The following is a 573,343-nucleotide window of genomic DNA, read 5'->3' on the forward strand; positions in this document are numbered from 1 at the left end:
AGTAGCCCCCGACAGAATTTGGGGTTCCCCATCCCCGCTCTAGAATGTGACAGAACCCCCCAGAGCTGGCATAGATATGTAGGCTTTCATCACAGCCTTACTTTGATCACAGCTCCAAGTGCTAAAGGGTAGAATAAATTTCCCTCTGTGTTTTTTGCTTCTTCCCTTCTTTTAAGTCAGCTGGCAGGTGGTTCACTCGGCACACAAGTCTCCCCGCTCTGATTCCATCTGTCCCTCCCAGGATCTTAGAGCCCCATTACCCTGGCACTCTCCCTACGGCAGCTTCAGTTTCCTCTGTTTTCTCTCAGGTATTTAAAGGGATCCACACCCAGCTTCGCCCTTTTACTAATAGTTGCACACATATACAATTAATCAAACTCATCCAGAGCCTGTAAACCTTTTTCTGAGAAACGCTACGTCATCCCAAGGACAGAATGTCACCAGGCTGGAAGAGGCAAATGAACTTACCCTAGAAAGGAAGGATTTTATATCCACCCAAACGTGGCCTGGTATCATCAACATTCTTAGGGGAGGTCTTTTAAGATGGGCTCTGCTTCTTTTTCTTCCTAAGAAAAAACACTTTTTTAAAACAAATATTTTACTTTGCTTACAGGCACATTGCAAAGTGCAGTGCCTTTGGCCAAGCAGTGTTTACAAAAATGCATATACTCATGGGAAATGTGCATACAAATGAATATATCTGTGAAAACAACATACAAAAATGCATTCTACTGGGGAAAATTGCTTTTGGCAAAAGGAACTCTGTGTAGATAAGGCAAAATTGCAAACAAAATAAGTGTTTTATTCTGAGGAATGGGCACTAGAATGCTGACAAATTTTCACATTTTTTTTAAAAAATGCAAATTGCTGTGGAAATGCAGAGACCGGAATTTAAGTTTGGAAAAATGGGAGCAAGAAAAATCTTGCTCACCTCTGAGCAAGAAACAAAAAAAGTCAACGGGGAGTAGAGCAAACCCTGCCCAGAATATGCAACACCTTGGTCTCGCTTGGTACACTTGCCTTCCTCCTCATCTCACTGCCCTTTCATGTCTCTCCTCTGTCGATAAGGCAGCTTTGGTTCTTTCAGGCCTTCATTTTTCTAATTTCAAAATTTGGAAAAATGAGAAACACAGAAAACCAAAGTGGACAGATCCTTCTGTCCCTGGCGCTAGGTGTGGCGTTTTGGCCCTGGAGCTGTGGGTTCGAACCCTGTCTTCTAAATCTGTACATTCTCAGAGGCAATGCACACACTTCATAGCCTGCAGCCTTCCGCAGATTAAAATACAGAAGTGCTTCTGCAATGGCTCCACTAGATGTGGACTTCAAATTCCAGGTCGTTGCTATGTGCTGTCTGTCCTGTCTCTCCCAACAGTCAGAGGCACTGGATGGGCCCACTGGTTTCCAGGATTATGAGAGGAGAAAAACCTCTCTGGCCACTTTCTCTGCATTATTTTGTACACTTCTATCCTGTCCTCCCTTCCTCACCCTTTTCTTGAGCCACATAAAGTCCAAAGTAGGGCTATGCACCAGATTTGTCCGAGTCCAAAGCCAAATCGGCCTCTTCGGAGGTACCCGGGTGTCAGATGAGTCAGGTTCAGACACGGATCACTACGGGTTGGACTGGATGACCCAGAGCGCTCCGTGGCTGACTGGGCAAGACCGAGAGCCGGGCAGAGTGGGAAAGCCCCATGAAAGGCCAAAACCTACCTCAGATCCCCAGCTGTGTCTTCCGGGAGAAGGCAAGCCCAATTCCCTGCCCTCCTGGCACCTCCCATCACCACCACCAGCACCACAACAATCAATCCCCTGGCGATTTCACAGGGTGTGGGTGATGTTCATCAGGTGGCTTTCCTAAAGGAAGGCTGATTGCTGAGCATCGCCTGCTCAGGATCGCCTGCTCCCCTCAACAGCTGTTCAGCAGAACGGTCGATTCTGCAGGATTTTGCAATGCCTCCCTGCCCCCAAACAATGCCTCCACTGAGGCATTGATCCTGGGTGGGGAGCAGGCTTCACACCACTCTGAAAAATTGACCCATCTCAATCAGGAAGGGGGATGGAGACAACCCTCTCCCAGCTATATAATTGACTAGGGGTTAAAAACCTACATAACCATTAGCTTCACCCCTGAACTTACTGATGGTAGGGTGCGGGGTGGTCCCCTGGTCAACACAAGGCAGATTGGCCTGATGCCCCCCAGATCGGAGCCACACGGTAGATAAGGGGGCTCGGCTGTCCCTGAATGAGATCGTAAGAGGCACAGAGTGTGGCCTGTACTCTGCCCGGCCTGAAGAGGGCTTCACCCATCTCACTTGGCTTAAGTTCCAGGTTTGAGCTTTGGGGTCCCTCGATCCAGCCCCAGAGTGCCTGGCGCACCCTTGCTGAATCAGAGGGTGTCTTTTTACAGAAAAGGCACCAGCCCTGTATCCACTTGGCCCTTATCGGATAGAGGCCGCCTCTTGTCTTGTTAAACTTTTTTAACACCACATGCCAAATCTCTGTTGCCACACTAGACTTCTTTGTTTCATGGAACCCCTCCCAAGGGCTTGCACACACTTGCATAAATCTATAATTTTTATTCATGAATCATCCATGCCCTGAGATCATGCCTGTGAGCTTTTACAGAATCAGCAAACCTATTGAATCAAAGTATTTATTGTTGTTGTTGGGCAAAATCATTGAGCGAGTGGTGGCTAGCCAGCTGTCAGCACACTTGGATGAAACGGATTATTTGGATCCATACCAATCAGGTTTCAGAACTGGACATGGTACTGAAACAGCCTTGGTCACTCTGGTGGATGATATGAGGAGGGCATTAGACAGGGGAGAATTCACCTTTCTTGTCCTCCTGGATCTCTCAGCGGCTTTTGATACCGTCGACCACAGTATCTTGTTAGATCGCCTGGAAGGATTGGGAATAGGAGGCACTGTTTTGCAGTGGTTCCGTTCCTTTCTCTCTGACAGGCATCAACAGGTAGCATTGGGGGATGAGGTTTCAGACCTTTGGCCCCTCACTTGTGGAGTGCCACAGGGTTCTATCCTCTCTCCCATGCTATTTAACATCTATATAAAACCACTGGGAGCTATCATCAGTTTTGGGCTGCGGTGTCACCAATATGCTGATGACACACAGCTCTATCTCTCTTTTAAATCTTCACCAGAGTTGGCTGTGGAGACCTTGTCCAAGTGCCTGGAATCCGTGAGTGGGTGGATGGGAAGGAACAGGCTGAAGCTCAATCCTGATAAGACCGAGGTGCTGCTTGTGGGTGACAGGGGAAGGTTGGGTATTGTTGACCTGCAGCTTAATGGGGTAAGTTTACCCCTGAAGGATCAGGTCCGCAGTCTCGGGGTGGTTCTTGATTCCAAGCTGTCCATGGAGTCTCAGATTTCGGCAGTGAGCCGGGCAGCTTGGTATCAACTACACCTCATATGGAGGCTGCAACCCTACCTCCCTATTCATCAGCTCCCACTAGTAGTACATGCCCTGGTCACCTCTCGATTAGACTACTGCAATGTGCTCTACGTGGGGTTACCCTTGAAAACGGTCCGGAAACTACAATTGGTGCAGAATGCGGCGGCTCGTCTGCTTACAAACAGCCGCCGCCGTGATCACATCACACCAGTATTATTTCATCTACATTGGCTTCCAATTGTTTTCCGGGCCCAATTCAAGGTGTTGGTGTTAACCTTTAAATCCCTATACAGTCTCGGCCCAGTTTACCTGAAGGAGCGCCTCCAGTACCACAAATTAAGCCGCCCGACCAGATCAGCCACGCAGGGCCTTCTCTCAGTCCCACCAACGAAAACAGCTAGGCTGGTGGGGACTAGAGAGAGGGCATTTTCAGTGGCGGCCCCCACTCTCTGGAACTCCCTCCCGTTCGATCTTCGCCATGCCCCTTCCCTGGATACATTTCGCCGAGCCTTAAAAACTTGGCTCTTTGGACGGGCCTTCGGGATTTCCGGGGTGGGCTAATTTTTCTGTGATTGCTTTATAATTATTCATTGATTGCCCTAAATGATTTTATACTGCTGCATTAGTGTTGACTGCATTGTATTCTATTTTGTATTATATTGTATTTTATTGAATTTTAATGTGTACGTCGCCTAGAGTGGCTCTGGCCAGATAGGCGACACAAAAATTAAATTTATTATATTATTATTATTATTATTATTATTATTATTATTGTTAATAATAATAATGATGATGATGATGATGATGATGATGTCCCCTTACTGTCATTGTACACAGGATTGTTAGCTCTAGTTCTAAAGAACTTTTGCTTTTTCTCTATCTCTGAAATCAGTTCCATGCCATTTCTGTTGGAAGGGTTGAGGTGCAACTTGGCTTGCACCAAAGGCTGATATGGAAAAGAGTAGGCAAAGAGAGGAAACTCCAAGCTTCCTAGACTGTCCTTTCCCTTCTAACCAGTGTTGATCTTCCTTCCGGTGCTAGACTAATACTCTTAGGGTTGCTGACCTCACTTCCTGTTTCCTCTCTTCTGCTGGTGCTCCTCCCTTGGAGAGGAGACCTTTTTGGATCCCTCTTCTCTTGACCGTGAAAACCCTATGAACAGAGCATCCAAAATGCAACACGAGATAGTGCTGGAAGATGACACCCCCAGGTCAGAAGGCACTCATTGAGCTACTGGGGAAGAACAAAGGACAAGGACAAGTAGCGCTGTGACTAATGACACAGCTGGGTCAAAGCTGAAAGGAAGCCCAGAGACTGATGCGCACAGATGCGAAAGGAGAGTCCGGAGTTGTGCAGATGCTCTTGGAGCATTTGTCCCTAGATAAAATCACACTGGGACTTTGGCTTTAGGAAAACAAGAAACTGGCATGCATTAAAGGAAATTCATGCTTTATAGTAAAGATCCCTAGTTCTAGCGATCTAAGGTGGAGATGCAACAAGGGATGCTTGTTCCTGCATCTCAAGAGACGTTTTGTTGTTGTTATGTGCCTTCAAGTCGATTACGACTTATGGCGACCCTATGAATCAGTGACCTCCAACAGGGATTCTGTCACAATTCAGCTTCTGTCAACTTGTTCCAGCCTCCAACTCTGAGCCCCATTCTAGCAACCCAGTGCACGGCTACCCCATCTGGTTGGCTTTCCACAGTTTTAGGAGATTCCTCATCCTAGGAAGACCCCAGGTTCAATCTCTGGCACCTGCAGGGAGGGCTGGGAATGCCCTCTGCCTGACCCACAACCTAGTAGGGGGCAAGTATTATGATATTGTTGGTAGTGTTGTTGTTGCTTATATCCTGCCCTCCCTCTCAGTAGGAGCCCAGGGCAGCAAATGAAACCCTAAAAACAGGGTGTCTTAAAATGGTCTTAAAATAGACTTTAAAACATATTAAAACATCTTTAAACAAAAGTTTTAAAATTGTCTTGAAAAGCAATTCCAGCACAGACTGGGATATGGTCTGTACTTAAAAAGCTTCTTGAAAGAGGAAGTTCTTCAGCAGGCACCGAAAAGATATCAGAGATGACGCCTGTCTAATATTAAGGGGGAGGGGATTCCAAAGGGTCGGTGCGACAACAATAAAGGTCCGCTTCCTATGTTGTGCAGAACGGAACTCCTCATAAGATGGTATCTGCAGGAAGCTCTCCCCTGCAGAGCGCAGGGATCAACTGGGGAGTAAGATTACTTTTTAGGTATCTTTCCATTCACTTTTCTCTGAATTTAAGATTGGAAAAATTAGAAACTGAGAGGACCAAAACTGACAGATCTTTCCACCCCTGCTTACAATGTGGGTCTGGGGGACCAATGGCCATGTTGCCTGGGGGCTGATAGGAGACGGAGTCCTGTAACATCTGGAGTGTCTTCATTCCTCAGTCTTCCCTTTGGATTTGTCACCCTTTGAGAATTTTAGGCCACCTCTAGACTATCAGCATTTTATCAGAAGGATTCAAGTGCATACCGGAAGTTTAGATTTGTGCAGTTTAAAGTGAATTAAAGCACTCTGCCACCCTAGCAGAACAAATCCACTTTAAAAAGAAAAAGAAAAATAGAAAGCAGTTAGGAAATTAATGACAAAATGCATTGAAAAGTGTAGAATGAATTAATGGTGAATGGGAAGACATAGAAACACCCCACAAGCAAATAGGAATGCAAGAGGAATGCTCATTGTTGGATAACCTCCTGACTTAGAAATCGGAGAAATTTGATACAGTTCACCTTTAAAGCCAAATTTATCAAACGTGCATTTTCTGAAACAAGATGAAAACCGAAACGCAACCATCCTTAATTCAGTCGCACTTTTCCAAATTTTGCAATGCAGTTTTCCAACCAAAGAATGTTTTCAAAAATGCATAAAAATGTCTATGAAAATGAATGTATTCATGAAAATAACATATAAAAGTGCATTACAGAAACTGCTTGCAAAAATGTGCACATTAGTCAAGACTGTCTACAAAAATATATGTGTGAAATTTGCACTAAAATGCTGAAGAGTTTTCATGAGGATTTTTAAAAAAACATATTGTGACAAAAACGTGGAGAACTGAATTCAAGATTGAAAAATGGGAAACTGAGAGAATCAAAACTGAGACATTCTTCCATCCCTACCTCCAACAAACAGAAAAGAACAAATGCTCAACAAAGACCAGATATAATCTAACTTCCACTTTGTGCAAACAAATTAGGATGAATGCTCAATAGACAGGTTGCCTGAAGGAGCCCTTACTTATACAGTCAGTAAAACCATGGTCTTGTCAGGCAGGAAGTATTGTGGTCTAATGAGCTGCCGAACTCAAGAGCCTGCTGAAAATTTCCACTTGTGAGGCACCATAGTCTAACAAGCCCCACCCATAAAACCTTTGGTCTGCCCGCAGATCACCAGATCTTGCCCTGGTTCGGGCTCCTGACCCAGTCGGAGGAGGGGCATATTTTGGGCAACACAAGTTAGCAACCCAAAGAGCAACCCTGGTGAAACCTAAATCTTCCTCTTTTCATTTTAGATACATTCTGTCTTTGTCCTGCCCTGATGATAAATAGATTTGCTCATGATTTGTCGGGTGGATAATATATTAGTTTCTCAGACATCCCAGGACTTGCTGTTTGAACAGAGGAACTTTCTCATTCCCCTGAAACAAGTTCCATCATTCCTTCAGTGGAAGAATGCAAAGACAGCCAGCTTAGGTACACTCCATCAATTAAGCTGTGACAGACACACGTTCCTCTTCTGAACAAGAGAAGCCAAGATGTTTTCAACTGGCCTCTAAATTACATATGCATCTCAACGCAGCGGTAGGGGAGAGGGAGTTTAGAGGGGAAATTTTCTTCCTTTTATTTTTTTTCTCCTTCTCAATGCTTGCGTTATACAAAAATATAGCAAGTGGGACCTGCAACAAAATGTTGCAGCATAGAGGATTCTAGCCAGCCACATCTTCTTCTAGGTTGCTCGATTCCATTCTCCCTGATTTTACAACACACACACAGAGAGAGCAACAGACACTTGGCATTTTGTAGCATTTAGTATGCTCAGTCCTCACCAGGCAGTTGTTATTTTTAATGGAGGGGTATCTCTCCTTAAGATTTTTTTCTATTGATTTTTTTTTCTTCACAAACTTTGGGGTTCACCTGAGCATTCTGGAACCTCCCTCTTGGTGGAATGTGTGCTACTAAATATGCTATATTCATGTTGGATATTAAAAATCAAGAATCAGTGTCTTAATGTTCTCAAAATCACTCAGGGAGACCAGATTCAAATCCCTGTCCATTTGCTAAGGAGCTAAACCCAGTGACCATCACTCAGACTGTATGTCACCTGATGTTCCTTGAAGGTAGGAGTTTTATTTTTATAAACAATAAACCCAGGGACTGTGGATGGGACAAGCCCCCTCTCTTCATGATTGGCCAGAATTCGCAACCAAACAATATTTTACTGATCCAGGAAATAAATGTGTCTTCTGTCTTTCAACCATTTCCAGAACCTGAACATTCAGTAAGGTTCTGCCCAGTTCTAGGATTGTGCCCTGCGGTGGATCCTGACTCATAAGTTTCTATCCAGAGACATTGCCCCTATAAAGGACAGTTCTGTTCCAGCTCTGTCCAGCACCACCCAGGCAGGGATAGCATTGTTGCAATTAAAAGTTGTTTTTTTAAGTCAGTAATTGATTAAGGTTTTATCATTTATTTATGATTTATTTATTTAAATATACCTCTGTCCCGCCCTTCTACCCTACAATGGGGCACTCACGGCAGCTTGCAATAAAATCATACACAATTTTAAAAAACATTAAAATAGATAAAAATACATAAAATACAGTTAAGAAACCTAGGGGAGTGATATTACAAGGGAACTGAAGAGATAAAACTAAAAGGTGGGGGAAAATAAGATCAGTTTCAGGCTCAATCTTCAGTCCCTCCTAAAGGCCCTCCGGAACAACACGGTTTTCAAAAGTCTCCGGAGCGCCATCCAGGAGGGAGTTTTCATTACAGTCGGGCCCTGCTTTAAGGCGCTTCGCTTTACAGCGCTTCACTAATGCAGCAGTCTCAATTAGATGCAATTAGACTAAAGCCCCACTCATACAGCACTTGTTCCGCTTTTACGGCGGTTTTTGGTCGTTGCGCAACAATCTATTCAATGAGTTCCACTTTTCAGCGGTTTTCACTTTTCAGCAGGGGTCCGGAACGTAACCCGCCGGATGAGTGGGGCTGTACTGTATCTATAACAGCAGCATCAAGTATAAATAAAATGGAGAGTATAAATAAAATGGAGAGCCAGTGCAGCATAGTGGTTAGAGTGTCGGACTGCAACCTGGGAAACCAGGATTTGAATCCCCACACAGCCACGAAGCTCACTGGATGACCTTGGGCCAGTCACTGCCTTTCAGAGGAAGGCAATGGTAAGAGACAGTTAGGGATGCTGGCTTGGGCTGATGGAAGGTTGGGTTTAGCAACATCTGGAGGCCCACAGATTTTGTCACATCTCAGCCAGGGATGTCCTCATCAGAGGACGACCAGGAGGCTTCGGCCTTACACCAAGCCCTGGGTCAGGCTCCATCCAGGGGCCAGGGGCCAGGAGCCACAGTCCTGCGACGAGGGTGAGGAGGAGCTGTCCACACCCAGGCTGAGTTCAGCCTCTGACATCAAGGCAGAACAGGCCCCAAGACCAAGGGAGCAGCAGCACCTCAAACACCAGATGGAAACTCGACCCATCCGGAGAAGTGCCTGACTACAGGCAAGGACTCCTCAAGAGTAAGACCCTCCTCTCAAGGAGACTTCTGGGTTAAGGGCGTCGATTGGAGTCAGCTGACGCTGGGTGTGGTTCTTGCCACAGCTCAAAAACCTCAGTGTTTGCATCAATTGAGACCTGGCTTTGGCCTGGTCTGACTTGGCCTCTCATCTGACCCTTTGTTATGGATTCCACTTGCTTGGCCTGGCCCTGGATACCACGGCAGCATTGCTGCTGGCAAGTCCTCTGTTTGCTGAAGAGCCCAGTGAGAACAGGCCAGGTTTCCCATTCCTGGTCCATTGAGACGGAAGAGACTGCTAAGAATTAAACTCTGTCAGCCCATTGTTGACAGCCGAAGGCCTCTGTGAAGCCGTAGGCCTCTGTTGTTGACGGCCATAGGCCTCTGTGAAGCCGTAGGCCTCTGTTGTTGACGGCCGTAGGCCTCTCTGTGAAGCCGTAGGCCTCTCTGTGAAGCCGTAGGCCTCTGTTGTTGACAGCCGAAGGCCTCTGTGAAGCCGTAGGCCTCTGTTGTTGACGGCCATAGGCCTCTGTGAAGCCGTAGGCCTCTCTGTGAAGCCGTAGGCCTCTGTTGTTGACAGCCGAAGGCCTCTGTGAAGCCGTAGGCCTCTGTTGTTGACGGCCATAGGCCTCTGTGAAGCCGTAGGCCTCTCTGTGAAGCCGTAGGCCTCTGTTGTTGACAGCCGTAGGCCTCTGTGAAGCTGTAGGCCTCTGTTGTTGACAGCCGTAGGCCTCTGTGGAGGCAAACCCAGCCTTCTGTTGTCATCCGGTAAAGCAGAAACAAGAGATTAGAACGAGGGGAGGCCTTGCCTGGAGACTGATGGGGTATAGGGTAACGCTTTTCAAATCCCTGAGCGTTAAGAAGAGTCTGGCTGGATCAGGCCAGTGGCCCATTTAGTCCAGCGTCCTGTTTTAACAGTGGCCAGCGAAAGGGAAGCCCACAACCAGGACCTGAGTGCAACAGACGCTCTCCTCACTTGGGATTCCCATCAACTGCAATTCAGAGGCATACGCCAGAGTTCTAGTGTTAGGCAAAAGGGAGAAAAACTTTTCTTTCTCCCCTTTCTTCACACCCTGCGAGGACGGCTGTCATGCGGAAAGGGCCAAAGGCTTCTGCAGTCCCAGAAGGCCAGGACAAGATCTAATGGGCCTAAGTTACAGGTGGGTAGATTTTGGCTGAATATTAGAAACGTCTTGACAGAAAGAGCAGTTCGCTAACGGACCTAGAGAGTGTTAAGAGTTTTTTGTAGATATGTATTGCAGCGGAGTGCGGAAATAACAGGTAAGACTGGAAGCTGAGAGAATAAAGAAATATACAAATTTATTACTACAAGGCAGTAAAGCCATACATGCTGAAGCAGCCATGTGGCCTGCACTCAGGAAGCCATGACCAACTGAGAACAAAGGCAGGAAGAGAAGGGAGGAACAAAGCCTACAAAAGCAACATACCATTTAGAGGAGAAAACAGCAGAAGGAAGAATAGTTAGATAGAAAGGCACTGGTTCAGGTTATTTCTAACATGTGTTGGTGTTTTACTGTTGGTGTTTTACTGTCAACAGAGAGGTGGTAGACTCTCTCTCTGGAGGCTTTGTTCAGAAGCTGGGCTGCCACCTGTTTGGGGCACTTGAGTTCTTCATTCATTTATCAGCATTCATTCATCATTTTATTTGTATGCCACCTTTCCACAAGAAAAGTGTGCTCAAAGTGGCTTACAACGAGGTGAACAGAAACATCTCAGAAACAACAATTGCAAAAACAATTTCCTAACACCAAAAAAATAAGAAAACAGTAATATAACAGCAAACAGCAACAACTTTTTCAATATCATGTACACAGCAACATTATATCTCTTGGCAGGCAACATTACACTTTCTGGCAATATCAAAAAAAAAAGAACAGAATTTTGACAGTTTCACTTGGCTCCTAGTAACCCACTAGGAATCCCATGATGTTGCTCAGAATCCCAGTCTGGTAGCAACTTCTTATAAGGCTGTCAAATGCAGGGGACAGTGGAGAAATTGGAAACATCCCTTCCATGGTCTGCTTTGAACCCCTAAAAGCACTCTGGAAATGATATGGCAGTCCTACTGCTGCATCTTTAGAAAAGCTGCCTTTACCTGACACCTTCAACTAATTGACCTGAGTAGAGGGTTCTGCTAGAAGGATCCTCTCACCTCTATGGATGGGAGGGACTTTTCAATGTTTTTAAAGCTTTAAAATAAAGATCTTTCTAAAGCTTTTAAAAAAATGTTTTTAAAGATGTTTTAATATATTTTAAAGTCTGTTTTTATAATGTTTTAGAGTGTTGCTAGTGCTTTTGTTTGCTGCCCTGGGCTCCTACCAGGAGGAAGGGTGGAATATAAATCAAATAAATAATGTGCCCATTGGGCAAGGAGTCAGAGTGCTTAGTTATAGCATCCACTGTTGCTTCAAGGCAATATTGCTCTAATCAAAGTGGTTATTAATCCTGTATTAACCCTTTTCTTAAGTCATTGGCTCTATTTTTACCCTTTAAGGATACTGTGTTAACATTTTGGTAGTCTCAGTCGCTTGTGCTGTCAAGTTTCTGTGGTCCATTTCCTGGATCTCTGGAAGTCAAATGCCCAAAATGGGTGGGAACGCCTTGTCTCTGGCACACATGCGCATAAAAGCATCAGAGCTTGGAAAAGTTACTTTTTTGAACTACAACTCCCATCAGCCCAATCCAGTGGCCATGCTGGCTGGGGCTGATGGGAGTTGTAGCTCAAAAAAGTAACTTTTCCAAGCTCTGAACAAGCATGCACATGAATGCTAAGGGGTCCCCAACGCCAAACGTGCCTTCTTGCATGCTACAGCTGATGTTTTTGATAACAAACATGATTTTGGTTTTTGGTTAGTTTGAGACCAGCCCTCAATACCAGCATTATCAGCATGTATGTGTCAGGGTTCAGCCCTGTCTGGAAGTAGATCTTGGGTTTTTCTCAGAGAAGGACCAGATGGAGGCTGGACCTCCGCCCAGCGGATCTCTGTACCACCAGCAAATAGGGAAGGATGAATCTGTCCATTTTGGTTTCTTTCATTTTTCTAGTCTTAAATTCCATTCTTGACATTTCCACGTCGATTTGCATTTAAAAAAACAAAAGTCCTCATGAGATTCATCAGCATATTAGTGAGAATTTCTCCTGACATCCACGTCTGCATGCAATTTTGCTTAATAGATGCATTTTTGCAAATCAGTTTTCTGCAGCATAATGCATTTTGTATGTTACTTTTACTAATATATTATTTTTATGCGTTGGAATATTTATATTCTGCACTTTCGTAAGAGTTATCAAGGTGGGATACAACATACAAAGTTATCATAAGATATATATGCATTTTTCTGCACACTTTACCCTAGTGTATACATTTTTGTACACTTTACTTGGCTTGAGAACTACATGGCAAAATTTGTAGAATGGCAAGTTCCTAAGGATTGGCTGTGGTTTGGTTTGTGTATTGTTTTGGGATGTGTAAATTAGGAAGGTTCTTCTTTAAATGTGAACTGAACTGAATTTCTCTCCTATTGCTCTCTGCAACCCAGAGGAGCTGTCAAATCCACTCATCCCCACCCCAAGACCAGAGAGCTCCAAATCACTCCTCTAGAGGTCTCCATCACCAGTTCCTAGCCAGCACTTGGATCCCCTCTCATCACCCCAAGGGCAGTAGTGTAGTAGCAAATTCAGAAGCGCAGGGACCCTTCACAATAGTCACCCCACGCTTCCTCACGGCCACACACTTTCCCTTGGCATCCTTGCTCTCCTTGTTGTCTCCAAGTCCGCGCTTCACTACAACAGACATCCCTAGGAGCCAATCAGCATGAAGGGAGGTTGTGTGTTAGCTACTAAGAAGAGTCTTCTCAGTAGCTGACTCACTTCCTTCATTTATTTATTTAATTTAATTTTTATACCGCCCATAGCGAGGCTCTCTGGGCGGTGTACATCAGATATAAATATGTAAACAGTCAATTTTAAAACCACCTAATCATCAAGACAACAGTTTATACATACAACAAAGACAAAATTAACATAAAAACCCATATTAAATACAAATCAAAAGTAAGAAAATTCAGAGAAAAAAAAACATAACTATCTTTACAACAATAATACAAATACTAAAATACTAAAAGATAGAAATATTAAAATATTAAAATGCCTGGGCAAAGAGGAAGGTTTTCACCTGGCGCCGAAAAGATAGTAAAGTAGGCTCCAGGCGTACCTCGTCAGGAAGGGTGTTCCATAGTTCTGGGGCCACTATGGAGAAGGCCCTCTTTCTTGTAGTTGCCTTCCGGGCGTCTTTCTGAGTAGGCACCCGGAGGAGGGCCTTCGATGTTGAGCGTAGTGTATGGGTAGGTTCATATCGGGAGAGACGCTCCATCAGGTATTGTGGGCCCGTGCTGTGTAAGGCTTTATAGGTTAAAACCAGCACCTTGAATCGGGCCCGGAAACATATAGGCAGCCAGTGCAAGCGGGCCAGAATAGGTGTCACATGTTCCGTCTGCTTGGTCCTGGTTATTAATCTGGCCGCCGCATTCTGCACAAGCTGCAGTTTCTGAATTGTCTTCAAGGGCAGCCCCACATAAAGTGCATTGCAGTAGTCCAATCTTGAGGTTACCAGAGCATGAACAACTGAAGCAAGATGTTCCCTGTCCAGATACAGGCATAGCTGGGCTACCAGCCTAAGTTGGTAAAAAGCACTCCGTGCCACCGAGGCCACCTGCGCCTCAAGTGACAAGGACGGGTCCAGAAGGACTCCCAAGCTGCACACCTGCTCCTTCAGGGGGAGTGTAACCTCATCCAGAACAGGTAGAACATCCAACTGGTCAAGGGATCCATTTACTAACAGCATCTCAGTCTTGTCTGGATTGAGCTTCAATTTGTTCGCTCTCATCCAGTCCATTTTCGCGGCCAAGCATCGGTTTAGGACCTTGACAGCCTCACCTGAAGAAGATGAAAAGGAGAAGTAGAGTTGTGTATCATCAGCATACTGATGAGAACGCACTCCAAAACTCCTGATGACAGCATCACTCTGATTGGCTCCAATCTGCCAGCAGAGATTCAGCAGGCACCTGTTTTAACTTTAAACCTTTCTGTTTCATCAGGCTTATGCAGGCAATTGAGAAGGTGTACTTTTGCAATAGTTAACCTTTGATTTTATTGTATTATTAATGTTTTGATTGTATGGTTGTTTTGTTTTCAACTTGCTATAAGATGCTTTGATATTTCTAACAAACGGGCAGTATACAAATAAAATAATCAGCATGAAAGGACAAGGACTCTTCTTAGTGCCTAACACACTCCCATTTCATGCTGATTAGCTCATACATAGCGGACTTAACTGGGACCCTGCTCCCAAAATAGTAAGGGGGTCTGTGACCCCCTGTGACCGTTGAGGATTACTCACCTGCCACAGGTCCAGAGGAGACAGCAAGGCAGCCAGCAGCCAGAGAAGTGCCTGGCTAGCTGCACATGACGTTACTCAAGAGGAGTTGAAGCATGTGTAAATACCTGCCAGGTCAGTGTCTGGCTGAGAGCCAGGCAGGGACAGAGCCAGTGTGGTGTAATGGTTGGACTAGGACCTGGGAGACCAGAGTTCAAATCCCCACTCAGTCATGAAACTTGCTGGGTGACTTTGGGCCAGTCACTACAGTCTCTCAGCCTAACCTACTTCACAGGGTTGTTGCGGGGATAAAATGGAGATGGAGGAGAACCATGTATGCCACCTTGAGCTCCTTTTCTAGCTGTTGCCTGAGCTACTTTGCTGCTGAAGCAACAACTTCTGTAGAGCAAAGCCCTCCTGAACTGGTGGCTGATGTGGCTGAGAGACTGAACTGTGAATTGAGACATTCATGGCTTGAATCTGACCTAGAAACAAGAAACAAGAGGTATCAGCATCATTGGAGAAAACCTGAGACCTACAGAATTACAAAACAACACAAAAATTAAATGCACTAAAGGGAGACATGGCCCCCAAAAAACATCTGAGAACTGAGCAAGTTCAATTCAGTTCACATTTCAAGCCACATTTTATCACAATTTGCATTTTCTGAAACAACATGAGAATTCAAACACAGCCATCCTTCAAAATTCATTTGAATTTTGCAATGCAGTTCGCCAAACAACCAATGTTTACAAAAATGCATGTTAGGGGAAATGTGCATAAAATGAATATATGAGTGAAAACAACAGACAAAAATCCATTATATGATGAGAAATTGCTTGCAAAAATGTGTGAAAATGGAAATGGACTGCCTTCAAGTCGATTCCGACTTATGGCGACCCTATGAACGGGGTTTTCATGGTAAGCGGTATTCAGAGGGGGTTTCTCATTGCCTTCCTCTGAGGCTGAGAGGCAGAAAAATGAGGAACAGAGAACTGAAACTGATGGATCTTTTAATTGCTATTCACACTCATGACTGTACTTTTTTCAAAAGCAGTTACGCTTTACAGAAAAAGACCACCCTCATCTTCCTGCAGCAAGCCTGCTTCAGCCTCAACAACATGGAAGCTGCCTGCAAGATGCCACAGGAGCCTTTAATAATCCCAGTGGCTAAGGAGGAACTCAACAGAAGGGACTCAAGGGGAATTTCTAGAAAAAAACGAGACCAAATGGGGAGGCCCAAGGAAGGGAGCCCTAGCGGATCCCTAGGCGGTTGAACAGTGGAGACAGATTGTCTGTCCTTCTGCAATTAAGTTGTCTTCTGTGATAACCTGGGAAAATGCTATTATCGGGCACATTTGCCAACGTTTGTAAATCCAAAGAAAATAGATCTTGGCTGCTCCCACAACCCATCCTTAAAGTGAAGCCAGGTAGTTGAATAACCGCATCCATCAATTTTAACAAGGGCGTCTTATTCCAATTTTCCAATTTTGTTTTTTTAAAGCTCTTTTTTTAAAAACCAGGCTTTTAGCTCCCTCATTATTTTTTATGGATGCTTTGGTGTGTTATTTTCCCCTACTTCCTATAATGCCCTGGGCGCATCAGAAAGTTGGAATGGCAATCTACACATATTAAACACAAATTAAATCATGGTCTGAAGGTAAATGGCAACATCCTTAGCAAGAAGCTGTGTGTTAGATGCACATGATCTGCATGCAGAAAGTCATCCCTGGCCATCTCTTGGGAAGATTCTGGCCTTCTCTGACACCCTGGAGAGCCACTGCCTGTCCGTATATACAATACTGAGTTTGTTGGGGTTTCCTATAACTTAATTTATTCAAAACCAAGAGGAACCTGTGGTCCTCTGGATACTGTTGGACTCCCATCAGGCTTCAGACACCATGGCTGATGATGGTCAGTAATTATGGCAGCTGGAGTCAAACAACATTTGGAGAATCTGGAAATACCCTATCCCTGAGATAAATATCATTCCCTGTTGACATAGATCTGTAGATCAAGCTGCTTTTTCAAAAAGCATAGGTGTTTGGGAGAAGGGATAGTTTGCAACCTTATTTGTAGTGGCAAATAGGATTACCAACCGTACTCTTTTAAGAGTACATGTACTCTTTTTGAAATGGTGCAACAGCATACTCTTACTTTTCACTTTTCAAAGCCAAATGTACTCTTTTTGAAATGACAAAATGATGGTAATCCTAGCAGCAAATTCAGAAGTGCAGGGTCCCTTCATGATAGCCACAGCCACGCCCCCCCTTGATTTGCTGCTGGGTTGAGAAATAGATCCTTGTTAATGCCATCTCCCACAACAACAGACATCCCTAGGAGCCAACCGGCATGAAAGAGTGTTAGCTACTAAGAAGAGTCTTCTCAGTGGCTGACGCACCTCCTTTTGCTCTGATTGGCTCCAATCAGCAGGAAAGGACAAGGAAGAGTGTTGTAAGACTCTTCTCAGTGGCTAACACACTCCCCTTTCATCCTGATTGGCTTTCAGGATGCTGAAGCCATAGGGACCCTGCTAGGATCCAGCTCCCTAAAAAGTAGGGGGTCTAAGACCCCCACCGAGATCCCAGATGACTGCACCCCTGTTTGTAAGGCACAGAAGAAAAATAAAGAAAATGTGGTAGTTCTTTTATTTGCAAAGATGGTGATTAATTTTGCAAAGGTGGCAATGAAAAGCATCAAGAATTTTGTGCACACACACAAAAAAAACTTTGTATGCATTTGGCATAGAACCCCTGAATTCGATATTTTCCCAGTTCACATTCTTTGCTTCAGTTTCCTCTCTGGAAAACGGGGTTGGAACTCACCTATGGACAGGTGGAAATGCTTAGACCAGGGAGAGGGGGACCTGTCTCCCCTCAGATGTCATTGGGCTCCCGGCTCCCATTGTCCCTGACCATTGGCCATGCTGGCTGGTGCTGTTGGAAGTTGGAGTCCAACAACATCTGGAGAGACTTAGGTGTCCCCATTCCTGATTTGGGGGCACCATTAGTTCTTCTTGTTGATAAAGGTATCTTCAGTTTTCCCAGTATACGTGTAGAAAAGTAAAACCTCCAGTTGTTGAAAGCGAGAGATCTAATTGATGAGAGATTTTGAAACTTTTCCCCGTCGTCTCAATTCAAGATAGCAGGGGTGGGGATGGGGGGGGAGGCGGCTCCCATATATCTCGCAGGGAAAAATAAGAACTGGTTTTCCTACCTTCCAGGGCTATTGGGAGACTGTCTGGTTGCAAAGTACATCATGATCCTGGGATGCCAGCTCTGTTGAAATGCAGATTGCTATTATTAAGTTGGGAGGAGCAAACACAGTTAGATAAAAGTAAGATTCTGATCATAATAAACAGCAATTAAAAACAATAATTAATGTTTGCTTTTACCATCTATTATCAGGTATGAAAAGAGCTATACATTTGGTATGTCTTTTTTTTTAAGTTCCAGGAAATTCTTTCACACAAACTGAGAGCAGATTGTTCAATCCCAGAGCAAATCTGTGTAGATCAGGGTGTACAGCCTCAGTCTAATTTCAGGCTTTCTTCTAATACATTACATTTTGTACGTTAAGGGCAGAGGAGAATGATCCATTTGGCAGTGCCAAACCCCCCATCTGCAGGGCCGGCACCAGCGGGCCCACAGTGCCATACCCAACCCCTCCATACAAGAGGGTGCGGGGCTAATAAACCCGCCTGCATGTCCCACCTACCATTATCATCCCTGTAAATGTCATGCGTGCTCTGCACACATGCCTGCCATCAACCAAGATGGCAGCGGGCGCATCAGCCCCTTAGGGAGGCCTCCACTGCCATCTTGGTTGATTGGCAGGCATTCGCACTGCATTCACAGGGATGAGAGAGGTAGTTGGGGTGTGTGGGTGGGCTTATTGAAGCCCACACTGACTGTATGGGGGTAGGTGCCTGGGAGCTCCCTCTCTGCGATCCACAGCAGGGTCGGGAGCTGATGCTGCTGGGAGCACTACCCTCCCACCCTAAGAGGGGGTCCCTCAGGGACCCTTGGCCAGGGCCCGACCTGTCCGCCCCCTAGTGCTGGCCCTGCCCATCTGCACTCACACATTTAAAGATTATGCAACTTTAAACAGTCACGGCTTCCCCCAAAGAATCCTGGGAACTGTAGTTTGTGAAGGGTGCTAAGAATTATTAGGAGACCCCTGTTTCCATCACAGACCTAACATTCCCAGAGTTTCCTGGAAAGAGGGATTGATTGTTCAACCAGTCTGGGACTATTTCCTTTGTTGAGAGAGACTAGCTGCCCTTAGCTCCTCCTCTCTTCTGGACTGTGTCCATCTCGGCTGGTTGTTGTAAGAATGACTTCTTCATAGTAAGAATTACTGGCTGAGCTTGCTTGCTTTTTCTCTTCCCTCCGCATCCCTTTTTTCCTTTGGTGTCACAGCTAGTAACAGTGGCCAGAACTTCCAAGACCAAAGTGAAGCCATTCAAGCTCCCTTGTTGTTTTTGCTACTGTGGGGAGGTGTAATGGGGCTATTAATAATTAATTAATTAATTAATTAATTAATACCCTATCCTTCCTGTCAAAAGGAGCCCACAGTGGCACTATTTCTAGTATTGAGATGTTGTATGTTGTTATGTGTTGCTATTTTATTATTGCTGGTATTATGAGATGGTTCTGGTGGTTGTTGATTTTGTGATGCTGTTGATCTTGTGTTGGTGTTCTCGTTGTTGTACACTGCTTTGAGCATAACTTTTGTTGAGAAAAGGCTGCATAGTGCATACTGATCAAGTGATGATGGTGGAGATGTTGTTTAGATGGCAAGTCAGAGGGTAAGGACTGTCTTCTTTTTTATTTAAAAGCTACTCAGGATGTCTTTTTCGCTAAAGAGTGGGGTACAAATGCTTTTAAAGGAGGGACTCTCTGGTCCTCGCAGGCCTGATTTGGTCGTTGAGGCCTCTCCATTTCCCTATGAGGCCATTTCTGACCAACTACATCCACCTGCCAATGGGGATGTGCTAGAATTCCACCCAATGGGTACCAGATTTTCCACAAATTCACTTATTCTCTATTGTTGCAGATTCAATTTTTATGTAGCGATTTTCAGTGGCTGTTTTTTAAAACTGATTTAAAAGAAAAAAGTGAAGAACAAATATTTCCTTTAAAAATATTGATATTAATATGTTTTGCAAGTGGAAAAAAGCAGAATATAAGCAGCAGCTAGTGGGCAAAGAACAAACTCAAATTGATAGTGGCCTGTCAGGTCGATGGAATGCTTTTGAACTGGCAATGGCCAGTGGGTCCCATCCCTGCCTGCCAATCACTTGACATCTGGTGCACTTACCACGGAAAATCTGGAGTTATTTTTCTCCAAGCCCGTTATTTCTGTGGCTTCATTTTGCAGGCATGGCTTGAAACATGCCACTGCAGCTGCAATCTCTTTGATATGCAAACATGCCTTGGAATCTGGCGCTGTTTGGAGAGGTCCGCTGCTGTTCGCAGGCTCTCAGAAAGAGTCCTGTGATCATGCTGCCTTTCCTCGCCTTTAGTCAGACTTTGCTAAGCAAAGCTCAGTAGTGATTGAAACTGCAGTGATTAAGGAGGAATTTACATTTAAATGACTTCCAATTGTAGATGTTATAACTTGAGCTCAGCTAACATCAGCTAACAGTGGCAGGCCTCTCCTTATTGCTGAATCAGGTTCCCCTCTCTCCAGTGAAGGCTGGTGGCTCCAATGTCAGCGGGGCAGTGAGTCTGCTCCAGGTTTTAGTCCAAACTTTCAAGGAGCTGTCGAAGGTCTCAAAACCTATTCCCAAAGTATTTGAAATACATGAAAGCACCTTGGACAGCTCCTTGAAGTTCAGACTAACATCTGGAGCGGAATCACTGCCCTGCTGACATTGGTGCCGCTAGCCTTCACTGCCCCTCTCTCGTCTGTGTAACCTGAACTCACAGCAAACACAACAAATGGAAAAGGTTAGGAATGGGGCTTTCTCCTTGTAATGGAGCTGCAGCTTGACATTTCATACTGTAGCTAGGTTTAGAGTGAAACAGAGGCACAATTTGAATTTTGCACTTTTTCTGCCCTAATTGCTCTAACGGGAGCAATCCTCTGAGTCCGGTCCTGGGGTCTCCTGTATCAGCTAGAAGCAGAGGAATTGTCCTGAGTAATGTTGGGAAGATCTGTCAATTTCGGTTCTCTCTTGGTTGTTCATTTTCCTGATCTTAAATTCAGTTCTCCGTATTTCTGCAGCAGTTTGAGATTATTTTTTTGAAATCCACATAAAAATTCTTTGGCCTTTTAGTGAGAATAAACACATTTTAATAATAAACACATTTTGTCTTCAGTTTTGACTAATGTACACCTTGTTGCATGCAATTTCTCCTAAAATAATGCATTTTTGTATTTTATTTTCACTGATATATTCATTTTTATGCACACTTTACCTTAATATATGCATTTTTGTAAACATTGGATGGTTAGAAAATGGCATCACAAAATTTGGATATGGGTGGATTCTGAAGGATGGCTGTGTTTTAGTTCTCGTGTCGCTTCAGAAACTGTGAATTTGAGAGATTCAGCTTTAAATACAAATTGAATTGAATTTCTCTGTTCTCTGGCTGCTCCATTCCTTGTATCTGGGAGGCAAAGAGTTCTCAATTACCAGCTGCCTGTCAGTGTTGAAGATCACATATTAAGCAAGTGAGATCCAGTGGGGGCGGAGGTATGATCCCCTGACCGGGTGGGGGGGTTAATCACAAAAGCAGGGGGCGAGGTGAAAAGTCAAATGTTCAGAAGGGATTGTGGTGTTCTTTTTTATTATTTTATTTCACTGCAAGGCATTGTTTTTTCTTTAACTTTTATTTTAATTGATCACACCAGTGGAGATTGTATTTCATTTTTATTTTGTTATTTGATTTGTCCTTGGACACGCTCACTTTAGCCACGCCCACTGGAATGTGGCCCTCAGAAAGTTGGTCACATTTGAATTCAGCCCTCGGCCCTAATTTGAATTCGGCCCTAAACAAAGGGTGTGATGTGAATTGTTAGCTCTATGGACAAAATGTACATTAACTCCCCCGCGGCATATTTGGCATGGTATTTGAGATTTGTTGTGCTTTTTATCTTTGCATTTTATATTTCTGCATTTGTACACCTCTGCATTTTATTGCTGTGTTGTCGTTGAGAGTGTGTGTATGTTTTGTCCATGGAGCTAACAATTTACGTCACACCTTGTAGCGCATGTGCATTTGCAACTGGGCATTATTGTCTGCTGGCTATTAGCCAAGACTATTTTTTCCACTATTCATTTCTATATATTCTTTAGAATCGTATCATGTCTCATTAGACCTTGACTTTGTTTGCTTTTCTTTATTTGGTCTTTGGTCAAGGATTATTTTCTCCACGTCAGGTTTTAGAAAGTCTCCTGCCTGAAGCCCTGAAGAGCTGCTACCAGTCAGTGTAGACAGTACTGAGCCGGATGGATTAATGATGTGACTCAAGCAGAAGCCGTTTCCAACCCTCTCTGCCAAGCCATGGAAAGTCATGATAGGAGACTCCTGTAGGCAGCTAGGAAGGTCCTGGTGGTGTGCCAAAGGAGTTGGCCATAATCCCTTTGCTCTGATCCAAATGCTTATTGTTCATAGCATCTGTCCTATTATTGAACTTTGGCTATCTAAAAATGTCGGCTCCCAAAAGAATGTTAACCTTGATTTATATGATACAATTAAGGGAGGGAAGACCCGGTCCAGACGATTTGTGCAAGAGCTTGAGATGCTGTTGGAGAAATTGCTTTAAGGATATTAAGTCAGATTTATGACTGCCTGAAAAAGAGGTTTGCTGTGTTTTGAAAATTCATGCTATGCTTTTATTTTTAAATTTTCCATTTAGCTTTCTTTAAATGAACTTGTTTATTTGCTGTTTAACTTAAGTAGGAAAGTTCTGTCAAGCTGGGTTCTCCCAGTTTGTCATTTATCCAATCTGAAATTCAGCTCTCCACATTTCTGCAGTGAGCTGTGATTTTTTTAAAAAAAAACCCTCATGAAAATTCTTCAGCATTTTAGTATAAATTTCGCCTAATAAAACACATTTTTCGATGCAGTTTTGACTAAGGTGCACATTGTTGCAAGTAATTTATCCAAATATAACGCATTTTGATGATTATTTGCCCTAATCTGTTTCCAAGCACACTTTCCCTAATACAGTAATACCTCCGTTAACAAAGCACGTGAGTTCCTGGGCATTACTATTTTAACAGAAACTTCTTAATGATGTACAAATTTTTGCAAGCAGTTTCTCCTAATCTTTTGTATATTGTTTTCACTAATATATTCAAATTCATACCTGTTTGTAACCGTGGTTTGGTTGAGGTACTGCATTGCAAAATTCAGATAAGTGCAAATTTCGAAGGATGGTTGTGCTTTGGTTCACATTGTTTTGTAAAGAGTGAATTTGATAGATTCAGCTGAATCTAATTTCTCCCCCATCACTGCATTAGAGACAGACGTTAGGGGGCCCAGTTACACTCCCCATAAAAGAGGACACAGATTTACATGTGCTATGTTGTATGCAAATACAGCCCATCTTACCATAATGGGAGAAATGCTGACCAGGTGACCTGTGTGCTTGCTTAGGCTGCAATCCAGTGCACACTTACCTGGGAGTAAGTCCCACTGAACCCAATAGAGCTTACTTCTGAGTAGGCATGTGCCGGATTGCAGCCTGTGTCCTAGCTCAACTCCTCAGAATCAGACTGGAGATCACTGATGCGCTTTTCTCCATTATTTTTAATGCGACACTTAACTTTAGAGTGGGACATACTGTACATCAGGTTACAGATTACACTGGTCTCTGCATGGCATGGCTACTCAAACAAAGCCTTTGTCACAACAATCTGACATGCCCCTGAGACCATTTAAGTAGAGTTGGGGCAGGCTCACTCCTTGTGAGGGAACTGTCTCCCGGATTGGGACTGGACCAGCAAACGGGCACTCCTACAGATAGGCTGGAGAGCAGGCTCTGTCTGCTTGCACCTGCTCAGCCGGCAGCACATCCTTGGTGATGGGGAGGAGTCGCCTCAGCCATTTCTTCTCCAGCTGTGCCTCCAACTCTTCCTATCTCGAAGGTGGAGCAGGAGGCAACCCTTGAGGGAGAGCAGGGCCAGAAGGTTTGGAGATGGGGGGGAAGCGGTTTCCATGGGAATGCAACCCATTCCCCCCCCCAGCACTGCTCGTTGAAGCACTGCTCCTTTCCACCTCTTACATCAGGGATGGCAAGGAGAAGGGGTGGCTCCCCCGGGGCAAGGGATTGTGACTGGTAGGTGTGCCAAGCCACCTGTCAATCATGTGGCATCATGATGATGGACACACCCAACATTTCCCTGTGGCTGTCTGTAGTAGCATCTTTCAGGAAGTTTGACCATTACTGATGCTTTCATTAAGGAATAGGGATAGATGGATGTTTGGGTGGCCCTGCTGACCCTTGACACCAAAAAGACCCCAGAGAAACAGGGAATTATTATTGTTGTTCTCGATTCATTTTATTGGTGCATTGACCGATTGGGCCGTGCACGGGGAAGGATGGTGGCTCACTGGCAGGACACGTGCTTTGCATGCTGTAGGTCCCAGGCTGAATCCCCAATAACATCTCCAGGGAGGGCTGGGAATATCTCCTGCCTGGAAGCCTGGAGAACCACTGCCGGTCAGTGTCGACAACGCTGAGCTAGTCACACCAATAGTCTGGCTCCGTGTCAGGCAATATTATTTTAATTTCTTACCCACCCTCCCCCCTGAGGTCCCAGGGAGCTGGTTGCAGCGGCTTAAAATACATCATTAAAAACAATTTGATTTACAATTACAATCAGCACTGGACTGGGAAACTCAGAAAATCAGGACTGTCCCTGGTTTTGGGTTTCCTTTTAAAGAGGGGGTAACATTCTGAGCCAGCGCATATGGTAGCATCAGTCTGAACAGCGAGTTTATATCTGTAATTTTCTGTTGTGATAAATTGGAGGGGAGGAGGCGGCAACAACAGTTGCCCGTGTCCGTGTGTGTGTGTGTGTTGGGAATCCCTCTCTGAACTCTGAGCTGGCGCACATGCGGACAGTGATAGTATGTGGGCCTTCCTTGATTTATGCCCTTGTTAAAATCAATAAGTGAGACTTCCTTTTTTCATGTGAGCCTTTCATCTAAGTAAAGGGAGAGATTGCATATCAAAGGCCTGAGCGATGGCCACTTTAGATTTATTAGTAAATCCATTGAAAAAACATTTCCAGGGAAATAAATCTTGGCTGCCTGACTTCTTCCTGTTCTTTACTTATCTCCCGTATTGATTTTTGTCTCTGAGATTTAAACCTCTCAATTTGTTTTATGAGACACTCATCGGACTGATGACAGGCGGAGGGTGGCGGCAGGGATGGATAAAAGACAACGTCTGTTCCCTTTGCCATTTTAAAACAGGAATAAAAGAGCAACCCCCCTTCTTTAAATTGGTCTTGTGCTCACACCATGGAGGGAGAGATCTTTCCAACAAGGGTTCTTGGGTTGATGTGCCAAGCCTGACACGGCCTGCTCCGCAAGGATGTTGCTCCTTGGGCTGCACATTGACAGCCCTGACATGGAAACAAGACGTTGCTGGTATTTATTTAACTCAAAAGATGCTGGAGAGGTTGGAGCATGAATAGGATCAGAACCCAGCCCTCCCCCATGCAAATGGGACGGTTGCTTCTGAAGTCAAGATGACTATTTGTAGGACCGCCAAGACTCGGGATCTGACCTGAATTTTCAAAGTTTTTGCTTCCTTGTCCAGAATCTCCATGGAAAGAAGTTCAACCTCTGGGTGAAAGGCCAAAAACAAAGCAGAAGGCTTTTCTTCCCCCCTTGCTAACTTAAGTTGCTTTGGCTATTGGTGCTGCAGCATCCATCTCAAACCCTCCAGGCTGCCCCCTGATCTAATAAGTGATGCTATAATAAGTATTAAATTACTTATTAGAGTATTATTAGAATATTAATATTACTGATCTAATAAGTGATGTTCCCTCCAGTTCCTACTAAGGTCCACTCCACCCTCTAACCTCAAGGTTCCACCTCCTGAATCTCAAGATCTGTCAAGGCTGGGACACGGGTTGCAGTCTGAGGTGAGCCACAGTGGAGACTGGTCCATCTGGGCAACTGGGGTGCTGCCCTACCAACCTCAGTCTGCCTTCAACCACCACCCCACATACACACCTGCCTTCTTACTTGCAACCTGTTCAGGTGGTGTCCCTGCCTGCCAGCTTCCTCTTTACTCTCAGTGTTGCCTTTGCAGGACTCAGCAGGGAAGAGGATGAGGAGAAAGCTGGGATTATTTGGCTCTGCCTGTCATTGGCTCTGGCCCCACCTCCCTGTTGGGCTTCCTACCTTCTGCTCCACCAGCCCCAACAGCACACTGGTGAGCCAGAAACCTGGGACCAGGAGCCACTGGATGAAGCTAGCAGGCGAGTCTGTACTGAAAGAGACGATGGTTTGAAAGGAGTAAGCCAGACGGCGGGAAGAGCACAGACTCAAAAGGCTTCCCATTCACGCCTCAGCAGCTCCTGAGAAAACCTGTGTCCAACCACAGGAGCTTCCCATGTGCTTCAAGTGCCTGCGGTTGGCGGCTGGGCCGGCAAGGGCAGAGGCAGCTGTGGCCCATTGCGACCGGTAGGGCGGAAAGCGGGGAGCCCAGACAGTAAATAGGTGCAGCTGGAGCCAATGTCAAAAAGGGGCAACGAATTCTAGTTTTGCCCCCATCCTCCTCCCTGCTGACCACCCCAAGGGCAACAATGGCACTAAGGAGGATGGGAGAAGTCACAGCCAAGTGTACTGGAATTATTTTAAAGATGTTTTCAGGATGTTTTGTTTTTAAGATTATTTTAGCACTTGTTGCTTGCTGCCCTGAGCTCCTTTTGGGAGGAAGGGCAGGATATCTATTATTATTATTATTATTATTATTATTAGGGGTAGGGGTAGGGGTAGGATTAGGGTGATGGTTATTTACATTTGTATACTGCCCCATAGCCGAAGCTGTCTGGGCAGTTTACAACAATTAAAAACATTAAAAACAAATATACAAATTTAAAAACACTTTTTAAAAAAACAATTTAAAAACATATGCTAAAATGTTATTTATTTATTTGATTTATATCCCGCCCTTTATCCCAGTAGGAGCCCAGGGCAGCAAACAAAAGCACTAAAAACACTTTAAAAACACTTTAAAACATCACAAAAACAGACTTCAAAACATATTAAAACATAACAACCATTAAAAACATATTAAAACAAAATGTATTTAAAAACATTTTTTAAAATACGGTTTAAAATATATATTAAAAAATTCCAACACAGAAGCAGACTGGGATAAGGTCTCTACTTAAAAGGCTTGTTGAAAGAGGAAGGTCTTCAATAGGTGCCGAAAAAATAACAGGGATGGTGCCTGCCTAATATTTAAGGGGAGAGAATTACAAAGGGTAGGCGCTACTACACTAAAGGTCCATTTTCTGTGTTGTGTGGAACGGACCTCCTGATGATGATATCTGCAGAAGGCCCTCACCTGCAGAGCGCAGTGATTGACTGGGTATATAAGGGATAAGATGATCGTTCAGGTATCACACCAAAGTAAGAACAATTAACCTACACAATTGTAAACTGATTACTGGGGGCGAAAGGGGGGAGAAGGTCCGGAAATATGAACCATGCACAAACTATCTGCTTCACAGCAGCTATTAATTACAGTCACTGATTACAGTTAAGTGATTTAAAATATATCTTGGGGTTGGACAACAGCCCCCACAAAATTCAGAGAACTGCAGATTTTGTGAAGAATAGCTATGTTTTGGTTCATGTATTGTTTGGGGAAGTGTGAATTAGATAGGTTTGCATTAAAAATGTGAACCCAGCTGAATTTCTAATCCATCCTTTGCTGTCATCTTGGAAGGGGGCACAGCATCACCATTCTGGAAACTCTGATTTTGCCTTTCACTGGACTCTCTGGGGCCTTCATAGCTGCTAGACCTTGGTTGTGCAAGGACCTTGGGAGTGCCAAATTCTGGAAAATAATTGGCAGAGGTGGAGGGGCATTGGGAGAATACATCTGTTCCCTTTTTTCCCAGCTGAGCCTTGCTTCACAAATTAACACCTCCCATGTGGCACAGCTGGGAAAATAAATGCAATGCTAAGAAAACAAATGGGCTATTCACAAAAATACAGCCTACCTCCGTACCTTGTAAAAAAAAGAATTGCAATTTTACTTGATTTTCTTTAGGGGCTGGTGTGGCTAATATCACGAATTGAATTATGTCTGGGGATTTTAAAAAAGATGCCCGAGAGAATATACCTGTGTTTATGCATGAACAGCGATAAACGTTGTGGTTTCACCTATTTCTTGAGAACATTGGATTTAGCCATCCAGGAGACGAATCCCAAAACCAAAGTAAGATGAGACAACCAGCTATCATCTAAGGGTGGTGCTTAGCCTAAGGAGGAAGTGGGAGTGAAAAATTCCTTCCAACTACTAGGTAATACTACCAGATTGGGCTTTATTTATTTATTTTTAAATTTTCTATCCTGCCTTTCCTCCCAGAAGGAGCCCAGGGCTGCAAACAAAAGATTAAACACTAAAAATATCTTTAAATCTTCTAAAAATATCTAAAGAACAAAACATCTCTTAAAAATAAAACACTTAAACATCTTTTTTTAAAAATATTTTAAAACATCTTAAAAAGCAATTCCAAAACAGACGCAGGCTGGGTGAAGGTCTCTGCTGAAAAGGTTTGTTGAAGGAGGAAGGTTTCAGTAGCAGACTGGGATAAGGTCTCTCCTTGAAAGGCTTGTTGGGAGAGGAAGGTCTTCAGTAGCAGACTGGGATAAGGTCTCTGCTTAAAAGGCTTGTTGAAAGTACAAGGTCTTCAGTAGGTGCCAAAAAGGTATCTGTAAACTGCCCAGAGAGCTTCGGCTATGGGGCGGTATACAAGTATAATAAATAAATAAATAAATATAAGAGATGGCACCTGTTTAATATTTAAGGGGAGGGAATTCCAAAGGGTCGGTGCCACCACACGACCTGGGCTCCTTCTGGGATATAAATCAAATAAATAAATAAATAAAGGCCTGCTTCTTATGTTGTGTGGAACAGACTTCCAGATAAGATGGTATCTGTAGGGGGCCCTTACCTGCAGAGCACAATGATCGACTTGGTGTATAACGGGTAAGACAATGTTTCAGGTATTAACTCTGCCTAGTGCATGAGCTGGGTCAGGTGTGGGAAATATTTTTTCAGCCTAAGGGTTATATGCCAGAAGTGGGTAGGGTTCCAGTATTATTACTTATTTATTATTTATTTATTACTTGAATTTATATGCCACTTTCCCATATAAATATGCCCAGAGCGGCTTTCAATAACACAAAAATGCAAATGATGACATCAATAGCAATCAACTCAAAAACATAACAACAGTTTCAAATCATTTCAAAACATAACAATCCAACAATAACTCCATCTGATTACCTAAACATTATCACATTTAAAGTCATCATAAAAACATCATAAAGCAAGCTATCAATCAATTAAAAATATCAAATTAATAAATATAACATTTCAATAATAATAACATAACATTCCAATACAAAAGCATAAGAAAGCATTTTTTTGTCACTCTAGTCTCCACTGATGGCTGCTGTTGTTATATGAAGACTCCATATGGCGCTTGCCTTTTATTACCAGGCCTCCAGTTGCTGCAATCTTCTAGGGAGGCCTCCTTTTCTACTGTGAGGGTTGGTATTTTTTTTCCTTACTTGATTGATTGAGTTTATTCATGCGCCGCCTTTCCACAGTGTTCTGTGCCCAAAGCAGCTTACAACAAACATTCAAAACATCAAAATACAAAACATTGAGGTCGGGGAAAGAAGTCAGTTTACAAAGCAACCAATGCATCCAAAAAGGACAAAAACAATTTAGCAAACATTCAGTATTACAAAAGAAATAATCTAGACTTTAAAACATAAGTAGAAAGCAGAAAGAAAGCTAACAGGCAATAGAGCTTCAGGTGCTCCTCTTGCTGCACTTGAAGGAGCCTCAGCAGCCTGTCTTGAATACAGTTCAGAGTGGAAGGGTCCTCTCACCAGCCTCATTATATATCAGCTGGCACTGACAATGCCATTGCTCACAACTGGCTTTCTCAATTCCGGTCTGCTGATCTGCCACAAAAGCTGTCCTAGAATCATTCTCCACTTTTGCTAATACGAAGACTACCGAGTCTACGTCTCACAAGGGCCTTCTCTATTGCACTTAAAGCTGGAGAGTGAAGTGAGAAACTGCCCGATTTTACATTTTTCCAAAAATAAAAATGAAGGGAAAGGTGCTGGGGTTTTTTGTCCCAGTAGACCAGGGGTGAGCAACACTTTGCAGCCTAAGGGCCACATTCCATTCTGGGCAACCTTCTGAGGGCCACAGTGGTGGGCAGGTCCAGAGGCAGAAATGGGCGGAGCCACGAATGTAAATGTCACCTTTGTACACTAGGCTAGTTTCTATCCACACTCCCCACCCCTCTGCATCCAGGCAAGGAAGATTCATTATTGGAGTTCAAGGGCTCGTTCCAGCAATGCACAAATATTCAGGATGTGAAGCAGGCCCAGAGAGGGGCGTGGCCTGAGGAGAGTGGGTGGGGCTAAGGAGAGTTTCAAAGGCCATGTGGAGAGGTCTGGGGAGAGTCCTAAATGTACTGTCAAAGAGCTTTCAGATTGCATCTTGTATATCTTGCACTGCCACTGAACATTTCTCCTGCATTTTTTTCAACTATTATCCAGAAACAAATGGGAAAAGACGTTGCATTTGAAAACGTTCAAAGAGGACTTATTCCATGGTCTTTGCCGCACAGGACGTGGAACTCTTTGCCCCCCTGAAGTTAGGTTCTCTCTTACTCGAGAGCATGTATGAAGAACTACAACTCCCATTATCTCTGGCCATTGACCATGCTTGCTGGGGTGGAGGGGAGTTGTCCTTCAGCAACATCTGGTGGGCCAAAAGTTCCCCACACCTGATCTAGAGCAGAGGTGCCTAACACTTTTTTGGCCAACCCTCTGGGGGCCGCAAAGCGGCTGAGAGTGTGGCCATTCCACACACTCTCATGTGTGCCACATACACACACACACAGAGGCAAACGCACACAGCCCCCCTCCTCAGCTAGTCTGTGTGGATCAGCTAAGGAGGGGGGCTATGATCCATCTGATGACCAGTGGGGTCTTGGGGGGACAGAGACATTTGTTGGCGGAGGCAGATTAGGCGCCTTCTCTAGCGGGGTCCTGCTGTGTCTGACTATTGTCCCCCCCACTTGAAAGCTGAATTTATAAAATTCACACTTTCTGAAACAATGTGAGGACAGAAAGACAGCCCTCCTTTGGAATTCACTCTTCTCTGAATTTTGTGGTGCAGTTCTCCAACCAAAGGGTGATTACAACAATGCACATATTGGGGGAAAGCATACATCGAATGAATATGTTGGTGAACATAAGATACAAAAGGCATTATATTAGGAGAAAATACTTGCAAAAAAGTGTTTATTAGGAGAAAATTGCACTAAAATGCTGAGGAAATTCCTTGAGGATTTTTTTTTAAAAAAATTGCAAGCTACAGCAAAAAAATGGAGAACTGAATTTAAGACTAGGAAAAGGAGAGAGAACTGAAATTGGCACATCTTCCCATCCCTACCCTTGTGTGAACTTAGGCCACGGTTTCTCACACTTAAAAGAAATAAATATATGTCAAGGCATGTTTCACTCTCGCTCCCCCAAAAGTTTACTGTTTTTAAAAAGTACAAGCAAACCTGCAACAAAATGTTGCTGCACAGAGTTCCCCTGTACAGAGTGCCAGCCACCCAATCATGCCCTCTTCTGGGATATTCCATTCCTTTCCCCCTCCCCCTGTTTTTTCATGAATTTTCTTCTGGGCAATCTCATTACATAGCATTCTACTATTTCAGAATAGACCATTCCTCCCCCCCCTTTTAAAGTCTAAAAAAACCATTGTTATTTACTACTACTGGGAAGGGCCATAGCTTAGTGGTTAGAGCATCTGCTTTCAATGCAGAACATCCTGGGGTCGATCTCAGATAGAGGTGAGAGAGAACTCTTTCTGAAACCCTCGACAGCTGCTGCCAGTGTGGACAATATTAAGCTATACGGACTAAATGGTTTGACTCAGGATAAGGCAGCCTGCTATGTTCCTTCTACTGCTGTAAAGCCACGAAACACTCTGCTAGTGGATGCCTGCTACCAACCTATAAATATCGACTAACTTTCTCTTTGTGGACAATCACTTTCTTGCTTCACCCTGTTGTCATTTATGTCCCTCACACGTCAGCACACAGACAAACCATTTCCCTTCTTGGGAGCGAGAGCCATACTGCCTGGTCTATCAATGTTCCTTTGCCAGCTGAAAGGACATAGCACAATCTGAAGTCAGGAATGGCCTTGTTGGATTTACTGGATACTGGAGAGCTCATGCTTCCTCCCATATATGTATATCTAGAGCTGCCTTTCCCAACCAGTGGGCCACCAGATGTTGTTGGACCACAACTCCCATCAGCCTCAGTCAGCATTGCCAATGGTCAGGAAGAGGGAGTTGTGGTCCAACAACATCTGGTGGCCCACAAGTTGGGAAACGCTGATCTAGAGGATACTGAGGTTATCATACTTTGGACACATCATGAGAAGACCTGATTCACTAGAGAAGACAATAATTCTGGGAAAAACAGAAGGGAGTAGAAAAAGAGGAAGGCCAAACAAGAGATGGATCGATTCCGTAAAGGAAGCCACAGACTTGAACTTACAAGATCTGAACAGGGTGGTTTATAAAAGATGCTCTTGGAGGTCACTGATTCATAAGGTCACTATAAGTCGTAATCAACTTGAAGGCATATAACAACAACAAGAGGATACTTTCATATCTCTTTACACACAAAGCATCTATTATGCTGTTTTCCTGTTTGATGAGCAGAGGCCCTGGGCTTGTTGTGAAGCCAATAGAATATGGTGAAATGTTCTCTAATATACTCAATTTTTAGCCACACTTTCCCCTAATGGATGCATTTTTGTAAACATTGCTTGGTTGGCGAACTGCGTCGCAAAATTCAGATACGTGCAAATGTTGAAGGGTGGATCGATTTCAGTTCTCATATGGTTTCAGAAAGTGCAGATTTAATAGATGTGGCTTTAAATGTGCACCAGATTGAATTTCTCACCCATCCACAAAGAGTCCAAGAAAGGCTTGGCAGGGTACTTCGCATTGTCCTTTATCTATTTAACGCTAATTGCACAAAATCTGAGATCCCTTTGTTTCCTCCCCCACCTTCCCAAACGAGTGGGCCTTGATAAATTTTTGGAAAGAGGGCAAAGTGTTTAAGTGTGAGATGAATCTCTCAACCATTAATAATTATTCCTTGGGCCATGGTGTTCATAATTTGGCAGCTCCGCAGTTAATAAATTAAAGCGAGATAAATACGTGATAACAGCGGCCAAGGATAACTGGATCTATGAGGTGTGGTTGAAGCACAACTGAAAGGACCCAGACTGACCCAGACATTGCACTCGGATGGGGAGGTTGTATATTCTCTTGGTTAGAGTTGGGCCTCTCAACAAAAAGTAGGCAACTTGGATTTCCCAGTGGGTCTAATGGGGGGGAGGGTGTTTTTAATCTTGATCTTGGTCTCTGTGAAAGAAGCAAACTGAACTGAGCCCACAACCACATGACTTTCAGGGTTTTTTCAGACTTTGTGGGGGGTTTTTAAGAGGTTGAAAGCAGCAAGAGAGAGATGACATTTCCTGTAGCGTAACACTCATCCCTTTGGTTTCAACATAATCTCTGGTCAAGCAGGGTTTTAAAGCAGTTTTGCCTCAGTAGATAAGATGGCTGCTGGTGCTGGGATGGGCAACCTACGCCCCTCCCGATGTTGTCGGACTCCATCTCCCATCAGCCTCAACTGATAGGCAGGGATGATGGGAGTTGTCGTCCAGCAATATCTGGAGGTACTCAGGTTCTCCAGCTCTGGTGTAGTGCCTTCCAGTGGCTGTGTTCACACATCACACTAGGCCAAAACTCTTGGCTCAAAGAATCCAGGGGTGCACTCAACAGGTAACAGAATGAGCCAGGATCTGGCATTTCACTTTTGCTTCCTGTGATGTGAGAACCAGTAGAGGGAAAGTACATTTTGAAGTACAGGAATTCATCGTGAGAGCTCTCCTAGCCATGCCTTCAATGAGATCAGGGAATAGGCGTCCAGGCCACCTGGCCACTTTCTTTCCCAACAATGGTGATGGATATTTCTCTTCCAATTATAGTAATTATTTCTAAATGTGTGTCTGTACAAATAAATTCAAATAAGCAAATTTTATGCAGATAAGTCTCTCTCTCTCTCTCTCTCTCTCTCAATATGTAAGTACCCAACGTGAGTGGGTACTTCATTGCAGGACATGGAATAATGGATTCAGTTACAGGAAGCCAGATTTCAGCTGAACATCAGGAAAAACTTCCTAACAAAGCAATACAACAATGGCAACAATGATCTAGGGAGGTGGTGGGTTCTCCGACGCTGGAGGCCTTCAAGAGGCAGCTGGGCAGCCACCTGTTGGGGATGCTTTAAGATGGATTCCTGCATTAAGCAGGGAGTTGGACTCGATGGCCTTAGAGACCCCTTCCAACTCTACTATTCTAAGAGTCTGTTGTGTCCTGCAGAGATTGCTGGACTACAACTGCCATCATCCTTGATCGTTGGTTGTGTTGACTGGGGCTGATGGTAGTGCAACCTGTGGAGGGCACCATGCTGGCCACCTTTGATACATCAGGGACGGTTTAGGATTTAGGGCCTTCTCAGTGGTGGCCCCCGAACTATGGAATAGTCTCCCCGAGGAGGTGCGCTTGGCGCCGACCATATCATCCTTTCGGTGCCAAGTTAAAACCTTTCTCTTCTCCGAGGCATTTTAATTTTTTGTTAATGATGGTAATGTTTGTAATTTGATCTTAGTTATGCAGTTTTTAGATTGTGAAATTTGATTTTAGATTGTGATGCTTTTGTATTTTCCTGTATTTTATTGTATTTATGTTCACCGCCCAGAGAGCTATTGCTAGTCGGGCGGTATATAAGTTTTTAAAATAAATAAATAAATAAATAAATAATAAATAAAGTAAGGGGCAAGTGCTTTCCTGGGGTCACATCATGGGCAACAGTAACAGCATCAAATTGCCTTCTCTTTTCAAGTGTGTTTGTAGAGGGGAGGAGGGATATGCATCTCCATGAGGAAAGGTATGTAGATCGCAATCTGCCCACAGCACATGATCTCTGTTTCCTCTGAAGTGGGAAAGGTTCACACGCAGCCCAACCGATTAAAATGGAGGTGTCCAGGACTTCTTGACCCAGTTAGGAAGGGGTTGAGGCATAAGGATTCAGGAGAACTTAAAATGTGAAAGGCAGAGGGACTTCCGGGAAGGGTGACTTAGCCTGTGCCTGCTTTTGAGACGGGCTCCTGCCTCAAAAGAAGCTTATTCAGATATATCAGTCAGTTTTTTCTTTTTTTTTTGACTGATTAAACTTCTCCCGGGTAGGGAGAAACGAAGAGATTAACCTCAAAGCCTATTTTTGTTGGGACGACCAGATCTCATTAATTTATGGGACGAGGTCCAGCCGACGAAGGTGGGACGGATTTTTAACAGCAAGCTCTATCTGTTAAAGCGAAAGTTCATCTTATCTTCTAAGAGAGAACGCACTAACAGGCAAGCACCCTTCTTTCTATATTTTTCTTTTACTTGACTTAAATTGTTGCTGTTTAAAAGAGATTTGCCAGATTGATCGGTTTTTGACATCTCACTGGGGAGCCGTAACTTCTCTCTGCTACGCACTAATTAATAGCTTATCTCTGTTTTTGTTGCAAAAAGCTGTCCTGGATTTGCATTCTAAAGATACACACAGAAGAGGGATTTCTATTCCAGATTTTTATTTTGAAAAATATTATACTGTTTTGAGACTACTCTCTTTTTGGTCTATTTTATTTTGACGAATCTGTTTCTTGACGATTGCCATTAATTGCTTCGATCCTGGGAACTGCATTTTGTTTACTTAACTATTGGAGAGATAAGGCTGTCTGCTCTGTTTATACTGTGATGTCACCAAGTTTGGAGTATTAACCCAATTGTTGCTGAAATAAGAAGTGGTTTTCCTATATTTTTCTTTTAAAATGGCAATTAAGAAAGTGGCTGAGAATCTGGAAATAACTATGTTTCAGAGAATAATGAATGAGATTGAGATAACGAAAATTGAATTGAGTAAAATGAAGCAGGAGATTAAAGATATAAGGGTCCCTGTGAGAGAGGTGACCCTGGAAGGGGTCCCTGTGAGAGAGGAGACCCCGGAGATTGGAATAGGGGTCCCTGTGAGAGAGGAGACCCTGGAGACTGGAATAGGGGTCCCTGTGAGAGAGGAGATCCCGGAGATTGGAACAAACGTGGAACAGGAACAAGATTTGGAGTCTATGGACTTTAGAAATAAAATCTATTGTTTGGAACTTAATGTTATCTCTGAAGAAATTAATGAAGATTCTAGAGATAAAATTATCAATGGCATGGATTATCTTCTGGACTGGAATGATGTGATGGAGCCCAATATAGAGAAAATCTATGGAATTAACTGCAGCCATGTGACAATGGAAAAACTTTTAAGAGATGACCCAGTGTATTTTGAAAAAAAGAACAGAGATATGATTTTACAGCAGTATTTCAGCAACTTATTCAGAATGGATGGCAAGAAAATATTTGGGATAGAGGTAATTCCCATCAGACTCTTATTATATGACTATGGCTTTGACAGCAAGATTATTATGGAATACTGATAATGGAAGATTGGATATTGAAATTACTGGACTTAACAAGACTACTGAAGATGGAAGATGGAAAATGGAACTAATACAGATAATAGAACAATGGCTACTGAAATTACTGAACCTAACAGATTCTGATGTGATGGATTAATTGAAATGTTTATTTTGACTATGGTTATGACAATAAGATTATCATAATTAGTAATGAGATGGATTAATCGATATGCTTATCTGGAAAAAAAAATTGATAGATATATTTCTTAAAGAATTGAAACCTCTCTTTGACTTTTTGTGGAAAGAATAAAGTAATGTTTATGAGATTTGATGATTAAGTAAGATAACTACTGGAGGAAAGTGATTTTATAATATGACTTAAGAGACAGGATTGCTATATATTATAGACTTATAACTGATTTGATCTTTGACAAATGGGAAGTCAATATTTTACTCTTTATTTTTTATTTTTGTTTTTTTTTTTTCTTCTTTTCTTTTTTTCTTTTTGTTTAACTATTTTTGATTTTGTTTTTTGTCTTTGAATGTTTTATGATTTTGTCTTGTATGTTTTATGAAAATCTGAATAAAAATTATTGGGAAAAAAAAAAATGTGAAAGGCAGAGAAATGAGTTAATTGGCTTTCCCCCCACGCACACATCACTGAGGGCAAAGCTTTCATTCATTCATTGTCAAAAGGAGAGGATCTTTTCCCAGGGCATAGCATCTTACAAGGTGCAGCATCACAAAGGTCCCAGTGTATGATATGACGAAGGGATGGAAAGATCTGTCAATTTAGGTTCTCTCAGTTTCTTATTTTTACAATCTTAACTTCAGTTGCTACAGCTGTATAGCACAGTGGGGAGGAGAGCCTGGCTGGGAGTCCAGAGTCTGTGAGTACAAATCCCCGCTCGTGTCTCCTGGGTGTCAAGGGCCAGCTAAAGATCACCCCCACAGTGAGTGGCTCAGGGGTTACGTGTCCTGCCACCTGTGCAGCCGTGGGCAAGCTGCAGAGTCCCAAGGAGCCCAGTTGCCCCCCAGCTGACAGTTGCAGACAAGGAAGGGGCTGGCTTGTGCAGCTGTGGCAAACTGAGCAGGCCCTAGCCAGCTGGGGAGGACTAGCCTCAGAGGGAGGCAATGGTAAACCCCCTCTGGATACCGCTTACCATGAAATCCCTATTCATAGGGTCGCCATAAGTTGGGATCAACTTGAAGGCAGTCCTTTTCCATTTTTTCAACTTCAGTTCTTACAGTCTTAACTTCAGTAGTCCACATTTCTGCAGCAATTTGCCATTTTCCTCATAGAAATTCTTTAGCATTTAACTCTGGATTTCTCCTAATAAACACACCTTTTTGTATGCAGCATTTGACAAATGTACACATTTTCTGCAAGCAGTTTTCCCTAACAGATTGTGTTTTTGTATGTTTTTTCCCTAATATATGCATTTATACGCACACTTTCTCCCAGTCAACATGTTTCTATACACACTGCTTGGCTGGAGAACGGCACAGCAAAATTTAGAGAAGTGCCAATGGCAAAGGATGGCTGAGTTTCGGTTCGCATATTGTTTCAGAAAGTGCAAATTTGGGGAACAATCAAATTTCTCCCCCATCTCTGAAAGTACTTGAGTCCCCTACCTTGGTGAAGCTAAGCAGATCCAGGTCTGGCCAGGGCCTGGATGTGTAACCACCTGAGAAGACACACACTGTCTTGGCTTCCATGATGGACAAAAGACGGGAGATCAGTTCATAAAAACACATAAATAAATAAATGTGTAAATAATATGTAATGTGAACTGTGCTGTTATTCAGGTCTCCTGCCAGCCAGTCAACCAACCATACCCTTTTCCAGGGTATGCCATTCCATTTTCCCTGCCTAGATTTCTGGTTTCCACCTCCCAACAGACACTCAGAATTCTGTAGCCACTGACTTCAACTCTCAGACTTCAATGCACTGCTTTGGGAAGGGGGACCCCCTTAGGGTTTTTTGTTGTTTTTATAGTTACAAACAAGCTGAGTGTGTGGGAGCTGGCAAGCACTCCAGTTTACAGTGCAGTTCTTTGAAACAACATCCATTTGCTTCCTAGAGCAAGTATTTGGAGCCCCCCAGCTAGCTAGAAAGAAACACCTGTTTCTTTCACTGGCCCCATCCAATCTGCTACTAGGTGCCAGTAGCGGTACCTAGTAGCCACCAGCCATCAATGCTCATTTCAGCATTCACCTTCTAACTATTGGTGCCCATTTAAAAGAAAGATCTTCCGCTGCTAGCTGACCAAAAAGCTGAGAAATGGGTTCTCTCGCCATTTGACACTGCACAACATTCAGTTTCCTTCCAATGTTAACTGTTTTAACTTCCTTGCCGCGTTCCTTGTTTTCAGCTTCTTTCTTGATCCTTGATTTTCCATTTAGACTGTTTTCTGTTCCTCACTGTGGAGTTACACATTTTTGTATGAGAACTGCCACTCTAGAATGAAGGGTGGATTGTAGTTCATGAACTGTTCAAAAGGCGGCGGGGGGGAAGGGGAAAGCATCCTGACATGTTTGTCATTCTAAAGGGTCTCATGAGGGTGTTTTTTCAATTCCCTCCTCTGCCCACTCCTTGTCAGGATCTAACTGCCAATCTGAGTCTGAATATTCCATGGCAGGGCTCATTGTATTGCATTAAGATCAAAGAGAGTCTAACAGATAGGTGTCATCCTGCTATAGAGAGAAGGGCAATTGCCCGGCCTTTGGATTTTATTGTCTGTCTCTCCTGGCCACCTTCGCCATCCATAATCATTCTTGCCCATTTAAATTATTTGGCTGTGGCAGTACCAGCTTAAAATGCATCCTTGGATGGATCAGAATGCACACTATTTTCTTGCAAAAATAAGAGGTTTATTAGGTATCTCCATCCATTCCGTATAAAACTTTCCTCCCTCCGCATGGTAAAGACAACGCTCTCTTCTCTTCATCACAGAAGCCACAAGCAAGGGGTCACAGCTTGGGGTGGAAAGGTCAGTCAATTTCAGTTCTCTTGGTTTCTCACTTTCCAATCTTAAATGCAGTTCTCCACATTTCTGCAGCAACTGGCAATTAAAAAAAATCCTAATGGAAATCTCTCTGAAAAAGCACATTTTTATATGCAGTTTTGACTAATGTATACATTTTTGCAAGCAGTTTTTCCCAATACAATGTTTGTATGGTATTATTTTCACTAATACTTTCATTGTTATGCAGTTTCCTTTCCCTTAATATATACATTTCCATAAGCATTCTTTGGTTGCACAACTGCCAACTTGCCGCCCTGGGCTCCTGCTGGGAGGAAGGGTGGGATATAAATCAAATAAATAAATAAATAAGTGCATTGCAAAATTCCGAGAAGTGCACATTTCATTGGATGGCTGTTTTGCTTCTCGTATTATTTCAGAAAGTGCGAATTTGATAGATTTGGCTTGAAATGTGAACTGAATCAAATTTCCTGGCCATCCTTAATCACAGAAAATTTGGCGTATATCTGCAACCCTGACAGGGCTGTGTGCATTAATCGAAACTGCATACAAAATGCATTTAATAGGAGAAATTCTTGCCAAAATGCTGGAGAATTTTCAGGAGAATTGTATTTTTTAAAAAACATCTCAAAAGATTTTTGTGATCACTGCAGAAATATGGAGAACTGAATTTAAGATTGGAAAAATGAGAAAATGAGAGTATCAAAATGGACAGAGCCTTCCATCCCGAATCTGATCCTAGGAAACCTAGGGGGCAAAATAAACAGTTGGGGATTTTCTGTTGGCCAACCTCTGTTTTGCTAATGGTTATCAATATAGTAGTTGCCTTTTTGCACTCCTGGAGTCAGGAAATCTGGCCTTAAATTTCATGCCACTAACAAGTGTAAAGGTCACAGAGGGGCTGGCCCCATCATTCAACACTGTACTTGCAGCCACTTAGGTCCAGCATATGAACCAAGAAAAAGTCTGGTCAAGCACTTCCATGTGACACCTGCCATGCATTCATTGAACACACAACGGGATGTGAATGAACCTGAAGTAATTTACAGGGCTACAAGAGCAGATATAGCCCTGCATTTTGTGATAGTAGGAGCAACTGCTTTATTTCTTTATGGAGAACATGCTTCAGTGTTTTTCTCCTGTTTCAAATGATCCTAATTTTTCTGCTCCTTTGATATCGCCATCAGCCACATCAAAGAGATGGTCTGTCGTGTCTACGCCCTAATATTCAAGTTAGAGAGCGACAGTGACAAAATGGAAACCAGCCTCCAAATTCAAATCCTTCGGAAACAGATTTTGTCTGTGTTCGTATTAAGAATCGCAAACACTCAATGAGACGGGAAGAACCATACCAAGCATGGAAGTCATTGAAATCGAGGAGAAACTATGGAGGAGAAGGCCACTTGCATTAAGCCAAGAAAACTACAGATGGAAATTTTTAACTGCAAGTGGTTGCCAAGGAAATGAAGTCACTTCCCCAAGTGCGAAGAGATGACACTGCTCATTAGCCAAAATTGTAGGCTCTACCAAACAGAGAGACCTGCAAGAGCATATTCGGCAGAGAACCCCACAAAGGAATTGAAAGACGAATTGCCTGTTTTTCTCCACTATGGTGAGTCTAAAGGGGGGGAAGTATTTCAGCTATGGAATTCACTCCCACAAAAAGTAGTGGTGGCCCCCGACTTAGATGGCTTTTAAAAAGTATTAGAAACAGTAGAGGGTGAAGGCTCCAATGTCAGTGGGGCAGTGAACCTGCTCCGGGTTTTAGTCCAAACTTTAAAGGAGCTGTCCAAGGTGCTGAGCACCTGCATACATTTTGGACAAAAACCCAGAGTGGATTCACTGCCCCACTGATATCAGAGCCGCCGGTCTCCACTGATGCCAGGCCAAGGCTGTACTCATGTGATTAATTTTGTTTTTCATTCTCAGGAGACTGAGATGTCCCTCTGCCGAGCCTGCAGAGCTAGCACCAGCCTGCTGCAGGCCCTTGGGCATCAGACCACCCCTGACCCCCCTCCCCCCACATGCATGTGCACACACAGTTAAATATGCCCAGTCGCGCCGTTTCTTGCATTGCCACAGGAGGGTATTGTCAGGACCCTTCCTGTCAGGATCTCACCTCAGGCGTCACCTGCTAGGATCCCGCCTGTGGTCACCGCCTTGTCACGGTCCCACCTCAGGGTCCTGGTCTTTAAACAGTTCTCTCACCAGCTCTAGCAAAGATCTGTCAAGATCCCACTGCTAGACAGCAGCACCAGACACTCCCTGTAAAACAGTATTGCCTTGAGACTGTGCCTTAGTCTCCTCCTGGCTTATTGCTACTTTGTGTTTGGGTGCACTTGCACGGCACAACCCCCCTGTATCTTTGTGGCTATAAAGAATACAAACCTGGATTGCTCTGGATACCTGATGACGTTACCCTATCTCTTCACTGCTGCCACCATTGATACTGTTTCCCAACCTTGCCCACCCTTTTGGTCTGTGTAAGCCCAGCCAAGGATCAGGCATTTAGGTAAACCAAGAAATATTTCTTTATATACACAGGGAATAACAAGATTAGTTAAAGGTATAGTCAACAAGCGTGTGGTTTCACAAGATGCGTTACTCTTTATGTTTCTAGTCATCAATAACCTGCCTCACTACCCGCCTAATTCCCAGAACCAAAACCAACCTCCAAAACCCAGAACCAACCAACAAACTCCTAAACCCACCAACTAAAACCAACCAACCGAACTCAAACCAACCCTCTCTCAACTGTCATCCTCTCATTTATACCTTCAGACCCTCAAGCGCTCAGCCAATCATAATACAACACGCATCAACATTCCAACCCATGTACTCCCCCCCCTCTCATTCAGTCCACTTACCTCATTTACTCTAATAAATCCACACTTACCATATTTACAGTATTATAAATACAGGGGCATCGCAGGTATCAGCACATGCCGCCATCTTGGGTGCACACTTCAGCCTGTGACCCGATGCTGGCAGGGATTGCACAGTGGGAGCTCCACCCACCCAACTGCAGCCGCAGGGGCCCTCAGCCAGTCGCAGGGCCTTTGGCCAATGCCCGTACTGGCCGCCCACTGGCGCCAGACCTGCCAGCCTGGAACCACTTGTGGTGGAGGAGTCCCAGTGCACCTGCCCAAATAGAAAATGGAAGCGAACGGGTGCATAGGATCTGCTGGATACTGAGCTGCTCCTCCTGCCATATGGCAGCAACTGGCTTCATCTGGCCCTCTTTGCTGTGCCACCCTGGGAGCTGGTGTAGCAAAGAGGTATCTTTTTCCTACACAGATCCCACTTTCTGCTCTGGCTGGTGCAAACGGCAAGGCTGTAGAGTTGGAGGTGGCTATTCCTTAAGACCCGCCGCTGCCACACCAGAACCAAAACAGCTTACAAAACAAAACACAACCTGAACTTCCTTTTTAACTTTCATTGCACCAGTTCAAACTGGCCCCTGATGACAAGTGATCCAGCAGTCCCTATTTCGGGGCCCTGTCCCTGACAGATTGCTGTCCCTATTTTAAAAAACATTACCCCATTTTTATCTCGCTTTTCCTCCCAAGGAGCTCCCCCCATGATTCTGCTCATGATTTTTGTCCTCACAATAACCCTATAAGGTAGATTAAGCAGAGAGATAGAGAGATCAGCCCAGTGCACTTCATGGCCAAGTAGGGATTTAAACAGATGGCACTCAAGTCCAAGTCCAACACTTTAATCCAGCCTTCGCCGACCTGGTGCCCTCCATGTGTTTTTGACTACAATTATAAATCCCAGTCAACTTCTGGAGTGTGAGCCAGTGTGGTGTAGTGGTTAGAGCATCAGGCTGGGACCTGGGGGAGACCAGGGTTCAAATCCCTGCTAGGTAACAAAGCTCGCTGGGTGACCTACCTCACAGGGTGGTTGCAAGGATCAAATCAGGAGGGGAAGAGCCATGTTTGCATGCCATCTTGAGCTCTTTGGAGGAAAGGTGGGATATAAATGTAATAATAAATAAACATCTGGAGAGCACTAGGTTGGCAAAGGCTGCTTTCATCACTACAGCAAGCTGGCTTTCAATTTTGGCCTTTTGTTTTGTTTTTGTGAGATGCATTGTTAAAATTTGTCAGCATGGCTTGCTCAGGTGGTTGCTGCGTCTTTTTATTGGGTCCCTTATCTCTCTAACACACCTGTGAAAGCTCAGGCAGTCTCTCCACCACCACCACCCCTGCATTATTATTTCACCCAAAGCACAAATGCTACCTTGGTCTTTAAAGGATAGATAATTGCAGACCAACAGTGCAATTCTAACCATGTCTACTCAGAAGTAAGTCCTGCTGATTCCAGTGGGGCTTACTCCCAGATAGGGAGGGAAAGATCTGTCAATTTCACTTCTCTTCATTTTCATTTTTCCAGTCTTGAATTCAGTTCTCCACATTTCTGGAGTAACTATGGAACACCCTTCCTGACGAGGCACGCCTGGCGCCTACCTTACTATCTTTTCGGCGCCAGGTGAAAACCTTCCTCTTTTCCCAGGCATTTTAGTATTTTTAGTATTGGTATTTTAATAATAAAATAAAATAAAACACAGTTTGTATGCCACACTTTTTTTGTAATTATCTATTAACTTGCATTTCTCTATGGGTTTAATTATGTTTTTAACTTTTTTACTGATGTATATCTATATTGTTGATTATGATGACTAGATTTTAAATGGTATATGAAATGCTTTCTCTGTTGTACACCGCCCTGAGAGCCCAGGCTATGGGCGGTATAAAAATTTAATTAATTAATTAAATAAATAAATAAATTTGCACATGGTTTGGGGGGATCCTCATGAAAATTCTTCAGCATTTTAGTGTGAATTTCTCCTAATAAATATTTTATTTATTTATTTTATTAGATTTATTAGATCCCTCTCTTCCTCCCAGGTGACATTCTTTGTATGCAATTTTGATTAAGGTACACATTTTTGCAAGCAATTTATCCTAATATCAGGCCTTTTGGTAGGTTATTTTCATTAATATATTCATTTTTATGCACACTTTCCACTGATATATGCCTTTTTGTAAACATTGGTTGGAGACTGATTTGGATAAGTGTGAATTTTGAAGGATGGCTGTGTTTTGGTTCTGGCTTTGTTTCAGAAAGTCAGAGTTTGATAAACTCAGTTTTAAATACGAATTGAATTTCTCCCCCATTGCTACTCCCAGGTAAGTAGGGTTTGGATTGAAAAGAAAATGACTCATTGACTAGTATTGACATCTAAGCTCCTTTAGGGGAAGGTGCAGGATATAAAAGAAATAATAATGAAATACTAGTACCACAACTATAGCTTACAGAAAACAGAGTTAACCTTTCTATAATGCCTAATGGGTGACAGACTGTGATCAATGACGGATTTAGGAACCAGCCAAGTAAGCATGGCTTAGGGCCTTACATTATGAGGGGCCTCTAAATATGTTGGAGATAACTAAGAAGATTTATTATAACTGAAATTGCTTTGATTTAAATAACTTTTGATTTCAAATTCACCACCCAAATTCTGAACCCTGACCTCCACATCCTAATCTACACCCAATACCATCAACTTCCCTTCTAAGGCATCGCCCACTGGTTGCCCAACCTCACCTCAGACCTCAAGAGGAGACAATGGGAGCCAGCCTACCAAGACTTTCTAAAGCCCCGTTCCACACCAGGCATTGTCTCCGCTAATCCCTCCCTGCCCCTTTCCCACCCACACCCCTCCATATATGGTGACACAAGCCTTTCATTGCATCTTTGCCTATGTATATATCCAGGCGCTATTGGATGAAACCGATTATCTAGATCCATTTCAATCGGGGTTCAGGCCTGGTTTTGGCACTGAGACTGCCTTGGTCACCCTGTTTGATGACCTATGTCGGGAGAGAGACAGAGGGAGTGTAACTCTGTTGATTCTCCTTGACCTCTCAGCGGCTTTTGATACCATCGACCATGGTATCCTTCTGGAGAGGCTTGCGGAGTTGGGAGTTGGAGGCACTGCTTGGCAGTGGTTCCGCTCCTACTTAGCGGGTCGTCTCCAGAAGATAGTGCTTGGGGAACATTGCTCGACACCGTGGATTCTCCAATGTGGGGTCCCGCAGGGTTCGGTTCTGTCTCCCATGCTTTTTAACATTTATATGAAGCCGCTGGGGGCGGTCATCAGGAGTTTTGGAGTGCGTTGTCATCAGTATGCTGATGACACGCAGCTCTACTTCTCCTTTACATCTTCTTCAGGTGAGGCAGTCGACGTGCTGAACCGTTGCCTGGCTGCGACAATGGACTGGATGAGAACTAACAAACTGAGACTCAATCTTGACAAGACTGAGATGCTGTTGGTGGATGGTTTCTCTGATTGGATGGTGGATATATACCCTGTCCTGGATGGGGTTACACTCCCCCTAAAGGAACAGGTGTGTAGTCTGGGAGTCATCTTAGACTCTTCCCTCACACTTGAGGCTCATGTAGCCTCGGTGGCCCGGAATGCGTTCTACCAACTTCGGTTGGTAGCCCAGCTACGTCCCTATCTGTCAGGCCCAGGATGTGACTCAGGAACCAGACCAACGGCTGGCTGGCTCTTCTCCCAACTCTCCGGGATCCAGCTCCCCGGGATTGGGACCCCAGCTCTGCCTTCCGACACTATCTGAGTAAGGAGGACCTCACATCAGTGGTACATGCTATGGTAACCTCGCGTCTGGACTACTGCAATGCGCTTTACATAGGGCTACCTTTGAAGACGATTCGGAAGCTACAGCTAGTGCAAAATGCGGTGGCCAGACTGCTAACAAGAACTAAGCGGTCTGAGCATATAACACCTGTGCTAGCCCGTTTGCACTGGCTTCCAATATGCTTCCGGGCCAGATTCAAAGTGTTGGTACTTACCTATAAAGCCTTATACGGCGCGGGACCACGATATCTGTCGGAACGCCTCTCCCGATATGAACCGGCCCGTACACTACGGTCTACTACGAAGGCCCTCCTCCGGGTTCCGACTCATAGGGAAGCCCGGAGAGTGGTGACAAGATCTAGGGCCTTCTCAGTGGTGGCCCCTGAACTATGGAATGATCTTCCCGAGGAGGTGCGCCTGGCGCCGACACCATCATCTTTTCGGCGCCAGGTTAAAACCTTTCTCTTCTCTGAGGCATTTTAATTCCTGTTAATTCTAAATTATTATATTTTGATTTTAGACTGTACAGTTTTGTGTACAGTTTTGTATTGTGATATACCGTATTGTGTTATTTTTATTGTATTTTTAATGTTCACCGCCCAGAGAGCTGTTGCTAGTTGGGCGGTATATAAGCTTAATTAAATAAATAAATAAATAAGTATATATGCAAATATAATGATTTAGCTTTTTTTAATTACCCTTCCTATTATAATGTAATACACTTTTTTCTCATTTTTTTATGGTGTGGGGACTCAGAATCTTGACCTAGCTTGGGGTCTCAGCATATCTTAATCCGGCCCTGACTGTAATCATTGCTATGCCCATCAGGGTGTTACAAGGGTATCCCCATGTTCATCTCTGGAATGTTGACAGGTGTGCACTGATTAATCAACTGAAGCACTTGTTGATTAATCTATGCACGGAAGCTTTCAGCCTCATTTATTCGTGCACATATCGGTGAGCAGCTGTGTCACACAGCAGAGTTGTGTAACCAAGCTGAGGACACTCTTAGTGACAGCTCGGCCCTGTTTCAGCTGCCCGAGAGGATTTGGGAGGGTTCATGTGAAACTCTCCTCAGGGTCAAATCAATAACTTAATAGGTACGCAGCAGAGGGCTTTCTTTCTTTCTTTCCACGAGAAATGGCTAATCCCTCAGTTCATATTAAACCCTAACACAAGTAATTGTGACTTACAAATGCTGAATCTTTGTCAATGTGTTCCAAGCGCTTTGATAATCATTGCCATATAAAACAGTTGGCAACGACTGGAGCACGGAGGCCTTTAATCTTCAAAGTATTTTACGAGCATGAGATATCCAACACTGCATGGTAACAGGCAAAGGGATGCCCTCTCAGCACTGATCCTTGGGAAATATAAGTACAGGAGAATACTGTCTCTGCTTTGTCCCTGGCAGGGCAGGAACAGCCTATAAATCTAGGCGGCCTTGAGGAGATTAAGCCATAAAAGACAAAACGGATGCCTTTGTTAGAATTCCAGGTCCCTCAGATTTGTGTTGTTGTGCTAAATGGACAAGTTGCTAGTCCTAATCGTTTTGGGTCAATAAAAAGAAACGTTTTGAGAATATCAGTCAGTGGCTGAATTTGGATGGCTAGGAACAAGCAAGCACAAGGTCTTCCTGGTGTGTGAAGAAACCCTTCCTATGTTTACATAAATTGGGAAACTGCAGTTTGTTGCAAACCATGGTCAAAAGCTTCTGATTGGGAGAGGCTGTGCAAGCCCTAGACTAGTGCCTGGACTTGGTGGTGGGCCAAATGAGGGCCAATAAACTGAATCTGATTCCTAGCAAGGCAGAGGCGCTGTTGGTGGGTTGGTGGCTCCTGAGTTTGGATAACTGTTCAATTGCCTGCTTTGGATGGGGTCGTACTTCCTCTGAAAGAGCAGCTTCATAGTCTGGGGGTGCTCCTGAATCAATCTTTGTCGCTAGAGGCTCAGGTGACCGCAGCGGCTTGGAGTGCCTTTTTCCAGCTTTGATTGGTAAGACAGCTGCAGCCGTTACTGGACCGGGATAGTCTGACTACTGTTCACCATGCAGTGGTAACCTCCAGGCTGGAATACTGTAATGCACTCTATGTGGGGCTGCCCTTGAAGTTGGTCTGAAACTGCAGCTGGTGCAAAATGAGACGGTGTGATTGTTCACTGGGGCAGGGTACCATCTTATCAGGAGGTACGTTCCACAAAACATAGTAAGCAGACTTTTAGTGCTGTGGCACTTATCCTTTGGAATTCCTTCCCCTTAAATATTAGACAGGCACCATCTCTGTTGTCTTTTCAGCACCTATTGAAGATCTTCCTCTTTCAACAAGCCTTTTAAGTAGAGACCTTATCCCACTCCACGTCTGAGCTGGAATTGTTTTTTAAGATGTTTTCAAACTTTTTTAAACGTCTAATATGTTTTGTTTTAATATGTTTTTAAAGATGTTTTGTTTTAGTATGTTTTACAGTCTTTTTAAAAGATGTTTTAGCTTGCTTTTAGCGTTTTGTTTGCCGCCAAGGGCTCCTTCTGGGAGGAAGGGAGGGATATTCCTCTTTCAACAAGCCTTTTAAATAGAAACCTTATCCTAGTCTGTGTCTGTGTTGGAATTGCTTTTTAGGATGTTTTTAAAGCTTTTTTAAAAAGATGTTTTTAAAGCTGTTTTGTTTTAATATATTTTAATGTCTGTTTTCATAATGTTTTAGAGTGTTTTAGTGTTTTTGTTTGCCACCCTGGGATCCTACTGGGAGGAGAATAATAATAATAGTAATAGTAATAGTAATAATAAATTTATATACCATGATTTCCTCTAAGGAGCTCAAGGTGACCTACATGTTTCTCCCCCATTTCATTTATCCTCACACCAACCCAATGAGGTAGGTTAGGCTGAGAGAGAGTGACGGGCTCAATGTAATCCAGTGAGCTTCATGGCTGAGTAGGGATTTGAACCTGGGTCTCCCAGCCATCTAACCATTACAGCACACTAGCTCTCTTTGAACTTAAAGAGCATCACAATGCAAGCTAGTCCCTCAGGGCAAGTGGAGCACTGTCCCACCAAGCTAAGTGTGTCCTCAGCCAGTCAGTCTACTGGCCTATCTAGGATCATAGAATCATAGAGTTGGAAGGGGCATACAAGCCCATCAAGTCCAACCACCTGCTCAAAGCAGGAATCAAACTTCAAGCATCCCCGACAGGTGGCTGTCCAGCTGCCTCTTGAAGGCCTCCAGTGTTGGATAGCCCAGCACCTCCCTAGGTCATTGGTTCCATTGTCGTATGGCTCTAACAGTGAGGAAATGTTTCCTGGTGTTCAGCCGAAATCTGGCTTCCTGTATCTTGAGCCCATTATTCCGTGTCCTGCACTCTGGGACAATTGAGAAGAGATCCCAGCCCTCCTCTGTGTGACAACCTTTCATGTACTTGAAGAGTGCTATCTCGATGGGTTGGTACCCAGAGGAGGGCCTTAGATGCTGAGCGAAGTGACCGGGTAGGTTCATAGCGGGAGAGGCGTTCCACAAGATATTGCGGTCCCACGCCGTGTAAGGCTTTATAGGTCAAAACCAGCACCTTGAATCTGGCTCGGAAACAAATAGGTAGCCAGTGCAAACGGGCCAGAACAGGTGTTATATGTGCTGACCGGCTGGTCCTCGTCAGCAGTCTGGCTGCTGCGTTTTGCACTAGCTGAAGCTTCCGAACTGTCTTCAAGGGCAGCCCTACGTAGAGCGCATTACAGTAATCCAGCCTAGAAGTTACCAGAGCATGAACAACTGAGGCGAGGTCATCCCTGTCCAGATAGGGGCGTAGCTGGGCTACCAACCGAAGGTGGTAGAACGCATTCCTTGCCACCGAGGCCACTTGCACCTCAAGAGACAAGGAAGGATCGAAAAGAACTCCCAGACTACGAACCTGTTCCTTCAAGGGGAGTGTGACCCCATCTAGAACAGGGTGAACATCCACCATCTGGGCACTCACCAACAGTGTCTCAGTCTTGTCTGGATTGAGTCTCAGTTTATTAGCTCTCATCCAGTCCATTATCACAGTCAGGCAATGATTCAGAACATCCACAGACTCACCTGTAGAAGATGAAAAGGAGAAATAGAGCTGTGTGTCATCAGCGTACTGGTGGCAACGCACTCCAAAACTCCTGATGACGGCACCCAGAGGCTGCGTGTAGATGTTAAAAAGCATGGGGGACAAAATCGACCCCTGAGGGACTCCACAATGGAGAGTCCAAGGTGTCGAGCAATGTTCCCCAAGTACTACCTTCTGGCGACGATCCGCCAAGTAGGAGCGGAACCACTGCCAAGCAGTGCCTCCAACTCCCAACTCCGCGAGTCTCCCCAGAAGGATACCATGGTCGATGGTATCAAACGCCGCTGAGAAATCAAGGAGAATCAACAGAGTCACACTCCCTCTGTCCCTCTCCCGACAGAGGTCATCGTACAGGGCGACCAAGGCTGTTTCAGTGCCAAAACCAGGCCTAAAACCGGATTGAAACGGATCCAGATAATCGGTCTCATCCAAGACCACCTGGAGCTGATTGGCAACCACCCGCTCCAGAACCTTGCCCAAAAAGGGGATATTTGCCACCGGTCTATAATTGTTCAAGTTATCTGGGTCTAAGGAAGGTTTCTTCAAAAGAGGTCTCACTACTGCCTCCTTGAGGCTACTAGGGACTACTCCCTCACTCAAGGAGGCATTTATCACTTCCTTGGCCCAGCCGGTGGTACCAGTCCTGCTAGCCTTGACCAGCCAAGATGGACAAGGATCTAGAGCAGACGTGGTCGCCCGCACCATTCCAAGCACCTTGTCCACTTCCTCAAGCTGCACCAACTGAAACTCATCCAATAATGAAAGACAAGACTGTGTTCTGGACACTTCAATGGATTCATCTGTCGTAACATCAGAGTCTAGGTCCCTACGGATGCATGTGATTTTATTTTGGAAGTGCCCTGCAATGTCGTTACAGCGAGCTGTACTCAAGATGAGGCCTAACCAGCGCCGAATAGAGGGGAACCAATACTTCACATGATTTGGAAACTATCCCCTCTTACATCCAATCCTGGAGTTGGCAGTGCCTGCCTCTGTGTCGTCCTCAGTCTCAGTGTTGTATTTGCAGCAGAGAGGAGGGAGGGGACAAAACTAGAATTAGTTGGCTCTGTCTGTCATTGGCTCTAGCTCCACCACCCATTGGCTCTGGCTCCCCCTAGTGTTGGCCTCCCCGCCATGCACCCTACCAGTCTCAGTGGGCACCAGCCTCCATTGAACCATCACCGTACCTTGTGTAAGGGAGTTCCATAGTTTACCTATGTCATCTGTGAAGAGCATCAATCTTGGTTCTGGATAAGGCCAGAGAACTCTTGCTTTGTATTCCTCCCTGGAAGAAGAGTGAGCGATGGAAAGGCTGTGCTATCTCTCATAATTTTTCTATCACAAGGGTACAACACAAGCACAGCCCAAAGCAGTTTTGCTTTGCCTGAGGCTGGGAGCTGCCAGCGCCATGATGAAAGCCCACAGATGCTTGGCTCCCGCTTTGGGACTCCACACCCTTGGCCACACCCATCATTATAAGAGTGCCTTTGTCCATTTCTCTCTTTTGCATCAAAGCTGTTTGCATACATACATGCAGAAGAGGAAAGAGGACCTTTTATTATTATTATTATTATTATTATTATTATTATTATTATTATTATTATTATTATTATTATTTCCATTTATAGACCGCTTACTATCTGAAAGATCTCAAAGTGGTTTACAATAGAATACACAAGGTACAATAAAAACATATCAAATTAATTTACAAAGCAAAATACATAAACAATATCCATATTTATTTATCATTTATTTATTTAATTATTTAATTTGTATCCCGCCCTTCCTCCCAGCAGGAGCCCAGGGCGGCAAACAAGGCACTAAAAACACTTTAAAACATCATAAAAACAAATCTTAAAATACATTAAGACAAAACAGCGTTTAAAAACGTTTTGGAAACTTTTTTAAAAGGTTAAAAACATTATTAAAAACATATTAAGCAAATCTGACACAGAGACAGACATATACATAAACATATACATAAACACAGTACAAAAGTCAGAATTCAGCACTGCCATACATAACAGCAGAAGAAGACCTTGGCCAGTGGGTCAGCCCCAAAACAGGACCTCCACTATCTCCATGGCTGGAGGCAGTGTGGCCCTGAATACTGTTTGCTGGAAACCACAGGAGAGGAGAGTTCTCAAATGCACAGAAGACAAGGCTATCAGTGGCTACTAGCCATGATGGCTATGCTCTACCTCCTCGGCGGGAGGCAGGATGCTTCCGAATACCAGCTGCTGGAAACCGCAGGAGGGGAGAGTTGCTGATGCACTTAGGTCCTGCTTGCGGGCTTCCCAGAAGAGGCATCTGGTCGGCCACTGTGAGAACAGGATGCTGGACTAGATGGGCCACTGGCCTCATCCAGCAGGCTCTTTTTATGACCTGAGTGCCACAGCCCTCTGTTCACCTGCAACTCCCAGCAACTTGAAAAATGCCTCCGACAGTGGAGGCAGCACATAGCCATTGTGGCTACTAGCCATTGATAGCCTTCTCCTCCTCCTTTTGAAGCCATCCAAGTTGGTGGCCGTAACTGCTTCTTATGGGAGTGAATTCCGCAGTTTAATTTTGCACTGTGTGAAGTACTTTTTTTTTATTTTTGTCTGCCTTGAAACTTTCAACATTCATCTTTATTGAATGGCCCTGAGCTCTAGAATTATGAGAGGGGGAAAACATTTTCCTAGCCACTTTTTTTTTTTAATCCTCATGAAAATTCAACAGCACTTTGATGCAAATTTCTCCTAATAAACCTATGTTTGTATGTAGTTTTGACTAACGTACACATATTTGCAAGCAATTTCTCCTGAAAATGGAAATGGACTGCCTTCAAGTCAATCCCGACTTATGGTGACCCTACGAATAGGGTTTTCATGGTAAGCGGTATTCAGAGGGGGTTTACCATTGCCTTCCTCTGAGGCTGAGAGGCAGTGACTGGCCCAAGGTCACCCAGTGAGCTTCATGGCTGTGTGAGGATTTGAACTCTGGTCTCCCAGGTTGTAGTCCAGCACTACACCACACTGTCTCTCTATTTCCCCCTCCTACAATAATGCATTGTTGTATGTTATTTTCACTAGCATATTCATATTTATGGGTACTTTCCTCTAATATGCACATTTTAAAAATATTGCTTGGTTGGAGAACTGCTTCTCAAAATTCAGATAAGTGTGAATTTTGAAGGATGGCTATGGCTCAGTTCTCAGACTTTTTTTTCTACAGAAAAGTGCAAATTTGATGTAGTCACCTTTAAATGCAAACTGAAATGAATTTCTTCCTTAGCTCTAACTGCACGTTAGGGATAGGCAGAAGGCAGATCAGAACGTACTGGGAGGTTTCTGATTTTCAATAGATTAGCAAGGAGTCATTAAACAACTGGAAATCAAAAGGCCTTTTTAAATTTACATTTTATTTGTTTTTGTTTTTAAATAAACTGATGTTACACAATGTTCAACATGTGAGATATGAAGATTAAAAAGAAATTAAATAAATAAAACCTATTTTGCTTGACAATCATGCTATTACATCAAATATTTGTCTTATCTGAGTATCAAGTAGGTACTTGTGATCATCTGTTGGATGCAGTTGCTGTTCCAGTAGTCAATGAATCAACTCTAGTTCTATGCAAATCTATTAAATTTCTGCCAGAGACTCCCCACTGGTTTCTAAATTGAGCTGCTCAGATGATTAAAGCTTGCAGGGAAAACCAGGAGTGGATTTTTATGCCTTGGGATTATGAACTCTGTTCTCATACTGAAAACAAAATTCCTGGACAGACACCATCTAAGAGTATGCTACTCCCGTCTCCCAAGGCATTGTCTTGCACCCAGCTGGTGGACCTCTGGGCTGTTGCAGGTAGATCATGCAAACATGATGTCTGCTCAGTTTTGCCTTAAGCAACAAAAACACAACATCCTCATTAGGACCAACTCCTAATAATCTCTTTTATTTGTTTCTCTCATTCTATCACCTTTTCCTCCCTATCTTAATCTGTTTCCCCTCCCTCTCACTATCAAATTTCAGCCTGTAAACTACTTGTAACAGGGACCTGCCATTTGTACCATGTACATTTTTAAACAGAAAGTTTTCTCAATTGCTTTGCAAAGGCAAATCTTTTAGGATGCCTCTTATGGTCATGGGGATGGGCTGTAGCTCAGCGGTAGAGCATCTAGTTTGCACGCAGAAGGGCCCAGGTTCAATCCCAACATCTCCAGATAGAGCTGGGAGAGACTCCTGCCTGAAATCCTGAAGAGCCGCTGCCAGTCAGTGTAGACAATACTGAGCTAGATGGGCCAACACTCTGACTACTGAGTATAAGAACTGACTTTTTCTTTGGTTCATCTCAATGGACCAGGGCAAACTGTCCTGTTTGCATTGTATTTTGGTAATCAGTCCCTTCGTGACTTCCAACTTGTTTGTGACTCACAAATACAAAAACAGACTTCTTGACCCCAGACCCTGAAAGAAGGTAGGCATTGATAAACAATGAGGCAATAAGGAAGAACTCTGAATTTCATACTTGTCACTGAACAATGGTGCCAGCTGCAGCTTTATTTACGACACCTTGAAATTTATTATTATTATTATTATTGGGTCGCTTTTCTCACCAAGTGACCAGAAAAGTGACTTACATAATCAATAAAAAACAATTGAATCCATAAACCCTAGAAACACCTCTGACAATCAGGACATTTAATAGATATTATGATTTTTTCTTGTATTTCTTGTACTTAGTTCAATATGAAATGTTTATATTACGTTGATACTAAAGAGGATGTTTTGTTCAGCTAACTGTATTTTTTTTTTTTTTTTGGTAGTTGTTTTAAGATGTTTGGATTTGTTGTACAGCGCTTTGAGTTTTATTTAAATATAAGCGGAATATAAATGGACTAAATAAATAAATAAGACTTGTCTTCCCCCAAAATTCATTCCCCTAGTTGGCGAGGCTCTTTTAACATCGACACAAACTCGAGCCTTCAGTGTCATCAGCCCAGTTCTCTGGAATGCTCCACCAACAGAGATTTGGCAGGCGCCTTCTGTTTTAACTTCTAAATGCCTGCTGAAAACCTTTCTTTTCTGCCAGGGTGATGCAAACAATTAAGAAGCTGTCTTTTTGCAATAGTTGGCCTTTGTTTTTACTGTATTTTTAATGTTCTTATTGTACTATATGGTTGTTGGGTTTTTTAAATTTGATATTTTTAATGAAATTCACTAATAGGCAAAAAAAAAACCTTGCAGTTTAAGAATGTACCTGTAGCCAACAGATATTTCTATCAAACTTTTCAAAGCAGGGAAATTGGGCAGCTGTAGTGAATGCACCAGGGGAGCAGGAGACCTGACCTCCTCTCTGAGATATTGGACTGCCCTACAAATTTGTAAAACTGCAAACACAATTTGGGTTTCAACAAATTATGAGAACACTGACAGAAAAATGTCCCAATAGTGGTCTGTTGTTTTTTCTCTCTTTTTAGACTTTGAATTCTCAATTCTCTCTGACTGTTTTGTGTATGGCCATGAAAAGGTAGACAGTTGTTAAGCAAGCGTTTCTGAGTTCAGGACTATACGTTTTGTAAGGTCTTGTTTTGAAATGAGCTTATGGGAAACATCAGAGTGGCAGGGGGGTATTTTCAATTTAACATTGCAGAATGTGAAAAATCCATCCTGCCTAGAGTATACAGCCACTATCGTGGCTGTATAATATGGCATACAAATATGTTTATAAATAAATAGATAAAACAGAAATTTACATCGTGCACCTCACCAGACCGAGTAAAGGTTATCTCAAAATCCATCTGGTAGAAATAGACCCCAAAATTACCTTTTGAAGGAAACCTTGCATGTCTCCTCTGTCTTGTACACACTCCTTCTCCCAGTTTACACATCAGTCTATGAGACCCAAAATCACATTTAAGGTGGTTTTGCCCTGGTTAAATCAGCTCTCGTGGCTCCAATGATCCTCCTGAGATTCCACACCTCTCCTCAGGATCATTAACAAGCTTTGCTGGACATCACACCAAGGAAAGGGTGACTTCTCTATGCCTGACAGCTGGCAATATTCAAAGGGGAGAGGATTTCTCACCAGGCATAGAAATCTTTATCCAGACATTGAGTCTTGACTTCTTTAGGATCAAGTACATCCGCTGCCTCTCTTTTCCTTTCTGCTAACGTAAGTTTATAATAAATGTTATGCTCACTTTTCAGGTTTCTGGGTAGATTAGGAACAAGAACCCAGGAAGGGGATGCAGGAGGGAGCCTTGAGGCTGCCATCACAGGGAGCACCTTGGCACACAGCTCACCTGGTCACAGGTCTCCCTGCTATGGTGGGATGATGTATTGTATCGTTGCTTGATCCTCCCAGAGTGCAGGACACGGAATAATGGGCTCAAGTTACAGGAAGCCAGATTTCAGCTGAACATCAGGAAAAACTTTCTAACTGTTAGAGCAGTAGAACAATGGAGCCAATGACCTAGGGAGGTGATGGGCTCTCCATCACTGGAGGCCTTCAAGAGGCAGCTGGAGAGGGAGCTGTCAGGGATGCTTTAATTTGAATTCCTGCATTGAGCAGGGGGTTGGACTAGATGGCCTTATAGACCCCTTCCAACTCTACCATTCTAATAGTAATTCTAATATAACTCATGGTCAGAATATACCATTGAAATTCATGGACCTAGTTAGTCATGTCTATTATAGGTCCACTTTGAGTATGATTTACATTGAATACAGCCCTATATTTCTATTTAAATTATAGTAATTATTTCTAAATTACTATTTGCAAGTTAGCGTATGTAAATCTGTATCCTTGTTTTTTGGGGGGGGCAAAGCTTAAGAGGTCACCACGAATAGGATGTAATCCCAAGCATGTGTGTTTCAGGGTTGCAGCCTGAAATACTCTTGCCCTTCTCTGCGGAACCTCTGGCCCACAAGATGCTGCTGAACTACAACTCCCGTCATCTCTGACCATTGACCGTGCTTGCTGGGAATGATGGGAGTTGTAGTTCAGCAACATCCGGAGGGCCCAAAGGTTCCCCGCACTTGATCCAGGGTGTTGTCCAACTAAGTCAGACTCAGAGTAGACCCACTGAAATTAAAGGGCTTAAATTCATTGATATCAACGGATCTACCCTGTCACTCATAATCTCTTGGGTCTAAAACTGCAATAGCCCTAAAAATGGCCTGACTGTGCCGCTCTCCAGAGCCAGCCTGGAATGAATGACAGGGATGGTTGCATGAACAAGATTAAAGCAAGTGTGGTGCAGTGGTTAGAATGTTGGATTAGGAAGACTAGAGAGACCAGGATTCGAATCCCTACTGGGCGCTGTTGGGCCAGTTGCTGTCTCTCAGCTCAGCCTACCTGGCAAGGTTGTTGTGAGGCTCAAATGGAGAGGGGGAGAACCACATATGCTACCTTGAGCTCTTTAGAGGAAAGGAGGGATAGAAATGTAATAACAAATAAAATTAAAAGGATGTACCTATCTCAGGCACTACTCACTTCCTCCTTCCAGACTGGCACCTACTAATTTCTTAATAAATGCTTTGACTCCCCTATCCGGTCTATAGCGATTCCTTCCTTTTTATCTTTCTTGCATTTGATTTATCTTTTCCTACATGTCGCCACCATCACACTATCTTTGTTGCATTTCGCCCCTTTGTTATCTGCTCAACTCTCTCCAGCTTATCCAGAGGAGGCTGAATTTCAAATGAAGATGCTCTCCTTTCGTTTTGTAACCTTTGGCACTAAGCAAACAGTTTGAAAAGACATGATCTCCCTCAGCACAAAACGCCTGCCCCGCCCTGTTAAGCACCGTGATTAAAGGTAATTTCGAACACCTCGTCAAACCTTATTAATTAATCAAGAAAAAAAGGGAGCCTTCCCAATTGGGCTTTGCGGGGCTCTCTTCTGCTTCTTGGTGTTCAACTTAAATGTGCATAGCAGGTGCCCCCAAGTAATTTTAAGATTAAAATCAAATTTTGCAACGTTTAACATTTTGGCAAATCTTCAAACGTTTGATGCCAGCATTGCTATACGTTTCCCCCTCTGTTGTGAAAGCCAGGCAGAAATGCGCTCCGGATTGAGTTGCCAGTTTGGCCAAAAGAGGCTGTCGGGACAGATGGAAGTGGCCCAGAGCTGGCATTTTGGTCAGACAGCTCAATCGGCAGTCAGTTCAATGGCTACAGAAGGGATATCGAAAGCGCGTCTACACAAAAGCGCCATGTCCCAATTGCTAGATCCCCTTCCAGGCATCTGTACGGCAAAGGAGACTGATAGAGTGAGGGGGTTTAGGATCCTTCCCTAGCCTGATTGCCTAATTTTCCATAGGGGTCTTCACATGTTACGTTCGACAAGTGTACAGTCTGTGTTGAGCTGTTCACTTGCACAGCTATTCGCAGGTGAGATTCAATGAACGTACCATGTGTGTACCTGTGACAAACGACAGGCGTACACTCTTTCGCACAAACGAGGCTGGGGGCTCCCATGCCATTGGGCAGTGAATCCGCTGTCCAGCTCCTTGAAAATTCGGACTAAAACCCGGAGCGGATTCACTGCCCCACTGACATGGAAGCCACCAGCCTCTGCTGTTTGTGCATGTGTACAGACAGCTTGTGCCTGTGTTCAGTGTAACATGTGGACAAGTCTCATGCTTCCCCCTAACAGTGGGCAGCTCCCCCCCCCAATTCCTTCCTTTGCCTCTGTCATTCCTCACCAATCTCTGCTGCTTATTACCCATGACTCTTTTCTTGGAAGGTTCAGGTCAGACAAAAGAAAGTCCTTCTTCAAGCAGCGCATAGTCAAACTATGGAATTGGCTCCCACAAGTGGCAGGGATGACCACCAACTTGGATGGCTTTAAAAGAGGATTAGACAAAGACATAGAGGAGAAGGCTATCAATGGCTACTAGCCAGGATGGCTATGCTCTGCCTCCATAGTCAGAGGCGCTACTCTTCTGAGTACCAGTTGCTGGAAACCGCTGGAGGGAAGAGTGTTTTTGCACTCAAGGCTTGCTTGTGGGCTTCCCAGAGGCACTTCTCTGGCCACTGGGAGAACAGGATGCTGGACTAGATGGGCCACTGGTGTGATCCAGCAGGCTCTTCTTATGTTCTTCCCTCACTCCCTTTGGTGCCTTTGGAGAGCTGTCACTCAGCAGGTAAAGCATCTGTCTTGCATGCAGAAGGCCTTCGGTTCAGTACTCAATGGCATCTCTAGGTAGGGGCTGGCAACATCCCCTGTTTAAAACCTTGGGGCGCTATTGCCATTCAAAGCAGACAATAATGTGCTCGGTCTGACTCTGTATGATGCAGCTTGCTGTGAGGGACACAAACCTTTTATTGCTTATGTCACATTTAAGGTGACCTTGTCTCTTCCTTTGCAGAGGACAGTCCTCTGTTTGACGGCCTCATTTAAATAAGAAAGCAGGGGATGGGGGTGAAGCTGCCCATCAACTGTGAACCCTCAGCCTATGGAGGGTGTATAATCAGAGGTTTCTTGGGGGGGAGGGAAGGTGCTAGCAGTCTCCGGCTGTGGGGAACACTGTATAGCTGAGGGGTAGCCAAGACGGTGCCTCTGGATGTTGTGGACTTTAACTCCCATCAGACTCTGGCAACATGGCCAATGGTGCAGCTAGATCTGACTTTTCAGCTCACAGCACCGGAAGAGTGACAGTATGCAAAATGAATCTGAAAATGTAAAAGCTGAGCTTCCTTACAAAAACCTGTAATGGCAGGGGTGTACCTACCAGTTGTATACTGTCAGGAATGATGAACACATCATTTACTACCTTTTTTTAAAGTGATAATTATAACACAATAAAACAATGCATAAATGGAGCAAAAAGCTGTATTTGGCAAAAACGATTAACTGTACCCAAGAAAATGCATGTGGGATGTATTCAGACTGTTAGATCTGAATGCTTCAACACTGTGATACACAGTTGAACACAACTGGTTGGCAAATCTCCATCTTGACATCCGAAATCTCTTCCTACCCAGTGCTTGGAATAAACTAGTTTGGTTTAATCAGAGCTTGGAAGATTACTTTTTAAAAGTAATAAATTACAGTTACAGTTACATGGCCCGAAAAAGTAGTAATTACCATTACAGTTACAATTGCTCTGAAAGTAACTGATTACTTTACTTTTCCTCCAAAGTAATCACTACAATTACATTTCAGTTACTTCTGCACATCTAAGTAGCCTAAAACAACATTAAAAATAAACAAACACATACAGAGGTAGTAGAGTAATTATTTTTATTCGTAAGATAGCAATGGTGGTCTCTCTGCTGGTAAGGGTGGTGGAGAGGGAGGCTGAGGCCACTACTCAGATCTTTGCATGCCAAACCAAGTGCAACCCCCCCCACTCAGCCAGCCAGCAAAATCTCTCTCACTTAACCACCTCCCAGACCCTGCCCTGCCACCAACTAAGGGACACTCACTCAAGCAAACATTTTCCCCTGAGATGCAAAAAAGTTAAAATACTGCAAATGCAGCACAGTAGCCAGAGAGGGTGGTGGAGGCCACTTTGTGTGCCAAGTGCAAACACAGTATTCACACACACACACACACACGTTGTCATCTTTCACCTCCACAGTTCTTATCTCCATTCTGCTGCTGCCTCCTTCTCCTCCTTTATCCATGTTCTTGACCTCTGGATCCTTTTCCCCTCCACTCCATTCTTCACCACCACTATCCGTTTTTTAAAATAATTGTTTTCTCCACTCCACCCCGTCTCACTCTCTGCCTCCTCCCTCGTCACCTCCTGCCCATCCACAGAGCATGAGGAAAGAGCGATGCTGCACAGAAGCCCAGTTTGAGGAACATGATTTTCATCCACAAATCAGAGGAGCAGAAGACTTCCCCTGCTCCCCCCCCAAGTAATGCCCAAAAGTAATTCTGGAAACGTTACAATTACTCCACAAAAGTAGTAAAATTACTCCTAGTTCTATTACAATCAAAATGTAAAGGAATTACCCACTCGTTACTCAAAAACGTAATGAATTACAAGTAATTCGTTACTTGTAACTAGTTACTTCCAAGCTCTGGGTTTAATGAAGTTCACTGAATTAGTTCAAAAATCTTAGAACTACACCTGAAAGTAGTTCCCATAATTGCCAGGTGCACTGAATATGAATTAAGTACATTTTGGGGTAGACCTTTGAATAATTTCCTGTTCTTCATCAAGTTCACTCTCTTACATCATCATCATCATTCTTATTACTACTACTACTACTACTACTACTACTACTACTACCACTACTACTACTACTACTACCACTACCACTACCACTACCACTACTACTACTACTACTACTACTACTACTACCACTACTACTACTACTACTACTACTACTACTACTACCCTCCCTTCGCCCAGGGCAGGTTACAACAATTTTAAAACACTTAATTAAAACAGTTAAACACAACCTAAACAACATCACAGAAAATAGGATAGGTCCTAAAAATATACAGCTTAGGTGTCAAAGGCCAAGGTAAAGAAGTGTCTTCAACATTCACCGAAAGTTGGACAGTGAAGTTGCCAGATGCACCTCGGTGGAGAGGGAATTGCACAGCTTCGGGGCTGCCACAGAGAAGCCTTTCTCCCAGGCCATCGCTATCCCAAACTTACGAGTGTGGTGGAACTACCAAAAGGGGCCGCCCTCTGCTGATAACACCTGAGAAGGTCTGTGGGGAAAGAGGCGGTCTTTCAGATGTTTGGAACCTAAGTCGTTTAGGGCTTTAAATACTAACCTTGAACTGGACCTGGAAATGAACTGGCAACCAACGCAGAGGTTTGAAAACAGGGGTTATATGAGTTCTAAAAGGAACCCCTGTCGGTAATCTGGCTGCTGCATTTTGGACCAGTTGAAGTTTCCGAATCATCTTCAAGGGCAGCCCCACAAACAGCACATTGCAATAATCTAGTCTGGAAGTTACCAGATTCTTTGGAGCTTTCAGTTTTTTAATTTTATTTTCTTACATTTATATCCCACCTTTCTTTCATCAGACATGTAGTTTCCAGGTGGTCTCGCTTCCAGGCGTTGACTAGTCCCAGACCTGCTTGGCCATATAAGATTGTTGGGAAAGGTCAATTAAACCATTTACATTCGACCATCTCTGTGTTTTCATGCTTTCTTAAGTCTCCTTAAGTATATTCCATACTTCAGCACAGCAGCTTGTGACATTTCTGAATGCTGAAAAACAGTTGCCAGGGATCACTGGGATGAGCTTGAGCTGAACAGCGAACTGAACTAGTTCCATTTGTAAAGGGATGAACGTGAACTGGAATGAGTTCTTTGCTGGACATGTTGCACTTGAACTAGAACTAGTTCCTTTGTTATAAATGAACTTTCCAAGTTCTGCTCCTTTGCAGAGCAGGTTCCAAAATGACTTATCCTGGGGCTACCTCTGTCAGCGCAGAAGAAGGGTCTTGATAAAAACAGAAAGCACAGAGGAAGGAAAATGAGATAAATATTGGTTCCTTCTATTGATACTCGGTATGTATTTTCCCTTTCCTCCTCCCCTTGGGGAGGGGGCAGCATTGATTAAAGCCGTAGGCTCAGCCAACCTGGGCCTCCCCTGAAATTAAACCCCTGGCTCCATTTCCCAGACATCAACAGTGTACATAGGTCCCCCTTCCCTAAGGGACAAAGCGTATCACCAAAAAAAAGGGCAACAATTTCCACAAAGGGTTGTATCCCACATTAGCCACACTCAGAGTAGCCCCACGTAAATTAATGGCCGTGAACCTAACATAGGTCCACGAATTTCAACCCCAGATTTGCACGTGCTGATTTATATTTATGAATCCAGGTAATTGCTGTGATTTAAACAGAAATGCAATACACTGTGGCCGGGTAAGTTGTGTGCCTGCCTGTGTTGTCTGTTGTCCAGGTGCTCACTGTGGTTGGACAACCTCAAGACCCCTCCCACTTCTTAAGGTTCTCTTTTTTAAAAAAAACTGGACCAGGCAGTCCTTCAAATAGATTACTGGCCTCTCTAAAGTAGGTCACGTGCACCCTAAACTGCTGGCCTTTCCATGGAAAATCATAAGAACATTAGAATCATAGAGTTGGAAAGGGCCTATAAGGCCATCAAGTCCAACCCCCTGCTCAACACAGGAACCCAAATTAAAACATCCCTGACAGGTGGCTGTCCAGCTGCCTCTTAAAGGCCTCCAGCGCTGGAGAGCCCACCACCTCCCTAGGTCATTGGTTCCATTGCCATACCTCTCTAACAGTTAGGAAGTTTTTCCTGATATTCAGTTGAAATCTGGCTTCCTGTAACTTGAGCCCATTCTTCTGTGTCCTGCACTTTGGGGTGATTGAGAGGAGATCCTGTCCCTCCTGTGTGGCAACTTTTCAAGGACTTGAACAGTGCTGTCATATCTCCCCTCAGTCTTCTATTCTCAAGGCTAAACATGCCCAGTTCTTTCAGTCTCTCCTCATAGGGCTTTGTTTGTAGTCCCCTGATCATGCTTGTTGCCCTCCTCTGAACCCGTTCCAGTTTGTTTACATCCTTCATAAAGTGTGGTATCCAGAACTGGAAGCAGTATTCGAGATGAGGCCTAACTATAAGAAAAGCCTGCTGGATCAGGCCAATGGCCCATCTAGTCCAGCATCCTGTTCCCACGGCAGCCAACCGGTTGTCCATGGGAAGCCCAAAAGCAAGAGCAGTCACCCCACCTGTGGTTTCCAGCAACAGGTATGCGGAAGCATACTCCCTCTGTCTATGGATTAAATTTGCCTAATCCAGCTCCCTTTCAGCATGCTAAATTGAAGGGGTCAGACCTAAGGCTTTCCTAACTTAGTAACCCTCCTTATCAGTCATCTCACCTCGACAGAAATTGAACTGCTTATGTGCTTCTTTCAGAAACTTTGTTTACAGGAATTAGCCCTTGACAGTTTGGCACACCTCCTCCTCCCAGGCATCTCAAAAAGCTCCTTTATTATTATGCAGAGCAGCATTCAAGGCAATGCCCACCTATCCCTCCAGGGAAAACTGAGGATATGGCTCCCTCCACATAATAATGTGCACTAAAGATCTGTACCAAAGATTTAGGTGATTACTTTGAATCAGTTTGAGCCTCTCCTATGTCCTGCGGGCTCATTTGCCTCCTGTGCCCTTAACATTGTTGCCTCCACACACCCCTTTTTTTTGCCAATAGCAAACCACCCCTCCTTATGCCCTGTGTACTTTCCCCCTTGCTATTAAAAAAAAACACTTTCCTCATAGCAATTGTGTCGATTGCCAACATTCTGTGACTGACCTTCTACTTTTAGCAGTAAAAATACTCCTCTTGGAGTTGATAGGACTTGAACCCTGTACCTTCTGTCTGCATGCTGTCATCTTTGGTGGGGAACCTCTCCAACTGGCAGAAAGAAAAGAATAGTGGAGCGCTCTCCTCCTCAGTTGAAGCATGGCTTTGTTTGGTTCTTTTGCTTGGCTGGTTTCAATTGCCAGATTATAATTGGCAGCTAGGATGCAATGTTATACAACTACAAATTTCGCACACTTATTTAAAGCATCCCTTAAAACAAGGGTGGGAAATCCTTTTCAGCCCGAGGGCCCAGTTCCCTCATGGGCAACATTTCAGGGGCTGCATCCCAGTGGTGGGCAAGGCCAGAGGCAGAAACGGGGAGTGCAATGGATGCAGCTACATTTCACTCGTGCAAACACACACACATACACCCAAGCAAGCCAGAGGCATTATCAAAGTTCACGGACACATTCCATCCAGTAGTATGTGAAGCAAGGCCGGTGAAGGGTGTGACTACCTCATTGCTTACCCCTAACTGTAGTTCATTTATGAACCAGGTAAAAAGCACAGATCCCAATACCGATCCTTGGGGGACTCCATTTTCTACAGCCCTCCACTGGGAGAACTGTCCATTTGTTCCTACTTTCTGCTTCCTATTGTGTAATCAGTTCCTGATCCACAAGAGGACCTCTCCTCTTATTCCAGGACTGCTAAGCTTACTCAGGAATCTGTGGTGCGGTACTTTGTCAAAAGCTTTTTGAAAGACCAAGTACACTGTGTCAACTTGGTCGCCTTTATTATATTGTTGTTGTTAGGAGGAGGAGTATTTTATTTCTTGCCTGTCTTTCACCATAAAGTCCCAGGGTGGGACCTAGGTATATGCTTGTTGATGCTCTCAAAGGATTCTAATAGGTCAAGGAGACAGGGCTTGTCCTTGCAGAAGCCATGCTGGTTTGGCTTCAGCAAGACTCGTTCTTTTATGTGCTTGGTAATTCTATCTTTATCAGTGCTTTCCATCAATTTTCCTGGAACAGACATAACCAGCCTATAGTTTCCAGGATTCGTCTCGGATCACTTTTTAAAAATTGGTGTTACACTGGCCACTTTCTAGTTATCAGGTACAGAATTCGTATCTGGATATAACCGTGTCCCACTGGTGTTCTCCATTCCCCCAGAATTCTGTCGTTCTCACTGTGTCTATGCTGACCAGGCCCTCCAGCTCACCCAACTTGGCTCAGAGGTTTCTAGCATTGGCATCTAAACACCTCTACATGTTTCTGTCTTTGGCACTTGCATTCAGCCTTTTGCGCTTTGGCTGCTCTGCATTGTGATCATGTGGCTCTGCACTCTTAATGCCAAGTTCTATCTCACTCCCATTTAAACGGTCGTATATTTTTCTTCACTTTCATCTTCATCCGGGGGGGATAATTGTTCTGAACGGGATCTTCCTCAGCTCCTGTTGGCTTCCCACCCCCACTCTGCAATCATTTTACAAACTGCTCTGCCACCTTTTTTTATTTTAAGCGCCAGCAGTCTGGTTCTGTTCTGGTTCAAGTGGTGCCCATCCCTTTTGCACAGGCCCGGCTTGCTGAAAAACATGCCCCATTGCCTAACTTATCCGTGCCCCTCCAACATCTCAAACACCCATTGAGACTATAAAGCTGCGCCTGTCTCGCTGGCTTTGCATGGGGAATTGGTAACATTTCAGAGAAAACTACCTTGGAGGTCCTGGCTTTCGAGATCCTAACTAGCAACCTAAATTTTGCTTCCAGGACCTCATGGCTGCATTTCTCCATCACTGGTGCAAGCGTGCATCACAACCACTGGCTCCTCCTCAGCACTATCTACCAGGCTATGTAGACGACATCTTCCACCTTTGCGCCAGGCAGGCAATTCACCCTGCAGTCTGCATGCCCATCACCCACCCACCTATCTATGTTCCTAATGACCAAACCACACACTACCAGGATCCCTCCACGCACCCCCCCAGAGGACTATCCTTGGCACGAGAAGGTAACTGCTCACCCCCCAATGAATGGGTCCCTCCTCCATAGGGATGGACATATTTGTCACTTTCGGTTTTGTCCGTTTCTCATTTTTCTAGTCTTAATTTCAGTTCTCCACATTCCTGTGGCAATCTGCGATTTTTTAAATAAAAAGTTATCCAGCACTTTAGTGCAAATTTCTCTTAATAAACACATTTTTGCAGGCAGTTTTGACTAATACATACATTTATGAATGCCATTTTTCATCAAATCATGCATTTTTGTACGTTATTTTCAATATATTCATTTTATGCTCACTTTTCCCTCCCATACACATTTTTGTAAACATTGGTTGGTTGGAGAGCTGCATTGCAACATGCAAATAAGTCCAAATTTTGAAGAATGGCTCCGTTTTGGTTCTCATATTGTTTTGGAAATTGTGAATAGATAGATTCAGCTTCAAAGAACTGGGCATGTTTAGCCTGGAGAAGAGAAGACTGAGGGGAGATATGATAGCACTCTTCAAGTACATGTAAGGTTGTCACACAGAGGAGGGCCGGGATCTCTTCTCGATCGTCCCAGAGTGCAGGACACGGAATAATGGGCTCAAGTTGCAGGAAGCCAGATTTCAACTGAAAGTCAGGAAAAACTTCCTAACTATTAGAGCCATACAACAATGGTACCAATGACCTAGAGAGGTAGTGGGCTCTCCGACACTGGTGGCATTCAAGAGGCAGCTGGACAGCCATCTGTTGGGAATGCTTTGATTTGGATTCCTGCATTGAGCAGGAGGTTGGACTTGATGGCCTTAGAGGCCCCTTCCAACTCTACTATTCTATGATTCTATGATAAATGTGAACTGAATCAAAATTCTCGCTCATCCCTACTTCTCAGGGATCATTTCCCTCTTCCTCTGAGTGATGCCCTCCCTCCCAAGGACCTTCCTTCTTTATGACAGCAGGAGAGCTATCATCTTGGGAGGGGTGAGATACAGGACCCATATCCTTAAAGGCATTCTCCACCAACCTCTTTGCCTCTTTCTCTGTTTCTTCCAAGCCAGCCACCTTGGTCTCAAAGGAAAGAACACATTCCTCTGAGAGCCAGGTGCTCACCCAGGACTTTTGTCCTGTAGGCATGTAGTTGTACGTGTGACAAACTGTGGAATGCTCTGGGAAGCCCCCTACCCCACCCCTGCTGGCATTCTACCGCATATCTATTTTTCTATTTTATTTCTGAGCCGACATGCTTAGGATTGCACTCTTGTCTCTCCATGACCAGGAATATCCTGGCATTTTACATCCTATAGGTTAGTTTCCTAAAAGAAATCTTTGTTCTTGTAGAACTGACAGGTTTCTTGCCCTGAACGAGCTCAGATAAACTTTAGCTGCCCATCCAGAGAATCCTGAATGGAGATTTATCCCGCCCAGTGTGAACTGCCATGACTGGGAAGATCAGAGTTACATCAGAAAGAACTCTAATTGCATTTTCTTTCTTTCTTTTTTTTATTAGCTTATGGTACAGGTTACACCCTTCCTCCTTGCCAGATTGCTCAGTCTTTCACAAATGATATATATATTCTGTGAATTATATAATTATCACCCTATAATTATAGACAATAATTATACAGAGAGAGAAAGAGAGAGAAATCTCCTAGAGGAAATCAGATATTTGGGATATATATCTTTTCGCACCCTTTGCTGTCCTGAGAATATATGCCTTCTCAAAGGACAATTTATTTCCTAATCCTCCTGAGAATGAATATATATTCATTAATTTCATATTCATATATGAAAGATTCCCTTTTATTTGTTTGTTTCTTTCTGTGTGTGTGTTAAAAATAATGTGCACGGAAGTTGTGATGAACAGATTCAGACATGTAGGATCTCATGCACGTGAAGCCTCATCTGGGAATGCGGGCAGTTTCCCAATGCTACGAAATTATTGGTAGCTCAGCTCTGTCTTTCCTAGAAGGCCTTTCTGAAAGCTGTGAGGCTTGATGGAGAAGGGATATGAGGGAAGTCAAGAGTTCGCAAGGCGTCAGCACCAAAACCGAGACGAAGAGAAAAAACTGAGACAATCCCTTTTCCCAGAACTTTGTACAGATTTATGTCTGGATATTTCCCGGTTTGATGTCTGAGTAAGCTGCGGTGCCCATTTGCCCAACTCGGCCAGCCCAAATTGGACGAGAAGGCTCTGTCCATTTTGGTCCTCTTGGTTTCTCATTCCTCCACACTTAAATTCAGTTCTCCACATTGCTGCACCAATTTGCTGTTTTATATATATATATATATATATATATATATATATATATATATATATATATATATATATACACACACACACACACACACACATATATATCCTCATGAAAATTCATCAGCATTTCAGTAGATTTCTCCTAATAAACATGTTTTTATGCAGTTTTGACAAAATGTACAAAATCTTGCAAGCAATTCCTCCAAATAATATATCAGTAAGATGCTAATTTTTATGCACACTTGCCCCTAATGTATGCGTTTTTGTAAACATTATTTGGTTGGAGAACTGCATTGCAAAATTTGGGTACATGCAAATTTCAAAGGATGGCCATGTTTCAGTTCTCATATTGTTTCTGAAAGTGCAAATTTGGTAGATTCAACTTTAAAACTTCCTAAAAACTTCCTAACTGTTAGAGCCATACGACAATGGAACCAATGACCTAGGGAGGTGGTGGGCTCTCCAGCACTGGAGGCCTTCAAGAGGCAGCTGGACAACCACCTGTTGGAGATGCTTTAATTTGGATTCCTGCGTTAAGCAGAGGTGGATTAGATGGCCTTAGAGGCCCCTTCCAACTCTATGATTCTTTCATTCTAAATGTGAACTGAATTGAATTTCTCCCCCAACCCTAAGCCCCAGTCACCAGGCATGTAAAAGGCCTTGCCTGGTGCTTAGCAAATCTCCTCATTTTATTTTTTAGCTCCAGGCAGGCAGGAAAAGCAGGTGGTTTCTCAGTTAGCTACTGTGCTAAGTTCATACATATTACCCCAGTTCAAGCAGGAGAATCAGACAGTGTGCATAACTGTAGTCAAACAACGTTTAAGCCTGTTTCCTCGCCCTCTGTCAGGATCCTGGCCAACAGGTTGTTGTACCCCAACTGCTATGGGCTTGCAAATCGCGGTTACGTGGTGCCAATGGAGATTCTTCTTCCAAATCAGTTTTGGGGATGAGGCAGTTACTGGATCGTCTTGAGTAGCACGGAGCTATCATAGCCGAGGAAGAAATCTGCTTCCAAAAACTAGTAGTAAGCAAGGAGGAGGAGGGCTCAGGAACTAAAGACTTCCCGGGGGTGGAGGATAAAGTCAACAGGTCTGGGCAAAAAGGGGCTTAATATGCCTGACTACCGGCTGAAGTAGGCCTGGCTTGTTGCAATAAAGGTTTATATAGAACTCCCAACTAATCGGAAGGCTAGATGGGGAGCTAATCAGGGCTTAAGGGGACCTGGGTGGAAAAGAGAAGGTGAGGGAATTCTAATTCTTCCACTAATTTTTTTATGATTTGTGAGTTGCTAAGGTCAAAACTTGTGGTTCTGGGGCCGCAAGTGAAATTTAAATGTTTTAACACTGTAAACGTTGGGTGCCTTGGCAGAAAGGCAGTATATAATTGCAGTAAATAAATAAACAAATCAGACCTGCAACTAGTTGTGGCTGGGTGGCTCCATGTTAGTACCTTGGACAATTCCTTGAAAGTTCAGACTAACACCTGGAGCGGATTCCACTGCCCCACTGACATGGAGCCCCCAGCCACCACTGCCCACAACATACTGTTGCAATGTGGAGTGCAGCTGTGCAGGATTCCAACTGCTCCACTCTGCTCTATTCCTCCCCCCCCCCATTTTCTGGTGCCCACCTTTTTTAGGATTTTTCCCTAAAGATTTTTTTTTTATTTCCCCAAAACTTTGGACTTCCCTGAAACTGATGCTTCCTTTCTGTGCCACTTTGGCTCTACCACCTGAAGAATGGAAACAGAAGGAATGGTGGTTGACTTAAGACCAGAGCTTGGAAAGTTGATTTTGAAAAGGCGTTAGTTCCAGTCCAAGTTCAACCAAGTCTCCGAAGAAACTAACTCACATTTGTGCCTTAACAAAATGAACTTACTTGGTTCACGACCAGTTCTTGAATCAATTCAAGCTCATCCCAATGATCTCAGCATTTTTTTTCAGTGTTGAGAATGTTGTAAGCTGCTGTGCTGACATATAAAATATTCTTAAGAAGACTAGGAAAGCATCAAAACACATAGACAGTGGAATGTGAATTGTGTAATTTAATTTTCCCAACAATTATGAACGTTAATCTTAAAGGGCTAAAGAGTCAAAAGGACATGTAAGAGAATGAATGTGAAGATGAACTCAGAGCTTGGAAGATTACCTTTAAAATGGAATAAATTACAATTACTGTTACATGGCCCCAAAAAGAAATAAATTACCATTACAATTACAATTGCTCTGAAAGGAATTGATTACTTTGCCGTTACTCACTGCAGTTACTCTTACGTTACTCTTTTTTAAAACCTGGAGTGCCTACAAGGAGCTGACCTTGTCTACTGCACTCCTAAGTAGCCTAAAACAACATTAAAAATAAACATACACACAGAGGGAGTAGAATAATTATTTTTATCCATAAGATAGTAGTGGTGGTGGATAGTAGTGGAAGGGAGGCAGAAAGGGAGACAGAGGCCACTACTCTGATCTTTGCATCAAGTGTCAAACCAAGTGCAACCCCCCCCCCACACACACACATTCTCAGCCAGTAAACATAACCTCTCACTCAACCACCTCCCGGACCCTGCCCTGCCTCCAACTAAGGGACGCCCACCCAAGCAAACATTTTCCCCTGACATGCAAAAAAGTTAAAACACAGCAAATGCAGCACAGCAGCCAGAGAAGGTGGAGGAGGCCACTTTGCGTGCCAAGTGCAAACACAGTATTGTATTTACTGTAATTACTGTAATTGTATTTTATTGAATTTGTTATGTACGCCGCCTAGAGTGGCTTCGGCCAGATAGGCGGCCTAAAAATTACACCATTATTATTATTATTATTATTATTATTATTATTATTATTATTATTCACACACACACACACACACACACACACACACACACACACACACTGTCATCTTTCCCCGCCACGATCCTTTATCTCCATTCTGCTGCTGCCTCCTCCTCCTTTATCCATGTTCTTGTCCTCCAGCTCCTTCCTTCCTCCACTCCATTCTCCTCCACCACCGTCCATTTTTTAAAACAATTGTTTTCTCCACTCCACCCCGTCTCACTCTCTACCTCCTCCCTCGTCACCTCCTCCCCACACTCAGAGCATGAGGGAAGAGTGACGCTGCAGAGAAGCCCACATGATTTTCATCCACATATCAGAGGAGCAGAAGACTTCCCACGCCCAAAAGTAACGCTGGTAACATTACAATTACTCCACAAAAGTAATAAAATTACTCCTCGTTCTATTCCAATCAAAATGTAAAGGAATTCCCCACTCGTTCCTCAAAAAAGTAATAAATTACAAGTAATCTGTTTTTTGTAACTAATTACTTCCAAACTCTGGATGAACTAGAAATGGTTCTACCCCAAAATGAACTTATTTCACATTCAGTTCACCTGACAATTAGGAACTACTCTCAGATGTAGTTCAGAGATTTTTGAACCAATCCAGTGTACTTTATGAGTTCAATCTAAGCACAGAGCTACAATTCCCAGGGTGGCTTAACAATCTATCTCTCTTCCCAGGGAACTGTGGGAACTGCAGGTCTGTGAGGGGAAGAGAGGTCCCCTAACAACTCTCAGCACCTTTCACAAACTACACTTCCCAAGATTCTTTGGGGAAGCCATAACTGTTTGAAGTGGAATAATAGTGGAATAAATCTCTGGTGTGGATGTGGTCTAAGCTGCCTGAGTATATACTGAGCCAGGCCATCGTTCCATCTGGCTCAGTATTGCCAACACTGACTGGCAGCGGCTCTCTAGGCTTTCAGGCAGGGGCTTATCCCACCCCAACCTGGAGATACCAGGAACTGAACCTTGGACCTTCTGATTGCAAAGCAGATGCTCTGTACCACTGCGCTAAGGCGCTTTCTCTTTGGCTCTATCTACACTTTACACTTAAAGCAGCATCATACCCCTTTAAACAGTCATGCCTTCCCCCAAATCATCCTGGGACCTGTCATTTGTGAAGGGCGCTGGGAGTTCTTAGGAGACCATTCCCAGAGTGGTTTAACAATCAATCCCTCTTCCCAAGCGACTTGGCTCTATCAGGTTGTTGTGATACTGCTTTAAAGGTATCATGCTGATGGGGTCTTCCGCTGGAAGGTGGTGGGCCCAAATGGGGAGGCAAGCGAGTAGGTAACGCTGGTGAGAAGGAGGGAGACAGGGCCACCGACAGCGTCCTGCCCACGGGCCCTGTGTACCTGGAGCCAACACAAATTGCATGCATAGGATTGTGTGCATTTGCCAAGTGCAGATCTTTTGATGGGTTTTGGGGAGGGGGGGCATTGTGTGTGTGTGTGTGTGTGTGTGTGTGTGTGTGTGTGTGTGTGTGTGTGGCCGCTCATGAAGCTCAACAAAGTAGCGAGCCACCCTTTTTGGATCCTTCCTCCCCCTCGCCAGTTGACATCGTTCCCAAGCATTTTGTTGTGATATGCCAAATAGGAACATTTGAGGCGGGGATGAAGTTTAAAATCCTGGTTACACCTTTTCTTCGGGCGGTTTGCCTCGCTGTCATTTTACAACATCACAAGGAGTCCCAGACAGCTTGTCTCCACTGTCTGTGGCCCTGAGCAGCTAAATGCTGAACCATTAATAACAATCAATAGGCTTTTTTTCCCCTCTTCAAGTGGCAGGTGTCCCTGCTCAAAGCTACATTTTGGCTGCCTTGCAGTTTGCTTACAAATCCACCAGCGTGTTTGGAAAGAAAGCAAACGGAATGGTAATAATAATTTCTGCTTGTCCATTGCTAGAGGTTCAGGGGAAAGGGGCCTATTTTGAACGTGTTATATTTGGAGAGTCACCATTTACAGAATGATTTACTGCTGGGGGGAAAAAAGATGCTGCTGAATATATCTAAGCCGAAGCTTGGATTAAAAAAGAACGTCATAACATGTGATTGCTGCTGTTCCATATAGGGGCTGTGGACATACCTTTAAAGCAGATTCAAAGCACATTTTCCTCCCCAAAGGATCCTGGGAACTGTCGCTTGTTAAGGGTGCTGGGAATTGTAGAGTTGTGAGGGGCAAACTACAGCTCCCAGGATTCTTTGGGGAGGTGTTTTGAACGTGCTTTAAAAGTATGGTGTGACTCTGTGCCCTGCTTTACTGATGGCAGGCCTCTATTTGAAGGCAGCCCTCTATTTTAAGGACTATCTGATTTAGCCAAATCTGGTTTAAAGATAAAGGACCCTAAAAAGGGAGTGCAGGAGGGCCCCTGAAATTGCTCATCAACAGGGAGCACCTGGCCTGCAGCCCAGACACACACGCAGGCCTATTCCATCGCCTCTGCTGACAAACATCCAGCCCTCCCTCAGCTGTCACCTAGCGGCAGCCATTCCTTCAGATTCGGTTTTTTATATTGTTGAGATTTTAATGTTTTAATGTATTTGTATGTTTTTATTCTGTACATCGCCCGGAGTGGCTGGACAACCAGCTAGATGGGCGACTAATAAATCTAATAAATTAAATAAATAAATAAATAATTACCCAAACTGTTTCCATTTCAGCTGGTTGTTTTGAGAGCTAGAACTGGTCCATGAATTTGCTTTTTGCCTTCTCCCTCCCCATCCCTTATTCCTTGGCTGTTGTTGTTGAGTCTTTTAGACTGTAAGCCTGAGGGCAGGGAACTCCTTGGTGTTTATTGATACGGGAAGCTGCTCTGGGAGCCATTACACCTGGAGAAGGTGGGAGACAGGTGCTTTAGAGAAACCATCGGTGCCAGGGACCAGGAAATCAGGAATATATATTGAGGCTAAGAAAGGCCTCATGATTAACACGGGCAGATTCATAAGTGAGCAGCAGTCTTTCAGATTCATAGCATCTCTGTATCAAGCCATCCATCCCTTTGGCATTAGTGTAATTGATAAGGCAAGGTAAAATGTATGTTTAAAAAAATCAATTGACTAAAATTCATCTTTCTGTCTTTTTTTCCCTTACAGCAACTGCAGGATTGGCATTACTGATGTTCCTCCATCCTTTCTTTAAGGCAGGAGTGGGGAGCCGCAGGGCTGGAGGCGGCAAATGTGGCCCTCCAGACCCCCCTCTATGGCCCTTGGGGCACTCCCCCGCCCACATCCTCCTAAGCCCCACTTTCCTCTCACTAGCCTGGCTTTGCTCCTTCCTTGAGTGTTTTTTGCCTAGCTAGAATCCTTGAATCCAGCTTCAGGGTGTTGGACTGCGACCCGGGAGACCTGGGTTTGAATCCCCACGCAGCTGTGAAGCTTACTGGGTGACCTTGGGCCAGTCACTACCTTTCAGCCTCAGAGGAAGGCAATGGTAAACCCCCTCTGAATTCCACTTACCATGAAAACCCTATTCATAGGGTTGCCATAAGTTGGGATTGACTTGAAGGCAGTCCATTTCCATTTTTGAGGGGTTGCTTCCAGTGAACTCTGTGTGGCAGCTATGAAAAACAGAGATCCCATGCTAGGGATCATTAGGAAAGGTGTTGAACATAAAACTTCCAATATAAATATGAGAGCCAGTGTGGTGTAGTGGTTAAGGTGTTGGACTGCGACCTGGGAGACCCGGGTTCGAATCCCCACACAGCCATGAAGCTCACTGGGTGACCTTGGGCCAGTCACTGCCTCTCAGCCTCAGAGGAAGGCAATGGTAAACCCCCTCTGAATACTGCTTACCATGAAAACCCTCTTCATAGGGTCACCATAAGTCGGGATTGACTTGAAGGCCGTCCACTTCCTTATTCTTCAATCTTTTAAAACTGATTTTTCAATAAAATGTGGCCTACTGTACAAAGGTAAATTTCACATGTGTTGCTTTGCCCACTCTGGTCCTGGCCGCCACTGGCATGTGGCCCCTGGAAGGTTCTCCAGAAGGCAATGAAACCTAAAAAAGGTCATCCCCACCCCTACCCCGCTGCTTTAAGGGAGCAGCTATGGCAGCCTTCACTGACTTGGTGCCCTCCAGAACATTTGGACTACAACTCCTCAGTGGAGACTGCTGGCTTTGATGTCAGTGGGGCAGTGAATCCATTCTGGGTTTTAGTCTGAACTTTCAAGGAGCTATCCAAGGTGCGGATCCACTGTCCCACTGACATCAGGACCACCAGTCTCGACTGCAACTCCTGGGCTGTAGTCTAAATCATAGTCTGTTGTAGTCTGCTTCTGTGATGGAATTGCTTTTTAATATGTTCTTAAACCTTTTTTTTAAAACAATATGTTTTTTAACCTTTTTTTAAAAGATGTCTTCAAAGCTTTTTGTAAAAAAGTGTTTAAAGTTGTTTTGTTTTAATGTATTTTAAAGTCTGTTTTTATGATGTTTTGATGCGTTTTTAGTGCTTTTGTTTGCCGCCCTGGGCTCCTGCTGGAAGGGCAGGATATAAATCAAATAATAAATAAAACATCTGAAGGTTACCAGCTGGCATAGGATTGGCTATAGGGGACCTGAGCCGGTACTTGAATGCGGCAGCAGATTGGATGCAGGCTAACAAACTTTAATCTGAATGTAAACAATATGACAAGGCGTTATTGCTCGGTACAGAAGCCAATCTGGGATCCAGTACACAGCTTATTTTGGGTAGGCCTTTGAAGGTGGTTTGCAATTGAACCAGGATGCTCTTAAAAAAGCAGGTGGCCATGGCACCCAGGGGTGCCTTTGCTCGGCTTCAGCTGTTGTGCGCCAGCTGAATTCTTTTCTGGGAAAGGTGGAACTAGCCACGGTTTCTCTTACCTTTGGGTACACCGTAGGGTTCTATCTAGATTCGATTATTGTCGCACACAAGACAAGAGATGGCCTCTGTTTGGAAACTTCAGCTGCTGCAAAATGCTTCTGCAAGAGTTTTGTCTGGGACCAGCTTTCTGGAGCATGTACTCACAGTGTTGTTCAATATACGTTGGCTACCAGGGCGAAGTGCTGGATATTACCCATGCTACGAGCAGCCTCGTATCCACCCTTGCTCAGGAATTCTAAGAAAACAAAAAAAATCAGTGTAGTTCTGAAATCACTGGTTAAAATCAGTGCTGTTTTGAAAAGTTCAGTCTGCCAACTTGATTCAACGTAGTGTCCAATTGTATTCAGACTCAGACACAAACTTTGGTCTCAGGAATTTTCATGCAAAATTTGCTTATGATATCTTGTGTCCAAACACACAGAGCACAGACTGGCCAACAACTTTTCAAAATATATAGATTGTAGATAAGGATGGGATCCGTTGGCCGGTGCCAGTTTGAGTGCCAGTCGACCTAACAGGCTGCTATCGATTTGAGTTTGGTCTTTGTCTGCTGGCCCCTGCTTTTACTTATCTTGCAAAAAATTGATATTAATACCAATATTTGAAAGGAAATATTGATTTTTCAAAAGAAACATCAATAAAATTATTGCTCTTAATATTAGATAGCTGCAGCAAATTGGTACATAAAAATCCGATTTGCAATGACAGAAAATAAGTGAATTAATGGAAACTTTGGTACCAAATCTGAATTTGGCAAAATTCTAGCAAAGCCCTAATTGTAGATAAAGCCCTGTATAGGTTGGGACCATCATATTTGAATGACTGCCTTCTCCCCCACAAGCATGCCTGCCTGCAGCAATCTAAAATGGAAATGAACTGCCTTCAAGTCAATTCTGACTTATGGCGACCCTATGAATAGAGGCTGAGAGGCAATGACTGGCCCAAGGCCACCCAGTGAGCTTCATGGCTGTGTGGGGATTCATACCCTGGTCTCCCAGGTCATAGTCCGACACTCTAACCACTACACCATAAGGCTGGGCCAATTCAATTTTCTTGGAATTGTCAGGAAGCTTAGGAGAAACAGCATCTGCCACGTAAGGCCAGGGATGAAGTATGAGATTTGGGTTGGTTTGCGTTTGAATGTGAACTCACCTAATCTGCACTTCCCCAAACAATTCACCAACTGAAACGCAGCTGTCCTTTGAAAGCCTCCGTTCTCTAAATTTTGGGGTGCAGTCCTCCATCAAAATAATGAATACAAAAATGCATATATTAGGAGAAAGCCTGCATAAAAATGCATGCATTTTAAAAAAAAGAAATCTTTTTATATGTTCTTAATGTTTTAAAATGTTTTAAATATGGTGTTTTTTAAAAAATTCTTTTAATTGCATTGTTTTACTTTTTTGTTTGTTTGCTGCCCTGGTCTCCTTTGGGAGGAAGATCAGGATAGAAATTTAGAGTTCTTGTGAATAGCTGTGCCAGGACGCAAAGTGTGTAGGCCAACCCGGTGCCCTCCAGTTGTTTTAGACGGGGGCTCCTATCAGCCCCAGCTAGCAAGACAGTGCTGACTTATTTGTTTATTTATTTATTTATTAAATTTATATCCCTCCTTTCCTCCCTGACTGCAGTCTAAAATATCTGGAGTGCCCCAAGTTGTTGAAGGCTAGTTTCGTCAGAGGCAAAAGGAGTGATGCAGAAGTCTGTCGACTCTGATCAATCCTTGCATTGTGACTTCATCTTTCTATGCAGCCCCTGGAGCATGAAAGGAATTCATCCCAGTGTGGCATGATCCTATGACGAAATGTGGGGCGAAGCTGTAAATTGTGAAGATATGACAGAGAAACCCAGAGATGAGAGATTTATGGGTAGGGTGCAGTAGTTGCCATTCTTGATTCAAAACCCAAATTAGTCATTGCTGGTGGATGAACAATTAACAGGGTGTCACGTTCATCTCCATCCTGTGATCAGTTTTCTTACCAGCCCTTAAATTTAATTTGATGATTTATGCTCCTTTGGATCCTTCGTAATGTGACATTCATATAAACCACAATACAGTAGGGCCCCACTCATACGGCGGGTTACATTCCAGACCGCCTCCGAAAAGCAAAAAGCGCCAAAAAGCGCCGAAAAATGGAACTCCATCAATAAAATGGCCCCTGACGCTCTGCTGCTGAGCGCGTCATGACAAAAAATGCCGTAAAAGTCTGACCACTGGTCCATCCAGCTCAGAACTGTCTACACTGAGTGGGAGGAGCTCTCCAGAGTTTTAGGCAGGGAGTCTCTCTAAGCCCTACTTGGAGATGCCATTGGGGATCTTCTGCATGCAAAGCAAAGTGCTCTGCTACTGAGCTATGGCCCCGACATCACTAATAGCCCACTGAGCTCCTCAGAGGAAAGGTGGTATACACATGTAATAAAGAAAACAAAGAAATATAAGAAATAATCATCTAAGTACCTTAGATTAGTTATGCCTTCAAGTCGATTACGCCGTCACCTTGCAGTGGTGAGTGGGCTTGAGTGTTCCAATGAACCCTGTGAATGATGCCGTCGGGAGTCATGCACTCCCAGCAGGGTCACCCATGGCGGTAAGGTCAAGGGAGAGGAACCAGACAAAGAATGATCCAAGAAAGTCCTCAACGGCAGAACAAGCAGAGGATAACAATGTGTACGTTACAACGGCTGTGAAGGCGGATGAAGGCTGCAGCAGATAAAGGACTTCCAATCATTGTGGTACCCATGCCATTGGATCAAAGCCTTTTTCTGTCAAGATTGTGTGTTGATCGTCATGCACCGATCTCCCCACATAAAACAAATTCACGCACAGGTGCCTTCCAAGCAAAGACCTTATCTTGGAAGACAATCTTGACGAGTGATCGCCAATGAATGATGATGGATCTTTTTTGGATATATTCATAGGGTTTTCAGGGTAAGAGGTTTGCAGAGGTGGTTTACTGTCACCTTCCTCTAAGCCTACGGCACCCAATATTCCCAGGTGGTCTCCCATCCAAGTACTAATCTGACCCTGCTTAGCTTCCAAGATCAGACGAGATCGGGCGTAGATCGGTTTCATATCACTTTAACTGCTGGGGCTGGCTCGATAGAATCCTGGGAATTTGTTTGTTTGCTTATAAAAATTTTTTAAAAGCAGTTTACGACATATATAAATACACAATAAAACCATATGAAAATCAGAAATCATTAACTATTGCAAAAGTGCCTGCATATGCCTGGTGACATAGAAAAGTTTTCAGCAGGCGTTTAGAAGTTAGAACAGAAGGTGCCTGCTCCACAGGACTGGGGCTATGGTACTAAAGGAGCAATTTCTTGTTGTCAGATGAGCCTCGCTAACTTGGGGAATGACCAATGATATTCCGGCAGATGATCTCAGTGTCCAAGCTGGGATATAAGGTTTCAGGTGGTCCCTAAGGTACCCTGGACCTGAGTTGTTCATGGCTTTGTAAATTGATACAAGAACTTTGACCCTGGCTCAGTTGTGGATGGGCAGCCAGTGCAGATGTTTTAACAATGGTGTCACATGTTGTCAGCCATATGCTCCCATCAGCAGTCTGGCTGCTGCATTGTGCACCAGCTAGAGCTTTCGAACCAGGCCTAAGGGCAGCCCCACATAGAGAGCATTGCAGTAATCCAGCCGCAAGGTTACCAATGCATGGACTACAGTGGTCAGGCTATCCCTGTCCAGGAACTGCTGCAGCTGCAGAACCAGACAAAGATGGTGAAAGGCGCTCCTAGGCACACCGGACGCTTGAACCTCTATTCCTGCATTGAGCAGGGGGTTAGACTTGATGGCCTTATAGGCCCCTTCCAACTCTACTATTCTATGATTCTAGTGTATTCAGGAATACCCCCAAGCTATACATCTCCTCCTGATGATGGTGCTGGGTAGTATATGGTCTCCCTTGCAGTGACGTGCAAATGCAGCCACAGCAACTAAAGGATAGCTACCATAAGTGTCCTGATAATATAGGGGCAAGTCAACCAAGGCAAACTAGGAATGTATGCTTACTGATGTTAATAAGAAGCTCAAGGGGGTTAAATAAACTTGTTCATAGTTGCCCTGCACCCTGTTTTATATCGCTGAACTCAGGGATCACACAAGTGTTTAAATTAGAAAAAGGTTCATATAAAATTCACACATAATTTTTTTTAATGAAATATGTGAATTTTTTATTTAACAAAATGTATAGACCACTTGAATGTAAAGACCTCTAAGCTGTTTCCAAAAAACATTACAATTATCAATAAAACCATTAAAACAAGTTATTAAAACATATTTAAAGGTCAGAGGTAAGGAACACGGACTGTGTAGAGAAGTTTAGCATTAGTTGATTAATATCGGTTATATAAATCAATTTAAAAACATCTCGATCAACTAAAAAGGTGAGTGGTTAATTTTTTAATCACTTATTCATTGGCAAATCTGTTACTTAAAAATCTTTTCTCTACTGATAAATGAGCATGAGTAGCTAAACAATACTTCTTGTTGATCCTGCAACTAAGGTCAGAAACCATCTGCCATGCAGCAAATCTTTACTATTGATATATTATCTTATGACAATATCTTATGAATTAGGTCATATCTATCTTCAAAAAAGTGAGTGTCACACTGCAGTTTGTAGCACCACAGACAGGTGACACTGCGTACTGTTGCACGAACGCTTCTGCCCCCCACCTGCACATCGCTTGCACTGCCCGCCATCACCTGTCTTGGCAAGCAGGCAAGGCAGCTTTGGCAAGTGAGCAGCTGGCCTAGGAGCAGTGGAGGCTACCTAGTGGCAGCAGCAGCAGCAGTCTGACCAGGGGCCAGGCGGAGTGAGGGGTGGGCAGCCTAGGCACACTGTGCAGTGGCACCATTTGTCCAGGGGAGGCAGTGGTGTAGGGTCAGCAGTGGCAGCCTGGGCAGGTGGGCGGGGGAGTTGGGGCAGCCTAGATGTGCTGCATGGTGGCAGTGTTTTTCCAGGGCAGCGAAGGAGGAGAAGGCACAAGCCAGGGAAGTGGGTTGGTGAGGGGAGTGGGGTGTCTGAAGCAGTGAGGGGTTGGTGAGGAGAGTGAGATTGCCTGGGGTTGGCAGGGGGGTTGGTGAGCGGAGTGAGCAGGGGCAGAGTCCCCTTAGTTTATTTATAATTTCTAATATCGCTTCTAGAAATTGTAGTCAGCAAGTGCTCCCTTAGAAGAGGCATTAGTCTTCTCTGAAAGAGTTAGGAGGCTTCTTCTAAAATGGCACCTACTATGACTAGGAATAGAAGGATCTGTCAGTTTCGGTTGTCTTAGTTTCTCATTTTTCCAGCCTTAAAATAGGTTCTGGACATTTCTGCAACAGTTCACTATGCCGTTTTTTAAAATCCTCATGAAAATTCTTCAGCATTTTAGTGTGAATTTCTCCTTAAAACTACATTTTTGTATGCAGTTTTGACTTTTACACATTTTTGCCAGCAATTTCTCCTAATATAATGCATCTTTGTACGCTATTTTCACCAATATATTTATTTTTATGCACACTTTTCCCTAACCAGAGCTTGGAAAAGTTATTTTTTTAAACTACAACTCCCATCAGCCCCAGCAGCATGGCCACTGGATTGGGCTGATGGGAGTTGTAGTTCAAAAAAAGTAACTTTCCCAAGCTCTGCCCCTAACATATGCATTTTTGTAAACACTGGTTGGTTGGAGAACTGCATCGCAAAATTTGGATAAGTGCAGATTTGGAAGGATGGCTGCAAATTCGATAGATTCGGCTGTTCATGTGAACTGAATCAAATTTGTCCCCCATGCCTAACTATGACACAAGAGCGCATCTTCCCAAAACAAAGTATGCATTCATTTGCACATTTAATTAATGGATTATTCAGCTGACTGATGGGAATTCATACATTTAATCACTAAGATTTGTTTAATTGGATGCCAGTCCTACCAGTACTTAATAAATGCCATTGTTATGACAGGTGGGGTAAGGACAAAGACAAAGCCTACACGTTGCAGAGACCCTGGCTGGACGTAATTGGCTATAGTGCACACCGTGGCATGCACTCAGGTCAGCTGCGATGCACAGAAACACATTGTGCGTACGTGAGTCGAAAACTAAGTAAGTTTTCCTCTTTAGGAATATTGCGTTATTCATGTGCAAAATTATGGATTAATGAAATTCAGGCGATTGACTAATATTTTTTTAACTGAGTGGCATTCCAGATGTAGTAACCTCCAAGACGGAGAAAAGAGCAATGAGGCTGAACACTATATATTCTTATCATGGGTTGTACCTAGTGTGATTCTTCCCATTCATGAAAGGTTCTTTGGTCCAGTGGAGGCTTCTGTGCACAGAAGGACAAGGGAAGCTTTTGTTGTTGCTGCTGCAAATTCCCCCTTTTCCCCCCAGCCCCCTGCACCACCTCCTACACTGTTTGGGAGAGTTCCCCCTAGCCTTTCCAGGGTAACAGGCGACTTCAGAGGGAAGGGGGAATCAGCCACAAAAAACCACACCCTCCCTCCCCCCTCCTTCTGTGCATGGAAGCCACCTCTGGATCAAAGAATGATCTTGGAATGCAAGGACACCACTGGATACAACCCTATAGCATGCTTTAAAGGGAAGCTTTCCCAACACTCAGACGTGACTGGTCTGCCACTCCCACCATCCCTGAGCGTCGGCCATGTGGGCTGGTGCTGATGGAGCTTAACCACAACTGGAGGATTGGTCATGCCTTGCCCCAACCTGGTGCCAGACTCTGAGTCCTCAGAGGACTAACAAGACAACCCACAGGTCAGGGACCTTGAAGAGCAGGCAGGGCCCCCTGAATCCAACGCCGAGGGTCCCCTTGAGGGGCCCTCCGGGTTCATACCTGAGGAAGAATGGTTGGAAAGGTCAGAGGAGGAGGTGGAGCTGCCCCCCCAAGTCCTCGAGAGCACGGGTGGCAGAAGCCAAAGAGCAGGGGCAAAGCATTTTATTTTTATATTTTGAACTGATATCCTGCCCTGCCTCCCCAAGGAGCCCCGGGCAGGAAACACCCAAAACAATTTAACAAAAAGGAAAACACACTAAAAAAACAGTTTAAAGCATTGCAAAACACAATTAATTAAAAAGAAAAATTAAAACACATTGAAAAATATAGGAAAAACACAGCGAAAACATTCTAAACCACAGCTTGAAGACATTATTTCAGCCGTGATCTTCAGGTTGCCAGAAACAGGCCCCTTCAGCCATCAAATGCCTGGAACATCAAATTCCTCTTGAAAGTTAATAGTGATGGAGACGGGTGCACCTCACTGGGAAGCCACCACTGAAAAGGCCCTGTCACAAGTCAGTGCAAACTGGGTAGTGCTCAGTAGTGGTGCCACCAACAAGGCCTCCCCTGCTGATCATAGGGTCAAAGATGGTTGATACTGGGGAAGGCACTCTTTTAGGGTCCCAAGCCATGTAGGGCTTTATATGCTACTACTACTACCTTGAATTGTGCCCGATAGCTCACTGGCAGTGCTTTCAGGACCGGTGACACATGGTCCCACCACTTACAAGCCTAGTAGCCACATTCTACACTCGCGGCAGCCTCCAGACCGTCTTCAAGGGCAGCCCACATTCAGCACATTACAGTAGTCCATATGGACAACCGAAGCCAGGCTATCGCAGTCCAGTAGGCGTCTGTGGACCCAGAGTTGGCAGTCTACTAGTGAGTAAGGGGTCTACTCATGAGTAAGTAATCCCTGATACTCCTTCATTCTCAGCAGCTGTAGTTAGGGTGTGGTTCAGGAAGCTAGAGTGTATAAGGCTCCCTTCATGACCCTTCCAGTTGTTGAAAATATGCAAGTTTCTGGATCCTGGCTCTTGTTAGGTCTCCTTGCTGTGTTGTATCTTGTGAGACTGACCTTGGACTGTCTCTTGAGTTTGGTTATGGACCATGTTTTGATCTAGATGGATTCCCTGTGTTGGGCCTTGGACTGTGCTGCACCAGAAGCCTTCTTGGTTTGTGCTGGTAAGTATTTTGGTGAGAAGCTGATATTTCTGGGCCTGAGATCTGTGTCCCTGAGGGCCTCCCCTCACCCCTGGAATGTTCCTTGCACCTGATTTTTAATTCAACTCCCTGCTCAATGCAGGAGTCTCCCTTTAGACAGAAAACTCCAACTCCAGAAAGAAAACTCAAATCCAATAAGGAATACGGGATGGCATTTTGACGAAGATGGTGTCATGTGGATGCATGCATGAGCAGCATCAAAGCTTCGACATGGAAGCACCCAGCGTAACAAACAGAGCCATGACTTTATGGCGTGGAGCAAATTGTGCTACTCATTACGAGAGGTAGGTGAGGAAGGTAACTCAGGGCTGTCATGTCTTTAAATTGCGGCGCTCTCTCCCATCTGTCTGCCCCCTGGTGTCTGCAGAGCTGACTTGAAGTGTTCTGCTGCCCGAGGTGTAGGACCAGACGACTCGCTCGCTTCCCCAATTCCGTGTACGAAACCTCGGAAGAGAAGGATCCGTCTCTTTCTGTTCTGTTTCTCATTTTTAGCCAATCTTAAATTCAGTTCTCCACACTTCCGTAGCAATCTGCGAATCTTTAAATTAAAAATCTTCATGAAAATTCTTCAACGCCCTCATGTGAATTTCTCCGAACAAATGCATTGTTGTAGGCCGTTTTGATTAACGTGCACACTTCTGCAAGCCATCTCTCACCCGACAATGCATTTATGCATGTTATTTTCACTTGTATATTCATTATTACACTTTCCCCTAACACATGCATTGAGCAGGGGGTCGGACTTGATGGCCTTATAGGCCCCTTCCAACTCTACTATTCTATGATTCTATGCATTTTTGTAAACGTTGGTTGGTTGGAGAACTGCACTGCGCAACTGCATTTGGAAAGATGGCTCAGTTTTGGTTCTCACGTTGTTTTAGGAAGTGCAAATGTGATTTGGCTTTAAATGTGAAACGAATTTAATTTCTCTCCTCTCCCTAACAAAAGCCAACTGTTCTGGCAGCTGAATTGCTTCAGCACTGGCAGTGGGTTTCTGTCCCACCAGAAGGCAGTAGGCTAGCTTAATGGGGTTAACCGATTCTGGCCCGCTTGCACCGGCTGCCTTTATGTTTCGGAGCTCAATTCAAGGTGCTGGTTTTGACCTATAAAGCCTTACATGGCTTGGGACTACAATACCTGATGGAACGCCTCTTCCAATACGAACCCACCCGTACACTACGGTCAAGATCAAAGGCCCTCCTCCGGGTGCCTCCTCCGAGGGAAGCTCAGAGGGTGGCAACAAGGGAGAGGGCCTTCTCAGTGGTGGCCCCCAAATTATGGAATTACCCTGATGAGGTGCGCCTGGCGCCAACACTGTTATCTTTTCGGCGCCAGGTCAAGACTTTCCTCTTCTCCCAGGCATTTTAGCATGTGTTTTAAATTTTAAAATTGTGTTTTAAATTGTTTTTAAAATATGTGTTTTAAATTGTATATTTGTCTTAATGTTTTTGATTGCTGTAAACTGCACAGAGAGCTTCGGCTATGGGGCGGTATACAAGTTAAATAAATAAATAAATAAATAAATGGGGTGTAGGGCAAGGCACATGAGACACAGATCTGTCCACCAACATCTCCCTACCACTGTTCGACATTTGCCTCCTGAGGAAACTGACTCACTCTGCCTAATATTAAATTAGATTACTGTAATGTCTAAATTAGATTACTGTAATGCGCTCTACGTGGGGCTGCCTTTGAAGACGGTTCGGAAACTGCAGCTTGCGCAAAACGCAGCGGCCAGATTGTTAACAGGGACCAGGCGGTCCGAACATATAACACCGATTCTGGCCCGCTTGCACTGGCTGCCTATATGTTTCCGGGGTCGATTCAAGGTGCTGGTCTTAACCTCTAAAGCCTTACACGGCTTGGGACCTCAATACTTGGTGGAACGCCTCTCCCGATATGAACCTATCCGTACACTTCGTTCAACATCGAAGGTCCTCCTCCGGGTGCCTACTCAGAGGGAAGCTCGGAGGATGGCAGCAAGAAAAAGGGCCTTCTCAGTGGTGGCCCCCGAACTGTGGAATGATCTTCCTGTTGAGGTACGCCTGGCGCCAACATTACTATCTTTTCGGCGCCAGGTTAAAACCTTCCCCTTCTCCCAGGCATTTTAACATTTTAACAGTTAATTTCAACTTTTAACATTTTAATATTTTCACATTTTAGTATTTTAGTATATTAGTATTTTGTAGTTTAGTATGTTTAATTTGTTTTCTTTGTGGTTTATTGTATACTGATGTTTATTTATTGTTGTGAACCGCCCAGAGAGCTTCGGCTATGGGGTGGTATAGAAATTTAATAAATAAATAAATAAATAAAATAATAATAGGGCCGGCCCTGGTATTCAGAGACCAAGCAGGGGCTCTGTTTTCGTATCGCAGCTAATAGCCATCAATAGAGCTATTCTCCAGGAATGCATCATTGCTCGTCTGCTCCTAAGAACGTGCGATCCATCTTCCGTTTGAGATTAAATTGCTGGGTGCTTACTACAATGAGGCCTTTCCATTTCCTTCCCATGCTGAAGGTAGCACTTGAGGCTGCTGTTCAGAGGCACATTAAAAAACCCTTCTTTTATTCTGCACAGGCAACGACTTGACAAAGACATAGCTCTTTTTTAACAGGATTACAATAAAGTTTTTAAAAATACAATAAAATGTAATTTACATCCTCACCCCATTTGTTAGGCCATATGACAATCATTCCTCTCCCTTGACAGGTCTAAACCTCTGCTTAACACATTGCGATCGTAAATATTACCAGCTACAACATAGCAATTTAATACTTACCAAATGTATTTCTAAAATATTACTGCAGATTTAAAACCCTGAATTTTAACCAGATGTGTTTCTAGCAGGTTGGCTCAGGCTAGACAGACATCTTTTTTGCCCTTCCCCCCCGCCTCCTCCTCTTGTTCTCTGCTGTTAAAATTGGAACAATGCCACATTGTGTATTAAACATAAGATTGCATGATCCCATTCTTAACAACCCGGATCCATCAGGCTAGCAGGGCAAGGGGGGAAACTGGGAGAGGAAACCATCCAGGGTACTCCAGTGATTTGCCAGCTCTCCTAGTATACCTATCATGTGTCCAGACTGGTGCACTAAATTGACTGATTGATTGATTTCATTTGTTAGTTGCCTCATGCCCAATGGTCTTGCACTTCCAACAGAATACAGAACAGATTTGAAAACATACAATATAAAAGCTTAAAACCTAAACAAACAAAACTAAGATAGCATACCTTAAGGGCCAAAGGGGTGAGTGAAATGGAAGGTCTTTGCCTGGCACCTAAGGAAGGTGCCAGGCATGCCTTCCTTGGAAGAGCATTCCACAGCCAGGGGGATGCCACTGAAAAGGCTCGTTGTTGTGTTGCCATCTTCCAAGCCTCCCATGAAGAAGGGCCTGTGATGGCGAGCACAGGGTCCAGGTCAGTTCATACGGAGAAAGCTGGTCCTTGAGCTGCGTAAGGCTTTATAGGTCAAAACCAGCACTTTGAATTGAGCCCAGAAACTAATTGGTAGCCAGTGCAGTTGTGCCGGAATTGATGTTATATGCACCGACCAGCTTATCCTGGTCAGCAATCTGGCAGCCGAATTTGGCACTATTTATTTTATTTATTAATTTATTACTTGATTTATATCCTGCCCTTCCTCCCAGCAGGAGCCCAGAGCGGCACTAACTGGAGTTGTTGGGACTGGAGAATGCCTATCAACTAGGGAAGTACCTTCCCTGATATTTCTGCCTCACTGAAAAAGTAGCCCCAAGCTCTTTCATGTAATTTTGGGTAAAGGGTAGGGTTTTCCAAATGGTTAATTTTGCATCCTCGGATAGGGTAGCCACTTTCAAACTGCCCCAAAAAGGAAATGCATCACCAAAACAAGAGGACAATAAAAGGGACACATAAAATGTGCATATGCTCAGCTCTGTGTAGATGCAAATTTAGAAATAGTGGCAATAATCCCCTTTTGGGGAAGATTGTCACCCAGCTGAACTGTGTACCTGCTCAATCTGCTATTCAGGTGCTCACTGTTGATGGGCAACTTCAAGGTCCCTCCTGCTCTCCCTTCTGATTTTACTTTATCCTTAAACCGGGCTTAGATATCAAATGGAACAGGGTTAGGGTTCTCCAGCCTCCAGGCCAATTGGAGTCCTTCAGGGGGTCCCTGTGGTCATTTCCCCCCAAACCACACCCTTTAGCCGACATCACTGGTGACATCATTGAATGGGTGGGTCCTTCTTGGAAAGCCTGCCCTGCTCTGATTCCTTCAACCTCTGAAAAGGATGCATGTGTGGCCGGCTTTAAAAAAAAAAATCTGCCCATGCAGCCAAAAAGATCTTCCCTCCTCCCCCTGTAATACAGGATAACCTGAAAAGTAATAGCTGTCCTCAAACAGCATTTCAAACAGAGGACTGTCCTGGTTCTGCCTCTACCTACCTCTGGTCGCCTCCTCTCAAAAAGGATATTGCAGAGTTGGAAAAGGTTCAGAAGAGGGCAACCAGAATGATCAAGGGGATGGAGCGACTCCCTTACGAGGAAAGGTTGCAGCATTTGGGGCTTTTTAGTTTAGAGAAAAGGCGGGTCAGAGGAGACATGATAGAAGTGTATAAAATTATGCATGGCATTGAGAAAGTGGATAGAGAAAAGTTCTTCTCCCTCTCTCATAATACTAGAACTCGTGGGCATTCAAAGAAGCTGAATGTTGGAAGATTCAGGACAGACAAAAGGAAGTACTTCTTTACTCAGCGCATAGTTAAACTATGGAATTTGCTCCCACAAGATGCAGTAATGGCCACCAGCTTGGACGGCTTTAAAAGAAGATTAGACAAATTCATGGAGGACAGGGCTATCAATGGCTACTAGCCATGATGGCTGTGCTCTGTCACCCTAGTCAGAGGCAGCATGCTTCTGAAAACCAGTTGCCGGAAGCCTCAGGAGGGGAGAGTGTCCTTGCACTCGGGTCCTGCTTGCGGGCTTCCCCCAGGCACCTGGTTGGCCACTGTGAGAACAGGATGCTGGACTAGATGGGCCACTGGCCTGATCCAGCAGGCTCTTCTTATGGTCTTATGTCCTGTTGGCAGCAGCCCCAAAGGGGGGCAGGTATCACTGGGCTCCACCTATCACTGGCTCTGGCTCTGCATACCATGAGCTCCCCCCTTCCCCCTCCACCAATCCCAATGATCACCAGCCACCACTAGTTTGCTGTTGTGCATGATGCCCAGGACAGTCATTTTCCAGGGAAATGGTACTATCCCAGATAAATAAGGACTACTGGAGAGAAAGCACATATACAACCTGCACCCAACAAATATACTGTATTGTTCTAGTTCAGGGGGTGGCTAACCTGTGGCCATCCAGAAGTTGTTAGGATATAAATATCATCCCAGACTATTGGCCATGCTGGTTGGGGCTGATGGGAGTTGTAGTCCAACAACATCTGGCGGGCCACAGGTTCCCCATCTCTGCTGTAGATAAAAAACACTGAGCAGATTTAGCACAAAGGGAACCAGCGATGGAAACTCAAGTTGATGCCACAGTAATAGAGTTTGAAATACAACCACAGAGACCTTTGCCGTGATTTTAAATGCCCAGATTCGGTGGAAAGGTTGGTATTGATTTCACAAGCAATGGATATGAATAATCTCTTTTTGAAGTTGCATAAATAAAAAGCTAAGGGCTTGACTTTGTTGGAATGCCTATTGATATATTTTCTTTGAGGTGTGGTTTAAAGTAAAGGCCGGGTGAGGATATTTCATCCATAAAACAGACGTCACTGCTCAGTGCTCACTTCCCTGGAGCTTCCTTTACACAAGTAAGTAAATACATTCTTCTGGGTACAGTTTTCAAAATATAATCCTACAGTGTTTGTCCTTCTGAAGTCAATGAACTGCTGTGTGCCTTTCTCTTATATATTCATTTGTTATTTAACCCACCCAGTTTGAAGAACTCATGATAGATATTTATTTTACTTATGGTGCCACATCCTTGAACGTCAAGGGTAGCTCACCATTGACACCCCCCCGGGTGGATTATTTCCCTCATCATCCCTGACTAAGGATAGAAAGATGTCAGTTTTTATTCTCTTAGCTTCTCATTTTTTCAGTCTTAAATTCAATTCTCCACATTTCTGCAGCAATTTGCATTTTTTAAAAAAAATCCTCATTAAATTCTTCGCTGTTTTAGTGCGCATTTCTCCTGCTGAACATATTTTTGGATGCAGTATTGACTAAGGTGCACATTTTTGCAAGCAATTTATCCAAACGTAACGCATTTTGATGATTATTTGCCCTAATCTGTTTCTAAGCACTCTTTCCCTAATACCTCCGTTACCAAAGCATGTGCGTTCCTGGGCATTACTACTTTAACAGAAACGTTGGCACTGAGGTAGAAATAACAGGGAAAGAAGTGAGATAGTTTCCTACAGAGCAGTTCAAAATATTTCAGCAAACTTTTTATTCAAAACTAACAATACGCATGTCTGCAATGAAACAACCAGGTCAGGTAAGCCTTGCATACAGACCACTTGAAGGGTTCTTCCAAAATGCATCCAGGGATGCCTGCCTTGCCTTTTTTCTTTTATCATGCAGCATCTTGTTATAGCAATCTAAAATTCTGAGCATAATTCTCCTCTCCATACACTCTATCAGGCAGACGAGGGGCAGCCACTGCCACCACTCTGTGCTTGTCCTCCCCTCTGTGCCACCGTCCCCTACACTCAAGCAGACATGCCTGTAGTAAACAGTGCTTCCAGGGCACCCAAAGCACTGTTTACTGTGGAAGTGCCTGCGCCACCTAGCACCATTGCAGCCATGCATGAGAGCTGCCTGCGGCAACCGCAATCCAACAGACAAGGAGCCACTTTCTGACTATCAGAGTGTGCACCCTTCATACCCCCTGCACCCCCGAAAAAAGCTTTGTTAAAAGGAGCTTCTTTCCTGGAGGATTTGTTAACTGAGGTATTACTGTATGTGCATTTTTGTAAACATTGTTTGGTTGCAGAACTGCATTGCAAAATTCAGACACATGCGGATTTCGAAGGAGGGCTGTGTTTCGGTGCTCATATTGTTTTGGAAAGTACAAATTTGATAGATTTGGCTTTAAATGTGAACGGAATATAAATTCTCACCCATCCCTATTTGCAGCTCGTGGTTAGCCTGGACAGAGCTAAACCCACAAGCCCTGGTTCGGCTTGGCTCAGCGTAGGGTGGCAGCAAAAAAGACGCAGAGCCCACATGCTTGAGCGTACATGCTAAGCCATGGTTTGGTTTAGCACGACATGCAAACCAGTGTTCCACTGCAGATTGTCCATGCAGACACCAGCTGGGTGTTGTAGTCCAATGACCTCTGGCCACCTCTGCTCTAGGGGATGAACGCTGAACCCTCCAAATGTAACCAAGGAGAGAAAGCCATTCGATTTTGCCAAAGTGCTTACTCTTAAGCACTTTGGATCATGTGTAACTTGTTGTATATGGTGGAACATTACTCTGGTTTTGGGTGGAAGGGAGAGATTATTTGGGTGTTCATCTCTGCCACAAACTCACAGACATATAAATCTAAAATACACTGCCACACCAAATCAAAAACTCTCCTTTGTCCCTGCATTATGGGGGGGAGGAGAACTGAAAACTCTATCATAGCTGTTCAGCTAGTTTCAAGGGTTTATAGCAGTGAAGCCACAGTAAAGCTTCAATGTGACCTGTTTGTTGTATTGAGTCTATTTCCCTGGGAAGGAGGGGGGCAGCAGGGAGAGAAGGAACAGCTATCCAAGTGGTTAGTGCTTGTTTGTGTGTTAGCCCCAAGACAAGAGGCAGAGAAGGAATTTAAAAAAATCTAAAAATGCTTAGGACTGTAAGCACTTACTTTATGAAAGTAAAGATGTTTTGCAAAATTAGAGACTGTAAATGAGAGATTGCAAGCATATTTGAGTGTTTAAAAAATACTGTTTTATGGGTTGCAATTTGTTATCAGACTATTTCAGAATTGTGTGTGTGTATATATATTTCTGAATCAAAATATTACCTACTCGATACTCAAAAAAGTAATGAATTACAAGTAATTTGTTTTTTTGTAACTAATTACTTCCGAGCTCTGATTTTTTTTCTAATTCAGTCAGATGTTTATTGTTTGTAGCCAATGGCCATTACAATATAAATTTTAAAAACAAATGAAATAGTACAAAGGAAGTTATATTTATTTATAATCATTACATTTATATTCCTCCTTTCCTCCAAGGAGCTCAGGATGGCATACATGACTCCCCTCCATTTTATCCTCACAACAACCCTGTAAGGTATGTTAGACTGAGAGACAGTGACTGGCCCAAGGTCATCCCAGTGACCTTAATGGCTGAGTGGGATTTGAACCCTACTGTCCCAGGCTAAAACTTTAACCACTGTGCTACACTGGCTACACTTATAAAACCTATCAATTTTCAGAACTGTATATTATCAAAATTTAAAATTGTGAAGTTTCCCAAACCTTTTAAATTTGCACAATGTGCATATAAAGTATGGAGGTGCAAAAGACTTCTGGGGCCTGTACACATTATCCAGTTAATGTTGCTGTAAACTCCAAATTTCCAGGAAAATATCCATTTCTTGGTTCTGAGAAAATTAAAGTGATGCTGGAGTTCTTGTGGGTTTATTGAACTAACCCTAGTCAGTCTTACACATGATAGGTAACTGCTACGTGGTGCCTCCTTTATATCACAGATATATATTGTTACAGGTTCTCCATCCCAAAGCAATTGCAAAAAAGTGTTTCTTTGCTACATAGATTTTATTTTTTTAAAAAACAACAACCTGTTAATGCACAATAACGGAATGGCTTTAAAATTGATTTGCAACCTGATTCTGTGCACTATTGTTTGTAAGAAAATCCATGGAGTAACTTATGAAAACGTGCATATGTTCACATTGTTTAGCATAAAAAATGATGCCGGGGTATTTTTCACAAGGTTACAATCAGATCATGACTTCTTACTTCTGTCTGTAGCTGGTTCCATTCTTAAGTTTTTGTTCCTTTCATGTCTGAATCATGGAATGATATTGAAAGAGATCTCACTGCTCCTTCAGTCCAACCCCTTTGCAATTAGAGAATTCCTAGAATTTAGTAATATCTGATGAATAGATCATGCTTTCTCATCTTAAAAGCCTCCAGGGAGAGATCCTTTGTGTGTTTTTTCCCTGGCTGTGTTCCATTGCTCATTTAAGGTCTCTTAAAGCCCCAAAGCATTTCCCAGTATTGGTCATGGATCTATGCTGCGGAATCTTAAGGCTGAAGAATCTTGTGGGGTAGCCCACCTTTACCACTCCTGGAAGCTGCTGAGCAATTGCATGAAGGGTTGCTTCCCAGTGTCAAGAACACTCTGCCAAAGGAGAACTGGCATGTCAGTGTTTGAGCTTAGCTTTACGGATACAGGAAGCTGCCTTATCCTGAGCCATTACTCCCTCTAGCTCAGGATTGTCTACACTGACTGGCAGCTGCTCTCCAAAGTTTCAGATCAGGGTTTCTCCCTGGAGATGCCGCCGGGGACTGAACTTGGGAGTTTTAATGGATGCTTTGCCATTAGAAGTTCCATGCTACTACTTGTGGACTGAATTGGCAGAATGGTTAAGAACATCAGAAGAGCCTGCTGGATCAGGCCTATCCGGCCAGCATGCTGCCTCTGACAGCAGAGGTAGAACATAGCTGTCATGGCTGGTAGCTATTGAAAGCCTTCTCCTCCATGGATTTGCCTAATTCTCTTTTTAAACCATCCATGCTATAGCTATCACTGCCTCTTGTAGGAGTGAATTCCATAGCTTAACTCAGAGCTTGGAAAATTTACTTTTTTGAACTACAACTCCCATCAACCCAATCCAGTGGCCATGCTGGCTGGGACTGATGGAAGTTGTAGTTCAAAAAAAGTAAATTTTCCAAGCTCTGGCTTAACTATGCGGTGTGTGGAAAAGGTCCTTCCTTTTGTCTGACCTGAATCTTCCAACGTTCAACTTCATTGGATGTCCCCACGTTCTAATGTTATGAGAGAGGCAGAAAAACTTTATCCAGTTTCTCCACACCATGCAGAGCTGTACACACCTCTGTCATGTCACCATTTACTCACTTTTTCTGTAAACTAAAAAGCCCCACATGTTGCAAACTTTTCTTTTCTCTACCCCCACCCCTTTTAATCACACTATATATGTGTATTGGCTTACCAACGCTAGGATGTCTGTGTTGGCAAAGACTGTTTTGTTTTCAGAATGGCCACTATAGATAGGAAGCAGCCTTATACTGAGTCAGGCCAGTGGTCCATCTTGCTCAGTATTGTCTTCACAGGCAGGAGTCTCGCCTCGCTCTACCTGGCAATGCCAGTGGGGAATTGAACCTGGGACCTTCTGCATGCAAGGCAGATGCTCCACCCATTGAGCTATGTGTTGTGTGAATTTGTATAGATATTAGCAGAGATCGTCAATGGCCTGAGCTGTGTGTGTGCCAGGGTGTGCATTTACCTAAGAAAGCAGGTTTTTACCCTGCATTGAGATCACGGAGACTTAAGACTTAGTAAAATAAGAAAAGCTACTTTATTTATAGAAATACAGAGTAGATAGGAAAAGAATACCTGGTTCTGACTAAGTTGGAGGTGCAACAGCCAGGTTTGGGAGTTGCCCTCATGGCTCAGGAGGGAGAGAGGAGAGACAAAGATGTCTCTTCTCTCTCGGACAGTCGAAGAAGAGAAAGGGCGGACAGAGGAGGGGCAGATAAGCTTCCCTAAGCATATAAGTCTGGACGGAATGAAGTCAGAGTACCACAGGTAAAGGTAGGCAAGTCTATCCATCTGGAGGACCCGGACTCTCTCTCCCTTCTGGAACACAAACAAAAGAACAAAACATGAGTTGCTCTTGCCCCACTTCCAACACTATGGCCCTTTTCCTGTCCATTCACATAACTTTGGTGATGGCGGTAGAGAAACGGAGTTGGCTTCAGTTCTGAAGAGAGGTGTGTGCTCTGGGCAACTCCAAGCCTGGGAACCGCATGTGAAATGGGAACATGCGGATTAAGAGAGAGCCCCAATGTTGTTGCTGGGACACATTCTTGCTTCAGATCAGGCTTGACAAGGCCAAAGACAGTTCAAGTTACCTTTGACCAGGCTGAGCCCTACATGAGCCCATGAGGTGCGTTTTTTCCTGGTGAGCACCATTGCCAGTCTGAACCCTGGCAACTTGCCTGATGTTGGCAACCTCTGGCACTGGCCATGGAGGAGAAAGCATGTTGCATGTATGTGACATAGGCTTGATGGGGGGGGATTCCCATTCTGCTTTTCAAAATTGTTTTTATGAACCACCACTTTAACTCAACAGTGACCTGGACTTTTGTCCAGTCTAGGGTTGCCAGGTTCATGGCCTGAGAGATTGATCCTGTAACTTTAGGAGAAGAGAAGGTCAGCCAAGTGCAGGTGTTCTTGCAACTCTGTAATGGAAAAAACCACAAGGTGGAATTCTCCCTTCTCAATGCACAACTTTTAAAGATACAGAAGACCTCTTGGAGGCTGGGCTTGGCAACCAAGAGGCCTTCTGTATCTTTAAAAGTTGAGCAGGGGGAAGGGAGAATTCCACCTTGTGGTTTTCCCCATTACAGAGTTGCAAGAACACCTGCACTTGGCTGACTTTCTCTTCTCCTAAAGATACAGGATCAGTCTCAGGCCATGAACCTGGCAACCCTAGTCCAGTCCCCAAGAAACCTTATAGCATAATCCTGGGCATGTTTACTCAGATGTAAATCATATTATCTTCTATGGGAGGTTTCCCCAATATAAGGGTGTACAATCATAAGCTAGGAAGGCACCGAGTGGACCTAATACGTGCCCATCTTGACATGCTGTGCATCCTGTACATGTCTACTCAGAAGTAAATCTCATTGAGTTTAATGGGATGTGCTCTCTGGGATGTAGGTATAGGATTGCAGAGTAAAGAACCAAACGAAAAACAAAACCCTTGATGGATGACTCCTTAGTAACTATTATTGTGGGACTGGTGTTAGTCTTACAGTCGCATATTTGATTTCTGCATTTTATTTTTTCTCTTTTGTGATATATGGTTGGGAAGTGTGGATTTTATTGTTGTTGATTATTCTGTTGTATGCTGCTATATAAGCATTTGTCCCCTGAAAGGCCAGGGACATATAATTACCAAAGATTTATTGGAGCTCCCCATTTAAAAAATATACATAGCACATAGGTAGAAAAAAAAATTCAGTCTATACAGAAAGTTTCAAATAAAATTATGTGCTATATATATAATTACAAAGAAAATCAGAGATATAAACTTTTCTAAAATGTTATTTCACTTCAGCATTGCATTTTATTCTTCTTATGCTATTTTATTTATTTTATTATTGAATGCAATGAGGCCTGTTCCCGGGTAAGTGAGTATGGGACTGCACAATTTAAGGCAGGTGTGGGGAACCTTTGGTCCTCCCAATGTTGCTGAACTGAATCTCCTATAATGACTGGCCATTGGCAATGCTTGCTGATGGGAGTTGTAATTCAGCAACATGGGGGTGGGTCATAGGTTCCCTACACCTGACTAAAGGTATTTGTACCTCTCATCTGATGCATATTAGATATAAGACATGTGATACGTATATACACACACATATGCTTATGCATATCTACCTGGGAGCAAATCCCATTGAATTGAATGGGGTGCAAATCCGAGGAGGCCTGCATAGGATTGCACTGATAAAGCATTACATATTACTTTGGCTATAACTTCTATTTGGTTGCCTGACAAACTTGATTGATTGAATTAGATAATACTTGCATAACATGTATTTTTTTCTATTTGCTTATTATTGAGGGCGCCTTCTGTTTTAACCTTTAAGCGTCTGCTGAAAACTTTTCTATGCTGCCAAGAAAATGCAGGCAATTAAGGAAATATATTTCTGTAACAGTGGACGTTCTCAGATTTTATTTTTTTTCAACATGGTTTTTAGCATATGTATGTTGCAAACTGCTTTTTTTTTTATAAATAGTGGTATACAAATATTTTTAATGAATGAATAAAGAAGTATTGCACACAAATCTCTGTGTAACACACAAATAATAATATGCAACCAGGGAGGAGGAGTGAAAAAAGTCTCTATGGGGCAGGGCCATAGCTCAGTGGGCAGAGCATCAGCTTTGCATGTGGAAGGCCATAGGGTTAATCCCCAAAGGCATCTCCATGTAGGGCTGGGAGAGACTCCTGGCTAAAACTGACCTAGATTAATGAATGGGTCTGACTCAGTTCAAGGCACATTCTTGTGTTTCTATAGAGCAGTGGTTCGCAACTCCCCCACCACCACCACTTGCTGATGGCCTTGGCAGGTGACTTATTTTTTTGCCTGTGCTAGATGCTGTATGATTTTTAAAGGTATTTTCACTGCATCTTTTATTATTATGTTATTATTTATTAAATTTATTAGTCGCCCATCTGGCTGGTTTACCAGCCACTCTGGGCGACGTACAACATAAAAACACATAATTCACATTAAAACCTCAAAATTCCAACAATAAGACTAAAACCTAACCCATTTCTTGTATATTTTTGCATTCCATAGATATAAAAGAAGGATTAAAAATATTCAATATGAATATTTAATACAGACTTGCCACGGACCACCTGAGTGCAACTCGCAGACCAGATGGACCATGGGCCAGTTTGGGAACCTCTGGTGTAATGGCTAAGGTATTAGAAGTATGAACCCTGGGATTCAGACTCTGGTCTCTCTCCACTCGGCAATGAAGGTCACTGGCGTGACTTTGGGCCAGTCACTGCTTCTCAGCCTAACCTACCTCAAAGGGTTGTGTGCACCACTTGAGCTCCTTGGAGGAAAGGTGGGATATAAATGTAAGAAAACAAATATAAATAATTCTCCCTACCCCATACCTGAGATCCAGTGTGTTGTAGTGGTTAGGATCAGGGCTGGCGCCAAAGGGTGGCCAGGTCAGGCCCAGGCCAACAGCCCCTGTGGCTCAGAGGGGCCCCTGAAGGACCCCTCCTTAGGATGTGGGGGCAGCGCTCCTCTTCCACGATCCTTGGCAGGGACAACTCCCGACCCTGCCGCAGATTGCAGAGACAGAGCTCCCAGCCCCCACCTCTACAGGCTGTGTGGAACTGCGGTGCCTGCGCACTGCACCTACCTCTTCTCCCTTTAAGTGAATGCTGTGTGCTGCGTGCTCAGGTGTCATCAACCAAGATGGCAGCAGAGGCTTCTCTAAGGTTGATGCCCCTTACCGCCATCTACATTGATGGTAGGCATGTGCACGCATGCAGCGTAGCATGCATGTGTGCCATCAATGAATATGGCGGCAGGGGTATCAGACCCTTAGAAAAGCCTCCGCCGCCATCTTGGTTGATGGCAGCGACCTGCATGCCCAGGGTTCAAATCACCACTCACTGGGTGGCCTTGGGGCCTCTCAGCCTGACGTACCTCACAGGGATGGTGTTGGGATTAAATGAGGAGGGGGAGAATTATGGGTGCCATCTTGAGCTCCTTGGAGAAAAAGGGAGGCTATAAATTCAAAAAAGTAAATATACAGAGCGTGCTAAACTGTTACTTTGTTTTACAAAGAAAAACAGGGGAAACAATTTAAGCAAATAAAAATCCAACATTATATATAAATTAAACATACATATAAATATATATGAAAAAGTAAAAGTATGAAAATTAATGTTATATATGAATAATTAAAATTATACATATAATATAAACATGAAAATAATATATATGAAAAATTACAATTGTATAAGCAGTTAAGATTATATATATGGAAAATTAAAATGAGAAACGATGAAATTAAAATTTATATATAAAGATATATTTTTAAAGCCTTTAAAAATGTTTTTAACATTGTTTTGTTTTAATGTATTTTAAGGTCTGTTTTTATGATGTTTTAAAGTGTTTTCAGCACCTCTGTTTGTCGCCCTGGGCTCCTGCTGGGAGGAATATAAATCAAATAATAAATGTGTGAAAGGTTAAAATTATATATAAACACGTATTAAAAATTAAAATGATAAACTATGAAATTAAAGGTTATATATATGAAAAATTAGGAATATATATAGTTATATCTTTAACATGAGATAGGGCTGTGTGTGTATATTTGTATATATATGTATGTGTTTATATATACACACACACACCCCTATCCCATATTGAAGATATATCTATTGATATACAGATACAATATTTGTATGCATATGTGCATGTGTCCCCTTGGCAGCCGGGCCCGCCATTCCAAGGGAAGCCGCGTCCCGCCGCTCCCGTCCGGGTTTTCCGCGCCGCCCTCGCCTCCCTCACCGCTTTGCCGCCGCCGCCGCCGGCCGCCCTGCCTCCTTTCTCTCTCTTCAAATTCCTCTCCGTGTGTGTCGCTCCCTCCCTCCCTCTTCCCTCCTCCTCTCCTCCTCCTCCTCCTCGTGCACTCTCCAGCCCCCTCTCTCGCTCGCTCGCTCGCTCTCTCTCCCTCGCTCGATCCGCCGCTCACTTCTGTCTCAATATGTCTCAAGATGGCGGCCAATGTGGGATCGATGTTTCAATATTGGAAGCGCTTTGATTTACAGCAGCTGCAGGTCAGGCTCCGGGGGTCCGCTCGCGGGTGGGTCTCCCGTCTCCTCCTCCTCCTCGCCGCCCGCCCCCACACCTCACCCCCGACTCCCCCTCGCTCGCCCCACTTCCCCCCTCCTCAACTCCCCCCTCAACTGCTTTCCCCTCCCCCTCCTATGGACGCTCTTCTGAGGTGTTTCTAGGGCGGCCCCCTTCTCCCCCTCCCCCCCTTTGCAACTCCCCCCCCCCGCGAGATATCTGTCTGTTTATGTCCCAATAGGAGCAGCATTGCCCCCTAAGTCTCTTATGCGTGTGGGTCCCCGCCGCCGCCGCTTCTTCCCTCCCTCCGAGCCCGGCGGCCCCGCTCGCCCCTTTCCGCTGCCGCCCTCCCTCCCATCGATCAAGCCGCCGCCGCGATCAGAAATTGATCCTCTTTGTTCAATTCATCGATCCCAACAAGATGGCGTCGCCGCCTCCTCCTCCTCCTCTGAGGTGGCTTGTCCCGGGATGGAGGGAGCCGCTTCGCCACGAGACGTCCCCCGCCAAAAAACCGCCCGCCCGCCCGCCAGGCACGCCGGCCAAGCCCCCTCCCCAAAACAGAGCCCCCTCCCCATGCCCTCCTTTTTTAGGATCCCCTCGCACCCCCCTCCCAGTTTCCTCCCCCCCTTCAGTTTCATAAACAGAGTGATGATAATGTTAATAATTGCGGGAGGGGGTTGTGGGCTGATTCTTAGTTGTTGTTTTGTTACACCCTCCTGCCTCTTAACACTTGTGTGTGTGTTTTTGGGGGGGGGGTATTCAGCGCTAGCCTTCTTCAGAGTAGAACCCCCTTGAAGTGAATGGGTTATGACTGTGTCTACTCTGAGTAGGATCCCTTTGTGTTTTTAATTAAAAAAAATAAAACCCATCTCCCCCCACACTTAACACCAGCAAGTCTCTCTTGGAGCAGTCTCCCAGTTTTTAGAGTAACGAGGTATTGATCACTGTGTGTTTGTGCTCCCTTCCTGACTCTTTTTTTGCAACCCCCCCTTAAAAATAAAAATCCACATCCTAACACTTCTTTAAAAAAAAAAAAAAAGGCTCACAAAACCAAACAGCCCCTTTCCGCCACCCAGAAGTCTCTCTTGGACAAGTCTTCCAGTTTTGGAGGAGTCAGGAATAATTATAACAACTCGGGGGTGTATGTGCGTGCCCTTCTCGAGTCTTTTATTATTTTGCGCGCCCCCCCCAGCCGTTGTCCTCTAGCGACACTTTTTAACAGCACCCCCATTAGTCTCTTTGAGCAGTCTCCTAATTTTAGAAAGTAAGGAGGGGAAATTGTCATAACTGGTGCATGTGCACCAGTCTTCCTCCTCTTTGACTGTTTTTGCAATCTGCCCCCCCCCCCGTAAACTCCCCCCTCTAACGACACTCTCCCTCGGCCCCTCCACTAATCTCTCTGAATGGTGTCTCAATTTTAGAAAGAAAGAGTAAAAGGGGGAATGTTAGCAAATTAGATTTGTGTGTTTGTGGGTCTCTTGTTTTCTTTTTACCACCTCTATCTTTCCAACCCCCCATGTGCTTCCTCTACCCCTTTAACCGTTTTATACAGAGACTAAAGAAAGGAGAAGAAATATGTATGCTTGGGCATGTGGATCTCTGCTGTTTTATCTTTTTTTTTACAATCTTGCTTTCCCTATCCCCCCAAACCCTACCCACATTCTGTAATATGCCCCTTCTAACAGCCCCCCCAGTTTTATACAGAGGGGCTGAGAAATGCAAGAAAAATGGAGAAATAGCTGGATAGTGTGTATGTGTGTCCAGAGTTCTTCCTCTCTTTTTGTGAACCTCCAAACCCTGCAGCAGCACCAGTAAACCCCCTTCTTTTTTGGAGAACCCCCCATTCTGTAAAGGAGGGATGTAAAAATAACCCCCAAATGGGGAGTGTCTCCTGTGTTTCTCTCTCCTCTTTCCATCCCCCCATTCCTCCCCTCTTTTTTCCCTCCCCCAACAACCCCCTCACTTCTTAACAGTCACCCATTTTAATGCAAGGAGTGAGAATGTTGCAGGAAAAGACCGTGCATGTATGTATGTGTGGTTTGTATCTTTTTCCTTCCACCCCCCGCAATAACAAAATATCTCTGCTTCTGTTCTTAATTTTGCTTTGTCCTTCCCCCCCCCCCCGCACACTAAATTTGAAGCTCCTGGGAAACTTTGCAGGACTTCAGATGCTAACACCGAAAAGGCAAAAGAGCCGTTTTCCTTTCCTGTCTCCCCCACAACATATCAGTAGCTTGGGATTGTAGGAAGGAGGTGGGAACCCCATTTCTAACTTGTCTCCATAACTGAGGATTTGATCACCGACTCACCCCCATCATTTTCTGATTATGTTTAGGCTACTGGGTATGACTAGAAAGGAGGGAGATTTATCTAATAGATTTTGCCTCTTCAGTCAGTCTTTTTCTCTCTTCTCCGCTCCCCCCCCCAAAGTCCAATGGGGCTTCAGGATTTCATGTCCCCCCCCCCCCAAAAAAATCAAAATTCTTCTAGGAGGATGATATGAGGCTATGAATTATTGGCTTCCTCTTTGAAGAAACTGGGCCTACTTCTTATAAATTATGGAGTTTTTTTTTTAAAGAGGAGGGTTGCTTGGTACTAATTGTGTATGTGGCCCTCTTTTCAGTTTTATCCCCCCAGTTTTATAAAAAAAAGGATTGGGGTGAGTCGTAGGGAAAGAATGCCTGGTCTCCTTATTTACTCGCATCTGCAGAGTTGGGGAAGCTTTTTTTGGATGGTAGAAATCTTAATGTGTGAGGGAAGGGAGAGCATGCAAGGTCAGGGTAAGACTTGCTTAATCCTGTAACTTTCTTATGGGGGGGGTGGGATCCTTTGCCTGTTTCTTTCACACCTGGTGGTGGATTCAGTAGTGTGGGAGGGCAAGACTGTCTACCCCAATTTCTGCTTTCCTTCCTGTGAAAACCCTCATGTTTTTGGTATCAGGCGGCAAAAGAAGAAACTGCACCATTCTGTGTTTATTCTCAAGTAAATCCCATTGGATTCAGAGGCTTGCTTCCTCCTTGGTGTGCTTAGGATCTTGGCCTCTTGCTCTGCTGAGGCGATGCTGGTGGGGGTTTGAATTGGAGGAGAAGGATCTCTTATCCCACTGAACTCACCTCACTGCATCCCACCACAACCATCCTCAAGGCAAAGAAGTGGGGATCCTTTCGGTCCTTCTCAGAGGAACCCCTTTTCTTGCATAGGTTGTCTTTGGGGATAGGGGTGTCACCATCTGTTGTCCAACCCCTGTTGTTAGCCAAGGCCTTCAGGCTTGACCTGAAAGCCCCATGTTTGGTGTCTGTGTCATGTACAGTTTTGTGGGGAGATGCTCTTTGTCGTCATGAGAGTTTATTAGTCCCATAAACTTCCCGTTTAGTTCTCCAACTTTTTTTTTGAGGGCGTCTGCCCTTTTTTCATTTGCATTTTCCTCAAATGTAGGACGGTGTGTGTATCCCCTGTAAAATAGTGTGTTCATGTGCATTTCTGGAGTCTCGCATAGTTTGCCCCTTTCCATTTCTTACGCGGATTGTGCTCTGGTGGTGTTCCCTTTCACAATTTGGAGAAAGGGGCTGTGTGCCACTTTGCATCTGGGCAGACGTGGTCTACTGTTTCTCCTTCCCCCCCATACATTTCACATCTGTAAGCATGTGTGTCTGCCTGTCTTTTCCTCCGCTTTGCTTGCACTCTGCCCCTCTTTTCCCTTTTTCTGTGGATTTGAACCTGTACATGGGAGGTGCTTCTTTAAGGCTTCGTTGGGGTAGGTGGGAGACCTGCTTTCAGTATCGTTGATGGCACTGGTGGGTATGTCAGGCTGTTCTTTATCCTTCAGAAGACCAGCCTGCCTTTGGGGACAGTGTTTTGGGGAGTTTGTGTAGGGGCCTTATGCAAAGTTCCGATTTTTCTGCCTTTGGGTTTGCTTGGGGATATGACTTTTTTGTTTGTTTGGTTACATGTGGTGGGGAGTCCTGGCCATTTGCCGTGAATCCAAGTAGCCTCACATGTATCGTAGTTCCTACTTTGCTGGCACCCTGCATGGAATTTGCTCCATGCTGATGTGCTTTGGGGGCTAAATGCGGATATTACCTCCTTCTCTTGGAGCACGCCTTATTGGTGGTGACAAGGCCTCACTGACTGGTCGTGAGAAGGCCATTTCCACAACAATATGCATCCTCACCCTTTCACCTCAAGACCATCAGCCTGTTTTATAAAAGAGTAATATTGGGAGGGGGTGAATTGCTTGCCTTGTTTGGGTGTTTCTGTGATGAGATTGCAGATGTACTACTCAATAAAACAGCTCAGGTGTGTGTGTGTGTGTGTATGTTAATAAATATGAGCAAGCAAGAGAAGAGTGCAAAATGAATAGGGGCATATCATGTTAATCAGTGTTCTTGCGGTATAGATTGGTTGATCTGTACCAGGGAAATTGTGTCCAGCCTCTTTAAATGCCTGACATGGAAATTAATTTGGCTGGAAAGCTGGTCTTCTCCCTCCTTTCCTCACTCCTGCTGAGTAATCTGTTCAGCCAATGCCCACGTTGGAGCCGAGAGCTGAAGGAGTCGGAAGTAATGCTTACATAGATGTTTGGCACAGCTGAAGCGGAGTTAAAGGTGGTGTGTGCATCTGTCTCTCTGTGTGTGGGCAATGTGGACAGGGTGCTGGATTGAGGCGTGTATCCTTGTGAAAAGGGACAGTAAAACTTTGGGCAGCTGTGGGGATGATGGTTGTACTGCCCCATAAGAACTGAAGTGCTTAACCTTTGAAAAGTACTTTGGGAATGACTAATGTGAAGTGCTGTTTAACGACTATCCCTTGTCTGATGGAAAAAACTAGTGCTCTTTGATTTCCAGAAGGATTAGGATGTAGGGTAAAATATCTCCTTGCTCTGCTCCTTCTTCCAAGGTTTTTTCTTTAGAGGTTTTAGATAAGGTAGACTTGGCTGAACTTTCTTTACTTGAAAAGGTTTGTAAAAGTGACCCAGAATACCTACAGGAATTCAGGAAATGAGATCCAGATGCAGGTTTGTAAAGAATAAAATGGATTAGATTAAGATGTAGTTAAACACGGTCTGACAACTTTAATTGAAGCTGAGCTCTCTTTTGCCTATGTATGTTGTAATTGCTCTGAATGGAAAACTTTGCAAATCCCGTGAGATTACCCTAAAATGTTTTGTTTGCTACTGCAGAGGTAGTTATAGAAATATGGCTTTCATGGAGGAGAAAAAATAAGAAGCTTGAACAACTATTTATTGATTAAAATTATCACCTCAGAGTGTAAGCATATGTAAATTAAATTCTAGAATAGAAAAGAATGCAGCCAAATGGCAGATTGATAGATTGTTTTTGTTCTTGCTTTGCAAAAATAGCTCAACTTAATTCCTGTGCCTACTGTAAAACTTGGTTTGGCACATTTGTGTAAACTTCAATCTTGTTTTTGTCAAACTAAATGTGACCCTGTTCTCAGTAGTGCTGGATTTCTTGTTGAAACCTTCTGGCGAAACTGGCAGAGAGTTCTGTTTGATTATTAAATTTATACGCAAAATGTTTCAGATTTCTGTCTGTTCTCCATATCTAAGCTCATTGTTAATTGGCTGTCTTATGGAGGACGGTATGCCACTGTTTTCCTATCTGTTCTCCCACCTATACAAAAGACAGACGTAGAACACAGTTGCCGCCCTCCGTCTGGGGTGCATGGCATTCACAGAAGCCTCCTTGAGCTTGTACTGGCTGTTGGTTCTGATAAACGCTTACAGTGCTGCTCCCTGCAAGTTGTCTTCCAACCCTTTCGTTGCCCTGTGCTTGCCCCTCAACACATCCTTCTGCCAGCACTTCTTATTTTGTTCTTGTTCTCCAGCTGCTCAAGGGAAAAAAAAGTGCTGCCAGGCACGTTTCTTTCTGATCTTCCTTACTCCCTTCTACTCTTGCCCCTCAGCAGCAGGGCGGTAACTGTGTCCTTCTTTGGAATATAAGGAAAGAAGATGGTTGCAATGGGGGGGCTTCTTTAGTTGCAGGCATTTGCAGTAGTGGTTAGAATTGGTAGCTACTTCTACCAAGGCATATGGCAGACTTTGTACATGTGGTGCCTCATTTAAAGTCTAGTGTGGGACGCCGTCCTGAGTTTGCTATTCTTATTCAGGAATCCCACTGAAGTAAAAATTCATTGTCGGTTAAGTGGCTTGAGTTATCGAGCCTTCTGGATTGGCATCAGATTTCCTTTTATGGGCTTAAAGAACTTGATCAGAAAAGCAATATCTGGTTGGGATCTGGTTATTGGAGGATCTGATTCCAAGCTGGGATCATTTTAAACAACTGAAGTTTTCTTCTGGTTGCAATAGGTAATCTGCAGCCGTATCTGCTGTTGGTCCCCTTCCCCCCCCCATCCTGCTTCTCTGCCCCATTTGCAGAAGATTGTGTAGTTTATAAGTAACTGACTGCTGCTTGTGCTCTGTCAGGTAGAAATTTTCCTGAGGCTGTAGCGCCAGTTTGAAACTAAGGATAAGACTCTGTCGGTTCCAAGTCACCGCTCCACCCTTTTTCTTTCCCTGGGAAAACCTGTAAGGAGTTCAGATTAAACGTTTCTGCTTCTGGGAGATAAGAGACTTGAACAGGTATGCAGGCTGCCTACTGGTAACTGCCCCTTCAGATACCTGACAGTGAGAGGAAGGTTTGTGTCTCTTCCGCTTCTTCTGCATCGTAATATACAGCTCCAGGCTCCTTAGTCCTACACTTGAGATCGTATCAGTGTGAATTTTTAAAAAGCCAAGAATACAGTGTGGGACTGACACATCCTTGTTTGCTCTCTGTTTCATGAGCTCACAGTTGTTATGGGAGAGTCAGCCTGGCCAGGGCTATAAAACTGCAAAGGCTTACTCATGAGACACCTATTCCAGACCAGTACTTTTCAAATGTTTTAGGCTGTTGTCAGATGCTCCTCTGTGGAACTGGTGTGTAAACTCTGTGGGTGTAGCGGCAGAAGCGCCAGTCAATGTAGATAAGCAGCTTTCAATGGTTTCTTCCCTTGTTGCTCCCTGGATCTGTTGAGCTCTGGCATCTCCTGAGTCAGGTTAACCAGGCCTGTGTAAGTCATGACCCACCAAACCAAACAGAGCTCACCAGCCAGGCTCTTCCACATGCCTCTCGTTCCTCATTTTTGCTGCCCTAGATTGCCAAGAAAAACAGGAGACTTACTAAACCCTTGGTAAACAGTCCTACATGGTGGACAGGGCTGGATTAGCCTCGGGCATGGTTGTTTCATGCATAACCTGCTGTCATCAACTTTGGATTGCCCTCTCGGCGTTACCTGGATCTGAATCTTGGGGAAGGGCTGTAGCTCAGTGGTAGAGCATCCACCTTCCACCATGCAGAAGGTTCCAGGTTCAATTCCTGGCTTCTCCAAGTAAGACTATAGGAGAGAATCTTGTCTGAAATCCTGGGGACCTGCTGCCAGTCAGTGTAGACAACACTGAGCGAGATGGACCAGTGGTCTGACTCGATGTAAGGCAGATTCTTATGTTCCCCCCTTTTTTTGACTCCTGTATTCCCTTCTCTTTGTTACAGAATGGTCCTCAGTATTATGGACCCTCATCTTGCACTTGGCCATATCGGCGGTCTCAGAATGGGCTCCTCCCAACTTAGCTTGGGTGTCACCTTTGGGGCCACACTTAAGGAGGCTACTTGCCTGGATACCTTACCCTTTTTGCAGAGATGATCCTCTAAAGCAAAAGCGAGCATCCTGTGGTTCTCCAGACACTGCTAGACTATGGCTCTCATCATGCCTGACCATTGGCTATGCTTCCTGGGAATGATGAGACTTGGAGGCCAGTAACATCTGCAGGACCATAGGCTGCCCATCCGTCATATAGAATAGATCCTAACACTGCATGGGTACACAAGCACCTCTTTTGTCATTCGTGACATCTATGGATTCATTCAGTGCTACCTCCAGGCAACCCCTTTGCATGGATAGGTTATCTCGCTCTGAAGCAGCCTCTTCCTGATTGTGAGGTGCTGCTTCATAGTATGTAATCTTCCTCTTAACCTGATGTAAATTCTTGCATATGTTGAGCTCTGGTTGTCCCAACACATGCAAGGCATCTGGTGAGCTACATGCTTATATTACTTGTGAATTTTGATATATTGTCCAATTTATCAGAAGCTTAGAACGAAGCTTCTGCAGAAGTGGCTAGACACTTATGGGATGACTACGGATGCTGATAAAATAGTTCTTTTAATGTCTGATTCAAACCCGGAGGTAGCCCTATTTGTGTTAGCAGCCCAGAAACTAAGAGCTAGATTCATTTTAGAATCCCAACCGAAATAGAAGTCTTAACTGGTTTTAGTGGGGAGGCGGCTCTCCCATTAACTTTTTTTTACTCTTTTATCTATCTGTATTTTTGAATGAAGTTCTATAGAAGCCTGATATATGATTGGAAGTTCGGACGAATACATACGACCTTACTTTATTTTAAAACTTAGAATCTCTTTTAAATTTTAAACTAATTTTCGTTGTGTACTGTATATTTTGTATATCTTGTGTTAGCCTATGGCCCTGCAATAAACTGAAACTGGAACTTGTGAATTGTGTGCTTGATTCAGGGCAGAACCATGGCTTCTCTGGGGACTGTGTGGTTAATAGAACAGTGTTCTATGTACATAAATAGCTTTACAACTTCTATGCTTTTCCACAATGCAGTAAGGTAGACTTGGCTGAGAGAGTCACTTGCCAGTAGCTGTCCTGTGAGCTTCATGGCTGAGTGGGCATTTGAACCTGGGTCCAAATAAAGCACACTTTCTATTTCAGTACAGTTGGTCTGCCCTGGAGTTCAACTGCTGTGCTTAGAATTTCTTCAGATACAGCTTTTTCCATTTTATTTCTATTCTCAGGATGGGAGCTGGTAAAGATTGGTGTAGAAAAGGGGAATTAGTTACTGCTTGCTCAGTTTGTCTTTGTTCCCTTGAGTTTGTGGGTTACAGATGACCCTGTGCATGGTGATAGCCTTCCAACTTTGCCTGGTCAACATTCTCCAGTTAATTCATATGGTCCTGTTGTACTAGACATTTCCTAGGCCTTCAGCATAGTATCCTCCTTTCTGTACAGGCATTTTCTGTTGGGTGGAAATGAAAGTTGAAGGGCCAAGGATGAGGTACATATTAAAACGTATGAACTTCAGAGTTCATGGAAAAAGCCTGAGTTGTGGCCTTGTTTTTAACCTACACCATATCTTTCAGAATGGGATATGGAGCTCCCCTTCTCTTGGAAACAAGAGCCAATGAGTGAGCAATGGCCATCTCTGCTGTATGACAATTGCACTTTCTAAATTAGGTATTGAACATTCCTGACACGGTAACCGGTTGCCAAATTGTGTTTAATAATGGCTGAAGGGGGTAGTCATTGGATTAATAATAAACTTTGTAGTGCGGGCAGAACCCTAGAGGCACTTGAATGCCATGGTGATGAGTTTGGCTTTTAAATACTTAAGTGGACAGTTAAAATACTGGGTCATAGCACTAAAAGATATCTCCAGTTCCCGGTTAGGGCTTTTTAATGTGCTTTGTCAGCTGTGTGGGAATCCAACAGGAACCATTTCTGTCTGGTCATAGATCTATGTAGGGATTTGTGTAATGTATATAAATACCACCACTCTGGTTCTACGGAGCACATGGAAACTCTTCATCCTTGCATTGTAAAGGATAGCAGTCATCTACCTTGATTTGCCACTCCATGGCACAACTTCCTTGTGGCTTTCACAGGGGATCAGCCCACCTGTTTTTGCTCTTATGGAGATACAAGATTTTATTTAAAGCCTTTCTCTAGAGTGGCTTCCCATTGCTTATTTGGTCTGCAAGTTGCTTGCCTGGGACCTTAAGGTTTCCATAGTCAGTGGTAAATGGAGTAAGGGACCAACTATCTCAGCTCTTTTTTTTTGTTTGCTAAGGTTGTGATTGTGAGGCCTTATGAGTTCCATTAAGCCATGCTGTTGGTCTATCAGTCTGTCTAGCCAGTGTAAGTCGCTCACCCAGATTCTAGTATAATTTGTTTTTTCCTTTGAGACCTTGCTATCGGAGATCCTTTTAACTGGAAATGCCAGAGATTGAACCTGGGACAGTCTGCATGCACATCATGTGCTCTGCGAATGAGCTGTGAGCTAGAGCTAAAATTTACAGTCTCTTGTGCTTCTGCACATTATAAAAAATAGAGGTAAAGAACTGTGGACAACTTCTCAACTGGCAGATGCAATTTTTTAAAACATTTCTATCTTATTGGAAGCAGGTGGGATTCTTAGCATTTTATCAGAATAAAAGAAGCAAATGCCAGTTTCCTTTGGGCCACTTCCTAAGGCTAAGGTCCCCACAATATCTTGAGAACATGGAGTATCTGTTTTGTGAGAGCTAAAGTGGGGCACAGTTCTCTTGGAACATTGTTAATGGGGATTGTCAGCAGGAAGAAGGTGTCTTGGAGGCCACAGATTCTGCTTGTTCTTTTGTTATAATAAAACTATCTGTCCTGACACAAGTGTTCCTTCTGCAGAGAAACATGGCATCCTTTTGTATTTTTTCCTAGAATATTTTGTGGACTGTTTGCCCAGAATTGGATATCATTAATACGTAGCATTTATAGAATGCATTCCAAGCATGTTAAAAGTGCTGTCTGTAGATTATCTCAGTAATCCTTAAAGCATCACGGGGCTGAGAGAATCGTGGTTTGCTTAAGGGTGTTTATAGTTAAGTTCCTACCTGAGATGAGAACGGAACCAAGGGCATCCCACCTCTTAGGGAGATTTGCTGTGGGAAACCCCAGTTATTTTTCCCCCCTAGCAAACTCATAACAGGTATGTATTTTTATATATCTGTCTGGGAAGGTTTACCAGAAACACGTGCATGAGTGTTTAAAGGTGCGTGTGCACAGATGCATGGCCTTGCCCTGTTTTCCCCAGCAATCTAATAGGTGGAGTTGCCTGGGGCCATTGAGTTATGCCAGCTCTCTCTTTGCATAGATATACAACCTCTTTTGTTGCTGGAATCCTTGTAGACTTTTTGGTATTGATGCTTAAATGTTGGTATTAGGTGTCAAGAGTTTGAAAGCAGTAGTGTTTCTCCTCCCAGTGAACTTGCTTTCTAAAACAGGAAATTCTCAATTCCTTTTAGGTAGTCAGATATTAACTTCATGCGATGCATGTTTTTTTGTTCCTCTGTGTTCCATTTTTAACAAATTAATACCTTCAGTTGTAAATACTCATTAAAAAGCTTTATGGGACTGTGGAATGGAGAGACATCTGGCACATAAGAATGTTGGCCCTTGTTCACACAACCATTTCCACCTTAACTACTTTGGTATACTTATTTTTTTGCCTGGTATATCTGCCTGAAGGAGTAGCTGCTTTACTCATTACTGGAAATTAAGTGGACTTAGTAAAGATTGCTGCATCTAGTAGAAGCTAGCTAGTTGAAAAACAAATCCAAAGGGAGAGGCTCATCTGAAGAGACGGGATGAGGGATGTTGTAGGTAAAAAGTACTGTCAAAACCCAAAAGTGAGATACTTGAAATTGTCAAGAGAGCAGAAAAGCAGGCTGACAACTTTACCTGCACACTGAAAAGCATCGTAACTTATTAAAATGCAGAATGAATATTTATTAGGTGTGAAAGAGAATATCTTTTCACTTTCCCAATTTATGCTGTTTGACGACTTCCTTGAGTTAAGCAATGAGGGCATATCTACACAAGAGTCTTAAACTGGTCTAATAGCAATTTGCTCTCCACAGGGAACACCAGACAGCTGTAATTCAGTGAGTGACTTGATAGATTGCTAACTGAATTCTTAGCACCCTTGTCAGAACATAGTCCCCAGGATTCTTAGGTGAGAGGCATGTTTTATATCCAGTGTTTTAAATCCAAATTGGTTTACAGTGTAGCTGTGTCCTGAGCATATGCTGTAGTGTTCAGCCTTAGAGCCTGTTCCCATGACCAGTAATGCTAATTGAGATTGTAACCAAATAATTGCACCTACATCTCACAAATTTTAAAAGGTTGATGCGCAGCAGTATTTGTCACCTACATGTGAGCAATCTTGACTTGTCCTTGGCCACAAGTGTGCCTCTACTTGCCTGGAGAAATTCAAAGTGTGATGAAGTCCACAGAGACAGCCAACCAGCCAGTGACAGCTTTTTTTTCTGCAACATTTTTTTGAAGCAGTTGTGATCATGGGGATTGCTGCTGGCCTATTAACCAGTTCACACACTGTGATGCTCCATGCAGCTGTATGTCCAAGCTTGTGTGATAGGGAAAAAAAGGAAATTATGAACCAGCCGAACATAACACTAAAAGTACGCTTTTAGTTCAGTTTCGCAGGAAATTTGTGAAGTGTGATATGCTTGTAGTTATTCCTCCATGGTATTCTGTGACTATTTCCGGAGTAAGATAATGTGAGTGCAGCTTTATCTTCTTTACTGGCTTGCTTCTATGGTTTCAAGGTTCTTATGTGTCTTCACATTGTATTTCTGAGCTTCCCAGAAGTGTCTCGTTGGCCACCATGCAAAATGGGATATTGGATTCCTAGATGGACTGTCAGTCTGATGTTTCTTATGTTCTTGTTTTGTATTTAATTGATGTCATTGTGTCCCACCCTTCTTCCAAAGAGCTCAAGGTGCCCTACATGAAATCCTCCCATTTTATTCTTACCATAATAGGGGCTGGCTCAAGGTACCAAGTGAATGTTAACCCAGAGGGGGGTTTGAACCTTGGTCCATATGTGGTGCATTCACCTGTTGCACTGCATTAGCTCTTATGAGCAAAACCAGTTGCAGTGTTTTGAGTTTTAAACTCTGCAGAAGAACGGGTGTGTTCTGTTAAAGTCTAAAGTTAATACCTTATTAATAAGTCATATAGTACAATACTATTGTATTGTAATATTGGTGTTTCATCCAAGATTATTTAAGATTCATTCCTAGGGCTTGTTTCTAAAATCAAGATTCAGTATTGGTTATATCTTCTCTTAGTATGGTGCTTAAAAAGGTGGCTACAATCCTATACATACTTCCTTGGGAGTAAGTCTAACTGAACACTAGAGGTGCATAGGATTGCACTGTAAGCTTATTGAATTGGCCCATCGATCTGAGCTTCAAGAGATGGATTTCTTCCATGTCCTCTTAGCACCAGGTTCCACAGCTGGCCTGGAGTGATGTTTGGCTACCTCTAGCAATTCAGAGGAAGCGTGGGAAGGGAGAATAGAAAGGGGGGAAAGGGGGAGAATAGAAGGGGAAAAGGACGTCTTTGTAATTTCTGCAAGTAGTTTCCATGTTGCTAACAAATGGCTGTTTAGAAAATGTTGCAAGCAACTTGTTATCAGTGTTGACACTGAAGCATTATGACTAAAAATCAGGTGATGGTAGAGTTTGCTGTTTCAGAGGACAGTGTGAGAAGCTTCTTTTCTTTTGATTCCTCCCTTTCCCACTCCCAGTATTGTAATAATCAGCATGTACAACTATTTAAGGCTAGAATAACACTTAAGGGCACAATGTCTAATGTTGCAAATGAATCCTTTGCCCACCCTTATTATCAAAACTGCCAGTCAAGTATGCAGAATGGTTAATGTGAATAGGGCAACTTCTAAAGGGCTAACCTAAATGTGATTTGGGTGATCTACAGTTAGAACCTCCCTTAAATTTAAATAACATCTGATTAAGACTGTGTCATTGGAGGGGGGGTTTCCCTCTGGACCATAACACCTCTTGTAAGATACCCCTCTGGGGAAATCTTACAGATGTCGTATGATTTTAAATGGAAAAATGGTACAATGCACAGGATTTACCTTTCACTTCCAGGACGGTAGTCATGATTCTAATTTGCAAGGGCGGACTGCTGCTATTAATTTAAACAAAGAAACGTAGGAGATTCTAATCTGGGATCTTCTAGTTGCACCCTAAGCTGAGGGGCCATCCTACAGGATGTAAAGCAGAGAACTCTTCCTCCTCCTCCAGATAACTTAAACAGCCATAGCTACCGTTCCTATCCTAGAGAATACAGTTTTACAGTTGGTATATCTGGTAATGTTGCTTGACCTCTTTGAATAACTGCAAAAGGGTTCCCTAACTATTTTCCCTCACGGACCACTTGAAAATTGCTGAGGGTCTTGGCAGACCACTTAATGGTGCTTCTGCCTGTTGTAGCAATTATAATGCACTGTTAGATACTGTCTGATTTTTATTTTTATTGCTTCTTTTATTTCTTACACATTATAGTTTATTGTATTACAATTTGATTTCCATGGAATTCAATATGAACAATTGCTTTAATAGATAGGCCATCTCCTGTCTTCAACCACAAATCCACAGACACGAATGAAGTTTGTGGACTGCATGTGGTCCGCAGACCACAGTTTAGGAACCCTGGCCTAGACCAAACAGAAATATTGTGCGTCTTGTAGAAAATATACCCAGTGAGTGTTGAAGTAGGTTGTAGGCTAACAAATTTGAATATGCTAACAGTTTTTTTTTTAAAAAAAGAAAATTAATATAGCCCCATAGGGACTTAGAGCAATGCCTAATACGGAGTCAGACCATTGGTCCATTTAGTTTAGTATTGTTTGCACTACTGGTAATGACTCTCCAGGGTTTCAGGCAGGAGTCAGTGCACATGATGCATCACAGAACAGTATAAGCCAATGCTTCCCCAAAACAGGTCCCTGCCCTGAGGAAGCTACCACCGGTAGTTTGTCTTATTTGTCTATTTTAATTTTTAACCCATCTGTTCTACAAAGGCTTGAGGGACTGTGTGCTAAAAGCTTCACAGTCAAAGAATAGTTTCATTATGCATGTAGTGCTTGGATTTTAGGTGCTTGAGATACTAAGATAACCTGTGATTTTCCCAGCCCTGTTTCTACCATCTTGTCTTCTTAATTCTTACGACTGAGTGCTTGCGGGTGAGGCTCAGTTGTCTGTGCGTTTGCTATAGTCAGGTAATTGGTTGTCATTGCTGCTATAGTAGACGGCATGGTTTAGAATTTTATTAAACTTGAGGTCAGAGGAGATTAATAATGGAGGTGCTAATTCAATAAATTTTGAATTAATAATGGAGGTGCTAATTCAGGAGACTCTTGTAGCTTTTATGGAAGAAAGGTAGGAGTCAAGTGTTGGTTTTGCAACTGTTTTCATCCATGGGATCAAACATTCAGTTTGTGTTTATTGGAAGCCTTGCACTGATTGTTTTGGGAGTTATACTGGGTGTCATGTGGCACACAAATAATATAGTTGGAATAACAATGTCTACAGCTATTTTTGAGAGAAGATTTGTGCCGGGCAAGGTTTTGAAAGAATTTTCAGAACATGTGCATCTGTCATCCACATGAAGCCAGTGTTCCTTTTCTATGTTTGTTCATTTCTTCGGAATCGCAGCCAATTCTTGCAAGCGCTCCCATGGTTTTTTAAAAAAAAGGTGGAAAGGGCACTCAGTTGCTACAGAATGTGGCTTAGGAATAACTCAAAAGTCAGACAGCATACAAGCTTTCTGTTTTTCTGACAGCTGATGATGCTCTGGTAACAACAGAATGTCTTTTAACATCACATATTTACCATGCTTGATGTGTTTTCTCACTTGCTGAGGTGTGCATTTTGTTGCACACACTACATAACTAAGAGGGAAATCTCACCGGATTCAATGAGCAAGTCCTTTCCTGAAGACGGGATGGCAGTGTTTCATGCTAATATTTTCTTGTCTGCACTTTCTGTAGCAAATATCAAAGGGCAAGTTACTTGGAATGCTGTGGAACATGATTTCACAGGCCATAAGAAATTGGGCATCAAGGCTGGAAAGGAGCCAATAAAAAGGGCCACACAATGATCCGGCAAAGTAGCAAATTCCAGGGGGATAACTGTGTTAGTCTGTTGTAGCAAAAAGGCCTATCTTGTAATAGCTTAAAGATTGTACCTTACTGTGCTATAACATTAGACTCATCATAGGGACTCTTCATCAGATGTTGCCCTGGGCTCCTACTGGGAGAAAGGGCGGGATATAAATCTAATCAATAAAATAAGTACATGTGAGAGAAGTGCTGTAGCCCACAATCTTAATATCGCAGTAAGCCTTTAGGGCATCAGAGGACATTGCTATTACCCCACTCCCATCTATACAAAAGTATTCTTGACTTAATGGAATATTTGATAGCATTATTTTTAAAAAAAGCCAGCAACCTGGCAGTCAGTAGACTTGGCAAACAATTAGTATGCCAGTAATTTGTGAGTTGTTTTCTTGCTATTGTGAACTCTACAGAGTCTCTTCCACTGTACATTATGCTCTGTTTTGGTCCTAAGAATGGGTTTTTGGGTTAGAACACTAATATAAACATGGCACTCTTGGTTCTAGAAGAAGTACAGGCAGTGCTTTTGTGAGTTCTGTAATTAGGAATAACTCTTGACATCAAGTTCCATATTTCTGTTCCTTAATTGGCTTGAAATGAATCTGAGCCTCGTCGCCTTTCTATATAAGATCCTACCATTTTTGTGTATACTTGCTGTATAAACTATGTTTAAGCTGATGGTTTTCCTGTTCCCCCCTCCCACAGGGGGTAGGGGAGAGTAGAAAGTATTTATTTATTTCATTTATACCCTGCCTTTCTTTTTCATGAAACCCAAGGCAGCTTATGTATGGTTCCCAGGCACTCTCCTGTCCAGGCCCTGACCAGACCTGACCCTGCTTAGCTTCAGCAGGGAGCTGGCCTCATGTGCCTTCAGACCATAGCCTGGGACCAAATTGAGGCAGTATATTGTGTATGCAATTGAAGGATTAGAATTTCACAGCACAGTGCAGTTTGTCAGTGTCCAGGGAGTGTCTTACTATCCATTACCCATTTAAGAGAAATACTGGAATACCTTTGGAAGGGTTAGTTTTGCCCTAATGCCAGGGTGGGGAATCTTTTGAGAGTATGACTACAAATTTGGAACTGATATGGTACAAGGCCTAGGAGTGAGCTATCAGTCAGATATCCCCAGATTCCAATCTCAGCTTAGCCATGAACTCACTAGATGGCCTTAGGTGAGTTATTCTCTCTCCGCCTCAGATCCTGCTTGCAGTATGTGGATACTAGTACTGGTAGGTAGCTCAGCAAGTTAGAGTGGAGTGCTAGTTAGGCCAAGGCTGTGGGTTCAAGGCATATAGTGTGGAGAAGGCAGGTTCTTCAGATCTTTTAAAGGAGAAGGGCAATAACTTTAGTGGTAGAGCACATCTTTTGCAAGCAGAGGGTCCATCTCAGAAGGGCAGGTGGATAGTTTCTGGTACCTCCCACTAGGGCTGGGAAAGACCCCTTCCCCCACCAACAGTGTGTAGACAGTAACCGAGCTAGATATAGATATGCTATAAGGCAACTTTCAACAAACTACTTCCTTACTGAGCTGTTGTAATATATGTGTAGCACATTGAACTCTCTAAAGCACCTGTATAAACATGGAGCATTGAATTCTTCTAGACATTCCCTACCCTGGACTCCCCTTTATGGTCCTTCAGCCTGCACTACTTTAGTAATAGTTCTGCCTCAAATGGGGATCCATTGGAGTGAGAAATAGTGCAAGAGCCTTTCCAAGCACATGTCTTTTGGGGCTGTGATTATAAGCAACTTTTTTATTATGCTCGTTTTTCATTGCATTTGTGAGCAGTGCTTATTTTATGTCTATATTAAACTGAAGCTGGTGAGATAGCAAGCATATCTCAGAAGAAAATTGCTTCTGTTGTGTTAGAGCATTTTTTCATAGCATGTATTCATTCAGGGATTTTTCGCAGCAAAATGGACCTGTCCTTAATGTGTGCGGTGATACCTGTAGCCTGGTGAGATTTGATGTGAATATGTTTTTGTCCAGCTTTGGAAATACCTGCTGCCCATTCCCTGTCCTATGGCTCTTTCTCTTCTCCAACCCCAGCTACACCTCCATGCCACTGGGATTATTGCAAGTGCCTGTCTGGAATTGGGAGCTATTTGCTCTGAGACTTGGAGAGCTGTTTGCACCCTTGACAGGGCAGTGTCCTGGAGAGACTGTTAAGGGGGACCTCTTCTCTTGTAACTTTGCAGATAAAAATGTGAGAAACAGGTTTTTGTTGTGGCCTTTTGCAAAAGGTACTGCTTGGGAGCAGTAATTCTCTGATCATTGGAGCTCTGTAGATAGCCATGGGAATTGGAAAAGTTTCTGGATGGCCCACAATCTGTTGTTGGAGCCCAAGGGTTGGAACTGGTGCAGACAGGATTGAGCATCCTCTTTTTTTTTTTGTGTACTCTTTTCCTCTGATGCCACTATAGTCTTGCCTCAGAGTCTTCTTCCGATTGCATGCCATCTGATGCAAACATCTGGTTCTCTTTTGTGTCAGGCTTGTGCTTAGTTTAGCAGAGCAGTGCGGGTACTCTTAGGGGTGACTACAGTGCCCTTTCCTTTAAATGATCTGCTTAGTTAAAACAGGATGTTGATGTTGGAGTAGATCTGTTAAAGTAAATGATGAACTGAATGCTGGGCCAGCTCCAGGCCTGCCTGCCACATCACCTTCCGTTCTGGCAACCATGAGTGGCAGGGCTTTGGATGCGGCAATTGCCCTGGCACCCTGTGAAGGCCTGCCAGGCTGAGGGGGCGGATTGGATTGCTCCCATGGTCATGCTTAGAGTGGATCTACTGAAATTTAAGTTAGTCATGACTAACATTAAATCCCATTGATTTCAGTGAGTCTGCATCTGTGTTGGAATTGTTTCTATGATGTTTTTTAAGATGCTATGTTTTAAAGATGGGTGACCAGGGTTTGAATCCCTACACAGCCATGAAGCTCACTAGGTGACCTTGGGCCAGTCACTGCCTCAGCCTCAGTGGGAGGCAGTGGGAAACCCCCCTCTGAATACCACTTACCATGAAAACCCTATTCATAAAGTTGTCTTAAGTCAGGATCGACTTGAAGGCAGTCCATTTCATTTCATTTTGCTGCCCTGGCCTCCTTTTGGGAGGAAGGAAGGGATATAAATTTAATAGTAAATAAATAAATAGATGTAGAGACTTGGTCAGGAAGGCATTTTGTAGGATATATTGTCAAAGGAAGAGGGTGGTGGCGGCGGCAGTGGTGGACCAAGGCCCTGTTATCTTGCTGACCAAATGGCTTGGTGCCCATTCCAACTGCCTGCAAGATGCTACTAATCTCTGTCATTCTTCTGCCTCTGTGTTTGAAATTGTGAGGTCAGATGGCACCATGCAGAGGGATGGATTTGGCCCAGGGGATGCCAGTTGCTGATCCTTCATATAGGTCAAATCCTTTTTGCAAACAAGGCCTTTTCCCAGGGAGTGACTCCTTACTTATTAGCTCTATTTCTCCTTTTCATCTTCTTCAGGTGAGTCTGTTGATGTGCTGAACCGTTGCCTGACCGCGATAATGGACTGGATGAGAGCTAATAAACTGAGACTCAATCCAGACAAGACCGAGACACTGCTGGTGAACGCCTTCCCTGCTCAGATGGTGGATGTTCACCCTGTTCTGGATGGGGTTACACTCCCCCTGAAAGAACAGGTACGTAGTTTGGGGGTTCTTTTCGATTCTTCCTTGTCTCTCGAGGCCCAAGTGGCCTCGGTGGCACGGAATGCATTTTACCATCTTCGTCTGGTAGCCCAACTACGCCCCTATCTGGACAGGGACGACCTCGCCTCCGTTGTTCATGCTCTGGTAACTTCAAGATTGGATTACTGTAATGCGCTGTACGTAGGGCTGCCCTTGAAGACAGTTCGGAAGCTTCAGCTGGTGCAGAACGCGGCTGCCAGACTATTGACGAGGACCAGTCGGTCTTCGCATATAACACCTATTCTGGCGCGTCTGCACTGGCTTCCTATTTGCTTCCGGGCGAGATTCAAGGTGCTGGTTTTGACCTATAAAGCCTTACATGGCGTGGGACCTCAATACCTTGTGGAACGCCTCTCTCGCTATGAACCTACCCGTTCACTTCGTTCAGAATCTAAGGCCCTCCTCCGGGTACCAGCTCATCGGGAAGCCCGGAGGGTGGTTACTAGATCTAGGGCCTTTTTTGTGGTGGCCCCTGAGTTGTGGAACAGCCTCCCCGAAGAGGTACGCCTGGCGCCTACACTTCTATCTTTCCGGCGCCAGGTAAAGACCTTTTTATGCTCCCAGGCATTTTAATCTTTTAATTTTCTTAATCTTTCTACTTTTAACATGTATCCTTCTTAATTTGTGTTCTATTTCATTTTTGTTGTGCTTTCTGTTGTTTGTACATGTTTTTGTGATTTTTTACTATGATATATTGTATTTTATCTTGTTTGTTCACCGCCCTGAGAGCTATTCTGCTAAGGGCGGTATATAAATTGAAACAATAAATAAATAAATAAATAAAATTACTTGCTTAGGCTGACAGTAAGTGAAAACTGAATATATAACACAGTAATGAGTTTCTTTTAAAGGCAGTGGTGGCTTATGAAGGCTGTGGGAGTGGGTAGGGAGGGGATGAGATGGACAGTGTTCAGTCAGGTGACAAGATGTTGCTGCTGTTGGTGTGGCTGTTTCCAGTGCTGGGTTTTGATGGTTCCATGGAGACTAAATGGGAGAATAGACTCCCCCCACTCCAGTGGGTCTTACCTAACTAGCTACCACCAGATGTTTTAGTCCCTAGGAGGACAGGACATCTCCTCACAAGGGCAGGTGGAAAGTCTGCATCATCTGGTTCTTTTGGAAGGGTGATGATGGCAGATGTTCTCTCCTGAGGTTCAGATATTGCTGTTGCTCTAGTCTTCCAAAAGTGCCATGGAGTCTTTATGTTGCTGCTGGTTAGATTTCTCTCCCACAGCCCTGCTGGAGATTTAGGGAGTGCCTGTACAATGAAGGGATTGCCCTTTAACAAGCCTCTGTTAAACAATATCAACAGTACTTAGCATTATTTAGCACACTTAAAGGGTTTTAAAGTGGTTCACATGCATCATCTTAGTAATCCATGCCATAGTGCAATAAGGGAGGTCAGTGGTATCATCTATGTAATGGAATTTGTGGAAATCCATTTTAGGCTCAGTGCGCCAGTGTGGTGCCTGGGTTTGCTGCCCTGAAAGTTTCCTCCCTCCTCATGCAAATATCCCCTCCTATTCATCAATTAATTCATTCAATTTTTATTTTGTAGATCAGTTAAGGTCCCAGGGCAGTTTACAAAATACAGTTAAAACCATTCATTCAATACATACCATTTAAAATTGAGATTGTTACTTTAAAACAATGTTCAGGCCAGCAGATCACTACATCAGAAACATTGCAAATATAACTCTGGTTATCAGGATATCTGCACTGAAGGTTTTGCTACCCACAGTGCAAACAACATCTTGCAAAACTGTTTTTGACCATAGTTACAAACTGGCCTGTGCTGTGGTTACTCAACAGAGTGCCTGCGCAAGAAAGAAGGAAGAATGAATGGCTCTATTGGGAGTAATTTCACATGTAATGCCCAACCATGGTTTGGCCCTAACTGAAGAAGCCCTGTACCTCCTTCCTTTTCCCTCATGCACTTTGGCTTGTCTTACTTTGGTTTATCGGCAAACCATCATTTGCCCAGTTTGGATGTAATGGCAAACAATGGTCTGCCAATGAAGCAGAAGTAACAGGGGAAATCTGAATGCCTGAGGGAGAACATATGGTGTACAAGTACAGGTTTGTTCACATAGTGCCAAACCATGGCATTATTGGCCCAGAGTGTTCACTGTCATCTATAGTTAGTTGATTTGGCAACACTATATGCGCACAGAAACTTAATGAGTTCATGACTGAGATCATGGCCAAGATGAGATTTGAACTGGGAGCTTTCCAGCTCACATTCTCTGCCACAGAACTATCTTTTGTGAAGATAACATTGCTATAATTCATCGTTTTCAGCAGGTGGTTCTTGCTGACATCCATCTGCCTATTAACCAAACGTGGAGACAGATGAAAAGCAAATCTTTACAGTAGAGGGAAAATCCTGGTCCTTTTTAGTGTCTTGAGTTTTCTTAGAACTGTCGATGCAACAGACCCCCTTCATCAGGAACAATCCATTGAGGTTTCAAGGTAGTGAGATCAAAGTTGGCTGTGGTCTCCAGTGTAAAAGTCACCCTAACAGCTTCTTGTGTTTGAGGCACCTTCCTTTTTTGTTTAGCCCTCAGGATGTAGAATGATCATATCATCCTGGCAGACAGCCAAGCCCAAGGCAAAGACTTTCTGACCAAGGATTGCTCCTGCGATTAAAAATATTTGAACTGAGATGGTTCGTCTTTGCAGGGGGATGATGGAGGAACAATCTGGGTTTTTCTGGATCAGGCAAGGTTGCTTGATCTTCTTTGTGGTGCCTCACTGCTCTGTAGAGGAATGATTATGTAATCACACTATGGCTTGGAGCCAGATGAATTGACCTAGGAAGCTTTGAGAAATTCTTATCAGGAGCTGAGCATTATCACAAGCCTATTCAACTCTAATTAGCCAATACAGCCTGCGGCAGACAATAGGACAGCTTTTAGTATGGTGTTCTAAATGGGTGTTAGGAGTGGGTGGTATCTATTTGTAAATGAGGCTCAGGGGCATCTGTCGCAAGCAATAGTGATGCCCTTTTTCTTCACTCTATGTACTGTGTGTGTGTGGTTTAGCAGTGGAGATCTTTGGAGACGTTGGTTGTGGGCACTTGCCTTTTTATAAGAATGATTTGTAAGAGTCCAGTAGCACCAGATCTCTTGTGCAGTTTCTATTGATTTCAGGGGGTGATAGGCTATGCCAATTGTGTGGAGTACTATGGTATGGATTGCCATGGCTGGGATGTCCAACGTCACAGGACTAATAGCAGTTTTTCTTTCAATACAGGCGTCTGGATCACTTTTCAATTCCCTCTTGCCCTGTGAAGTGACAACTTCATACTGACGTGTTCAGCTTACCAGTTTAGCACAGATCTAGAGCTAGCAGGAAAAGTGCCCTGGTGACTTTCAGATTTCTTGTGTAGTGAAGTGCTGTAACAGACCTGTGAAGCTTAACATTTGTGGAATTTGGCAAGACACAGTTTAGGCTGAGTTCACACATAATGGTAAGCCAAGAACCTTGGGTAAATAAACTGTACTGTGCACGAGCAGGCATGCGGCTTCATCATTCCTGCATCACTTCTCTTTTGGTGTGAGTGGTTAACAAACCAGGAAGGGTACTTTTGAACCTGGATCATGGTTGGTTTATCCCAACAAGCTAGGATTCGTAAGCCAATAACAAACCGTGGTTTAGGGCTGGCTAGCAGTCCAGATTTCTTGGGGAGAAAGAAACTATGACCCTAGGTTCAGGTGTAAGGCTAAGGTTTGCACTTCCTGGTTTGTTGAACCAATTTTGTGCCGGGGAGGAATTGCGCAGTAGCAGTTGGGCTGCGTGCATTACCATGTGGCTTGTGCCTAGCATGGTTTATTTAACCCAGATTCTTGGCTTACCATTAATGTGCAAACACAACCTGTGTCTGAGCCTCAGCTCTTTTGCAGTATGGGAATAAGAGCTGTTCTCTTGCATGAGCCTGCCCAAATGTTAAAATCCTCCTTGGAAACCTTCTATGAATCCTCCACCTCTTGAAGTGTGGCGTGCTGACTGGGAACATCGTATTCTTTCTTATTGTGCCGCAGGTATAGAAAGTTCTCCCCAGGAAGGCTTGCTTGGTGATAACTTTGGATTAATAAACTGAGATATCTGTGGGCCTTGAGCCTTTATGCTCTGGCCTCCTGTCATCCCTTCCTCTTCCTTTATGCTGTGATTAACTCAGGAAGTCTTCAATTTTAGTTTTCTGTTGTGTCAAAACCAGGAAACTATGGTTTCCAAGATCTTGAAACAGTGATTTGAGGAAAAAGTACATAGCCATAGGGTTCATGTTTATCTTGGCAATGTGAAGTGGGAAATTTTGCAGAAAAAAAATCCAAAAAAAAATTTCCATGGAAAATATTTCATTTCATATGATCATTGGTAACAATGAATGGATGACAACTGCAAATACAATATTGGACATTCTTTTGAGTTTTGAAAGTTTTAGCTCTATTTACTAAAGACAAGTAAAGGAAACTTGTTAAATTAGATCACTCTCTAGGGATGGGATGGGGAACCTGTGGCCCTCCAGATGTTGCTGGATGCAACTCCCATCAGGCCTAACCTACATGGCAAGTCATCAAGAATGATAGCAACTGTAGTCTGACACCATCTGAAGGGCCACAAGTTCCCGACAGCTGCTCTATGGCATCAGAACATTTATGAAGTGCTGTCTTAATTGTTTTCTTCTGATTGCCACCCACCCTGCTGAAGGATGGGGTATGCTTTTGAAAAAGTATTTGTATTAAAATTATTTTTACAATTCTGCTGCTAGATGAATCAAGGAGCAATTTTTAGTCAAAATGTTTTAAATTGATTAATAGATGAATTAATGTTTCAGCCTTACTCTAAAGCGGTGTATAAACTTCGTGTTCAGCTTGTAGTGAAATCTGTGCTGTTATAACATGCTAAAATGTTTGGAAGTTAGCAACTTCTTCTGTAGTTGAAAAAACAGCAGGTGCGTGGTCCTTGATACTGGCACTTCATTTTTAAATTTAATTTAATTAAAATTTTTCCAGCTTTGTGGAAGGCCAGCTTAGGCATTTATACAGTGGTGTCCTGAGTCTTGGTAGTGTTTCATCCAAACTCTTTATTGTTAAATGCAACCTTTCTGGAATGATGTGATTGTTTCAGAGAGGCAAATGACAGGATTAAAAAGTGACCTCCCTATTCATAGAATCATAGAATAGTAGAGTTGGAAGGGGCCTACCCCCAGATTACGGACCTGCTCTTTCAGAGGGAGTACGATCCCATCCAAAGCAGGCAACTAACCAATTATCCAAACTCTGCTTCTGTGTTGGAATTGCTTTTTAATATGTTTTTAAACCTTTTTTTTAAAAGTCTTTTAAACTTTTTTAAGATGTCTTGAAAACTTTTAAAAATGTTCTTAAAGTTGTTTTGTTCTAATGTATTTTAAAGTCTGTTTTTATGATGTTTTAAAGTGTTTAAAGCGCAGCACCAATCTTATAAAGGAACTTCAGCAAATCTTCCATCTAAGATTTTGGAGGCCAAAATGTTAAAACATGCCAGCAAACTGCTCTTTGGTACTTAGGTATACAGGCATACCCCGCTTAACGTCGCTTCACTGAACGTTGCCTCGCTATAACGTACATGCTCCATATGCCTGTATTTCTCCCGAAACGCAGCGCAGCAGCAGAGGCTTTAGAGCGTGGGGGTGGAAATAGATGCGATTGTGCCACTGCAAATCAGCTGGGAGGCGCAATCGCGATCAGCTGAGAGGCGTGGCAGCGCAGCAGCAGAGGTTTTGAGGCTCCGCATGAAGGAGAGGTAAAAAAATTTTTTTTAAAGGTAGTGCTTCACTTTAGGGACACTTTCGGTTTACGTACTCGCTCTGGTCCCATTGAGTATGTTAATGCGAGGTATTACTGTAGTTAGAAAATATAGCTGTAGCATACATGTGTTATAGGCAGATCAAATCAGGCCCAGTGAGCTTGCTGTATGTGGCCTATTAGCTGATGCATGTAACGCTTGAACATCTAGATCTTTTATTGGCTGTTTAACAATAGCTTGCATGGGTCCAAGGAAAGCAGATATGAATGGGACAAACCAGCAACATAAATATTTCCCATTAACTCCCTTTTTACACATAGATATAAAAGAATTGGGAATTGAGACATGCCACAGACATTTAAAGAGGCAGAGGAGCAGATTTGGAGGCATGTTCATGCTAAATGAACTAAGTCCAACTTTCAGATTAAGAGCAGCACTAGCATCACATTTAGTTCTACACAGTAGAGGCCTAAAAAGGACTGAATAGCTTCTTAACAAAATTGGGAAATTATAAGCCCAGGGAACCAGATTAAGACTCTGTATAAACTCTGGTTCACAACATTTGCAATGTACACTTGTATGGTTGCTGGAACTAATTTACTACTTTTTATAAAACTAAGTAACACTTCAACTGTGTGCTTTGTTTTGGCCTTTATTGGCCTTTACTAGTTTGGCTCCCACAGTCCATTTGTAGAGTCAAGAAATGAGATCCCGAAGTATTTCTAGGAATCAATTTTTTCTAATCCAGGGGTTGCCAACCAATGCCCATGGGCACCAAAAGTAAGTCTCTAAGCCCTCTTAGAAAGAAGGTTATGAGGCAAAATGTGCAGGTATACTTCTAAGTGATTTCTGTGAAATGAAGCAGCCAGGCTGCTCCCATTTGTCAGTAATTTTAGCCAGTGAGTGAAGTTACAGCTGTGATTGGAAAGAGGGTTTTTTGGTCACCAGCCAATAGGAAGCTCTGGGGTCCTAAAGAGCTTTTGTTTTCCCCTCTGCTTTAGTGTACTTTTCTTGCTTACTTTCTAGTAGTCCTTAGAATCCCCGTAGTTTGTCCTTCCTTTCCCCTTAGCAACCAGGATGCATCTTTCCTGTGGTTGTTTAATCTGAGATCAGGTACTTCTAATAGGCTATTTTCTCCAAATACGGCTACACAATAAGTGCAGATGAATGTTAAAGAACCCCCTCCTCAAATGGCAAAGGCAAAATGTGAAAACTTTGCAAAGAAGCTCAGGCATGCCATGCACTGTATATTCCCAGGTATGTGTCTACAGAGTGGCAGCGTAGGCTTTGTTTAGGATTGGGGAAAACAAGGCTCTTGTGCCATTAACAGCTGTCTCCCCACAATCAGGATCAGAAGGATATAGCTGATTTCCCATGGCAGATATGAGGTTTTTGGGGTAGGGAGAGAGAAGCAGCAACTCTCTAATTTTGTTTTAGGCCATGGCCCTTGGCACCCATTTTCTGACTGGCACTCTCAGCACTCTCTCAAAATTTGAACTGTACTCTCTGCCCCCAAAATGTTGGTGACTTCTGTTCTAATCTGTGGACACCCATGAACCAGGAGTACTTGGCTTTCTTTTTAGAAAACACAGTAACATTTTTTTTGCATAGCCAATAGTTAACCATTCTTTCCTACAGTAACCTGCAAATCCAGTGAGTAGTCATCCAAGTTCTTAGCAGGTTTGCAAGATTAAGGTGACATCATCTGCATATAATCAGATGTAAACTTTAGTGGTGTATAGTTTAGGTGGATGAGAAGATACTGCTCCCAAATTTGTGGGAAGCCCAGTCAAGTATACATTAAATAAGGTGGGAGCCAAGTATCCCTTAGCATTTCCAATTTTTGTAGACAGTCTGAATGCTACGGCTGGTATTTGAGCCCCCCAAAGCCGTGAATGTTGTACCAGGCTTATAACAGACAATAAAGAGGAGCTAGCTGGGTATTGTCAACATTCCAAAAATACTCATACTAATTTCACTCACAACTGATGGCTGCAGTCTGCTAATCAAAATGGATTATATGTTCTAAATAGTTCAGGGATGGGAGATAAGTGGCATGAATTTACATATATTTCTGCGTATAGTGTAGTAGACCATATTCTTTCCAAAGGATTAAGAGACCTTGTTCTAAATTTTGACATAGGAAAGCAAACTGACAGCAACCACTTGCCCCTCAAGTTGTCTCTGGGCTTGTCAAAGGAATCAAGATTAAGTTTGCAGCATTTACTACCTAAAATGTTTTGTGTCAGAGGGGATAATAAAGGAATCAAGTGGTCTAATGCAACAGAGGATGCTGTTTTACAAGCTCACAGATTCTCCCAAAATAATGGAATTGTATACTAAGGTTTGAATCCTCTGTGTCCAAAATTACGTTCACAATCCAAAGCATGCCCTCTGAAATGGATGTTGTCTAAATAGTTTGCTCATTTTATGTATTCTTAATGTTGCTCATGTTAGCCATGATGCAAGGTCTAGGTTTAATAAGTATGATGATGATGATATTACTGTTATTAAAATTTATATCCCACTCTTCCTCCCAAAAGGAGCCCAAGGCAGCAAATAGAAAAGTAATAAAGCAGTACCATTAAAATTAAGACATTTAAGAACAGTAACTCACCACTGATAGTGTCATGGTTGCCAGGAACAGTGTATTTCAGCCATCAAATGCTTGAGTAAACAGAAAAGCTTTTGTTTTCCTCCTGAAAGTTAATAATGAGGGAGACAGACACACCTTAGCAGGAAGGGAATTCCACAAATGGGAACCACCACTGAGAAGGCCCTGTCGTGGGTCAATGCTGAATGAGTAGGAGCCAGCAGTGGCACCACCGACAAGTTCTCCCCTGTATAAGGAAACAAATACTTAAAATATTTTAAAACCAGTTTACAGTCTGTTCACTAGTCTGCCTGTCCAGGCATATCTATGCCGATCATTTATGACCTGAATGAAATGAATTGTTTTATAATGCTTCCTGCTCTGGTTGTCACGAGGCAGTTCTTAATCACCATAGGGGATGTGACAAGTGGCCGTTCACAAGCCTGTGGAGACTGTAGCTAGTCTGATGTGGAAAGGCCTTGAGTGTAACGGAACGGAGAATCTTAACTGCGGAAGAGGGACAAGTGAGGTGAAAGCCATTCAGGGGAAGATGACTTTAAAGAGCTCTGGTTAGGCAGAGATCTGCCTTGTGTGTGCATTTCACTAGCCCCTTTGCCAATTACTGAAACAGATGTCCTTAGTTTGTGCTAGAAGATGCTGAGCAACTGGATCATTTGGGTTCGAATTAAATATATTAGAGACCTGTGTAAACTGAGCAAAGCTGAGAGGTGTAATAGATTGGTCATAATCATAAAATATTTTTTTTAAAAAAGTTGTGGTAATACAACATCTACCTCCTCCTTAGACTTGCGGAGTCTTACACAAAAATTACGGCTGTATTGAAAACAAAATTGAGTGGTTAATAATTGGATGTGGACAAAGTTTAAAATAAAAATAGCCATCTAAATTAATGCCTTCTTCCTCTGCTGCACTAGAACCCAAACTGAACTGGCATTTTTCACTATCTTACACTTACAAAAGCAACCTGCTTTTCCATATTGTTATTAAAAACGAGTTTACTTCTACGTTACTGAAAAAGTGCTGCCAGCCAGATTCAGAGTCCCTTCTGCATTTGGCTGGCAGTGCTTTGTGAAATGTCCGACAGAGAATTTGCACAGCTAAGACCCCCCTGTATTGGGAGGCTGCGGGGTGTGTGTGCAAGCCCTCCTCGAACACTGCACCAGGTGCCCTTAGCAAATGCACAGGTGACTGCACATTAGTATGGTGCTTCTTTTGTTAGCACTCAGAGCCCTTCTTGATCTGTTCCTCGCCATTTCATAGCTGCTTTTTCTTCCCTCATCCACTACCTCTCCTCTCAGATGGGGCATGCCTACTATTCACTCACCCCCTACAGGGGCAGATTCCAGTGTGTATCACATGAAATCTTTATTGTAGGGAGAGATTGCAGCAGATTTGTATCATATGCTAGCTGTTGTATGTTGGAAAGGAGTTTGGCTCTTTTCTTGTATCAGTGGGGCCCCAGATGTCTTTAACAGAGGCCTAAGTGGGCAGATTTGACACTTCAGCGGCTAGTAATTTTTGCATGCAAGCCTGGAGTGTATATCCTAGTCTACTAGCAGGGATGCTTTCTTTGCAGAAAGGAGTTGCCATGTCGAGGGTGAGAATTGGCCTCCATTATGTATGTTCATCTCATTAGTGGTCTGCTAGTGATTTAACTCCCCAGGTGGCCAAACGATGGCTGAAAGGGAGCCTAAAAAGAGAAAGCAGTCCAGAAATATATATATAAAAACCTAACAATAAAGCAGCTTTTTGTATATATATAAAAAGCAGCTTTAACAGCTTCTAGAAAAAGGCAGCCTGCATGCGATTCCGCTTTCTGAATACACTGGAATATGTGCATCAGTCAGCAGTGATCCTGGCACTGAACCCTAAAAGACTATTAACTTTTTTTATCCCCCACCCCCACAGCAAATATTACTATGGTTGATTTTTGTTTCATCTGCCTGATCTGACTTACTTAATACCTTTCCCTGCTACATTGTGAGCTGCTTTGTGTATGTAAAGAATGTAGGCACTTCTAGGCATGGCTTGTGCTTCCCACCATTCCTGTTCCTGTATTGCAGAAGGTGCTTGAAAAGGTTAGAGCAGGGTTGGGAAAGCTGTGGTCTTCCAGATGTTGCTGGACTCCAGCTCTTTATCATCCCTGGCCGTGTGGGTCATGCCTGATGGGAGTTTGAGTCCAGCAATACCTGGAGGGCTACAGCTTCCTCACCCCTTGGTTACCGATACGTGTGTGTGACTACATCTTCCGCCCTGGGCACCTACCGGGAGAAGGGGCGGGATATAAATCAAATAAATAAACAAACAAACATCTGTTCATGTAACTTTTACATTGATAATTCCATCTTTCTTCCTTGATTTAACTCATGGGGTTCACAGGTGGTTTTCCATCGAGGCACTGACTGGAGTGGGACTTGCTTGGCTTCAGCACTGTGACTACATCATGTGCCTTGAGGCCATAGTCATGGCATGTGAGTGATAGGTGTACCCAAGGCAGCGGGGCTAAGGAGGAATGTCATAATTTTATTTATTTATTATTTGATTTATATCCCGCCCTTCCTCCCAGCAAGAGCCCAGGGCGGCAAACAGAAATGCTAAAAACAGTTTAAAACATCATAAAAAACCCTAAAATGCATTAAAACAAAACAACGTTAAAACATTAAAAAAAAGCTTTAACAACAACATTTTTTTTAAAAAAAGGTTTAAAAACATATTATTAAAGAAAACATATTAAAAGCAATTCTAACACAGATGCAGACTGGGATAGATCTCTACTTAAAAGGCTTGTTGAAAGAGGAAAGTCTTCAGAAGGCGCCGAAAAGATAGCAGAGATGATGCCTGCCTAATATTTATTCTGCAAATAATTGCAGAATATTTCAGTGAGTCTCTCTCCCCTCCCCTCCTACAGACCACTATATTGCTTCTTCAGCTCCTCAAACATCCATCTACTTTTATTTTTTTATTTAGGATTGCATGTATATCCCACCTTTCCTCCAAGGGACTCAAGGTGGCACATGTGGTTCTCTCCCACCATGTTTTATCATCTCAACTAGCCTGTGAGGTAGGCTAGGCTGAAAATTGGTGGCTGGCCCAAGGTCACCCAGAGAACTTCAGGCTGAATGGAGATTTAAATCTTGGCCTCCCAGGTCCCATTCGGACACTCTACCCCGCCCCCTTTAAGAATAAAGCTGAGCAGGTAACTGTAAATAAATGAGACCAATTAAGGTTCTAAGGCAGCTTTGCCCACCTGGTGCCCTCCAGAAATTTTGGGCTACAGCTCCCATCAGCCCCTGCCCAGCAAGGCTCTGCTGCCTGGGGCTGTAGTCCAAAACATCTAGCTGGCATCGGGTTAGCGAAGGCTGTTCTAAGGAATGTGGATGTTTGGCTCGGAGTTGGCAGAATGTGGATTGAAGGGAAAGAGCAGAGACATCTCACAGGCAGAGAAAAATTATTCTGGAGACAGGGTTGGATGAAAAAAAACCTAAAGCAGGAGACAAGTAAAAGGTGAGACGGGTGTGTGTTTGTGTGTGGAATATGTGGTAAGAAGAGAACATGTACATTGAGGTTACTACATGTTCACGTTCTTCTGGTTTCTTGTGTCCCTGGCTGAGCTCCCGTAGCTCCAAGGCCTTTGTCTGAGAGATTACGAAGGATACTTTTGGGGTTGTGTGTTAGAAGAGCAGGCGGTTGTATTTCTGGTTACTGTTGCCTGTTGGCATATAAGAATGATAAGAGGCAAGTATTTTGAAACATTACGTGCTGTACTGGTAAGCACGCTTCCCCCTTAATTGTAACCTCTGATTACTTAAAGTCAAAGAGCCGTATGGAAATTGGGCCCTGGTGTGCCTACCACCCTCCCTCCCAATTCCTGTTACGATTAGCGGGAATTCATGCAGAATCTGGGTTGGATGGATTGGGCTATATAATTGTAGTCTCGAATTTTGAATGCCGTCTGTTTTATTCCTCATTGTGGGTGTGGATTTAGCTATTTTCATAACTTGGGCCATGTACATATAAATCATATTATTTCCTCCAAAGAATCCTGGGAGCTGTAGTTTACCCCTCACTGAGCTGTCAGCACCCTTAACAAACTACAGTTCTCACGATTCTTTGGGGGGAGATAGTGGTCTTTCAATGTATGGTGTGCACACAGCTGTAGATATTTTTGCTGCCAGACAGCAAAATCATAACGCATGTCTACTCAAACGTAAGTTGCACTGAGTTTGTTAGCACTTAGCACAAAGTGTGTCTTAGGATTTCAGTCTTAACGCTGATCATCCTGAGCATATTTGTTTTAGGCAGAGGGATGCTTTTATTTTTTTAAAGGGAAAGGGAGCATATATTAAACACATCTTGGCTCCTTTGCAAGAAAGGGAGGATGTAAATTGGATAAATAAATCTGCTTAGGATGAGATTATGAAAAAATGTAAATCCTGTATAATTTTTACCTTTGTGTTTAAAAAGCTCCACAATTTTGCTAATGCTTACAATGACCTTGTAAGGTAGACCAGTATTATCTCTGTATGTACAGCGTGTATATAAGATTTCAGTCCAGGCACTACTCCTGCTCAAAGCACATGGAAAGATACCCCTATCCTTTCCCATGGAAAAAAATAATACTATGTAGACTGACCTGTCATATGATAGTCATATGGCTGATAAATCGTGGTGGCATGGGTAATCTGTCTGGTACATTGCTCCATAGACAATTGAGTAACACTAATAAGAGGTATAATATTAACAGATACTTGTATGCAGATGGAAAAATGGTATTTTATGCCAAACCTTGTCATCCGAATTCTGTTTTCTGGAAGACTTGATAATGAAAGACGCCTGAGAGTTTAGCTAATTAACTTTGCCTTTCTTTACCTGTGCTGATACAATCTGCGATTGAAGCTGGAAATTTACGTATGTCTGACATATCCCCTACATCTGAGATGCCAGGCTGCCAGCTATTGCTCAGTCAGGCCATTGAACCCTTCAGTCCAGTACAGTATTGTCTATTTTGGCTGGCAGCAGCCCACCAGGAGCTCAGGCCATGTGAGGACTTTCCTTGCACCTGCTCATCTGATCATTTTAACTGGACATGCTGAGGTGAGTGAAGCCACTGAGCTATGCCCCCACCCCTTTCCTAAATTAAATTTGTAAAAGACGATAAAATATGGTGAACTGCTTGAATTTTTAGGAGCCTCATATACCTCACATAAAGTTCTTGTCTTGTTATGAGCTGCATTTTGTTTTCTTGGGCCATGCACAATCTGTGAACACTGGTCACTTACACTGAAACCCTCTGTTAAAATGGAACAAGCCCCCCCCCTTTAGTGATCCTGGAGCAAGCCTCTTTGAAGGTGGGCTCCCAGCACACCCTCAAAGAGAGTAGTCACATGAGGTCAGTGTGACATCAGGTGACTGACAGGTGGGTGGCTCCACCTACCTGTGAAATATGGCACGCAAGGGGGAGGGCAGATATAGATCTGTCCTGTCCTGTCCTGTCCTGTCCTGAACGGTTTATTTATTTATTTATTACATTTATATACCGCCCCATAGCCAAAGTTCTCTGGGCAGTTCACAACCCATGAGTTAGGTCTTGGAAAGCAGCTGCCAGCCAGAATAGACAGCATTGGACTAGATGGACTGGGTATAAGGCAGTGTTTCTAAAGCTTTTTTTCTTTAAATGAAAGTGATGGCAATTTTTCTACTTCATTTATTTGTTTCCCAGTTCTAGAAAGCTTGGGGCAGCTTCCAACAAGAATACTATATAAGGTAGCAATAAAGTAACATTCTTTAATATTAAGGATATACTCATCTTGGACCGGAAAGTAAAGTTAACAAACCTGCTGAATACCCCGGAAGGTCTGAGTGAAGAGAAGTGCTTTCTGATTGGTTAGTACAGGGGTAGCCGACGTTTGTGCCCTCCACATACTGAACAACTTATATTAGATTCAGCTAGCGTGGTCAGTGGTAATGGAGGCACCCCTGGTTTAGGACCAGGTAGCTTAGTCAAGGTACTGAAGCTCCCTTTCGATAATCTATCCATAAGTTTGCACAAGGGATGTTGAACTTGTGTGGATTTGGGGGACCAGCCTCTCTCAATCCAGCAGCTGCTCAGGGGCTGCACTCATAGTTTTTTATCCTCCTATGTCAATCCAGTTAGACACACAAGTTGTGTTTTGGATGTCAGAATAAACTGGTTCATTTATGAGGGGAACAAGTCTTAGCTTCCTTCCAGATTCCCCCTTCTCATCTGGCATGGCTATGAGGAGGAATTTGGAAACTTTTGCTTCAGTTTTTGATTTACTGCAGGCGTTGACCAGATGTGACCTGCTTCGCTTCAGCAAGGTTGCTGCACCGTATGGTTTCAGACTTGATGAAAGTAAGGAGGCCAGTGTCTGATGAGGCCACCTGGGAACCTTATGTATGCCACCTTGAGTTCCATGATGGAAGTAAGGTGGGATACGAATAAGTGCCAGCTATAAGAGGTGATTGGATTTCTTCTATAGTATTGATTGTTAAACTGTAATCTGCAAATCATTTTGTCTTCATGGTACGCAAGGCTAGTCCACAGGAAAGTAATAGGCAAATGGGCTCCTGCTGGGAGGAAGGGTGGGATATAAATGAAATAATAAATAAAATGTTGGAGGCCTTGGTGCAACACTTCTTATTCTGGAAAGTGGTGCTAGTGTCTTGAGTAACAAATACCTTGTTGATATGGAGCATGTGCAGAAACCTTGCATTGCCTAGCAACACCACCCTGTGCATTTAGTACAGAAATTCCAAAAGGTTTCCAGTGATTCTTAGTTTGGAACATTTTCTGGTGTTCACCTGTGCCCTAGGATTTGTTGGTTGGCAAAGAATAAACTAGATTTTCACCCCAGCACAATGCTTTTTTCTGCTTTTTGTCTCAGCTGCTTTACAGCACTGGTCTTCAACCAAGTGGCCACAACTTGATTAACTGGGAAAGTTAATTGCACTGGGTGGGGGTGGGCAAAAACGACATTGGTGTGTGTGTGTTTGTGCAGAAGAGAGAGAGAAGAAATGGATGGAGTGGCAGAGAGAGGAGGAAAAAACGAAGATACGGAGTAATGTGTAATCAATAGTGAGTCCCACGTTGCCGTTTGGGGTTAAGGTCCTGGATCTCAAAAGGCTGAAGATTGTTGGCTTAGAATATACCCAAACTTTTCCCAGACCCAAATACTGCTGAGGTTATAGATACTGAAATCCCAGAACAGAGTTAATCACACTGAATGCCGCTGAAAGGAGCAGGACTTAACTGCACTGGATTGCACCCGCAGGCTGGAACTGTAATGACTACTGCAGCTGTCAGTAATAGAATCCTATGTGAAATAGCTTTCTTTCTCTTCATAAAGGATCTGGTGACTGCCTTACTTTGGGGGGTTGAGGAGTGGCTTGACTTGAGGCCAGGTACTTTGTGCCGCATTCATCACAGCCTGTTGATTTGTTGCCAGCAGAAATTAATAGGTGGTGGATTTGTTTCTCCTGCTGCATCCAGGCTGCGATATCAGTTGCTTGTTAGCAGTCCAGGGAGCAAATGTGGAATGGCTTGCATTCTGTGTATCTAGGGCAGGATTTAACTTCCATTGAGTTCTAGCTTGCATCTGAGGGCAAAACAAACCAAGTTTCAGGGCCCCAGGCTATGGGGGGGGAATGTGTGGGCAGCATCAGTAAAAGGTTTAGAAATGGTAGGGTCTTCTCGGCAGAGTTTGCAATAACTGAGGAAAGGGTTTGTGCTTTCTGCATCGATTCCTGTTCTTCTCCCTGTCATGCAAGTCCTTTTGGATTCCTTCTCTGTCCTGTGCTTTTGTTCTTGAGACAAAGGGCAATCTCTAGCAAGTGAAAGCTGTTACCTCATAATTTTCCTGTTTGCTGTGGCAAGGTTAAAAAAAAATGCCCAGAGGTCAGCTTCCAGCATCTTAAGCCTAGTTGCATACATGTTTAAGGCCCCCTCCAACCCAAGCAGGATTAATTTCCCTGAAGCTGGGACTGACTGGCTGTGTTGTACAAACTTGTATGTACACATGCCCTGCCCTGCTGCAGATAAGATACTCTTTTCCAACAGCTCATCAAGGTATGTTATGTAGATAAAAGCTAGTCCTTATGAATTGTCTTCTACTAGCAGTGTGCTTTTATGTGCCCTTACTAAGTGCATACACACTAAGCTTTAAGCTTGGTTTTAGTGCTGTTATTTCAGTTGGGAGAGTTCATACGTGCATGTCTGGTTCTAGTGGATGACTAACGGCTGAGTAAAACATTCATCAAAATCACACGATAGAATTCTTTTTATGGATTGCAGCACTTCAAACACTTGGATTACAGGTGTGGGGAGGGGGTGATGTTTTTGAACGTTCCTCCCTGTAAATTTAACAGGTTGGGCTGGACCCTAACCTTATCCCGTCAATCTCTTCCTTCATAGTTTCTTTTCCACAACTAGGGAGGATTTGTATACGGAGGGATTTTAAAAAATGGGCTTCCTCATTCTACAGTCCAAAGAGAATGCAGTCCAAGAAGGACTGTATCTTGAGCTCTTGCTGAAAAGCTTATCCTGCTTTTAGTTCATGCTTCCTGTTACATGTGTATCTTGGAACACGCGTGTGCATGCATGCCAATGTGACCCTGTTAAGACACATTTCCTAGAGAGGTGAGCTCTTTTGCATGGAGACGATAATGTGCTGCCCTGCGAATGTGTCCAACGCAGTGGATGACTGGTGGCACTGGTGTCAGTAGGGCAGTGAATCCACACTGGATTTTAGTCCAAACTTTACAGGAGGGACAGCTCTTAGGACGCTCAAATCTCTGCCCAGTGCAGTTGCTTTAAGCTTGAGATTGCAGACAGGGAAGAAAACTCAGCAACAGAAATCCCATACCTCAAGGCTTCTCACTCTGTTTGGCTCTGCTTGTAATGCTAATGATGAGGACAGACTGAGTGAATGATCTATCCCTTTCTAAGTTTTCTAATGGGTGTGTATGGGAAGAAGGAGGGGTATAACGACATGAAAAGCGGAAAGAGGATCTTTAACATAAAAGTTTGGAATTTTCCTTCAAGATGGGCTTCGAGATTATCATCCTGCCTTAGTGATGTGGTTGATGTAAACTCCTGCAGTTTGAGTAAAGTGTCATCAATTGCACTTCAAAATGATAGCTGTATCTTATTGGAGGAAACCTGTTGCCTTAGAGGCAGGAACGTTGACGGGGGTTTCTCACCCATTCAGCTGTATTGCCAATTGTTATCAATACTTGCCTCATTGCAATCCTGGAGTGAGGAAGTTTGGTCTTAAATTCTACATCACAAGCAAGAGTAAGGGTTCCCGGAGAGGCCGATTCCCATCATGCAGTGCTAGCATTGCCAGCTGTTTGGTCCAAAGAACAAATGAAACTATCTTGCCAAGTGCATCCATGTTACATCCTCCATGGAGCTCAAGGCCACGCTTATAGGGTTATCTTACTTTATCTTCACAGCAACCCTGCAAAGTAGGTTAGGATGAGAGATAGTGACCATCAGGGCCATCCAGTAAGCATTGTGCCTGAGCAGGGATGTGGGCCTGCTTTTCTCACATTGAAGTTAAAAGTTGTAGCTTCTACACTGTGCTGTTGCATAAAGGTAACTCACTAAGAAGAAAGAATGAGGTTGCAGTAGCTAACCAGAGCATGTGAGCCTGGCTAGATGTGTGACCTTTTCCTCTGTTTCAATGCCAAGTGTAGCTCCTTCGTCTTCCTCGGGACTGGGAGAAAGAGTGGATGTTATGCTAAATAAGCAAATATATGTGCACTGCTTCATTTGCAAATTCCAGTATGGATAAAAATCTGTTTTAATAACTTGATTTTTAAAAATTCCAATTGAAATCTTTAGCTTTCAATGTTGTAAAAATAACTGGTTTAAAATGAACTGAATGAAACATATAACAGCTTATATGATTTTGAACCTATGAAAGGGTGCTTTTCTTTGTCAAGGAAGAACTATAGGGAAAATACCTTACTTCATCATCAGCCAGCATGACCATTCATGTACTTACATTATGGGTTAGGTGCCAGGTACTGGCAGTTCCTGGGCTCCTGCTGGGAGGAAGGGCAGGATAGAAATCAAATAACAAATAATTAAATAAAGTCACAATAGACGTGGCCCGTGGATTCATGTGGGTGACCTTTTGCTCCTAGGTTATGGTTAGTAATGACTTGATCTCTGCAGTTGGCTCAGTCAGTGCTATAATTGTAAATGTTTCTCACTCTACCTACCAGTCAAAGAGCATGGAGAATGCGGATCTGCCCAATAATTACTTCAGCCCTTGCTTATGCCTGAGTTTGTTTATTTTGCAGAAGGTGGGGCAGGAGACCAGTTATATAAATGCACTTCTGGTGATGTATGTGTGATGTGAGTGACTGTAATTCTAATATAATTTGACGTGATCATGAGCAAGATGCAATGTATTGTATAGTATTTTTCTAAATTGGAAAAAAATACTAAGTTGACTATTAATGGAACACGGTGTACCCTTTTGAGGCTGTAATAAAAGCTTTATTCTGTTTTAAAGCAATGTGTTCTTATAATTAGAGCGAACATTTCTTTTTTGTGTGGGGGGAGGGATTTACATACTATTTTTCTTCAAAAGTAAATTCATAATTTAAATTGGCCTTTTCTCTTGGTGATTTAAATAATAATTTAAAGTACTGTTTTATATTTGTTTGATTTTAAATGGGTTCACCCTGACATAATATATGCTTGTTGCAGAATTGTACCTTTGTGGGTACACAACTAAAATGGGGCGGGGAGGAGGAATGCTGTTTCTCCGGTTCAATAGAAATGTTCCCTTTCATATTCATGGTCACTTCAGTGGATTTAATGAAATGAAAGCAATGCAATTGCAATTAATTTCACGATGCCATGCAATTAATGTAGCAGTAGAGGGAACAGTTCAGTGCCCCAGTGGATCTTGTCAATCACATTTTAAATGCAAGTGCAGATTGTACATTTTTGAATAGCTGCAGGACACTTGGCTGGACACCCAGAAACAAAAAACAAAAACCCTCCTTTAAATGTAGTCTTCTTCCTGTTTCCTGATTATACCATGTAGTAAACTCAGAGCTGTTTTAGAGGTTCAGTCATGTAATTGACAACACATCAGCTGAGGGATGCGTTTTCGCATTCAATAATCTAAACATCACTTTAAGTTGTTTTTATGTACACCACTTAGAAAAGCAGATGATTAAGCGGTATATACATTTTAAATAAACAAATGGATTCCATACTGAAGGTGTGTTACCATATGCCTGTTGCCCCAAACACGTTTTTGTGCCGTTCATGGGCTGTTGTAAGAATCTTCAATGCCCCCCTTTTCTATAATTTTTTTTTAAGGTCAACGTTTGTAGACCTCAGGGTATCAGAAAACATTTTGGAAAATGGACAAAAAATGATTAGGAAGCAACTACAGACAAAGTAGTAGTGGTGCTTTTAAGTGTTCTAAATTCATATATTAAAAGTATTTTTGAAGGGCTGAGTCTAGCATGACATGATAGCAGCATAAGCTGTGAATGGAGCTATTTATTTATTTCTTTATTTAATATCCTCCCTTTCCTCCTAAATGAGACCAGGGCAGCAAACACATCAACTAAACAATTTAACAACAATGTTCTAAAAACACAATTAAAACATTCTAAAAGCAATTACAATAAAAATATTATTTCATCCAGTGATCTCCAGGCTGCCAGTCTCCTTCAGCCATCAAATGCCTGGGTGAACAGGAATGTTTTCAGATTCCTCTTAAAAATAAATAATGATGGAGTTAGATGCACCTTACCAGGGAGGGCAGTCCACAAATGGGGAGCCACCACTGAAAAGGCCATGTCATGGGTCAAAGCCAATTGGCCAGTCCCTGTAGACAGCACCACCTATAAGGCCTCACCTGTCAGTTGTTGGGTCAAAGATGGTTAACTTGTGAGCCCTGCTGGGTGGGAGTGGACAGGCAGGGGTGAGTCAGAGGAAGAGGATGTGGACTGGGACTAATCACTTGGGAAGGGGTCAAGCAGCAGAACGGACTTAGAGGGTGCCCTGACCCCAGTCTTTGTCACCACAGCTCCTGCAACTCCAGGCCCCCCTGTGGGAGCTCAACCTGACCCATTAGATGCTTCCCAGGTGGGCGCACCTCCCCTTCCCATGCCTGAAATGCAAATTAGCAGCGCCCCTCCATCAGAGGTGGAAGATGAGAGACTGGCCGAAGCTCCACCTTTGCCCTTCACTCAAAGACGCTTGAGGCTGGAAGTTCAACAGACCCAGCTGAGGAGGAGCCTTTGTTTATGCACACGTTCCCAACCTACTTAAGCAGACTCGGGGGGGATCACAGTTGCCGAGTCAACCTCTTAAGAGTTGCAATCATGCTTAGCTAGTGGTAGAGAGATGCTGAGTTCCTAGAAAGAATAGCTAGATACATGAGGCCCTCTGCACTGCAGCTCTCTATTACTTTAATAAAAAGAGAAAACACCACAGTTGAGTCTGAGTCTCTCAAATTCAGGCAGGACAATACCGGGAAGCCATCTTTTAGGTACTTGGGGTCTCAAGCCATTTTGGGCTTTACATGCCAGTATTAACTATCTCCACCAAGCTGAACAATCCCTCATCTGCTTCGGCGAGCTACTTCCCCCAGTTCTGCCATTCTTTTAAAAATATTTTTATTGTAAATTTTTAACATGACAATAAACACCCACTTGACCCCAGGAGTTGTTGTCATCAAGTACAGACATCATGAAACAAAGATCACGCTTCTCTCCCTCCGGTTATCACAGCAAGCCCCTCCAAAATGACCTCTGAGAATCAGGCAGGTTAACACCGCTTCCCTATTTTATATATATGAAGCTCTCTATAAACACATCTGCCATTCTTTGCTTGCAGTGTAAAAGGCGATCAGCTTCTGGAACCATAAATGGAATTTTGGCATTCTGCAGTCAGTGAAAGTTAAGAATTTGACATTGGATATTGAATTATGAGACACTCAGGTTTAGCTCTACAAGAAAATGCAAGTTTATCGACAGGAGAGAAAGTGACCAATATTTGGTGAAATCCCAGATGTCAGAGTGGGCTAAGTGGGATTCCCAGGGAGGACATTGCTTTTGTGCCTAGCGTCACTTCTTGCCCTCTTGCAGATCCAGAATGATGCCACTTAAGCAGGTTAGTTAAAGAAACATTCATTAGTTGATTAATACTATAAAAATGTTGCTGATGAGTAGAAGGCTAGTTCTGAAGCGAAATGATACCTTATTTGTTCGTAGAGGCATTTCCTCCTGTACCTAGAGGGCACACCTCTTTTTTAAGATGGGACCTATCATCTGCAGCTTTATAAGAACTAAATAATTAACCTTCCTACTTAATCTTAGGTACCTTTTAGTTGCTCAAAAGTTGTTTTTAAATTCAGCTGCTCCAACCAATCAACTGATTCAGTGTTGCAGTTCTAAAAATAAGCACCGTATATTCCGGCGTATAAGACGACTGGGCATATAAGACGACCCCCAACTTTTGACCCTGATCCCCGTTTAAAAAGCCAGCGTCCCTCTCCCCTTTCTTCCCTGTGTGGCCAGTGCCCCCTCGCCCCATAGCCCGCACCGACCTGTGGGCGGGGATGCGCTGCGCCCCGGCGCGGCCTTTGCCCACCAAGAAGTGGACGTCGCTGAGCACCTCGTTGTTGAAGAGGAAGGCGAAGCGCTCCTGCACCGTCGGCTTTGTCACCTGCCAGTTGTAGGCCGGTTCCCGCGGCGCCAGCGGGCCGGAGGCGGCGGCGGAGGGCGCTGAGGAGGAGGCCGCAGGGGCAGCTGTCGGCAGCGGGTTCCCGCCTCCGCCGCCTCCCGCTGCTGCTGCTGCTGCCGCTGCCCGGTGGTTGTGCGTCAGTGGAGGCGCTGGCGCGGCGTGCGGCGGCGAGAGCAACAAAAGCGGCCCGCCATTGGCCGCCCGAGGACGAGCAGCCGCCGCGGCCATGTCGCTCGCCTGAGCAGCCGCGGGTGGAGGGGCGGCGGCGGCGGCGGCGGGAGGCGGCGCAGGCGAGGCCGCCACGGAGGAGAAGGACGCGGGGAGGCTGCTGCTGCTGCTGCTCCCCACCCCGGCCGCCATTTTGCGACGGAGGAGGAGGCGGAGGAGGCCGCGCAGGGCGCCACCTTTGCCGCGCTGGAGGAGGCGGAGATGGCGGGGACGGAGGAGCAATGGGGATTCCCCTCAGTGGAGGGGACGCCGGGCCAGGCTGCGAGCAGGAGAAATATTCCGGCGTATAAGACGACTGGGCGTATAAGACGACCCCCAACTTTTGAGAGGATTTTTTTGGGTTAAAAAGTCGTCTTATACGCCGGAATATACGGTAAACAAATGTATATATCTTTTATTTTTACATGTTTCAGATTTAACGCTCCTCTGGGTCCAAAATTCTTATTTCAAATCTCGATGAAGGGACCTGAGAGCCAAGAATGACAGAAAAGAAAAATTTAGTAATCTCCCTTGTTGTACTGAAGATCCCTAATTAAATATTCACCCTATGCAGCCACACTGATGTGCTGCTGTAAAACAAGCGCACTCAGCCTTAGGGTTAGGATTGAGGGTGTATTCAAATTGAATACATTATTCATCATTCTGAAAATGTGTGTTCCTTCCCCCACCCTGCTCTTAACAGCAAACAGAAGCATAAAAGTCAATTATCTGTAATAAGCACATTAATTTCAACTGAAGTCTTGTAAATATAAGTATTAAACATAGCATAAAACATAGAGGCATGTACTGTGGGTAGCGATAGAATACGTGGCTAGGATTGCTGTGTTTTCACCCTGGAGTTGTGGGAACCTGTTATATATGGCCACTTTGCAAGATCTAACAAGCTCACCAAGAAACAAAATCCAAAATGGAGCTATGCACATTGGCGTAGGCGTCACTGTTTCAGTTGTGGTTTGAAGGGCTCGCCCAAACCATGGTTTGCTAGTTCAGATGCAATGGCTTGCCGAAACCAGGAAGCAATGTATTAAAGTTGGATGTGAGAGAGGAGGAGGGAGCTCATAGGGCTCAATGCAGCTGCTCTCTATGAAATGGCATTTCTTGCTGTGTGGTCATAAAGTATGTTTAGTAAAGTGGGCATTTATAATTGGAGTATATGTCTGACAGTATAGTTGCACTTTATGTTGGCTTTGAGACGCTTAAAGGATAGGCCCACATTGAAAGACATCTCTAGTTCTGAAAGACCCTATGCATCTGAAATGCTTATATCAGGGGTGGAGGACTGTGTGCAGTCCAGGAGCCACATTCCCTCATGGGCAGCCTTCCAGGGGCCACTTGCCTGTGGTGGGTGCGGCCAGAGGACAAAACTGAGTGCACGTGACTCTTCAGCTTTGGTCAGCAGGCTACCATTCTATCAAAAACCAGTTTTAAAAGCTTAAACAATAAAAATACTTAAACCCTCCCCCCAAACCTGTTTTAATGTAGGAATCCAGAGAAGTCTTCATCCATTTTTGAAAGATATTTGGGTTTCCTGAGAGGGACGTCTATGATTCTGTAAACATAGCAGAATCTCTGTTTTAGAAAGAAGGTCTTTTAAAAAAGATCCTGGAGAAATCTGTGGTAATTGTCCACATAGTACTTTCGTGACTAACAATAGATATGTACTTAAAATGATTTATGTTTTGGGCTCTTGGCTTAATGGTATTAGAAATATCTTATAGGTGCTCCTTGGCAATAAACGTTATATTGCTTTTGCTCTGTGGGAAGGATCTTATCAAAAGGAGACCCCTAATATCCCATGCAACTCTTCTGACATTTGTAGACTGGGATGAGCACTTTTTGGATGTAGGATGGAGATGTGGGGATGAGGCTAGCTTCATGTCAGAGTTCTCTGGGATTTGGTGTCCCTCGTGGCTCACCAAATGCAGAATGAAGAAAGAAGGGGAGAGTACTGTAGTTCCAAGATGCTACCATGGTTTCACCCACCTCTGTAGCACCTGACCTGGCTTCTTTATCAGTGCTTCCATATCAGATAAAGGCCTATGCTTGGACAGCAGTCGGGCTCTGATCTTGCTCCAGGTTTGTCTGTCTGCTCCCTTGTATGTCTCCTTCCCTGTTGGCCTGTCAGCTGCTTGTCTGTCTTGATACCCCACACATAAAACTGCCTTGCATGCAGTGAGGCTGTTAGTCCATCTAGCCCACGGCTGTCTACTTTGACAGACAGGAATCTTTTGCAGCCCTGTCACAGAGGGTCTTTTATATGAAGATCTGCATGCACAGCATTTGCCCTACCACAGAGGCCTAACCTTCCTACTTCATTCTGCATCGAATCGTTGGTTCGGACTCCATGTTGTAATAGGCTCTGTATTGACCTTGCTATGAATCTTTCTCCCACTGCCCCCCCCCGGTGTTCCATCTGGCTACAGTTGTGATCCTGGTTAGGATATATTTGCACTTTTGATTTGCACATCCCCTGCTCTTTAAGATTTACTGTGCTGTGTATGTTTTCGTGCGCAAGCGTAAAGTGCATACAAAAAGGTGTGTACATAATAGCTGTTGTGCCCAGGGTGTTTTATTGGTTGACCAGTGAAACCGCCCCACACTGATTGTGGACCAGGCCTCTTGTCTGCTGTGTCATCTGCAGAGGAGGAATCCCTGGGCCAGTCACGAGTTGGCACCAAGGACTATGCTGTGCTTGGAAGATATGCAGAGGTTTTCCCCTCCCCCCACATGTAATATTAGTGCAATTTCCAGCTTTGAATTCTGCATTCAGCTGCTTTGTGACATCAGCAAGCCTTCTGCCTGTTCCACTCTTGTTTTTGCACAATACCAGCTTCCTGTCCCCCTGACTGCGTGCTGTCACTTCCAAACTGTGACCTGGAGCCCTGTCCGAAGTTGTCAGAAGGGAAGCACTTGACAGAATATCACACCGGAGGGTGTCTCTTTGGGATTCAAGGATCGATTGGCTGTTGCACTTTCCCAAACATTAAAAGCCTGCAAACTTAGTTGAGATGTCTTGAGAGCTACTTGCCACCCTGTGGGAGATGCTTGAGGGAAGAATCTGAAGTAATCAGGTGGTGAAGAGTTACTCACAAAGCTTCTTTGAATTTAATGGGTTGCTCTCTAGGTATCCTAGGAACTCAGATGTATCATATGTTTGAAGGCTAATCTGTGTTGTTTAAGTCAGCTGTAGAATGGAACAGAAGAAGAACCCAGCTGGATCAAGTCAAAGGCCCATCTAGTCTACCATTCTGTTCTCACAGTGCCCATCCCAAGAGACATGGGGCACCCAGAAGCAGGACAGGAACACAATCATCTTCACCCCATTTATGTTTCTCAGCAGCTGGTATTTGGAGGCATACTGCCAGTAACAGTGGAGTAGAACCTAGCCATCATGGCTAGACAAATGAGTGGGCTAATGGAGGAAGTATGGAGCGGGTTGTCGCTTCTCTGTGCCCGGCATAGGAAACCCAAGTGGGCTTCTAAAGGAGGGACACTGCTTCCCCCATACTGAGTCTCCATACGACTCGCCGTCCCTCCTCTGCCACCTCCCCACCCAGCAGGCTAGTTATTTCTCTGGGCTTATTTCCAAGGCTGGATTAGGTGATTCCAATTTTTAAAGGAATCTTGAACGGAAGAATTACCTTGCTGTATCCTACTTTGGCCAATCTGGATGATCCGATGGAGATAGCCATCATCCCTTCTCCATGTTAAGTTTGGAATTTAAAAGTATACTGCCCCTCAGCATGGAAGTATAATGGCTCTGGCCAGTTGATAGACAGGTTCACGGTCAATCATCTGAATAAACCTTTTCATGCCTTCTGCGTGAGGCAATGAGTTGTATATGTTGATTTTTAGTTGTATGAAGGAGTACCACTGTTGCTTATCATGAACCTACTGTCTGTCACTGTTATTGGATGAGCTTGGACTTAGGAAAGAAAACAATTATTTTAAAATACATTGTTTACCCCTTCTTATGTCTGTAGTGTCTCGGCCTCCCACAGTCACCCCTTTTCTAAGTTAAAAAGCCAGAACTTCTTGAGCCTTTCTTGATCAATGATGCTCTGCTCTCTGATCCTCCTTCCATTGAGGTTGGCTTACCAGAACTTTATGTAGTGGCCCACAAGTGGATACATCCAAGAATTCTGTAGTGCCAGGACGGGTAACCTGTGGCCCTCCAGATGTTGTTGGGTTTCAGCTCCCTTTATTCCTGACCATTACCCCAATGATGGGCTGATGGTGAGTTGGACTCCAGCAACCTCTGGAGGGCCACAGATTTCCAATCCCTGAAGTAGGGTATTAGGAGACTTCATGTTTTCAGTCCCTTTCCTAAAAATTCCTAATGTGATTTTTTCTGTTTATTCCATATCACTATGTTGATATTCACAGTGAACTGCAAATTATAACTAAAACAAATCAACCCGAGATCTCTTTCCTAGGTTAAATTACATCCAGTTTGGTCTGTGTCAGTGTAGACCCCACTACACTGCCATTTGAAGCTGGGGAATGTTTTAAAAATCCCATCTGCTGTTCTGTGACCCATCCTGCAGGGATGAACAACAGATGAAGCTGCCTTAGACTGACCCAGACCATTGACACATCTAGCTCAGTACTGTGTACTCTGACTGGCAGGAGCAGCCAACATGGATGCCCTCCAGATGTTGTTGGACTCCAGTTCCTATCAGCCTGTCAGTGGGACCAATGGTCAAGAATGATTGGAGTCCAACAACATCTGGAGCGCACTTGGTGGCTACCCCTCCTTTGGGGCCTAAGGCAGAGGTACCAGACATCCTCTCTTTAACGTTGGATACCAGGAATTGAACCTGGGACTGTCTGCATGCAAAGCTTTGCCATGGAGCTATGAATCCTCTCTTCAGTTCTGCACAATTTGTTTTTTTTAATTATTATTTTTAATTTATGCTCCTCTTTGTGAACAAGATTAGCTCCCAAAGTGATCTATAATTAAACTCCATGAGAAGGCACAATATATTAAGACTACGTGGAGGTGTTCCAAGCAGTCTCATTTGGTCCCTGACAAAGTGCACGTGCCGGGTTTCCCGAGGGAGCGGGTGGTAGGGGGTTGCCTGTGGGCTTGGAGGCTGACTGATGCTAAGGAACAGCATCTCTTTGCCAAAGAATTATTTTCTGTAAAGCAGTATTCGTTCTTGTACAGTCTCTTGCGAGTGGACCCTACTATTTCTTCCTTCCCTCATGAAAGCTGCCCTTTTTAATTTCTACTTTTTACTTCCTTTTTTTTTAACCGTAGAGTTAAAAAGTTGACTTTGGAGCCTTTTGAGGTGAGGGGCTTTATACATGGTTGATGACAGACCTGTCCAGTCAGTTTGGAGCTGTGATGTCGAAGGACTTGTGTATCCACATTGGGCAACAGATTGTGATTAGGGAGGCGTTAAGAAACCTGTCAATTGAAAGCTTTTGCCCCCTGAGGCAGCTCAAAAGGAAATGGAGAGGAGGCATGCGCTAGCATCTGTCTTCCTCCGCAGTTTCCCAGCTGTGTGCTCTGAGAGAATTCTCTATGTGCTACAAGATGTAAACTGAGTTAAGGGCTCATGCGACCCTAAGGTGCAGAAGAGGCAGCCCACTATGTCTCTTCCTGATCTGCTGCTCTGCACATGGTTCATTCTTATCAGCCTCTGCTGAGTGAGTGCCTTCTCCCATATATACGCATGCCTATTGTTGAGATCTGCAGGGAGGCCCTGTTTGCAGTTCTGCTGCCATGTGGAATTCATGTAGCAGCAGTGCATTAGAGGGCCTTTTCTGTGGTGGCCCTCAGACTGTAGGATGCCCTCCCCTCTGAAGTGTATACATTTTATACATTTTGGTGGCTGGACAAGGCACACCTTCTTGTAACAGATCGTTGTGGGTGGAAGATATTACAGGATTTAATTGTATTGATGCACTGAGACTGCATGGTGAAGGGCAGGCTATAAATGCCTATAAATTAATCAATGCTGTGACTGGACTTTTCAGTTGTTCCTAGCACTGATTTGTCTTCCCTCAGACAAGGCTGCTTGTGTGGTGCCTGCATGAGTCATGACTCTGCCGACCTTCTTCTATTCTGGAGGGTGCACACAGAACTCACATAGACGTGCAGGAATTGTGGGTAGTTCTTCCAATTGAGTGGAAGAGTGAAATAGGCCTCAGCTATCAGAAGTTTAGAAAACTGTATCCCAACTTGGCACTTGCCCAGTTGAAACAGAACCGAGACAGTTACAAAGCAGTTGTACTCATAATTTTACTGACAGCTGCTTGGCTTGCCAGCTTGGTCCATGGCTTGTCTCTGAGCCCCATTATGGCAAGTGCAAGATTCTGAGTTGGCCTTTCCAGACAATTTTGAAACCCATAGTTTTGATCCTGTGAATGTGATCTGGTGTGGTGGCCCATCCTCATGTTGCGGGGAGGGGGGCACTCTAGAGAAGGGGTATAGCTCTACTGCTTTGTAACTTATACCAAAAGGTACATTGCCACTGAACAAGGGGCTTTCATTTAAGTAACAGTGGCTAACAGGAGCTGATACAGTGATTTTCTGGATGAATGCCCAATCCTCTTGTGTTGGGACAATCCATTTATAGCTGCCTTAAGGGCCCATAGCTTAGCGATAGAACATCTGCTTTGCATGCAAAAAGGTCCCACGTTCAATCTCTGGTTTCCGGGTAGGGCTGGGAGCAGGGGTGTGGAGTCGGAGTTGGAAGCAATTTTGAGTCGGAAGAAATGTACCGACTCCGGCTTCAAAATAAAATTAACATTTTAATATAAATCAGTATACATTTGCCATTTATGAAGGAGTTGGAGTCGGACAGTAGAAAAATAGAGGAGTTGGAGTCGGAGTTGAAGGTTTGATGTACTGACTCCACAGCCCTGGCTGGGAGAGGCCCCTGCCTGAAACCCTGGAGAGCAGCTGCCAGTCAGTGTCAAGACTTGAGCAGCCAGTGGGTCCGACTCAGTATACGGCACTTTCCTGCGTTCCTCTAATGCAGCCTTTCCCAACCAGTGTGCCTCCAGATGTTGTTGGACCACAACTCCCATCAGCCTCAGCCAGCATTGCCAATGGTCAGGAAAGATGGGCATTGTGGTCCAACAGCATCTGGAGACATACTGGTTGGGAAAGGCTGCTCTAACAGGAGGGGCAGAGCTCAGGGGCAGAGCTTTGCACATAGGAAGTCCCAGGTTCTGCCCAGCTGGGAAAGGCCTCTGTTTGAGAACTGGGAGTGTTCCAACCTGTCAGGTTGGATAAGAAGTGCTCTAGATAGGCTTGCCTCTATTTTTGCAGAAAGAGCTTTGAAACATTTTGTCAATTGGGCTTTTTTATTAATTGATGCTGACACTCTACCGTCCGTTGTTCCAGCTTTAGGGGGTGTGAAGTGGTTTTAACTGGATGGTGATTTTTCTTTATCAATATTATTTTTTGAAATTTTATATACCACTTTGGAGGGGCAGCTGTTTTTAAAAAGTGGTGTATGTAAGTCAGGTAAATAAGTAAAATTTAGTTGGTATTAACTAGGCTACACATATCTATGGTGATTGATTGTGATTCATCAGCCTCACAGGAAATTCTCGTCTAGTTCCTAATCTGTTATAATCTATGTTAGTGCAGTCATGGGGAACCTGCGGTCCTCCAGATGTTGGATTTAAACTCTTATCAGCCCTGATCATTGGCTGTGCTGGCTGGGGCTTATGCGGGTTGTCTAACAATATCTGGAGGGCCACAGATTTTCTACCTTACTGCGTGTAGAGGTGGTTTTAGTTTTATATTGTGTATTTGTGCTGTGGTGTGTTTAACTTCTGTGTTAAGCCACACTGAATTCCCCTGCAGGACGACAGTAGAAAATTAAATAATTGAAAAACCTTTCTTGTTTGTTCACCTGGAAGCAATGTTTTACTTGTCACAAGTGATTAGGTGAAAGGCCTTTAAAAAAAACACAATGAGCCTTGCGTGCCCAGTTTCCCCTCTGCATAGGGAAAACACTTTGTATGGTGCAGCTCTGAATGATAGAGTTGTCCCTTGGATTCAACGGGAAAAACATTTGAGGCTTTCAAACCAAACTGCCTGTCTTGCTGTGAAAGAAATATTTCTGATCAGATGCCTGGGATTTTTTCAGCCCTCCCTAAACTTTCCTACATCCTCTCCAATCATATTCCTTTCTCCTAGCTATCACAACCCATCCTCCATTTATGGTAAAGGAGAGATTCCAGCATATCTATCACGAAATGGTTGGAAAGGTGGTATGAGTAGAGATCCTGAGGTTGGAAAATCCAAACAGGCTTGCAGAAAAGCCAACAACTCTCTTTTACCTCCTACAGGAAGCCACTTTGAGGGCAGCTGAATGCAGTTTTGCAGTTTCTGAAGGCTAGTTCTTCTGCAAGACAGCTGAATCTGATAGCAGTGCAGTTGCTGTAGGTTTTTCCTTTAATGTTACAAATGAACTGTGTTTGCATTGTAGTTATGGTCTAGGTCTAATGGGCAATTGTTAAACTGCTGTTTCAGCAAGCAAGCATGCTTGGAAAGGAGATACCGACTGCTGTGCCAACACAGTGCAGATGCTGGCGTTGTGAGAACTTCCTGTCTCTCTTGCAAGCAGTAGAAGTGCTGCAAGTATGTAATATTGTAGTGTAAAGGAAACGCCATTCTGCCATTTTCTAAATCGAATTGAATTGAGCCCCCAAATTTGGCTGATACAGAGTATCACTGGAGTACCCACAGTTTTTATCCTGTGATTTGTTGTGCACCTTGGCAAAATTTCTCATGCAGACAAACTCCAAGTAATGCTAATTTCTAAAACAATCAAAAGTTATTTATATAAGGTGTCTGTACATACCTGTAATGATGGACTGAGCAGTGAGTTTTGTAGGGTGAGATGGTAAGCAAACCTGTGTCTGGTTCTAACAGTGTGTAGTGACTATACATATATATACCCTGCATTTCCTTTATATAGTCTTCAAGGCAGCATCAGAACATCATAACCCAGCTGGATTAAACAGTAGTCTGTTCTGTGTTCTGTTTTCCCTGGTGTCCAACCAGAGGTCTCTGGGAAACCCACAACCTGGATGTGAATTGTAGTTGTGTGAAGATGTTGAGAATTCTCACAGATCTACAGTTTCCCCCTTGCAGCCACAGACTTAGCTATTTTTTTGTGATGTGGTGGTATACTTCAAATGTTCTAGCGAATGCCACGTTCAAACAAACAGTAACTTCAGCTTAACAATTGTTAACATTTTAACTTTCAATCCTGGTTTCTTCAAGAGTGGAGTTAACAAGAGCAGGATCGCAGAGCATGTACTGCTCTTTGCTTCTGGATGCTTGACAAAGTTACCAGTGTAGAATCCTCCCATTCCTTCCCATCAATATCCATCATAGAGGTGATGATTTCCTTCCTCCTATGCACACCGACTTCCTATAGCAGTTGCTTGCACTGTAGACATGCCATTAGATCATCAAGGATAATGGCAGGTAACACAAAAGTGGAGAACTCTGGAGTATCCCCATGTGACTTCCCTGAACATTGGGCCATGTTAAGATTGAGGGGTGATACAAGACAAAGACAGTGGTGTCTCCCACTGCTGAGTTCGTTTGTTATTTGAATTATATCTCGCCATTCGTCCCAGCTGGAGCCCAGGGCAGCAAACAGAAGCTCTAAAAACACATCAGAACATCATAAAAACAGACCTTAAAATACACCAAAACAAAACAACTTGAAAAACATTTTTTAAAAACTTTAAAAACATCTTTAAAATAGGGTTAAAAAACATATTGTTTTAAAAATATATATTTTAAAAAGCAATTCCAACAGAGACGCAGACTGGGATAGGTCTCAACTTAAAAGGCTTGTTGAAAGAGGAAAGTCTTCAAAAGGCGCCAAAAAGATAATAGAGATGGCACCTGCCTAAGATTTAAGGGGAGGGAATTCCACAGGGTAAGTGCCGCCACACTAAAAGTCCATTTCCTGTGTTGTGCAGAATGGACCTCCTGATAAGATGGTATCTGCAGGAGGCCCTCACCTGCAGAGCGCAGTGATCAACTGGGTATATAAGGGATAAGACGGTCTTTCAAGTATCCTGGTCCCAAGCTATATAGGGCTTTGTACACCAAAACTAGAACCTTGAACTTGGCCCCGTAGCAAATGGGCAGCCAGTGCAATTCTTTCAGCAGTGGGGTGACATGTTAGCGATACCCAGCCCCAATGAGCAGTCTCGCCACCGCATTTTGCACCAGTTGCAGCTTCCGGCCCAACCTCAAGGGCAGCCCCACATAGAGCGCATTACAGTAATCCAGCCTGGAGGTTACCAGTGCGTGGACAACAGTGGTCAGGCTATCCCGGTCCAGAAATGGCTGCAGCTGTCTTACCAGCCAAAGCTGGTAAAAGGCACTCCTAGCCACTGAGGTCACCTGGGCCTCTAGTGACAAAGATCCAAGATCCAGGAGCACCCCCAGACTACGGACCTGCTCTTTCAGAGGGAGTATGACCCCATCCAAAGCAGGCAACTGACCAATTATCTGAACTCAGGAACCACCAACCCACAGTGCCTCCATCTTGCTAGGATTCAGACTCAGTTTATTGGCCCTCATCTAGCCCACCACCGAGTCCAGGCAGTGGTCCAGGGCTTGCATGGCCTCTCCCAATTCAGATGTTATGGAGAAATAGAGCTGGGTATTGTCAGCATACTGCTGACACCTCGCCCCAAATCTCCTGAAGACCGCTCCCAAGGGCTTCATATAGATGTTAAACAGCATGGGGGACAAGATGGTATTCTACAGCACCCCACAGCACAACTGCCAGGGAGCCAAAAAACAATCACCCAATGCTATTCTGTGAGAGCGACCCTGGAGATAGGATCGGAACCACTGTAAAACAGTGCCTCCAATATCCATCTCACCATGTTGGCCAGAAGGATACCATGGTCAATGGTATCAAAAGCCACTGAGAGATCAAGTAAGAATAAAAAGGTCGCACTCCCCCTGTCCTTCTCCCAATAAAGGTCATCCATCAGGGCGACCAAGGCCGATTCAGTCCCATAACCAGGCCTGAACCCAAACTGGAATGGGTCAAGACAATCTGTTTCATCCAAGAGTACTTGCAACTGCTGCGCCACAACCCTCTCAATCACCTTCCCTAAAAAGGGGGTATTTGCAACCGGTCGGTAGTTGTCACAAACCTATCAGTCCAGGGTGGGCTTTTTCAGGAGCCATCGGATCACCACCTCTTTCAAGGCGGCTGGAACCACTTCGTCCTGCAGTGATGCATTGACCACTCCCTGGATCCACTCGGTCAAACCTCTTCGGCAAGCTTTAATAAGCCAAGAAGGACAAGGGTCGAGAGGACACATTGCTGGCGGAATCATCGCAAGCACCTTATCTACGTCATCAGGCCGCATCAGCTGAAACAGTTCCCAAGTTGCAGCAGACGTTGCACTGGACACCTCATTGGGGACTACAGTAGATGTGGGTGGGGCATCGCGACTGCTATGGAGGCGAGCAACTTTACCCTCAAAGTGCCTTGCAAACAGTTCATAGTGGGCCTCTGAAGGGTCTAAAACTCCATTTCCTGGAGTTGATGTCAACAGATTCCTGACAATATGGAAGAGCTCCACTGGATGGCTACCTGAGGATGCGATGGAGGCAGAGAAGTGGGCTTTCTTTGCCGCCCTCACCACCACACAGTAGGCACGCTTATGATGTTTTACTTGTGCCCGATCAGCCTTACAGCACGTCTTTCGCCACTTGCGCTCTAGCCATCGTCCAGCCTGTTTCATTGCCCTTAGCTCACTGGTGTACCAAGGTGCAAAGTGGGCTCTACAATGCTGGAGAGGGCGCTCGGGGGTAACCGTGTCAAAAGCCCGACACGCCTCGCTGTTCCACAGCGTGACAAGGGCTTCAACAGGGTCACCTGCTCTATCTACTGGGAACTTCCTCAGGGCATTCAGGAATCCTGTGGATTCCATTAGGCTCTGGTGGTGGACCATCTTAATCTGTCCACTTCCCCTGCAGGGAAGGATTGGAGCTATAAGTCCAAACTTCAACAGGAAGTGGTCTGACCATGACAATGGGGTGACATCCACCCCCCTATCTCCAGACTCCCCCTTCCTCCAGATGGAGCAAAAACCAAGCCGAGGGTATGCCCTGTCCTATGTGTCAGGCCAATAACAACTTGAGACAGCCCCGTGGACATCATGGAGGCCATGAAGTCCTGAGCTGGAACACTAGAGTTAATCCCATTATTATACAAAGCAGTGACCATGACTGACCTGGAAGTGGTTGGAGAGCATCACACAGTCTGTTCTAATCTGTTGCTTTTCAGGAAGTGGGTTTCTCTGTAGTTCCTCCTTCTGCCACCGAAGAGGGGGTGCTGTTGCATAGGTCAAATTCCACAGTAGATATCCTTCAGTTCAGGAGCTGCTGTAGGCTCAGAGCATGATGGGTTGTAGGTTGTGTACCTAAAGTGTGTGCAAATATCCATTGACTTATAAATTACCCCCCCCATTTCAATTTATCTGGATGCAGTCCAAGAAGAAATTCACTGTCTTTTATTTTAGTTTTGGATAGTCCTGTTGAATTAAGCTACAGTCTGCTGCACCAGTGTGATTAGTTAGTGCATCACCTATGACAGAACTGGCTGCTCATAATGCTTGCCTCTCGGTCGCACTTGGTGAATCACTCCCCACGTTCGTCAGAGCAAAGCCAGTTCCTGGGCATAGGCCACATTCTGAAATGTTTCCTGGTTTCCCTCATTGTTACTGGGCTTGGATGCACAGACACAAGTCAAATGCTTTGTCTCCTGTTCCAGTGGCACTTGGAAGGCAAAGATCTTTGAGCTTTCTCTGCCAGATACACTCATGGGAATCCATCATAAGTCTTGGAATGTATTTTAGTCTCAGCCAGGTGGGTTGGTGGAGAGGCTGTAGGGAGATTGTTGTAGTCCACTACATTCTCCTTGAGATAGAGCTGTAGAAATTAATGGACCTAAGTCATTCATGTCCCTTAATTTCATTGGGTCTACTCCAAGTGCATCTAATGTTGGATACAACCCGGAGAGTGCGTAAATATGATTTGCGTCCAAATGGATGTGCTTGTTAAGACTTCTGATTTGTTCCTTGTACTGCTTTGAAATTCCTAAATCCTTTGGAGGAATATTTCAGGATTTGTAACTTACCCATGCAAACCTTTGCTGGGAATATCTTCTGATCTTTGGAGTAAAAGAGAACATCCCCTTATTAATGTTCTCTTGCTGTCCTTATGAAGGAAATGCTCACAAATGCTTAGCCTGACTTTTTTAGGGTTCAGTGGGCACAGAGATTTGGATGAGGACATTTTTATGGGGTGAAAATGGAAAAGGAGAGAAGAGGCAAAGAAACATAAATGAAGGCTTTAGGAACACATTCTTACCTTTGCGTTTGATTTTAAATCTAGCTTATATAGAAATTCCAGCTAGGATCCAAGCATTATGCATTCCTCCCTATAGTTTTCTCTCAGAAGCTGATCGTTTCCATCATAAGCTACTTAAAACTCTCCCTGTTGGAAACAATTCCAAGGGTGTTCTGGCTAGATAAGGCTAATAGTCTATCCCAGGGTACAACATTAGTGTCTTCCAGACGTTGTTGCACTACAGTTCCCATAATTTCTGACTATTGGCCATGCTGGCTGGGGCTGATAGGAGTTGTACTCTAGCATTGTGCTACCCACAGTGGCCAATCAGATGCCTCTGGGAAGCCTGGGCATGAAGGCAACTGGTCTCTTTTGCTGTTGAACCCTCCCCCCCCCAGTTATTCTGTAGCATACAGCCTTTGAACATAGAAATTCTGGTACAAAACTATTGGAGTCAATGTTTATTGATAATAAACGTTTCCAAGAATTTGTCTTAATTCTTTCAGAAAGCCATCTAGGTTAGCAAGCCAGTGTGGTATAATGGTTAGAATGTTGGACTATAACCTGGAAGATCAGGGTTCAAATTCCTACTCATCCTTGAAACTCACTGGGTGACCTTGGGCCATTCACTGTCTCTCTGCCTAACCTACTTCACAGGGTTGTTGTGCGGATGAAATGGTGAGGGGGAGAGCCATGTACACCATTTTGAGGTCCTTTCAGGCATGGTGGGATATAAATGTAATAAATAATACCTGCACATTCGTCGCAGTGAGTTCCACAAGCTAATGGCAAGAACATAGGTTAATTTTAAAAGCAATGGAGGTGGGTCTTGGACCTTTTAAATATGTTTTTAAGATGTTCTATTTTAAAATGTTTTAAAGTGCTTTTACTGTTTTTGTTTTCTGCCCTGGGCTCCTTCTGGGAGGAAGGGTGGGGTATAAGTTTAATAAATGCATCCTGCATGTATATATTTATTTATTTAAGTGCATGCAAGAGAGCCCTGCAAACATGGCACCATTGAGTGCTGCTTGACAGATCCTTGGGAGAATTTGGAATACTTTATACAACCCTGAGGGGCCTGGCTTTATCAGATCTGTTTATATAAGAAAGGTTGAAGGAGTTTTCCTTAACTGTCATTATTCCAACAGGGTTGCATAAAGAGATTGGCCTAAGATGTGAGACAGCCCAAGGTTGGGGAAGGGAAAATGCTACTAAGGTACAAGTATCTGCTTGTGGAAACTACAGTAACAAACAACAACAACAACAACAACAACAAAAAACTAGGAGGGAGTTGGGAGCTCTCCTGGAAAAGGAAGTGTAACGTTAAGTTGCCCAAGCTTTCGTTTGCTTTGTTTAGCTAACCATAATTAAAAAATGCCTGGATGATCTTAATAACACATGATTCAACTGACGAGCACTAATTGCTCTGTATCAGGCCAAGAGAAGATGAATGTTGTCAAGAAAACCACAAGTCAGACAAGCTGATTCTTTTAGTCTGACACCATGTTCCCATGTACAAACCAGTTTTTACTGGAACCTTTCCAGCATCAAAAGCGAATCCTTGGCTTCCCATCTAGTCTCCCCCCCCCCCCCGTTGCTGGCAGGTTCTTGTTGGCAGTGAATTGTTTTCATTACTACTACTGGCCTGCTAATGTGCATGCTTTTGAAAAAGCAAAAATACTAGCAGGTTTGTCTTTGTCTGGGTTTTTTTTTTTTTAAAGATTCTCTGTAAATAGGAAAGAGGAATAAGTGCAGGCAGGGCTGTGCATTCAGGAACAAGTTCTTATCAATCAAAAGTTTAGTTGTGGCGGCTTGAAGCATGTTGTGTAGTGTGGGGCATACTTAAAGAGGTTGTTCCTTTTGCGATCTTTGATGTGGAGCTGTGCCACGTATATACCTCCCCAAAGCCAAGTTGAGCAATGAGGGACACGTGGAAATGCATTTTGTGAGTGTTCCGTCATTTTGGATCTCCTTTATCCTTAAGCAGCAGTGTGTTCACAATGATCATCTTAAGAGTTATTCCAAAAAGTTGCACGTTTACTGCAGAGGCCCCAAAATCTCAGTGAGAAGATAATCTGAATTGCCTGCATTTCTCAGGCGCACAAGGTTACTTTGGGATCGCACATGAAGATTTTGGTCCAAGCTTGGAAGGCGCAGCTTGCGGGTGCAGACAAAAGGACAACTCCCTTGCTAACTGAAGCTAGCTAATCTGGAGCTAGTCTCAGGAATGCACCCCCTGTCCTCACCCCACACACTTACGAACGGCAAACCGCCTTCAAGGGAAGACTGTTTCCATCGCAGTCTGAGTGAGATTTAGCTGCTCAGCCCCAGTTCCTTGTGTCTCAGGACTTTGGTGGGAGCTGCTTCCTGGTATGGCTCAAGGGAAGAACATGGTCTAGGGCAGCAAATAATAATCCTAGCACCATACTGGGCAGCTGTGGGTTGTATCCAGTGGAGTGCTAAATAAGCATCCCGTCAATGCAAGAATTACCACTAGCTCAACAGGAGTCTCCCTTCCCATGCCTCTTAAACCTGTTCTGGGGGTTCCCCCAATCCTCCAGAGCAGAAAGTCCTGTTGTGCGATCAGTAACCCTTGCAATGATGGGACGTCGTAGTCGAATACTGCTCCAAGTCACTTTTGTTCCTGTGCTAAACTTGAGCGTGAGTTCATTTCCACGTCGAAGGCCCTCCTCCGAGTTCCGACTCACTGGGAAGCTGGGAGGATGATAACAAGAACTAGGGCCTTCTCAGTGGTGGCCCCCGAACTGTGGAATAGTTTTCCCGATGAGGTGTGCTTGGCGCCGACGTTGCTATCTTTTCGGCGCCAAGTTAAAACCTTCCTCTTTTCTCAGGCATTTTAGTCTATTTTAGTCTTTTAAATATGTTTAACTGATTTTAGATTTGCGGATGCCTACATACATGTTCCTTGCACTGAATTATTGGATTTTACTGTGTATATTTATATTCCTCTGTTGTACACTGCCCAGAGAGCTATGCTAGTCGGGCGGTATAGAAATTCAACAAATAAATAAATAAATGTTTGGTAAACTGCTTCTGAGAGCCTCTTAAAGGGAGATGGAAGTGTTCTAAATCAATCAGTCAGTAAAATTGGCACCAGCTTTAAACACTGTTAGCTAAGGATCTAAAATCCATTTCAAACAACAACTTTAGATACCGATTTTCTGTTTTACATAAAACTCTGGTTAGCTTTTTAATTTAAATTTTAACTTTTGTTTTTGTAGACCACCTTTCTGATGTAGGAAATGCTCAAGATCTTGACCATGGCAAGTAGTACAGAGGAACTACGTAACTTTTGTGGGGGTTGGCATTTCCTCCAGGAGTGAAAGGCTGCACTGATGAAGCATATGTTTCCAAAGTTGACTCCTCATTTTTCTAACCTGTTATCAGGGTGTAAATGCAAACGTCTCCTGAAAATGACTTCTGGTTAAAAGATGTCTGTGGAAAGAGTTAATCCAAGAAGGGTGCTGCTAGAGAGGGGAGAGAGATTCAGATAGTTTTCTTATCTCTTTTGAAATAAACAAGCAGGGACACGGAGGACGTTCTTTTAATTTGATGGGCTTCCAGTTCCTAGAGGTGAAAACATGAAACACTGAAGCATAATTGCATTTATAAATGGAGGCTGGTTAAACAGACATAATATGGTGCTGATGATCTGTAGTGCCATCTAGGGTTAAAGTTGTACTCCTTTAGTGCTCTACAAATGCAAATACCAGCAAATTCCAACCAAAACCAATAGCCATTTATCATTGCCTTAAGTTTCTTCCTCAGAAAAATGATCGCTTTATCCACAAAGGACTAAAAGCTAAGCCAGAGGCTGCACTGTGGCATAATGTGAGTAGAGAAACTTCTGCAATGGGTTTGGGATTATAGCCTGAAATGGGCAGGGCGGATATCAGCACCTCTGCTTGTGTTGCGTAAATTTGATCATGGCGTATGGCAGGGTACTTGAAAGGCCCTGGTTTTGTTAGCTGTATAGTGTATTGCTTGCTTGTCCTAACTTCTGGCCTTACAGGGGGAATCAGAGGGCACCAGGATAGAAGATATATGGGTGTGCTGCTGCCATGGGTACATATGCTTGGTTCCTCGATTACACTGTGTGTGTGTGTGTGAGAGAGAGAGAGAGACATTGGTTTGCTTTATAAAGTTGGCTAATTGCGGTGTGTTTGCACCCTATGGAACAATTAGATAGTGCTTTGCTTGCACCACTTTGATTGGAGGGTGATTAGCAGTGGGTGTCAAGTTGGTGGTGATGGGGAAGTCTGAGTGAATTTGCCCACAATGCTAGTGATCAGATTTACGGAGCATATTGTGTTCCTGGCCTGAGACAAGCTAATTTTGGGGGGCAGTGCGCTCTGATCCTGCTTCGTGCAAATGAGCAGTCTTGCTTTCTTGCTTCTAGGAAGAGCTATTTACCCCACAAGGGCTGCTTGTGTGGGGTTCATGTCAGTCATGCTAGTCTGTTGGCAGATGGGACTTGTTTCCACTTAATTAACTATACTTCCTCATTTGACCTGACAACAAGGTGCTGGTTTTGACCTATAAAAATCATGGTCTGGGTTCTAATACCTAAGAGACGATCTCTTCCTTTATCAACCCCATACCATCTCTAATTCTCAAGCCAAGCTCCACTTCAGAAAGTGGTAATGCATATATATGTTTACAATGTGCAAACAGAATGAGGGCTTTAATAGTTATTGTTCCAAGGTGACAAAGTGATTTGTTTGTGGAGTTGAGGAATTCCTCCTTTGTGCTGTCATTTAGAAAAAGTTGCAAAACCTTACTTTGTCATTTTTGGCTTTTGGGATCTCTTATTGGATGGATTATTATGGGCTGGTAGTTCTGTATTCCTAAGCTGTTTATTTTGCTTTACTAATCATTTGATTTGATTCCCCCCCCTTTTTTTGTGAGCCACTTGAATGGGTGCTTGGGAAAGATGCATTTAAAGGCTTCAAAATAACAGGAAGCTGTTTGGCTGTCTGGCTAACTTCTGAGTTCAGAGCATTCATTTTGCAAATTGTTGATTCATAAAAATGCATTGCAAAGAGATGCATTGTCGGGCTTTTCTGATGGACGAGTTCAATATTTTGTTAGCGATCTGTCTTGAGAAATAGCATCATTTTATCTCTACTCAGGCAGTTGGGAGTCTCATTGTAATACTTGGCAACCGAAAATCTTAGCACATGTTCCCTGCTCCCCCTTTACCTCGTTCAGCAGATCGTGCTTGGGTGAGTTGGATGAGGTCATCTTTGTCAGGCCATGATGTCCTGAAGCCGCTAGTATTTTTTAGAGAAGCAACAATTCTGCATTCCTCCCACTCCCCCTTCTACTTTCAGCATCTTCAACTGAGTAAAATACATTCCATGAGGGCAAAATGCACGGAGAACTAGTTGTAAATACAAGAATGTGACACTTATGGATTCAGGATTTTTTTTTGTCATGGAACTGGGCAGTTAGTGGGATCACTTTACATAATCAGCAGAATCGAGTAGAAAAGCTTCTTCTTGACTGGCTTGTGTTAACCCTGTAGGAGGAAGGAGTTGTGTGTTTGAATGTTTCTTCACAACCTCTCCCGTTCCTCTCCGAAAAGCCCTTCTTTCCCTGCATACCAAGGAGAAAGGTCCTAGCTTTGCTTTCTGCCTGTGTGCAGAAGATGTTTTCATGAATGGCACAGAAGCCTGTAAAGACGTACCCACTCCATCCAAGGTGGTACTAGCCAAGAATGAGCACCAGTGCGGTGTAGCAGTTGGAGTGTTGGACTAGGACTTGGGAGACCAAAGTTCAAATCCCCCCTCAGCCATATAGCTCACCGGGTAACTTTAGGCCAGTCACTGTCTTTCAGCCTAACCTACCTCATAGGGTTGTTGGGAGGATAAAACGGAGAAGGGAAGACCCATACACCATTTTGAGCTATTTAGGGGAAAGATGGAGTATAAATGTGTTAATTATGTTCATTTTTGCTGTTTTGATTGTTTCTGTGACTAGAAATTATTTCTGCTTCTGTAAGATTTATTTTGGCATCATCAGGACATTCAGAATATAGAAGGTGACTTTTAGCTGTCTGTGGGCATTGGCACCTTTTCTCAGTTTTAACCTACTTTACAGGGTTACTGTGAGGATAAAGTAGAAGAGTCTCTTCCTTCCTCTGAATTCATATCCCACCTTTTAAAAACGAAATTTATCCAGGGGTAATAGCAGTATCCATTAAAATCCACAATGGAATACATAAGAGCTAGCATAAATGGACTCCTAGAAAGGACTTCAGAACCCCTGCAAGGATGGGGGGGAGGGGGGGAGGAGGCTTGATGGGAAGGGAGTGCCACAGCTGCAGAGCCTACCAAGGCGATCTTTGGTGATGACAAGCCACAGAGCGGGACCTCTGATATGCATCCTCGGAATTCATAGGTGCTTTCCTATGGGAAAAATAAATAGTGCAAGAGTATTGAACTGGACAGCCGTCTGTCGGGAATGATTTGATTTGGATTCCTGCATTGAGCAGGGGGTTGGACTTGATGGCCTTATAGGCCCCTTCCAACTCTACTATTCTATGATTCTATGCGTATCCTAAAGTGAGGCTAGGGTTATGCTTTGAAGTTGTGTGCCATTCTCCTGCTAGGCCACCGGCCCTTTCGTTAGGCTTGTTGGTCCTCTGTTTTGGGAAGTCTTGGGGCACATCTGCATGGATGGCTTAGATGGGCTTAATGGACATTCCCTTTCCCACAGAATTCTGGGAGCTGTGAGAGGAGGGGTGGGGAAACTAGGCATCTTGGAGAACTCCCTGTATCTTCACAAAACTACACTTTCCAGAATTCTTTTTTTTTGGGGGGGGGGGAGAAATGATGGGTAAACTAGTATAAAACTGACATGTTTTTCCAATGTCGGTTCACCTTTCAGCATTGTGGTTATGTTTTGAGAGCAGTGCTGCTTCTCAGTCACCATTCATTCTCTCATCATGGCTAATGCACATATCTGCATAGATTTTAATCAGTCTTAAGTAGCACTTCCTTCCTTTCCTCCTCAGTCTCATTATAACATTTCTTGGCACGGTGATAATGTATGCTCTTAATGTTTGAGTAATTAATGCCCCCAATAATGGTTTCTGAGGACCAAGTGAGGACAAAAGTTGGTATTTCAATGTGAAAGGAAGATAATCTGCTTGAAGATGACGAGGCTATTTGTGGCAAGTAGATATCAGGCTTTTAAATACTTATATTCATGAATTGTGATGATGTGTTGCTATTAACGTGTTGATTCCTTAGATTGTAGAAGGAAGGTGCTTATTTATACAAAATAGTTGTATAATTTGTTTTGTTTTGTTTTATATTGCAATTGATCCTGCGATCAGTGGCTCAATTTAGTTAGAAGAATGAGGAATGATTTGCTTTGAGCTTCCGCACTCTCTCCTAATGCACACGAGGGGGGATAGAAACGTCTCCTCCTAGATAGTAGCAAACTATAATTTGCCATTTTGTCTCCACGAGGCTAACTATAGTTCATGCAAATTATGGCTTGCACTTCAGCCAATATTCTAAACCAGGATTAAATGGTTGTTTGGAATGCTTGTTTGAGGAAATACTAAGGGTGTAAATCATAGTTTGTCACACGTGGACAAAATGGCAAACTGCAGTTTTCCCCTAACTAGACGCAGTACCTCTTTCCCTTGCCTTCCTTCCCTTGCCTTCATGGAGGAAGGAGAAGAGGGAGTGTGTGAGCCCAGAATTGTGGATATCATCTGAATGTAGCCAATGTCTTTGAGTCAAAGGTCAGGCCATCCCCCTTATATTTGAAATTAAGCATTTTGTGGCAGGCTATAGAAAGTGTTTCCAGAGATGGGATGCTTTCTGCCCCGACAATGGACAATCAACCACCATCTGATGTATAGCATAGGGATCCACATGTTTTCTATCTATGGTCTAAGAGGCTATCGCCCAGTGTAAAAAACCAGATCGGTGCACATATAACATTAGCTGTTTTTTCTCTGAAGAAGAGACTTTCTGAGCTGAAAATGAAAAGTTTTGTTGGAAACTATCTAACGGCATAAAATAAGAAATGTATTGTTGGGACTAGCAGTGGATCCCACTAGGGAAGCAAAACCAGGATGTTTTTAAGAAGGACAGTTGGTGACTTCTGCTACTGCACCAGCAAAAGTGAAAGGAAATGGCTAAAGTTCTAGCAGTGGTGAAAAAGAAATCCCGAAAGGGAAAGAGCAACCCAATTTAACCAGAGTGTTGATGCCTTTGGTTTTCAGTGTGGATTGGAGCTGGCGATTGCAAAGATTGGTAGCATTGTGGAAATGAGACATAGGTACTAAAAAGTGCATCTTGGACAGATAATTTCTATTCAGATAATTTGCCATAAAAATTTATATCGCAGTTCTTAAAACCGTCAGAGGTTTACTCTGCCTGGGGAAAGTGATTTGTGTGGTATTAAAGCACTTTTTACGTTCCAGTCCTTTAGATTTAATGTTTATTGCCTATAAAAATGAAATCTTCCCATGGATATTCAAAGGTTTTGGTGTTGTTTGAATTATATGCTCAACTTACTGTAGATGCCTGAAATGCTATGTAGTAAATAAATGGCAGGATATTGTTACCTTGGATTCTCCTGCCCAGAAGATACAGACTTGAGAGTTTGGCAGGTCGGATATGACTATCTTTGGGGATGACTATCTTTGGGGGTGGGTGATGGGAATTAGGGAGAACAAATGGTGTGGGATCATTTTAAATGAACCTAGTGAGGGATGGTATCTTGAGTTAAGCAAGCCTGAGGTCATTATATTCATGAAGGTGCTATGATAAAGTTACAAGTGAAAATATTCCACTTCTCCAGGAGATTGTAAGGTTTGTCCACATCACTTATAAAGGTGATTGTTTATTAATACAATGCTAGTTGTCATGATGGCTGGCATGTGTGTGGTGGTGATGGCAGCTTGGGGATGCATACTATAAGGTTTTCAGGGGTGGGAGGGGCCTGCTGCGTGTCTCTGTTCTGTGCATGAACATAAGCTGTATGCCCTGTGGAACCTGAAAGAATTGTCCTCAGTTCTAGTATAGTTAGAACTGCCATGATTATATATGAGGTTTTGTCCTTGCTATAAGTGCACATTTTTCTTTTCCTCATGTAGGATTGAATGGCAACCATTCCTTGAATGGGAAAATTCAAGTAGTACTTGGGGGCACCCTTGGAATGGGGCTAAATTTGTTCTCTGCCCATGGTGTGATTCCCGAGAGACCTGACAACTCCTAAATATGCATTCTATATCTCCAAGGGTGGGTTATGTATTGGAACTTAACAGGAGCCTTCACACTCATTCTGCATTGTCCCATCCTGAGGTATTTCTTTGTTACTTGAGAAGTGACAGTCTTGGGAACTCTGCCTCCATGGTTGGAGGCAGGATGCTTCTGAATACTAGTTGCTAGAAACCACAGGAGGGGAGAGTGCTGTGATGCGTCCTTCCCTGGCTCTCCCTGTCAGGTTCCTACCTGCTCGTGGTTACTGCCTGTCTCTAGGCACCACCAGGGACTCCACCAGTCCGGACCGCTCTCTCTTATGATTTCTCTCCCTGCTCTAGCACAGATCTCAACAGATCCCCCTGCTAGGCAACCACCAGTAACGTCCCAATACTAGTATTCCCAGAGACTCTGAATACTGGTATTGTTATTCTCTTCACCGCTGTCACCATTTGTTACAGTTCCCCTTCAGCCTTGGTCATTACCTTACCCTCCTTTCTGGTCTGTGAAACCCCAGCCAAGGATCAGGCCTTTGGTAAACCAAATTAAGTATTTATTACAGATAACAAAGCTAACAAGATTAACAAGATTTCTTCTTAAGGCACATAAGCATATGGTTTTACTCAATACTAATCCGAACTCCACCTCCCTCCTGGTAAACAACTCTCTAAACCCCACCAAGCAATCCACTCTTTCTCTTCTCCCCCCAGATTCCACAATTCACCACCTCACATTCCCCCAGATTTACCTGTCATCCTTTCATTTATACTGTCAGCCATTTTAAACATTCAGCCAATCATCAAGCATTCTATTGCCCATTCACTCCCCCTCCTCTTTCACTACTTACCATGTATACTCTAAACAACCAGCACTTACCATATATACACTAATATATAGGAACATCACATTTCCCCCCCCCCCTTAAACAACTGCACAGTATTATTCCTGTTCCAGGATTTATACGTCGCGTTAACAAATAAAAGTCTCTATGGGGAAAATGTCTTTCTTTGTTCCTCTGTCTGGTCACGTCACTGCAGTCCCAGCCACTTGCCTGGAAAGTCCATCGGCCAGTACATTGTCCTTGCCTTTGATGAACTGGAAGTCCACTTGATAGTCCTGTAGGGCCCAGGACCACCTCTGCAGCATAGTGTTATGGTTTTTCATAGTCTGCAACCATAACAAGGCCCGATGATCCGTAGTCACTGTGAATCTTCGTCCCCACACGTATGGGCGCAACTTGTTCAGTCCCCACATGACCGCTAGGCACTCCTTCTGGACCGACGAATAGTTTTTCTCCCTCGGCGTCAGCTTGCAACTCAGGTACGCCACTGGATGTCTGGTGCCTTCTCTCTCCTGCAGCAAGACGACTCCCAGCGCGAGGTCTGACGCATCTGTAGCCACGATGAATGGTTGCTCATAGTCTGGTGCTATTAATATGGGTCCTTGGCACAAGGCTTGCTTCAGCAGATCAAAAGCCTTCTGACATTCATCCGTCCATACCACACGCTCAGAACACTTCTTCTTGGTCAATTCATGCAAGGGGGTTGCTATTTCCCCAAAATTTCTCACAAACTTCCTATAAAAACCAGCCACACCCAGAAATGCCCTTACTTGTTTTTTGGTTAAGGGGATCGGCCACGCTTGTATTTGTAATATTTATATGGCCCTGTCACCAACTTTAAAAAGAAACAACAAAATATTTTTTTTGTTGCTGTCACAGCAAATAATGTGAGGCGGGTGAGTCAAGTTCCCATTTTATGTAGGACATATGGCTGCTAAGACAACTCAGTGAGTTTGCTGAGATGCAATGCCAAACCATCAAGGATCTTTGAGCTCATGTGCTCCTTCCCCTCCACCTGCACATGGTGATTCTCTATCTCCTTTACTTGTTTGTGGCAAATAAGTATGGGTTTCTTGATAACCAGGAACCTATAGTTGGCCTTAAATCAGAAAAATGGAAATGGACTTTCTTCAAGTCAATTCCGACTTATGGCGACCCTATGAATAGAGTTTTCAGGGTAAGCGGTATTCAGAGAGGGTTCACCATTGCCTTCCTCTGAGGCTGAAAGGCAGTGACTGGTAAATCAGAAAAGGAGGGAGCAAATTGCTGTGTGTGAGGGGAGGAGGGAATGCGCAGTTTGTGTAGAGAAGACAAAGGCTCATTAAAAGCTCATTTTCATTTCATCTGAACCAGCCCAGTGAGTGTATATGATAATGATAGTATTTGCACACACCAAAACTAGAACCTTGAACTTGATCCAGTGGCTAATGGGCAGCCAGTGCAATTCTTTCAGCAGCAGGGCAACATGTTGGTGATACTCTGGTGCACTGAGCAACCGCACCACCACATTTTGCACCAGCTGCAGCTTCTGGACCGACCTCAATGGCAGCCCCACGTAGGCAGCATTAGAGTAATCCAGACTGGAAGTTACCAGTGCATGGACGACAGTGGTCAGGATATCCTGGTCCAGAAACGGCTGTAGCTGTCTGGCAAAGAAGCAAATAATGGAAATGGGCTCCTACTGGAAGGAAGGGCAGGATATAAGTCAATCAGTCAAATGGCTGCTGTTAAACTCTATGTATGGTCTGCTGCATCATGTGAGAATCTTTTTAATATGACTAGTGGGGATGGTTTCGATTTCTGTGCTGACCTGATCCGCACCTCCTGGATTATAGTGGAGGCTTGAAAGCAGTTATCTTTACATGTTGCAGTTCTCCAAATCTTGCAATAGAGTTCTTGGCTAAAAAAGTACAAAAGTATGTCTTAGACTGAAATATGTTTAGAAATGTGTGCATTCAGATAAAATATATGTAATTTTGTAAAACAAATGCATATTTAAAGATGAATCTTCATGCAAATTAATGCAGCAATGGGACAGAACAGACTTCTTCATCAACATTCAAAATTTGATATGGTCTAGAAATAGACTGTTCTTAACTGTAGCCATTAGGGATGAATGGAAGTTGGTTCTTTCAGACCGTTGGCATGCTACATTGACTCACCTTAGGTTAGTAGGCAGTGTATGAACATTCTGAAAAAATAAATAGCCCATGGCCACAAGATCTAGGTAGTAGCACTGCTGTGTCTAGTCGATTAAAATATTTTGACTGAAATGTTTTGAATGACTGGAAAGATGCCCTTGACTAATGAAGCAGCAGATGTAACTTTTTAAAATTGATTTGGATGCAGGTATTTACAAAAACAACAGAAGGCTAGAGCCTATGAGGGATTCACTCCTGTGTGAGAGAAGAGGGGGAGTGTCTCTTCTAAGATGTGCATGTCACTGATTGGGTTTTTTTTTTAACTTTAGAAGTCCCAAGTTCTATGAGGAAAGGTTGAAGGAGTTGGGTATGTTTTTAGAAGAAATGGGGAGGAGAGCCTGGCGGGGAGTCCAGAGTCTGTGAGTACAAATCCCTGCTCTTGTCTCCTGGGTGTCAAGGGCCAGCTAAAGATCACCCCCACAGGGAGTGGCTCAGGGGTGACGTGCCCTGCCACCTGTGCAGCCGTGGGCAAGCTGCATTGTCCCAAGGAGCCCAGTTCCCCCCAGCTGGCAGTTGCGGACAAGGAAGAGGCTGGCTTGTGCAGCTGTGGCAAGCTGAGCCAGCCCTAGCCAGCTGGGGAGGACTAGCCTCAGAGGGAGGCAATGGTAAACCCCCTCTGGATACCGCTTACCATGAAAGGCCTATTCATAGGGTCGCCATAAGTTGGGATCTACTTGAAGGCAGTCCATTTCCAATTTCATGGTAGCCGTCTTCAAATATTTGAGGGGCTATTACATAGATAATGAAGGAAATTTGTTTTCTGTTGCACCAGAGGAAAGCATCTGAACCAATAGGTTCAAATTTTAAGAAGAGGGATTTTGGCTGAACTTCTTGGTTATATAAGCTGGCTGACAATGGAGCAGACTGCCTCAAAAGGGGATGGACTCTCCATTTGTTAAGGTTTTGTGAGCAGAGGCTGGGTGGGCATCTAATAGGGTTAGATAGGCCATGTTAGGGGGGTGGTTCTCTGCCTTTTAAACACATCCTGACTTCAGTGTCATTTAGATGCTAGGCAGCAATCTAAATATATGCCCATGCATTTTAATACATTTAGTGATTTGATCATCATTGAACTTTTTACTGTTCAAGCAGTAGAAAGGAGGCTATGAGGTGCTACTGAGATTGTTGCTTTTTAAGTTTAGATGTTTAGATGTTATGTTGTATTTTGTATTGCTGGCTGCTCTGGGAAATTGTGCTAATCTGTTTGTTCCTGTGATGCTGATAATGCTGAACATATTTATCCACCCTTCACCAACAAGTTTCAGGGCGGGTTGCAACAGTTAAAAATTCAATATTAAAACAAAAGAAATTTTAATTTGTTGCAGTCTTAAGCATGCTCATTTAGAAATCAGTTGGATTGAAACATGAATTTGACAGAAACATGATTAGGATTGGGAGAGCCATTTACATTGAGATGGCCGTTCTCTGCACTGTCCGTCCCACGTGTGTGGAGTGCATTCATGAAGGCCCAGGCAAAGCAGCATTTTTAGATTGTTTCATTCTGTCTTAAAAATTTGTGAAATGAAACACTGGCTCCAAAGCCTCTGCCAGGAAGCTAATTTCACTTTGAGCTTGTTAATTTCATTGAAGCTTTTCACTCCACTTTTTTTTTTTTTTTTTTGCTTGGCCAGGGTGGGGTGAGAGGTGGGTGGAGCAATTTTGCTGCACCCATTTCTAGGAACACTTGATAGTGTGGCTGCTGTTCAGGAGTCCCAAATATAAGGTGTAATATAAACTCTGATGTATAACGTAGGAGCTGTGAAATGAGAGTAGTTTTCTATTTTGTAGAGAGTGAGCGAGAGAGAGAGAGACGGGGGCATGAAAAAAACAGAAACAATTTGATTCTTCCTTTAAGCCTGGACAGAGTACAAAAGAAAAGTTTGGCAGAGTTCACTACGGATGAATGTTCATGCTCTGGTAACTTCAAGATTGGATTACTGTAATGCACTCTATGTAGGGCTGCCCTTGAAGACAGTTCGGAAGCTTCAGCTGGTGCAGAACGCGGCTGCCAGACTATTGACGAGGACCAGTCGGTCTTCGCATATAACACCTATTCTGGCGCGTCTGCACTGGCTCCCTGTTTGCTTCCGGGCGAGATTCAAGGTGCTGGTTTTGACCTATAAAGCCTTACACGGCGTGGGACCTCAATACCTTGTGGAACGCCTCTCTCGCTATGAACCTACCCGTTCACTTCGTTCAGAATCTAAGGCCCTCCTCCGGGTACCAGCTCATCGGGAAGCCCGGAGGGTGGTTACTAGATCTAGGGCCTTTTTTGTGGTGGCCCCTGAGTTGTGGAACAGCCTCCCCGAAGAGGTACGCCTGGCGCCTACACTTCTATCTTTCCGGCGCCAGGTAAAGACCTTTTTATGCTCCCAGGCATTTTAATCTTTTAATTTTCTTAATCTTTCTACTTTTAACACGTATCCTTCTTAATTTGTGTTGTATTTCGTTTTTGTTGTGCTTTCTGTTGTTTGTTTGTACATGTTTTTGTGATTTTTTACTATGATATATTGTATTTTATCTTGTTTGTTCACCGCCCTGAGAGCTATTCTGCTAAGGGCGGTCTATAAGTTGAAATAATAAATAAATAAATAATGAGCTTGATTTTGCATTACATAGACCTAGTACAGAGCATTAACTTGATGTGATGTTTTAAAATGTGTGGCCTTGATTCCTGATGAATGCTTCACTTTTAGGTGCTCTTCTTTGACAAGGCAAGCATCTCTTTAGTATGGCACTTGTTCACACCTTTCCTGTGACTACCGTCCATGCCTCTTCAGATGATGTTCAGCTGGATTAAGAAGTTTGAAATTTAGCTGCTATATTCAAAATCAATGACAGTGATTTCCACTTTACAGCAGTTTTCGCTTTACAGTGGGGGTCCGGAACGTAACCTGCCGTATGAGTGGGGCCCTACTGTACTCGGATTTGAACAGAGTTGGTATTTCAAATATTTGTTGTCAGATGTATTGTGGGGTGCGTCCCCAAAAGTGACATTTCCAAAACCAGTTTAGATTTTGAATATTCCGACGTTCAACTTGTTTTCCTTTCTTTGGCCTGCCAGTATCTTTCTTCATGGATCCATTACTTCCATGTTTTAATTTTAAAGTGTAAGTTTTTTTTAAAAATGAGACTGGTTATGTATTATGAAAGTTGTGAACAGCTCTGAGGACTCCAATCAAAAAGCAGGATGTGGATCTAACAAAAAATAAAGATTTCAAGAAAGCACATATTTAATGTGGCAAGGTGTGTGTCGCTATGGCACTGATCAGCAGCTGCAACTTGGGGAGGGGTTACCCCACGCGCACTTAGCAGACAGCCTATGCTCTGTGCATTTCTGAGGCTTATTCCTTATCTGGGTCTGGGGTGCTGACAAAGCTACCTCGATGTGTGTGCTTTGGAAGAGGGGAAACATCCCCCCTCTTTGGTCTGTGTCCCCCCAGTCAAGAGTTCACAAGTTGTACCCAAGACACATTGATGTGATGTGAAAGAACTGTGTATCACAAGAAATAAAACTCAGAAAAGGATCCTGTGAACCAAAACCGCCCATCCACAGAGGAGGGCTACCTGTCGCATCTCTGCACTAATCGCAGCTTTGACCAGGTCTGCTTCCAGTCAGGCAATATTCCCAGGACAGTGACTCACGCAAAAGCATCAGAGGGTGAGCTCCTCTGAATGTAGGTTAAAAGTATATCTTTTTGGGGTGTAACAGTGAAGAACTGTCCTAGGTGTAGTGTTTTTCTACTGAATGGGGAATATTTGAAGCCACAGATCTGCAGCTAGGAGCTAAATGTGATAATGTGTCGTGGTTTTTTTGAACTAATCTTTTAAAATAAAGATGTTGCTTAATTCTGGCCGCACAGAGTCGTTCACACAACCTTTAACCCAGAACGTAAAAGCATGTGTGAGTCTTTCATGGCAAATTGGCCCTTGGGAGTTGCAGCATTTTCTGAGAATGTGACCCTCCTGTGCCCCGAGGGGCTGCAGTGAAAGAGAGTCTTTTGTGGAGAGACAGTTTGCCTCTACTGCTTCTGCTGCAGTCCAGCCCTCCGCATATGGTAGGTGACTGCATTTGGTAGGAGGAATTAGTCTGTGGGGTGGGGAGGGGAGGGAATGAAGTCATCTGTTCCATCAGCTTGTAAAACCGAACTAATTAACAGACACTCAACATTGATTGAGACAGCTGCATGCTCTGGGGAGCCATTGGGAACACACACACATACGCACGCCATCTTTGCAAAGCTGTTGGTTGCTGCTCTCCAGGATTTATGCCTTTTGGGTTGCTAGAGCTAGATCTAGAACAGGAAATTATTCCTGTCTTGAGAGTTCACATATGAAATGAATGTCAGAGGCAATGTAAACAGGTGCTGGAATGTTAACTGCCCTCCCTCCCCCAGTGCTAAGAAGTCAGTGTGGATTGTCCTATAATAGAAGGGTAAATTAGTTTGACCATCTGAACAAATTCCTTTGTTTGATCAGTGAACATATCAATAGCTTTTTTGATAGCGCTCTATTGCTAGGAACATACTGTATTGCTAGGAACATAAGTATTTACATTCCTTATGTTATTAAGTTTGTTAGTCCATAATGATGGATATTTGTGTTTTGACTCTTAATGTGAGAGGCTTGGGGGATGTGATCAAACGATGGAGGGTCTCCCAATTTTATTCATTCTCAGAGACCCTCCATCTTTTTATGGGGGCTCCCGTTTTGTGAGATGCAAAAAAAAGATTTGACCCGATTAAATTACAACTATTGGAAGATATTAAACTTTTGGAACATCAGCATAAAATTGCGAGCTCTAGGCAAATACATGTAAAGAATTAGAAGCATTGAATTCCACCAAAATAGCCAAATCCTTATGGTTCATAAAACAAAAACATTACGAATCCGGGAATAAATGCTCCAAATTACTGGCACGTACCTTAAGATCTCAACGCCTATCCACACATATACCTGTAATTTACACGCAAGGAGAAAAGCTCACACATGATCCTAAAGAAATAAATTCCACCTTTGCTGAATATTATCAAGACTTATATAGATTTGCATTTAGGGAGGAGAATTTCATTGTAACTTACCTTCGAGACTTCCAGCCACAGGCCCTGATGGATGATCAGATACGAAAGCTTAACTCACCTATAACTCACCTATAACAACAGTTCTCTCGTTAGACATTTTCAAAGCGTTCAACTGTTTAAGTTGGGATTACTTACTGAAAGTCTTAGCAAACTATAAATTGGGAGAGACTTTCATATCAATGGTGTCACGCTTATATGTACCTACCAGAGCTCTGATCTGGACTGGTAAGCTCAGTTCAACCCCAATTACAGTTGAGCGGGGGACAAAACAAGGCTGCCCCCCTTTCCCTTTGTCCTCTCTCTGGAACCTTTAGCTGCGCATTTACATAATAATGTCAGTGTAATAGGATACCGGGGAGAGGGAGAAGAGCATTTAATTAATATGTATGCTGACAATATGGTATTAATGCTGGGGATTCAATTTTGGTGGCACGATCTCTTAAAGAGGAACGAAACAAATTTGCGGAGGTGGCAGGGTTTCGAGTTAATTACAACTTTTTTTAAAAAGTATTTTTTTAAGGATTTAAAAAATGTAATGATTCCAGCAGAAATGGATATTTCTCATTTTGGGGTTTTTTGCTTGGTATTGATGCTACTGCAGCAAATGTGAAGCTAACTGTATGCCATTCACAGGGTATGTTTGGTACGCTTGGAAATGATGGAAATGAATGAAATCCGTGGGCTTGGGAGCAGCTGCTTCGCAGCTGTGGGCTTTAGCAGTATTTCTCTGAAGCTTCTGCTCCTAGATCCCTTTTACATTTTCCGCCATTTTATTATGGCAGAGGCATTGGATCCGGACAGAATGTTATCCATCCTCACATATAAGTACCAAAATGTACTGGCTGTGAAAGAAGTCTAGCCTGTTCTCTCTGAGCCACTCCATTGTCTGTGGCTCAGCCAGTAGTCGTAGTAAGCAGTTTTCCTAAAGAATTCTGAAAGGCTGGCTTAGGGATTAATGTGACCCACTTGTCTGGAGTATCTGCCTCTGTGACATCAATATCCTGCCTTTCTGTCATTGTGAAACTCAAAATTTATTTATTACATTTGTATGCTGCCCCACAGTCAAAGCTCTCTCGAAAGAGTTGCCCAGCAGTTTCCCATCTATGTTTTGTGTGTGTGTATTATGAAAATGTTAACATTTTATATGATTTTTTTCTATGGTACACTGTATTTGTTTTTAAACATAAGTCATTTGGAGCACTTTTAGGTAACAAGCGACTAATAAGTTTATTTAATGACAGTATTAACCATCATCACCATCTAGGCGCGGAGCAGAGGTTGCTGTATCAGGTACCTTCAGATCAAGGATGGGGACTCTGTTGCCCTCCAGATGTTGTTGGGTTGCAGGTCCCACTATTGGCCATGTTGGCTGAGGTTGATGGGCATTGGAGTCTCACAACATCTAGAGGGCCACAGATTCTCCACCCTTGCTTTAGGAGATGCCTTGGGACTTAGTAGAGAATACAAGCTCAGTCCAGTGGTGGTGTAGCTATGTTGGTAATTTGTGGATTATTGAAAGTGGAGCATCATCATCAGGAGGAAACCAGCATCTTTAGTATAAGTACATTTCTTTTCCAGTCACGTAGAGCAGGGGTTTCCAAATTGTGGTCTGTGGACCACCAGTGGTCCGTGAGCTTCATTCAATTTGATGTAGAGATTATTTTTTCTTACCACAAGTAATTGGAAGGGTGGTTGTTTACAAGCCTGGTCCATCAACCCCTTTATGAATTGGTCTAAATTGTCTCAGTGCTCTGTTACTGTTACGAGTGATTAGGCCAGTAATGGCAGCAGAATATCCTAATAGCAAACTCTAGATCTGTGGATTCTTATGCACCCAAAACAGTGCAGGCTACATGCAAGAGAGAGGTATTGGCAGGCAAACCCAAGGTTTTGCAGATGTAAAAAAGAATTGTTAAGGTAGAAGAAGCCTAAGGGGGAGGAGATCAGCTTCAAAATCTGTGTGCTAAAGACTGAACGTGCTGGTTGATCGTGTGTGTGAGAGTGAGAGAGAGAGAAATTTGTGGGAAGTGAAAATGGAATGAAGAGGGCATGGCAGTCTGGCTGGAGCCCTGCATAGGATCATTTCACTCTGCAACATATTTTACAGGTCTCATTAGCCCCAGCCAGCACACTTGGTCCTACTGTTGAAAAAGGCCACCAGATCAGTAAAATGCTGGAAGGGCTGGAAAATATATTAAATATCAAATTTGGCACTAGGCAAACAATCCTGGGAAGAAAATTCAAAGTGTGGATGCTGTAGCAGAAAGTCCTCTCCCTGCAATCATCACCTCCGTGACTTCAGTAGGGAGGGTGAGGCATAAAGACAGGCCTGATTATAACAGCATTTGGGCAGGTTCGTCTGGGAGAAGGTGATTCTTTGAATACTTGGGCCCAAGCCAAAGTCAGGGTAATTGAGGAGCGCCTTACCTTCATCTCCTGAGAGTGTTGGCAGACAAGATTCTCTTGGGAGAGTCTTCTGCAGAAGCCCCATTGCAGTGAATCTGAGCCATGCAGAATTGTGCTTAAATGTGGAACATGTATCCTGTTGCCACATTTACAGGAAGTTGGTCTTGGCAATGATGTAGATTCTCTCTCTACTTTGATGTTAGTGCTAGATTGACATGATAATCAGATACTTTGATTTGCTGATCTGCCTGTTTCCACTCTGCCGCCCTTAATGGCTCCAAAAATCCACTGTCTGAAGCATCTGCTTGATCTTGTCTCATGTAGGCTGCCTCTGGCAGTTGCTCATCTTCTGGTTCGCTGTGTGAGTCTTGCTGTGGGCAGTAGCTATTTCCAACAACTGGCTCAAGGTATCTTGTGCAACTTCCAGGAATCAGGATGGTCTTTGCCCCACTTCTAGGCCCACTTGATAAAAGTGTGCTGTTGTCAGATGGTTCCATCAGTCCTGTGTACATAAAATCTATTGGGTGTAAGCCTGATTTAATCCACAGAAAATTCAGGAAATGGATTGTGCAGTTACTGAGGAGTGTAGGAAGTTGCTGCATATGCTGATCCATCCAGCTCAGTATGCTGACTGGCAGTGGCTGCAGAGGTTTTCAGATGACGTCTTTCCCAGCATTGCTGAAGATGTTGAGGATTGAACCTGAGGCCTTTTGCCTGCAAAGCAAATGCTTTGCCGCTGAGGTACAGCCCTTCTCTGTCCCTGGTTCAGAACTACTCATAATATCTTTGCTGCAGTACAAGATTGTGATGCTTAGCCCTCCTTTTTGTGCAGCAAAAAAGTGCCCTTAAAAAAACCCAAAACACCAATACGGCTGAATTGGAAATGAAATCCTCTCCTAAATTCTTTTTTTTTTTAATTTGCAGTTTGCCTGTTTGTTTTTTAGTTTGTTATCTCTAAGATGTGTACTTTTTCTTTTTAAAAAAGTATTAATTACTGCCTTTCCCAGAAACTGGTTCCCTTCCTGAATAATCCTCCTTTTTGGGTGGGAGGGGGTATATTTTAGTCTCTTGCTTTTTAACAGATTGTTAATACTTTTTTTAAAATGGCCTTCTGCTAAGCTATTAGACACATTGGTTTCTGATATGTGCATGTACACATGGCACACACATTCCTTTTGGGTTCTTTACTCTGAAATTCATCCAAGACTGGTTTCTACAACTGTTAAGGGTTTCCTTCTTTTTATAGTATTTCTCCATATGTTACAAAATTTCATCAAAATCTGTTGACATATGCTGCCTTACTTCCCCTTTTTATATTTGGCAGAACAGAGGGTCTTTCTGAGTATTTGTGGCATTTGGAGATACCATTTTGCATAGTTTCTTAGAGGATGCACAGGTGACCCTCTAGGGCAGCCTTTTCCAACTAGTGGGCCACCAGATGTTGTTGGACCACAACTCCCGTCAGCCTCAGCCAGCATTGCCAATGGTCAGGAAAGATGGGAATTGTGGTCCAACAACATCTGGTGGCCCACTAGTTGAGAAAGGCTGCTCTAGGAAGTAAATCCCACTTTGTCTAATAGGGTTTACCCTCAAGTAGCTGTATATAGAATTAGAGCCTTCGGCTAGCAAAATGGAATGAAATAAAAATGTGGGCACACCTTCTTTATGGTGAGAAGAGTGTTTTAAACTTGAATCTCTGTGATCCTGGGGCGGGAAGTATGTATCCCCCCTCATGGCACCTTGTTATATAGCTTGCAGGTTCTTGGTAGATTCTAGAGCAGCCTTCCAGTGTGCCTCCAGACGTTGTTGGACCACAACTCCCATCAGCCTCAGCCAGCATTGCCAATGGTCAGGAAAGATGGGAAATGTGGTCCAACAACATCTGGAGGCACACTGGTTGGGAAAGGCTGCTCTAGAGGTTCTTTTTTTTCAAGGTTCCTAGCCTTCATTGCTCCAGAGCTTGTACGGTGATTAAAAAAATTAGTAAAATTTGCATTGCAAGGGGGGAACCTCGGGCATGGGGGCCAAATGTGGTCCTCCAAGCTGCTGTATCTGGCTCTTGGGACCCCCCCCAAGCCACACACTCTCTCATCCTGTTTGCACCTTCCTTGGGTGTTTCTACCTGGCTGAAATGCATCCCCGAACTCAGATAATGCCTTTTGCTCACCCGGATGGAGCATAGAGATGGACGTCTGTTGAGTGTGTGTCGAAACTTACCTACTATACGAAGATAACATTTACGTTGGTTGCTCTGTCAACTTTACTGTTGGCCCCACCCACTACTTGTCATGTGGCCCCTGAAAGGCTGTGCAGAAGGGAATGTGGCCCTGTGGTCCCTCACCCCAGCAGTATTGGGAGATTTTGAATCAAGTTGTTCTACTTAGAAATGATATTATAGAACACGCGTTGGACATCCACTTGACTTTTGTCTGGCACCTGTGTAGTTCATAAAGCAATACACAAATCATGCTACTTACTTGCAGCTAAAATAGGATGCTGTTACACTTGGTGTGTCCCACATGTGCCCCCCCCCGTTTTTCCATGGGCAGCCCATCCGTGTGTTAATCTCTCCTGGATGGGTTTCAATGTCTGGGAGCCACGTGGCACCCACTTAGTAAAGGTTTACCTTACAACACCCACCTGTACTAGTGTCAGGAAGCAGTTATATGTAGGGTGTGACCTTACAGCTGAGCCCAACATTATATTGCCTCTTCCCTGGGTTTTCAAGAGGCTGCAAAGGGGCAGGAATGTTGGGCTTCACTTAGATGGGTGGAGGCTACAGACTGCCACCACATGTGGCACAGGGTAAAACCACAAGAATCCTGTTTGAATGAATGAATCCTCTGTGTTTGACCCACTAGCATTGATGTTCTGTTCCCTGCAACTCTCCAAAACTTATGAATCCAGTTTCTTTTAGAATAACTAAATTGATTGAATTGAAACTAAGCACAAGTGCCCCCAGAGTCCTAGAAATATGGCGTTAGTGTGGTTGTGTCTTATTAACAACTTTATCCAAAGATTGTGTTTTATTCTAAGTAATTTTGATCTTAATTCTTGAGTTATTTTGTATCCAAAATGACACTATCCATTCACAAGAGGAAGCTATCAGTAGGCTTGGGGGAATCCAAGTTATTCTGGAGCAGAATCCTCCCTCTTGCCTAAAATGTGGTTAAGGGACACATAAGCACGTCAACAATGGTTGAAGCCAGGCAGGTTCCTTGCATAGCCACATTTCTTACTAATGTTTTGAAGCTGGTTAAGGATCCCAGGTACACAAGGGGACCTGCTTAGCTTAGACTGCAGTTAATGTTGTTGCAAATATATCCATTAGCTCAGGGGTTGCCATCCCAGTGCCTGAGGGTGCCATGGTGGCCACAGAGGCCTTCATTGGCATCCCCAGGCAGGACCCGCAAACTCTGAGCGTTCATTTCTGACGTAAAGTGTGCAGGTACTCTTCTAAACGATTTCTATGAAATGAGCCAGCCTGGTTCCTCCCACCTGTTTCTCACAGCAGTCAGAGCTATGGTTGATAAGTACGGTATTTAGACACCAGGCGATGTGGATCCTGAGATCCTAAAGAGTTTCTCTTTTTCCCTCCCTTTTAGGGCACATTTCCTGCTTCTGTCTTATTTTCTAGGCCTTGGATTCTCCATGGTTTGCTTTCCTTTTTCCCTAGCAAACAGGATACATCTTCCCTGTGGTGGGTTAGTCTGAATCAAGCACCCCCTATTTTCTGCAAGTAGTACGATGCAATAAGTGTGGGTGGATATTAAAGAATCCCCCCTCCCCTCAAAAGCCAGATGTGAAAACTGGAAAGAGGAGAAGACCCGGCACTCATTAAGAATTTACTGTATAACTCTGAAGGCTTGACAGGGGCCGGTGAAGAAGGAGAGGCCCTTTTCTCTTCTTATTAAATTTGTTGTTAATAAATAATGCAAGTCGACTATGCAGTGAATTCTAATACAACGGTATACATAAGTACTCAGAAGTAAGTCTATTTGTACTTCTTGGGGCAGCATAGGCTTTGGTTTAGGCTTGGCATGGGGGGAAAATCAGGTTCTTGTGCCTTAGATGACAGGCAGAAATACAACTGGTTAAGCATTTTCTAGAATGGAAATACAGTTATGGGAAAAGCTTCACCATGGCTGTACTATCTAGTATGGTGCCCTTTTGTGACTGGCATCCACAGCACTCTGAAAATGTGAAATGTGCCCAATAGTTCAAAAAGGATGACAATCCCTGTCATAGTTATTTAGCAGTGGAAGGGGAGGGATTTGCTCTGGGAAAAATATACACAATCCCTGATCCAGCCTTTCCCCTCCGGTGTGCCTCCGGATGTTGTTGGACCACAACTCCCATCTTCCTGACCATTGGCAGTGCTGGCTGAGGCTGATGGGAGTTGTGGTCCAACAACATCTGGAGGCCCACTGGTTGGGAAAGGCTGCCCTGATCAGTTATGTCTGCTTCAGTGAGCCCAAGCCACACCTCCAAAAGTCTCCCTTTTGAAGTGGGAGACTGTCTAGTGCCAAAGAGTATGGAAGGCTTGGCTTAGATCAGCTGTGAGCCAGCCCAATCCATGCCATCGAATCTCCCCCTTCTCATGCAGGGAGACTTTTCTACCCTGGACAGACTTAGTGACTGAAGGCTTTCCCTCCCAAAAAACCACATTTTGTTGTGGGGTCCCTCTCTTGCATCTTGCCTCGCTAGTGAACTGTTTTCTCACTTCTCATGAACATCAGATTTATTCGGAATGAAAGAAAATCGATTAGAAGTAAAGACAAATCTAGAGGCAAATCCTCCCCAAAGGTACATAACACAACTTCTATTGACTTAATGGGGATGTGGTGCATATACTTGAATTAAGTGCGTAAATAGAATGAACAAAGATACCGGGGAAGCATTGTAGTGTGATGCAGAAATAGATTGTTGCACAGCTGGAGCATTTATGCCAATACACGTCCTGTGCCATTCAGAGTATATAAAAAGTCAAGGAATCTATTGGGTATAGGTGGAAGATGTGATGAGGTGACTGGTGCATAAATCCTGGTGGAGTGAGGCTTCTTGGACTTATTTTTGTGGTGCATAAAACCAGCAGATGTGGAACAAAAGAGTGGATGAATTAATCTGAGAACTTGGGCAGCCTCTGTCCAGTGATCTTATGGCCAAGCGCTTCCTAAGCGAGATGCAAGAATGCTTCTTACATTTGGCAAGCTCTTGTCCGGTTTTGTGATCATGGCAGCACGGACTTGTTTGGGAAGGGGGGTGTCCATAGCTCAGACATAGAGCATATGCATTTTATGCAGAAGGTCCAGGCTTCCATTCCCAGCATCTCCAGTTAAAGGATCTCAAGTGTCTGGCTAACCCTACTCACCAGGAAAGCCACCCCAAGCTGGGCTAGATGGAGCAAACTTGTTATAAAGCTACACTGTACGTTCATGTGATGCATGAGGTGTTCTAAAAAGAAAGGTGTTGGGGCTCCAGCTAATCTAGAAGCTTCACCCTCCATGGATCTGGCATCATATTCTCAGAGATCTCTTCCTGGTTAATGGCCATGGCTGGTAATGTAAAAACCATTGCAGCTAAAGCTTGATAAACATTTGGCTATTTTTGTGGTTTCAAAGGAATCAGCTTTTCAGACCAAGTACTGAAATTAGTTTTGTTGTGAAAAGCAACCCATCTATATAAATGCAGGTGGAGGCCACTTAGAAAACACCTGTATTGTTTCTTCTGGTGGGGCCAACTTGTAAATAGTTTATATTCTACATTCCTGTAGTAGATGTATTATAAGGACGATTGACTAGCCCAGCCTTTGCCCAACTTGGGGCTTTCCAGGCAATTTAAACTACCTCTCCCACGAGCTTTAGCCTGCATCTGGAGGGCACCAGGTTGGCAAATGCTGGGCTGGCCCAAGAGGCTTATGATTTATTTTTGATGTGGACTTGGTTGAAGTTGATCATAAGAAAGGGAAAGCAACTGTGTGTCCTTCTGATTAGATGAAAAACAAGAAATTGGCCAACAAAATCAGGTTCAAGGGAACGAGTTCTTATACACGGAAAGGGTGAGGGAAATAAAATGAACACACATTGAGTCTTACCTCTAGATCCTGAAAAACCTGAAAGGGCAAAGAACATAATAGATGTGATGTTCAGTACTTATTTGTGATGTCAAAAGTCAAGCCAAAAAAGTAGATCCAGTGCAATGCAATACTAGGGTAGACTGGCAGCCTTAAATTGTCCTTATCAAAGGAAATGGAGGAGTCTCATCTGTGTGGGCTTGTATTGACACGGGGCTTCCTGAAGAGGCTAGTAGTAACGTTGCATGAGGGGTGGCTAACGGCCATTTCAAGGACATAATGATTCAAATAAGGGATTTAAACATGCTTTGATAATGATGTCTATTTCTTTTCACTACCTGTGTTTTTAAATTTAACTTTTGGGGGGGGGGCAGTCAGGGGAAGAATCTGGGCATGCTTGAAATTACAGACCTTCTTTTTTTTTTCTTTATAGAGGGAGCTTGATGCCACGGCGACAGTGTTGGCTAACCGACAAGATGAAAGTGAACAATCAAGAAAGAAGCTTATTGAACAAAGCCGCGAGTTCAAGAAAAACACTCCAGAGGTGAGCTGCAATGCTAATTTCACAAGTCTCTAACTTCCCAGCATATCAACAGACCTGAAGTTTTTTCCCCTACTGAAACAAAGTTGAGTGTCTTGTACTTGCAGGTTATTCCTTGAACTCCTGTTTTAATATTGGGGTATATATAACTTGTTTTGTTAAGAGTGTTTCTGACTTGGTGCAGTCTAAAGTGTAACACTGTGTGTTCAGATTCAGACTGTGCAATCTTTGCTGACATGGGGCGGAAAAATTTCTACTGCTTTTATTTTTCTGCAGCAAACAGTCATAAACTTAATTAGTAATATAATGAATAGATAGAATGCTACTCAAATTGAACAGCTTCAGAGTTGTAATGAACTTATTATACCTAGGAATTATGAGTATATTAATTGATATCTCTTTGGGCATACTAAAATTAGCCTTCATACCCCCATATTTTTTTTGTTTAACAAAATTTATATACCAGTTGATTATAAAAAAAACAAACCTCTAAGTGGTTTACAAAAAGCATTAAAATTATCAATAAAACAGTTAAAGAACAAGTAATTTAAACATTTTAAAAACAATTAAAACAGACTAAAAAGATCAAAACACATCAACAATATCTATGTAGGCAACAGGCTTGCCTAAACAAAAACATTTTAAGCAGGGGCTGAAATGAATACAGTGAAGGTGCTTGTCTTGATGTCAGTAGGTATGGAGTTCCAAAGAGTAGCTGCTGCCACACTAAAAGAACAATTTCTTGCAAGTGTAGAACAAATATTATGCAGCACTTGTAACAGGGCCAATTCCGCAGATAGAAGTGCTCCAGTGGACACTTGTGGAGTAAGGTGGTCCCACAAGTCAACTGGTTCTAAGCTGCTAAGGGGCTTTATATACAATAGTAAATGATGTAAGGGAGAGGTTTGCTATTGAGGTGTGTGTGTGTATCTTTGTATTTGTTTGAAGGTATAATTTAAGCTACAGCAAGTGTGTTTTAGTGACCCCCCCTCCCATAACACAATTTCAGTTGAAATGCTTTTGGCTGTTGGAAAAGCTTTGATATGGTTATACAGCACATAAAACCAACATTTTAAAAGTTATGCTCATAAAAAAATAGGTTACATAGAATGCTAAATCGGAGCTCAATCCATTGAGGATGTCAGGAAAAAAAAATCCAAATAAAATTTATTCAGAAAACTCACATCACTGAAATCACACAGTTGGCAGATTTCCTTCTGCCTGCTTTTTGTCCAGAGGACCTTGCCGTATTTCTTGCTTTCTGCATCCACTTGAAGTTGACTGTTTCATCATTGGCTATTAAGAATCCAGCTGTGAATATTTTTTTGGAGATGCTTAGTGTTAAATGCTTTGGAGATGTTTTTACTCCACAAATGTATGTAATGATTATGTGTCCTGTGGGGCAGCTAGCCATGGTAAGTCATGGCCGTCTAGCAGCTTCCTGGTTTGCTAAAGTGAATCTTACCAAAGTGCATTTTACCTGTGACTAATTGCAAATGTGGACGATCAATAGCGTGGTAAAAGTAGCCCCTTTTATTATCGTTATAGATTACTTTCTTGTCTTCATGGACGGAAGCCTCAGTTGATAGGCTTTTCCAGGTAGTGGTGTTGAGATTACAAAAATCAACAACTATAGAATGGGAATTGTTTTGGTGTTGTGGCTATAGAGATGGTTGAGTACATGAGTGGTGCAAACACGTGCGCTGTCCACCTATATCCCATCTTTCATTTTGGTGCCTTTCAGAAAGTAGGTGAGCCGGAAATGCATTAGTGGAAGACCATGCATTTTGCATGTTGGACCCCGGTTCGGTTCCCTGCATTTCTATTTAAAAGCAACTCATGTGGTGGGCTGGGAAACCCCTGCCTTGAATCTTTGGAGAGCTGCTGCTAGTCTGAGTTGCTAATATTGGACTAGACGGACTGATGCTAAGGTTCAGCATAAGACATCTTCACGTCTTCATTATAAGACATCTGCATGACACCTTGCCGCCCTGGGCTCCTACTGGGAGGAAGGGTGGGATGTAAGTCAGTCAGTCAGTCAGTCAGTCAGTCAGTCAGTCAGTCAGTCAGTCAGTCAGTCAGTCAGTCAGTCAGTCAGTCAGTCAGTCAGTCAGTCAGTCAGTCAGTCAGTCAGTCAGTCAGTCAGTCAGTCAGTCAGTCAGTAAGAAGTGTTCAAAGGTCTGTTTGCCTAGCAGGGTGCTTTGTTTTCAGGATGTAAGTTTTAGAATTGCTTGGTTTCAAAAAGCTGATTTGGGGATGAGTGTTGTGAGTTGTGAGACAGAGCACTTGATTTATCCGCAGTTAAAAGTAGTGCAGAACGTTGAGGGAACAGGGTTTGTAGAAGACAGCTTTGGTGACGAAGAGTAAGGCACCTTTGGTACTGGACATTAATCTCTAACACAGGGTAGCTACTCCAGATGTGGCCAGACTGCAACTCCCATTATCCCTGACCATTGGCTAGGCTGGCTTGGCTGAGGAGAGTTGGACAAACATCAACTGGAAGACTACAAGCTCCCCACCTCTTCCATAAAAACAACAACAAAAAATGAACAATTCACAGCTAGTGTGTTTGTGATGAATTTCCACATAGAATGACGAGAGAGACAGTGTTAACCGGAGAATGCTGGATGCAATAAGGTAGAAGAATGTATTTCCTTTTATTTTTAATGGGGGAATACCAAATGAATATGTAATTGGCCCATTAGCCCCTTTTTTGCTGTTAGTGCCCCATTTCTTTATTCACCACATCAATGCCACGCCTCCATAGAGTTCAAATTGTAGCACCAAAAATAAAATATAAGAAATTTAAAAGCAATACAAATACAAATAAAACCAGTATGAATATTTAATGTAATGGATGTGCCACCTCCTTCCTTCACCAACAAATCCACAGACATGCCACCAACCATCTGAACATAATTCGTGGACCACAAGCGGTCTGTGGAACATGACAGAAAGACTGGAAGAAAAATCTCACGTAACTGGTTTTGTGCATGTGTTTTAAAGTGATGTTGCCACCCAAGAATTTAATTCTGTTTTCAGTATCTGAGGCTTGGGGCTCCTAAATATTTGGGGCTCTTTGGCAGTACAACTCCATTCTTTGGTTGGGCTGTTGGGATATCCAGCCTCTGACATAAGAATATGTATGAGTTACCTAGGTATGTTGTTCAGCAATGCAGAAGGATTGTAAGAAGTCCTATGTTAGGAGTTTGTATGTAGTGTGCCCTCTTGTGATTTTTAAAAATACCTTTGTATATTACAACTTTGCAAACCTGTCTGTGGTTCCTTAAACGAGTCTGCTGCATGTTAAGATTTGGAAGGCCCCAAACAATGCCATATTTTAGTGTTTTTTGTTTTTGATACGGAATTATTTGCAGTTCAGGTAAGGAACCTGTTTGCCGATCATTTGGTCACTCTGAAAGGGAATCTTTCCACATGTATGTTTTTATTTAGAGCATTTGTGCCCCACTCATCAGTCAAAAAGGCTCCCAGAGTGGGTTACATACAGGCAATTAAAACAAGGCACTCCCTGCCTGCAGACTTGCAATCTAAAAAAACATGACACAGAAGGGAAAGGGAATAGGGAAAGAAGAGGGGGGGAAGCAAACTCGGGTACCAATTTTTAAAATAGATCTTATAATGACCTGCTGTCATGGAAGCAATTCAGGGGTAGGAGATGTCGGATGGAGCTGGCCTTCCAGCAGCACTGCTTCTCATCTCTCCCACTGAGGTAGCCTGATGGTATCATTGCTGCTAGGTAACAGTGGAGGTAGAGGAGGGCTTGAAGGAGTTGGTCTTGCAGCAGAGCTGATGGGATGAGTCCTGTTTCCTGTCTCTCCCTCTGTGGTAACATTTGGAGAGGTTCACCCTTTTGGCTTGATCTATCTTCTGTGTTGTGCCCCCTCCTTTCAAGAGCTAAACATTAAAGTGGAACCAATTAAAGAATGAGAAGATGCTGATGTCAGCTGCAGCATGCTTAGTTACTGCATGCAAAGACAGAGGACTTGACTCAGGCAGCAAGAATCGACAGGGCCACCTTGTGCTCTCTCAGGTGATTACAGGCATCAGTGGGTAACAGCTGTCAGCAGCACAACCAAGGAAGGTATCGGAGGAACTCCTGTGATAAACAGGAGCATTCACAAGGCCTGGCCTTTGGCTGTCATCGTAACAGATGGCATTGCAAACTTTGGGTGTTCCAAATTAAATTAGTTTCACTACAAACTGAATTCATACATTCAGTGAACCACAGAGAAGAATTGCCTTTTTCTTCAAAAGATTTTTGTCCTGCTTTTTTACAAAACCATATTCAATATAGTTAATGCTTTTACAGCGTAATCCTAGGCATTTTAGGAAGTAAGTCCCACTGTGCTCGATGAAGATTATACCCTTGTAAAAGAATGTATGATTCCAGCCTTAAAATACCTGGCCAATGTGTCACTGTGCAAATTGGGCATATTATGGGGAAAAACGCAATCTTTTTTTTTTATTTAAAGCACAGGATAAACATAAACAAAACATTACAATGGACTAAAAACAAATGGCACCAAAAAAATTTGGATGGTCAAAAAAGATTTGAACAGTTCATATAAGGGAGATAATTTCAACAATTGTAGATAACGTTTCTCCAGTACACTGAAAAATTCTAACCTTTGGATTTTACCTTGGCACGCCAGGGTCAGCCTACAGTTACAAGACTTTTTTTTTTATTTAAAGATTGAAATCAAATAAAGGAAAGTAGCAACAACTATTTAAAAATGGGCAGATTTACAAGCAGGTAGTACTTCTGGTGCAGTAGCCATTGACACTGATGATAGTTTGTGTTCCTGTTTGTATATACTTGTAGTTACATCTATGCTGCTGGGTTTGCACCAGGGATGGGCAGTCAGTTGACAATTCTTGACTCAGTAGATCAACACTACAGTGGTTCCCAAATTTTTCCCCCTGGAGATCACTTGAAAATTGCTGTGGGTCTTGGTGAATACCACTTAATGATGTTTCTGCCTGTTGTAGCAATTGTAATGCATTGTGCTAGATGCTGTATGATTTTTAATTGTATTTTTATTGGTTGTTTTATTTCTTATATTGTATTTTATTATTTACAATTTGCATTCCATAGAATTCAGATTGTAACACAATACGATCACAATTACAATATAAGTAATAAAGGAAGCAATAAAAATACAATTAAGATCAATCTGAATATTTAATGTGGACATGCTGTGGAATGAATGAAGGTTGTGGACCACTGGAGCCCCTGGAATAAACCAATAATAACATTTAATTAAACAATGAAGTCATTTCACAGTTTTGGCACCATTGTGCAGATTAGTTCAGTTCCTTGAATTGTCTGGGGAATAATTAGGCAATGTAGGTGGCCTGGGGCAGCTTGCTGGCCCTACTAGTCAGTAAAATCCCTCATCTCAAAATATTTATTGATGTAAACCATGTTTGCAATGAACATAGTCTTACAGGTAGGTTATTTTATAGAGCTGACAATGCTGCATTCAAGTCTCTTATCATTGAGCAATCCCAATTTGTCCTGCATGTCTCTTGGGGGTTGGGGGTGAAGGCGGAAGGGCCTGTTCACACGAGGCCATGCCAGAGCTTGAGTTTAATTGGCCTTCCCTTTTTGATCTGTGTGCACTAGACAGCCAGTGTTGGAAGTTTGGATGAGCTGTTTGGATGAGCTCCTTGGGATTGTTTTCCTCTCACCTTTTTCCATGGCAGGGTCTTGCCACACGTTAGTAGTTGAAATGTCTCTTGGCTTCCAGCTGCTCTCCAAGATGCCCAAGCAGCTTTCTCAAAAATCTGTTTCAAGTAAATTGGTGTTTAGAGGAGGCCTGGAGCAGAGCCCCCACTCTGCTGAACTGTCAGTGACAGTTGCAGCTCTGAAATCTCTGTGGACTGGGCTGTTAGGATGCTCTGGAGCTGAGAAGATAAAAAACTCAGTCAAGTCAGCTCTTTTTTGCCGCGCTCTTAGCAAATGCCCATCTAGCGATGTTCTGGGCGGCATAATTTCCAAATGCATAGAGATGAGGTGTCCTCAGGAACAGAGTCAGCATTGCCACCTTTGAGGCTTTGCAATTGGACCAGCTGCCTTAGCAGGTGGAAACGCAGCATCTGTTGAAACTACACTCCTGCTGCAGACGTTCTGTGCATTTCCTATCCTGGTGACGGACTGACTTCAGCATTTTGACTTTTAGAGATAGATGTGTTTGTGACATAGGAAGCTGGTGCAAGTACTGTTGCCACTGAAGTTAGAAACAAGTTTTCGAAACTTTTCAATTGAAAGATTGCTTCAGCGGATCCTCCTCCCCCTCCGGGTCTCATCGCATTATCTGGGAAAACCTCTGGTGCCATATGTCTGTGTTAGGGCTAATGTAGCCTAGCATTTGGTAGCAATAGCCAGAGGCTACCTCCCTTAACAACTTGAAGCAAAGGTTTGACAGGAGTTGCTACCGAAGCCTACGTCTTGGTTAAGTAGAGCCAGTCAAAGGAACATTCAATGGCTTGGCATCCTAGCTCTGTTAAAATCTTTTTGGCAGATATGCAAAAGGAGTGTTTCAGGGCATTCAGAATATTTAAATCAGTCTATTATGAAATTTCTTGTATGCAAAGTGCTTCAGCTAACAGGAATCTTGCTTTGTTTCCAGATTTTGTCATGTGAATAACGTGGATATCTTGTGCCATGCCGAGAAGCCTGTAGGGTGCATGCAAAAATGCCCCCATCACTTCTGTAATAACCAGCCCGTTATCAGTAGCTGATTTATCCACTGAGAGTGCAACTCGGCACTTTGATCAGTTTTCCTTTGTGTGCCTCGCTAAATTGAATGGGAGTTAGCCAAGAACACTCTGCTTATTGACATCAGGCAGGCACCTTCGTTGTACTCTGTCCCTCGCCTGCTTAAAACATTTTTGTTTAGGCAAGTTTATCCAGGCATGTAGTAGTTACACGTTTTTTCAAGCTGTTTGTAGCTTAGTGTTGAGTTTAGTTAATTTTTTAATGTTTTTAAATACCTGTTTTTAACTGTCTTTTATTGATCAGTGTAAAGTTTTCATTTTTCTTGTAAACCACTTTGAGGTTCTATTACAATCAAGCGATATATACGGTTTGTTCACTACATAAATAAGAATACAAGTAGATGGAAATGGTGAAGGAGCAATACATATATAATGGATTGTTTGTGCTCGGTCTCCTTTTGCATGTGAACCCCCCCCCCCCCATCTCATTTCTGGATTACATTTGCTTGGCCTTAGCCCTAGCTGACCCAAACTAGGAGTTGCTCCAAAACTAGGTTTTAGAATCCAGCCCTTGAACTTTGTGTTAGCCTGTGTTAACATCAGTGTGCCACCCTCCCAGGGCGGGCAGGGTTTGTACATGAGAGGGAAGGGTCTGGATGGGAAGGGAGTGTGTTATCACTTGGCCTGGGCCCTGGTTCTTTCACCCTTGTTAAAGGCCTGCTAATGTTCCATTTGTTTGGTTCTCATGAAAGTTGGCTGCAGAACTTGGGTGACTACCTCTTTCATAGTGTTCCCTTTTATATCCGTGTCAAGAAAAAAGCAGCTAGATTTTTAGGAAGCTCAGGAAGAGAGCTTTGCCACATTACTAAAGCAATGGGGGCCCTCTGGGGACTTTTTCTCTCATTGCAAATAAGCATGGAATGCTTGGAGGGGAAATTTATGAGTTCACCTCGCTGTGAGAGTTTGAGCGCAACTGACAAAAGGTGATATGCTAGGACTGTACATTAAGTTCTGTTACATCATGGTGATATGTTTTTTAATTTTCTGCATTTAGTCACTTTAATATAATAGTTAATTACAGGGCATTTTGGCCATGTTCAGATTAAGGCTGTCTGAAATGGATACTGTGTTAAAATTGGGGGGGGGGGAGGAGAAGAGGCTTTAATTAAAAACAGCCGTTTTGTTTTGCCAGCTGTGCAGCTTCTTAAAAGTCTGATAGATATTCATCTAAGTGCTCCTTTTTAATTTTTGAGCCTGTGGCTGATCTTGATAATTTAGAATCTCCTGAGCCACTCAAGAGCTGGAATTAGCCACAGAATTGCTGTAGCAGAAAGGCTTCTTTTACAAATGGCTACACATGGCTTTGTTCTGGGTGCCAGGGAAAACATCAGGAGTGAGAGTTTGGGGAGATAACGTGGACCGAAAAAGCTAACGGCTTTTTTTGATTTGTTCAGGCTTAGAACTGGGAGTATCAAAGATGGAAACTAAGTGGGCTCCTGCCCAGTTTTACGTAGACACAAATGGTGGTTGAAGAAGTTGGCTTTTTAATAGTTTTTTGCAGCTGCACCTGTTTAAAAGTCTGACTGGATGCAAGATTCAGATAGGAGGCCCTCTGGTGTGGTAATTTTCAGACTCTGTTCTCAAAGAAAACTATCTTCAATGTGAGAAATTAGTTAAATAACGAAGAACCCCCTGTGTCTGTGTGACTAGCTATTCTTGGTATACCACCTCCTAATCTGCCGCCTGTAGGGGTGGGTAACTGTGGCTGTGCCTTTTCATTTGGGGCAATTTCAATGAGGCAATGTAGGGACGCAGCAGAATTATCCCCACTCGAAGTGGCTGCCTACTGATTCTCTGCCAGAGTCAATGCTGTGGGGAATATTTGGCCCTCCAGAGTTTGGTGAACTGCAACTCCCATCATCCCTGGCCATTGGCCATGCTTGCTGGGGTTGATGCATGGCCAAGGGCTAGGGATGATGGGTGTTGTAGTTCACTAACATCTGGATGGGCAAAGGTCCACCTCAATTCTAGGCAGTGACTCACATGAATACATGAAGGAGGGAAGCTTCTCTGAGGGCAGGTAATAGTTGTTATTGCCAACTCCAAAATGTCTCAGCCACAGGAGTGAAATGTACCTCCGTTCAGAAAATAAGGGTGGCTCAGCTGTCGGGCATGTGGGTGTTCATCCCTAGCATGCTCAAACCCCCATTAGGAATGTAACGTTCTGAAGTGCTGACCTGCAGATCTTGGCACTGGTCAGATCATTGTGTTAAAATGAGTGGTGGAGTTTTTCATTATAACTGAGTGTAATCTGTGTGTCATACCTTTAAGATGTTATAGTTTTAATACTAATTCAAAAGCCGAAGTGATTTCTGCTGTTTCCTGCCTTTTCTAATGATGTCAGAAATCCCCCTACCTAAGGGATCATGCAGAAATAATCTCTGCTCCCTTTCTGGCTATTCCAGAAAGATCGTCTTACCCTTTACATACCCAGTGGATCAGTGCGCTCTGCAAGTGAGGGCCTCCTGCAGATACCATCTTATTAGGAGGCCCGTTCCTCAAAACATAGGAAGTGGACCTTTAGTGTGGTGACACCTACCCATCCTTAAATATTAGACAGGCACCATCTCTATCTTTTTGGCGCCTACCTTCCTCTTTCAGCAAGCTTTTTAAGTAGAGACCGTATCCCAGTCTGTGCTGGAATTGCTTTTTAAGATATTTTTGAAGTTGTTTTTTAAATATGTTTTTAAGATGTTTTGTTTAAAATGTATTAAAATTTTTGTTCTTAAAATGTTTTAAAGTGTTTTTGTGGGCCGCCCTGGACACCTTCTGGAGGAAGGGCGGGATGTAAATTTAATAATAATAAATAAGGAGGAGGGGCCAGTAATTCCCATACCGTTGAAAGTTTGATTGCTGGTCTCGTTATCATTTCCTCTATCCAACCTGTTTATGTGTTCATTGGTGATGTGGGAAAGTGAGAGAATGGCCATTTACTGCCCACCTGACATCTGTTTTCTAAACACTGATGGACAAATGCAGTTGGAATCTGAAATCACGCATGGGAGTTTTTGAGCGTAACTGGCAGTAGATGCCTTCTGAGTATAAACAACTTCTAGTCTCGAAAAAGAGTTGCAAGTTGGCAGAAAACTGACTAATTGAGCTCTAAAACAGAGCACCTTAACACCTACAGAATTGTGATGGCTCCTTGCTGACCTCCAAACTCTCTCCTAATTAAATTGAAATTTTGAACCATGGGGAAGTTTTCTCCCAGAAAGCATATGATCTCACTTCCAGGGTCCTAGAGCTGCCTGAGAGGCAACTGGTTAATTGCACGATGGGCTTGGCTGGTGAGGTGTTTTTTTTTGGCTTTCTAAGCTTGTCCTGAAATATTTGATGCAGTGGCAGTGGCTTATTTCAGTTACTGTCTACTTAATTAGACTTTTTTTTCTGTGGTGCTTGCTAGTCAAATGGGATTTTTTTTCAGAAGCGAAATACAATGTTTTAAATACATTACAAAACATAAACAAAGAGTCTGTTTGCTTTTCTTCTGTAGGATATGGAGATAAAATTATCTATAGGAATTGAGATCTATCTTAATGGATTTGATTTTTTTAAGAGAGAAAAAAGATCAATTGCATATTAATCAAAGCTGTGGTGCTCTCTTATAGAAAACAGGCAGGGAGGGGCCTGGGCTATATATTTAGCTGGAGAAAAGTTTCACATATGCTGGTGCCGACACCTCATCTTTAGGTGCCAGCTGTAACAGACACAAACACACACTTAATTCCCAGGCACGAGCATCAATTCTTTGCTAGTTTTGGGCCTGTGATTGTTACAGCTGTGGGCATGTCCCAGCTAACACCATCAGAAAGTGCTTATTCACACTGGCAGACTGGTGTACGTGTGTGTGTGTTTTAGTACGTTTGTTTTGCAGTGCAAAATCTGTACTTAGAAGTCCGTATTCACCCATATAACCCTGGGTGTCTGTTCAGACATCGCTTTACCCCATGCATTTATGTGCAGTGAGATTGGAAAGGCACTTACAGTTCAGGCACCCTGTCCTGCCTTCAGTCATACTTTTGAAACAGATCCCATGTAACTACAGGATGCTCTTCCTTTTCTACAGAAGAGGGGCAGCCCCTAAGTATAAATTTGTAATCCGATACCATGTGGTGTGAGGGTTCACATCTACTACGTATGAGTTTGTTTTTAACCCTAGAGCTTGCTGTGAGAACAGTGAGCAATTGTACAAACACTGCATTATGTGGACACAGACAAATGTGTGTTTGTCATCTATATAAAACAGCTTAATGTTTGATTTATAAACATTTAAGTTGAGCCATGTATTAGTCTGCAGAGAGAATTCATTTGAACACCAGCTTTAAAATTAGGGTCTTGAGCAGATTATATATATCTAGAACAGAGTGCCAAGGAGGTAAGCAGAGCTTTTATAGAGGAATAATTTTCCATAGAAAACAAAATCCATTGTCACCTCTTGGGATACTAATTGGTGGTGGTTTTAGGGGCAGGAAATCACAGCCTGATAAGAGAAGTGTCCATTATTTGAAGGGGGTTAAGGCTATTTTTAGGGAGAAGACATTAATTTTCTGGCAATATGATGGATAGACGTGCCATGATGGCTTTGCTCTGCCTCCATAGGCAGAGGCAGTCTGCTTCCAAATACCAGTTGCTGGAAACCGCAGGAGGGGAGAGTGCTCTTTGCACTCAGATCCTGTTTGCAGGTTTCCCATGGCAACTGGTTGGCCATTGTGAGAACAGGATGCTGGACTAGATGGGCCATTGGCCTGATCCAGCCGGGTTTTGCTTATGTTCTTAGACTTGACTTGGAATACTTTAATCCCAATGTAGTTCCAGGTCTTGTTGGGCTCTAGCTTCCACTAGCCACAGCCATCATGGCCAACAGTCAGGGATGATGGGAGTTGTAATTAACATCTGCAGGGCACCTTGTTGGCTACCCCGATATAGACTATGAAAGGCTGTGAGTTAATACAGTGATAAGCAGATGTGTTTTAAATGGAGAGTGTCTGGTTTCTTTCTTTGGATGGCAGAGATACAAGACTAGGGTACTACTGAACACCTAAACCTTCCAGCAACTCATGTAGTATTTTGAGAAAATTATTGCATTGTTCATCATGATCTAATCTTCCATGATCATTCCTGATCAGAGGAAGGGTGCTTTCACACTGCACTTTATTCCGTTATTCTGACGACTATGGCACTTCTTGATATTCTCCTCCTTAACTGCTCGTTGGAGTCGCTCTTCGGCATTCTATATATCATTACCATGCATATATACCTTGCATTTAAGAATGGGTGCTAGAAACATGTCCCCCAAAAAGATTTTTTTTCCTGAAACGTGTTGGACCTGACATACTTTTCCTCCCTAGCAGCTGGATTTTTTTCTGCCTGGTTATCCCTTTTTTTGTGGTTAGTAGGTAACGAGGGGTGGTAGCCAACTAAGTCCTCCTTCTAGTAGACTAATTGAAATTAATGGACCTAAATTAATCGTGCCCATTAACTTCAGTGGGTCTGCTCTGAGTAGGACTAACATTGGATACAACCCAGGGTGACAGAAAAACCTGCGATTTCTAGCAACTATCACGAGTGTTAGGTAAATGTTCGTGTAAGATTAAATAGTTATTCTAGGAAGTGTAGCAGGGCAATAACATATATATATTGTACATTTCACTCTTATTCTGTATATCCTAAAACTTGATTGATTTACTGATTGGGTAGAAGGTTTGTAAACTGTAATAAAAGTGATTGATTGTAAATAGAAGTGTAAAAATGGTTTGATATGAAGCTAACTGTAAGGAGTGAATGCCAAGTTGAATGCGCTGGTACCTGGTGATCTAAAATCTTCAAATGATCTTTGGTCAATAAAAATAACATAAATTGTCTGTGGTTGTAAACACTAACTGATCTGTAATCTTCATACTGGGAGAACTGAAAAGTAATGGTTGCCTACCTTTCTTACAGGCCTCTGCGCCAAGGGTCTGGGTTTTTTTCCAGTCAGGATAGTGGAAAAGGGAGAGGGTTTGCACATTTATTATTTATTAACAGATGTCTCCCCTGCCTCTCAAAGCTCCAAGATGTGCTTAAAGCAACTAACTGCAATAATAAAACCATAAAACAAGAATAATCAATCCGTAATATATTAAGCCATAAAAGCAGTCTAAGAAACAGTTAAAACCATAGAAGCTGAATAAGAAATTTGAGTGCAAGCAGCAAACAAGACAGAAGCTTGCATAGCCTTCAGGTGGTGACACAACATTGAAACAGAGGCCCTAAGCAGATCTCTTAGGGCAAGAAGTCCAGCATTCTTGGTGCCACAACTGAAAAGACCCCTTCATGCTTTCCTCCGAGCTGCAACTTCAGAAGCTGGTGGGACATGCAGCAAGGCCCCCCGAAAGAGAGCTCAGTGCATGGGCAGTTTGTATGGGAAGAGATGGGGCATTAGGTAATTTGGTCCTAAGTTGCTCAGGCTGAAGACTGGAAGTTGTGTGAGAAGCAATGAAACTGTAGGAGGAGTTTAGGAGCTGGCCAGCTATGTGCGTAGAAAATTATTTCTATACCACTTGGTGTAGTGGTTAAGGTGCTGGACTATGACCTGGGAGACCAGGGTTCGAATCCCCACACAGCGATGAAGCTCACTGGGTGACCTTGGGCCAGTCACTGTCTCTCAGCCTCAGAGAATGGCAATGGTGAACCCCCTCTGAATACCGCTTACCATGAAAACCCCATTCATAGGGTCGCCATAAGTCGGGATCGACTTGAAGGCAGTCCATTACAAAGTGGTGTACCAAAATACATTAAAATTACATTAAAACTTACGGACCAAATAGCAGCCAACATTAGGCCAAAACAGACCTGGACAAAACTTGCTTGTAGCTTGTTGATAGTTTGGAGAGACCTCAACCATGAGACCCAGGTTTGGAATGCATGCTAAGCCAAACCATGGCTTAGCTCAGTGTAGCATAGCAACAAAATGACCAGGGAGAACAAAGCGGTTGGAGTCTTCTCTCCAGGAGCCCGCACATGTGCTCATTTGTGGTACAGCATTACATGCAAAAAAGAATATTATTCCAGGCAATTAGAATCAATGTCCAGCAAAGGCCAGGGTTGGGTTGTGACATCGCCATTGATTGCTATTATATTGGAGTAGAAATAGATGAAGGATGATGGCTCATGTGAATCAATTGCTGGGCCATGGTCTTTCGAAGATCTTGCCACAATGTGGCTTGTGCAATATGGTTGCTGAAGGAGGAGGTGCAGGATAGATATTAACATTTTTCTCCATCCCTCCTTTGAAGAGCTCCAGATAGCATATGTAGTCCGTTCCCCTTTATCCTCAAAATATCCTGTGAGATAGGTCAGATTGAGAGATAGTGACTGTCTCAAGATCATTCATAAAGCTTTGAGACTGAGTGGGCATTTGGACCTGAGTCTCTCTGGCCTAATGCAGTACACAAATGCAGTGTCTATAAAGTTTAGAAAGCCCTAGATAGTCCCAGGGGAGAGATTGGGAGCAGCCCTTAATTTTGTGTACTCCTTCCTTTCCTTCACTGCAGCACAGAGAAACAAATTGTCAGACCAGGAAATCTCATGGTTTTCTAAAATGTGGGATCTCCTCTTGGGCAACTTCTTTAAAGAGCAAGGCCCTAGTCTGAATTTTTGACTGGGGATAATAATACCTGAATGTCACAGAATCAATTTACTGTGGAGGTGAAGAGCATCTTGTAAAATGAAGAGCTTTTCTCCCCTTTCAGTGACCCAGTCACCAGGACAATTTTTTTTCAGGTACTGTGACTCCGTGGTGACTGCTTCTTCTTTGTTTTGTATGCTAAATCTTTGGCAGTTCTTGTGTTTGGAAAGTAATTGTAGAAAAGCTTCTCTTTGATCAAAAAGATTCCCAAAGACTTGGAGGAACCTGAAGACCATCAAATCCAGTCCAGCCATCCCAAGGAGAGAGCCTCCACCCCAAAGCTGCCATTCCTTTGTGTGTGTCTGTGTAATAGATAACTCACCTTTTGAGAGTTCCTTATAAGCAAATTAAAGGCCATGTGAAATGTAGAGAAATGGAGAGTGATTTTTTTATTGTTGGATCTTTGTTGAATTAATGCATTTTCAGTGTTGATGAATATATGGAAAAATGAAATTACGCTGTTTTCCTGCCGTGGCTCCAGTGTGATGATAAATCATTTTTTTCCCTTTTAAAATGTCTGGCCCTGTAATTTATGTTTGCTTAGGCCATTACTAAATTCGTAGTAGGTGTTTTAGTTGGCAAGAGTCATTCCAGGGATTTTATAGACTTCTTTTTTTAAAAAAAATAATACTGTGCTTTTGTTCTTGGCCAAAATTAAATGTGGAAAAACGTATACTTTTGTTAATTGTGAAAACTGGCTTGTTTCTGTTTTCTTTTAAAGAAATGTTTGCACCCAGTCCATTTTAAGTAATCCTTGTGGCTTTGATTTGGTAGACGGTTGACTGTACTGTTCTGTTAACCAGCAAAGCTTTAAAAGCAAGACCTGCTTTCTGTGATAGTGAAAAATGTATGTGATTATCACTTTTTAAAAATTTGGGGCATTAATATCTGGAATCTCTTCCCCAGATGTGCCACTAATATGTGCTTTGTACGTCTAGAATGGGTTGGGCGGTCTCTGGAATGAGAAGAAATTTGCCAGAAGCAAATTTGCAAGTCTTTGTTGGAAGCAGTTGCCATAAATTGTGAATCGTTTACATGACTGTAGAAAATGTCAAACGATTATCAATCGATACATTGAACAGACTGTTAAGCACTGTTTTTCCAACTCTGTTCCAGGCATTAGATGATCAGTAATAGCAGACAAGTTTAGTCACTGTATTTGTGTACTGCTTTTGAATATACAAGGTAAAGAGTAGTATACACAAAAGCGTGAACAGCAACAAAGAAAATCAACTGCTGTCATTAATATCTCCATGTAAGAACAATTCAATAAACAGTTTCATAATAACAAAAGCTAAATTAAAAAAACATCAACCAATTAGCGGCAGTAGCAGCACAGGAAGGCCTTCTGGAAATCGCAGAAAGAGGCAGAGCCTGTCCTCAGTCCCGCGTGTCCTGCAGATAAGAGACAGCAGCAAACCTCCTTCCTCTGGAGATGGTGGAAGTTTCCACATGAAAGATGGCTGGACTGATCGACTGATTGCTGATCTTACCTTGCCATGTGCAGTTGCAGGATTGTATCGGGCATGTTTTATGACCCTGTCTCAAGCTTTCCAAGGGCAATGGCAAAGCTTAACAGGCCTGATCGTGGCCCACGTAGAGTGAGGTGGCACCTCAGAAGCATCAGCAACACACAGGGGCTTCCTTGGCAAACTCATCAAAGTGAGGAAAGTTTTTCAGGTTGGAGGAAACTGCTCCTACAGAATGTTCTTATTCTAAGGCTGTCAGGACCAGGGCAGATGCAATGCTCCTCATTTGCTAACCAATCTGGAGCAGGTTGCAGGATTGTGCAACTCCTCCCCTTTCCCCCCTCTTGTCTGAAGAGCAGATTACTTCTGCTGCTTCTGTGCTAGCCTTAATGGTGGCCAACACTTATGTCAGCAGTGACATTGAGAGTGGTTAAGGGTAGCCAATGTTTCCAGCCAATCAGGACTTGAACTCAGCTTGGTCACATGGTTTAAAACCCTAGTTAAGCAAGATCTAGTTTTTTGCCAACATAGTGCTTAGACGGCTTGCCAACATAGTGCTTTGCCAACATAGTGCTTGGAAAAATGGAAATGGACTGCCTTCAAGTTGATCCCGACTTATGGCTACCCTATGAATAGGGTTTTCATGGTAAGTGGTATTCAGAGGAGGTTTACCATTGCTTCCCTCTGAGGCTCGTCCTCCTCAGCTGGCCAGGCCCTGCTCACCTTGCCACAGCTGCACAAGCCGGCCCCTTCCTTGTCCGCAACTGCCAGCTGGGGGGCAACTGGGCTCCTTGGGACTATGCAGCTTGCCCACAGGTGGCAGGGCACGTCACCCCTGAGCCACTCCCTGTGGGGGTGATCTTTAGCTGGCCCTTGACACCCAGGAGACACGAGCGGCGATTTGAACTCACAGACTCTGGCCTCCCAGCCAGGCTCTCCTCCCCACTGTGCTATACCAGCTATACCATAGTGCTTAGACAGCTTTAAAAGAGGATTAGAAAAAATCATGGAGGATAAGGTTATCAGTGGTCACTAATGATGCATGTACATTACTCCAGGATCAGCGGCAGGATGCCTCCGAGTATGTGTTGCTGGGAAACGGCAACAGGAAAGGGCTGTTGTCCTTTTGCCCTGCCTGTGTCTTTCTCATGGGCATCTGGTTGGCCATTGTGGGAAATGGGATGCTGGATGAGATGGGCCTTTCTTCTTATGTCCTTAAGAGTCTTGTGGAGAAGTAGAAATGTGATTTCTAGGATGGAGGCTGGGCAGGCGGCCATTCATATTAAAACATTTGCTTTTCTCTCCTTGGGAAATCTTTATTGAAAGATGGAGTTAAAAATTCACATGAATTGAAAGAGCCTTTAAAATACTTATTTGTAACCAGTTGGGCATTTTGTCAGAGAAGAAGGATTGTTCTCTTAGGAGCCTGGAGGCAGCCCTGCCATTCATTCTGGCGTTGGTCTTCTGCTCCAAGGGGTGATAAGTATGCAGTCGCTGCAACAGAGGCAACGTGTGTGTGTGTGTGTGTGTGTGTGCGCTTGTCCTAGAATGATACATAATGAGAGGCTTTCGGCGTTTTCTTTCCCTCCTCTTCAGCCTCCAAGCTATTTTATGCCCTTTTAACCAAAATAAGTTTTCCTTTAACCAGGCATTATTCAGTGTTGCTTCCTTATCCTTGTGTTTTTTTTTTAAAGTACACATTAAATACACCCATCTGGCTTTATAGACTCATAGTACCTTATACCTTTTCCCTATGTGTTTATTCCTGGGTAAGAATTCCCTTACTCCCCAGCTCTGTTCCACCACCACCAGTATTAGATTTATTAGTTACTTTTTTCACTGTAGTATAGGGCTAGGCTAGAGGCTAGTGAACTTGGAGATGGGCAACCCAGATTCAAATTCTGTCCAGCAGTGAAGCTCATGAGAAGGTCTTTAGCAAGTCTCCATCTCCCAGCCTAACATCATGTGTTGATGGACATGCTGAATAGACCTTTGAGTGCCTCTTATGTTTGCTCAGCTAGTGAGGGGCCTGGTCTGTGTTCCCTCAATAGTTGTGCTTATGTGAAGTCAGGAGTTGGGCCTTACCAGTAGCATCTGTACTATTTTGAGAGAGAGAGGTGGCAAAACAGCTGTATTACTGCTATCTAGAGAGTTTCATTGTTTTGTTTTGGCTCTGATTGCCTTGAGCCTTTTGGTAAGGATGGATAGATGTATGTTAAGTTGCTTTCCAGGGTGGTTGTGAGTATGAAATGCTTATTTGAGATTTCTGGAGGAAACGAAGGATACAAATGTTAAAAACAACAAGAGATTCCTTCTTGATCTCTCAATCCTGCGGAACTCTCCTGTTTCTGGAGCCAGTCCTCTTGTTATCGTCCTCTTCATCTGAAATAATAATAATAATAAATTTAATTTCTGTGTCGCCTATCTGGCCAAAGGCCACTCTAGGCGACGTACAAAACAGTTAAAACACAATGAGATAAAATACAATAATACAATAAAAAACAGTATGAGAATAATACAGCAGCAACAATATTAAAACAGGGTAGGAGGCATTTCAGTCACAGTAATTAACCCTCCCCGGAGATCCCAAAGGCCTGTTGAAAGAGCCAGGTCTTTAAGGCTTTACGGAATACATTTAGGGAAAAGGTGTGCCGGAGATCTTGTGGGAGGGAGTTCCAGAGAGTGGGGGCCGCCACTGAGAATGCCCTCTCTCTTGTACCCGCCAATCTAGCTGTTTTTGTCGGCGGGATTGAGAGAAGGCCTTGAGTGGCTGATCTTGTCGGGCGGCATAATTGGTGGCGTTGAAGGCACTCCGTAAGATAAACTGGGCTGAGACCGTATAGGGATTTAAAGGTTAATACCAACACCTTGAATTGGGCCCGGAAAACAACTGGAAGCCAGTGTAGATCGAACAACACTGGTGTGATGTGATCCCGGCGGCGACTATTCGTAAGTAGTCGAGCCGCCGCATTTTGTATAAGTTGTAATTTCCGGACCGTTTTCAAGGGTAACCCCACGTAGAGCGCATTACAGTAGTCCAAACGAGAGGTGACCAGGGTGTGTACTACCAGGGGGAGCTGATGAGCAGGAAGGTAGGGTTGCAGCCTTCGTATGAGGTGTAGTTGATACCAGGCTGCCCGGCTCACCGCCGAAATCTGAGCCTCCATGGACAGCCTGGAGTCAAGTACAACCCCAAGGCTGCGGACCTGGTCCTTCAGGGGTAAACTCACCCCATTGAACTTCAGGTCAACATCTCCCAACCTTCTTTTGTCCCCCACAAGTAGCACCTCGGTCTTATCGGGGTTCAGCTTCAGCTTGTTCCTTCCCATCCATCCACTCACGGATTCCAGGCACTTGGACAAGGTCTCCACAGCCAACTCTGGTGAAGATTTAAACGAAAGATAGAGCTGAGTGTCATCTGCATATTGGTGACACTGCAGCCCAAATCTCCTGATGATTGTCCCCAGCGGCTTCATATAAATATTAAATAGCATGGGAGAGAGGATAGAGCCCTGTGACACACCACAATTGAGAGGCCAAGGGTCTGACCCTCCTCCCCCAATGCTACTTGTTGGTACCTATCGGAGAGAAAGGAACGGAACCACTGTAATACAGTGCCTCCAATTCCCAATCCCTCCAGGCGATGAGATGAGATCAGCTTTAATGCACAGTATTGAATTAGCCAGCTTGCATGTGAGACATATGTAACAACTTCACTAGTGATTTCATTTAGCTCAGTTGTTGATGCTGATGCACAAGTTGTCTCATTTCTTTACTCAGTGATGTTCAGATGTTCTGTCTTCAAGGTGTCCTTTCCTTGTGATTTTTCTGCTGATAAACCTGTCAGTGTCTGTCTCAAAAGTTCAGTGTAGAAACATAGGAACCTGTCTTGTACTGAGTCAAATCTTTGGTCCATTTAGTTCACCACAGTACTGTGGTGCCTCCTGGATTTGTTGGACTACAACTTCCATCAGCCCCAGCTACCATAGAAGTGACTGCAGTTACAGTCCAACAACATGTGGAGGGCATCACATTGGCTATGCCTGGTCTATGCCAGCTGGCAGACGCTCTCCAGGGATTTAGGCAGCAGTCTTTTGTAGCCCTATTTGGAGATGCTGGGGACTGAACCTGACACTTTTTGAATGCGGAGTAAGTATCACTGAACTGTGACCCTTCCCTGATTGGCCCAAGATTACCCAATGAATTCTGTGACTGAACAGGGCTTTGAACCTGGATCCTCACTCCTAGTCTTTCTATTGATTGCACTATGTTGACTCTGGTGTGTTGAAGAAGATTTTGGAGTGCACGCTCAGTTTCATGAGAAGCACTGGCAAGATCTGTTGGCCTGCGCTGTTACCCTTTGTGCATGGTTTGCACATCCTAAAATACAGCCTGAAATCCACTGCCGTTGAGGTTTGCTGAGGTAGATCACTGGTAGTGGCTAAGTTGTCCTTCAGGGAAGCGAAGTCTGCCGCTGCTGCTATTTTTATTAAAGAGCCTTTGATATGCTTTGAGGGGTTCTGTTGAAACTGTTTGAACACCCCTGGCATAGCTGTGCTGCAAATGAACAAATCTGCATGCAACATTAGGTTGGCTGGTGCAGAAGCACATCATCGTTGTGGGTTGTGCAGTTTTCCCCTCTGGGTGTGTTTGGAATACTCAGTGTTCCTGCAGAGCAAATAATTATACCTACAAAAAAAACACTAAGGTTTTATTTAGTTGATTTTGAAACCAATTAAAGGAAGATTGGCTGTGCTTCCTCTTGTAAACACTCATTTAGATTGCTTAAAATAGATGGAACTTATTCAGTTGAATGGAGGGAAGCTATGTGCTTCCCATGAATGTGTACTGGGGTGGTTTAACAGCACTCATAGAAGCCAGGCCTTTGGTGTGTCCATTTGTGTGGGAACACAAGTGCTTAAGTGTCAGCATCGCATTTTTGGAGTACCTGTGTGACAAGGCTCTTGTGACTTTCTTCAAGTTCTGCTAACTGAATAGCTACCTAATAAGCCATTTTTAAGTAGGCAGGTAAGCTGCATTGAAATGTATCTAGCCAGTGTTCCAGAACAGCTTCATGGATGCTTTTCATTTTTTATGGAAAAGAGGAAAAAGTGCCTTAGAGCATTAGCAGAGATCCATGAAACTTTATTGCTTGAAACCATATAATCCTGCTGGAGAAATGAGATCCTCCTTGCTTTCTAGGTTGGCAATGCAGAAGAACTCTCTCCTGTCTGTCTGTCTGTCTGTCTGTCTGTCTGTCTGTCTGTCTGTCTGTCTGTCTGTCTGTCTGTCTGTCTGTCTGTCTGTCTGTCTGTCTGTCTGTCTGTCTGTCTGTCTGTCTGTCTGTCTGTGTGTTGGGGGGTGGGGAGACAACAAGAGGAGGTTCAAGTATTACGATGAATTAGTAACTACATCGGGTATGTGAAAATATGACCTATTTGACAGTCAGAGGCACACATTGGTACACCACAGCCCTCCAGCAAATCCCTTTCTGAATGTAACAAATTCTAAAATTTCCCACCTTATTGTAAACAGGATAGAGGTGCCTGGAGCACCCTGGATTTATCAATGCTATTAAGAGAAAAGAACACAGCGCTGCAACTGTAAGGACGTGTGCTTAACGGAGCTTCTCTCAGCTAACAGCGTTAAACAATCTCACACTCCCAAGGAGGGGGCTTATGACACCAGTGCATTTTTTGTTGAATAATATGGGGGGGGGAGAAAGAAATTTCTGTAAAATATAGGGCTGAATGGAGGTGTTATTGCAGGGGTGTGAAACCTCAGGCCCGTGGGCCAAATATGGCCCTCAGGACTCCCCCAGCCCACACCCCTCAATGGCCCTGCTCCACATCCTCCTCAAGTGCTTTTGTCTGGCTGGAATATGTCCTTGAACTGTGTGGGTTTTCAGTCCGGACCTTCGGATATACAGTAGATGCTTGAGGTGGTGCAGCCTATTTAAGGAAGCTGGGGGAAGGGATTGACCAGGTGGATCCAGCGGTGAACATGTATTTGCAGGAGGGGTAGGCGTCTGATGCCTTGAAAAGAGGCCTTAGTGTTCCCTCACTTAAGTTACTGTTTTTTATTCATAGTTTTATTGTTATATGTATTTTATGTGTATTTTATTATGATGCATTTATTGCAACTAAATTGTACGTCGCCTAGAGTGGCCATCGGCCAGATAGGCGGCATATAAATTAAATTATTATTATTATAAATTATTAAGAAATCCACACTGGACCTGGATGTCCACCAGGTCACTACTGTCTCGTTTTGGGGGAAGCTCATGGCCACTTAACTTCAGATGCTTTTTGAAGAAACAGATTTTCTAGTAACAGTATCGCTCTGGGTTCAGGCCTGAGTTTGAGACTGAATCTGCCTTTGTCGCCCTTACAGATGACCTTTACTAGGACAGAAGGGGCAAGTGTGACTGTTGATCTTCCTTAATCTCTCAGCAGCTTTTGCTACAGTTGACTGTGGTTTCATTCTGAACTGATATAGATAATTCTGTGGGGCAGTTTTCTATCCCAAGCTGACTTCCAATGAATTTTGGGCCAGTCGAATTTCCCAGGCAAAGCTATAAGTGTTATATGGTGACTACATTATATGATTTTATTATTTTAAATTGTCCGCTGTTTTTAACCTATATTTTATGGTTTTAATTTTTCTCATAGTTTAATTCTTTTTTAATAATATACTCTGTATGTTTTAATGGTGTTGTTTTTAGTTGTAAGCCGCTCTGAGTCCTATTGGAAAAAGGGCGGGGTAGAAATAAAGTTTATTATTATTGTTATTATGTCAGGTTGCTTCCTTGAATCAGTTTTTGCTTGAGGAAAACCATGTGGAACACTCTTTTACCCCAATATGCTAATTCTTAAACAGAACTTAAGAAACCAACATAGTTTGGGGGGGTATTTTTGTACCCCAAGAAGAATTCAAGCCTGCCTTGAGGTGGTAAAAATGTCCCAGAATAAAGCCATGTGTGGTATGTCACAAGAAGGGTGCTTATCTGCTTCTCTGGTTTGTTTTTTTGCTTGAAAGCCCACATGGGACACTTTTTTACACTGGTATGTTAGCATTGGCTGGGACAAAAAGTACTCCAGTGGCAAAAATCAATGGATTTTGTGGGATGCTTTTTGTCCTAGGTGTTTTTCTCTTTACGTAAATGGCTGAAATTTGGAGACATTGTGTTCTACCATGCAGGAGACAATAACTGGCATAACTATATTATATGCCTGCTGTAAATGTAAATGCTGCAGTGAAAAGTGCCGCTGGAGTGGATTTCAACCCCATTTTTCTTTTAAAAAATGAGGGAGAGGGCCTGGAGTGCCATTAAACGGCCCTTTGGGTATTGCCATATCAAGTTTTTGCAGGACAAAATGTCAGAGAGCTCACTAGCGTTTTGGTGATTTTTTCATGAATGTGCTGTTTTCTTCCGAGCTTGCTAAGGATGCAAATAGTCAAAATGTATTTGGATAATCCAATGTTCAGGGTAGATTTTGCTTAGTTCAGTCATTGTTCAGAGTGAGGCATTTATGTACCATAATGTGACTGTCTTTGATATTTCTGAATCTGGTCTTTTTAGTTTCATTCCAGGGATCAGAGTTTTAACGTTAAAACCCAGAAGACTTCAAAGACTAGATGTGTTGACTCATTATGAAGTGATAACGTTGGGACTTTATTATCTTAACCTGGCAACAAGTTCAGTCTTTTAAAATATTCTGGTTCTTGATTCACACATTTTTAACATTTGCAGACAGTTAAGTATAAAGTGCCAACCAATTGTACATGTTCTTACATTTGTAGTGACAAAATCCTATAACTTATCAGGACCAGGCAAATGTCTTGACTTCCAGAGAGGAGTTTGCACCCGCTTTCCTTCTCCCAGGCCCTTTTTAGGTCAGTGCAATGTGGCAGCCAAACAAGGTTTGGCTTAGCACAGCCTCTCCCAACCTTTGAGTCCCCAGATGTTGCTGGACTACAATTCCCATCATTCCTGACCATTGGCCATGCTGGCTGGGGCTGGTAGGAGTTAGCATGTTGTCTGAACCCTGGCTTGTGGTTAAGCTCTCTCCTCCTTAACCGTTAGCTATAGCCAAGATTTGTTCTTGCGGGAGGGGGAGGAGCAACGTGCCTTAGGCTTAGTACAATTCCAACACAGACGCAGACTGGGATAAGGTATCTACTTAAAAGGTTTGTTGAAAGAGGAACATCTTCAGTAGGCGCTGAAAAGATAACAGAGATGGCACCTGTCTAACAATTAAGGTGAGGGAATTCCAAAGGGTTGGTGCCACTACATTAAAGGTCCGCTTGTTATGTTGTGCAGAACAGACAAGTCGTGTCTGTGCCCTGTTCCGGTTCTCCTCATATCCACAGGATTTCGGGTTGTCCTGTCAGCCAGCTCTCGGATCTCCAAGTGCTGCTTTTAAATGCCAGGTCGGTATATAATAAAACCTCGTTAGTCCATGATATAATTGTGGATGAGGGCGCCGACCCGGCATGCATAACCGAGACCTGGGTGGGGGAGCAGGGAGGAGTTGCTCTTTCCCAGCTTTGCCCACCCGGGTATACGGTTCAGCATTGTGGTAGATCCGAGGGCCGGGGAGGGGGGGTTGCCATGGTCTATAAGAGCTCTTTTCTTCTCACCAGGCACCCTGTCCAGGCGGTGACTGGTCCGGAGTGTCTCCACCTTGTGTTGGGCCAGCGAGACAGATTGGGAATTCTGTTGGTGTACCGCCCACCTTGCCCAACAGCTTCCCTAGCTGAGCTGACTGAGATAGTCTCGGAGTTGTTGTTGGGATCCCCTAGACTTTTGGTGCTGGGGGATTTCAACATACATGCCGAGGCTGTCTTATCTGGGGCAGCATTGCCGCCATGACAACAATGGGGCTGTCTCAATTTTCTACTGGCCCAACGCATGTGTCGGGACATACTCTTGATTTGATCTTCGCCACTGGACATGGAGATGGTGATCTGCAGGTGGGATGTTTTTCATCTACCCCATTGTCATGGACAGATCACCGCCTGCTGAGATTTAGGCTTATGGCGTCCCTTTCCCTCTGCAAAGGTGGGGGACCTATTAAGTTGGTCCGCTCCCGGAGACTAATGGATCCTCTGGGTTTTTAGAAGGCTCTGGGAGACTTTCCGGCTGATAAGACTAGTGCTCCTGTCGAGGCCCTGGTCGAACTGTGGAATACGGAAATGACCCGGGCTGTTGACACGATCGCTCCTGCGTGCCCCCTTCCATGTAGAGCTCATACAGCTCCGTGGTATACCACGGAGCTGAGAGTGATGAAACAAGAGAGGAGGAGGCTTGAGTGCAGATGGAGGTGAACTCCTGACGGATGCAATTATGCCTTGGTAAGTGCCTCCACTAAGTTGTATGTAGAAGCGGTAAGGGCAGCAAAAAAGTGTTATTTTGCTGCCACTATTAGATCATCTTTATGCCGCCCAGCGGAGCTTTTTAAGATAGTACGAGGGCTTTTACACTCTTGCCCTCAGGATATCACAGAGTCATCTGAAGCCCGCTGCAACGACTTTGCGGGGCACTTCCAAAATAAAATCGCATGCATCCGTAGGGACCTCGACTCTAATGTTAGGACAGTTGAATCCATTGAGGTACCTAGATCACGGTCTTGTCCTCAATTATTGGATGAGTTTCAGTTGGTGCAGCTTGAGGAAGTTGACAAGATGCTTGGACTGGTGCGTGCAACCACGTCGGTACTGGACCCTTGCCCCTCTTGGCTAGTAAAAGCTAGCCGGGCTGGAACTGCCGGCTGGGCCAAGGAAGTGATCAATGCCTCCTTGAGAGAGGGAGTTGTCCCTCGCTGTCTCAAGGAGGCTGTAGTGAGACCTCTCTTGAAGAGGTCGTCCTTGGACCCAGATAATTTGAACAACTATCGACCGGTAGCGAATGTTCCATTTCTGGGCAAGGTCTTGGAACGGGTGGTTGCCAGCCAGCTCCAGGCGTTCTTGGATGAAACCGATGATCTAGATCCGTTTCAATCCGGTTTTAGACCCGGTTTTGGCACAGAAACAGCCTTGGTCGCCCTGTATGATGACCTTTGTCGGGAGAGGGACAGGGGGAGTGTAACTCTGTTGATTCTCCTTGATCTCTCAGCTGCTTTTGATACCATCGACCATGGTATCCTCCTGGAGAGACTCGCGGAGTTGGGGGTACTTCTTGGCAGTGGCTCCGCTCCTACTTGGCGGATCGTCTCCAGAAGGTAGTGCTTGGGGAGCATTGCTCGATACCCTGGACTCTCCATTGTGGAGTCCCTCAGGGATCGGTTCTGTCCCCCATGCTTTTCAACATCTACATGAAGCCTCTGGGTGCGGTCATCCGGAGTTTTGGAGTGCATTGCCATCAGTATGCTGATGACACGCAGCTCTATTACTCCTTTTCATCTTCTTCAGGTGAGGCTGTTGATGTGCTGAACCATTGCCTGGCCGCGATAATGGACTGGATGGGAGCTAATAAACTGAAACTCAATCCAGACAAGACTGAGACGCTGTTAGTGAGTGCCTTTTCTGCACAGATGGAGGATGTTCATCCTGTTCTGGATGGGGTTACACTCCCCCTGAAGGAACAGGTTCGTAGTTTGGGGGTTCTTTTCGATCCTTCTCACTTGAGGCTCAGGTAGCCTCGGTGGCTCGGAATGCGTTCTACCATCTTCGATTGGTAGCCCAACTACGCCCCTATCTCTGCGGTGACGACCTCGCCTCAGTTGTTCATGCTCTAGTGACCTCTAGATTGGATTACTGTAATGCACTCTACGTGGGGCTGCCCTTGAAGACGGTTCGGAAACTCCAACTAGTGCAAAACGCAGCAGCCAGACTGTTGACGAGGACCAATCGGTCCTCACATATTACACCTGTTCTGGCCCGTTTGCACTGGTTGCCGATTTGTTTCCGGGCCAGATTCAAGGTGCTGGTATTGACCTATAAAGCCTTACACAGTGTGGGTCCGCAATACCTGATGGAACGCCTCTCCCGCTATGAACCTACCCGTGCACTTCGTTCGACATCTAAGGCCCTCCTCCGAGTACCGACTCATCGAGAAGCTCGGAGGGTAATGACAAGATCTAGGGCCTTTTCGGTGGTGGCCCCCGAATTATGGAATAGTCTCCCCGAGGAGGTACGCCTGTCGCCTACGCTGTTATCCTTTCGGCTCCAGGCCAAAACCTTCCTATTCTCCCAGGCATTTTAATTCATTTGTATGTATTTTAATGTTTTAATTACCTTAACATTAGGTAGTCCTATTATGTATCTGTATTTTATATCTTGCGATTTTTGTTGATTATTGTTATTATTGTATGTTGTACACCGCCCAGGGAGCCATTGGCTAAGGGCGGTTTATAAATGAAATTAAATAAATAAATAAATAAATAAGACCTCCTGATAAGATGTATCTGCAGGAGGCCCTCACCTGCACAGTTCAGTGATCGACTGGGTATATAAGGGGTAAGATGATCTTTCAGGTATCCTGGTCCCAAGCGTATAGGGCTTTGTACACTAAAACCAGAACCTTGAACTTGGCCCAGTAACTAATGTGTAGCCAGTGCAATTCTTTCTGCAGCAGGGTAACATGTTAGCGATACCCAGCCCCAGTAAGCAGGCGCGCCACCTCATTTTGCATCAGCTGCAGCTTCCAGACCAACCTCAAGGGCAGCCCTAAATAGAGTGCCTTACAGTGATCCAACCTGGATGTTACCAGTGCATGGACAACAGTGGCCAGGCTATCCCAGTCCAGAAATGGCTGCAGCTGTCTTACCAGCTGAAGCTGGTAAAAGGCACTCCTAGCTGCTGAGGTCGCCCGGGCCTCTAGTGACAAAGATGGATCCAGGAACACCCCCAGACTACAGGCCTCCTCTTTCAGAGGGAGTACGATCCCATCCAAAGCAGGCAACTGACCAATTATCTGAACTCAGGAACCACCAACCCACAGTGCCTCTGTCTTGCTAGGATTCAGACTCAGTTTATTGGCCCTCATCCAGCCCACCACCGAGTCCAGGCACCAGTCCAGGGTTTGCACGGCCTCTCCCGATTCAGATGTTGCAGAGAAATAGAGCTGGGTATCATCAGCATACTGCTGACACCTTCCCCCGAATCTTCTGATGACTGCTCTCAACACCATTGGGGACAAGATGGTATCCTGCGGCACCCCATAGCACAACTGCCAAAGAGCTGAAAAACAACTGCCCAATGCTATTCTCTGGAAATGACCCTAGAGGTAGGATTGGAACCACTGTAAAATAGTGCTGACCAAGTGATCTCACCAGGATACCATCAAGGGTATCAAAAGCCACTGAGAGATCAAGTAAGAATACCAGGGTCGCACTCCTCCTGTCCTTCTCCCGATAAAGGTCATCCATCAGGGTGACCAAGGCTGATTCAGTCCCATAAGCAGGCCTGAACCCAGACTGGGATGGGTCAAGATAATCTGTTTCATCCAAGAGTACTTGCAATTATTATTACTAAGGGCCAAATTGAGTGCCAGTGATGTTTGGGCTTCTGTTTAGTATCTTTAGTATCTTTGCAAAAGGGTAAAAGGATTTCTGGATCTAGATGGAAGAAGACCTAACCTTTTTTGGCCATAATAAAGTTACAATTTATGAATATAGTTTTTGCTCTTGGAATTGTCTGCACTTGCTCTTCTTGGGAAGGGAAATTCTTATCAGTATAGGAAGTGGGGGAGAGAGAAGTTCAGAATGTAAAAACAGGACACTATCTTCTTCAAAAGCGGGTCTGGTGGGCCTAGATCTTTGGCTGGAGTCTATCCAAGATCATTATAACTAAGGAAGGACTTGAAAGAGGCATCCCCCCAAAGTACAAGGGTGGAGTACTCAGGCTGGTACCACGAAATTCCCAGAAGTGAAAACTGCTTTTCCTTCATCTGAATTTCCTGACCTGTGTGAATATAAATGTATATAAATAAAAAAGCATCCCTGTATTTCTGAGAATCATCCCAAATTATGTTTTTAAGGCTGGTGTTGGAAGCAAGTGCCTAGACGAGAGAAGGAGAGTTCAGTCTTGGCTTTCCACCAGGGTTGGCACTTTACCTGCTCAGCCGAAGCTTCTGCTGTCCCCTAGCCAAGGGGCAGAGTGGTGGGGAAGAAAGAGCCCACACCATCGTTGCTATTACTGTTTATTATTATTTTTAAAATGTATCTGGACTGCCCTTTCTCATGGATGTTAGGATTGTATACCATAATCGTGACTGAAATTAACCACACCAAGACATAATTACATTTTTTTAAAATCGCACATACCATACCCTTCCTCTAAAGCAGGGATGAGGAACCTTGTGTCCTTCAGACGTTGTTGGACTCCATCAGCCATAGTCTTACCAGCTTGCAGGCAGGAAGGGTCAGAAGTAAGAGAGCATGGGCACGCTCCATCCTGCCATAACTCCCAGTGGCCAAAAGTCAGCCCAATCATGTAGGTGGCATAATCCACCCGGGATAATGTTCAGCACAAAATTTATACTGCTTCTGTACCACTGAAGAGAAGGGAACAAAGCAGTTAATATTGCCATAAAATATTCCCAGTAAGAGCGCTGTTTTTGCAAATGTATCTTCTTCTTTCTAGTGCTCTTGTGAGGCTCGGACGCGTTATGAAATGTGTGTGAGCTTCTTGTGCCTATTTCAGTTTTAGGTGCTTGATAAATGCAGTCATCATCTGACAAGATCTTGGAGGCTTAAACCAAAAGGTCTGTTTTGAGGCCATAAATAGTTTTACAACAGTCTCAGTAACCTTGCTTCTTGTATTAGGTGGCATATTTAACATTTGCAGAACTAGGTATTACATCTTACCCCCCAATGTCTCTTTCTCTCAGAAGAAAAAAAATGTTACTCCCACTAACCTGGGAGTAAGCTCAGCTGAATTCAGTTGAACCTCTGAACAGACATGAATAGGATTCCACGTCTAACCAATTTAGATCAGCAAAATTGGGGCAGGGGGGCTTTTGCTTTGAGAAGCATGTTGAGTTATGGAGCCTAAGCATGGTTACTCAGAAGAAAGTACCACTGCATTTAATGTGACTTACTCCTAAGTAAATGTGTCTAGGTTTGCAACCTTAAGTAAAATAGTGAGCGACTCTAATAAAGGAATTGAAACAGCAGGGAAAAGCCAAGGGTAGCTGTTGACGGTGTTTAGTCTCCCTAGACCTTCTCTGTGAAAAACCCTTTCTCTCCCCCCCTTTCCTTTTGAATGACTCTTGTACTGGCGTCACAAGGTAACATGGGGGCGGGAAAGAGGAATGGGGGCCAAGTACAGAGTGTACATCGCCAGTCCTGAGAAAGTGGGTAGACTGTGTTGGCTAGAACATGGGGAAACTGATCAGGTTGTGCCTCCCCATGAATTCAGTGGGCAACCTTTTAGGCCGGTGATGTGCCTCAGTCTAAAATGGAGGACGGATTGATTGATTATATTGGTTAGTCGCTTTGCTTCCTTGCAGAAGTGACTCAGAGTGACTTGTGTTAAAACCTTGCTTTGTTCTCCGTGCAGTTTAATGGCTAATACCGGCACTTCGATGCATCCTTCAGGAGGGGGAGTGTTGTTACCTAGTCCGCTTGGTTTTACCATCCCCTCAAGAGCACGTGAAAATGCTTGAGGGATTTCTTTTAAAAATCTTGCCAAGAGAGATAGCAGAACACAAAACAAGCCATGGCAATTTCGTCTATAGTGCTGTGAAATGGAAATGCTTGTAAATACTCCCCAACACCTGAGCACTGAGTTCAGTGGCTAGTGAGACATCTCATTCTGGTATGCTGAAGCTGAAACTACACCATGTTTAGTTTCTTTGCTTATACTGAACGGGTGTGCGTCAGTATACATGAGCACACCACTGTTTCTCCTGAAATTCTGCACGTTATGCGCTGCAATAGGATCGTTCTTTTTTAAAAAAATGACTTCAGTAAGTACCCTTAACATTTATCCAAAGCTGGCTTTTAGTTTGCAAATATAGACTGTGGAATGTGCAAGGTGCTTGTAAGCGAATTATATTTGATTTGTTCAGAAGCAGTATCAAGTATTTTTATTTTGGTCAGCTGAACCTAAATGGTGCTAATGACGGACTCCAACTGAAGTGCTGTCTTCTTGCTTTCATCGCTTTGATTTTGTTTATGTCAAACTACATTCAAGAAAGCTTGCATCTTGCTGCATGTAACACTGGCAAGTTTTATCACTGTTCTTCCTTTTGAAGGCTTATGAACAAAATAAGCATATACAAATCTTCCTCTTTGCAAACCATGAGACACCAAGGTTGCTTTGTTAGAGTTCTTTGCTGCTCAATTATGTCTCTGCAAAGTGTCCCCGCTCTCTTACAAGAGCTATAATTAACTCACCAAGGCGCTAGTCAGCCAGATTTGGCCAGGCGCCATGAAATCAACCCCAATTACTATATTCGCATTGTCAGTAATGCCCACTTCACAGTTCCTGCTAATTTGAAATGGCACGTCCCAGCGTCCCATAAGTAAAATTATCATTTGTGTCCTATTCTATTTGTGATATTTGCTCCCATTATTTTGGCTGCATGAAATTGGTTGATGAGAATTTTCTGAAAATGGTTGGTAATTGTAACGATTCGGAGGGAAGCGCAAGAGACCCCAAGGTTATGCTGTTCGTTTTTCCTCTCTAATTTTTAGATGACACAAATGCTGTGCGCTCTCTTATTACTGCTTCTGGTATTGCAGTAGCTGAAAGGGTATTTAGATTTAGGTCAACAGAGTGTTACTATTGCATAATTATATTCATGGCCCTTTGCGTGTAACATGAAAAACAGTCAATCAGGTCACTGGCCCGAGGAGGCTGCCATCTGAATGCTGACAGTGGAGGAGATGGTGCAGAAATAGAAGGGAAGGAAGAAGCAAATAGTTAATAAGTGTCCTGTCATGGACTCCTGCTTTTGTTTTGGTTGGGGATAAGGACCAAGGGGCTAAGCTATAGAGCTTATGGGAAACATGATTATTGTGGGAAGATGTTGAAGGAAGAAAGAGGGGTGGAATTGTGTTCATGCTGTGGGAGGATGTTCCAGGGGTTTTTTTTGGGGGGGGGAAAGGAAAGGCAATGGAAAAAAGCGTAGACTGATTGTAAGAATGCAGGAGACTTTAGCATGACTGAAGGTGATAGAGCTGGAACACTGGGAAAACTATAACTACGCGGGGCAAGAGGGTGAGGCCAGGCTGTGGATACCTTTGATGGTAAGGACAAGGAGCTTATCCTTGGCAAGGAAAGGGGTGGGAAGACAATGGGGGTTTTTGAGGAGGCCTCTCAGTGGTCTGAGCGGTGACAGGTGAATGATTTTTGGCTGCAGAACTCTGGACAGAGGTGTAGTAGATGCTTCTAAAAACGTGTAGAGGGGTGTGTGTGTGTGTGTGGTGGTCAGCATGAGAATTTGTGTTGTGGTACTGATGAGTGTTGGAAGAACCTTCCAAAGTTTTTGTTTTTCCTGTGACGTAGAATTCACAGATTTAATTTCTTTCCATGCATTATGTTTGAGTCTCAAAGCAGTTTGTTTCCACATACCATGACTCATGTGATAGTTTTAGATCTACTCCTGAAAATTCCTTGTGGTCAAGATGCAGAACCAGTCTGATTTGCTCCTCCTCCCTGCCCAAGTGTCCTGTGATGAGACTTCCTCCAGTTTTGTTTGTATGGTGAATATGCGTAGCAGGAAACCGAGAAAACAAGGATTCACTCCTCAGTCACTCTTCCCTGAGTTCTGTGAAGCACTGTACATTAGGGGTCAATACCTGGCGGCTTGTTCGGTACTCAATCTGGCCCTGTAAGTGACGCCATCTCCACCTCACCCCCAATTCTCAACGCCCAGCGGCCAAAGACTTTAGTGTGCAGCACCCGTGGCAAAAGCACTTAGCGGCAGGTAGTAGTGAAGGGACCTGGGCCTTTGGCCTGCCAGCTCCCACACTGTCGGATGATCCTCTGGAAATACTTGTTATTTTTGCTTCAACAAACTAATAGGGCTACTCCTCTGGAAACTGGAAAAGCTAGTTACTGAGAGGCATGTACAGAAACAGCAAATTGCTCCCAAGCAGAGGTTTGGACATGTGAATACTAATAATAATTCCTGTTCATAAAAGTGGTTTTCACTATACAGCTTAAAACAGGGTGTGATCTAACCAAAGTTAAGCTCTTCAGTGGAAGAGTTGAGCATAAACTTAAATCTTACCTCTTGGGACCAACTGGACTTGAACATGCTATTGCACCACACTGTTTTAGCTGCCCTTATAATGACAATACAAGATAGACCAATGTTGTTATCCCTGTGTTGCAGGTGGGGGTTGTTATTTATTTATTAAATTTATATCCCACCCTTCGTCCCCAAGGAGCGCAGGGTTGGAGTGTTCAGGGCCAAAACAAAGAGTGGCTTGACTATGACAGTCTATTGAGCTCCTAGATGAGCTGAGATTTGAATGGGGATCAGGGTGTGCATACATTGATTGTGCACCCTGCTAACCAGTTCAGAGCCCATTCTTTGACATATACTGTGACATGCAAGAAATGGGAAAATGAGTTTGATAAAATGCACACAAATGGTTTAATCCCGTTGATAAAGAAGTTCCCTTTATGTCTGGTCATCTTGAGCCGGATTCAGACACAAGCAGAGAGAGTTGATAACGTGAGATGCAGAATTGGGTGTGATTCTCAGTTCTGTTTTTAAATTTCCATGTTTTAGGGTTTACTTGTGAACCCCAGTTTTTCAAAGAAGCTTTTGAGATTCCTTAGCCAGTTTTAAGCATGAGCGCTGCACTGTTTTCTGAGAGGCTTCAGAATGTGGTCAGATAATTTCTTCTGCGTGTCTGGGAGATTAATCAGGCAAGTTGCTTGCCAAGGTAGTTACTTTTGTTGTCCAAGGACCTTTAAGATTCTGCCAAGCTGGTCATGATTAACGTTTGCCCTTCGCTATTCAAGAAGCGACACAACTGCATCAGCTTAGATTTTCTTCATTTCTATATACTGAGTCCCTAATTGTCTTGCCTAATGATAATGTGACCTGGCTAGTTTTAAGCATGCTTTATTAATACAGTTAAAGTTCATTGTTCCATCACACTCCTCTTCTGACTTAGATCAGCTTGCTAAATTGCTTGGACGAGAAGTATTATAGTGCAACATTCACCACACAGTAGCAGACATGGCTCATTAGCAGTCATTATGTTCTCTGCCACTTTCACATTCAAAATAGATCATGCAAAGCAAGAGCATTTGCATAGGTTTAACCTTGTGTAATGGGTGTGGTCCTCCAGTATTCAAGCCTTCAAATAATTTGGCAGTGTTAGGTAAGGACTGGAGAGTTTAGGAACATAGGAAGCTGCCGTATCCTGAGTCAAACCATTGATCCATCTAGCTCAATATTGCCTACACTGGCAGGCAGTGGCCCTCCAGGATCTTAGGCAGAGGTCTTTCCCAACTCTGGAGATGCTGGGGACTGAACCTGGGACCTTCTGTGTCCAAAGCCAGGTCCTCTACTACTAAGTCCCTCCACAGATGCTAATCTTCATCTTCCTCCTCCTCTACCCCCCTTTGTATTGCTCCTGGGTCCTCGACTATTACACTGGACACCTTTAAGAGGAATAGAACTGTGATGGAGACCCCCATTTTTGTTACCCAAGCTATCAATACATTTAAAACTGACCCCAAAGTTCCCTGAGAGAGAGCTGATGCGTTCATTGTGCTCCTGGTGCGCTGCCACATTCCTCCTCTCTTCCAGCGCCACCTGTATCCTACCCACCTGATCATGTGCACAACTGAGTGGTACCTTAAGGACTATTTATATCTTCTTAGTTACTCTTCCACTTGTGCTGCTCTTTACAGCCCCCTCACCCCCCCCACATTTACTGGGGCTCTGCCCACAGTTCTGCCTCTGTCATTTCTGTGGTCAGCAGTTTGGTTGCACTTCATGAAGATGTCTGCAGATCAAACAGCCCCAGATGAGATGATGCCAACGAGTCAGGCTGCGCTGCCAGAGAAGGTGTGCTGACCTCTTCTCGGTTCAGTAGCGAACTTGACCCAGATGGTGGCATGGGGCACTGACTATTCAGTTATGTAAGCCATATAGATAGGAAGGCTGCCTAGTTATTTCTTCTGAATCAGAGTATATAAGAAAGGGTGGAGTCCAGTACAGTTGATATCATTGTTTTCTTTTTTCAGATGTGGATTGCCCTTCCTTTGTTTCTGCTTGATTATTTTGCGGGGAGGCTCCTGTTTCTGCTATTTATTTAATAGTAGGGGAAGAAGTTGTCATCTTTGGCATTTTAACACATGCAAATTTGATGTTCTAGCCAGATGTAACTTATGGGCCATTTTTAGCATAGCCATGACTATTTTTAGGGCCATAACTTGATTAGCAGATAATTTGGCATGACACATTTTTCTCCCTCACAATGCAATTTTGCAGATTTGCCTTGGAATGCATGTGGTCTTATAAATCAGGGTCTGCATGTGCTGGGCTGTAAGAATGTTTTCATTAGGCCAGTTTTGGTATTACAACAATGGAGTGTGGATGGGAGTTCCATCTACAAGCTCACTTTCATGTGACTCTCACCATGGAGAAAATTTTGGTTTATAATAAGTTGGAACACTAGACCTCAGGACTGTAGGAGCTAACATTGCTGTAAGAGAAATCTGAAGAATTTCATCTTCCACTTATGTTATACACATTTTGCAGTGTCTTTTCTGCATGTTTTCCATGATGCTCCCACAAACTATTTTAATAAGTTGTGGATCTTTTCCAGTCAGTTTTGAGCTTCCCTGGGGCTCAAATTGGGCAAAGGTGTGACCCTAACACTTGCACTGACCCGGCACAAAATCCAGTTTTAGAGTTGTTCCTTTAAATGTATCTAACCCCCTACCCCCAAAAAACTGGGCAGGAAATGTTGCAGGCAACACTTTCACCCAACCTCTAGGGAGCGATTTCCTCTAAAATGTTTTTGCAGAGATACATAGTTCCCATGAAATGGCGCAATATTGGGATTTGCCTCACACTCTACGTAGGCAAGAGGCATCTTATGGAGGAGAATAATTTCGCTGAAACCACCATTATGCAGGGAGCTGAGAAATAAATTTTAAAAACAGGAATATGTGAAGCTGGGCTTGTATACTCTATTATATACTGAATCTAACCCCTGATCAGTTGAGCCCAGCACTACCTACCCTGACTGTCAGGGGCCTTTCATCTGCCCTACTACCCTGAGAAAATTGAACTGGGGTTGGTGAAGATTGAATCAGCAGTGTTGTGATGGATACAACAAAGCATGTCCTTTCCCTCCCTCTTTTTTTTTTGGTGCAGGATATGAAGTCATCCTCTTGCACCCAAAGCAGTAATCATGCCCCTAGAAAAGAGCCTTTTCAGAAGGGATATGTTTGACTAACTCTGTTAACCCGGGGAATAAAACCACGAATAAAATGTTAGTAATGCGGTATGCTTAGGGCTGGAGGATTACTGCGGTTGTTCTAATCATAGGCATCGTAAAGTGTGGTTTTCATGTTTAAAAATTAATAACTGTAAAATGTTAGGGTTTCTTTCAGGATTGAGAGGTTCTCCAAAATTAGGGAGATAGGCCGTTGCTTTATTAGTATTGAAGTAATTAGTCAACTATCATCTGTTCCAGTTTTAGCATGCAAGGGACTATTATTTAGATAGAACGTCATAGTATGACTCATCTTTATATACTGCTAATTCCTAGTCTGAGGTAAGATAATATTTTTGTTTCACTGGCCAATATATCAGCTGGTATTTCCAGAGGTCAAAACCAATTTGAAGGAAGTGTGATTTGAGAATCTGAGTGGACAGTTATCCAGATTGACCAGCGTTAGACGCAGACGCTGCTGCAACATCTACATGGATGTTTCCCCTGATTTTAACTGGGGCTACATATGCAACGATGCCTTCCTGATGTGCACAGATGGCCTTTCTCATGTTTGGATTTCCCTCAGTTGCTGATCTTAGTCTGTGGAATCAGTGTGCCACAATTGTTTGTCCACCCTCACAGCAGCCCCTCCAAATTCATTCCAATTAAATTTTGATCTTATAGATCGGGAACCATGAGTGCTAGACTAGGACCAGGGAGACCAGAGTTCAAATCCCCACTCAGCTATGAAGCTCACTGGGTAATCTTGGACCAGGGATAGCCTTCCAGCATAACCTACCTCACAGGGTTCTTGTGAGGATAAAATGGAGGGGGGGAGCACCGTGTATGCCCCTTTGAGCTCCTTGGAGGAAAGGTGGGGATATAAATATAATAATTAGCTTTTTTCATTGCTCACTGGTGGGCTTTTAAATTTCCCACCGCTTAGCTTCATTGGATGACCATGAGTTCTTGTGTTACAAAGCAGGGAGAAAAGCTTCTCCTTAGTCACTTTCTCGTGCATAATCATGCGCCCCTCCCTATGCCTTTTCTCTAAGAAGCCCCCAAATGTTGTAACCTTTCCTCATAGGAGAGCTGCTTCAATCCCTTGATCATTTTGGCTGCTCTCTTTCTGAATCTTTTCCACCACTACAGATCTCCTTTTTGTGGTGAGATTGCCCGAACTGTATACAGTATTTCCAAATCTGGCTGTGCCATAGTTTTGGGTGATGGTGATAATTACTGTTATTTATTAATTTGTTGCCTTTTATTTGTTACCTGAAGGTCTCCAAGCAACTTACAACATTAAAAACAAAAACAAATACAGTAGGGCCCCACTCATATGGCGGGTTACGTTCCAGACCCCCACCTAAAAGCGAAACCCACTGAAAAGTGGAACTCCATCAATAAAATGGTGCAAAATACTGGAAAAGCAGAACAAGCACCGTATGAGTGGGGCCTTACTCTAATTGAAAGCCTCCTTATTAACGAAAGGCCAAAAAGCAGGGCCTTACTGTATATCATACTTTAAAAACAAAGCAATAAAACAGCAACACCTTTCCTCATGAATCCATTGCTTTTCACAATGGAAGGATGTAAGAAATGGGTTTCCCCCAAGAGAATTGGGACCGGTACTTTTTCATTTGTTCGTACATGAACATGGGGGGGGGGGGGAGCCAAGTTTGCTGACAACATAGAATTATTCAAGGTGGTAAAAAAGGGGATAGGAATTGTGAAGAGCTCCAATAGGATCTCTCCCAAATAGGCAAATAGATAATAAAATGACTAGAGTGGTTCAGTGTAAAAGTGATGCACGTTGGGGCAAAACCTCATTTCATATATACACTAATAGGATCTGAGCTGGCATGATTTCCCAGAAAAGAGATCTTGGGGTTAACTCAGTTGACACACTGATCCAGTGTGTGACAACTGTGAAAAAGGCATATTTATTCCTGCTCTCTCTTTCCTACTTTTTATTGAGTTACTGGCCTATAAGTGGACATATCCTCTTATTTAGGTTTCTAATAAATCTAGGACTGCTAGGTTTACTCAAGAGGCTTTGATGAAAGACTTTGTCAAAAGCTTTTTGAAAGCCCAAGTAAATGGTGCATACTAGATCATCCCTATCTACATGCTCATTGGCAGTCTAAAACGTTAGTGAGACAGGACTTAGTTTTACAGAAGCCATGTTGATTCTTCTTCAGCAAGCCTGGTTCTTCTTTTTTTTAATTTTATCTTTGCTAATACTTTCCACCAGTTTTCCTAGAAAATAACAAGTCCTGAAATTTCCTCAAGTCTTCCCTGCATCCCTTTTTAAAAACTGGCATTGCATTGGCTGCTTTCCAGCCCTCTGGTACAGAGGCCAGTCTAAAGGACAACTTGTTTTGAGGCCTTGAACAACTGTTGGGTAGATGGCATCTGAACAAGGTGATTTGTTCATTGTTAGTTTGTCTACAAGGTTTCTGTAGTTTGTTGCACAATTGCATGAGTCAATGATTATGACCACTTGGATTTAATTTTTCAGGAAATGGACATGTCCTGAATTATTCATTCCACCATGCACATGAATTACAATGTGTTCCTTTTGGGGTTTAAACCAACCTGGTACTTGGATCTCCCAAGTTGAAGTTTGCAGCATTTGAGGTCAAGCTGCATTTCAGGGAGACGAAAACAGCAAAGCAGACATCAAATAAACAGACGTGCTGCCTGTCGTAGTCCCATGAGATACACAATACGCTCTGCAAAGGAAAGATCTGGAATTGAGAAGGCAGAAGTAACAAGGCTTAGTTAGCAAATTTATCTAATACAGTATTAAGAATGTCAAGGAATTCTCCAGTCTCCCCAGTGCTGCTTTGCAACACACAAGTATTAACAATTTAACTTTAAAATATTTATATGAAAATGGAAATGGATCGCCTTCAAGTCAATCCCGACTTACGGCAACCCTATGAATAGGGTTTTCATGGTAAGCGGTGTTCAAAGGGGGTTTACCTTTGCCTTCCTCTGAGGCTGAGAGGCAATAACTGTCCCAAGGTCACCCAGTGAGCTTCATGGGTGTGTGGGGATTCGAACCCTGGTTACTTCTCATTAAAATAGGATGAGCGTAAGAAGAGTCCTGCTGGATCAGGCCAGATGCCTACAAGAGCCCCCAAAGCAGGACTTGAGCACAGCTGCACTCTATCCACGTGATTCCCAGCAACTGGCATTCAGAGGCATATTGGCTCAGACTGTGGAGGCAGAGTGTAGCCATCATGGCCTGTAGCCGTTCATAGCCTGATCCTCCATGTAAGTTTTTTTTTGTCTCTCCTGAACCTTCCAACTTTCATCTTCATTGGATGGCCCCGTTGGTCTCTAGCATTAGAACATTTGTTGTGCCACCATTGAAAAGGCCTTGTTCTATACCCCTGCCAGTTATACCTTAGTTCATGGCTGAACATGGATCTGGGCCTCCAAAGATACCTGCAGTTGACAGGTAGGTTCATGCAGGAGGGGGCGGTCCTTCAAATATCCTGGTTCCAGGTTGAAAGAGTAAACTAGATCTCACCAGAGCTATGAAAACCTGACATTTTTTGCAGTTCTAAATCAGTTGGGAAAGATGGGGTGTGGCAGAGAAAATCATGGCAGATCACAAGTTTTAACAAGCAGAGCCTTCCCAATGTTGCTTTTGGGCAAGCCCCTTTGAGATGAAAAGGAGCGGGGAGTTTTTGTCAATGTTGGACCTGGGTGCCTCTGAACTCATTTATTCAGATTCTCCTCAGAATGCTGGTTGGTGGTAGTTGTTGGGCAAGGCAGTCTTTTGGCAGTCGAGTTGGTCAGAAGAATCTCATCCCTTGCAACAGCCGCTGTGTAGGCTTTGTATACCTTGACTACAATCGTATCGCTCTTGGCCAATGGCAAGCTGTTTCTTTAGTTCATTATTCCTATTCCCTGTGCCTGTAGCAAAAGGTGCAGGCAGCAGGGTGTGTGATAAGGAGCCAGACTGGCAGCATTAAAGGGATTTTGAAGCCACAACTGGTTACCAGAAGGAGGATCGTAGAATAAAGATTGAATTTTCTTGCTCCCCAACTTTCAGGGAGATGTTCCCTAGCCGATTATCTGTTTAGAATGATATCAAAAACCTTGCTAGTTTCTTCAGGGACAGCAGCCAGAACTCAGCGAGTGTACCAGAAAAAGGAACCAGCTTGACACTCCTCTCCACCACCACCCCATTTGCTCTATGAAGTAATTGCTGAGTTTCTTTCTGGCTTCTGTGGTTAATGTACGTGCATTTCTGAGATACTCAAGGCGAGCCAGTTCTTGGTTTCTGTGAATCATGCATTCTTTTTTTTAAACTGACAAGTTTCTAGGTCTTAAGGTTGCAAAACTGCATCTGAAAACATGCAGGTAGTTTTGCCCTAACCCTAACTGTTCCAAGATGGGGGAGTTTGTGGCATAAATGCCTGTTCCTTCCCATATTCCTCAAACTCTTTTACAAGACATCTGGACAGAGAGTTCTACAATTTAGGTGCCACCACTAAATAGGCGAGAGCCAGTGTGGTGTAGTGGTTAAGGTGTTGGACTAGGACCTGGGAGACCAGGGTTCGAATCCCCACATAGCCATGGAGCTCACTGGGTGACCTTGGGCCAGTGACTGCCTCCCAGCCTTAGAGGAAGGCAATGGTACACCCCCTCTGAATACCACTTACCATGAAAACCCTCTTCATAGGGTTGCCGTAAGTCGGGATCGACTTGAAGGCAGTCCATTTCCATTGAGCAGTCCCAGGTGCATTATTTGTTTTGAGTGTTAAATTTGTGTGTTAAATTCGCTGTGGCTCTAGATTTCTTCTCTGTTGACCCTGATTGGGAACCATTCCAGATAGGCGTGAGAGGAGGTGAGTTTACTAAGAGGCAGCAACATGTAGGAGAAGGGACAAGCAGCCATGGTACTTCTGTCTGAGGAACAGCAGTGCTCATTGCTTGGCTGTGGGGACAAGAGAGGATGGAAGAAAGATGTGGGGAAGATTGTTTTCTGTTCTTGTTGTAGAGCTGATAGCCTTTCAAAGACATGATGGGGATATGGTAGATTCTGTGTGGTACAATGGCTCATTTCCTTCACCTGAAGACTTCCAAACCAATTTGTCCAGAGACGGTAGTAAGATGGAGCATTTCTACCACTGAATGTGATGGCTCTATCACATCACCTTCAAGACTCCATTAGGCTTTTTATCTGTGCTCAGCCGCCGTCTGTTCAAGCTCTGAAAGTCCAGCTGTTTTTCAAAAGTCATTGGATGATCGCAGCAAGAATCAAGCTTGTTTTCCCTCCGTGGTAAAGTTCCTACCTGTGGACACAATTCCCTGAGAGTGATAAATCAAAGCAGCTCTTGCGTGGGCAGGAAAGGGTAGCAAAGGCACCTCCCTAGAACAATTAGAGCAGAAGATTGTGTCTCTCCCACACCTTAAAGCTCCCAAGACTCCCTGAGGTGCTAGAATGTGTGGGAACAAAGACCCACTCAAGCCTTTTGATGGTTGCATGTTCCTTTTGTAAGGGGCATTATTACATGAATCCGTCAGCTGTTCTGATAATTGCCCTGTTTTTTTTTTTTAATTGTCCTTTTGTGGAAAGGTCATACTTTTTCCAGGCCTCATGCATTTTTGGAACCTGATCTAGATTCATGCTTTGTGGGAGTTTGATGCAGATTTGGCTCCACCATGGACTCAATGAGATTGACTCCCTAAAGCAGTGTTTCTCAAACGGTGTGCCCAGGCACACTGGTGCGCCCTAAGAGGTGGCTAGTTGTGCCTCAAATATTATGAAAGTATATTTTAAAAATGAGAAGAAACCCATTTGTATAGGGTAAGTAATAGTTTTCTATAGTTTAACTTATTTTCATTCATAGTTTAAAATATATTAATATATTTTTAATTTTGTACATGAAGTGCGCCAGAAAGTTTTTACGGTTTACATTGTGCCGCGAACCAAAAAAGTTTGAGAACCACTGCCCTAAAGGTTCACTTTCAGAAAGGTGAATGTTGCTATAACTACATCCCAGAACATGGTCTGAAGGCCCATGAGGCCACCACATTGCTGAAGCTAAGCAGATCTGGGTCTAGCCAGTGCCTGGATGGGAGACCAGTTGTATGATGAAAGAAAGTGGGATATAAATGTAAGAAGTAAATAATACATGAGATGTCCTATCTTTCTTATGCCACATACACTCTGTCCGTCATCTTCTCCTAAATAATACTTTCTCTTCCTTTGAAATGTTCCAGCATGGGGTCTGTAAGAGCGCTGTTACGGGTGGAAGGAAGTGCATTCGTAATCAAAACAGTGATTACTGATGCATTAATTTAAATGTGGAAAGCCAGTTGGAATGTGTGTTCCAACCCTGGGGGTGCCGGGGGGTGGGTGGGAAAGAGATGTATAAATTCTTCTGTAATTCTAGAATTAGAAGTTAGGGTTTCTTAATCTCCACAGGGAAGATTAATTTATGCTCTGCAGTGACTTAAATTCACTTCTCTTTCTGTAATTAAAGGGATATGATGGAAATTGGCTGGAGCGGGGGGGGGGCTTCATAGTGACGATCTTAAAGACCCCGTGTTGGTAAATGTAAAGGCAGCCAAAGATATAGGACTTGTTCTCTCCCTTCCCCCCAGAACAGAGTATTATCTGCAAGGTTGTAGGAATACCTTTGTTAGTCTCTAGCAAACAAGATGTAAAGAGGGGTGGTATTGTAGTTTCTTAACGTGTGTGCATAAGCTCTCATGAGTCTTATTTATGCATCTAGCTGCTGATCTTTTTCTGGGGCTTTACTTTGTATCAGCACACATACCCCTCCCAGCTGATTTTGTGGCAAGGGCCTCAAAAATGACGTATTTGTGTCAGGTTCTGAAAGCAAGGGTACCAACAGAAAACGTTGCCGTAGAGCGCCCCCTCTCAGTTGTGGACCCCTGTCATGTTCCTTGTGTCCACTCCCTGGTGAAATGTCATCTGCCACCTCCAGATCCTGCTTCAGTCACAAATAATATTACCTCTATCTTGTTGCTTGTGGGGTGGGGGATTTGTAAGAGGCCTTGAGATAATGGCTGTATGCTGATTTGAAACCTCTCCAAGCAGTATAGAAATACTTGTGTTACTATTCTTTATTCACCTACTCCATTGCAGAACGTGGATTGTCTTGTGCATGTAGGGTAATTGGGCGCCTTGGATGGTCTGAACTTCCTCACACTCCAGTAGTGAGGCACAGAGCAAAGGGGACCTGGTCACCATTACTACATTGTCCAAGAGTACTTGGTGGTGGTGGGCTGTACTGTTTGTTGCTCTGTCCGCCTGAATATAAAGGTACATATGTTGGTTGCCATTCATCTGCCAGCAGCCTCGTGCTTTCTCTATAAACTCTCCTCGCCCTGAGACTTTTGGAACAATCTTTAGATGGGCAACGGGGCACGATGGGGCACCTGGTGGCGGTGGCAATGACACACAAAGTATGTGCCCAGGAAGCAGGTACATCCACCTAGTTCCCCCAACTATGTAGACATCCTGTAACGGGTGGTAAATGCAGGCAGTTCTTTTTTACTCATCCACTTGAAAGGAAAAATCCCCCACAAGGCCTTCTAATCTCCCCCAGCGGCTGCATAGTAGGAACATTTGTCCACCCACCCCCCTTTCCAGTTGACCTCCAAGTATTGCATGCAAAGCAGGTGCATCATAAGCAAACTTCCTACAGAACAAACAGCATATGGGCACTTTTCTGAAAAGAGAAGCGTCCCGGGCACCTTCTCCTCCATGACCAACAGGTACATGAGGTGGATGGAAGCCTTCAAGATGGCAGCTCAGGCCGTTGACTCAATTTGCCAGAATTGTCCCATTTAGCACTAATTAAGTATGCCGAGATCTTGTGTTCTTGCGTGTTATAAATGATGTATTACACCTCTGGTGTTCGTTGGCTGATGGAAGACTTTGACATTAAGCATGTTGGATTTTGTTCTTTGTTTAAAACACATTTACTCAGCATTGAGCTTGGTAAAACGTTGAGTTGTTGAGGTACAATGAAATTGCAAATATGTTATAAATATTTAAGATGTTTTTAGCCCTAGCATTCTTTTCTTTTCTTTGCCTGATGTAGTTTTGTAAAGAAAATAATGGATTTTAGTTATATGAAAGTTGGGCAGGGAGCAGGAAATCTTGAGATATTGCAGGATTGGTTGGTGTGGCTGTCAGTACACAGGGTAATGCTATTTATTAGGGCTCTGGTTTTATTTAATAGCCAGATGAATGGAACAGTTAATAAAAGAAATATTGCTTTATTCCCTGACATTTATGTCCTTGGTTTCCAATAAAGAATTGAAATTATGAATAGTTGATGGTTTAAATTGATGTTTTATGTTGAACGCTAGCTATAATTTGCCCTCTGAGGATTGTAATACCGAGAAACAGATGGTTTTTCACAGTAACAAATTGCCGTGTGTACAGTGTGTATAGAGCTGGCTTTCAGAGCCTTTTGCCTTCCATGCAGAGCAGCTTTGAATCAAACCACAGAGAAAAGCAGAGAAGAGTAAAGGAAGTGTCGTTGCTCTGAAGGTAAATTGCCAAAAGATAAATCAGTGCAGAAGGAAGCATGGTCTCATTTTTGGGGAAAAAAATAAATTAAGGTGAGGCAAGGGCACCACAGTTGCATTGAACTAAAATGTTCTGCTGAAACTTAGGAACAGTGTCTTGTGCTTGCAATATATGCCTGGGAAGAAAAGGCACCCAACAGGCATTGACAAGGGTGTGCTTCTTCCCCATCCCTAAACTTTACACCCTCCCCATTTCCTTTTGAATTGCTTTTCCAATTCTGTCTTTGGAATTGGTTCACCAGTTTGACTGGGAGACGTCAGAATTTTATGCTAGGAAATGTCAGAAACTTTGTTCACTGACAGGGTCCCGGCTTGTGGGGAGACAGAGGGAGGTTTTAACGTGGATTTCTTCCTATGTTCCAAGGATCCTGGGGTCTGCAAATCCTCCAGCAAGAAACTCCAGTTGTTGCTGCTTGCACAATGCATTCCACTGAAATGCATTGAAGACTAAACCATTGTACCGATCCTCATGATTCTGGAGAAAAGCCACAGCACTTTTAAGCCCTGCACCACATAACCCTGAATTTGCAAATTCAGTTTCAGTTTGCATAACTTAGGCTTTTGTGGGTGGTGGGTTGCTGCTAATGCTGCCAGTGGTACTGTTCCTTGGGTTCTGTTTGTCAAAGACTTGGAAAAGAAAGCTTTAACTGACAGAATGGATGCCTGAAAAGGAGGGGGAAGTCAGGAACTGGAGGTGTTTTGTGGGGAGAGTATGGAACCTCAGAACAAACCAGACTCCCTGACGGTACTACTTCTAACCACATATTTTCAGAGCTTTCTGTATAACCTTGAGGACTAGTAGCTTTAAAAAATAACTTCTTAAAAATGTTTTGTGTTGTTTAGTTCTGAGCATTTACTGTAATTATGTGTTTGGGAAAATGGTCCATTCACTATAACACACCCTGTGGATTGCTGCCCATGTTCTACCAGATGAATATATTGACACAGATACGTTGCCTTCCACTTCTTCAGATACTTCCAGATGTTTGTGTTGTTTGTTAACACTTTTATTTATACCCTGTCGTTCAGTCCCAAATGGGGGACCCCATCCTCTAAGGTGGCTTGCAACAGTTACATTTCACTTGAATTAAATCATCTTGCCATGCTTTGTAAACTCGCTCCAGACCAAGGTTTCTGATTCTCATTTGCTGGCCAGTTGCCAACTGTGCTTGGTCAGTTGTCACAACATGCCAAACCGTAGTTAAGGTTGCTTAATAAGTTTGTACCTGAATTGAGTCTACGGGTAGAATCAATAGGTCCCCAACTTCAAATTCAGCTGCTTGGGGCAGATAGGACATTGACTAAAAATGGGGCTGCTTTCTAGTGGCCTAATATTGGGCATTCTCAGTGTTGATTCTGCGACATTGGAATCTGCTCTCCAGAGAGGCTAGCCAAGTCTCGCCATTACTAATACTTAGGTACAAAGCTGAATCTTTTTTGTTCTCCTGTGTCTCTTAGAGGTTTTTAATTTTTGTGTGCTGTTGCTTTTCACTTGATATTGTTGCTTGATGGTCAATCACCTTTGATTTATTTTTAACCGATTAATAAATGTTATATATAAATAATATAATTGACAATAACAAAGTCCAGTACATATTGATGCATTTGATGTGTGCAGCATATGCTAACAGACATCTATAGTTTTATTATATTTTATCCTCTGCTGGTGATTTTATATGCTTTTTGAGTTCAGGGTTTTACATTTGTTATGTAATTGCTTTCCTTTTATTATAAGCCACCCAGAGAATATGTTTACTGGTTGGCATATAAATACTGTAAATAAAAAAAGAGCACAATTTTTTTTCCGCAAGTGGTTAAGTCCAACAACTTTTTTGGCCCACGTGTACCTCTGGAATTCTGCAACAGTGCCATGGGGACCAACACAACCCCTGTCCACAAGTTGCGTATCCCCTGGTTTTCCATGGGGTCTGGGTAGAAATTGGATCAAGTCGAATCAAAACAGATCTTCTTGAATTTACATGGTTTTTACAAAACCACTATCAGTTAAAGACTCCATTGGTGTCTTTTGGCTGAACAGTAAAAACCACAGATCTGGTGCTTTCAAGCACTGCCTTGGAGCCATATTTTTGTGCAAGGTGGCACTGGAAAGTGTTTTATGATTTTTACAGTGCAGTCCATGGAGGGATATGTGATTTGATAGTGGGTTTGGTGGATCCCATGTAAAAATAAGGCAAATGCAAGAGGATCCATTTTAATTCGACTGGATCTGACTTTGATCCAGCCACCCACCATGTATAGGCCCAGAATTACCAGCTGACCTGAGAAACCCAGGTTCAAGCCCCACTTAGCTATGAACTTCACTGGGAATTTTGGCTTAGGCAGTCACTTACATTGATAAAGACACTAGAGGGAAAACACATAATCCCCCCCTGATTTATTACCTGCCTTTCACCCCAGGACAGTTTAAAATGTTTTGAAATTTAATATTTTAAAAAGTTAAATAAATGACAGTGACTGGAATAGGGTGGGTCCTGAAAACATGTATATCAGGTGTCAAAGGCCAGGGTAGAGATGCATCTTCAACATATGACAGAAACTCTGTAATGAAGGTGGCAGACGTAACACTGTGGGCAGGGAATTCCACAGCCTAGGACCGAGGGAGGGAGGCAGCCTTTCAGATATTTGGGCCTTTAAACAATAATGTGAGCCCTTTTAATTGGGCCTGGAAACAAACCAGCAACCAAATTTGGTGAGAAGCATATGTCAAGTTCTATCTATCCTGCTAAGCTTGATTATTTCTCTAAAAAAAAAAATGGACAAACCTGCCCCAAAGTCTCCAACCCCAGTTTCGATGCCCACACCCATCCAGCAAAATAAAGGGAGAGAGAAAGCAAAAAGGCCTCTGTAACCAGAGAGCTCGCCATCACTACAAGCACGAGGTGGGTGACTGAGTAGCACATGCCCTGCTGATTCCAGTGGCCCCCCCCCCCGGTCTAGGTCAGAAGGGAGGAGATGCTGACATCCAATCAGAATTAAATGGATAAAAGGGAGCGTGCTCGGGCTACCAGAGGCCCAGCAAAGATGGGTGAGTTTCAAAAGGACCTTCTGGGGACCTTGTGTGGACACTAGCAAAAGCATTGGGAGACTTGCTGGTGCTCAGAAGTGCTGCTTTAGCCACCCCTGCGCTAGGTGAACATCTGAACCCATTCTCTAAAAGCTTTGGACATGGAATCATAAAAGCTGTTCATCTTGATTTTTGTAAATCTTAACAGCTATTAATGTTAACTTGGCTCATGTTGTTTGATTGAGGTGCTTCCACCTTGGCTCCTTTCATGTATTAATGAGTTTGATTGCTGTTCTGTATAAATGTGGGGTAATCTGAAGGTGCCAACATTAAATCATGTTTTGAATGTACACTAAGTGCATTTAGTGAAATATCTCTTTAAATCAAAGTATGTTTATAATCCTACTTCCCAGGGCTTCACAGAACAGTTTACACTGAAAGTGTGCTAGGCTGTGAAAAGTTAAAACAGGACCAAAATGACCTTGTGGATGGATCCTATTTTAGAACTGTTTGTTCAAAATCTTGTTGGAGTTTTTATAATAAAAGAACAAACCTAAGACCAGTTGGTTTCTTTTTTAAAAAGACTTTCTAAGAATTTAGCAGGATTTGATTGTCTTTACTGTTATATTTGAGATGAAAACAAGTAAAAGGCCTTCTAAGACGTAAATGTTTAATACCACAAAAAGCCAAGATATATATAAAAACACCCATCTTCCAATAAAAATGTTGAGCAGTCAACCTTAAAATTCGCCACATTTGAAATTAAGCTCTGAAACTGTAAAAAATATGAAGAAGCACCAACATCAGTGTCTCACACACGGCTTAGGAGCCAAGAGGGAGCCACCTGCTCTCCTTTCAGTGGCCAGCTAGATATTTTCCAACTGGTGGTGAAAATTCTGCTAAAAGGGGTCCAGCCTAATCTCTCAAGGGAGGTGGTTTCTTTGAAAGGGAAGGACCCTCTCAGTCCAAACTAGGAAAGGATTGAACAGCCAGATTCCTTCCTGTGTCACTTTTACTAATGTTCAGTCACAGGTTCATTTCATGTGATTTTAAAAAAGAATTCACGTACACGTTTTTACTCACTTTGATGCACGTTTCACATAAAATTCAAAATTTTCAATGATTTTCATTGCATTTTTCTGTAAATACGCATCTTGGTTGTGTGTTTTTTAACAAAAAATGCCACTTTTGTGTGTACTTTTTGCACCTTAAATTGCATTGCAAAATCTAAGTAAGCACATAATCTGACTGGGAGTTGAATTCCAATCAGTGGCGGCTTTTGGCTGCATGTCATTGGGGCACACAGCTCCTTGAAATTTCAGACTAAAACCCGGTGTGGATTCCACTACCCCACTGACTTGGAATCAGTGGCAGCTGGTGGCGCCAATCCACAAGCAGGTTCAAGGAATGCTTGATCAGGTCAGTCTGTTGTGAAAAGCAAACTGAAAGAATTCCTTCTCAAGCCCTAGTCCAAGCACAGTGAAAGCAGGGATGTGCGGAACAAGGCCTATCCGGATTATCGCATTGCATGCGGGATGGATATGTGTTGGGGAAAGTGCTTCCTAAAACTAGGCACAGAAACTTCTGTCCATTGCAGAATTCAGCCACTGTTCAACAAGACTGGTAATCCACATTGACTGAAGAGTTCAGTGGGAGTCCATATTCTTCCAGCAACAAGGCAGTTTTTTTTTTTACCCCATCCTTTTTCCTGGTCTATAACTGATATTATCTGCAGCCTTTTTATCAGATACACCACACATGGTGGTGTGGAAGAATGAAAGGAAATAGAAGGAGGAGACAGACTGAGGAAATGAGGTGACTTGATCCAATGTTTCACATGCATTGTACTCAGGTTTTTCTGGCATTATTAGGTGGTCTCAGTGTTTTGCTGTGATGGTCAATAAGAGTGACCTGATTTTGTGTTCGGTTTGCATTGTGGGCCACTTTGCCTTCATTTTGCCAAAAGCATCTCTCTGACTGGCACCAGTGAAGTCAAACAGACTTTTTGACGTCTGTTGCCCATTACTTCATGTGTGATGAACTGGACTGCATACTATCCAACTCGAGCAAGAGTGTGTCAGCAACATAGCTATCTTGCAAGCCGTTTTATGGGTGATATCTTACTTGAGGCACAGGTAGGAACTCTGCTATTGGAGCCTGCCCTGATTCCTCAGGGCTGGCATGACACCATTACAAGCAAGTTCAGTGTAGAGAGGAGCCCCAGGACATGAAAGGAGTTTGGAAACTGCAAGAAAAAAGGCTTGAAGGGTAGGCGTTTTGTTTTTAATAGTTGTTCAGTTTGAGATGACTACATTTCATTGCTTACTTTATATGAAATCCTGGAGGGGGAGAGGAGGGTTGTTGTCTTTATGGGGTTTCATACAAGGCACTGTAGCTGAATGATAGGGCACGTGCTTTGCGTGTGGAAGATGCCAGGTTCAGTCCCTGGCAGGTAGAAAGAGGATTTTGGATAGCAGGTGATGGGGAAAGGACCTCTGGCTGAGACCTTGGAGAGCCGCTGCCGGTCAGAGTAGACAATAGAAAGAGGGCTGCCTAGAGATCTCACTACTTATAATGTACGTGCCAGGCAAAAACATTTGTTTCCCCAGGCTTTTAAGAACAGTTTGGTAAGCATTCCTTAATTTAGGACATTTTTACAGTTTATTTAAATTGTTGCTGCTTCAGTTCGTTTTAATTTGCTTTATCGTCATCGTTGTTTCAAATTGTATTTTTTGTTTCTGTTTGACATCCTAGGAACAGAAATCTATGTTGAATGTATGGGATATTTATTTAAATAAACAGATGGACAAATACTCTGACCACCTAGGAACCAGGGTATATATCCTCAAATAGAGAACTCAAATAAAATATTTATACAGGCAGTTTTGTAAGGCTACCAGTGCTGGATTTAGGGACGGATGCACACACACACACAATTGGTTAAAATATGACAGAACAACACACGTTTTTTCTCACATACACACAAAGCCGCAATTGGTTAAAATATAATAGGACAATACATATTTTTGGTAATCCTAGGGAGATTGACATATTTTAGGCCTCGTCATATCTGTATACAGGCTATTATAATATGATTATATGTGCTTTTTACAATGGATTTTTGTTAGCCATTTTCTGCCTATTTGGATAGGAAATGGAGATGACTAAAAGTGCAAGGTCTGTTGCACTCTGAGCAGAGCAGCTTCAGCACTCTTACTGTCACCTTTTGCTATGTTGTTGGAAGGGTTCTCAGCCAGCAGCAACCCCTCTTCTACTTCGCCTCTCAGCTGATAATAGTCTCTTGCTGAATTGGTTTTTGTAATTACTTAACTCTGGGTCTCAAATAATGAACTCTGCCTGTTCCTTGTGCCCAAAAAGGCACTTTTACACTCATGCAGATCTTTCCCTGCAGAGAGTTTATCTGGTTGCTTTGATGAGAACAGGAAATTGACTGTTCAGACTTCCAGCGTGCCAAAGACACATTCTGCAAAAAGATAATGTGCAGAGCCAGTTCTGTTTTGAGTCAGGTCCAGTTTGTTTCTGGTCTTGCAAAATTCTCTTTACTCAGCAAATTGGTGAATAATTTGAAAAATTCTTATTTAGCACTCACTCTTCATTTCCAAATTAAAAAAATAACAATCTATACTTGCGCTGGAGTCCTGGCAATCTAATGGCTTTATTTAGTCTTGCATAGAGGCAAATTCCTGAAGAGCAGCCACCTTAGTTTGTAATAACAAAAAAAGACAAAAAGCTACAGCTCGCGTTCCTTATCCTTCTTTTGAACTGGCACTTCTACAGCAAGGCACAGAGAAAGTAAAAGGAATAACACAAAGAACAAACAACTGGGGGGGGGGACTAAATTCAGATTTCCATTAGCTCCAAAAGAGCTATTCCAAATGTGACAAACTTTGCCTATCTGATCTCATTTGACCTTTCCGAATCTCAACAAGATTTGTCAGTTTAAGAACATAAGTAAAGCCCTGCTGGATCAGGATCAGGATAAAAGCACACCTAGTCCAGCATCCTGTTCTCCCAGTGGCTAAGTAGATGCCCACAAGAAGCCTGCAAGCAGGACTTGAGTTGAACAGCAACCCTCCCTAGCTGTGAGTCCCCTCTCATCATTTTCCACATCTTACAGAGGTCCTACATCTATGTCCTAAATCCTACATCTACAGATGGAAGTTTTGAGACAATTCCTAATTTTGTTTTGCTATCTCTATTTTAGCTGAATTTAGCAATTTGTTCCATGTCTTCCAACTTTCTAACCCTTGGACATACTGGGCGAAAAGATGGCCATGGGCCCAGCTATGGTCATTTAAACTGGCTAAACTAGTTTATTTTAAAGGCCATTGCAACAAATTGTAATTGCTGGATTACAATGAGCATACTGTCTCTTGGTCATCAAGGTCTCTTGAATTGAGCTGCACTTCCCTTTTCATCTCCTAGCAGCCAGTCTAGGTCTTCCACTTTCCAGGCTCTGCATTCCTACACAAAAGGAGTCAGCTTCGGCTGCTCGCTTGTAGTCTGATAAAAGAACCCAATACGCCTGGAGTTCAGAGGGCTTGTATGTAGGATGTTTGCTAGCAGCTGTCTAACTTCATTAGGCTTCCTCCCCCCTCTCCTTTTTCGCTGCTATGTTCAAAGCGCTTCCTGGTATTTTACAGGGCACTGGAAGAGGACATCCATTTGTCTCACCAGTGGAACAAATTCCTGTTTTACCCTGAACTGTGGATGTAGGCTTGTTTCTTATGTGGTTGTTTTGCAACATTAATGAACAGACAAGAGAGAGGAGGTAGTTTTGACTGGCAAAAATCCAAACCCATGCTTGGGTGCACCATAAGGCAGGAAACCCGATTCTGGTCTTGGTTTTAAAGCATTTGCTTTAGCTTGTGTGTGTGTTGTTCCTCTTCTGTTTGGAGCTATGCAGAACTTGATAGCCCTCAATATGACAGGAAAAGAAGACAATACAAGTTTACTGAGAGCAGTTCAGAGGGTGAAAGGAAGTAGGATTGGCAGGGGTGGCAGGGCCAGGACAGTTCACAAAAATGGCTAAAAGGGTCTTCCCAGGCCTCACTTTGATACGTGTCGCACGCTGACAGCTTTGCCGAGCGCAGAGTGCTTGATGGGAGAGGGATTCATTCTCTTTTACCCGATGAGGGCATCCCTGCATAGCCAGCTGCAAATTATTTTTCACATAATGTATATGGCCAGATGATTGGCTCATTACAAGCCCATAGTCATTGTCGTCGTCGTAATTTATTGGGCAGGGCTGTATCTCAGTAGCAAAGCATTTGTGTTCTATGCAGAAGATCCCAGGTTCAGTCTCCAGTGAAGGATTGGTAACAGGGCTGCCTGAATCCTTGGAGAGTCACTGCCAACCAGAACAGACAACGCTGGGCTAGACAGAACAGTGTTGTCACAGTATGTGTAGCAGTGTCATTGTCAGAACACATGCTTTAGATGTGGGAGGTCCCGTGTTCAACCCCTGGCATCTCTTGCTGAAGGCATTTGTCTGAGATCTTGGAGAGCTGCTGTCAGTCAGAACAAACAGTACTGAGCCTGACAAAACGGATGGTCTGAGTTGATATGAGGCTGCTTCATATGTCAGTCATCAGTGCTTCCAATGTATATGGTACTTTGATAGAAGCAAAAAATGGCATGCCCCTGATTATAATCCAGACTTTGAGGAAAGGGGAGATTAAGAGGCTCCCTTTGGGGATGAATTCCTGTGGCCTGCAGTTTGCAAGAAGCCCACCACGTATTCAGGACACTTTTCCCTGTATGGAAATGATCCCTGAAAGCTTACTTTCATAGGAAACAAAGGAGGTCAGACCATTGGTCCATCTAGCTCAGTATTGTCTACACTGACTGGCAGAGACTCTCCAGGGTTCCAGGCAGGGAGTCTTTCCCAGCCCTACCTGGAGATGCCATTGGGGATTGAACCTGGGCCTTCTGATGCCAAGTGCATACTCTGCCACTGATCTGTGGCCTTTCCCTCCATGCCTTCCTTCATGCATCATCAAGCCTCGTCTTCCTCTCCTTCCAAGCCTACAAGATGTAGTGAGGGCTACCAACTTGGATGGCTTTAATGGTGGATTGGACAGATTCCTTGAGGATAAGGCTGTCAGTGGCTATTAGTTGAAGAGAGCCACAGGTGGGGAGAGTGGCCTGATGGGCCACTGTGAGAACACAATCCTGGACTAGATGGGCCTTTCATGGCGGTTCTGCCTTAGTTTCTTCCCTCTAATCACAGTTAAATGCTGTAGTACATGATGGAGTTTGTGTCCTGGACTGGGACTAGGGCAAGTTCCCTCAGGGTTTAGGACTGTCCTTTGGGCTAGAGGTTGTTGAGGTTGAGGCCATGGTGCAAGGAGCCATCTGAATAAGCAGCAGGAGTTTCAGAGCTGCACCAGCCAGAGCAGATATTGTTGGGAAGCAAAGAGATGGCCACTCACTGCAGGAATCTCAGTGCTGCCTGGGTCCCTCCCGAAATGCTCCCTGGCTTCTTAAATGGGCTGCAGTGAGCTCCGTTTCTGAGTTAGCCTTACAAGTATTACAGGGATGCTGTTGAAAGTGTGTTGACTGTGCTGCCCTTCTCCATAATATCAAGTTCAATGTAGCACCATGTTCTGAGGTCATTATGATACATGCTTTTCTATCCCTGTTCCACATAGCTGGATGCAGGAGTGGGGAACTGCACACGAATGATATTGGCGCATGGAGTAAATTGAACTAGAGGGGGGAAATTAACGTTGCACTGCCAATATTGATGGTACTGTTGTGATAAATGTCAGAACGCAGAGGTAGGAAACTGTTAGTGGGAGCCAGGAACCTGGAGCCAAGAGTCAGGCCAGGGGACAATACCATAAAGATAATCATTGCACAGGCCAAGTCTCAGCCTTTGTAGGCCTTCCTGAGAAGATCCAGTGGCCAGCTTGATGAATGGAGTTGCTCTTGAGCCTACGAACTCTTTTCTGCCCAGAGAGATGCTCCAAACTGTAGCCCTGTGGCTGAGAGTTCCTGGTTCTCAGCTCAGCAGCTCGTGTTAACCTCCAGCTTCTCCTCTGTGTCCCAGAATCTCCCTTCTCCCTGCAATGGTGCGAGCTGGACTTGGGTGAGGCAGGGAGGGCCCTGGCCACTGAGTGTGCCAAAGAGGCTCCACTCTGTCTATGCATCCCTGCCTTTGCATTGAAATGCAGCCTTGCTTCCTGCCTCTGTGTACAGTTGCAACATTGCCTCTGGCAGCTTGACTCATCCTTGTCCAAAGTGCTTGTGAACTTTATTGACTCTCTGTTACAGAAGATTACTTATAATCCCAATACTCTGGGAGCAAGTACACTTCATAACGGAGCAGGTTTCTCCTTTTTGATTTATGTGTGCGATATCCAGAAAACAGGACGTGGTGCAGCAGCCAGACAGAGACCTGCATAAAAAGAGGAGGCCCCTTCTATATCATCATTGGCTGATAAATGGTGCTCAGAGACTGGCTGACAGTTTATGATGTATTCATCTGGAGCAGGAGCACTGGTTGCTGCAATTGCTTCAAAAAACCAGGCTTTTCCTAAGCTGAAGCTGTTTTCAGTTTGCTTCAGTGTCCCCGTGTGCAAATTTCTGGGGTGGTTTTGGCCTCGTCTCAAGTGGGCTCAGTTAAACAACTTAGCATCTGGTGTCATTTTGCCTCCTTTTGAAACAGGAGTTCATGTTTGTGTGTGAACAGGGCTAGGTTGGTATTGGGAACAAGCGTCTTCAGAGTAAGCTGCTAGATTTTTGAGATTTTTAAATTATTATTACAGAAATCTGTTGCTTGTTTTAGAAGCATGTTGCAAATGCCTGCTTCTACTGAATATCTGAATCAAGATTGGGTTGGTGCGTGCGTGCGCCTGACATCTCTTAGGTTTACCAGTCCAAGAGTCGCTGTGAGTTCAAGTCCTGATAGTCTCTTCCTAGGACAAGGAAGGTACAGCATTTTCAGCCCCAGAGAGCTTGCAAGGATTTGTCTTTCTGGCTGAGAAGATCCTGAGAAATCTAAAGTTTTCCCTGTTATAGGCAGGTTAGCAAAAACATGAAAAGGTCATGAAAGCACTGGTGGTGCAGGTGAGGGCCTAGTCCCTACACAATTCCTTCCATCATGACATGGCTGCTTATTAAAATGTGGACTGGTAGTCTGTATTCCAGAGGTAGCCAATGTGGTACCCTACAGAGGTTGTACAGATCCTACCATGACTGACAATGGTTTATGCTGGCTGGGGCTGATGGGAGTTGGTAGTCCCACAATATCTGGAGGGCACCATGTTGGCTATCCCTGCTGTATCCAGACTCACGTCCACCATTTGATTATTTCTCTCCCATGTCTGGGACATAGATGGCAAGGTGGGCTTTTCTTTCCATGTTGGCCTTAATGAATGAACACATAGTTACTAATCTCACTAGTTACAACAGCTGTCGATACTGCTTTAATAAGATGGCTATTGCTAATGTATAAAGTGCTTAAAATTTACTAAACACTGTGCAAAGACAGCCCCTGCCATGCAGGCTGTGCAGTCTAACAGACAAACCCAAGAGGGAAACAGGGCAACAAGCAAACTCCGGCACTAGTTCTTAATCTTACAGAATAGTTCTTTCTGCAAAGGAACCTTTCCGGGAAAGAGAAGAGCCAGGCGGCACTTGGCCCCTCAACTGTGCCAGTGGAGTGGATCCCCACTGTCATCCCTCTGTGGCAGCCTGTTGGAATGCCTGCTTATAGTTGACGGAAGAGGAGGAGTTGCGTGGCGGTTGGCGCCAGAAGAGCCCTCTTGGATCCAACCAAAGGACTATCAGCTAGTCTAGCATCCTCTTTCCTTTCCTAGCGAGCCAAATGCCACAGGCAAGGCCTGAAGGCAACTGCCCTCTTCCACTGTTGCCCTCTCCCACTGTTTCCCCCTCCCCAGCAACCAGCATTCAGGAGCATACTGCACCTGGCATGGAGGCTCTATTTGCTGGTTGTGTCTCTTTGTGTTTTGACAAGAGGCATTTGTGTTTTTAGAGCCAATGACGTGGAAACGGGCCATTGATAATTCATAGATCTTTTTTAGAATTAAATTTTGATTTAGACGTCAATTAAAAATATGAAATAGTCTTGAGCTTTCCAAGTGCATTAGGTGCAAAATAAGTGCCAAACATTCACTCCCAATTGTTTTGAGATACCATGAATATTGATACCCACTCTGAGCTTCTCACCTCACTGTTAAAGTTTCCATCAACTTCTCAGGTTCTAAATATACAGTTCCATCTTCTGAATACTTAATACACCTTTGGTGTATGCGAACAGTTCTGACCCAGACATTTCACCAAGAGCTGTTTAATTGCTATTGTATGTCACACTCAACAGCAACACCTTGAGTGTGTATTCGGACAAACTACGCTACTCACCTGTTTCTCCCAGCTTTTGATGCCTGAAATAATGTTTTTAGGACCCACCCTATTCCTGTGACTGTAATTTATTTTAAACTGGTTTTAATATTGAATTTTAAATTGTTATAACCTGCCCTGGCACCTTAGGGTGTAGGGCAGGTAAGAAACAAAATTAATAATAATGGTCCTCAACATTTTTCATCTTTGCATTCCGCACTGTGAACCAGCAGACTCTATATAGCATGCAAGTGCTTTTCTGTTCTTCCCTATGAATACCTGGCCATACTCTTCACTGTCCTGTTGGCCAGAACATGTTGAAGGCACTGCTCTGGGGAACACAGAGATCTGAACGACCAAGCTGAACCTGAGTCACCTTACAGCAGTAGCAACCAGGTCCAGCCTAAATGTTAGCACCACCTGTGCTGCAAGGTGCTGCTTGACTTAAAGGACACAGTCTTCTCTAGTCCTCCTGTGACAGAGCAGCGGAGGGCTCAGGTTTTCCACAGTTCTCTACAGTGGAGTTGGAGGACAGCAGTGTCACATCCTTGGGCAAGGCCACTGGCCCCACAGGTTCATTAGGGAGCTGCGCCTCTAGGGCTGGCCCCACATGCCTGGCCCCTTCAGGTCCAGAGTCCTCTCCTCCATCATCTGATGAACAGGAATCTGACTCCTGGTCCTTGACATGTGGTGCTTATAGTATCAATGCTTTGATGTAGAGCTATCAGTGGACTCCAGTTAGTCATTGCTAATTGAAGTCCATTGATTTCAGTGGGTCCACACTGACTATGACATAACTTTTATGGGAAAGTGGGATATAGTATTGCGTAAGGCAGTGTTTTATCTGTGGTTACACACGCACAAAACAATACACAAGTGTGCATGACATTTCTATATCTGGAATCACTTCTTTTCCCTATCATGTGCACGTTGAGAGTCTGTTTGGTTTTAACATTTATTTGAAAGGTGGGAGGGCTCTGGTAAATTCTTACATTCTTCTGTCAAGTTGAAGGAACATTTGTTGCCTTTTGGTAATTCAGTTTACAGTGTGGTACGCTAATCTGCTTAAAAAATAGGATGCTCTGGAGCTTCGAAGCAATTGATTGATTTCCTTTGTACTTATCTCTCCCTTCCCTTGACATGTAGTCTGCTTTGTAAGTTCTCCAGGCTTATCAAGAAGTACGTTGGCTGTAGCTAAATTTATATTTTGTCCATTCAGATTATAGTTGGCATTTATTTATTAAGTAGCTCTGAATCATGTTTTCCATTTAGTGCATGCAAGCTTTACAAGGCAACCTGTTTCAGATTTGGGTGCTGAAATTGTTAGAGCTTCATCTTAAAGCAGTATCGTCTGCCTTGATTGCTCTGCCACCATGACTTCAGTTAAATGACTTCAGTCATTTGCAGATCTCAAGGGCTCTTGCTTGTAGACAGAAGGTGATGCTTTCTTCCAACTGGAAAGTTTCAGTTTATGGAGTTAAATGCTTGAAAAGGATCGAGGGACCGTCTACTATCATTATAAACAGTTTTAAAAGATATTTTTAAAGACCTTTTGCTTTAATATGTTTTAAAGCATTTTTAGTATTTTTGTTTACTGCTCTGGACTCCATCTGGGATGAAGGGTGGGATTCAAATTTAACAAATAGTATTTGATTTGTTAAATTGAGGATATATTTCTTAATTGGTCATATGGCCAGCCCTAGCACGCAGCAGACAAGAGAAGAGCCTTTAGCGATTTTTCAAGGAGGTAAGAGTTTGGTGGGTGATAGTTGATATGAGACACGGGGCATCACATGTAGGTTCCTGTTTTTGAAAAATGGAGGGCGATTGTAAAGTGTCTATTCACTGTTAAGCATTCTGAATGCATGAACAAGTGTTGTTTGTTTATATGTCAAGAAGTAAAAGTTGATACCAGGCATGAAAAACTAGGTGTGTGTTCCATAATGGGGGTGCCACCATAGAGAAGGCCCATTTTCTGTCTCCACTCATTACATCTAAGCAGTTGGGGAACCCGTGGAAGGGCTACACCAGGCAATCTGGTGAGTGGGCAGGTTCATTTGGGAGCAGCCAGTCCTCAAGTGACTCTTTGGTCCTAAGTCCATGTGCATCTTTATAAAAACCGGCACCAGCCCTTTGAATTGCGCTCTGAAAAACATGGAAAATCACTGGCCTGGAAAAGGCATTCAGAAGCCTTGCACATGTGCAGTAAAGCACATCCATGGTAATATGGCTGTTGTTGCTGGGATTTGTTTGTTAGGACAGTAACCTTTGGGCACTTAGAAAAAGGAACTGCCCCTGGTATCAACAGAATACAAAAAATGGGACTGCTCAGCAGCATTTTTAACTGAGAAGCATAGTATGTTTAAGATTGCTGATATTGGTATCTCTGCTCTCCGTATATGGCTGCCTTATGAACATCTGTCCAAGTTGGCTAGACATTTATGGACTTTGCTGATTCATGCGCTTGAGCCAAGAGCTGTGGCCAAGACAGAGTGTTTGTTTGACTGTGTTAAGTTTCTGAACTGCCGTAGAGCCAAGAAGGAGGGAGGGTTTTTGCAGTATTATTGTGGTTGCAAAAAATAGCTCATTGAACCTTGAAAACTGAGCAAGCTGCTAAGGGCTTTAGATATACGGATGCCATTATAGGTCAAAGCTTTGAGCTCTATCCTGACAGGCATTGATGACTATTGGGAACAGAATGTTCTTTAGTGGCAATAAGCCCATTTTGTAAAATAATAATAAAATATGCACTTAAAAAAAAAAAAACTACCAAAGATATGTTTTTATGCATTCTGTTGGGATAGGCAATCACAACCTCTGTATTAAATTTCCACTGGAAAATGGTGTGATTGATTGTTCAGCAAGCATGCCTTGAAGTGACAGGAAAAGAGGGAGCTCAAGACTTGAGAGTTTCCTTTTTTGGTCTTTCTTCTACAGTCTACTTGGATGACTTGTGAATTTAGAATTGGGCATTAATGTGACCTGAGTTCTAGACTTCTCATTGTTTTATCTCTTTGAAGTCCACTGATTTCCTCTGCTAACAGCCTGCTAACAGTACTTCTTGAACTGCAGAACAATACTTTTCTAATCACAGTATCCCTAGGGCTCCTGCACATGTTACAGAAAGGCAAACCCAATGTTTTTTAGTGGGAGCCAGAGACAGGCCTTGCTCCTTAACGAGTACATATACATAAAACACACGTTTGGAAAAACACATCAGTCCCCCCATACTATTTACACTTTTTAAAAAAGTAAACAGTATGTATCCAAGTATTTGTTTAAAGGCTTTTTCTGTAGAGCAGTACTAGGGAACCTGTTGGACTCACAGCTCCAGCCAGGCTGATGGGAGATGAGAGTCTAGCAACATCTGGAGGGTCACAGTTTCCCCTCTCGTGCTGTAGAGAAACCTGGCCACCATTATCTCCACTTCTTTTTTTCTTTATAAATTTCACAGATACCATTATTGTTCAAACTCGCTTTGCTAATTGAGCTGTGTGACGCCCTTCCCTGGCTCTCCCTGTCAGGTTCCTACCTGCTCGTGGTTACTGCCTGTCTCTAGGCACCACCAGGGACTCCACCAGTCCGGACTGTCCTTTATATGGTTTCTCTCCCCGCTCTAGCATAGATCTCAACAGATCCCCCTGCTAGGCAGCACCACCAGTCACGTCCTATAACCAATACTCCCAGAGACTCTGCCTGAGTCTCCCTCAATTAGGTTACCTGTGTGACTGCGTGCTTAAACTGTCCCAATCCCTTTGATTTACTCAGACTGCTTATAATTCTGGTTTGCTCTGAATACTTGTGGTGTTATATTCTTCCCTTCACCCGTTGCCACCATTTGCTACAGTTCAGCCTTGGTATTTACCTTACCCTCCCTTCTGGTCTGTGAAACCCCACCCAAGGATCAGGCCTTTGGTAAACCAAAAGTATTTATTAAATATAACAAAGATAACAAGATTTCTTTAAAAGGCACTTAAGCATATGGTTTCATCTATTCCTGAGGTACTGGTCTTAGTATTAATCCGAACTCCCCCCTCTCCTCACATCCACCAACTCTCCACACAATCTCCTCTCAAAACCCACCAAAACAACCCTCTCAAGTCCACCAACGTCCACACCGATTTACCTGTCATTCTTCCTTTTATACTGTCAGCCATTTTAAACATTCAGCCAATCATCCAGCATTCTACTGCCCATTCACTCCCCCTTCCTCTTTCATTCTACTTACCATGTATCTCCTATACAAACAGCACTTACCCTATTTACACTAATACAGGAACATCACAAGCTGCAACAGTTTCCATGGAAGACTTTAGTGCATCATGTTGTCAACAGGAACATTGAAAAGCATGTGTGTATGGATTCCTGCACTGAGCAGGGGGTTAGACTCGAAGGCTTTATAGCCCCCTTCCAACTCTACTCTTTTGTGATTCTGTGCACCCCATGGGGCCTGGTGCTGATTGGGAATGGTGGGCCAGAAAGCAGGGAGCCCAACAAGTAGAGCCAGGGCCAATGGCAGGCAGAGCCAACGCATTCTAGTTTTGTTCCCATCCTCCTCCCTGCTAAGTTCTACAAGGGCAACACTGAGACTTAAGAGAAGGAAGCCGGCAGGGTGTCATCCCCTGGGCTGGTTGTAAGTCATAACTGGCAGAGGACAGATTGAAGTTGGTGGGGCAGTGTCCCAATTGGTCCACTGCATCAGCTTCCACTGATGTACCATGCAACTTTTTATCTGCAACGAGAAATACTGCATCAGACTGTAGATCCACATGATCACAGTTTGGACTTTTAAAGTGCCTGTTTCAGTGACTAATTGTACTCTTTGGTTGTAGTATCTTTTAAGAAGTTGGATGGAAAGAAACTGTATGATGCGTTCTGTTGGATTATTAGGGTTCTTCAAAAGTGTGGTATAGTGGTTAGAGTGTTGGACTACGACCTGGGAGATCCGGGTTCGAATCACCACACAGCCACGAAGCTCACTGGGTGACCTTGTGCCAGTCACTGGCTCTCGGCCTCAGAGGGAGGCAATGGTAACCCCCCTCTGAATACCGCTTACCATGAAAGCCCTGTTCATAGGGTCGCTATATGTCAAGATTGACTTGAAGGCAGTCCATTTCCATTTCATTTCAAAAGTCTGAATTGGCAAAAAGTAAACTGACTTTGGAAACAATTCCTGGGGCAAGTTTCTTTTATCCTGAGAGCTGAATGGTTAAATTGTTTATGTCAAAGTAACCTTTATTTGCTTAAAGTAAGTGCCTAGTGGCTCCTTCAAAATAACTGACTGTGGCTAAATATTTTGTGAACTAGAGCCCACTTCTTCAGGTGCATTAAGAAGCTATCCTCAGTTGGAAGATCCATATTACAGAAAGGGGTGGGGAGAGCATGTAAACAGTGTGGGCATAAGCCCAGCCCTAGGCCTGTGACATTAGACATCTCACTTGGTGGGCCAGCTCTGGTCCCTGCCATGCTTTCCCAATAATCCCTAGTAATTTCACTATTCCCTGGTCCTTGTACTTTCTTGTGGTTCCTTAGTCCTATGCACTGTGTTTTCTATAAAACATGAACATTCTGCTGCATGTAAGCAAATCTAGTGGTGGTGCCTGTGTGTGTTTCCATACTGCGAGTTTTCAAAAGTTCTGTAGTTAAATAAGAGCAGGCATTCTTTGCTCAGCACTGGGAAGTCTCCAGCTAAAATTGTGCATTTGACCTGGCACCATAGGGTGTGTGTGGTGATGTAGGTTAGTGTGTCTCAGAGTCACCAGGCACAAACCAAAGCCAGAAGAGTGCTAAGACGAGGATAATCTTGACCTTTCTTTCCAACTTGGATTCTTTGGAGTTCTGCTTGCTGGACAGGGTTGGACTTTTGCCAGAGGTTTTTAATTAAAGCAAACAACATCAAAGAAATTATTGGGGACTGGGTTCGAGGAAAAATAGCAAAGAAGAAAGGACATCCTTCAGGAGCCTGTGACTCTGGAGGCAATTCTAAGCCAGTAAGTCAGTTGGGCAAACTCTGACAAGCGTTGCAGACCTTGGTTGGTCTGTTGCTCAGCTCACTCTCTGGCCACTCCAAATCAGCCTGTTTCCTGCAGCTCTGAATGGATGGTAGATAAAGAGAAGGAATCTATAACTCAAGCCACATTACCTACCTAACCCCACTCAAAACTTACAAGGGTTCTTAGACTTCAGAAGTTCTTCTACAACCAACTATTTCTGTGTACTTGTGTAAGTCACTAAGAAACATGGCAGACAGGGTTGGGGTGCTGGTAGCCCCTCTTGAGTGCTGAGGACAGTGGTGATAGGAAGGAGTGAGATAAATGGGCTAGGGCCTAATCTGAATATAGATGGCCTAGCAAAAGGTTGGTGCTTCCTATTGGCTAGTGAATCTGTGGAGGTGAGTGACTAAGGCATCATCTGCACTTATGCATAGAAAGCAATATCGTGCCACTTTAAACAGTCATGGATTCTCCCAAAGGATACTGGGAACTGTAGTTTGCTAAGGTTGCTTTGAGTTTTTAGGAGACCCCTATTCCCTTCCCAGAATGGTTTAATCATCAATCCTCCTTCCCAGGGAACTCCAGGAATTTTAGCTCTGTGATGGTGGTGTCTCCTAATAACTCTCAGCACCCTTAGCAAACTAAAGTTCTCAGGATTTTTTTTGGGTTGGTGGGCATCATGACTAAAGTGGCATGATTCTGGTTTAAATGTACAGTGCAGATGGGACCTACGGGCGTGAGCAGAATTTGGTTAAAATGTTGCCTTCTCTGTGGACTAATTTGGTACCATTATGAAAAGCACTGTGTCTAATCCCTCCTCCTCTAGGTCTATGATATAGGAACGATAACATGTCTACCCTGGAGGGCTAGAGGTGTGGAAATACGTTGCTGGCTGCAGATGGCCACTCTAGCGCCTTATTCTGCTCAGGGGGAAAGCATGTACTGGACCCTTTTGCCCATTGCGCAAAGTAAAAATAATAAAATAATTGCCAAGCATTCACAAGCAGACATGTTTGTATGTTTCATTTAAGGTGGTCATATACCAGTTCTCAGGTGGACCTTACAAAGCAGTTTATACTACATTTACAAGAATAAGCATCACTGAAAATGATACAGTAAAACAGAAGAAGGGGCTGTTTCTGTTTCCTTTTTGCTCTCCCTCAGGGTAAGGTGATGCCTCAGAATCCCTGTGATTGTTGTTGGGGGAGAGAGGGGCGACCTCTGGGACCTGGATGGTGGCAACTTACAGGCTGCTTCTGTTTCTTCTCCATTTCCTTTAGATGCACTGTTGCTCAACCATGGGTCCACAGATGTTGCTGGACTGCAATTCTCACCATCCTTGGCCATTGACTAAGCTGACTGGGGTAGATGGGAGTTGTAGTCTGACAGCATCTGGGCTCCCAAAGGTGAAGAACAGTGCTTTGAGCACCTGTATCCCTCTAGGTGATGTTGAACTCCATCTTCCATGAGCCTCAGTCATCTTGGCCAATGGCCACCAAAGGTGGGTTGTAGTCCAGCAACATCTGGAAGGTCCCAGGCTCCCCATCCCTAAGGCAGGATTGATAGATTGTTGCATCCACTCTGTCCGCCGTGGAGCTCCTTTGTGGGAGCTGCCCTCATGGTGTCCAAATGTATATCTGATATCCCCATGTGTGCATCATTTTCTGTGGCTTGCACCCTAATGTCCTCAGCCCTGTCACTTCCAGCTTTGCTTACCCCTATTATTTGTGTGTCTACAACAGTGACTATAGTTGTATCTAATATGTTTGCTACCAGAGAGTAATAGTCTCAGGAGTGTGCTGGTTCCAAAGGCTCTAAGTACATTGGTCATAAGGATGAAGGGGGCTCTTGTGGGGATATCCCCTCACAAGAACCCCATAATAAGGGATCCACCTTCCACCATGTTCTCCTTGCTGGTTTTCTTGGCCCTCTCGGAGCCTAGCACTGCACAGACTTTCCCCTATGAGTTCAATGCCCCATCGTGTTGCTCCTGCCACCTGCATCCTCCACAATCGCTACACAAGCCATACTGATGTCTGTCTCCCTGTATCTCTCTAGGTGATGTTGGACTCCAACTTCCATGAGCCTCAGCCATCTTGGCCAATGACCACCAGTTTCCTCTTCTCAAATCATACTGGACAGGCTACATGAGTGTTTCCGCTGCCAACCTTGGTATCGGGAGCCATATCACTATTTGATGTTCAGGTCATTGGCTCGGTCTTAGAGGGCATGGTCAATAATTACTCCTATCCTGACAAGCCCGCATGATGGCTGCCTATGCCCGACCCTGACCCAAATCCAAACCCTAACAATGATGTTAATAATAACAACCACTATTGCTATTGTGGTTGTTGCTTCTTTGAAACATCTCGGGAAATGTAAAACGGTATGGCAAGCAGCTTCCTAAGTAGCAAATTACATTTTACATGCAAATGAAAATTTAAATTGAAAAGCTCAGGTTCTTGCAGTTCAGTGAAAAATAGCCTCAGGTTGCTGCATTCTCTTCCACTGTTAAACCTCTCCCAGCTGTTTTCCCCCTGCCAGGTTCCAGAAGTGTGTTTACAAGGGGAAATAGACACTTGGAGCAACACAGGTAGAAAAGTTGTGGGTGGTGGAGAATGAATTTTGAGATCAAAAATAGCTGGCAGGAAAAGGGCTATGCATCCTGCTCCTCCCTTTCTATTCCACGCTGCTCTTCCATAAAAAATTGCAGCCTCCCAAGACTGCTTTTCCTTGAAAAGAGAACAAGCTACTTGGCCTTTTGTGTGTAATGCCTAGTTTGCCCATCTGTATGATTTTTTTAAAAAGGTATTAAAGGTTGCAGTGTGGGGATGAAGAATTCTATGACTTACTCAGTGGAAGAAAGTGTGTTTATTGATCAGGTTTGAGTAGTCTGTCTTAAAAGCAATCTGTCCCCTGACATTTTCAGTAAGTGATGGAGGGGGAAATGGTTTCCCATTTTGTCATTTCTGGACAACTTACTGTTTCATAACTGATGGCATAATATTAGCCTGTTCTGAAATATGTGCAGTTTATGAAATTGACTCATAAAGCTATGAATTGCAGGAGGGAGTGGTCCCAACTATCCTGAAAGAGTGGTGATCTGATGGCTCCTGAAAGAACCCACCCTGGACCCACTGGTTTGTGACAACTACTGCGTGGTCACAAATACGCCCTTCTCAGGGAAGATGATTGAGAGGGTTGTGGCACAGCAATTGCAAATACTCTTGGATGAAACAAATTATCTTGACCCATCCCAGTCTGGGTTCAGGCCTGCTTATGGGACTGAATTGGCCTTGGTCACCCTGATGGATGACCTTTATTGGGAGAAGGACAGGGGAGTGTGACCCTGTTATTCTTACTTGATCTCTCAGCAGCTTTTGATACCATTGACCAATGGTATCCTTCTGGCCGATTTGGTGAGATGGATATTGAAGGCACTGTTTTACAGTGGTTCCGATCCTATCTCCAGGGTCATTTTCAGAGAATAGCATTGGGTGATTGTATTTTGGGCCCCTGGCAGTTGTGCTGTGGGGTGCCGCAGGGTATCATCTTGTCCCCCATGCTGTTTAACATCTATATGGGACCCTTGGGAGTGGTCATCAGGAGATTTGGGGCGAGGTGTCAGCAGTATGCTGATGATACCCAGCTCTTTTTCTCTGTAACATCTGAATTGAGAGAGGCCGTGCAAGCCCTGGACCAGTGCTTGAACTCTGTGGGGCGCTGGATGAGGACCAATAAACTGAGTCTGAATCCTAGCAAGACGGAGACGCTGTGGGTTGGTGGTTCCTGAGTTCGGATAATCGGTCAGTTGCCTGCTTTGGATGGCGTTGTACTCCTTCTGAAAGAGCAGGTCCGTAGTCTGGGGGTGTTCCTGGATCCATCTTTGTCGCTAGAGGCCCAGGTGACCTCAGTGGCTAGGAGTGGCTTTTACCAGCTTCAGCTGGTAAGACAGCTGCGGCTGTTTCTGGACCGGGATAGCCTGACCAGGCTGGATGACTGTAATGCGCTGTATGTGGGGCTGCCCTTGAGGTTGGTCTGGAAGCTGCAGCTGGTGCAAACTGCAGTGGCACCCCACTGTTGAAAAAATTGCACTGACTACCTATTACCTACTGGGTAAATTCAAGGTCCTAGCTTTGGTGTACAAAGCCCTGTACAGCTCAGGACCAGAATACCTGAAAGACTGTCTTACTCCTTATATACCCAGCAGATCACTACGCTCTGCAATGAGGGCCTCCTGTGGATACCATCCTATCAAGAGGTCCGTTCCGCACAACATAGGAAATGAACCTTTAGTGTAGTGGCACCTACCCTTTGTTATTCCCTCCCATTAAATATTAGATTAGGCACCATCTCTGCTATCTTTCCAGTGCCTATCAGAGACCTTCCTCTTTCAACAAGCCTTTTAAGTAGAGTCCTTATTCCAGTCTGTGTCTGTGTTGCAATTGCTTTTTAATATGTTTTTTAACCTTTTTTTTTAAAGATGTTTTAAAGCTATTAAAATGTTGTTAAAGATGTTTTGTTTTAATATGTTTTTAATGGTGGTTTTGTTTCAATATATTTTAAAGTCTTTTTTTACGATGTGTTAAAGTGCTTTTGTTGGCCGCCCTGGGCTCCTACTGGGAGAAAGGGCTGGATATAATAATAATAATAACAATAACAATAACAACAACATATGAATTGATTCTGATGTTTGTGAATGCAACTGCATTTTCCAGGTGAAGCTTGTCCTGTAAACAATTTCGAAGGCAGTCCATCAGCGTTTGCATAAAGTTGCATAGTTGTGGGGTTTTTTTTAAAAAAAGTCTGCCATAGTGAACAGTAAGACTTTAGTAACGGCCCTGATAATTCAGTGAAGTTAGCAATCACATCATTTTACTGGAAGAAATGTAGACTTACCTTTGCAAGTATGGGTAATTCCCCCCTACGCACACCTGTGTAAAATGCTAAGCAGCCCTGCAGGTTCTCTACTGATGATGTTTTTTGTAATGTTGTATTTGAGTTGCCCTTGGACTGCGGAACTGAAGAGAAGTGCATTCTGGCACCATACAGAGGTCTGAGGGCCACTACTACCCCTTGCCTCCCAGGAAAAACATGACTGCAAGGGGAAGACCTGGCTATGGCCAGCGTTAGGGCACATGCAGGGATCTTGCTTCCCCTCTCTCTAACGGAACATTCTGCTATAGTTGCCCTGAGGACTATAGGAGAGAAGGGAAGCATATTTTGGCCCCATCTGTGGGCCAATAGACAAAGGTCTGCTGGGTCAGTTGCACTAACTGTCTGTCCACCAAGGGTGTCAGCCTGGCCCCATTTGCCAGCCTAAAACTTACTACTTTTGGAGATAAAAAATTATGTCAGCCCTTCCCTTCCATGTCTTACAAGCTTGAGGATGGGGCACATGTTGATGTTGATGAGGGTGGAAAAGTGGGATGAAAACGCCGTTTTAAAGTAATTTCAATCAGTGCTGTTTGTACCCTTCTCCCTCTCAGGCTGTTGGAACAGGCTGATTTTTGCAAATTGTTTCCCAGATCACCTCCCCTTTTACACGCACTACAACCTGCAGTTGTCTTTTCTGCCTCAACTTGTAACTCTCCCCTGGACCAGAGGTCAGGTCACTTTTGTACATCCTTAGCACCATGTTGGCAGCTGAGGAATGGAAGCAACTGTAATTCTGATGCCAGACAAATGCGTGCCCTGACCTACCTCCCCTTGTGTGTAAGCATGAGTGTGAATATTTGATGGGTAGCCAAGGTTGTTCCTTTTTAAACAAAAAAACCCACAAAAACATAACAATGGAGAAGAAAATGAACAATATCCATTCTTCCAAGTCTCTGCATAGTTTAATTAAATTCTACCATTAATTTCAAACCATAGCTAAGACAGCTTGGGTAAAAGGGTCCAATTGTGCATAAATCTCTCTCTTGTATGGACTTTTCCTCTGCCCACTATTTGTTCATCAGCATAATGCTCCAATTTTTTCACTTCCTATACCATCAGATTATATTTGGAGCTCCTGGCAGTACAGTTAAGAAGATTTAACTGTGTTTCGTATCCTACAGTATCGTCAGTACATTGCAAAATGCCCTTCCAATAATTCTTAAAGAAACTACATTTCCCTCAATGTGTAACGGAGATCTGAAACATTCTGATTCAGAACACTAAAAATGAAAAATTTTGGACCAGGCACAAAGCAGAGGAGTGCCCAGATGTGTCTGAGCAAACTTGGAGAATACAGTTTTGATGTCAAAATAGGAGGTTGGAACACTAACACCATCCAGCTGTTTCACAAGCAAGTGTGTAGCATCTTGACACATGTTTCTTGTTTGATTTCTGGTTCTGATAAAACCAGACTTGTTCAACCTCAGTAAGTTCTTTGCAAATGCCATTCTCTTTGTTTTCTTTACTGGGCGGGCCTATATGCTGGGAAAAAATAGGTCAGGAACAGTAATCTAAATCTGATAAATAATTAAAGCTAATGGAATTTTCACGAGATATGTGAGCTAAATCCTTAACGCACTAGTGTGCTCTTTTTCTGCTAATGTAAAAGTTAAGGGGCGGTTATCAGAAGAGGTAGCTAGCAATGTAGATGAAAAATAATGTGATTTTATTTTGTTGTAGCACAGAATAGATGGGGTGCATATACTTATTGGTGGAATCGAGTCTTGCAGTAAATGAATTGATCCTTGACTGGTCAGGCACTTAATAAACGGCCTAGTAGTTCATTCTGCCCTGGGGGTAGTGCTGCTTCCTGCTTTTTTCTTACTCTTCTCTTCTTGACTTGCAAAATATGCAAATAGATGTTCAGAAAGACCCATATAATTCTCCCAAGACACACTCTTCACAAAGTCCTGGCCCATTTATGAGCAGCAAAACAATATATATTTATTGAGCAAGCAGATCATTTTAGCATGTGATTTTATATTAATGGGGACTAGTTGCCATTAAATACTTGGTGGTTAAGTGCTGGGATTTCACTTCATCTCCTATAAAAAAGGGAAAATATTATTGGGGGCAATGGTTAGGATTGCTGTCCTATCTTTCCTGTGATTTCGGTTATTTTTCAAACATTCTATCCCTTGTTTTCACTGCAGTCAGTACCCCCGTTTAAAATAAAATAACATATCACAGTAGCTAAGTGGTAGAGCACAAAACAGTAGATGGAAACAGTAATTACATTTAAAAAGTAGAGAAATGTTTTTAACCATTCAAAGCCCAGGTGACAATATATTTTTAGCTTAGCACCTGAAGGATAGCTGTGGTGGCAGTAGATGAGCCAAAACCAGAGGCGCTCGGAGCAGGTTCTCTCAATGATTATTGCAGTAAATGGGCATGTTCTTAAGGGGAAAGATAGTCCTTTATGATTGCCTGAGTCCCATTTGTTTTTGTTTTAAAGTAAAAGCTGGGTCCTCAGAGTTGTTAATCACCTACTCAGCAGTCAGGCTCCAGTGCCCGTACCTCATGCCTCACCAGTGCTCTGTTCCTTCTACAAGCCTGGTAGATTGAGCTCTGGACTTTATGGCTGGCTGGCCAGGCTGCCTGAAGGACCAGTCGGCTGACCTCAAGGGCCAGTGCCAGGCGTTGCGGTCCTATAAATCCCAGGCCTCAGAGCTAGCCCCTCACTTCGTGAAACTTGTTTCCAGTGGAAGCCCTTTTACTCAGCTCCTGCTTCCTTTTTCCTGGTTCCTACAGATGATCTTGACCTCTGTCTGCCTTTGACCCCCCAGCAGCCTTTGATCCCTCTGGGCCATGGGTTCTGCTCAACTTTCATCATGCACCTGCTTCTGGTCCACTGGGACAGCCAGCCAGCTCTTAGAACCTCTTTGTCACAGAACCTGACCCTGGTGATGCCTGACAGTGTCCCACCTTTGCCTTTCCTTCTGCTATGGGTTTATGTGCAGGAAGTTTTTCCCTGTCTTTCAAAAGAACCTACACTATTAGTGAATAAACTATGTGCTCCGCTATAGAGTGACAAGCCCATCACAAGATAAAATGAAACTTTGACAGACTTCTGAGAGTCCAAATGTCCATCCTTACAGAGACCCATCTCGCTACATGATTAGCTGCTTTGACTTGAGCTCCGTAAATTCAGTCTCCTCTGATGCAAGGGCACAGCAGAATTATGGACCCTGAGAAGAGGTGCCCATCACTGCTCTGCGTGAGTCACTGCTCTGCGCTTGCCTCCTTTCACCGAGGCACAGCCAAAACAGTGACTTGTGCAGAGACCCACTCCTCTGCAGGCAATTACTGTTTTGTCCGTGATTTAACTGCCTTGGGGAGCATGTGCCTCTATCTTGGCTGTCAGAACTATGGGGAACATTTTATATGCATTTTGTCTCAAAGAAACTGTTCATTCCTTTCCTCCTCTCTCCCCTCCTCCCTGAGAGCATCCTGGTTCTTCTCTTCGTGTGGCTCAAGCTAGCAAAATACTTTCCCTCTCGATAAGTTACTCTCAAGTTCTTGTCAGAAAGCATCTGGAATCATAGTGTTCAGCCTTGGCCAATTTTCCGTGTAGGGTCACTTGCTAGTTCCTTATTAAACGTCTCCTAACAAGGGAGGAAATGCAAAAGGGGTAGACGGTCAGAAAACTGGAACTTTTCTCCTGCGTGATGAGCTGGCTGCACAATTGGATGCGACAGCTGAACTAATGATGTCACTGACGCTGATGTGATGGGCTGCTGCTCCTCCCCCCATCTTTACCGCGACTCTGTGCAGGAAGGTTGCATTGGAGTTGGGGGGGGAGAGAGAGAAAGAGAGAGAGAGAACACACCACAGCAGAATCGAGGAATCCAGGCGCTCCTCCTTCCAAATCCATTTTGCTTACGGATACAATACTTTACGGATGAGAATTCTGTCTAGGTCGTAGGATCCCTGGTGGGTCATTTTGTTCAGGTAGGGCTGCAGATAGCTGGAGAATTCTGGAAGATAAACGGTGTGTGCACACATGCTGGGAGGAGAGCGAGGCCACTGAGGGATCAAAGGGTTCTCCATAGCTGTTGATTGAAAGTGAAAAGGTGAAGTTGTCTTGTCTGCCCGACCTGTGGCTGGCAGTGAAAATGAAATAGAAAGGTGCTAATTCTATATTGTTAGAGTGATTTTGCACAGAATCAGCTGCACGGAATCAAGGCATTGGATCACTTTGTCAGTCCCTCCCTCCTCACCTCCCAACAGGAGGCCCTATTATTACAACACCCCTGCAGTATGTATGTCCTCCTCTACAGCCAGCCTGAGCATGCAGGCTGTTTATCTCATAGCAGGCTATTAAGTGGAAGTGAGTGCCTGCTCACTTTCTTGCCAGCGTGGAATTCTGGTCACCTATGGCTACTAGGTGAATTGTTAAACAAAGAAGTATTGCTTGATGAGTTTGGAAGGTGGAGGAGATGGGAGGAAAAAAAGGTGTTATCTTTATTTCTTATACCTGGCCCATAGTCTTTGTGAGCCCTCAGCTACTTATGTTGAACATCTGCCTGCCTGCAGTGATGAGCCTCAGCCGGGCAGCAGAGGCCGGGGCTGGACTGATGAAAGACTCCCTGGCCTGCAACAATTTAACAGGCATGCTGTGTCCATGTGGAGCCAACCTCAAAGGGGTGATACGACGGTAAACTCCCTTTCAGGGGCTCGCGAGGGCCAAGGTGCTATCCCCTTGACATTTTGCTTATAGTTCCAACCTGGATGAATGATGCTGACTGTGGTGGGTGGAAGGAAGTTATTGGACACTGTGTGGGGGTGAGATAATGGTGAACAGAAGGTCCCTCTGGGTGGGAGTCAGGGTGGGAGTGCCTGTACTGCCTCAGGTGAGAGATGGGATGGGGCTCCTGGTTGTCTTACAACTGAGCCTCAGTAGGGATGTTCTACCCATGTGCTGTGTAGTTAGATGATTTTGGATTTTATAGCTGACTGTTGTACCCAGATGCTGTGCTTGAACTGTTACTGGTTGTTAATATATGCCTAGATGATCCTTCTGTTGGGGAACAGGATGAAGAGCACCCCATGCCAGTGATCATAGATAATAGGAGAGCTGGCAAAATGAGAAGGGTGAGTCATCTTGGTAGATCAGGTTGCCTTGAAGCAAACCCTTCCTGTGTCTGCAGGTTCCTGGTTGCTCTTCCATTTTGCCTCTCAACCTTAAGGTGGTGTTGTTTAATGTCAGCTCAGTCCATAATAATACCTCACTTATCCATGATTTAATTGTGGATGAGGTAGATGACCTGGCATTCGTTATGGAGACCTGGGTGGGCAAGCTGGGTGAAGTAGATCTGACCCAGATTTGCCCACCTGGGTACCCTGTGCAGTATCAACGTAGACTGAGGGGCCAGGGAGGAGGAGTTGCTGTGGCCATCTCTCTCATCAGGAAGCCCCTTTGTCTTGGGATCTTGTGCTGTCTTGCATCTTGTGCTGGAACATGGAGACAGACTGGGGATCCTGTTGGTGTACCACCTACCCGGCCGCCCAGCAGCTTCCCTAGCCAAGCTAGGTGAGGTAGTCTCGACTCTGGTGTTGGATGAACATTCAACAGTCATGCTGAGGCTGCCATCTCAGGACTTCATGGTTTCCAAGACCCCCAGGTGTAAGGGACCCATTTAGATAATCCACTCTCAGAGACTGATGGAAACCATTCGTTTCTTGGGGGAGCTTTCCAGGAGATAGAGCTGGTTGATCCTGTTGAAGGTCTAGTCTCACTATGGAATGGCAAGATGAGACGGGTACCAACATGATTGTTGAGTGCCCTCTCCAATGCTGTAGAGCCCATTCAGCATCCTGGTGTTCCAGGGAACCAAGGGCTATGAAACAGGTCGGATGGCGGCCAGAGAGCAAATGGCATCAGTCTCAGAGTGAAGCTGACCATGAATATGTACATATAACTGTGCCTACTGCATTGCACTGTGGACATTGATGAAGGTACCTTTAGCTACCATATCCTTCAATAGTCGTCCAGCTGAGCTTTTTAAGATTGTCCAGGGTTTCTTGACATCTGCTTTAATCAAGGAAGAACAAGATCCTTCAGTTGCCCACTGTAACTATTTGCAAAACATATCAGCATCATCGGTCCCAGGATCAGTTACAAAAGTTTTAAATTTAAATTTTAAGATACGACATTAAAAACAAATTAAAAACAACCTTGGGGTTGAGGGAATTGGTGACACCATAGTCCAGTGGTTCTGCTTTTACCTGCAGGACCATTCATAGAAAGTGGCTTTGAGTGATTGTCTCTTGGTCCCCTGGCATTTGGGGTCTCTCAGGGTACCATCTTGTCCCCAATGTTTTTAAACATCTACTTGAAGCCATTGGGAGTGGCCTTAGGAGGTTTGGAGCAAGAGGTCATCAGTATGCTCTTGGTAACATCAGAATTGGGTGAAGCTGCGCAAGTGATGGACCAGCGTCTGAAGTTCATGATTGACTGGATGAGGGCCAATAAACTGAAGGGACAATAAACCAGGTGAACCCTGGTAAGACAGAAGCCCCATGAGTTCGGGAAATTGGCAGGCTACCTGTTCTTGATGGAGTTTCACTCTCCCTGAAGGAGCAGGTATATAACTGCGGAGTACTCTTAGATCCATCACCATCACTGGAGGCACGAGTGTCGTCAGTGGCTAAGAGTGCTTTTTGTTCTAGCTATGGCTGTTCCTGGACAAGGAAAACTTGGCCACAGTTGTGCAGGCCTTGGTAACCTCTAGACTAGACTGTTGCAGTACCCTCTATATGCGGCTACCCTTGAAGTTTGGAAATTGCAACTACTGCAGAATGCAACAGCCTGGCTTTTGGCTGGAACAGCTCCGGATCAGCATATTACACCAGGGCTGAAAGTTCTGCGCTGGCTGCTAGTACACAATACTCAGTTGAGTTTCAAGGTATTACTGTTAATGTATAAAGCACTAAACAGCAGAGGGCAAGGTTATCTGTAGGACAACTTTGCCCGTTATACGCCAGCATGATCACTGTGACCGTTTGTTGAAGCCCTCCTGACTGTCCCACAGTTTTCAGATTTTTTTAGTTTCTGTGTACCCAAAGCCTTTAGTGTAGTAATATTGGTAGTTTGGGACGCTATAGGCAGGCACCAACAATTCTGATATTTCCTGTTGGCAGTGGAGAAAGTTCTCTTGTTGGGATGACACCTCTCATTGGACTGACAGGCAAGGACTAGAATCCTTTACCTCCTCTCCAGGGCAATTGCCCCGCCCTCCAGTCCAGCCCTACCTATGGTTGTGGGCAGTGGGATCCTTTAGGCTTCTAAAATACTTGTAGCAATACTTTGCCATTCCACTTCTCTATGAGTTTATTTTCCTCTCTCTTCTACCCTGGTGTGTGTGCACATGTTATCCCTCCCTCCCAAGGTTGTTTTATTCTCTGTTATTCATTGTCAGGAAGAATGTAATCCTAATTTTCCCTCCCCGGCCCCCTTTTAAGAGGCATGTTTTTTGTTAATGAGGATTGTTATTGCCCTGAAGAATTGGGTTTTCACTCTGGGCATTGCAACCATTCAGCATTGAAGGCAACAGTGATATTTGATCAGAGGGGCTAGCTTTCTGTAGCCAAAATTCTGTCACTGGAATGAATCTGCAGAGGTGTCCCTACGACGTGCTGAGGGCCACAGACTCTCCATGCCGGTCCTCAAACATCTCCATATATTCTAGGGTTTTGTTTTGTTTTGGTCAGGAGGGGAGTATGTGTTAGTGCTTGCTGTGTTCCAAAAAAGAGAGGCTTCAAGTCACTGTTATGAGCAAGCCATCCTTCTTTAGACCATGTTGGATTCTTGCTTCTTTCTGGCAAGTAGCAAGAGATATTTTTGAGGAATGATGTTACTAATTTAATCTGAGAAAAAAAATGCTTGGAAAGTTTCAATCGTTGGTATTAACAAATACTTGTTTGTTCAAGTGTTTGATGGCACATTCGCTTTTCGAGCTCCAAGGCGTGATTGTTGACTTGCTGCTGAGCACCAGGTGAAGGTTGCTTTTCGGTTTCTTCTCCAGTTTTTGATGTTGGCTCGGAGCAAAGGGCACCAGATCATCAGAGACCCTTCTTTGTTCCCCAGCATTACAGATTTCTCATGCATCATGCTGCAATGTCATAACGGCGTGGGGGCTTGCCTTTTTATATATATAGAAAAATACAGATATACATCCCTCTCACAAAATGTCAAGTTTGTGTACAGCAACTTAAAAAAAAACCTTTAAATGCAATACGGAACAATCGTTTCAATGACTGGCTACTCAAGAACGTTTTTAAGCACTGCATAAACATGTTGGCATAAAAAGCCTTTAAGAGATACTTAAAAGTCAGAAGCGAGGATGCCTGCCTAATCTCTGCTGGAAGAGAGTTCCACAGCATGGGACTGGCAACGTTGAAGGCCCGGCTTCTGGCTGAGGCTGGTCGGGCCTCTGTTACACAGCGCTCTTGTTCATTTGTGTAATTTACAACCCACTTTTCTGTATACAGTACATTCAAGGTGGCTGGGTTTTAGGCACCTAATCAATTTTATTTTGTTTTATTGGCTGCCATTCGATCTCTTTCTCATCATTCTTTTTGATGATTTTTATTGTTTTTGTGGGTCTTTTTTGTTCTCTGCCTTAAGAATTATTGATAGAGAAGTTATGAATTCTCTTAATTATAATGATAATGTTAACTTTGGGGATTGGGTATTAAAAAGCCTTGCACAAAGCTTAATGATTGTCTGTCTCACCTTCGAGGTGGGGATTTTGGAGCATAGCAAGTGGGCTGCTAATGATGTGTGCTCCCTCTATATAAGCAGGTCTGCTGTAAATCCCATGGAGCAGACAAGGCCATAAATCTAAATAAATGATGCCCCATTCCTACCCTTCAGTTGGAGGCTGTGCTTCAAATGCGGGTCTAGCGTGATCCCTTTCCATGTGGCTACACATGTTTTACATCCCATTAGTCATTCATTGCACTGTTTCAGTTGAGTTGTTAGACTGAAGGAGTTCACTGATTATCCAACATTACTACAGGCCTTTGTTAACTAATTCTCCTCCCTTGGGACAATCGTAATTGTGTATCAGACTGAATTCATAAGCCAGTTAAAAATGGATTTTTGCTGAACTCCTTGCTCATAGCAGTGTTTCGATTAAAAATGTAATCAGCCTTCAGCTAGTATGATAAAAAAGTGCTGCAAGAATAACTGATGGAAATACTTCAAATGTATTCAGTTTCATTTTCAGCTGTTTTTTTTTTTAATGATCCATTTCTTGATGTGTGTATTTGCTTTTATCTTCCAGGACCTGCGCAAACAGGTAGCTCCACTACTGAAAAGTTTCCAGGGCGAGGTAAGTACTTGTGTTTTTTATTTCTGGATCTTTTAAAGATAAGCATGTGTGGTTTTCAGCAAGAGTTCTTCAAGGACTGGGATTCCCCATTAGGAGAGCATGATTTAATTGGTATTACATTTATTAGGATTACCTTATGTACAATCATGTTTTCTCTTCGTATCCATGAAAATAGCACTCTAAAAACTATGATGGAAGTGGTCCAAATCAGAGGGGAGCAGCCTTTGTTTTCTTGTTGAAAGCTGCATTCCTTGGGGAGGGTGGGTATCTTGTCAGAGCCTGGCCGCAGCCAGTGGGAGGAGCCAGAGCTGCTGCTCCTGATGGACAGAGCCAGAGATAAAAGTGGTCTGAATGAAGTAATCCAGAATACAGACTGGCCTCCTGCTTCCATTTGCACCACGGCTACCTCAGATTACAATTCCCTCCCTCTACTCAGAAGGAAGCCCCGCTGTGTTTGTTGGGGTTGCTGTCAAATATGCTTACAGAGGTTTTTTTAAGTACAACAGACCAATACGTCTACATTTCTGGAAAGCAAGTGAAAGCAATTTCTTGCTGATTACTTATCTATACACCACATAAGAGCAGAAGCCTATCAGCTGGTCCTTAGACAGCTGGGGGTGGTGGGAACCTTTCTTTTACCCAAGCCATGCAGCCGGGAGAAAAAGTAGAAAAACCAAAAGCATCCATTTATTTTTGTCAAATGAAGTACTGCCCATTCCATGTGTTCTGAAACTCTGTAGAAAGAGGGGAGAAAACAGCCCCCTCCCTGGACAGAAGAATATAGGCAGCTGCCTTGTACCAGGTCAGACTACCTTGACCGTCCAGCCCAGTGATGCCTCATTGACTTGGCAGTGGCCCCCCAGGCTCTCAGGCAGGGAAAGGCCTTGCCCATTTTCTGCATGGCATGTGCTCTGCCACTGAGCCGCAGTCCCTTTTCACCTGTTTTGCAAACTACTTTTGAAACCAAACGAAGGTCATTGGTCACAGCTGGCTACCGTTGTACACAGGGCTGTGGAGTCGGTATGTCAAACCTTCAACTCCGACTCCTCTATTTTTCTACTGTCCGACTCCGACTCCTTCATAAATGGCAAATGTATATTAATGTAATGTACATTTCTACCTACTCCGACTCCACCCAAAATTGCTTCCAACTCCACGACTCCGACTCCACAGCCCTGGTTGTACAGCTGAGGTGGGCAGAGCCACTTGCTGTCAGACACACGATCCCTGGCTTGCCCTCTCCATCACTGTCTTGGCAATTGAGAGACCAGAGAGAGGCAAGTGGTGTTATTTCTCTGGGGGGACTGGCCTCTTGCTTGGATGTACCCAATGAGGCATTTCTCCTTTTCCCACTTTCACTGTAACAGGATGCCTCTCCTCATTTCTGACAACGGCTTGAAGAAATATCATGCACCTCATGTTCTAAACAGATTGTTCTTGCCTGCACCACTACACACTACGGGTTGTACCCAGAGGTGCTGTTCCACTAGAGCAGGGGTAGGCTAACCTGTGGTCCTCCACATGTTGTTGGACTAAAAGTCCCAATATCCCTCACTATTGGCCATGTTGGCTGGGGATGATGGGAGTTGTAGTCCAGTAATATCTGGAGAGCCACAGGTTAGCTACCTCTGCCCTACTCACAAAAGAGCTTTTTTCTGACTTAGTGAAAGAAGAAAATGACCCCAGATTCAGTGCATTTCTTCAGATTGCACAAGATGTTTTTAAATGGCCTTATAGCATTATTTTCTGCATCATGATTTTTCCTTAACCAGTCTCTTCTATATTATACCCCCCCTTACTCTTGAGAGTTCTTGTGCAAGAGTTTGCAGAATGTACAAAATACATTTTCTCCTTCCACGTGTGGTCCTTCGCTCTTTGGATCCAGGCCAGTTTCACCTACCTATTTATAATTCATTTATTCTCCAATGGTTCCTGGAGGACATTCTACTGCTTGGGATGGTGCCTCCGCACGGCTCAGAAGGCAGGGTCCAATCTTCAGATCACCTCACCCAGGAGGGAGGGGCCATCCCACTCTCCAGACCTGACCTACCTACTGCTGTCGACGGTCGGGATCCAGCTATGCTCCCGCAGAGCCAGCCATCATCTATCTCTTGTTTTTCCTTAAAACGTCACCTTATTCCTCTTTCAACACTTCTCCCTCTCCCCCCTCCCCCTCCCTCTCTCTGTTCCTTTTTCTTTTTTTCTTTTCCAGTGTTCTTCCTCTCCCCACCTGGCTTCCCAGCATAGGGTGGGGTAAACACTTAGAGGACCATCTGTGGGTAGCAGTTCTCGCCTTCTTGTTTGAAGGAGAGGCGCAACCGCGTTTCAGCCCGTAGTAGCTGCTTTTTCCTTGGGTGTTTTGGCGCCCGTCTGTTCAGCGGCAGAGACGTGAATCCGCAGTGGTGGCAGCGAGGTGCAAGGCGCAGCCTTTGCTCACTCGCGCACAATGCAGAAAGGCATGAAAAGGCGGTGCTAGGCCTCGGCGTGCTATGAGGGCCCTCCCCACCCCCACCTTAGAGTCAGCTGGGTCCTGTGTTTGTTCCCTCCTGCAATGGCAAGTGGAAGGATGGCTACACTCTTGGAAGAGGAGCAGAGCGATCTGATGCAGCAGCAGATCTCACCTTGCTCCCAGCAGTCAGGAGGGGTGCTGGAGCACCACATGGAGGGGGTGAGTAGAGGCCACTTGGCAGACCCCTCCTCTGTCCCTCTCCCAGGGTAGGAGGATTTCCCCAAATTTCTGTCATGGATAAGGGCGATTGTGGTCAAGGAGGAGGCATCCAAGCAGATGCTACAAGGGATGTGATGATGTTTAATGCCAGGGCAATGGCCTCCAGCACAGTGGCAAGACTCAGCCTCGGGCTCAGACACTGGGAAGTGAACCCTGTCTCACAAAGTCGCCTTTCCAACTTCCCTGTTGTAGGAGGCTAAGCTATTTGGGGAACCACGAGACAAGGGATAAACAGAAGGCCCTCCCCATGGCTAAGAAGGATGAGTGCAAGAGCAAGGAGCAGCAGCCTTTTCATCAGACACTTCCATCACCAGAATACCTCGGCAGAGTACAAGTCTCTTGTGGGGGAAGTCAGATAGGACCCCTAGTTCCAATAAACCCATATTGCAATCCACCTCTTCTTACCCCTTCACTTCCAAGTTCCAGAAGGGGTCAAAGAAGGATGAAGCCTCCTGACGCCAGGTCAGTAGCATATCATGAAGCCATAGGGGGCTGACTACTCAACTTGGCAGGTACATGGGGCACCACTACATCAGACCATTAGGTTCCCTCCACGGTTTCCTCTGGTTACTCCTTGTAGACTATCCAGGCTTCCCAAGGAAAAGTTCATTGTAAGCCCAAAGTCCAGAAGACCAGACCAGGCTTACTGCAAGGCCATAGGTCACCTATGCAGTAGAGCCAGTGCCTGCCCGGTGGCGGGCCCGGGGCACTTACTCAATTTTGTTTCTGTCCAAAAGAAAAATGGGAACATCCGGGCCATCCTAGACCTCAAACAGTTGAACCAGAGGATGACTTACAAGAAGTTCAAAATGGAGACCCTGAAGTCCATCTCAGAGGCCATCAACCGAGACGATTGGATGGTTTCAATAGACCTTCCGAGGCTTATCTCCATATTCCGCCCAGAGAGCTTCGGCTATGGGGTGGTATACAAATGCAATCAATCAATCAATCAGTCAATCAATTCTAATCCACCAGCAGCACAGGAAATACCTTTGTTTCTGTTACGCCAACCACCACTATCAGTACAAGGCACTACCCTTTGGGCTTACTTCCGCTCCCAGAGTATTCATCAAGGTCCTGGTAGCTCATCTGAGGTCTTTCGAGGTGAGGGTTCATTCCTACCTTGACGTCACCTTGGTCAGGGTGCCCTCAAGGGACCAGTGTGCCACAGATGTACAGACCACCTTGGATTGTCTCACCAGTCACGGCTTTGTGGTGAAGTACAAGAAGAATGCCCCGGAGCCCACACAGTATATCACGCATCTCAGAGTTCAGATAAACTCGGTCCACTTCAGAGTGAGGCTTACTCAGGAGTGGGTGAACAAGGTCCAGGATCTTACAGCAAAATTGATTTTGTCAGAATCAGTCTGGCCAAATTGCAGGGAATGCTGGTTTCCTGCCAAGATCTTGTGAACCAGGCTCGGTATTGCACTCATTCTGTCCTTCAAGTGCTACTGCCTTTCCAGGACCAGATTGCAGAGACGCGCAAGTTGAGGATTCTGATCAGTCCAGACCTGCGTGTGGAACTGGGAAGCCTCAAAGACTTCTGGCCAGGGTAAGCCTAGAGACACCTGTGAGGAAGATCCTGACCATGGATGCCAGCCTGTACGGATGGGGAGCACATTTAGATTCTCATGTGACACAGAGAGTATGGAAGGAAAGTGAGCGGCTACGAAGTATCAACTGGCTGGAGCTCCAGGCAGCACAATTGGCACTCCAGAAGCTCACTGCACAGATCATGAGGGCTCACATTCTGGTGAGGACCAACAATACTGTGACCAAAGCATACATCAGTCGTCAAGGAGGGACGAGATCAGCCTCTCTGGCAAAGGAGGTGCAATTGCTGCTGCAACGGGCAGAAGCTCATCTCCTGTGTTGAGGGCAGAACACATGCAGGAGTCCAGAATGTAACTGTGGGCTGGCTGAGCAGAGCATCTCTTTCAGATACAGAGTAGCTTCTTCACCCCCAGGTCTTCCAGCAAATCATCCAGATCTTCGGAGTCCCACAGGTGGACCCCTTTGCAAAACACCAAAATGTGCAGCTCAGCAGGTTTTTCTCCCATTTTCATCACCTGGACGCCCAGGGGTTGGATGCCTTGGTGATGGATTAGCCAGTGGGTCTTCTTTAAGCATTTCCCCCATCCCACTCTTTCTGCAGATGCTGCCTTCAGGAGGAGGGTTTTGCAAGGGGTTAGTCATGCATGACCTTCCCTCAATCGAAATCCCACCCAGGAGGTTGTTAATGCTCTGTTATATCCCAAGCCGTAGAATGTCCTCCAGGAACCATTGGGGAATAAATGGAAATTCTTACCATGAATTTCACTTCCCTGTAGTTCCTGGAGGGCATTCTCCACCTCTTCATTCTGGTGCTGAGGGTCTAGGTCATGCTGGATCTTAGTGGCTTCTGCCAGTGTCATACACTAGGGGAAGGTAATTAGAGCTTCCCTAGGGATTTCATGGTTTGTGGCTTTCCTTTAATTCCGCCTGGTTCTTTCGCTTTCTATGGGACGGTTAGTTTACACCTTAGCTTCTGCAAGTTGGTATGTATTTCGATGGAGGGGGTGGGCCAGTCTGGCCAAAAGTCCAGCTCCATAGATGGACCGTTTCTGGGGTTTGTTTTAGTAAATCTGGAGAGTGGAACGGCCCCTCCCCTGGGTGACGTTATCTGAAGATTGGACCCTGCCTACCGTGCAGGGGGGAAGCTCCATTCTAAGCTGTAGAGTGCCCTCCAGGAACCCCTGGGAAGAGAAATTCACAGTAAGAATTTCCATTTATTCTCTTAAGGGTCTACTTTTCAACTTCACAGTTCCCAAACTGAAATACCATTTTTTTTTTTTAAAAAAAGAGCCCTCCCACTCCCAAACTGAGTAAACCAAATCAGCAGGGAAAACGCAAAGTGCATAAAAAAGAGGAGACAGTAAAATATTTGCAGCCTGAACAAAAAATATTTAAACTGTCTAGGCCATTTTATTTTACTTTTTTTAAAAATTATACTGCTCTTTTAAAAGAGCCAGGGTTGCAGAACGGATGAGCTTTTCTCAAAAGGGAATGGTAGCCAAACCCACAACAGCGCTTGGCAATTCTGACCTCCCTTACCAATGAAACTACAGAGACCAAGAGGGTTTGCTGTTCAAGGGGGCTAAGGGGTCCACTTATGGTCTCTTGTAAGGCAATGTTTGGGGGATTGTGTGTATTCCCCCCCCCCCGGGTTTGGGCTTAAAAATGTGGGGAAACAAGTGTAGTAATTTTTCTTCAAAGAGGCATTTAGAAAATTGTGAAACTCTTCACAGGTCCATTATGCTCACCACCCCTTTCCCCTGAAGGAGAGCTCATGTTTGAAACGCCTCTGGCTTCATGTTCTTGTTTAAATAAAACTTTCGGGTACTTCTTGGCACATACTTCTGCAACAACTGATGGTGATTCAAGACAAGATTCCAGTTTACACTCTAAATCTTGCGATCCCTTTGACTCATACTGCTTGCATTCTGATTTTTTTGTAGAGAAAATTAAAGCTCTGTGAGGGGTATGTATACACATCCTGTTGTATCACCCAGAAACTGGCCTTCAAGTTGACTTACAGAATGTTAAATACATACAATATGAAAGCAGTGTAAGAGTGCACACCCAGAAAAAAACGTTTATTACAACTGCATTGCCAAGGTTCTCCTAGGAGAGTGAGCACGCACACCTTGGGAAGCAAGTTCCTCAAACAGGGGCCACCACTAAGAGAGCCCTGTTTCTTGCAGCCACCTGCCTAACTTCAGAAAGTGTAGGCATTCAGCCCAGGGATGCCTCTGAGGATTTGATTTGAATGAACCTAGAAATAATTCGTAACAGATCTCTAACGTGCTGTGAATCTTCAAGAGCACAATAAAAGTACAGGATGTGAAACAGGATGCAGAATCCAGTCCCTTGTGGCTACAGATATGCTTGAAAGTGTATGGACAATGCCTTGTTTGCATTACAGGGAGCCAGAGAGGTGATTAAATAAGGTTTGCTAGGGTTGAAGGTGGCTCGCTCTCTCTCTCTCTCTCTCTCTCTCTCTCTCTCTCTCTCTCTCTCTCTCTCTCTCTCTCTCTCCCCCAGAATATATTGTGGCAGAATAAATTATGCAAATTAAGCAAAAATGTGCATATTTGTGTACACCTTGGAGAATTAGTCTCTTTTTTGGCTCAGAATTTGGATTAGCTGGATGTTGAGGTCTATTTTTTTTTTAAAAAGTTGGTGTTGATTACAACCAACCCTAGTTATTTATTGGCTGGCTGGCTGGCTTGCTTTCAGTAATCATACATATATAAGAAACTGCCTTCTGTTGAGTCAGACCGTGGGTCCGTCTATCCCAATATTGTGTATACTGACTGGCAGCGGATCTCAAGGGTTTCAGGCAGGAGACTCCCCCAGTCCCACCTGGAGGTGCCATGGGGTATTGAACTTGGGCTCTTCTGCATGCAGAGCACAAGCTTTACCACTGAGCTACAGCCCTTTCCCAAATTCTACTATTCCTCCAAGGAACTCAGGGCACCATGCCCCCTGCCCCCATCCATGTTATCCTCACAACAGCCCTGTGAGGTACGTTAGCCTTGGGCATAGGGGGATGCCCACAGATTGTATTGGCTGTACACTGTTCCCAAGATCAGAGGCAACATTGCCTCTGAATGTCAGTCGCAAGGGGGAAAGTGCAGGAGAAGGCTGCTGCCCTCCTGTCTTGCATGGGGTCTTCCCAGAGGTGTCTGGTTTGCGCTGCAGGAGACAGGGTGCTGCACTGGCTGGGCCTTAGGTCTGACTGAGCTCAGCTCTCCTTACGACTTACTCGAGGGCAGCCAGTGAACTTCATGGCTGTGTAGGGATTTGAACACGGGACGTCCTGGTTCAACACTCGAACCACACCCCTCTGACCTGAGGACCTGAGGTCCATTGCCTAATACTGAACGAAGGCACTCTTTGGATATTATCCCCTTGCAGTTCAGTACATTTAGCTCTGTACTCTTCCCCCCCCCACACACATATTTCTGAGCTGGTTAAAAAAGCAAACAAGAGGAGAGAGAGCTTGTCCCTCCATGCCTGCCACTGAATTTCACTGCTCAAAAGGATCACAGTTGGGATGCAATTCAGAAAGGGTTGGACCTTTATACAAGGCCGTGATTGATTGATTGTGTTTATTTATACGCTGCCTTTCCACAGTGAGCTGTGCCCAAAGCAGCTTACAACAAACATTCAAAGAAATGATGACTTCTTTCTGAAGTTTTCTCAGATCCCCTGACTGTTCTGCGAGAGAAATGTGAATATTAGGAAATGGAGTGTCTGAACCTGTTTCTGTGATGTCACTAAGCAGCTATTTTTAAGACTGGGTGAGGATTTCCTGCTGTCATCCATATTCTTTTAATGTGGCATTGTGGGCCTGTCCAAGAGCAACAGAGGAGTTCCTAATCCCAGAGCCTTGCCGAAGGGCAGGCAGTCTGAAAGAACATGACCAGTTGTGTGCTGGTCAGTTCTGTGCTGACTATTCTTGAAGTTCTTGTTTAATTAAGGCCAGGGGATTTTAAGGGTAAACTCATTCAGTCCCTTTTAATGGGGAGGCACAGAGTGAACATATCAGGGTGAGTGGTACCTACACATGAATTTAGTGGGGGGTTCTGTGAACTGAATTTCAGTATACTTTTCTCAGTCTGGCTTCCACAGTGCCAAACTAGCCAGTGAGGCACACCAGAAGCCATAGGTGCTCATGGATGCACGCCTAGTTCCCTTCCGTGACAAACAGTTATTAAAATACGGGCCTAGAAACACACAAGGCTTGCTAAATTTTACGTGTGCCAATTCTTAAATGGTGGTGGTGGTGGAGATGGAGAAAGGAGCCACCCCTGATATATTTGATCAGCAGATGGAGGAAGGCGTAATGGGGTGTGTTCTTGCCTTTCCTCTCTCCAGCCCTTCTTACAGTTACTGAAAGCCCACAATCTAGCATAGTCCCAGTTACCGAGTGTTAAACGAACCAAGCTCCCTAGTTTAAGCCCTTTTCCCGAAGCTCTGCTCATGGCCGGAGTTCGATTCCAACGGAAGGAGGAAGTCGAATCTCCGGTAAAAGGGGTCGAGGTCCACTCAGCCTTCCATCCATCCGTGGTCGGTGAAATGGGTACCCGGCATATGCTGGGGGGTAAAGAAAGGCCGGGGACGGAACTGGCAATCCCACCCCATATATACGGTCTGCCTAGTAAACGTCGCAAGACATCACCCTAAGAGTCGGAAACGACTCGCACTATAAGTGCGGGGACACCTTTACCTTTTTTTATAGTGGAATGTTGCTTTGGAAATCTGTGTCTATAGAGGAGTTCTGTGAAACCTGAAAGCATGTTGAATGTTAAATGTTCCAATAAAGGCATCGCCTCTTCTGCTTTGTTTCATGGTACTACTTCCTTTATTTCTCTTCCCCCCCCCCCCGCTGCCAAGATCCCTTATGTTGAACTTTACAAACCTAATTAATCCAATTTCTTTACTTTAGACTTGCTCCATGATGGCTCAATTAGAACAGCATTTGAACTGTGGTTCAGTATCCAGGCCAGCTTTTGTAATTGGAACCACATTTTCCTTCTGAGGAGCTGCAGCTGGTTTGGTTCTGCTCATGCAGAAAAAGGATATAACCTTGCATAACATAGGAAATGAACGGTTGAGAGAGAAGCCAAATTCAATTTCAGTCAGATATTCTGAGGATAAGTCCATGATCTATGGGAGTAGGGGAATGAAAAGTGTGTGTTCTGTGGAAAGCAATGTCTTCGGCAGTCTATTAATCATGGCCAGTCTGGGCGCTTCTCGTGCTGTTGCATTAGCGCCGATTTCGAGGAGAGTGGCTGGAGAACAGCCAAGCACTCCAGGAGTTAACCTCTTCAACACCCAGAGCTGCTTTGTTGTCGAATAAATGCAGCGTTGTCGTCAGAAACAATGTAGTGTGTGTGTGTGTGTGTGTTTGGGAAGCAATGCCGGACAGCTCCAAGAAACGCAGTTGAGCAAAGCTATTACAAATTGCTCCCGATTGTGGAAATCAGTGGCACACGGTGAAATCCGCAGCTTTTTGTTTCATCGATTTGGGCTCAGAGAGTTGCAGCCTTTTGATTAAAAGGCCTTATTCAGCCATTGCGATCAAATGCAAACAATCTGAAGCAAATCTAATATGTCCACCGGGATAATTGATACCTTTTAATGCCTTCTCAGCGACAGCAGTAACTATGTGTTGTGGGTAACTACAGGGAGAGGGTGTACCCCCCCCCCGGCATTGGTTCAATTTTAGGTTGCAAGTGCTTAGCTCCAAGGAGAGAGACAAAGAGAACATGCTGGAAGATATGAGAGATGCATGTGCCTTGATGAGATTGTGGAGTAAGGAATGGAGGAAAGAGGCTAAGGACTTTAGGGTAACTGTGATGATGGGCTTGGGCTGCAGAAGATTCGATGTGGGGAATTAGAGGTGGGAGAAGAGTAGGAGGGCATCTTGGGCATGGGGTAAGAAAAGGCAGTCTGGGTCATTCTAGTTTGGGTGGGGATGGGCTTGATGCATGAAGAGTCAATGCACGTGACTCTTGTTTAGGTAAAAGGGTTGCCACAAGCTGATATCCCGCCCCCTTTTCTCATTTTCAAAGGGACCCAATGTCACTTTGCAGGTTGCTGTGTCCTGAAAAGAACTTGTTTTCCTTGTGATTAGTGATCTTACTGTGTTTGGGGATTTCCACCCCCCAAACCTCTCTGTGAATGAACCCTTACCCTTATGAGGAGGGGCCGGCAGTATCCAGCTGGCCTGAAATACTTCCTCTTGAAATTATATCAGACTGGTGCTGTAAACAGGGTGCGGGGGGGGGGGAAGATCCCCTCTGCACCTTTGTTGTAGAATTGGCCTGTCAAGAGTGGATGGGGCCAGAGAGCTGCTTCACCCAAGCCAGCAAAGGTGGTGTAGCAATGAGCTTGTGTCATGCCAACCCAAGCATTGAGGGCCGTGTGATTCCCCTTTGAAGGCTGTGAGCAACTCTAAGGTGAAACTGATGGAATTTCCTCATATCCCGAAAAAGAGGGCAGCTGGGCAGTTGGGAGTAGAGTCAGTAAGTGTGAAAAACTTGGAAGTTTGGCGGTGGAGTGCCAAAGAGGGCTTGGCTTTCCTAGAGGCAGAAGAATGGCATGCTTCTCCTTTCCATAACAGGGAAGAGGCATCCCGCCTCTGCCATCCTGGCTCTCCTCTGGAACGTGGTCTTTGGGAAATGGAGCAGTCACGTGCCAAGTGGTTCAGACAACCTCTGCACATTGTGATGTGCCAGCAGGTAGCAGCATGCCGCCCTTCCAGCCCCTGGGTTTTGAAATGAGAGATGGGGGCTTCCAGAATATAGGGTGTGATAACAATAGTAACTCCTTAAAAATGAATAAAAACAATTTCCTTAAACTGGATCTTTTATATAGCTCCTGCGTTAAACTGTTTATAGCCTCTCAGCCGAGGAATTTTGCCAGCAGTTGAATCTTTAAGAAGACTGGGGCTCTTATACAAGTGGGGTGAGTGGGGAACTTTTTGGATCCACAGGCCAGATCCGTATCAGGATCAGCCCTATGGGACAGATTTGACAGGTGGGTGAGGCTGCCCATCTGTCAATCACATGGTATCGTTGACATCACATGATTGACATGAGTTGTCCCACCCAGCTGTCAAAATCCCTTGTGCGGGGTTCCCAAGCATCCGACAGGTGGCTGGTTGGAGGGTGCTTTGGGAACCCAGCACAGAGCTTTGGGAAGTGGCAGTCATACAGCCAGCATATTAAAGGGGAAGAAGCCTGCATCTTACAGGCAGTGGCAAGAACAAAGCAGAGAAAGAAGCTCCGTTCCCCTCACCGCTGTGGGGGGGGGAATGAAAGGTGCCTTGCAAATGGGAAGTTTCAGCTGGTACTAAATACCGCAGCTAAGAGTTCTGATTGGGGCCTGGTTTTGGACTAGTTACTCCAGTTTGATGCCAGTTTCACTGGATTTCTGGTCCATTTCCAAACCCAGTTCAAAACACTGGTCATTGTCTTTAAAGCCTTACATTGTTTAAAACCAGGATACTTAAAGGACTCTTCCATCCTACCTACTCAGGTCATTGTGGGAGGCCCTGTTTCATTCCCACAAACTCAGAGGTTCAGTTGAGGGGGTTTCAAGAGTGGGCCCAACTGGTAGCTTGCACCCCAGGTTCTTTAAGCAAGGGAACTGCTTGAAAATTAGCCATACTCCTTGTGTGTTAACGTTTAATGCATTCAGAGAAGACAAATCAGTAGAAAGTTTCTGTCTTTTCCCTTTTTTTCTGAAATAAAGCAAATGCTGTAGCCTGTTAGTTCATGATGTAGGTTTCGCTGTTGGCATTAAAAGCAAACAAGGTACATTTATTGATCTTGGCACAGCCAATATTGTACCTGTCCAGTAAGTGCTACATAATGGCTTAGCGCATGTGTTGCTTATCACAGGGCTGTTAGGAGGTATCACTTCCCAAGCTGACGTGTTAATGGCTTGGATAGGCAGACCTGACTCTGAAGCGACAGCCCTATAGCTGCTCGCTATTAATTGTGCTTCTTGGAAAGCTGCCTTACACTGAGTCACACCATTGGTCAGTCCAGCTCAGTGTTACCTAGAGCAGCCTTTCCCAGCCAGTGTGCCTCCAGATGTTGCTGGACCACAACTCCCACCAGCCTCAGCCAGCGTTGCCAATGGTCAGGAAAGATGGGCATTGTGGTCCCACAACATCTGGAGGCACACTGGTTGGGAAAGGCTGCTCTAGATTAACTGGCAGCTGCTCTCCAGGATTTCAGGCCAGGTTCTCTCCCAGCCCAACCTGGAGATGCCAGGGCCTGCACCTGGGACCTTCTGCATGCAAGACAGGTGCTCTACCACTGAGCTATGGCCCTTCCTCGGGGCTCCCTAGTGCTTGCTGGGCCACGGCTCACTATAGCTTGCTGGGTTTCACTTGTTTGTTTGCACATGGTGGTGCAGGTTGAAAAAGATGAGGAAAGCGGTCCAGTTGGAGCTTTTTAGGACCCTTCAGAACAATTTCCCAGCTGATTTGCAGCTAAGCGTGGGTGATACGTTTTAATTTATTTCACTTACTTAAACTCTCACCGTACCCTATCGCTAACCACCCCAAAGCTGGTTTGTTTTTATAAACTCCTCCTGCCACTTCTGGAATATGGCCAGAGTAGGCTCCAAGGGAAGGGGATTCTAGATTGGGTAGCAGCTACCAAGAGTGCTCCGTACGCCCCTGACACGGTATGTAGGGGAGAAATCTATATGTGTTGGAAATGGCACCCCTTTGGGAAGGGGCTGTAACTCAGTGGTAGAGTTTCTGCTTTTAAAAAATTTATATCCCACCTTTTCTCCAAGGCGCTCAAGGTGGTGTACAAACCCTACAGTAGATTGGGCTGCGAGACAATGACTGGCCCAAGGTCACTCACTGAGCTGCATGGCCACAGTACAAACACCCTGCTTTGCATTCAGAACATCCCAGGTTCAATCCTTGGCGGTTAACAAGGATCAGGGAGCAGTTGATGGGAAGGACCCCCACCTTTTCCTGAGGCCCTGGAAAGTTGCTGCCCATGAGGGCACTTTCAGTGTACCATTTCCACCATGTCTAAGAATATAGTGTGTTCCTGCTCTAAGTTGTGCACCTATGAAACTGCTTATACTAGCTCAGTCTATTTGCCCATCCGGCCCAACATTTTGAGCTCCTTAGGGCATTGTTGGCAAATTCTTTCCAGAATGCTTTTTGTGTGTGCTGTCCCAGGGATGGAGGACCAGTGGCCCTCCATTTGTCATTGGACTCCAGCTCTTATCAGCCCCAGCCAGCATGGCCAACAGTGAGAGACGGCAGGAGTTGTAGTCCAACAACTTCTGGAGGGCTACAGGTTCCCCCTCCCTGGCCTAAGCCAATGATAATTAGTGCTTTACTGGTAGAGTAACTGCTGATCTTTGTAACAAAAATACACAACCTGTCCCTAAAATCAGCCTTGATGCTCAAGAACTGCAAAGTGGCTAGTATAATATCAAGAGACCCAGGAGGGATCTGGGAAACTGCAGGCCAGGGAGTTTAACATCTGCTTTGGGAAGACTGGTGGAAAGCATGATTAAAGATACAATTACCAAGCATATAGAAGGACAAACCTTGCTAAAGAAGTGCCATCATGGCTTCTGCAAGGATAAATCACAGGAACAGAGGAAGGTGCCTTATGTCAAGTCAGACCACACGTTTTGTTTAGTATTGTTGACACTGGCGGGGATCATCTCTTCAGTATTTCAGACAGGAGTTTTTCCTAGCCCTGCCTGGAGACATGAGGGTTTGAATGTAGGGCTTCTTGCATGCAAAGCATGTGTTATACCACTGAGTTACAGCCCTTCTCCTTTCTCACCAGCTGTTTAGAGTTCTTTGAGAGTGTCCACAAGCATGTAGAAAGGGTAATCCTGTCAGTATTGCGTACTTAGACTCTCAAAAATCTTTTGATTAAGTCCCTCACCCAAGAATCCTGTTTAAAGCGCTCTGCATTGAGCTTGGAGCTTGGAATTGTAGCTCTGTGAAGGGAATAAAGAGTTCCTAACAACTCTAAGCAGCCTTAACAAACCACAGTTCCCAGGATTCTTTGGGGGAAGCCATGACTGTTTCAAGTGGTAAGATGCTGCTTTAACTGTATAGTGCAAACCGGGCCTTAATTATGTCAGTGGATTTAATGGGTAGGACTAACATTGGATCCAGCCCCCTAGAACAGATGTGCAAAACCTTTGGCCCTCCAGATGTTGCTGAACTACAATTCCCATCATCCCTGCTGTTGGCCATTCCTGCTAGGGCTGATGGGAGGTGTGGTTCAGCAATATCTGGAGGGCCAAAGTTCCCCACACCTGCCTAGAGAAGAGAGTGGCCCAATGAAACACTTAAAAGGTGAATTGCTGTGGCGTTATAGTGGAATTAGAGATCTGTTGGTTTTCATTCGCATCCTGAGTATTGTGTCCCTTGTGGTGTTTGGAAGAACAGTAGGAATATGTGGAGGCAGCATTGATTTAGAAAGCAAAGGGAAATGAGAAATGGCTTTCCGTGTTAGGAGGCCAGTTTGTTAGCGTTCCCTTTGAAGAGATTAATATCTGCTCTTTTTCAGTCTGAGATAAAGCAACATAAGTATATTCTGTGCAAATAACCTGCGGAAGAAACTGTTCAGCTCAGCACAGGGCTGTTCTAAATAAGCCCCTCCATCAGATCACTTTGGCCAAGATGCTCCTCAGATGCAGACACTTTTCCATGAGGATCAGTCATGTGTAGCGTGGGCATTCCACATGTCACCCCCCAAACTGTGTCCGTGGCAATCAGTGGCCTAGGATGGGAACAAGTCAGCTGGGTATAAATATGAGACTTGTGAATAAGTATCCTTTTTCTCCTTCTGAAGGCTGGTGGGAAGTCCATGTAAGGAAGCCAGTGCGGGAATATTTCAGCTACAGTAGGGCCCTGCTCATACGGCAGGTTTCGTTCTGGACCGCCGCCATAAAGTGAAATCCACGTAAAGCATTCACTAACATTGTCTAAAATGGTGCCTGACACCCAAGAAATGCCGTAAAAGTGGAACAAGCGCCGTAGGAGCGGAGCCTTTCTGCAATTGACAGCCGCTGTATTGGTGGAATGCTGCAAAGCGGAGCGCCGCAAAGCAGGGCCCTACTGTACCCAGGACATTCTGTACATGACCTTAGAGTGGCCGTCATCCTAGAGCAAAGGAATTTGAAATGGAAACTGCAAAGCGGAGTCGCTGAGTCAATGCTATCAGTTGTGGACAAGACAGACGAAAGAATTGTGTGTGTGTGCGCACGTTACGTGTGTTGGCTTACTAATGCCAGGATGTCTGTATTATCAGTAACTGTTTTGTGAATTGCCACTGTTATGTCATTATCCCTGTCTTCATTTTTCAGCATTCCATTTCCCTCTGACCCCATTGTTTACAGTTCCACACCTAGGGGGCATATATGTAACACTTCATGCATCTGATGAAGTGGACCTTATTCCATGAAGACTTATGCCATAATAACTTTTGTTAGTCTTTAAGGTGCCACAAGCCCCTTTGTTGCTTTCATGTAAGTGAGGCCTCTGTTTTGGGTCCAGCAAGATAGGCTTTGAAAGGCAAAGTCTGGAGGAAGGAAGGGGCAATCTCATCTCCCCCCCCCCAATTTTTTTCATTCCTCTGTTTTTCTTCTTCCTCTGCCTTCTTTCATTCATCAAGCTTTTTGGTCTCTCTATTCCACCCCACCACCATGCGAGAGAGGGACGTTTCTTGGAGAAAGAGTCATTTCAAGAAAGAAAAATCTGCTTTGGCTGTTGAGAACTTGGCTACGGAGGGTGGGGTATAGATGGAAGAGATCTTCCTGAAGAAGGGGGCACAGCGGTTTGTTGAGGTGGCTACTTAAGCATAGTGGGTTGGTGTGTTTGGGGGAATGACCCTTTGAGCTATGTGTCAATCATAACTCACAAAAGAGCCTCACCTTAGAAAATAAGATGGGCTTTTGAGGAAGGGCCCTCACTTTTGTGCTTACCTTCGGTTGCTCCAGTAGCATTTTCGAGCTTTGGAGGAAGATGGGCTGGTAGCACACTAGCGTCTTTTTACCTCTCTCTCAAGATAGCTTTCCCAGCATTTTCCGTGCAGTGTTTGCAAGACCATGCTTTTGGGCATGGGACAGTTGCCAGGGAGTGGTGCTTGGGAATGCAGGGGTGGCCGTTGATGTCTTGGAGCTGTTATGGCCGCAGTTGTTAACAACTACTACACCTACCCAGCATGGTGAGGTGGTTTTAGAGGTGCTAACCTGGTGCCCTTCAGGTGTTTTGGATTATAATTCCTAGGAGCCCTAGCCAGTCTGGCCATGTTGGCTGGAGCTGATGGGAGTTGTAGTCTGAAACGTACGGAGGACAGAATTTGGGGAGAGCTGCCATAGGCTGTCCAGTTGCTTGGGAAGCTTCAGAGCCCTGTAACCAAGGACTTCCTTCAGTTCAGCTCTAGAAATGCAATATTTGTCACACCAACCTTTCTAGCGGAAGAATAATGAGGCATTTGTGGTGGAACTTCTGTCACTGTTTTGCCATCACTGTGCCTGGTGCTTTATAATCTTGCGAGTTGTTTGTGGGATTATTATTTTTTAATTCTTCTTTGAATGGCAGATTCACAAACTTTATTTGAATGGCAGATTCACAATCTTTTTTGTAAACCAGGAAGCAGGCATAAGCAGGCAGAGAAGCTCATTGTTTCCAGGAGGACATGTCTGTGCCCCAGTCATCTTTGAATTTAAAATTGCACACGTGTGGAGTTTGCATGCACCACTAAATCTAAGAAGTGCATTCAGGCTGTGGATAGTCTTGAGTCTAAAGTGGGTCTTGAACTGGGAGTACAAGGGATGTTAGGCTGGAGGACTGCTCTGACCAAGGAGGGGGATGGTAGGAGGCGAAGCACAACAGCCATAGGCTAGAGGAAAACAGGCAGCTCTAATGGGCTTCTGAGTTGGGCTTGCTGGAGGGTCTGAGCTACTAGGAGTCACTGCTCCTTCCTGCCTCTCGTTGCCACCTTTCTTGCTTTATCCTCCTTAATAGGAACCAGATCTGGCTGTAAAAGGCTGGTAGTTAAAAAAAAAAAATCTGATGCCTACCCTGAGGAACTGGAAACATTTTTCCAATCCTGCTATTTGTAAGTGGGGATCTGACCTTCCCACTTTAAACGAGAAATGAACCAGTATCCCCAGAAACGTTTATGAAGCCATAAATTCATCCTTGCTTGTGTACGTATGGATACTTTTTCCCCCTGCTAGAACTGATCTGAGATTCCTCTCCCTCCCTTTTCATTTTTAGATTGATGCTTTGGGCAAAAGAAGCAAAGAAGCGGAGGCAGCGTTCCTGAATGTCTACAAGAGATTAATTGATGTTCCAGGTATGAGACTTATTGTCCTGTTCTGAAAAGCAAATGATGTCTGTAGTCTCATGTCCTAGTGGGTGTTTTTGTTCTTTGCCTGTCAGTTGGCTGCGTGTTTGAGAAACGTGTCTGCTCTCCAATAGCTGTGTTGCAGTACTTTCTAATGGGGAGAAATTTGTAAGTGAGGTCCATTTCATATATGCTTTGAATGTAGATGGTCTGATTGTTTAGTTACGTTGCCTTTTGAGATATTTATTTATTTAAAAACTTTTATATACCACTTGATGTTTCAAAAATCTCAAAGTGGTGTACAAACAATATATCATTAAAACAAAAACAACCTAAAATTAGTAAAATAGCAATATCAAAACACATAAAAGTAAATAAAACAAACTCAGAGGATTCAAACACGTAAAACAGGATCCAGCTTAATGGGTCAGGGAAAGCCTGGTCAAACATTAGGCAGGTTGGAAACTTTGCCAAAAGGGATCCACACAGAACGTACATTGCAACAAGCAGGCCATGTGCCTCTTTGGGGCTTGCTCTCCAATCTCAGAAATTGATGTGGTTAGGAAATGCATCTTGAGTAATGAGTGTTGATTCTATTACATGGTTGTCTATAATTATAAAGCAAGAATTTTCTTTCCTGTGAGTGTGTTTCTGTGTTTGGCCTTTATTCGTAGCACTCTAATTTCTAGGCCCTTCTTTTTCTTGTTTCGTTATCCTCCTTATAATTAATCTACAGTGCCTTGCAAAAGTGAGCAGATCCCTGATCAGTGCTCTCATATTACTGAATTACAAATGGTACATTGTAATTTTGTTCTGTATGATATTTTATTTTGAAACACTGAAACTCAAAATCAATTATTGAAGGCGACATTGGTTTTATGTTGGAAAATGTTTGTAAGAAACATAAAAAACTGAAACATGTTGCTTGCATAAGTATTCAATCTCTGTGCTTTGGAAGCTCCCAGTTTACACAGATGAAAGAAACTGCCCTATCGAGGAGACAATTACCTTACCGTTGGCCTCCCCCTGTGGACCATTCAAGTTGCTGTCACACGGTCAGGATAAAGCCTCCACTGTTGAAGGATTATTGGTCAGGCTGTGGATCTCAAGGAAAATGAAGACCAAAGAGCATTCTACAGAAGTGAGAGATAATGTAATACATATTCATAGATTAGGAAAAGGGTACAAACTAATATCCCAGTGCTTGGATATCCCAGTGGGTCAATAGCACAGTTGGACCAAAGATCAGGAAGTGGAAGCTGCATCACACCACCCAGGCACTGCCAAGAAAAGCTCAGCGCTCAAACAAGGAGACTTGTGAGAGAAGCCACAGAGAGGCTCACCTTGAAGGAGCTACAGAGTTCAGTGGCTGGGAGTGGAGTAATGGTGCACCAGTCAACCAAATCAAGAGCTCTGCATAACACTGGCCTGTATGGGAGGGTGGCAAGAAAGAAGCCATTACTCAAAAAGGACCATCTGAAAGGACGTCTGGAATTTGCCAGAAAGCATGACAGTGCCCCAGCTGCAGGTGGGAAAATGTTTTGTGGTCAGATGAGACCAAGATAGAGCTTTTTGGCCAAACCTAACACTGCCCATGCCTCAAGACACCCCATCCCTACAGTGAAGTGTGGTGGTGGCAGCATCATGCGGTGGGGATGCTTCTCATCAGCAGGGACTGGGCATCTTGTTAAAATCGAAGGAAGAATGGATGGAGCAAAATACAGGGAGATACTGCAAGAGAACCTGCTTCAGTCCACTAAAAAACTGAAGCTTGGGAGGAGATTCACAGGACAATGATCCCAAGCACAAGGCCAAAGCAACATTGGAGTGGCCCAAGAACAAAAACCTTATTTGTAGGGTCGCCATAAGTCGGGATCGACTTGAAGGCAGTCCATAAAAAATAAAATTATATTTCCAAAATTTCACCCTGCCAGATGGTTGGACTGGCCTTGTGGGAGTGTCAGATCCACCAATCTGCCTATTTAACAGACATTTACAGCACAGTCCTAGCCATGTCTCCTCAGAAATAAGGCCTATTGAATTCAGTGGGGCTTACTCCCAGGTAAGTGAGGTCAGGATTACAGTCTAGTTATCACTGTAATTTTTGCATTTCATTGCTGTTCAATTCCCACCTTCCAATTTTCTCGTCGTATATATCTGCCAACTCAGATTTCCCTTCAAGAATCTAATGAAGTGGATTTGAGTCCACAAAAGCTTGGGTTTTTAAAAATTGAACAACATGCACATACCACTCAATTGTAATAAAACCTTGATGCAGCTTACAATAATACAACATAAAATTATCAATAACAGACAGTTAAAATGTATTTTAAAACATTCAAAAACTAATAATCACCCAGCTCGCTCCTCCCTAGCAGCCAGCAGCAAGAGATGAACACTTGGTAAGCATATAGTCTCTAGGGTGAGTCTCATTTTAAAATCGAAATCAGTATATTAAAGGAGGCTTGGATAGCTTTTGGTTTGATTTAGAGGAGAGCCAGCTGCAGCCAGTGTGTGAGGTGTTTTAAAGCATGCCCTGTATTGTGCTTCCTAGGAGGTATTGGGGGAGATGGGCTTTAAGGCCATAATTCTTCTGTCACTGGGCTGGCAGCATCAGGCGGTGAGGTACTGCTTCTTTGCAAGAAACCCTCTAGGCAATGTGGATTTATTAAATTTTCTGGGGAATAATTAATGAATTAATTATAACGGAAGGCGTTTGAATATTCAGAAGCCACAGTATAATTATTCTTGTTTGGTCTGTGATGCATTTTCATTCGTGAACGGATGTGCAAGGGATTCTTAGGACGGTTTCTTCACGCTGCTTTCTTGGCGTGCAAGTTGCTGTTAGAGTTCTGCTTTTCCAATGATCCTGCAAGGGAGGGATAGTAACTTGGCTGGAGCTGGCCACCACTTGGGGTCAGGTGTCTCATGCCCAAGGCTAGTACTCTGTCCTCTCCTCTGCCCGCTGCTTCAAGCCATGCCAGTTCAGGCATTGCTCGGATCTGGCATCAATGAGAGAGAGAGAGTGTCTGTGTCCGTCCATCTTTCAGGATTTTCTCTGCTGTTCAGAGCTTCCTGGGGGCAAAATAAAGGGACACTTGAAAACTCCCTTTTGCTTTGTGGTGCTGCCGATGGTGTCCATGGCCTTTAAAGCCAAACAGTGCATTATTTAAAAAGGATTTGCCAGAGGACACTCTATTCTCCATCTCAAACTGTTGTTCTCTGTGGGAGTTTTCTCGAAAGAAAGGCCCTCTCTGAGCGCTTTTGCTTGGAGACCCGGTTTTGCAAAAGCAGACACAGCCTCTCTGAAAGCAGCTGAAGCGTCAGGAATGAATTATTTTTAGAGCCAAACCTTCGGAAGCGCATTACCAGCTGTATAAAAAAAATTAATTGCTGTGGTTCTGCTCATGTTTCATAACTTGCTGTCTGGGTGTTGTCAGCGTTGTGGGCCTGTAACAAAGTTCTTTTGTTTTAGTATTTTGCCCCCACCCCACCCTTGCCGCAGCCCCTTCCAGCACCAGAAGATGAATGAGTTACTGTTTGGCCAGTGGGAATTTAATGGGATAACTAGAGATGGCCAGCTTTGTTGCATTAGAGTTGTGTCTCTACGTAGCATGTGTTTCAGCTCTATGCAGACACTGCACTGTTGATTATAGGTTTGCTAACAATATTTATTTACCCTTTTGGCCTAACTGCAGCTCCAGGGTCCGACATGGACACATCTGAAGCCTAGAGAGGCGCTAGTGCAGATGAATATTTTACACGTGGTGCCTTTTAAAAAAACACATAGCAGCTGACCTTTAAGCCTCCCTTTGCAGAGACTTTGCATTAGATGTACCTCCTGATCCTGTTGAAAAAACTCCACTCCAAACTTTCCAGCATGCCCTCTCTTTCCTCTGCAAAGTAGGAGATGGTCCCTTTGGTGGAGTCCAGGCAGCACTTTCTAACTCTTGATGTGGTTTGGAGTTCCCGTTTTCAACAATTCCAATCGGCCGCTCCAAAACCTCTGTGTAGGAAATGCTTTCCCTGCCAAAAGCGGCACAGCTCTCTTCCAGGAGAGGGCTAGGGATGGAGCGTACACGTCGTATGTCAGGTATCATCCCAAAGTCAGGTGTGTTGTCCCCTGTAGAAGCTTCATGTTCTGCAGAGCTCTGTAAGGCGCACTAGAGCCGTTGTGCAGGTAGCCGCACCCTCACTCCGGATGGTAGTGTCAGGTTCAGCTTTTGGGGGACTTTGGGTAAAATGCTAACCCTCCTGCCCTTGCCCAAATCTGCACCACCTCCCAGAGGGCAAAGCAGTTGGGAGCTGCTAGTCCACCTTCTCGCTCCTTTCAACAAGCCACCCTCTGAAGAGAGGGCAGAGCAAGAGGCAGCAGGGCTGTGGGGATGTTGGTTGTATTGTTCGTTTTTATCTTCTTGTACAGAAGTACCTCAGTTAACAAAGTAGATGCGTTCATGGACATTGTTTTAACAGAATCTTTCCTACCAGAGGTAGGAATAACTTGGAAAGAAGAGGGATAGGTTCCTACACCCGCTCATAGATGGTGGGGTCAGCTTCAACAAGGGCTCTAAAGGATGCCTACACGGCATCCACTCCTTCCTCCTCTGAATTATATTGGATCCTTCCCTCCCCAACCCTCAAAGAAGACAAGAGATCTCTTTAATGCAGAGCAAATACACAGGCTTATCAATTTAACCCTAGCAAAGGAAAGGCGCAGACATAGAGTTTTAATGATAGCGAAGGAAACACACAGGCTGGTCAGTTTCACCTTGAAGCAAAGGCACAGGCTTGGAAGTTTCTCCATAGTAAAGCCAAGCTGGTCACTTTCACCTTTTAAAAAAGGCTCAGTTAAAAGGAGCTTCCTTCCTGGAGGATTCTTTAATTGAGGTATTACTGTATACCGCTTTCTTCAAAGCAGTTTACAACAAAACAGAACAATAGGAATCACAAAAACAAGTAAGAATACAGTTGAAAACCACCCTTAAAATAACAAATTAATATCAAACTGGACTAGTAAAATGGGAAAAGGTCTGCAAACACTTCGGAGAACAAATAAGTCAGGTGTGAGGGACGTTTTAGCCTCCAGATGTTATAGAACTACAACTCCCATGAACCCTAGCAAATGTCTGCAGTGGCCAGGGAAGATGGAAAATGTAGTTCAGCAACATCTGGAGGGCAGAAATTTCCCCCCACCTGACATAAATCTTCACCATGCAATGGAAGCTCATCAGTGTTGTGGGCATCCATGCTGCCATAGGGAGGGAGCTGCACATCTGGGCAGGTGGTATGAGGATGCTGTCCCTCGAGCCAGGTAACAGTTCCTTTGGGCTATGGAGTCAGTCACCGTCCTGTACTCAAAGTAGCTTGCGAAGTCCAGCTACCACTTAGTAAGATTGGCTCAGTTCATACACTCCTCAAACATGACATTGAAGGTTCAGGGGCAGATCTCACCCTGCGCCTGGAGACGCTGGACCTCTTTTGCAGAACTACAGGTCTCTTTGGGTTTTGCAGGTTGCTTGCCTTACTCCATCCCTCTGCTGAGATTGGTTCCTGTTTCCTTCATGTGAATGGATCTTAGCCTAGTTTCCAACAAACCAGAGATCATAGGAGAGTTGGAAGGGACCATTGAATCCAACCCCCTGCTCAAGGCAGGAATCCAGCTTAAAGCATCCCTGACAGGTGCCTGTCCAGCTGCCTCTTGAAGGCCTCCGGTGTTGGAGAGCCCACCACCTCCTTAGGTCATTGGTTCCATTGTCGTATGGCTCTAACAGTTAGGAGTTTTTCCTGATGTTCACTATGTAAAACTGTTTCTGGACTGAACCACTTCAGACCGCAAACAGCAGTTCATACTTGTACATAGTTGAAGAAACTTACACTAGGCATGAAAAGGCACAGTTTAAGTGAGAGCCCATCTCCATGGCATGCTTGTGTGTATCAGAGCTTGGAAAAGTTACTTCTTTTAAACTATAACTCCCATCAGCCCATGCTAGCATGGCCACTGGATTGGGCTGATGGGAGTTCTAGTTCAAAAAAGTAACTTTGCCAAGCTCTGGTGTGTGTGGGTATGCACAGAGGATTGTTTGGAATGGAGGCATGTTCAGCTGCATGAGCACCCACAGGTAGTCTGAAGTGGGGCACTCCAGGTACTTGTTTGGTCCCCTCAGTGAGGGGAAGAACCATAGTTCAGTGGTAAACCATCTGCTTTGCGTGCAGACCCCCCCTCCCCCGGGTTCAGTCCATGGCATCTCCAGCGGTGTGGTCAGGAAGCAGATAAGAGGGAAGACCCTACTCTGCCAGAAACCTGTGCAGAGTCTCTTGACAGTCAGAACAGCAGGCGCTATGGACAAACTAGTGGTATGATTCAGTCAGAAACAGGTTCCTGTGTGAGAATCGTGTGTTACATGCAGATAGAGATTTGAAGGCCCAGGGGAAAATGGAGGGGGAAAGGGCCTGGTTCTACCCTCCCACCAAAAATAGAGCCCCCCCCCATTTTCCTCTGCTCCTTCTTCACCTTCTACTTCTCTGACCCTTGACTCATCTCTCTGAGAACTGGCCTCCACTTGCCTCTTTGACAATCAGTCTTGCTTTACCCTTTTGTTTTGCACGCTCCCCCCCCCCCACAGTCCAACCCTGCAAGGAGAGCACAGAACGTCTCTAGCTCATAACACGCTTTCCTTCCCGCACTCATTACGGGGATTTTATTTCCATTGCGTGCACAGGCTCAAGTTGACTCTTTGAGCAAGATTGCCAATCTGTAAAACGTGGTCTGGCGGTCTGGCTCCAGATTTGGTCTTTCTGTTGCCCCCATCCTGTTTATGTGCCTTACTGAACTAAAAATGGGGGGCAGCTCCTTTGATGTATTACGGATGCTTGCTCTTGGATTCTCTCACAGGGCTCTTCCTCCTTTCAGATGTTATTTATTTTATATTCATTCATTCATTCCAAGGAGAAATGGCTTTGTAGATCTTCCCCTTCAGCTGTGATGGGCTTACATTGTTTTTGGAAATGGCATGGGTGGTCCCAGCACACTCCCCATCTAGAGGGATTTTCATCATTTTTGCTCATCAGCATACTAATTGCTGTATGACTAATTATGCCCTGAATTCCAGTTGATTTTTTAATGAGACAGCTGGGTTAATTATGTAATCATATGATTATATTAGCCTAGAGTGCCCCAGCGCAAAGCAATCCACGTGGGGGTGTGATGTCATTGTGGAAGCAAGGCTCACAAGGGGCACATTGAGCAAATCACCTAATGATGAAGTGAGCGGGGGAGGAGGGTAGGGGCAGCCTCAATGTTCCCTTTGTAAGCGGTTACATGTGAGTATAAAGGGTGTGTACTATGGGCGGAGAGCATTTCTCTAAAATGCATCTGTTATTTGATTAGTCTACTATCCTATCGCTTTCTTGGGAACAGGGCTTGCCTTTAGTGTCAAGCGAGCTTTTCCCAGCGCCTTACTGTCCAGCCCGTATGGTGTTGTTTTTGGTCTTGGTTTTCTGGATTAATATTGGTGGCATACATCAGCCTCACATGAAAAAGAAAAATGCATATATATGTTTTATTTATTATCATTTCAAAATATTTGAACACTGTGCTTCCTCATACATAAAAGTGCAAACAATAAAAGCTGTCAATAAAACAGTAAGTTGCAGTCCATCTAGGTGTTTGGTTCTGTTCATGTGGGTCTGAACCGAGACAATAGTTTCCTGTCCAACTACCAGTGTTCATTAGCTCAGCATTGCCAGTGAGGTTGTTTTTTTTCCATCTATGACTGCTTGTTGTAACAGTCACAGTCTGGAACTATGTCATTGCATTTTCTTCTGACTTTGCAACATAACTCCATCCCCAAGTATGTATATGTCTTCAACTGTAAATTGCACCTCATGTATATGATGAAGTGTACTCTAGTCTGTGACAGCTTATGCCATAATTAATTTCTTAGTCTTTAAAGGTCCACAAGATTCATTGCTGGTTTTGCCGACTAACATGGCTGTCCTTTTAGAAACAAAAAGAACATTATAGACCTTTTTTTTTAAAAAAAAGTGAAAACAGCGCAAAATACCTTCCAGAATAATGGTCAGGCATCCTCTTTGTAGTGGTAGGTAGCCCAGTTAATGACACATTTTTGGTATTTTGACCTCTGTCGACCGCTCCTTCAGGGCTTGGGAATGGGCCTTTGTTTTGTGGGCAACATTGATTCTTCTGGGATTCCCCCAGTGCATCTTCTTTAGCCTCGCCTACATTGAAGAATCCCAGGTCATCCTCACTAACTCCCTCGATGGTAAAGCATGTGTGTATGTATTACTGTTTATATTTATTAGTCTCTTTCCTTGCAAAGCAACCCAAAGTGACTTAAAACAATAAACACTAAAACCAATTATAACAACAGACCATAAACCCCCCCCCCCAAACAACCTGAAAACACATCGGTACACAGGTCTTTCAAGACCTGCCACATTAAAAGAGGCCATTGAGCCATGAAGCCCTTCAAATTAAGGGCTAAAAGCCTGGGTAAAAAGGAAGGTTTTTGCCTGGTACCTAAAAGTAGATAATAAAGGTGCGAGGCATACCTCCCTGGGGAGAGCATTCCACAAATAGAGCCCCCACTGAAAAGGCCCCATTTTTATGTCACCACACTCTGCACCTCCCTCAGAGGGGGCGCATGGATAAGGGCCTCAGGTGAGGAATGCAGGGTTCGGGTTGGTTCACATTGGGAGAGGCGGTCCTTGAGCTATTGGGGTACTGACCCTCATAAGACTTTATAGGTCAAAACCAGCACTTTGAATTGAGCCCAGAAACTAATTGGTAGCCAGTGCAGTCGTGCCGGAATAGGTGTTACGACCATCCTGCCCTGGTCAGCAATCTGGCTGCAAAATTCTGCACCAGCTGCAGTTTCCAAACCATCTTCAAAGGCAGCCCCATGTATAACACACTGCAGTAATCCAATCTAAAGGTTTCCAGAGTGTAGATAACTGATGTTAGGCTATCCCTGTCCAGATAGGGGCACAGCTGGGCCACCAGTTGAAGCTGATGAAAGGCACTCTGCACCACCAAGGCCATTTGAGCCTCAAGCAACGGTCATAGATCCAGAAGTAGCCCCAAGCTGCATACCTGCTCCTGCAGAGGGAGTGTAACCCCACCAGAGCAGGCCATGCCCTACCCATCTGATCTAGGGCACCACCTACCAGCAGTGCCTCAGTGTTGTCTGGATTAAGCTTCAGTTTGTTGGCTCTCATCCAGTCTATTACTGAGGCAAGGCATTGATCTAGGACAGTGATTCTCAAATGGTGCGCTGCAAGAGGTAACTAGGTGTGCCGCGAATATTATGAAAGTATATTTTAAAAATTAGAAGAAACCCATTTGTATAGAGATTTATTACATCCATGATCAATATATATATATATATATATATATATATTAATTTTGTACACAAAGTGTGCCAGAAAATTTTATATGTTTTACAGTGCGCCGTGAACCAAAAAAGTTTGAGAACCACTGATCTAGCACATCCACTGCCACACCTGTAGTCGTAAAGGAGTAGTATTGCTGTTCATATTGCTGACAACGAACTTCAAAGCTCTGGATGATTCCACTGAGCGGTTTCATGTAGATGTTAAAAAACGTAGGGTATAAAATTGAACCCTGTGGAACCCCGCACTGAAGGCTCCAAGGGGCTAAACAATAGTCCCCACATACCACCCTCTGAAAAATGATCATCTAAATAGGACTGGAACCACCACAAAGTGGTGCCACCCACCCCCAATCTGGGCAGCCACTTCAGAAAAATACCTTGGCCAATGGTATCGAAAGCCACTGAGAGATCAAGGAGGATTTAAGAGGCACTCACTCGCCCGTCTCTTTTCTGACAAAAGTTATCAAACAGGACGACCACAGCAGTTTCCATGCTGAAACCCCAATTAAAATGGATCTGGAAGATCCATTTCATCCAAGAGAGCCTGCATCTGTGTTGCGCTGCAGCCAACTCAGAAGGGACAGGAAGGGGGGAGGCATGAGTTTCAGGCACCTCCGCAGTCAGAAGAAGCAGAGTTGGGGATTGTTGTGTCTGAGCAGGATCGTGCGAGAGGGGGGCAGCCTGCTCTCCAGCCAGTTCCCACGAGTAACACCCTTTCCGAGGAGCCGAGCGCACCGCCCCCAGTTGATGCAGAGGACTTGTGGGGGGAAGCTTCAGAGTCAGTGCCAGCTCCTCCCTTGCCAAGCAGTTCCCAGGAGGATTCCAGTGTGGCACTGCCCCCTGACCTCGAGCCCGTTGCTCGGGAGCAGGTGTCTTCAGATGAGCTGTTGGATGTGCGTCCCGTCTCCTCGTTCCCGTCGCTGCAAGAAACGGACAGGGCAAAGACAGGAATTACGAAGGAGTCAGAGATTACATTCGAAAGCATTTCTTATATAAGCCTGCTGCTCCCAGTGGGGGGTCGTTGAGTCAACTTCCTTCACTCGCTGCAGAGCATGTCTAGAGTATAGTTAGGGACTCTAGTGAGTTAGCGTAGGGTTTCCTATGAAGCGCAATGCCTTTGATGTATCCATTACTCTAATAAAACGAGATTTACTTGCACACACACTCCAGCCTCATTCTTTCGGCTCTGGACGGGACAGTCTGGCCCACAACCACTCACTCGAGGGCTTTGCCAAAAAAGGGGATATTAGCAATCAGTCGGTAATTATTTAGATTTTCTGAATCTAGGGAGGGTTTCTTAAGGAGTGGTCTTATCACTGCTTCATTTAAGCAGGCAGGGACCACCCCCTTTCTCAAGGAGGCATTAATCATCTCCCTGACCCAGCTGACAGTCCCCTCCTTGCTACTTTTTATCAGCCATGAGGGGCAAGAGCTCAGGGGGTTGCCCGGACTGAGCCGAGCACCTTCTCCATGCCCTCAAGCCCTACTAACTGAAACTCACCCAACACAACTGGACTAGACAGTGTTCTGGACAGCTCTTGAGAGTCATCTGCTATAACATGGAGTCAAAGTCTTGGTGGATGCAAGCAATGTTTTCCTCAAAATACTTTGCAAACAAGTCACAGTGAGCCGCCATCAGTTCAACCACCTCCTTTAGGCCAGAGTGTAAAAGGCCCTGCGTTCCCTGGAAAAGCTCTGCTGGGTGACACCGTGAGGGTGTAATGGAAGCAGCAAGGTATGTCTTTACTGCTTCTGAGTAGGCTCGATAATGAGCACTTACTAGTATTCAGTTGCATTCCTCTGGAGTTTTCCTGCAGACGAATAAGTATGCAGCTGCTTATGCATTGCCCAAAATATTGGAAAAGCATTGTTGGGGGAAGACACATATTTACATAACATTTGCACATGCTAATTTATATGTATATGTCCCAGGCTATGGCCTGAAGGCACATGAGGCCACCACCTTGCTGAAGCTAAGCAGGTCTGGGTCTGGTCAGTGCCTGGATGGGAGACCACCTGGGAACCAGATGGATGCCGCCTTGGGTTCCATGATGAAAGAAAGGCGGGGTATGAATGTAACAAACAAATAAATAATATGTACAGTATAGGTTCACATATTGAGAGCCAGTGTGGTGTAGTGGTTAAGGTGCTGGACTATGACCTGGGAGACCAGGGTTCGAATCCCCACACAGCCATGAAGCTCACTGGGTGACCTTCAGCCAGTCACTGCCTCTCAGCCTCAGAGGAAAGCAATGGGAAACCCCCTCTGAATACCACTTACCATGAAAAGCCTCTTCATAGGGTCGCCATAAGTCGAGATCGACTTGAAGGCAGTCCATTTCCATTTCAATAACACTCAGCACCCTCCACAATAATATTGCTAATAATGTTGAGAGTCAGTGTGGCGTAGTGGTTAGAGTGTTGGACTACGACCTGGGAGACCAGGGTTCGAATCCCCACACAGCCATGAAGCTCACTGGGTGACCTTGGGCCAGTCACTGCCTCTCAGCCTCAGAGGAAAGCAATGGGAAACCCCCTCTGAGTACTGCTTACCATGAAAACCCTATTCATAGGGTCGCCATAAGTCGGATCAACTTGAAGGCAGTCCATTTCCATTTCATAGGTTCATATTTTGAAATGGCTATAATTTCAATAGAATTACAAAGATGTCATTGTCATGGAGAAGGCTGGACCCGGTGACTGTGTGCCAACTCGGTCTGCTCTCCAGGTGCTAGCTGTTGAGAGGGTTGCCCCTTCTGATGGTTCCTTACCTTGTACTTTAGGTAGAGAACGGTGGATGCCTCCAATATGGTGGCTTGTTTCAAGGTGCGACGGTTTGCATTGCTGCGGAGTCTAAGAAGCATGGCTCTAAAGCATCAGTTGACGAGCCTCGCCGTTCAGATGCAGAATTTGCTACTGCTAAAACCAGAGGTCCTTCTGTTTACTTTTAAAGGCAAAAGCTTTCAGGGTGCACAATGATTGGCCCAAAGATTGAGCTGCAAGTTTACATGGGATGATGTTCTGTAGAACGTATGATAATTTCTATAGGACTTCATACTGCTCAAGTTCTTGTTCAGCAATTATAAAATTGCCAACAGCCCTGTGAGGTAGGCCTCTGGACACTCCTCCCATATTAGAGGTGAAAGGAAAGGACTACATTCACATCTCTGGATGCAGATTGAACCTAGGTATCAGCACAGTGAATGGTTGTTCCTCTTCATCTCCCCCCCCCCCCCGAGCAGCTTCCTTGTTTTACTCTGAGAGTGGCTGGGATATTCATCTCTCCATAGCCACCCAGCAACGTGGAATGTTTTCATCCCCTGTAGAGAGATATGAAATGCAAATTTCTGGTCTTGGGCAGAGTATTGGACGTTTCGATGCACCACTTCAAACCTACTCTTTAACATTGCATTTTATACATTTTCTTGGGGGGTTAATAACCAAGGTGTAGTTTTTGGGTAGGTTTTCATAGGCTTAAGTGAAATCATTTTTCTTGTTTTGCAGTCCTTACAAATACTCCAGTCCTTACAGCATAGCAGGGTTTATACAATAACACTTAAAATGCCCCTCCTTGGGAATAATTATGAGTACCCAAAATGCATCCCTTTCAAAACCTTTTTGCATTCTGAGATTTGGAGAGCAGCAGTTGTCGACCTGAATTGTGGCCATGTTGTAACACTGATTATATAAATAGTTTTCTTTAATAGAAGCCATACAAATTAAAGTGGAGACGTCTGTTCACCGTGGCCTCTTTAACATATCTCAAAACAATATTCAAAAGCTGCTAACATCTTAATCATTCATCTTGGCTTAAGCAAAGTTTGGAGTTTAATGCAAAGAGATGGTTTAACATTCTGTTCATACTTTATTCTGCGACTGTTTTGCTTCTTTGACATAAACCTTTAATAGAGCTAAATTAAATATACATATCCTTATGAATAATTATGAGTGCCAACATTTTCATTTATGATATAATGCTTTCCAGGGATTTGGGAATTTATTGACTTAAGGTTTAGTCATTATTCATTTTATAATGTTAAGGGTGGGTGGTAGTTAATATAAATGCCTGACTAATTTTAGTGTAGGGAAGCCTTGCTCATGTGCATGTCCTGTGGGTCCTCAAAATGGACAGCCTGGATATATTTTAAAGTGTGCACAGGCCTGTGTGTGTGTGTACACATATTGGGTGGTATACATTGCTGCCCTACTCAGAGTAGCACCATTTAAGTTAATAGACATTTATTTTATTTTATTTATTTATTTTATTCGATTTATTAGTCGCTCATCTGGCTGGAAACCCAGCCACTCTGAGCGACGTACAAAATAAAGGCATATAAACATCAGACATAAAAGTATATAAACATCAAAAAAGAAGCAATAAAACTAAACAACAAAGTAGAAGCTATCCCCCAACCCACACAGCCCAACCCAAAGATCAGAAAGTCCTCCTAAAGAAGCTCCCTTTTGAAGGCTGGAGGGTGGGGCAAGGCAGGTGGAAGCAGCCTCCCCTGATGGCAACAGAGTCTCTCTCCTCTCATAGTCCTTCTCTTGAGGCAGCTCCCTTTTGAAGGCTGGAGGGTGGGGCAAGGCAGGTGGAAGCAGCCTCCCCTGATGGCAACAGAGTCTCTCTCCCCTCATGATTAACTTAGGTTCATTAATTTCAGTGAGTTTCCTCTAAGTAGGACTTGGTTGAATATGACCCATTGGTTGTAGCAATAAGGTTTGGATGAGTCCGATGTAAGCTCCTTACCTTCAAAGTCCTCCATCACCTCCGGGCATCGCAGCGTCTAAACTCTTCTCCTCCAGCTCCACCGCTCTAGCTTCCCAAAAGTCTCTGTTCTCTTAAAGAAAGCTATCCTGTCTCCGTTACTGCTCCTTATGCCTGCAACAGCCACCTCTCTTTCTTCAAATCCTTCCTTAAAATTTCTCCCTTTTCTGTGAAGCCTTTGGAATAGCGTGTGCGGCACCGTAACTAAGCCTAAGTACATGAAACAGAAAGAAACACAGTGTTTCCCCTGTTTTCCCCCCACCTCCATTTCCATCCCCTATTCAAAATTTGGGATTGTAATGTCAGGGCAGCAGAGACCTCTTGTATTTTGTAAAGCACTGTGCATGTTGAAGGGCCGCTGTTTCAAGACTAGCATGAGACGTTCCCTCTTTTGTACTAACAGATCTTTTTGAGAGGTTTTCAAGGGCAGCTATACAGGTTGAAGACCTCCTACTTCCCAGGCTGGATGAACCACCCACCTCTGTCTTTTCAGGTTGAGCATTGGGTTTTTTGGCCTTTGCTCTGTCAATGAGCCAGCACTTCACTGCATCAGCTGAATGATACCCAGCCCCAGATGACCTCACTACAGTAGGGCCCCACTCATACGGTGGGTTACGTTCCGGATCCCCACTGAAAAGCGGAACTCATTTAATAGAATGGCGCGTGATGTCCAAAAACCGCCGTAAAAGCGGAAGAAGCACTTTATGAGTGGGGCTTTAGTCTAATTGCGTCTAATTGAGACCACTGCATTAGCGAAGCGCCGGAAAGCGGGGCCCTACTGTAAATTGAGTTTAAAAGCACAGAGGGAATAAGATGGAATCCTGCAAGTCCCCAGTAGTGTGCATGTTATGAGGTTCAGCAGCCCTGATAAGAGCAAACCCATCAAAACATTGTGCTCCCAACTCCCAGATCAGAGAAGCTAATCCGGAAAGAGTCAGCAGGCAATAATATCAAAAGCTGCTGAGAGATCCAAGAGAATTAGCAGGGTTGCACTCTCTGTTGTTCTCCCAATGTAAATCATCCATCAGAACAACCAAAGCCATTTCTGTGTCAAAACCAGGCTTGAAACCAGAGGATCCAGATTATCTGTCTCACCCAAGAACTCCTGGAGATCTCAAGCACCTTACCAAAGCAAGGTATATTTGCAACTAGCCAAGAAATATTGCAGTTGTTGGGGTACAAAGAACATTTCTTTGGGTTCAGCTGGGACTGCTCCCTCTCATGAAGAGCCATTTGTTACCTCCTGGACCCAGCTTGGTGAGACAATTCCCTTTTGATACCCATAATTAGATGAGATGAGCAGGGTTTAAGCAAAGATGCGCTTAGCTGTCACTCCTTCAAGTAGTTGCCCCACATCCTCAGACCACAGTTTCCGAAATCTGCCCCATAACCAAGACTAGATGGTGCTCTAGGCCAGCCTTTTCCAACTTGGTGCCCTTTACCAAGGGTTTTGGAGTATAGCTTCCATCAGCCTCAGCCGGCATGTCTAGCGATCAGTAGCTGGCACTGACTTTGGAAAGAGCAATGTTTTCTGTTGGTTTGTCACTTGGACGATTCTAGTTACTTTTTTGTTCTGCCTCAAAGGTCCCCGTCTGGACGGCAGCTTGTGGCTCTTGTCTGAGGGCTATGGTTTGTTCATAAACATATGCTTGTAGCGTTCCATGGGCTGGTTAGGACTGCAACCGCAAGCCCTAACTGGTGGTGTTAGTTGAGTTTACGTACATATTTTCTTCTGTTCGTTTCAAATTGTATGAAGTATTTTGAATTTGTGTGTGCGTGTGTGTTATATACTGTACATATGTTTACCAGAGATGACTGTATGCTCTCATTTGGATTCCTGCATGGAGCAGGGGTTTGGGCTCAATGGCTTTATTAGGCCCCTTCCAACTCTACGTTTCTGCAATTCTATGAAGAAGACCGCATGTCAAAATGCGTTTGGGTTATTTATTGGGGAATGAGCATTTTAAGGGTGTGTTTGTTTGCGTTTGTTCATATGTCATAAATATAATTTAACATTTATGACATAAAGTAGTTTTATATAACACTCGTTTATAGGATTTCATTTTGTGTCATTTGGATATCCAGATCCCAGTTTGTTTGCAGTCATCTTGTTTGGCAGGTTGAATTTTCTTCTGTTTTTGTTTTTTCCCTCCGTTTGGTTGGGACAGCCTTTCCCAACTAGTGGGCCACCAGGTGTTGTTGGACCACAACTCCCATCAGCCTCAGCCAGCATTGCCAATGGTCAGGAAAGATGGGAATTGTGGTCCAACAACATCTGGTGGCCCACTAGTTGGGAAAGGCTGGGTTAGGAGCATAAGAAATTGCTGGGTCCATGTAGCTTGGCATTGTCTACACTGACCGGCAGCGCCTCTCCGGGATTTCAGGCAGAGATGGTCTCCCAGCCCTCCCTGGAGGTGCCTTTGGAGATTGTACTTGGGACCTTCTGCATGCAAGGCAGAGGCTGCACTGCTGAGCTATGGCCTTCCCTGTTTATGAGTCAGAGTCCTACTGTTTCCTGCTTTTTGAGCCACAGACTCCTCCAGTCTCTGCCAGTCTCTGCCACTTGGAGCATCAGTGCCTCTAGCTTCCTACCCCCATGGATGCAAGCCTGCTACCCTTCAGGGTCAAATTCCAGGCGATGAGCCTTGACTTTAAGGCCCCAGATCTGACAACAGACAGCAAGAGCCTTGGTTTGGAGAGCCAGGTGCCTCATCCTCAGCTCTGGCCCAGCCCAGCAGAGGGTGGGAAATCACGGCGTGGTGTGTCTGTTTGGGCAAACCCGAACGTTGGCGTGCTAGTTCGCTGGACAGTCCTTTTGGGGCTTTCCCTCCTTGAGCTGCCACTGAACTTAAAATGTAGAATTGCTCTCAATGTTAAATAACATTTTTTAAAAAATATCTAAAGCGATGTGAATATTTTAACAGTGCTAATAAAGAACAAGAAAGCCCAACCATCCTAGCCTAAAAACCACATATGAGAAAGTGATGTAGTTATAAACTATGCATGCGCTGTGAGGGCACGCGATAAGAAGCCCTCTCTGAGCGAAGTAACACAACGCAGCACACCCTGCCTTTCTTTCCTCAACATAACCCAGTGCTGTTCTTTTATAAACTCTGGTGCTGGATTGACGCGTTGCAAAGTGCCCGGGCTTGCACTTAATGCGTTAAGAGAGGTACAATGGGCTTATTATGCTTTTCCAGCAACTGAGGGTGGTCTGTAAAATTAATGATTGTGGCGGCTGCAAATTAAGCGAGCTCCCTAATATGTACTGTTGTTGATCCTCTGAGATTGGTGTGTTTAACATTCCTCAGCGGGAGACTAAATCTTTGTAGCCATTTCACAAGTGATGCTGGCGCCCACCGGCAAAATGTATGCAGCATTGTTTTATGGGACCTTTTTGGATTCCAGGATTCTGTTGCTGCGGCTGGCAAGCTCATGCCAGGCCCAGCAACTCGGTGAAATGTGCTTGTCTGGCCACGTGTGTGGCAGGTGCGTCATTGGTGACTTCCTAGGGATGCTTCGCACATGTCGGGTTGCCTGGATGTGCTGGCTAAGTAGGGCCCATATGTATTGCTTTTAAATATTTTTATGTTGCTGCACACCACCCTGATATTTTGCAGCAGGGTGGTATATTAATGCTTTTATAAATAAATAACAATTTCATCAGACCCAAAATCAACTGAGCTGCTTTTGTGTTCACCTTGAATGTTCAAACAGTCTAATTCTGTCCAGCCTCCATGCCAGTTGTCCTGTTTCTTCAAACAAAGAAAGGTCTAGATCTGTGAAGTTACAAGCCCCCCCATGATATTTCTATCTTAAGGACTACAGTAGGGCCCCACTTTACGGCATTCCGTCTTCCGGCATTCCGCTGATGCGGCGGCTTTCAATTAGGGGAAATTCCCTGTTTTAAAGCCGATTTTGCGCTTTTGCAGCATTTTGCGGCATTTTTGCGCGGCGTGACCCATTATAGTCAATGGGTTCTGCTTTATGGCAGGGGCCTGGTTCCTAACCCGCCTTATAAGCAGGGCCCTACTGTATCTGATCTCTTATGCCCCACCTCAATCATTGAGATCTTCTAATGGGGCATTTCTAGTGGTTCCTTGCACCCCTGAGGTTCAGTTGGCCTACACTAAACACTGAGGCTTTAATGTGGCAGGCCCTGCTCTGTAGAGGTGGTAGAGATTGTGCAGGGATCCTCCCTGCCTTTTTTTGGGCATATTTTGAAAACTATATTGTTTATACAGGCCTTGGCAATATGCATTTTCTCTTTTTTACCAATCTGTATTTATTAAGGTTTACAGTGATGTTTTATGGATGTCTTGCTGATTTTATTTTTATATGTTGTATTTTTATATGTAACAATGAAACTGAGGTTATCATACTTTGGACACATAACAAAAAGACAAGATTCACTAGAAAAGACAATAATGTCCTCGGAGGAGGGGCAGGATAGAAATTAGATGTGTGTGTGTGTGAGAGAGAGATCCATCATTTTCTCCACCCCATTTTCTCTTGGCAACAATCCTATGAGGTAGGCTATGCTAGAAGAATAGTAACTAGCTTTCCAAGTGAGCAGGGATTTAAATCTGGGTTTCCCTAGAGTTCAGTACTCTAATAAACACTACTCTGTTGAGCAGCTAAGTGGAGTAGAGGAGAATTAATTGTGGTGGGTATATTATGTATCGACTTGGAGAAGCCTGCTATCTCCCCATGTTTGTTCCAAAAGAGGACAAGTTTTCAGCTGTGAAATATAGAACCTTCCAGTGAGACACCCCAAGAGAATTTGATTTGTTGGAAAGGGCATGCTCTTACACCAAGTATGTAAATTGTGTGTGTGTGCATGTGTGTGCACGCCAAGCAATTGCAATAGGCTCTTTATAATTCTGTCCTTGTCTTTGTATTGTTCAGATCCTGTACCAGCTCTGGATCTGGGGCAGCAGCTCCAGCTGAAAGTCCAGCGCATGCACGATATTGAAACTGAGAACCAGAAACTTAGAGAAACGCTTGAGGAGTACAACAAAGAGTTTGCCGAAGTGAAAAATCAAGGTAAACTGGGAAGGGTGAGGAATGCTCTTCCTATTTATGTGTGAACATAAATGTTTGGGGCAGGGATTTAGATAAGGAAATTTAATGGTGTTTAGTGAAGGAAGACAGTCTCTGAAAGCCAGTTCCTGACAGTCTAGTGCTATAGCATGACCAAGAAACAGAACCTAGGATGTAAAAATGTAAATGTACTGCCTTCTAGTCGATTCCAACTTAGGGCGACCCTATGAATAGGGTTTTCATGAGGCTGAGAGGCAGTGACTGGCCCAAGGTCACCCAGTGAGCTTCATGGCTATGTGGGGATTCGAACCCTGGTCTCCCAGGTCGTAGTCCAACACCTTAGGAATGTATAAATGAAGGGCTAAAGTAGCCACAGGCTTTATTTTCAGCCTCTGGGGTCACCAGGATTACCAAGGGCAGGTTAAGATTCTACCCCACCATTGTTTTTTCCACACCCCTGCAAGCCTACCCATTTTGCTTTGGGTTATCTTCTCAACTAGAATCTTCTTGAGAGCCATCAACCTCAAATAGCAGCCCTACCTTGATCAAGTCTCTCTTGTTTACAACTTTGCCTTTAATGATTTCACTGGCCTGTTTTTAACTGCTTGTGGTTGCCTTTTTCAGTGTTTGACTAAGGTCCAGCTCAGTATATTAATTTGGATGTGACTCTGTTCCAGCGATTGCCAGTGCTGGATATCTATTTGCAGGGGATGCTTTGTACTATGCCATTTTCTGTCCAGATTAATATGTGAGCCTACCTAGGTATTTGCAGCTTTCACTGTACTTAGAATTTGTTTATCCCTAGGGCAGAGTGAGGATATTGAAGTAATGCAGGTTAGTTATTTAAGTGGATGGGCAAAATGTTGAAGGTGTCCATTGTACATGGAAACGCAATTATCTCAACCAGCAAGTGTTGCTTTCTCCAAGCACTCCAGGTTTTATATATATGTGTGTGTGTGTGGTTGGCCTTTGCAGCAATCTGTCTCCGGAACTGGGAAAGAGACGTTGTTCGCTCTAACACTGTTTTCCTTTTTACACAAGACCTGTGGTTGTCCTGACAGTTCTGGGCATTACAGCACAAACAAAATTTACTCCAGCATCTGCAAGCTTGAAAGCTGTCACTTGCCAAGGTGGCCAGCAGGGTTCAACCATTTGATCTGCATACCAAATGTCAAGTGTGAATAAGGTGTTTTGTAGCATTTCCGTACTGCAGTTTTTGCTGACAAAGAATGCTCACTGCAACTTAGAACAATAAAAAGCAGGGCCACCCACAATAAGTGTGTGCGCGTGTTTGTATAAAACAGGAATTAAGTAGCATTTAGCTAAAAAAACAAATGGCATACGTCAAACAGCGTTTGTCTGTTAATGGCAGCCTGAACAGAGGAGACTTTACCTAATGGTAAAAAAAATAACGTGAGGAGTGGGGAGGATTATGTTGCCTTTTCAATGGAGCTGTACATCAGAGGTGCCAATACAGAGGAGGCCCTGCAAAAAAAGTCCCAGGTTCAATTCCCAATGGTATCTCCAGGTAGGGCTGGGAGGGACTCCCTGCCTGAAATCCTGGGGAGACCCTGCCAGTCAGTGTAGGCAATACTGAGCTAGATGTACTAATGGTCTGACTCGGTATGAGGCAGCATCCTATGATCCCAATGATAAACCTTTCAAACTTTTAATTCTTTACATTTCTGAGCACTCTTGGGAGGGAGCTCAATTCTGAATTGTCTTGACTCAGACACCCAGGTATCGGGCTGTGGGTGGGGAAGGGACTGTCGTTCAGCAGGTAAGCCCCTGCTTTGCATGGAGAAAGCTGTATCCCCAGAATCTGCAGCTAGGGCTGGGGGAAATTCCTCGCTGAAACCCTGGAGAGCCACTGCAGACAGTACATGGCCTGATTCTGTTTCAGACAACTTCCTGTTATTCATCTTTGCTCAGCGCAGAGCCTAATTTAAGGTGATAAGGTATCTTGCAGGTGCTTCTGCTCTGCAGGCAGGTTAGAGAAACCTTTCCTCGGCTTCCCAGCAGCATCCATTGATCCTTCTCAACCTTAAACATTTAAAGTTCAATTTCGCATTTAGGGAGTAAAGGGTCTCCAAAGGGACTTGTAGCCATTGATTTTGTGTCAGGGTTGAAGAGCTAAAATTTAAGCGGTGCCTCTGCACCTACAAGAAAGGAGAGAGTGCGGTGCTCTGCCACCACGTGGAGTTGTTTACCACTCATTTTCTCTTGCCCATTGGCTTTCTCTCTCATTTCTCCCCTGCCCTCTCACAGAGGTGACAATAAAAGCACTTAAAGAGAAAATCCGGGAATATGAGCAGACCCTGAAGAACCAAGCAGAGAACATCGCTCTTGAGAAGGAACAAAAGTTGCAAAATGACTTTGCTGAGAAAGAAAGGTAAGGTAATGCAGGGGTTCCTAAACTTCATTCAGCTGGTCCATGGCGTGTCTGTCAAAATACAATTTAAAATCATACAGCTCCTAAAACAGCTTATTATAGTTGCTACAACAGGCAGAAAAAATAATTAAGTGGTCTGCCAAGACCGTCAGCCATTTTCAAGGGGGTGGTGGAGAGAGAGAGAGAGAGCGCGAGAGAGAGAGTGCACGAGAGATCTATCTATCTATCTATCTATCTATCTATCTATCTATCTATCTATCTATCTATCTATCTATCTATCTATCTATCTATCTATCTATCTATCATCTATCTATTTTTTATCTATCATCTATCTATCATCTATCATCTATCTATCATCTATCTATCATCTGTCATCTATCTATCATCTGTCATCTATCTATCATCTGTCATCTATCTATCATCTGTCTATCATCTATCTATCATCTATCTATCTATATGGGGGCCACTGAGTTAATGTGTGTGCTAGGGGAAGAGGTACATGCAAACATACTGGTGCAAGCGTACTGTTGGGGGCATTAGTTAATAGTGGAGTGGGAACCTCTCCCCTCATCTTTTTCTTCTTAAAAACAAAAGTCTGCGTCTGATTTTAGCACCTCAAGCATTAAAAAGCATAAGCGTGGGGACCAGGGATGTCCCTAGTTCTCATCTTCACAGACTAACCTTGGGCACACCAGTGATGGGCAGATTACATTAAAAACTACAACAAAACAGTTACAAATACACATAAATCATAAAAACTAAGAAGGCAATGAGGTCTTGGGCAGCATAAAAACAGCCAGGAAAAAATAAAAATTGAGTCTTAAAAGATTGGGGAAGAAGTAGAAGGGTTACTGAGATCATGTATGTGAAGCAGTTAGAACATTTTTACAAGTTTTCCATAAATGTGAAGCATGGATATTATCTATAAAGCCCAGTCTAGCGATTTGTGTTTTTTACACCGCCCTGTGCTCTGCTGCTCCTTCAATCCTAGAGAGCATGCGCAGAAAAACAAGGAAATGTAGCTTCTGTCCACTGTTGGGGAAGCATCATTTTTGGAAAGGAGCAAAATTCTCCTCTGCGTTCATCTTTTCTGTGCTAGAAATATGTAAATCAGTTGTATGTATGTATGTACTTATGGATGTATCTATTTAAAGCAAAAGGTTTCCACAGTGGCTTACAAAACTCAGTAATAAGACGTGCAGAAAGGCACGACACACGAGGAAGGAGAGGGGGGGAAAGCCCGCTCGGATGCCAGTTCTTGCTGTATTTCTTATAACACAGTCATATGCGGCAGCTCTGTCTGCGCAGATTCTGGCTGACTAGGAGAGCCACCTATCCAGAAATCCTCTTCTCCCTCCACCCCATCACACCTGGAGCAGAGCAAGTGACATTGTCCGGGCCAAGAGGACACAGCTGATTTCCACTCTGCCCTTTCCTGAGGCAGCTGACTTGTTGCTTGATGATATGGCATAATTGTCTGTAAAATGATCTCTGGTACCCTACAGTGTGGACAAACAGAACATTGTAATGTCTTTTTTAACGTGTGTAATGCAGTCTCTTATTGCATCCATGCAGCCAGCCTCTTCTAGTCACTCCAGTTAATGGATTTGCTACTGATGTTTCACTTTGCACTCTTGTGAGAGATTGGGAGCATTCCTGAGATTGCTTCACAAATACGAAATCTCACGGCATTTCAATACATTGGATGCCACAGCGCATTTTCAAGATTGAGTTGAAGTGTGAGCACCACACTCCTGTTTATGGACCATAAGCAACAAACACTACTGTCTGTTGGCCCAAGTGACACTGTTTTTTAAAGGATCAGCCTCAGTATTGACTGCTTTTCCCCCCTGAAGAGTGGATTTATTTACAAAGACCATATGACAACGGAACCAATGACCTAGAGAGGCAGTGGGCTCTCCGACACTGGAGGCATTCAAGAGGCAGCTGGACAGCCCTCTGTCGGGAATGCTTTGATTTGGATTCCTGCATTGAGCAGGGGGTTGGACTTGATGGCCTTAAAGGCCCCTTCCAACTCTGCTATTCTATGATACTATGAAATACAGGGGTCTGTTTTGAAAAGGGAAAGGGCAACCTAATTCCAGGCGTGCAATAGTTTTTAAATGTTCCGCCTCTTCGGGGCACTTTTTCCACATTGGTTTGTCTGCCATGGAGGATTCTGGAGGCAAGGGCGGCTAAGCCTTGGCTCACTGATTTTGGCAGAGGCAACAAAAAGGTGTGCGTGTGTTTGTTTGTTTGTTTTAAGAAGGTAGATACAGTGCTGGGGTTCATGGCGAGGTTTAAACCTCTCTGCCCAGCACCTTGATGGTGATGCAAATAGCTCCCTCTCTGGATATCGGATTGATCAGCTGATGAGTGGGGGGAGGTGATAACATCCCCCCCAACTGATCTGCACAGATCAGCTGGGGCTGTGTGTGCATGTAAGAGTATGGGGTCTCCACAATCCCTTTTGGTCACACCCATCACGTTATGGAGCCCTGGGGGGGCACCCCTGTTTTAGCAGAAACACTCAGAGGAACTTGCTTCTAGATGAACCTGGGAAACCGTTGTGTAAAGAATACACAATGGGTTTGATCCAGAAGTTCCTTCTTTGAATGGAAGGACTCCAAGGTGTAAGAGACTGGTGTTTGTGTATATTTTTAATTTTCTCCATCTTATGTTACATGGGGGTGAATATGTTTCTTAAGTTGCCTTTTCTCTTCTTACAGAATGTTGCAAGAAACACAGGTGTCGACGGCATCAAAGCTGGAGGAGGCTGAACACAAAGTGCAAGGGTTACAAACAGGTTTGCCCTTTGATTGATACAAGCAGTAAAGGGGAGGGACTTCAGGCTCGATGAAGCCATTGCTGCCTGTTCTTTTTGGCCCAGAGCAGATCCAACCGTAGCAGTTTCTGAACTCTTGCTATAACATAGCAAGCCTGCCGTGGATGAGCTTGTTCCCACTCACCCCTGTTTCCTGCGTGGATTTCTGATGAGGATGAACTTTGTTTTGCCATAACATCTGCGCTGGCACGATGGGAACCATTATTAACTTTTAAACCAGGCTTAGAGGCTTCTGGCAAACCCCTGTCAAAGGTAAAAATAATGCAGATGTTAATACACCCTCATTGTTTATGCTAGCTCAGGAGGAGGGTTTCCTGTGGCCAAGGAGCAAAGTGCAGCTGCTTCAGACAATCTGCTGGTGGAATGAGCCTTAAGCAGGTTTGAAAGTGGTTTAAGTGTCTAGTGCAGAAAGGCCCTAAGAAGAGTGTGGTGCCAGCGCATTGGCTGCATTTTTGCAGATGCTGGAAGTCTTCCTTTCTTCTGCATCCCCAAGATCATCAGGCTGACCTCTGATCACTTGGGGACCAAAACGTGGATCTGTGATTACTTCATCATATCTCTGGAAACTATGCAACATGAGGAGACAGTTTTCACATCTGCCAGAAATATAGCGTGTGAATACAGCTATTCAACAACATTTGCAGACTTTTTTGTTCTGTGATGATGGGCAGGGAGAATAACTGAACCCTGCAGCTCTAGGCAGGGACCTTTGTGACCACCAGTGGCCTCTCATGGATGGGCTTTTTATACCTGCAGTACAGGTAGCATCCCATATCAATCCATCTGCTGCCTATGACCCAGCTACAGTATGTCTGAATTTCTCAGTGTCTGATGTTCCCAGAGGGAGCTAGAGATCTGGGTGGTAAAGCACTCTGAGTAAGCGGGGGGCACACTCCCTCTGTCTGACCCCAACATGGAATAGACAGTAGCAGTCAGTTGAAGTTGTCTCTCTCGCTTCTGCTGCCGCTGCTGTTTCTCCCTCCCTGTCAGTGGCTTGTTTTTTACTTACCTGCTCATGCTTGCTTGCCTGAGCTTCAGCCTGCCTGGGTTACTTTCCCTTCTGAAGCCAGATGAGGTCGCCAGTTTAAACTGGTGCAAATGGTCGCCTCACAAAAGCAGATCTATAAACGGAATACTGCGCGCTTAGCTAGATTAAGCAGGACAGGATCTGGAAACTTTCACTGTTCCTGAAAGAGTGTTTGTGTGTGTATATATGCATTTTCTAAAGGAAAGAATTTTGAGAAGCTTTTAAGCCTTGTTTTTCTACACTGTGATTTTGTTTGGTCAGGAAGAAAGCTTAATGCAAGATGACTTGTCCAACATAGAACAGTTTATAGTTCAATAGTAATTGAGTAGCCTTTTCCCCCCTTTTCTTTTTACGTTATGTAGCTCTTACCATGTCAGTAATGCCTCGGCGTGTTGCTTTTTTCCTCTCTACCCTTCAGCCTTGGAAAAGACACGGACGGAATTATTTGACATGAAGACAAAATATGATGAGGAAACAACAGCAAAGTAAGATTTCTCAGCCCTCTTTATATATAGACTCTTCAGATATGTGTTCAGTACTCTGCCATCTTCATCTCATTGGGCAGGGGAAAATAGAAATTTAAGACAATTGGGCCTGATTCTGAGGCCCACCACTGTACACATGAAGACTTTGGCCACATAACTTTTCTTGATATAAGTGGCAATGCCACCACAAGGGACATACGTCTTGCAGAAGCACTAAAACCGTACAGCGGGGTCACCAACCTGATGCCCATGGGCATCCCAGACTCTGAGCTTTCATTCCTTTTGAAAAAATTAAGTCTAGCCCTCCTAGAAAGAAAGTTACGAAGCAAAATGTACAGGCACCCTTCCAAAGTAACTTATATGAGAAGTAAACTGGCGTGGCTGCTCCAGGCTGTCATTTTTTTTAGCCATTGAGCGGGTACAGAGGGTACAAGTTGGCAGCCTAGGCTTTGGCTGAGGATTGGCATTGGGGAAAACAGGGCACCTGTGACTTTAACAGCTGTATCCTCCACAATCAGGACCAGCAGGACATAGCTGACGTCCTGTGGTAGATGCGAGGTTGTCCGGGGGGGGGGAGAGAGAAGCAGCAATGGCAGCGCTCTTTCTCATTTTGTGTTATGGCAGTCTTGTTGTATTGTCCCGTGCCGCGCGCCCCTCCTGGCAACCATTTTGTGACTAGTGCCCTCAGAACTCTCTCAACATTTGAAATGTGCCCACTGGTCCAAAAAGATGGTAAACAGCAAAAGTGGATGGCATCCAAGACCGCAGGAGGAAGAAGGAGGGGGACCCCAAGATATCAAAAAAGGAGAGTTACTTGATTAAGAAATCCAAATCGGTTTATTAAAAAGAGGAAGGAAACCACTCTGGACTTGGCCTTCATCAGGGGCTAAAAATTAAAACATATAATGATCTGTTTAGTAACTTGTCCATATCATCTCATATCATACAATGTAATACCATGGCCGAAATGCATTGGGCTTCTTTCCTCTTTTTAATAAACCGATTTCTTAATCAAGTAATTCTCCTTTTTTGGCATCTTGGGGTCCCCCCTCCTTCTTCCTCCAAAAAGGTGGTGGCTTCTGCCATATAGGCATAAAGCTTTATGTATTCCTGGATTAGCATTTGGGGGGCGGGCAGCACAGGTATCTAGGGAAGGGTCTTAACATTACGAGAGCGCCATGGTTGCTGTTACCTGTAACCTCACTCCCCACTGGCATGGAAGTAGCTGAGGTGATCTTGATGTCAGCATACGAAGCTGCTTGTGTCCTAACGCTGAGCGATTGCCTCACCCCATGATTTAATCCACATTCTTGATGGGAAGGATGTGGGATGGAGCCACAGGGAACAGAAACTGCACTGCAACTCCCATGACAGAAAATTGGCCGACGTCATAAGACAGAATGTATACATTCCTGTGCGCCGTGATTTGCTGCCACCCTTTTTCAGTTGTCCTGTTCAGCTCCGCTATTTCAATCTGTAGCTCTGCTAGGTGTTATGAAGAGGGCCCGTTCTCTGCATCCACAAACTAAAAGGGGACATGTTCTTGCCGTGGCTTATATTCACAATGAAGAGCCGGTGGTTATATCAAGGTTGTTATCCTGTCATAACAGCTGGAGACATTATTATTTTTTCCTTGATATTTACTACTCACAATTAACTTCCAAAGTGGCTAACAGCTGTATAATATAAAATATAACAGCACAGGAAGAGTCTGCTGGATCAAGCCAGTGGCCCATGTAGCTCAGCATCCTGTTCTCACAGTGGCCAGCCAAATGCCGGGAATGAAAGAGAACCCCCAGAGCTAAAGTGCCCCTCTTCCAGTTTGCCCCATAAACCCTCTTCCAGCGGCACGATGTTAGAATCATAGAATAGTAGAGTTGGAAGGGTCCTATAAGGTAATCAGGTCCAACCCTCTGCTCAATGCAGGAATCCAAATCAAAGCATTCCCAACAGATGGCTGACCACCTGCCTCTCGAATGCCTCCAGTGTTAGAGAGCCCACTACCTCTCTAGGTAATTGGTTCCATTGTTGTATGGATCTAACAGTGAGGAAGTTTTTCCTGATGTCCAGTTAAAATCTGGCTTCCTGCAACTTGAGCCCATTCTTCCGTGTCCTGCACTCTGGCACGATCGAGAAGAGATCCCAGCCCTTCTCCATGTGACAACCTTTCATGTACTTGAAGAGGGCTATTATATCTCCCCAGAGTCTTCTCTTCTCCAGGCTAACCATGCCCAGTTCTTTCAGTCTCTCCTCATAGGGCTGTGTTTCCAGTCCCCTGATCATCTTTGTTGCCCTCCGCTGAACCCGTTCCAGTTTGTTTGCATCCTTCTTGAAGTGCGGAGACCAGAACTGGACGCAGTATTCAAGATGAGGCCTAACCTGTTGTCATGACATAAAGTGTTGTGATGGGGGCTCCCATGTTCGCCCGGCAAGAATCGCCTGAGAGAAATACCGCTATGGGGTGGTATATAAATGTAATAAATAAATAAATATATCTGCCAGTACTTCAAAACAAATGGCAGTGAAAAATGGGTAAGCTGGTGAGCCGTTTTTTGGGAGGGGTTTCCTCCCCCCACCCCAAAATGTCAACCTGGGACTTCTTTCATACTTGCTGGCTGTTGGAGGCCACTGAGAGGCCGCTTTGTCTGTTCTTCTGCAAGCCATGCAGTACGAGAAGAGGTGATCCTGGGGTTTCATCCTTTCGTCGTAGCCTTTGAATGTGTAACATCTGGGCTGAAGTGAGCGGAGCGTTCCGTTCATGGACGAGAATCAGGAAAATGTTGCCACAAAGTGTGTCCGTGCCTTCATGTGGCATTCCAGGAATCGCGCAAGCAGGTTTTTCAGTCGGAAAATGAGTCATGACAGATGAGCTTCTATCTGCAAGACTCTTTGGTCACCACTGGCATCAGAGCATTGGCTGCCTTCTTGGGTGCACCCTCAGTTTATGTTTATAGTCAGGCCAAAGAAGGTAACTGAGCATGGGACACTTCGCAGAATCCTCTGCAAAACACAAGTATTTGACGGCAGAAGCAGGGAGGGGGGTAAAAGGCAGATGGTACATTTGGATCTACTAGTATAGGCATGGAGAACCGGTGGCCCTCCCACAGTCCTCTCATTGGACTCCCAGTGCCCATTGGGCTCAGCCAGCATGCCCAACAGTTAGGGGTGATGGGGGAGTTGTAGTCTAGCATCATTTGGTGGGCCACAGGTTCCCTCTTTCCCTGTACTAGTAGATTGCTGGATGATTTGCAGTAAACTGGCAAGGTTCCTGGTGCCCAGTTAACAAAAGCAACAATAAAAGTCTCCCCACCAACAACAACCTCACAAAAACAGCTTCTTAGGATCTCTGATCTTTCCTAACTCAGATGTAGATTTGAACTTGTACATGCAGGTTATCCCAATGTATGGCTGATGGGGTGCGGGTGGCAATTAGCTCTGCCCTCCTTCCCCTGCTCTTAGTGAAGGTTGTGGCTTTGTGCAAGAGAAACAGAAAATGGAGCACAAACAGTTGCAGGGGCTGGGCCTTGAAGATTTATTTCCTGCAGCCCTTGTTCCTGTTCCAGTTGTATACTGTTTGTCCAATGAGGAAGGTATAACCCTAGAGACCATTCCCTGTATCTGGGGCAGCGAAGATGTTAATGGCCCAAAGTAAAAATGGCTTTTACAGCATGTCAGCCAGGATACCAGAAGCTGGAACTGACAAGACGCCATCAGTAAAGTTTTCCATGTGTAGGCTTGAAATAAAATGCAATTAGGCCTTTATATGCAGAACAAGGATCCATTGATGGCTACAGCTGGTCTTTGTTTTCATCTGTCAGTGAGTGTGGGAGGTAAAAAGTGCTCCTCTTCATATTTATTAATGCAGGATTCCTGAGACAAACTGCAAGCACAGTTTAATGTTTGTTGGGACATGGAGGGGCTTTGCCAAAGCAGTTGTGTAAGAAGATTTCAAGGTTTTCAGATTGCGGCTGCTCCCGGGTTAAATAAGTGGACAGTGGCTCTGCCTGCTTCCCTTCAAGGGGCTGGACAGGCAGCAGAAGCGGGGGACACTTGAAGGAACCGTGCAAGGGGAGGGGACGCTTGGTAGTGCATTGAGGGGGGGGAGGAGACAGAACAGGGAGAGACGTGGTTGTTTAACCCAGATGGGTGAGGGGAGGGACCACCGCTAAGGGGCAGAGCACCTGCTTAGCGTGCAGAAAGTCCTGGGTCCAGACCCAGCATCTCCAGTTAAGGGAAAGTATCAGGTCCCAGCTGCTGGAAAAAGGCCTCTGTCTCTGTCTGAGACCCTGGAAAGATTCTGCCAGTCAGAGTAGTCAATATTAGGCTGGATAGACCAATAGTCTGGCCTGGTAGAGGGCAGCTTCCTTTGTTCCCTTGCGGGACAGTTCAGACATGCATGTTGGTGACACAGCCCTGCATGCACAGGATTCAGGGCCTGAGAAGATGGCCTTTCACCCCCGCAGCGATGCCGTTGTGTATGAGCCGTGTTGCAGTTGTCCGGCAGCAGTGGGGCAAGGACGTTTCTGAGGCCTGCAAAGGATGAATTCTACTGACAGTGGGCCAAACATTCATTCTCCTGCTGAATGAGAAGCATTGGGTCCAGGTTGCAGAGAATCATGCTTAGGAGCAGCAGTGGGAAACTTCCAGTGCATTAGAAATGGTGGAGCAAGTTGCCCAGGGAATCTGACAGTGGTGTTTCAAGAGGGCATGCTTGGGGAGCCCTTTGACCGACATGTGCCTTTTCCTTTTGTCCAGTGGGATTCTGCTCATTTTAACCACTCCCCCTTTTTTGCCCGTATTTGCCCTTATGAATCTAGAAATGACCTTTAAAATGTAGGTGCTACAGGCCCAGGGGCTTACATAAAGTAGATGAATCATGGTCCGGTGGTGGTCCACCATCCCTTTTCCAGTGGACCATCTCACACAGGAGCAGGGAACTTTTTCAGTCAAAAGCAGGGTAGAAGCGGAGGCAGAAGCGGGCAGAGTAAAAGTTGTGGATCTTCTCTTTTAGTGATAGGGCTACATTTCAGCCACACAAAATTTTGAGGGCACAAGGCGAAGGGCACTTGAGGAGGATGCGGAGCAAGGTCAGCAAGAGGTGTGTCTGGGGAGAGTGTGCGTGCCTTGGGAAGAGTTCCAAGTAGCCTGGAGGGCTGTATTCATCCCATGGGCCCGAGGTCCTGACCATGCTCCTTTCTCACTGGCCACTCTGCCCACCGCGAGTGCGATGCAAGCAGCGGATGACACATTACGGGTGTGTCTTCTAATGTAAGAGAGGCTAAAACTTCTAGCCAGGAATGGAGTAGCTTTTAAAGGCTTCCTGTAATCTCTTCCTATCGTCTTACCGTTGTGGTCCTAGGCTTTTAATGCAGTGGCAGTTCAAAGTTATGATCAGCGCAGTTGCAGTGTCTTGGAAATGCACTGGACAGCTAGGGGCAGAACAGAATTTTGCTATATAAGGGTGTGTGTGGGGGTAAATGTCTTCCCTGGGAGTTCCACCCACCCTCCCTCCCCATCAAGTAGGACAGATTTCGGTTTAAGTTTTCAGATCGGTCTCTTGGACTTTTTAAACAATGGGATATGGGGCTCTTAGTTGGCTTGGGGGTATTTTAAGTATGAAAAACCTGCTGGATCAGGCCAGTGGCCCATCTAGTCCATCATCCTCTTCTCACGGGGGCAACCAGATGCCCATGGGAAGCCCACAAGCAGGACCTGATACCGCATACTGCTTCGCATAGCCGTTGTGGCTAGGAGCCATTGATAGCCTTCTCCTCCATATATTTGTCTAATCCTCTTTCAAAGCCATCCAAGTTGGGGCCGTCACTGCCTCTTGTGGGAGTGAACTTTTCTGTTTTTCTGCTCTGCTTTTGATTTGTTGAGGAGGGGCATGTTAGTGGGTTCCCCCCCCCCTTAATCTGTTGCTGGCTCGGCTTCAGATACGAGAGATTGCAAGTAGTTGTATTGGGTTAAATAGTGGTAATGCTTTTTCCTTGTTAGTTTAATACTGGGATTTGTATTTGGTCATTTATGAACTTGGGGGGGGTTGCTATTGTTGGGATGGATGTGCGGGGGGTTTAGTAGTCCTCCCCATATTATCCTGCCTGCACATGAAAATCTGACAGAACAGGCCCTTTTCTTTGTCCTAACATGGGTAGTTGCTATTGGTCTCGAGGCCTGAGGGGGCCTCCCAGTTGATGAGGTTGATCTTGTGGGCAGCTCATTTGACCCCACCCCCGTATTTTCAGCTTCTGCCATGAATTGGGCTTTATATTTAACGTGATTGTTTTATTATATTTTGAATGTTGTTACCAGCTTGAGTGCTCTCTGGCTTAGTGAAAAGATGGAATATAAATAAATATTCTTGAAATAGGTTTGATATTTTAGTTTGTGTCAGCTTAGCGAGCAAACTAGAGGCTTTTAGGCCCCAGTGCAGAATTCTGTGGCACCTAAAGCAGTGCTCCCCAACCTTTTTGGTAAGGCGACCCACAAGTCCAAATGCAGTGGGTGTGGTGAGCCATCGATTTACTGTCACATGCATTTTGGACCTTTGGCTCTTCAGCAGCTGTCAGTTTCATGCATTTTAACTGCAGGTTTGCCTGTTTTACAACCACAGCGAGGCATCCAAGCCAATGTTTACCTAACACCCCTTGTAATGTGGAATTGGTTGAAGTATTTATAGTACTTGCAAAGTTATTCACACTTTTTTGTTTTGTTGTCAGAGGTGTTCATCATATCAGTTAGGGATTACAAGCAATAAGAGTTTTGCATTTACTTATAAAGCCCATGCCCCACTTGCACAGGTTTCACAACCCATTTGCAGGTCATGATCCTGGGAAACAACTGAACTGAAGGATGCCTTGCAGCCAGACCCCTTTGCTGCTTCTGCTCTGCCCACGGTTGTTTGGCAGGGGTGGCAAGGAAGGCTCTTTCTGAAGGCCTGTAGCCACGCGGCACAGTGGATTTTAACGAGTTTCCCCCAGGATTCAGCCAGAGGGGATTCCAGATCGAGGTTCCGTTTAAGAGCAGGCTTCGCGTTTCCAGACTGTAGTCAAATTCTTTGCTCCTGAGATGTTTCTAATTCCATCCCACTCCCAATCTCATTGTGCCTAATTAGATATGTGTTCCCTCACTATGAAAATCTGAAACACTGTGGCAGTGTTTCTTTAAGATGTCAAAAGTCTGAAAAACCCAGCTTTTTTCAGGGCCTATTTTGGATAGTGTGTGGATTTCAGTGCTGTCTCTTGTGTTCTGCTTTGAGGAACGCAGTATCGAAAGCAAGTCTGTCATAAAGCATAAATCCTGAGCCCTCAGGCCCACCATTTTTTTGTATGCTGGACATGGATGATCTAAGGCCATGTTATGGGCACTAACAGTGTCCCAGCCCAGCCTTGTCTCTTCCCAGATACCCTCCTTCCCAAACAGGCTGTCTGCTATTGCTTTGTTGTTCGCATAGAAATGTAGACAAGTAGGTGTGTGGCTCTGATAATCAGCAAACCTCTCGCCAGCCCTCCATATGGTTGTGCCTGCTTTGTGCCTCTAGATGCAGCTTGACCGCTACAATTGCAGGATGATGGTTTTTGGTCTTTATATGAGAGCAAAAGCAAGAGTGGGGGCAAGGGGGGGAGTAATATAAGGGGAATACAAGTGGCTCCACTGAAGGATTCCCCACCTCTGCTCTGCTCTCCTCTTCCTCCTTCCCTCTTGGAAATCTCTCCTGTAGCCTCCCGTAAAGCAAACTGAATACCTCACCGAACAGCTGGCTGGCTTAAAAATGGAAAAGTTTCCTTTCCAGGAGAAAAGGAGGGAGATAATAGAACCCTTTGATTTGTCTAATGGTTTGTTTGCCCTTTCATTCCTTTCCCGAGGTGCTGTTTGTTGAGGAATGTCTCCAACTGCCAGGGAGATGGTGGGGTGTCGTAATACTTCCCTGCCAAGACTCCTTTCAGCCAGAGTGGAGGACTGTGGCAAGCCTGCGACATGCATTTTTAATGCAGACCTTCATCCCCTGGCCCTTGCTGCACGGTCCTCTCTGGAGCTTTCAGATTTGACGCTCTGCTGAACAAAGCACAGGCTCAGGGCAGTTGACATCAGCTGGCGTTAACCCCTGCGCTGCCTAGCATGGAGCAGTTAATTTCCCCGTAGAGCAAGGCAGAGAGGTGATGAAAAGCTTTTGTTTTCCTTATCTGCTTACTATTGTCGGGCAATGATGCCTTATTATTAGTCTTCTTCAGATTCTGATCCCTGCAGTCTCTTAATGTCTTTTACTGTTCCTTATTTCTGTTTAACTCTTCACAAGAGCTGGCTTGATCCCTCCCCCATTTTAAGAAATACAGTGTTAATGTGGGGTTGAACACATGCAACTGCCTTCCACTGAAGCAGACCATCTAGTTCCAGGCTGTCTACATTGACTGGCAGCAGCTTTCCACAGTCAGGGGTCTTTTGCAGCCCTGTCACATGACGATGCCCGGGAACTGAAACTAGGGACTTTCTGCAAGCAAAGTAGGACTTCTGCCACTGAGTTATGTATGGCCCCTCTGGCGGGACCATGAGGGCCGCCCTCACCACCGCATAGCAGGCACGGTTATGATGTTTTACTTGTGCCCAATCAGCCTCACAGCACGTCTTTTGCCACTTGCACTCTAGCCATCGTCCAGCCTGTTTCATTGCCCTTAGCTCACTGGTGTACCAGGGTGCAAAGTGGGCTCCACAATGCCAGAGAAGGCACTTGGGGGCAACTGTGTCAAGAGCCTGACTCGCCTTGCTGTTCCACAATGTGACAAGGGCTTTAACAGGGTCAACTGCTCTATCTGCTGGGAACTCCCCAGGACATTGAGGAATCCAGTGGATTATATTAGTCTCCAGGGGTGGGCCATCTTAATCTTAATCTTAAACAGGCCCAGGGCTTAATCCAGAACCCAATAGGTCAATAATGAGGTGGACCTTCTCAATTGTATGTGTTTATTTTTTATTACCTTCCTATCCCATCTTTCCTCCAAGAAGCTCAAGGTGGTTCTCCCACTCCTGATTTTATCCTCACAACAAGTCTGTGAGGTAGGTTAGGCTGGGAGACAGCAGCTGGCCCAAGGTCACCCAGTGAGCTTCATGGCTGAGTGGGGGTTTGAACCCGGGTCTCCCGGGTCCCAGTCCAACACTCTAATGACTATGCTATACTACCACATAGAGATCGCTGTGAGCCACTGTGTTACGATGGTTGGACTAGAGTTTGGCCAAGACCTGGGGACCCCTCTCGGCCAGTTGCTTCCCTCCCTCTCTGTTTCTCAGACCTACCTTACAGGGTTGTTGGGTACACTGCCCTGAGTTCCCTGAGGGGGAAGGATGGCTTATATATCCAGTTAATAATTCTGAGTGTGTGCCACATTCCTTCCTCTCACCATCAAGTGTCAGCAATAAATTGGAGGTATACCAACTCAGGTGTGATCTCCAGGCAGGCTTCAGCACCTCGGATCTGAGAAATCAACCTGTGGTGTTCAGCACCCCCCACCCCAGTCTCATTAGATGTTGCAGACTGATTTGTGCCATTCAATATTTTCCTAGCCACAGACTCCACTCCCGGCTCGGCCACACGTCTCTGTCAGCGTAGGTCATGAAGGCTCCGGGGTACTGCAAAGTTTCTCCAGAAATAAGCCTGGGCGTGCCTCTTCTGTTGCCTGGCTAATGTGTTAACAATGGCATTAGAGAGAACTTAATCTGTAGAGTTACCATCCAGGATGTGAAAAGGAGTCTTGCGTGTTTAAAATGTGATAGAGGGTGATGTTAGCTGCGGAGAGTCAGGCTGGATACAAACCAGGCAGAGGTGTTAATGGCACTCAGCAAAGGATTTACACTCAAGCAGTGTTTGAAGTGTTTGCCTCGAGCCCTTCTGAATCACATGCACAGTTTGGCTTTAAAGTGACACTGCAGAAATACATTTATGCTTTTTAAAAAATCACGGGCAGGCTCTCCCCCAGCCCCAAATTTCCTGTGGCATCAGGAGGGCAGAGAGAAAATACCAGCCGGGCAGAGGAAGGGAAAGACTTACCAAAGCTCGAGTAAGCCCCACATCCTGGCTCTTGGGGGTGGGGGGAGGATTGAGATGGGGGACTTTTCCTGTAAAGAGAGTTGTCAAAGAAAAGCAGAGGAGCTCTGTTTCCCGTCCCCGAGAGCAGCTGCTTCCAACTTGGGCCACAGATTCCTTCCTGACCCGACTGAGAACAGGAATCCATAGTATGAAAATCCATTCTTTTTTCCCCCTTTTATTTTAAAAAAAACCTCAGTATAGTTTTGTTGTTCCTGATTGTCTCCCCCAACCAGCACTGTTTCCACTGAGGGCCAAAACAGATGTGACAAAGCACAATGTTTTAGTAAAACATTTTTTAAAAAGCAGCTGGTCGGGGAGGGAGGGGTGTTCTGATGTTTGCAGCAGTGACATACGAAGGAGTGTATGTGTGTGTGTGTGTCGGGGGGGGATCATGTATTCAGTCCTGTCTTGCTGTTCCATTTCCCTGCCTGAAGTCACACACAGCTGCTATTTGCCTTGCAGGGGGAAAAGATGTGGTATATTTAACCTCAGTGGAGAAAATGAAGTTTAACATCAGCTTTGGAAAGGGGTGGGCATCCGGGACAGGCGTGGGGGTGCAATTTCGAACCAGGAGATAGGAAGGAGGGGGAAAGGTTGAAGCACCACCACCCTGGCCTTCAGTCTGATCAGAAACTGAGGCTTAGCTGCTTTTAAGGGTCTTGTTTTGGCCCTGAGCGTGAGGACGATTAAGGAGGATGCAGTTTGCGGCAGGACACTTTAAAAAGGCAGGAGTTGGTGCCCTCTTGGCTCATGCAACTGTGTAAGTAAGTTTAATGTCGTGGCCACGGCACATTCGACTGATCTGCTATCCTCCAGATGCTTTGGACTATGGCTCCCATCAGCACCAGTCCCTATGGCTAGTATATGCTACTGTCTCACGATGCGAACTCATAAGAAGTTGAGTTTCCACCCTGCACATCCTTGTGAATGAAGGTTGGGATTATCCAGCACTAGGGATTGGGAGGGGAGGGGGCAGTTCCCTTCCATCGTTTCCTCTCTCCACACACACACACCCCAAATGGTGAAAAGCCATAGGTCAGTGGTAGAGTGCCTGCTTTGCGTGCAGAAGGTCCCAGGTTCAGTCCCCAATGGCATCTCCAGGTAGGGCAGGGAAACATTCCTGCCTGAAATCCTGGAGAGCTGCTGTGGGTCAGCATCAACAATACCGACCTGGATGGACCAGTATTCTGACCCAGGGTCAAGCCATTTCCAGTACGGAGCCATCCCCTTCTATCAGAGGCAGGACGTAAAGCAGTGCATTTGAAGATAAGTATTGGGGTGAGTTTGCCTGTGGGGACCCCTGCCTTGGACCCCCTGTCTACATAGCACTGCCCCTCATACATAGCCCCACTCTGGATTCTGTTTCTTGGTGACGCCAGATTGGGTCAAGAGAGCGGTAATCTGAATTGTATGCATAGTCTTCATAGATTACACCAGTTGGGGTTGCCAACAGACCATTTTGAGAAAGTGCTGTGGGTATCAGTCACAGCATGACTGCTTTGGGTGTGTGTGTGGCATAACCCCCAGTCAGAGAGAGAATACAGTTGTTGATGCTTCCCTAGCCCGGACCTCAGACTCATGGTGTGTGATGGTGGCCCTGATTAAGGTTCTTCCACAGTATTTCTGTCTCCCTCTCTCTCCCTCCCTCCCCCACCCTGTTCAACAACAGGGAGGATTCCCTAGTATACAAAGCGGCAACATCACATTCACTCTCTCATGGGCACACATGCAGACCACATACACATATGCTGTCTGTCACTCATTCACACACACACACCACATATACATTTCTTTCTTACACAGACAGTACATGCCCCCTCACTGTCTTACACACATGCACATCACAGACCGCACGTATGCTCCCCCCTCTTTCTCACACACACCCCCCACACATACTTCTCCTGGGGCATTTTTTGCGGGGGAGGTGAAGTAAAACACCTCAAGGATAGAGCAGGCTGATTTCTCACACACGAAAAGAGAATTGTGTCTATATGTTTTGCCTCATCTCTCAGGTTCTAAAAATGCTAGAAACTTACTTTTTATATAAAGAAATGAAAGCTGGGGATTATGGTTCATTCTGGGGGCACCACAGAAGGCCTCTGTGGGCACTGGGTTGGTGACCCCTGGAATTACACACTCTCTCTGTCTGGTATTGCCCCATGGCATGCTGGGCTGGCAGCATTCTTTGATTCGGCCTGCCAGCTGTGCTGATGCAAAAGTGAAAAGCAAGACTTTCTGAGGGACAATGGGCATACAGTGCCGTAAAACAGTATTTGCCCCCTGTGTGATTTTCAGCATTGTTGCATATTTTTGACACTGAATGTTACCAGATCTTGAACCAAAATAGAATAGTAGAGAAAAGGGAATCTGAGTGAACAAACGACACAAAGTGTTGATACTTATTTCATTTATTTATTAAAGAAAGTTAGGCAACGTCCAGTACCCCTGTGTGAAAAAGTAATTGCCCCCCTATTAACAACCCAATGAAAGGGATTATTAGGGCCAGGTGTTTGAATACCTTGGTAAACAATGAGGCCTGGTTTGGGCCAGCCCTGCCCAGTATAGATCTGACTAACTTTGACCCTTGCCGTCAGATTGAAGTTGCCAGCACACAGGTTCCAAAGCCACATCATGCAACTATCAAAAGAAATTCCAACACTCTGGAATATAGATGTTGATGCATATCAGTCTGGAAAGGGTTACAAAGCCATTTCTAAGGCTCTGGGGCTCCACCGAACCACAGTCAGAGCCATATTGACCAAATGGAGAAAGTTTGAGACAGCAGGAGTGGCCTTCCTGCCAAAATCTGCGTAAAATCATCCAGGAAGTCACGAAGGACCCCAGAACAATATCCAGAGATCTGCAGGCCTCTCTCTCCTCAGCCAAGGTCAGTGTTCACGACTCCACCATCAGAAAGACACTGGGAAACATGGGATTCATGGCAGAGTAGCAAGGCGGAAACCACTGCTCCCTAAGAAGAACATGGATGCTCGTCTAGAGTTTGCCAAAACACCTGGATGATCCTCAAGAGTTCATAGAATAGTAGAGTTGGAAGGGGCCTACAAGGCCATCGAGTCCAACCTCCTGCTCAATGCAGGAATCCAAGTCAAAGCATTCCTGACAGATGGCTGTCCAGCTGCCTCTTGAATGCCTCCAGTGTCGGAGAGCCCACTACCTCTCGAGGTCATTGGCTCCATTGTCGTATGGCTCTAACAGTTAGGAAGTTTCTCCTGATGTCCAGTTGAAATCTGTCTTCTGCTGGTGGCAGAGTCATGGTTTGGGGATGCTTTGCTTCATCAGGACCTGGACGACTTGCCATCATTGAAGGAACCATGAATTCTGCTTTGTCTCAGAGAATTCTACAAGCAAATGTCAGGCCATCTGTCCATCAGCTGAAGCTGAAGCTCAGCTGGGTCATGTAGCAAGACAATGATCCGAAACACACAAGCAAGTCTACATCAGAATAGTTGAGGAAGAAGAAATTTAAAGTTTTGGAATGGCCTAGCAAAGTCCAGACCTAAACCCCATTGAGATGTTGTGGCAGAACCTGCAAGGAGCAGTTCATGCTCGAAAACCCACAAATGTCACTGAGTTAAAGCAGTTCTGCATGAAGGAATGGGCCAAAATTCCACCACAGTGCTGTGAGAGACTGATCAGGACCTACAGGAAGATTTGGTTGCAGTCATTGCTGCTAAAGGTGGCATAACCAGGTTTGAGTCTAAGGGAGCAATTACTTTGGGTGTTGCTTAATTTTCTTTAATAAATAAATATCAAGATTTTGTGTTTGTTCACTCAGGTTCCCTTTTCTCTAATGTTAGGTTTTGGTTCAAGATCTGACAACATTCAGTGCCAAAAATATGCAACAACGCAGAAAATCAGCTGGGGCAAATACTTTTTCACAGCACTGTACCTTTGAAGGGCTGGATTGCCTGGCCCCATATTTGCATAACACTTCAGTTTATGACTTAGCCCCATAAAAAGGAGGTTGGCATGGAGGGAAATCTGCACTTTGCAACTTAAAAGGTTGCACTGATTCCTCTGCAAGTGGGGTACAAGTGTTAACTCTTGGAGTGGCCTCCTGTGGTGAATGCAGGCGAAAGCTGTAGCTGTACCGCACACTGAATGTTACCAGATCTGGAACCAAAATACAATAGTAGAGAAAAGGGAATCTGAGTGAACAAACATTGGTCCGTGGATTGGTCCTGCATAATAGAATCATATTTCCCCCTGGGGTGAAGTAAGCACTTTTTTTACTGCTTGAAGGGAGCTTGGAGATAACAAAGCCTTTGTATTATGACATCGTCATTTGGCCCAATTACTTTTGAGCACTAAAGGTACTATTATTAAAAGTTTCTTTTTAAGCGCATGCTAGCAAAGCCCTGGAGATGGTTATAAGGGAGACCTTCTCTGGCTTTAGAAACATCTGAGGAGTCCCAATCCTGCCATCAAATTGACAAAAGAGTGTCCTTATACCTCACAGCTGCATCATATTATAGTAAATGGTGCTTGGAGGACACAGCCGATTGGCCTTCTTTGATTTGATTGCAAGCAGAGGCTGTAGTTTGGTGGTGTTGGCTAGATTCTTTGCAGCCTAGCACAATACTTTTGTGTTCAGGGGGTGCGTATGCGTGACAAGAGAGGAGCTGCTAGATTAGACAAAAGTCCATCTTAGTCCAGCATCTTCCTTCCATCAGTGGCCACCCAGATGCCATCAATTCAGATCAAACAGACTGGTTGTGTTTGCACATAACTAAGCCAAGCTTGGCTTGAGGGAAGGAGGGATGGGGAGAGACTATCATATACTATGTGCTGGTACACATTTCTTGAGCAATCCTTCCTTGCTCCTCCCTTGGAGCGGAGAGACACATCTCAGAGCGGCTGGCTTAGCATTACATCTGAACCAGGATTCATAGCTCGATTCTCTCCAAGCACAATCTGAAGCTAAGGTTTGTTCTTGGCTTCCATCTCGTGGAGGGTTTGGGAGAAACAAACCACGAGTGTTGCTTTACACTTGATGCTAAGCCAGCCACTCCATGGTTTGTTTTCCCCACTAACTACGGGAGGAGCGGAGCAGAATTGCTCGCACTGTGAGCACTAATACCCAGTGTATGCATATCATAGCGGAAACACAGCTTTGCTTAATGTTACATGTGGAAATTCTCACGCAGGCTCTCTAAATACTTCCTTGTTTTGGTGCTGTTCCTTTGGCGTACTTTCCTAAAACATAGGTATACAGAATTATTCATAACAACACTGATTTAGTGAGCAGATCACACAAGTGTTCTGTTTTCTGACATTTTGCTGGCTATTGCCAGCACACTCTCAAGTATTTTATTGCAGCCTTATAGGTGATGTTGTTGTTTTAAGGGTGTACAAAAGCCATCCAGCAAAGTGTGACTACACATTATTTACCCCCCTGCCGAGTGCCGAAGTGTCCAGGAGGGTGCAGCAAAGGATGACTGCAATAAAGAAGCTCTCCCTAACCGCTGATTCATAGGGTCACCATAAGTCGTAATTGACTTGAAGGCACATAACAACAACACGCCAAAAGTTCATGCAATTTATAGACGTCTCTTGTTTCTGCAAATGTTAGCAAGGAGGCAAATCTCTGTTTCCCCCTTTCGGTAGGAGACAGCCTTTTCCTTTACAGAGCATAGCTCTCTGCACTGCAGGTGAATCATTGGCAAGGGGAACGCTTGAGGAATGGTTTCCAAAGAGTGACCAGTTCTTGGGTTAACAAAGCATTAGATCAGCAGCTTCTAAATTTTGCATGAAAGGTCACTGCTTATTACAGGAACAACATATGTTATTTCAGCAGGTTTATTGCAAATCATAAAAACAGTGAGGATTCCTCTGGCAGTCCAGTTGTTGCTAGGGGCTGGAGCAGACATAATGGAGCCCATCTCTCAGCGGCCGTTAAGGGAACAGGAGCAGGCTGCAATATTTCACGCCTTCTCCACACGCTTCCTCCCCTGCTCTTGCTTTTATCACGATGGTGGCACTGGCATTAGTATCGGTTAGGATTAAGAGGTCTCCCTTGGCATGTGCTGCCTAGAAGTCAGTTCTCCATGGTGCTATTCCACACGACTGGTGCGTGTGTATATGCTGTGACCCCATCGTGGGTACAATCACATAGTTCTTTCTCCTTCACCCAGGATCCCAACAGAAGGGATGGCCCTGATTGGGTGGTAAAGACCATGACGATCTGTTCTGCCCATATCCTCAGAATTCACATTCATACACCATGTATCTGGCCACGACGTAGCCTGTGGAGAACGGGCTCCCATGCATCCTGCAGAGTATGTGAAGGAAGTCAGGTTTCCTGCTGAAACAGGATTCTTTGTCGGCTTCAAATCCCAATGAAGCGGATAATCAGGTTAACAATAGTGCTGACATTTTCCTCAAGGGAAACTTGCTGTAGGGAGGAGAGTGGGCAGGCAAACCTGCATGCATCCTGATTTTTCAACTCACAGCTTGACAGACTGGCCGTTAGGCCATCGGTCTTCAGGGACAGGCCTCGGCCATGTGGGGACTGTTTTTCCATGAGGCTCTCCCACGTTGCTGGGGGCTTCATTGGAAGGACATCTTAGCTTATCTTTGTTGAGAGGCAAGGGGTCTTCATTACTGATGGAGAAGAGGAGAGCTTGGTGCCATGGCTGAGATACTGTTGGCACCTTTCTGGTTGATCTTTGGTCAGCAGTCCATGGACTGGCATTTTCCCATCTGTCAGCGGATGAAAAATCTGGCAGAATTTACTAGAATCAGAATACCCCAAAGACATGGATCAGCATGTTTCTAATGCGTAGTCTGTCATCAGTGGTCCAGACTTTCTGTCCTGTGTTTGTCTTTAAAAGCAGGTTTTCATGTTTACTCTTTAGCAGTAAAGGCCCATCAGCAGGTTAATCTAGGGGACTTGTTTCTTACTGGCCTGAGGTCTGCATTTATTTGGAAGACTTATATTTCACCATTTGAGTGATATTCAATTCAGTTAGCAGTGGATTCTAATAACACCCTTGTACACCATCCCTAAACCCACACACCTCAGCAGTCCTTAGGGTGGTACTCAGTGTTGGTCCTCCTCAGAATAAATCCCATTGAAGTTAGACGGGACTAACTTAGGGTCATTTGTTTCAATGGATCTACTCTGAGTAGGACTTACTTGAATACAACTCTCTATCCAATAGATGGGACCAGAGTATACTTCCCATCTGCTCTCCTTTCCCAAGGTAATTAGCACAGTAGGGCCCCGCTTTGCGGTGCTCTGCTTTGCAGCGTTCCACTGATACAGCGGTTGTCAGTTGCAGAAAGGCCCTGCTCCTACACCGCTTGTTCCACTTTTATGACGTTTTTTGGGCGTCGGGCGCCATTTTAGACAATGTTAGTCAATGCATTCTGCTTTATGGTGGATTTTGCTTTACAGCGGCGGTCCGGAACGGAACCTGCCTTATTAGCGGGCCCCTACTGTAGTTGGCACCAAGTGGCGGGGAGAGGTGTCCTACAGCTGCCTCTTCTCCGGGGGATGGATTGTCTTATCCCTTATATACCCAATTGATCCCTGTACTGTGCAGGTGAGGGCCTTCTGCAGATACCAACTCATCAGGGGGTCAGTTCCATACAACATAGGAAGCAGACCTTTAGTGTTGTGGCACCAACACTTTGTGAATATTAGACAGGCCGTCTCTGTTGTCTTTTTACACCTACGGAAGACGTTCCTCTTTCAACAAACCACTTAAGTAGAGACCTTATCCCAGTCTGCATCTGTGTTGGAATTGTTTTTAAGATGTTTTTAAATATGTTTTTAGTATTTTGCTGTGCTGGGCTCCTTTTGGGAGGAAGCGTGGGATATAAATTAAATGAATAAATAAAACAATATTTGCCCCCTCCTCCACACACACAATATTTGAAATTTTTGTACACATGTGCACAAGCAACTTGAATATTTGTGGTATTTACTTGACTGTGTCTGCCTATACCAAATTTCTAAATCATTTGTATAGAAGAGAAGAAATCAAGAAATTCTTACCAAGGTGTTATGGACCACCAGATGTTGACATTTATGGAAAAGCATTAAGGATCAATCCAGATTTCTTTGATCCCCATGGCTGATGAAGCCTATTAAAGTATTTCAGATCTGGTAGTGCATAATGGGTACCCTGCTAAACCAAACCTGGCTTAGTGCGACCTTGTGAGCATGTGGGCTCCTGGAAAAGAGATTGCAACCACTTTGCTCCTTCCCAGTTGTTCTGCCACTGTGCTGTGCTGAACTAATCCACGTTTCAGCGCTGCACAGGCGTGGGGAGCCATTGGACTTCCAGATGTTGCTGAACTACAACTCGCATCAGCCCCAACAAGCATCCACAGTGGCCAGGGATGGTGGGAGCTGTAGTTCAGCAGCATCTGGAAGGCCAAAGGCTCCCCACACCTGGCTTAGCAAGTCATCCAAACCCAGGCTGATTTAGCTCTTTCAAATAACATGCTGAGCCAGCCTTTCCCAACCGTTGGATCCCCCAGATGTTGCTTGACTACAATTCCCATAATTCCTGACCATTGGCCATGCTGGCTGCAGGCGCTGATGGGAGTTGTAATCCAATAACATTTGGGAAGTTGTAATCCAACAACATCTGAGGAAAGTCTTAGCAATCAATGCAAAACGACTGGGCTTTGCACCTTTTTGGCCTTGACTTTTTGGTGTAGCCTCTCCCCCGCCTTTATTCTTTTTTTTTTTTTTTGAGATAATATAGCTAGCCATGCCACAGACTATAAATTAACACATAATGAAGAGTTACTCTTGCAATTTGAAAAGGCAGTAAGAAAGTATTTGTTTCCATAGACTCTCATTTGAAAGAGTCTACAGTTTCTGAATGGGAATTCCTAATACGCTGGTTATGTTCAACTCTACTTGACCCACCCAGTTACATGGGAGCAGTTTAAATCCTGTGGAGGGGACTGTGTCATGAACGCGCTGCCGTACAAAGGACTTGATATTGGCAAGTACCAAATGAGGCGGAATTTATTAAAGGTCTGAATCCTGAGGAAAACAAGCTGGTCTTGTCTGTTAGTTATCATTGAAAACTGACGTGTTAGGATTGGCTTTATAAGAAGCTCTTTCAGACAACAAATGTAGCTATTAGGGACCGTGAAAGAATTGATTTTGGGCTTCCGAGTGCCAGCTCCTGATTCAGCGTTTCAGTTTTTGGAAAGAAAAGAATGAATCCTTTTGAAGATCCTCCTGAATTGTGTTCAAGCCTGCCTGAGGACAGAACATTACAGCAGTTTGATTCATTACTCTCCTTAAACATTTTTTTTGAAAAAAATTATGGCTGAGATGTTGATATCTCAATGGGTGTCTGGCTTGCTAAACCGTAAAGTTGTCTTTGAAGCTCCTGACAAGTCCGTGTTGCTTTATGAGGTGCCCAGGAGAGAAGGTGTGTCAGGATAAGAGGAGGAAAAAAGCAGGCTAGCCCCCATACACATTTGATGATCCTTCTGAGAGCTGGTGTGGATAGTGTTATACGTTGTGCGCGGTTCTTGCTGACCGTATTAAAAATGTATTGTAGATCCAGCTAGTTAACAAATGAATGAAATAAAAATTGAGGAAGTATTAAAACTCCACCTTTGTGCCAGCTCTCTCCCGCTCTCTTTTTTTAAGTAAGTCAGTTACAGAAGTGGCTCAACCAGGCTTTGGAAAGGGACCTAGGAAAAGGGAAAATTCTCAGGTGAAAACATTAAAGAGTCTTGTGGCACCTTAAAGAAGACCCTTTTGTGTGTGTGTTTTGCTGTAACAGACTAACACGGCTACCCCTTTGGAAATTTTCACAGGCGAAGAACGGCCACCAAGAACATGCCCAAATTCAGTGCCTGGATTGTAAACCTGAGAGCCTGTTCTCTGTTGTTGTAGATAGCCGGGGCTGGGTGGGTCGTGGAGCACCAGCAGAGATGGAGATAGCATTTCCTGTGGCTGTTCTGGGTTGTGTTCTATTTCCTTTTTCTTGGCAAGGGTGCCTGCAGTAAAGTGCACTGCATGAAGAGCGTCATACTCTGGTGTCAAGCAGGATGCCATCCCAAGCCACATAGTGATGTTGCTTTTGAGTCTTGTAAGCGAGGGTATCGGTAGCAAGAGAGCGCCAGCGGGCCAGGGATTCAGTTGTAGAGACTGGAGTCTGTGCAGCAGCCCTCCTGCTTTCCTTCCCGCTCCCGCCGCCCCTGATGACAAATAATGCATTGAGCCGAAGAACTTACAATTTTGTACACCTGGACTTCTCCCCTTAGTTCCTTTTAAAGGAGCCCTGTTCATTTATTAATTTTATTCTTTAAAAGAAAATTACTCCACACTTCTATCATGTGTTCAAGATAGCTTACAGCAAAAGGAGAACTATCGGGTTTATTGCATTGAATCCTTTCTGTAAACCTCTTTTGTGAATTGATTTGTGGCTGTTACTAGATCCAAATGTGAGTGTAGGTTTGTGTTTGACGTTTGTACTTTGAAAATTTACAAAAGAAAATAATGAAAAAACAATAATAGACTGAGCAGAAAAACTACCTGAATAAAATGTAAAAAGTAGCAACAGAAACGGCAGCAGTAAAATAAGGAAAAGATGATAATACCCAATCAGACAAAAGCACAGGAGAATAAAATAGTATTTACCTGACACCTCAGTGGTAATAAGGAAGGCACTAGGCGGAGTTCTCTGGGACAGGTTTTCAAATATGAGAAGCCATTGTTGGGAAAAGGCTCTATCTCCATTTGGACCCTGTCTAGCACCCAAAGACTGGGATAGTGGCAAAGGGAAAGATGTCTTTTTCGTGTGTTGGTTCCAAGTCATTTAGAGCTTTAAGGGTCAAAACCCAACCTTTGAACTGTGGCCAGAAACAAACTGGTAGCTGGAGCAGAGGTTTCTACTCACTCAGGCAGATGCGTTGGTTGATGCAAGGCCTTTTCAGTAGCTACAGTGTGCCCAGACTGCTGGAAAGCAGCTGCCCAAGGCATGCGCCTGCTACTCAGATTAAATCTGATCCTTTCAGGAAGGCTTTGGAGTAAGTGTTTCATCTCTGCTGGCAGTTACTGGGCACTTTTCAATTTCTCTCTGACCTCTGCTATTCTTAAATTTTGTAGGCTTTTTTTGTTTTGTTTTGTTCCTGTTTTTAATTGACTGTTGTTAGCTATCTTTTGGAGGAAAGACATGCTAATCAATGTTAACTACCGTGCTGCCAAATTCTGACATTTTGGAATGCTTTTCAAAGGTAGCTTTGCACATTAATGCATTAAGGAGCCACTGCTTCCCACGAGAGCCTTCCGGGGACCGTTGCTGGTTTTCTGAGGCTCTTCTTTATGTTCCCTGCCTCCCCCAACTGGCAGATTTTAGATGGGCAGGGATGCTTTCATGGTGACACCCAGGATGAAGAAGCACCTCCCAGGAGAAGTTAACCTGAGCCCCTTTGGTGGCCTGATTTAAGCAGTCTTTGAACACACATATATTCCAGCAGGCAGACTCATAGGAACGTAGGAAGCTGCTGTATACAGAGTCAGACCACTGGCTCATCTAGCTCAGTACTGTCTACACTGACTGGTAGCAGCTCTCCAGGGTTTCAGGCAGGAGTCTCTAACAGCCCTACTTCTAGATACCATTGGGGATTGAACCTGTGACCTTCTGCAGGCAAGGCAGATGCTCTACCACTGAGCTACGGCCCTTCTTTTCAAGATTCCATTCCTCTTAATCTGTATCTTATTTGCTGGTGCTTTTGATTTGCCAACTTTTAACATTTGCACGGCCTTGTCTTCTCGTTAGGATGGTTTAATTTCTTTATTGTGAGGATTGCATAGATCGTTTTATCTTGTGATGCACTGGCATTGCAAGTGCCCTTGAATATCACTGATGTAGAAAGACGGGCTATACATTACAGTAGGGCCCCACTCATACGGCAGGTTATGTTGGCATGAGGCCTAGTAGTTTTCCATCAAGTCTGCAAAACTGTAACTAGGGGGAGTTATGTCGTAGCCCAGTCTGGGAACGGGCTGCCAAGGTCGTTGCTATGGTAACCATCTGATAGACTGGGAAAGTTCTAACAGAGTCTGTAAGTTGTGTCTTCTGAATATTGCCTCTGAACTGAGAGGTTGTCTTTTGTGTTTACCTTTGGAGAGAGATGTACCAGAGGGGGGGATGACTGAAGAAACTCTACATGTATTTACTCTTAAGCCTTAAGCCATAATGTCTTAATAAAAGACTCTTAACATGCTCTAATGCTCTGAAGAAGTTTCTTGCTCAACTTAACTCCAACGTAATGTATGCTGTTTCACGCAACAACGCTCACATGCCAACAGGGGTTATGGGCCCAGATCCACAGCGCATTACACAGGAGTAAGTTGCTGGTCTGAACAGCAGACGGAGTTCCAGAGAGGGCAGCTTGATTGATTGAACCAGACGGAGGTGAGCAACATGGCTGTAAACCTGTCTGGGGGAGGCTTGCCGATGGAACGACTTAATGAAAAGAATTATGGCAGCTGGAAGCTGAGAATGCGGGCTTTGCTAGTAAAAGAAGATTTATGGGAAGCTATTGAAGGTACACCCCCTGCACCCCTTTCAGCGGCTTAGACTAGGAACGATGAGCGAGCTCAAGCTTTTATACTTCTGGCTCTATCAGACTCTCAACTGCTACACGTGAGGGATGTTACAAACGCCAAACAGATGTGGGACCGGTTGGAAGGCATTCATGTGCAACAGACTGCGGGATCTAGATTGTGTTTGGCACGGAAGCTTTATCAAATGCGCTTCACGGGTGAGTGCGACATGAGTGAGCATCTCACGGAATTCGGACGCCTGTTTGCTGAGCTGACAGACCGAGGCATCGAACACTCTGAACTTCAGAAGACCTATCTGATCCTGGCTTCGCTCGATGGGACTTGGAATAATATGGTCATGGCTTTCGAAGCCATGCCTGACGGAGGTTTGAATGTTGCGTTTATTAAGGAAAAGCTGACCCAAGAATGGCAGCGGAGACAGGAGGCGAAAAGAGCCGAGTCGATGGAAGCTGTCAGGAGGCAAGAGGTGAAAAATGCTGTGCCGAAGGATAATAAACAGGAGCAGCAACAGAGGCTGAAGGCTTGTTTTATTTGCGGAGATCGACGGCATCTACAGCGGGAATGTCCAGTCCAGCGAAACTCCAGGGACGGAGGCTTGAAGCAGGGAAGTGTGAACTTTGTTTGTAAACAGAAGTCTCAAGATTTACGACCTATTGACTGGCTGCTTGACAGCGGGGCAAGCCATATATTAATCAAAGACAGAAGTTTGTTTTACACGTCTACAGATGAGCAGGACTTTGTGCACCTGGCAGATGGATCACGGAAATCTGTGGAAGCTAAAGGTCTGGTGAAGTTTGACAAGCTTGGAATAATGTCAGAATGTTTGTTTGTTCCGGAATTGGCTCATAATATTTTATCAGTTAGAAAACTGGTGAGTTGTAATTATTCAATTTTGTTTCACAAAGACCAATGTTTTGTAATGAGGGGAGATCAAGTGTGCATGCAGGGAAGCCTGAATGATTCACAGTTCGTAATAAAGAGCAGTCAAGCAGGGTGTGCTGTGTTAAATGCTGAGGCACAGGTACATCAGGGCTGCGTCCATGAATGGCATCAAAGGCTGGGGCATGCAAACCTTGACACGATAAAGAAAACCCCTTTGCACAGTGAAAACATGCGTTTAAAGGATTGTGGACAGTTAATGGATTGTGATGCATGTAATAAAGCTAAAATAACTATTGCACCAATAAACTGGGAGGCTGAGAGAACCACAACAGCTCCCTACCAGCTAGTTCATGTTGATTTATCAGGGCCAATAAATGCTTCACGAGGAGGTGCGAAATTCTTCATGGTACTGGTAGATGATTTTTCAAGATTTTGTCATGTTTTTCTGTTAAAGCATAAAAGTGAAGCTGAGCAGAAGCTGAAACTGTTCATTAAGAGAATCGAAACTCAACACGGCGTCACGGTGGGGGCTATACGCTCGGACCAAGGTGGGGAATTCACGAATAAGGCATTGAGTGACTTTCTGGAGAGTAAGGGAATAAACCAGAATTTCACTGCTCCATTTAGCCCGTTTTCCAATGGAACTGCTGAGAGAAAAAATAGGGTGCTGCAGGAAGCAATGAGAGCCATGCTGATGGATTGCAGTTTAGGGAATTCTTTCTGGGCAGAAGCAATTCTTTATGCGAATTATATTCACAACAGGGTGTTTACACAGTGCACTTGGAATGTCTCCTTATGAGAAACTTACTGGCAGAAAGCCTAAAATAGAACACATTCAAAAATTCGGGGCAAGGTGCTGGATCCACATTCCACAGGGGAAAAGGAGGGGCAAGCTTGCGCCCAGAGCACGGCAAGGTTTTGTTTTGGGATTTCAGAATGCGTATTTCAGAGTTTGGTGTCCAGAAACACAGCAGTTAATTCTGAGCAGAAGCATTAAAGTCTCAGAAAAACCTTGGGATCAAAGGGAAACAGTTATTCTTACAGGAACAGATGACACACAAACACGAACACAAGCACAGACATTTAAGCCAAATCTTGACATTAAAGTGGAAGGCACACAAATACCTCTCAGAGATGCTTTGAATGAGCTCATTTGTGGGAAACGAAGATCAAAGAAACAAAAAGCTGAGGAAATGGAAGATCCTGGGCATGCGGTGCCAAGCACAAGCACAAGTACAAGCACAAATGGGGGGGCAGACAGAGCCGAAGCTCTGGTTCCTTTAAGACGCTCTACAAGAGCAAATTTAGGCAGACCGCCTGAAAGATTTACTGTGGGATTAATAACAAGTCCTGGAATGAATAAAGTTGTAGAAATGGATCCTGAGACACTTTATTTGACATGTGTTCAACCAAAGTTTGAGTGAATAAAGTTTTGAACTGTACTGAGATGTAATTTTGAACTGTACTGAACTGAAAATGTATGATGCAATGTACTGAAATGTATTGCAAGAGGTATTGTAGAGGTATTGTAGAAATGTATTACTGTATGACTATGTATTGTGGAGATGTATTGTTGAGATTTTTTTTGTAATTGACAGACATGATGGGAAAAAGGGGGGCTTGTTGGCATGAGGCCTAGTAGTTTTCCATCAAGTCTGCAAAACTGTAACTAGGGGGAGTTATGTCGTAGCCCAGTCTGGGAACGGGCTGCCAAGGTCGTTGCTATGGTAACCATCTGATAGACTGGGAAAGTTCTAACAGAGTCTGTAAGTTGTGTCTTCTGAATATTGCCTCTGAACTGAGAGGTTGTCTTTTGTGTTTACCTTTGGAGAGAGATGTACCAGAGGGGGGGATGACTGAAGAAACTCTACATGTATTTACTCTTAAGCCTTAAGCCATAATGTCTTAATAAAAGACTCTTAACATGCTCTAATGCTCTGAAGAAGTTTCTTGCTCAACTTAACTCCAACGTAATGTATGCTGTTTCACGCAACAACGCTCACATGCCAACAGGTTAGGCTCCTGACCCCTGCCGAAAAGCGAATCAGCTGTAGCACAGGGGTCTGGAACCTAACCTGCTGATCGCACCGAAGGAGGAGAAGCTCAGCTGTAGCATGCTACAGCTGATCTTCTCCTCCGGCGAGAACAGCTGGAGAGCGGGGAGCTCCAGCCCCAGCTCCAGCTGATTGCCATGCTGGCACCGTATTAGTGGAACGCTGAAAAGCGGGGCACCGAGAAGCGGGCCCCTACTGTATAGAGATGAATAATAGGATAACCCAAGCTGTTGTTGAGTGGGTCTGCCTCTGTTTGGTGCGGTCTGCCCAGTGATGCCACAAGCCTTGTGGTAACATGCTGCAGGTTGGCCGCTGTGTAGTATCGGTCTGTTCAGCCCCTGGGAACCATTGAGAACTGGCGTGAGGCTGTTCTGGCCTCAGATTATAATGTTGCGCTAGCTGCAGTCCCACTTTGATCTCACAGCAGGTACTCAAAATGTAATGTTCAGAAAAGCACACCGTCAATGTGAGGCCATTTGCTCTCACAGTTTCATTGGTGTGACTCAGACGTTCTTATAATAACCATGAAAATTGTAACTTTTAAAAAGTATATTTCTGTTTGAAATCAGGTTATTTGTTCTTAAACTTACTTTGTTACAAATGTTATTCTGCAGAGATGTGGCAAACTGTGTGTGAGGGGAAAGTATTAGAAACGAAACACTGAGTTTTGCAATCTATAGTTGATCAGCGTTTTGACACAATCATAGATTATTAACACATCCTGTTTCTTGTCTTCTCCCAGGTCTGATGAAATTGAGATGATCATGACGGACCTTGAAAGAGCAAATCAGGTAGGATTTTTTTTAAGCCAAATTGTCTGTTGGATTGTAAAGGCAGCCTTGAAGTGTCACTTTTATCATGGGACTACAACTCCCATCAGCCCTAGCCTGCATGGCCAACAGTCAAGGATGATGGGAGTTGCAGTCCTGCAACATCTGGAGGGTCGCGCAGGTTCCCCATTCTTGTTTTATCGGATGGGCCCTTTCTGGTTTTAGCCACAGTATTCTGTCCCATCTCCACAGCAAATCTCAGCGTCCTAAGTTTGGGACTGGTGCAAATGTTAACAGTTCTGATTGCTGAATGCAATTGGCTGCGGGCCAGGGGATCACGCTCAACTGCCCCCACCCTGTGGCCACTTCCTCCTGGTGCGTCAGTTCCTACCGTGAGCGAAATCAAGAGGCTGAAGCCCGTGCTTCAAATCCTGGTTATGTGGGTTTGCCTCAATCACGCTTGATGTCCCTGCCAATATAGCAGATGCAACTGAAGTTGGATCATTGGTCCATCTCAGCCTCTACTGCGAATTCTGACTGATAGCAAACACCCAAATCTGTTCTTAATTGCAGTTTAAAAAAAACAGTGGCAGGAATCCGGGCCACAGAAAGGATAAGCGTTGGCCAGGCGCTTCTGGATTTCCCACCACAGGCACCTCCCCAAAATGTCTTCAGCCACCCTCATCCCCATTTTCTCTACGAATTGAAGGACCAAGTCAACAAACCCCCAGCAAAGGAAGCTTTCTCCTCTGCAAAGCAGGAGAGAGAACCTGCAAACCATGTTTGTTTAGTGGCCTCATTTTAACAGTCAATTCATGTGCTTAAAACATGAAGGCACTGTTGAAGCCTAGCCTGAGGCTTGAGACGTGTCTGGGGTTTCATTCAGAGCTCTTGAATAAGAGCACGGCTGATTGCTGACTTAAATCAAGGCCTCTTAATCCACCTTGAAACATGCTGGAATTCGTATGTTGATAGAGCATCTCCCTTTCTCAGTGAAGTGGGTGTCCCGTGTGTGGACATTCTGGAACATAAACAGGAGGAGAGAGGTCAGACTGTGTCCCCAGAGAGAGGGCAGCAGGGATTTTTAATTTTTTTTATGAAAAGCCTTTGCTCCCTCCTTTCCAAATTCGTGAGCAGCAAGGATAGTGCATGACCCCACCCTTGCTGACAGCTAAGAACAGCATGCAGGAGCGAGCCTTCTGCACAGGTATGGGGAAACCAGCTCACCTCAGCCACAGCCAGCTTGGTCAATCAGTGGTTAGGGCTGATGTGAGTTGTAGTCCGGCACATCTAGAGGAGTGCAGATTCCCCACCCCTTGGTTTATGTATCAGGCTTGGACTTGAGAAATCCTTGGCTCTGCCACAGAGCGGACTGTGTCGTATTTATTTATTTATTTGCCACATTTTTCATAAAAGTATATCAAGGTGGCATTGCAACATACAAAAACATGATAGAATTAAAAACCAATAAAAACATTGTTAAAAGCAATGATAAGAGCATCCATCAGCACAGCATTGGTTGGGGGGAAAAATCATATTAAAAGGCCTGTCTAAAAAGTTCAGCTTTCAGGAGACGCTTGAAAGAAAGAAGGGATGGTTCCTGCTGATCCTCCATTGGTAGGGAATTCCACAGGGCCTGGCCTGCCAACCAAAACTCAGGGGCATGAGGAACCACTAAGAGTGCCCTGTCAGAAGATCTTACTGATGGAGATGGAAAATAAGGAGTCAGGCCCAAGTTGTTTGTTGTTGTTCTGTGCCTTCAAGTCAATTATGAGTTATGGCAACCCTGTGAATCAGCGACCTCCAAGAGCATCTCTCATGAACCATCCTGTTCAGATCTTGTAAGTTCAGGTCTGTGGCTTTCTTTAGGGAATCAATCCATCTCTTGTTTGGCCTTCCTCTTTTTCTACTCCCTTCTGTTTTTCCAAGCATTATTGTCTTTTCTAATGAATCGTGTCCTCTCATTATGTGTCCAAAGTATGATAACCTCAGTTTCATCATTTTAGCTTCTAGTGACAGTTATGTTTAATTTGTTCTGACACCCAATTATTTGTCTTTTCTGCAGTCCATGGTATGCACAAAGCACTCCTTGAACACCACATTTCAAAGGAGTTGATTTTTCTCTTATCAGCTTTTTTCACTGTCCAACTTTCTCATCCATACATAGAGATCGGAAATACCATGGTCTGAATGATCCTGACTTTGGTGTTCAGTGATACATCTTTGCATTTGAGGACCTTTTCTAGTTCTCTCACAGCTGCCCTCCCCAGTCATAGCCTTCTTCTGATTTTTTGACTATTGTCTCCATTTTGGTTAATGACTGTGCCAAGGTATTGATAATCCTTGACAAGTTCAATGTCCTCGTTGTCAGCTTTAAAGTTACATAAATCTTCTGTTGACGTTACTTTAGTCTTTTTGACATTCAACTGTAGTCCTGCTTTTGTGTTTCCTCTTTAACTTTCATCAGCATTTGTTTCAAATCACTACTGGTTTCTGCCAGTAGTATGGTATCATCTGCATATCTTAACTTATTGATATTTTTCCCTCCAATTTTCACACCTCCTTCATCTTTGTCCAATTCCACTTTCCGTATGGTATGTCCAAGTTGTTTACGCTTTGTGAATTAATGCAAGTATTGGGCCAGTCCCTAGAACTGTTGATAAAATAAGGCCACACACACAAACACACATTTGGTGTCCTTCCAGTGGGGAGCTGTGATTGGCTAGGGTTCCATGTAGGGCCCTTTCAGATTTAAACACCATGCAACCTCCAGAGGGGTCAGGGCCTAGCAGGCAGAATCCCACTCACCAGTCTCACTGCGGATGTTTCTTGTGAGCATCTCTCCTTAGCCTCAGCCTAACCTATGCCTCAGTGCTTTTCTCAGGATAAATTATGCCACAGTGGATTCCTTGGAGGGTGGAAAGGGAAACGTGTTTTGCAGCTTGAGATTTAACTTTCAATAAGCTTTTTATTACAAAATGGCATGAGCTTCCTGGGAATAAGGGCAGGATAAAAGTGTTATTGTGTTCTTTAAAAAAAAAACACAATAGTTTTTATTGTTTGTATTGAATTTTAATTGTTGCATTTGTTTTGTGAGCTGCCCAGAGAACTTATATTATGGGACACCTATATATTGAAGGTGTGCTGAAGCAGGACAAGGAGATTGCAGAGAAGTTAAATGAATTTTTAAATCTGTCTTCACAGTGGAGGATATAGGGCAGATCCCTGTGCCTGCACTAACTTTTGAAGGAAGGGAGTATGAGGAACTGAGGCAGATAGTAGTGATGGATGAATGGGTGGTAAAATAGCAAATGTAATTTAATGTGAGCAAGTGTAAAGTGATGCATGTTGGGGCAAACAAGATATCTTAACTTCACATATATGTTCATGGGGTCTGAACTGGTGGGTACTGACCAGGAACGAGACCCTGGCGTCGCAGTGGATAGCTCAGTGACGATGTCGGCCCAGAGTGCAGCGGCTGTGAAAAAGGCAAATTCCACGCTAGGGATCATTAGGAAAGGTATTGAAAATAAAGCTGCTGATCTCATAATGCTGTTATACAAACCAAAAGCTGCTAGCCACGATGGCTGTGCTCTGCCTCCACAATTGGAGGCTGTATCCTTCTGAATTCCAGTTTCTGGAAACCCGGGTGCGGGGGAGTGCACTTGCGCTATCAGAGCATCTGGTTGGCCACTGTCAGAACAGGACGCTGGACTAGATAGGCCACTGGCCTGACCCAGCAGGGCCCTTCTTACATTGCTATTTTGTAACATTTGGTTAATAATAAATGATGATGATGATAATGATGAATGGTCATGCTGCATTGATTAAAAAAAGGGGGGTAGTCCTCCAGATGTCAAACTGCTCCTCACATCACCCCTAACCATTGGCCATGCTGGCTGGGGCTGATGCGGTGTGCAGTCCCACAGACTGATCGGGAGAGCACCCCATTGGCTACCCATGGAGTAAACACAGCCAGTCTTGTCTGCTGTCTAGCTTGCACGCTTCACATGATATATGTGTGTGCAAGAGATATAGAGAGAGAAAAACAGCTGTGGAGGAAGGAGACTTGACCAAAAAAACCACCCACACACACACACATGGTGCTTGTTTTGGGCAAAGCAGGCTGAGGCTCTCTTAATTCAGCATTTACTCGTGAGAATTATTCCCATGAGGAATCTTGCAGCACAGCCTGCTTTGGCTGGGAGTACAGAAAGGCAATTGAATCAAAGGGTTCCATTTCCACTTGCATTCATCCAGCCTGGGAAATTCAGTGGGCCGCAGCGTTTGTGTCAGCGGGGGATTCCTTGCTCCTAGCGTTAAATTACTGTCATAATCGCTCAATTATTTCTTCCTTGTACTGTTTAAAATAAAAATCCATCGCATTCTGAGGCTCCCCCCCCCCCGCATCACTTATTAGGTTGAGTGTTTAGGAAAATCAATTATACTCAGTCAGGCATGAATTGATGAATGTTCGTGCAATAATTGCCAGTTGTTAAATCAAATATACATTCTCTCCCTCTTCTTCCAAAAAACCCCAAACCTTTAAAAATGTACCCTTTTCATTTCCTTCAGAGGGCAGAGGCAGCTCAAAGAGAAGCCGAATCCTTGAGGGAGCAACTCTCCTCCGCTAACAAATCTCTCCAGCTGGCTACCCAGATCCAGAAAGCACCCGACGTGGTAAGAGGCCGCAACGCTGAGTCAAGTCGCGCCCATTTCCCAAATGTTTGCCGCTGAGCTTTCTTGAGCTTTGGTTTGGGACAGAGCTGCTATTTTCAGCTGCAGCCAGAGCCCTGTTCCTTTTAATCGCCCGTCCCCTTATGCCGGCTTCAAGTACAGCTGCTCATTGTGTTGAGCTCTGCAGCAGGGGCATTGATGGTGGGGGGCAGGACAGGCGTGAACAGCCTTGCCTTTTTTCATAGGGGAACTGTAAGGTAAGGATCATTCATTTGGAACTGACCCTCCTCGTGCTTTGTCTTGTAATAGATTGCAGAGGGGGAAAAACCCAGGAGCGTGCTACACCCTGGAAGCTGCTTTAGTGCATTTATCTATAGGGTTACGTGCGTTTCAACACTGTGCCAGGTGATATATGGAGAGGTGGTAGAGCTGAGTCAGGAATTGTAAGAATCCACGCGAAAGCTGAAGCGGCATCATTTTCATTTTTTTAAAAAGTAAATTCCTAGACCTCATGGTTGTGGAGCACTCTAGCTGCCATTGTGTTGGAGCACTCTGTGGTTGTTATTGTTCTTTACTCATTCGTGCAAGTTCAGAGCAAAGTATGGACTGGTTTACATGTTACTAGGTGGAATATAGTCTGCATGTTTTTAATTATAGTTCTGTAAATACAGACTCTAGAGCAGCCTTTCCCAACCAGTGTGCCTCCAGATGTTGTTGGACCACAACTCCCATCAGCCTCAGCCAGCATTGCCAATGGTCAGGAAAGATGGGAATTGTGGTCCCACAACATCTGGAGGCACACTGGTTGGGAAAGGCTGCTCTAGAGACTTGATACTTCCTTGTGCTTTTAAAGAGCTGAAGATTCAAGGGAAATGGCAGGAATGTCCTAGAGGGGTGAGTGCCCCCACTTCCTGTCGCTGTGCTTCTCCTTTTGTTGGGGTTGGGTAGACTAATGTAGTTCAGCCTAGATATTTCTGTTAAGGGGGTGGCTGTCTGCCTGCCTGCCTGGAATGATCTTCTGGCTGCTGCCAAGCAGAACAAAGTGGCCTTCAGGTTCCTTTCAGCCCTGTAAACCTGCGGTATTGGGAGGGCGGCAATCCTGATGCCCTGTGTTTTCCACATATATTCTGCCTAAAGGATAAAAGCTCTTTGGGCACATACAGGAGAGAGCTGAGCAACTCTGGCAGCTTGTTCCTGAGATGCTGAGGCTGGAGGTAGCCACCATGAAACTGGGTACAAGCTTTGAATGAAAAGGACTAAACAGAAGCTATTACCAACGATCTCGGGTGCAAAGGGAGGTGCCTGCAGGGTGGAGCAGCCCCAGCACTCGCCCCCAGAACTGCATTAATGACCTGTTGATGCGGTGCCCGCTGTGGCCTGCTCGGAAACAGCAGGATCTGGAGGAATCCCACTTTCCATCACAGTACCTTATTTGGCCCGTCAGGCAAATTTGCTAAGAGTCTATAGTCCAAAACATGGCTGGCTATTGAGTAATAATACGTGAAAATCAGCTCTATGTAGCCCCTTTCCTCTTATTAACAAAATCAATAAACTCAAAAGGTGCCCCCGAGGAAAGAGGAAGTAGATTTTCAAAAAAGATATTTAATATAACCTAAACCAAAACAAAACAACACAGATGGCACGCCCAATCTTTAAAAGGCATTTTCTCCTCTTGGGAGGGAATGCCCCATCCGAGACAAAGCCTTCTCCACCATAAGCATGCATCTTCTACAAAGAAAGTATGCTTCTTGATTCAGGAAATATGTGCAAATATAATTGATCGCTTAATCAACTAGAACTCAAACGATCAGTCGGCTGAGATGTCTTTAACTGTATGATCCTGCCGCAAATTAAAGCGTACAAGTCAAATTAAACAGAACAAGAAGTTGCATGCTTATTCATAGATAAAGAGATATTCTGGAAGAGCACCTCATAGAGGGCATTTCAGAGTCTAGACACCACCGCAGTTTCTGTCTCTTGTGCTCACCCAGCAGATGTCCATCAATGATAAGATACAAGGGGAAAGGCCTGCAAAGCCAACGCTTGGACAGATTCATACAGGAGAAGGCAGTTCTTAAAATTCCTTGCTCCTAGAATGTTTAGGGCTTTAAAGATGATGGCTAGCTCTTGAGTTGAAGCCCAGAAGCAAATAGATAGCCAACAGAAACAGAAAAGGACTGGAAATACATGCCCTGTTCTCCAGGCCCTGGCCATTGCTTTTGGATCCATGGAAGTTTTCAGCCTGGCTTCAAGGGCAGCCCCTCGTAGAGAGCATTTCAGTAATGTAACCTATTAAGCTTGAAATATTTTGGCCACCCTTTTCAACCAACAGTTTTTCATGCCTTTCAGAAGCAACCAAAATAAACAAGAGAGGGGAATAGATTCTCTTGAGGCTTGAGTTGCCTCTCTCTGCTATGTCCGTTAACCTCTTGCCTCGACCATAATTTTGAATGCATCACAGGTATTCTTTGCCATGCCACTTTGTCAGTGTGTGGATTCCTCTCTGTTCCTCTTTCTCCCTCCGTCCCACCCCCTTGTCTGTTAGGAGCAGGCCATCGAGGTGCTGACCAGATCCAGCTTGGAAGTAGAACTGGCTGCAAAAGAGCGCGAAATAGCTCAGCTGGTGGAAGATGTGCAGAGACTCCAAGGCAGCCTCACCAAGCTCCGGGAAAATTCCACCAGCCAGATCTCCCAGCTTGAGCAGCAGCTGACCGCCAAGAACAGCACCCTCAAAGTAAGGTGTTACCCCCATGCACGGTGCTCTGCTCACTTTGCGCTGCCTTTCTTTTGGGGTGGGACTGAGGCGCAGACGAGAACATCAGAAGGGCCCTGGTGGATCAGGCCCAAGGCCTGTCTGATCTGGCCTCCTGTTTCCCACAGTGACCAACCAAGTGTCTCTGGGAAGCCCTCCAGCAGGGCTTCACCACAATAGCCCTCTCCCACTTCCTTTCCCCGGTGACTCTGATCCGTATGTGTAGGATAGAGGCATAGTGACAAGCAGCCATTTATGCCTGCAGTGCTCTTGCTTTCTTTGTTCCTGGTGCAGCATTATCGAGCTCCTTCCAGCTCTGCAAGTTAATTTATTTTTAACCTTAATTATCCTCCCAATGTAAGTGACACTTTCTCGTTGGACTTATTGCAGTGGTTTCTAGGGAATCACATTTAAGACGCAGATCCATTTTGTTGGAAATATTGCTAAAGCAAGGGAAAGGGCATAAGGGTGTTTGTACTTACGACATTTATATTCCTCCTCTCTCCTCCATTGAGCTCAAAGCAGTGTGCTCCCACCTCCCATTTTATCCTCACAACAACCCTGTGATGTAGGCTGAGAGATCCTGACTGACCTAAAGTAACCCAGGAAGCTTCATGGCCTACCAGGGATTTGAAACTGGGTCTCTCTGGTCCTGGTCCACTCCTGATCACCACTTCACCATACCGGTTCATATGGATTCCATTGCCTCCCCAATCCAGCAATTTGGGCCCCTCCTGCAGGTTAGAATCCTGCTTTGCTCAACAAATAAATGTTCCTAGCCCTCAAGGAGCTCATGCTGCTCACTGGTTGTTGATTAGGAAACAGAGGTTATGAGCAACAGTATGCTTTACAAAGCCCATCTTGTGATTTGAAACAGGTCTGTTACGATAATTGCCATTGCTGCTTCTGGAATCTTCTGCAAGCTAAACACATTCACTACCCCTGACCTCTGGGTCATGTACCAGAGGAAGCTGCCTTTATAATTTTGGCCAGTCTTGCCTGCCCTGTCTGGCAGCATCATTGGATTATGGGTGAGAAAGACAGTCGGAGCTTTTACTGTCAGCATAACATTGGTTGTCCGCTGTTAACGTGGATCTCCTGGTTCGACAGCAAGAATCAAAGCCGCTACATTTATTATGAGGAAAGGGGTTAAACACAAAGGGATGCCACTTTCCCTTTTGAATGCGGGCCATCCAAAAATATTATGTAATTATTTGATGCAGGCCTTAAAAACAGAACCTGGGAGAGGACACATTTTCGGACCTTGGTTGCCTTATCTCCTTCAGTCTTTATACCTTTTAAGTAGGCTAGTAAACTTAGATTGCTTCTTGATCAGGTGGCTTTTTCTGAGCTGCTGCATGAGATCGGCTTCCCCAAGCCCACTCCAGCTACTGCATCATTTCCAAAGCTCCCAGAGGGTGTATTTTTAGACCTTGCGTGACATTAGAAACATGCCTTTTATTTTGTCTGAAAACTAACTGAGTCGATCCTTAGAGCCAGATATTAGTTCCTCCAGATTGTCTCACAGCTTGAACCTTTTGTTCCACTTTGCATTTTGCTGGGTTCTTCCAGACAATTACTATGCTAATCTCTTTCCACAACTGTTGCAGTCAGGGGGAGGCATTCGGGTACATAAAAGGACAGATCGCACACAGAGTGGGAAGGCACCATTGTCCCTCTCAGAGGCCTTTTTGGAGGAGAAGTCCCTCCCTCTATGCATCAGTTTGTAGGTTTCCCCTTTTTCTGCGTTGGTGGGCATCATATTTGTTTGAATGCAAAATGCTTCCGTCTCGGGAATGGGCCAAAGATGTTTGGGGAGATGGTCTGTGAGGCTGAGAATGGGTGGGAGAGGTGAGGTAGCAGGTCAGAGAGATATGAGGAAATAATGGCCTATTTCCTTTATTTTTTAATTTTTGATCCCACCCTTCCTCTGGCCGCTGCCACGTTCCTCCTCAGACTCTATGGCATGCCTTTAGATTGTAACTAAATTGTGGTGTAGTGGTTAAGGTGTTGGACTACGACCTGGGAGACCAGGGTTCGAATCCCCACACAGCCACGAAGCTCACTGGGTGACCTTGGGCCAGTCACTGCCTCTCAGCCTCATTAAAACCCTATTCATAGGGTCGCCATAAGTCGGAATTGACTTGAAGGCAGTCCATTTGCATTTACAACAGGAGTACTGGAGCATTGTTGTCTTGTTTAAAGGGGAATTCTAATCTAATGGAGGTGTGGTATAAATTGAAGCAAGGCAATCTTTAATTCAAAACACGTTTGTCTTCGTCTCCAGCCACTGCCAGAATGTGGCCCCACCTAGAGATTACCACCTAGGAACTGAGGACCTCAACAAAAAAAGGGTTTCACACCCCTGGTCTAGTGGATTCAGGGCAGAGGTCTTTCCCAACACCCATAGATCCTTCAACTCAAGATGCTGGGGACTGAATCTCCCCATGGCGTTTCGGCACCAACCTTTATTACCGTGTGTGAGTACGCGCGCACACACGCACACACGAGACCTTGAAAGTCCCAGTGGCGCTGTGGTTCAAGCATCCTTCCCCAGCTTGGTGCCCTCCAGATGTAGATCAACCCTCACCAGCCTCAGCAGTGTCGCCAGTGGTTAGGGATGGTGGGAATTGTAGGCCAACAACATCTGGAAGGCACCGGGTTGGGGAAGGCTTGGGACTGCAGAGACCCAGGTTCAAACCTGGGAAGGGCTGGAGCTCAGTGGGGGGGGGAGCGCCTGCCTGGCATGCAGAAGATCACAGTTCAACCCCCGATGGCATCTCCAGACAGGAGTGGGAGAGGCTCCCTGCCTGCAACCCTGCAGGAGCCGCTGCCAGTCAGTGAAGACAGTACTGAGCTAGGTGGACCCATGGACTGGCTCAGCATCACGCAGCTTCTTTCCAGCCATGACAGAGGGGTGATCTTGGGCTGTCTCTCAGCATAACCTACTTCACAGGGCTGTTGTAAGGATCAAAGCGAGGAAAGAACCGGATATCCTGGCTTGAGCTCAGTGGAGATACAATTGTAATAAATAAAGGTACACGGGAATTGACTGAATGGACCAATTGTCTGACTCAGAGGAAGAGGCAGCTACTTATCTTCCACAGTAGCCCACTAGAAATATAAAGAAAAGGAATCGTTATTCATTCATTCATTCATTATTTGATTTATATCCCGCCCTTCCTCCCAGCATATCTCTATATGTAGAGATAAGAGCTAGAGTAGTATAGTGGTGGAGAGATACAAGTTGCAAGTCCCCTGTTCAAATTTCATCTCAGCCATTAGGTGACCTTAAGCAAGGACCCTCCCCTCAGCTTTGCCACCTCCCCCTGCCCACAGGCACACGCTTTTTCAGCCTACCTTGCAGGGTTGTTATAAGGACTACTGAGTTAAGATAACCAAAGCACTGAAGACTGAGCCAATATAAGAACGCTTTACCATTCTTCTTATTTTTTCTACCTTTCTGATACAGACAGGACAAATAATGATTTAAATCAATAGATATTCTACACGTTGACTGATCAACGGACATAGCTTGTGCAGCTATGGGATTGGAGCTGGGTGGATGGGTGGGTGGTGGACCATGTGAAGGCCAGACAACAGCGTTTTAATCTAATCAAAATAATGTTTTGCCTTTTCTATTGTTTTTAAGCAACTGGAAGAAAAACTGAAGGTGCAAGCCGACTATGATGAGGTTAAGAAAGAATTAAAGTAAGTATACCTTGATGGTTGAGATTAGCCATTGCTTTTCTGATGATTTTGAACCGGGAACTAAATCGTGGCAGCCAAGGGAAAAACGTATCTTTTACCTAGTGAGTTATGGACACGTCTGTGGTTTTAAACGGTTTTCACTGTCACTTCACCACCATCTAAGGAATCTGAGAGTTGTGAGTGCCCTGAACTAATGTTCAGGAACTTCAGTTTCATTGTGAAATAATAGTTTCCATAAGAAAAGTCCTGCTGAGCTATACCAGCGTTCCACCTAGGTTAGTATCCTGTTGACTATCACTGATGGACAGAAGTTTAAGTAGGTGGAGCTTCCTCCTGCACCTTTGACTCTATTCTAGGAAAGGCTTTACCTCCTCAAAAGTCTGCAAGCTGTAGGAGCTGTTAGGAGCATGGCATTGAGCATTATGGCAGCTGTTTTTAGATGGATGGCTAGGCTCAGTAAGCCTCCCAGACACCCATCGTAAACTGAGGGGACACCCTAGAACATGCCCCAAGACAAAGGCTGGACAGATCAGGCTATTTCCAGCCCCATGGTCTCTTCCTCCTGCATTCATTCATTCATAAATTAAATTTCCGCATCATTGTGTGCTTTTTGTTTTTTAAAAAACCTCCTGAAAGTCACATTCTTACCATATTTTTGTTTTCAAAATAGGCATTTTTGAATGCACTTTAACCCTAAAGTTTGCAATGTAATATACGTGGGCTTCCCTTTTTGAGATGAGATTGCAGTAATTCAGAGTTCCAAAATCAAAGGATTAACTACCTTTTGGTCATTTATTAGTTTGGGAAGTGAAAACCAGCTTGGTTTGCTTGAATGCTGCAGAGACTACCAAATGAGCCAGTGGTGCGCTTGGTTTGTGCTGGAACAGGCTTTTAGTGTTGCAGCTCCAGCCCTCTGGAATTACTTACTAGTTGAAATCAGACCAGGCGACTAATGTCATGACGTTTATTTAAGAAGGCTTTTCCTGAGGTGTGACCAGTTATTTGTGAAATATTAATTGTATATCTGTAGAAATGGTGACATTGTTTTTAGAACTTGTATTTTATCTTGCTGCACGCTAACTTAGATGTCTTCAGGCTGTGAAGCAGTTTATAAATTTGTAAAGACAAAAAAATATGCAGACGGAATGATACCTGCCTGCATCCCTGCCCAGGGCTGCCTGCAACATTGTTTATTTATTAGATGTATATCTCTCCCTTCCTCTCAGTAGGGGCCCAAGGCTGTTAGCTGAGATATTTTGCATGTTTTTATTTTTCACATTTCATAGGCATTATTATGACCACGATGGCAATTCCTTGTTTTTGTTGGTTTGTTACAGTTTGTTTTCTGCTTCCCATATTTCCCTTCAAGTGTCGCACATACATTTAGATTGTTTCTGACAGTTTAAAATGTTATATCCTTATTAGCCTTTAAATTATGCTCAAAATGGGCCTAGTGGGGACTGCGTTATGCAGTGATTTAGAGGACATTTGAGAAAATGTTCTTACCTGATAACTAGTGTGAATAGTTATTCTATATTCATTATCAGATTATATTATTCCAAATAACAGTTGTTAAAGGTATCAGGGTGTTCCTGGAGAGCTGAAAATTACAATGTTAATGCTTATTAGAAGAGCTGTTATGAAAGGACGTAGGGGGAAATAACTTTCTTCTGCCTTTTTGCAGCATCTTGAAATCCATGGAGTTTGCACCATCTGATGGCTCCAGCATGCAGGTAATGGGAGTTGATTTTGGTTTCCTGGGGGCCAGGAGGTCATTTCTGAATGTCATCTTGGACTGAGAAAGGCTGTGCCTGTACTTTTAAACATGTTAAGAGTCTGAGGTTTTTTGAGTAAAGGGCTTTGACTTGGAAGGCCTGGGTTCAAATCTTTGCTCAACCAGGGAGTTAACTGTGTGATCTTGAGAGTGCCTTGTCAGTTTTCATTTCCAACACACAAACCTATATCTTGCATGGTTATGGTAAGGAAAAATGAAATAACAGAACAAGCTAAAGAAAATATTTGACACCAACTATTCTGTCATTCAGAGGAAAAGTTAAGACCTTCTCCCCCCCCCTCCCGGGGGGGGTTATTGAGCAATTTGTGGCTGATGTTCTGGTTTTGCTTATTCCTTTAACTGGATTGTTTGCTCCGCTTTGTATCTGATCTTCTTGTGGCGGTGGCTGTTTTAATTCTGTTGTTATTTCGATTCTAAACCGCTTTTGATATGGTGATAGAAAAGCGGCATGGAAAGATTGTAAAATGAATGCGTGAGTGAAGCAGAAGGTCCCTAGGAGTTCAAGTCTTTCCTCAGCCACAAGCTCCCTTCACGGCCCTCAGGTGAGCCCCTGCCTTGTGCAGGGATTGCAAAGATTCCTGAGCGAGGCCTGTGGATATTATCATATATTAAAGGGAGCTACAAATAGTAGCCAATAATTTATACAACAATATCCAACATTGCACACATTTACTAGTTCAGGAAGGAGAAATGAACAAAGATGATCCTGTTCAGTATGGAGAACTGCTACCATGAAATACAGATGAAAAATCTGGAAGCTGTCTGTATTTAGTCAGTAAAATCTACCAAGGCTGCAACTCACACACACCTCTCTCCACCCATGTGAGTGTGTGGACCCTTTAGTGAACAATAATTAACAAAACTAAGTCTGTTGCAATGTTATCCCACAGTTTTCCAGCGTTGTGGGGTGGTGGTGCATGATTCCATTTTATCAACCCTATGAGGTAGGTTCAGTTTGAGAGAGAGAGTGTGTACACTGCCAGAGAGCTTAATCACTGAGTGAGGATTTGAACCCAGCTCTCCCTGGTCCAAGACCAACACTTTCCCCACTACATTACACTGGCTCTTTACATGTATTATGTGTTGAACTTGTAACCAGCCCCCAAAATTTCAAACCTCCTTAAACACACAATTGAACAAAGAAACCTTTGTGGGGCACCGGCGAGGAGGGAGGGTAAGTATCTGAAACTTGTGATGTTGTCACATATTAATCTTGCCAGATCAAAGGTTACAAATTGGATTCTGGCATCTTTACTGCAAGTTGAAGCTGCTTCTCTGTGTACCAGGCATTTTATTATTTCCAGTGGGTTTCGATGATGGAGAGCTGTGCGCTGGGAAAGGGGAAGGGTCAGCTTTTGTGACTGATTTAATTTGTCCATTTTCTCCATAGCACTGAAACACAGTGTTTTCAAGGAAGATGCGCTGCGATAGCGCTGTGTCTAAAGGCAAACAGGTGTAAAGAAAAATGATTAATGGAGCACTTAAAATACATCTCCAGAGCTGATAAGCACCCTGCACCAGAAAACAAAGCAGCACGCTGCTGTAGATTATAGAGAGTGTGGTGGCAATCATACCAAAATATGGGTGGCAAATTCTAGGATGCCGGTCGCACAACACTTGCACCCTCCTAGATTCTACCCTGTGGGGCACTGCTCAGACCCTTGGCTCTTTGGCGGTTAACCCTGGACCAGCCCCTTGTTCTGTCTCTCCGTAGGATGCTGCTTCCAAACCGCTGGAGGTCTTGCTGCTGGAGAAGAACCGTCTGCTGCAGTCAGAGAACGCCACGCTCCGGATCACAAACAGTGACCTCAGTGGTAAGTGGATTGGGGGGCGGGAGGAGGTGGTGGTGGTGTGGGCATGAGGGAAAAGAAATGTATTCCTTTGGCTGTGAGCCTTTGTTTGCTCATCTGAAGGCGAGAACGGGGAGAGGAAAGGGAGACCTGAGCCCAACGCTAGTGCGTGACAGAGCGAGTAATGGAGAGCAAGGACCTTGAATCGTGTTTCATTCCTCCCCTCACCCTGCACCCTTTATACTGTATATAATAGAATAAGACTTGGAGACCTCAGAGAGAGTCTGAAGGTTGGGCAGGAGAAATGTTTCCAAATATTGTGATGAGCAGTGATGGATTCTGCCTTCCATGTCAGTAGCAAACCTGACAGTGGTACTAATTTCTCCACCATCAGCCCTTTCCCAGAACATAGATTAAAGCGGATTACAAAAGTAGGTTGTCTCGTATACTTAGCGAGTATGTCAGTCTGAATCCCTGCTATCTTACTTCCGTAGGTGGTGCATCTCAGTTTCTGATGTTTATTTCTTTCAGGGGTGGGGGTTGGGGTGTGTCTCACTTTTTTTAAAAAAATACATGGGTGGACTCCGTGCATTTGTGGAATTTCGATGTGCTTTCCCGGTTTGGGTTTCTGGAGCTGGTGACAAATGTGTAAATCACGCACGCGGGTGGTGAGCCCATTTTCCCAATAGTGTCTGAGCTACTCTTTGGCATTATTTGTTTTCTCTAATTTGACTTTCATCTAGAATTTATAAATGTTTGCTGCATTTGAGTTCAACCAAGGTCTGTTGTGGGGATGAAATGACTTGAATGGGAGAGGGGGTACCAAAGGGAATACTTTTTTTCTGTGTTCAATGAAAGACTATTATTATGATTTTTAAAAAACTGTATAACTGCACTTCATGTCATTGTTCTACTTTAATGTTTGAAGGGGGGATTCTCCAGGCTGCAACATACAAGAAAGGTGCAAACATGAAATGCATGTTGTTTGTCTTGGGGGCCTTGTTTGGCTTATTAAAATTTAAAGAACACAACAAAAACAAAAACCCAAACCACCTTCTTCATTGGCCCTTATTTTAAAAAAAAAAAACATGAAAAAAGCAAAACACAACCTGCACTTTTTTCCCTTTTGTGGGGCAAACTCTGCATTTTGGTCTTGGTTTTTCCCCCCCTTTTGATCCCCCATAATGCATTATGTTTGACCTTCCTTGTAGGGTCAGCCAGGAGAAAAGGGAAAGACCAGCCTGAGAGTCAGCGTCATGCAACTTTGCCGGCCTCCTCCCCTCCTCCTCCTCCTCAGTTGCCCCGCAATGCAGGGGAGCAGGCTTCCAATACTAATGGTACACACCAGTTCTCACCAACGGGTTTAAGTCAAGACTTTTTCAGCTCGTCCTTGGCAAGCTCCGGCTTACCCCTGGCTTCTACGGGAAAATTTGCACTAAACTCTCTCCTCCAGCGCCAGCTTATGCAGTCCTTCTACTCCAAGGCAATGCAGGATGCGGGAAGCACAACCATGATTTTTTCAGCAGGTCCCTACAGCACAAACTCCATCTCTTCCCAAAGCCCCTTGCAACAAAGCCCGGATGTCAACGGCATGGCCCCATCCCCCAGCCAGTCAGAAAGCACTGGCAGCGCCTCGGAAGGCGAGGAGATTGACACGGCCGAAATTGCACGTCAGGTCAAAGAGCAGTTGATCAAGCACAACATCGGGCAGCGGATCTTCGGACACTATGTCTTGGGACTCTCGCAAGGGTCCGTAAGCGAGATACTGGCTCGGCCCAAGCCGTGGAACAAGCTCACTGTGAGAGGCAAGGAGCCGTTCCATAAGATGAAGCAGTTCCTGTCCGACGAGCAGAATATCTTGGCGCTGCGCAGCATCCAGGGCAGGCAAAGAGGTGAGTGAGGCACTAGCCGCCAGCTTTCCTTTCAGTGTCTGTTTCTTGGTAGATGTGAGGCTCCGTCAAAAGGGCTTCCGGCACCAGGCGGTTGATGAGGTCCATTTGGTGTTCACCTTGGATGCCAATTATTCTTCGAGTGGCTGGAGAGGGTCTTGCTGGGAGTCAAGGTGAAATGGCAGAGTGGAAGATGGACAGCACAATCCAGAGGGGTGTTTACGTGTGCTGGCCCCACGCTAGATGTGGTTCCCATTCCCTTCCATTTCCGTGGGCCGATGCAGGAGAGCATTCCTGCGGATTGTGCCCTGTGTGTGTGAGTGCCGGGGTGGTGCCATTTTGATGTCCAGCTTGGGCCCCCAAACGTCTTGGACCTGCTCTGATTCTCTGGGCAGCTACAAAACAGGGTTTTTAAAGTATTTTAACTGCGTGGAACTTGGAAAACATGGTGTTTATCTGAGGATGATGGATGACATTCCTACTAGGGATGGCATCTCCTGCTTGAAGGAATGGGCAGGGCCCACTAAAGCCCTTTTGCCTCCTCTCCAGGGGGAGGAGTCATCCCTTTCACCAGACCGACCTCACCTGGGTTGGTAATTGTGTTCCCAGCATGGCAGAAACTGCTGTCCTTCGCTGTACCATCCTTGAGTGCTTATGCACCAAAGTAATTCCATTTCATTGTAGCGACTCCAACCATGTCTCTGCATTCATTCAACAAACCTGAAATGAATGCGAGCAAGAAGTTTTGTAGGTGCATTCCAATCAGAATTGGATAATCTGGTCCAACCCACTCTGCAACATCTGATTGGCTTCAAACAGATCCCAAATCAGGCACGCAATTATCCATCACCTCCCCCACCCCAAAATACAGGCCTAATGGTGAAATTGACTCGCAACTATCAAGTCTTGTCTGCTGCTTCAGGGCCAAACAGATCCATATAAAGCAAAATCATCAGAATTACATAACATATTTTAAGATGTGAAAACACAAAGGAAAGCCTTGGGGTGGGTGTTGTGGATGGGGAGAGGATGGCAGTTCGCCTTCATTCACGGAGGCGTTGGTGGCAACTGTCCCCACCCCCATCCCCTGTAAAATTTACTAACAGGACATCTTTGCTACATGTCCTCCTTCATAAGATGGAACTAGACATTGTTGAGAGAGGCAGAGTTGAGAGAGAACTGCTTCTTGCCCCTCTCCTCCCTGTTTCCTATACTGCAGTGCCTGATGATATGTGACAATACGATGCTGAACATTCTCCTCCCCTGCCTCACATCACTGGCTATCAGCAGGAGGGCTGGGAAAATGCACCGTGTGACATCGTTGCTTCATGTCCTGTGTGGGAGGGGCCACAGGCTGTGCCAGGCAGGAGGTCCCAGGTTCAGTCCTCACCTTGCTAAAAAGCCTGTGACCCTGGAGAAGTGCTACCAGTCCAAGGAGACAGTAGTGAGCTAGATGGACCAGTGGCCTGGCTCCCTATAAGGCATGGCTAAGGCCTTAGATTCTCCAGCTAAAGGGATCTTTGAGAGCAGGGCTGGGAAAGACTCTGGAGAGTGGCTGCCAGCCTTTGGCCCTCTTCATGTTGCTGAATTACTCCCCACATCACACCTGACTGGTGGCCGTGCTTACTGGGGCTGATGGGATTTGGCCAAAGGTTCCCCACACCTGCTCTACATGACAGTCATCAAACTAATGATCTAAAATGAACAGAGTGTGGTCTGAAGGCCCAGGGCGTATTCTGAAGGCATATGAGGCTACCACCTTGCTGAAGCTAAGCAGGTTTGGGTCTGGTCAGTGCCTGGATGCGAGACTACCTGAGAACCCCATGTATGGTGAAAGAAAGGCGGGATATGAATGTAATAAAATAAAAATAAACCAACTGTATTCCAGTGAAACATAACATCTTCAAAGATAAATCATTCACTAATTTCTTCAAGCGAAAATTCTTCCTGGCTTTAGCTGCAAAACAGTTGTGAATAATGTCATTCTTCTAAGGGGGTTGAAATAGTGCACATACATGGATTTCTCTTTTTCCCCCCCACAATAATTACAACAACTCTTCTCTAAGACAAAAAGACTGGCCCATGGTCCCCCAGTGAGCTTCAGGGCTGAGAAATTGGGGACCTAAAAATATAAGGGCTTAAAGCTTGCTTCCTTGCTCATTCATTCATTCATTCATTCATTCATTCATTCATTCATTCATTCATTCTCCTTTGATTTATAAGCCCTCATTGTAAATGATCCCAGAGTGAATTATACCATAAAACAAACATAAAACGAATCGCACTATGCAAGCCACATACACCAATTACCATAAAAACAGTTTTAAACATCCAATAAAAATTACTAAGGCAGACATAATAATTATTCAACAGACAACAAACTCAGATAGCAGCTGGTGCTGTTCAACGCTCCCTAAAAGCTTGGGCAAAAAAAGGTGCATCTTTACCTAGCGCTGGGAAGTAAACAGCATTGGTGCCAGGCTCACCTCAGTGAGAAGAGCATCCTAAAGACGGAGCGCCACCATGACAAAGGCCTTTACGGGCCTTGCCGTACCGTGTGCTTTGCCTGCCCTTGGAACAAGGAGAGGAGACTCTCCTGCCAATACTAATGCGTGTAGTTAATCCAGCCTAGCCCAAACCCAAATATGCATTATGGGATCCACGTCTTAATTCTTTTAGTAGACTGTCCTTACCTAAAGGTAAAGGTGTCCCCACACTTGTAGTGCGAGTCGTTTCCGACTCTTAGGGTGACGTCTTGCGACGTTTACAAGGCAGACCGTATATATGGGGTGGGATTGCCAGTTCCTTCCCCGGCCTTTCTTTACCCCCCAGCATATGCCGGGTACTCATTTTACCGACCACGGATGGATGGAAGGCTGAGTGGACCTTGACCCCTTTTACCGGAGATTCGACTTCCTCCTTCCGTTGGAATCGAACTCTGGCCGTGAGCAGAGCTTCGGCTGCGATCTAAAGCAGCATCATGCCTTCACTGGGCTAAACTTAAGGAAGCATTTTCTGACGTCAAACCTTGAAAAGCTACAAGAGCATTAAGGCTGGAGGTAAAAATCATAGGAAGGTAGGAAGCTGCCTTTTCCCAAGTCAGACTGTTGGTCCATTTAGCTCAGTATTGCCTAAACCAGGATTAAGGGGAGATGGACTGTTGGCCCTCCAGATGCTGCTGAACTACAACTCCCATAATCTCTGGCCGTTGGTCGTGCTTGCTAGAGCTAATGGAAGTTGTAGTTCAGCAACCTCTGGAGGGGCAAAGGTTCCCCACTCTTAGTCTTCGCAAACTGGCAGCAGATCCTTCCTAGCCCTAGCCAGAGATGGAAGAGGCTGAACCTGCTACCTACCGCATGCAAAACATGTGCTGCCCCACTGAACCATGACCCCTTCCCAAGTCTAATACAAGGGTGCTGAGTTGGGTACTCCTTGCACAAAAACAGCTGTGGTAATAAGAATGATGAAACATCCTGTCGTTCTGTGCTAGCTAAATTTGGCTGGATGGGAAGGGTTGAAGACCCTTCCCTGTCCCAAAACTGGCTCTTGGTTTCAGGGAAATGAGAGTGGTGGAAGCCAATTTCCTTCTGGGGAGAGAAAAGGGACACTGCTTCCCATAAAGGGATTCCCTGGCAATGGTGGCTGAGTGATGTTTGGGAAGGGAGGGGAGGTTCCCACCCCCCTTGCAACGTCATCCCAACTGCAGCACTTTGCTTTTACCCAGAACAAAGGAGCCTAAAACGGGAAAGCCCTCACCCGTGCAAGCTTTGTGCACGGGGCCGGTCAGTTGCGTTGAAGGACCTGAGTGAAATCAATTGTCTCGTAAAACTTCCTCATCCTGTGCTTTGCATGCGCGCCCAGTCCTGTTTCAGTCCACTGAGTGTTAGCAGTACACCCGGGCAGGTGCAATCCAGGAGGTAAGAAGATCAGAATAGCCCAAGTGCTGGATCAGATCAGACCAAAAGGCTCTCTGGTCTAGCATCCTGTTTACCACCAGATGCTTATCGGAAACCACAGGCAGGACATGAGGGCAGTTCCCCTCTCCCAGTGCCGTTTGCCAGCAGCTGGCATTCAGGGGCTTGGTGCCTCTGTCCCTGGAGGTCATACACTGTCATCATGACTATTAGCCACTGATAGCAAATGGGCCAGCTCATGTGACAGTGCTTGTGTGGAAAACCTTGCAAAACAGATCTGATGACACACGGGGTAATAAAAAAGACACCAAGAGTGTGTGTGGAGGGGGAGGCAAATCTGCTCCTAGTGTTGCCAGTAGCTCAAGGTTTCCTCCTCCTGAACTGTGTACCCTCAGGGTACCTAAAAATGCCCAGTCCCAATTTTTAAATCAGAAACTTGTTTATTTAATAAGTCAATAACCTAAATATGTGTGCTCCTGCGAATGGCTTGTTACAAACAAAGAATAAAGACCAGGATGTTCTACCATTCTAGTCTGTCAGTGCCTGTTTTCTCATATGTTGCTTATGGTGCATCTGATGTGCCCCTTCTTCGCATCGTAGGCTAGTCTGGACAGCCCCACCCCTGCCTCAGAGCATCAGTGGTAGAGCACCTCACTGCACAATATTGTTGCCAAAGGAGGTGTTTCCTAAAACGAGCCTGCATGTTTTTCTGATTGGTGTGATTTCATCTGAAAGAGAGGTTTTAAAGGAAAGTTGCCGGCGATGGCTGGGGTGAACCACCGTCAATTCCAAAAGAAATCTTGAGACCACTCTGAACTTCCCTTGGTTGCCAAGAGTGGCACCTTGTACCATGTTCTCCTCGTTGGGGCTCTTGCAAGGATTACTGACCCGTCTCTCTCCTTTTTAGTACCTTTTTAGATGTTTGTTTTTATCGCCGTAATCTCCTTTCTGAGTGTAGCTGACATTTTTATTAACCCACCAGCCTGCCTTGCTTCCTTTCCGGCTGCTCCAGCCAGACCTGGAAGGTTTATGAGCTGCTTGATTTCACTCCTGCCCTCACTCCCCATCCCCTCCTTCTTGAGCCTTCCCTCGCCCCACCCCGGTTAGCACCAGGCAGTTCTTGTTTCATTTCCCTGCCCACGATTGTCAGAACCACCATCCCCTGATTGTTTTGTTCTTACCCAACTTGTTTTTCAACAGAGAATCCAGGCCAGAACCTGAACAGGCTATTTCAGGAAGTTCCGAAACGAAGAAGTGGGTCGGAAGGTACGTCACAGGCAGGTCTTTCTCTTCGTGGTCAGTCTCTGGGAATCGAAGTGTGCTTAGCTGTGTCTCATCTTCATTGTCGTTGCTAAAACACACACACAAACAAAGGGTGCAGTTTGATTCTGGCCTGGAATCTGAGAGAAAAACAGACCGTGGCCTCGTGCAGACGTAACCCTGGCTCCCTGCAGGCCATGGCGTGCACAGCCAGAACTAGCCCTTGCAAATGTGCTTTCCCCTTCTTCTCTCTCCAGAGCGGTTCTCTCTTCCCCCCCCTTCCTTTTCCAGCATTAACATGGTTTCCTGTTGCATGTGGACCAAACCTTGTTTGATATTCAACAGCGCGCTCATAATTGGACTTAAAACCAGATTTGCAAGCCCTCATTCACAGGGATAATCCTGGTTAGCATCAACGCGTTTGGAGTCTGCACATCCAATATGAAATCATGGAAATGCTGAGCATGGGAGGGAGGAATTCTCAGCTAAATGGCGGAGAGAGAGAGAGAGAGTGAGTTGCATTCCTAAGGCTGCCTCCTTATTTGTAAACAATGGTTTGCAGAGAGCTAATGTTTCATCTGCACTGGGCCAGTAAGTATAAAACAACCCATGGGTTAGCATCAAGAGCACTTGCTTCCTCCCACCTTTCCCTCTAATTCTACTGCTATACTAATCAGACTTCTTCACATGGAACTCTTGCCTCACTCAGACAAAATCTAGACCTTATTGTCATCAATGACGATCATATTGGTGTTGGTATTCTGCCCTTTGTCCAAGGAGCCCCTTGGGAACGGTCCCATTTTGTCTTCATAAGGCTGCGAGCGAATGACCGGGATGAGCTCGCCCAATGGGTTTTCATGCCTGCGCAGGGATTTGAACCTGGGTTCAAGCCTGATGCTTGGCCCAGTATACCTTGCTGACTGTTTAGCTATTAAGGCAACCACTGGAGGGCTACCGGACACTTATTTATCACAGTTGTCAGCAGTACTGGTATGAAAGGTATGTTGTGTATATAGACTGATTCTTCTATGAAACGTGTGATCCAAGCCATGTTTCCTTCTGTGGTCTTGAACGGACAACAAGGATGTTGCATGCAGTTCTCAGAAAGAGTAGATCTGCAGGGTATGTTGCAAAGCCAAAAAAAAAAAGAAGAGCTTGGCAGGTGACAAGGAATCCTTATACCAACTATGGAGAGATTCAGAGATTGTGAAGCCTTTGTCTCCTGCTGGGAGCAGACTCCTTGACAGGAAATACAGTGCTGACATGCTGTCAGAAGCATCGCACGTTGGACAGCAGGGAAGGGTGTTGGTGAGCTGCTTTAGTAAGACATAGAGACAGCTCCATACAGCTCTCACCTAAACCCACTTCCCTACTTGAAACCCCTTGTTTTAACCTGAAAGACTTCTCCAGCCATCCTCAGTCCAAAGCTGGCAAAGGGCTAAAATGGTGTGGTGGGGGGTGAAGACGTCAGCTTGGACCCAGGAAGTCCTGAGTTCAAATCAACCTTCAGCAGTGGCCTTAAGCAACTTGTTATTATTTTATATCTATACTTCTTCCTATACTTAAGGAAGCTTACAAAGCAATGCATGTTTTTACTTGGCTGTTTTTTAAATAAATTGAACTAAGACTGCAGTCGTAAGCACATTTACATTGTGAGCCCAGTGAGACTTACTTCTGAGCAAGCCTGTTTCAGATTGACCTGTAAAATGCTGTTTCAAATGAGTGGAGCTGGAACAGACTAACAGCAGCATTATTGGCCACAAGGCCTTTCTCAAGAGATTAACGTTGATGCATCTCTTTGGGGCTGCCTCCTGAGTCTTGGGATTCTTGTAGTGTGCCCCCCACAGACATACACACACCGGTGCCTTCTCCCATATCAATCAGAGGATGGGCTGTCTGCCCTGTCTTTGCAAGAGATTAGGCGAGCAAGCACAATAGATGAATGATTTTGATGTGAATTTTGTATTTGACCTGTTCTATGATGGTTTAATTTTGTGAATCGCCTTGAGAGGGCTATTTTGGCCCTAAAAGGTGATAGAGAATATCTAAATAAAGTATATAAATAGGGATAGCCTTTTTAGCATTGGCATCACAAGTTGGGAATTCCTTCCCTGGAGAGACTTGAATGGGACCCTTGCTTTCCCTTTCTGTTTTTAGATGTGTAATGGTCAGCTACGTTTAAGCTCTGCCCTTAACAGCATAATGCTGCTATTTGTACTGTGTTTTGTTTTCTTACTGCCTTTCTGGCTCTGATTTCTGTTATACTGTTGAATGCTTTATTTTCAGTAAAAACAAGAGTCTTGTAACACCTTAAAGGCTAACAAATTTATTATGGCATAAGCTTTTTTGAACTGCATAAAATGTCATGATCTGATGAAGTGGACTGCAGTACATGAATGTTGATGCCATAATCAGTTTGTTAATCTAGAATTTTTGCACAAAAGATAGATTTTATTTCTATAAGGACTTTAGATATATTGTTTGTTTGTTTATTTTGATTTATATCCCAACCTTCATCCCAGAAGGAGCCCAGGGTGGCAAACAGAAAAATACTAAAGACATCTATAAAACATCTTTCCCAAAAAATCTTTAAAACAAAACATATTTTAAAAATCTTTAAAACAATTCAACACAGATGCAGCCTGGGATAAGGTTTCTACTTAAAAGGAGAGGAAGGTTTTTTACTTCTACAAAAAAGTAGAATGTAAAAATAGCATCTATTAGGGGAATTATACTGTTGTGGCCTACTTTAGAGGGGGGTGCTTTTAAGGGTTATTGAGATGAAATTTGTGTAGCCCTTTGAGCAGTAAAGATTATTATTGTATGAAAGCTAAATCATATATGCCAATGCCAGCCTAGGCTAGTGACTAAATATTTTTTTTTAAAGGGGGGGGGGATTGGGAGGCATCTAGGAATTTGGAATGTTTTTCCAATTCTGATTAAATGCATTCTGAATTTTAATACCCAGTGTTTTGTTTTAACGAAACAAGGATTATAATTCAGAAATACTACAGCAATGTGGCTGTCTGACTTCTAGAAGAAAATCCATTTCCTCTGACGAGGGCAGGCAGCGTTAGGCTTGCCCTGATCTCCCCTTCCTCTGCCCTCAAAGGGAAGCTATTGCAGCACAGTGAGCAGACAAGTTCCACTAACTGGAGAGGATGCCCTGAGGAGTTGTGCAGGTGCGCAAAGCAGCACAGGCGACAGTTCCCTCTGCTGCCCTTGCAGCGGAAGGAGCGCTTCAGTGAGCATGGGAATCCATCTTACACCACCGTTTGGTCTATTGAGATCAGCTTTCTCCAGTCTGGTTCCTTTCAGATGTTACAGGCTGCAGCTCCCATCAGCTCTACACGGCACAGCCTTCCCGACCAGGGCGGATGGGAATTTTAGTCCAAAATAATCTGGAAAGCTCCAGATTGGGGAAGGCTGATCTAGCCCAGCTCTGTCTGCTTTTCTGCCAGTGTCTCAGGAACAACTTTGTAGTTGGTACCATGGCTCCTTTCATGTACACATCCCAGAGCCGGCGGGGGAGCGGCTTCCTGCGTCATCTTTGAAGGGGTGATGTGGAAGTGGTAATGGTCAGACACCGGTCTTTAGTCTCTGACAGGAACTTGGAAAGCTCCAAAGGACCATTCACCCACCAGCTGCTCTGACTGTCATTGATCACACCAGTCAACCTCCCCGACCCAGGCAACAGTAGCCTGATTTTGGGTGTTCAGAATGAAAGCTGCGGGAGGGAGGAGAGCGGGGGCTGCACATGCTCACCCTGCCCCCTGCTGTCACACCCTGTGCTGACCCCTCCCCAGAGCTGTCCATGTGCTGGGGGGGCACGTCTGTTGCAGAGCAGCCAACTGGACCCTTGAGCCTGCACAGGGGAAGGGCACACCTGCGCAGCCCTGCTCCCCTGTGGGATTTTTGCGTGATTGTGAGCCCCTGAATAGGGCCTCTGTGTACCCCACAAAACAGCAAACATGTGGCTGCAGATGGCTCAAGTGAGCCAAGCCATGCCATGCCATGCATTTGTTCCCCATCCTAGATCTGGTGACGCTGAGCAGACCCCATTCATAGAGTCCTCACTCCTAGGGGAACTTTTTCTGCTTTAGTTCAGTTTATTACTTTCATGCTGCTTACCTACAAAGATATACAAATATAGGTATTGGAATAGAATAAAAACAGAATTAATACAAACCAGGGACAGGGGTGCAAGCGGAGGTCCCTCTGCTGTGAGGCAAGAGGCAGGCAGCTGATGGGGTGCCATCAAGAGCGACAGAGAAAAAAGGAAAACAATACAGATCTGGCCGTTAAGGTACTCACATGTAGCTCCCATTTGTTTGAACAAGGGGTCCTGGTCCATGGCTCCCCGTGTTACACAGGGAAGGGATGCCTGTTGGGCTTTTCCTCCACCGGTGGCAAAATATCTCGGGCTGGCATAAGTCAATGCCACCCCCCACCCCATCTCTAGCAGCAGGCTCTCTTGACCTGGAGATATGGGGAGGAAGAGCACTTCATCCTGCCTTTGGTACCCTCACAATGTCCAGATAGAGCTGAGGTGCAGGCAAGTATGTTCCTGTATCTCCTAAAAGGGGATGCTTTGAGATGCTTTTTAACTGAGGGTGATGGTACAAAGCAGCTTTCAGAACTGCTAAGATTTTAATGCCTTTAGTTTTTTTAAAAATGGGACTTTGGCTTTGTCTTGCTTAAGGAAAAATTAGAATGGCATTTTGTCATAATGCCAACTTGGAGTATGATCAAGATAATTGAGGTGTTCCCTCCCCCTGTACATCCGTTTCCTACTCCAGTCTGTAGTAGTGTGCTGTGTTCAGAACCGTATTTTGAAAACCTAGCAGGTTTTCTTTTCTTTTAAGAAATGTGAGGAAGACATTTGCAATTTGTGCTTTTCAAGAATTTTTCACATTGCTGGTGGGTGGAAGTTTTCAAATAGGCTGCCGACATATTGTCATGTAAATCCTTCTTCTAAGATTCAAGTGCGAGCAAACTTTGCCAAATTGTCTCTGCTTCAGAGTGAGTTTGAGAGGCTGGAGAACAGTGGTGTGGGGCATGTACTTTGCATGCGGAAAGTTTCCGATCCAGTCTCTGGCACCCTCTGAAGGATCTCAGGTAGGAGGTGATGGGCAAGCCTTTTGTCCACCAGAGATCCAGCAGAGCTGCTGCCGTCTGGAAGAGAGAGTAATTGGCTGGGTAGCAGGAACCAGTATGTTCATTAGGTGTGCATCCCATAAGAAGAGGCCTTCAGCTGGATCAGCCAACAGGCACCTGTCCAGTCCAGCATCCTGTTCTCACAGTGGCCAACTAGAGGCCTCTTTTGGGAAGCCCGCAAGCCAGACAGGAGAAGTACAGTACTATCCTCACTTGTGTTATGCAGTAACTTGTATTGTAGGCATTCTGAACCTGATCCTGGATGTAATATACATAAGAAGAGCCTGCTCTGTCAGGCCAGCGGCCCCTCCGTGCGTTGTCCTGTCAGTGGCCAGCCACATGCCTCTTCTGGGAAGCACTTAAGCAGGACCTGAGCACAGAAACACTCTCCCCTCGTGCAGTTTCCAGCAAGCGGGGTTCAGAAGCACGCTGCCTCCAACTGTGGAGACAGAGGACAGCCATCATGGCCAGTAGCCATTGATAGGTTTTTCTTCTTCCATGAATTTGTCTGATCCACTTTTAAAGCCATCCCAGTTGCTGGTCGTCACTGTCTCCTGCGGGAGCAAATTCCATAGTTTTAACTAGTCCCTAAAGCAGCTCATAACACATTCATACACTACATTGTTCTATTTACAAATTTAGATTGCTAAGGAAAATACAGGATTTGGGATGGGGGAGGGAGAAAAGGGGGGGCAAGATTAAAAAGCAGAATCGTAAAATTCTGAACTCGGAAATAAAAGTTGCAAAGAAAGTAGAGCATTTTGCCTAATCACAGAAGTTGCCAAATGTGTCTGTGGCTATTGCTTTTGTTTGTTATGTTCCTATAGTTCTCTCAAAGTGGCCCGCTAAACGAAATGCCAATTCTCAGAAAGTTGCTTCACAACTTATAATTTCTCCCTTTTTTTCAGGTAACATCACCACAAGAATCCGAGCCACAGAGGCAGGCTCTGATGAAGCTATCAAATCCATCCTAGAGCAAGCAAAAAGGGAGCTGCAGGTCCAGAAAACAGGTAAGAGCTCACAGCTGCAGTGACTTTTGAAACTCAGAAAAGCTGTTGGCAAGAGCCTGAGAGTGTGCCAAAAACCCTGAAGTATTGTTTTGCTAATGGACTGTCACTAAAGTGTTAACACTTTTAAGAAACTTTTTAAGCCCCGTTCCGTTGTCATCAGGGGTCACATGATTATAAGTTGTTTTAAATTGTTTTTAAGGATGTATTTTTAAATGGTTGTAACCTGCCCTGGGACCTCGTTGTGAAGGGCAGGTAATAAATTACATAATGATGATGATAATTGATAATCATAATAATGATGATAGTATTTTAAGTCCCTTCTCTAAAATGATGTCCCCTGTACGTACCTTTAATTGCTACAACCCCATTTTGCCCTAGGGAATGTCTCTTATCACCAAAGGTGTAGAGGACACATCTACCCCACAAGTGCAAACTGGTTTAACAGACATTACTTGGAACTGTCATTCTGCAAGGGAGGACTCTGGTCAGGGACAATTTTTCAAAACCTAACCAGGCCACAATTCCCAGGAAACTTTGCAAGAAACTACATCAGTTAAACTGGTGTGTGTGTCTGTCTGTGTAGTTAACATTTTTACACTTTCCCAAATTAATCTTCAGCATTATTTTGCATTCTCTTCAATGTGGTCACAGAGGAAATGAGTGCATGTTTTGTGTGTGAGAGAGATTACATCATGCAGAAAGCAGAATGCCGGGGTGAGTGATTAAGAGAGGCCTAGGAACACAATGACCTTGTTTGCACATCACGCTAAGCCAAACTATGGCTTAGCACAGATGTGCAAGTGTGTGGGCTCCTGAAGAGGTGATCTCACCCACTCTGTTCCTTGCTGCTCATTCTGTTGCGCCAAGTTTAGTCATGTGGCTTGGCGTAGCCTGTTGTCCAAACCCCAGGCTCATGGTTTCTCTCTCTTTCCAGACTACCCATAAGCTGTAACAAAGATTTGTTCTATGGTTTGTGGCATATGGCTTGTCTGGAAGAGTTAAACTACAAGCCCAAGTTCAGATGCCACACTAAGCCAGACCATGGCATTGCTCGATGCGGCATAGCAACAGAAAAAGTAGGGAGGAGTAAAGCAGCCACAATCTCCTTTCCAGGAGTCCGTATGCTAATGCATTTGCACTAGGCCATGGTTTGGCTTAGCATGGTGTATAGACCAGGCCAATTAAGTGAAGTGGGACAGAAAATATTCAGGAGATGGGTGCAGTGGGCAGGAGAGATGGAGTAGAATAGACAAAATCTAAGTCCAAGGGGAGTTTTGGTGGGAGGAGTGCTAAGTGCTGTGCCTGCTTGGTCACAAGTTGTCACGGTTTTGCTGTCTTCATGTGCTCCAAGGTGTGCCACGCTACATTAATGGTCCAGTAGTTCAGACTGAATTGTGTCCTCCTGCTCTTTTGATATTGCTTGTGACATTGGTGACATCACAATCGGTATCCAGGCATAAGTCTGATGTCTGTATGCCAATGGCAAATTCTTTGAAAGTCAAGGAATGTGTTGCTCTTTGTATTAAACTGGAATGAATAAATCATTGATAAGTAAGGTGTTTCTATAATCGTAGAATGTTGAAAAGGCAAAAAGGCACCTATAATTCTTGATATTTTGAGGGGCATGAAAATGTAAAGAGAACTCTTTCACATACTGGTAAACCTCGGGGGTCCAGCCAAGTGACTTTGGGAAAGGATTGGCTCTCATCCTTATTTCATCAGTTTCTAGTAGATGACTTTCACGATGGCTGGCTTGCAAATGTCAGAAGCAACTCTTCTGAGAAAATCCCGTAAATGACATTTCCTCTGGTCCTGGGCTCCATCCCTTCTCTCTAGTTTGGTGCACTGGGTTGGGCAGCAAGAGCTTGAATCCAGTGCTTTGGAGAAATGAGTGGTGTGGGCCACAGTGTCTCATCAGACCATGTTTGTTTATCTCCACAGCTGAGCCGGCTCAGCCACCTTCCACCTCCAGCAGCGGTGGGTCCGACGAAGCCATTCGCTCCATTCTGCAGCAAGCCCGGCGAGAGATGGAAGCTCAGCAGGCCGCCCTCGAACCTGCCTTAAAAGCAACCCCTCTGTCCCAAGCTGAAATCTCCATCTTGTCCCCAAAACTGATCCCCGCGCCGTCCATTGCTTCTGTCTCCAGCTATTCTCCCCTGGCCATGTCCTTAAAGAAGCACTCGTCGTCTGTGGATTCCAGCATCTCCTCCCTGCAGGCTCTGTCTGGTCTCAAGAAGGAGTCCCCAGAGGCCCCTGTGGTAGACCTCCATGGGATATCGGATTCAACGCAAGGCGTGCTGAGGCATGTTAAAAACGAACTGGGGCGCAGTGGGGTGTGGAAGGACCACTGGTGGAACACTGTGCAGCCGCCCGACAGAAGGAATGCTGCCCCTCCAGAAGACCCCAAAGTGGAGGAAACCAGCGGCGGGAAGGAGAAGGCCAGCAGCCAGTCCCGGTCGGACCCCCGGAGCCAGCCGCTCCAAGGGCCTTCCTCTTCGGACTATTGGAAAGAGTGGCCCAAGGCAGAGTCACCTTATTCCCAGAGCTCTGAACTGAGTGTGACGGGGGCGAGTCGTAGTGAGACACCGCAAAACAGCCCTCTTCCGTCCTCCCCCATCGTCCCTTTGTCAAAGCCATCGAAGCCTTCCGTTCCTCCCTTGACCCCCGAGCAGTATGAGATTTACATGTACCAGGAAGTGGATACGATAGATCTAACCCGTCAGGTCAAAGAGAAGCTAGCAAAGAACGGGATCTGCCAAAGGATATTTGGGGAAAAGGTAATAACGCAGCTGGAGCTTTTGCTTGTTTGCGCAAGGGTGGTGGCTGACTTATGACAGCACGCCGCGTGATTTGCAGAAAGAGGAGGGAAGGAAGGGCAAATGTACCTGTTACTGTTTCATTTGCATGCTTCATTCGTCGTCCTCTTTAGAGTCTGTACTTTTCAAAGAATTGGGGTTTGGGGGAAAAGAAACGAGGGAGAGGAAAAGGACGGGAGACTCTCTCCCAACAGGCTTGTTAGGAGCAAGAGCCTGGGGGTGGAGAAGGAAGGGAATGACCCCGGCCATCGATCTCGTTTATCTGCCTGCTGAGGGGCGAAAGGGCCTGCTCAGCCTATTCCAGCCAGGTCTCGCAACGACCGAACACCTGGAACCTGTGCACTAAATTGGGCGTGGAACCTTTTGCCCTCCAGCTGTGGCTGAACGACAGCTCCCATCATCCCTGGCCATTGGCCATACTTGCTGCAGGGGCTGATGGGAGTTGTCGTTCAGCTGCATCTGGAGGGCGCAAGGTTCCCCACCCCTGCAGTAAAAGCCCTTGGCTACTACTGAGAGGAAGGGCGGGATATAAATCAGGTAAGTAAACAAATAAAAATCCAGCGACTTTTCTTTGGTGGAGAATCCATTTTTTTCCTTCCATGTTCTCCTTCTGTTTGCTTTTGCCCAGTGCTCAAAATACGAAGTTGCTTGGACGTTACCCAATCCTGCCATTCATTCTCAAAGCTTTTTCAATATATTCTTCAGGGTAGAATGTTATTTTAAAACATTAAAAAAAGGAAAAGCAGCAAGTATGACCTGGGAGACCAGGGTTCGAATCCCCACACAGCCATGAAGCTTGCTGGGTGACCTTGGGCCAGTCACTGCCTCTCAGCCTCAGAAGAAGGCAATGATAAAATCCCTCTGAATACCATGAAAACCCTGTTCAGAGGGTCGCCATAAGTTGGAATCGACTTGAAGGCAGTCCATCTCTGTGAGGGAAATTGGGGGTCTCCTAACAACTCTCAGCAACCCGTAACAAACTACAGTTCCTAGGATTCATGCCACGACTGTTTAAAGTGGTATGATAATGTTTTAAATGTCAGTTAGCTGCAAGGGGTGTGTGTGGAAATGTTGGTTTTATGGTGAGACCAAAAAAATCTGTCTTTTATCCCCTGTTTGTGTCATAGCTGTTTGTATTCCTCATCACCTCAAGTTCTTTGGGCGGATTCCATCAGTTGTGCTCTTCGGTGCTCCGGGTGATAAATGAGAGATACCAGGACCGGAGAGAGACTTGGGGTGGGGAACCTTTGGCCCTCCAGATGTTGTTGGGACTACAATTCCTATCATCCCAGGGGCTGATGGGAGTTGGAGTCCAACAACACCTGGAGGGCCAAAGGTTCCCCAGACCGCAGATAGTGTATGAGCTGTGGCAAGGCCTCCTGCACACCTTTGGCTGTCTTCTCAGGAGAGTCTGGAACTGTTGCACTGAAAACCATTCGGACAAAACTGTGATGAGATATTGCAATGTGTCCCCAGCCCCTTATAGGAGCGTTTCTGTTCAGAGCCCTAGCCTGCCTGGAACATGAGCCTTGTAGGACTCTTAGGAGCTTTTGGGGAAGTGATGAGATGGAAAATAGGTGCCTTTTCCCACGTTCTCAAAACTTTTCACATTGTGCCGTAAAGGGTTCAGGGCTGGACCCCTGAGCATTGCTGTTTGTTATGCGGAGAGATTTCTGGAGTACAGGAAGAAGAAAAGGAGTTCTTTTTCTCCTTCCTGACCCCTCCTCCCAAATATAGTGTAGGTAGTTGAGGGTTTTTTTTTAAGTGTCCTTTTGTTATGGATGTCTCCAGACCCCATCTCTGGTTATCTGGTGTTTGCCCTCCTGACCTGGCAATGGTGGGTGGTGCGTGGGGAGGGTTGGTAGGTACAGAAGAGTTGCATGGCGCTGTTCTCCTCCAGAAACGACAGGAAAACTCCCATTTCCCAGAAGGGTTAGCAGTGAGTGATGTGTGCTTCTCTTGTGGCACCCACCACTCCTCCTCTCAGCAGGTAAAGAAGACAGTGTGTGGCCTCTCCTCTTCACCACCCTTGCAGATCACCCTCTTGAGGAATGTGGCCTTGCAGGCCACCACTTTGACCGTCCCAGTGCTCTTTTAATTCTGTGTCCCTCTGTGGTTGCTTCCCTCCAGGTGTTGGGTCTCTCCCAGGGGAGCGTCAGCGACATGCTGTCCCGGCCCAAGCCATGGAGCAAGCTGACGCAGAAGGGCCGGGAACCGTTCATCCGGATGCAGCTGTGGCTAAACGGTGAACTGGGGCAGGGAGTCTTGCCATCCCAAGGGCAGCCCCAAGGCCAAGGTAAGGGAACAGTTGGCTGCATTGGGCTTTTAAAAGGCTCAGCTCATACCATGCCCTCCTTGGTTTGGTAACTTTTTGCTTAGGCAGCGGTGGGAAACCTTTTTCAGCCTGAGTAGTTGCATTTCCTTGTAGATAACACTGTGGGAAGCAGTGAGTTGGGCCAAAGCCACAAACACACCCTAATCACACTCATCCATCCATGCATACACTATTCATGTACATCAACACACAAGCATAAACCTTGTTCCATTCATTCATTCATTCTCTCTCCCTCTCATATGTGTGAGCATGCGTGCACACAGCGTCCCGGGTCTTATGTGTTCCATCGGTGGTGTTGTCTCCAAACTTCAGATAAGGGATCCGTGCTTTTTTGAGTGCCTCCAGAGCTCTCGACTCGCTGGTGTCGAGAAGGCAGCTGCTGCTTGGGGCCTTTCAGGCTCCTGGGCACTATGTGAAAAGGGGAGATGTGAGCACAACTCTTCTTTCAGCAGAACCACCTGCTCCAGTCTTGGTTTTGCATCAGGTGTTAGGGTGGGCTGCAGCGACCACCATTCCCTTTGAACTGATAGGCTCCCCAGTGAGTGAGTGGTCGTCCTACCATTAAAAGTCCCCCCCCCCAAAAAAAGTCAGGCTTCCCTAAGGGGGAGTTGAGCAATTCCAAGAGAAGGTAAAGCTCTGCACTCTTTTTGAATAACACTCCCCCCGCAGTCTATATGCCGCAATCTGAGTGCTAGAGGCAGGGTCCCTGCATCCCTTCGTGGAGTGCTGGGGCTTCAGGGGCTCAAGTTGCACCTGCTTTCCACTCTTCTTCCTTCCAACCTCCTTGCCTCTGGATTGAGGGTGCAGGCAAGCCGTTCCAAAGTGGCCGTTCGGTCTTATTAACTCTTGACTTATGTTTGTGGGAGGCTTGAGCAACTCCTTCCTTTGCCTGGAGGCCTTGCCTTTAGAGTTAAAGGGTGACCGGAGCTACAAGTGAATTGGTCCACCCGTCCTCCACCATCCCATTTAGAATGGTCCATATGAATCCAATTAATTTGGAGGACGTTTGCCAAGTGTCCAAAGTTATTTTGAAATTAAATTGGATCCATTCTGAATCGGCAAAGCCACTAATCCTCTGTCATTCTCTCTCTGTGACATCATTGAGAGTGTGATGGGGCTTGAGACAAGCCTGCAGCCTGCACTTCCCCTATTCTAACTTACAAAGATGAGGGGAGTGGCAAGAGGTAGCTACTTTTTTAGAGGCAGCCAGGAATATTTCCGGCAATCCATGGAGCCATGGGAACTACGTGCCCTGTGACTCCCTAGTGCCCTTGGACATAAGGCATTATCCAGGGGCTGAGGGATTTCCATGGTGCTTCCCAGGGGACCTCCCTGCCACCTCCACCTGATTTGAGAAGTTTACCAATTAAAAACAGATCTATTTCAAATCACCGCAAACTCTGGAAGGGTCTTGGATCCAATTTGAAATGAATCCAGAATGCAGATGCAAGAAATCCAATACCATGGTCCTCCATTTTAAGACTCCTCCCTGTCACCAAGGATACTCAGTGTCCAAACTCATTAAGGCAATTCACGGGCCTTATTTTTATGCAGAGAGAACATTAAACGCCTTTCAGGGTGAGCAATACGGCACAAGTGGTAGATCAAAGTTGGTGTATTTTGGCTGAATTTCTAGCTTACTTAACATTGGGTCATTTTTATTTGTGGTTTAAAGCATTAAGTGGGTGTGGAAGAAAGACACTAAGTGATATCATCCGTTTAAAAGGCTTGGCTATAGCTTGTAGAGCAGATATTCCTAAATTCTCTGCATGAAACTTAAATATGATGCAGAGACTGTCAACCATCACAAGGGAAGGTCTGCAGTCCCATGGTTACTGGTATTTGCACATCTGCTGAACCCCTGAAACCATGGAGAAAGTTGACCAAGGGCAATTTGATAAACTGTCGGCATCCACTGGCCTTCCTCTGGGCTTTTCACCTTCACCAGATTGTATAGAATTGTCCCCTTTCCCTTGTGAGTGTCGACTCTACATAGACGTTCTGGACCGCAAGAGCAGAAGTGTCATGAGGTACTTAACTGTGCAGATCCCAGCTCTTGCCTCTCTGTATGCGTGTATGGGGTGGGGGCGCTGAGAGAGCTCTTCTTGCCCCCCCCCAACCAGGCTTGCCTGCCGCTCCTTCCACACCCTCGGGCATCCCTGCACGAGTGTCACGTGTTAATGGGGTGTATGCCCAAATCACACAGCCTTTTCCTTAGTTGGGGGTAGAAATGAATCCACCACACAATTTGAATATACAGGCACTGGGTGGGTTTTTACAGATGTTGTACCCTTTACAGATGTGATGTTTTGGGGTGTTGGCGGCAGTGCAGGTATGCCCATGAGTGGGGCAGGAAGGCAAGAACTTGCTCCTCTACCATACTGTAGAGAGCAGGTAAGGTTGGGTCTCCTCTGCACGTGGCCATAGAGTCTGCTACAGACCATCCCCTACTCCAGGGCCCTCCATGTGTTGCTGGTCTGCAGCTCCCATCATTGGCCATGCTGGCTGGGTATGATGGAAACTAAAGTCCAGTGGCATCTGGCAGGGTAAAGGTTCCCCAGTTCTGCCCTAATCAGAGATGGAGAATCTGTGGCCCCCTGTATGCTGTGGGATGACTACAAATCCCGTCATCCCTGATCGTTGGCTGCGGGTGATGGGAGCTTGGGAGTTCAACAACGCCTGCAGAGTTACAGGTTTAAACCCCAGGCACTGCACTACACTTCCCATCAGCCCCAGCCTGCACAGGTCAGGAATGATGGGAGTTGTTGTTCAGCAACATCCGGAGGGCTGCAAGTTCCCCTTTCCTGGCATAAAGGAAGGGGAGTTGCACTGCTCTGATATTGTGTTGCTTTCCTTTGTCAGGCCTTGCCAGCCCTTGTTTTGCTGGCAAGTTGTAGGCTGTGTTCTCCTATCTCTTTCTCATAGTCCTCCTTTTCTTCCTCCAGTCCTTCACTCTGTGTCATCACTGCAAGATTCCCTTCAGCAGGGATGCGCAAGCTCAGGTAATCGGCTACTTTGTTACAAAACCTTTTGCTTTGCTGTGTTGCGTTTTGGCTTCAACAGGGGGCAGGCAGGGGGCAACCTTTGCTTGATTCCCTTCCGACATACTGGAGTTGCACCTACCATTTGTTTCCAGTTGCTCTGTGTTTGGTTTCTGGTTGTTCTTGATTAGAATGTGCACAGCCTGCCTTTTGTCTCAGGAATTGCAGTGTGATTAAAAACCACAATGCAGCAACTAAAATCTAACCGATTGAGCAGCACCAGGCCACCATCAACAGTACAGTGGCAAGCACAGCTTAACACAAGAAGCCCAACCGGCTTCTCAGGCACCTCAAGGGAGTGGCAAAGCGTCAATGTTACCATTGAGAAGGCCTTGTCCCAAGTCACCTCCCACAGCATTTCTGGCGCCGAGAGTACATGGAAGAAATGTGTGTGTGTGTTGCCCCTGGGACAGCAGAGGTGTGTAGTGGATTCTGTTCATTGTGCTGGGGGAAGCCTCCCTGATTTTGTATTGCATCACAGTTCAAAACTTGAAGGTGGCAGTGTGGCCCACATTAAGTGCTATAGGATTATAGCAGCTTGAGAAGGGTCTGCTGTAAGCCAGGAAGTCCCTTGTTCAGGTCTAGCCTCTGCAGTGAACTTCATAGATGACCTTAGTCAAGCATGCAGCCTCTCCATTATTTGAAATAAAGGGATATTTCACTAGTCCACCTTAATGGGCGCTATCACACTTTCCCTGCTGCTCCTGGGGCCTGGGGCACCCCAGTTCCAACCATCGCGTCTCATTAGAATACTGTGCAATTGTACTTCTTATTGCAAGGCGACATGACACCTGAGGACACTCTCCCTGTAGTGGGTCCCCAGAAGAGTGTGCTGGAAGGTGACAGGCCAAACCAGGCCCCAGTTTCACTGAATAATGCTGCTTGTAGACAGGGTGTATGTTGTGAATCCATCTCCAAGAATATTCACCCCTGCTGAATACCTGTACTGAGAGAGGACTGGTCTGGTTGACCTTAATATTCCCAAGCAAGTTGGCACTGTATTTGGGGAGCTGTCTGAAGGCAGCATAGCCCATCACAGGCCCAAGGTGTGACAGAGGTCTCAGGTCCTTCATAAGGCATCTTTTCATATGTGCCGTTTCTGACTTTATAAAATTGTGTCTTTATAAAATTGCTTTTTGCACCTGTAGAGTGTGTGTCTGTGTGTATGTACATCTTCGTGGTGTGTGCATTGCTGTGGGGGCCCCTTTGTGTTCGAAACTACAACTCTACTTTTGCTGATACAGACCCGGTCATCCTCGGAGACTTGCAGATTTCTCTTTTTGTTTGTCCTTCTTTTTGACTATCGTTCATCATTCCTGGCTTCATGCTGGTTAGGGGCATGAAGTTGTCATGGGACAGGGAAAGAGGTTGAGGTTCTAATGAAAGAGTCTTTTTTATTTCATGAAAAGCCTGAGATGATTTGTATTGTGAAATGCTCTACTAAGCCATTTTCTTGAAACCTTTGGCGATGATGAGCTGGGCTCCTCTGATGTCACAGGGAGGTGTTGCAGACAGAAGACTCACTGGCTACCAGGCTGAGCGGCTCAGATCTGGGAGGCAGGAAAGGATAGGATGAAGGGAAGGAAGAGCCGGTTGGGCTGCAGTTGCCATCAGCCCCAGCCAGCATGGCCGGTGTCGCCAGGGGTGATGGGAGGTGCAGTCCACAGGTTTCCCACCCCGGCTGTATCTCAAGGGAGGTGTGGAGATTAGGGAAGAGTGTTGAGGCTTAGAAGAGGGAGTGGAGAAAAGGGAGAGCAGGACGGAGGGGAAGGGCAGCAGGGCAAAGAGATGGCGGACCCCATGGCAAGTGTCATGGAAACCTGCATCCAAGATGGTTGTGTAGCAGGGAATTGTGGGATCTTCACAGGTTAACATTTGGTTGTTGCAAGGAGGCCATGAGTGGCAGTTGTCTGCCCAGCTTTAGGGAGGATGTGTAATCAGAGGCCCAACCTATCACCAAGCAACCAGCCAGATTATTGGCTGCAGGCCTGTAGTTGCTTATATAGTACTTTAAAGCCACACATCTTGCAAAGAAGCACTCTTACTCCAAAGAAAGCATTTCTTTGGGAAACTGTGGTGCGTCCCACAGTTCTTGTTAACCTTGGAGCCAAGGGGGTCCTGTCTTCCCATTTCCCCACAGCCCTTAGGCAAGCTTCTCTCTCCACGTCTCCTGGTTCTGCATCCGCAATCTCACCATCATACTCTTTTGAGGACAAATGAAGATGATAGAAGCCCTTGGCCATGATAATGTGAACTGGTGTCTGTTTTAAGGCTCCTTGGGGAGAGAGGGAGGAAGTAAAAGCTGGAGCAGACTTCCAGAGAGTTTTTTGCGGAACTTGGATTTAAAAAATAATAGGTGTGACAACATGGAATTGGGTCCCGCTTATAGTTTTCTATTGATAATTGGGCTGTCTTTGCAGTTAACGTGGTAGTTCTAAGATGGGCGTGGGGTGCATGGAGAGAAGGTGTGAGGACTGGTCCCAGAGAACTGGGAGATCTCTTATATGTTTATTACATTTAAATCCCGCCTTTCCTCCAAGGAGGTCAAGGTGGCGTACACAGTCTTCCTCGTCCTCTCCATTTTATCCCCACAACAGCCCTGTGAGATAGGTTAGGCTGAGAGACTGTGACTGGCCCACGGTCACCCCGCTTCTGCCAGGGGAGGGGTTGACATTGAGAATGGGTAGTGGACTATAAATCTGTGGCTGGCTCTTGTAATTTATAGTAGGGGTGGGCTGACTTCAGGTTTATCAGATTTACTCTGTTTGTTTTTACTAGAACCCCAAGATCTGCCAGCCAGAGCTAGGCGCAGAAGACATGCAGTTAGAATTAAAAATCAGGATGCCTCTGAGCACATTCTGAATCAGAGTTTGTTTCCAGTCCAGAACAGAATTGAGTTCACAGTCCTTTTGTATAAAGGTTTGCTCCCTGTTTCCTTTCATTTCAACAGTGTAATGTAGGAGGGGAAAGTAAGGGGCCCGCTGTTGTTGAACACTTGGGAGTCAGAAACCCTTGCCAACCAACTGCAGATCACCCAGAGATTTTCCAGTTGACCCCAATCTACCTTCTGCCTGTCCCTGGTTTATTGGCTGCTTTCCTGTCCTTTTAAGGTCCTTCCATTTGTCATCCTTCACTGCTTAATAGTTTTTGGATGGTCAAGCATATCTCTTGCTAGTTGCCCTTATTTTAAGAATGCATTCCACTCTCTTCAGCCTCTACCCTTAGAGGAGCTAACATAATGGCCAGGTGAAAATAATAGCATACAACACTGAAAGGTTTGAAAGGCCTGGGCAAATAAAAAAGGTCTTCATCTGGTGCAGAAAAGAAATCTAAATCGAAACCAGTCAAGCCTCCATAGAGAAAGCATTCCGGAGTCAATGTGGCCCAGCAGAGGAAGCCCCATGATGGGTCACCTCTGAAGGGGGGGACAGTGAGAAGGACCTCTGAGGCAGACCTTAGTCACCAGACAGATCTGTGTTAGAGCAGGCCGTCCCTCAAACCATTTGGGGGCTTTGAAGGCTAAAGCCAGTCTGCTGCCAAGTTCCTTTCCCACCCATAACTTCCTCGCCATGCTCTGCATTTTCTGCCCCTCACTTGCCCCTCCTAGAGCCTCTCTGGAATCTTTGCCATCAGGTCTTTCAGGCTGATGGCTTTGGTGTTTCTGAAGAGGATGGCACTTTGCTGCGGGGTGGGCTTGGCACCTGTCCTCCTCTTGCTGGAGGGGCGGCTAGTTGCATCCACAGCGAGGGGTCACCGATAGGGTCAGAGTTGGGGGAACAGCATCAGGCACTCTGCACTTCCTCAGCAGCTGGTAGAGGAAGCTAGGAAGGGCTCGTGACAGCCAGGTGGCATTTCCCACGGAACTGGCCCATGGTCACATTAGTGTTGGGTTTCAGCTGTGGCAGCCCCCTCCCTCCCGCTATGCCTCCCTCCCAAAGAGGGCCCCACTCTGTACCAGCAGACGCTGTGGCTTTTGAGCAGCTTAACACCTCCCCCCCCCCTCCAGTCCCTCCAGGCTCTTGCCCTGAGCGGTATGAATCAGTGCCCACAAGCATCCACAGCAAGAACCTCCCACCCCTTGTCCATAGCAGCAACAGAGCCAAAAAAATAAGCACAGTGCAAAAGAAAAAGCAAGTGCCAATAAGCCACAGCTGGTGCCCCCCTCTGCTTCCTAGTCCTGGCAAAACTCAGCAGGCCTCAGAGTCAGTAAGGCTGCTACAGAGGGACATGCAGGTGCATTTGCTGGCCTCTTCCATCTCTCTCCTCCTTGCCAGCCGGCACAAACAGCATTTGTGTCCACTTCCATGAACATACAAAGCTGCCTGATGTTGGGTCAGACCATGAGCCCATACAGTCTCCTCTGACTGTGGCCACCAAGGTGCCCCCCAACCTGAGATCCTTTCCCCGGAGGTACTGGGGATTGGCCACAGGCCCGTCTGTTTGCAAAATGAAGCTGCCATTGGTTTCTCTGCAAGAGGCTGTTTCTTAGAGCCGCCGCCTGAGACCTTTTAACTGGAGGATAAAGCTGTCAAAGGCTACTAGCCACAATGGCTGTGCCCTGCCTCCACAGCAGGAGGCAATCTGCTTCTGAATACCAGTGGCTGGAAACGGCAGGAGAGGAGAGTGATCTGGCACTCGGGTCTTGCTTGTGGGCTTCCCACAGGTATCTGGCTGGCTGTTTTGAGAACAGAAGGCTGGATTAGTTATTAATTTATTAAAAGTATTTATAAGATGCACTTTTCATAGAATACATCAAGGTGGCTTGAACATACAAAGGCATAATAAAATTTTAAAAATGTAATTAAAAGCAACAGTGAAAGCATCAATGGTGCAGAAGTTGGGGGGAAAATACATGTTAAAAAGGCTGTCTAAAAAGTTCCGTTTTCAGGAGGCTCCTGAAAGAAAGAAGGACTAGTTTCTGCCGATCCTCAGTTGGCAGGGAGTTCTGCAGGGCAGGGCCTGCCACTCTAAAGGTCGGTCCCTGGCGGAGGCCAACCGAACCTCAGGGGCCATGTTGGTGATCAGGGGCCAGCAGATGTTGGTGATCGAGATGGAACGTAGGGAGTCAGGCGGTACTTTAGGCCCAGATTGTTTAGGGCTTTGTGAATCAACACAATTATCTTGAACCTGGCCTGGTAGCAAAGTGGTAGAGCAGATGGCCTGATCTAGTAGACTCTTCTTATGTTCTTAAGTGGAGAGTTCAGGGGTTGAGGCTGGCCCTTCCAACATGCCAATCAGGGGCTCCAATAAGAAGCAGCCAATGCCCTTGGGCCATCTAGCCCAGTATTGCCCCCAAATCAGCAGTGACTCTTCAGAATCTGAGGCCATTCCCAGCCTGCTGTCTGGCATCCAGTTAAAACAGCCTTTCCCAACCTTGGGCCCTCCAGATGTTTTGAATTGCAACTCCCATCAGCATCAGCCAGCACAGCCTGGGTCTGAACTTGGGTTCTTCTTCCTGCAAAGCATGTACTCTGCCATGAGCCTTTTGTGATTTTTGTTTGTGGATAACAGTATATTTAAAACCCTTAAATATAGTAGTAATAAAACTGGATTAAAGTGCAAACTGACACACTTGTGCTAAGAGAACTAGGTTCCAATTCCCATTCAGCCATGAGTCTCACTTAGTGGCCTTGAGCCAAGTCACTGCCTCTTGGTCCACCCTAACAGGACAGTTGTAAGGACTGGATGAGACTATCACATGTATACTGGAGATAGGCGATTATTACTAATAATGAGGGCTGAAACATTTAGTCAACTAATTTGTTAAATTGTTTAGTTTAAAAGCATTTTAAGTGACAAAAACATCTTTGAACTTTTTTTGTTTTAACTCTCTAAAGCTTTACTCTACCCCCAGCATTATTTTCCCCCGTCAGTTGTTTTCAGGGCCGGCACCAGAGGGAGGCCAGGTAGGGCCTTGGCTGAGTGCCCTGGCAACCCAGAGGGGGCCCTGAAGAGCTCCTCCTTAGGATGGGAGGATAGCTCTCACGTTCTGTGATCCACGGCAGCATCGGCTCCTGACCCTGTTGCAGGTCATGGAGAGGGAGCTCCCAGGCACACCCCACCCCCATACAGTCAGTTTGGGCTTCAATAAGCCTGCATGCATGTTTCATCTACCTCTCCCATCCACCTCTCCCATCCCTGTGAATGACGTTTGCACTCTACGCACGTGCCTGTCATCAACCAAGATGGAGGCGGGGTTGGGTTACGGTGCCACGGGCCCGGGGCAGGCTGGTGTGGTGCCCAAGAGCCCATTCATGCCTGGCGCCAGCCCTGGTTGTTTTTAAGGCAAATGCTTGAAAAAGCTGCAGATAGCAAGCAGCATTTGAGAGACGGGAAGGCGTCTTCCAAGATGAAACTTGGTGTGCATCAACAAAAACAAGTCAAGTCACTTTTATTTTAGAACTGTTTCATTTCCCAAATGCAGTTTATGCAGATTTAATCGGCTAACGCTCACAGGATTATTTAGTTAAGGTTTCTTTAACTGGATGCAGGTTTGGCAGGGTCTTCTGTACCCCTCTGTGTGGACCTCTCAGTGGCAATCTCCCCCCCCCCAGTTCAGTTCCTCAGCAGCAGCAGCACCTTCCCCTCCCCTTAATTTGGGAGTGACAGGAAGGCGCAGAGGTACACAAAAAAAGGCTGGTATAACCAGCAGGCGCTCCTGCTGGTGACTGCCATTTCTGTTCCCCACAATGCCTCTGGGGTCCTGACATAGCATTTCTCTGGAGCTATGCTATGTTGAGGGCCCAGAAGCATTGTGGGGGAATACAAAAGGCAGTCACCAGCCACAACCGTCCAGGCTCCCATGTTGCGAAGAGCATCAGGGCTGGTGGCTGCAGCCAAGATTTTGGGCCAGTGGCAGGATGAGGGCTCAGACCATCAGGATCTGCCCAACGTTGCTGATCCCTGATGCCAGGCCTGGTCAGGTGACAGTCTGAATAATATTAATGTCAGGTCCCTTCAACTGGTATATGAATTAAAAAGAAGAATATCCATTTAAAACTTGCTGCTTTGAGGTTGCTGATGTGTTCTGCGGTCAGGAAATTGGTTTTCTTTCCAATATTGTTTGGGTCCCTCTCCACAAAGCAATTGTAGGGCTACTTCCTAGATTAGTACAAATGCTGGGGCTGAACTGTGCAGAGCTCCCAGCTCAGTTATCAAAGCAGTCCATCAAAGCAGGCAAATGAAACGACTTACGGACAGAGTGAGCCATACTGACAGCTAGAAAGCCTCAGGAAGCATCTCAGAATAGGGCCCTTTAAAGGTCCTCCATGTGTTACGAGCGAGAGGTGGTAGAATCCGGAACTGTGCCACCACCAGAGATTGGAGCTTTCTGTTCTTAACACAGCATGTCCTGTGTATGCAGGATGATGTGCAGTGGGGCTAAGAACTCCCTGGCTCTCTCAGACGCTGCTGGACTCTAGCTCCCATCATTGCTGGCTATTTGGCCATGCTGGCTGGGGCTGATTCGAGTCCCGACAACACCTGGGATCGCCACAAGTGCCCCACCCGAGTTACAGCACAATCCTATATTCAGAAATAAATCCATTGGGTTGAAAGGATTTTACTTTCAGATGTAGACTCAGACAATAGTAGAGTTTATAGTGCCTATAAAGCTATCGAGTCCGACCCCTGTTCAGTGCAGGAATCTAGCTTAAAGTATACTTGACAAGTGGCTGTCCAGCTCCTTCTTGAACTCCTCCAGGGTTGGAGAGCCCACCGCCTCCCTAAGTCATTGGCTCCGTTGTTGTGCGTAAGCCTAAAACACTGATGAAATGCAAAATATGGGAAGTGGCCGACATCCGAATGTCTCTCCCCACATGTGTAAAAAGCTCTGCCTGTAGCAAATGGCTGTACTAAACTTTTCTTGTTCATGACATGCAGCGACTTGGGAAGGGCTTCAGAAATATGACATTTCCCCCACATTCTGAAGCGGTTGAGTCTAGAACCTCATTCTGCATAACTTGGGCCCAGTTTATATATTCAAGCAGTAAATCTGGATTGAACCACTTCAAGTAGCAAGTTTAGGCATACGTCCTTTGAAAGTTTCCTACGAAAAATGTCTCCTCCCACATAGGGAAACTGCATATTGGAGGGAGAGATTCACCTTAACCCTTCTCTTTGACCTGCATGCAGGTCTGTTTCTAGGGGAGCATTAAGACAACCACCCCCACCCCCAAAGACATGCATGCCTGAAGTGGAACATAGGCTGACCACATAAAGTAGGTCTCTGAAGCAGCTGACCTGCATTTGAGCTAAGGATTTTTGTAAGGGCTCACAGGATTGGCTGCTCTTCCATACAAACCAGCTCCCTCCAAGTAGAGAGCAGACATGCCAGTTAGGAAAGGCCCTAGCCTAGCTCTGTCTTTTACGCTCTTGTTCTCTGTGTGCAGGCCATGCTCAGTCATGTGGGCTCAGGCCTGTGATCTGCAGTGGTGCAGCCAAGACTGAGGGTAAGCACCTCAGCGACAGTTTAAGCCACAGTCTTCCTACCTCGCATTCTGACAGGACAAAGTACCATAATTCCTCAAAATACCAGATGATTTTCGTCACTAGACTTTTGTCACATGTGTTCAACGATAAGTTGTGCTAAGAACAGGTGGCAGGCCTCACCTCTCCTCTCCCTCTGTCCCTGTCCGTATCTTTCCCTGATGCAAACCACCATCCATGTATTTCTTTTACTTTGGTTCCATTTTTTAGCTTCCCTTTCTTTCCCACATCCCTAAACGTCTCACTTGGGAACTTAGATCCTAAAATAGTGCCAATTTCAGCTGGCAGATGTTTCGTGTGCCCTTTTGCAGAAGGGAGCAGAACTAGCCTGTCAGTTGGTACCTAAATAAAGCAGCTAAAACTGCCTTTTGTACAAAAACTTTGCAATTGCCATCTTCAGAGGTTGTGGTGTTTTGTGCTGTGTGATGCGGGGAGAGAGAGTTGTGCAAGCCATAGCCTGAAGCATAGGCAGGAGAAGGGCTGGCCGCCTGCCGACATCTCAGCACAGTCCAGCGACGGCAAGACCTCTCTCCCATGAGCCCCTCTTCATTTCAGTGCGGCTTGTGCAGGACAACATCAGGCTGGATTGTGCCCCAAATTAGCCACTTGAGAAGGGCCAGAATCCCAGTGTCTTACTATAAACCTTGCAGCGCAGCTGGGCTTGGAATTCTGTGCCCAATTCCAGCCTGCCCTTCTCAAAAACGACACTGTAGAGCTAGAAAAGATGCAAAGGTTGGTGGGGGGAGTCAGATATCTGGAGCACCCCCTCTGTGAGTAGCTGTTAAATCGTTGGAGGCTTTTTCGTTTAGGAAACAGACAACTAAATGTAAATGGACTGCCTTCAAGTCGATTCCGACTTAGGGCGACCCTACGAAGAGGGCTTTCGTGAGGCTGAGAGGCAGTGACTGGCCCAAGGCCACCCAGTGAGCTTCATGGCTATGTGGGGATTCGAACCCTGGTCTCCCAGGTCGTAGTCCAACACTCTAACCACTACACCACACTAGTGGGGCAAAATAGAGGGTTATATTTATGATGCAGGGAAAGTGGAGAGAGAATAGGGAGTTCTTTTTCCAACGCTAGAACTTGAAATTCATTGTCATAGGGATTCAAAAGTGCAACACTGCATGACAAGTTTCTCTCTCTTTGGAAAGGTGGGAGGTTCAGGATGGACAAAATGAAGGACTTTTCCCCACAGCACACAGAATTCGCTACCACAAATACTGTTATGCTTTCTATTCCCGCCCCTTCCCCGCAGGGTCCTAGGACGGGTCACAACAATGTAAAATATAACATTAAAAACAGTTTAAAACAAATTGTGATCACAACCAGAGAAGGCCCTAAAAATATGTCTCTCGAGTGTCAAAGGCCATGATGTAAAGAGGTGCGTCTTCAGCATGTGCCGAAAGCTGTACAGTGAAGGTGCCAGGCGCATCTCGGTGGGGAGGGAGTTCCACAACTTAGGGGCCGCTACAAAGAAAGCCTTTTCCCAGGCAGCCACCCTTCTAGCTTCTGAGGGTGGCAGAACTACCAAGAGGACCCCGTCTGCTGATCTCGGAGGCGGCCTTTCACATATTTGGAGCCTAAGTAGCAATGAACACCAACTTGGATGGCTTTAACAGGGCATTAGACACATTTGGGGAAGCTAAGGCTCTCAAAGGGCTACTGGCCATGGTAGCTGCAGGCTGCCTCCAGGGTCAGAGGCAGCATGGCTGGGAGCAGGGGGTGGGGGATGGCAGGAGAAGGTCTGTTGTGTTCATGTCTTGCTTATGGGTTTCCCAGAGGCATCTTGGTTGGCCATTGTTAGAAAGAAGAAGCTGGGTTAGATGGAGGTTGTATCTGATCCTCCACCCTTAACGCGTGATCGGTTTATGGAATCGACTGCCACAAGACACCGTGGTGGTCACTGGCCTATGGGCTTTCAAAGAAGGTTAGACAGAATCATAAGAGGAGAAGGCTTGGCCATGATCACAGTGGCCAAGTGGAGCCTCCACCTTCCAGGGCAGCACGCTGCTGAATGCCAGTTGCCTTTCATGCCTCGCTTGTGAGCTTCCCTGAAGCATCTGCCTGACCACCATGGAAGGCCTTTGCAGCTCTGCCAGGAAGGCTCTCGAGGCTTTTGGCTGCTCGCTGTGGAAGAGCGGATGCTGGATGTAGAGGGACCTTTGGTCTCATTTGGCAGGGCTCCCCTTGCCATTCTTTACGGTTGCCTCTTTCCTTTTCTTTCATGTTTGTAATTAGACACATAATAATTAGACAGGGACCATTTGTTTGTTTGCTCGTTGTTATACAGTACCCAGCAAAAATTCCAGCACTTTATAAATAACAGTAGCAGCGACAACTCCTCGGGAAGTTCTCCTGCGTAAGCCTCCCTTTTGATTCAGCGATATTTGCGCAGGAGAACCAGGGAGCTTCTCTTTGTATTTTTGTCATTTGTCCTGAGAGAATTGATTTCCTGCCCACCCCCTCAACCCACGATTATTTAAAATGAGAAAAGTAACCTGAAAGTGCACTAATTGCAATTTGAGGGGAGAGAGTAGAGGAGAAAGGAAAACACTGAGCAAGAAGAGAGAGAAAATCTATGCAGAGATTTGGGCCCACAACTGGGTTAGCAGTGTTGCTCCCTAGGGGCAACAGGAAGATGTTGTAATCAATTACCACATCATAACACTGATGTATGATAATTACTGAGTCTTCCTCCTGAGAGAGTGCAGCATTTGGCTGGGATGCGGCTCGTTCATGGTCCACTGCCTGATTAATATGCAAATAATAGGCTGATTGCATGATGAATGCGGAAAATGAGCTGGCTGATAGCGCGTCCACCGAAGCGGGAAGATGATAAATTACTTTTTACTGACTGTCCTACATTAAAGTACCCTCTCTCAACAGTTTTTTTATCACAAATTAAGCAAAGCAGGATGGCGCAAATGTGAGGATGTGTAAAATCATGTACCTTAATAGTTTTTATTATATCTTTGGGGCGGTTTGCAGAAACGTTCGATTTTGGAAGCAGGAATGCAAATATTCACAGAATGAGAATGGGCCAGGCTGGGCTCTTAGGCAGAAAGCAGTCTCGAATGGTAAAGGACAGCTCTTCCCTCAAAAATGGGGCCAGGGTGTGTGTGTGTTCAGTCCGCAGCATCTCTAGTTGAAGGATCTTGGGTTGCAGGACTGGGGAAATCCTCTGCCTGGACTTCAAGCCTTGGAAAGCTGAACCCAGTTAGAAGAGACCACACGAGACCAGGTGGAGGTGTATTCTGACCACGTACAAGGCAGTTCCATAAGTAGCTTTTGCTAGAAGGAGCCCTGTCCCCTGAAGGACTGTGTCACGTTCGGGGTGCCATACTGTCTGAAGACTCCAGACAAATAGGAATGGGTTCAGAGGATGGTGATGAAAATGGTGGTGGAAGCAATAAGAAAGGTTGAAGAAACTCGGGTCTGTTTAGCCTAGAGAAGATTGCAGGGCAGAGGGCAAGATCGCCCTCTTGAAGTAGCGACTCCCTTACGAGGAAAGGTTGCAGCATTTGGGGCTTTTTAGTTTAGAGAAAAGGCGGGTCAGAGGAGACATGATAGAAGTGTATAAAATTATGCATGGCATTGAGAAAGTGGATAGAGAAAAGTTCTTCTCCCTCTCTCATAATACTAGAACTCGTGGACATTCAAAGAAGCTGAATGTTGGAAGATTCAGGACAGACAAAAGGAAGTACTTCTTTACTCAGCGCATAGTTAAACTATGGAATTTGCTCCCACAAGATGCAGTAATGGCCACCAGCTTGGACGGCTTTAAAAGAAGATTAGACAAATTCATGGAGGACAGGGCTATCAATGGCTACTAGCCATGATGGCTGTGCTCTGCCAGCCTAGTCAGAGGCAGCATGCTTCTGAAAACCAGTTGGCGGAAGCCTCAGGAGGGGAGAGTGTTCTTGCACTCGGGTCCTACTTGCGGGCTTCCCCCAGGCACCTGGTTGGCCACTGTGAGAACAGGATGCTGGACTAGATGGGCCACTGGCCTGAGCCAGCAGGCTCTTCTTATGTTCTTAAGTACTTGAAGGGCTGCCTCTTCTCTGCTCCCCCAAACCCCCTAAAAATCTGTTCTGGAGGTTCCCCCAACCCTCCGGGACAGATTTGGGGGTGATGCTTGGCATACAAAGGACGGAGGAGCAGGAGGGAAATCCCATTGCCCTACCGCTAACCCTTTTGCCAGCACAGCTGTGTTGCTGAATACTGCCCATAGACTTGTCTTGTTTTTGTTGGTTTGTTTTCCCCTGCCCATAGACTTATTGTCTGCAGCTACCCCAGAGAGCAGAAGTAATGGGCTTCAGTTACAGGAGGGTAGATTATGGTTGGAGATTTATTTAGGAGAAATGTCCTAACAATAAGTTCAAGAATGGGACCGATGACCCATGGGCTCTCCTTGCTCAGGGTCTGCAAGAAGAAACTGGGTGGCCATCTGTTGGGGGATGCTGCAGTTCTGGGTTTCCTACATTGAACAAAGGGTTGGGCTTGACGGCCTACAAGATGCCTTTGCAGCTCGGATTCCTTCGTCGCTCCAAGTAGCATCTCCCTGTCTAATGAGCGTTTGTTCTGTTTTAGTGTGGTGTGTGACCAGGTCTGTGCATGTTTATGCTGTGATAATTATTTTTATGTTTATTTTTATTTATTATGACATTTGTATCCCACCATTCCTCCAAGGTGTTCAGAGTGGCATACGTGGTTCTCCTTCCTCTCCATTTTATCCTCGCAACAACCCTATGAGGTAGGTTAGGCTGAGGATAGGTTAGGCTGAGAGACAGTGACTGGCCCAAGCTCACTTGGCGAGCTCCATGGCTGTGTGGGGATTTGAACCCTGGTCTCTCCCAAGTCCCAGTCCAGCAGTCAACCACTACACCACACTGGCTCTCAGAATGTTAAAGTGTAGTCAGCAGTTGTACTTCTGGAAGGAATAATGTTGGAACTCAGAATCTCCCAGTGAAATTGATGGCCACTAGAAAGTGTGTTATTTACATTTTTATTATACCCCATTCATTGTGCACGGTCTCCCCCAGTGTATTCTCACAACAATCCCATCAGGTAGGTGACTGGTACAAGGTCACCAGTGAACTTCGGCAAGTTTAACATTCATTGTGCTTACATCACAGTGGCACTCACAACTTACCAAAAATGCATAAATTTTGTGTACAGGAGGGGAGAGAGAATCTGTTACAAAGCATATCTAAAATTCAAATAAGACAACAATTCAATAGACGTAAGATAAATCCAATATTACAATAAAAAATCTAAACTTAATACATAACAGGGACAAAGCTAAAAATTAACAGGCTCGTAATTATAATAGTAATCCGGAATACAGTAGGGCCCCACTCATACGGCGGGTTATGTTCCAGACCCCCGCTGTAAAGCGAAAACCGCTGAAAAGCGGAACCCATTGAAAGAATGGCTCACGATGCCCGAAAACTGCCGTAAAAGCGGAACAAGCGCCGTGTGAGTGGGGCTTTAGTCTAATTGCATCTAATTGGGACTGCCGCATTAGCGAATCGCTGTAAAGTGGGGCCCTACTGTACTAGTTTTAGTCTTATTGCACTTCAAGGAGCCACAGCAGCTTGACTTAAGAAAGAAAATGGAGTCTTCTTGACTTGCTAGATGGTTTAGTGTCACAAGATGTGGTACAGGCTACTGGGTTTATGATTTTAAAAGGATTAGACAAAATCCTGGCGAACAGGTCTCTCTGTGCTAGCCATGAAGACTATGAGCAATCTCCAAGTTGCAAACAATGTGCCTCTAAACACAAAATGCTGAACATGAGATGCAGGAGGCAAACTTCCTTCCTCCTCTGCTTGTGGGCTTTCCAAAGGCATCTAGTTGGCTGCTGTGGGAACTTGGGTGCTGGACTAGATGATGATGTTACAAATTGATAGCATTAACAGCTGTCAAAGTGGTGTACAAGGTAAAAACAAAAATGTCTTGAGAAGGCGCCAAAACATCATCACGCTAGACAATGGATTGATTTCATTTTTTTTTTACAATAATTTTAATTCAAATTTTCATAAAACATACAAAACAAAATCATAAAACATTCAAAGACAAAAAACAAAACAAAACAAAAATGATTAAACAAAAAATAAAATAAAATGTTGACTTCCCATTTGTCGCAGATCAAATCAGTTATAGGTCTACAATATATAACAATCCTGTCTCTTAAATTATATTATAAAATCACTTTCCTCCAGTAGTTATCTTAATTAATCATCAAATCTCATAAACATTACTTTATTCTTTCCACAAAAAGTCAGAGAGGTTTCAATTCTTTAAGAAATATATCTATCAATTTTTCTCCTAATAAACATGTCGATTAATCCATCTCGTTAATAATAATAATAATCTTATTGTCATAACCATAGTCCAAATGAACATATCGATTAATCCATCTCATCAAAATCTGTTAGGTCCAATAATTTCAATAGCCATTATTCCATTATCCATATTAATTCCATCTTCCATCTTCAATAGTCCTGTTAAGTCCAGTAATTTCAGTGTCCAATCTTCCATTATCAGTATTCCATAATAATCTTGCTGTCATAACCATAGTCATATAATAAGAGTCTGATGGGAATTTCCTCTATCCCAAATATTTTCTTGCCATCAATTCTGAATAAGTTGCTGAAATATTGTTGTAAAGTCATATCTCTGTTCTTCTTTTTTACAAAATGCACTGGCTCATCTCTTGAGAGTTTTTCCATTGTCACATGGCTGCAGTTAATTCCATAGATTTTCTCTATATCAAGCTCCATCACGTCATTCCAGTCCAGAAGATTATCCAAGCCATTGATAACTTTATCTCTAATATCTTCATTAATTTTTTCAGAGATAACGTTAAATTCCAAACAGTAGATTTTATTTCTAATATCCATAAACTCCAGATCTTTTTCCAATTCCACATTTGTTCCAATCTCCAGGGCTTGTATCTTCCCTTTATTTTTTCTTTTCTCATCTCTGATCTCATTCTCCTCTCTCACAGGATCCCCTATTTCTTTAAGCTCCTGCGTCATTTTGCTCAGTTCCATTTTCAGCTCCTTACTGCCCTGTCGCAGGGTTTGTTTCGTTATCTCAATCTCATCCATTATTTTCTGAAACATAATTACTTCCAGATTCTCAGCCACTTTCTTGATTGCCATTTTTAAAACCACGAAAACAAAACAAAACAAAAATAAAGAAGAACCACTTCTTATTTCAGCAACAATTGGGTTAATATTCCAGGCTTAATGACATCACAGTATAAACAGAGCAGCCTGCCTTATCTCTCTATGTTCAAGAATACAAAACAAATTTAGTTCCCAGCATCAAAACAGTTAGTGGCGTCGTGAAGAAGCAGATTCGTCAAAATAAAATAGACCAAAAAGAGAATAGTCCCAGACAATATAATGTTCCTCGGAATAGAAATCCCTCTTCTGTTTATATCTTTAGAATGCACTTCCAGGACAGCTTTTTGCAATAGAAACAGAGATAAGATGTTAATTTCGTGAATAACAGAGAAGAGTTATAGCTCACCCAAAAGTTCTTTAAAGCTGATTCATTTGACAAATCTCTTTTTTGCTGCAACAATTTAAACCAAGTAAAAGAAATAATAGAAAGAAGGGTGCTTGCCTGTTAGTCCGTTTTCTCTTTGAAGAAAAGATAAACGTATCGCATTAATCAGATAGAGCTTGTTCGGAAGTCCGTCCGGCATTGCTGGCTGGACCTTTTCTCATAAATTAATGAAATCCAGTCCTCCCAACAAAAACAGGCTTTTGAGGTTGATCTCTACGTTTCTCCCTGCCCGGGAGAAATTTCATCAGTCAAAAAAAAAATGTTCTGACTGATTTATATCTGAATAAGCTTCTTTTGAGGCGGGAGCCCGTCTCAAAAGCAGGCACAAGCGAAGTCACCCTTCCCGGAAGTCAACAATGGATTGATTTCAGAGAGCTGGAGCTGCGTCACTAAAAGCCCAGTTGGGTTTAAGTTACTGTAGAGCAGAATTAGGATATCAAGAGCAAATTTTTGACTCTGTTTCACTGCATACTGTTCTTTTGTCCCACCTTATCCCTCGGGGTTCGGGTCAGGTCACAATAATATTAAAACAGAGCATCCTTTTTGGAAAGTACTCATATTTTGAAGACCTGCTTGCAAGGGGAGGGGTAGATGTAGCTGCTGGTGGAGGCCCGACCCTTGTCCTTAGTTGTGCTTTATAGCACCTTGACTCTGTACATCAAGTGACACTTGAAAACCTAAGGTGGCAAAGGGGGCTGTACCATTTCGGCTCCCCACGTCAGGATTCACACACGCCCTATCCAAATATATCTTGGCTCATCAGGATGTTACTGGTTCCGCTAGTGTCGTATTGCAGAGCCTTTGCACTTGAGGGAGTAGATTTGGGGATGGTGTGTCTGAGAATCCTGACTTAACAAAGCAAGGCAAGGTCCCCTGCCTGGATGCTACTGTTGTGTCTAGCCGCCTGTCACCTCCTGATCACTGGCCACTTGGAGCATGGCATATCCTTCTCGCCCAGTTTTGGGGAACCCTGGAGGTTCTTCAGGCAGAGAATCTTGCTCACCACTCCTGATCTTTCCCTGCTGAGTATATTCTCTGTTCACGCAGGGTGACGATGGGCCTGGCCTGTGGCCTGAGTGTGCCCTCAGAATCCTTTGCAACACATCAGTTGCATGGCAGCCATGCAGGGGTCCCTTGACAGTCCAGCCTGCATTATTGAAAACCACTCCTGTGGCATTCTTCTCAGATTTCTTCACCACCCCCTGAAAGTATATAAATAAAAACAGACTCTGGTAATGCCCTTGCAGCTTGCCTTTGATTTCTGTTTGGAGCCATGGCCAGAGCATGGAGCATGTATAGTTCAGAGCAGCTGCCTGCCCTCTCCAGTTGGTCCTTTTCTGCCCCCCCCCCCGGTATTAATAGCATAACTTTTGGACTTGACTCCTTTAACATGAACCTGAAGTCCAGGCCCTGGACTTAATGAGAAGTGGTACATCAGACCCAACCACCAGGAAAATAATGTCTGGATTTTGCTGGAATGTCACAGCGTGGCCTGTCATTTTGCTTCAGCAACTTGTCCTTCCAACTGCGCCATTCGCCTTATGGCATGCCGGCAGTAAAAATGTCACTCCCGATAATTACTTTTTGGTGAAAATGCTTGCTGGCTTCCTACCTTCAAGCTGTTTTTTACACAGTGGGGAGATAATAAGAAATGACTTTATCCTGACTGCTCAAATGAACACTAAATGGAATTTGGGCTATTATTACTGGAGATCAAGGGCTGTGCGCTGGGATTTAACTAGTTGATCAGATCAATGGTAGACATTTCTTGGCAAATGGTAGCGAATATAGTATTTTCCCCTTCTTGTCCTTAGAGATTTCACACAGTCACAAATGCGCTCACATAGAGTTTTGTGGATGTGTCTGTGCGGTTTTTTTCTTTCTTCCCATGGCCTTGCCTGTCGGAGGGCTGCGCTGGATCCCTTGTTCCTACGACTTTATGTGTGAGCCATTAAGTTTAATGCCCCTACTTGGGAGAAAGCTTCCCCCTGCCAGAGTGAGATTGTCAGTGTGAGTTGCTATGCCAGGTCCTGACCTGGAAGGGATCCACTCTCCAGTTTGAGAACCCCGAAGGCTAAGGTCCTTAATCTGCATGTGGGGCATCCTGGAGTGCAGCAGATCTGTTGACCAGGCAAAAGTAGAAAGCCAGGGTAAACCCATTGAAATTAATGGACCCAAGTCAATCATGTCCATTATTTTCAATGGGTCTGTTCTGAGTAGGACTAACGTTGGATACAACCCCCAGGCTCTTAAGGATTTACACTGGGCCTGGGCAATCTATTGGCCTCATGCTCCCTGCTAGTCTTCCCTCCCAGTCCTGAAGAGGGCTCTGAGGCCTGACCATGCAGCCAGTCCATAGCATCGTAGAGTTGGAAGGGGCCTCTAAGGCCATTGAGTCCAACCCCTTGCTAAGTGCAGGAATCCAACTTAAAGCATACCTGATAGGTGGCTGTCCAGCTGCCTCTTGAATGCCTCCAGTGTTGGGGAGCCCACCACAGTAGCTTACTATTCTTATGTGGCTGGCTGGTAGGTTGGTTGGTCGAGAGCTGAGATGGGGAACCTGTGGCCTGCCAGATGTTGTTGGACTCCTGTCATCCCTGACCATTGACCATGCTGGCTGGGGGTGATGGGAATTGGAGTCCACCAATACCTGGAGGGCCGCAGATATTCCCCACCCCTAGATATAGTGTTTATATGCCTCTCCATCCAAAGCAAAGCATTTGTTTTCACGTTGCATGAACATTGGGCCAACGTCTCAGTGTCTCACAGGCAGCGGCAACTGTGCTTTCATCTTCCGCATCTTGCTACGTTTCTCCTTTAGAGGTCTCGTGGTGAGGCTGCTGTCAGCTTTGCTGAGTGGCACCGTCTGTGCAGTTCTGCCCCACTGTCTTTGATGAGATTACTATCAAATCAATATACAGAGGATTTGGGGTTTTGTTTTTTTGAGAGAAAAGCACAACAAACCCAAACAGCAGCTGTTCTCCATGCACAACCACAGTAGAAGCCTTCCAATTTGTTGTCATACAGCTGGAGGGGGAACTTGTTTCCCCCAAGCCATACAACTAGTAAACAAAATCTTTCACCCAACCCCCCTCCCAAATACATACTTTTTTTATCAAATAAGCCGGTGTGGAGTAGTGGTTAGAGTGTTGGACTACAACCTGGGAGACCAGGATTCGAATCCCCACCCAGCCATGAAGCTCACTGAGTGATCTTGGGCCGGTCACTGCCTCTCATCCTCAGAGGGAGGCAATGGTAAACCTCCTCTGAATGCCTCTTACCATGAACACCCTGTTCATAGGGTCGCCATAAGTCCGGATTGACTTAAAGGCAGTCCAGTTCCTTTTCATCAAATAAGATATTGCCCCATTTCTCTAGCTGCATAGAAAGCAGGGTGAAAATGCTTTAGAAAGCCAGAAATGCCCTTGCATAAGCATTGGTTGTGGCTTCCTGCTCCTGTGGATGGCCCTGCGCATGAGATACGACCTTTTAAATGACACATCCGCCACATGGAAGACCTACCCGAGCAAATCCTTTTCACATGGCCTCATCCAAGTATTGTCCTATTTTTCACATCTTACAATATTTGTCTGCCTGAAAGTGTTTTCTCACTACTTCTAATCACAAACCTGTGAAGCTCATGTTTATCGTAGGCAGAAAAATGTCACTTTAATGCTATGCAGCTTCTCACGAGAGGCTTGGCTCTGGGAAGCTGCAGCCAAGGAACCACAGACTGGACCTCCCTCATGCTGCTGCCTGCTCGTTTCCAGCCACCACCCCTGGGTTTGCCTCTTTGTCCTGCCAGAGAGCTGAGTGATATGAGTGCTGAGCAAATGTATCATGCAAAGTCTGCATCATGCTTGCGCACTGTAGAATCAATCCACCAAGCCCTGCTGAAAACGTCTTCTGTTCATTCACAAATGCTGTAGATTGTTCAGCTTCCCTTTTCAAATTTTGGACCAGGGGTTGTGGTATTTTTGTGCATGTGGCAAGTGGGTATTTGTGTCTGTGATTTGAGGAGCAATGAAGGAATGAATGTATGTGCATTTGTTCCACTTCCTTGTTATCTCGCATATTACTCCACTCTTCCCCTTCCCCACTTTGTGGGAAGTCCAGAGTAGCTTTTTATAGGGTCAGTCCCTTTTGGGGGGAAAGGCTTCTGGTATCCTCATAGTACATTGTTTACATGAGTATTGACTGAACACATATCACAAGGGTACAGTTGCAAGCTTACAGGCAGTGCCAGCCATGAGGAATTTCCAAATCCAGAGCCCAGTGAAATCCAAAATGTTAACAAGAATCTGTTGCTTCCATCAGACCCCTTCCAGGTGACAAATCTAAAATTGTTTCCTAGATAATTTTTAGGTCATTTGTAAGTACCCCTGTTACGAAATTCAATAAAAATATATTGGAGAACAGTTTTGCTTTCAAACGGGTAGTGGAGAGCATTCCTCTTTTTTTAACCATAGAGACTCCAAAAGCAAAGAAGGCGTTGCCTTTTTAGCTTGTCTAGAAGGTCCCCTCATTGTCATGGAAATAAGAACCTTATCTAATACAGTGAGAAGGTGCTGTGCAGCCCCCTGAGCCATTGCCTGCCGTCACAGAACACAGAGTGGTGTCTGCTGAGGGGAAGAACCAGTCATCGAATGTTGAAAATGCATTCTGTAAGGGAATTCTAGTATAGAACAAAAATGCTTGAGAGCACAGGCAGTTGCCTTGCTAGTTCACCCAGAGGCTCCTGGCATGGACCGCATCCACACCATACATATATTGCACTATTATTCCACTTTAAACAGCCATTGCTTCCCCCAAAGAATCCCAGGAAAGGGTAGTTTGCGAAAGGTGCTGAGAGTTCTTAGGAGACCCCTATTCGCCGTAACTCAGTGGCAGAGCATCTGCTGTGGAGGCCGAAGGTCCCAGGTTCAATCCCCGGCGTCTCCAGATAGGGCTAGGAGGGACTCCTGCTGGTGCCAGTCAGTAGCCAGTCCTGAGCTAGATGGGCCAATAGTCTGATTCAGTATAAGTTCTGTGGGAAGAGACCACTCTGCAAATTTTGGCTCTGTGAGGAGAACCTAACAGCTCTCATCACCCTTCACAAGCGACACTTCCAAGGATTCTTTGGGGGGAAGCCATGACTGTTTAAAGTAGAATAATAGTGGGATAAACGTTATGGTGTGAATGTCGCCGTGATCTTGAGTAGGATGGGGAAAGGTTGGGATGCACTTAGAAGTAGAAAGTTAATTCAGCTAACGACAGAAAATGAAGACGCTAATACACTAATACACGACCAAAGTTCAGGAGGTCTTGCTTCAGTAAGCTGAGGAAGCTATGTATCCATGAGCCAGGGAGCCAAGATGTGGGGAAATATGTCACAGGGCCCAGTAAACATGTGCACTCTTGTAGGACAGAGGGGCAGTAAGGGCAGATTTCACTTATCGAATCAAATTAACCAGTCAAATCTTTAATTTACAGTGTGTGCACTCTTGGTAATTTTGTCTGATTTATAGTTTGTTTCATGTACTGTCTTCTTTGTTACAGCCTTTCACCTAAACAAACAAATATTGATTGATCTTGTTATCAAGCAACTTTATTTATGAACCTGCTAAGAGGGCAGGCTGCCTGATTCACATTTGCCCATTCAGAGCAACTTCTTTTCCTTCTGTTCGAACCAAAGAAAGCCCAGAGAAAACCTTCTTTTTCATTTATGTTTATACCAGGTATGGCCCTCGTACCATCACATTGCCACGCAGAAGGAAAAATATTTTGAGATTTAATGTTAACATCACTTTTTAATTTTTGTCTGTAATAGGTATGTAATACTTGTGCAGTTGTAGGCCGTACCTGAATCTCTGTATTGCGTCAATTGCAAGAATATCCTACCCCTGTGAGATCCACCAGGCTCCTTGCTTGAGGTTGAAGATGGGTTTCATTCTGGCAGGTGTTTAGCCTGGCTGGGGTGCATTATGCGTCGCCGTTTTACTCTTGCGATTTTTTAAACCCACTGCTCCTCTCTGTTCTTAATTTGTTACGGTTGGTTGGTTGGCTTCTAAATGTTTTTCCTTGTTTTATTTATTTAAATATTTATAAACTGTACTTTGTTAAAAAAAATACAGCAGTGCACACATACAAAAATAAAAACATTGGGAGAAAAAAAATCCATAAATACTGGTTGGTTCAAAGAAAATCCACATTTCAAAGTGATGTCTAAAAGAAGGCCAGGGCGGTTCCTGCTGAACCTCTAGTGGCAGGGAGTTCCACAGGGTGGGGCCTGCCACACTAAAGTTCTTCGTCCCTAGTGAAGGGCAATCGAACCCCAGGGGCCATGTGGGGGAACCACAAGAAGTGGGTGTTAATATTTTTAAATGGAAAGGAGGGATGAGCAGTGTTGAACTGCTAGATGGCACCACCTCTACGGTGGAGCCTGACCACCTTCGAAGAGCTTGGTTTTTTGAGGCAAAATTATATGTCTTTCTCTCTCCCCCCCCCCCCACTTTCGCTTCCCTGGCTCGCTGCCTGGAGCACAGAGTGTAAATCTTGTCTCTGAACATGTCACATGTTCTTCTGGCGGGGTGGGGGGAGAGACGTTATGATTATTTTTATTATTATTGGCATTAGCATTTATTACCTGTCCTTCACCCAAAGGTTCCCAGCGCAGGTTACAACAATTTTAAAATACAGGATTTCAAAACAATTAAAAACAAGCTAAAATCACAAAATAGGGTGGATCCTAAAAATTACACATCTCAGGTGTCAAATACCAGGGCAAAGAGGTGCTTGTTTCGAATTCATGGAAATTGTGGAATATATGCAGGCAGTATAAATGTTTCACCAATATCCAAATTACTGAGCTGACGACAAATTTGGGTTGAAAAAGTAGCAGTTATGGTGAAGGGTTTTATTTTGTCCTGACCTGTCTCCCACTCCCTCCCCCCCGCCCCCCCCCCGGTATTCTTTGTCATTGTCCCTTTATTCCCCACCATTGCCAGTGTTATTTCTGTGTGGGTTTTGCATTGCACGGTCCAAGACTTGCATGAAAAATTCACAGCTGCTCTAGTTTGAGATTTCTTTAAGCTAGCACAGGGGACAAAATTAGAGAGGGGGGAGGGACTTGAACCAGCAACCTGCCATTTTATTAAGCAGGCAGCCGTCATTTTGACCTTGCTGCGGGTTAAAGGACACAGATCTGAGGAGAAATCTGTTTATCATGTACAGAATTCGTGCCATCCCTGTCAGCGTACAGTGAACAAGATGGATGATCTGCCAAATTGGTCCCTCGCATGGGTGAATCACGGCAAATTTACACTGCCGTTTGTTCACGGCTTCCAATACAAAAATAACATTTGTTCAGCTTTGGATGCAGCTGCATAGCAACCTGAGGCAAAGCAGAGAAAAAAATTAGATCTGTACCTTTCTTATTGCCTTAAAGATTACATTCAGACTGTGGTAGCTTACAGGGAAAGAGGGGTGTCTCCTTTGCATCTTTCATAAGTTGTTTTTGTTGTTTTAAAAAAGAAAGAAATCCAGTTACTGAGCTGAGAAGGACCTTTATAGGAATGTCAAGGCAACTTTTTCTAAGTGCAAATATATCTCCAAAATGCAAATATATAAAATACAGCTGCAAGAGTAGCTGTATACTATAGGCAGCATGGATTTTTCACAGTCCGCAATGTTACGTTGAAAATACCCCCATGCCATTCTGATACTTCCAGTAAGCTCATTTCAAAACAAAATTTTACAAAACTTACAGTCCTGAACTCAGAAACACTTGCTTCACATCACAACCCTCTAAATTTTCATGGCAATACACAAAACAGTCAGAGAGAATTAAGAGTTCAAAGTGTAAAAAGAGGGAGAAAAAGACTCCTTTTGCATTTTTTTCTGTCAGAGTTCTTATATACATTGACTTTAATTAAAGATCAGCCATGTTCACAGAATACCTGTAATTCTGTTACTGACCTTGCCCCATACATTGACCTTCATCTTCTGCAGTTTAAACGTTTAAAAAATGTCTGGCTGATTTTTAATTAATTTAAGAAATTTTACATTGAACTCAATGATAAGGCCGGGCATGCTCAGGAACAACCGTCTGTATTCTAAAGCCAGATTCACAGCTGTTTGGCTTGGCTAATGAGGGGTCCACACCCATGCCAGACCTTTATTCCACTTGAGACAGTCATGGCTTCCCCCAAAGCACCCTGGGAAGTCTAGTTTGTGAAGGGTGCTGAGAGGAGACTCCTATTCCCCTGACAGAGCTCCAGTGGCCAGAGGGGTTGAACAGTCAGCCACTCTGATTGAAGGTCTGTGAGGGGAACAGGACATCTACTAGCAACTCTCAGCACCCTTCACTAACTGCACTTCCCAGGATTCTTTGGGTGAAGCCATGGCTGTCTAAAGTAAAAGGTATGGTGTGGATGTGGCCAGGGACAGCTTTGGTTTCAATTTAGGTGGGAGGCTACATGTGCCTGCTGTAGAATAAAGAGGTGGGGAAAACACTGAAAAGCAATGATACTGTTCACAGTGTTTTTCCTTTTGGAAAGGAAAGGAGCTTCCCCTCTGGCCAGTGCCCACCCACCCAATTTTGTTCCCTGCCTTCCCCCCTCCCCTAGGTCAGTTCCACCTATCCTAAGCATGATTGCACATGAGTAAATCTCATTGAACTCAATAAGCATGCAAATGATCAAACCTGCCCCCTCCTCCTTCCCATCACCTCCCTTTTGCCCTCCCCCCCTTCATTTGCCCCTCCCCTTCCAATCTCCTTGTCCTCCCCCTTCTCCTCCCCCATGGTCAGTTTTACCTATCCTAACCATGATTGTATAGGAGTAAATCCCATTGAACTCAATAAGCATGCAAATGATTATACCTGCTTCTCCCTTCCTCCCACTCTCTTCTCCCTTCCTCCCACTCTCTTCTCCCTTCCTCCCCTCTTCCTTTTTCCTCCTTCCCTGCCCACCCCAGCCCTCCCTCCTTCCCAGTCAGTTTTCCCTATCCTAAGCATGATTGCATGGGAGTAAATCCCACTGAACTCAATAAACATGCAAATAATCAAACCTGTCCTTCTCCTCTCCTCCCCCTTCTGACTGCCCATTCCCATCAGCCCTTTCTCCTCCCCATCCCCTGTGGTCAGTTTCACCTGTTCTAAGCATGAATGCAGAGGAGTAAATCCCACTGAACTCAATAAGCATGCAAATGATCAATCCATTTTCAGCAAACTTGCCCAGGATCCCATTTCTTACCTCCTAGATTAAAAAGCAGAGAAATTCACTCATAGGCAAAAAACCTTGCAGTTTAAGAATGTACCTATAGCTCACAGATATTTCTACCAAACTTTAAAAAGCAGGGAAATTGGGCAGCTGTAGTGAATGCACCAGGGGAGCAGGAGACCTGACCTCCTCTCTGAGATACTGTACTGCTCTACAAATTGGTCAAAAGGCAAACACCATTTGGGTTGGTCTTTCACAGTCCAATTCACGTTCCAGGGGATGTTTAAGTTTGATAGAAATACCTGTGGGCTATAGGTGCGTTCTTAAACCGCACGGTTTTTTGCAAGTTAGTGAATATAGCTTTGATTTATTACAGCGCTACTACCTTTATCTAACAGTGTCATAATATTTGGAAAGGACCTTGCACCTCCTAGGAACAAGATGTTCAGGGAAGGTTGTGCCAGATTCTCTAGGCTGGAGAAAGTGTGCAGACATTCCTCAGCAGACAAATTTTCAGTAGAAAGGGTTCCCAAGGGCAGATAGTTTGAAAGCCCCGTAGGGTTTAGCTCCACAGGGGTGAGCGTCTTCAGAAAAGGGGGTGGGGAAAGGATTACTTGTAGCACCCCCTGTCCTTTAATTTAAATTTGTTTTTGTTAGTTATCAAAAGGCTTTATTTTGCCTGTCTATAAAATATTCAAAGTAGCATATTCATCACACACATGCCATTTTCTTAAGGACCTTCCTAACAGCTCTTAAGGGCCACTTTATGTGGTCCCTGTTAAATATACTATTTCACAAGGCTTCCTGTAACAGAGGTTGCATGCTCCCAGTTGCATGCACTGGTTGTATGCTCTCAGTAACAGCAGCTAGAATGACAACACACAACAAGCCAAGCCCTGTTGAATGGTAGGGATGGAACTTGCCATTCGCAGGCCAGTGGCCTCAAGGCGGATATGTCTGTTGCCATTTTGGGGCCCTGAATCCTCAGATCTTGTAAATGGAACATGAATGTTGCCTTTTTCCTTTTGAACTCCAGCATTTGGTCAAAGCAAACATGTCAGCACGTATTACCCATACTTTAGTGGGCACGTGTAGCAATTTCCTGTTGGGTGCCTCCGGCGTTGCTGTGCCGCCGTTCTCATTCCTTTTCCCCAAAGCAAATATTGATGCTCGTGTTGGGGAAAAAGAAGTTAGCAAAGTGGCCCTCCGTGTCTTCTGGCAAAGTTGCAAGAAGTTCTTATTTGAGCAAACATTTGCCTAGGGACAAACGGAGGCTATTTTAGTAAATTATTTTGGGGTATTATATACTTTGTTACTTACCCTGAGCCCATAACATGCAGCTGGGAATAGGCAGACATAGCAACACCTCTGCTGACAGATCTCATTCATTCCTATCCAGGGGAGACAAAGCGAAAAGAAACATAAGGGGTAGGAGGGAGGTCATAGCCCCTTGTCTCCCCTCCCGTAAGAGAACACTGAAGGCCGTTGAAAATGCAGCCTTGTCGGTTCTCAGAATTGTTGCCTCAATCCATAGTCGGGCCGATGGCTGGAAGAGGAGTGGGCGGGCACTTGCATCTCCTTGTCCAGTGAAGATGCAGGCAGAACTAGACTGGGGATACTCTGTGTCCCTTTCCTTTCCCCCATCATCTTAGGGGAACCTAAACCATTTTAGGGGAACACTATTTACATGGGAAAAGAGGAATGCGTGGGTGACTAAACCATCTTGCAAGACAGAATGCAGCAGTCGTTGGACATTAATGGCCACTTTAGGTGGGCCAGACCAACTTGGTCCGAGATGCAAAATGGCGGGGGGGAATTGAAAATAGTGATAAAATACTCAATATCATGTGCTCTAATATATGAATTCTTGAGGAATATGGTTCTGTGAAATCTGACGCAACCTCCCAGACTATTGTGCAGATTGGAACATAATTGCCTTTGAGTTTCACACTTCTTCAGATTTTCTGATGCAGTTCTCAGCTCAAAAAAGTACCCAAATGTGTTTTTTAAATGTGTAATATTACAAGTTTATTAGTGTTACAGTTCTAGAAGAGATTGCCCAACAGGCAAAAACTTGCTTAGGACTGTGTAGGTTTTCTGAAGAACCAGACAGACTGTATGTCCTGGGAGCTCTGTATTCTTGAAAGAAATAGTAATGACCCATTGACTTTTTGTATACCATACAGGCAAACAAAACAAAACCAAGATTGTTTCTCAGTACTGCTTAATGAGAAATTCCTTTTACAATTACTTTCCCATCTCCTACACCATTTTTCCTGCTAAGCTGTCAGAAGTTATTAGATCAACTCATCTTTTTATTTATTGACAGAAGTTCATTCATTAATGAGCAATAAAGAGTTTTGTCTTAGGCCTGACCTTGATCTACGTAAGGTCAAAAACCACCTACCATACAATGATATTATTTTAAAAAATACAGTCAGACCAGTGCGGGGGAACAGAAGCAAAAAATTCTAGGAGTTACATCAAGTTGGTTTTGGTGTACAGCCCACGTGGGCAACCTGGAGTCTGCATGTAGCACTGAAGGGCTTTCTGGTTTTTTACTACATTTCTGTCCAGCCTTTCCTCCCAAAAGAGCCCAGGGGAGTAGATACCAAGTGATGAAATAATGCAATTCAAAACAAAACATTTATAAAGACTTTTTGAAAACATTAAAAACATCTAAAAGCATATTTCAAACAATCACATGCTCTCATGGCTGGTAATATCCAGGTTGCTAGGAATGGTACCTTTCAGCCATCAAATGCCTGGGTAAACAGGAATGTTTTTAAGTTCCTCCTGAAAGTTAACAAGGGAGTCAGATGCATCTCACCAGGGAGAATGTTCCACAAATGAGGAAACACCACCGAGAAGGCCCTGTCATGGGTCAGTGCCCACCAGGCAGCACCCAACAGTGGCCCCACCAACAAAATGAGACATGCACATTTTTCTGACTTGAGGACATTGTAAGAGTAAGAAGCAAAATGGCAGTGACTACTCACCTTTTCCACATAGGGTGGCCCTGGTCTGTTTTTATTTTTCTGGGGGAAAAGATTCTGTGCAATCAAACAAGCGGTTGTGTATGTCTGTGCTACCATTAAATCCCCTCTGTTTGTCCTGCTGGCTCAATGAATGCGCTACTTCCTATTTTGGCATCATGAAATTATCTGGATCTCGTTGATGTTTGTAAGGCTATTTATAGCTAGTAAATGAAGCAATAATAATTTTCTCAAATTAAATATGTATTTTTTTTTAGTTCCTTGTGTTAAAACTTAGCTAAATCTTGAAAAACAGTAGGAATGTCAAGGACCAACTAAATATTTACAATCAACAGGAGCAGGGAAAATATGGCATCTTTTTGAATGCCTTGGTGTCCTTACATCAACTTTATGAAGACGAAACACATCATACAAAGGGTGCATTTCCTTTGTATTGTTCTTTTGTTGTGTTTAGAATTTTGTAAATATTGAAATTAAATGTAAACAGTTGAAAAGCTGCTGGTGTGTAGATGATATGAAAGATGGTAAGGGCACATTCTTTCTCTGCCCCAGCTCCTGATGTATTCTGTAGGACCTCTTGCTTTCGTATGAAAACACACTCGACTCTGTGGTGGGGACCTGCTTTGCCTGCAAAAGGTTCCAGGTTCAGTCTCTGCTGAAACTGTTGAGAGCTGCTGCCAGGCGGAGTTAGACAGGACTTGGCAAGACAGTCCCACAGTTTGTCTTGGAATAAAATAGCTTCATGCGTAAATTGTTCTGTGTGTCTTTTTATAGCATTGAAACATTGGTTTATTTACTTATTGCATTGATGTACATAGAAGGATAGAACTTCCATCTGATCATAAAATAAGGCACCATTGGGTGTAGGGTGCCAGGTTGGATGTGAGCAAACATTTTGGGAATCTATTTCTGAAAGTGGGAAATGAGAGGCTTAAGAGTGAACTAGAGCATGTGCAATAGTTTGGCTTTATTATAAGCACAAAAAAGTCTGGAAGCGAGACTTTGATGAAGAAGCGTTTTGCTTAAGCGAAGTTTTTCCAATTTGTCTCCCCCGCTGATTATGCAGAAAGCACCCCAAAGACATCTGCCAGTTGCAGCCCTGCTCCCGAGTCCCCTATGAGTTCCAGCGAATCTGTGAAGAGCCTGACGGAACTGGTCCAGCAGCCCTGTCCAGCCATAGAGACAAGTAAGGAGGGCAAGCTGCAGGAGTCGAGTGAGCCGTCTGCTTCAGAGTCCCAGTCTACAACACCATTGCCCCTCTCTGGCCATTCATCGCTTAGCATTCAAGAATTGGTTGCGATGTCACCAGAACTGGATACCTATGGCATCACAAAGCGGGTCAAAGAAGTGCTCACAGACAACAACCTGGGTAAATATCTTTTTTACTGTTTCTGAATATCCTAGGAGAACAGGTTTTTTTTTAATTGTTTTTTTGCTATGTTGGGAACAGGAACATGTTTAAAGCAAGCTCAGGCAACTAGTTCAGGACCAAGTTGTGAATCTAGCTGAAGGATAATTAATACGGTTCATGCAAAATTTGCTCGTTACCCTAGGCCAAACGGCACATATCTCAGCATTCTTGATACGATGGGTGCCTTTGTTGCTGTGGTCACTAATTCCAAGATTAGAGAAAAGCAAATCAAAAGCACCCAATTATCCTACATCTCTCTTGAAAGAAAGAAAAAAGTTTTAGATTATGGCTCTTTGTGACTCATGCTCCAACTTCATGTGAGTTCCACCAGCATCACGATTGTCACATTTTGTTTTACGTTTTAAAAAAGAGAGAGAAAGGAGGAAAAATGGGGAGGGAGTGGACAAGTAAACATTTAAAAGTGGCTCCATTGTTGTAGTTTATGGTGAATTGAAAGGGTCGAATTGATTGCTACTTCACTTGTTGGGAGAAGGAAATTCCCTGGAGGTAGAAGCCAAGGAAGGTGTGTTTTACCTCCATGCAAGATGGTGGCATGGACCCATGTGGAGCATGGAGCATGTTGTAAACTGTGTTGCTCCCAACGGCACCTCTCTTGGATATGCACAGAGTATGTGGAGGTGTTCAAAATCCATTATCAGAGGTCGTTCATACTGTGGCACAGAAACAGAGGGTTTATTCATTGGTTGTGGCTTGGGGCAGATTTTTAGGAAGATGTGGGTGGAGCCCTCCCCACAGATACCGTTCCTTTTAGTTGTGGCTCAGTCTCGATTGCTCCATGAAATTGCATGATTGCTGTTCCCCAGGGCTGGATCCCACACCACTAGGGTAATACTTGGATGGTTTAATTTAGAGGGTTAGGTAGGATCACGCAGGGGCTGGCCATTCCAGCCTCAGTAGTGTCAGTTGGTGGAGTGTGTGTCTGCGCATGGCCGTGCCCACTTGGTTCTAGCAATCTCAACTGATTTAGTCATCCACATAGTACCGGGACCAGCAGGAGATCACGCTGCTGTGCAGAATCAGGAAGTGACTGGTATGAAATCTTGACGCTCTAGATTTGCCGAACCCCAGAGGTTTACATGGCAGTCTACAATTGGTTGGATTGCAGGCTGGCAACCATCAAGGTCCCAGTTCACACCGTCTTAGGTGATAAGATGAAATCTGCGATACTCCATGGCAGCTATTCCTTAGAATGAGATCCTCATCTTGTAGATCTGCATCTGTAATGGTGATGTCACGGTACAGGGGGAAAACTGGAAACTTTGTAAAATTAAGATGTCAGGAAGTTATTTTTCCTTGGCTCGGTCAAAGGGGAAAGCATATATCTTGAGGAGAGTGGAAAGAAACTGTACTCAAGTACTGTATGTCAGTTTCCCACATGTTGAATGAGGCAGAGACAATTTGTCTCTGATATATTTCTTATGATTCATGAGATGGGGGGATATAGAAACAGATGTGGTATCAATAGCCATGCACATCCTGAAAAATATTTATATTTTTCTCAGAAATTGTACAAATTGTGTATAAATATCAATCTCTACTCAACCAAGCTATATTGATTAATAAAAATTCTGATGACACAGTGCAGTTATCATGGTGCCAAAACCAGGTTTGAATTAGGTCCATTGAGTACATGTCAGAAATTATGCAGTTCTGGATGTAGAAATGGAACCTTTAGGTGTGGTTTCCCTCTGTTAGTTAATATGACTCTTTCAGAAGCTTGATGACAGCCTTCAGTATTTTCTTAGTCAGTTGCAGAATAACATGGCTGCCACCTTAGATTAAAATGTACCATCTATCTATTTGATGCTCTTAAAAATGTAGAGCTGTTCTCCAGCTATGCCAGGGCCTGTAGCTGAAACCAACCAAGTTGGCAGAACTGAACATGATTGGGTTTCTCATTCTGCTGGGGTGAAGTCATATTGTGCCGGTCCGAATGGGTGGTGCAGACAAGGGCTCATAGGTTGTTGTGTGCGTTGTCGTTGCATGCTATATATGCAGGGACGCTGGTTTACTGTAAGTCATTCTGCAACCAGGAAAGCCAAAAGCAGGCGGTTTACTACGAGCAGAATAAATTGTGCAGAAATACACCATTGACTATGGATGCACAGATTCTGGATGCAAACTCAGTACAGCGTAAGGTGGATCATTACCAGATGAAGGCAGTGCCACCTGCACTAGAAGAGGGACTCTAAATTGCAAACTAGTAGAGCAACAAAGTTGGCAATGGAAAGGAAGTGCTTGGGTACTCTGGGTGCGTTGGTGAGCTGCAGGTAGGACCAGGGAGCTGTAAAATCATCCGTTTCCCCTTCCACCCACCCAGACCCCTTCTAGTCTCAGGAACTTTAAAAGATACTAGCTTCATTTTTTTCCCCCAATTTTCCCCCCTGTCCAAGAGAGAGAGGAACTTGCTCATTTTTAAATAGAAATAAAAAAATTTAAACCTGGGCTTCCCCAGAGTCTGTTGGCTACTCTGGATTCCACACTGGAAGCCAAATTTCTCAGCGTGTTTCAGAGTGTGCAGAAAACCAGGGTCCCTGATTCTATGTCCTCTTGTGCTCCAGGAGGAACATGGAAAAGTGCTTTTATTAACTCTTGTTCTGATGTCACTTTTACATAAATCTTTTTCCCCCCCTCCATGATTTTTGTTTTTCTACAGCGTGGCTGACAAGCCTAAAACGCAGCAGAAGAGGCAAGAAATGTACCCCAAACCTTGCATTAGGTGTGGAACAATATTTCACTGTTTCCTTTTTGCCCTCTGTTTGCCTAGATTTGCTAGGGGCGGAGACACCTCTGTTTTGGGGCCCCTGGTTGTCTGTATCTGTCTCAGCCAATGTCACTAAAGGCCGCTGTCCTTTATTTTTTATTTAGTTTAAGATGATTGCAATCCCGTGGCTTCAGTAAGCAAGACTGTGATTAGGAGGGGGAGGGAGGGGGAAGTCAGTTTCTGCCAGCCCTGCGACAGGCACGTTTTCTCTGGATCCAACCCAGTCTATTTACATTTGTAAAACACCACCAAAGTTCACCTCTTAAAACAAGCAATTAAGGAAAAACATCAATAAAACAATAATATGAAGAAACAGTAAATAAATAAATAAACCAGACAGTTGTACAGTTGAACAGCATCACAAAGTCTGTTTGCTTTTAAAAAAGCCAGTAATGCAATAGGACACAGTAGCAGCCAGCCAAAATCCTAACCAGAAATGTCCAAAGGCTGCTGGACTTACTTATTTATTTGAAGCTTCGACCCGTTTTCTGAGAGGCTACAGAGGGGAGGCTGTGGCTGGGGTAGCTAACCTGTGGCCCTGCCAGATGTTACGACAACAACTATCCTGGACCATAGGCCAGGCTGGCTGAGCTGAATGAATGTTGTAGTCCAGTCACATCTGGAAGGCCACAGGTGAGGCCCTCCCCTTGCTGCATGGCTTTCTGTTGGAAGAGGACTCCAGGGCTTTTCCCAAGAAGGGCCTGCTCATGGGGAAGGCCAAAATGAGCACCCAGCCAAGATCAATTTGGAGCAGGCCCTCAGTGGGAGATCTTAGGTGCAGGAGTGAAGAGTGAGTGCAAGCCCCACTCTTTATTGGCCCAGGCATCTCTTCAGGTGGCCAAGAGACCTGGAGCGGGATCTCACCAGATGACCACATACATGTATCAGTGCACCTTGAAAAAAAAATGGCACTCTCCAAGAGACTCTATACCAGAAGCCCTCAACCGTCTCAAATTCAGGGCAGACTTTTAGCCCAAACATGTATTAATTTTTAATTTAAAAAATGCAGTATGGGATCTACTGTTTTCCATATGTGGTACTCGTCAGGGAGCAATATGGCTGTGAGTCCTGACCCCACAGGTTGAAGACCTCTGCTGTAGAACCAGCCCATTTAGGTCAGGGGTAGGAAACCCTCCAGATGTTGATGCACTCCAGTTCCCATCAGCCCCAGCCAGCCTGGCCAGTGGCATGATCTTATGGGAGTTGTAGTTGTAATGTTGGAAGACTCAGGACAGACAAATTCATGGAAGAGAAGCTATCAGTGGCTATTAGCCTTGATGGCTGTGCTCTGCCACCATGGTCAGAGTCAGGATGCTTCCGTGTACCAGTTGCTGGAAACCTCAGGAGGGGAGAGTGCTCTTTCACCCAGGTCCTGCTTGCGGGCTTCCCACTGGCATCTGGTTGGCCACTTCGTGAACAGGATGCTGAACTAGATGGGCCACTGGCCTGAGCCAGCAGACTCTTAATGTTCTTACAAAGTCCAGCAACATCTGGAGAGTCATAGGTTCCCCACCCCTGATTTAGAGCTTTTTTGAGGACCAAAATCGTGTTGCGTTATAACTGCGGGTGCCAGCAAAGACTTAGTTAGCAGGCACCATGTGAATCTCCACCAGCAGGATTCGCTATATCTAAGCAATATGTCCTTTTAAACATATTTAATAACTAGTTAAGTTATCTATATAGAGCACACTCCCACTGTTGACATTTAGGGTACACTCCAGGAAAACAATAATATAAAACTATGAATTTTAAAAAAAAAAAAACAGCAGGGGAGGCACAAATATATGTGGAAAGCCAAAAGATGCACTGAGTGAAAGCAACCGTATATTTCTCAGAGTCCCTGTGGTACGAAGTGTGTGTTTGAAGAGAGAGAGGAGGGAAGGAACCTGTGTGCCCCTCCAGATATTGTTGGCCTCCATCTCTCAGCAGCCAGCATGATCAATAGTTGTAGCCCAGCAACATCTGGAGGGCTACAGCATCCCCACTCCTGGGCTAGAGGGAGAAAAGAAGAGATGCTGGGGATGAGCAACTAAGGGCCAGTCTGCCGCTGCTTAAAGGCATGGTGGCAGGACTCAGAGCGCCTCCTGGGCAAGAATCCAAAAACATTTCTCTATCATAGGAGCTCTATCATTTGACAGTCTTCAGCTAGAAGTGCTGTCTCAACTTCAGTCATTCAGCTGCTTGACAAAGAAGCTGGAGATATGGGGGACAACCCGCAGGGTAGGCATCTTGTGGCCATTCGTGCATCGTTAAGCAGCTGTGATGTCACATTCTGAGTCACTGCTATGTAGAGCCAGCGTTTATCTCTTTGCAGCCATAAACTCTAGAATCCACCTACCCCCTTTTAATGAACATGTAAGATTCTCAGCAAGATGAATTACGCACTAAGTATTACTTTGAACAGTCTCGCAGAATTAACAGACACACAGCCCCACCTATAAGCAATGGCGATGCACTAGTAAATACCCATATAGACTGCATTTGCACAGTAAACTATGGTTTATTGCAGTGTTCTTCAACCGTGGGTCCCCACATGTTGATGGACTGCAACTCCTGTCATCCCTGACTGTTGACCATGCTATCTCGGGATGATGGGAGTTCAACATCTGGGGACCCAAGGTTGATGAACAATGGTTTATTGTGATGTGCACAAGCTGCAGTGAGCCTCAGGCTCTTGCATGGCTGGGATGTGGACTTCAGAAGGTTTTCCTTTCAATTTTAATAAACCACAGCTTCCTGTTTTATCCAGACCAGGGGTAGGGGACTGCACTAGCTATGGTTTGTTTAAACAAGCAAGCCCTGTGGTTTGAAGTTAATTAGTCCTGAAACTAAAACTGACCATAGTTAGGGTTGTACCATGATCCCCAGTTCAGATGAAACAGAAAGCCCTAGTTTCCTAAACTGAAAGCTTTCAAAGTCACGTTCCTGTCTGTCTGAGATGGAGGCAAGGGAGCGCATGAGGCTTATGACCACTATGGCTCATGCACATCCTAATATGTGTGAATTTGGCCCCAGAGTAGACATTGGGGGTCGCTTAGTGCAATTGGTTGGCAGGAGATTGAGAACAGTCTAAAGGAAGTACTTCACATAGCATATAATTATCTTTTGGATGTCGCTGGCACAGTGATGACTTCTGTCTTAAAAAAAATGTTGAACGGGGTTTGTTTAATAAATTTTATAAACCGCTTAACCAAAAAAAGGATGGATAAGGGAAAGGACCTCATAGCTCTTTGGTAGAGCGCATGCTTTTCATGCAGAAAGCCCCATGTTTGATCCTTGGCATCTCCAGGTAGAGCTAGGCAAGACTCCGATCTTAGACCCCAAAGAGAGCTGCTTCAGTCCATGCAGGGATCGAGTCAGATGGACCCAGTGGTCTGACAATATATGACAACTTCCTAGGAGGATAGGCCTAGTTACAGCTGCTGCTGTTGCTATCATCACTATCAGCATTAAATTTATTACCCAGTAGGTCCAAGGGTGGGTCACAACAATATAAAATACATGACTAAAAACAGTTGAAAACAAATCACATTCATAACTAGAGAGAGTCCTAAAATATATATACATCCCTCATCACAAGCCAGGGTGAAAAGGTGTGTCTTCAGCATACACCGAAAGCTGTACAGTGAAGGTGCCAGATACACCTCTGTGGGGAGGGAATTTCACAACTTAGGGGCTGCCACGGAGAAGGCCCTGTCCTGGGCAGCCACCCCCCAGGCTTCTGAGGGTGGTGGAACTACCGAGAGGACTCCCTCAGCTGATCTTAACACCTGAGAGGGTCTGTAAGGATTTAGGCAGTCTTTCAGATATTTGGGGCCTATGACATTTAGGGCTTTAAACACAAGTGTGAGCACCTTGAATTGGGCCTGGAAATGAACTGGCAGCCAATCCAGCTGTTGTAAAGCATAGGTTATATGAGATATAAATGGAACCTCAGCCAATAATCTGGCCACTGCATTTTGGACCTGTTGAAGTTTCCGAGTCGTCTTCAAGGGCAGCCTCACATATTAACCATGATGGATAAATTGAGCTTCCATGTTCAAGGGCAGAGTGTCAGTAAATACCAGTTGCCGAGGAACGATAGCAGGAGAGGACGCTTACCCTCATGCGCTGCCTGTGTCCTCCTCAGAGGCATCTGGTTGGCCACTGTGAGAAAGAGGATGCTGGTCTAGACAGGCCATTGGTCTGGTCCACCAGGGCTCTGCATAGTTGCCATTGAGTTTGAATAACAAGCCTTGCAGTCAATAAGGCATAGGTTGCTGAAACACAACTAGCCAGGGATACGTATTCTGAGTGGGAATGTAACAGTCCTTTTTCCTCATGTAAAAAAGGGTTGCTTTGCAAATGGCATTTACGAGAAGAGGTGGGTAAGTGGGGAGGAAGCTATAGCTATCTCTACTGAGCCTAATGAGTTCTGCCCACTTTGGACTGTCCTGCCTGGCGGTTTACGGGGCAGGGATTACAACAGAGGTCGATGGGAGCATCCCAGAAACCAGCCTTTCTGATTAGTATGTCGCAAAAAGGGGTGAGGTTGGGGCTTCCCATCGTGCCCGCGCATTGGAACGAAGCTTTGGACTTAAATCGGGGTTATCGGGAAGAATCCCTTAAGAAAAAAGCCATATCAAATTCCTGATTACCAATAGCAAAAGTCCACCTGCACTAACAGGTTAAAACACTGTCACTGATTGAATGGTTTTGATCAGTTTAATGGCGTGGAGCTGTTATGGGGCCCAACCTCAACACAGTTTGAGCATCTGCTGTGTTCTGAGTGGCAGCAGGCAGCGATGGAAACACAGGTTGGAAATCATTTCAATCTGGCACTGGTCTTTCTATTGTCTCCATTGTAAGAACCTCGCCTTGGAATGGCAGGAAATGCTCCCAGCTGAGGGAATCAATCTCTTAATTTTCCCAGCTGAAAACTGAAACTCAACAGCTTGGAAAGCACTGAAGGGGAAGCCGGAGTCACCGAGATTAGTTAGGAAGTCGTGGACATTGGCTTGTTCTTTGACATCTGCATGTGGGGTTGGAAGATAGGTTTGGATGCAATTCTTTTGGATAGCGTTTTCACCGGAGACCCTGAAGTTTGAAACAGCAAGCTCAGGGCGCTGAGACTGAGTCTTCGCCCTAGAGGTTTGATGCCTCAGAGCCCCATTCAGGTGCAGAAAGAAATCAAGATGTGTGCAGTGTCAGGCAGGATTAAACATCTGGATTGTCCAGGCCTGGTATAAATATTTAGAGCCTGGCCACTTGGTGGATTTCTATCCAGCTTTTCAGCTGGAGTCCTCCTAGCGGCTCACAACACAAATTATAATTTTTCCAGTACCCCAGGTGTGGATTTTGGCGTGCCATGGCCAGGCCTTGACCCTCTTCCACACTTGTGGGATTGCTTCACAGAATCGCCTGAGTGAAAGACAATGTCATTCTCTATGGATAAGGGGGGAATGTAGATGGGTAAAGCATGGGGAGGAGACATGCATTTATGTAGCAGAGGTCACTTGTAAAGCACCATGCAAAGAACACGACTAACAAAATAATGGTAACATTGGCCCAGTTCACACATAATGCTAAGCCAAATAAAGCAGTGGTTTTCATTTTGGGTACCTGCAAGCTTGCTGATTCTCCCTAAGCTAATAAATGCAATTAAAATAAAATAAACTATAGTTTGGCTTAGTGTTACATGTGAATGGGGCCTGTAAGTGATCTGTATACGATTCAATCAGGGGTGTTTGATGTTAGATCAATAGACAAAATCTCAAATGCAGCCAGATTCAGAACTCTTAAGGGCAGAAAGGATATCAGGCACCACCTAATGCAGTGGTGCCTTATCCTGTGCTATCAGCCCCTGAATTCACTGGACTCTTTGCTTTTTGTTTTACGTGTTCAAGAAGTGAATCAATCTGAAATGAGTTGAAAGACTAACAGAAGTCTCTGGCAAGGATTGAGGGTTCTCGATTCAATTCTTTCTATTCCTGTATCATGACTTGGGGGGGGGGGGAACTCTCCCTTCATGTAGAAAACTAGCACACCAAGGGAAGACATCTCCCTGATGTGCTGGTTTGCTAAATTTGAGGACTTTTATGTGGGAGGGCATCCTAGAATGTGACCGGCTCCTACCATCAGTGTGACATAGTGCAGTTGGGATTTTTCTTTTTATTTGTAGACCAGTTTTCGTTGGGTTGAAGGAGTTGTGTGTCTCCCCTACGAGCTGCCTCCACCTCATTAGAGGGGGGGCTGTGCCACTTCAAGATAAGCCACGACAGTTTTAACTGGCAGGGTGTTCTGTTCTTTAATGACATTGGGCCCCTTTTTCCTCGTGTGGGTGTGGGTATGTTTTCCTTCTCCTGTCTCTTTGCCTTGCCTCTCCTCTGCCCAAATCCAACGTGATGTTTGGCTTCTTTGCAGGCCAGCGTCTGTTTGGGGAGACAATCCTGGGACTAACGCAAGGTTCCGTCTCGGACCTCTTGGCTCGTCCCAAGCCCTGGCACAAGCTGAGCTTGAAGGGCCGGGAGCCGTTCGTCCGCATGCAGCTGTGGCTCAATGATCCCAACAACGTGGAGAAGCTGATGGACATGAAACGCATGGAGAAAAAAGGTAATGCCCGTCACTCCTGTCGTTATGCACAGCATCTCTCTCGCCCGACAGAAAGGGCTTTCTGATGCTGGCCAGTCACAGAGAGCTTTAGCCATCTATAGAGTGCAGTCGGAATGGCTCTTGCAGTAGCCCTTGCCAGACGTTGTACTCGCATGTGAGCAAAACACAGGAGTAGGGACACGCGCACTAGCTCCACGTCTCCCTCCACCTGTTGGAGGGCGACTGTTTGCAGCTGGGAGCATCCTTGCGCTGGTGTAGAACCTGGGGATTCTGCGTCACTCGAGGAGCCTCCACCATTGCAGAAAGCTCTTGGGTGCAGAATGTCACCTTCCAACTCATGCAGGGAGTTGACCAGGAGTGACAGTCGTGGAGACAGGTGGGCAATTTCCACTCAGGAGTTCTACTTACTCGTGACTACCATACCTAGATAGGGCTAATGTCTCTCTTCAGTTCATTTAGCTTCACCGTTGTTGATTTTTTATTAAACACAAAGCCAACACTTTGTATATTAAACATCAGAAATGATAGTATGCATGTCCAGTCATTTACAACCTGCAAAATACACCTTAAAAACAAGATCTCCTGCTTTGTCAAAGGACTGCGCCCTTTCAGGGACCATAGTTCAGCCATGAGCACACGCTTGGTCTGGAGACAGTCCCAGGTTCACTCCAGTGATCAGACAGCGGGGGATGTAATATAATGTTTTATGGAAGACTGCTGGAGAACGCTGTCAGTCAGAGCAGACTGTATGGGCTTGGCGGGCAGATAGCCTGACCCTGGTATGAAGTAGCATCCTCTGTTCCTAATTACTGGCAAAGCCCGCTAAGTAGTGACGGGCCCACTTTTTTCGGTAGTTCATCTGACATACAGTTTCTCAATTCCTGCAGTGTTCCAAACTTCCACCTCCCCCCAATTCTCTCTGATTTGGAGCAATATTTCAAGCCAGCTTGATTTCACATTCTATTATGAATTGTCAAAGAGACTTGGAACATTCACCTGCACTGATCACAGAGCACTAGAATTTCCACCAACCACTGGGAGTGGATGATCCACATGGGCCGAGTGCAAGATGCCCAGATGACTTTTGGGGATGGGACGCGCTGAATTTAGCCCCACACACACTGTGGAAGAAGAATGAGTTAGGCTGGCCCAGTCATCGTGCTGAAGACACACCTCTTTACCGTGGCCTTTGACACCTGAGATGTATATTTTCAGGACCCACCCTATTTTTTGTCATGTGATTTTAGGTTGTTTTTAACTATTTCTAATGATGTATTTTACACCTGTTGTGACCCGCCCTAAGACCTCTGGGTGAAGGGCGGGCAATAAATTTAAATAATAATGCCCTTTTAAAAGGTTGGGTTGCTTGGAAGGGGCATTTGCCTCAGTTTGTGAGCTGTTGGTCGTTTAAAAGGCCACTGCAGCAGACGTCTCCTGCTTGGGATTCAGGGGCAGATCCTGAGATTCCATAGTCTCCATGCGCCATCTTGTGACCTAAACACTGATAACTCTTTAAGCTGCCCATTCAGAATTTTAACCTGGTGGATGAATCATTAGTTGGGAACGCTTATCCCAATCTACCAAAAGATTAAAATACAGACTGTAGTGACTTAAGAGACTGAACTGGGAAATACAAAGCTGCTTGTTTGTGCTTTGCCTTTGCCGTGAACATCAGGACATGAGAATAAGCCTGGGATAGCCAACATGGTCCGTAACATCTGGAGGGCACTGAGTTGGCTGCCTCTGGAATAAGCTATAGCATGCATTATTGGGGGGGGGAGAAATTTCACATGGGCTGGTGCTGTGATTCTCCCGATTGGTTGCCTGAGAACCTACCCCAACCCTCCAGGTCTGGCCTTTTCTGCAATTGGTTTCCCACCTTCAAGCCTCAACTCATCTGTACAATGGATATAATGAGTTGCTGCCTTCTCACTAAGGCCACTAGCCCATCTAGCACAGGGCTGTCTACCCTGACTGGCATCAGGCCCACCTAGCTCTCTGCCACCTGATAGCCCTTGACCAAGAATGGAGAACAGGGGTGGCAAAGGGGCTAAGAGGAGCCCAGGCGGGGACTCCAGAGGCCTGTGGAGTGAAACTGAACCTGCATCAAGACCTTGCCAGGTGGCGGACAGGATTCCCTGGCATTGCAGTGGCCCTAACACAGAGCCTCACCGTTCCCCACACCCACCTCTAACACAAAGCTAATAATACTTGCTGTGTTGCTGTAAGGATTGCAAGAAAATGTATGTGAAGGTCTTTGAACACTGAACACTACTTATTTGTTGTTGTTACTTACTAATTTATTAGACTAAGCTACAGTGCATAGGCAGAAGGAGTGGCCATTTCAATATTTTCCCCTTTTTGTTCCCTGTTAACACAAATGGCAGAACTAAAGAAACCTGACATAATAAACAATTGCCCCCTGCCCTCCTGACTTGAAATCAAGCCCTCAGCTGATCAACGTTAGCTGACTAATCTGCCAGTATAAAGCTTGTGCAGGCTGTCAAACAGAGAGTGGGTAGTTGAAAAGCTGCTAGGTTTGCACCCAAACAAGGAGTTGTTCCAACCTGGGGATTTGGGCCGTATCCAGCAGCTTTACAGATCCAGGTGCAATCCTGCTGATGACCATGCCACCTTCTGCAGCGTGATGCAGCGGAGAGTGGGCCAGCAACTCCCTCCTCCATCAAACCAACACAGGGGTGCAGGAAGTAAGACTCTTAGATCCCACTCCTGGGGTCCCTGGCTGGAGACACATACACACCATGGCCTCCAGCACCACAATCCTCTGTCTCTTTCTTTCCCTGCCCAGTCCTTCTATTCCTCCCATGCTGCGGTTTGTTCCAAGCATGTCAGCTTCTGTGGCATTGTTCTGAAGCTAAACCTGGGGCTTTACCAAGCTGGTGAAGTAGGACGAGGACAGATCTGTTTTCTGTGGCTCAAAAGGGTAGGAACTGAACCAGTGGGTCCAAATCACAAGCGAAAGAATTTCAACTGAACCTCAGGAAGGAATTCCTGATGGCACGGGCTGTTCGGCAGTGGAGGGTTCTAAGCAGAGGGTGGATGGCCACCTATCAGCGGTGCTGTAGATGTGGGTTTCTTGCAGGGCTGTGGAGTCGGAGTCGGAAGCAATTTGGGTGGAGTTGGAGTCAGTTTTGGGTGGAGTCGGTAGAAATGTACTGACTCCGACTACAAAATAAAATTAATATTTTAATATTAATTTATCAATATTAATACATTAATATACATTTGCCATTTATGAAAGAGTCAGAGACGGACAGTAGAAAAATAGAGGAGTTGGAGTCGAAGGTTTGACATACCAACTCCACAGCTCTGGTTTCTTGCACTAGCAGGACCTTAGACCCCCTTTCCAACTCCATGATTCTATGACAAATCAGATTTCCATTGTAAAGGACTTTGAAGCAATACATACAAATGGAGAGTTGGCAGGAAGGCACGGTCGCTGACTGCCACCCATCAGGAGAGGGGAGGTGCCTCATTTACTACTTAGGGCTTATTTAAACTCTGGGGTGTGGCATAAATGGCAATTCAGGATGGACCAGCAGCACGGTTTCCGTATCTGCTGGGGCACTCGTGCTTATGGGAAGGGCAGCTGTTGGGAGAGAGCACATGTTTTGCCTGCAGGAAGTCCCAGGTTGAGTCTCCAGCGCCTCCGTTTAAAGCGTCTCCAGTGTGGATCCTCAGGCCTTGGCCTCTCTCGAGGACAGGCTGTGGCCAAGGCTCAGTTCAGGTGCAGACAGATGAGGATCAAAAGGGAAATAGGTGCAGGCGTAGATTTGCTGTAGGTGAGGCTCTGGATCTGACAGCTGAGGAGGAAGGAGCCAGAGGCAAGTGTAGAAGGTTGAGTTCCAAGGCATCAGCTGAGGATTGAAGAGGCCCAAAGCAGGTATGAAGTCGAAGGCAGACACAAGTGTCGCCATTTAGAGGCATCAGTCAGGAAAAGGAAGCCAGAGAGTAGACCAAGCCCTTGTGCTCCAGACAAGCTGACTTCACTGCAAGCGCTTTATAGGGCCTGGTGTCTCCTGACTGGCCCCTTTTTCCCTAAGGCCTAGCCTGGCTTGGTCTCCTGTGGATTTAGAGTGCTGGTGGAGCAGATGGTAAGACGGACGCGCCAGTTTGAGATGCTCATCGGTGCCTTTCAGGATGGCTGGGAAAGACCCTGTTCAGGGACTGTGGTGACCAATCAGGGTAGACCATGGCTGCGTTTGTGTGCAGCCCTAAGCCTCTTGATTCATGGAACCACCCACAATCAATCTCATGGAGAAGCAGAGTAGCCATAGCGTGTTTCGCCTGATGTCGGTTTCGTTTCCTAGTGGCTGTTACCTTGTGTCTCTGTCGCTCAGCAGGTGCCTCAGGTAGAGTGCCAAAACAAGTGAGGATTGAGCCAAGGGAGTAGATTTGGACATAATTAGCAAGCACAGTTAGCACAAGGCAAGATTCATAAGCCAACTTCAACCGTGGTTTCATATTGTGGTTTTTTGGCCACAGACAAGCCATAGTTAGTTAGGTGCAGGGGCACTGCCTGTTTTGAGGGGGGGCTGGACCAGGTGCCTTCCAGCCCCTGCCACAGCTCCGCTCTTTTCCCTCCCTGCTGCCCTGCCCGTTTTTCACTTTGGGAGATTGTTGTCATTGACGGCAAGCCCTCCCTCTCTTTCCTGCCCTGGCTGAGTAGCCGGGAGGCAGGCAGCAAGCGAGAGCAAAGCTGATGGTCGACGCTGCTACAGGCTGAGAGACAGCCACTGTCCAAGATCACCCAGTGTCCTTCATGGCCGAGTGGGGATTTGAATCCCAGCCTTCCAAGTCCTAGACCAGTACTCTAGCCACTACACCACACTGTCATGCACTAACGGAACTGTCCTTACCTACATGCCAGCTTTCACAGTTCATTGGCTTTGCTTCTCGAATGACCCTGCGGCTTCCTTTGTCTTTCAGCATACATGAAACGAAGGCACAGCTCAGTGAGTGACAGCCAACCTTCAGAGTCTTCTTCAGCTGGAATAGATTACAGTCAGGGGGCCAGTCCGCAACCACAGCATCAGCTAAAGAAACCGCGCGTCGTATTGGCCCCCGAAGAGAAGGAAGCTCTGAAGCGAGCTTATCAGCAAAAGCCATACCCATCACCAAAAACTATCGAGGAACTCGCCACACAGCTCAACTTGAAGACCAGCACCGTCATTAATTGGTTCCACAATTATAGGTATAGTGCACAGCTCTATAGCAAGACGTGCCGTAAAATCTGCTGTTTCTCCCTGTAGAACCAGCCTTGGACAAGAGCATAAGCCTGTGTTAGGATTTGAGGCATTGCTAGGGAATAAAGGTGTCCAAAATCATTCATAAGAACTCCCCCGGTTGGATCTTCCCATCTCAGAAAGGATATTGCTGTGCTGGGAACGGTGCAGGAAGGGGCAACCAAAATTATAGAGTGCTGGAGCCCCCCTCCCTGTAAGGAAAGGATAAAGGGTGAGGGGCAGGGACGTTAGTTTAGAGGGTTGGTTGGTTTGGGGTTCCCAAACTATGGTCTGCGGACCACCAGTGGTCCACAAACTTCATTCAGGTGATCCACAGCGTGTCTTTGGATTTGTGGTTGAAGATGGGAGATGGCGCATCTGTTGCCTCAAATGTTCATACAATTTTCTAATTTATTTCTAATTCTAATTTTATTGCTTCTTTTATTATATTGTATTTTTATTGTAATGCCATTTGAATGCTGTGGAATTCAAATTGTAATACAATAAAATCCAAGAAGCAATAAAAAATCTTTTTAAAAAAAACACAATTGTACAGCATCTAGCACAGTGCATTACAGTTGCTACAACAGGCAGGAAAACCACTAAGTAGTTCGCCAAGACCCTCATCAAGTGGTCCGGGTGGGGAGGAGTTTGGGACCCCTTGGTTTAGAGTTTTATAAAATCTCTCTCATTGTACTATAACATGAAGTCCATCCAATGAAATTGGTTGGCAGTAGATTCAGGACAGACCAGAGAGCGTATATGTTTGCCAACACACAATGCATCATTCTCACTGAATTCACTGCCCCAAGATGTGGCAACAACCGTTTCTTTAGACAGCTGTAGGAAGAGTTAAGACAGACTCACAGAGATAGGGTCCCTGAGGCCCCCTCTGCACCCTACATTTAAAGCAGTATGATACCACTTTAAACAGTCATAGCTTCCCCCAAAGAATCCTGGGAACTGTAGTCTGTGAAGGGTGTTGCAAGTTGTTAGCAGAGCCCTATTCCCTTCACAGAGTTACAATTCCCAGAGTTCTCTGGGAAGAGGGACTGACTGTTAAACCACTCTGGGAATTGGAGCTCTGTGAAAGGGGACAGGGGTCTCCTGGCAACTCTCAACACCCTTAAGAAATGACAGGCGAGAGCATCACTGCCAAAAATGACATTAAAAGAGGGGGAGGCCTCTGTCAATACTGCTTTTCATCATAAGCTGCCTGACCTGGAAAATGTTGCACTTTTCTCCACTCTCCTCATCCTGAAAAAAATGTCCCCGGTCCCACTTTCACAGCTTGTGAATGGGGCTACAAAGGTGTGTGTGTGGGGATTTTCAGCTCAGCACTACTGGAACTGCACCCTTGCAAGTGAGGCCGTCAGCAGAAATAAATATGTTCTTTTAAGTGAGGTGTGGGAAACCTTCGGCCCTCCAAGAATGTTGCTGAACGACAATTCCCGTGGTCCTTGGCCATGCTTGCTAGGGCTGATCGGAATTGTAATTCAGCGACATCTGAAGCGTCAACAGCTTCCCACCCGTTTTATGTGTCCAGCTCGCAAGGTTGTCTTTGGTGGAATAGAAGATGGAGCCTTTGGGACAAGGAGCCCTGGGTTCAGACACTTAGGGTTTTGTTTTGTTTGCTTTATCCTCTGAAAAGGTGCCCCCAGTTTTGTAGGCTGCAGGTTTTAATCCCTGACACACTTATTTTTAATATAAGTACTTACAAATGTCAAGTGCTCTCTTACGAGAAGGAGGGATGCCTGCTCTGTGATGATCCCAGCCACAATTCATGCATGCATAATTTATTTATTTATTTATTATACTTGTATACCGCCCCATAGCCAAAGCTCTCTGGGCGGTTTACAGTAACTAAAACAAATACAATTTAAAATACATCTTTTTAAAAAACAATTTAAAACACAATTTAAAAATTTAAAACAATGCCTGGGAGAAGAGGAAAGTCTTGACCTGGCACCGAGAAGACAACAGTGTTGGTGCCAGGCGCACCTCATCAGGAAGATCATTCCATAATTTGGGGGCCACCACTGAGAAGGACCTCTCCCTTGTTGCCAGCCTCCGAGCTTCCCTGGAGTAGGCATCCGGAGGAGGGCCTTTGATCTTGAACGTAGTGTATGGGTGGGTTCGTATTGGGAGAGGCGTTCCATCAGGTATTGTGGTCCTAAGCTGTGCAAGGCTTTATATGTCAAAACCAGCACCTTGAATTGAGCTCAGAAACATACAGGCAGCCAATGCAAGCGGGCCCGAATCGGTTTTATATGTTCGGACTGTCTGGTCCCTGTTACCAATCTGGCCGCTGCATTTTGCACAAGTTGCAGTTTCCGAACCATCTTCAAAGGCAGCCCCACATAGAGTGCATTGCAGTAATCTAATTTAAAGGTTACCAGAGCATGGACAACTGAAGCCAGGTTATCCCTGTCCAGATAGGGACGTAGTTGGGCCAGCAACCGAAGTTGGTAGAAAGCACTCCGTGCCACTGAGGCTACCTGAGCCTCAAGTGACAGAGATGATTCTAGGAGAACGCCCAAGCTACGAACCTGCTCCTTCAGGGGGAGTGCAACCCCATCCAGGACAGGTTGGACATCCACCATCCGGTCAGAAGAACCAGCCACTAGCAGCATCTCAGTCTTGTCTGGATTGAGGCTCAGTTTATTAGTCTTCATCCAGCCCATTGTCGTAGCCAGGCACCGGTTCAGCACATTGACAGCCTCACCTGAAGCAGATGAAAAGGAGAAGTAGAGCTGTGTGTCATCAGCATACTGGTGGCAATGCACTCCAAAACTCCTGATGACCGCACCCAGCGGCTTCATGTAGATGTTAAAGAGCATGGGGGACAGAACTGACCCCTGCAGAACCCCATACTGGAGAGTCCAGGGTCCCGAGCAACGCTCCCCAAGCACCACCTTCTGGAGGCGACCTGCCAAGTAAGAGCGGAACCACTGCAATGCAGTACCTCCCACTCCCAACTCAGCCAGTCTCCCCAGAAAGATATGTTTGTAAGGGGTGGGGGTGTGTGGTGTGAGTGTATGTGCATGTGGTGTGTGTGTGTGTGGATCTGCATTATGTGCCTGGGAGAGAGGATTCAGGTTTGTGTGGGAAGATTTGAGGGGGCCCCAATTGGTGTAGTGACGGGTAGAGGGAGATATGACGTTGTGCGGAGGACTTGCCAGGCGAGGGGAACTCGACCCAGGCAGCTAACGACTGTGTCTTGTTCCGGTCCTCCCCGCATCCACAAGTATGCTGGTTGTCCTATCAGCCAGCTCTCAGATCTCTGGATGCTGCTTTTAAATGCCAGATCGGTACATAACAAGATGTCCCTCATCCACAATATAATTGTGGATGAGGCGGCCGATCTGGCATGTATAACTGAGACCTGGGTGGGTGAGCAGGGAGGAATCAGTCTCTCCCAACTGTGCCCGCCTGGATACTTGGTTCAGCATCAGGGAGTCGCTGTAGTCTATAGGAGTTCTATCTCCCTCTCCAAGCACCCTGTCCATGTGACTACTGGTCTAGAGTGTTTGCACCTCGTGTTGGGTCAAGGGGACAGATTGGGGATTCTGTTGGTGTACCGCCCACCCCGCTGCCAAACAGACTCCCTAACTGAGCTGACGGAGGTGGTCTCGGATATATTGTTGGGATCCCCTAGACTGTTGGTGCTAGGGGATGTCAACGTTCATGCTGAGGCCACCTTATCTGGGGCGGCTCAGGACTTCATGGCCGCCATGACAACTATGGGGCTGTCCCAACATGCTATTGGCCCAACACATGTAGCAGGGCATACTCTAGACTTGGTTTTCACAACTGGACATGGAGATGGTGATCTGAATGTGGGGAATCTTACATCAGTCCCTTTGTCATGGACAGATCACCGCTTGCTGAAGTTTAGACGTATAACGGCTTCTCCCCTCTGCAAGGGTGGGGGACTCATTAAGATGGTCCGCCCTCGGAGACTAATGAATCCGGATGGTTTTCAAAGGGCTCTGGGGAGTTTTCCGGCTGGTAGGGCTGGCGCTCCTGTCGAAACCCTGGTTGAACTGTGGAATACAGAAACGACCCGGGCAGTTGACATGATCGCTCCTGCGCGCCCTCTCCTGTGCGCCCTCTCCTGTGTAGAGCTCATACGGCTCCATGGTACACTCCAGAGCTGAGAGCGATGAAACAATATAGGAGACGGCTTGAGTGCAGATGGAGACGGACTCCTGATGGATGCAATCATGCACTGGTAAGTGCCTATACCAAGTTGTATCTAGGGGCAGTGAGGGTGGCAAAAAAGTGTTACTTTGCTACCTCTATTAAAGCATCTATCTGCCGCCCAGCGGAGCTCTTTAAAATTGTCCGAGGGCTATTACATTCTGGCCCTAGGGACATGGTAGAACCAACTAAGGCTCGCTGTAATGAATTTGCTAGGCACTTCCAAGATAAAATCTTTTGCATCCACCAGGACTTGGACTCCAATATTACAGCAGTTGAATCATATGAGGTCTCCAGAACACAGCCTTGTCCTGATTTTTTGGATGAGTTTCAGTTGGTGCAGCTCGAGGATGTTGACAAGGTGCTTGGACAGGTGCGTGCAACCACTTCTGTGTTGGATCCTTGCCCCTCTTGGCTAATAAAAGCTAGCAGGGATGGAACTGCCGGCTGGGCCAGGGAAGTGATTAACGCCTCATTGCGTTAAAGAGGCGGTAGTGAGACCGCTTCTGAAGAAATCTTCCCTGGACCCAGAAATTGTTAATAACTATAGGCCGGTAGCAAATGTTCCATTTCTGGGCAAGGTCCTAGAACGAGTGGTTGCGGACCAGCTCCAGACACTCTTGGATGAAACTGATTATCTGGATCCATTTCAATCGGGTTTCAGGCCTGGTTTTAACACGGAGACAGCCTTGGTCGCCCTGTACGATGAGCTTTGTCGGGAGAGAGACAGGGGGAGTGTAACTCTGTTGATTCTCCTTGATCTCTCAGCGGCTTTTGATACCATCGACCATGGTATCCTCCTGGGGAGGCTCGCTGAGCTGGGAGTTGGAGGTACTGCATGGCAGTGGTTTTCCTCCTAAGCACTCCAGAAGGTAGTGCTTGGGGAGCATTGCTCGATACCCTGGACCCTAAGAACATAAGAACATAAGAAGAGCCTGCTGGATCAGGCCAGTGGCTCATCTAGTCCAGCATCCTGTTCTCACAGTGGCCAACCAGGTGCCTGGGGGAAGCCCGCAAGCAGGACCCGAGTGCAAGAACACTCTCCCCTCCTGAGGCTTCCGGCAACTGGTTTTCAGAAGCATGCTGCCTCTGACTAGGGTGGCACAGCACAGCCATCATGGCTAGTAGCCATTGATAGCCCTGTCCTCCATGAATTTGTCTAATCTTCTTTTAAAGCCATCCAAGCTGGTGGCCATTACTGCATCTTGTGGGAGCAAATTCCATAGTTTAACTATGCGCTGAGTAAAGAAGTACTTCCTTTTGTCTGTCCTGAATCTTCCAACATTCAGCTTCTTTGAATGTCCACGAGTTCTAGTATTATGAGAGAGGGAGAAGAACTTTTCTCTATCCACTTTCTCAATGCCATGCATAATTTTATACACTTCTATCATGTCTCCTCTGACCCGCCTTTTCTCTAAACTAAAAAGCCCCAAATGCTGCAACCTTTCCTCGTAAGGGAGTCGCTCCATCCCCTTGATCATTCTGGTTGCCCTCTTCTGAACCTTTTCCAACTCTAGAATATCCTTTCTGAGATGAGGCGACCAGAACTGTACACAGTATTCCAAATGCGGCCGCACCATAGATTTATACAACGGCATGATGATATCGGCTGTTTTATTTTCAATACCTTTCCTAATTATTGCTAGCATGGAATTTGCCTTTTTCACAGTTGCCGCACACTGGGTCGACATTTTCATCGTGCTGTCCACTACAACCCCGAGGTCTCTCTCCTGGTCGGTCACCGCCACTTCAGACCCCATGAGCGTATATGTGAAATTCAGATTTTTTGCTCCAATATGCATAATTTTACACTTGTTTATATTGAATTGCATTTGCCATTTTTCCGCCCATTCACTCAGTTTGGAGAGGTCTTTTTGGAGCTCTTCGCAATCCCTTTTTGTTTTAACAACCCTGAACAATTTAGTGTCGTCAGCAAACTTGGCCACTTCACTGCTCACTCCTAATTCTAGGTCATTAATGAACAAGTTGAAAGGTACAGGTCCCAATACCGATCCTTGAGGGACTCCACTTTCTACAGCCCTCCATTGGGAGAACTGTCCGTTTATTCCTACTCTCTGCTTTCTGCTTCTTAACCAATTCCTTATCCACAAGAGGACCTCTCCTCTTATTCCATGACTGCTAAGCTTCCTCAGAAGCCTTTGGTGAGGTACCTTGTCAAACGCTTTTTGAAAGTCTAAGTACACTATGTCCACTGGATCACCTCTATCTATATGCTTGTTGACACTCTCAAAGAATTCTAATAGGTTACTGAGACAGGACTTTCCCTTGCAGAAGCCATGCTGGCTCTGCTTCAGCAAGGCTTGTTCTTCTATGTGCTTAGTTAATCTAGCTTTAATTATACTTTCTACCAGTTTTCCAGGGACAGAAGTTAAGCTAACCGGCCTGTAATTTCCGGGATCCCCTCTGGATCCCTTTTTGAAGATTGGCGTTACATTTGCCACTTTCCAGTCCTCAGGCACGGAGGAGGACCCGAGGGACAAGTTACATATTTTAGTTAGCAGATCAGCAATTTCACCTTTGAGTTCTTTCAGAACTCTCGGGTGGATGCCATCCGGGCCCGGTGATTTGTCAGTTTTTATATTGTCCATTAAGCTTAGAACTTCCTCTCTCGTTACCACTATTTGTCTCAGTTCCTCAGAATCCCTTCCTGCAAATGTTAGTTCAGGTTCAGGGATCTGCCCTATATCTTCCACTGTGAAGACAGATGCAAAGAATTCATTTAGCTTCTCTGCAATCTCCTTATCGTTCTTTAGTACACCTTTGACTCCCTTATCATCCAAGGGTCCAATTGTCTCCCTAGATGGTCTCCTGCTTTGAATGTATTTATAGAATTTTTTGTTGTTGGTTTTTATGTTCTTAGCAATGTGCTCCTCAAATTCTTTTTTAGCATCCCTTATTGTCTTCTTGCATTTCTTTTGCCAGAGTTTGTGTTCTTTTTTATTTTCTTCATTCGGACAAGACTTCCATTTTCTGAAGGAAGACTTTTTGCCTCTAAGAGCTTCCTTGACTTTGCTCGTTAACCATGCTGGCATACCCTCCAGTATGGAGTTCCGCAGGGGTCAGTTCTGTCCCCCATGCTCGTTAACATCTACATGAAGCCGCTGGGTGCGGTCATCAGGAGTTTTGGAGTGCGTTGCCACCAGTATGCTGATGACACGCAGCTCTACTTCTCCTTTTCATCTTTTTCAGGTGAGGCTGTCAATGTGCTGAACCGATGCCTGGCTGCGACAATGGACTGGATGAGAGCTAACAAACTGAGGCTCAATCCAGACAAGACTGAGATGCTGTTAGTGGGTGGTTCTTCTGACCAGATGGTGGATGCTCAACCTGTCCTGGATGGGGTTGCACTCCCCCTGAAGGAACAGGTTCGTAGCTTGGGAGTACTTTTGGAACCATCCCTGTCACTTGAGGCTCAAGTAGCCTCAGTGGCACGGAGTGCTTTCTACCAACTTCGGTTGGTGGCCCAGCTATGCCCCTATCTGGACAGGGATGACCTTGCTTCAGTTGTCCACGCTCTGGTAACCTCTAGACTAGATTACTGCAATGCGCTCTACATGGGGCTGCCTTTGAAGACTGTTCGGAAACTGCAGCTTGTGCAAAATGCAGTGGCCAGATTGTTAACACGGACTGGGCGGTCTGAACATATAACACTGGTTCTGGCCCACTTGCATTGGCTGCCTATATGTTTCCGGGCTCGATTCAAGGTGCTGGTTTTAACCTATAAAGCCTTACACGGCTTGGGACCACGATACTTGATGGAACGCCTCTCCCGATATGAACCTACCCGTACACTGTGCTCAACATCGAAGGCCCTTCTCCGGGTGCCTACGCAGAGGGAAGCCCGGAGGATGGTAACAAGGAAAAGGGCCTTCTCAGTGGTGGCCCCCGAATTATGGAACAGTCTCCCTGATGAGGTACGCCTGGCGCCAACATTGTTGTCTTTTCAGTGCCAGGTTAAGACCTACCTCTTCTCCCAGGCATTCTAGCATTTTAGTATTGTAGCATTTAGTATTTTAGTATTTTTAGTATTTTAGTATTTTAGTTTAGTATAGGTTTATTTGGAAATTTAATGAGTTATGTTTTAAATTGATTAATGTGTGGTTTTAAATTGTATGTTGATATTTTGATGTTGTGAACTGCCCAGAGAGCTTCGGCTATGGGGCGGTATAAAAATTTAATAAATAAATAAATAAAAATAAAATAAAAAAGGACTATTGTTTTTCTTATGCAATTTATGCAGATTTAATTGAATAAATGCATACGATTAATTGCTAAGATTTCTATAATCAAATTTTATTTCAAATCCCTGCTGAGGCATGAGCCTGACTTGTCTCCTCCCACTCACTATCTGTTAACCTACCTCTCAGGGTGGCTGTGAATGTTGTTGGAAATGTGCCAACTAGAATTCCTGGGAGGAGTGGCAGGATGCAACTATTACAGGGATAATGCTGGCATATTGGTGATGCTCTTGACCATGTCTCTCTTTTTTTTCCCTCTTGGCCTTTTTTCCTTTTTTTAAGATCTCGCATTCGACGAGAGCTATTTATCGAAGAAATCCAAGCAGGAGGCCAGAGCCAAGCTGGGTCAAGCGACTCTCCTTCAGCTCGAAGCAGCCGGGCAGTTCACAGTTCCGAAGGAGACAGTTGCGATGGGGTGGACATGGAAGGCCTGGCCGATGCGAAGCCGGGCAGCCTGGAAGCCGACGAGTACAGCAATGCAACGACAAAGTCTCAGGGAGGGCGACCAGCGTCAGCTTTCGATGCGGGGGAAGAGGCACTGCGAGACGCCGGATCTTCGGAGAAAACAGAGACATTCCAGTTGGGAATGGAGAGCCTCGAAGACACGGATGATGAGGGGAGGCTCAAAGCGCCGCGTCAGAGTTCTCCGCCGGGCTCTCTGCATTCAGGAGAAACTCTGGAGACGACGCCAAACTGTGCTCCGGAAGAGGATGCCTCTACCTCAGCCGCCTCCGTCCTCACAGGGCAGAGCTCCTGCAAGTCCACAGAGGAAAGTGTGAAGAAAATTCCCATTGTGCCAAGTACCAGTTCCACGCCAGCCACTAGCTCTCAGAGGACCAAATCCCTCGAGAGTTTGTTCGGCTTTTCTGAGGCGGTGCGTTCGAAGAACACGCGGGACAACACCTTGAGGAAAAAGAAGGCAGCGAATTTGAACAGCATCATCCACCGCTTAGAGAAGGCCGCAAGTCGAGAGGAGCCGGTGGAATGGGAGTTTTGAGATTAAGCTCACCCAACTCTGAGGAGCTGGGGATGGAAAAACTTGGACCTCTGCTGGTTTTAATTGTGTCCCGCACTTAGCGCCCTGCAGGCCACGGGGCAAAAACGCCATAGGCCAAGGTGCATATAGAGAACGGAAAGGAGCGTTTAAGCCCAGTTTTATGTTTGTGTTTTCAAGGAAGAAAACTGAAATGTGTAGTCAAGCTTTTTTGTACCCCGAAGTGTTTCTATTAATTGCCCTAAAGTGATTTTTCCACAGTTTCTGGGGAAGAAAAAAAAGAACTCACACAGCTTTTGCCTTCTGCCCTCCTCTTTGGTGTGGGCTTTAAAACGAAAAGTTATATACAAACAAGAAAAATAAAATAAACCCACATATTTAAAAGGGGGGCTTTTTATCCGCCATCTAATGGCTAAACAGAGCGATAATAGTACACTATTATCTTCTTTAAGCAGGAAAACAAAACAAACAAAAAAAAGGTGGAAGGAGGTTTTTTTTTGAGAAAACGTTTTTTGTAGCTGTTCAGTTGCCACTAAGAGATTGCACAGTCAACCCGACTCTAAACACACTAGTTTGAATTCCTAAATATTTTCAAGAAAAGAATATTGTTTGAAACTTGGGGTTTTAAAAAAAAAATACACATTTACTCCACGTATTTTTTAAACAAACAAAAAAGTCACATCAGGAAAATATCTTAATTTGTGGTAGCTGACTTCAGTGTTTTTCTTGTAAAGTGGAATAGAAAATTGACTTGTAGTGCACATCGTTCATAGCTTTAACTGATTCTGGTCTCTTTATGGGCTGGGATTTGTTTAATACACTCCATTTTAGGCCAAATCAGGACAGAAAAAGAAGGAAAAAATTCTGAAATCTAGGTATTTTATAATCTGCTTTTTAACCTCTAACCACAGAGCACGCAGATCAGACCTCATTTCTAGGAGGTATGGGAGACAGCTTGGAATGGAGATGTACTTGGATCGGCTCTGTTTTAATTGGATCACGCCAGCCTTGCAAATTAGTCCATACAAGTAACAAGTCCTCAGTCCACCTCACTGCACATGCCTACATTAGACATTTGTGCCCCATGAGAAAAGAACAATCAGCCTTTGAAGGAAAATAACTCACTTGGTTGGAAACAGGTGGGTGGCATAATGAGCCTACGTTATACGTAGTACCGCCTTTTTTTTTTTGCGAGGGGGGGTGACAGGGAAGATGGCACTGTCTGGCTGGTGTCACTGTGGAAAGAGTGGGGGGCATCTTGGAATGAGGCACTTAGAACATGAGTGGGGAACCTGTGGCCCTCTGCGTGCTGCTGGACTGTGGCTCCCATTATCCCTGTCCGTTAGCCATGCTGGCTGGGGAGGATGGAGTCCAGCACCATATGAAAGGTGATGGGTTTCCCCACCCCTGACTTGCCAGGAACTGCCTTGATAGCAGGCCCTGAGATCAATTGCCGTGCACTCCCTTCCGCTCACCTGCCACTTAGAAAGAGGGCCTGCTTCAGCCATACACTTTTCAACACCCCTAACTAATTAGTTAATACTGCCTGTGGTCCCACAGCAAGCACTGATTTCAATAGGTTTCAGTTGTGGAGATTTGGGGGGGGGGTCCTCTATCTCAAAAGAAGAAAGGCTTGGGGGAAGAGTCCACGGCATTTGGTTATCACAACGTGAGCAACAGAACTCCTCATCGAAACACACACAAAAGCATTGCACCCACCAGCTCTTCCTGTTATTTTGTGTCAACTGTAAGGCCGATCAAAGTACAAAATCAAATTTCCAAATTGTCTCTAATGCCTCCTGTTGTCTATGTGTATATGCGTGAGCATAGAGGTGTGTGGAGGGTTGAGTGTGTGCGCGTGGGGGTGTGTGTGTGCAATTTTATACGTCTGTATTTTCTTACGTACTTGTGCACACGCAGAGTGCATTACTGCCACCTTTTTTCAATAAGCTGTTTTATCAGTTACGGCTTCTACAAGTTTGCTGATTTAGACTCCTTTATTGCCATATCTTTAAAACTAACGATAGATGATTTCGGTATATATATTATTTTTTTGCTTATTTATAGGTGCTGTATTTTATTATCTGATTGTTAGGGATGAAACGGGGGCAAATATTCTTTAGAGGGATAGACTGCCGGCAGTATTGGGTATAATTTACAAGATGTAGTTGTCATACTGTATATTATTGACAGACTTTTCTTTTTCCTTTTCTTTTTTTGGACTGTATTGTGTATCATGGAAAACTTTGTCTTAGGTCAACATCTTTTGATGACACTTTAATGGTGCATTCATTACTTCTTAAGTTCTGATTAATATTTTCTTTATGACATTAAGAGGGGGCAGAGGTAGAGACGTTCTGATTTAAAGGTATGTTCCCAACATTACACCTCAACATGCTTGTATTAATTAGTAATTAATGGGGGGGGCTGTAAGATGTGAAACCACCTTCCTTACACATTTACTTTTTGTTTTAAAAGACAATTATGCAGTCTCTTTTCAAGGAGTAACAGCAACACGTAGTTCAGATCTTCACAAAGTTAAACATTCAGTAGCTTTAAAATAAAAATGCCCTTTCATGGCCCAGTACAAAGGCTCTAGGAGGCTGGAAGGCAGGCCTGCTTTTACCACTTCTTGTTGTTAATTTTACAGTTTCGTGACCACTTTGAGGATCTGAATGTTAGAAGTTGAGGTGCACTGACAGCTCTTAGCTTGTTCCATGATGACCTGAGGAGGCATATTTGCACAAAAATAAAAATGTTGCAACCCTAATTTGAGAATCTGGGCAGCAAAGAAAGTCAGGCTTTTCCTGCAGAAAATCTATGGAATTAAATAAGCAGTACCTCAATTTAATCTTGATCTAGGCATAATCTCCCCTTTCCTACCTGGTGTTGTGAGTACATACACCAAGGCCAACATCCAGTGGCTCTGACATACGGATGAAAGTTTACGTGAGTGTGTCAGGGTGGGGCTTATGACTGAGAGTCAGAAATCCCCAGTCCATTCTCAAAACAAGAACTTCATGTTGTGGCCACACTCGGCAGAACTTGCCACACTTCGCTTCTGTCTGGGCCAAGCTTCAGAGTAGACGAAATAAGTCTTTCTTGCCTTCAAATAAATGTTTGTATGTTTCCTTACAGCAATATATCTCCCATATGATGTCTGCGCCTCCCCAAAATATAGGAGAATGTTTGGTGCACTCGAGACCCCATGACTTACTGTCTGTGTCCATGGATGCCTGCTTTCCATCACTCGCTGAGAGTTGCCACTCATGTGATTTAGAGCAGGCCCTAGTTCTGCCACCTGTCCGATAAGCAATATTGAAGTGCCTTGAAATAGTAGAATTCTACTTGTCTTCTGTGCCCTCCTCCCCCACCCCTGGTGCATGTGGAACATATTGTACAAATCACATAATCTTTTTCCGTTTTTTGTCTTCTCTTTTTCTTCCAAGGTAGGCTTTACCTACCTGCCAAAGCCGATCTCTATTATGTTAAACCCCTAGGAGCAAAATTTGTTTTGGAAGACGTGACTCGCTGCGAGAACTCTTATTCACAGGACTAACGCACTGTTAGACCAAATCAAAGATGGCGCTGCTCTGCCTCTGCAGCTGCAAACTGAAATCAGGAAAGCTCTTGAGATTTTGGCACTTTATTGTGGTTTTTGGTTGTCACTTCTGTTTTGGCTTTGAAGGGAAAGGCTGGGATGGCCTAGGGGAACTTCCTCTGCAAGAACCCTTTGAGCTAGCTCCTTTTCCATCTACAACCCATGTCTTGTGTCTTTGGCAAGGAAACTTGTGGCTGGCTTTTCCAGTTTGGTCTTCACTAGGTTGTGTTGGATGTAGGCCCTAGTTTTCAATATTGGGAAATCCAGCAAAACAACCCTACTCCTCACCAGCACAAAATGCTTTGCAGTACAGTGGTTAACGACTGTAGTTGTTGATCATTCTGGAGAAGGTCACATTTCAATAAGCGTGGTTCTATATTATACAGCATTAACACACCTAAGCACAAGTCTTTTCCCTTATGTTTACTTTTGTGGCGAACTACCAACACCATTTTTTTTAAAATGGCTGAAGACTGTTTTCTGGAAGGATGGACTTCATGGGATCCTACTGGAGATTTGAGGGGTTTATTCACTGTAGCTCCCTGCCACCACCGCCCGCAATGGAAAGGCTATATCCTAGATGTTGGCAAGTTTCTCTGGAAAGGCAGCACTGCTGCGTTCTCCAAGCCAAGCCTGCTCTCTCTTCATGTGAGCCAGTGGCAAGGCCATCCAGGCCCACACGAACTGAGGCTGTGCCTAGAAGATACCCTAAACCTTCTGCACCATGCTGACACCGCAGGGTCCATCTGTGCAAAGAGGGGTCTCTGAACATGCAGAGACTTTGAAACCTGCTGCTCACAGCATCCTCATTTTGGGTTTTGCTCACTGGCCGCCCTTCTGGAGCTTAGCGTTAACCCTACAGCACGACTTAGAATCCTTCTAGCTTAACCACCAAGGCTTTGGCAAGTCCTAGAAGACTTCAGCAGGGGAGGATAGACCCCAACTGTCCTTTCTTCTTCCAAGAGTGTGATTCAGATTTAACTAAACGAAGGCTTTCTTCACTGCCTTTCAGTCTTTAAACTAGAGCTGAGAAAATTTCTCTGAAGATTTATTTTTCTGAGAAAATACCTCGAGATTTTTCTTTCTCTCATCCCCTGTAGAAAAAAAAGGGGGCACTTTGCAGAAATTGCTCCAAACATTCTCCACCTTTGTGTGTGACCTCCCCCCCCCAAAAAAATGCCACAGAGTGACACGAGGTCCAGGGCATTGGGAAAGATGCCAGATGGCATTCCAAGCTGCCCGCACAGTTGTGCTGTCGCATTTGCTGTGAAAAATGAAAGCAGTGCCTTCTGTTGCAGCGGATGGGGAGCCCCACCCACAATAAACTGTTGGAGAATGTTTCCTCCCCCTGGAGAATTTGGTGAAATGATTCCCCCCCCCATCCCCAATTACTTTGCTCACAAATACAGTGAAGAATTTCAAGAGGACAGTTATGCACAGCTTTACTAAAAAAGTTGATTACTGGAGCTACAATCCTTTTGGCATTTGCAAAAAAGCAGCGGCTTAGGAAGTAACTTAATTGGCTGCCAGATGCTGTGTTTACAAGTGACTCTCTTCCTTGCACAGACTGCATTAATAGCATTCTCGTGGTGGAGCGCTGACCACTCCTGGTTAGAGATAGCAACAGGTGTGGGTTCTGTGGAAATAAGTACTTCTGTTGACAGCCCAATCCTACACGTTTTATCAAAAGCAAGCATCTCTGACTTCATTAGACAGAATGTGGCGGCCATCTCAGGTAGCAGATGCTGGGAGATTGGAGAGCAGTGAGTTTCGTGTGCCCTGCAACCTGACATGCATCTCCTAAGCTAGCCTGCTGTCCTTAGGTATGGTAGAGGATGGTGTCCCATTGCCAACGTTGAGGTAAGATTCAGCTGACAGTCTGTTCAGTTTCTGTGCTTGGAATGGGGAGGGGGCTGCCATCTTGTCCTTCACCTCACACAACAAAATGTCTTTGTCCAGCCCTGGACTTGCTCCCAAAGAAGTGTGCATAGGATTGCAGCCTTAATCACATGATCAAAAGGGAACTGACTCTACACCAGAGCCCCTCACAGTGCTTGGAGTTGTTCTTCAGCTCCCATCTTAACCCAGGTTTCCAAGCTAGCGCTAATTGCCAATACATTTATCTCGGAAGATGAGTTGCAGTCCTGACTTTCCTTCTTGCGGATAGGGAGCAAACTTGTATGTTCTACACATTTTGTATGTGGGTATCACAAGGAATCTTGTGCAAAATTTAGCACCTCTTTGGTACTAAACAACATTTTTTTTAAAAAAGAAACATAGTTGGACCCCTAATCCCTAACACCACCTTGGATGAGGTGCAGGATGATCCAGTTCCATATTTTCCTGCAACGGGGGCTGAAAGAACCAGTTGGTGCAGGAAATTGTTTCTACAAATCCTTCTCAAATCCCTTTGTAGCTGGTCAGCAGTAAACTAGTTAGTTTTGAGTTGATGCATCAAATTTCAACATGCAGCTGCCATTTAAATGAGGCAATGGTTTTGATGGGTGATACTAAAATGCAGTTTAAACATACCTGTTGGTTGGTTGGTTCGTTTAAGTTAATTCATCAGTATGCAGCTGGTGAAGAAGGACAGAGCAAACCACATGAGAAACAGTTGTAGAACAATGTACTTTGAACCTCCGTTCCAGTTAAATTTTGTGTGTACAACTTAGTTAAAAGCTACGCTCTACCTCTAGATTGAGGTGCTCCATTTTCCATCATAAGCCACTGAGCTCTAAAACAAGAAAGCTTCACTCATTTGTGTGTGTGCGGCTTATTGTGAAAACAAGCCTACTTCCAGAAAGCTATGCAATAGATGCCCCTGTGTTTTAAAAGGATTATCCTGCTCCCCTCCTTTTGTACAGATTCTGAAAGAAAAATTAAACAAGAAAGAATCTTCATTCTTTCTAAAGCAAGTTTGAAGGGGAATAGTTTAAACGTTAAATAAAGCCCCCCCAAAAAAACTCAGCACAGAGAGCTTTTTAAAAAAAATGCATTCTCTTCTAGCATTGTGGCTGTCAAAGGACACTCATCACTCACGCCCCATTTCAAAAGCCCAAAATGCAGACAATTTTTTTGTCATTCAGAAATGACCTTGGGCTGCAGTTGAGAGTCACTCTGAGCATCAGGTGGGTGAAATGGTGTCCACACCTCATTGATGCTGAAGGACAGCTTCTGGCTCACCTCCGCCACTGAGATGCCCTCGGACCCCAATGGGTTGGTGAGCTGATGCCGCACAACTGCTCAGGACCAAAATATTTTCATACTCGCCTCTTTCCCAGACACACATTTGCTTAGTCAAGGCTTTGACTTGAGCAGAATCACTGAGTGTTGGAACACTTGTTGAGCAAATGCAAGAAACAATTAACTTTTAACGACGCCTTTTTTGTCATTATTAAGAGGGCCTTTTATTTCCATGAGCAGCTCGGCCTCCCCAGCCCTTTCACGGTTGCAGCCTTGAAGGCGGCGGGGAGTTGCAAGATGGCACAGCCAACCCTACTGGGTTGGCTCCAAAGGGTTCCTTGCCCTGCGTAGAAAGGTGTCTCCTTCATGGAATGACGGGAATGGAATGATTAGAGTATTGCATTAGACAAGTAAAAGCCAAGCCCAAAGTAGTTCTGCTTGGAGAACCAGCTTCGTACACAAGTGGCCCGGGGGCTGGGAACTGCCATGGCAACTATTGCAGGACTTGCATCTGTGGACCAATGCTAGTTGTTGTCTTCCTCCTGCTCAGGGTTCTGTGGACCCAACCCATTGTCCCCTGGGTGGCGCTGAATGCTCCTAGACCAGCTACATTGGGAACACCAGCCAGGCCTGTGCTTAATTGAGCGGCTGTCCTAGTCAGGTAGGAGCCCACCTCATTCAGACTAGGACTGGTTCCTGTGGGTACATCTGAGAGGTTAGTCCTGTTCCTTTCTCTCTCCAAGGCTTAGTTATGAGAGAAACCTAACACCAATGGAAGAAGTTACCTCTCAGTTTCCTCCACTGTACTAGCAGAGGACAAATTTATCTTGTTCATTTTTATCCTTTCTAAATTCTTCACTCTCTGCTTCTTGATCGTTGGTGCTTCATGTTTCAGGCACGTTATTGTGACTTTTTAAAGCAATTAACTCAATCTTACATTGAACTAGTGGAGGTTTGCCACCATTTAGTGAAACCCAAATTCTTCCCATCTTGTGCAGAATGCCAAATACGTTCCTTGCCACCTTTTGTATATACTTCCTTATCATGTTAGGGAATCTACAAAAGTTGAGGGATAACATCAGATTTTGATTGACAGGTGTGCACCAACACTTAATACCAAGCCTTGCTCAGTGGATGTAGATAGATGTGGTCAAATGTTATACAGAATAGACCACTGGCGGCTCTGTGGCAGTGGAATGCATTCTAGGTTTTAGTCCAAACTTTCGAGGAACTGGCCAAGTTGCTTCAGGGTAGCCCCTTGAAAGTTCAGACTAACACGGAGCAGATTCCATCACCCCACTGACATGGAGCCACCAGCCACCATTAGAATAGAGTGAATAACTTTAGGTGGATTTACACGTATGATGGACAGTTTTTTTCACAATATTTGCTCATTGCAAATTTGCTTTTCATTCTTGTCCTTGCTGCAGTAACAAGGTGGATACTGCACCATAAGTAGACTCCACTTGCAGGTCTATATAAGGTCTATATCCCTGGGAGCCAGGGCACTTGGGCACTGCAATCCTGTACTCACTTACCTGGGAGTAAGCCCCTTTGAACCCGGATGTGCTGATTTCTGAACAGAAAAATACAGGATTGCGCTGCAAGTCTGATCCAACGAGGCCTTTCTTTTGCTGATGTGATCTGATTGGCACACCAGAAAAGAGAACAGCAGGGCTTTCTGTGAGCCCAATAAGTGACACTGGCAAACTAAACATTTTATTTAATTGTGGGATCTTCACATCTTGGATAAGTATTGCAGAAGCACACTTAAAATGGCTAACACCTATGGCTGAAAGTGATAAAATGATAAATTGCTGTAATTTGGGGGTTCCTAAACTGATCCATGGACCACTCGCAGTCCACAGGCTTCATTCAGGTGGTCTGCATCATGTCTGCATTAACTACCAGTATTGATTTTAATAGTATTTTTATTGTTTCCTGTGTTGCTTATGCTGTATTTTATTGTATTACCATTTGAATTCTGTGGAATGCAAACTGTAATACAATAAAATAAAGGAAATAAAAGAAGCAATAGAGGATACATTTAAAAATCGTACAACGTGTAGCACAGCACATTACAATAGCTACCAAAGGCAGAAAAAGCATTAAGTGGTCCACTGAGGCCTTCAGCGATTTTTGAGTGGTCCATGGGGAAAAAAGTTTGGGAACCATACGGTCAAGAGCATCTGAGTTCATTTGTGTAGTAGGAGTTCTGCAAAAGCAGTACCTCTAGGATCGTACATGGAGGCCTAGACTGGGAGCAAGCATGCTTCTGATAGCTTTAAAGAAGTAATGCCTTATATTTTAGTCAGACAACGCTGGCTTTTTAGACAATTATTTCTACTGAAATTCTCAAACATCTAAATTGAAACTGAATTGGTTAAATGCAAGTTTATTCGTTGACCCTCAACCCATATATCGGCTGTCGTCACGCTGGTGAAATGAAATCTAATATATTGGGTTGCATAGATCTTACTTTCATGTTTGAAAGAATATAGAATTCGTTTCCTAATTCAGACACTGTTGCACTGTCCTTCTATTTGAATAATAATCATTTTAAAAAGATGCCACTTGCTTCCTCAGGCAACTCCAAATGAGTCTTACCCAAACCATCGCTCTTTGCTCTTGGAACAGTCAGGGTGGCTAAAGGTGAAACTCAGGCATGCACAAACTTGCTCCATCTCTTTAGCCCACAACACTTAACCCTCAAGATGAACCTTTAGATGGCTTGAAAATGTACATGGCTGAATGTGGAGAACAGAGTTGTATCTGGTCCTTCCCAAAGCATTTCCCCTCAGGGCTCTCGCTGTTGTGCATCTTGCAAACTTGCCCACCTTTTCTTTGCAAAATAGGTATAAACCACAAAGAGCTCAGGGTCACCTTAAAGATGAAGAAGCGTATGGTATGCTTGCACAAGCTTTCTTAGATGAGTCCCTGAAGCTTGGACCAACCATTCTGGTGCCACAATATTTTAAGATGCCACGTCCTTGGCAGTTGCTGTGCAATTTTGAAGGCTGTCCCCCTATTGGGAAAGGGGTGGGAAACCTGTAGACTACCAGATCTTGCTAGATCCCATGCTGGGTTTCTCCAGGGGCTGATGGGAGTTGGAGGTTCCACACCTGTAGACTAGATTAATTGCCTGCCTGTTTTATTCAATTACAGTTGCATGTTACCAAAACCTCAGTATAGGTGCCTTTTGGAGATAACATTATTAAACAAAAGCTACCACTCACTGTTAGAAAGAAAGGCAATTTTTAATAGGTCTTTTCATCCCAGATTATAGTAATGAACCAGAATTGCAATCCCCATCTGACTTGCCCCAAATAAAGGATGTCCATACCACGGATCAAAATTTACCCCATCAGTAGTTAATCACTAAAAAAGATCTTCAGTGCGATCCTATGCATACTTACTCAGAAATAAACCAATGAGGCGTTCTTCCAGGTAAGTCTGTCTTAGGCTGCAATCCTATCCACGTTGACTTGTGAGTAAGTCCTGTGAAAGTCAGCAGGATGTAACTTATGAGTAGACTTGCACAGAAGTGTACCATTCAATAACAATGATTAAAGCTTGATGTCCTAGTGGTTTTGCTGCATTAGGAATGATTCAATAAAGATGCAATTGTATTTGCCTGCTAACTGCTTTTTTTCTAGACATACACATGGAATAAGCATTATGATGTGTTTTTTTTCCTGCATTCTGCAGAAATCATTGTGTATGTAGGACATTTATACCTCTGGCACTCATTGGCAGCATTCCACCAGATAAATCCAGAACAGAGATAGGCCAGGCTTTAAAATGTCACTGTGGGCATTTGACCTCTTACAGTACTAATTCCTTCTGGAATAAGTCTGCAAGCAGCATCTATGTGCATCTTATAACCATGGAGGGAAAATGTTGCTTGTTTTAAGGCCTGGTCAGGGCCTAGATTGTTATAGTTGACATCTCATTCCATACCTTAGCATGCCATAGCGCTGCTTGTAACTTTGTGCAGGATAGCACTCTTTTCCACACCATTTTAACACCCCGTTGCCCCAATCCAGTTATTCCTCACAGTTGCACACGCCAAGGATTCTTTCCTGTAAAGGATTCCTTTGCACACTTGGGCGCACCCAGAAGTCATGCATCAACCAGCTGGCTCTTCAGTGGAGGAAAACTAGTGAGAGGCATTTCTGCTCCCCAGAAATTTGGAGGGGGGGAGGAGGAGCATGCTCTGATGAAGAATACTGAAACCTGCATTTAACAAGCCATTTAAGATGGTGGTGGTAATTCACTGCCCAGTGACATCAGAGCCACGAGTCTCCACTGATTCTCAGACATGCTGGGCTTTATTTTGGAGCTTTAGATGAAACTTTGGGGTGGTTTCTGTTGTTGCTTTATTCTTTGTTTTCCTTTGTCCAGAGTAAAAATTCAGCGCCTTATGTTGGCCGTTGTCATTTACATCTTCCATAAGCTTTACTTGTAACCTTTTTCTAACCTGAAAGTAATGGAGCCACTTTTCCTTAAGGGATAAGGACCAGAGATCTTGATTTCAGCATATATGAGACAATAACTTTATCTGCTCAACCTCAGGTCCATCAAGGTCTCCCAGAAAAAGAAAACAAACATCTGAGTTGGTGGTGCGCCGTTGACCTTTCTAAAGCGCTTAATAGCATGCATTAAATCTTTGTGCAATAAGAAATCTTTTGTTTGCAGGGAGATTGCCTATACGGAACATTTCAAGTTAGCAAATGTAAGCTTGTCAGTCTTTTGAGGTTTCTGTCTGTGACCTAGGTGGAATTGTGGCATCTGTAATCCAGTATTAGGAACGTTAGTTGTAGAAGTGCGGTAAGATTCCCCTTGCCCCTTGGCACTGCAATACAGAGGAATTGTAAAGAGTCATCTTGTAAAGAGTCATCTGTATTCACTCATCCTCTGGCACTTGTGACCACAAATGCTACATGTTAATGGATATGAAGGCCAGCTACAGCCAGCTGAAGTGGTGATTACCAAATTATAATTTCATAACCTTGCCCCTCTTTTGGGGTCCTGTACACGCATGTTGCAGACATTCTATGTCAGATAGCGATTCTGTGACTGCTCTTTTGCACAACCTAGCTATGACATGACGGATGAAGTTGCTACTTGATAAACACAATCGTGCAAATTGTCTATCAGGTGCTTAATGGCTCAAACATCCCCTCCCGAAAAGGACCCTTTTATAGCTGATTTTTCTTATGCAGCCTTAATAGGCACTGAAGCATCTCATTCTTGGTCTCTTCGAAAAGGGGCTTATGATAAATTCATTCCAGTTTAACTGGAAGTTGTTAAAAACAAATTGAAATCACCTGTTCTTCTGCCTCTTCAGTCATCATCAGCACTTATAATCAACTGAACCAGAAGCGTATCTATCTTTGTTTCACCCTGAAAACTTGCACAGACTTTGAGCCTTTCCTATTTGTAATGAGATTATTACAGTTATTTCCCAAAGTGCTTTCCAGAGCTTCCTGTATAAAATTGCAATGGCCGTGCATGCATATCTGTTCTGTGTGCAATGGCCACGCACACAGTTACGCAAGCCACCTGTGGAACATTGCACCAAACTGATGGTTGCACGGCTTGATGTGTATGTAAGTTGGTCACTCAAGATCCATATCATTCCGTTGTATATTTTGAATTCTTTGTAAATGTGTATAAAATGGTTTTATTTAAAATCTTCTGCCTTGAGAGTTTAGAGGGACACAGATGTGAGAGCTTTTTTTGGGGGGGGGAGATAAAAGTGAATGAATGAAGGTGCTCTGAGCCTCCTTGAGTCTGTGGAATGGGTCCATGAAGAGGCATTTTCTATGTTCCCAAAGTCCATTGCAATTTCTTGTAAAGTATTTTAAACTGGAAGAGACTTTCCTCAAGAAGGTTCTTCTTTAACTTGTGTGTTTTCCCAATCAAAATGGCAAGGTCTGTTTTTGGTATGGCCCGTGAGAATACCTATGGGATACTCACATCTGGGCAGCGTAGAGCATGTTGCTTTGGTAATGTCATGAGTGATGTCCCACTTGTTTATGGGTTTTTTTAAACAACGAATGTCCTTCACCTTCCCTCCACTGGTTCTGCACCAGGCCCCACGTGCCATAGGGTTGTAGCCAGTGTTGATTCGACTCAGGGTAGACCCATTAAAATGAATAGACATGACTAACTTAGACCCATTAATTTCAGTGGGTCTACTCTGAGTAAAACTTAAGTTGGATACAACCCATAGTAGCTCTCTAGAAGTGGGCTGAAATGCTGGTTGAAGTGAAATGGGGTTGATTGTAGAAAAGCATGCACCCAGTTTGAAAACATTCAAAACTTGAGTTCAGGGTGAAGCGATCTCTGCAGCTGCATGCCGTCATAATGCATGTCTTCAACCTGCTTTTGGATTTCTGTAGAAACTGCTTCCGCAAACCTCTGGACTGTTGAGGCAGGGAGATAACAGGACTCAGACAGCGGTGGGGAGAGTACAAGAAGACACTAAATAACTGACCGTTGAATGGTGTTGCTTCACACACGCTGCCTAATGGCAAGGCCGGCAGTGTCTCCTTTGAAGTTCTTGCTTTGCACATTTGCAACGGTGAGCGGGTGGAAGGTGACCCTGTACTTTTTAAAACAAAACAGTGGCGGGGTGTTTCTCGTAATAAAGTACATTGGACTGGTATGGTATGGAAATATTTTGCAAGGAGCTAATCCTTAAGCGAGGCTAGCAGCTTAAGCAAAGACAAAGTAAATGAAAGAGTTGCTGTTTTAAAAAAAAGCCCCATTACTGTAAAAGAAGGCTTGACCCTCTGAGAGGCAAACCAATAGGTCGCAGGGGGTCCTGGCCTTCTTCTGAGCCTTAGGGCGCAGTCCAACTCATATTTATGCTGGGCTGAGGGGAGTTGGATATGATGGGACCTAGCTCTGCTGGGCTCTGCCGGCAGAAGATCCTCATCCTGGCTCAGCCACGGCAGAGCTGGGACCCTGCCAGATCAGCCAGGGGTCCACTGAGGAAGCCCAGCCTGGTGGAAGGGATGCCGGCAGAAGGCCTGGAAAGGGGTGTTCTTTGGGGCGTGTCGGAGGAGGGGCTGGGGAGCTACTTCGATGACATCCATCTCCGTATGGAGTGCTCCTGTGGGTCCCAATCTAGGCCAAAGTTACACCAAGAAAAAGGGTAGGTAGTCTAAGAAAATAACTCTACTGGAAGTCAATGAGGAGTGCTTACTCGCCAGTAGGGCTATTTGTGAGCTGTCCTGGGGGCTCCTGAATGGCAAATGAATGCTGCGGAGCTTCCGGCCGGCTCCTCCTCCACCGGCACCCCTCCTGTCGGCATCCCGTGAGTTGGATTGCTCTGCCCAGAGCAAACTGGCGCCTTGTCTCTTGGGAATGGCCTGCTTACAGATTCCTTAGGCATGGCCCACAAGCACCCTGCTGCATGATGGGAAGTGAAAACAGGCGTGAGCAACAGGGCATCCATTAGTTTCTGGAGAGCAAAGAAGAGTCCTCAGTGGAGCGTGCCCAATCTTCCCCAACCACTTTCCCTCCTTTGTTTTCTTGGGCTAGTTTGGTGATGGAACAGGAGGGAGGTGAGGAAGGTCTACTTATTTTAAAAGATTTTGGTAAAGGTTTGGTGGTTTCTTTTTGTTTTCTTAATTTCTTCTCCAAATAGTCTATGCATTTCCAGTGTTGAAATCCGTTTTCTGCCATTCTCCTCCTCAACCCCCTGGCCAAGCAGGCACTGCGTTCTGCTCTCTGAACAACACTCTTGAGAATGTCACGTGTGCAAATTTGGACGTTTTAAATCCAAAGTAAATGGCAACCTGATATTTTTGTTTGCTTCCCTGAAATCCCTTTCTCCATATATATGTAATTTTAAGTCAAGGCCACAATCCACCTCGAAAGTCTTGTGTGCAAATACCATTGAAATCTGGGCTTGCACGCGAGACCTCTCCGGGGGGGGGGGGCGTGCTCTGAAGAATTTATTTTTTATTTTATTTTATTTTATTTTGCATTTGTGCAATAACTACTTGCCATTTTATCGGGCTAACCTTTGGACTTGCCCTGACTACTAACACAGCACAAAATGAACTCGAAACAAAAAAGGTGTATTTTTTTTCCTGAGAATATTTTCTTTTTTTAAAAAAAAAAATTGATAAGCTCCATTTTACCCCCTGTGTACTTGTGGTGTCCGACATTTTTAGCAGTATTTTATATATATATATAAATATATTATATTATTATTATTATTATTTTCCTGTAACGCACTAAGTCTTAGATGTTTTTAGAAGCTCATTTCTTATATTCACAATCACAGATTTTAATGAAATACCCTCACAATTGACCAAAAAAGTGTCATTTTTTTTTGTACAAGTAGCTTTGAGAAGCCCCACGCTGTGTTGCTGTGATTTCATCTTTTGTAACATTTTCTTTCTTGTTCAGAAGTTTATTATTAAAAAAGTTTTATATGGCTGGCGGTGACGGAGTGGGGGGAGGTCTCCTTCCGTGGGGGGCATTTCCGCCCTGTCTTGGGTCAGCCATGTGATGTTATGTTCTCAGCACTGTACAACAGTCCCTATATGATATGGAGAAGCAATATCACTGTACGAAACTCACATGATGTGTATTATTATAATTCACTAGCACCCTAGGTGTGATAATTGAAGTAAATATCTTTTATACAAACATAACGATGTGTAGGTTGTCTTTCTTCAGGCAGACCGAACTCAAAAGCAGCAAATATTTTGTCAGGTCTGTTTATATTGCACTCCAGTTGTCTGAATAATATGTTGAATATGGGCGTTGCATGATGTGTAGCGTACTTATTGTAAAGAGAACTGCAACATTTTCAGCACAATACGATAAGATAGATTTTTATATAATTCAGGGCTGTGTTTGTGTTCTTAATAGAAGGGGGGGCACTGCTTTTTCTTCTTTCTCCACACCATAATTAATTGTATAAACCTCTGTCACAAGGGGTGGTGAGCCCACAGGCTGAAGCTGCTTTTAATCGCCACCGTCTTGAAATGCTGGAGAAGCCAATTGGTTCCCAATCGGAAAGGGTGTGAGACGGGTGTATTTTATCACCCTATATGTTTAATCTGTACGCAGAACATATCATACGGAAAGCGGGATTGGACCAAGATGGAGGTGTGAAAATTGGAGAGAGAAATACCAATAATTTAAGATGTGCAGATGATACCATACTACTAGCAGAAACCAGTAGTGATTTGAAACGAATGCTGATGAAAGTTAAAGAGGAAAGTGCAAAAGCAGGACTACAGCTGAACGTCAAAAAGACTAAAGTAATGACAACAGAAGATTTCTGTAACTTTAAAGTTGACAATGAGGACATTGAACTTGTCAAGGATTATCAATACTTTGGCATAGTCATTAACCAAACTGGAGACAATAGTCAAGAAATCAGAAGAAGGCTAGGACTGGGGAGGGCAACTAGGAGAGAACTAGAAAAGGCCCTCAAATGCAAAGATGTATCACTGAACACCAAAGTCAGGATCATTCAGACCATGGTATTCCCAATCTCTATGTATGGATGTGAAAGCTGGACAATGAAAAAAGGGGATAAGAGAAAAATCAACTCTTTTGAAATGTGGTGTTGGAGGAGAGCTTTGCGCATACCATGGACTGTGAAAAAGACAAATAATTGCGTGTTAGAACAAATTAAACCAGAACTGTCACTAGAAGCTAAAATGATGAAACTGAGGTTATCATACTTTGGACACATAATGAGAAGACGTGATTCACTAGAAAATGCTGGGGAAAACGGAAGGGAGTAGAAAAAGAGGAAGGCCAAACAAGAGATGGACTGATTCCATAAAGGAAGCCACAGACCTGAACTTACAAGATCTGAACAGGGTGATTCATGAGAGATTCTCCTGGAGGTCACTGATTCATAGGGTCACTAGAAGTCGTAATCGACTTGAAGGCACCTAACAACAAGAAGTCTTGAACTGTGCCACCTTCTGGTGTGGTGCCATTGTGGCCTGTTCTCACCGGGCTCCCCTGCAGAAACACGACGCAAGGGCTACAAAAGATACTAACACCACAACCCTCATGGGGGCAGCCCATCCCTGCACTTTTTTCCAGCTCAGCCTCCGTCATGATGCTGGCTGAGCATGTCCATGTAAGATGGGCTCCTCTAGGGCTCCTCCTTCCCATCCGGAATGGTGCCACCTTGGAGCAACTGATCTAGAAAGTCTTGAGTCTCATGTGTCGGCCTGGCATCATCTTGGAGGCTGCTAGAGAAGGAGCCTGTGCTGTGAGATTGGGGGCAGAGAACAAGAATGGGCTGTAGCGCAGTGGTAGAGCACCTTTTTTGTGTGCAGAACGTCCCCCATTCAATCCCTGGCGTCTCTAGGTAGGGCTGGGAAGGGTCCCTGTCTGATACCCTGGAGAGCTGCTCCCAGTCAGTGGTGACCTGAGACAGGGATGCTGTGGTCCTCCAGATGTTGGACTCCAACCCCCACCGTCCATGACCGTGGGTCATCTTGGCGGCTGGGGGAAATGGAAGTTGGAGTCCAGCTACATCTGGAGGGCAGCAGGTTAGCCGCCCCTGGTGAAGACAATTAGTAAGCTAGATGGGTCAAGTCTGACTCCACATTACGGCAGCTTCCTTAGGTAATGGCTATAGCTCAGTGGTTAGAGCATCTGCAGATGGTCCCAGGTTTATCTCCAGGTAGGGCTGAGGGTTCCCCTGCCGGAAACCCCGGAGAGCCACGGCCAGTCTACCCGACAAGGTGTGGGGAACCTTGGGCCCTCCAAATGTGTCATTGGCCATGCTTGCTAGGGCTGATGAGCATTGTAGTTTACAGGTAATACTGATCTAAGCAAGGGCCAGAATTAAAGAGGGTCACATCATATGCCACCCTAAGCCCTTTGGAGAGAAGGCTGTAACCCTATGCATGCTTACCCAGGAGTAAGACCCACTGAATATAATGGGACTTTCTCCTGAGTAAACTTGCACAGGATTGCTCTGCTAAACACATTTTTAAGTGGCACACGAGCTGCGGTTGCCTCATCACCCCACTCCGCTCGGTCTCCTTTCAGTGACACTCCAAATGAATTTCCAGTGCCACATCCTGTTGCTTTTGTACAGAGGCTTTTTTTTTTTAAGGAAACAATCACGGCTATTTATTCTATATATCTTTGTTTGTCCAAAATGTGTATATCCCATGTTTCTCCCCGCAGCAACTAACATGACCAACGTTTAAAATGCATAAAATGTGCAAGCAATAATTAAACCAAACCCGAAACACATACAGTCAGCTGGTGGAAGTGAGGGCTGTAAAAGACCAACCAAAACACAACTTAGCAGCCTATGAGAACAGAATCGCCTAGAGACAATTCAAGTCTCTGTGATAGCCCTGAAACAAAACCACTTGAACTTGGTGCCAAAAAATATAACTGGCCCAAATGTTCCTCTAAACTTATTTAAGGCTTCTTGGGGGGGGGATTCATCATGCCCTGGTGTCACTTCGAGGGGGTTCCTGAGACAGTGGCCGCTGCCATTAAATTGCCCTATACACATCACCAAAATACTCCTCTATTTCACCACCTGAAAATGGGGTGACCCAATTGCGTGGGGGGGAAGATGAAGGCTCCAGATTTTTTGGGTGGGCATTAAGTAAGGTGCCCTCTGTTGGGCCCCGTTTCTCCAGATGGGCCTGTTTCCTTGCCCTTTGCTTGGCTTCACCCTCTTGTCCCAGTCCACACAACCGCTAAGAGGGGAGAGCGCAAGGCAAGTGGGTGGTGCTGCTCCGTCTCATTCTTGTCCCAGCTCATGAGCCCAGAAAGGACAAGTGAATGTGCAGCAGCAAGGAGGCAGAGGAGCAGTGCCCAGGGTCAGCAGTGGGCCCCTGTGCAGGAATGTGGGCCTCAGCTAGTCTCTGACAATGCCGACTACTGGTGCCAGTTCTCATCCTCAGTAGTGGCAAGCCAGCTTCTCCAGATTGCCCAGAGTTACCAGTTTGCTTCTCCAGTGCTCAGCCACGGATTTCCACTCAGTGTGACAGGGAGGGGCAAAGGGCATGGCCTGTGCCCCACCTGTAGTCAGCACATGTATACTACAGCAGCACGCAGGGGGCTCGTGGCAACTGAGTCGATGGGGAAAGAGTTTTGTTGAAGAAAATCTGAAAGCTTTTCGCTATGGGCGGTTTAAAAATGAAATAAATAAATAAATAAAGCCACTATGGACCAAAGATTGTACTGGTATATTTCTTATGAAATGGTGACCTCTAGTGGCTTGGTTCTGTACCAGACAATTCTATTTATAAGGTTGATTGTTGCCCTCCCCCCTCCCAAAAAAATATCTATGGATCTGGGGGATTCTTTGTGCCTTGGAGCCAGGAGAGGAGGAGTCCTGGTCCTGAAAGATTAGCGCTCTGTTCTTTGGGGGACTTTTTTCCAAGAATGGTGCTTTAGTTTTCTGAGTATAGCTCAATGTGCACCTGCGTGTAAACTAGAGATGGGTGAGAAATTGGATTTAGTTCGCATTTCAAGCCAAATCTATCAAATTTGCACTTTCCAAAACTCAGCCATCCTTCAACATTCACACTTATTTGAATTTTGCAATGCAGTTTACCATCCCACCAATGTTTACAAAAATGAATGTATGAGTGAAAACAGCGTACAAGAATGCATTCTATGATGAGAAATTGATTGCAAAAATGTGTTTTATTAGGAGAAATTTGCACTAAAATGCTGGAGAACTTTCTTGATTCCTCCCCCCCAAAAAATTGCAAATTGCTGCAGAAAACGGAGAACTGAATTTAAGATATGAGAAATGACAAATGAGAGAACCGAAACGGACAGATCTTTTTGTCCCTAGCTGTTTCATTAAGAGGGGGGTATGCTGCATCCCAAATCTGCCTGAAAGCCATTATCATCTATCTGCTGAAATCCCAAGAAGTCTGTTTGATCACACCTAGTTACTTTGCACCCATACCTGTTATGTATTTATGAAATCTTACCCTTCCTCTCTTCCTTGGCGTGGGTGTATGTAATCTTTTTATTTAGTTTAAAATGCACTTGCGGTGTGAGAGATCCAAAATATTTTTTCCCATAATTCCTGGTCCCTATTAAATGCACCACGCTTTGTCCCCCACCCCACAGGTCGCTGTGCCAACCTGCAGCTCCAGTTCACCGAGGCCGTCTCCACGGCTGCCGACCAGAAAGAACTGATTGCGCAACTGGAGCATGACCTCAGCACCATCCAGTCTCTGTCTGCAATGCACCGCCCAGATGCAGAGGTGAGTCCCCTCAGAGCTGTTGCCACCCAGTTAACACAACATAAGAAGAGCCTGCTGGAACAGGCTGATGGCCCATCTAGACCAGCATCCAGCTCTCACTGTGGCCAGCCAGGTGCCTCTTTTGGGAAGCCCGCAAGCAGGACCCGAGCGCAAGAGCACTCGTCCTGTTGTTTCCAGCAACTGGTATGCAGCAGATGGCCACCTAGAGCCATGGTTCAGTGGCAGAGCAACTGCTTTGGATGCAGAAGTCCCACGTTCAGTCCCCAGCATCTCCAGTCGGGCTGGGAAAGACTCCTGCTTGGAACCTGGAGAGTCACTGCCAGTCAGTGTAGACAATACTGAGCTAGATGGAGCCAGGGAGTTTCTTATGTTCCAAACGAGGTGCCATTCATGCTGTTAGCCTTTGGAGCTATTCATGGAGGATAGGGCTTTCAGTGGCTACTAGCCATGATGGCTATGTTGTACTCCACTGTTGGAGGCTGGAGGCCTCTAAATACCAGCGGTTGGAATTCGTAGGAAGGGGGGGGGTTGATTCAGTTCACATTTACATAGAGCAGAAATATAAGATCTGCTTTTATATAGATAGATAGATAGATAGATATAAATAAGCAGATATATAACATCTTAGAGAGAGAGAGGGAGAGGTATATATTCCCTAGGAAGAGGGACTGATTGTTAAACCACTTTGGCAACTAGCTCTGAGGGGGGAACAAGGGTCTCTTAACAACTCTCAGTGCTCTCAACAAACTACAGTTCCCAGGATTCTTTAGGGAAGCCATCACATTTTAAAATGGTTTGATACTGCTTTACCTATATAGTGCAGAGGGGGGTTTAGAGTGGGAAAGTTTTTTTGTTGTTAAATCAGGAGGGAGAAGCCCACGCTGATCTACTCTAAATAATCCACCAGGAGATTCCGCTCTGCCTTTGGCTGGGGTATTGTAGTATCAGCAATAGCATCTCAGCTCCTACGAATTTCTCGTAACTGTAAATGGGAAGGACAAACCCTCTATGTGCTCACACATCCATAGTCTCCTCCTGTTTCCTCCCCAAAGGGCGCCACCGTTCAAAATCTGGAGAACATTCCCGAGCCCATTAAAGAAGCAACAGCACGTTTCTACGGTAAGCGACTCGCGGGGTAGGGGGAGTCTGTTTGGCCCAGGCTGTGAATGGGATTGCCCTTGTATATGGAGCATTGTGCTGCCTGGGTCCACCTCCCACTCCCACCCTTTGGATGACCGCAGCCAATCAGGTGAGACAGGAGTAGGGATGGGGGTGGTGGTGGGAGAAACGTGATTCATTTGCATTTCAAGCTGAATCTATCAAATCTGCACTTTCCAAAACATGAGAACTGAAACACAGCCATCCTTTGAAATTTGCACTTCGTTTCGACTTTTGCGATGCAGTTATCCAACCAACCAGGGTTTACGAAAGTGCATGTATTAGGGGAAAGCGGGCATAAAAATGAATATCTTAGTGAAAATAACATACAAGCATGCATTATATTAGACGTTGCTTGACAATATGTGTACATTAGTCAAAACTGCATATAAAAATGCATAGTTACAAGAATTTTCATGAGGATTTAAAAGCAATCATAAATTGTTGCAGAAATGTGGAGCTCTGCTAGTTTAAGATTGGAAAAATGACAAAATGAGAGAATCAAAACTGACAGATCCTTCCATCGCTAGTGGTCCTTGAATGTTTCTAGATTTTCTGGCCCCTCCCCTCAGTCACCATCCCCACGCCCTTCACTGCCGTTTCCCATTCTTGGCATATGCAGAAATATTTCTGTCACTGTCCATGCACATCTTTTAAAAAAAGAAATCACTGGAAGTGCTCAAGGGCGAACAGTGCCTGCCCTTAGTTGTCTTGTTTTTCAATGGGCATAAAGGAAGCCTGTGCCTTTTGGGAGAAGCAACATCCATTTCCATTTGGTAATTAAAAACAAACAAACATTAATATACAAGTCTTGTGCAAGACTGATATTTAGCTATAGCAAACTTTTGAGAGAGGCGTCACACACAAGCTCGGTTTTAATTAAAAAAACCCTCCCAATATACAGTAGGGCCCTGCTTTTCGGTGCCCCGCTTTTCGGTGCCCCACTAATATGTCACCAGCAGGGCAATCAGCTGTAGCGTGGGGAGCTCCAGCCACCGCGCTCCAGCTGACAGAGATCAGCTGTGGCGCGCAATCGGCTGTACTGTATAGCTGATCACGCGCTATGTCCCATTCAGAGCTTGGAAAAGTTACTTTTTTGAACTACAACTCCCATCAGCCCAATGCAGTGACCATGCTGGCTGGGACTGATGGGAGTTGTAGTTTTAAAAAGTAACTTTTCCAAGCTCTGGTCCCACTTTCCGGCGGGTTTCGCTTTCCGGCGGGAGCCTAGAACGTAACCCGGCGTATGAGTGGGGCCCTACTGTACTTATTTCAATTAGGAACATAGAAAACTGCCTTATACTGAATCAAACTGCTGTCTACACCAGTGGTCTTCAACCTTGGGTCCCCAGAAGTTGTTGGACTACAGTTCCCATCATCCACTTTCAGCTTAGCCAATGGTCGGAGATGATGGGGGTTGTAGTCCAGCAAGGTTTAAGAACAGTGGTCTACATTGACTGGCGGTGGGAGATGTTATTGGAGGTCACTAATCCATAGGGTTGCCATAAGTCGTAATTGACCGGAAGGCACAAAACAACAGCTCTCAGCACTCTTAACAAACTACAGTTCCAAGGATTCTTTGGGGGAAGGCCATGACTGTTTAAAGTGGTTTAATGCTGCTTTAAACATATAGGGCAGATGGGGGCCTAACTGAGGATGTATGACAGTGGGAAGGGAAGAGGAAAGGAAAGCGTTTAAGACTTGTTTATAACCATTTAATGAACGGCCTTGCTATAAGTCACAGAATAGTAGAGTTGGAAGAGGCTTCTAAGGCCATCAAGTCCAGCCCCCTGCTTAATGCTGGAATTCAAATAAAAGCATTCCCGACAGGTGGCTGTCCAGCTGCCTCCTGAAGGCCTCCAGTGTTGGAGAGCCCACCACCTCCCTAGGTCATTGGTTCCACTGTCGTACTGCGCTAACAGTTAGGACATTTTTCCTGATGTTCAGCTGAAATCTGGCTTCTCGTAACTTGAGCCCATTATTCCGTGTCCTGCACTCTGTCAGTATGGATGGTATTGTATTATTCTGTCATATCTTCTATTTCGTAGGCTACCCCCCATCACCAACCACCCCGATTCCTGAGAATCAGATGGACTCCCTTCTGTCCATCATCTCCAGCCAGAGGGAACGCTTCCGAGCTCGGAACAATGAGTTAGAAGCGGTAAGGGTCTTCTGGGGTCTAGACTCTTATGCTGCTTGAAATGGCCCTGGGCCTTGCTGGCTGTTGGGCTGAGTAGGAGTCAGCACAGCTGGGTTTTCCTGCCTGGAAGCTGGAAACGTCCTTCTCCATGCAAAGCGTGTGTCTTTGATCAGGAACTCAGCCCTTGAGATGCTCTTGAAGCATCCGGGTTTGATCTTTGACCCTTTTCCCTGTCTTTATGGCAGGAGAATCGCATGATGCAGCACACAATGCAGGCCCTGCAGAGCGAGCTGGACAACCTGAGAGCCGACAACATCAAGCTGTACGAAAAGATTAAATTTCTGCAAAGCTATCCCGGCCGGGTGAGTGCGCTGCTGTCTCGAGAACAGCAAGGGGGAAGAGGAATCGCAGTGTGTCCTCCTTTAAGGAATGTAAGAAGCTGCCCTATGCCAGGTCAGACCATTGGTCCATCTAGCTCAGGCTTGTCCACACTGGCTGGCAGCAGCTCTCCAAGGTTCCAGGCAGAATTGGGGATTTCCGTTGGGGATTGAACCTGGGATTGAACTCTGCCTGCAAGGCAGATGCTCTACCAGTAAAGCTGACTTAGCAAAGCAAAATGGAGGCCTCTAAATGCAGGCATATGGAGTGCCTGTGCCCATCTTGGTGGGCAAAAGTCTTGAGCACTAAAGTTCCGCGAAAATCTCCCTGGAGGTCTAAGGAAATACGCAGGTCAATAGGAAGCACTTTGCAAAGGAGACCAGAATAGCAGAGTCTTTTAGAGCAGGTGTGGGGAACCTTTGCCCCGCTCAGATGTTGCTGAATGATAACTCCCATCATCCCTGGCCATTGGCCGTGCTTGCTGGGGCTGATGGGAGTTGTAGTTCAGAAACATCTGGAGGACCAAAGGTTCCCTGTACCTATCTTAAAAGGGTCTGTTCATCCCTGCTGAGCAGGCACACAGGTCACCTTCTCACAGTCTTTCGCACTATTTAAATTAATGGGACTGTTTCTACATATGCAAATTTAATGTACATCTGTGACATCCTTTGGGGAGGGTTAATGCATAAGTGGCCACCCTGGATCATCCGGGGAAAGGTTCCAGGGGTGAGATGTTGTCACTCTGGTGGTCTGCAAAGATGCAAAGTTGGTTCCATGCAATTATTTTGATAGCTGGCTTCAATGTAGCAATTTGCACAGGGCCTGTCCTTGAGCACTGGTTCAACATGCCTTGGCTGGCAATGTCACTGTGTGTCGAAGGAGCCAGCGGCCAAACTGGGAATAGCAGGATCCATCCAGTGATGGGTTTTCACTGAGCCATTTTGTTCAGATGAAACAACAGGCTTGTGGCAGACCATCTGCCTTGCATGCCAAAGGTCCCAGGTCCGATCCGTGGCATCTCCAGGAAGGGCTGGGGGGAGAGACCACCATCTACAGCCCTGGAGAGCCACTGCCAGAAATGCCTCAATTGCACCAGAGGTCCTAGAAGCCTCTGCAGTCAGTGTAGTTCTATGTAACAGTTACCAGGAAACAACCATGTTGGGGAGCTCTGGCCTTCAAGTCCTGTCTGTGGGTTGGCCAGTGTGGAACATGGGATGTTGGACCAGAAGAACTGCTTTTCTGCCCCCCTCTGGTCACTCCTCTGGCTGCCTTTCATTCTCTAGATCAGCCTGAACTGCACTCGGTGAAGAAGACAGGTACGGGCATCTTCTTTTGGTTTCGGTTTCTTTTACTGTGTTGTTGGGGTCTTTCTCTCCCTCTCCCCACCCCATCTGTTGTCTTCTGAAGCTCTGAGAAAGGATGTTAATCTCAGATTAAAATCAGGTCAATCAATCCATTTCCACAACTGACAGTCTGACATTTTGCCATCTGCAAAGCTCTTCCACTCTGCGCTGGGGTCCTCCGTGCGTCCAGGAGGGAGAGCTCTTTCCTCTTCCCGAGTGGGGGGCTCTAGGAATCTGAGGCTCCTCCCAGTGGAGGGACTCTCAGAAAGAGAGCGAATGCCAGCTTAAGAAGAGAAGGGCAGAGCCAAACCATTTTGCTTCCCCCTGGAATCTGGCTTCATGCTTCAGCGTTCCGTTGCTCCCCTGTTCATTCTGCTTTCTGCAAGGTTGGTTGACTGAGGTCTCTCACCAATGATGTCGCAAAAGATTCTACTACAAGTGTGCTTCTCAGAAGCTCACTGGACAAAAGTAGAGTGGCCCAAAACTAGGAATGGGGGGAGAAATTCTATTCAGTTTGCACTTAGCCAAATCTATCAAATTCTCACTTTCCGAAACAGTACGACAACCAAAACACAGTCATCCTTTGAAATATGCACGTATCCGAATTTTGTAATGCAGTTCGCCAACCAAAGAATGTTTACAAAAATACGTACGTTAGGGAAAGCGTGCGTAAGATGAATAATGAAAATAACATACAAACATGCATTATATTAGGAGCAACTGCTTGCAAAAATGTGTATATTAGTCAAAACTGCATTTAAAACTGGGTATATTAGAAGAAATTCACACTAAAATGCTGAAGAATTTTCATGAAGATTTTTTTTAAAAAAAAATGCAAATTGCTGTGGAGAATGTGGAGCACTGAATTTAAGACTGGAAGAATGACAAACTAAGAGAACCAAAATTGACAGACATGTCCGTCCCTACCCAAAACTCACCTCATCACCCCACCCCACAAAAGAGGAAATGCATCATCAAAAATAAAGGACAAAGATTTGCATAAAATAGGCTAATTGGTATGGACAAATGTGGATTTGACTGTAATTTAAACAGATTGTTATTATTAAATGTATTAGTCATTTGTTATCTAAAATCTCCAAGTGATTTATCTTCAAAACCCCATAGGGAAAAAAAGAAAATTCATGCAATACATTAACCTTTTCACACAAAATAACAAAAATCAGGGGCCCCACCCTCCACCCAATAACAGCCAAAGGAAGCTGTGGCAGCACAGTAACAATAAAAACAGAATCAACTCAGTCCATCAAAGGCCTGGGAAAAAAGGCAAGTCTTTACCTGCCACCGAAAAGATATGAAGGTGCCAGGCAGATCTCGCTGGGGAGCGCCTTCCACAGATATGGAGCCATAACTGAAAAGGCCCTCTCCCTTGTCATTACCCTTCAAGCCTCCTTCAGAGGCCTCAGATGATGCTCTAAGGGTCCAGATAGGTTCACATCGGGAGAAGCATTCCAGGAGATATTAAGGTCCGGAGCTGCAAAGGTCAAAGCCAGCACTCTGAAATGGGCTTGGAAGCATGCAGGCACCCAGTGAAGCTGGAACAGAATTGATGATATATGATCTGTTTGCCTTGAATCTGTCAACAGTCAGGCAGCTCTGTCCTGCCCTAGACTGAAGCTTCCAAACCCCTTTCAAAGGCAGCCCCACATAATGCATTGCAATAGTCCATTTTTTGGCATTGCTCTGGACCTGGAAACAGACAGCTAGGCTATGTCCTAGGTATCTGAAGCTCAGTGAGACTCCTCCTCCTCTGTGGACTTGTCTGCGCAATTAAGCCATCCAAGAGGATGAACATAAAACACATCTTGTGGCTATGAATAAGTTAATTATGAGTTGTGCGAAGAAGTTTTGTCTGTCAAGGGTTGTCACACAGAAGACAGAACAAACCTGTTCTTTGTCGCTTCGGAGGGCCACGACTACACACACACACACACACATTTTAATTATTACCCACATTACAATCAAAATGACAGACAGCAATTATAAATCAAAATATTTTACATCAAGTTACCTTAAATTCATTATGAAAACCAAACGATTCTGGCAGCAACTGATAGTTTTCATTTGTGTATGTCATGAATTTCCACCAAATGGCATCAAAAGCCTTTACCTTGCAGGTACCAAAGATCATGTGTAACATTATCTAACACTGCTGTATGCCATATATTTCTATACCACGCATCTCTCCGAAGGAGATTTTGACTAAACATTAGAAGAAACTTCCCAATGCCAGTGAGCGACTGAGCCAAATTCAAGGTGTTAGTGCCAGCGTACAAAGCCCTAAATGGCTTGGGACCCAAGTACCTTCAGAAGCAACTTCCCCCAATATCCACTCTCTTGGGCCGATCGGCGGGGGAGTCCGTGGTGGTAGTGGTGCCACCTCTAGCTGCTGCCTAATTGGTGTTGACCCATGAGAGGGACTTCTCAGTGGTGGCTCCCCATTTGTGGAATGCCCTCCCTGGGGAGGTACATCTGTCTTCCTCACCATGGACTTTAAGGAGAAATTTAAAGACATTCCTGTTACCCAGGCATTCGATGGCTGATAGCTATGGCCCATGACAACCTCGAAATTAGTAACTTCGAGGATATGTGATTGTTTTTATATGGTTTTAATTGTTTCAAATATGTTTTCTTTTCTCTGAAACTGTATTGTGTTTAACATTTTGATGTTTGCCACCCTGGACTCCTTTGGGAGAATGATAATAATATTAAATGTATTAGTCGTCCATCTGGCTGGATGTCCAGCCACTCTGGGCGACGTACAAGATAAAAACAATACATTAAAACGTTAACATTTAAAACCATAACAATAAAAACCTAACCCACCCCAAAAGCCTGCCTGAAGAGCCAGGTCTTCAAGGCCCGGCGGAAGCTCATCATAGAAGGGGCATGGCGGAGATCATTTGGGAGAGAGTTCCACAGGGTGGGGGCCACTATTGAAAAAGCCCTCTCTCTAGTCCTCACCAGTCTAGCTGTTTTAACCGGTGGGATCGAGAGAAGGTCTTCTGAGGCTGATCTTGTTGAGCGGCATCCCTGACGATGCTGGAGGCGCTCCTTCAGATAGACTGGGCTAAAACCGTATAAGGTTTTAAAGGTCAAAACCAACACCTTGAATTGGGCCCGGTAAACAACCGGTAGTCAGTGCAACTCCTTCAGCACTGGAGTGATGTGATCTTGCCGGCAGCTGCCTTTAATCAGACGAGCCGCCGCATTCTGTACCAGAGAAAGGGCAGAATACAAATTTAACAAATAAATAAATGGTAAGAGTTGACTAGTAAGAACAGACCACCTCAGAAGGTGCGGAGGCTCTCCTTTTGCTTTAAGCCGAGGCAGAACTGTCAGGGGTGCTGTATTTGCATCTTCCTTTGTACAGACTGAATGGAGCAGGGGTTGGAATAGATGACCTCTAAGGTGCCTTCCAACTCTAACATTCCATTGTTATAATAGAATTTTGTTCTTCTCATTTCCTTGGGTGACCCAGAATTCAGTGTAACAGGAGAGAGATGAAAACAGCAGCAGCCGTATATTTTCGTATAGGAACGTAGGGAGCTGCCTTACACTGAGTGAGATCCATCAGTCCATCTAGCTCAGTATTGCAGGCACAGATTGGCAGCAGCTCTCCAGGGTTTCAGGCAGGGGACGTATCCCAGCCCTACCTGGAGATGCCATTGGGGGTTGAACCTGGGACCTTCGGCCTCCACAGCAGATGCTCTGCCATTGAGCTCCAGACCTCTGAGAACAATGATGTTTGAAATGAGGAAACAGCCATTCCCACAAATCAAGGGGTGTACACACATCCGCAAACTCACCCTATCTTCCCTCTTGGGGTTTCTTCTAGGCCGGAAGCAGCGATGACACAGAACTCCGTTACTCCTCCCAATACGAAGAGCGCTTGGACCCCTTTGCCTCTTTCGGCCGGAAGGTACAGATACCTGGTGGTTTTCATGGGGGGCAGGGGGGAGAGAAATAAGTGCTTTGAAATATTGAATTTACTTAGTGATAATGATTGCAATCGGTTGTCTTCAAATTCTACAACCAGCACTCCATCAGTCTAGGATGAGAGAGCAAGACTTTGAGTGAGCCTAAACTCCGTTTAAAAATTATTAGGACTTTTCGTTACGTCTCATTTAGATTTAATTACTTAAGGGTACTTCTTGGGGCATGCAGTGTTTTTACAGTAACAACCTCAGCCACTTTGGCTACGACCCTGTGAGGTCAGGCAGGCATTGGTAGTCTTTACAGAGGCTGACGGAGTGTGCCTTGACCTTGAGTCACTCTCTCCACATTTAAGCACTGGGTAGATTTAAGTGGAATAATAATAATAATAATAATAATAATAATAATATTTTATTTTTGAGTCGCCTATCTGGCCGAATTAACGGCCACTCTAGGCGACGTACACCAACAGGATAAAATACAATATAAAACCAATACAACACACTCAATAATTAAACCAACCACCACTCTTATATTTAATCAACAACATTAAAAGCTAACCCACCCCAGGGCTCCTGTAGACCTGCCTGAACAGCCAGGTCTTCAAGGCTCGGCGGAAATCTATCAAGGATGGGGCATGGCGAAGATCGAAAGGAAGGGAGTTCCAGAGGGTGGGGGCCACAATCGAAAATGCCCTCTCTCTGGTCCGCACCAGTCTCGCTGTTTTAACTGGTGGGACCGAGAGAAGGTCTTGTGTGGCTGATCATGGGCTTCAAATCATGGGCAATACAGGGCCAATTTCAGTTTGTCTTTTTGATTCTTGAGAACCAGCATTGCTCCATTTCCACCTTGTGATATTTCAAATTCAGGAACGCCAGAGGAAGTATCTGAGTCTCAGCCCCTGGGATAAGGCCACCCTTAGCATGGTAAGTCAAACCTCTGGCCTGTTGCTGGCATGAAATGATGACCTGCCCTTCTCCCTCCCTGATGCAGAGGGAGTCTCACCTAAGTCGCTTCTGCAATGTTTTATCTCCTGTGCCTACATTTCCCCCCTGACAACATGGGTGGGGAACCTTTCTATATATATTTTGTTTTGTTAATCAAGATATGATAGCACTCTTCAAGTACATGAAAGGTTGTCACACAGAGGAGGGCCGGGATCTTTTCTCAATCATCCCAGAGTGCAGGACATGGAATAATGGGCTCAAGCTGCAGGGAACCAGATTTCAGCTGAACATCAGGAAAAACTTCCTAACTGTTAGAGCCATACGACAATGGAGCCAATGACCTAGAGAGGTAGTGGGCTCTCCGACATTGGAGGCATTCAAGAGGCAGCTGGACAGCCATCTACGGGAATGCTTTGATTTGGATCCCTGCATTGAGCAGGGGGTTGGACTAGATGGCCTTATGGGCCCCTTCCAACTCTACTATTCTATGATTCTATGAATAAACATACATTTCTAGCACATATACCAAAAGAATACATAAAAGCATAAAAAGGTATTTTTAAAAGTACAATATATGTGTGTTTAAAAAGAAAAGGGAGGGAACTTGTATAGATACATTGATTTACCTTTTATATAAAGAGAGAAAACCCCTCTCAAGAACCATAAGCATAAAATACCTTCACTACATAAAGAAAAATCAGAGCTAAGCATTTAACACTTCCTGATATACTAGAAATATAGTCAGTTGTTACAACGATACAAACGTGCAGGTAATGTGTAGTTTGTCCCAGAATCCCTGGGAAATATCTAGATAAATGAGGGCCAAATGAGTTGCATCCACAGGTTGTCCTATAGGAACTTGCTGAGGAACTCTGCTTAACTCCCTCTGCCCGGTTGGCACTGACCCGTGACAGGGCCTTCTCCAGTGATGGCTCCCCATTTGTGGAATGCCCCTCTCAGTGAGGTGTGTCTGTCTCCATCACTATTAACTTTCAGGAGGAATGTGAAAACATTCCTGTTTACACAGGCTGAAGGGTACTGTTCCTGACAGCCTGAAAATGAAAGGGTATTTTTAAGCTGTTTTATATTATTATTATTATTATTATTTCAACTTATAGACCGCCCTTAGCAGAATAGCTCTCAGCGCGGTGAACAAACAAGATAAAATACAATATATCATAGTAAAAAATCACAAAAACATATACAAACAAACAACAACAAAAACACTACAAAAACACAATACGACAAAAATTAAAAAACACGGATTAAAAGCTTAAAATGGTTAAGAAAATTAAAATGCCTGGGAGCATAAAAAGGTCTTTACCTGGCGCCGGAAAGATAGAAGTGTAGGCGCCAGGCGTACCTCTTCGGGGAGGCTGTTCCACAACTCAGGGGCCACCACAGAAAAGGCCCTAGATCTAGTAACCACCCTCCGGGCTTCCCAATGGGTTGGTACCCGGAGGAGGGCCTTAGATTCTGAACGAAGTGAACGGGTAGGTTCATATCGAGAGAGGCGTTCCACAAGGTATTGAGGTCCCACGCCGTGTAAGGCTTTATAGGTAAGAACCAGCACCTTGAATCTCGCCCGGAAGCAAATAGGAAGCCAGTGCAGACGCGCCAAGACAGGTGTTATATGCGAAGACCGACTGGTCCTCGTCAGTAGTCTGGCAGCTGCGTTCTGCACCAGCTGAAGCTTCCGAATTGTCTTCAAGGGCAGCCCTACGTAGAGCGCATTACAGTAATCCAATCTTGAAGTTACCAGAGCGTGAACAACGGAGGCGAGGTCGTCCCTGTCCAGATAGGGGCGTAGTTGGGCTACCAGACGAAGATGGTAAAACGCATTCCATGCCACCGAGGCCACTTGGGCCTCGAGAGACAGGGAAGAGTTGAGAAGAACCCCCAAACTACGAACCTGTTCCTTCAGGGGGAGTGTAACCCCATCCAGAACAGGGTTAACATCCACCATCTGAGCAGGGAAGGCATTCACCAACAATGTCTCGGTCTTGTCTGGATTGAGTCTCAGTTTATTAGCTCTCATCCAGTCCATTATCGCGGTCAGGCAACGGTTCAGCACATCAACAGACTCACCTGAAGAAGATGAAAAGGAGAAATAGAGCTGCGTGTCATCAGCATACTGATGGCAACGCACTCCAAAACTCCTGATGACTGCACCCAGCGGCTGCATGTAGATGTTGAAAAGCATGGGGGACAAAACCGACCCCTGAGGGACTCCGCAATGGAGAGTCCATGGTGTCGAGTGATGTTCCCCAAGCACTACCTTCTGGTGACGATCCGCGAAGTAGGAGCGGAACCACTGCCAAGCAGTGCCCCCGACACCCAACTCCGCGAGTCTCCTCAGAAGGATACCATGGTCGATGGTATCAAACGCCGCTGAGAGATCAAGGAGAATCAACAGAGTCACACTCCCCCTGTCCCTCTCCCGACACAGGTCATCATACAGGGCGACCAAGGCTGTTTCGGTGCCAAAACCGGGCCTGAAACCAGATTGAAACGGATCTAGATAATCGGTTTCATCCAAGAGCGCCTGGAGTTGGCTGGCAACCACCCGCTCCAAAACCTTGCCCAAAAAAGGGACATTCGCCACCGGTCTATAGTTGTTTAAATTATCTGGGTCCAAGGAGGGTTTCTTTAAAAGAGGTCTCACTACTGCCTCTTTGAGGCTACCAGGGACCACTCCCTCCCTCAAGGAGGCATTAACCACCTCCTTGGCCCAACCGGTGGTTCCAGCCCTGCCAGCTTTCACTAGCCAAGATGGGCAAGGATCCAGAACAGACGTGGTCGCCCGAACCATTCCAAGCACCTTGTCCACTTCCTCGAGCTGAAATATTTTAGAATATTTTAACTGTGTTTTACAATATTTTTAACTGTATTTTAGAGTGTTTTTAATTGTAATTGTGTTTCGGAATGTTTTTCCAAACCTTGAACAGCTCCATGAAAGTTTGGACTAAAACCCGGAGCGGATTCACTGCCCCACTGACATTGGGACCACTAATACAAGCCCTTTCAACTGTTTGGCTGAGGGTGGGGAAACAGCCATGCTTCTCCTCGACACATACCATTGAGTATTTTTGTGGCTATTGTAAATCTTGTGAAAAATGTCAAGGAGATTTGGGTGTTGGTGGGGTGGAGAGTCAAAGCCTTGATTAGTTCTCTAATTAGCTACCTCTCTTTAACAATCACTCCCTCACGCATGCGCCTCCAAATCCCCAGGTGGGCTGTCTCTTTGGTTCTACCCGCCTTAAATGGTCTATTTCTATAGGATCTAATGTAATCCAACACCTGCGGTCCCACCCAATGTTAGATTTGCGCCAGTCAGCAGTGGCTAGCGCACTGAACATACATGAAATATATGGTCAGATTGCAGGAGATTTAAAAACTCATGTAACCACCTACGGCCAAAAAAAAAAGCAAGCCAAACCAAGATCATGGTATGATGCCGAATGCAGAACAAAGAAAAAAGAAATCCACGCCCACATTAGAATAGTACGACATGACCCTTCACCTGGGACGGTAGAGTCCCTGATACAAACAAAAAAACAATATAAAGCTATGCTCCGGGATAAGAAACAAGCTTTCATCGCCGATAATTGGCGTGCCCTTGCCCTCGCTCTTTTCCAGAACAATGATGTAGATTTTTGGAAAATAATTCAAGAGGGGCTACATCAAAACTCCTATGTCAACATTCCTCCTATCCTCCCGGATGTCTGGGTGACACACTTTCATGCCATCTTTGACTCCCTTGCTCCCTCTCATCACAGTCCCATTGATGATATACCACTCGATCCTCTCCCAATTTGGCCCCCGGTCACCTGCCTTGAGATCGAAGAGTTAATTGCAACTCTTCGCCCAGGCAAGGCCCCAGGGGAGGACATGCTCCCCCCGGAGATTTTTACAGTAGATCCCTCTTGGTGGACTCCCATCTTAGCTACCCTTTTCTCTGCAATTAATTCCACTGCTAACATCCCGAAAGGGTGGCGTACTAGTATCGTAGTCCCAATATACAAAAAGGGCAATCCAACCGACCCTCGGAATTATAGGCCGATTAGCCTTCTTGATGTATCTTCTAAATTATACGCCCGTTACCTATTGAATAAACTAAGGTCATAGGACACCTGCAATAATGTAATCCAGGAAGAACAAGCAGGTTTTAGGCCAGGAAGAAGCACAATAGACCAAGTCTATACTTTATACCACCTAATTAGCAAGTCAGCATTGGCCCCACCGAATTCCCTATATATGGCCTTTGTGGATTTTTCAATGGCGTTTGACTCAATAGACAGAAACCTCCTTTGGACCAAGTTAGGTCAAACTAATTTGGACAAGAGGCTTCTATGGCTTATTAGGTCATTGCATCAGGACAATTTCCTCCAAGTACGTTTAGGACTGAATGGAGCGCTGTCACACCCGATTCCTGTGGCCAGGGGAGTAAAACAGGGCTGTATATTGGCCCCTTTCTTATTTAATTTTTACCTGAATGGGTTAGTTCCTGCTCTATCTTCCCCAGCCTACTTCGCTCCTGCCATTGGTACCAGGAAAATTTCTATCCTGTTATACGCTGACGACCTCGTATTATTGTCCATAACAGAAATAGGCATGAAAAGATCATTAATGAGGTTGGCTGAGTATTGCAAGGAACATTCCCTTGTGATAAATTACTCTAAAACTAAAGTTATGATATGTGGGAAGAATAGGAGGTCTACCCCCAGATGGCTAATAAATGATCAGCGACTAGAGCAAGTCCACTCTTTTAAATACCTCGGCCTCCACCTCAGCCATAACACCTCCTGGAAGAAGCACCTCGACGAAACCAAACTCCTGAGTGCCAGAACCTGCGCCCAAATCCGCAGATTCTTTTACTCTTGTGGGGGACAGTTGGTCAAACCCATGTTGAAAATTTACCAGGCCAAGGTTCTTCCGAAGATCCTATATGGTGCAGAGCTATGGGGTCAGGCGGTTAAGCCGAAGCTTGAGGTAATCCAAAATTCCTTAATGAGGCAGCTAACTGGTCTCCCCCCTGGAGTGCCCTCGGCCCACCTGAGAGCCGAGTTAGGCCTCCCTTCCTTGGCAGCCAAAGTCGACCTGGCCACTTTGAGATTCTGGCGTAAAACTCTACAAATGGACGATACTTCCATAGCCAGGCTCTGTTGGCAGGATCAGTCCAGCGTAGAGAGACTAGCCCAACGCTGCCCAGCTTTATTGGCTACATACGAACTCACTTGGGACGACCTTTTAACCCTCCCCCCTACTGCACTTCGGAATCGAGTCTTTGATTTTGATGCGAATCAAGACAGAGCCACAATTGCCGTCTCCCCTTTTTCCCCATGGTTTCCACACCTTAAGCCTAACCATGCTGTTTCCCACTATTTTGAGACAATTATGCGAGCTCCACTCCGGAAAGCCTTCACGGAACTTCGGTTCCAAACACTGTAGTCAGCCTACCTGGAAGGGAGATATAGGAAAATACCCCACTCACAGCGGCTTTGTATTTTAGGCTGTGGGGTGGTTGAGGACATAATGCATTATTTATTATTCTGTCCATTATATGACGACCCAAGAAGGAAATTTTTAGCGCAAATCATAAACTCAAATGGGGGAAGGTCCCCCGTGAACCTGGTGCGTATCCTCTTGGGAGACACGGATAGATACATCACTTTGGCCGTAGCCAACTTTGCCTACGCGGCTAGGAAACTAAGAGCCGCACATGTTAAGTCCATCTCGAGTTAACTTTGGAAAGAGTTAGGGGCCTTATATCGTGTTATCCTGTGTATTTTTTAATAATCTGTGTTTTATGTATTTTATGGTTTTATCTTACTTGCATGCCATTGCAATGGCCTAAGGCTGTAATGCAATAAACTATTGATGATGATGATGATTAGTTCGCTTTGCTTCCTGAGGGGGTTTCAGCTCAACTAGGCTGGCCCTTTTTGAACAAATACAGTGACTGAGTTGTTGTGTGAATGGAACCTTAAGAGCCAGGACTCTGTGTATGTCAGAGAGAGAGACCATTCCATGGAAAGATGGGAAAGTCACAAAAAGTAGCATCAGGCAAAGGATTTCACAGCATGAGACATTTTAGCTTTCATTTGTGAAAGAAATGTCTCACCCTCGTGCATTTGAACACAATGCTCACAGAAAGTAATCTCGGAAAGGGGACAAGAACGTAATTCCTTCCAGAGCCTGGGAGTATGAATTCAGTGCCCTGCAAACCTCACATCTCCTCCCTCTGGCTGTATTATGCAAAACCAAAAGAGTTTATGCAGCCTAACATGATGCATGGTGGCATAAATTTGGTTTTTCATTCTGCAGATTGGGGGGGGGTCTTTAATGGAAAGAGTCTGCATAACCCTGCCTAAGATTCACTGTCTTCTTTTGGTGCACCCGCAGGGGAGAGTCATCCTTTCCAACAAGACTGCCCGCACAATTGCCTTCTTCTACACTCTCTTCCTACATTGCCTCGTTTTCCTGGTGAGTCTCTGTCTCTCTGTGTCTAATATTCCTGCCGTGGGAAATAATGAAGCTCTAATTCAGCCTTCCCTAACCTGGCTTCCTCTGCGTGTTTTGGTCTACAACTTCCATCAGCCCTGCCCAGCACAACCATGGTCCAAAACATCTGGAGGGCACCAGGTTGGAGATGAATGCTGTAGTTACTGTTGTTGTTGCTGGAGGGGGACTCGAGGATTTCAGAAGGGGAAAGGCCTGATGCTGATGCTTCACCTTGTAAAGTACCTGGTGCTGGACCCCTGTGAGGCTGTATTGAGGCTCTGGATGGGCCAGGCTTGGTATAAATAACCAGGCCTTTCTGCTCTTCTCAGCAGAGCATTTAAGGTCTGGCTGCCTCATTTCCATCTCCAACCATGCCTGAGTCCCCCTTCCAAACATCAGTCTGGCTCAGCTGACCACCTGCTCCCCTGAGATCCTTAAAGGCAGTGGTGGGGACAAAGTGAAGAGAGCTTCTCAGCACCTGTCCTTTTCTCCTCTCCAAAGGTCGGCTGTCCAAACCTTCCTCCTCTCCCACCATTTGGACGCCCCTCCTCAAATCTCTTCCGTGTCTTCCCACCTGCATCCCACAGCTAGCAGAAGCAGGTTTAAAGCCTTCTCTGCTTGAGAGGACGCCTCCGTCGCAGGTTCCCTCCAACAGCAGGGAGGGGGGTGAGCAGGAGTATGAGGCGACAGCCCCTAGGTCCTCCAGGAAAGTCAGACATCATGCCCATCATTCAGGAGACATGACATCATCACATGTGATGGCATGGCTCAGTAAAGCAATGATGAGAGAGGCAGGGGCTTTCTTGGCCAAACGTTTAGCCCATTCTCACAAGAAGAAGTGGACCAAGCTGGGCAGGGCACGCTCATCCTCGTCTTCCTCCAGCTTGGTCTCCCACTCCATTTCTTCTAGCCCATTTAGAGAGCCGGGAAAGAACAAACGCAAGGGCTCTCGCAAGTCCACTGCGAAGACCAAAAGATGCACTTCCAGGACCCTGGGTCCCTCCAGATTCCCCTCCCTTAGCCCTGATCCCCTAGGGGCAGACCATCTGCAGTCATCAGCAGCAGAGAATTCAAAAAGGGAAGAAGGGGAGTTGTCAGGGGATGGCACCCCACTTCCTCCTTCTACCCACAAGAGGCTATATTTGCCTGATATCTACCCTGTCCTGGCCACCAAGTCCATGGCATATCTTAGTTGGAGCTACCCACGGAGGTCTCTCCCCAAACAGAGGTTGTAGAGGAGGGGCAACAAGGATCTTCAGACATATTCCCCAGGACAGAGGGAAATCTCACCAACATTCCTTTCCCTAAATTCTTCAAGGACATTGTCAAAGAGGAATGGGAACAACCAGCCAAATTAAAGTAACCTCATGTGTTGTCTAGGAAGCTATACAGTTTTCCTACTTCAATGATGGACCAGTATCCCACTTAGGGGCCAAAATGGCCATTCCTGCTCATTCAGCCATGACGGCACTCCACATGGAGGCCCTGTTGGAGGAAATTTGTAAGGCAGCCAAATGGGCACATCCTTCCACTTTCATTAGACACTACAAGGTGGATAAGCTCACCTCCACCAACGCAGCTTTCGGCAGGAGGATTCTTCAAAGGGTAGTGACCTAGGCCTGCATCTCTCCCAGTAATTCCATTCCTGTATGTTGCACTGCCCCGCTGACCGAAAATGGAAAGTTGGCATTACCGTGAAGTGTCCTTCTGGTCAGCGGTGAGTGGAGCACAAAGTCCCACCCGGCAGGGGTGCCTAGGCCAAAGGGTGGGAAAGGCCTCCTCTCCGAGGCCCCTAGGCGGTTTGGGTTCATGCGGTAGTCCAGACAGTGCAGGGAGGGCCTCCCATGACAACCTTCTCTACTGTCTTCTTCTGTTCTTTGACTATCCACCGTTCATGTGTTTTGGGGGCTTGATGATATTTTGGTGGCTGGCCTCACCGGGTCAGCTTTGTTACGACTGGCGGTTAGAGGGTGGTTCTCTCCCCTTCTGGCTGGCCACCATCTGTCACTTTTTTTTCAAAAGTTTGACTCTGCCTCCAGGAGGAGTTCACCTGTTCCTGTATGCTCCACTCCCCGCTGACCAGGACACTTCATGATAAGGCCAACTTTCTGTCCTGTCCCCCCATAACAATCCTGTGAGGTAGGTTAGGGTACAAGAGAGCGACCGGCCCAGTTAACTTCATGGCTGGGGTTGTATTTGAACCCTGATCCTCCTACACCACATTGGCTCTCTAAAGGAACCCAAAACCTCTTCCAGGCATCCCCTCGAGTGGAGTCCAAAGTCTGAATCTCAAGTTACGTGAGGAAGGTGCCACAATGGCTCATCAGTGAAGAGGGCCAATGCCTTGGGTGGACTTCTGTTTACAGCGGAGCAGTTAAACGACTGCCTTTGCTTTCTCAGGTCCTCTACAAAACAGCTTGGAGCGAGAGCGTGGGGAGAGACTGTGCTGCCTTCTGTGCAAAGAAGTAGGTACCAGAAGCGCCCTTCCCAATCGGCCTTGAGTCTGCCTTGTATATATCCCTACAGCTTCTGCAGACCGTCTTCTGTTCCGCAATGTGAAAAATCAGGGCTGCAAAGCTGAGTCAGCGAAGCCCCTGTTCATCCGTTAGTCGTCGTTGCATAGGAAGCAGCCTTATACTGAGCCAGACCCACTGGCCCATCCAGCTCAGTATTGTTTACATTGACTGACAGTGGCTCTCCACGTTTCAGGCAGGGAGCCTCTCTTGGCTCTACCTGGTAAGTCAAGCCACTGACCTGTGGCGGATACCAGGGATTGAATCTAGGGCCCTCTGCATGCAAGGCAGAATCTCTACCACTAATCTATGGCCTTTGGTACTTCTGGTGTGTGGGGCCACACTCCCCGCCCCACCCTATCCTCCAATGTCCCCACATTGAGTTTGGTTATCTGCAAAGGAACCCCGGTTACAAGCAGGGTGAAGACAGTCCATTATCTGCCTTGCTTCTGTTTCACACTGTGAGTGCCTACATGCGAGTAACAGGTGAATAGGACTTGAGTTGATCAGATGAATCACTCTACGGATGGGGGAGAAATATTCGATTTGTTTGCATTTAAAGGTGGACTTACATAATCTGCATTTTCCAAAACAATAGGAGAGCCAAAACACACCCATCCTTCAAAGTTCACACTTCCCCAAATTTTGCAATGTGGTTCTCCAGCAAAGTAATGCAAGCACAAAAATGCATACGCTAAGATAAAATGTGCATATAAATGCATATATTAATGAACATAACATGCAAGCATGCATTATATTAGGAGAAATTGCAAAAGTGTGTACATTAGGCAAAATTACATGCAGAAATGTGTATATTAGGAGGAATTTGGACAAGAATGCTGAAGAAGTTTTCATGAGGAAAAAAGTTATTCACAAACTCTACGCAAATTCTTTGATCTGGAAATGTGGGGAACTGAACTTAAGATTGGAAATATGGGAAACTGAGAGAAACCAAAATTGACGTATTTGCCCATCCCTACTTTAAAAAACCTTTTGATCCCCACCATTTAATGGAGCGGCGGCAGCTGATGATGATGATCTAAATTTAGCAACTTCTTAGCGTGGGGAACAGGTGCCCTCTTAGAGGGAGGCATCTCTCCTTCCCTTGTCACACAGGAGAGAATGCTTTGTCTAAGATGACTCTCACCCTGGCGCATCAGTGCACCATCAAGAAACAAAGTACACTTTTTCTCTTCAAAATGCTTGTTTTAAATCATACAGATTGAATTGAGTAGCTCATTCGAACTCAGGCTATTGATGTCCAGCGTCAACCCTGCTAAAAACCTGAGCACTGTGCTTGGGGTGGTCTGAGGTTGATAGCAAAATCCTTTCGTCGCTGCTCGGTCAGTGGTGGTTCATTCACACATGCTGGCCGCTGATTGGTGTTGTAACCATCAAGTAATATTACCAACTTACCATGTCTGAACCAGCCCACTAGATCAGGGATAGGTAACCAGCGGCCCTCCCAGATGCTGTTGGACTCTTAACTCCCATCAGCCCCAGCCTGCATGGCCAAATGGTCAAGAATGAGGGGAGTTGGAGTCCAGCAACAACTGGGGGGCCAGAGGTTTGCAGAAGATTAAAGGCAGAGCTTTCCATCTACAGGGGCAAGTTCAGTCACCTGCTTTGTGGGGAGGTTTACAGGCAGAAGTTGCTGCAGAGCTTTCTGTCAAGTATTCCCGGTACTTGCCCTTCACTCGTCACCCCTTTGGCTAAAAAGAACCCCTCCGGCCTAGCTTTGACTCACACCAGTCTTCACTTCCCTGCCCTTTTCTCCTCTCTCCAAAGGTCGGCTGTCCAAACCTTCCTCCTCTCCCACCATTTGGACACCCCTCCTCAAATCTCTTCTGTGTCTTCCCACCTGCATCCCGCAGCTAGCAGATTTAAAGCTCCCTCCAACCCCTCCTTTCTCAGCCCCTTATTTTTAGACCCATCCCTACAGATGGGAGGAGAGGCCATAGCCCAATGGTAGGACACAGGCCCCGTCTCTGCTAGACATTGAAAGCAAGCGTCATGCCACTTTAAACAGTCATGGCTTCCCCCAGAGGATCCCGAGAACTGTCATTTGTGAAGGGTGCTGAGAACTGAGAGGAAACCCCTATCCCCTCCTCCTACAGTTTCCAGAGTTCCCTGGGAGAAGGGACTGATGGTTAAACACCTTGGAAATTGTAGCTCTGTGAGGAGGAGAATAGGAGTGTCCTCGCAGCTCGCAGCACTCTTCAAAAACTACAGTTCCCTTTGGGGGAAGCCGTGACTATTTAAAGTGGCATGACGCTGCTTTCAGTGTATAGTGCAGGTGAGACCATGCAGAAACATTGCATGCCAAAGGGCCCCGCTTCAATCCCCAGCATCTCCCAGGGAGGGGTGGGCAAGATCCTTGCCTAAAGCCCATACAGCCATCGCCAGTCACTTGTAGGCAAACTGAGCCAGGAAGACCAAATGTCTGACTTGGTACAAGACAAGCCTTCCTGTTACCTCCTAACTCTTGTCCGCCCACCCTTTACTGTCTTCAACACCTCCACCATTCTCTCTTCTGGCCCTGGGGCCTAGAATTTCCACCCTGAACACCTGTGATGCCGTTGTGCCTCTTCCCCCCACCGCATTTCCTTCAAATCCTACCCTATTCCGTCTGGGATGCGGGAAGCTGTAGTCCAGCAGCCCCTGGAAGGCTACAGCTTCCCTATCGCTGCTTTTAAGCCTCTTATTCCTTTACCTTTGTCTTCCCTCTCCTTTTGTTGCATCTTCAATGGCAAGCCTCTCATCATGACAGGAGCTTAGCTGTTTCTCACTCTACTAGGGGCTGTGCCCCTGCTAGCTTTGCTCACCAACCTTGCCCACCCACACCAGCCCTCCTCGCCACCCCCCTCCCTTTACAGGTCACCAAGCCAAACCCCTCTTCCCTTTACACCTGCCTGCCTCCATCTCCCTCCTTCTCTGACCCAGTAGGTCTCAGAAGTCTCATCACGCTATAGTTCACAGCGCCACCTGTTGGCAGCAAAGCAAACTAAGACATGATTATATCCTTAGGCAAATATATTATAGTAGTATAGTACAGAATATAGCATGGATATTTGTGGCGCAGTACAGGTAACACTGAGATGTGCTCATCCAGTTGTTTTAATCTGCTTTCTTTTCAGATATGCTGACCACTTGCACAAGTTTCACGAGAATGGGGACATGTGGCAATGAGGGCCATGGCTGATGCTATCCCCCACCCAACTGGACCCGATGCCAGAGGGGTGTAATCACAGTGCTGCTCTGTTTTCAGGCTGCTTCTTTCTTTCCTTCCTTCTCCCCTCAGGAGAACATGGTTCATAAACTCAGGCTTGAGGTATATGACAGTTTCACAAAGCTAACTTGAGCTGATGCACTTGAATTCTTGATTGTCTCCAGTGGTAACTATCTGTCAAAAGCCAGCATAAATTCCAGCAAATTTAAGGCTGCTTCAGACATTCCTCATCTCAATAGGATATGCCTTGCCTGTTCTTGGGGACACATTAATTCACACAGAAATTATAGATGTGATAGACTGCCCATAGAAACAGCTGCAGGCACTCCGTTCTGAGAATTACTTCTTGGAAGTTGCAGTTCCATCTATGAGTAGTCAGAGGCACCTGTTAATGTTCTCTTTGTGCATTCATCTGGCTGGGCTATAGCTCATGGGTGTGGTTTTGAACATCTGAACCAGGCTCCCAAGCGTTTTACATTTAAGTCTGTTTTAGAACTGACAGATAAGTCACAGAGGGATTTTTGTACAACCCTTTAAGCAAGCAGCTATCCAGTGGCTGTATTCAGATGTCATGTTCTCTGATCCTTCAAACTGTTATTTGGAATATTTGGGAGTAAGTTGCGTGTGCATGCGCGCCTGGCTTAATAGAACATTCTCTGGTTTCTCCAAACCACAGTTTGCTGTGACATCCAAACTGGCAGAATGTGCTTTAACTGATGGCTCCAAACCAGGCTTACAAGCCAGTCTAGTCTTAGTTTGCATCCTAGTTTGTGGGATTGCACAAACCATAGTGCCTGGTTCTTATACTACAGTGAAGTGTGATTTTGACAAAGCAGGAAATGCTATATTAAGCCGGGCACATGAGGAAAGGAGGGGTTTGAAGGCTGGAAGCACATGATGTCTGAATGGAGCCAGTGTGTCTTAATCAGCTTCAAGATACTTGCCAGCTTATTCTGTGTCAGAAGCTTCTCCTGTGCTTTTTGACAGAAAAATTCAACAACTCTGGGATAGAAAAAGTTGCATTGGTTGAATTTCTAAGTATGGGGGCCCTTTTGCAAGAAAAGGAACCCAAACAGTAATGGGTATGTTTCATATGTGACAAAAACATGAATCCTGCTTGGAAGAGTGTGCAGCCAACCACACAGAGATGGTTTGCTGATCCTGTACTTGCTTGTTTTATATATTCCTGAAGTGCGCCACAACTGGGGAGCCACAACCAATGCTAGAATTGTATCTATCAGCAGGTTTCATGCAAAAAGCTTTGTACAATCTTACTGCAAGAAAGGGGCCCAAATCACAGAAAACAGAGATATTTAAGAATAGTTTAAGGCTTTAGCAAACTTGGAAAACATATACATAAGGGAAATATGGCTTATCTGCTTTGAAATGGCTACAGTAAATATTCTTCCTTTTGTGTGGCGAGCAGGAAATTTCTGTTGCAGAATTCCCTTCCTGTTTTGTTTTTTTAATTGAATTAAGAGATTGTTCAGTCCTGTTGTTTAATCTAGCAATGCAATGGAGGAGGAGGGGGTGGATTGCGGCTTTTAAAAGCTTCTTTGACAGGTGCTCCTCATTCAAATGTTGTCATATGCGTTTGAAAATCACAAAAATTAGGAGCTTTAATGACAACAATGTAATTTTGTGGTAATTTAATTTAAGGATTTCATTCTGAGGGTGGGTGATACAGATGGGAAACAGAATTATTATTACTCTCTCGCCTCTTCCTATGATTATTTAAATCACTGCTGCTGTGTGTAAAGTTGGTCTTTTCCCCCCAGACTGAAAATGCATTCCAGTAGAAATAAATGCTTGAAAGATGAATTGGACTTTCCGTGTACATTATTAACAGCTGGAGCCCTGCGGCTGTTGGGGTTGGAGGTCTAGAGGAGACTGGTAAGCCGGTGAACTGGGTCAGGAGCTAGGAGCCCAACCCACTTTACGTGAAGCTGAACGGAACAAACCTCCCAAGGGACGCTTTCTCCCAGGGATGGGATACAGCACAGAGAAGTGACAGGAATGCTCAACCCTCTCCTCGCTCACCTCCACTTTCCTATTTTCACCATCCTTCCCTCTCCCCACCTATAAGCAATGCTTATGGAAACCACAGGAGTAGACAGAATACACAGACTCTTCCAGCAGAGTCAGCCTCAGGGAGGGGGTTCCTTATTTATTTGTTTGTTCGGTCTGTCTTCCCGTGTGCCTTGCAGACGCAAACTCGAGGCTGATGATGCAATTCAGGAAATCTGCTCTTGGGAAGGTTTTGCATGTTCCTGCAGCTGGACTGACACAAAGCAGCCCCCGAGATTGGCATCAGCCGACCTCCACAGGAATGGAAACTGTTCAGATGAAGGAGCAGAATGTGCCCATTTACTTGGCAGGATCTATCTTCCTCTTAGCTTCAGCGTCCTATTTCCTCTTTCCAAATAACTTTGCAACAAGAGGCTCTGCTCCGAGATGGTTGGCGTCAACAAAGCCTGTTTTTCCTTAGCAAGCCGTTGCCAATCTTAGACCTACGCTGCTGGGAGGGCTGTGTCTTAGTGGTAGAACTGCATGCAGAAATCCCCCCTTGCATGCAGAAGGTCCCAAGTTCAACCCCTGGCATCTCCAGGTAGGAGAACCCTGTCTGAAATCCTTATCAGGCGGTGCCAGTCAGCGTACTGTAGACAATACTGAGTTATATGGACCAACGGTCTGACGCAGTGCTAGACAGCTTTCTGCATTCATATGGAGTATCATGGCACATGGGCATTGCTAAGCAAAACCAGGCCCGTAGCATCACGGTGGGAGATAGTATGCTTCTGAATCCCAGCTGTTGGAAACCACAGGTAGTGGGAGTGCTCCTGTGCTCAGGTCCTGGTTTTCATTGGGGCATCTGGCTGGCCACTGTGAATACAGAATGCTGAACTAGATGGGCCACTGGCATGGTCCAGCTGTAGGGCTCTTCCTATGTTCTTATGAATTAACTGGGGGGGGGGCTTTATCACAATGCACATGTGTTACCTAGCCCATCCCTAGAAAAACGGGCCACACAGTGCAACATTTTCTCCAAATACTGGCCACCATTTTTAGTTTTACATGGGATGGCCAGTATTTGGAGAAAATGTTGCAGTGTGGCCTTGTTTTCCTAGGGATGGGTGAGACAGTGTGAGAGTGAAAGATGGCAATTCCGAGAAGACTAGAGCAGAAGCCACCCAAGGCTAAAAGCTAGCTAGTTGTGCTATTTGGAGAGGGGCGAGGAATGGTTTCTCCCTGCCCATATCAGATGAAATGTGATTATTTTGCAGGAACGCTAACGTCCAGTTAAATGTTTCCCTGGGGAAGCCATCAATAATATGCTGAGTCCACAATCTATTTGGAGAAGTCAGAATTGCAAAATCAGCCTTTGCTACAAATCTTGCATGACTAGATTGTTCTCCGTTTGTCTTTAAATTAATGCATGATCATAAAAATAGCAAGGGGAAATCAGTTGCCTTTGCAGGGGATTCTTTTTGAGACTATCAGGGAGTGGCCCACTGAAGTCGCAGCTATTACGAGAGGATGAGATGGGAAGCTAATTTTAGCCGTCTTTTCCATGGGCTGATTTGTAATGGTATGAGCCCCTGAGCTGTTGTCAGAAGCGAAGTCTCACTGCCCCACCCACAGAAAGGAAGCTGGAGTGATAATTGCCTCTCATTGTAGTGAGAGATCTGTCAGAGCGAGGGGGCTCATCCAGAAGGCATTGTTTGTGGGACAACTGCCTTATTCCGAATCAGACCATTGGTTCATCTTTCTCTATCTACACTGACGGGCAGCAGCTCTCCAGAGTTTCAAATGGGACATTCCTAGTACACTGTGGCCTTCGGTAGATGTGTTTTGGGATGATGTTACTGCTGAGATAAGATTCATTCTCTACTACCCCACGGTTAAAGGCCCCAGCCTATGCTTGTTATCCATATTTTCTGGTGATAATGTGGAAACACTTTTTAAGGACTTGATTAGGGTTGTGCTTGCAGAAGCACACTTGATTATTGCAGAGCACTGGAAATTCGCTTGAGGGCTGAATATCCAGAACTGGTGCACCAAACTTTTTTTTTTCTAATGTTACTTTCACTAATACCGTATATTCCGGCGTATAAGACGACTTTTTAACCCTGGAAAATCTTCTCCAAAGTCGGGGGTCGTCTTATACGCCGGGTGTCGTCTTATTAGGGTTGCCATATTGCCCGGATAGCCGGGTTTTACCCGGATTCTAAGCATGCCACCCGGCGCCCGGCTAGCCCCTTAGGTGGCCTGGATTCTCAGCTTTCATTTTTTAAAAAAATTAAGTTTCTAGGTGGTGTGGTTCTCGAGATATATATAAAAACGTCAGGCACCCCCCCCCCCGGTTAAATCTTTTTTTAAACTACTGTATAGCACTTCGTAGCTTTAACCCCGCCCGTTCAGGATTTCAGCCAATCAGTGGTTTGTTTGGTGGCAGTGTCTGCAAAACCTCATTGCGAGGCCAGAAAATGGTGGTTTCCCCTCCTGTTTATCTGAAAACCTCATAAATTGGGTAGGTATATACATTTCAGTTTTTCCCCCTGTTGTGTGTAGGAGTCAGATCCTGGGCAGTGTTTTGAAAACCTTCCCAATAGTTGCTTTTGGGGGTAAAAACAGTGCTAATCCCTTATGTCCAGAGTAAATCCTATTGAATTCAGTAGGAATTACTTTTGAGTAGACATGATTATGAATGTGCTGAAAATCAATGGGACTTTGGAGTGAATGTAAAAAAGAATTGTGTTTGTGTTCTCTTTCTGCCCCCCCCCCGTCCTATTTTAAAGCAAGTAGGCAGGGCTTACTTAGGTATTGCAGTTTTTATTCTGTAGGAAACTAATACTGATTTTTAAAAAACTAATACTGATTTTTCTGCAATGACCAATTGGTTTGACAATAAACTATTATATGGGCTGTATGTATTTATACATCTGCAGTGTGTGCGTGTGTGTATGGAGTCTTTCCAACACCCCTGTGAGGTAGGGTTGGAAACCAAGGTAGCTCACAACAAGAAATAAAGCCATTTAAAATCCAATAACCATAAAAACAAGTATAAACAGTTGCAAAACAGTGTAAAGTGGCATGATTCGGAATTTTGGGTTGTGTGAATGAAGTTGCTTATCACTTGAGGTTGCATTTCTGTCCCTGTTTGAGTAAGCCCCATTGAATATGCTGGGACTTGCTTCTGAATAAATAAATTTAGGATTGCACTATAAATATCTTTACAGTTTGTGTAAATAATAAATATATTTGATAGTTATGCTTATATAAATATTTCTTCATTTATCATATTTTTGGTTTTTGGTTAGGAATCCTGACTGGTTGTGAGATGCTTAGTTTTTTGCCTTATAGGAATCTTGTTGTGGTTGGTATGGTATTACATTTAGGAAAGTGTTACTGCCTTCTGTATTTTTTTTTCCTATTTGCATTTCTCTTATCTTTAACCTCACTCCGTTACAGCCATAGAAGCAACAGCAGCATATGCAAGATAATTAACTCCCATTAGTGATAAGAGCAAGAATTTATAATTATTATTTCAATTAAAACAAGAGGCTTATCAATACTTTGAAGAGGACCAGATATTTATTTTCTTTCTGAGCCCAGGACTGGGTCTTTCATGATGCCCGGTGTGTGTGGGGGGGGGGGGGAGCAGGAGAGTAGTCGATAAGACAGACATCCTGGCATTGGTAATCTAATTAGCAAGGTATGTGTGGGGTTGTTGTACTCTTCCAGGCTCAGTTTCATTTTGAGTATGGAGGTGGAACCTGTGTAGATGTGGTTATCAAAGGGAGAAGAAATTTTGAGTTAAGCAAAGCTCTGCTTTTATAAAACCTAAGAAACATACAGTACTTTGAATGTCTGAGTGCCTGCACCAGTGGAATACTGGAGGAACTTGTAAAACTTGCTGCAACAGTATTTAGAACTGAGCATGTGGTGTGAAAGACTCCTTTTCCTAACATTTTGGCTTGTTTTTCTCTGATTGTGTATTTTTATTGTTTTTACTATATTTGTAAGCTGTGCTGAGCTCTGTTTTTAACAGCAAAAGGGCAGGATATAAATTCTCTTAATCAATCAATAAATACTCCATAGTGTTGGAAACTAGAGTCTAGGCATTTAATGTTGCTTTTAAAAAAAAGATTTCTCACATCTTTCCCCAGTTTTTGGTGGTAATTCCTAGGCACAAAAACAAAACAACTGGACAATCCAAATATTAATATTTATAAGTTTATAAGTGACAGTTTTCCTGCTAAGTACCTGCATGTCATAAGCAGGGGTAGTCTTATACAGCGAGTATATCCCAAACTCTATATTTTAACTGGAAAAGTTGGGGGTCGTCTTATACACCCAGTCGTCTTATACGCCGGAATATACGGTATATTCATTTTTACACTTTCCCCTAATATATGCATTTTTGTGAACGTTGCTTGGTTGGAGAATTGCATCGCAAAATTCAGGTAAGTGCAAATGTTGAAGGACGGCTGTGTTCTCTTATTGTTCTGGATAATGCGCATTTGATAAGTTTGGCTTTAAATGCAAACTGAATCAAATTTCCCCCCATCTCTTAAGTTCTACAAATGAAGGGTTTCAGCAAGTATACTTTGGGAAAGGCTTTGGGCCAAGGATACATTTTTTCCTTCCCTCCCTCCTCTTGAAAGCCCTCCTTGAAGGCCAGACCCACACTGCAAGGCTCCTGATCCAGGTTGAGTACAGCCCTGAGAAGAGCTGTGGGTCTGCAGATACCATGCAAAAAAAGTTTGCAGGACCCACTTACCCTCCTGAATGATGCAAACGCATAAATTGGTTTTGTCAAAGCAATCATGCCACCCTCCCTGTCAAGTGTGAGTGTGGCAAAGTGGTCAGTGTCGGACTAGGACCTGAGAAAGACCAGGGTTCAAATCCCCACTTGGTCATCAAGCTCACTGGTTCACCATGGGCCAGTCACTGCCTCTCAGCCTAACGTACCGCACAGGGTTGTTGTGAGGATAACATGGAGAGAGAGCCATGTACGCCACCTTGAGCTCCGTGGAGGAAGGAATCAGAATAGTGGAGTTGGAAGGGGCCTCTAAGGCCATCTAGTCCAGCCCCCTGCTCAATGCAGGAATCCATCTTAAAGCACATCTGACATCCAGCTCCCTCTTGAAGGCCTCCAGTGTTGGACAGCCCACCACCTTCCTAAGCCATTGGTTCCACTGTCCTGCTGCTCTAACAGATAATTGAATATTTTTTCAATAATAAAATAAATAAAAGGTCTGCTTTCAAGGCCAAACCTTTCCTTAAACCAGTTTCTGCCAACCTGGCACCCTCCAGCTATTTTAAACTACCTGGCTAGGGATGATGGGAATTATAGTCCAAAACATCTGGAGGGCACCAGGTTGGCGAAGGCTGCCCTTAAACCATCCAAGCCTCATTTTTCTAGTCCCAGTCCCCTATTCCATCCCCACACTCAGGAATCAACCCCCGGGCTTCTCTTTCCAAGGATGCAGGGTAAAAAGCAACTCCTCAAACGCTTTACTTCCATGCGCACAGAGCCGAGTCGCACACATCGTGCCCGACGTCCTCAGCCAACCTTGTTGTGTTTCCTCCGTTTCCTCCACACAAAATAAACCCGCAACTGGCTAGAGGATCAGCTTCCCCTTGGCATCCGCGCTGCCTCTGTTGACGTATCGTCCTAAGTGCCTTTCCGGTATGCCGTTGCTCTGGAAGTGACTTTCCCTCCTCTCATAAGTGCTGTGGTGGTTTCATTCAGCTATATTTGAACTCCACCATCGATCGGTTCAGTTCCCCAGGCCTGGCAGAAGCATCCATTTGTGGCTATGGGAACCCTTTTAGAAAACTCTGAACGGACTGAGCAGTAACAGCAGAACAGGGTGGGCGGGCGGGCGGGGGGAGCAACGGAGGCAGGCAGGCACCTTGCTTGCACAGCCAGTTTATTTTAATCACGGTGCATGTGCATGTGCGCGCGTCCGCACACACACCTTCTGTGGTGGTGATGGATGCGGGGCGCAGGAAAGGGAGAGTGTATCTTTTATAAGAGCCGCTTTGGATGAATGAACATTCCTTTCCCTCTTTTCCTGTCCAGGCTCATGATTTCTGCTGAAATGGCTGCAAGCTGTTTGTTTCATGCTTTCCGTGAGTGAAGCGTAGATAGCACAGCTCGACACATGCGCCGCTGTGCATATTGCAATTTTTCAATCCTGGGAGCAGCACTGGGGATTGGAATGCTAGGTGAGACGACCAGGCAAAACCAGGAACAGGAATTTATCCTCAGGGCAGCAGCCATGACTCCCTCACACTTTATATACAACAACAACCCTGTGGGGTAGGCTAAGCTGAAAAAGTAAATGGCCCAAGATCACCCAGTGTACGGTTTGTGGCCGCACAGGGATGTACCTCAGCGGTTGAACACACGCTTTGCACGCTAAAGCTTCCTACCTGGCTTCTCCAGGTAAGCCTGGCTGGAACTCTGGAGAGACACTGCAAGTCAGCACTCACAACACTGAGCTGGAGGTCACAAAGGCGTTGCCAGGTTGTTCTGGTTCTCACCCTACCCTCCTCCCTTGCAAAGATGTTATGAACACTCAAGCATTGCAGTTGTATAAATGCTTAGGCACCGAAATGTCTTACCTTGGTTCAGAAGGGGTCCCCGCTGTCACAGTTGCTTTTCTCCTGGGATAAATGTTGTGCGGCGTCCACCTGTTCTGGTTCTCTCGCTGTCCTTCACCTTTGCAAAGAAACAGTTGACGCTTAAAGACTGCAGTTGTATAAACACTTAGCATCTAAGTGCCTCACCTTGGTTCTGAATTGCTGTTGCAGTTTCTAGGGTGGGGTCATGCCAAAGCAATGGTACATTACTCAGAAGTAAGCCCCGAGGAACTCCATGGGGATTGCTCCCTGGCAAGCATGCACAAGACTGCAGCCTGAATTGGTTAGTCTCAAAGGTACCACATAGGACAAGGGTCCCTGTAAGTTTCCAGGCCTATGGGAAAAGATTATTCACTTATTCGCTGGACGTTCCCTGGGAAGAGGGGTCAATTATTAAACTAATCTGGGAATTGTAGCTTTGTCAGGGGAATAGAAGGGTTTCCTAACAACTCTCGGCACCGTTAACAAACTACAGTTCCCAAGATCCTTTATGGGAAGCCATGACTGTTCAAAGTGGCATGGTACTACGATAAACGTCCAGTCCAGATGGGGCCTAAGTTCAAATGGAAAAATGTGAAAGGGGGACACCAAAAGAATGTGGTCTTCAGATTTTTTTTGGGGGGGGAATGTTTTTGCTTGCAATTCTCCTTGGCAGGGCAGCACCTTAGTAGACCTAATGCAGCAGCTTCCACTGTTCTGACCACTGAACCATTGACCTCCAAGAAAATAAATTATTCCTTGGTGGCAACTCAAGCCACGGCTAGTTGAGGAACAGCACTGGTGGGGATTGTGCAGCGGCAGCCTGGAAAGAATTAATTTTGCTGATTGTATTGGCGGGGGGGGGGGAAGCCTGTCATCACCAGAGAGTGTCTCAAAAGGGTACGTCTATTCTATGCTTCAGCCTTTCTCAATTTGATTATAGTTGAGTTTGTAATAGGTATCAACAAATTACGTAGCAGACAAGAGAGAAGGAGAATGCTATTTCAGTCACCCCTCTCTTCTAATCTGCTGGCTCCCGTCTGATGCATCACAGAAAAGAGCTGGAAACTCTCCGGCATTAGCCAGAAAGGGTGTGTGTGTGGAATTAGTGACACTTGGCTTTTATACTAAGAACTGCTTAATAAATTACGGGCTTTCTATGTAGAAGGCGATGGCGGCTCCCATGTCAGTAGGGTAGTGGAATCCGCTCCACGTTGTAGTCTGAATTTTCAGTTTGGACTAAATCCAAATTGTTTTTATTGTATATGTGTGCAATTTTATTGCAGCTGCCTTGAGTGCCCTATTGCAGGGTAGAAGGGCGGGATAGAAATATTTTAAATAAATAAATAAAATAAATCCCGGAGCGGATTCCAACCCCACCGACATGGGTGCCACCAGCCGCCATCGGTAGAAGGCATTCCGTGCAGAAGTCCTGTGCAGAGCGATACGTCTAGTATTGTGCATTCGCATATGCAGAGCTGATGTTGTGGAGGCAGTTGGGCCTCCCTCTGTATCTGACCAATGGGTTGTTCAGAGCGTTTAGAGGTCCAGCTGAAGCCCTACTGGCTCCTTTTGTCACCTGATCGCTCCTCAGTTGGTAGATGAGATTAGCACCAAGGCCAGCCCTGCTATTAGGTAGAGCGAGGTGGCTGCCTCAGGCAGTAGGTTCTGTGGGATGAGAAGTGGACAGAACTGGGAAAAACAGGTTCCCAAACTCTGCTTTAAGCCAGTGTGGCTTGGCGGTTAGTGTGTTGGACTGGGACCCAGGAAACCAGGGTTCAAATCGCTGCTTAGCCGTGAAGCTCACTGTCTCTCAGCCTAACCTACCTCACAGGGTTGTTGTGAGTATGGAATTTGGGATGAGGAGAACCATGTTTGTATGCCACCTTGAGCTCCTTGGAGGAAAGGTGGTAGATAAATGTAACAACAACGGAAGATACTGAGGATTGAACCTGGGACCTTCTAAATGCAAAGCAAGTATTCTCCCACTGACAAATGGGCCCAGCCCTCCCCAAGAACATGCAGATCTGTATTATGCTGGGGGGGGGGGTCTCGTGCATTTACACATGCCAGTTACACACTGCTAGCCACGCATTCAGCATCACTGTGAAGGATCCATACGTATGTTTCTCTTCACCACACGAGGGGAAATCGCAGACATACAACTCCACGCTATAATATTTACGTACAAGTGAGTTCCATTCAGTCACATTCTTTTCTAATACTGATCAACAGGATGCTGTTTTTAGGATCATCCTCTTTCAGCTTCCCATTTTGATCAGGGCATGGGGTTCGCCCTAATTTTCCCCTTGAACAGCCTTCTCTTAAATCACCCCAATGTCAGTTCCTCTTCCCTTTGGGGGGGGGTCGATTAATTACTTATTCTCATTATTTTTCCTTTTTTTTTAAAAATGTGAAATTTTCACTTTTATTTTAATAGATGCTATCACTTAATAAATCCTCACTCGCACACAAAAACACCAAACCCTACGCTAGCACCATTGGCACTGGGCAATTTCGAAAGGTTATCTATGGGACAATTCAGAGGCTACCCATCTCTATTCCTTCAGCCCAGACTAATGGGAAGCAATAAAACAGGCTGAACCTGCAAATAGGGAATGTTCAATTAAAGGTATTGTAGCCCCCAAAAGACTTAGTAGCATTTTGCTGTCTCCCCACCAGACAGGCTGGCATTGCAACTGCATTATCGCCACAAGTCACATACATTTATTTGTTAGTTTCCCACTCTTCCTCCCTGTAGGAGCCAGGAAAAAACATGGGAGGAATTACTACACAGAAAACGCTCTACTGTAACAGGCTAACATCAGCGTCATGTGGATACTCTGCAAAAAGTAAGTGAACAAAAGAAGGCAATTTCACAGAAAAGGATTCAACCTCCGTTCTATGTTGCTCATACAAGTTAGTCAATGATTTCTGGCTTTAATTTTTTACATGGTTTTTATCGTCTGTATGTATGGTTGTTGTAAACCGCTTTCGATTGTTTTATGAATAGCGGTATACAACAATTATTTGTTATAAATAAATGAAACGGTGGCTTGCAAAATATGTCAGTTCATTGAGTTTCAAGATATGTGTGTGAATGTGTGATATATAACATATTTGGCAGCTCAGAGACTTTTCTGCACTTGACAGTGAAAAGTTCAAAATGGTGGCCGGTTGCTCTGAACAGAATGATCTGTGGATGCACAGACAGTCCAGAGCTGGGAAGGGACGGCAGGACATTCCCTTTGGGAATCTGTTGGCAAAAACATGCATGGAACCATTCCACCACCCACAAATGGTATTTGGCCAAGGAAATGGGGCTTACAACAAGGGATTGGGGCTACTATCTTGAACAGTTACCGGTCTGCAGTTCCCTGCCTAAAAACTGAGTTGCTCCCTGTGAGGTTTGACATCGGCCTGTGGGCAGAAAAAAAAAGCTGCCAAGGCCATATGGAAAAACCTGTCTGCGCCGAATTGCTTGCCACGTTTCCCGGGAGATGGGCCTTGTAGGCTTTTTCAGCTCGGAGAGGAAACACTGAAATATTTACTCGCCTCCCCCACACACGCCCCCACACGCACATACAAAGCTGTTCTCATTAAGGCGGTTAAGAGAAAACGAACCACATCATGTGGAAACAGGAGCTCTTTCGTTCGCATAAACACACTCCTGTGGCCGCTCAGGGAAACCAGGCACAGGCCGCAGAGAGATGGCTGTGTGACAAAGCGGGGAGGTCTGAGCAGCTGTGGCAAAGGAGGTCTAGATGGCGAGGAGCTGAGCCCCCATGGCCTGCCAAGAAAGCTTTGTTGTGGATAAGAGGGGGCCAAATCTCTGCTTGCAGAAAGTGCTCTCCCTTCTTTAGTTTTCTAGCTTGTATCCTGGCTAAACCATACTAAGAGTGGGCCCACTGGACGTAATGGGCTTGAAGTAACCATGTCCATAAGTTGGATTCCTGTATTGAGCAGGGGGCTGGACTCCACAGCCTTATAGGTCCCTTCCAACTCTACTACTTTATGATTCTATGATTAATTTCAGGGGTCCTAACTCTAAGCAGGAATTAAAGACTGTCTCAGTTTTGGTTCCCCTACTTCCTCATTTTTCCAGTCTGAAATTCAGCTCTCCACATTTCTGCAGCAATCTGCTATTTATTTATTTACAAAAATTCCTCAAGGGAATTCTTCAATGTTTTAGTGTGAATTTCTTCTAATAAACACATTTTGGTCTGCAGTTTTGACTAATGGACACTTTTTGCAACCAATTTCTCCTCATATACATTTCTGTATGCTGTTTTCACTAATGTATTTAGTGAAACACTGGAGGCCTTCAAGAGGCAGCTGGACAGCCACCTGTGAGGCAGGGGGTTGGACTAGATGGCCTTGTAGGCCCCTTCCAACTCTGTGATTCTATGATTCCATGATTCTATTTTTCTGTATACTTCCTCCTACCACTACCATCCCTAATTCTGAATAGGGTTTAGTTGGATGCATCCCATGGACTGGGCAGCCCCTTCAATAAAGGAGGGTCCTCTGTAAACCAGGATGTATGTCCACCCCATGAGCCTCCCTACTCTCCCTGAGAGAGGTGTAGAGCTGTAATATACAGAGCTGTAGTATTCAGTGGTCCAACCCATATGGCCATGCCAGAGTCATGGCTAGATTAAAGTAGTTGCAGGCCCTTGAGCAATCCCCCTCCAAAAGAACACCATGAAATAAGGTGCCACAGAGTAAGTCTAGTGATATCTTAGACACTAAAAGAAAATACGATTATGGTATAAACTTACGTGGCCTACAAAAAATACTATGAGCCTGTGGAGTTTCACAGCTCTCGGGAAAAACACAGACATTTTCTTTTGCAAACCTTCTTAAACAAAAAGAAAATACTCTAAGCAGTTTCACATTTTAAATATCCTTGTTATTTTTGCTCGCTTTACTTCCTTGGGCCAGCCACCAACTCTTAGTCTAGCCTAGTTCACATAGCTATTGTCAAGATAAAGGAGGTACAAAACACCGGCGAAAGGGGACTTAGCGCTTGTATGACAGCCATCAAATTTTGTTTCCTCTAACCAAAGTGATGCATCTGTGCATTGGGATTTGGTATATATTGCAGTGTTTATTACTACTGGGAAATAAAGTCATCCTGACTACAGACATACATGTGGCCATTATAGAGCCATAAAGCCTGCGCTCCCTCTGACTAACTAGAAAGGGAGAGAAAAGGAGGAAGTACACAAGTAGTTACTAGAGAGGGAACCAGCAAGGGAAGAAAAGTTTGCCTTTCTGTCAGTTGCCCCCCACCCACTCACCACTGGTCCAGGTTCCTTGTGACAAATGATAGTGCACTTTGTACTATAAAGGAGTATATTTGTCTGTCCCTCTCCTAGCCAAATTAGTACATCTGAAAGGCTTTAATGTTAATCTATTATTGCACATTTTTGATGCATGTCCCAATTGTATTCAATTGAGCTGACTGCCACGCTAGCGTGCAGAGGGGATTGATTTCTGCAGTTATTTTAGTCCTGTAACCACTGAATATTCGAAACATAATTACTATGGAGCAAGCCCCCCACATTATTTATTTATTTGGTCTATTTCTATATTGCTTAATATATAACAATATCTCTAAGCGGTGTACAAAAAAGGAAAAACCACAAGCAGTATTACAAAAAGTACACAATAAAGCCATAATACAAATTAATCACACATAATACAAATTATTAACAAATAAATATACCAACACAACAAATTCCATCACATTCATCAAATTCATCATTGAACACAGTGGAACTTAATTCCACTGTGCAAAACATACAAAGGATTGCATGACAGAGATCTGAGTATGTAAGAGATTTTGCAAGCTGTATTTTAGGTATCTTTCCAAGCTCTGCGTTGCACAAATGTTTGCATGGTACTTATCATAATTTTGTAATTTCTGTAACGTGAGAAGTCAGGATCTTCCAGTAAAATGGAAAAGGAACAGTAGATTCAAAAGAGAAAGGACTTTTTCCATACAGCACATCATAAATAGTGTAAGCTACTGGCTTCCACGCTCTTTTAAAAGCACTTCACCCCAGCCTTCCTGCGTTGAGACAGAATGCCTCAAAGGCGCTTCTAAATATCTTCAGTTGAGCATGCTTGGAAGTCTCCTTTTAGAGTGTTTTAGTGCTCTTGTTTGCTGCCCTGGGCTCCTACTGGGAGAAGGGCAGAATATAAACGTAATAAAAGGTCAGAACTGCTGAAAATGAACTTTTACTCAGAGTAGACCCATTGGAATCAATGAGCCTGAGTTAGTCATGGCCATTAATTTCAGTTAATTAAATTAATTAATTCCGTTAATTTCAGTGGATCTATGCTGAGTTAAAGTCAGTTGGATACAGCTCCTACTTCCTTAAATGTGCATTTGTACATATAAATTAGCATCTGCAAATTTGTGTCCCGCTATGCCTTTTGTGGCCTACACTAGCAGGGTGTTGTGTGCTCAACTCACTCACGCGATCACAGTCCTTGTGAATCAGGAACCTGCTCTGGTTATTTTACTGTTGAAGGAGGACACCTCCACGAAACAAAATTATCTATTGAAATTGGGGTGGAGACTACACAACTATTGATTTGTAAAGTCTTATGGTGGCTGATGTTTCCCCGCTGGGGACTGTTATGAATTCTCTCTCCCCCCGCTCTCATTTTTCTCACTGTGTGGCTACTTCCCCAGTGTTCCATTAGACCTGCTAGGTGATTCTGCGACTGGTGCTTGTGAGCGACGCTTTTAATTAAGGGAACACATCCAAGTTTGCTCAGCGAATAATTCTCTGCGGAGTTTTCACCGCCTGCTTTGGTACCATGACAGGGCCGCGATTGGCTTTAGTCTTTTTTTATATTGTTTTATTCTCCTTGGCTGCTGCCTGCGGGGGCAGAATAAAAAAATGCACAGCAGCTTGATCTGCAGAAATCGGCAAGTGGCCTTTTTCATGGTATGGACAGGAGCACCATCAGCTGCGCTAGGGGCTGGTCCTGCCGTTAGGCAGAGTGAGGCCAGAGGCAGCTTACACCCACTGGGATTGGTGGGGCAGGAGGAAGAGTAAATGAGAGGCAGAGCCAACTCATTCTAGCTTTGTCCCAATCCTCCTGGCTGCTGGAGGGCAACACCGAGATTAGAGACAGGGGAGGAATTTTATTCAGTTCGCATTTAAAGCCAAACTGATAAAATTCACACTTTCCAAAACAATATGAGAACTGAAACACATCCGTCCTTTGAAATTCTCACTTATCCAAACCGCCCAGAGAACTTTGGCTATGAGGCTGTATATAAATGCAATGGATAAATAAATGTTGGTGGTGTTATGTGTCTTCAAGTCGACTACGACTTATGGCATCCCTATGAATCAGTGACCTCCAAGAGCATCTGTCGTGAACCGCCCTGTTCAGATCTTGTAAGTTCAGGTCTGTGGCTTCCTTTATGGAATCAATCCATCTCTTGTTTGGCCTTCCTCTTTTTCTACTCCTGTTTTTCCCAGCATTGTTGTATTTTCTAGTGAATCATGTCTTCTTATTATGTATCCAAAGTATGATAACCTCAGTTTCATCATTTTAGCTTCTAGTGATAGTTCTGGTTTAATTTTAACTGTGGCCACTGTTAATTATATCCTATATACCTCAGTGTAACAATTGATATCCGGGGCTCCTTTGGGAAGAAGGACGGGGTTTAAATTCTATTATTATTAATTTATTTTCTTACATTTATACCCCACCTTTCTTCTATGAAGGAAGTCAAGGCGGCATACAAGTGGTTCCCAAGTGGTCTCCCGTCCAGGAGATGGCCAGACCCTGACTTGCTTAGATTCACTAAGGTGATGGCCTCGCGTGCCTTCAGGCCATAATGCCTGATACCCTGATGCATCTATCGAAGTGGACCATGAAAGCTGGCGCCAGGGGTGGCTAATCTGGGGCCCCGCACAATGTTGTTGGACTCCCCCACCCACCCAACAAAAGGTCTTACCAGCCCTAGTCAATATGGCTGTGAGAAATGATGGGGCTTGGAGTCCATCTGTCTTCATGACACAATGTCTTTGATAAGAAGCCGCAAGACTATTTTTGCTGAACGGAATAGGAACATAGGAAGCCGCCTTATACTGAGTGAGGCCATTGCCCATCTAGTTCAGTATTGTCAATAAATATATAAATAAATGTCGCACTTCCCCCCCACCCAAAAAAAATTATTATCATCATCAACATTTATTACCCGTCCTTCACCCAAAGGTACCAGGGCGGGTTACAACAATTTTAAAATACAGCATTAAAAACAAACTCTAAACATCACAAAATAGAGTGGGTCCTAAAAATATACGTCTTGGCTGTCAAAGAGAAATTGGCTGTCATGAGAAATTTAAAAAACAACAAATTACTGCAGAACGTGTAGAACTCAATTTAAGATTGGAAATTATGAGAAACTGGGAAAACTGAAATGGCCAGATCCTTCCATCCCTACTCATCCTCTACATAACCCAAACCTGGGAGAACTAGAAGGTGAACATACCTGGTGCACATTTCAGCCTTTACTGAAAGGATCCCAGGGAGGGGGAGAGAGAGGGGGAGTAAGGAGCTGGCACTCTCAGTGATCAGATTCTCTGCCTAAGCCCGTTACCATCTTAGTTTTTAAAAAATGGCAGCTGGATTTTGCACTGTAAGGTCAGCCTATTGCAGTGCTAAACCCAGCTTTGCCAACCTGGTGTCCTGCAGATGTTTTGCACTAAAACGGGTTCCTAAACTGTGTTTGCAAGCTTCATTCAGGCAGTCCGTGGCACATCTGTGGATTTGTGGTTGAAGGCAGGTTGTGGCTGAATACAATCCATCGTATTCAGTATTCATATTGATGATTAATTGGATTTTAATTGCTTCTTTTGATTATTATATTGCATATGATTGTATTACAATTTTAATCCTATAGGTATACAGTAAAATATAGCATATAAGAAATAAACTAAGCAATTAAAAACCAAAACTACACAACATCTAGCACAGCACATCGCAGTTGCTAAAACTGATGAAAAAAACCAAGATGGCTCTGCAATTTTCAGCTGGTCCGTGGGGGAAGAAATAATTTTGGGAACCACTGGACTAAAACTCCCATCATCTCCAGCCTGCACAGGTTGGTGAAGGCCTGGCTGGGCCTGATGGGAGTTGTAGTCCAAAACAGCTGGTTGGCACACGCTGCCTTAAACTAACTGATTCTGTGAGAACCAGCGACCCAGCAGCAGGAATACAAATGTTATTTGTTCGCAAAAAGAACAAAGAAAATGTTAGGGAGGTAAGAGGACAAGGATGCTGAACTGTTTATGCTGTAAGCGGAAAGGAAGATTACGTAACACAAACACACACCCCTCCTCTCTCTCATGCACTTGTGTGGCTGCCTTCTTTCTGCCTGTGGGTAAGTCCGGTGGTCTGGAAACAGCCTGGAGCCCTCTTGACGCTGACAGAAGCTACTTTCCCCCCAGCCTGGTAATGCCACAGACTAAACCCGTAAAAGTTTTGCCACTGATTGGAAGCATCAACTCAGCTCCTCTTGTTCGTAACAAAACAGAAGGGCAGCTGCCTTCTTCAATTTGGTCTGTATATGATTCATAGGGTCGCCATAAGTTGTAATTGACTTGAAGGCACGTAACAACAACAATATATGCAGCTGGGCTTATTTATAAGGAGCCGCCCTGATTTTCTGGTCCCTGCTGAGTAACTTCCCCTTTGGCCGGGGGGTGGGGGGGAGAGCTTCTTATAATTTTGATAGTGTGAGTTAGGGTAGAAGCACACTCAGTGTTCTGACAGTTCCAGTGCATCTCCACTTTCTTTCCACTTTTAGGAACAAAGGAATCTACCTTATACCAACTCAGGCCATTTGGTACCATCTAGCTCAATATTGATGACATGCACTAGCATTTGCTCTCCAGGATTCCAGACAATAGTCTTTCCCAGATATGAATTTTGGACCTTTGCATGCAAAGCATATGCCCTACCACTGAGCTATAGCCCTTTCCCTGTTTAAAAAGGTATCTTTTAAAAATGTTCTTTTCAATTCACTAATGAACGCACAGCATGCTAGGGCAGATCCACGCCAAGCATTTAAAGCACATTCAACATACATTTGAAGCACATGAATCCCACCACAGAATCCTGGGAACTGTAGTTTGTTAAGGGTGGTGAGAACAGTAACTGTGAGGGGGAAAGTAAACGTCCCAGAATTTTTTTGGGGAAGTCATGTGAGTTGGATGTGTTTTAAATGTATCATGTGGAACTGCATTATTTCATAAACTTTGCCTATATATAAATCATTTTAATTAAATTTTAAAATGGGAATAAGGTACAAAGTTGACTGGATGACCATGGTCTACGCACCATCTCTCAGCCTAATCTGCCCCTCAGGGTTAAAACAACAGAGGGGGACCATGACCACCTCAATGAAGAAGGGCACACTTAAAATGTAGAGGAATTAATAATTTGTAAATAATAATTAACAACCATAGTGTGAAATCAGATACACATCAAGACATAGTAAGAAGAAATATTTATATAAGCATGAATGTCAAAGATGTCTATTATGTACATAACCTGTAAAGATATTTATCGTGCAATCCTATGCATGTTTACTCACAAGCAAATCCCAATATATTCAATGGGGTTTACTCAAACAGAGAAGCATGTGGACTGCAGTTCAGTGATAAGGAACGTTACTCACCCAATCCAAAATTTAGAATCGTGCTACTTTAAGCTGTTTTGCAACTATTTTACGGTTTTATGGTTATTGGATTTTAAATGGCTTCATTTCTTGTTGTGAGTTGCCTTGGTTTCCAACCCCACCTCATAAGGTTGTAGGAAATATTTCATATACACACACTGGAGATGTAAAAATACATACACCCCATATAATAGTTTATTGTCAAAACCTGTTGGCCATTGCAGAACTTTACGTTTGAAACAAGTATTAGTTTCCTGCCAAATAAAAGCAGTGACACCTAAGTAAGCCATGCCTAACTGCTTTAAAAAAAAAGGATTGGATGGGGAGAGAAAGATTTAACAGCCCAATCCTTTACTATGTTCACTCAAAAGTCCCATTGATTTTCAGCACAATCCTAACCATGTCTACTCAAAAGTAAGTCCTACTGAATTCAATGGGGTTAACTCCAGGTATGTGGAATCAGCATTGCAGCTTTACTCCCAGAAAAGCTTCATATTGGCAAGGTTTTCAAAACAGGTTATGAATAAGAAAAATAAACTGCCCTCTTCAACAGTCCAGTAAAATTTAAACTTGTTTGACTCCTTAGTTAGATAAGTATAACACTACAGCATGTACGCTTTTTAAAATTTCTGTTTAAAAATTATTTGAAAAATAAAATGTATAATATGCCATTTTTGCAAGTAACTAAAAAAACCTGCATGTGAACTTTTATGCCTACCAAGATGCTGCTGTGATCTTCTGTTGTAGTGCAATCCTATGCATGTTTACTCAGAAGCAAGTCCCAATCCTGTACAGAGAAAGTATTCTTTTCTTTTTTTACAATAATTTTTATTCAAATTTTCATAAAACATACAAAACAAAATCATAAAACATTCAAAGACAAAAAACAAAACAAAACAAAAATGATTAAACAAAAAAATAAAATGTTGACTTCCCATTTGTCGCAGATCAAATCAGTTATAGGTCTACAATATATAACAATCCTGTCTCTTAAATTATATTATAAAATCACTTTCCTCCAGTAGTTATCTTAATTAATCATCAAATCTCATAAACATTACTTTATTCTTTCCACAAAAAGTCAAAGAGAGGTTTCAATTCTTTAAGAAATATATCTATCAATTTTTCTCCTAATAAACATGTCGATTAATCCATCTCGTTAATAATAATAATCTTATTGTCATAACCATAGTCCAAATAAACATATCGATTAATCCATCTCATCAAAATCTGTTAGGTCCAATAATTTCAATAGCCATTATTCCATTATCCATATTAATTCCATCTTCCATCTTCAATAGTCCTGTTAAGTCCAGTAATTTCAGTGTCCAATCTTCCATTATCAGTATTCCATAATAATCTTGCTGTCATAACCATAGTCATATAATAAGAGTCTGATGGGAATTTCCTCTATCCCAAATATTTTCTTGCCATCAATTCTGAATAAGTTGCTGAAATATTGTTGTAAAGTCATATCTCTGTTCTTCTTTTTTACAAAATGCACTGGCTCATCTCTTGAGAGTTTTTCCATTGTCATATGGCTGCAGTTAATTCCATATATTTTCTCTATATCAAGCTCCATCACGTCATTCCAGTCCAGAAGATTATCCAAGCCATTGATAACTTTATGTCTAATATCTTCATTAATTTCTTCAGAGATAACGTTAAATTCCAAACAGTAGATTTTATTTCTAATATCCATAAACTCCAGATCTTTTTCCAATTCCACATTTGTTCCAATCTCCAGGGCTTGTATCTTCCCTTTATTTTTTCTTTTCTCATCTCTGATCTCATTCTCCTCTCTCACAGGATCCCCTATTTCTTTAAGCTCCTGCGTCATTTTGCTCAGTTCCATTTTCAGCTCCTTACTGCCCTGTCGCAGGGTTTGTTTCGTTATCTCAATCTCATCCATTATTTTCTGAAACATAATTACTTCCAGATTCTCAGCCACTTTCTTGATTGCCATTTTTAAAACCACGAAAACAAAACAAAACAAAAATAAAGAAGAACCACTTCTTATTTCAGCAACAATTGGGTTAATATTCCAGGCTTGATGACATCACAGTATAAACAGAGCAGCCTGCCTTATCTCTCTATGTTCAAGAATACAAAACAAATTTAGTTCCCAGCATCAAAACAGTTAGTGGCGTCGTGAAGAAGCAGATTCGTCAAAATAAAATAGACCAAAAAGAGAATAGTCCCAGACAATATAATGTTCCTCGGAATAGAAATCCCTCTTCTGTTTATATCTTTAGAATGCACTTCCAGGACAGCTTTTTGCAATAGAAACAGAGATAAGCTGTTAATTTCGTGAATAACAGAGAAGAGTTATAGCTCACCCAGAAGTTCTTTAAAGCTGATTCATTTGACAAATCTCTTTTTGCTGCAACAATTTAAACCAAGTAAAAAAAAGAATAGAAAGAAGGCTGCTTGCCTGTTAGTCCGTTTTCTCTTTGAAGAAAAGATAAACGTATCGCATTAATCAGATAGAGCTTGTTCGGAAGTCCGTCCGGCATTGCTGGCTGGACCTTTTCTCATAAATTAATGAAATCCAGTCCTCCCAACAAAAACAGGCTTTTGAGGTTGATCTCTACGTTTCTCCCTGCCCGGGAGAAATTTCATCAGTCAAAAAAAAAATGTTCTGACTGATTTATATCTGAATAAGCTTCTTTTGAGGCGGGAGCCCGTCTCAAAAGGAGGCACAAGCGAAGTCACCCTTCCCGGAAGTCCACAGAGAAAGTATTCTTTATGCTGCTGAAAGCTGTATATTACTGAATTCCTGATGCGAGACAAGCAGGAAAAGGAAATTGTGGGTTTAGGTGTTGTCTGGAGGTCAACAAATCTTGTCAATCACAACCCTGACTTCACTTATTGGCTAAAAACTGAAAGGGCAGGGATTAGAGCAGCGGGTACTAACAGAAGTTGCAGGGGTGGCTGGCTGACATTTTGGGTTATATTTGAACCAGACCACCTAGAAACTTGTTATTTTAAAAAAATGAAAGCTAAGAGTTCAGAGATTATTAAAGTGACTCACCCAGAGACCCAGAGAGGACCCCCAAAAACCGGAGTCCCCAGGTGAAAACCAGAGACCTGGCAATCCTAGTCCCTAGTAATATGTTCATGATCTTAGAAGTGTGCCCCAGAAGGAGCACCCACTCTGTTGTTCCGGATGTTACTTAGATTTTCATTAATGCTCTTTTTGAACGGTCTCATCGTTTTTCCTGCAAGATGTGTCTAACAATGTATATCGTTAATATTGTAGATACTTTAACTTAAAACTTTAAAATAATTTAATAGATTTGGCTTCCCATGTGAACTGAATTTCTCCGCCCCCTAACGGGCAGTGCAGGTGGGAGGGAATGGCTGGCTGGAACCCTGAACAGGAGCATTCCTATTAAGGAGGAGGATACGCTGCAACATTTTATTACAGGGCCCATGTGTTGTTTTTCTCAAATTAACTTGTAATCAATGTATTAACTAAAATTCATAGAATCAATTGACTAAGATTTCTTTTATTTTATCCTAGAGTTTGATTTTACTTAGCCACAAAGGGCATGTACTTTGGGCGAAGTGCAACCTGTACTTGCTTTCTGCTTGGCCATTGATCACGTCTTCCCCTCCTCGCCCACGCACAGACCAGAGTTCCTTTCCCATTCATATACATTTTTAAAGAAAAGAGTTGAACAATCAATAGGCTCTTAGCCTGAGATTTCATTAAGGTTTTCTCTGCAACTCAGGCATTGATCGAGCTGCTCGAGTGATGCCAAAGGCAGGTTTGCTGCATTCTGATAAATGCAAGAAAAATGCTTTTATATCTGTTGTTTGCTTGCTGTTTGGACAGGTGTGTATAGATCAGCTGTGAACATGTTGTGAATACAAAGGTCAGGCCGACGGGGGGGGGGGGGGATTTGATTTGCACTTTCCAAAACAATACAACCACCAAAACACAGCCATCCTTCAAAAGTTGCAATTCTCTGAATTTTGCAATGCACTTCTCCAGCCCAGTAACGCATACAGAAATGCACAGACTGGAATATAGTATGGATAAAAATGCACGTGTTAGTGAAATAACATGCAAAATGCATTATATTAGGGGAAATTGCTGTGCAAAAATTTGTACATGAGACAAAAGTGCATACAGACGTGTATGCATTAGGAGAAAAGAGCACTAAAATGCTAATGAACTTTCATAAGGACCTTTTTCTTTAAAAAAAATGCACAGACTGATGTGGAAATGTGGAGAATGAAACTTAAGTATGAAAAATGTGCTGGAATTGTGCATGATAACATTGCAAACCTTCCCCAAAAGCAGTGTGTGGTATTCTTAGAAAATTGGCATGCATGAATAAAATGTAATATATATTACTTCTGATTTATGTCCCACGGAACAAAATTATATACATATAATTGGGTGTTGTTTTGTTCCAGGTTTGTTTGTATGTTTTCCATTTGTTATTTTTGTTTTTTTTGCATATGCATAACACACACACACACAGGATGGAAAAAGGAGAAACTGTGAGAACCCCAAATTGACAAGATTCATCCATTCTTACAAACCAGTATATACCCCGTGCTCTGTGTGTGATGGCACTCTCCGGAGCAGACTACTCTCTCTTATTGTTTCGCTCATGCTAGCACCCATGGCACTTTTATCAAGAAATGAAGACCGGAACCTTGTCTAAGCTCCGTAGAAGATTGACAGTGCCCAGCCTGAGCTTCAGAAGTGTGGAACGCCACACATGCTTGCACCTGGCCCTATGTGATTTACTGTACTCGGATCTCTCTGCTGTCTGAGGAAGTCTGTTACTTGCTGCTGCCATGGTTGATTGCTGTGGAAAGCCAGCAATCTCGTCGTCGTAGAGATGGCAGCCACAGAAGGCCTAGATTGGCAAAAGGCTCCGTAGTTTGCCACTTTCATTTAGCTGATGATCCAGGATTGATAAATGCCCAAAGTCCCTTCAGGTGGTCAAGAGATGACCTACTGGTCAATGCAGGATGAGCAGATGTGGTCCTGCTAGATGTCAGAGAGGACACGGCTCACTTTCTTTTTAAATAAAATTGTGTTTTTATTGGCAGGAACATATTTCTGTGTGACATCACGGTTGCTAAATATGCTAAACTAGCCCTAGATAGGAGGAAAGTTGCTATTCCCTCTAGTGATAATATATGTTCCTATAGCCATTGTAATGAAGCTATCAGTTTAAATGTTTGTACTATTTTAATATGTTTTTAGGTTAATCTTCTTTTTTAATCTCTGTGTTCTAATCTGCATGTGTGTGTGTGAGAGAGAGAGAGGTGGTTGGCTGCGGTGCAATGATCTGAACTGAACTGAGCTTAATTTAAAATTAACTGTCATCATAGTCCTGAGGCTGCTGCTCAGGGGCAGGAGGGTGGGAGCTGAGGCGTGGCACGCAACACTGTTTTGGGTCAAAAAAGGCGCCTGTAACTCTCTTGCTGCCAGCATATATAAAGCTACCCTAAAGGTAATGCGCTTCTCTATACTGGCTGGCAACCATCTTAATTTTTAAATTGTCTGATCGACTTTCTAGAGCAGGGGTGGGGAAACTATATGATATGGTTGAACTACAGCGCCCATCATCCCTGACTATTGGCCATGCTGGCTGGGACTGATGGAAGGTGGAGTTCAGCATCATCTGGAGGTGCTGCAGTGTCCCTAGCCCTGTTCTGGAACATTCTGGAAAGAAGAAAGGAATCTATCCTTAGGTGAATGATATAAAGATAAATCTAGTGCACCAGATCTGGCATGATGGTTCTTGAAACCAAGGAGCAGGTTTTGGTCTGTTTGGCTACAACTGGGTACCATTTTGAATCAAGATGGCGGGCTGAACCTTTCATAAGATTTTAACCATTTATTTCAGCACTGATTTTTTTTTTTTTTTGGTTTCTTAGAATTCCTGAGTAAAGCCAGGTAGGAGCTGCTAGTTGTGGTCCTGATTAATAAGTCCCCTTGGCTTCCTATTTCTATTTCAAAGGAAGCTTCCATCAGTGCCTTTGGAAACATCCCTTGAAATGCAAATAGCAGCTTCTGTTACGTGACTTTTTGTTGGGCTATGGCAAGGGATAGAAAAGGTTAAATTTCCTCACGGTTCCAAGGCTGCTCAGGTTTCCCAAGGGCTGCTATCTGCATAACAAGAGGTGTGTATGATTAATTGCATTTGTGCAGAGACCCACACAGTCGCTTTCCACTTGCAGCTCAGGTTGATGTGGTGCTATATGGCCCTAACCTGATTAAATCAATGATGTCTACAGTGATTAAATCAATTATTTACTCAATGATAATATCAATGGGCTATTTAATTTTTCTTAAGATCAGGCTGTGCAGAATGTATTTACTTGGTTGTTATTCTTCTGATGTCATCTGAGAAATTCCTCAGATATTTTCCTGTCACCAGGCCGCCCTGGAACACGTGGGAGAAATTTCATTTCCCCCAAAATCAGTGTTACCCAGTTTCTTGGACGGTGATGCCTGCATAATATGTAAAGCGGCAGACCCTCCTGTGCAATCTGGGTCCTGTGACATTAACTGTGTTGGAAGAATAAGCGCCAGCCTCAGGATGTCACTGGACCCTTGTGTGGCAAGAATATTTGCACAGTGGGAGGGAAATTGCTGTGCAAGATTTTCTTTCACAGACAAGAGCAGTCGATGGGGTTGCCTTGACTTGTCAGCAAGGGCACAGCATGGAACCATCAGAAACGACAATCAATATGAAATGGAAACACTGGCGGGAAGCGTGAGTGAATATTGGAGCCTTCTCTGAGTCAATGGCAGAAGAAGTTTTTCTCCCTCTCTCACAACACTAGAACTTGCAGACATCCAGTGAAGCTGAATTCAGGGGCAGTTCTAGATTAGCAGCCAGCAATTGGCACCCTAGACGAACCAGGAAATTGGTGCCCCCACCCCCAAACGCAGATCTAGGTTGAGATTTTTTTTGTAAACTGGAAAACATTTTGCCCCTAAATTCCATTTAAAAAAATTTTGTTTAATTTAAATAGTGGCATAATTATTCAGTTTGTCAATCCACCCATCTATCCACCCAATGTTTCTGAGATCAGATTTTTAAAAAAGACACAGAATTTTCAGAATGGATTGGTACACAACAGCTAGGTGTTATTTCAGTCCAATTTCAAACAAAAATAAATTAAAAATGTTAATTATAATTTGTATTGTTACAAATGGACAGTTGGTATAGCACAATGGGGAGGAGAGCCTGGCTGGGAGTCCAGAGTCTGCGAGTTCAAATCCCCGCTCGTGTCTCCTGGGTGTCAAGGGCCAGCTAAAGATCACCCCACAGTGAGTGGCTCAGGGGTTATGTGACCTGCCACCTGTGCAGCCGTGGGCAAGCTGCAGAGTCCTGAGGAGCCCAGTTGCCCCCGAGCTGGCAGTTGCAGACAAGGAAGGGGCTAGCTTGTGCAGCTGTGGCAAGCTGAGCAGGCCCTAGCCAGCTGGGGAGGACTAGCCTCAGAGAGAGGCAATGGTAACCCCCCTCTGAATACCGCTTACCATGAACACCCTATTCATAGGGTCGTGATAAGTTGGGATCGACTTGAAGGCAGTCCATCTCCATGATTACAAATCGAAAATCATCGATTACGCTGTCTTGCTGTAACACTAACTGCCCTTACCACGACATCCAATATAGAAAGAACTAAGAAAATTTCAATGAACTTTAACCTGTAATTACAAAATACTCTGAATCAAAAACAATGTGCTCTTAAAACATGACTTTTCTTGCTTTAAGTTTTGAAAATTCAGTCACTAGTTCTCTTAGATGCAGTTTTCCAGCTGTTTCATGTTCTACTCACGTTGTGGCAAGTCCAACATCTCTCTTGCACCATTGTTGAACGCAGATGTTTTAATCAATTTTAACTTTGAGATGCTATGTTGCCCACTAGCAAAGTTTAACTGGCAAAGTTAAAATAGCTATAAAAACGTTTGGAAAACTGTCTAGGGTTTATTTTCACAAACGAACTTCATTACTTCTTCAGTATTCATCAACCATCTCTCTTAAAGACACTCATTTAGCCAGGTGTGTGGCTAGCTGAATTTTACGTATGCCTTTAAAACAGTTAAAGCAATAATTAAGTTAACAACTATTATGGGGTCTCCACCTTTTGGGGTCCCATGGGCACATGCAGAATTTTGAGGAAGAGCCACAGACCCTGTCACCAAAGGGCCACCACAGGCAGGACAGGGCCAGTCACAAAATGTCTGCCATGGGTGTGTGAACAACCCTAATATTTACCACTGCAAACAAAACATTCGTTTCACAGAAGGCCTAAAGGCGGGTAACTTGCCCAAGAACCTGAGGAAAAAGCTGAGGTGGGGCGTATCAGTCTGTGTTGGAACTGCTTTTAATGATGTTTTTAAAGCTTTTTTTTAAAGATGTTTTGTTTTAATATATTTTAATGTCTGTTCTTATGATGGTTTATAGTGTTTTTGTTTGTTATCCTGGGCTCCTACTTGGAGGAAAGGCAGGATATAAAATATTATTATTATTAACAATAACAATAATATCAGCCCCCAAACATAAAGCCACCCCTTTGAATCCCCACAGTCTAATGCTTCAACATAACACCCATTTCGTAGAAGGCAAGTCGTTTCCCCAATTCACCTCCAAATAAAATACACCTCCCATGCACCCACGTGCACACCCTTTCCCTCCCACACAGGCCCTGCCCCCCCCCATTTTCTTCCTCCCCCCAGCCCCTGGGCCAGACTCTCCATTTTTTCCTTCTCCCACAGCATCTACCTTTCCTTTTTCCACAGAGGCACAAGGCCAGCTGCTGCTCCCCTTGCTAATCTCCACATCCACATGATCTCCTCGGGATAGTCTCCAATTAGAACTATTCTCTCTCTCCTCTCTCTGGTCCTGTCCAATAAGAACCGTTTCTCTCAGTTCTAATGAGTGTTCTCATTGGAGAGGAAAGGGAACTGTTTTAACGTGACTCTCTCTTCTCTCCACTGCTGATAGTGTCCATTTGTGGTTCTGTAGCCGATTACAATAGCAGAGGGGCCTAAGAAAACCGTGCCGGTGAGAGCTGGTGGCCATTATAATTTATATTTTTTATTAATTTATTTATAGACCGCTTATATTCCAACAGAAATCTCTAAGCGGTTTACATTCACCAACAGAAGAATCAATACCAAAAATGCAATACAAATATACATTCAAAACCAAGCAATACTATTACTATTAATTTCCACATTTAAATAACTTACATAAATCTCAAACAATATGCATAAGTAAACAACTAAGGGCCACAAAGCAAATAATATAAAAACCATCAAAATACATAATTGAGCCCTGGAGTTCTCCATTCAGGTAGGCCTCTGTGAGCACACTGGTGCCTTCACGCTCTGCACTGAGGACCCTGGGCGTATAGTGTCTGTGGGGGCGGCGTGGTGTAGTGGTTAGAGTGCTGGACTGGGGAAATCCAGGTTTGAGTCCCAGTTCGGCCATGAAGCTCACCGGGTGACTTTGGGCCAGCCACTGACTCTCACCCTGCGCAACCTACCTCACAGATTGTTGTGAGAATCAAATGGAGAGGAGGAGGAGAACCGTGTGAGCTGCCTTGGGTTCCTTGGAGGAAAAAAGGTGAGGTATAAACATAATAATTATCAAAAAATGTCTGACTATGGTTGGGCTTGGTTGCTACTATGAGCCCTGCCTTGCTCATGCTGTCATGATAAAAGGACACGACCACCAGTAGAGTTTTGTTTTGTGTTTTTCCATTACGTTTATGGTTCTCAGGTTAGGGGGATTCTGAAAAAAAAGTTGGCAACAATGCAGCAATGCCAACGTTCATGTGGCCCCCTCTGTGTGTGAGGCCTACCTCGTGTGTGAGCCCCCCCTCATATGTGAGGCCTGGGACAGTTGGCCCCTGTGCCCCCCCCTTTAAAAAGGCCCTGGTAAACCCTGTTACTTATGGACCAACTTATTTATTATAATTACAATTCATTTTCTGTCTGTACGTGCATGGGAATTGAAATAATGGCAGAGTCAAGTAACCGTCCCGCTAGCAAGAGCCATTGCAAGGATTCCCGCTAGAGGACCATGGCTTCTTTCCCCCTCTCCTCCCCTTGGGCCTCCTAAATTGGCCCCATAGCGCATGGAGGGAGCAGAAGGGAGACTGCCCCATTAGGGCAGAAATGCTTGCACCACTGACAGAACAAGCTCATTAGTGCTACATAGAATTTAGTTAATGATATCTTCGTTATTTCATTTGTATTTCTTTAACTTTCATCCCCCCCCTCAAATTTGGCACCCCCCTTAACTTGACGGCCTAGGCGACCACATATGGATGGGCCACCCCTAAGCTGAACGTTGGAAGATTCAGGACAGATAAAAGAAAGGACTTTTTCACGCAGCGCGTTGTTAAACTATGGAATTGGCTCCCACAAGAAGCAGCGATGGCCACCAACTTGGAGGGCTTTAAAGGAGGATTAGACAAATCCATTATGGCTATGCTCTGTCCCCACAGTTGGAGGCAGCATTCTTCCGAATACCAGTTGTTGGAAACCACAAGCAGCGAGAGCGCTCTCGCACTCGGGTCCTGCTTGTGAGCTTCCCATCGGGGCATCTGGCTGGCCACTGTGAGAACAGGATGCTGGACTAGATGGGCCACTGGCCGGATCCGGCAGCGCTCTTCTTAAGTCGTCGTTGCCACATACTCTCTTAATTGCCGAGGCAAGGCTTGTAGGTAGAGGCAGAGCTAAATAGAAATATAAGGACAGAGAGGCCCCCTCTCTGTTCGTGCATGCGGAATCGCAACCAGCAGGGCCTGCAGCAAAATGCAGGAGTGCTTCTGTTGCAGCTGGCGTTTGGGGCTTTTAAAAAAAACACCTTAGGTTGGTGTGTGTTTGTTATTTAAGATAATGTGCACATCTGCACACCTCAGGGTTTCTCCCAAGCATGTTGACGCTTCCCTCTAGTTTTGGCTCCAGTCTCATGGAGGATAAGGCTATCAGTGGCTTCTAGCCACAATGGCTATACTCTTCCTCCATGGCTGCTGGAGGCCGTATGGATCTGAATGACAGTTGCTGGAAACTGCAGGAGGGGAGAGTGTTGCTGCACTCAGGTCCTGCTTGCAGGCTTCCCATGGGAGAACAGGATGCTGGACTAGATGGGCCACTGGCCGGATCCAGCAGGCTCTTCTTATGTTCTTAAATATTAGACAGGCACCATCTCTGTTATCTTTTCGGCGCCTATTGAAGACCTTCCTCTTTCAACAAGCCTTTTAAGTTGAGACCTTATCCCAGTCTGCGTCTGTGTTGGAATTGCTTTTTAATATGTTTTTAGACCTTTTTTAAAAATAATAATAATGGAAACATAGAATAGTAGAGTTGGAAGGGGCCTATAAGGCCATCAAGTCCAACCCCCTGCTCAATGCAGGAATCCAAATCAAATATGTTTTTAACCTTTTTTTTAAGATGTCTTCAAAGCTTTTTTAAAAAAATGTTTTTAAAGATGTTTTGTTTTAATGTATTTTAAAGTTTGTTTTTATGATTTTTAAAGTGTTTTTAGTGCTTTGTTTGCCGCCGTGGGCTTCTGCTGGGAGGAAGGGCGGGATATAAATCAAATAATAGATGGAATAAATAAATAAATAATGCTGAAGTTGAGATTCACCTGCCAGACCTGTTGGCTTCTGCACATGTAATGGGATGAGCTGGCACCATCTCGTCCTTTGCCTCAGTAGTGGCAACTAATGGCCACTGGACCTGTTGGAGCGGCCAAGGCGGCTGCCAGAGATTTTCTCCCCATCCTCCTCTTTTGCAAATATACTGTGCGTGTTTAACTAATCCAATGATAGAGTTACTGAGCATCTAATTGGGTGAGCAGAAAAAATGGCAGGCAGCCAGGCTCTACCCTACCTTGCCAGCAAAATGTCTTGGACCAGCCCTGATTAAAAGACACTCACTCCCCCCCCTTTTTAATTCCATGACTTAGCACCAGGATTGGCTGTGCCTATGTCCTTGACATAGGAAGGCACTCTGCACAGTCTCAATGACACCCTATGCATCCTTACTTTAAATTATTTCTTGTCCTCCACTAGGGGAAGGATTTGCTGTGCTTACTTAGCAGAACGGGAAGGCACTCTCTGCATAGGCAAAGACATCCCCCACATCAACTTTTAAAAATTACTTCATCTATAATATATATCAGAGCAGATGGTGGCTCCGAATTGAGGCTGGAATGCACTGGCCCAATTCAAGTCCATTTTTCTTTATTTAAATTATGGCTACTTTTGTGTTGGGGCTGGCTGTTACTGTGTTCACTCAGTATGCACTCCGCACATGCTCACATCTGCTAAACCCACTTTTTTACAAAAGGTATAACTTCCTGTATATCAGTGTTGGCTCTGAGCTAGAGGAGGGACGGCTTACCAGTCAACTGATTCCTAACAGTAGAACCAGATATATCAGAGCAGGTTCTGGCTATACTTAACATAGGAAAGCTCTCTGTCCATGCTCAAGTTCACAGTTGTCTTTGTGTACTTTTTAAAAAGTATAACCATCTGGAGGGCTTATATTAATTTATATGTTTAAGATGGATTTGTTAGATTTATTTATTTTGGTCATAGAGCAGCACTTATAAAATACAAAAACCAGAACAAAATAAAATAATTAAAACACAGCAATATGATAGTACAAAATACTCAGACCCCATATAAAAACACCTAATAAGCACCCTGCTGAAGCTAAGCAGGGTCAGGTCTGGTCAGTGCCTGGATGGGAAACCGCTTGGGAACCATATGTAAGCCACCTTGGGTTTCTATCATCAAAAGAAAGACGGGGTATAGAATCATAGAATAGTAGAGTTGGAAGGGGCCTATAAGGCCATCAAGTCCAACCCCCTGCTCAATGCAGGAATCCATATCAAAGCATTCCCAACAGATGGCTGCCTCTTGAATGCCTCCAGTGTTGGAGGTATAAATGTTAATAAATAAAATAATAAATTATAAATATTATTTTATTAACAGTGTATGGGCAAGCAATAGTGGCTGTGCCAAAATTATCCGCTTTAAACTGAAATCTGGGAATTCTGATCAGACAAAAGCTATGATGCATACAACTTGTCAAATCTGCCAGGGCTTTTCTGTAAAACTGGGGTATTAAGATTGTGGTAATAAGACAATAAAATAATAAAACTGAGGTAATAAGATGAACATGCTGCTGATTATTGTATCTGTAATGTGAACTGAAGGTGTTTCTCTATTTCTCTAAATTCACATATTTATTTTAAGTTATATTATTATTAATTAATAATATTTTAATTTATTTATGTCGGTAAAATTTACAATAAATAGTTTTTAATTATAATTAAGTATAACCATCTAACAACAACAACAATCAGAGCTGGCTTTTCACTCGGGAAGGCACGCCCCCTGTGCAAGCTTGAAGCCATTAAAAAAAGTTGAAATAATACTTCACATGGACCAGCGGTGGTTCTGTCTAGCGGGGAAGGGGGGCGCTCTGCACATGCTCAGGGTCATCTTGAAAAAAAAGGAAAGCAAAGCCCTCCCTAGCGGGGGGGGGAGAAAGAAAGGGGCTGGCTGGTCACATGACCCCCTCCTTCTCCGCCTGCCGGGCCCTTTAAACCCTTTTGCGCCGAGGGAAGGGGAGGAGACCGCGGCCAGCTGCAAGGCACCGGCGGGGCGCCCCTTCCTCGCAACTGCTGCGCGCCGGGCGCGGCTTGCCTCCCCGCCTTCCACCCTTCAGATCCGGAGGCCGCCGGGCGAGGAAAGACCAAGCGACCCGCCGCCCCCTTCCATGCCTCTCCAAGCCCGGTAAGCGCTACGCTGTCTCCGGCCCCCTCGCTGCCCTTTCTTCTCCTCCTGCTCGGTGGGATTTTTCTTCCCACGGGAGCTGCAGAATCCGCCTTGCAAAGCCCCCTCCTCCTTCTCCTCCTCGTAATTCCCAGTCTTTTGCTTTTTGCACGCGCAGTACAGCCAGGGAGGGTTTCGGGGGGGGACCGAAGGAGTGCCGCTATTTTAAGAAATGGTGCATTTCTCTCCCCCCCCCCGTTTGCCCCGATATTTTTATTGTGCGATGTTTATTGTCTTCCCTTAAGAATCACACGTGTGTGGGGGGGGCGACTCTGCGGGGACACTCACCTCCCCCCACCCCGTCCTGACCTGTTTGGTTTTCTCGTGCAGTTGGTGTGCCAGCCCAGATGCGCTCGGGAGTAACGGGGCTTGCTTCCTCTTAACTGTGTTTAAACATTGCCACCTTAAAAAGACATGGGGGGGGTGATGGCTTGTGAAGCTCTGCGGGGACTCGTCCTTCTAACTCCCCCCACGTTACACGCACGCATGCACGCGAACACACGTCCCCCTTCGGGCGTGCACATTTGCGTTGAAGATCCCCAGTCGGTTCCTCTGTGTGTTTTTGCATGTGCGAGAGAGCTATTTAAAGAGGGGGGCTATTCTCCCTCTTCCTCCCCCCCTTTTTTGGCTTGTGGATTTGCACTTCCTCTTAGAGGATCATGCGTTGCTGCTGGTGTGTATTTTTGCACGTGTACATGTGTGTGCATGTGTCGGTGAAGCATTTTGGGAAAAGGAGGCTTGCTATTTCTAGTCCTCTTCCCCCTCTTTTCCCCATGTCTGTTTAGCTCTATGTGCTTGTGTGTGTGTATGTAGAGAGAGAGATTCACACCCACTCCCTTCCCTCACACATTACAATGCCATTTACACACCCGCTTGGCTAGAACAACGCTTCTGTCCGCGTGAAGCGAGGATGGCGCTCTTCTGGAAATACTCCATATTCTATGAATCTGTCAATCCTTCCTTCCTTCCTTCCTTCCTTCCTTCCTTAATGAGATCTTGGAGATGGAGTGCTGCCGCCCCTTGCATTTATTTTGCAAGCAGACGCATGAAGAAGGCCTGCTTTCCCCCTTTCTTGCACCTACACCTGTATAGGCAAACATCAGGTGCCGTGCACCAGGGAGGCCATGGCCTGATCCATATCTGGGACTGCCCTATCCGCACATGAACGGTTTGCCCACATGTGGCATGTGGATTGAACCAGAGCGGTTGTAAGGCTGCCTCTTGCCGCCTTCTTCATCAATGGTTTCCCCCCCCCCTTATAAATGACTCACAGGAGCCAAGTGATTAAGGTATTCCACTGGGCCATATGCATTTTATTTCTAGGGCAAGGAAGATCCTTTAGCTGGATGCAATAGCATCTCAATTACCCTTTGCTTCGCCTTTGCCCACCGCCTCCTTGTTTTCAATCTACACCTCGCTGCATTCATGCCTGCCATTGTGGTGGGTGGAATATGCAGAGGGGTAGGTGTATTGCGAGAAGCGTGTGTGCTCTGCATGTAAAACATCTTTGCATCTGCTACAGGAGCAGTGTCAAAGGTGGGAGACACTGTTGGCTTTGCTGCAACAGTGACACAAATATTTAGTGCTTTCACTGAGGAGTTAATGACTTATGGCAGCCATTCACCTATATGGAAAAGGTGTGTTTGGAAACGCTGGTGGGATATTGGGGGGGGGGGACGACACTGAAATTTTCCTTTAAGATTCTCTAGGCTGTGTTTCTTGGTCGCCCTAGTCAGGAGCTAGCTTTAGTACGAATAGATCAGTGGCTCCTAAACTTTATTTCCCACAGACCTCTTCAAAATTGCTGATGGCTTTGGTAGACCACTTCATGATTTTTCTGCCTGTTGCAGCAATTGTAATGTCCTCTGCTAGGTGCTGTATGATTTTTAATTACATTTGCATTGCTTCTTTTTTTTCCTGTATTTGTATTACCATTTCCATTCCATAAAATGCAACTTGCAATGAAATACAATATAAGAAATCAAAGAAGCAATAAAAATACAATTAAAAATCAATATGAATATTTAATGTGAACATGCCGCGGGCCACCTCAATGGAGCTCGTGAACCGCTGGTGGTCTGTGGACCACAGTTTGGGAACCTCTGAGGCAGATGCTACGGTCTAGTTTAATAATGTGTTTCTGGTTTGGGCCCTTGTACATCTGCGTGGGTGGGTGTTGCGGGTGACCATAGCTCAGTGGCAGAACATCTGTCCTGCATGCAGAAGGTCCCAAGTTCAGTCCCCAAGGGCATCTCTAGGTAGGGCTGGGAGAGGCTCCCTGCCTGAAGCTCTGGAGAGCCTCTGCTGCCAATCAGTGTAGACAGTATTGAGTTAGATGGACCAATGGTCTGACTTAGTGTAAGACAGTTTCCTATGTTGATTGTATGTACGCTCTTGGATATATCCTTCAAGTGTGGAGAGATGGTAGTCTAGGCCAGTGGTTCCTCGACTTTGTTCTCCCCCATCTGAACATTCGAAAATCACCGAGGGTCTTGGAGGACCACTTCATGATTTTTCTGCCTGTTGCAGCCATTGTAATGCTCTGTGCTAGATGCTGTATGGTTTTTGAACTGCAATTGCTTGTTTAATTTCTTATACTGTATCCATAGAATTCAACTTGTAATACAGTAAAATGCAATATAGGAAATAAAAGAAGCAATAAAAATACAGTAAATGATCAAGATGAATATTTAATGCGTGCCTGCCGTGGATCACCTGGATGAAGCTCACAGACCACCGTTTGGGAAACCCTGCTTTAGCCAAGGGGAAACAGAGAACCGGGGAGGGGGGGTTGCCTCTTCTTTCCAAGCTTTAAGTGGAGCAGTTGCCTGGTGAAAAGGAAGACCGGTCTTCGAGACTGATCTTGGCTGCTAGCTGTGAATGGATGCATAATCCACCTTGCGCCATCACTACCCACCCTCCCCAGTGTTGAGAATGTATTGCTCCTGTCAGAGGAGCTTATATATGTCTGTGTGCTGGTTGATCTCAAAAAGGAATTCCTGAATGGTGGCCCAGCCACCATTATAGCACTATAATAATTTAGCAAAGGGGCCAAGATTTGGGAAGGTGGGTTGGATAAGCAGCTGAAGGATGGACGGACACACGCATGCATTTGCAGTCCTTCTTCCAAGGAGCTCAGAATTATGCATGTAGTTCTCTTAACTCTCCCCATACATGCACATACCATTTTTATCCCTATCAACCACCCTGTGGGGCAGGTTGTGGCTGAGGGATGGTGACTGGCCCCTGATTAGGCTTCATTTTTCATTTTATTTTTTATTTCACTGAATTTATATACCGCTTGATAAAAATGTATATATATCTCACGCTGTTTACCTAAAATAGTATAAAAATTTCATTTGCTTTTTTATCAGCTCTATTTAATTTCTAATAAAATATATAAACATTAAGCAAGACTAATGGAGAATACATACAGTAATGTGGACAGAAAGAAAAAACAAGATACCAAGTATATTCAAACTTTTCTGTGTGCCCCTATTTGGATGACAATAGGTAAGCATAAGAAACAGATTGAACCATTTCAGAAGACAGGGATAAATAGCCCCTCGAAAGCAAAAATTGGTGGGGACCTCATTGAAATAGATCTATTCACGTAAGACGAAAATGTGGACCAAACATGGTCAGATTTGTCCTTTCAAGAAAAACTGTATCTTTGCAAGGGGGGCACTGCCAATTCCCAGACCTTACTGCCTTGCTGCTGCCTGTTTGCTAGCCCCCTCCAAGCAGCAGGCAACGTGTGAGGAAATGATGGAGCGTCAGCATCTGCCATTTACTTTGCTGTCTCCCCTCTGGACAGTTGTACAGACTCAGGGCAGGTAAGTGGACAGAGCGGGTCCCAGTGAGGGCATCTGGCCTGTGAGCTCCTCCCCCCCCCCTGCTGTCCAGACCTGGAGTAGGCACTGGGTAAGGTGATGTACTGTGAAATTGGTCCACAGCACTGGATGGCTTTTTTAATTCCTTGTGCAAGTGCTACTCCAAAGCAGCAGGTACTCTGGTCTGCTATTTATTTTCGTGCTTTTAGGTGTGCTAATGGTAGGCTTAGGAGAGACCAATAGCTCTCTCCTCTCTTGATTTAAAAGCTAAAGGGGGTTCATTCTTGTTTTCTTCAGTGTGGCATAGTGGGTAGAGTGTTGGACTAGGACCAAGGAGACCTGGGCCACATCCGCACCAGACAATTTATTCCACTTTAAACAGTCATGGCTTCCCTCAAAGAATCCTGGGAAATGTGGTTTGTGATGGGTGCTGAGTGTTGTCAGGAGATGCCCTATTCCCCTGACAAAGCTCCAGCAGCCAGAGTGGTTTAACAGTCAGCTTCTCTTCCCAACGAATTCTGGCAACTGGAACTCTGTGAGGGGAATAGGGTGTCTCCTAGCAACTCTCAGCAGCCTTCACAAACTACACTTCCCAGGATTCTTTGGGGGAAATGGCTGTTTAATCTGGAATAAATGTCCGGTGTGGATGTGGCCCAGCGGATGGACTTGCAGAGTAGCGCTGAGACAGCCTAACCTACCTTAGAGGGTTGTTTGCGAGGATAAAATGGGGGAGGAGGGCAGACCATGTATGCTGACCTGAGCTCCTTTGACGCGAGGCAGGACAAAAATGTAACTTAAATAATTGAAAAGCACATGTTGTCGAGAATTCGAAATAATACCTCAGTAGTTGCAGCTTGTGAAATAACAGGTTGTGCACGTGTGTTCTGGGTGCATTTTGTCTCTAGGGCAGGGGTTCTCAAACTTTTAACCCCACAGACCATTTGAAAATTGCTGAGAGTGTCGGCAGAACACTTCATTGTTTTTCTGCCTGTTTTCAGCAATTGCAGCATGGTGCGCTAGGTGCTGTACGATTCTTGAATTCTATTTTTATTCCTGCTTTTATTTCTTATATTGAATTTTGTTGTATTACAACTCGCATTCCAGAGAATTCAAACTGTAATCTAATAAAACACAAGTGCAAGAAATAAAATAAGCAATAAAGATACAGTGTAAGAATCAGTATGTATATTTAATGTGGATATGGCATGGACCACCTGAATTAAGTTCACAGACCACAATTTGGGAAATTCTGCTGTAATGTATGATTTGTGTTACTCCCACTTAGAGGCTTATGTATTAGAACCCCTTGGGAGGAAATTAAATCCTGAAGAATGATGGTCATTTTAACAAAGTATTTCTTCATATACACACGTGTACACACACACCAGGCAAATATTGGGCAACAGTTTGCCAGAGATTGGGACCAGGGAACAGGGACCACTGGCATGTGGACAGCTGTTATTGCTAGTAAATAATGTTATCTGGGCTGCATGCACACTATACATTTAAAGCACGTTTTAAGCACATGGCTTCCTCTGACAAAACCTGGGAACTGTAGTTTATCCTTCACTAAAGATGTGAAGGCCTGGGAAAAAAATGGAAAAATTCGGGGGGGAAACAGGTTTATTCTGAAGCCTTTTTTGTTTTTTTCTGAAAAATTGAAAAAAAATGAAGAAAAATGGATTATGGGATGTTTTAATTTAGCATGATGAATAATATGTTTCAGTGAATCTTGGTCCCCCCCCTTTTTTTTTTCCTCAGTTCTTTTTATGGGAATAGATGCTTTATGTCAACTTGACACTGAGGAGGACTAGTGGAGACATAAATAATTTTCTTTGTTACTAATGTTGATGGTTTCTTCTGTGTGTTTTTTTAATTGTTTTTTGCCTGCCCCTCATAAACTGGCAAAATGAAAGAGGTTCCTTACAGTTCAGGATCTTGTAGATCCATTTGTTACAAACAAAAGTAAACATTTAAAAAAGTAAATTCAATTTGTAATAATTGTTTGAATAAAATGTAGTTTTAATATACCAAATGTGATAATTGTATGCCAAACCAACTTGTACATAATTACATTTGATATTCCTGAAGTAACAAAATGACTTTCAATGTGTAAAAAGTGCTGATATTGATTTTTTTCATTTTTTTTCTGAAAATTTCTGGGTTTTTTCTGTATTTTTTCCATGGCTTCAAAATTTCCAGAAATTTTACATCTCTATCCCTCACAGAGCTATAGTTCCCAACACCGTAACTAACTACAGTTCCCAAGATTCTTTGGGGGAAGTGATGTGCTTTCAGTATCTGGTGGTGCACACAGCCTTCGTATCTGGGCAACCATTCCATACAATTGAAACCCAATTCATCAATAAGTTCAGTTCTGTCACTGGTGGCTTCAACAGGGATAAAGTTCTGTTCTCCCGCCCCCCCCCCCAAAAATTTTTACACTACATGTGATAATTGGCTTACCAAGGGCCAGGATATCTGTTTATCACCAACAACTGGTTTCCTGACTGTTAATTTTAACTGTGTGTTTCTGTGTATTATGTGCCTTCAGGTCGATTACGACTTATGGCGACCCTATGAATCGACGACTTCCAATAGTGTTTGTTATAAACTACCCTGTTCAGATCTTGTAAGTTCAGACCTGCTGCTTCCTTTATGGAATCAATCCATCACTTGTTTCGCCTTCCTCTTTTTCTACTCCCTTCTGTTTTTCCCAACATTATTGTCTTTTCTAGTGAATCACGTCTTCTCATGATCCAATGATCATGTGTCCAAAGTATGATAATCTCAGTTTCATCATTTTAGCTTCTAGTGATAGTTCTGGTTTAATTTTAACTGTGGCCACTGTTAATTATATCCTATATACCTCAGTGTAACAATTGATATCCGGGGCTCCTTTGGGAAGAAGGACGGGGTTTAAATTCTATTATTATTAATTTATTTTCTTACATTTATACCCCACCTTTCTTCCATGAAGGAAGTCAAGGCGGCATACAAGTGGTTCCCAAGTGGTCTCCCATCCAGGAGATGGCCAGACCCTGACTTGCTTAGATTCACTAAGGTGATGGCCTCACGTGCCTTCAGGCCATAATGCCTGATACCCTGATGCATCTATCGAAGTGGACCATGAAAGCTGGCGCCAGGGGTGGCTAATCTGGGGCCCCGCACAATGTTGTTGGACTCCCCCACCCACCCAACAAAAGGTCTTACCAGCCCTAGTCAATATGGCTGTGAGAAATGATGGGGCTTGGAGTCCGTCTCTCTTCATGCCACAATGTCTTTGATAAGAAGCCGGAAGACTTTTTTTGCTGAACAGAATAGGAGCATAGGAAGCCGCCTTATACTGAGTGAGGCCATTGCCCATCTAGTTCAGTATTGTCTGTTTGGTCTGTGACCGTATTAAACTTTACTGCTACTAGTTCAGTATTGTGTACACCAGGGGAACCCAAACTGTTATCCTTGGTCCACCAGTGGTGCATGGCGCGTCTCCGGATTTGTGGTTGAAGGCAGGAGACGGCACATCCATTCCATCAAATATCCATATTGATTTTTGGCTTTCGTTGCTTCTGTTATTTCCTGTTGCGTTACAGATGGTATTCCAGTTGTAGTGCAACAGGATTCAATATGTTAGAAGTAAAGGAAGTGACAAAAATACAATTAAAAGTCATGCAGCATCTAGCACAACAGATTGCAGCTGCAGCAACAGGCAGAAAAATCACTCGGTGATCCACCAAGACCCGGGACAATTCTCAAGTGGTCCATTGGGGTAAAAAAACTTTGGGAACCCCTCGTCTGCACTGATTGGCCGCAGCTCCCTAGGATTTCGGGCAGGAGTCTTGTCCCAGCTCTACCTGCATGCATTTTATCTGGAGTATCTTCTGTCTGATTGGAATCCTCAGCTCACAGTTAAAGTGGCCAGTTTGTGTGCAGCAGCCGTTATATGTCGGAGAGCAATGATAAATCAATAGCACACATAGGCTGTGTAACTGGCTTTTTATCAGAATTTGTTTTGTTTAGTGGATGTTTGAGTTTTAATTATATCCTGTTGTTTTAATGTTGTGTATTTATATGCTGGTCTTTGACCGTAATAAATTTACTACTTGGAGGTGGCGTTGAACCTGGGACCTTTTTGCATGCAATGCAGATTCTCTACCATGGAGCTGTGGCCGTTCCTCCAAATATGACTAAGACTGGAAATGGAAATGGTTGACTGCAAATCAGAACTCTTTCATTTTGGCAGTGGGTTAATGTTTGGAGGAGGAAGCTCACCCAGTAAGCTAAACAAGTAACTACTGTCCAGCATAGAGTAGGTTGAAGGCATGTCAGCTGGGAAGCCTTTCTGCTGGGTTGGCTGCGGTTGCTTATTAAAGAGAGAGTTACAGATGTGTAACAGAAGGATGGGATGGGGAACCTTGGCTAAAGATTATTCCTTCATACAGGAAGGAATCTCTGAGAACATATACTGGACATCCTGGGGATTCCTACAAGATGTCTGGTCTTATTTGTACCGTTTAAAGTAATTAGCCATGAGCGGGGCAATCCTGCGGCTAACGTGCTACATGTAATTGAATTTCCCAGCTCAGGTCATGTTTGATGGCAGCACTGTAGTATGATTTAAAAGCCGATTTGTATTTCCCAGAATCTCTCTAGCATTCTAGCACACTCGGCGTTGGTTTTAAAATGCGGCCCACCAAGCATGTTTGTCCGGCCCTTGGGACCAGTGGTGGCTCCAGTGTCAGTGGGGCAGTGAATCCACTCTGGGTTTTATTCAGAACTTTCAAGGTGCTGAAAGGCTCTGACTAAAACCCGGAGCAGACTCATTGTCCTGCTGACATAGGAGCCGCTGCTCTCCATTGCTCGAGACTCTCCCAGTGCCATGCCCCTCACCAGCCTGCGCACTCTTGCTGAGAGATTTTGCCTGGCAGAGATGAGTCCTTGAACTCCGATCCTGCTTCTGGTTTGGTTTGGTTTGATGGAGGACAGAGTAAGCGCAGAAAGTAGCCTACTGTAGAAACGTAAAAAATTACATTCATTGCTCTGCTTTCATTTGCCTCTGGCCTTGCCCACCACAGGCATGTGGCCCTCCGAAGGTTGCCCAGGAGGGGATGTGGCCCTTGAGCTGAAAATGGTTCCCCACCAACTCTCCCAACGCTCCTGACTTGTTCCTCTGTCCATCACGGGAACTTGATGTGAGATTCTAGATGCCGTTTTCTGAACAGTGTGGGATGTGTACAACACAACAGTACAACACCAAGTGATTTGTTGGATAGACTTGTATCCTATCCAAGGAGGTGAGTCCCAATTACTTTTCCTTATCCCTGGCCCTCAAAAGCCGATTTGCATACAACTGTATTGCCCTGATTGTGGAAGGTGTATAGGTTCTGACTTCGGATAATATTCTCGGGAAGAGAATTCCCAAACTGAGGACTAGCCGCTGAAAGTGCACCTCTGTACACCCTTGCTTGCAGACCGGATTTTGTGTACAAATGACAGATTTAAAGTGAACAGCCCTAGTTGATCTTAAAAGGTTGCATTGGAAATCAGGCCTCCTGACCCTCAGTTGTTGCTTGGCAGTAGCCATTGCATCAGGCTGCCTCAGCAAGAGAGGTGAGAAGCTGGTCTCATTCCAACCATTTTGCTGAAAGACCATCAGACACCACCTACCCCTGAACTGTTTCTATGCCAGATCATTATTGTGAGATCTTCTGTTTAAGAATGGGTGCCTGAGTTTGCTTTCCCCCCCCCCTTCCCTCCTTGTCCGTTTTTCCTTGTGTGTCGTGTTATTTAAATTGTAATCCTGAGGGCAGGGACTGCCTTGTTGTAATTGATTGTATGTAAGCCACTCTGGGAATCTTTTTGGCTGAAAAGAAGAGTACAAATGCTCTAAATAAATAAGGATGGAGATGAGTGATGAGCCCAGGATGTTCAGGGCTTTACAGCTCATGGTAATGCCTTGAGTAATGAATGCAACATCTCACACCAGCTGAAGCCTCCAAACTGTCAATGAAAACAGATCTGCGTAAAGAGCCATAGTTCTGTGGTTCTTGGTTTCTGCTTGGTAAGAAAACAGTAGCAAATTGTTGCATGCCGTGATCAGCTGGATGTTTCTGGAAACTCCCTTGCAGGGTAGGAAGACCTGCTAGAGTTGGAATGGAAAGTGAAAGTTATCAGGGGGATGATATCAAAATCAGCCATTTGCACCGTGAGATGCAGTCTGTCCGGAGTTTGCAAGGATTCCCCCCACCTCTGTTTAGAGTAATATAGCTTATAAATGGAAATGGACTGCCTTCAAGTCAATCCCAACTTATGGCAACCCTGTGAATAGGGTTTTTATGGTAAGCGGTATTCAGAGGTGGTTTCCCATTGCGTTCCTCTGAGGCTGTGAGGCAGTGACTGGCTCAAGGTCACCTAGTGAGCTTCATGGCTGTGTGGGGATTCGAACCCTGGTCTCCCAGGTTGTAGTCCAACACTCTAACCACTATACCACACTGGCTCTCCTAATATAGCTTATAGCTGCCAGTCATGGGTAGGGTGGGCAGGGGAATAAGCTATATTGAAGCCCCACCTTTGGAAGACCTCTCATTTGGGAGTTGTCTACTGGGTGGAAGGGTGAGATATAAATTTAATTAATAATAACAAATTATTATTATTACTTAGCCACCTGTTCTCTGAGCATTGCTCACAAACTTTCAAGACTGCCTTATGGCCTAGAAACTTGCTTACTTCCTTTCTTAAATGAAAGCTGGGGTTCTTGCTCAGCAAGCTGAATTCTATGCCATGTAGTACATTCCACAGACTTTTCTGTGCTCTTGTGGAATAATTATTTTATCCTCACAACAACCCCATGAGATAGGTTAGGTTAAGAAACACTGACTAGTCCAAGGTCACCCAGTGAGCTGAGTGGGGATTTGAATGTAGGTTTCCCAGATCCTAGTGTGACATGCTAACCACTATACTATGCTGGGTGTATTACAGGGTAGAGCATAAGAAGAGCCTGTTGGATCAGGCCAGTGGCCCATCTAGTCCAGCATCCTGTTCTCCCAGTGGCCAACCAGATGCCCCTTATGGGAAGCCTATGGGTATATGCATCTGTTGTATTTAAAGATATATTCCCCACCCCACACGCCAGCCAAAAAACCCCAGAGTTATAATTCTAAGATACTGTCTTGTATTTAAACTGCTATATCTCTTGACAATATGTCTGATATGCACAGACGTTAATCAGAATTTGTATTCTCTTACTTTGTTTCCTTGCATCAATGAGAATATGGATAAGACTTACGGGTCTTAAAAACATGTACTGCCTTCAAGTCAATTCCGACTTATGGCCACCCTATGAATAGGGTTTTCATGGTAATCGGTATTCACTATTCAGAGGGGGTTTACCATTGCCTTCCTCTGAGGCTGAGAGGCAGTGACTGGCCCAAGGTCACCCAGTGAGCTTTGTGGCTGTGTGGGGATTCGAACCCTGGTCTCCCAGGTCGTAGTCCAACACCTTAACCACTACAACGCATGGTAGACCTGTTTTAAAAACCCAGTACAGTGGCACTGTGATTGTTGGTAAGATATATATGCATTGCTCAGATAATGCATTAATTGCTAGCATGGATCAATGTTCCTGGCTGCTATCGGAAGAGTCTCCCTCTCTCACCCCAGACTGAAACCAGAAATATCCTAAGAATTTAGATCAGGGTAGACCTCTGGCTCCCAATTGGTTTAACAATAGCAACAACAAAAAGGCTGTTTCCCCTTCTAAACTGGACAGTGGAGATGGAGGGAAAACCAGACGTGGATTTTTGTGCTGGCAGGACTGTGAGTTTTGCTGTTGAGAAGAAATTCATGGACTGGGCATATGCTTGGAGGCATCCTGAATTCTAAGGCTGTTTCCCACCCCAGTTTGGACCAGGCTCCAGTTGTTGGATTTCAGGGGGGGGGGATGTTTTTCAGCCAGAGGGCCGCATTCTCTTCTGGAAAGTTTCTGAGGGCCGCATATCGCAGACAAGGGGGAGGCCAGAGGCAAAAGTGAGCAGAGCGACAAATGTAAACTCTTCCTTTGCACAGCAGTCCAGTTTCTACCCACACTCGCACACCCCTCTCTGTCCTCCAGGCAATAAACCAAGAAGCATTATCAGAGTTCAAGGACCCGTTTCAGACAAGCAAAAATACTTGGGGTGTGAAGTAAGGCAGTGAGTCTGGAGAGAGTTCTGAGGGCCAGATAAACTCCGCAAGGGGGGGGAGCTTTAGGAGAAAACCGTACCCCTGTAGGAATACAAACCCAAAGCCGATCCCACAAGCCTGAAGTCTGCCTGCCCCTGATCTAGGTCATGTTGAAATCCACCAGCAAGTCTAGATGATTCGCACAAGCTCGTGCAAACATGGGTGCTGCAGGCTTTGTAGTCTGCAGTGAGTACAAGTTTCTGTTCTGCTTTGTTTTCTTGCTGTTAGCAGGGGAAGGAAACTGAATGGCTCTTGAGCCACCATTGTAAAGACTACAGTTGCTTCTTCCATAGCTGGACGAATTCCTAATAGGGCAGCGAATAAAGAATCCGAGAAGGTTTTATTGCCTCTCTGGACAAATGTTTTCTAAGCCTCAAATGACAAACGGAGCCTTCAGCCAGCCTGGGCAGGAAGTCAACGCTTGCATTTAGTGGGCTGGTAGATTCAGGGGAGGCGGCTTTGACTGTTCAAGGGGGGAGGCGTAATACCGCTATTTAGTTGGCATTTAAAAACAAACAAACCCAGAAGCTTCACGACTGGCTTGGACAGGAGTGGCCAGAGACAGTCAGTCTGATGTTCTATTTATATTATATCCTATAGGTTTCCTGTATACTCAAATAAAAAAGGTTCTGTTCCCATCACAGGGAGGGAAGGAGCAAACGGTCCTTTGCCGGAGACAAAACATTGCTGGCATTTCACCCACCTTAAGCAGACATGCTTTTGGAAATAAAACTTGCCGTCACCAGCAGATCTGTGTTCAAGGCAACGGAGGCTGTTCCATTTGGCTGCAATCCCTAGAGTTCCCTAGGAAGAGGGATTGATTGTTAAACCACTCTGGGAGGGGGATAGAGGGGGTCTCCTGACAACTCTCAGCGCCCTTCACAAACTACAGTTCCCATGATTTTTTGGCGGAAGCCGTGACTGCTTAAAGTGGTATGAAATGGATAGTGTGGAAGGGGCCTGAGTCTAGTTTATAAGAGGTAAAAAAGTGTCTGGTTAAAGAGAGAAGGAAAGCAAAAGCAAGTGGTCAGAGTGCTGGACTAGGACCTGGGAGACCAGGGTTCAAATCCTCACTCTGCCATGAAGTTTGCTGGGTGACCTTGGGCCAGTCACAGCCTCTCAGCCTAACCTACCTCACAGGGTTGTTGTGAGGATTAAATGGAGAGAGAGGAGAACCATATGCACCACACCTTCAGCTCCTTGGAGGAAAGGTGGGATATAAATGTAATAAATCAATAAATAAATGCAACAATACAGCAACTAGTACATAGGGACAAAGAGAACTATTACAATAGTTATTGTATAGAAATAGGACAACAAAAAGGGTAGAACCAGAGCCCTATTCCAAAAGATTAGAGAAATGAAAGGGAAATTTAAACCACGAGTAGGGATGTTGAATAATCAACAGGGGAACACACTGACTGACTGAGATGAAATAAAAGGAAGATGGAAGCAATACACTGAAGAACTTTATAAAAGAGATGCAAGGCTAACAGATTCATTCACGGAGGAACCATATGATGAAGAACCAGAAATTTTAGAATGTGAGGTAAAAGCTGCTCTTAAAATACTTGGAAGAAAAAATCACCAGGAACAGGTGGCATACCAATAGAGTTGCTACAAACTACTGAGACTGAATCTGTCCAAATTTTGACAAAAAATTGTCAAGAAATATGGAAAACTGAACAATGGCCCACAGACTGGAAGCATTCAATACAAATCCCAATTCCAAAGAAAGGGGATCCCAGGGAATGCAGTAATTATTGAACTATTGCCTTAATATCCCATGTAAGTAAAGTAATGCTCAAGATTCTACAACAAAGGCTCATACCATATATGGAGCGAGAAATGCCAGACGTCCAAGCTGGATTTAGAAGGGGAAGAGGCCCCAGAGATCATATCACAAACATAGGTTGGATAATGGAACGGAGCAAGGAATTTCAGAAGAAAATCACCCTGTGCTTTATAGATTACAGCAAAGCCTTTGACTGTGTAGACCATGACAAACTATGGAATGCTTTAAAAGAAATGGGGGTGCCACAGCATCTGATTGTCCTGATGCGCAACCTATACTCTGCACAAGAGGCTACTGTAAGGACAGAATATGGAGAAACCGATTGGTTCCCAATAGAAAAGGATGTGAGACAGGGGTGTACTTTATCACCCTATTTGTTTAATCTGTACGCAGAACATATCATACGGAAAGCGGGATTGGACCAAGATGAAGGAGGTGTGAAAATTGGAGGGAGAAATATCAATAATTTAAGATATGCAGACGATACCATACTACTAGCAGAAACCAGTAATGATTTGAAACGAATGCTGATGAAAGTTAAAGTGGCAAGCACAAAAGCCGGACTACAGCTGAATGTCAAAAAGATTAAAGTAATGACAACAGAAGATTTCTGTAACTTTAAAGTCGACAGTGAGGACATTGAACTTGTCAAGGATTATCAATACCTTGGCATATTCATTAACCAAAATGGAGACAATAGTCAAGAAATCAGAAGAAGGCTAGGACTGGGGGAGGGCAGCTACGAGAGATCTGGAAAAGGTCCTCAAATGCAAAGACGTATCACTGAACACCAAAGTCAGGATCATTCAGACCATGGTATTCCCGATCTCTATGTATGGATGTGAAAGTTGGACAGGAAAAAAAGGGATAAGAGAAAAATCAACTCATTTGAAATGTGGTGTTGGAGGAAAGCTTTGCGCATACCATGGAAAGCGAAAAAGACAAATAATTGGGTGTTAGAACAAATTAAGCCAGAACTGTCACTAGAATCTAAAATGATGAAACTGAGGTTATCCTACTTTGGACACATAATGAAAAGACGTGATTCGGTAGAAAAGACAACAATGCTTGGAAAAACAGAAGGGAGTAGAAAAAGAGGAAGGCCAAACAAGAGATGGACTGATTCCATAAAGGAAGCCACAGACCTGAACTTACAAGATCTGAACAGTGTGGTTCATGACAGATGCTCTTGGAGGTCACTGATTCATGGGGTCACTATAAGTCGTAATCGACCTGAAGGCACATAACAACAACAAAAGTGTCACCTTGCTTCAATTTCCTCTCCCTCCACCACCAATGGAGCAAAGTTGGAGTGGGGTGGAAGCTCTCTCAGTGCTGCAATATCCTGTTGTGCATTTTGTTTAGCAGGGGTAGGGTGATGGAAGAGAGACAGGTTGCTCGTTGCTACCATTATTAGTATGCTGCAAAGCTTTCTGTGGCTGCGGGGGGGTGGGGGGCGTGTTGTTGTTTTATGGTTTTGTTTTTATAGTATATTTGCTTTTATTTTTAACGTTGTAAGTAGCTTGGAGACCTTTGGGCATCGAGCAACTAAGACACCTAATAACATAATTCTGATAATTTTTAACATTCAGATGTAATCTTCAGCTGATCTGCAGTGTCCAGTTTGGTTAATTTTATTTGTTGTAAATGGGCTTTGTTTTTATATATTTTTATTGTTCCCTGCCAGGAGGTTTCAAGGGGCAAGCTATAAATATTTGCGATAAATTTATGCCTGGCCTCAATTCTCTTCTCCCCCCCCCCAGGCTTGTTTGTACGTTGCAGGCAGACTTGATTTATTTTGTTATTTCGCTACATTTACACCCCACTTTTTTCACCTCCAAGGAGCCCAGGATAGCATAAAGGTTTCTTTCTTCCCCAGTTACAATCTCACAACAACCCTGTGAGATAAGTTGGGCTATTAGATAACGTAGGAGGAGCCCTGCTGGATCAGACCGGAAGTCTAGCTAGTCTAGGGCATGAAATGTGCACCTGTTCAAATTCTGCAGTGCAGTTCACCAACCAAACAGTGTTTACAAAAATGCATATGTTAAGGGAAAGCATAAAAATGAATATATGAGTGAAAAGAACATGCAGAAGTGCATTATATTGGAAATAATTGCTTGCAAAAATGCGTACTTTAATCAAAACTGCCTAAAATTGTTTATTAGAAGAAATTCACACTAAAATGCTGGAGAATTTTCATGAGGATTTTTTTTTTAAAAAAATGCAAATTGCTGCAGAAACAAGGAGAACTGAATTTAAGACTGGAAAAACTAGAAACTGAGAAAACTGGCATTGACGGGTCTTTCCAAGCACCACTGTTGCATTTGATATCCTCTGCCGCAGCTTTTGCCAAGAAGGCTGCTCTGTCAGGGATAGCTCCTTGCAAGTTCAGAGCAGATTCCGCTGCCCCACTGACACGGAGCCACTGCTATGTTTAGCAGACAAAACAAAAATGAGAGATATATAGTATGAGAATGTAGAATTGTAGCTGTTTGAGCACTTTTTTCTTTCCTTTGGAGTGACCACGTGAGACTCTTGGGATGTGTCTATTTGTACTTTGCATAAAATTTGGCCAGGGCTGCTGGAGGCTGCTGGTAAAATTGCTTTGGGAGTGTAGCCAGCCCACCAGCTGGCTACACTTTTCTATAACTGTAAGGCAATAATGACCATTTAGCCACTGGGGTTCTCTCTTTTTCCTCCACCTCCATGCTCGCTAATGAAAACATCAGTAGATGACCATGATTATATACTGCTGCTGCATTAAGCCCAATGAGTGGTAGATGTGAGCAGCTCATTTCTCTCTCCCTCGCCCTGCCCTGGGTCACAGCAGGAACTGCCTGGATGATCTATAACTGACCGGACTAAAAGACAGCAAGTGCACTATAACTCTGGTTGCTAATAACACTTTGGCTGTGCGTCCCGTTTGTCCCCAAAGGGGATGCTTGCCGTATTGATGCAGTAGAGCCGGTGGGGGGGGGACCTTTGGCCTCCAGATGTTGCTGAACAGCAACTGCCATCATATCTGGCCATTGGACACGCTTTCTGGGGATCATGGGAATTGTAGTTCAGCAACATCTGGAGGGCTAAAGGTTCCTCACACCTGCTGGAGAACAAGGGTTGAGAATCTCATGCCTTGGGGGCTAGATGCGGCCCTCGAGGGCTCTATATCTGGCCCTCAGAACTCTCCCCATACTCCTCACTGCCTTGTTTGACACCCTGTGTTTTTGCCTGGCTAGAATGCATCCTTGAACTCTAATTATGCCTCTTGCTTATCTGGGAAATAGCCTTTTTGCTGTTGCTGTTGTTAAACCAACTGCGAACCAGAGATCTACTAGCAGACCCCAATCTATTTTCTGATCAACCCTGATCTAAATTCTTAGGATGCTTCTGGCTTTGGGGGCGGGGCAAGAGGAGAAGACACTGCTGATGGCAGCCAGGACCTTTGATCTATGCTAGCAGTTAATACATTATCTCAGCAATTAATATATATTATCAGGAATTGCAGTGACCCACCTACCACTGGCATGTGGCCCTTGGAAAGTTGCCCAGAAGGAAATGCGGCCCTTGGGCTGGAAAGTTTCTCCACCCCCCTGCTGCTGAGAGAGATGACTCTTGTGAGCAGCTGGCATTTTCTGCAAAATAAAATGACAGTTTCCGTGCCCTCTTGTGAGGGTGCTACAGCAGCCAGTGTTGTGGTGTTGGTTTCCAAAAAATCCCCCATCTCTGTTTAGGAAGCTGTTTTGAGGCAGGGAGCTTGTAAGGCTGGCTTCTTAAAGTGCAGAGTTGTTCCCGATTGGAACGTGAGATGCACAAGCCTGGCCAGCTTTGGTACAAGACAGAGAAACTACTGTCTGTTCGACTGGAAACAGATTGCAGATAGCAGTGGGAAAAGGCAGCCCTGCGAGTTTCAGCTGAGGGCCCCAAGAACTATGGCAACGGGGTCATTATGCTGGGGACTTGCTTCAGCAAAGTGGCTTCTCAAAAAGGCTTTCTTGGCTTACAATCTCTTTTCTCTCTCTGTTTCTCTCCCCCCCCCCCCACTTTTAAAACTTTTCTTTTCTTTTTGACCTGTTCTTCACACTGTTCTTATTTGACTTGGCAAGAGGGAAATGGAAAATGGGTAGGAAAAGGAACTCCAGAATGATCAGGAGTCTGGTCCAGATCCCCTAGGACAGGTGTGGGAAAACGTCACCCCCTTGATTGATTGATTGATTGATATGATTTGATTTATATCCCGCCCTTCCTCCCAGCACCCCTTATTTATTTATTTGTTTGTTTGTTTGTTTGTTTGTTTGTTATTTCATCATCAATCTTTATTTACAGTCAACTGACCACAAATATAAAGCATAATACTGGGAGTTACAAAATCAGACTACATAGTAACACAGGGTACAACAAGCAACAAACGAGGTTATATTTGTTGTTGTTGTTGTTATGTGCCTCCATGTCGACTACGGCTTACGGCGACCCTATGAATCGGTGACCTCCAAGAGCATCTGTCATGAACCGCCCTGACTGGGTTTGATTACTGTTATTTATTATTTGATTTATATCTTGCCCTTCCTCCCAGCAGGAGCCCAGTGTGGCAAACGAAAGCACCAAAAACACTCCAAAACATCATAAGAACAGACCTTAAAATACATTAAAACAAAACATTTCCAAAAATGTTATTTTAAAAAGCATTCAAAACATCTTCAAAAAAAAAAGATTAAAAACGTTTTTTAAAACACAGACTGGGATGAGGTCTCTACTTAAAAGGCTTGTTGAAAGAGGAAGGTCTTCAATAGGTGCCAAAAAGATAACAGAGATGGTGCCTGTGTGATATTTAAGGGGCGGGAATTCCACAGGGTAGGTGCCATACACATACATGCTGTTGAACTACAACTCCCATCAGCCCTAACAAGCATGTTCCAATGCCCAGAGATTATGGGAGTTGTAGTTCAACTTGAGAGCCAAAAGTTCCTCATGCCTGCACTATGACAGCGTTTCCCTTAAGGCAGCGTTTCCCAACTAGTTGGCCACCAGATGTTGTTGGACCACAACTCCCATCAGCCTCAGCCAGCATTGCCAATGGTCAGAAAAGATGGGAATTGTGGTCCAACAACATCTGGTGGCCCACTAATTGAGAAACGCTGCCTTAAGGGAAAGCTGCAAGCAGGACCCGAGCTCAAGAGCACTCTCCGCTTGTGAGTTGTAAGAATGACAGCTAGATAGCATATGGTAAGCACTTGAAAGCCCTATGCAAGTGTGAAGCATTATGATTAGGGCTGTGCTAGAATTCCACCCAATTTGGATGTGGTACCAAATTGTCCATTAATTATCTATAGATCGGATTTTTATGTAGCAATTTTCTGAAGCTATGTTTGAAATCCACCTTCAAAATGTCAATATTAAGAACGAACATTTTATCAACATTTCCTTCCTTTCAAAATACCAATATTTGCGAGGGGGGGGAATGGATAGGCAAAAGCATCATCTAGTGGACAAAGAACGAACTCGAAATACTTTCGAACTGGCACAAGACAACAGATCCCATCCCTAATTATGATAGTTATCTAATAATTTAGTTATAAAGGGAGGCGAAAGTAGGAGGGGAAATTGTGTGTGCACAGGCAATTGTTGGGAGCAGAGGGGGGCGGAAGGTGTATGCATTGGGGGAGGATGCCTGGAGCAGCCGTATCTATTGTGTGTAGGCAGGGAAGACGAAAGCGAAAAAAAGTGCCTGTGTGCCTGCAGCAAAAGGAGAGATGGAAAGCTGGGCCCACCCATCGGCTTTGCTGAAAGACTAGTTCCGTTTGGTTCCTACGCTCCCTGACCTGTTTCCGTTCCATCTGGTCACATCGTAAAAACTGGTTTGTAACTTCTCAGAATAGGTTCTTAAACTTGCTTGTTTTCCTCTTCCCTCCTCCTTACTCCCTTTTTCCTTTTGTGTCATGTCTTTTAGATTGTAAGCCTGGGGCACAGGGTTGTGTTGTTTGTTACTGATCTTCTGTAAAGTGCTCTGGGAGCCATTGCAGTGCAGGGGGGAATGCTTCCCCCATATTGTGGTTGTCTTCATGAGATTGAAAAACTTCAGCAACCTGGTTTTCTGCTTGCTCCTCTTAAGACCTGATCTGGGGACATGGATGTTCAGAACCAGCTGTGTCTTCTTTCAAGGGTGACTCCTCTGGTATTCTCTTGTTAGCCATTTTATTCCCCATCTTTCTGTAGATCATTCTCGGATCATTTCCACTCCAACAATAATTGCGTTCCTTCTGGGACTTAAGCCAGAGTGAAACCTTGTTCAGCTTGGTGTGTGGTAATGGCCTCTGAGCATGTTCAGACAGCCTTTTCAGTCATTTCTGAGCAAGCACAGCCTTCCCCTGTGCTTCCAGGATTTGGGCTGTGGCGCTTACAGTTCAGGCAGTGCAGTATCAAAAGCAAACTTTGAGCGTCGCTCACTCCCCTTTTATTTTAATTTAAGCCCATGTGGTGTAGGGGTTAAGGTGTTGGACTACGACCTGGGAGACCAGGGTTCGAATCCCCACATAGCCATGAAGCTCACTGGGTGGCCTTGGGCCAGTCACTGCCTCTCAGCCTCATGAAAACCCTATTCGTAGGGTCGCCATAAGTCAGAACCGACTTGAAGGCAGTACATTTACATTTAGTTCCTTCTCTCTCTCTCTTTTCGTTTTCTGGAAAGCAGTCCTGTCTTGATCTGAAGAGGTTCATGGTGGGGTGGGGCTTAATTACGCCCCGTGATTATCTCTCCTTCTGCTTCGTTAACCATCTCTTTGTAAAAGTTGCATCTCATTTCATTGGGAAAAGAGATCGTTTCAGCTGCCACCACCCTCTTTCCCTGGCCATTAAGTGGTGCAGTCCTAATTGCCATTGTTGTTCTTTGGGGCAGCAGCAACCCTTTTTCTCCAAGCAGTCACAGCTTCTCTCTCTCTCCCTTTTGCCCCCAAAGGGCTGCCTGCACCTACCCATCCCCCTTGGTGCTTTTATGTCGGAGGCTGATGAAAGAGTGCTTTCACGTGGAAATGCAGACCTTTTGCTAATGATCAAGATCTCCAAGGGTCCCTTCCACGGCTTGATTCCTAGGAGGGCCTTTGAACAGTTGTGATGGTTATGAAAAGGATCTCTGTGTGTGTTGTGATCTGATGTGAGTTTCCCCCTTTCCACATGCCGAAGATGGGTTATCCGTCTCCATTCTCTGTGGATGTTTCCAGACTGTCAGTATTTGCAGGAGGATTGCACTGCTTTTTGGAATTTTAGGTTTATGGAATTGGAAGCGCTCTGTCGCCCTAGCACTAGAATTCTACTTTTTTTAAAAAGGACAATTTTTGGTAGTTAGGAAAGTGAAGGAAAAATGTACCGGGAAAAATGTGGTACAAATGAATGATGAACAGGAAGACACATAGGCCCTATCTGCACCGCACATTTAAAGTGGTGTCTTGCCATTTTAAACAGTCATAGCTTCCCCAAAAGCATCCTGGGAGCTGTAGTTTGTTGAGGGTGCTGTGAGTTGTTAGGAGACTCAAATTCCCGCACAGACCTACAGTTCCCAGTGTGGTTTAACAATCTATCCCTCTTCCCAGGAGGGAATTTACAATAGGGCAACTTTATGTATGGATGCAAATGTAGAAATAATTAATTTAATTGGAAAGGCAGTGTATCTCACTCTGGGGGTGAAGACTGTGACCTTTGTGCTTGCTCAGTTGGCTGTCCAGATGCTGCTGGTTAATATGCAGCTTCAAGTTCTCTCTCCTTAGGATTTGCTGTCTTTTGAAATGAGCTTCTCCTGGATAGCCCTTCAGATTTATTAATTGATTTATCTATATACCCCTTATATGCCAAAATGGCTTCTAAGGGCTTTACATTATAAAATCAATTATAAAATACATACATAATTAAAATACCCAATTACAATTCAGCTGGAACATTAAAACATCCTAAATTGAAATGTACACTAAAACAACCCAGTTGAAAGCCTGATAATTAAAACGGTTAAAAAACCAAACTACCCAGTTAATAAAATCAGAAGTTTAAGTGCAGAGGAATACTTTCCTAAGCAGGTAGGTCTTCAGGAGCCAGCAAAATGCCTGTATTGATGGAGCAACACAGAGGCTGGCTTTTTCACTGGTGGCACCAGCGTTGTGGAGTGCCCTCCCTGCTGAAATGCAAGAGGATCCATCAGTATTGATGTACATTGTTTTACGGATTGGTAAAAGCAGTGGCTAACGGACAAAGGACGGACTTGAATTGATACTGGCCTGTTAAGTCGGTCGAATGCTTTCAAACCAGCACCAGCCAATAGATCCTTTCCCTAGCGTATGGCCACCCCACATGAGTGTACCTCTCCAGGCTGGAACGGGGGACAAGAGTCGAGTCACACCCTTTATCTCTAGCAAGCAGTCCTCAGGGCAGCCCTGTGTGAGGCATATTGAGGTTACAAAGGTGCTTGTGTTCACTTTTTCTGATGTTTTCACCCCGAAGGCAGAGCCTTGGTTTAAAATACATCTGAAAGTTTCTTAATTCACTAGAAGCATCAGTAAAGGTTTTCTTTTTTGGGTGGTAGTGGTGGTGGTGATTGTTCAGCATCCCTCTCTATTGCTCCAAGGTCAGTCACCTGAGCAACAGGCTGTGAATGGGTGAATGAATCCATCCATCAAGGAGACCTGTCACCCCGGCAATATGAGAGGGGAGGAATTGGCAAAGGATGGAAGTCATCCTGTGTGTTAGTGCAGGAAGAAGAGCTGATTTCCAGAGCGTTGTGACCTGGTTGGCTGGCTGTGTCTTGTGTGAGGGAGGATCTATTTGACAAGGAAGAGTCCAGCTGCCACTCCCATTGAGTTCCAGGAGCAGAAAGTGGGGGGAAGATTGAGTGGGGGTGGGTGGGAATATGCTGAGCTGAAACCCATTGCTGTTGTTACTCTCCTTTGGCTACTGTAGTTTACCTTTATTGGGCTGATGGCTTCATTGACGTGTAGTCAAGCCTCTTGAGAGCCACATGTCAAAGTAGGCATGGCCAACATGTAAGAGTGAGTGCAGCCCACTTCATTTAATTTTTTTTAAAGGACATTATTTTGTGGGGGGTTTGGAGGGATCACAAATACCTTTTGACATCGCAGCAGGGAATCTGTGGGTCAATATTTTTTTCAAAAATAATTAAAATATTTGATGGGGGCTCAAACTTTTGGTATCACAGTAGTACAAACCTAGGTTCATTACTTTCAATGGGTCTCCTGTAGGGATGAAATGATCTGTCAATTTTGGTTCTCTCAGTTTCTCAGTTTCTCTAATCTTTGGTTCTCCAAATCTGTGCAGCAATTTGCATTTTTTTAAAAATAAAATTCCCATGAGAATTCTTCAGCATTTTAGTGCAAATTTCTCCTAATAAATGCCTTTTTGTATCCAGTTTTGACTAATGTACACATGTTTGCAAGCAATTTATCCACATATTTTTGCATGGTATTTTCACCAGTGTATTTTGTGAACATTCCTTGGTTGGCGAACTGCATTGCAACATTTGGATAAGTGTGCCTCTCGAAGGATTATGGTTCTTGTATTATTTTGGAAAGTGTGGATTTGGTAAATTCTGCTTTAAATGCGTACTGAATCAAATTTCTCCCCCATCCCTAATCTGCTCTGAGTACGACGTCGTTGGAGCTGACCCCAGGTGTGGGGAACCTTGGCTCTCCAGATGTTACTGAACCACAGTTCCCAGCATCATTGGCCATTCTTGTGGGGGCTGATGGAGTTGTAGTTCAGCCAACATCAGGAGGGCCAAAGGTTCACTGTACACTTACAGAGAAAATGATGGAGGAAAAATCCATGGCCCTTGCCGATAATTGCTCAGCGGAGTTGCCACGTTCTGCAATATATGTCTGAACACCACAGCTTAAGAATATATAACTGGCAGTGCTGCTGTTGGAACAAGCTGTAAGTTCAAAGACTGAATGCAGAGAAATGTGTGGCTACATCCTGGAAAACTGCATTTTGCCAAGATTCCTCGGGTTGACGGGGGAGAGGGGCAGGAGGAGGTGGGCTTCCATCTCCTATCATAAGCTGCAAAAATGTGTCATCTTGGGTCACTTGCCAAAACATGTCCGCATCTGTATGATGATGGAGCCAGGTAGAAAAGCAATAACTCCTTGGATGCTGGTTCCACAACATGCCGGTTGTGAATTTCTGTTTTCTCTGGGCTCTTTGTAAACTGGTTAGCTCAACCTGAAGTGGACCTCTTCCTCCTCTTGCTACACTCTTTTGCCTAGATTTTTGTCTCGTGGGCTTCGGTGGTTGTTTTTTGTCCTGTCAGCTCAAAAGGTTATCCCCGGTCAATACAGAAGTGTGTTATCTCTCCCCATCCACTGATGATCTGCTACCCTTGCATTTCTGGAGAACCAAGTGTGTTATTGAAGATGACATTGGAAAGCACTTTGGTTCTAACGCTTCAGTGAGCATTGACCACTGGAAGAAGGAGCATGTCTGTGTGTTCTGAGAGCCAGTGTGGTGTAGTAGTTAGAGTGTCAGACTAGGACCAGGGTTCAAATCCCCACTCGGCCATGAAGCTCACTGTCACAGTCTCTCAGCCTAACCTACCTCACAGGGCTGTTGTGAGGATAAAATTGGGAGGGGTGGAAACCATGCTTGTATGCCACCTTGAGCTCCTCGAAGGAAGGGTGGGATAGAAATGTAGTATAAATATAGCCTTACCCACATGTGTAGAGGTAAATTGTTCTTTCCCCCTATTAAATCCAGATTTTGCATGCAAGCTCTTTGAGGGCAGGGACGGTGCATATGAAAGGTGGTCGAGCATCATACACTTCAGTGGTGCTGCGTAAATAATACAGCACACGCACACAAAGGGCAGAAGTTAACCCCAGAGAGAACTGTGGAACTGCGTGTGGTCGGGGCCATCCAGACCCGCTCTCGGATGCCTCCTCCGCGCCTGACTTTCCAGAGACTCTCCTCTTGGCTAGCTCTTGAGTCTGACACGGTATGACCTCGAAGTTGTGCTCTTTGCATTATTTATCCATGCCACATCCTGGGATGCTCAGGAGCCTCGTTATTAACATGGTTTATGGCAAAGACAACTCACTGTAGGAGAAAGCCTGCCCTGTTTTTATTAAACCTGTGAAACTCAAAAGGCTGTATTTAAAAAAAAAAGCTTCTTTTGACATGATTAGTTGTTTCTCGCAAGTGTAACAAGCTGCAAGGTTGCCCCCTCTCCAGCAGGGTCTGTGCGCCGCATGAGATCCTCCATCATAATGCTTTTGTTGGTTTGTGTTTTTAAATACTCAGACTGCAGCTTGTCCCTGAACAAATCGAGGAGCTGACAAATAAAAAAGAACCCCAATTTAAACTGGTCAGAATGTACCATTGTGCAAGAAGTATTATATAGAACAGCAGTGAGAAACCTCGGGGCCAAATGCAGCTCTTGGGACTCCTCCTGGCACCTCCCCTAGTAGGCCACACCCCCTCTCCCTAGTAGCTGCCCGGATCTACATCCTACCATGCCTTCCTTGGCTGGCTGCAATGTATGCTTGGGAGTACGATAAACCCCACCTCCACTATGCATTTGAAGCAGTTTCATACCACCTTAAACAGGTATGGCCTCCCCCCCCCCCGAAGAATCCTAGGCACTTTAATTTGATAGGGGTGCGGAGTTGTTCGGAACCCCCTATTTTCCTCATGGAGCTACAATTCCCAGAGGTCCCTGGGGAGAGGGGTTGATTGACATTTTAGCCTGAATTTCTCTTAAAATAAAAATGACAATCCACAACTTGGTATGCAGTACACTTTTTTTGCAAGGAATTTCTCCTGATATAATGCATTTTTGTATGTGATTTTTTGCTAGTAGTTTCATTTTTTATTCACATTTCCCCTACAACATGCATTTTTGGAAATGTTGTTTGGTTGGAGAACTGCATCTTAAAATTCAGATAAGTGTGAATTTCGACGTATGGCTGTGTTTCGGTTCTCCCTGTTTTGGAAAGTGTGAATTTGGTAGATTTGGCTTTAAATGGGAAATGAGTCAAATCTCTCCCTAACCTGTAATGCTTCATGACTCCAATGGCCCCCCAAGCCATAATAAAAAAGTTTGGGGTTTCACTGTTGTTTTATAGCACATAAACCTATCCCAACCAACAGCTTTCCTGATGGTTGCCAAGAGGTTGCTAGGAAGATTCTCCCTCTTCCACGGCCCATAGCAAAGGTGCCCACAAATGATTTGTTACAGAGTCAGCCAAGCTGCCTCGAGGAGAGCAGGGTTTGCAATACTTACTTATTTTTCATTTTTTACTCTTCGAAAGCTACTTCAAAAGTCGCAATGGCTAGGTAAATCTGAACTCTCCTTTTGAATTTTTCATTGTCGGTTCTGATGATCAGCCAAAACAGGAGGAGGGGGGAAAAACCCAACTGTGTGAATAGAGTAGTCTGCTTGCTGTATAAAAGTGTTGTGCCCGCCTAGTGTGAGTCAAGGTCAGATTAAGGTGGTTGGGGGCCATGGTACAGTTCCCAAAATAGGGCCCCCTTCTCCCCCCCAAAAAAGGAAGATCTGCAATAAAGTACTACAAAATACGTCTTGCAGTATTTTAAAGGCTTATTTGATTTATTGATTTATTGATTGATATCCTGCCCTTCCTCCCAGCAGGAGCCCAGGAGCTTAACACATTTATTATGGCTTAAGGCTTTGCGAACTGCAGAAAAAAATATGAGCCTGTGGAGTTTCACAATTCTTAGCAAAACCCACAAACAAACAAAAGCTATTTTGCCAACTATGATAAACAAAAAGAAAATAGTCTTTCTCATCCACGCACAATTATTGTGTAGCAGTACTTGTAGAAAACAACACATAGTGACTACCTGATCTTGGATGAGCCTGTGAGGCATCCTTCCCTGGCTCTCCCTGTCAGGTTCCTACCTGCGCGTGGCTACTGCCTGTCACTAGGCACCACCAGGGACTCCACCAGTCCGGACCGCTCTCTCTTATGGTTTCTCTCCCCGCTCTAGCACAGATCTCAACAGATCCCCCTGCTAGGCAACCACCAGTAACGTCCCAATACTAGTATTCCCAGAGACTCTGAATACTGGTATTGTTATTCTCTTCACCGCTGCCACCATTTGTTACAGTTCCCCTTCAGCCTTGGTCATTACCTTACCCTCCCTTCTGGTCTGTGAAACCCCAGCCAAGGATCAGGCCTTTGGTAAACCAAATTAAGTATTTATTACAGCTAACAAGATTAACAAGATTAACAAGATTAACAAGATTTCTTCTTAAGGCACATAAGCATATGGTTTTACTCAATACTAATCCGAACTCCACCTCCCTCCTTCTCCACTCTCTCCTGGTAAAACACTCTCTCCAACCCCACCAAGCAACCCACTCAGTTCTCTTCTCCCCCCCATTCCACTCTCACTCTTCCTTTTATACATTCAGCCATTTTAAACACTCAGCCAATCATCTCGCATTCTACTGCCCATTCACTCCCCCTCCTCTTTCACTCCACTTACCATGTATCTTCTAAAACAACAACACTTACCATATATACATTAATATAGGAACATCACAGAGCCCACCACAGAATGTGGCCCTCAGGCCGGAAAAGGTTCTGCAGCCCTTGCTGTAGCTCTATGTGGGTGTTCAATCCTTGTTGAACAGGATTGTCATCGTCTCTCACTGTGTCTTTTTCTCTCTTGACTTTTGGCAGTTCGCCGGTTGGTGGAATGGAGCAGTCATGAATGGTCATGCCTTTTGTCAAGACCCTCCTTCCCAGCTTCCTGACTGGAGGGAATTTTGTGAGCTGCACGCCCAGGCTGCCGCCGTGGACTTTGCTCAAAAGTTCTGCCAGTTCCTGAAGGAGAATCCCCACTACGACACTCCTGGGGCAGAGACCTCCTTCTCCCACCATTTTGCTGCCAACTTCTTGGACATCTTCAGCCTGGAAGTCAACCGGGTGTTTGTATCAGATTCCCCCACCAGATACAACATTGTGCCATTTGTGGGGCTTCAAAACTGCCACATGCCTTATGGGCAAGACCTCTTGCCGAGGAAAGAGCAGACCTCCACGGAATCTCTGGACAGCATGGACAACCCTGTCTCCTCCGGCAGGTATCTAAGTCAATCACAGCAGGTCCAGGCCCGAAAGGTCTCCTCCTACGGCCAGTCCCGGAGCTCGGAGGATGTCTCTGTCCATGCTACCTCTAAGCCAAAGTTTAAGAAAGGCTTCTCTTTGAGGAACATGAGCTTGTGCGTGGTGGATGGCATGAAGGAGATGTGGCACAGGAGGTCTTCCCCAGAGCCTGGCGCAGAAGCCACACAGAGCAGACGGTCCGAGAGGGAACACTGTCCTCCCGGAAACAAGGACCACGGCGATTCCAGGGAGAAATGGACCCACAAGCTCCGCCTTTCAAAGGGGCAGTCCTCCAAAGTGGATCTGGTGGATATTCAGAGAGAAGGAACCCTCCGATACATGGTTGCCGATGATACGAACTGTGTGGGGACCTCTCAGTGGCAAAAGTGCCGATTGATGCTAAGGAAAGCCGTGAAGATGGGAGGGGAAAGGTTCCTTCTAGAGTTTTACGTTCCTCCCAAAGTAAGGATTTTCATAGCTAAAGCTTCCCTTGTATATGTATTTCTTGGCTTTTTTGTTTGAATTGGGGTGAGCTTCTAATTATAGCTGTGGAGAAACCAGCTGACCAACGGGCAGAGACCAGTGGGGAACCAAATGTTTCTCGGCGCTGTCAGTGAACTTTCCCCCTCGAGAAATCAGTTCAGGAATCCTCATCCTGTAATCTCATTCCCATTAATTACATGGGTTGTATCCAACCTGGTTCTCCTTGGAGTAGACCCATTGAAATTAATGGACCTAGGTTAGTCATGCCCATTAATTTAATGGGTCTACTCTGAGTAGCATTAACATTACATAAAACCCAATTATTTGAGTACCATTGCCAAAATAGAAGGGGGGAGGAAACCAAGACATCCCCCCACCCCAAAATGAGGACAGGATGCTGAGATAGAAATGGAAAATCAGAGGAAGAGATGGAATAGTTGACATCCTGACCCGAAGCACTCCACGCTTCAACAGTTTGTTGTAGGACCCCCACTTGCCCCTTTTTGCTTTTCAGCATCTGCAGATGTTGGTCATTAAGCAGGTGAGCTATATGACATCTGGAAACAAAAAGTGGTCAGCATCCACAAAGAACCACAAAGAAAGAAGGAAAAAATCCCAAAATGCTGAGAAGAAATTTATTTCTTATGAAAACCAAACATGTTTCAGCCTCTGGTATTTCTTTTCAGCATTTTGAGATTTTTTTCTGTTTCTATGTGAGCTAAATGACATCACACTATTTCGATATATACAGGACTTCCCCCCGTGCACCCTGTGCAGTGTAATAATGAGCATTTTGCTAAGGCTGTGATAAAAGGCCCCATCTCACAGAATGCCTCTGGGGTAAATGCACGCATGTATGCATGTGTAAAGACATATATGTACGCATGGCAGCTGTCTTCTGTCTGGAAGAGAACTCTTCCAAAGGCAGCCACGCATAGAGCATGTTGGCCCGTAGTCTGATCTGGATGTCGCAAAAACCCCAATGACTAAAACATGAGTTGTAATGTTGGTGTGCGTACTCTTGCATCACGTTGCTTTTGCTCCAAAAAAAAAGTCAAAATTTCTGAATGTAATATTGCAGAAATGTGGTAGATACTGTGACTGAAAATTTGGGGGAAATTGAGATACTACCGCTAAATGAAAGAGGGGGAAACAATCTGGGGGAAGGGAACTGACTAACAAAAATAAGATGTTGTTCAAAAGTGATATACCTGGGGGTCTGAGCTTATTTTACATGTATTTATAGAAGTATTTGTATACCACCCTCTCGCAAAACGTCAGGGTGGTGTGCAGCAACATAAAAACATTTTAAAACAATTGTTAAAATGACTAACTACTCAGAACACATTTTAAACAGCTGCATTAGGCCTTGTGGCACAAAAAGGGCTTCAAGAGATGCCTATACGCCAAAGGTGAGGATGCCTACCAAATGTTGCCGTTCCTGTTGATGTTGATTCCACTAGATGCTGCCTGGTTGGTACGGATTTATGACAGGGCTTTCTCAGTGATGGCCCTCCATTACGTGGAATGACCTCCCTGGCGAGCTGTGTCGGTCTCCCTCATTATTAACATTCAGGAGGAATTTTAAAAATATTCCTGTTTACCCAGGCATTTGATGACTGAAATATACCATACCTGACAATCGTGGTATTATTAGATGTGAGGATATGTGACTGTTTTTAGCTGTTCTTGATTTATTTACAGGTTCTGAATCTGTTGTTTTGTTTTCTTTTGATTGTATTGCTTTGATGCCTTGCTGTTTGCCTCCGCAGGCTCCTTTCTTGGGAGGAAGGGCAGGACAGAAATCTAATAATTAACAACTAAAAATATACTGAGTTAGACCTTTGGTCTCTGCAGCCCTGTATTTGTGGCTTTCCAGGGTCTTAAGTAGAAGTCTCTTCCGGCCCTCCCTGAGATCCTTTTACTAGAGATGCCTGCAGGAGGATGGGACCTGGGACCTTGTGCATGCAAAGAAAAAGGGTGCTCCCATTGAGCTGTTGTTCCCTTGGGTGCGCAGGGCCCGTTTCCTTCCTTTGTCTTCCCCTAAAAGGCTGCATGTAAAAGCAAAATGAATTATTGCCAGCCAACCTGGAGGCTTGTGTGCGTTGACTCCTTTCCTATCTTATTCTTCTGTATCTTGTGTTTCTTTCCTCCCCCCTCTTTAGTCGATTGTCTGTCCTTGAAAAGCCTGGGAAGTGGCGATACATAAGCAGCTGGTTAATGCCCCCCTTTCTTGAAGCTTCACGTTTGTTCACTTCAGTGTAGCTAAAAATGCCCCTTTCCCTGATTGTCTGCACCTGCCTTTGCCGGCCTGGTGCCTTCCAGTTGTTTTGTACTACAACTCCTGTCAGCACCCAGCCTGGACAGCTGGGCTACACGGTAGCTTGGGAAAGGAGTCCTGTTTACAGCGGAGGCTGCCGGCCCGCACCTGCCTCCCTTCTGACTTCTAACCAGTCCAGGGGATGGCGACCTTGTAGAACTCAGCAGGAAGGAGTTGGCTCTGCCTGGCCTTGGCTGCACCTACTATTTGGGCTTCCTGCTTACCACTCCTCCAGACCCAATGGGCGCCAGCCACCACTTGTAACAAGCTGAGCAGGCCTGGATCTAGTGAATGCCTGTGTGGGAGGCTGCCTGAGAACCAGGGCATGGGAACCCTTGAGCTCCTGCAAACAGAGGCAGAAGATTTAACCCCATTGCCATGTTATAATTGATTTTGTTTAGCAGGGACTTAGTCCATTGATTATGTTGAACCACTACTAAAAAAAAAGTACTTATTTCTTTATTAAATTTATATCCTGCCCTTCTTTCCAGAAGGAGTCCCGGGTAGCAAACATATTATTACTACTACTGCTGCTACATCCAGGGAGTTCAGGTGATGTACATGCTCCTTCCCCTACTGATTTTATCCTCACAACAACCCTGTGAGGTAGAGGTTAGGCTGAGAGTTTGTGTCTGGCCCAAGGTCACCCAGTGAACTTCATGGCTGAGTGGAGATTTGAACCCTGGTCTCCAAGGTCCCAATGTCCCTGACACTCTTAACCACTACACCACACAGTTTTGTTCGGGAAATTGCAAGTGAATGGCTCAAGATAGGGGGTTGATGGTTCTCTGGATGGGCTAGTATCTAAAAACAAGGAAAGAAAATATTGCCCACATGCATTGTGGCAAGTGATGGAGAAATGTATTGAAAGGTGTAAGAAGGCATGTAACTGCCCCACAATCAAGTTGGGATGGATGTTCATTGTCATTGCCTCATAAACAAGTCAAAATGAATGCTCAATAATGCTCTTTTTTTTTTAGAAAAGCTTTTATTATAAAAAACAAATATTTTTCCAAAATAACAATGAAGACAATAGTCAAGAAATTAGAATAAGGCTAGGACTGGGGAGAGTAGCTATGAGAGAACTAGAAAAAAGTCCTCAAATGCAAAGATGTGTCATTGAACACCAAAGTCAGGATCATTCAGAACATGGTATTCCTAATCTCTATGTATGGATGTGAAAGTTGGACAGTGAAAAAAGCAGATAAGAGAAAAATCAACTCATTTGAAATGAGGTGGTGGAGGAGAGCTTTGCATACCATGGACCATGAAAAAGACAAATAATTGGGTGTTAGAACAAATTAAACCAGAACTGTCACTAGAAGCTAAAATGATGAAATTATCATACTTTGGACACATAATGAGAAGACCTGATTCACTAGAAAAGACAATAATGCTGGGAAAAACAGAAGGGAGTAGAAAAAGAGGAAGGCCAAACAAGAGATGGATTGATTCCATAAAAGAAGCCACAGACCTGAACTTACAAGATCTGAACAGGGTTGTTTACGTCAGATGCTATTGGAGGTCGCTGATTTGTAGGGTTGCCATAAGTCGAAATTGATTTGAAGGCACATAACAATGCATAGTAACATCAAATGCCAGATGTAGGGGAAAGATTTCTATATTATATTTTTGCAATTCTCTGACAGTTAGGTCATCTTGGGGACTGTCCTTAAAAGTGGCACCTCCCAACTCTGGACTTCTATTACCAAATTTGAATGAATCTTTTATGAGTCCCGCATTTGTATATATCTGGCTGGGTCTCACTGACTTCCTAATTAACAAAACAGATAAAGCCACTCCATTGTTGAAAATATACACACAAAAATGTTTATTGATCCATCGACCACTACTGATAAGCAAGATTAACAAAGCCAGTTTCTTTATGATCTGTTGATCTTCAAGAATTCTTTCCCTAATATCAGTCACAATATTTAAACGTGTGATAACATTTAAAGTAACAAAAGGACTATTCCCATTTACACTTCCTTTCAAAAGAACTGCATCGGATCTACCAGGAAACCATTCTAAAATGGGATGCAACAATCTGTCCCTCACACCCTTATAAAAATTACAGTCCAGAAGCATGTGTGCTATAGTCTCAATAGCACCTGAAGCACATGAGACAAATGGTATACCTTGAAAGTGTCCTTCCATTGTCATATAGGGCATGGCATTGACCCTAGCAAGAGCAAAAATGCTCTCCTGCACTTTGGCACAGGAAGTTCGTTTAAATAAAGGGCACATTCATTACTGGGGGGACATTTAATCCTAAGGAATGATTTGACAAGGCTGTCATATACCGTCTTCCAAAGCAGCTACTTTACTCCCAACTTAAGGATGGAAAATGGAATATTGGTGGACAGCAAAAGAGGTTTAAAGACGTTCTTAAAGTGAATCTAAAAAAAATGTAACATGAGCATCAAGAACTGGGAAGTCTTGGCCCATGAACGTCCCAAATGGACGTCAGCTATTATCAAAGGTGCTGTTGACTTTGAAGAAGCACGGATGCAGGGTGAACGGGACAAACAAGCTAAGTGGAAGGCATGTCAAACAAATCCTCATTGCAACCATCTTCCATCTGGAAACTTATGTCCTCACTGTGGGAGGCTGTGTGGATCCAGAACTGGCCTCTACAGGCACTTACAGACCCACCGTTAAAGACTTTACCTTGGAAGACAATCTTAGCCACGAGTGATCGCCAATGAATGAAATTAATACTGTTTGTCAACATTCAAAATACAGTAGAGCCCCGCTTCTTGGCATTCCGCTAATACGACTCCTGCGGGGGTGATCAGCTGGAGAGGGGGCTGGAGCTCCTCTTCTGGTGCGATCAGACTCGCCCGCTCGATCTGAATGCACTGGAGGACGGGAAGATCTTCTGTTCCTCAGGGGCGGTCAGACTCACGCACTCCAGCTGATCGCGATGGAGGAGGGGAAGCTCTTCAGCTGTAGCGTGCTACAGCTGATCTCCTCTTCTGGTGCGATCAGACTCCCACTGGAGCTGATCACGCCCGAGGAGGGGAAGATCCTCTGGTGCGATCAGCGGGTTAGGTTCCAGAGCCCCGCACTACAGCTGATCCGCTTTTTGGCGGTTTTCACTTTCCAGCGGGGGTCTGGAACCTAACCTGCTGTATGAGTGGGGCCCTACTGTACCGAGGATGTTGAAAATAAATCTGTTGCCTTTTGGATTTTTTAGTGACTTAAGGTGGCATGTTAGTTTCTCCATTATTACCAAGTCCCAATAATGCTCCTTTTCAAATGGAGATGGTGAGGATTTGAACCTGTCCTTCTACATGCACACTACCCAGTAAGCTGCCGCCTCCTCTCTTTCATTCTTAACCTGATTTCGCCAGTGATAGATGCATCTACACAGGACACTGAAACCTCTTCTCCCCCCCTTCCCCAAACACTGGAAATTTTGTTTGACCAATCCCTCTGGCTTCTGTAATTTCAGCAGGCATCTGTGACCCACATGTTCAAGCATATATTTATAGCCATTGAGACTGAGGTGCCCTGGGAATACCAGTGTGGCTTTCAACGTGTAGGAGGTAAATCCTGGAATTAATAAACTAATAGAAACACAGGGGAGTAGAAGCTTGCTTTCTTAAAAAAGAAAATAAGTTGGGATTTTCAGGAAGCTGAATTCTCCACCAGTTATTGTTGAGGAAGAGGCATAACTCTGTAATAAGAGTGTATCCTTTGCGTGAGAAAAGGGTCCAAGTTCAACTCCTGCAACATCTCCCAGGTAGAGCTGGGGGAAAACCCTGTCTAGAAACCTTGAAGAGCTGCTTCCAGCTAGTATTAGGAATGGAAAGATCTGTTTTGGTTCCCTCAAAAATTTGTCATTTTTCCAATCTTAAATTCAGTTTTCTACATTTCTGCAGCATTTGTGATTTAAAAAAAAACCCTCATGAAAAACCCAGCATTTAAGTGTGAATTTCTCCTGATAAACACATTGTTGTAGGCAGTTTTGACTAATATACATAGTTTGCAAGCCATGCCTCATAACGCATTTTCACATGTTATTTGTGCTCGTATATTCATTTTTATGTACCCTTTCCCCATATGCATGCATTTTTTGTAAAGGTTAGTGAACTGCATTGCAAAATTCGAGTAAGTGTGAATTCCAAAGAATGGCTGTGTTTCGGTTCTCATATTGCTTCAGAAAGGTGAATTTGATATTCGGCTTCAAATTCGAACCAAATCAGATTCCTCCCCCATCCCTAGTTGATATAGAGCAGGGTTGGGGAACTACCAGGGTAAATGATGTTGAGCCTGAGAAACCTTTGATCTATTTCTGTATAAGAAAGCTTCCTCTTATGTTCCAGCGCTTTTTTCTGTGATGTACTCAGCACCCCTGGTGCAGAGGAACTGCACTGCGAACCGGGGCTCAGTTGCTGCTGTTTTGTGGAGCGTATCTCCTTTTTGTCGACTCTGGATTTGTCGAGGAAGCTCTCGCAAGGCCAGCTGCTGTGACAGCTGGGTGTGACTTGTACAGCAGCCATAAACGGTTTCATTCTTGCAGCCTGTGTGTGTGTGTGTTGGGTTTAAACATCGTCTGAGATGAAACCTTCCCTCTAGCATCATGGCGATCTCTGTAAATTGAGCCAAAGGGAATTTGCCATTGTACGCGTACCGGACGAAGCCCCATGGAAAATCCCATTCTGGTGAGATCCTTTTATGGTGCCTGCTCTCTGAGTGTCGCCAAGCAGGCAAAGGGATCTTCTTTCCATTCACTTCCAACCTTTCTGCCATCCTCAAGGAGAAGATTGGGGACAGGTTGCTTCAAGCAGCTCTGAGCCAGTGCTTAATTTATCCCTGGGGGAAAAAGCTGAGATTGACATTCCTATTCACTCAGGCATGCATGCACGCACACACACATTCTCTCTCTCTCTCTCTCTCTCTCATATATATACATGAATACACCTGCCTCTTCACACACTGATCAATTACTTTTATTTGTACATTGCTTTGCTATGTACACTACACCAGTAGTTACCAAGCTATGGTCTGTAAGCTTCATTCAGGTGGTCCGTGGCATGTTCACTTAAATACTTGTATTGATTTTTATTGCTTCTTTGATTTCTTACATTGTATGTTTCTGTATTACAGTTTGGATTCTATGGAATGCAAACTGTAATGCAACAAAATAAGATGCAGGAAATAAAAGATGTGATAAAAATACAGTAGAAAATGATACGTCGTCTAGCACGGTGCATTACAATTGCTGCAGCAGGCAGGAAAATCCTGAAGTGGTCCACCAAGACCCTCGGCAATTTTCAAGTTGTTGAGGGGGGAGTTTGGGGACCCCTGGGCTCTGCTCAAGCAGTTCACAAGAAAAGGGGGGGGCAGGGGGAACAACCATAGTATAAATACATCGAGCAAAGTACAGGACATTTCAGAACAGTTTCATAATACCGTAGGGCCCCACTTATACAGCTGGTTACGTTCCGGACCCCTGCCGAAAAGCAAAAACCGCTGAAAAGCGGAACTCATTGAACAGAATGGCGCACAACGCCTGAAAACCGCCGTAAAAGCAGAACAAGCGCCGTATGAGTGGGGCTTTAGTCTAATTGCATCTAATTGAGCCCGCCGCATTAGCGAAGCACCGTAAAGCGAAGTGCTGTGAAGCGGGGCCCTACTGTAGACCACTAATAAAAGATTTCTTCTGACCAAGCGAGTGAAGATTTTCTAATGGATTGCAGGGATAGAAACTTTTCCTTACTAATAGATCATTATTTTTAATATAAGGGCTCCCTTATGATAGACTATCACTATAGTGAGCCCGCTGTGGGTGCCACAGAGCCCTCAGGCACCCCCTTGGGGACCACTATTGTCCCCTTTTCTTCCCAATTTTTTGTTAAATGAGGGGCTTTGGGGTTTTTGCTTTGGGTTTTTCTTGACAGTTTGGGGGGCTGTGGCTTGCTTTAGCGTGTCCTTATGTTTAGGGAATTTCTGAATCCTGTTGTCCAAACCCGCCCATCCCCCGTCAGCCCAGATTTATAGGGGGGAGGAATAAAGGATCGCACCAGGATAGTCCTGGGTGATTTCAATGTCCATGCTGAGGCTGCCTCTAGTGTGTCTTCATGGCCTCCATGACGACCATGGGGCTGTTTCAAGTTGTCACCAGCCTGATGCACAGGGCAGGGCACACCCTGAACTTGGTTTTTGCTCCAGATGGAGGACAGGGTGTTCTGGAGTTGGGGTGTGTGGATGTCACCCCATTGTCATGGTCAGACCACTTCCTGATGAAGTTTAGATTTATGGCTCTTATCCTCCCCTGCAGGAGTGATGGACAGATTAAGATGGTCCATCCCTGGAGACGAATGGAATTCACTGGATTCCTGAATGCCCTGGGGGAGTTCCCAGTAGATAGAGCAGGTGACCCTGTTGAAGTCCTTGTCATACTGTGGAACAGCGAGGCGCATCGGGGTCTTGACACAGTTGGCCCCGAGCTCCCTGTCTGGCATTGTGGAGCCCACTTTGCACCCTGGTACACCAGTGAGCTAAGGACAATGAAACAGGCTGGATGACGGCTAGAGCACAAGTGGCAAAAGACATGCTGTGAGGCTGATCAGACACAAGTAAAACATCATAACCGTGTCTACCGTGTGGCGGTGAGGACAGTGAAGAAAGCCCACCTTGTATAGTTTGCAAGGCACTTTAAGGGTAAACTTGCTCGTCTCCATAGCAATCTTGATGCTTCAACCACATCTACGGTGGTCTCCAGTGAGGTGTCTATTGCAGTGTCTGCTGCAACTTCTTGGAAATGGTTAATGCAACCTGAAGACATGGACAAGGTGCTTGCAACAATGCGACCAGCAACGTGTCCTCTCAAACCTTGCCTTTCTGTATCTTCATGGTCGTTTTCAGAGAATAGCATTGGGTGATTGTCTTTCGGCCCCCTGGCAGTTGTGCTGTGGGGTGCCGCAGGGTACCATCTTGTCCCCATGCTGTTTAACATCTATATGTAGCCCTTAGGAGAAGTCATCAGGAGATTTGGGGTGAGGTGTCAGTAGTATGCTGACAATACCCAGCTCTATTTCTCTGTAATATCTGAATTGGGAGAGGCCATGCAAGCCCTGGACCACTGCTTGGACTCTGTGGTGGCCTCCACCTGCCAGTCATCTGGTATCATGTTGACATCAGGTGACTGACACAGGGAATGTGCTGATTAAGGAGCCCCCGGCTGGATTGAAGCCTCCGCTCACCAGCTGACGAGCAGAGAGTTCAATACTGCTGGCTGCCAAGATCTGCTGTGCCAGTGCATTCCCTGCTGGAAGCATTTTAGCAAAGCAGACCCCAGCAGGATTGAACCCTGGCCCCTGCCCACCAGCTGATGTCAGGTGATGAACAGGTGGGTTTGGTTTGGGGAAAATGGCTTTATAGGCCAACTTGGATCTCCCAGATTGGCTCATGAGCTGGAGATTGCTCATCTCTGTCTTGCTCAACACTAGTCCTACTCAGAGTAGACCCATTAAAGTGAATGAACAATTAAATTAGGTTTATTAATTTCAGCGGGTCTACTCTGAGTGGCACATAGCTGACTATAACCCAATGTCTTTTGTCTTTCCTTAGCTTTTTGTAGATGCTTTTCAAAGTTATATTTTATCTGTTTAAAGACTTTTTTTTAAGCTTAGAAAAGGGAAGAAACTTAATATTCTTGCTTGAGCTGGAAGGCAAATGTGTGTGGAAATAGGGAAATGTACCAAGCTCTCAGATTTCCCACTGGATGCTGTGCTTTTAATTAAAAGATTTTGGTATTACTGGAGAAGTTGAGGGAAATTGTATTTTTAACAACAGTGAAGGCTGCGTTCCTGTGAACTGCCTCACCTGGCTCCTGGGACTACGCATTATTTCTAACGTTACTGTCTTCTACTCTCTCTCTCTTTTTACTCCATTGCTTTCTCTTTTTTGGCCTTCAGGCTTCCAAAGCGAAGGTCAGCATCCCTCTCTCAGCCATTATCGAGGTGCGCACGACTATGCCATTGGAGATGCCAGACAAGGATAACACCTTTGTTCTGAAGGTAAGGAGGCTAAGGTAGGGAAGCAGCCTGCGATATCCCCACATTTTATTGTTTGCTTATATTTATTTATTTAACTTCTACCCCACCCTTCTTCCTCCCAGAAGGAGCCTAGGGTGGTAAACAAAGGACAAAACACTAAAAATATATTGCAACGTTTTAAAATTTAAACATCCTAAAAACATATTTTAAGAACATCTTTAAACACATCTTAAAAAGCAGTTCCAAAACAGACACAGACTGGGATAAGGTCTCCCCTTCCAAGGCTTGTTGAAAGAGGACGTTCTTCAGTAGCAGACTGGGATAAGGTCTCTACTTAAAAGGCTTGTTGAAAGAGGAAGTTCTTCAGTAGGCTGCAAAAAGATAACAGAGATGGTGGCTGTCTAACATTTAGGAGGAGAGAATTCCAAAGGGTAGGTGCCACACAATTTTCCAAATCTTGTGCCCCAACAGCAACTGATGCTGTTAGGTAATTTATAAAGTATGAACTTTAATGGTCTTATGGGAGCCCTCTCTTTAAATGGCAATGTGTATTACTATTTCACTGGGTTTTGCTTTTCCAAAATGTGGAAAATTAGGATTTGTAGTTTGAATGACAGAGAATCTTTGTGTTTTCCCTATGTGACGTGCTGTTTCAAGAAGTACCAGTCACAGAGTTCCTTCCTAGTAGAGATGGACATCTGGTGGGAGTGAATGTGCTGTCACAATTGCGGGAATTGATCTTGGGGACAGTGGGGACCAGTGTAGTCAGTAGGATTTACACACCTAAAATATATACTGTCACAATCGCGGGAATTGACCTTGGGGACAGCGGGGACCAGTGTAGTCAATAGGATTTACACACCTAAAATATATACTGTCACAATCGCGGGAATTGATCTTGGGGACAGTGGGGACCAGTGTAGTCAGTAGGATTTACACACCTAAAATATATACTGTCACAATTGCGGGAATTGATCTTGGGGACAGTGGGGTCCAGTGTAGTCAGTAGGATTTACACACCTAAAATATATACTGTCCCGATCGTGGAAATTGATCTTGGGGACAGTGGGGACCAATGCAGTCAGTAAGATTTACACACCTAAAATATATACTGTCACAATCGCGGGAATTGATCTTGGCGACAGTGGGGTCCAGTGTAGTCAGTAGGATTTACAAACCTAAAATATATACTGTATGAATAAATGTCTAGTTCACACTCATGTGGGACAAGAACAGTTAAACCACCCAGCAATTTTGTGTATTGCATGTGAATTTGCAAGAGAAATTGAGTGCAAAGAGATCGTGATTTTTCAATGGGAAAAAATGCCATAAAAATAAGAACATAAGAAGAGCCTGTTGGATCAGGCCAGTGGCCCATCTAGTCTAGCATCCTGTTCTCACAGTGGCCAACCAGGTGCCCCTTATGGGAAGCCTGCGAGCAGGACCTGAGTGCAAGAGCAACTCTCCCCTCCTGCGGTTTCTAGCAACTGGTATTCAGAAGCATCCTGCCTCCAACACTGGAGGAAGAGCAGAGCCATCCAGACGAGGAACCATTGATTGCCTTTATCTTCCATGTATTTGTCTAATCCTCTTTTAAAGCCATCCCAGCTGGTGGCCATTGCTCCCCCTGTGGAGCGAATTCTATCCCTTATGTGCTGTGTGAAGAAGACAAAATAGTCAGCTTGTATTGTAGGATTCTCTTCCTTGAGCTGTACATCACATTAAACAAAAATAACAAAAGAAGGAAGGGGTTGGTTGTTAGATGACAGAAAAGCCTGTTTAGGCCAGTGTACTACCCCACAAATGTAGAAGTACAGTTGGAATCAGCTGTTGCTGGTGGCTCCATGTCAGTGGGGCAGAGGTCCACTCCGAGTTTTAGTCCGAGCTTTCAAGGAGCTGTCCAAGGTGGAACGTATTCCACTGCCCCATTGACATGGAGCGACCAGCCACCACTGGTCAGAATTAAAATATGAACATTTATTTCATTCGCTCTTGAGATTGTATGTATGAAATATTGCTGTGAAAGTGTTTGGAGAATAACTGGTGGAAGCCTGTCTTCTCAGCCATAAGGACTAGAATCTTACATTTTTACAAGAAAGATGAGATTCTCAAGTTGATGGAGTTTTACAGCCAAATTCAGTGGTGTGTTTGTTTTGCACTTGCCCAGAATTGCAGAATGAACACACACACACACACAGTCTTTAGGTTTATGAAGCTTGTCATATCCTTGGCCTATATCTGCTGTCCTTTTTAATTTTCCTCTTCCCCCGCTTACCTTTTTTTAAAAAAAATATTTCTTACATTTTGTATCCTACATTTCCTCCAAGAAACCTGAGGCAGCAAATATTTTGGAGGGGCTGGGCATCGCATTTTAGTCTTGCAGCAACCCTTGGAGGTAGAGTAGATGGAGTGTGTGTGACCTATCCCAAGATGTGAGCTTTGTGGGTGATCCAGGATTCAAACCCAGATCTCCAAGTCTGTGTCACATAAGAACATAAGAACATAAGAAGAGCCTGCTGGATCAGGCCAGTGGCCCATCTAGTCCAGCATCCTGTTCTCACAGTGGCCAACCAGGTGCCTGGGGGAAGCCCGCAAGCAGGCCCCGAGTGCAAGAACACTCTCCCCTCCTGAGGCTTCCGGGAACTGGTTTTCAGAAGCATGCTGCCTCTGACTAGGGTGGCAGAGCTACTTCTCCAGTTTTGAACTCCTGTTGTAAAAGGGAGAGGATGATGCATTATTTCAAAGCATGTTCCAGCTTTTGCCCATCTAACTTTTGTGTTTAATGAGCACTCCTTCCCCCCCCCTTACCCTTTTGTTAAGATTGCAGCGCTTCCCTGTAAGCACTGCACTCCCTGTTTGAAGAGCCAACTCTGGGGTGACATGCTGCCCTATGGCAGGCTGGGTTGTCATGGCAACTGGCCTAGCTGCTGCATAAGCAGTTCCTTGAGAGGATCAGACTTAAGCAAACTTCCATCCAAGCTCCCTAACAGGGAGGATAAAAGGCATTTTTGACAGGAACAAAAAAACCCTTGACGTTAGTTTTGTGTTTGCAAGTCTCTGGGAAATGGATTTATTTTATTTTATTTTTTATTTTTTTTGGAGTTGTGCTTCCCCCTCCCCAGTCATTTTTCCAGCTTTCTGAATTTATAGAGGGTACCTGTGTGATTGGGGAGGGAGGAAGTAGAAAGGCCCAGAGCAGAAAGATGAAATTGGGCATGTGTTTTCTCTCTTCCTCCTCTCGATCACTGGTGTTTTTGTCTTTGCATCTGTTGAAATTTGGGGCAAACCTATAACCAGGCGGTTGGCACGGACTCCCAGCTTCCTCCCCCTTCATCTCCGTGTTGCCCCGTGTAGAACTCAGGAGGAAAGAGGATGGGGACAAAACTAGAACTCTCATTGGCCATAAGTATCTAAAGTGGTATGACACTGCTTTAAATACATAGTGCAGATGAGGCCTTTCAAAGTGCTGTAACTTATAGCTGATTTGATTGACCATGTTAATTTATTTAACTTTCCTCTCTCCGAGGCATTTTAGCATGTGTTTTTAAACTGCTTTTTAAAATGTTTTTAAATTTGTATATTTGTTTTTAATGTTTTTAATTGTTGTAAGCCACCCAGAGAGCTTCGGCTATGGGGCAGTATACAAATGCAATAAATAAATAAATTTAAGAATGTTGATTGATTTTAGTTGATGACATTTGTTTGCGTTAAGGTACCTTTTGATCTGTTGAAAAGGTGCTCCTGATTAATTGGGCAATATTTAAAAAAATACTTATTATTTTAACATAAGTAGCTCTGAAAACTACAATTGGCAAATGTCCTCTTAAGAGATATTATTTCTTCTTTCACACACGGAAGGAAATGCATCTTCCAAGATGGTGTATGCCGTGATGTGTTTGCATTTATTTATTTAACAAGATTTATATACTACTAAAATTGACAAGGAAAAAAATCTCTAAGCAGTTTATGCAAAACAATATAAAATAGTCATTAAAAATACTGATTGAAATCAAACGTTTAAAACAAATGGACATAAAATTGGTCAATATGTTAATGAAATCAGCAATTTTTAAGCAAACATGTATGATAAAATTGCATGTGAAAATTACATGATGCAGACACACACCTCCACTGTGAAGGATATGTGTGACTCCAGGTAGAAGAAATGAATTGTGGCTTTGATCTGTGGAATTAATGTACTGCTTCTAGGTGGTGAAACGTGGATCCACTGGTACACTGTGTGTACTGGGCTGTGGGTGTTTGGAGAGAGGAAGAATGCCTTTTAAAGATACCATAAAGAATGGCTTTTTTTCGCTCTTGTATTTTTTTCAATATAGGTAGAAAATGGTGCTGAGTATATCTTGGAAACGATTGATTCGTTGCAGAAACACTCCTGGGTGGCAGATATACAAGACTGCATCGATCCTGGGTAAGATGGCAGGGGAAAGTGGAGACTGGGTGTGTGGAGCGAGTGCCCTTCAGCCTCAGAAAAGCTTGTTGCATAAATCTTCCATCTAGCAAACCAGGGGCTCATTCTACTTCGCAGGGGCCAGATTTCCTTAGGGACTGCTTGCTCCTATAAATACCTGCCAAGGAATTAAGATTGGTTTAAACAGGCCTTTTTTCTTGATCCCATCTCAGGAATTCTGTCAGGTATGAGAAACAAGGTCTTTTATGTGATGGTGCCGTGACTCCAGAATGGTCTCTCAAATGAAATTTGTCAGGTTCCTTCTTTGTGTCCCTTTCACCAGAAATTAAAGATATTTTGATTTCAGTGGGCTTTACATGGAATCATAAAATTATAGAGTTGGATGTGACTATGAAATCATGTAACTCTGGGATAGGGAACTTGTCACCTTCTAAATGTTGTTAGACTCCAGTTCCCATCAGCTCCAGCCAGCATTGCCAATGGTAAAAAGCCATAGTTCAGTGGTGGAGCTCACGCTTTGCATGGAAAAATTCCTAGGCTCAGTTCACCCTGGCATCTCCAGGTAGTGCTGGGGCAGACCCCATTTGAAATCCTGGAGAGCCATTGTCAGTCAGTGTAGACAAGAGGTTCCCAAACCGTGGTCCATGGACCACCAGTGGTCCACGAACATCATTCACGTGGCCCGCACCATGTCCATGTTAAATATACATGTTGATTTTGAATTGTATTTTTGCTGCTTATTTTATTACTTGCACCGCGTTTTATTAGATTGCAGTTTGAATTCTCTGGAATGCGAGTTGCAATACAACAAAATTCAACATAAGAAACAAAAGAAGGAATAAAAATACAATTCAGAAATCATACACCAGCCAGTGGAGCACACTGCGGTTGCTACAACAGGCAGAAAAAACCATGAAGTGGTCCGCCAAGACCCTCAGTGATTTTCAAATGGTCTGCGGAGGTAAAAGTTTAAGAATCCTTGGTGTAGACGATGCTGAACTTGATGGACCAATGCTCAGACTTGGTCCTAGTTGGCTTCCTGTGTTCGTGTGTCAAGGGTGGAATGATGGGAGCAGTAGCCTGATCCCTGATCTAATCCAAGACCCTGCTCAGTGTGAGATCCACAATGCAGGATACAACTGACGCTTCCCTGACGGACGGCTGTCCATCCTTTCCTTAAATACTTTTTATTTATTTATTTAAAATATTTCTATCCCGCCCTTCTACCCTATAATAGGGCACTCAAGGCGGCTTACAAAAATCAAATCAAACATATACATAATAAAATTGTAAACAGTAAAATCACAAAAACATTAAAATACATAAATTAAATTTCAGCTAAGAGCCAGTCTGCCACCAGTGGTGGCTAGTGGCTCGATATCAGTGGGGCAGTGCAATCTGCTCTGGGTTTCAAGGATCTTGAAAGTTGGGACTAAAACCCGGAGTGGATTCCACTGCCTCATGGAGTCACCAGCCACCGCTGCCCACCACCTCCTTCTCTTCAGCTGAAATCTACTTCCTTTCGGTTCCTACCCATTAGTTGGTGTGGTGTGTTAATGTGCAACAAGGAGTTTTTGTTATTGGCAAGTTTAATATATACCACCCTTTACCTTTGCTGGGTTTTTTTTGTGGTGTTGCATTTAAGTGCTCTCCCCCCCCCCCTTTTTAGAAAGCTAAATCCTGTGGTGTGTACAGTATAATATATGTTCTTTCACTAATTATTAAATGCTTTTATGCTTTATGGCATGAGCCAAAATAGCCAAAGTGGTGCCTTCCAGATGTTGTGGACTATGTATGCATTTAAAGCAGTATTGTATCACTTTAAACAGCCATGGCTTCCCCACAAAGAATCCTGGGACCTGTAGTTTAAGCATGCTGAGAGATGTTGTGAGGGGAATAGGGGTCTCCTAAGAGCTCCAGTTCCCAGAGTTTCCTGGGAAAAGAGATTGATTTCCCAAGAACTGCACATAGTCTCAGTTGTGTCTTGGGTTATTGGTTAGAAGGAAAAGACCATTTGGAAGTAGTCAATAGCTGCATCTGAATGTCCTGTAGGGAAAGGAGATTTTATGTAAATGGACTGAAAAATCATTGCTTCAGGGCCATAAGGTACTTTTGGGGAAAGTGTTATGGAAAGGCCAAATACAGTGTAGGGTAACAGGGTGTCTGTCTCCATTCGCCTGTGACCGCAGGAGAGATGGGTGCAGTCTGCAATGTGTTCGTGGTTCATGGGGCAGCCCATCTCATCCTCCAAAAGTATCGCTCTTCCATTTCAGAGAGCTGTGAGATCACTGAATCCAGATTGTTGACACTTAAAAAGGGGGGGGGCTGCATGTACCTGCACAGTCACTGGTGCAAAATTCTGGGTCTGACTGATCTTTTCTTTCCTCCAGGGACAGTGATGATGACATTGAGCTCGCCTCTTGCACCCAAGGGGCCTGCCTGCCAAGCAGAGTGTCCTCTTGCAGCTGTGAGTTCCTGGCTGATGGTAATAAGACTTTTTAAAATCAGATTTTAAAACTGGATTTGTTTATTCTTTAAAAATGCATACACTCTCTGGTCCCAGATAACCTGTGCACGCAAACGACGTTATGGCTTGCCTGTGGTTGGGAAGGAACATTAGGGTTTTTTGGCAGAATTGACGGTGATATGCTAGAACAGGGGTTCCCAAACGGTGGTCTGCATACCGACAGAGGTCCATGAGCTTCATTCAGGTGGTCCGCAGTGTGTCTGTGGATTTGTGGTTGAAGTGGGAGACAGCACATCCTTCGTATTAAATATTCGTATTTGATTGTTATTGCTTCTTTTCCTTCTAGTATTGTATTTTATTGAATTACAGTTTGAATTCTGTGGATTAGGATAAAATGCAATATATATAAAATAAAAGAAGCAATCAAAATGCAATTTAAAAAATATAGCACAATGTATTACAATTGAAATTGAAATTGAATTGAAACTGTATTTTTACCCCGCCCTTTTTCCAAACTGGAACTCAGGGCGGCTTACAAATAAAACTACGTGTAGTTAAAAACATAGAAAAACATACAATTAAAATGCAATTAAACTATGCACAACCTTAAAACCATAAAAGGCACTTAAAAATCTAAAAACAATTTAAAATAATACAGATAATAATATAAAACAATAAAACAAGCTTTGTAAAGCCCAATCCTAAACACCTTCTATCCCAAAAGCCTGTCGGAATAAAAAAGTCTTCACTTGCCGACGGAAGGATGGCAAGGAGGGGGCCATTCGTGCCTCCCTAGGAAGGGAGTTCCAGAACTTAGGAGCAGCCACCGAGAAGTCCCTATCTTGCATCCCCACCAATCACACTTGCGAGGGTGTTGGGACTGAGAGAAGGGCCTCTCCTGAAGATCTCAGGGCCCGGGCAGGCTCGTATAGGGAGATACGGTCTGACAGATAGCCTGGATCTACAACTATCTACAATCTGGATCTACAATCTCTACAACAGGCAGAAAAATCATTAAGTGGGCCACCAAGACCCTCAGCATTTTTCAAGTGGTCCATTGGGGGGGGGAGTTGAACTACTGTGATTGAGCCATTGTTGCTTGGGGTACATACACCCATTTCTTTTGTCCTGCTATAATCTCCAGTCAAATATATCAGGATTTTGAAGCATTATTAAACAAATAAATGAATAAAATAGTGTAGACCAGAGGTGTAGTCGTTCAGGGGGTCAGACCCCTTACTTTTTGGGGAGCAGGGTCCCAGCCAGGTCCCTATGTCTCCAGCATCCTATGAGACAATCAGCATGAAAGGGGAGTGTGCTAGCCACTGAGAAGAGTCTTCTAACTTGCTTCCATGTCCTTTTTTGCTGATTGGAGCCAATCAGAGTGACAGGAGGTGAGTCAGCCACTGAGAAGACTCTTCTCGGTAGCTAACATTCTCCCCCTTTCATGCTTATTGGTTCCTAGGGATGTCTGTTGTTGTGGGAGAAGGCATTAATGACCTAATTCTCAACCCAGCAGCAAAAAAGGGGGAAGGTGGTGTGGCTGTGACTATCATGAAAGGACCCTACACGTCCACATTTGTCATGACACTACTGTTGTAGACCTAGGTGTGAAGAACCTTTGGCCCTCCAGATGTTGCTGAACTACAACTCCCATCAGCCCTGGCAAGCATGGCCAATGGGCAGGGATGATGGAAGTTGCAATTAAGCAACATCTGGAGGGCCAGAGGTTCCCCACGTCTGGTGTATGCCTACTGATGATGTGACAGCATGTAACTAATATCTGAAACTAAGAAGTAGTGCCTCAGCTTGCTGTTTTCCTTTTCCCTCCCAACCCCTTTTCCTTTTTTGCTGTGTCTCTTGGAATGTGAGCCTGAAAGCTGAGCCTGTTTATCACTGATATTTGCAAGCCACTCTGGGAGCCTTTTTTGGCTGACGAGCAGGAGAAAACCATGTGTGAATCACTTTGCAGAAAAAAAGAGAAGCTGTTGGGAGCTTTGAGATTTATTTTTTTTAACAGCAGAATTATTTTCCAGATATGTCCCGGTTTCAGGATAGGTGTGCGGGCTCTGCTGCCCCGGACACTGTGCCAAATCCTGCCACCATTGTCACAGCACCACACAGCAGGGTCAGGGACTCTGTAGGAGAATACAGAGCTCATGTGCCATTGGAGAATTTTCTACAGACACTGGAGTCACCAGCTACTGGAAGCCATACTGCAGGTACTGTATCTTCTTAAAGAAATGTGTTGCACTTCTGAGGATCTGGAGGGGGAGAGGGGGAATAATATTGGTTTCTCTGCTTCACAACTTAAGCGGCTCAGTTGTTCACACTCGTTTCCTTCTTTGTAACCCCATCACACTTTTTTCCTGTCGTTTAAAACAGTTGGCCCATTGTTGACCCAGGTGATTCAGTTTTGCTAATTTTCCATTTCGTTAATTTCGTCTTTGGCTTTGTTAGCATCTCCCCCAACCCCCCAGCCATGGCAATTTCAGTATGGCCTCCACTCTTGCTGAATAAGAGAGATCTAGAGGGGCAGGTAAGTGAGGCAGGCCTAAAATACTAGGCTAGGCAGTCAAACAGTCTGACCTGGTTGTAACAGCTTCCTTTGTCCAGTCAGATCAAATTTTGGAGCGAGATAAGAGTGTGTGTACACAGTCTCCAGACCAGTTGCACAAAGTTTACAGTTATGCACAACAGCATACATACTTCAAACAATTCAGATGGTTTGCTAGTGACACAGAATGATATCCATATATATACAACTTTTCCTAGGGTGCTGTTGCATTGTAATCATGTGATGACAACCTTCTAAATGCTACAGGGTCATGGAAATGGCAGGCAAGGCAGGCCACCAAGCAGGCGATGGAGGGAGGCAGGCCAGCAAATGGCCGGGGAGGCGGGCAGCTGGGGTGAGCTGCGGAGGAACAGGCAAGGCAGGTGCGTGAGGTTAGGTGAGTGCCAAAGGCATGCGAGTAGGCTGATGATGGCTGCCACACACTAACGCCGATAGGCACTGGGGGCATTGGGGTGTGTGCCTGGGGTTCCCATTCCTGGGGTTAGGTGATGAGGTTGGCACCCAAAGCGTACAGGGGTGGTAGCCCCTTGTGTATTCCTATATATTCTGCTGGCCAGTATTTGTAACTTATATTCCACACTGTAGTATTTTATTAGTTGAGTTGATTGTCAAACCCAAGGTCCTCCCCAAGAGACTTACAGTGCTCCATGCATTAATTTCTTTTAAATATCCACCTAAAAATGTGATCTGTAAATTTGCAAAACCTGTACGGATACGGCTTGCCTCACTGGAGAGCTGGCATTATTGACAGCTGCCTGTTATGCTTTACTTTGGATTCCTGCATTGAGCAGAGGGTTGAACTCAATGGCCTTATAGGCCCCTTCCAACTGCAATTCTATGATTCTATGAATGTACACTCAGTCCATACTTGCATTAGTATTGCTGAGTGTGTGGAAAGGCCCGCTGTCCTCCTTGTTGTGTTTTTCTTGTAAGGGCCCCTCCAGACCCCCCTTTTTATTGCACATTCATGACGATGGGTGCTCACGATGGTATCGGGGTGGGCATGCATTCTCTGACTTTGAATGGGTTGTGGGACTGCCTTCAAGTCAATCCCAACTTATGGCAACCCCATGAATAGAGTTTTCGTGGTAAGCGGTATTCAGAGGGAGTTTAACATTGCCTTCCTCTGAGGCTGAGAGGCAGTGACTGGCCCAAGGTCACCCAGTGAGCTTCATGGCTGTGTGAGAATTTGAACCCGGGCCGTAGTCAAACACTCTAACCACTACGCCACACTGGCTCTCTGAATGGGTTGTAGACCCATTGAAATTAACAAACCTAAGTTACTCATGCCCATTAATTTCAATTGGTGTACTCTGAGTAGGACTAGCATTGAATGCCACCCGATATTATTTGCGCCTTCACAAATGTTGGGGCAGTCACTGCTTCATTTCCTTTCAGTGCATATCCTGTAACATTCTGCTGAAATCCCATGACTTTTCATGCCACAAATATTGTTTGGGGGGGGGTTTAGTCCTGTTTTTGTTGTGCTGTAGCACCTTCGGACAGCAAGAATGTCTTAGCATTGGGGAACCATTGCAGAACAACTAATAACGCAGAATAAATGTTGCGGAATACATCTGCAATTACACATCAGTCTGGAGGGGCCCTCAGCTAGCTTTCCTCGCTGTAGTCCTTGCTGAATTTGGAGCAAAGCCTCTCTTATTTTCTGACTTTTCTTTTTCTTCTTCCCGTCTGGGACAGGGGAGGAAAGCGAAACAGAAATGGAGCTCAACCTCTTGGACTTTCCTTGGTTCCATGGGACGCTATCACGGGTCAGAGCTGCTCAGCTGGTTCTGTTTGGTGGAGCAAGAAGCCATGGGCTGTTTGTCATTCGGCAGAGTGAAACACGGCCGGGCGAATATGTGCTGACCTTTAACTTCCAGGGGAAAGCCAAGGCAAGTGACCATTCCTAATGAATGGATGGATCTTGGATTGTTTGTTTAACAAAATGTACACTATATATCACTTGATTGCACATAAAACCTCTAAGCTGTGGTTGCCAACCTTTTTGGACCAGGGGGCACATTTCAAATATTGAGCAAATGCTGAGGGCACCAGTTACAAAATGGCTGCTGCGGTGGTGTGGCATAACATAAATGACTGCCTCATTTTTACCTTGGGAAGTCAGCTATGCCCTCCTGATTGTGGAGATATAGCTGTTAAAGCACAGGAACCCTATTTTCCCCAGTGCCACCCACTTAATAATAATAATAATTTAATTTGTGGGTCACCTATCTGGCCAATGGCCACTCTAGGCGACGTACAATTTAACAACAATACATTACATCATAATAAAATACATCATAAAATACAATATAACAATAAAACAATAAAACAATTCCAGTACAGAGTAGTAGGCTATTCGTCGTAAAAATTTAACCCTCCCCGGAAGTCCCAAAGGCCTGTCTGAAGAGCCAGGTCTTCAAAGCTTGGCGGAATACATTCAGGGAAGGGGCATGCCGAAGGTCATACGGGAGGGAGTTCCAGAGAGTGGGGGCCGCCACTGAAAATGCCCTCTCTCTTGTCCCCGCCAACCTAGCTGTTTTAGTTGGCGGGATTGAGAGAACGTCCTGTGTGGCTGATCTTGTTGGGCGGCATGGTTGGTGGCGCTGGAGGCGCTCCATCAGGTAAACTGGGCCGAGACCGTATAGGGATTTAAAGGTTAATACCAACACCTTGAATTGGGCCCGGAAAATAACTGGAAGCCAGTATAGGTCGAACAACACTGGAGTGATGTGTTCCCGGCGGTGACAGTTTGTAAGTAGTCGAGCGGCAGCATTTTGTATAAGTTGTAATTTCCGGACCGTTTTCAAGGGTAACCCCACGTAGAGCGCATTACAGTAATCCAACCGAGAGGTGACCAGGGCATGTACCACCAGTGGGAGCTGATGAGCAGGAAGGTAGGGCTGCAGTCTACGAATGAGGTGTAATTGATACCAGGCTGCCCGGCTCACTGCCGAAATCTGAGCCTCCATGGACAGCTTGGAATCAAGAACAACCCCAAGGCTGCGGACCTGGTCCTTCAGGGGCAATTTCACCCTGTCGAACACCAGGTCAACACCTGGAAGTAAGCCCCATTAAACACAGGAGAGACTTGCTTCTGAAGTAGTACCATTGGACTGTAACTCTGCAGTGAATTGCTTAAAAGGATGCCTACATATCCTGCATATTTTGCTTCATTTCTCTCTAGGAGGGCTGGAGACTTAATTTTTCTTTAATGAAAGCTCTGAGTTTGGGGACACCAAAGAATTGGCAATCCCCACTCTAAGCAGTTTACAAAGACAACAACAACATTAAAATTGTTCATAAAAGAGTTGAAAACAGGATTTTTTTAAAAAAATGTTGCATGCATCCCAATCTCCAAGCAGTGAGAGACTCCAGGGGGTTACCCAGGGTTTGGTTTCCTTGAAATGAACATGACTGGAGACTGTAGTGTCTTTATGATATATGGTTTATTTACACATATATACATAGTTCACAGTTGGGAACCTGCCTTTTACTATGTTCCTATCGGCCCATCTAGCTCAGTACTGTCTACACTGACTGGCAGCATCTTCCCAGGGTTTCATGCAAGGGACAAGTCAGCTTTACCTTAGATGCGACAGAATCTGGGACATTCTGCATAGACCACAGATGCCCTTCCACTGAGCTGCAACCACCATTGTGGAGTCCCTCAGGGATCGGTACTGTCCCCCATGCTTTTTAACATCTACATGAAGCCTCTGGGTGCGGTCATCCGGAGTTTTGGAGTGCGTTGTCATCAGTATGCTGATGACACGCAGCTCTATTTCTCCTTTTCATCTTCTTCAGGTGAGGCTGTTGATGTGCTGAACCGTTGCCTGGCCGCGATAATGGACTGGATGGGAGCTAATAAACTGAAACTCAATCCAGACAAGACTGAGACACTGTTAGTGAGTGCCTTTTCTGCACAGATGGAGGATGTTCATCCTGTTCTGGATGGGGTTACACTCCCCCTGAAGGAACAGGTTCGTAGTTTGGGGGTTCTTTTCGATCCTTGTCACTTGAGGCTCAGGTAGCCTCGGTGGCTCGGAATGCGTTCTACCACCTTCGGCTGGTAGCCCAACTACGCCCCTATCTGGACGGTGACGACCTCGCTTCAGTTGTTCATGCTCTGGTGACCTCTAGATTGGACTACTGTAATGCACTCTATGTGGGGCTGCCCTTGAAGACGGTTCGGAAGCTGCAACTAGTGCAAAACGCAGCAGCCAGACTGTTGACGAGGACCGCTCGGTCCTCACATATTACACCCGTTCTGGCCCGTTTGCACTGGTTGCCGATTTGTTTCCGGGCCAGATTCAAGGTGCTGGTATTGACCTATAAAGCCTTACACGGTGTGGGTCCGCAATACCTGATGGAACGCCTCTCCCGCTATGAACCTACCCGTGCACTTCGTTCGTCATCTAAGGCCCTCCTCCGAGTACCGACCCATCGAGAAGCTCGGAGGGTAGTGACAAGATCCAGGGCCTTTTCGGTGGTGGCCCCCGAATTGTGGAATAGTCTCCCCGAGGAGGTACGCCTGGCGCCTACGTTGATATCCTTTCGGCGCCAGGTTAAAACCTTCCTATTCTCCCAGGCATTTTAATGTATTTTAAATACGTTTTAATGTTTTGGTCTTTCTAATTTATTTTATTGTTGTTATATATTTGTATTTTATATTTTGTGATTGTTGATTTATTGTATCATTTTATGTTGTACACCGCCCAGGGAGCCTTTGGCTAAGGGCGGTTTATAAATTAAATAACATAAATAAATAAATAAATAAACCTTTCCCCTGACCACTTAAGTCACCATGCTACAATTATCTGCACCACTTCATTTCTTCCCATAGACTTCAAGTCGAGCTGCATTGCTGCTGACGGGTTTTGGTTGCAAATGTAGTTGTGTGTGAGAGTGAGTGAGAGAGAGAGCAGTTGGGGGGGGGATCAGTCTTTCAGTTGGAAGGTTCCACTAGAACCTGGCCACAGGCCTGTATAGAAGCATAAAATAGTAAAACAGCCAAAGGCTTAAAAGCCACCCACTAAAACCCCGGTCTCTCCTTTGGCTTGTTAATAGATTGGGGCCTGGCACGCGGAAAGCATTATGTGTGGCAGGTGGAGGTGGAAAGCAGCCAAGATCTTAAGACCTGCTGGCTTGCCTGCTCCCAGTTGTAGGAGAGAGGCAGTAGGGATGTTGCACGTTGTCTTGCGGGCTGAGCTGAGTTTGATCCTCTGCCACGTCTTGGGGTGGTTGGGTGAGGGATGTGTATTTGCCATGCACGCAAGCAGATACAATGCTGGCAGCTTTTGCATGTTTGCACTCGAAATGTGGCCTGAGCAGATCAATGCAAGCACCATTTTCTCCCATCCTTTCCTGTTGGTGCCATCTGGGATTTAGTTCACTGAAATTCAAATCGACAGCTACATTCACCCTGTTTCTCTGAGTGGTGAGAAGTTCCAGGGGTGCAGTGCTTACCTGGGTTTCATCTCCTTTGGAAGGAGGCCTGTGGTATTTTGTACTATTTGAGTTCATTTGCACGCTTAGCACACATTTTTTATGTCTGGTATTAATGATTTTATTGTACTATTGTTTTTATGTTTGTTTTTATGTACGCCGCTTAGAAATAAATAAATAAAAAGCACAGTAACATGGTGCAAGCGGTATGCATCATCTTTTCAATTCCCCTGTGCACGGCTTTTATCTTACATGCGTTATGTTGAGATTGTAGTGGTAGCTAGTCAATAAAAATCATTAATTCATTCCCCTGCTAACCTTTTATAGCACCTGCGCCTGTCCTTGAATGAAAATGGCCAGTGCCACGTCCAGCATCTCTGGTTCCAGACGATCTTTGATATGCTGAGGCATTTTCACATGCACCCCATCCCCCTGGAGTCAGGCGGTTCTGCTGACATAACGCTCCGCAGCTACGTGTTGGCACAGAGTCCCTTGCCTGGTAGGTCAAGTCCCTGTTCTCGCTGTCTGCCCTCACCTATGGCCTGTCTGAGCAAAGAATGAAAGCTACAAAGAGTTTCTCAGTATTTTATGTATTTATTTAAATATTTATAATCTGCGCGTTCATAAAATATGGAAATGGACTGCCTTCAAGTCAATTTCAACTTATGGCGACCCTATGAATAGAGTGTTCAGGGTAAGTGGTATTCAGAGGTGGTTTACCATTGCCTTCCTCTGAGGCTGAGAGGCAGTGACTGGCCCAAGGTCACCCAGTGAGCTTCATGGCTGTGTGGGGATTCGAATCCTGGTCTCCCAGGCTGTAGTCCAGCACCTTAACAAGCTCAGTCATAATTCAAACAGACCAACTTAAGGGGAAAACCTCCTTGGCTGGCTCCATCATGTGCTAGTTGAAAATGGAAATGGACTGCCTTCAAGTCAATCCCAACTTATGGCAACCCTGTGAATAGGGTTTTTATGGTAAGTGGTATTCAGAGGTGGTTTACCATTGCCTTCCTCTGAGGCTGAGAGGCAGTGACTGGCTCAAGGTCACCCAGTGAGCTTCATGGCTGTGTGGGGATTCGAACCCTGGTCTCCCAGGTTGTAGTCCACCACTTTAATCACTTCGCCACACTGGCTTTCGTTCATAAAATATATCTAAGCAGTCTTCAGCATATAATAAAACCAGTAAAAGTATCCATAAAACATCAATAAATACAGATTGCTTAAAAGAGAAAATTCATATTTCAAAGGCCTGTCTGAACAATACAGTCTTCAGAAGACCTCTAAAAGAAGGCAGGGACAGTTCCTGCCGTACTCTACTGGTACACAGGGCAGGTCCCACCACACTAAAGATACCGGGTGTAGGGAGCCTTGTCCCTCCATATCTTACTGAACTAGAACTCCCATCAGCCCCAGCAAACATGGCCAGTGACCAGGGATGATGGGAGTTGTCGTTCAGCAACATCTGGAGGGCCAAGGCTCCCTACACCTGGTTTAAACCAAGGGAAAACAGCATGAGATTAAAAACAAAAACCCCACTTAAAACACATCAGATAGCAAATCTTGGAAAAGTATCCTAAGCCTGGGATTTCCATAGACTGCATGCTGCTGTGGCTGCTGGTTCCGGTGACATCTTTTCCTTCCGTTTCAGAGGTCAGCCTGTCGCCAGCAGTGGCCTCCCAGCAGCCCACTTGCAGAAATGACCTCCAGTCCCAGCACTACTTTTCCGGTTTTGTCCCCGTCACCTTTCAGCCAGCCTCCCCTTCAGAGGGCACCACCTCTTCCTCTTCCTCCTCGGCCAGCCATTCGCTCTACCATCGGATGGAGGGGACCCTCAGTGCCCGAAGCCGAAGCAACAGCACTGAGCGCCTGTTCGATTCTGCTGCCATCGGGGCGGAGGATTACCACGAAAGCGAAGGCTCACGCAACAGAACCAGAGCAGTGGAGAACCAATATTCATTCTACTGATCCGGCGGATGGCATGGTTTTCAGGGGTCTGTTGTCTCCCCCTGGAGTGGTTGCTGCTGGGTGGGCAGAGCTGATAACAAAGAGGCGGAGACATCAACAGGTTTAACTGCCTGCATATTGCAACAGTTAATTGGCATTCTCCTGGCCTGTGCGCATGTGTGGGGCACGTCCGTAGCTTTGGCTTATAAAGAGTTTCCCTCCCTTTCTTCTGCTCTCCACTACAAACCAGAGGTGCCTCTTCCTATTCCTGTCTGGGCCATTGGAACGGGGATGCTCTGGTCCTGCATCCCTATGAGGCCTGGTATTTGTCTCCACCCTAATGGTCCCATTCAGTTGGAAACAGGAAGAGTTTATAAACCTTAAATGCATTTGGGACTAAGCCCTCTAGTAGCTACTGGTTGCTAAGGACCCAAATGTTCACCAGGATTTTAGAGAAGCTGGGAAGGCTAACAAAGGAATGGTTTCTTGTATTGCTGCTGTCTGCATTAGGTTCTGTGATCCTCTTCATCTTCACTGTCAATAGGTAGGGCTTTCAGTCACTGCATCTGCTCCTCCTGAAGGTCTCCACATGTGGTACTGGAGTACAGTTGTGTGTAAATGATGTATGATGCTGCCTGACATGGACTCAAATCAAAGGCAAAACTGTCCATGGACTGGCACCAGTTGCTTTCTTTCAGCATAGACCTTGAGCGACATGGACCAAAGATCCTACCCCTTGACAGCTTTTGACACTGAGCTTTTACTATGGAGCAGCCACCCTTTATTCACTCACTTCTTATGATGTATCTGCATGATGACATGATCTTCCCATGGTTTTTTCCCTGTTCACCTTCCATTTTTGCGTGCAGAATTCAGATAATCCAACTGTTGTTTTTTTTGCACAACAGAACACACACACGCGTGTGCACTGGAACAGCTGTGCAGTTTCCCCAGGTGTTGCTGGCCTACTGGGCTGCTATTCAGTAGCTTCCCTGGGTGGATATGGCCTGTATAGATTGTTCTTCTCTATAGTCCATCTCTGTTCTCTAGGAATCAACTCAATCATTTGTAACTCTTCCTTTTCCAAAAAGCATTGCGTTTATATTTGTTTCTTTTCTCTCTCTCTCTCTCTCCCCCCCCCCACCGCCTTAAATTGTAGCAGGGGGAAGAATTGGGAGTGCAGTGAGAGTGGGGAGGTGGTATTTAACCCTTTCCCCCACAAAATGGTCCTAATGAAAATTTCTTGCCCTAGCTCCAAACGTCGGAGTGGAGAAAGGACTGCCCACTTGGCTATAAAATGTCTTATTGTCATTATTTTAAAAAATATTTTAAAACTACCTTTCAGGGTACATTGCCCTCCCAAGGTGGACACAAGAAATTCCATAACATAATATATAAAAGTTAAAAATCACTGTACACCCTCCTAAGAATGAGCATGGACGGTTACTGAAAGCCCAACAGTGGATCAAATGGAGATTGAAATAAACACCTTTAGATGGGGCTGTACTTATTTGCTGGGGGAGAAGATTCCACAAATGCAGGTCCACTACAAAAAGGACCTGTCCGTGGTGCCTGCTGTTCTACTGTCTGCTAAGTCATTTTCATTAGATTCTAGGAGTCTGAAAGCAGAGTTGCTATTCTAATTTAAAGCAGAACAACAATGATTAGGTGCTGCTAAATTGTCCATGGCCTGGAAATACCCCAAGTCGGGCATCTTCATATATTCTTAATTTGCCTAACTGTACTCCAGACAAACCACAGTTCTGTCTCCGCATTTTGCACAAGTCTTCCCGCCCCACATGCCAAACGAGCTCCAGCCAGGTTCTAAAACTCCCAGCTCAAATGTTGTATCTGGGTAGCCAGTGATCAGTATTGGGGGATGGCGCAACAAAAGCCACATATTACTGAAAGCTGGTTTATAGCAAGGGGCAGGGGACCTGTGGCCCTCCTAATCTTGTTACATGACAGCTCCCATCAGCCCCAGCCAGCATAATCAATGGTCAGGGATGATGGGAGCTGTAGTCCAACAGCAGCTAAAGGGCTACAGGTTTCCTATCCCTAGTTTTTATATAGGTTTCAGTTGGCTGATAGCAGCTGCATTCCATATCCAATTATGTCACTGCGTCTTACTCACAGCATCATTTAACTTTTCATGAGTTAACCTGTTGTGGCCTGAAAGCATTCATTGCATCTTCATTCCATCAGCCTTTCACTATTGTATTATTGAATGTCATTCTTCCCACCACCACCCAAAAAAGAAATGAATATGTTGAAATAATATGATGCTAGTAGGTGCAGGATGCTGCCGTTCAGTGTTGCGTTCGCAACTTACCCCTCAGTGAAACGGTCTTATTACCGCCAAAGAGAAACCCCAGACATCCTTTGAATTGGAGAAAACCTCAATTCAGGTGCAAAACTCCCATTTCTCTGTAGAACATATCTTGTGATAGAGGTGTGGGCAGACTTCAGATGTATTTTTAAAATTATTTTTGCTAAAACTCCAAGGGGTCCACTGACTGGATCAGAGTGCAAAGTGATGCTGTGGTTTGTATGCATGTACTCCATGAGTCACACATTAGGGTGACCTGCATATACAAGTACAAATCTACACCTGCATTACTATGGAGCAGTAGACAGTCCTTTTCATCTAAAAATCCATTCTTGGTTTCCTCCCAAGCCTTAACATCAGCTGCCGCATGTAGGGAGGAACTGCAACACAGGGCCTCAAACCTATGCTGATCTACTTTAAATCATCTAGCACACTATGAGTATATTCAAATCTGCCTACTGTCCACCTCTGTTTTAATACATGTTTGTGGTGGTGTAGAGCCACTAAAACCCTGTGAACTGTGTGCCATAGCAGATTTCTACTTGACCTTCAAGGAATCTCTCAGGTTTCTGATCCACTGTGTACTGTCTTTAAGAGAATGAAACCTGCTTGTAGCCGAGACAGGAAGATGCAAGTTCGGCTTAATAAACCTAGCTTGCAGAAATTTCCCTTCAGTATTAATATGCATAAAGCAAGCAACTTTAACCAAGCAGCCTCAAAGCTCAAATTAAGAGCATAAGAAATTTAATGCTCATTAACTGTTTTATAAGAACGTAAAGGCTAAAGGCTCATCTAGTCCAGCGTCCTCTTCTCACAGTGGCTAACTGGATGCCTGTGGGAAGCCGGCAAGCAGAACCCAAGCGCAGTCGCACTCTCCCCGCTTGTCCTTCCCAAGTAATTGGTACTGAGGCATACTACCTCTGATACTGGAGATAATATAGCCAGCAATCCAAGTTATTGGTGATTCCTACATCTTGCAGTAGCAAATTCCACAGTTTTAACTGTGCACTAAGGCGTCCTTCCTTTTGTCTGTCCTGAATCTCCACCCTTCAGCTTCATGGATGACGCTGGGTTCAAACTGTCCTCTGTCTCGCCATGCATAATTTTATACACGTCTGTTGCGTCTCCTCTTACTTTCCCTTTTTTTTTCTAAACTGAAAAGCTAAACTACACATAAACCCAGAACAGGTGGGAATCAAAACGAAACGGGAGGTTGGATATAAGGGATGGGGGAATCCCTGCAGCGTTGTAGCACCTATGTGCGTAATACTGAAACTGTGCTGAAATTACAGAACGGTAATGGATTTGCAACACTACTAGGGCAACCTTGTGCATCTTTCCTGTAAAGGAAGTCCTGTGTTCAGCGGCCCTTACTTCCATGCAGTCTGTTTAGGATTGGTGTCTAAGCCAGAGAGAGTCAAGAGATGTGGTTTGAGATTTCTAGAACTAATCACAAAGCAGGCACTCTTCCAGAAATGCTTACTTCATTATCCTGTCACAATGTCAATCACCTATCAGCTCAACTTCGCAATTGTACAATGCTACTGCTGTGGTTCCAAGACCTGCAGTGAAATTAAATGTCAGATAATCCTGTACAAAAGCAATAAATTCAGATGTCAGAAATTCATTCTGAAGACAAAATAAAGTTTCTATTAAGGTAAGGGAGGAAGACATAGATATAATGGGATCAAATTAGAATATGAACTTAAAATACTAACACTAGCTTAAATCTAAACCTAGACCATTCCTATCAATGTTATATTAGCTGTTGCAATGAAGATGTTGCATCAAAAGAAGTTCCCAAATCAACACAAATGATTTGTGTTAATTTGGCCAAAGTTGTTCTTAATTTCCAGGTTATGGCTTTTCCATCATACACTTGTCCCAGGCTGAACAACTGACTACCCGTCTCATGATTGTTTTGTAGGTCAACACAACTCTGAGAGCTTACAATTCTGAATGCAAAACTGCCCTGCCTGACACAAAATAAGCCAAATTTGTTTTGCTCCTTGGGACCAGCTCTCAGTTGTAGCCATACCATTTGCCCCCTTCCCCATTTCTTTTCCAAGTTTCTGGATAACTTAGAAGAAAGTGATGTCTCTCAGTTGCTCACCAGAAGCTCCGCATGGGCAACCGGCTCATTGTACCTCTTCTGAATTAGTGGCATTTGATTCAGCAGTACCTTTTAGAGCAGTGAGTCATTGAAATAAACTGCCATTGTATGTGGTTAATTTCCTTTTCAAAGCCAAGGAACTGACTTTTTTTCCATCAGTGGAGGCATTACAGCCTTATTGTATGGAGATGTAATATACTTGACAACCTTTGCAACGTGGACACCAACTACAATGTGAGCCCAAACGAGAGAGCCTTTATAGAGACGTTCAGATCTACTTTTCATTCCCCCCCCCAATGGATTCATAGTTTTCAGAAGTCACCTTTACTATTGGGCCCCTTCTCAATGGAGAATCACCAGGCTGGTAGGACTGGTCAGTTAGGGTGCAGAATTTCACCCTTACCCATATTGATTTTTTCTGTGCCAACCAAAATGAAGCAGGGTGGAGAAAATGAAGAATGAAGGAACTGCAATTGCGAAATGAAATGTTAATCTGTAAATACGGTTTTTAAAAAAAAATGTGAAAAAGTTTTAATGTGCTGTAGAATAAATTAATTTTATTTACAAAACTTGTATGAGAACTGGAAGAATAATGGTGTTCCGGCTTTCTTCTGTTTTGGAGGGGAGCAGGTAATAAAACAAGCCTTGAACTAGCTAGTGTGCTGGAAGTGCTTGGTGTTGCCCAAATTTTGTCAAGAGGTCTGTTGTTGCTCGTGCCAATGGACATCTTTGAAGTTATGTCTACTATGGTTTTGCAGTCATTCTCTTCTTTCAGGCAACTCTGGGACTTTTAGTTCTGTGATGGTGGAGGGGAGAAAGAACCATACTGTTAATTGATTTAAAGATCAGGTGGAGAGACTGCATACATTCAGAGCTTTAACAAGATGGCTACGAAGCCAAGGGATTTCAAGGGGAATTAAACGTGTAAGTATTCCTCTGTTTTCTCCCTGTGCTCAGAAGGATGTAATAGCTATATCCTGCTCTCTAACACGGATTAAGGGAATCTACTGCCTTTGAAAAGGGAGAGTTTTATGTCAAATAGCAGAATTTGGAAAAGTTACTTTTTTGAATTACATCAGCCCAATCCAGTGGCCATGCTGGCTGGGGCTGATGGGAGTTGTAGTTCAAAAAATTAACTTTTCCAAGCTCTGTCCAATAGTGTGTTGTTTGGGGGGGGGGGAAACATGGACAGCCATCATGTTACACAGCTCTAAAATGTTTGGAAATAAAGGGGCATCCCTTAAAAATATGCAAATTGTTTTAAAAGCTTTTAAATCTAGTAAATAATATTTTAAGGAGTATGTTAGTGCCCTCTGATGGCCAAAGACAGGATTGTTCAAGTGTTTGCTATTCAGTTTACAATAGAGAAAAACTTTTTGCGTCTCCTTTGGCAGAAAATGTGTGGAATTTCCTTTCCCGACTATTCATTCAAAGATATCAAACATTTTGGAGGATTCCTTGCCAAAACATGTTTGGATTATGAAACCCTGAAAATTGAAAGCAAAATAAATTAAGCAGAACTAAGGCAAACATTTAATCTACATAATTTTAAGAGTACAAAGTTGGCATTGCCCTGGGGGCAGGAGGTTGTACACACAATATACCCTGCCCTTCCTGAAATTGCAGTGATTAGTGAAGGAATAGGGCCCTTTACAAGAACATGGCAAGCTCAGACAGACGTAACAGTGGCTTCCTGCATTCCTGGGTCTATGCTGTAATACACAAGTTTTCATACTTTTTGCCTTCTGCAAATTCCACATCACCTGGTCTGCCAGTCCCAGGGAGGGTTCTGCAGAGGTTCAATTTAATTAATTAATTAATTTGTTAGTCACTTAATACTAAGCAGTGTCTAGGTGACTTACAAGGAGTTCAAGACCATGGGTTCCCAAACTGGTCTGTGGATCACCAGTGGTCCACGAGCTTCATGTAGGTGGTCTGCAGCATGTCCACATTAAATGTTCATTTTTATTTATTTTATTTTATTACAATTTGAATTCAAGTTGTAATACAAATCTATAAGAAAAAGAGCAATAAAAATGCAATTAAAATTATACAGCATCTAGCACAGCCCATCACAATTGCTACAGCAGGCAGAAAAACTGTTAAGTGGTCCTCTAAGACCCTCAGCAATTTTCAGAAAAATTGGGGATCGCTGATCTATCTGAAGGGCTGTCCTTTTTCAAGGTAAAGAACCTTAAGACAGGAGACACCTGGAAGTAGCCCACAATGGTGAGATGGATTGCATTTCTATTTATAGAATATACTCTGTTGATTCTCCTTGATCTCTCAGCGGCTTTTGATACCATCGACCATGGTATCCTTCTGGAGAGGCTCGCGGAGTTGGGAGTTGGAGGTACTGCTTGGCAGTGGTTCCGCTCCTACTTGGCGGGTCATCTCCAGAAGGTAGTGCTTGGGGAACATTGCTCGACACCGCGGGCTCTCCAATATGGGGTCCCGCAGGGGTCAGTTTTGTCCCCCCTGCTTTTTAATATCTACATGAAGCCGTTGGGAGAGGTCATCAGGAGTTTTGGAGTGCGTTGTCATCAGTATGCTGATGACACGCAGCTCTACTTCTCCTTTTCATCTTTTTCAGGTGAGGCTGTCGATTTGCTGAACCGTTGCCTGGCCTCGACAATGGACTGGATGAGAGTTAACAAACTGAAGCTCAATCCAGACAAGACTGAGATGCTGTTGGTGGACGGGTTCTCTGATCGGATGGTGGATATATACCCTGTCCTGGACGGGGTTACACTCCCCCTAAAGGACCGGGTTCGTAGTCTGGGAGTCTTTTTAGACTCTTCCCTCTCACTTGAGGCTCAAGTAGCCTCGGTGGTTAGGAATGCGTTTTACCAACTTCGGTTGGTAGCCCAGCTACGTCCCTATTTGAGTAAAGAGAACCTTACATCAGTGGTACATGCTCTGGTAACCTCACGTTTGGATTACTGTAATGCGCTTTACGTAGGGCTACCTTTGAAGACAGTTCGGAAGCTACAACTAGTGCAAAATGCGGCGGCCAGATTGCTGACAAGGACCAAGCGGTCCGAGCATATAACACCGGTTCTGGCCAGCTTGCACTGGTTGCCAATATGTTTCCGGGCTAGATTCAAAGTGTTGGTATTAACCTATAAAGCCTTATACGGTGTGGGACCACGATACCTTGCGGAACGCCTCTTCCGATATGAACCGGCCCGTGCACTACGTTCTGCTACGAAGGCCCTCCTCCGGGTTCCAACTCACAGGGAGGCCCGGAGGGTGATGACAAGATCTAGGGCCTTCTCAGTGGTGGCCCCCGAACTATGGAACAGTCTCCCTGAGGAAGTACGCCTGGCGCCAACTCTGCTCTCCTTCCAGCGCCAGGTCAAAACCTTCCTATTCTCTGAAGCATTTTAAGTTACACTGATTTAATTTTAAAAATGTTTATTGTGTTGGATTGTTGCTTGTATTTTAATATTGTTTTGTTATTTATTGTATTTTTATGCTGTTTTATGTTCACCGCCCAGAGAGCTATTGCTAGTCGGGCGGTATATAAATTTAATAAATAAATAAATAAATAATAGTATTTTTCCTCCAAAAATATGCACCTATTGATGTACATTAGCACATATATATTTTCAGGAAATCTTTTCCTCTTTTTTGCTGGTGCATGATAAGTGGTCAATCCATGCACAACATTAGGCAAAAGCAATGTGAGAATTGACCTCTGCTCTCAAGGCTGAGTCAAAACATTTCATCGATTGGTTCCATATGAAGTGGTGAAAAGGACACAGCTGTGTGGAGGAAGCAACATCTAGTCTGAGCACTATATGGTCCATCTGCCACTTCCTGACAGCGGTTTGCGTGCACATGGTGTTGCATTTTTCAGCTGTGATCAAGCAATGGTTGCTGCTGTGCTGATGACTGGTCAAACATGACTTCATCCATGCAGTGCAGTACCCCCAGGGGTGTGGGGCATGGCTGTTCAGTTTGCTCTGTATGGAGCAATTTACAAGTGGAGCTCTTGTTGGCCATTATGATGACATTTGCACCAGATATTTATTCCTCTTTAAACAGTCATGTCTTCCCCCAAAGAATCCTGGGAAGTGTAGTTTGTGAAGAAGGGTGCTGAGAGTTGCTGGCAGATCCTTGTTCCCCTCATAGAGCTACAATTTCAGAATTCCCTGGAAAGAGGAATCAAACCACTCATGAGAATTGTAGCTCTGTGAGGAGGAGACTCCTAACAATTCTCTGCACCCTTCACAAACTACACTTACCAGGATTTTTGGGGGGGGGAGTCGTTGATTGACAGCATTTATAAACTGCCTTTCAACATGCATTTGGTGTTCAGCTCCCATTTTTAAAATGTCACCTATTTTCACGTCACCTCGATAATAATTTCACACAGTGAAAGCTTAACAAACACAATGGTATTGTTTGGCTCTCCCTTCTCCACAAATCCAATTTATGTGTTTAAAAACAAAACACTGTCAGGAATTATTGAGCCCTCATACTGTAATAACGGGCCCCTATATGAACACAAGCAAACCCGCGAGGGATTCTGGGAATTCTCACGATCGCCGCAGGAGCGGCACGAACCGATTAAAAATAACTAACCAAACTGCGAGTTCTCGCCGGTTTTCGCGCCCTCATTAATATTAAGCAGTCGTTATGAATCTTGGCGAGTAGAAAGGAAAGGGGCGGGGCAACAGAGCCAACCCACTCCACCCTGCCTCGAAAGATGGCTCCGTGACCGTCGCCCTCAGTGACGTCATCGGTCGGGGCCGCGGCCTTTTGCGCAGGAGAAAGGGGGAGAGAAAAAGAGAGGGGGGGGCAGGATGGCGGCGGGGTCGACGCGGCCCCCTCGGCCCCGTAAGGAGCCGCAGCCGCTGGTCATTCCCCGGAGCGCAGCGGAGGAGCAGCGTCTGAAGCTGGAGAGGCTCATGAGGAATCCGGTGAGGGGCGGGGCATACGCGTCGGTGGGCGTGGCTATCTCTCATCCCACCCACCCACCCCACTTGGAGTGTGGGCCCCACGGCCTCCTCTCACCTCAGCCTCTCTAGTTCAGCCGTGGGGAAACTTTGGCCTTCCAAAGTTTGCTGGACTTCAACTCCCATCAGCCCCAGCAGGCATGGCCAACAGCCAGGGATGATGGGAGTTGTAGTTCGGCAGCATCTGGGGGGGGCACAGGGCTTCCCCACACCTGGTCTTCTAGTTGGCGCTAGGCGAGGCGAGTTCTCCCACCCCGACCCCCCATCAGAACCATCTCCCTGTTCAGTTTTCTTCAATGAAGAGGGAGGTGCCCTGTCTTCACCACCACCCCCCATTTATCCCCTCTTTTCCACTGTTCTTAGATGGGTTGTCAACACAATATGAATTCTCCCTAGTCTGCTGTTATTGCCTCTTCTGGGGAGGGCACTTGAAAGTGTGCATCTGCAGATGAGCTTACTGTCTGGGAGGTTTATATGATAATGGGACTTAAGATGCTTATCTTTCTACCTTTCTGTTCCTTGACTTCCATGTATGCATTTATTGATCAGATTTATATGTTACTTCCACCTCCCCACCCCCCGTTTTGGTCTTCAAGGCAAATTCCAAACGTAGTGTGAATAGCATTGGTTTCGTCCTCGGTGGGAGTGGGCATCCCCATGTAGACCTGCCCTAGAGCAGTCCCCCAGTCTCCTGTTATGCTGTGCCTTTTGTCTACTCTGGAGAGCCAAACAGCACCCTCTGGCTCCAGTGATGCCTCAGTAGTGGGAGCAGGCCAAAGAGCAAGCCCCCTCACCTGAAGCACCTGCTCCTCAAACCTATCCAGACTGGACTGCTCCTGTCATGCAGCTGTACCAACAGGTAGCTGCTTGATAGCTGTTTGAATCCTCGCAGAAGGGAGCTTGATGGAATTTATGTCCTTGTTCTGAGAGGAGCAAAATAACTGGATCACACAGCCTTTTCTGGCCTCAGATCTTGAGAGGAGCCTCTACTCTGGGGACCATCTGACATCCTGACTCTCATCCCTATTAATTTAAAGAGAGAAGCTGAAGGCGTATATTTAAATGGTCATTAGCTTATAATCTAATTTAAAAAAAATGTTTTTAGGTCACTTCTCTACTCAAGCATCTGTCCAAAACAGCTTGCAAGCAAAACCAACATAAAAAGAACATAATACAAAATTTTAAAATGACAACTCAGCTATATGCCACATAATTTTCTGTTTCAGAGCTGTATAAAAAAATATTCAGCCAGGCCATCACCCAGCTAATTGGAAAGCCAATTGAAAAAGATATGTCTTCAGGGCCTTCCAAAAAAAACCCTGCAATGTAGAAATTTGACACGGGTCCAATAGAAGGGAATTCCCTACTTGTGGGGCCACCAAAGAGACCACCCACCTTCCCGACTTAGGGAGTGGACACACCAAGAGAGCCTCTGAAACAGATTTTAAAAGCAACAGTGCCATCTCACGCATGTTGACTCTGAAGTAAGGGGTGCTTCCAGTCACTATTTTCGAGTGGGATTTAATCACATCCTGGCAAATTCTGGCAGCACAGTGAAAACTAATTTGAAGCTCTTGAGCAACAAACCTGCTTCTCCAAAAGACTGGGCTTCTTCCAATACAAAAAGCGATCGGCAAATGCAATTGAAAGTGTGGGATAACCCTTGATTTGGTGCAGTGTCGTCTAGTCTCCCCCCAAAACAAATCAGGCTGACTAGTCATTACATAGCTGGCACCGTCTAAACTCTCTGCAAACAAATCAGGCAGAATGCTCATTAAACAGGTCATCTAGAAATGAATCTCCACTGTGTTTAATGGGACTTACTCCCAGGTAGGAAACTGCAGTCCCTGAGTACAACGTGGTTTTAATTGTGCATTGCCCTGCGCTCTCTCTCTCTCTCTCTCTCTCTGATTCATAAATGCATTATCCTCTTCGCACCCCATTTTGTACTCATGAATGCCTGTAGTTCCACTGAGAAAGCTTATATCCATATGTGCAGGGCCACCTACCTCACCTTACACTTCTTGGCACATGCCACAGAGTTCCTATGGCTGGGATCTCATCAATTCCATCATAAGAACATAAGAAAAGCCTGCTGGATCAGGCCAGGTGGCCCATCTAGTCCAGCATCCTGTCCTCACAGTGGCCAACCAGATGCCTCTTCTGGGAAGCCCACAATCAGGACCTGAGTGCAAGAGTACTCTCCCATCCTGTGTTTTCCAGCAACTACCATGCAGTAGCATACTACCTCCAACCATGGTGGCAGAGCATAGCCATTATGGCTAGTAACCATTGATAGCCTTATCCTCCATGAATTTGTCTAAACCTCTTCTAAAGCCATCCGATGTTCTTATGTCTGTCTCTCCCTTTCTCTGAGCGATTATGTATGTATGTAGCATGGGATCAGATTCAGCCTGGTATTTCATCATGTTTACACACACACGAATATAGTTAGGGTGGTTAATCCTTACCTCCAGGGGCCTGATCGAAGACTTAAGTGATCTTGGTGATGGCAGCAGTAGAAGGACCAAAAAATAAAATAAAATAAACACAGTGCTGGGGCAGGCAAAGAGGTGTAAACTTCTCTGTCTGCCCAGACCAGCACCTGAGAAGGATGCAAATTGGCCCTTCCACCAGTCATCAGATGGATCATTCCATGAGTGGGCAGGAGTATAACAACACACCTCTTCAGCTGGTCTTCATGGATCAGTTGAGGGGGGAACTCTGTGTGACTTCTGTTTGTGTTCTGTGTCTGTGTGTGTGTGTGTGGACACTCGTGCATGCATGTGTGTGAGAAGGAGCAAGACCAAGCGTGTGAAGAGGCCACATCTACCTTGTCATGTGACACCCCAAAAGTAAGAATAGCTCTTGGGTCAAAAGAAGATTAGTGACCCCTGGTATAGGTGGTGTGACCACTTTACTGCATGCAGCCAGATGCCCAATAAGGATGTGTGTAAAAAGATCAGTCCTCTTTTCCTGAACCTTTCTACTGTTCTTTAGATCCAGGTTTTAATAGCTCTGAAGAATTGCTCTCTCTTTCTAGAGGAAAAGCATCAGCGTGTTGCTCATTTCTTGTTGCAGGATAAGACAGTTCCAATTCCTGAAAAGCTCAATGAATGGGCGCCCCGGCCACCTCCAGAATTTGTCAGAGATGTTATGGGTAAGTTGTTGTTTTTAAGTGGCATCTTGGCTTATGTGCTATGTTTATAGAGGAATGTGTTTAATGGGAGGGGAATAGATGGGGAGGGTGGTAGGGGCTTGAAACTTTGTAGGTGATGGGGAGCAGGGGGGCTCTTGCTACCATTTAGCACTTTGCCATTACAATATACAATTAACGTCTATTTTTCACTGGTCTTTGGGTGATTATTGCTATGAGTCATTTACACTTCTGAATACCTGCAATTTGAAACGATGTGTGAATTTGTGACTCTAAGTGCAGACAATCAGAAGAGTGAATGATTCACTCTTCACAAAAAACCCCACTAACATGCACATTGGCACTGGGAGATAGTGAGGAACTCGAAAGACAAATGAGGTTCCAAATCTGGGTTTTCCATAACCAAAGCTCTGTGCGCTTGCCATGATTCTACGTAGCTGCTCTTCACTTTAGAACAAAAGGAAGTTTCTAGTCCTTATGGCTGAGAAGTCATTGGGGAAAGTCTGTTGAAATCTAAGACACCAGAGGAGTTGCGGAATGAGTTTTCAGAAGGCTGAAAATGAGTTCTGCAGGACAAAAGGCAAATAGGAACATAGGAGGCTGCCTTGCACTGAATCAGACCAATGGCCCATCTTGCTCAGTATTGCTTACACTGACTGGCAGCGGCTATCCAGCGTTTCAGACAGGACTGTCTCCCAGTCTTACTTGGAGATGCCGGGGATTGAACCTGGGTCCTTCTGCACGTAAAGCAGACGCTCTACCACTGAGCTTTGGCCCTTCCCCAAATCATAAGCTTTCTTCCCCCACAGTGCTAGGGGAAGGGAACTTTATGGGCCTGTATTAAGACAAAGTGCATTTGATCTCCTGTCACCATTATGACTGAACAAATGGCAAAGTGGGGATAGCATTTGCTCTGTTCCAGCCACAGAAGGTCAGGGCAGAGAGATCAAAGGAAAAGGGAGGGTGCAAGGTTTCTAGGTATCCCCTGAAAAAAGCACACTTTCTGTGTGCATTTGGTCCCCAAAGAGGGAAGATGCTTTATAGTAGATAGTGTGGTGTGTGAGAGCCAGTGTGGTGTAGTGGTTAAGGTGTTGGACTATGATCTGGGAGACCAGAGTTCGAATCCCCACACAGCCGTTGTAACACTTCAGGTTGTCAAATGGTACCAGAGATGAGATGCAGACACGAGGTTTGCTTACAAAGAGTTAAAATGTATTGAGTTTACTTACAAAGCACACAGCAGGGTGCCCTCAATAAAAGTGGATCAGTGACACAGCCCTGCAGAAGCTGGTGTCGGACTGAACACTCACACTGGGCACCAGAGACACTTTTATAACATACATGTCAATGATGACGTTACATAAATGATTGATTACTGCAACGCATTAAATCATTGCCTCTCAGAATAATATTCCACTGATCTCTGATTTAACAGGATAACTTCAAAGAGTTATTAATTACTAGAAAAGGCTACATCATACAGCATAACAACAACTGATAAGCTGCATGCCCCAATTGCCTGGCAGGACATTAATTACTCTAAAATCTACACTATCTGCTTAACGAGGCACCTTCCCAGCATCACACAGACACTCTTGGCATAGCATCACACCAACTGCTTGTTAGGAACCCCAGATTAGACTCCAGGTGGCTCTGGGCTCATTGGCTGTCCTTGACCCATCTCCCTGCATGCTTAAATGCTGAATGCTAAACTAACAAGAACTAAGGCGGGGGGGGGATACAAGCCCCCCTTGCCTACTGGCAGCTATTCTGCTAATATAGCTGCTGAGCTTGCCCATGGGCCAAAAAAGCCATGAAGCTCACTGGGTGACCTTGGGCCAGTCACTGTCTCTCAGCTGCAGAGGAAGGCAATGGTAAACCCCCTCTGAATACTGCTTACCATGAAAACCCTATTCATAGGGTCGCTACAAGTCAGAATCGACTTGAAGGCAGTCCATAGATTAGAGGAGGCTTCAGAACTTCTTCTCAGGCCCAAGCTCATGTCCACCTTGTATGAAAGGTAGCCAAGCCACTTGCAAAGCTGCCTTCAGGGCTGGCACCAGAGGGCGGCCAGGTTGGGTCCTGGCCGAGGGCCCCTGAAGGGCCTCTCCTTAGGGTGCCTGGGTAGTTCTCCCATTCCACAATCTGCGGAGGCATTGGCTCCTGACCCTGCCACGGATCGCAGAGAGGGAGCTCCCAGGCATCCACACACACACAACCTTGCAGGCCCGTGACGCTTGCCTGTACGCCCCACCTACCGTTGTGGTGAATGATGGCCACCCTGCGTGCATGCCTGCCATCAACCAAGAGAGTGGCTGAGGCTTCCTGAAGGGGCCAGTGCCCCTGCCGCCATCTTGGTTGATAGCAGGCATGTGCACACAGCGCAGCCAGCATTTACCGCAGCGGGAGAGGGAGGTGCGGGCAGGCCCTGTGGCCCAAGGGCAGGCTGGTGCCCAAGGTCCAGCCATGCCTGGCACTGCCCCTGGCTGCCTTGCGTTGAGTCAGGCTGGTCCTGTTTCATCTAACCTAGTATTATTTATTTATTTACAGTATTAATTTATTATTGCATTTATTCATCGCTTGCTACCCAAAGGTCTAGCAACATTGTTAAAAACAAAAATATTTTGTTGTTATGTGCCTTCAAGTCGATTTCGACTTATGGCATCCCTATGAATCAGTGACCTCCAAGAGCATCTGTCATGAACCACACTGTTCAGATCTTGTAAGTTCAGGTCTGTGGCTTCCTTTATGGAATCAATCCATCTCTTGTTTGGCCTTCCTCTTTTTCTACTCCCTTCTGTTTTTCCCAGCAGTATTGTCTTTTCTAGTGAATCACGACTTCTCATGATGTTTACTGAGCTAAATAAGTGGACCAATGGTCTGAAAGCATCTAAATATTATAATAAGGAACAAAACAAGCATCAAACTACATGTTGTTGTTATGTACCTTCAAGTCGATTATGACTTATGGCGTCCCTATGAATCAGTGACCTCCAAGAGCATCTGTCGTGAACCGCCCTGTTCAGATCTTGTAAGTTCAGGTCTGTGGCTTCCTTTATGGAATCAATCCATCGCTTGTTTGGCCTTCCTCTTTTTCTACTCCCTTCTGTTTTTCCCAGCATTATTGTCTTTTCTAGTGAATCACGACTTCTCATGATGTTTACTGAGCTAAATAAGTGGACCAATGGTCTGAAAGCATCTAAATATTATAATAAGGAACAAAACAAGCATCAAACTACATGTTGTTGTTATGTACCTTCAAGTCGATTATGACTTATGGCGTCCCTATGAATCAGTGACCTCCAAGAGCATCTGTCGTGAACCGCCCTGTTCAGATCTTGTAAGTTCAGGTCTGTGGCTTCCTTTATGGAATCAGTCCATCTCTTGTTTGGCCTTCCTCTTTTTCTACTCCTGTTTTTCCCAGCATTGTTGTATTTTCTAGTGAATCATGTCTTCTTATTATGTGTCCAAAGTATGATAACCTCAGTTTCATCATTTAAGCTTCTAATGTTTTGTTGTTATGTGCCTTCAAGTCGATTAGGACTTATGGCGACCCTATGAATCAGTGACCTCCAAGAGCATCTGTCGTGAACCACCCTGTTCAGATCTTGTAAGTTCAGGTCTGAGGCTTCCTTGATGGAGTCAATCCATCTCTTGTTTGGTCTTCCTCTTTTTCTACTCCCTTCTGTTTTTCCCAGCATTATCGTTTTTTATACCGCACCATAAAAACATAACAGTAAAAGCATACAGCCACAGAAAGCTCTGGCAGTCCACTGCTGCATGCAACATCATCTCACACTATCAAATGCCTGGGGGGGGGGAAGAGGAGCCTTTACCTGGCGCCGAAAAGATGTCACCAGGTGAACCTCTCTGAGGATCTCCCATTCCAGAGATGGGGGGCCACAGCTGTATTGTCTCCTCTGACTGGCAGCCTCTGTCCAAGGTCTCTCCCTCACCTGCTACAGGGCCTTGTAGTGGAGAGGTCAGGGTTGCATCCTGCACTTATCATGCCCGTTGTCCTCTGTCGCTAAGTTGTGGCCCCTTCCTTGGCAGGTTCCAGCGCTGGGGCTGGCAGTGGGGAGTTCCACGTCTACCGACACCTTCGGCGGCGAGAATACCAGAGGCAAGATTTTATGGATGCCATGGCTGAGAAGGTCAGGTGACTCTTTATCAATACCCTTTGGTTGGCAGCCTCTCTGTTCCTTTCTTTATAAAAAGGCTCCCAGAGTGGCTTGCATACAGTCACTTCAGACAAGACAGTCCCTGCCTGCAGGCTTACAATCGTAAAAAAAGACACACAAGGAAAAAGGGACAAGGAAGGAAGAGGGGGGGGGAAGCAAACTCAATCACCAATTCTTATTTATTTATTTATTTATTACATAGAGACAGTGTGGTGTAGTGGTTAGAGTGTTAGACTTGGGAGACCGGGGTTCAAATCCTGCTTGGCCGTGAAGCTCACTGGGCAACCTTGGGTCTGTCATTGTCTCTCAGTTTAACCTGCCTCACAGGGTTGTTGAGAGCATGAAATCGGGACGGGGGAGATCCGTGTTTGAGCTCCTTGGAGGAAAGGTGGGATGTAAATGTAGCAAATAAATAAGCCCTTAATAGTAGTCTCTCTTATTGTGACCAGCTGGCATAGGAACAGTTCAGGGGCAGGAGGTGCCTGGTGGAGCTGGTCTGTTTGGCCCAGCTGATGAGACGAGCCCTGCTTTTCTTCCCTCCTACTGAGGCAGCCTGATGGAATCGCTGCTGCCAGGTGTCCGTGGAGAAAGGGGAGGGCCAGACTTCTTGTGCTTGCCGTGTGGCTTTTTTTGTTTTTGCTGGACTTGGCAGCAAGCATTTCAGCACCGTTAGTTTATTTATTTATTTGTTAAATTTTTATACCGCCCCACTAGCATAGCTCTCTGGGCGGTGTACAACAAGAATACAAATATATAACAATAAAATTCCATAATATAATACAACAAAAACATAAATAAAAATAATACATCAGAATCAATTACAGCAAACTTAAGAACCAAATTAAAATTAGATTAAAATGCCTTGGAAAAGAGGAAGGTTTTAACTTGGCGCCGAAAAGATAACAATGTCGGCGCCAAGCACACCGAAGTTCACCTGCAGACGCAAAGCCAGATGCCCCCAAGACTCTGACTCTGCCCGTACCGAGCGGGGGAGCTCTGCAGGGACCTTCATGTTCCCTTGAATGCAAATAGGCTCCTCTGCGCAATTGGGACCCCAAATAGTCTGCCAAGCAGCATTACAGAAACACACAGAGAGAAGCAGAGGATTCTGGGAGTCAAGGCCTTTTTATAATATATGCACACAGGTGGGGTCCTGCAACAGATGCTACAGCCTGTGGTGTTCTTCGGGGCCTTGTAACACAGCTTGGGGAACAGTCCTTGTTCATTGGCAGCTGCCTTGCATGCAGAAGGTTCCAGGTTCAATTGCCAACAGCATCTCCAGGTGCGGCTGGGAGAGACCCTTGCCTGAAACTCTGGAGAGTTGCTGCCGGCCAGTGTCAACAATACTGAGCTAGATGGGCAAGTGGTCTGACTCGGTAAAAGGTCGCTTCCTCTTTTCCTAGATATGGCTGGGGAATCACATTGGGGTGTTTTTTTGCGGGGGAGGGCTGCTTGCAGGAGGAAAGATTTCAGGAGTTTGGGAAAGTTCCTCATGTTGAGAATCTCTGGTTCAAGGCTGGCTGCCAGAGTGCTTTATTATTATATAGCACAGAAGGGAAAGGTTTCTGGAAAGTGGGAAAGACAAAGGCTTTTCTTTTTTTCCCTTTCTCCCTCCTCCCAAAACATCTTTTTGCAGTGAGAAACTTTTAACCTCAACACACATCTTCCTGCCCCTCCTTCTCTGTCAGTTGGCCTTCTCCATCCTGCTGCCCTCCAGATGTTTGGGGCTACAACTCCCAATGCCCCACCTATGGAATGCCCTCCTGCTAGATCCTTGTCTCCCCCCTGCACAGGCCGACTTTAACATGAGCCAGACCCCCCACACACACACACACACTCAGCTGCACTAAGGAATCTTTTATCCATTTATTCTTTGATTTATATCCCGCCCTTCCTCCCAGCAGGAGCCCAGGGCAGCAAACAAAAGCACTAAAAACACTTTAAAACATCATAAAAACAGACTTTAAAATACATTAGAACAAAACAACTTTAAAAACATTTTTTTAAAAGCTTTGAAGACATCTTTAAAAAAAGGTTAAAAAACATATTGTTGGTTTTTTTTAAAAAAGCTTAAAAACACATTAAAAAGCAATTCCAGCACAGAAGCAGACTGGGATAAGGTCTCAACTTAAAAGGGTTGTTGAAAGAGGAAGGTCTTCAGTAGGCTCCAAAAAGATAACAGAGATGGCGCCTGTCTAATAATTAAGGGGAGGGAGTTCCACAGGGTAGGTGCCGCCACACTAAAGGTCCATTTCCTACGTTGTGTAGAATGGACCTCCTGATAAGGTGGTATCTGCAGGAGGCCCTCACCTGCAAAGTGCAGTGATCAACTGGGTATATAAGGCATCAGACGGTCTTTCAGGTATCCTGGTCCCGAGCTGTATAGGGCTTTGTACACCAAAACTAGAACCTTGAACTTCGCCCGGTAGCATATGGGCAGCAAATTCTTGAGCGGTAACTTCCTGGTGCAGCCGATCCCAGCTGACTGTTGGGCCTTTCAGAGAGTCGTGTGCCACACTTTGAAGCCCCAACAATCTACTGATAGTTGGGGCTTCAAAGCTCCTTGCAAAAGTCTTTGCAGATGGTGCCAATCAGCAGCACCCAAATCCCCTTTTTAGCCCAGCTGCAAATTTACCTTCTTCACACCTGACATCATATATGATGTCACATTGTAGGGCAGGTGGGTGTGGCTTGGCCAAAATGCCTGGCGGGCCAAATCAGATCCACTGGACAGAGGTTCCCGACCCCTGCCCTAAAGACATAACTGGCCCCTGCACTTTTGTTAATTCAGCACCAAAATAAAACTCATTTGTTTGACTGGGCTTTTGGGGGGTTATTAGGAATGTTGTTGCTCCTGGACGTGAGGAGCCCATGTTGTGGCTCCTGGGTTGTTTTTAAGGCTATGTTGTCGTTTGATCTGTTTTTATTAAAAAAAGTTCTGCTGATTTGGTATTATTGTATTGCTTTTTTACTATTTTATTGTATTGTAACCTGCCCTGGGATCACACAATGAAGGGCAAGGTAAAAATCCTTTTCTATGTAAACAAACTCCCTTCAGTCCCAGCCAGCGGGCAAGGATGTCAGAGGTTATAGCCCAACATTATCTGGAGGGCACCTGGTTGGGAAAAGCTGCTATAAGGTGCTCAGTCAGAGTGATTTCCTTTCTTCTCCCTCTATTTTCCTTGTGTTGTTGTTTTTCAACACCTGACACCCTCAATGTTACTAGTCCTCAGTGTTACTGGTCCTCAGTGTTACTGGTCCTCAGTGTTACTGGTCTGTGTTGGGCCTTTCTTTCCCCAGTTTTAAAACTTTCCCCCCTTAAACTATCTGTTTCTGCATACCTAGTTCATTTTAGGAGTATGCCAACCCTCCCCACAAAAAGCTTACTTATGACTGGCTACGTTTCACCACCCAGGCAGCAAGTCCTCTCCACTGTTGCCCCCAGCAACTGGTATTCAGAGGTATAGTATATTGCCTCTGAACATGGATGTTCCATTTTATTACCATGATTAAAAGCCATGTATAGACCTTTCTTCCTTTCTATGAACTTCTGCCACCTCCTTTTAAAGCTCTCTTCACTAGTGGCTGTCGCCACATCATTCCACAAATGAACGATGTGCAGGTAAAGAAGGCTTTTCTCTTCTTGCTGCCTGCTGGGAGCAAAGAGCATAGGTGGAGGGAACTGGCTGGCGGCTGCCTGTCGCAGGGCTGGTCAATTCCACCTCCACCCCTGGTTCCCTCCATCTTCTTTCCCCCACCGCACCCGCGTCATCAAACCTATGCTTACACCTGGGGGCTTTGGCACAGTGGGGAGTCGTCTCATGATTTCCCCACCCTGGGATTGTAATGGAATGTTCCCTGTGATTCATTGCAGCAAAAACTAGATGACGAATATCAGAAGAGGCTTGAAAAGAACAAGATTCTTGCAGAGGAACAGACGGCCAAGCGCCGGAAGAAGCGGTGAGGTCAGGCTTGTAGCGCCCGATACAGAGAGGCTTTCCGTGCAAGCCAGACCAGAGCTGGTGTTCTGTAACAGAGATAGGTAACTGGAGGGGCCCAGTCTAGGCCCAGGGGATTTGCTATCTATCCCCTGCATTGCCCTGATATTGATGCTACCCAGTGGTAGTGGTGGGTGACATCCAGTACATAGTTCTCCTTTCTTTCAGCAGGATTGTTTGTGTTTGTTAATTTATACTTCATATTTCAACCGAAATCTCTAAGCGGTTTACAAGTCCCAACCAGAACAAATCAATGTAAGAAATACGATACAGATTGCACACTCAAGACCAAACAATCCTGCTACTTGCTTATCATAATTCCACATTTTAAGTAATACAATTAAATATCTCTAAACAGTGGTTTCCAAACTTTTCCCCCTGCAGACCACTTAAAAATTGCTGGGGGTCTTGGCAGACACCACTGCAGTGGTTCTCAAACGTTGTTGGTTCGCGGCGCACTGTAAAACATGTAAAAGATTTCTGGCGCACTTCGTGTACAAACTTAAAAATAATATATTTTAAACTATGAATAAAAGCAACTTAAACTATAGAAAACTATTACTTACCCTATATAAATGGGTTTCTTCTCATTTTTAAAATATACTTTCATAATATTTGAGGCACAACTAGGCACCTCTTAGGGCGCACCAGTGTGCCTGGGCGCACCGTTTGAGAATCACTGCACCACTTAATGGTTTTTCTGCCTGGTTTAGCCACTGCAGTGTGCTGGGCTAGATGCTGTGTGATTTGAAGTTATATTTCTGTTGCTCCTTTTATTTCTTAAATATTGTATTTTGTCGTGTAACAGTTTGAAACCCAGATTGTAATACAGTAACAGACAATATAAAAAATCAAAGAAGCAATACAAATACAATTAAAAATCAATATGTGTATTTCCTGTGGTGGAGGTGCCACCTCCCATTTTCAAACAAATATCCACAGAGTCCAGTGTTGAATTTCAGGGAGAGGCAGATAGACTCATCCCCTTTAAATGCTGTTTTAAGAAGGCTATTAGGGAGGCATTTAGCTAAATTTGGGGGGCATTGGGGTGGTGCTTATGGATTTCATTAAGGCCCCCCCATTCTCCCCCCCCATTCAAGCACTGAATGTGTCAACCTTTTTATTTTATGTTACTAAGGGTTGTATCCAGTCTAATCCTACTCAGAGTAGACCCGTTGAAGTTAATAGACATGACTAGCTTCGGTTCATTACTTTCAATGGGTCTACTTTGAGTAGGATTTAGCTGGCTACAACCCTAAGATTATCAAAAAAAAGGCAGCGCATCACAAGCTTGCAACGACCATACAACTTTCAAACAACTAAAGTGTAACTTGGTTTTTCTTTATTAAACACATAGTATGTAATTTCATTTCATGTAAGGAGCATGATTGAAAACCTCCAAACACAGTTGGGCTGCAATCCAATCCATGTCTACTCAGAGGTAAGTTCCATTGCATTCAATGGGACTTACCCCCAGGTAACTGTATATTGGATTGCAATCTCCTATGGACAGATGCATTGGGCTGAACTGTTTTTGAAATGACTGAAACATCTGGAAAATAAAATTAAAATAGTTATTATTAACAACATGAATGATAGACAATATGATATCTAATCACCCATTCAATATTTGGTTTTGTCTCTCACCCTCTCTTGTAAGTAAGTTTGGCATTGTTGATTTTTATATTTTTGGTTTTTGAAAATCAACCGAATTATTTAAAAAAACAGCCAAAATGGACAAAATCATAATATAGAGTGTCCATTTTGCTTCCTGAAATGGTGTGAGGGAAAACTGGAGAGGCAAAGGTGATATTCCCAAACCACTTTTCTGGTTTACTTGATTTATTTATTATATTAATATCCCACCTTTCCTTCAAGGAGCTCAACGTGGTGTAAGTGACTCTCTCCCTCTCCATTTCTTCTTCACAACAACCTTATGAGGTTGGTTGAGAGGCAGTGACTGGGCCACTGAGCTTCCTGGCCTAGTGAGGATTTGATCCCTGGTCTTTCTCAGGTCATAGTCCAATACTTTAACCATTATACCACACTACCTGTTCAGTATCTTTGGGGTCTCCCTTCAGCTTTGCAGAGTAGTGAGGTGGGGGAGGAGTTGGCAATTAGAAGGGAACTGGCTACTACTGCCCACCCACTTTTTGGAGGGTTGATTTGGTCCCATGGCTTGCGTATCTCTCTTGTATCAAGAGGCAAGGTCCACATGGCCGGCGTCCTTAGGCTGCCAGCTACAGCAGTGTCTGGCAACCAAGAGGTCTCCTGTATCTTTAAAAGTTGTGCAGGGGGAAGGGAGAATTCCACCTTTTCCCGTTACAGTGGCTGAGTTTCTCTTCTCCTAAAGATACAGGATCAGTCTCAGGCCCTGAACCTGGCAACCCTAAGCTGCAAGTCTTACCTCTCTGCAGGGGCTAGAAATTGAAAAGGAGGGCAAA

At 44.6% G+C, this 573,343-nt stretch overlaps 3 protein-coding genes across 16 annotated transcripts; all 3 read left to right on the top strand.

Annotated features, from left to right (window-relative positions):
* Window positions 1–84,215: 84,215 nt before the first annotated feature.
* CUX1 (cut like homeobox 1) lies at window positions 84,216–463,130 on the top strand. Of its 9 annotated transcripts, XM_061605172.1 has the most exons (26): window positions 84,216–84,320; window positions 84,442–84,643; window positions 181,547–181,657; window positions 259,179–259,226; window positions 276,800–276,878; window positions 295,959–296,096; window positions 298,362–298,485; window positions 301,215–301,291; window positions 302,776–302,842; window positions 329,176–329,224; window positions 333,779–333,883; window positions 336,426–336,614; window positions 340,285–340,343; window positions 342,028–342,076; window positions 343,853–343,952; window positions 345,140–345,820; window positions 350,932–350,997; window positions 357,057–357,158; window positions 359,100–359,935; window positions 362,105–362,270; window positions 365,255–365,311; window positions 394,681–394,983; window positions 397,703–397,765; window positions 404,213–404,401; window positions 409,352–409,616; window positions 418,392–434,565. In XM_061605172.1, exons 2-26 carry the CDS (start codon window positions 84,608–84,610, stop codon window positions 419,104–419,106), a joined length of 4,674 nt encoding a protein of 1,557 aa, XP_061461156.1. In that variant the 5' UTR covers window positions 84,216–84,320; window positions 84,442–84,607; the 3' UTR covers window positions 419,107–434,565. The 9 variants fall into 9 exon arrangements, with proteins under 9 accessions (XP_061461156.1, XP_061461154.1, XP_061461158.1 ...); XM_061605170.1 differs by lacking the exons at window positions 84,216–84,320; window positions 84,442–84,643 and adding an exon at window positions 99,636–99,948; XM_061605171.1 differs by lacking the exons at window positions 84,216–84,320; window positions 84,442–84,643 and adding an exon at window positions 99,991–101,985.
* Window positions 463,131–490,198: 27,068 nt separating this feature from the next.
* Window positions 490,199–555,298, top strand: SH2B2 (SH2B adaptor protein 2). Of its 6 annotated transcripts, XM_061604997.1 has the most exons (11): window positions 494,178–494,469; window positions 500,896–500,973; window positions 503,417–503,635; window positions 522,054–522,938; window positions 533,208–533,309; window positions 537,626–537,717; window positions 540,108–540,202; window positions 542,221–542,406; window positions 544,464–544,657; window positions 548,541–548,712; window positions 549,862–555,298. In XM_061604997.1, exons 4-11 carry the CDS (start codon window positions 522,081–522,083, stop codon window positions 550,176–550,178), a joined length of 2,016 nt encoding a protein of 671 aa, XP_061460981.1. In that variant the 5' UTR covers window positions 494,178–494,469; window positions 500,896–500,973; window positions 503,417–503,635; window positions 522,054–522,080; the 3' UTR covers window positions 550,179–555,298. The 6 variants fall into 6 exon arrangements, with proteins under 6 accessions (XP_061460982.1, XP_061460985.1, XP_061460981.1 ...); XM_061604998.1 differs by lacking the exons at window positions 494,178–494,469; window positions 500,896–500,973 and adding an exon at window positions 490,199–490,277; XM_061605001.1 differs by lacking the exon at window positions 500,896–500,973 and having other exon boundaries at window positions 494,177–494,469; window positions 540,108–540,184.
* A 3,986-nt stretch (window positions 555,299–559,284) lies between these two features.
* PRKRIP1 (PRKR interacting protein 1) lies at window positions 559,285–570,893 on the top strand. The gene is made up of 4 exons (XM_061604795.1): window positions 559,285–559,527; window positions 562,645–562,723; window positions 566,774–566,874; window positions 570,776–570,893. Exons 1-4 carry the CDS (start codon window positions 559,411–559,413, stop codon window positions 570,863–570,865), a joined length of 387 nt encoding a protein of 128 aa, XP_061460779.1. The 5' UTR covers window positions 559,285–559,410; the 3' UTR covers window positions 570,866–570,893.
* The last annotated feature ends 2,450 nt before the right edge of the window (window positions 570,894–573,343 follow it).

The sequence above is a fragment of the Rhineura floridana genome, chromosome 21 (assembly GCF_030035675.1).
Source record: "Rhineura floridana isolate rRhiFlo1 chromosome 21, rRhiFlo1.hap2, whole genome shotgun sequence".
NCBI classification, from domain to species: domain Eukaryota; kingdom Metazoa; phylum Chordata; class Lepidosauria; order Squamata; family Rhineuridae; genus Rhineura; species Rhineura floridana.

What these genes read in the sequence shown, in the direction of transcription:
- CUX1 (XM_061605170.1), top strand. Translation starts at nt 99,886, where the DNA reads ATGGCGGCCAATGTGGGATCGATGTTTCAATATTGGAAGCGCTTTGAT. An exon ending in AGTGCAAGGGTTACAAACAG is followed by an intron (nt 301,292 to 302,775) that starts GTTTGCCCTTTG and finishes TCTACCCTTCAG; the next exon opens with CCTTGGAAAAGACACGGACG. An exon ending in GCTCACAGACAACAACCTGG is followed by an intron (nt 394,984 to 397,702) that starts GTAAATATCTTT and finishes GTTTTTCTACAG; the next exon opens with CGTGGCTGACAAGCCTAAAA.
- SH2B2 (XM_061604998.1), top strand. Translation starts at nt 522,081, where the DNA reads ATGAATGGTCATGCCTTTTGTCAAGACCCTCCTTCCCAGCTTCCTGAC. An exon ending in AGTTTTACGTTCCTCCCAAA is followed by an intron (nt 522,939 to 533,207) that starts GTAAGGATTTTC and finishes TTTGGCCTTCAG; the next exon opens with GCTTCCAAAGCGAAGGTCAG. An exon ending in CAAGACTGCATCGATCCTGG is followed by an intron (nt 537,718 to 540,107) that starts GTAAGATGGCAG and finishes TCTTTCCTCCAG; the next exon opens with GGACAGTGATGATGACATTG.
- PRKRIP1 (XM_061604795.1), top strand. Translation starts at nt 559,411, where the DNA reads ATGGCGGCGGGGTCGACGCGGCCCCCTCGGCCCCGTAAGGAGCCGCAG. An exon ending in AGAGGCTCATGAGGAATCCG is followed by an intron (nt 559,528 to 562,644) that starts GTGAGGGGCGGG and finishes TTCTTGTTGCAG; the next exon opens with GATAAGACAGTTCCAATTCC. An exon ending in TGGATGCCATGGCTGAGAAG is followed by an intron (nt 566,875 to 570,775) that starts GTCAGGTGACTC and finishes GATTCATTGCAG; the next exon opens with CAAAAACTAGATGACGAATA.